This window comes from Aythya marila, assembly GCF_965140915.1.
Source record: "Aythya marila genome assembly, chromosome: Z".
In the NCBI taxonomy this organism is placed as follows: domain Eukaryota; kingdom Metazoa; phylum Chordata; class Aves; order Anseriformes; family Anatidae; genus Aythya; species Aythya marila.
In genome coordinates this window covers 9902392-10471244 of record NC_139080.1, presented here as the reverse complement: position 1 = coordinate 10471244, position 568853 = coordinate 9902392, and the positions used below count along the sequence as shown (strand labels likewise).

Here is a 568853-nt window from a genome sequence, read left to right as displayed (position 1 = left end):
GAATGAAGAAGTGATGCTGAGCTGCCCTGAGGGTTTCCAGCCGCCCTTCACCCATGTCAGATGTGCAGGGGAAGTGCAGCCCAACATTCATGGCAAACCTGTGTACATCGAGGAGTGGCTGGGAAAGGATCCGGGAGGTGCCTGGATCCACATTCGCTCCAAGGTGGAGTGCATGGGTAAGGGAGGCACCAGGAGCAATTCTGGGGCCCATGCTTGCCAGGGAAAGCAGGAGGAGCTGCCACAGGCAGTGGGAGGCAGCTCCTGTGCATGTCTGGGGCTCACCCATATCGTGTCCTGGAGCTCCATTCCTCACCAGAGTGGACCAGAGCCAGCATCCCCTTCCCCATGTCCTGCCCTGTCCCCTGTTATGCTCTGTGGGTCCAGCCTCTGTCCTGCTAATGCTTTCCCCTCTTGTCGGTGCAGTGAAATGCCAGAAGCCCCAGTGGGACACCAGGATTCTCTTTGCCCCAGACCGTGGTTCCTACGACCTCAACGAGACGCTGACACTGACGTGCCCTGTAGGGTACTGGTCATCCAGTCCTGAGGTTGCCTGCATGAAACTTAACCCAAGGCAACGCTTCCTGATTCCTCAGATCGGCTGGTTTGTGAAGGACAGCATGGGACAGTGGAAGCCTGTAGAGGGGAATATGACCTGTGTGGGTGAGTGAGTGAAGCAGCCACTCTGTTCTCCACAGGCAGGGAAAGTGGTGCCAGATACAGCCTACAGCCCTAAGGCACCAAGGCCCTGTGCTTAGGGTGGTGCAGGAATGGCGTGGGTGTTCGCTGTGGAGAAAAGAGCAGCGAATGCAGCAGGGTTTGTGTCTGTCCCTGTCAGAGTGAAAGGGAGCAGTCACAGATCAGCTGCTAGGCCTGTGGTGGAGACTTAGAGGGACCACAAGCACCTGGCCTTGTCCTCTGCCAGCGTCTGGGAGCACCCCAGGCCCAGAGGAAAGTGCAGGCAGTGCCCAAATGTCGTGGGGGAGAAGGCAGGATGGGCTTGGACAAAAGGTGTGGGGGGACATGGCAGTGGGGGAGGTCTGCACAGGGCTGGGAAGGGAAGGCAAGGCAGTGACCCTCTTCAATACTTCCTTCACAGAGGCCTTCCAGGTCGTGCCTGGGACCTTGGAGGTTTCCACCACCAGCATCAAACTGAACTGGACCTGCAGTCTGCCCGATGCCTGCCAGCGCATGCAGGCCACGTGCAGGCTGGCAGGGCCTTCCTCCCCTCCCTGCGAGGCTGAGGAGGTCACGGCACAGGAGATGCTACACGGCCATAAAGGAACATTTACTTGTCCACCTCTGCAGCCCTTCACTGTCTACAGCGTCACCATCTCAGTGCCCCCCAGCACCATCCTGTTCACACGGCTCCTGAGGACAAAGGCAACAGGTAAATGTCCCTTGCCTGTAACGCCAAGGTACCTTTGCTTTTCTCCCCAAAAACTCAGCCCCAGGTGGGTGTCCCCATGTGTGACCCCCTCTCGCTGTGCTTCCAGTGCCCGAGAAGCCGGAGCGCCTGTGGCTGGATGCCAGCACGGGGATGCTGCAGTGGCAGGCGCTGCCCTCCTGCAAAGGGGAGATCCTCGGGTACCAGGTACCAGGGGAGTGGGATGCAGGCAGCAGGGAGAGGGGTGTTTGTGGTAAGATCAAGACCCTGCTGTCCCCCCTCGGGGCTGGGTGGGAGCCGGGTGCTGGTCCCCAGCAGCTCCTGTCCTTCCTGCAGCTGAACGTCACGGCCAGGAGCGCGCAGGACGGCAGCTTCCTGGAATTCCAGCAGGTGACAGTGAACAGCTCTGTCACCCAGTACACGCCACCTCGTCAGATGCCCGGGAGCAAGTACACGGTGACAGTCCAGGGCCTGACAGCTGCTGGTGCTGGGGATGCTTCCTACCTGGAATTTCAAGCCTATGTCTCGGGTAAAGGTTTCTGTGCCTCGCGCCTGTTAGGTGCTGTCTGTCTGTGCACCCTGTGCCATATAAGATAGCAGCTTGGCCCCAGAATTGTGGGGACAGAGCACTACAGCCCTAGGACTGTGTGCCCTCAGTCTATCCAGACTGCATTGGACAGGTTTCTGGTCCCTGTGGGTGTATCCTGGAGATGGGACACTTCTTGTTGCTCCAGATCCTCCCTGCCTGTCAGACCTGAAGGCAGGACACGACTGTGTCTCACTGCCTGTCCCTGCATGGAGCCAGGACTGCAGAGCCTGGACACACGCATGCACACATTCACACACCCCAAGGCAATGTTTGGGCACCCACCCCAGGCTGTGGCACCCACTGCTGGCTGTGTGCTTAGTTTCAGGGCAGCCTCCAGGCCCCTGGCCATGGACTGCGGTCACCGTGGTGGCTGTGCTGTCAGCGATGGTCATGCTGTCTGCTGGGATCCTGTGGTTTGCACTGTCTAGGTAAGTAGGCAGGGAACTTGGGAGTTGCTGCTCTGCCTCAGGCCATGCTGGGCTAACAGGGTGGCTGGTAACAGAGGGGGCTTTCTGCACTGCTCTCACCTTTTTCTGGGTGCCGTGTGTGAGAAACATCTCAAATAATTTTCTTCAGACAGGATCTTCTGTGAAGCTATTTTATTCATGATTGCAATGGCGGGTGTCCTGTCAATCAGGAGCACATTTTAGTAAACAGATCATAACCTTTTATTCCCTTTTACCCAACACCTGATCACCCCCCCTCTTTCCTCACTGGCTGAGTATACAGGTTCACAAGCTACTTAATGTTCCTCTGTGACATATATGAACGATTTTTCTTTTTTTTCAACTGCTTAATTTCTCCTTTCTTATGTTTTGAGAACCTGTGATCTTTGTTTTACTGTTCCCACACTGCTCATCCTGTTTTTCTCAATTTTCCACCCTGTTTTGGAACAGCGAGGCCTTCTACTGTCCACTTACCTACGTAGCATTTCTCCTTGTTATGACTACACAACCACCTTGGAATACAGAAAATTGGTTCTCTGCTGCAAAAACACAACTTAGTTTCTCACACGAGAGGGCAGCAGCTGGTCCTACCGTGGCTTGGCTGGTGGGCTCCTGGCTGGGTCTCCAGGCCAGCAGAGCCCTGGGCCGCATCAGCCTCTCCCCAGCCTCAGGACACCCCTTTGCATTCCCAGGAGGAGGAAAGCCTTGCCCAGGAAAGCCGAGGAGGACCATTACACAGGTAGGGCCACGGCAGCAGGGCCAGGCTGGGAGGAGAGCAGGTCATTGCCAGGAGAGCCCTGCAGCCCCCTGTGCCGCTGCCTGCCCGGGTCTGCGCTGCTCCTCCTCCTGCAGCCCTGGGTCCCTCAGGCTGTTTCTGTCCCCTGCAGAGCTCCAGCCCTATGAAAACTCGGACCACTACTGTGTGATCAAGGAGAGGTTTCTGGCCGAAGAAGACGCAGGTAGGAGATGGCCCCCACACACGTGTGGGGCAGAGGGTTGAGAGCGACCCGAGGAAAGGGCCGTGGCGGTGCCAGGCAGTGCCCAGCGCTCCGGCCTGTCTCAGACCCTCGTGGTTGTGGCAGCATGAGCTCTGCCGAGGGCTGGCATCAGCCTCTGCCCTGGGTGCTGTTGGTGTCCGCAGGTAGAGGTGGCTGGGCTGGAGAGCGACCGTCCTTGTCCCTGCCCCTGCCCCTGCCCATCCTGGAGTCCTCAGGAGTCAGACAAAGCAGTGAGGGAGAGGAGAAGATGGGGTGAATGTCCCCGGATCCATGCTGGTGGCACTTTCATTGCCTCTTGGTCCTCCACAGCTGGAAGCAGGGCCTCACAGCTCGTGCTGTGCTTCTGTTCCCCCGCCCCCCAAATTTCCTCCCTCGTTAAGCTCCTGCACGCTTTGTAACACAGCAGGAGCAGCCCAAGGCACGGGATGAAACGCTTGCACCCACAAAATTGTGTCCTCCAGTATTTTGGCTCAGCTATTCCATCCTGACCTGGTGCCTGCAAGTGTCATTTGAGACCAAAGCACCCCGCTGGGTTCCCAGCCCCTCTTTGCTTTGCAGCCCCATCCCCATCTAGCTCCAGGACTCTGCCTGAGCTGTGCCCAAGCTTGCTGCCCTCTCAACTGCTCTGTTGTATCCAAACAACCAATAAAGTGGTGTGGTGTGCAGGGGGCTGCCTGCCCCACTACGGCATCCACCTGGCCATGAGTCCTCCCTTTTGTGTGTGTGAAAGCTGTGTCTGTGTGAATCTTCACAGAGAAGACTGGCCCAGGCTTTTGCAGGGACGATCGCCGCCGTCTTCTCCAGCTCTGTGGGTAGGCTGAGATGTCTGTATGTCCTCCTCCTGTCCTTGGGGACACGGGCTGTCACGAATGGGCTGTGACAAAGTGTGGGATGTGCTTTTTGTACCCCAGAATGCAGCCACGGTGGGAGGGAGGGACATGCGGGAGGAGCACCTCCTGCCCTCCTTCTGCACTGCCCCTTGGTCGGCAGCCTTGGTGGGATTGTTTCTCTCCCAAGTTCTCGCTCTTCTCTCCCAGCTGCTGTTGTGCAGCAGCTTTTCCCTTTGCTGTGAAGAATCCACTTGAGCCAGATGTCATCATTTCACCCCGATGCTTGCTTCTCCTTGCAGGCCGTTGCACAGGTGTGCGTGGTGAGTGGTGGTGAGTAGTGCTGAGACTCCAGTCCTGCCCTGGCAGTTAATGCAGTTGATGCCCTGTGATTGTAAGGCTGAGGCTGTCTCCTTGTCCTTGCACCTCTGCAAGGTCTGGGTTGTGATCTTTTCCCCTTGTGGGAACGCCACAAGTCTCCTGGGTTGATGTGGCACCTCCCAGTCCTGCAAGATGTGCCTGTCTGCATTTGCCGTCCCAGATGGTAGGAAGCATCTCTTGCATGTCTTCCAACTCATAGAGCACTTCCCTTCCTGACAGCCAAAATGAGCAGCCAAGTGCCAGGTTGCTGTGCTGCATTTTTATTGCAGTCATCCCCTGGGAAGTCCCTCACCTGGGGGGTTTCTCCTGTTAGCATGTACCACCATCTGCTGACTCAGATCTGCACAAGTAAGTGACTCTTGTGGTCTCTTGGTCTGACTTGTTCTCTGGTTGCAGAGGTGGGTCTGAGAATAAAGTGGCACAAGCTTTGGTGGGAGGGTTCAGTATGTGTTGTGCCAGTCTTGGGGAATGCCAACATTTGAGAGAGACTTGGAGCAATAGGAAAATCCCGGCTTGGTGTGGGACTGACAGGCAACCGGGTGTCTCTAGGCACTGCAAGCAGGAAACCCTTCAGATATCAGCACATCATCCTTGCCTAACAATTTTGCACAAGAGCCTTGTGTACCTCTTGCAACATGCTGCAGGCTCTAGAAGCAACCTGACAGCCGCACAGCTCATCCCAAAAGTTAGCCAAGGACCCGAGGCATGGGGAGGCCGGTCATTCCCAGGGCATGTGGCTCTGGCACCTCTTCCAGAATGGACAGGTCATGGGAGCCAAGGGCTGAGTTTAAAAAAAAAAAAAAAAAAGAGGTCTCAAGGACATTTTTTCAGCTTCCAGCAATTTTCAGGTCAAGCACTCCCTGAGTCAGAGGAGCTATCTTTGCATGCAATGGCTCTTGATGGTCTTTTCTTCCATCAGCTTGTCTAATCTCTTTTGGAAAATACAACAGCCTTAGGATGCACTCTGTACACTGGCAGGGAGTTATCCAGTTTTACCTGGCACTGCGTAAAGATCCCCTTTCCTTTCTTTGTTTCTAAACTGCCACCTTTTGAATGCTCCTCCCTCCCAGTATTATGGATAAAATTGAATGGCAGCCATTCCCTTTCCCTCCTCTCTGAGTCCCTCATTTTATACAGCTGCCGTATCCTGCTTCCATTTTACTTTTTCCTGCAGGAAGAGCTGAGGCTTACTGGTTGCTCCCCATCTGGAAGGCATCCCTGGTGTCTTTTCAGTCACCTTTCTCTGAACATCCCTATTTTCCCATAGCATTTTGGAAACGGGGGTGCAGGATTGCACATGGTGTTCAAGAAGCAGGTGAACTAAAAAGAGGTGAACCGTGGATTTACCTGGTATTGTATTCTCATTTGTCCTGGTATGCATACGTGTTGTAATAGGCAGTGGGCCCTGAGCTGCCTCTGACAGACTTTCTAGTACTTGAGATCTTGTGCTCTCATGGCTCTGAGGAGAACATCTTGCTGCGAAGGTACGATTGTTTCTTGTTTACCTAAGCTGCATTTTATCTGCAGTTCTGTTTGCCAGTCATTGGAGTCTGCTCTCATTCTGCAGCGTTCTGTCACAGCTGGCTTCTGTTTTTAACACCAGGCATTGTCAACAAGCGTGACTCCTTGCCCCCTCTGAGTCTGAGACTCTGCTCCCTGAGAAGAGCAGACCTGTTTCATTTTGGAACCAGTTGCTTCCTCAGGTGAGAGCTATCCTCTTGTCCCACCCCAGAGATGAGCTCGGTGACCAGAGGAAGGTAAGAGCTGTCATCCCTGTATGGGGGAGACTCTCCTGCGTCTGTTCTAGCAGGTTTGGGGGAACAGCGCTTCCATATCCATCTTTACCCTAGCCTTCAGGATATTGTAACCTCCCATCACAGACCCCCCTCCCAACTTGGAGACGAGTACCTGATTCTGAACAGTGAATCTGGAGGCCAGTTCCTTCCCTCTGTCATTGCCATGACTCTTGCCCTCTGTGCCTGCCCTCCTGGAGCTGCAGGCCCTAGAAGAGCACATGGCAATCACGGTGTAGTTGCATCCAGGCTTTATGGCTTTGGGATAATGATGTCTTTTTCTTTCTTTTTCTCAGTATGTCTCTCTGATGACACAAATGAGTTATTTGTGTTATCAGTTGTGGAACACTCTGGTTCTGCTCTCTCTTTTACACTCTGCAGGACTCCTTGCAGTTCCACTCTCCTTTGTACCCTTGACTCTCGCCAGCTCTCCTAATACTGTATTGGAAGACATCAAACAGCTGTGATTACTGAGGGGAAGTGCTGTGACCTGTGACATCTCCAGAAGCCATGTGAGCAAGAAGAGGCTTTGGGAAGCGTGTGGCAGAAGCCTCAGGAACGTGAGTGGTGGTTGGTGAACACGCTCTGGTAGCAAGGAGCTCTTTGGGGTGAAGCTCTGGGATCCTGGTGGCTGGGGCTCTGGGGAGTGCCAGTGCCAGGGTGTCCCTGGGGAAGGAAAGCAGCAAAAGGCAGCAGTGCTGACACCGATGGGAGGATCCCTCCTCAAAGAGGAAGGCTCCTGTGTTCAAAGTGATTTCCCGTCGAGATGTTTCCTTCTTCTTCTTGCTCCTCTTGCAACCATCAGATACAATTTCAGTGCCTGGAGGCAGCAAGTGGAGCTGAGGTCTGAGTTGTGCCCGGGCACTGGATGCTAGCATGGCCCTGCAGTTGCTGGCTTTGACCTTCTTCCTGGTCCTCATCCTTCTGCTGGGAATACAGGCACAGGAAGATACTGGTCCCGAGACCCAAGGATTATTCTGGAAAACAGGTAAGAAATGCCCGCTCCTCTCTCTGAAAGAGAAGAAATTTTTCCTCTTTCATTTGCCAGTTTGATGTGCCTTTTACCACCGGCAGCACACGGCAGCTGTACCGCACGGGCTGGAGGTGCAGCGGGGTTTGGGGCTGGAGGGCAGCAAGGCTCAGTGTGCTGGGAAAGCCTCTGTGAGCTCTGGGCTGTCACGCTGCATGGAGGGGGCAGTGTCCCTGGGAGCAGGAGGTGTCTGGTTCTCACCGCATGGCATGTAGACAAAGCCTGAGCATGTGGCCTTCCTGGGACAATAAGGGCAATGTCCACTCTGCTGGGGAGCTGGTGTGGTGCTGGTGCTTATCGGATCTGTGGGCTGGAGTCCGGGGGGACACCTGAGGGGCTTTCCCAGCTGGGACACCTGCTGCCTCTTGGAGACCCTGAGGGCAGGATATGTGGTGCAGTGGGCCAACCCTTGCCTTCTCTAACTGAATATATACATATAGATATTTATATCCGTTCCTGTCTGTTCAGAAGATGATGTGAAACTCATGAGATGCGATCATTCTCCAACGTCATGTTAGGGAAGTTCACTGCATAAATTGTATAGGATCTGAAGGAGCTGACATAGGCTTGAATGGGGAAGTGCTCCTTATCTACATGCCACAAGTGTAGGCTGGTGACTGCAGGAATCACAGGCATTTCCAAGTATGTTCCTATTAGGAGGCTGTCCCCATTCAGCAGAACTCCCGTGTACCAAATCCTCTGGGCCAGCCTCATGCGTGCCCCAGCTCTGAGCACCGCTACCTGAAGAGCTGCAGGCAAGGCGATGCGGCTGGGAGCGAAGGAGTGGGGGTGGCGGGCAGGGTTCTGGGGGCGCGCTGAGGAAGCCAGATGACAAATCTGCGTCCCAGCACTGGGGAGGAGGCAGCGCTGCGTGCGCGGTGCCAACGCTGCCGGCAGAGGATGTGGTCGGGGCGTGTGGCGCAGCGCTGCTCCCTGCGCTGAGCAGGCGGCATTGTCCCTTTGTCCTATTGTCCCCCGGCCGTCTTTCTGCACGGCTCTCTCAGAGCTTTCCTCAACGCCCCTACCAAAGCCTCGTTCCCCTACAATCCGGTTGCGTCCAGCAGGGAGGCCAAGAAGCTTGCAGGGGATGTTTTCCTGCAGGGCTGGCTCTGTTTGTCAGGCTGGCCCGGGCCCTTGCCGTCAGCCTAGCCTGCCACTGCACCGTGCAGACGCCCAGGGGACATAGCAGCAATGCCCAGCGCTAGGTAAAACGAGGCTCTGTTCAAACAAACAGTTTGTGTTAGTGGAATTGAACTGCCAGAAGAGGCTCAGGGATAATCCTGGGGCAGCGAAAGCCCAAGGGAGGCCGTGGAGGAGCCCCGTGGGGCCGCACACCCCGGCTGTGAGCTGCATGCTGCCCCGTGCTGCCACTTCCCGCTCCACAGCACAGCTTCCCGAAACACGAACCTCACCTCCTGCTGCTCAAAGCCTGCCAGCTGCCCTCCTGCACCGTGTTGGCCTCGCTGAAGCTTCACCTGGACCCTTCATTGTGTCTGGGGCCTGTGGGCGGCCCTGCTGTGCTCTGAGTGCCTCCCTGCTCGGGCATGCTGTGAATCCCTACAGGGCTGGAAGCCCAGTGCTCCTTTCCCTGCTCTCTCGGAGCCCTCCCGGAGCTCCAGCCTGGAGGAAGGGGCCAGCCCCACGTGCTGTGCAGCGTTACCCCTGCCTCTGCCGGGATGTGCCCTGCAACGAGCCACAAACCCCTGGAGAGGTCCATCAGCGGCCGCAGCAGCAGAATGCGCTGCCCACCTTTGGCTCTTCCCATCCCACTGACACGCTCTCCTTCTTCTCTGTGCAGCATGCCCGAAGCCTGAGTGGGACTCAAGCCTCCGCTTTGTCCCAGAGAAGACATTTTACGATAACGGGGAGGAGCTGACACTGAGCTGCTTCACTGAGGATGATCCTCCTCTCGCTGTGATCAGATGTGTTGTATGGATCTTCTGGGGACATACCTGGGAGGTGAAGGACAAGCAGGGAAGGTGGCATAGCACTGAAATGTACCAGGCCTGCACAGGTAACTCGGGGGCAGCAGCTCTCCCCTGCCGCGGGCTCCTCTCCATCAGCAGGGCCCCTGGCGTCTCACCGTGCCCGTGGGATGCCTCGGGCTCGGCTCTGGGATGGCCGCGGCCGGGAGCAGCCCCCGAGCTGGGCCGGGACAGGAGCCCCCAGCGGGGCCCGGCCTTGCCTCTGCCCTGCCTCTGCGGCCCGTCTGCCTGAGCTGTGGCCAGATCCTGCCCTCAGCCCTGCTGCTCTGAGCACCTCACAGCCCCGCGGGGCTCCTGTCCCACACCCAGGGGCTGTGCCGATGGCCGACCCCGCAGGCAGTCATGGTCCAGCCTCGGCCCCCTCCTGCCCGAGCACCCCGTCCCCAAGGAGGACTGCCACGCTTTCTCCCCTGCAGGAAAGTGCCAGAAACCCCAATGGGACAGAAGGGTCGTGCTCGTCCCAACGAAAGACAACTACACACCGAATGAGGAACTGAGGCTGTCTTGCCCTGGAGTTGTCAAGCCCTCCTTCATCAGCGCCAAATGCGTGAGGGAATTTCAAGGAGAGACTTCAGGAAAACCTGTCTATGGGGTCAGCTGGTGGGGGAGGAGAGGCACAGGCGCCTGGACCCGCATTGAGGAGCCCGTAGCGTGCGTGGGTACGCGGGGCAGCTCTCCCCGTCCCCTCTCTGCCCTCACACTCCCGAGCCAGCCACGGCTCTGCCTGGCCCTGCCCCTGCTTGGCGCTGCGGTGCCCTGCCGGCTGCTGAGGAGCTCCCCCCTCAGAGCACCCTCCTTCCCCACTGGTCCCTGTGACGCTGCTGTCCTGGGCTCAGCACCCCTCGGGTTTCCTCATGGCCTTGGTTCTGGCCTCCCCGAGCCTCCTGGCCCCGCTCTCACACAAATTTGCCTTTGACAGTAAAATGCTCGAGGCCGCAGTGGGACGCTGACATTCGTCTGGCACCAGAGCGGGACGTCTATGAGGAGGGCGAAGAAGTGACGCTGAGCTGCCCGGAGGGTTCCCTGCTCCCCTTCCAGCAGGCTAAATGCGCGTGGAGACCTCAGGCTGTGGCTACAGGGGAGCACAAGGGCACCTGGACACAGAAAAACAAGTCGGGGCAATGGGTCCCCATTCAGAGCCCCACAATGTGCATCAGTAAGTGGGGTGACAGGAGGTGCCTCGCCTGGAGCCCCGTGGCCCTGCGGCTCCTCTGGTGCCAGGGCAGGGCGAGGTGAAGGGCAGCCTGAGCTGGGCTTGGGGTCAGCTCCAGAGAGCGGCTGCAGGGGGTCTCCTGCTGCAGGTGGGATTGTCCTGGGAAGCTGCTGGCCGTGGGATGTGGTGGGGGGCAAAGAGCAAGCATGGAAATGGGGTGGAGAAGGGATTTTGTGGGCAAGTGACAAAGGGAGCCCCCTCCCTCCCAGCAAGGCTTGCTGGGGGGCACGTTATGGCACATGGACGGCTCTCCTTCCATCTCCCGTTGGTGGCTGGAGGGACTGCTGGTGGTTGCTGATACCTGGCGGTACCCTGCCCCACCTCATCACCCACACCCCAACGAAACCCGGTTTTGCCTTGTCCAGGTACATGCCAGAAGCCCTTGTGGGACCCAAGGCTCCGTCTGGCACCAGACCAGGAGGAATACAACAAGAACGAAGAAGTGATGCTGAGCTGTCCCGAGGGTTTTGAGCCATCTTTCACCCACATCAAATGTTTAAGAAAAGTGCAGTCCACCAGCGCTAGGAAACGTGTGTACAGACAACTTTGGTTGGGAAAGGGCACGGGAGGTGCCTGGACCCACATTCGCTCCATGGTGCAGTGTGTGGGTAAGAGAGGTGCCAGGAGCTCTCCTGGGGCCCCTGAGTGCTGGGGAATATAGGAGGAGATGCCAAAGGCAGTGGGAGGCAGCCCCTGTGCCTGCCCTGTGTCCCCAGGGGTGCCTGGGCGGGGAGGGGGCTGGTGGCAGCCTCTGTGCCCGAGGGTCCCGGCAGGAGGGGCTGCGGCAGCCGGCCCGGGGCAGCATCTGGAGCTGACCCTTCCTGCCCTCATCCCCTTCCTGGGGCCGTGCTGCAGAAGCTGCTCCACGTCATGTCCCGCAGCTCCATCCCTCACCGTAGCATGCCAGGGCAGGGATCTCCTGCCACGTCCCCTGCCTTGCCCTGCATGGCCAGCCCCTGCCCTGCTAGCACCTTCCCCTCTTGTTGTTGCAGGCAAATGCCAGAAGCCCCGCTGGGACCCCAGATTAATCTTTGTCCCAGACATGGCATCCTACGTCCTCAGTGAAGTGGTGGTGGTGAGCTGCCCTGAAGGGCACTGGCCTCCTCCCATGAAGATTGCCTGTGTAGATATCCCAGGCCAAAGCTCTCCAACTCCTCAGAGGTCCTGGGTTGTGAATAAAAGCACTGACTACTGGCAGCCTGTAGATCACTGGCTGTGCGTGGGTGAGTGAGGAGGTGCATTTAAGAGGGAAGGGTGGGCCCGATGGCAGAGTCCTGCTGGCCCTGTGTCAGAGGCACGCATGGAGGTTGCCAGCCGGGTGCGGGTGTGCTCTGTGGCGAGAGGGCCAGCGCCCGTGGGAGCATTTCCCTCCCGAGGGGCTGAGCCCGCTGCCAGGCAGCAAGGGGACGGAGCAAGGGGTTATAAATGGCTCAGTCTTCAGAATAGGATTATAATCAAAGTTCACAATTTATTAAAGGAATTGAGGCAAGCAAACAGCACTGGGTGCCCCGGGAGTCTCTGCTCCACCAGGACGCACACCAGTTACATCAAGTAGATGATTTTTATGCTCCTAGACTAATACATATTCATTACTACTTCTAAAAAAAACTGGCTTGTTATAATTAGCTTGCAGTATCCAGTTCCTCCTACTGGAGCATGCGCATCAGTCTCCGGTGGTCCCCCTCGGGGTCTCTGGGGGTCTTTCATGCTGAAGGCTCGTAGTCTTCCTCTCAGTTTTTTTCTTTCTTGTCCTTCCCCTTTGTACTCCTTAGCAGCATGTCAAAAGCTTACACAGCGTCCCCTGCAAGTTTTATCTCCTAGCCATCCTTCAGCTTCTTTTTTCTTCTCCTTAATCTCCTGGCCACCTGGCCAGATATCAGGGGCTTGCATAGTGTCCCATTCAGAAGCCATAACAGTCACTAGTTGTTAGCAGTGGTAAGTGGGCTCCTCTGCGGAGGGGCTGGCTCACCCCGTGCCCTGTGCCCGAGGCTCTCTGCCACGTCCTCCCTTTTCCCTGCCTGGCACCTTGCTGTGGTCAGGGGCTGACGAGCGCAGGAGCTCCTTGTGGGGCACAGGACACCTTTCTTTTCTCATAAGTGCGGGTGATGCTCCATTCCACACAGTACATGAGCCCACAGACACCTCTATACCCTTGCACAGATTCGTTGCCATTGCTGGGGCCATTGCAGATTCGTGGCCCAGGCTGTGGCACCCACTGCTGGCTGTGTGCTTCTTGTCAGGGCAGCCTCCAGGCCCTTGGCCATGGACTGTGGTCACTGTGGTGGCTGTGCTGTCAGCGATGGTCATGCTGTCTGCTGGGATCCTGGGGTTTGTGATGTGCAGGTGAGTAGGCAGGCAACTCGGAGTCGCTGCTCTGCCTCAGGCCATGCTGGGCTAACGGGGTGGCTGGTGACAGAGGGGGCTTTCTGCACTGCTCTCACCCTTTTCTGGGTGCCATGGGGGCTGTAGCTGGTCCTACTGTGGCTTGGCTGGTGGGCTCCTGGCTGGGTCTCCAGGCCAGCAGAGCCCTGGGCCGCATCAGCCTCTCCCCAGCCTCAGGACACCCCTTTGCCTTCCCAGGAGGAGGAAAGCCTTGCCCAGGAAAGCCGAGGAGGACCATTACACAGGTAGGGCCACGGCAGCAGGGCCAGGCTGGGAGGAGAGCAGGTCATTGCCAGGAGAGCCCTGCAGCCCCCTGTGCCGCTGCCTGCCCGGGTCTGCGCTGCTCCTCCTCCTGCAGCCCTGGGTCCCTCAGGCTGTTTCTGTCCCCTGCAGAGCTCCAGCCCTATGAAAACTTGGACCACTACTGTGTGATCAAGGAGAGGTTTCTGGCCGAAGAAGATGCAGGTAGGAGATGGCCCCCACATGTGCCGGGAAGAGGGTTGAGAGCGACCCGAGGAAAGGACTGTGGTGGTGCCAGGCAGTGCCCAGCGCTCCGGCCTGTCTCAGACCCTCGTGGTTGTGGCAGCATGAGCTCTGCCGAGGGCTGGCATCAGCCTCTGCCCTGGGTGCTGTTGGTGTCCGCAGGTAGAGGTGGCCGGGCTGGAGAGCGACCGTCCCCGTCTCTGCGCAGGACACTGGGAGACCACTGCAGGTGTCAGAGAGCAGAGACCGCAGGGAGGACGACCCCAGCTTAGTGCTGGTGGCTGCCAGGACCCCGTCTCTTGCATGACTGGGACCAGACACTGGGGGTCTCGTCCGGGCAACGAAAGCAAGAGGACTGCAGCCGTTTCTTTCAGGGCACGAAGACACTGCCCTCTCCAGCCCTCCTGGCCTTGCCTGGACAGGCAGCGGTGCGAGAGGCTTCCCAGTCTGACCGTGGGAAGAGGCACTGGGTGCTCCTGGGCCTTCTCCTACCCCATGGGGCCCGGCATTTTGGAGGCCTCCTCATGGCCCTTTCTCGACTTTTGGTGCTCCCCAGCTGTAAGCAGGACCTCTTACAGCCTGTGCTGGGTTATCGTTTCCCCTCCCGTTTCCTCCCTCGTCTGTCACCAGCACCCTCTGCTACAGGGCAGGAGCTGCCCACGGCCTGTGCCAGCGAAGGCGTGTTTTGGGTGTCCTCCAGTGCTCTGGATGCATCTGCCCCTCATCCTAGGGAGTGTGTCCGGCCTCTGGGACCAAGCACATTGCTGGTGTGGCCTGCGTGCTCTGCTGGAGCTGCTCCCCGTGGATATCGGGCCGAGAGGGAAAGGGTGGGCTCAAGCCAGTGATGGCTGAGAACGGGGAGTGAGCGGGTTTGTGAGATGGGGAAACTGAGGGGCGGTTTGTGCTCCTTCCACCTCCTGGGTGCCCACATGCTTTACGCCACTCTGCCTGCTCTGTTGGGACAACCAATAAAGGCCTGTGGTTTGGAGAAGGCTGCCACTCTGTTACTGCTGCGACCTGGTCCCCTCCGTGCCCTTACGGGCTCACACACCCTGTGGGTGCTGAGCTACCTGGGCCAAGTGGAAGGCCAGGGATGTGCTGTGCTCCCCCACAGCCCCCGTGACTGATCACCCAGCCCTGTTGCTGCTCCCTGCACTCGTCCGCACCAGCCTGTGCTGCTGGCTCTGCACAGAGATGCCCTTCTGCATGGCTGTCCCCAGGCCTGGTCTGTCTGGGCTCCTTGCACCTCGCAGCCTTCCCGGTGTGTCGTGGTGCACGCAAGGAGCCTGGAGGGGTGGCAGTGAGATGGATCATGCAGGTAGCAGCTGGAAGGGCCCAGCATCAGGTTGTGGCTGGGCTGCTGAGCTGGAGGGGAATAATAAGGCCCAGCTGGAGGGGCCCTGTGAGCGGGCTGTGTGCCTGCGTGGTGATGGAGGCCCAACTCATTTCCCCTTTGGCTCAAGTCATCTCCCGCAGGACGTGGGAAATGAGCCCAGAGCTGTCCTTCTGCAGCTCCTCTGAGACCCCTCAGCAGCACGCCTGAGGATCTTCAGAGCTCTGGCTGTGTGGTGAGGAGCTGCTTTCTGTCCTCCCTATTCCCCCCCGGACACCAGGGCCTGGAACATCCCAGACATCGAGGGTCAGCCCAGAGGCTCTCCTTGTTGAGCAGCACACTGCTGGAGGATGGGATGAGCACGTTCACACTGCACTGGGTGATGAACGGGCTGAAGAGCAGGGCTCAAAGCCTTGTGGTGAACGGGGCCGTCTGAAGAACCAGCAGAGCTGGCTGTCTTCCACAGACAACATCCCAGTGATCCCCAGGACATGACTGGGGGCCGCCGTCTGTTTCTGGAGGAAGAGAAAAGCAGTAGTGCTTAGGAGTGGGAGGGAAGATTGAGCAGCTCCGAGGGTTTCCTGAGGCATTCAGCTGGCACTGGAGGGCAGGGTGCTTGGTTCGATGGGGACAGACAATATTGCCTGCTGAGGGGGAGGAGGAGGAGGCAGCTGGGGACAGAGCTGAGGGGAAGGAGAACACGCGGTGTTTGTTGGCCGTGTCTTTCTGAAGGAGCTTTGTGTGAGGGTTTTGAGGGACTCCTTGCAGTTCCCCTCTCCTTCCTACCCCTGGCTCTCGCCAGCTCTTCTAACCGTGTCTTGGAAGACATCAAACAGCTGTGATTACTGAGGGGAAGTGCTGTGAGTGTGACATCTCCAGAAGCCACGTGTGCATGAAGAGGCTTTGGGAAGCGTGTGGCAGAAGCCTCAGGAACGTGAGTGGTGGTTGGAGAACGCGCTCTGGTAGCAAGGAGCTCTGTGGGGTGAAGCCCTGTGATCCTGGTGGCTGGGGCTCTGGGGAGTGCCAGTGCCAGGGTGTCCCTGGGGAAGGAAAGCAGCAAAAGGCAGCAGTGCTGACACCGATGGGAGGATCCCTCCTCAAAGAGGAAGGCTCTTTCACCACATACGACTTGCTCATGCGGCTGCTTCCTTCCTCTGGTTGCAATTCTTGCAATCACAGCTGCCAGTGCCTGGAGGCAGCAAGTGGGGCTGAGGTCTGAGCTGTGCCCGGGCTCTGGATGCTAGCATGGCCCTGCAGTTGCTGGCTCTGACCTTCCTCCTGGTCCTCGTCCCGCTGCTGGGAACACATGCACAGGAAGGTACTGGTCCCAAGACCCAAGGAGCACCCCGGGAAACAGGTAAGAAGTGTGCGCTCGTCTCTGTGCAGGAGAAGGTTTTTCTGCTCTTTCACCTGCAAGTCTGGTGTGCATCTTCACCACCGGCAGCACACGGCAGCTGTACCGCAGGGGCTGGAGGTGCAGCGGGGTTTGGGGATGGAGGGCAGCAAGGCTCAGTGTGCTGGGAAAGCCTCTGTGAGCTCTGGGCTGTCACGCTGCACGGAGGGGGCAGTGTCCCTGGGAGCAGGAGGTGTCTCACCTGCTTTTGTCTCTGCCAGAAACGTGCCGAAAGCCCTTGTGGGACCCAAGGCTCCGTCTGGCACCAGAGCAGGAGGAGTACAAGGAGAATGAAGAAGTGATGCTGAGCTGTCCCGAGGGTTTTGAGCCATCTTTCACCCACATCATATGTTCAAGTGAAGTGCAGTCCTTCAGCACTGGGAAACCTGTGTACAGAGAAGTTTGGAAGGGAAAGGGCACAGGAGGTGCCTGGACCCGCATTCGCTCCATGGTGCAGTGTGTGGGTAAGAGAGGTGCCAGGAACTCTCCTGGGGCCGCCGCATACTGGGGGATATAGGGGGAGATGCCAAAGGCAGTGGGAGGCAGCCCCTGCGCCTGCCCAGGGCTCGCCCAGGGTCCCCAGGGGTGTCTGGATGGGGAGGGGGCTGGTGGCATCTTCTGTGCTCAAGGGTTCCCACAGGAGGTGCTGTGGCACTGGGATGTGGGTTTGTTTTTTTTCGGGGGGGGGGGGGGGTTCTGACATATGGAATTTTCCTAGTTATTTTCCAAAGGTTCCCCCAAAACGGGAACTTCATTCCTACTGATGTGGTTTGCTTTTTGCTTCTGCAGCTCTATAAATATATTTTGAGCCTCTACACTGAAAGACTCCGAAGACTCCATTAGAGAAAACAAAACACCTCAAGGCTCCTACCACCAGACAGGCTCTCAGGCCTGGGATCACTGCCATGGCAGCCACACTGCGGGTCTCCGTGGCTGTCACCAGCGTGTCACCCAGCATCTGCGCTCAGCCTGTGCTCCAGCACCCATTCAGCACCTCGGCTTTCCTGCCCAAGCGTGCGCCACCAGCTCACAAAGACCGTCAATGCCCTTTTGGCGGCCTTTTTCCACAATTCTTTCTAAGTTTTCAGATATTAATCGAGGGAGAGTTGTGCTGACGTAGTCTCTGCGTGACTCTACTGAGCGTGGAAGCTCCATCTTCCCGCAGAAGTCCTGGAGAGCCAGGCTGCTCACACGTCCTTCTGGGACCGCTGCTGCCCATCCCGAGGGGGCAGCTCAGGCGTCGTGTCGCGTGGCTGCTCCCACCAAAGAGCCCCCAAAACGGCCTCTCCGGCCAGCACTCAGAGAGCTGCGGGGCTGTGAAAGGGGTGTGAAGCTGCCCCGGTGCTCCGAGGAACGAAAGCAGTGCTGACAGCGGCAGAGGTTCCCTCTCCAATGAGGAAGCCTCTCGCACCGCATGCAGCCGCTCTGCCTGCCTGCTTCCTTTCGCTGCTTGCACATCTCGCAGTCGGGCGGGCGCGCTGAGCAGCAGCCGGCGGGACGAGCCCTCGGTCCTGCCAGGGGGGAGAAGGCAGCATGGCCCTGCGCTGGAGCCTTCTCCTGGCCCTCACGCCTCTGCTGGCAGCAGAAAAGATGGAAAAGGATGAGACCGGTTACAAAGAAAATCACCAACAGACGGGTAAGAGGTGGGCGCTCTTCTCCCCGCAAGAGGAAAGTGTTGCTGCTCCCTTGCTGCGTGTCTGCCGTGTCCCTTCGCTGCCAGCAGCACGCAGCAGCTCTGTCAGAGGCTGGAGGCGATGTCCGTGCCAGGGACCGAGACATGAGGGCATCGGTCGGGGTGTGGTGGGGTGAGCCCCCCAGCACCAGGCAGCCCCCAGCTCCCCCTGTACAGCAGCAGGGGCTGCAGCCCAGGACGGGGTGAGAGGGTGGAGAGCGAAGCCCACGGGGGTACCTCGCAGCAAGGCTTGCTTTCTAAGAGCAGGTCGAGGTTGTTTTGCTATTTCCAGCATCCGTCAGCAGAACTGGGAAGTGGGACTGACATTTTAATCGCAGCAGAGCCGGTTAATTGCGTGCCTGGAGGGCCAGCTGCTAACTGAGCTTCCAGGAGATGGTGAACCCATCCAGGGCAGCACGGCCCGGGGCCTGAGCCCAGCTCTGGGGACCATCGCCCTGCCTTGTTCTGCATCCAACTGACCTGGAGGCTGTCTCTAAACTCACCTTGCTGCAGCTGGGTGGCAACAAATGTTCAGTTTGCACGTGCTCACGTTGTAGGGACCTGTTGTATGTACATGTATGTCCCTGGGCTGGCACAGGCTGGAGGAGCCCGCAAGTCGAGGATCCTGGCTGTCACCAGGGCCCCAAAATGGGACTGGTTTTTTTCAGGTGCTGATTTGAGCTCAGGCCAGGTGGGGGACAGCAGGGTCTGCGCTGCATGGCATAGGCCAGGGGAGCTGTGCCCCTGGAGGGACAGGGAGTGTGAGCACAGCACGCCATCACTGGAAAACCAAGGGCAAAGCCCGCAGCAGAAGACATCCCCCTGCCCCTTTCCCAAATCCTCCACCCAAGCTGTCCTGCAGGGCCGGTGCGTGCAGCCGTGGCTCTCCAGCTTGTTTGCTCGATGCACAAGGGCAGACGAAGGCCAGGACCCAGCTGTGGGATGCAGCAGGCACACGGTGGCTGGCAAGCCCTGTGTGTGCTCTGCACGTCTCGGTCACCCGACTGTCCTAGGAGAAATCCGGGGTTGCTTGCAGCCGAGACGGTATTGCTGAGTTTGCACCTTGGTGTTTGTGAAAAAGAGGAATCGAAACATGAATGCTTCTTGGCCACTCCCAGAGGCATGGGCAGCCCTGCAGGCATGTGCGGGGTACAATCAGGGAGACGGGCACAGGCCAGGGGACAGTGGATGAGCTGCGGCACACTGCTGTGCCTGTCTGAATGCCTCTCTCAGAGCTTTCCTCAACGCCTGTACCAAAGCCCCGTGCCCTTACAGTCCTGTTGTGCCCAGCAGGGAGGCCGAGAAGCTTGCAGGGGATGTTTTCCTGCAGGACTGGCTCTGCTTGGCCGTGATTCACTAGCAGACGGCCAGGAGCCATAGCAGCAATGCCCAGCGCTAGGTAAAACGAGGCTCTGTTCAAACAAACAGTTTGTGTTAGTGGAATTGAACTGCCAGAAGAGGCTCAGGGATAATCCTGGGGCAGCGAAAGCCCAAGGGAGGCCGTGGAGGAGCCCCGTGGGGCCGCACACCCCAGCTGTGAGCTGCATGCTGCCCCGTGCTGCCACTTCCCGCTCCACAGCACAGCTTCCCGAAACACGAACCTCACCTCCTGCTGCTCAAAGCCTGCCAGCTGCCCTCCTGCACCGTGTTGGCCTCGCTGAAGCTTCACCTGGACCCTTCATTGTGTCTGTGGGCGGCCCTGCTGTGCTCTGAGTGCCTCCCTGCTCGGGCATGCTGTGAATCCCTACAGGGCTGGAAGCCCAGTGCTCCTTTCCCTGCTCTCTCGGAGCCCTCCCGGAGCTCCAGCCTGGAGGAAGGGGCCAGCCCCACGTGCTGTGCAGCGTTACCCCTGCCTCTGCCGGGATGTGCCCTGCAACGAGCCACAAACCCCTGGAGAGGTCCATCAGCGGCCGCAGCAGCAGAATGCGCTGCCCACCTTTGGCTCTTCCCATCCCACTGACACGCTCTCCTTCTTCTCTGTGCAGCATGCCCGAAGCCTGAGTGGGACTCAAGCCTCCGCTTTGTCCCAGAGAAGACATTTTACGATAACGGGGAGGAGCTGACACTGAGCTGCTTCACTGAGGATGATCCTCCTCTCGCTGTGATCAGATGTGTTGTATGGTTTGGCTGGGGACATACCTGGGAGGTGAAGGACAAGCAGGGAAGGTGGCATAGCACTGAAATGTACCAGGCCTGCACAGGTAACTCGGGGGCAGCAGCTCTCCCCTGCCGCGGGCTCCTCTCCATCAGCAGGGCCCCTGGCGTCTCACCGTGCCCGTGGGATGCCTCGGGCTCGGCTCTGGGATGGCCGCGGCCGGGAGCAGCCCCCGAGCTGGGCCGGGACAGGAGCCCCCAGCGGGGCCCGGCCTTGCCTCTGCCCTGCCTCTGCGGCCCGTCTGCCTGAGCTGTGGCCAGATCCTGCCCTCAGCCCTGCTGCTCTGAGCACCTCACAGCCCCGCGGGGCTCCTGTCCCACACCCAGGGGCTGTGCCGATGGCCGACCCCGCAGGCAGTCGTGGCCCAGCCTCGGCCCCCTCCTGCCCGAGCACCCCGTCCCCAAGGAGGACTGCCACGCTTTCTCCCCTGCAGGAAAGTGCCAGAAACCCCAATGGGACAGAAGGGTCGTGCTCGTCCCAAGGAAAGACAACTACACACCGAATGAGGAACTGAGGCTGTCTTGCCCTGGAGTTGTCAAGCCCTCCTTCATCAGTGCCAAATGTGTGAGGGAATTTCAACGAGTGACTTCAGGAAAACCTGTCTATGGGGTCAGCTGGTGGGGGAGGAGAGGCACAGGCGCCTGGACCCGCATTGAGGAGCCCGTAGCGTGCGTGGGTACGCGGGGCAGCTCTCCCCGTCCCCTCTCTGCCCTCACACTCCCGAGCCAGCCACGGCTCTGCCTGGCCCTGCCCCTGCTTGGCGCTGCGGTGCCCTGCCGGCTGCTGAGGAGCTCCCCCCTCAGAGCACCCTCCTTCCCCACTGGTCCCTGTGACGCTGCTGTCCTGGGCTCAGCACCCCTCGGGTTTCCTCATGGCCTTGGTTCCCAAGCCTCCTGGCCCCACTCTCACACAAATTTGCCTTTGACAGTAAAATGCTCGAGGCCCCAGTGGGACACTGACATTCGTCTGGCACCAGAGCGGGACGTCTATGAGGAGGGCGAAGAAGTGAGGCTGAGCTGCCCGGAGGGTTCCCTGCTCCCCTTCCAGCAGGCTAAATGCGCGTGGAGACCTCAGGCTGTGGCTACAGGGGAGCACAAGGGCACCTGGACAAAGAAAAACAAGTCTGGGAAATGGGTCCCCATTCAGAGCCCCACAACGTGCATCAGTAAGTGGGGTGACAGGAGGTGCCTCGCCTGGAGCCCCGTGGCCCTGCGGCTCCTCTGGTGCCAGGGCAGGACGAGGTGAAGGGCAGCCTGAGCTGGGCTTGGGGTCAGCTCCAGAGAGCGGCTGCAGGGGGTCTCCTGCTGCAGGTGGGATTGTCCTGGGAAGCTGCCAGCCGTGGGATGTGGTGGGGGGCAAAGAGCGAGCATGGAAATGGGGTGGAGAAGGGATTTTGTGGGCAAGTGACAAGGGGAGCCCCCTCCCTCCCAGCAAGGCGTGCTGGGGGGCACGTTATGGCACATGGACGGCTCTCCTTCCATCTCCCTTTGGTGGCTGGAGGGACTGCTGGTGGTTGCTGATACCTGGCGGTACCCTGCCCCACCTCATCACCCACACCCCAACTAAAACTGCTTTTGCCTCGGACAGAAACATGCCAAAGGCCCTCGTGGGACTTAGCACTCCATCTGGCACCAGACCAGGAGGTGTACAAGGAGAACGAAGAAGTGGCGCTGAGCTGCCCTGAGGGTTTCAAGCCGTCCTTCACCCACATCAAATGTGCAGGGGAAATGCAGACAGCAGAACATTCGGGATTTGCAGACAGAACTACCTGGATGGGGAGGAAGAGCACAAGTGTCTGGATTCACGTTGAGGAACCTGTAGTGTGCCTTGGTACGTGGGGTGGCAGGAATTACCTTCTCTGCAGCCCTGTCATCCAGTCCTACCCTCCATGCCTCTCTGCGTTTCCCACATCCCCACCATGTCCTGGGCCATGCTCCCCATGCCTGAGCGCATCCCTCGCTCTCCCTGGGTTTGATGCCTGCGACCAGTGCCCAAGCAAATGGTGGCCCAGCCTCACCCACCCCTGGGCAGCCCCAGCCCCACTGCCACTCACCTGCTTTTGTCTCTGCCAGAAACGTGCCAAAAGCCCTCGTGGGACCCAAGGCTCCGTCTGGCACCAGAGCAGGAGGAATACAACAGGAACGAAGAAGTGATGCTGAGCTGCCCCGAGGGTTTACATCCATTTTTCACCCACATCAAATGTTCAAGAGAAGTCCAGTGGATCAGCGATGGGAACCCTGTGTACAGAGAAGTTTGGAAGGGAAAGGGCACGGGAGGTGCCTGGACCCGCATTCGCTCCATGGTGCATTGTGTGGGTAAGAGAGGTGCCAGGAGCTCTCCTGGGGCCCCTGAGTGCTGGGGGACATAGGGTGAGATGCCAAAGTCAGTGGGAGGCAGCCCCTGTGCCTGCCCTGTGTCCCCAGGGGTGTCTGGGTGGGGAGGGGGCTGGTGGCTGCAGATTTGGAGACCTGCCGTGGGCAGTGTCACCTCCGGCTTCCTCTCCCTGCTGCTGGGTGGGAGCAGGGCTGTGACCGCAGCACCTTGCAAGGGTGCCAGGGGAAGGGAAGGCAAGGCAGTGACCCTCTTCAATGCTTCCTTCACAGAGGTCTTTGTGCCTGGGACCTTGGAGGCTTCCACCACCAGCATCAAACTGAACTGGACCTGCAGTCTGCCCGATGCCTGCCAGCGCATGCAGGCCACGTGCAGGCTGGCAGGGCCTTCCTCCCCTCCCTGCGAGGCTGAGGAGGTCACGGCACAGGAGATGCTGCATGGCCAGAATGGAACATTTACCTGTGACCATCTGCAGCCCTTCACTTTGTACAATGTCACCATCTCAGTGCCCCCCAGCACCATCCTGTTCACACGGCTTCTGAGGACAAAGGCAACAGGTAAATGTCCCCTGCCTGTCAAGGTACTTTTGCTTTTCTCCCCAAAAACTCAGCCCCAGATGGGCGTCGCCGTGCATGACCCCCTCTCGCTGTGCTTGCAGTGCCCGAGAAGCTGGAGCGGCTGTGGCTGGATGCCAGCACGGGGACGCTGCGGTGGCAGGCGCTGCCCTCCTGCAAAGGGGAGATCCTCGGGTACCAGGTACCAGGGGAGCGGGGGCTGCCCATGGGTGCAGGCAGCAGGGAGAGGGGTGTTTGTGGTGAGATCAGGACCCTGCGGTCCCCCTCGGGGCCAGGTGGGAACTGGGTGCTGGTTCCCAGCAGCTCCTGTCCTTCCTGCAGCTGAACGTCACGGCCAGGAGCGCGCAGGACGGCAGCTTCCTGGAATTCCAGCAGGTGACAATGAACAGCTCTGTCACCCAGTACACGCCATCCTGCCAGATGCCTGGGAGCAAGTACATGGTGACAGTCCAGGGCCTGACGGCTGCTGGTGCCGGGGATGCATCCTACCTGGAATTTCAACCCAGTGTCTTGGGTAAAGGTTTCTGTGCCATGGGCCTGCTTAGGCTGGTGTCTGTCTGTCCACCCTGTGCCATACAAGATAGTGTCCTGGCCCCAGAGCTGTGGCATTGCTTCAGCCCCTGCTCAGGTCTGTGTGAGCAGAGCTGGCCCCTCTCTTCCACTACAGAAGATGGTGCCCAGCCCTGCCTGAAGAGACCCTTGGGGCTCACAGCAGGAGAACAATAAGGCTGTGGATCTTGGCTGTGGAGCCCAGTCGTGCTGTCCAGACTGGCTTGGAAGTTCTTCCAGACTGACACCCAATGCCAGGGTTTGGGTGAATGGCCCAGGCTGTGGCACCCACTGCTGGCTGTGTGCTTCTTTTCAGGGCAGCCTCCAGGCCCCTGGCCATGGACTGCGGTCACTGTGGTGGCTGTGCTGTCAGCGATGGTCATGCTGTCTGCTGGGATCCTGGGGTTTGTGATGTGCAGGCGAGTAGGCAGGGAACTCAGAGTCGCTGCTCTGCCTCAGGCCATGCTGGGCTAGCGGGGTGGCTGGTGACAGAGGGGGCTTTCTGCACTGCTCTCACCCTTTTCTGGGTGCCATGGGGGCTGCAGCTGGTCCTACTGTGGCTTGGCTGGTGGGCTCCTGGCTGGGTCTGCAAGTCAGCAGCAGCATCAGCCTCTCCCCAGCCTCAGGACACCCCTTTGCCTTCCCAGGAGGAGGAAAGCCTTGCCCAGGAAAGCCGAGGAGGACCATTACACAGGTAGGGCCACGGCAGCAGGGCCAGGCTGGGAGGAGAGCAGGTCATTGCCAGGAGAGCCCTGCAGCCCCCTGTGCCGCTGCCTGCCCGGGTCTGCGCTGCTCCTCCTCCTGCAGCCCTGGGTCCCTCAGGCTGTTTCTGTCCCCTGCAGAGCTCCAGCCCTATGAAAACTCGGAACACTACTGTGAGATCAGGGAGAGGTTTCTGGCCGAAGAAGACGCAGGTAGGAGATGGCCCCCACACACGTGTGGGGCAGAGGGTCGAGAGCGACCCGAGGAAAGGACTGTGGTGGTGCCAGGCAGTGCCCAGCGCTCCGGCCTGTCTCAGACCCTCGTGGTTGTGGCAGCGTGAGCTCTGCCGAGGGCTGGCATCAGCCTCTGCCCTGGGTGCTGTTGGTGTCCGCAGGTAGAGGTGGCCGGGCTGGAGAGCGACCGTCCCCGTCCCTGCGCAAGACGCTGGGAGACCACTGCGGGTGTCAGAGAGCAGAGACCGCGGGGAGGACGACCCCAGCTTAGTGCTGGTGGCTGCCAGGACCCCGTCTCTCGTGTGACCATGACCAGCACTGGGGGTCTCGTCCGGGCAACGAAAGCAAGAGGACTGCAGCCGTTTCTTTCAGGGCACGAAGACACTGCCCTCTCCAGCCCTCCTGGCCTTGCCTGGACAGGCAGCGGTGCGAGAGGCTTCCCAGTCTGACCGTGGGAAGAGGCACTGGGTGCTCCTGGGCCTTCTCCTACCCCATGGGGCCCGGCATTTTGGAGGCCTCCTCATGGCCCTTTCTCGACTTTTGGTGCTCCCCAGCTGTAAGCAGGACCTCTTACAGCCTGTGCTGGGTTATCGTTTCCCCTCCCGTTTCCTCCCTCGTCTGTCACCAGCACCCTCTGCTACAGGGCAGGAGCTGCCCACGGCCTGTGCCAGCGAAGGCGTGTTTTGGGTGTCCTCCAGTGCTCTGGATGCATCTGCCCCTCATCCTAGGGAGTGTGTCCGGCCTCTGGGACCAAGCACATTGCTGGTGTGGCCTGCGTGCTCTGCTGGAGCTGCTCCCCGTGGATATCGGGCCGAGAGGGAAAGGGTGGGCTCAAGCCAGTGATGGCTGAGAACAGGGAGTGAGCGGGTTTGTGAGATGGGGAAACTGAGGGGCGGTTTGTGCTCCTTCCACCTCCTGGGTGCCCACATGCTTTACGCCACTCTGCCTGCTCTGTTGGGACAACCAATAAAGGCCTGTGGTTTGGAGAAGGCTGCCACTCTGTTACTGCTGCGACCTGGTCCCCTCCGTGCCCTTACGGGCTCACACACCCTGTGGGTGCTGAGCTACCTGGGCCAAGTGGAAGGCCAGGGATGTGCTGTGCTCCTCCACAGCCCCCGTGACTGATCACCCAGCCCTGTTGCTGAGCTGGAGGGGAATAATAAGGCCCAGCTGGAGGGGCCCTGTGAGCGGGCTGTGTGCCTGCGTGGTGATGGAGGCCCAACTCATTTCCCCTTTGGCTCAAGTCATCTCCCGCAGGACGTGGGAAATGAGCCCAGAGCTGTCCTTCTGCAGCTCCTCTGAGACCCCTCAGCAGCACGCCTGAGGATCTTCAGAGCTCTGGCTGTGTGGTGAGGAGCTGCTTTCTGTCCTCCCTATTCCCCCCCGGACACCAGGGCCTGGAACATCCCAGACATCGAGGGTCAGCCCAGAGGCTCTCCTTGTTGAGCAGCACACTGCTGGAGGATGGGATGAGCACGTTCACACTGCACTGGGTGATGAACGGGCTGAAGAGCAGGGCTCAAAGCCTTGTGGTGAACGGGGCCGTCTGAAGAACCAGCAGAGCTGGCTGTCTTCCACAGACAACATCCCAGTGATCCCCAGGACATGACTGGGGGCCGCCGTCTGTTTCTGGAGGAAGAGAAAAGCAGTAGTGCTTAGGAGTGGGAGGGAAGATTGAGCAGCTCCGAGGGTTTCCTGAGGCATTCAGCTGGCACTGGAGGGCAGGGTGCTTGGTTCGATGGGGACAGACAATATTGCCTGCTGAGGGGGAGGAGGAGGAGGCAGCTGGGGACAGAGCTGAGGGGAAGGAGAACACGCGGTGTTTGTTGGCCGTGTCTTTCTGAAGGAGCTTTGTGTGAGGGTTTTGAGGGACTCCTTGCAGTTCCCCTCTCCTTCCTACCCCTGGCTCTCGCCAGCTCTTCTAACCGTGTCTTGGAAGACATCAAACAGCTGTGATTACTGAGGGGAAGTGCTGTGAGTGTGACATCTCCAGAAGCCACGTGTGCATGAAGAGGCTTTGGGAAGCGTGTGGCAGAAGCCTCAGGAACGTGAGTGGTGGTTGGAGAACGCGCTCTGGTAGCAAGGAGCTCTGTGGGGTGAAGCCCTGTGATCCTGGTGGCTGGGGCTCTGGGGAGTGCCAGTGCCAGGGTGTCCCTGGGGAAGGAAAGCAGCAAAAGGCAGCAGTGCTGACACCGATGGGAGGATCCCTCCTCAAAGAGGAAGGCTCTTTCACCACATACGACTTGCTCATGCGGCTGCTTCCTTCCTCTGGTTGCAATTCTTGCAATCACAGCTGCCAGTGCCTGGAGGCAGCAAGTGGGGCTGAGGTCTGAGCTGTGCCCGGGCTCTGGATGCTAGCATGGCCCTGCAGTTGCTGGCTCTGACCTTCCTCCTGGTCCTCGTCCCGCTGCTGGGAACACATGCACAGGAAGGTACTGGTCCCAAGACCCAAGGAGCACCCCGGGAAACAGGTAAGAAGTGTGCGCTCGTCTCTGTGCAGGAGAAGGTTTTTCTGCTCTTTCACCTGCAAGTCTGGTGTGCATCTTCACCACTGGCAGCACACGGCAGCTGTACCGCAGGGGCTGGAGGTGCAGCGGGGTTTGGGGATGGAGGGCAGCAAGGCTCAGTGTGCTGGGAAAGCCTCTGTGAGCTCTGGGCTGTCACGCTGCATGGAGGGGGCAGTGTCCCTGGGAGCAGGAGGTGTCTCACCTGCTTTTGTCTCTGCCAGAAACGTGCCGAAAGCCCTTGTGGGACCCAAGGCTCCGTCTGGCACCAGAGCAGGAGGAATACAACAAGAATGAAGAAGTGATGCTGAGCTGCCCCGAGGGTTTCCAGCCATCTTTCACCCACATCAAATGTTCAAGTGAAGTGCAGTCCTTCAGCACTGGGAAACCTGTGTACAGAGAAGTTTGGAAGGGAAAGGGCACAGGAGGTGCCTGGACCCGCATTCGCTCCATGGTGCAGTGTGTGGGTAAGAGAGGTGCCAGGAACTCTCCTGGGGTCTCTGAGTGCTGTGGGATATAGGAGGAGATGCCAAAGTCAGTGGGAGGCAGCCCCTGCGCCTGCCCTGTGTCCCCAGGGGTGCCTGGGCGGGGAGGGGGCTGGTGGCAGCCTCTGTGCCCGAGGGTCCCGGCAGGAGGGGCTGCGGCAGCCGGCCGGGGGCAGCATCTGGAGCTGACCCTTCCTGCCCTCATCCCCTTCCTGGGGCCGTGCTGCAGAAGCTGCTCCACGTCGTGTCCCGCAGCTCCATCCCTCACCGTAGCGTGCCAGGGAACCTTTCTCCTGTGGCATGGGCACAGCCAGGAAGGGCTGGGTCTAGGAGCACAGTCTGTTTGAACACAGCGTTGCTGGGTGACACTGACACCACTGGGTTATGACTCAATGGTGAAGATTGCCTTGAGCAATGGTAGCCCACACACTCAACCGCATTTGTTCCTGTCTGAACTCCTCCAGCTCTGCAGCTGGAGACCTGCCGTGGGCAGTGTCACCTCCGGCTTCCTCTCCCTGCTGCTGGGTGGGAGCAGGGCTGTGACCGCAGCACCTTGCAAGGGTGCCAGGGGAAGGGAAGGCAAGGCAGTGACCCTCTTCAATGCTTCCTTCACAGAGGCCTTCCAGGTCGTGCCTGAGACCTTGGAGGCTTCCACCACCAGCATCAAACTGAACTGGACCTGCAGTCTGCCCGATGCCTGCCAGCGCATGCAGGCCACGTGCAGGCTGGCAGGGCCTTCCTCCCCTCCCTGCGAGGCTGAGGAGGTCACGGCACAGGAGATGCTGCATGGCCAGAATGGAACATTTACCTGTGACCACCTGCAGCCCTTCACTGACTACAGCGTCACCATCGCAGTGCCCCCCAGCACCATCATATTCACATGGGTGATCAGGACAAAAGAAACAGGTGGGTGTCCACAGGGGAGTACAAGAGAGGAGGGACATTCCTGGGCTGTTTCACATGTGGGGGAGGCAGATAAATGCCTTCTTCACCCAGCAGCTGATCATGAGCACCCTGTCCCCACTGGCACCAGGAGCTGCGGGCACCCAGTTGCAGGCTCTGCTCCAGGTGGGTGTCCCCATGTGTGACCCCCTCTCGCTGTGCTTCCAGTGCCCGAGAAGCCGGAGCGGCTGTGGCTGGATGCCAGCACGGGGACGCTGCGGTGGCAGGCGCTGCCCTCCTGCAAAGGGGAGATCCTCGGGTACCAGGTACCAGGGGAGCAGGGGCTACCTGTGGGCCCTGCGCCTCACCAGGTTCTTTGGGCTGGGTGCTGGGCACAGGTGGGTGGGCAGACCATGGGAAACCCTTGAGGACCTTGAGATCCACCCCCCTGGCTGATTTTCTAGCTGCTGTGATACGTTTGAGCATTTCTGCCTCCATCTCATGTTTCTCCTGCTGCTGTGCTGCCTGCAGGGGCTGTGGGTGCCAGGGGGTTTCCTCCCCAGCTCTGCACAGCCTGTGCTTTGGCAGATGCTGGGGCTCTGTGTGCAGCACCTTGTGACGTGTTTTGTGGCGCAGCCTCACGGTCTTTCCTGTGCCTCAGGGGCCTTAGTTCTGGTTTGTGGCACAGGAAAGGCTGTGGTGTGCAGTGCTGGGTGCAGGAGTAAGGGGGCCAGTGCAGCACCCAACCTGTAGGAGTCTCCCCGTGGGGATTAGATGTGATGCAGCCTCACGGAGGATGCCTTGGAAATCCAACCAGCCTGGAGAGCAGAAGAGTGCTCTGAGCAGCTCCATCTGCAGCTGCTGCTGCTGCAGGGGTGTCTGTGGTGCAGCAGATTGCTCTTGCTTCGAGTGCTGGCCCCAGATTCCCCCCTCCCCTCCTCCGCTCTGCGCTGAGGTCCACGCGTGGGGCCAAGGCTCCCGTGGCGTCTCTCCGGGAGCTTCCCAGCTGCAGGCGTGGGGAGCAGCGCAGCGCTGCTGGGCTGTGGCCGGCTGTGCGCTGGGCACGTTCCCCTCCAGCTCCGTGTCCTGTCCCCAGCTGAACGTCACCGCCTGGGGCCCGCAGGACGGCGGCTTCCTCCAGGTCGAGCGGCTGAGGCTGAGCAGCTCCGACACGGAGCACCCGCTGCCTGCGCACGGCCCTGGCACCAGATACACGGTGGCCGTGCGGGGCCTGACGGCTGCCGGGGCCGGGGCAGCGCTGCTGGGGGACTTTCAGAGCAACGGCTCGGGTAAGGGTGTGCGTGCGCTGCCCCCAGCCCTGCCCTGCCTCGCCGAGCCTCCTGCTGACGCTCGTCCCCGGGTCTTCCTGCACAGACACCGCAGCCCCTCCTGATGCCAGCTCCCGCCTCGTGCGCGACATCTCCCCCTCCCAGGGCACGGCCGTGCTTCGCCTCCGCCCCATCCCCTGGGTCCCCGGGGCGGCCAGGTGAGTGCAGCCCCTGCTGCTCTGCTCTGCTCAGCCCCGAGCAGCGCTGACACCTGCAGCTGCCTCCTTGCAGCTCCTCGTCCCCGGCCCCGTCTCACAGCCCTGCCTTGCAGCGAGCACCAGCTCCTCGTGGCTGCGACGCACAACAGCACGGTGCTGGAAGGCGCCTGCTCGGGGGAGCCACAGCCCTTCAACGCCAGCCGCCCGCCCGACGCCTACGTGGCCGCCGTGCTCAACCTCAGCGCCCCCACGGACTTCGTGCTGGGCGACGGGACCCGCGGGCACGGCTTCCACAACGCTCCCCTGCGCCCGGGCTGGGACTACACCGCCCTGCTGCGCCTCGAGCGGCGCTCCCAGCAGGTACCCGTGGCGGGAGGCTGCAGCTCCCTGGGTGCCGCGGCTCCTGGGGACGTGGTGGCCCTGGGTGGCAGCCCTCTGCTCTGAACTCTGCCCCCGCTTCTCCCAACAGGAGGAGACGTTCGCCTGTGTGTGCTACAGCTTCTCTGTGGGTAAGTGGGCTCCTCTGCGGAGGGGCTGGCTCGCCCCTCACCCTGTGCCCGAGGCTCTCTGCCACGTCCTCCCTTTTCCCAGCCTGGCGCCTTGCTGTGGTCAGGGGCTGGCGAGTGCAGGAGCTCCTTGTGGGTCACAGGACACCTCTCTTTTCCCATAAGTGGGGATGATTCTCCATCCCACACAGTACATGAGCCCACAGACACCTCTATATAATTGCACAGATTCATTGCCATGGCTGGGGCCATTTGAGATGCGTGGCACCCAGTGCTGGCTGTGTGTTAGTTGCAGGGCAGCCCCCTGGCTCATGGACCGGGATCGTCATCGGGGTGGTTGTGCTGATATTGTTGCTGCTCCTGTGTGCAGGCATCGTGTGGTTCGTGCTGTCCAGGTGAGTTTGGGGACTTTGGTTTGGTAGGATCCTGGGTGACACCAGCCTGTCACTCAGGACTGCCCTTTGTCCTTGCAGGAGAAGGAAGGATGTTCCCATCAAAGCTAAGGAGAACAATTAAAAAGGTAGAAAAATGCCATTCCCTGGGCTGTCATCACATCGTCACAAAGCAGAGCTCTCCTGGGTGGGGCTGACCCTCAGGAGGAACATCTGCTCACCCCGTTCTCTGACACCTACCCCCATTTTCCCCAGCCCCACGGTGGCCAGGCTGGAGAGCTGTCCTCACAGCCCCTGCCTGTCCCAGAGGACTGGGAAATGGTCGCAGAGACAGGGTGGTCGTCCCTGGATCAGTGCTGTCAGCTGCTAGGCACTCGGCTCTCCTGTGACCATCACCAGCACCGGGGGTCCCACCCAGTTCAGCAGAGCAGGAGGAAAGCAGGAAGCCACAGAGGGTCGCCAGCTTCTTTTTCTCTGACCCCCTCCACTCCCCAGCTTTTGCTTGCTGTTGAAAGTCCCGGCACTATTTCATGAGGCTTTCTGCAGTTCCCTTTTCTAGACTTTGATTTTGCTTTCCTGAAAGCAGGAACTGGACACATCCTTTGACTCAGAGTGAAGCTCGGGCTGAGGGACAGCCTGTGCTCCTGCCACGTCCTGGGCTCCCCACCCCTCTCCGCCTCCGTGTGCTGAAATCCAGCCAAACCCAGGGCTCTGCTCGAGTGTGGTGTGACTGCACTGCCCTCACTGCTCTGCCTGCTCTGTCCAGACAGCCAATAAATGCGGTTTGGAGGGGACTGCCTGCCCCACTACAGCTCCTGCCTTGTCGTCTCCTTGCCCTTACAGAGTCATGCTCCCTGTAGGGTGCTGAATTAACTGCGCCTTGTTGAGAAGCCCTCTACCACACAGGCATGGTCCTGTGCCCATGCCTTGGCCAGAGCTGGGGGATCCATGTGCCCTTAGCTCCTTTGCAGCCCCCGTGTCAGATAAAACCTGGAAAAGAAGTGAAGATCAGAGCTCATCCCCACCACGGCCAGCACAGAGCCTTTATTGGTGAGACATGGAATAGAATACAGAGTCAATCCTGGCTCTTGAGCCGCAAAGGGAGAGGCAGTCTCCATGGTGCTGCAGCCTCTCCTGGGCAGTAACCTGCAGGAACAAGGTCCGGGGATCTGGGTTGGTGCTGCGACCTGGCACTGCCATGGTGGAGCCAGACAGGCTGGGGAAGGAGCCCCTCTGGAGCTGGTAGGGCACCTGGATCAACATTGGGAAGATGGAGCTTCAGAAGGGGTCTGCGGGGTGTGGAAAGGACCAGGATAACCTTCTGGGGTGGTGGATTGTCCCTCCCATGGCTCTTCACAGCCTCGGGCTTCGTGCTTCTCTTGAAGCAGGACAGGTGGCCTGTGCTGCTCAGCCCTGTGGATCTCACAGGGGTTTGGGGCTGCCCTGACTGAACATGGGGTGTTGGTGGAGCTACCCTGAAGGGGTTGGGGAGCCTGGCTGGGGCAGCTGGCTCTCTTCATCCCTAGTGTGGATATGTCAAGTACTGGTGCCTCTCCTCTGATCTGCATTATTGGGCTGTGGTGCTAGGTAAATTCCTGCCCAAACTCTGGTTCCTGCTTCAAAGTCTGACCACAGTTTGGAGACAGTCCAGGCTGCGCTGTGCAGCTGCAGAGAATACTTGGGGTGGCTCATCGGAAGAGTAAAGCATCACGGGGCTGTGCACACCCTCCTCCTCTCCTCGGGTTTCCACCGTTTCCTCAAGAAAGCTGAAGTCCTGTCCAGAGATGGGCTGTGACCATGCCTCTACTTGAAATTGCCGTAGGTTTCAAACGAGTTCAAGTAACTGAGGGCTAGTTCATAGCAGAGTCTGTACTGCTCCTGCGGATAAAAGGATGCAGGTGAGTATGTGGAGCCCAAGTGCCTGTCACAGAAGGCCAGCCTGGTTGCCAACAGCCCCCCGAACAAGCCAGGCAGAGGTACAGCCCCCTCTCCTCTGCCCCAAGTGAGGAATCACAAATGTAGGCTTGGTGAATGTAGGATGAAGACAGGGCTGTAGCTAGCTGATCCTAGGGGAGCCAGCACCACCAGGTGGCTGCTGCTCACTCCCATCCAGGGTGTGTACACCGTGACAGCCTTGAGGACATCAATGGTCCACGTAGACCACGATGTTCCTGGAGCTGGTGGTGAGGTGGGTGCAGGACAGGCGCCCAGGCACAGACCAGTTCTTGCTCTGGTGTTGCCATCCCCATCCGAGTTTGGTCAGCACCTACCACGTCTTTAATCAGCTGCCTGCGTTGCCTCTTCAGCATCCTCACAGCCTGGGATACATCCACCAGCCCCTCGCTTTGGATCTGCTCGCACAGGAAACTGGCAGCACAGAAGATCCCGCTCCGGCTGGCACCGTCCCTGCAGGGAAGAGCAAGGGAAGGCACTTACCCTACATTTCCTGGTGTCCCACCAGCCAGATGAACTCATGCCCACCCTTCACCCGAGCTGAGACAGGAGTTGGGAGCTGTTTTGAAGGATACAGCCTGGACTCTGTGCCATGGGCTGCTCCTCCAAAAGACAGTGCTCACCAGCAAGTGACGAGGATGTGTCCGTCCTGGCTCTGCCGCTGGTGCGTCTCCACCTTCCCCAGCAGGCTGATGATGGTGGCAGGGTGCGGGGGAAGATGCTGCTTCACGGGCCAGTCCTCCAGTTGCCAGAACCGGACTTCCACCGCAGCCTTCTTGGGCTAGGAGGGAAGAAAGACAGTGGGTCGGGCAGAGAAGAAGCCCACTGGCTTCGTGGAGGAGAGGCAGGACAGTGTGGGCCTGGCTCAGCTTGCACAAAGAGTTTACCTGCTGCCTGTTGGTGAGGGCGAGTGTCCAGACTGTGAAACCAGCTCCAGGCTCCTCTGACAGCAGCTGGACATGGAACCGGCCATAGATGGCTTCACCCTGGGTGGGCCAGACCTCCACGTACGTCTTGGGGGAGACAGATGCATGGTCACACAATGCCGCGACCCCCACACGGAGTTCAGCAGCTCATGTGGGTGCATTTGGGGCAGCCCCCTGCCTACACGTGGGTGCTCTGCCTGCTTTGTGCTTGGGACAAATCTGTGAGGCTGCAGCCAGAAAAATAACACCAAAAACCAAAGGGCTGTCCCTGTTACTCCTTTCTGTGCCTGTGGGGACGCCCCACCACTGTTGTACCAGTTATTCCACAGGGCTGGGGCCGTTCTCAGGGCATAGCCACGTGGAGCCCAGAGGCTTGCAGCTCATCCCCATGGCAAGCAGGACCCCGGCAAGGAGACCTGCATGGGGGGGCGAAGGCAGAAAGCAGGCTGCAGGGAGAGGGGAGGGCAGCTGACCTTGTCCAGCTCCTGGAGCTGGTTCAGCACAACCACCGCCGTGCAGGTGTAATCCCAGACCAGAGCCCAGAAATCCACCAGCGTGCTGGAGAAGGGCAGCTGGGTGATGATCAGCCTGTCCTCCTTGGTGTACGTCTGAAAAACACACCATTTGGGGGGTGTGTGTGAATTTAGAGGTCACACAATCCGCAGATAGAGCAGTGCCTGCAATAACCACACTGGGCAGCCTCCACGATGCTGAAGGCTGGGCTGGGAGGCTCTGAAGACCCAGGGGCAGAGCCCGAGGAGATGCAGAGCACCCAGCAGGCGAAAGGCAGTGGCTGAGCTGAGTGTGCTGGCAGGGCTTAGGCTGATCATGAGGGCCATCTCCTGGCAGCAGGGCTCCAGGCACTGCGAGGTGGGGCTGGCTCACACCTCGAGGTGGGGTGGCATGGACCAGCCCTGCCTCAGGCAGTGGTACCCGTGGAGCCTCTGCTTGCTCCCAGCAGCTCCAAGCCCTGCTGAAGCTGGAGCCTTACGTTGGCAAACACCGCGTTGATGTAGCCCGGCGAGCCGTCAGCATTCAGCGAGGACATCAGGATGGGCCGGCAGGAATCCGCTGCGGAGGCAAGGGGCAGAGAGAGAAGGGGTGAGCCATCTGCCTGCACAGAGGGGGATCTGGGTGGGGAAAGTCCTGAAGCAGCAGTAAATCCACCCTCCCGACTCAGTAGGTCATGGTGATGGTTGGACTTGATGACCTTGAAGGTCTTTTCCAGCCTAGATGATTCGATGGTACTAAGTATCACCAACCAAAAAGTGATGCTTGGTGCAGAACGCTCCATCCCCTGGTGGTAGCATGGTGCTGGGGAGGGAAGCAGCATCGCCCCCCTTGCTGCTCTCGGGAGCTGGGTTTTGGAGGAAGGGGCTGCCCAGCCCTGCAGTACCTGGCAGGATCCCTGGTTTGCGGTTCTTGGGCTGGTTGCTGGGTTTCTCTGCTTCTCTGCACGGCAGGAGCTGGAACAACTCGGAGAAGTTCTGCACTGCCTGTAAGGGATGGTTCAGCTTAGTGAGTCCTGCCTCTCAGCTCCCTTTCCATCTCCAGCCACCCCAGAGACGTGCTACCAACATCTCCAGCCCACAGCTGGGTGAGGGCTGTGGCAGGAGGCCCCAGACCCAGCGCACCAGGCCCTGGTGGTACCTTGAACTCCTTCTCAAGGACGTTGCTCTGGCTCTGGGTCTCAGCCCCTTGGAGGCAGCGGATGTGGCTGGCGACGCTCTCCACCGGGACCCCAGTGCTGCCGCAGAGCAGGCCTTCGAGCAGCACCTCGTACAGGAAGGCATACTGCTCCTGCGTGGGGACACGGGTCAGTGCACTGTCTGGAGCAGCTCCACGGACAGTGCAGGGATCCCAGACCACCAGCACTCAGACTGCTCTGCACTGACATCGACCTGCATCTGGAATGTGCCAGCTCCAGCCTTCACCTCCCTGCTGGACACCTCTCAGTGTAGGCAGCCCTGCTCTAAGGAGCAGCCAGAAAATGCAAAAATCCAGTCAGGAGCATCTTCCTCTGGTTTAATGCTCTCTCAGATTAGACTTGTTCTCAAAGGAAGCCCAGAAAACCGATGGACTTGTCCTCCTGATGTAGGAAGACTGGTATGTAGCTGGATTTAAGTAGCTGGATGGTCCTGCCCGACCTACAGTTTCCTCCACAGGGTCACAGCACTGAACAGATCGTGAGGACATAGTCCCTTGCCCAGGACACTGCAGCCCAGAAGATGCCAGGCAAATATCCCGAAAGCCTGAAGGACACATCCTAAAAGCCACACACGCATGCTTGTTGCCTATAAGACTGCCCTTCCATGCCAGACTACTGGTGCATGTGGATGCTGCTGCTGCTGCCACTTCAGAGGGTCTCAGAGGAATGTGGCTCCTGCCTAAGTTTGGACACTGTGTTGAATACAAGAACCCACAGCGTCCATCACCTGGCAGCTCCAGTGCCTGTGGCTGAACCACACAGAGTGTGTCCACTGTAGCTCGGTTTACCACATCCCTGGGAAGGGTGTGAAGCAGATCTGCAGCCTGGCAGCGTGCAGGAAGCAGGTGACTCTCCTCACCTTGGTCTGCACCATGCTGACCCGCTGCTCCCGCAGCTTCTGCACGCAGCGAAACACATCCACCTTCCCCTCAGCCTTTGCCATCTTCAGGAGGAAATCCATGGCGATGAAGGTACCCGTCCGCCCGATCCCGGCACTGAGGACACAGAAAAAGAGAGGTTGGTGCTGCCCTGGCCAGCTTTGCTGCAGCACCCGAGCATTCCCATCCCGGTACCTGCAGTGCACCAGCACAGGGCCAGCAGGGGCTTGTGACTCCCTGTTGTTCACTCTCTCCACCAGGTACAGGAGCTGGGCAGGGTTTCTGGGCACCCCGTGGTCTGGCCAATGCTGGTAGTGAAGTTGTTCCACTGCTCGTGGGAGAGGACAGCCTGCCTGAAGAGAGGGAGACACGGCTGGGAGCAGGAATCAGGCTGGTGTGAGATATGTTCATCTGGTTCGTGTCAGTATGGAACAGTGCTAGGGCCGTGTGGTATGATGAATGTGACCTTCTGTCTTACATACCCTTGTATAACCACAAGTCTAAGAAAAACAGAGTGGTTAATGTATATAATTCTTGTATCTTGCAAAGGAACGTTTTAGCAATTCGTGTCAATAGAGAGATTGAAGGGTTTCTTATTTTTTTATTTATTTTTTATTTTTTATAAATTTGTAGTTTTTTCCTTGAAGTCTCTGATATCTGGGGGGTTTCAGAATAACTGCTAACTATTATGACTATTGCATGGGACACTATGCAAGTCTCTGATATCTGGCTAGGAGATTAAGGAGACAGGGAGAGCTGAAGAACAACTAAAAGACAAAGCTTGCAGGGCATGCTGCACAAGTCTCTGACATACAGCCAAGTAGGACAAAGGAGAAGGACAAGAGGGAGGAAGACTATGAGCCTTCAGCACGAGACCCCCAGAGACCCCAAGAGGGACCACCGGAGACTGTTATGCATGCTCCAGTAGGAGGGTTTGGATTCTGGAAACTAATTATAATAACCCTGTGTTTTTTAGAAGTGGTAATGAATATGTATCAGCCTAGGAGCATAAAAATCAGCTGCTTGATGTAACTGGTGTGTGTCTTGGTGGAGCAGCCAGCGCTGTTTGCTTACCTCTATTCCTTTAATAAATTGTAAACTTTGATTATAGTCCTATTTTGAAGACTGAGCCATTTATTACACTGGGAAGTTGTGTAAAGCAATGGCATGACAACAAACAGAGACAAAGCACAGCAGGGATGCACCAGCACCCAGCCTCCCCCCAGCACCCCACCGCAGTGACTGCTTCACCAGAGCTCATCAGACAGCAAAGGGCATGATGAGGACTTTGAGCAAATTCACCAAGCCACAAGATTTGCTTTATTCTCTGCTTCCCCCTGCTGAGAGCAGTGAACTCAGAGGAGTAAATGCAGTGTGTGTCCCAGAGAGAAAAAAAAAATTACAATGTGGAGTCTTTCCATAGTCATTGAAAAGCCCCTGCTTCCCCAGATCAGACACTTCCTAAGGCTGATACTGCATGATATGAATATAGTCACATTTATATCAGCCCATCCTCATTTTTTTTTTCCTGAGCATCACATTCACTTGGCCAGAGCTAATAGACCCCCATTGGGTGCTCTTGGAGCTTTAGCTTTCAGCTGGACTTTGTTCTAGGCAAGACAAGAACATGCCCAGCTGCAACGCCCCCATTTTGTGTCTGTTTTCCCCTCCTTGCACCTTCTTTTGTTCCTGTTTATTATCTGAGGTACAACTTCAGCAGAAATACCCATCTTGAGAAGTGCTCTCATGTAAGCTATCTTAAACCATAATCTCTCTGTTCAGGTTTAGGAGCTGCAAGGCACCATGGTGCTTCTATGAGGACTGTCTGCAGGCTGCTCCGGATGAGAGGCACCTGTCTCATCATCCCAAAAAGCCTGGGGCTGGTGCCCTGGGACAGAGTCCAGTGATAGCAAAGCTGACCAGCTACTGCTGGAGACCAGGCAGGGCTGACCACCAGCAGCACCCTGCATCTCCACCACAGCCACATGCCAGTCTTACCTTTTGCAGGCAGAAGATGCGTGTGATAAGGCCCGTGGTGGTCCTAGTGTTGTTGAGTGTCACGGTGAAGTCCCCGTAGACTTGCTCCTGCTCTGGCCAGTACTGCTCACACTTGGTCTGTCAACAGCAGCGAGACTGCTGAGCACCTGGAAGCTCACTTGGGGAGCGTTACAAGCCAGCTCTTGGTGTGGAGCTGCTCCCTGCCCTCATCAAGGGCTGCACTGAGAGCAAAGCAAAGCAGGCAAGGAAACCTGGGCAGTGGGGAGACCTGAGCTGAGCAGAGTGGGAGATGGTTCCTGTACCTTGTTCTGCTCCACTAAGCCTGTCAGCATCACAATGACCGAGACCTTCTCCTGCCAGACCATCTGCCAGAAATCCACCACCGTTCCAGGCAAGGGGCCTAGAGGAGGAAGAGGAGAGCCTGGTGTCAGAGCCCAGGCCGTGGAGATGCTCCCAGGCTCCTGGGCTAGGAGTAGCCTCATGTTTCCCTCTGCCCAGGAGTTACACTGCACAGCCTGGAGGGCATTTCAGCAGCTTTGCAAGGAGCCTGAGATGCCCTCACTGCATGGAGCAGACCGACCCACTGCAGCTCTGTTCCATTGGAAGGAGCCTGATGCTGAGCACAGCACTGTCAGGCATTTGCAGGGCTGTCCCTGCTCACCAGCCTCCAAAGGAGAACGAACCAGGGGACCTCATCCTTAGCTTGGTGTGGTGGTTTTACTCAGGTGGGCAGCCGAGCTCCACCACAACTGCTCTCTCACTCCCCCTCTCCTCAAAGACAGGGGGAGTGAGAGGGTTGCCCACTCGAGCAGAACCACGACACTTGGGCAGTGCAGGAGCTGGCTCACAGCCTCCTCCTGTGGCCAGACTAAGACCACCTATGCCCTGCAAAAGCTGTGACCACCATGGACAACAGAAGCACAGGAGATACAGGGCCCTGGATGGAGCCTTTAGCAGCTCCTGGGCTGCTGTCCCAGCTCCCCACACACCAAGGGGCTCAGAGCAGAGACTGGAATCTCCTGGGCAGTTCATCCCTGTGCCAGCTCTGGGCAGTTTCCAGGGCTGGAAGCACTCACCTTGAGCTGCAATGAAGAAGCGCGGACTCCGGTAGCTCTGTGAGAGAGAGTTTCAAGCAGCTCCAATCACCCAGGTTAAACATTTAACAAGAAATACAAGAAACACAAGGCCCATCCCCACAGGTACCAGAGCACCCAGCACAATATGTCCCACAGCACCAATCCTGGACAGCACGGAGAGGCAGGGGCTGCCTCTGCATCCCTGTGCCCTTCCTACTGTGAGCCCTTTTTATTAGGGATGAGGATGGTGCACAAACCCACCAGAGTGCTGCAGGCAGCTCAGAGGGGACCAGGGAGAGCAACATCCCAAGATCTGCCAGCATGTGAGGACAGCAAGTGCCAGTCCCTGGGGCCACCTGTGTACGCATATCTCCTACCCTGCCCAGGGCAGCGACTCCTCGCTACCTACATCCACGTAGCTGGCGTTGATGTAGTCGCTCCCCGCGTCTGCAGAGGGCTGCAGCACCACACGGCAGTGGTCATCTGGAAGAGAAGGGAGGTGGGAGTCAGTGGGCTGTCGGTCTGGGGCAGCAGTGAAATGACTGTTTCAGGAAGGAGGTATAATTCAGGAAAACCCAGGGCTGCCTGCTCCCTTCTCAGCAGCCTTCCAGGCCTCAGGACATATTCAGAAGGAAAGAACAAATAATGAAACAAAAGGTGATGTGGCACAGGCAACATGCTTTTGGAGGGGCACCTATACCTGCCCAGCACCCAGCCATCTCCAAATGCCCGTGCCAGCCCCCAGAGAGCCCTGCTTACAGGGAATGATGAACTTGTAGCGGTTCTTGCCCTGGTTACACGGCTCCTTCCCAGCATCGCAGGGATGCAGCAACGTCGAGGTCAGTTGCTGCAGAGGAGGAAGATGAGCTCTGGATTAGCCTAAATTCTGGGACTGGCTGAGGCTGCCTGCATCGCATGCCCCACAGGGGGCTGGGACTGCATGGGCAGTGCATCTGGACAGGAAAGCAAAGCTAAACCAGACCTGGTACTCTGCCATCCGCCCGGCACCGTGACTGCTGGCTGATTCATCCTCTGTCTGCTCGGCCTCTAATTCTGCCCTCTTAAGCCTCTTCAGAGCCTCCAGCAGTTCCTCCACTGGGATCTGTGTGTTCAGCTTGTTCACACCTACGGGGACCACCAGGGGAGGAGGTGACCTGACAGCAGGGAGCGGGACCCCATCAAAGCCCAGATTGTCCCTCCCCATCCCGCTCCCCCTCTTTGGGGATGTGTTCCTTTCCCCATACCACCCAATTCTGACCTCCCTTGGTCCCATAAGGACCTTACAGTGCCTGGAAGCACCCAGCCTGCACTTTTAACAGGCAGCCTGTGCAGACAGGGCCTCTGCTCATACTGCACCTCCTCGACATTTTCTCAGGGGGATAGTGCTGTTGCTTTCAGACACTTTGGAACCGTTGTGCTTTCGCCTGTAAAACAGCAAGAGAGGCCCTTGGACACTCAGGAGATGGAGAGAAGATTTATATCAGGGTCCACCCTGGGTAGCCCAAGGACCTTGGTAACCCATGGCAGCACAGAGAGCAGAAGAGCAGCACATACTAACCTGAAGAGCAGGAAGAGCAGCAGAATCCCCAGTGCCAGAATTACCATTGTCACCACGAGTGCCATCAGCACAGGCTTCCTCTTCAGCAGAGGTGCCAGCTCCTGTCCTGCAAACAACACAGTTCAGGATCAGGCTCCTGCAGAGCCCGAATCCATCAACGGGAGACTCCACAGGGGGGTGGGGAGAAAAGCAGCTTCCATCATTATCCATCAGAGGGTCTGTGCTGGAGCGAAGTTAGGCTTGTGCAGGAATGGGTGCTTGCATGGTGTGAAGCCCTTCAGCGTGGGCTGTGTCTCTATGACTGTCCCCAGGCATGGCCAGAGCCAGGTGAGTAGTTTGAGTTTTGGGGGTCACACTTGCACTAGGGCAGCATGAGGACTAAGATGCAAAGCGAGATGATGGCATGGAAGCTGTGCAGGGTCCAACTGTACCGCAAGTGCCCAAGTGGCATCAAGATCCAGGGAACATCCAAGAGGATGAGGGTAGCATCTGGCTATAGCATCACCCCAGAGTAAGGGAAAAGAGAGGTGTCCTGTGCCCCCACAAGGAGCTCCTGCACTCGCCAGCCCCTGACCACAGCAAGGCACCAGGCTGGGAAAAGGGAGGACATGGCAGAGAGGCTCGGGCACAGGGTGAGGGGCGAGCCAGCCCCTCCGCAGAGGAGCCCACTTACCCACAGAGAAGCTGTAGCACACGCAGGCGAACGTCTCCTCCTGTTGGGAGAAGCGGGGGCAGAGTTCAGAGCAGAGGGCTGCCACCCAGGGCCACCACGTCCCCAGGAGCCGCGGCACCCAGGGAGCTGCAGCCTCCCGCCACGGGTACCTGCTGGGAGCGCCGCTCGAGGCGCAGCAGGGCGGTGTAGTCCCAGCCCGGGCGCAGGGGAGCGTTGTGGAAGCCGTGCCCGCGGGTCCCGTCGCCCAGCACGAAGTCCGTGGGGGCGCTGAGGTTGAGCACGGCGGCCACGTAGGCGTCGGGCGGGCGGCTGGCGTTGAAGGGCTGCGGCTCCCCCGAGCAGGCGCCTTCCAGCACCGTGCTGTTGTGCGTCGCAGCCACGAGGAGCTGGTGCTCGCTGCAAGGCAGGGCTGTGAGACGGGGCCAGGGACGAGGAGCTGCAAGGAGGCAGCTGCAGGTGTCAGCGCTGCTCGGGGCTGTGCAGAGCAGAGCAGCAGGGGCTGCACTCACCTGGCCGCCCCGGGGACCCAGGGGATGGGGCGGAGGCGAAGCACGGCCGTGCCCTGGGAGGGGGAGATGTCGCGCACGAGGCGGGAGCTGGCATCAGGAGGGGCTGCGGTGTCTGTGCAGGAAGACCCGGGGACGAGCGTCAGCAGGAGGCTCGGCGAGGCAGGGCAGGGCTGGGGGCAGCGCACGCACACCCTTACCCGAGCCGTTGCTCTGAAAGTCCCCCAGCAGCGCTGCCCCGGCCCCGGCAGCCGTCAGGCCCCGCACGGCCACCGTGTATCTGGTGCCAGGGCCGTGCGCAGGCAGCGGGTGCTCCGTGTCGGAGCTGCTCAGCCTCAGCCGCTCGACCTGGAGGAAGCCGCCGTCCTGCGGGCCCCAGGCGGTGACGTTCAGCTGGGGACAGGACACGGAGCTGGAGGGGAACGTGCCCAGCGCACAGCCGGCCACAGCCCAGCAGCGCTGCGCTGCTCCCCACGCCTGCAGCTGGGAAGCTCCCGGAGAGACGCCACGGGAGCCTTGGCCCCACGCGTGGACCTCAGCGCAGAGCGGAGGAGGGGAGGGGGGAATCTGGGGCCAGCACTCGAAGCAAGAGCAATCTGCTGCACCACAGACACCCCTGCAGCAGCAGCAGCTGCAGATGGAGCTGCTCAGAGCACTCTTCTGCTCTCCAGGCTGGTTGGATTTCCAAGGCATCCTCGGTGAGGCTGCATCACATCTAATCCCCACGGGGGGACTCCTACAGGTTGGGTGCTGCACTGGCCCCCTTACTCCTGCACCCAGCACTGCACACCACAGCCTTTCCTGTGCCACAAACCAGAACTAAGGCCCCTGAGGCACAGGAAAGACCGTGAGACTGCGCCACAAAACACGTCACAAGGTGCTGCACACAGAGCCCCAGCATCTGCCAAACCACAGGCTGTGCAGAGCTGGGGAGGAAACCCCCTGGCACCCACAGCCCCTGCAGGCAGCAGGAGTGTATTGGGTTTATGTGGAAAGGTTTGGTTGTGGCGGGCTGCAGGGGTGGCCTCTGTGAGAAGAATGCAGAAGCTGCCGCATGTCAGATAAGAGCCAGTTTCAGCTGGCTGCACAAGGACCCGCTGCTGCCCAGAGCTGAGCAGGAGTGATGTTGTTTGTGCCCCTATGAGAGTAGAGAAAGGGGAAAACAAGCTGCACCTCACAGCAGCTGGGAGAGAGGAGTGAGAAGCAGCCCCGCAGCCCCCAGGTGAGTGCAGCAGGAGGGCAGGAGGTGCTCCGGACATGCAGCAGCAGTTCCCCTGTGGCCCGTGGAGAGGCCCCTGCTGGAGCAGGCTGTCCCCCTGCAGCCCATGGGTCCCACATGGAGCAGATCTCCACGCTGCAGCCCCCCCATGGGTGGAGGAGCCCCCGGTGGAGCAGGTGGATGTGGCCTGGAGGAGGCTGCGGCCCATGGAGAGCCCCCGCAGGAGCAGGCCCTGAGCCGGAGCTGCAGCCCGTGGAGAGGAGCCCACGCAGGAGCAGGGGGTCTGGGCGGAGCTGCCGCCCACCCGTGGGGGACCCGTGCTGGAGCAGTTTGCTCCTGGGGGATGGACCCCGTGGGAGCAGTTCTTGAAGAGCTGCTGCCTGTGGGCAGCCCCCGTGGGCTCATTTTGGGAAGGACGGCATCCCATGGAAAGGACCCCGCATGGAGCAGGGGCAGAGAGGGACCGTGAGGGAGCAGTGGAGACAAAGCGTCAGGGACTGAACACAGCCCCCATTGCCCGTTCCCTTGTGTTGCTCAGGGAGGGGACACAGAAGAGGGTGAAAATGGGGGGGAGGTGTTTTTAGTTTGTTTTTAGATTCTCACTGCTCTAGCATATTAGTAATAGGTAATAAATTATATTAATCTCCCTATGCTGAATCTCTTTGCCCTTGACAATAACTGATGAGTGATCTCCCTGTTCTTATCTTGACCCTTGAGCCCCTTTCCCTGTGAGGAGGGGGAGTGAGTGATCACTTGTGGTGCAGCTCAGCTGTAAAGCTTGGTAAAGCCAGCACGGGGAGGAACATTGAGAGGGAGGCAGAAATGCTCAAACGTATCACAGCAGCTAGAAAATCAGCCAGGGGGGTGGATCTCAAGGTCCTCAAGGGTTTCCCATGGTCTGCCCGCCCGCCTGTGCCCAGCACCCAGCCCAAAGAACCTGGTGAGGCGCAGGGCCCACAGGCAGCCCCTGCTCCCCTGGTACCTGGTACCCGAGGATCTCCCCTTTGCAGGAGGGCAGCGCCTGCCATCGCAGCGTCCCCGTGCTGGCATCCAGCCACAGCCGCTCCAGCTTCTCGGGCACTGGAAGCACAGCGAGATGGGGTCACACATGGGGACACCCACCTGGAGCAGAGCCTGCAACTGGGTGCCCGCAGCTCCTGGTGCCAGTGGGGACAGGGTGCTCATGATCAGCTGCTGGGTGAAGAAGGCATTTATCTGCCTCTCCCACATGTGAAACAGCCCAGGAATGTCCCTCCTCTCTTGTACTCCCCTGTGGACACCCACCTGTTTCTTTTGTCCTGATCACCCATGTGAACACGATGGTGCTGGGGGGCACTGCGATGGTGACGCTGTAGTCAGTGAAGGGCTGCAGGTGGTCACAGGTAAATGTTCCGTTCTGGCCATGCAGCATCTCCTGTCCCGTGACCTCCTCAGCCTCGCAGGGAGGGGAGGAAGGCCCTGCCAGCCTGCACGTGGCCTGCATGCGCTGGCAGGCATCGGGCAGACTGCAGGTCCAGTTCAGTTTGATGCTGGTGGTGGAAGCCTCCAAGGTCTCAGGCACAAAGACCTCTGTGAAGGAAGCATTGAAGAGGGTCACTGCCTTGCCTTCCCTTCCCCTGGCACCCTTGCAAGGTGCTGCGGTCACAGCCCTGCTCCCACCCAGCAGCAGGGAGAGGAAGCCGGAGGTGACACTGCCCACGGCAGGTCTCCAACTCTGCAGCCACCAGTCCCTGCTCTGGTGCCAGACGGAGCCTTGGGTCCCACGAGGGCTTTTGGCACGTTTCTGGCAGAGACAAAAGCAGGTGAGTGGCAGTGGGGCTGGGGCTGCCCAGGGGTGGGTGAGGCTGGGCCACCATTTGCTTGGGCACTGGTCGCAGGCATCAAAGCCAGGGAGAGCGAGGGATGCGCTCAGGCATGGGGAGCATGGCCCAGGACATGGTGGGGATGTGGGAAACGCAGAGATGCATGGAGGGTAGGACTGGATGACAGGGCTGCAGAGAAGGTAATTCCTGCCACCCCACGTACCAAGGCACACTACAGGTTCCTCAACGTGAATCCAGACACTTGTGCTCTTCCTCCCCATCCAGGTAGTTCTGTCTGCAAATCCCGAATGTTCTGCTGTCTGCATTTCCCCTGCACATTTGATGTGGGTGAAGGATGGCTTGAAGCCCTCAGGGCAGCTCAGCGCCACTACTTCGTTCTCCTTGTACACCTCCTGGTCTGGTGCCAGATGGAGCCTTGGGTCCCACAAGGGCCTTTGGCATGTTTCTGTCCGAGGCAAAAGCAGTTTTAGTTGGGGTGTGGGTGATGAGGTGGGGCAGGGTACCGCCAGCTATCAGCAACCACCAGCAGTCCCTCCAGCCACCAACGGGAGATGGAAGGAGAGCCGTCCATGTGCCATAACGTGCCCCCCAGCATGCCTTGCTGGGAGGGAGGGGGCTCCCCTTGTCACTTGCCCACAAAATCCCTTCTCCACCCCATTTCCATGCTCGCTCTTTGCCCCCCACCACATCCCACGGCTGGCAGCTTCCCAGGACAATCCCACCTGCAGCAGGAGACCCCCTGCAGCCGCTCTCTGGAGCTGACCCCAAGCCCAGCTCAGGCTGCCCTTCACCTCGCCCTGCCCTGGCACCAGAGGAGCCGCAGGGCCACGGGGCTCCAGGCGAGGCACCTCCTGTCACCCCACTTACTGATGCACGTTGTGGGGCTCTGAATGGGGACCCATTTCCCAGACTTGTTTTTCTTTGTCCAGGTGCCCTTGTGCTCCCCTGTAGCCACAGCCTGAGGTCTCCACGCGCATTTAGCCTGCTGGAAGGGGAGCAGGGAACCCTCCGGGCAGCTCAGCCTCACTTCTTCGCCCTCCTCATAGACGTCCCGCTCTGGTGCCAGACGAATGTCAGTGTCCCACTGGGGCCTCGAGCATTTTACTGTCAAAGGCAAATTTGTGTGAGAGTGGGGCCAGGAGGCTTGGGAACCAAGGCCATGAGGAAACCCGAGGGGTGCTGAGCCCAGGACAGCAGCGTCACAGGGACCAGTGGGGAAGGAGGGTGCTCTGAGGGGGGAGCTCCTCAGCAGCCGGCAGGGCACCGCAGCGCCAAGCAGGGGCAGGGCCAGGCAGAGCCGTGGCTGGCTCGGGAGTGTGAGGGCAGAGAGGGGACGGGGAGAGCTGCCCCGCGTACCCACGCACGCTACGGGCTCCTCAATGCGGGTCCAGGCGCCTGTGCCTCTCCTCCCCCACCAGCTGACCCCATAGACAGGTTTTCCTGAAGTCACTCGTTGAAATTCCCTCACACATTTGGCGCTGATGAAGGAAGGCTTGACAACTCCAGGGCAAGACAGCCTCAGTTCCTCATTCGGTGTGTAGTTGTCTTTCCTTGGGACGAGCACGACCCTTCTGTCCCATTGGGGTTTCTGGCACTTTCCTGCAGGGGAGAAAGCGTGGCAGTCCTCCTTGGGGACGGGGTGCTCGGGCAGGAGGGGGCCGAGGCTGGACCACGACTGCCTGCGGGGTCGGCCATCGGCACAGCCCCTGGGTGTGGGACAGGAGCCCCGCGGGGCTGTGAGGTGCTCAGAGCAGCAGGGCTGAGGGCAGGATCTGGCCACAGCTCAGGCAGACGGGCCGCAGAGGCAGGGCAGAGGCAAGGCCGGGCCCCGCTGGGGGCTCCTGTCCCGGCCCAGCTCGGGGGCTGCTCCTGGCCGCGGCCATCCCAGAGCCGAGCCCGAGGCATCCCACGGGCACGGTGAGACGCCAGGGGCCCTGCTGATGGAGAGGAGCCCGCGGCAGGGGAGAGCTGCTGCCCCCGAGTTACCTGTGCAGGCCTGGTACATTTCAGTGCTATGCCACCTTCCCTGCTTGTCCTTCACCTCCCAGGTATGTCCCCAGAAGATCCATACAACACATCTGATCACAGCGAGAGGAGGATCATCCTCAGTGAAGCAGCTCAGTGTCAGCTCCTCCCCGTTATCGTAAAATGTCTTCTCTGGGACAAAGCGGAGGCTTGAGTCCCACTCAGGCTTCGGGCATGCTGCACAGAGAAGAAGGAGAGCGTGTCAGTGGGATGGGAAGAGCCAAAGGTGGGCAGCGCATTCTGCTGCTGCGGCCGCTGATGGACCTCTCCAGGGGTTTGTGGCTCGTTGCAGGGCACATCCCGGCAGAGGCAGGGGTAACGCTGCACAGCACGTGGGGCTGGCCCCTTCCTCCAGGCTGGAGCTCCGGGAGGGCTCCGAGAGAGCAGGGAAAGGAGCACTGGGCTTCCAGCCCTGTAGGGATTCACAGCATGCCCGAGCAGGGAGGCACTCAGAGCACAGCAGGGCCGCCCACAGGCCCCAGACACAATGAAGGGTCCAGGTGAAGCTTCAGCGAGGCCAACACGGTGCAGGAGGGCAGCTGGCAGGCTTTGAGCAGCAGGAGGTGAGGTTCGTGTTTCGGGAAGCTGTGCTGTGGAGCGGGAAGTGGCAGCACGGGGCAGCATGCAGCTCACAGCCGGGGTGTGCGGCCCCACGGGGCTCCTCCACGGCCTCCCTTGGGCTTTCGCTGCCCCAGGATTATCCCTGAGCCTCTTCTGGCAGTTCAATTCCACTAACACAAACTGTTTGTTTGAACAGAGCCTCGTTTTACCTAGCGCTGGGCATTGCTGCTATGGCTCCTGGCCGTCTGCTAGTGAATCACGGCCAAACAGAGCCAGCCCTGCAGGAAAACATCCCCTGCAAGCTTCTTGGCCTCCCTGCTGGACGCAATGGGATTGTAGGGAAATGAGGCTTTGGTAGGGGCGTTGAGGAAAGCTCTGAGAGAGCCGTGCAGAAAGACGGCCGGGGGACAATAGGACAAAGGGACAATGCCGCCTGCTCAGCGCAGGGAGCAGCGCTGCGCCACACGCCCCGACCACATCCTCTGCCGGCAGCGTTGGCACCGCGCACGCAGCGCTGCCTCCTCCCCAGTGCTGGGACGCAGATTTGTCATCTGGCTTCCTCAGCGCGCCCCCAGAACCCTGCCCGCCACCCCCACTCCTTCGCTCCCAGCCGCATCGCCTTGCCTGCAGCTCTTCAGGTAGCGGTGCTCAGAGCTGGGGCATGCGTGAGGCTGGCCCAGAGGATTTGGCACGCTGAGCGGAGACAGCCCCATGCTGCCCATGCCACGGTCCCCGCGGCTTGAGGGGACTTTTAGGCATTCAGACAGGCACAGCAGTGTGCCGCAGCTCTTCCACTGTCCCCTGGCCTTTGCCCCTCTCCCTGATTGTACCCCGCACGTGCCTGCAGGGCTGCCCATGCCTCTGGGTGTGGCCAAGAAGCATTCATGTTTCGATTCCTCTTTTTCACAAACACCAAGGTGCAAACTCAGCAATACCGTCTCCGCTGCAGGCAACCCCGGATTTCTCCTAGGACGGTCGGGTGACCGAGACGTGCAGAGCACACACAGGGCTTGCCAGCCACCGTGTGCCTGCTGCATCCCACAGCTGGGTCCTGGCCTTACGTCTGCCCTTGTGCATCGAGCAAACAAGCTGGAGAGCCACGGCTGCACGCACCGGCCCTGCAGGACAGCTTGGGTGGAGGATTTGGGAAAGGGGCAGGGGGATGTCTTCTGCTGCGGGCTTTGCCCTTGGTTTTCCAGTGATGGCGTGCTGTGCTCACACTCCCTGTCCCTCCAGGGGCACAGCTCCCCTGGCCTATGCCATGCAGCGCAGACCCTGCTGTCCCCCACCTGGCCTGAGCTCAAATCAGCACCTGAAAAAAAACAGTCCCATTTTGGGGCCCTGGTGACAGCCAGGATCCTCGACTTGCGGGCTCCTCCAGCCTGTGCCAGCCCAGGGACATACATGTACATACAACAGGTCCCTACAACGTGAGCACGTGCAAACTGAACATTTGTTGCCACCCAGCTGCAGCAAGGTGAGTTTAGAGACAGCCTCCAGGTCAGTTGGATGCAGAACAAGGCAGGGCGATGGTCCCCAGAGCTGGGCTCAGGCCCCGGGCCGTGCTGCCCTGGATGGGTTCACCATCTCCTGGAAGCTCAGTTAGCAGCTGGCCCTCCAGGCACGCAATTAACCGGCTCTGCTGCGATTAAAATGTCAGTCCCACTTCCCAGTTCTGCTGACGGATGCTGGAAATAGCAAAACAACCTCGACCTGCTCTTAGAAAGCAAGCCTTGCTGCGAGGTACCCCCGTGGGCTTCGCTCTCCACCCTCTCACCCCGTCCTGGGCTGCAGCCCCTGCTGCTGTACAGGGGGAGCTGGGGGCTGCCTGGTGCTGGGGGGCTCACCCCACCACAACCCGACCGATGTCCTCATGTCCCTGGCACGGACATCGCCTCCAGCCTCTGACAGAGCTGCTGCGTGCTGCTGGCAGCGAAGGGACACGGCAGACACGCAGCAAGGGAGCAGCAACACTTTCCTCTTGCGGGGAGAAGAGCGCCCACCTCTTACCCGTCTGTTGGTGATTTTCTTTGTAACCGGTCTCATCCTTTTCCATCTTTTCTGCTGCCAGCAGAGGCGTGAGGGCCAGGAGAAGGCTCCAGCGCAGGGCCATGCTGCCTTCTCCCCCCTGGCAGGACCGAGGGCTCGTCCCGCCGGCTGCTGCTCAGCGCGCCCGCCCGACTGCGAGATGTGCAAGCAGCGAAAGGAAGCAGGCAGGCAGAGCGGCTGCATGCGGTGCGAGAGGCTTCCTCATTGGAGAGGGAACCTCTGCCGCTGTCAGCACTGCTTTCGTTCCTCGGAGCACCGGGGCAGCTTCACACCCCTTTCACAGCCCCGCAGCTCTCTGAGTGCTGGCCGGAGAGGCCGTTTTGGGGGCTCTTTGGTGGGAGCAGCCACGCGACACGACGCCTGAGCTGCCCCCTCGGGATGGGCAGCAGCGGTCCCAGAAGGACGTGTGAGCAGCCTGGCTCTCCAGGACTTCTGCGGGAAGATGGAGCTTCCACGCTCAGTAGAGTCACGCAGAGACTACGTCAGCACAACTCTCCCTCAATTAATATCTGAAAACCTAGAAAGAATTGTGGAAAAAGGCCGCCAAAAGGGCATTGACGGTCTTTGTGAGCTGGTGGCGCACGCTTGGGCAGGAAAGCCGAGGTGCTGAATGGGTGCTGGAGCACAGGCTGAGCGCAGATGCTGGGTGACACGCTGGTGACAGCCACGGAGACCCGCAGTGTGGCTGCCATGGCAGTGATCCCAGGCCTGAGAGCCTGTCTGGTGGTAGGAGCCTTGAGGTGTTTTGTTTTCTCTAATGGAGTCTTCGGAGTCTTTCAGTGTAGAGGCTCAAAAAACATTTATAGAGCTGCAGAAGCAAAAAGCAAATCACATCAGTAGGAATGAAGTTCCCCTTTTGGGGGAATCTTTGGAAAATAACTAGGAAAATTCCATATGTCAGAAAAAATCCCCTAAAAAAAAACCACATCCCCCAGGCCTCCCTTGCGCTGCTCCCGGTGCTAACAGCCTGGCCTCTCCAAGAGCCCTGCATTACCCCATCTAAAACCTCAATTGCCCGTAGAGGAAGCGTGGCCCCCGTGTTGCCAGGAAGCCCTGTGTACTTGCTCATTCTCTCTCTCTTCACACTTCCCCTTGCTCCGCGTCGGAAAAATCCAGACTTGAGCATACCCGTGCTCCGTGCAGAGGGCTGGGGGTGTCGCAAGCCGCCGCTGCCTCGCGGCACACCAGGCGCGCTCCGGTTACGCAAGGCCAAGCCAAAAGTGCAGAGGCAGCATCTGGCCTGGCTTCAGCGCCTGGGACACCACAGGTGATCCTGGGATTTTGTGGGGCTGGCAAGTGTCACGGCCACCCCGTGGCACCCGTGGCACAGCTGGGAGGGTGAGCAGCGTGTCTCATCACTACCCCCATCCCGCGGTGAGGACCGCATCCTGCCGCGGTGCCGCCCTCAGAGGTGACAGTAAAGAGCTCAGCACTCGCAGCCCGGCGCCAGAGCTCTCCTAGGTGAGGCGAACCCAAAGACCCCCCCCAGGGATCCGTAAGGATCTGTCTCCTCTCAGTTCTTCGTGCTCTGAGCTACCAGCACCACAGATTTTCGGGAGCAGATGTGCAGTTCACAAGGTGTTTTTGCAAAAAAAAAGGGCTGATGTCTGCTTCTACAGGCTCCTTGCTCTTTATTTTTATCTTACTGATAAAATCTTTACTTCTCACCTGACTGGTGCTATTTTGCGTCATCTCACCGTGACTTCAGCTCTTTGAAGAGCACCTCTCTGTTCCACATAACCTCTGGCCCTAGCATTCAGCCCTGCTGATTCCCCGCTGCCTTTTGACACCAGAAGCCCTGACAGGCTGCCTTAAATCCTGGCACAGGCTGCTGGACGGTGCTGCTTCCTTTGGGTACATCTTACCCAAGTTTCCCCTTCTCATGCATTTCCCCTTTCTGAAGCTAAGCAAGATGCCCCTGGACTTTCCAAGCTTTGTTGGTTAGTAAGGGTGATGGAAAGAAATCCCATTGTGACTGTCACTGGCAGGCAGCTCTTGGCTGACACCAGGCTCAGCCCAGCTCTGCACAGAGCTCAGTTCCCCAATTTCCTCCCTGGATCCTGTGTCCGGCTGCAGGCTCCTGATTCAACACCTCAGGGTGCTGCCACCAGCGGGGTCACGCCAACAGGGACCCAGGAACTGGATCCTGTGAGCCTGGACTGGCCACTGTGTGGGTCTCAGCATGTCCCCAGGCTTTGTGCTCAACCCTGGGGCTGCCTGTGCTGCCCTGTGAGCATCCCATCCCATCCCATCCCATCCCATCCCATCCCATCCCATCCCATCCCATCCCATCCCATCCCATCCCATCCCATCCCATCCCATCCCATCCCTCTGTGCCTGACACCAGGGCAGGTTCCTGGTGCTCCCTGTGCAGGCTGTGCCCCTTTTCTCCCTCCCTCCAGGCTCCCCCAGCCCCACAGGGCACTGCTGCTGCTCCCCAGCTCCCTGGGCACTGCCAGCCCCTGCCCCACCACCCAGGGTGTTTTTCTCTCTCTGTTTTGGGAAGGAAGGGAGCCAACAGCTCTCAGGACACTGTGTAAAAGCAACCTTTTACAGCCACAGCTGTGCCAGGGAGGCAGCAGCAGCCCGGAGCAAGGTGACACAGCCACGGGACCCCCCAGTCCCCAGCACTGAGGGACCCCAAGCACCTTGAGGGAGGCAGGCGCTGCTGCCCCCTCCCTGCTCTTAGCCCGTAAAGCATTTCTTCTCCCTCTGCACCTCCCAATCCCCTCCCTCGTGCTTTTACCTCTCCTAATGCTGGGCCCCAGACTCCTGTGCCCCAAACCCAGGCTCCCCCTTGCTTCCCACCTGATGGACACTCTGCTCCCAGGGTTCATCCCCCGAGCCCAGCATTTCTTCACCAAGACTTACTCCGAGATCTGCAAGGAGGCCAGGAGCAGCTTTGCCCAGCAGTGGCTGGGGTCTGCCCACGAGGAGCAGGAGCAGAGGACACGGCTGCTGTGCCAGGGCCGTGACATGAGATGGGCAGGACCCCGTGTGCATCACGTTGTGGGTCCAGGGCTGTCCCCGGTGGGCAGGGGGACGTGGGGCTGGCTGTTATGGGGAGCCTGTCAGCAGGAGGTTGAGAACAACTTCAGCTGGTGGCAAGGGTCCTGCACTGCTTGCTGCAGTGGAGGTTTACTGGGTTTGGGTTCAGGGCAGTACTGCCCCCAGCAGCACTCACACCCCAAATATCCGCACCAGGACCCTCCTGAGCCAGGTAACCACCAGGGCCACCCAGGCACAGGAGCAGCAGCAGCCACTGCCCCGTGAACGTTGCCCCCTGCTCCATGGAGGATGATGATCCCCAAAAATATTTCATCTCAGGTGAGGCTGCAAGGAAGGGGATAGGGCTGGGATAAGAGGGGACAAGCAGGCTCCATTAATAGCCACAACTTGCTGGGGTCTGCCTCTACCCCCAAACAAGGATCTTCCTGGCAGCTTCAGCATCATTTCGGGTCATCCTTCGAGGGTGAGGATAGACCCGCATACGCACACATTTGTGCCTTGCACTGTTTGGGGACACTGTCCTGATGGCATCTCCGCATCCCCTTTGAGGCAGGAGGTTTGGAGGAGGTGGGTGGGCACGGGGTGTCCCCTGGGTGGGTTGGGGGCTTGCAGCCCCTGTTACAGACAGCTCTGACCCACACAGGCTTCACAGGTTTGTGCCCCATGCCCAGTTCCTGATGGGGACAGGCTACCCCATCACCACCAGCCGGGCCCTGCTCGAGTTCAGCCAAATGACCCTGAGGAAAGGTGGCAGGAGCGGGACTGAGAAGGGTGGTGGGGTTCTCTCACCCCTGGGAAAGACCTACCCCATGGACAGGGGTCTGCTGCCTCGTTACACAGGCTACATCCCAGGTGAGCACCCAGACACACACCTCCCTCGTGCAAAACAGAACACTTTTGGGGTGAAAAAGGTGCCGCAAAGGTGCTCCAGGCATAGCTTTTCCCTTCTCCTGGGAGCTACCGAGGTGTAAGGGGAAGGGACGGGCTCCTGGGGCTTGCTCCCACAGGGCTGGGATCCAATGCTCTTGCCAGCCTAAGTGTAAATGCCCCAGAGCCGTTCCCTGTGAGGTGACCCAGAGCCACTGAGCCTCGCAGAGAGGTTGTGCCAGGCCCTGGGTCCCCAGCCCCACAACCCATCCCTCGCTACCTCCATCCTGTGCTGCTCAGGACCTGCTCCTGCTGCCCGCAGGTTACAATCCCCTGGGGTTGGGGATTCTCTGGAGGGGTGAAGAAAGAACCTCTGGATGACACAGGGATTGGATCTACCCCTCTTGGCCAGGTGGAGACCATCTCCTCCCTCTCCCATGGTCTGCCATGAGCCAAGGATAGCAGGGGACAACCCATCTCGCACTGAAGGTCTGCTGCTGGAGGCAGGAAAAACCACAGGTATCCCCCCAGCCCTTCTCAGGGACAGGCTGAAATCAAAAGGCTGGAGAGCAAGGGACCTCAATCAGCACCTTTTTTATTAATATGCATCATAAATAAAGAAATAAATAAAGGCGAGACACCTCGTTCTAATGGGGAGATACAAATTAAATACGGTGCGACGTCCGCTAAGCGATGTACAAGCAGGAGGTAACCTTGCAAGACCAGGGCCCCTCGCCACGGGGAAGCCAGCCCAGGCACAACGCCGTGGGCAGCACCCACCCGGCCAAGGCACCAAATACTGGCACGGCCTTTCATTAACACTGACCCCCACCGGCTGGTCTGGCAAGGACCCCCACCCCACCCCAAGAACATGGCAAGGCGCAGGGGTGGGCTGGCACTGCCTCTGTTGGGGAGCCCAGGACCCCCCCCAGCAGCCCCTTGTGCATGACACTTGCCCCCGACCCCACGCCATGGGGAGCATCCCCCCCGCCCCCAACCCCTATCCCCATCTCCCTGCTCCCTCTGGGAGCACGCCCTGCTCTCCCTGCCGGGAGCACGGCCCCCGTCTCCAAACAGCATCCCACCCCTAGCCCTGTCAGGGACCCTGCCCTCACCCCTTCCCCTCCCACCCACCTCCACCGAGCACCCCAGGGCATCCGAGGCATTGCTCAGCGTGGGGGGCACCCCGCAGCCCCCAGCTCCGCACAGGGTGGTGCTACCCAACCTGGACCTACATCCACGCGCCTTCCTCACGACCCAAACACCCTCTCTCTGCACACACACGCACCCCATTTCCCCTCCCGTGGCCGTGGCCGGGCAGCCTGGCAGTGCACGGTGCTCCCACCCCATGGCGATGACACCGCGGGGTGCTGGAGGCCGTGCTGCCACCCCCGGCAGGGGACGGCCAGCATCCTGCACCCTTCCAGAGAGAAAAAAAATTGAGCCAGCGCCTGCTGGGATCCCCGCTACGTACAAGCCCACCACCTGCAGGTGCTGGATGTTGGCGTGGGGTGGAGGGGGCTCAGGCGGTGCCCGGTGTGGCTGCATGCACGGCGACGCCTGGCAAGACGAGGTGCAGCTCGCGGAAGGCCCCGTGGCCGGTTTGGCCTTTGGCAGCTGCACGAGGAGGAGCAAGAAGGAACCACCTACGGTTACTGTATTCTGTAATGGCAAGAAAGGTAAGAAACTAGCAAGAAGCTGTGTCTGTTCCTCTGGCAGAGCAGAATATCCCCAGTGGAGCCTCAGCAGCCCACGGTACTGTGCTTGGCCTCCCGGCCAGGTCAGTAGTCCTCATCCTCCGGGTGGGTGACGTACATGATGGGCACCAGCCCCTTCTCGGGGCCGAGGCTGCACTGCAGCCAGTCACCATCCACCTTGGAGATGACCTGCAGAATATCCCCTTTGTTGAAGCTCAGCTGTCCTGCCTCGGTGGCGATGTGATGGCAAAGAGCTTTCACCTCGCTGCAGGCAGAGGGAGGGGAGAAAGGGTCAGATCACCAAACGATGCTCACACCGCAGAAAAACCTCCTGCTGCTACACCCAGACCCATGCGAACCCCATCCCACCGTGCCCCCAGCCCCTGTGGGACAGCCACATGCCACTGCTCACCAGGGAGGGTTGGGACACAGCCCCCGGGCTGGCCGTGGCAGGGTTGACACTTCAGGTGGCTCTGCCCGGGGGGCCTCTGGCTCAGGGGCTGCTTCTCGCCACATGCTGGCCCCAACCGTCTGGGCCACCAGCTGGAACACGGACTTGTCCAGGCTCAGCCAGCCAGAGGGCAACCTGCAAGAAGGAGAGAGAAGCAGGTTGTGGTGGGGAAGGCAACCTCTCATGGCCTTTGGGGTCTGGATCACGCACAGCATGCACTGCAGCCCCCAAACTGTTTCCTTCCCAAGGGACCCAGCATCCTGCAGACACACCAGGTGTGGCAGACCTCCCTGCTCACCTCTGATGGACCACCACAGTGTAGCCCAGAGCCCAGATTAACCAGCCCCGCCAGCCCTAAGCCACCCACGTCCCTACCTGTTAGGTTGCCTGGCCTCCTTTTGCACCTTCCTGGACCCAAACAAGTGTCCCCACTTGATGGGCTGGCTGTTCTCTGACGCACTGCTGCTGCTTTCCTCTTGGGGGGCTGCTGCTGCTGCTCCCAAACTTTGCGGAGTCCCAGTCTCCTTCTCCTTGCTGCGCTTCAACTCTGTGACCACCGAGTCTGGGGGGCTGCCCATCCAGAAGGGCCAGCTCCGCTCCTTGACCTCTTCACCGGCTGGTACCTGCTGGGGCTTTTCCAGGGGCTCTTCCACTGCTCCAGGACTTGGCCTGCTGGCGACCTTGGGCTTCTCCTCCAAGATGCCTTCAGCGATGGGACAGGCTTCTGCACCCTCCACCACGCCTTCACGTGGAGGTGGTGCCCTGTGGGTCTCAGCTGGCCTGGGGACACCACTCGAGGCCTTCTTCTTCTTTTCATAATGGATGAGCTTCGAGCCTTCAGTCGAGCCTTCAATGTAAATCTGAGAGCTCTGCATGAGCTGGTACCACCAGCCTGCCTGCTTGTCCTTCTTCCCCTCCCACGTGCTCTCTCGCACCTTCCTCCGCTCTTCCTCCCTGTCCCCATCTCCGGAGGAGGCCCCCACTCCCTTCACCCTCTCACTTTCAGCTCGTTCAGGGCTGTGGCCGGGCGACACGCCACCATCTCTGCCACCCACTTTGCATGCTTCAGGGGCAGTGCTGCAGCCATCGGGATCCTCACTGCTGCCCCGCGTCCGCATCAGCTGCAGGGTGGAGTGCGCGGAAAGCAGCAGGTCCTGCTTCACACGCAGCAGCTCCTTCTGCTGCTGCTGCTCTTTGCCCATCTGCATCAGGTGGTGCTCAAACAGGAGGTCTAGGTTGAAGGGCAGCAGGGAGAGAGGCTGGAGAAGGAGCAGGAGCTCCTCGAACAGAGGCTGGCACACGCTGTGGGACAGGCACAAGAAGCCCACCGGCTGGTAGTGTGCCAGGATGATATCTGTAGGGCAAGAGGCAGTGGTCAGATGAGAGGCCCCTGCCACCTTTGCCAAGCCAACAAGAAGCTACTGGGGAAAGGAACTGAGCACTGGTTTCTGGCCACAGCTGTGGCTGCAGTGTGAGGCTCAACACTGGGGCAGGGAGCACTGGGCAAACTGGCCCAGATCCTGCTTCCTGCAGCCACCACCTGCCTGTCAGATTACCCACTGGAACGACCTCTGTCACAAATGCCAGGGGAGCAGGGTGAAAACAAAAAGCATCAGAGGTGGTTGGCACACATTAAGATTCTCTTTTCCATCCCCCTGGATATGGGCAAGGAGCTGCAGATCTGGGCCAGGACCAGTGCCCTGCGGGGAGAGGTGTCAGGAACAGCTGAACGCAGCCTTCCAGGGATAACAGAACAGTATTTCTACCTGCCACTTTCATCCTCACTTCATTTGGACACTTGTGCCCTGCCTCACCACTAGCTTTGCTGTCAGGTGTCACTCATGTCACTCACAGCACAGAGTTTGGCATAGGCTTTGTGCCTGTTTGTCTGCAGTGAGTTAAACTTACACCGCAGAGGGGATTTGCACTTTATCTGCAAACCCTGTGCCTAGCCTTCAGCCACCTGGCAGCCCCACCTCACACTTTCAGTTCTTAATGATGGCTTGAAACAGAAGACTCGCAACGGTTGTCTTCTGCTCCAGAAAAGCAGGGTGCTTCCTCTCGTTACACTGCTCACTACAAAGGCAATCTGCTCCAAAGTGCTGACAGCACACACAGACCCAAGCAATGTCTGCTGTCAGCCCCCAAACCTGCCAGAAGATACTGGGCTGGACTTCGTGCAGTGCACGGGGCCCTGGGCTGACACACACACTGAGCCAGCAGCACTCTCAGGGAACCCAGCAGGTCAAGGGTGTCTGCCTCACTGTGCACTTAGCACTTAGTCATGCTGCTTGCAGGCATCAGGCAGCTTGGTTGTTGCTGCTAGGTTATCTACACACTCCAGAAACACTTCTGGTTGAAAAGAAAAACAACTGATACTTCCAGGAAAATCTGCTGTTTGCCTCAAGGCTTTCCTTTCTAATTCACATGCCTCAAGGGTTTCAGATAGGCGTTCACACTTCCAGTTCTACAAAGCTCTCAGGCTCTGAACAGGGGATGCAGACGTTTGGGGAGGGTTAGATCTGGTCTCCTGACTGAGGGATTTGTACTGTAGGATTTAGCCTTGGCTACTGGCTGTAGCTGGGAAGGACAAAGGTGGGCAGCCTCTCCACAGCTCAGGTGGAGGGAGCTGCATGGAGCTTTGATTTCCACCTCCCTTCCTTTAGCTGAGTAACCATCCAACAACATTTACAGCAGGAATGCAATAAAGTCTAGCAGAAGGAAGCAGCACAGGCTGAGAGACCACCAAGAGACAAATAGGGCCCAGAGCTTAGATCTGTACTGCACAATGTGCAGAATTTGGTCCTCTCTGCAGCCCACAGCCTCTTACCTTCATGGTTGTAGAGGTGGTTGAACCAGAACTCCAAGGACCGGATACTGTAGGAAGGGAACATGGGCAGGGAAGAAGAGAAAGAGCAAAAATCAATTTGTGCCCTTTTTCACTCCCATCAGCACGCGCTGAGCACAGCCACCCAGCCTGTGAAGGAGCAAACCTGTTTGCTTTGCAATGTGGCATTGTGCAACTGTAATCCCTTAACAGCCAGGCTCCCAGCAAGTTTCCACACCGCTTAGCTCCCATATAAACAACTTAGCTCTGCTGAGAAGTGTTTACATGGAAGCGGAAGATCAACTACAAACATGAAATCAGTGCATCAAACTTGGCCCAAAATACGCTGGCATCCTGTGCCAGCAGAAGAGAGCTGTCGGGAGAGCAGGGCATAGCTTGCTCCTAGGGGTCCCACAGTATTTGGAGACCTTGGGGTCTCCATTGCCAGTGTCAATGGTCTTGCTCACATCTGCAGAGGAACGGGGAAGTACCATCCTAACAGCACTCATCCTGTCACAGGCAAAGACAGAACACCACTGACTTTTTCTGTCTAACACAGTGTAGTATTTACACTCCTTATCCAAACTAGAAAGGTCAGCCTTGAGTCCTGGACCAGGGCAGGGCAATTTCCCTTTCAGAGACTCATGTGCTGGGATTCACTGCAGCTCTAGGAAGCAGTGTCACAGGGATTTTCAGGAGTAATATATGCATATGTTATGTCAATCTGTATATGAATCCTGACAGACAGACTCTCCCCACCTAGCATTTTGGGACCAGAATAAGCTGACAAAGTTCTTCAGTGGGCCAGCACTTCTCAGTCCTGGCCTAGTAGGGGCAGGTTTTGATCCCTCTGGTGTTCCCTGAGGCTCTCAGCTTCTTTCTTCCCTCACCTACAGCTGAGAAGCTGCTTCCCAGGTTTCTTAAATCTTTTCATTGGCAACAGTGCCTGCTTGCAGTCAAGGAGCAGCACCTTCTGCCAGCCCTGGACAATGGCATGCAGTCAGCCCAAGGAGCCTGCTTACTTGAGGAGGCCGAAGATGAATGCGTTGAACCTCATGTTGTGGTTGGTGAGCTCCGTGTACTGGCTGATCTTGCTATAGAGGCTGTGCAGCAGCTTGGTAGAGGGGCCTGTCGAGAGAAGTGAAATGCTGGGGTTAGTTGTGGTCAGAAAAGCCAAAACAGCCTTTAGGCATAGCCAGAAGGTGTCTGAGCTCCCATGCCTACAGTGTGCCCAGCTACCATGCCTACAAGACCCTCCACTGGTCACCAAGATGAGCTCACTCCACTCCAACAGTGAGACTCCACAGAGGAGATGGGTTGCAGTCCTTCTCAGGCTGTCACTCCAAAATTTTGGGTGAGTTTCAATGCATGAAGGTGCCCCAGGGACCTGCTTCCCACAGTCCAGAGACGATCATGGCCCTCGTCTCAGAATCACCAGTCAAAAATAACATTGCATTTGTTGGTTATAATTTGAGGTGTTTGTAATCACAGAGACAACTCCAGAGCTGGAGATGTGCCACAAACAGGCTAGAAGGCTTCCCAGCCCTGGCTGTAAGCTCTTTGTGATGCAGAAATCAGTGTGGGCCTGCCATCTGTAACCTCAGAAAGGAGTTCTGCCAGATGGTAGCCACTGCCACGACCTGGGGTGCAGACTGGTACTAGCAGAGGGTGCAGGTGATAAGGCTGAAGATGAAGGTTTAGAAACAACCCAGAAACTCAGGGTGGCAGGAGAAGAGGGTTTTTTTGTTGTTGTTGTTTGTTTGTTTGTCTGGGCTGTTTTTCATTGCTAAGGCCTGTTATAGGAAAATTTGGACCTTCCCCAGCACCTCCCAGCCACAGCACAGCAGTACCACAGAGCACATCCTCCATACCTAGTTGGGTGGATGCCTCCACCACGCTCCAGGGGATGTTTCTCCTCTGGCCAATGATCATGTCTAGGACGTAAGCCTTGAGCCCATCACTCAGGATGTCCCGGACAGCTGGACACAGGTATTTCAGGATGAGATGCCCCACGTTGGGGCTCACAGAGCTGTTCCCAAGTTTGGCCTAAGGAAGAAGAGCCAACAGGGAGAGGGTTGGTAGTTGCTCTACATGGTACAAACACATGCAAACATCTCCAGCCAACTTGCCTACTACAGTCACGTAGCTGGCAATACCCAGGCTATAATGAAGCTCAGCAGTTCCTGGAATAGGCAGGTTCTTCCTCTTCACCCCTGCTGCTTCATAAAACAATTCTGGGTTGCTCCCTGAAAGGTCTGACCCAGGCTGAGATAAGGCAACAGCATGTGAAGAGAATGTCCCAGTTTGAGAAGAGGATATTCCAGTTAGGAGGGATACCCAGTTCTCCTCACAGGTATACCAAGACTGTCTTGCTGGAGGAAGAAAAGAGATAGGACTTTTTCTGCTTCTATTTGGAAGCAGGAAGCAGAAAGTGACCTAGGAACTTCCAGCACAGAGAGGTTAAGGAGCACTTAACTCAGTGACGAGCTGAGCTATAATTCCTAGGGATTACTATAAATAAACAGGATGAGGGGAAAATGGCTGGGCAGAGCCCAGGCTGAAGTGAGGAGGCATGTAAGAGCCCAGCATCAGCAGGGAGGGACACATCCTGCTCCATGCAGTCCTTGAGATGCCAAGGGTCAATCCAAAGGGGTCAGCCCCGGGCCATACACATCATATTGGTGGTCCAAGGCAGCTGTATTCGGGGCACAGATTTTACCAGCTGAGCTGGAATTACACTGGCCAGTTGGCATGGGTCCACAAAGTCCTGAACTCAGACTGAACTTCTGGGTCAGGAATAATCCTGCCAGATCCATCATGCGTGAGAGCATCATGCACGGGTGCTGCCTTTTGACAGGTGAATGCTCAGCCCTTGGCACTCTGACACATAAAGAAGCCCCGGATCAAAACCATAGCACTGTCTGGCAAGTAAACCAATGGGCGAATGTTGCAATTATTCCCCAAACCAAGACAGCAGACATAGGAAATTCACAGTGAAGTTTTCAAAAAGCTGTGGAAATCCAAACAGCTCACGTTACGCTGCACAACAATCTCTGCCTCAGCAACAATTGTAATTAGGGGCAAATTACCCTGGGCTGTGAGATAAGACTGAATTGGCTTGGAATCTGTCCTAGTCAAGTTTCTCCTTGGGGATGGCACTCCAGGGGAAATTGTCATCTTCAAACAGTGTTACATTGCTGCCACAGAGTCCCTGCAGCTGAAGGATACTGTTCTGGTTTGAGAGGAGGCACCAAAAACATGCTGAGCATCACAGGACTGACAACACCATCTTTGTCAAACAAGCAAGATTGATCTGCTTGTGTTAGTCCAGAAATGAGCAACGAAGGGAGCACAAGCCAAAGACAGCCATGGGCCATCAAGATGCACTCTGAAACCAGCAGGTATGTGGTATGGGCCATAGGGAGAGACCACCTGCCCCAGATGAACAATGACTAACCCTTTTTTTTTTTTTTTTTTTAATTTATCATTATGGAGTCCTGTCATACATCAAAGCACTGCACTGTGCCCTGCCACCAGTGCCAGAACACAATCTGGAGACAGATGGAGAAAGGAGACATAACTCCCCACTGTATGAGAAAAAAGAGCCATTGTACCACATCAGACCAGAGGTCCACCTGGCCTGATATTCTCTACTAGGTAGAGTATATCATGCAAGTACATAAGAAACAGTCAAACGGGAGCAAAAATATATAATACTTCCATTTTATAACGCTGTTCCAGCCTACAGCTAGGACTACCTAAGGTGGACATGATTCCCTTGTGTGTAGTAGACATCAATGAATTTCCTTCCCCATATTTTTCCAATTAAACCCACGTAATCTTTTGGCATCCCCAATATCATGCAGCAAGAACACGTTTACTGTCTGCTGCATGATATAACATCAGGTTTCTTTGTTTTGTTCTTGGTACTACTAGCTTCCCTTGATGCCTCTTAGTTTTTGAAGGGGAAAATAATGGAGAGGCAATATTTCTCCATCCTCTCTACATCACTGGTGATGTTGAGCAGACATACTGAAAGCAAGACTTACCTTCACCCCTGGATCCCTGCTGGTTCCAAAGTGAGCCACAATCAGGTCGACAGCAGTGTTGATTGCTTTCACCAGACCTAGAGGGAAAGAGAATCAGAGGTGCCCGAGGGTCTTCTAGGACAAACCCAGACCAAATGCTTCACGAAGAAATCAGGCAGGGGTATTTACAGGCTGTGCCAGCACATGTAGTCTTTCTGAGGACGTGATCAGCTCACGTAGTCTCTCTGAGGACATGATCATCTCTGCATATAAAGTCTGTCCTAACTCCTCAGCAAATCTATCCCTGCTGGTTGCAACACTCACGCATCAGCCTGGCAGTAAGACAAGCTCTAGAAGTGGCTGAAAACATAAGTGGCTGATAAGGCATCTTGTCAAATATTCCTAAGTGACATGGAACATCACCTCCACTGCACCATCCCCCGTGGGAGCAGAAATAGGGTCTGAGGCAATGACAGGGCAGAAACCATGCATTTGGCAGGGGCTAACAATGCAGTGGTGGGTAATCTGACATCTGCTCCAGCACAATGCAAAAACACAAGTGGAACGGGGGCAAGGCCCTCTAGGAATCACCATCACGTAACTGGTAAGGGCATGGGGACCTTTCTGCACATCACTTGCCTCTGACATGACACAGAGGCAGCTGCCACAATCCCATCCCCAAGTCTGCATCTAGTATGGGTCCTATCACTTTCTCTTACCCTTTGATATAAAGACTTCAGTATAAAGACCCAACTGACCTTTTAACTAAATCACACACTCAGGCCAACACCTGCAGCTCCACACAGATTCAGAGGTCTACCCTTTATACTGAGTCGGGGTGGCTGCATGCTCTGCCTTAGGGCCATGCTCCCCTGCCTGCCTGCTCTCTCCACACATTCTTGTGGACTTAAGGCCCTTTCTCATCATACTTCCTGGGACAAACAGCTAATATATACTTTGTAGTATGTGGCGAGGTGCAGAGAACACACGAACATGTAATGGAAACAGCTGGCAGTCCAGGAGGGGCATCTAATTATGATGCTACAGCAGAGAAGAGCAGGCAAGGAAACCATTATCTCTACAGAGATGAGGTGAGAGAGAGAAGCACTGTTTGCCTTATGCTGTGCTATGCCACATTCTCCCCCACTGCCACAAGGGACACACGGACTCACCCTTCTTCTGCAGCAAGTCGATAGAGATGGACTCCGTGTTGCCATCCGGGGAGAGGCAGAATTCAGCTGGGGGCTTCTCAGCTAGTGAGAAGTAGTCAGGGAAGAAGTCAGTGTAGGTAAGCTGGAGCTGCCGCATGGACTGTCCTGCAGGGCCAAGACAGGAGAGAGAAGGGTCAACCCCAAAGCCTCTCCCACATCATTTTTCCCAGAAGCAGGCTGCACCAGCAGGAGTCTTCCTGTCTCCCCATCCAAGACTAGGACAGCAAGGCTATAGGCTTCCTGCTCTCCCAGTCATGTTTTGCAACATGTTCAACCCTGCAGCTTGCCCAACATCCAGCTCCAGCTCGGCTGGGGACCCACGGGCACTGGAAGGTGCTGTGGGAGGTACACCTGCATGGGCTGGTGCTAAAGAAAAACTCACTGTGGGTCAGAAGAAGAGCAGACTGAGAATCCCTACTTGTCTCTTACAGGCATCGACAGGCAACAAGCAACATGCCTTCTGCCTGGCCCCTGGGATGGGCTCTGTTTCCATGGGGAGACTTCTGCAGGAGTCCTGAGCTACAGCCCAACAAATAGCACGTGAGAGATGCTGGGGCAGATGGGCAGCCACTGGAGATCTGTGTCCCAAGGGGCACAACCCCTGTGTAAGATGTGAACTACAGGCTGGACACAGGCCTGGAGCACTTGCTGAGGTTTCAGCTGGGCTTTCAACCCAGCCCAGAGCCAGACCTGACAGTTCTCAGCTCACGGGGAAGAAGGGAGGCTCCACACCTTGTACCAGCCAGTAAGGCAATTTTCACCTTCCTCTTGCACCCCTCAGCCCCACTGTGAGCAGATGCCTCGATATTCCTGCTCAGAGCTGGCAGAGCAGTGACGAGGCCTGGAAAAGCTGGGACATTGTACCTGAGCCCCAAGGCCACCCCCAGACCCCCCAGCAGAAGGGCGGTGCGCACCGTTCAGCTTGCAGTGGAAATTGTTGGCGTTGAGGGCGCCGGGGAACTCAAAGATGGGGTTCCCCCGGTTCAGCCGGGGCTCCTGCTGCCTCCTGTCTAGGCTGCTGGCTAAGCCGGGCAGCCCCGAAACGCGGTCCAGGCCCAGGGGGTTCCTCCGCCTGTACTCTCGCCACTTCAGTGCTTGAGGGGAGAGGTGGTTTGCTGCAACGCCACGGGCAGCGTGCACCCGATGAGAGGACGCGAGAGGACAGGAGGACAAACGAGGAGAGAAGGAGAAAGAACAGAGAGAGACAAAGCAAGTTAGTTGCAGTCCAGCAGCATTTCAGGACGTTAGCACATATACACAGGGGGAGGTGGAGGCCACAGCCTGGCACGGCAGGGCAGGAGCCCAGTGGCCTGGTGGCTGCAGGCACAGAGGGAGTGGGTTCAGGGTGCCAGCACCCAGCACGGGGAGCTGTAGGATCAGCATCCCTCTCACAGGAGGCACTCAGGACTGGAGGGACATGCTCTTAGTGCACAACTTTGCAGGCAGGGATCACAAGGGGCTGCTGGACGCTGCAGCACCCAGATGCAGTTTTGGCTCAAGTTGTTGCTGTGGGAAGGGAGGTGCTACAGAGGGCAGCCACAGCCAGGAAGCTGGAGATATTCCCCCACCAGCACGTCCTGGTGGATGGGTACTTACCATTGAGGGGCCGCATTCCCATGCTGCTCAGGGGACCAGAGCTGCTGGTCTCGCTGCCACTCCTCCAGTGGGGATCTGCATGGGCTCCAGCTCGGCTCAGGGGCACACCGCCCAGGGAAAGGGGCAGGAGGGACCCACTGTGCAGTCGGTACTCAGAGAGATGTGGGCTTGGCTCCAGCGGTGCCTCCTTCTTGGGAACCAGCCTGGGGTTCTCCTTTTGCCTCAGGGCATCGGCTTTGGTGGCTTGGGAGGGTTGCGTGGCACTGATAGCAGGGGAAGACCTGGTAGGGAGCAGGTTGGCAGAGATGGGGCAGGACCTGCTCCTGGGCGGCTGGCTCTCTCCAGCTCTCTCCGCGGTGGGTGAGGAAGAGGAGTCCACGCTCTGAAAGAAAGGCACGTTGCATCGCACAGGGGAGTAACTGCCCAGGGGGGACGGCCGGGTTGTCTCCGGGGCTGGCTTCTTCATGCAGCCATCGTTGAGGGAGGCAGCTCCATCCGCTGAGCGCTGGGTCAGCAGCGTGCTGTGGGCTTGGCTCCCCACTGCCTGCTCCGCCAAGGCCTGGGAGCTGGAGGAGATCTGCTGGCTGGCAGCCCGGTTGCTGGACAAGCTGTAGAGTTGAGAGAGGCTGGAGGCAAAGTGGCTGTGCAGAGCACGGGCCTTGGGCGGCTTGCTGAAGTGGTGCTGGAAAACGAAGGGCTGGATGGGCAGAGTCGTGGGGCGCTGGTCCTTGCTGTAGCGCACCACGGGCTTGCTGTCTGCGCCGCCACCTTCGGGGAGAGAAAGGGGGAGAGCACGTGAGGGTGGGCAAAGGGACAATCATCGTGAGCTCGGTGGGTCACGGGCAAAAGGGAACATGCTCTCAGCTGCGGGAGGAGGAGAATGAGCTAGATACCAGTGACAAAAGCAGAGTGGTTCAAGTCTGAACCAGTTACGTGAGCTGGCAGGGTAAGGACATGTAACTGCTGTACCTGTTCCCCCCTAAGCACACAGCTCCCTTCCTCCCTCTCCCTGTACCAGCCCCAGGTGTTCTCAGTGAAATCAGGCCCACAGCAGAGTTAGAAGCTTCCAGCCCTGGAAAAATGTTACTCTGCCCCAGCAAGTGATGGACAAGGATTTCCTAAGGGTGTGTACCAGGCTGATCTCCTATGCATGCACGCCTGCTGCTCCTGATGGGGCCACGTCCCAAGGACACAGCTAAAAGGTCACCCACTGTGTGCACAGTGCACAACACGCCTGACCAGGTTCCTTGATCACCACCCACACTGCACGGGCGGGCAGGTCCTGGCTTACATCCCTGCCACTCCTCCAGCCCACAGCAAATCTTGGGGCAAAGATGCTGAGGGCCTGTAGGACCTCTCACAAGCAGACCCCCAATGTTACCTACTCCCCATGGGGTATGCCAGCCTTCTTTCCCTTTAGCTTGCCTTTAGAAGAGGTTGCTTTCCCTCTGGTCCTTTATCAGACCCTTTAGGCTTGCATGTTACCCTCGGTTGGAGACATGTAATACCAATGTCAGTGTGGAAAGCATTTCAGGTTCTACAGGCTTTCTCACAGAGGCAGCTGGGGCAATTACCCTGGTAATGGCCATGTGCTCCTCCAGAGGAACCTCTGCTGCAGGCCTATGCGCTATGGAAGAAATGGCCAGGACACTACAGCAAACACACAGCTCTTCTGATCTCCATAGGGCTCATACTGTAAGTGCTGGCAGAGACAAACCTCCATGAGCCCTGCATCAAGCCGGGACTGCTGGCTATGCCACTTGCCTCCTTGCCTCTGCTCCATATGGATCCAAAACAGAAAGTCTAAAAACCAACCCATGGTTCCCTTCCCTTTGTCTGCTGGGAACATGGCTCTATGGAGCATCTGTAAATCTGTCTTGGGAGCTAAGGGCGGGTCATGGGCTGGAGGACTACTGTGCCCTGAAAGGGAGTCAGAATGAGACAATCCTCCAGGCTGCGCAGACCCTGAGTGGTTATCCTCCCTTATATGATATGGGAGGTTTGCACAAATCCTCAGTTTTCTAAAGAAATAGGAGGACAAGACACTTGCACTGATCTGGGTCTGCAATAAGCACAGCAGGGCTTTGTCCCAGAGACCAGCAGACCAGGAAAGGCTCTGGTCTCTCATTGCCATGCATGTTCCTCTGCTGCTCCCCTCTAGTCCCCAAAAAGCTTTTCTGGTTACTTCTCCAGTCTGCCTAGTTTGGCTCCTTACCGTCTGCTCGGGCTCTAACATCTCTTTGTCCGTGGCCACTGGCAGAGCTACCTGAGAAGCTGGCATCTGCCTCCGTCAGCAGGGAGAGAGAGGCTTGCTCACCTGCCCCGTGCCCACTGGGGACGGTCTCAGTGGAGCCGGAGTCTTTGGTGGAGCACAAAGCCTGTCTGTCCCCAAAAGGGTGATTCAAACAGAAGCCCTCGCAGCTCCGGTTCAGGCCGTGGACGAAGGGCATGGGTGGAAGACTCTGGCTGCGGCGAGCTCTCTCTTCAAGGAAGGTCGGGCAATCCCGCTGCGTCTCGGGGATCGGGGAGAACTCCAAGGAGGAATCGCCACTGGACCGGAGCGGCGGGGAGGTGCCGTTCTTTTTCCTGCCCTTAGCAAGTTCGGCAAAAGATGTCACTCGCTTCGGGGGGGAGCTCTGGATGGGTATCGCTGGGCTTTCACTCAGCTTGACCGGGCAGCTCACCATGCGCTCCAGAGAGCCCAGCCTGCTGCTAGGACTCCTGTCCAGGTTCTGATCATAGCTCCGGGAGCGCTGCCGGCTCGTGTTGAGATTAGGTGGCGACACGTTCACATAGACCTGGCCCTCAATCATATTCTGTGCGGCTTCTCCCTTTGTCTCCTCTTCACTGCACTCCGCGTTGCTTTCTTCTTGCCTCAGGTCAGGCCTTCTAAAAAGATAGTATTCAGTGGGCTGGGCTGGGCTGCCTTTGGTGTGGTCTTCCGAGCAGCTAGTTATGGAAGATCCTGCCGGGCTGGGGGATGACTGGGAAGACAAGTCACACGTGACTAGCTTATAATAATTCTGAGTAGCCACAACGAGCCGCGCTTGGCTCTGGAAGCAGGCAGTGAGGTCTGAGCTCTCTGAAGTGCAAGGCTCACAGTGGAGGTGGTAGGAGTTGCAGTTAGCATCCAGGACAGGTGAGGAGGAGTGGTGACACTCACACGCCTTCCCTGAACTCTCTGGGTGATGCGACTCGCATGACATCTTGGATTCTGTGGGCGATGAATGCAAATCCAGGTAGAAAGCTCCCGTGTCTGAGTGGCTGCAGAAGGAAGAGTCGCAGGACAGGTTGGCTGAATTCAGGTTAGATCGAGAATGGCCGTTCATTTTGTTGTAGAGAGCGCTGAAGTTCACCAGCACCCCATCGGAGCTGTTGCAGGAAGAGTCGCTGATGTAGCCCATCTGCTGGTCAATCACTTCAGACTGACTTGACGAGCTGTAGCAGCGACAGCGGTGGAGCTCGGAGCTGGAGCAGCTGCACGTCCGGCTGTGCAGGGCATCCTGATTCCTCAGTGGTTCACCCGTGTTTTGGTTCCACTCCTGGTCGCCACCATCAAAGGAGAAGTTGGAGGAGCTGCCGCGATGGCAGCTGCATTCATCCAGCTCCATGCGCTCGGTGGCCTGGTGGCACCGGTTGGCGTTGTTCCTCTTCTGGATGTCGTCGCTGCTGATTTTGTCCTCCTGCCCATCTACCACACCGGACCGGCTGGCCATGTTCCAGGATTTCACAATTTGGTTGGAGTCGTGGAGGTGGAAAGGAGGCAAGGCTAGCTCGTGCAGGTGAAAAGGAGGTTTGCCAGCCGCAAGGGAGTTGTGAAGGTGGAAAGATTTCTGACCCAAGTCATCCCCAAAGATGCTGAGGTCTTCTCCCTCGTTCAGTAGGAAAGGGTTGTGTCGCTTGCTGGCACTAGCGACAATCAAGTCCCTCGCTTTGCCTTCTTTGTTGTCTGAGGCCTCTGCTGAGCTCTCGGAGGTCTGGAGAAAGCTGCTGTACACCAAGGAGTCAGTCTGTGAGAGGTCTCTCTCTGGAAGGGCAGAGGTCCGTGTAACGTTGAGATCTGGCTGACAGAAGGGGTTGGTCCTTTTGTTCACGGAGCAGCACTGTCTGTCTGGGACCTGGCAATGCACCAGGGGAATGTGATGGACAATCAGCGTCTCGCCAGTCAGCTTTGGTGGACTATCCATGGTGAGGAATGCTCTTCAGGACATCAGTTAAGTTGGTGCTACCCATGGGCAGGTAGGGCTGCACATGAGAGGCTGGTAGGACACTTCTCATGGGGGAATTCAGATACCTAGAGAGAGACAAAAACACAAAGAAAGTCACTTCTTAGGAAAGGCAGTGAATATTTAAAGCATCCTTGGTTTGACTGAAGACTTCATGACCTAAACAGAGCAGTCCTTGTCAGCACAACTACCTGAGCAATCTTTCTTCAGGGAAAGCATTACAGTGAAAGACAAACATGTTGCTCTCTCTCTGGACTCCAGGAACAATGCTTGTGCTTCCAGATGACCTCTCTCAGACTTACCTGGGGTAACTGATTTCACTCGAGTGGTCAAACGACACCACAGGCTTTGTGTCAAATGAAAACCTCACTGCTGATGGCATTGCAGACTCACAGGAAAGCAGGCAGAGCACAGGGTCTGAAATGAGGAGCTGTGCTCTAATGAGGGCAACCCATCTTCTCACATTGGATTCAATATCTTTACCTGCTTTTAGGTATCCTCAACTTTCCCTTACAAACAAGACCCTTCACTGCACTGCAGCACTACAGAGACAGAGGTCCAGGCACAAACTGGAAAGCAGAAACAGACTGGAACAGGAAAGCAGCAACAACCATCCTTCTCCAAAATCCAGGAGGCCCCTTGAGCTCCTGAACTCCTTTAATGGTGCCCAGGGAAAGAGCCAAACTATTCAACTACTTAAGTACACGAGGGCCTCTCATGTGAAAAGGAGTAGATGGAATCATTGCCATCAGAGAGGCAATGGGGAGCAGCTGCTGGTGGTTAAATAGGTGCCATGCAGCATGCTGCCTTCTGCAAATCTTTTGCTGGTGGCTAAGCCTCACCTCAGGATAGTTCCTCTTATGGTCCCGGGTGCTTGGTTCGCAGTCCCCTACTGCTCTGTCACTCTGTGTGTGACACTTACGTGCTTATCTGATTATTTACTGCATTTCACTGCACTGTATTTACTGTACTGTTTCAACAGCCCTTTTGCATTCCCTCCTGCATTTCAGAGGAACCAATGCAGAGAAGTTGGGGGAGCAGCTAGGGCACCAAGGAGGTGGAGAAACCAGAAAAAAAGACAAAAACACGTTGACCCAGGGTGATGCTGAGGGGAATTAGGGCTCTCACATAGCAGTCCCTAGCTCTGAAATCCCCAGCCCAAACACCGTTGGTCAGCAATCCACATCCCATCCAGGCATCCCCAGGGCTCACAGCACCTTGTCACCACATACTCTGATCTCTGGACACCAGGACCCTGGGTCTGTTGCCACCAGGGACCTTCAGACTCTAAAAAAGTGACTTTTACGGTTTCTAAATCTTTATCTACATCAACCCAGTGTCTGTGACTATGGGTTGATAATGGATTTGGACCAGAGCCTCAAAGGCACATGGGAGCGCAGAAAAGAAATTGAGAAATGTAGGATAAGTGAAGTCAGAGCAACAGTGTAAGCAATGAGACAGCTTTACAGGAAGAAGATCAGCAGCCTCAGTTCTTCCAGCTTCACGGCATAAGAATAGCAATTAAAAAATGCTAAAATAAAGCTGATCAAAAGAAGTACTTTCCTCCCACGCACAGTACAGATTCTTACTGAGACAGGAAGTGTTGGCAGAAAAAAAAAAAAAGAAAGATGGAAACAGACCTGGTGTTTACAGTAAAAACCCAATGATGTAAAAGCTAATGCTAACGCTAGTGTTAGTGAGCTGACAAGCCTTGTGGATCAGGCTAGACTCTACCAGAGACCCACGTGAGGGGCACGCACCCCCTCATACCTGCTTCGGCTGTGGTGTTTCAGCCAGGATTAGGTTCTGAAGTAGAGAGGTCAACTGGACCACATGCAGTGGGTTGTCATAAGGCCCTAAATTCCCCCCACCTATAGTCTCTTCATGCTTATAACACCCTTTGCTGCCCTTTCAGCCACTCCTCTGTCTCCTTTCCCACAGCCCTGCAGTGGCTGAAAGGCACAAGTCCCTTCTCAGTCCTGTTCCTGGGAGGAGATCTCGTACCTCACGGCTTCCCACGACCACATTGTTCAAGAACTACCATCAGCCACAGCAGCTCCTGGCTCTCTGCCTGGCACACACACACTGAAAGTGGTGTCCAACAGCTTGGGCAGTGTTCGTGTCCCATTTTGATCCTTGTGCACTGTTGATGGTACTTGCAGCACCCCTATTTATCCTGTGCCTCCCCCAGCACTGTGGGAAAAAGCCAGCCCTGGTCTCCCGGTGCCTTCTTGCTCATTCAGACCTCCCCTTCCCTCACTATGACCCTGTAGCTGGGTTTAACACTTAGATGACATCTCTCCATAAGGCTTTGCTGTATTTTGAGTATTGCCAGAATGCAACAGCGTGAAAAGCATCATTTTGAGGCTCCAGACCGTGACAACTAAACACCTCACTGCTGAAGCACGGGGCCTCTGCTGCTTCTCACCCTCACCCATCTGCTGACCAGCCCTGCCAGCAGCACGCGCTTCACCTCGGTGCAGATGCTGCTGTGGGAGGACAGGGATTGCAGAGGCACACTTTGACATTTCACAGCGAAATGTCAAGGGAGCTTGCGTGCTCCCAGCTGTCCCTCTGCAGCCCTGGCTGCAACACGCAGCGCTGCCTGGCTGTTTGGTGTCGGTGGCAGCTGTGATTCATGGTCACAGATGCTGCAGCATCTCTGCCTGCACCTACACCCTGCTCCCAGCACCAGGCTCTGAGGTCCAATATCAAAGGGGGCATGCTGCCAGCTCCTGCTGGGAGCCGTTCTTCTGACAGCTGCCCTAGGGATATGCATGGGTTTTGTTTGCACGTCCTCCTGTCCGGGGGATGCAGGGAGGTTAGGCAGTGGCACTGCCAGCTCAGGGACTGCTCATTTCCCAACCCATTCTCCCTGGACGTACCATCTCTTGGCTCTTCCTCCCTTGTTCTGGAAGACTGCAGAAGGATCCTCCCTCTTCTGTTTAGGGTATGGTAAGTTGAGATCTACACTAGGGTGTAAAATCCAGCAAGAAGAGTAATTTCAGATTCTGCTGGCTTTGATCAGCTCTCTGTAAAGCCATCACACCCCTTTGCAAGGAGAGATTTCCAGAAGTAGGGATAGGTAGCCTGTATCCAGACACTTTTAGCCAAATAGGTTAATTCTTCTTATTTATCACTCGCAATAGCACAAACCCACAGAGTGCTGGAGTTTTCTCAGTCCTAAACACACAACAGCAAACACAGCATCACCCAGCAATGGAAAATGGAAAAGTGTGTCACAGCAGCACAAGGCTGGGAGGCAAGCAAGGAGCACCGTGACTCTAGACGCATCAGCACAACACCCATTTTGATCGCAAATGTCAAAATTCTTCACCTGCTCCATACTGACACCATCTGCTGCTAAAGGGGGGAAGGTGGGTTGTTTATTCAGTCAGCTCTTTCTTGAGGTGCTTACTGGTTATCTGGGGAAGGCACCTCATTACCTGGGGATTCCTCAGGCCAGTGCAGGTCTGAGCACTACACAGAGGCCTCCACCTCTCTCCTCTCCTCCACCCTCAAAGGCTGAGGATGCTGCGCTGATTTGAGGGTTGTCAGTGCAGCTCCTTGGCCTCTGCAGCACAGCTTCACTGTAACACTGCTGGGAAGGTGCAGAAGCCATCTGGGCCTTTCCTCCACATGCTGATGGTGAGGTGTGGTGGTCACAGACCCCCCAGGCTTATCCTGCTATCTGTTAGCACTCTGGGCACACTTTCAGAGTTCCGTCACTGATTGCTTGAGAGCCTGCTCTGCTCGATGCTGGCCACTGCATGCAGAGCATGGCTGGGTCCAGAAGACAGTGACCCAGCTTTTCTCACAAGATATAAAGCAATAGCAAGAGAGGCATGCTGAGATTTAAGAAATAAATGTGATTTAAATGCAAAAAGACTGTGCCTAGAGAATGGAGGAAGAAGAAGCAGGAGCAAGATGATCAGGTCTGTCAGTTGGAGGAGCTGCTGGAGTTTTTGGAGGCTGGCTTTTCTGAACAGATTACTGTTTTTACAAATCTCAGCCCCTTCATCTGTGAAATCAAATGCCCAGTATAAACATTTTTACCTGTGATGGTTCTTGCTGCCTTTTTCTGAATGGCTATGGTTTCAGTCATCGTCATCTTCCTCACATGAACCAAGATCGAGCAAGTGACTCAAGGGTGAAAGATGGAAAAACGGGGTTAAAAGCTGGGCTTTTAGTTCCATAGATGAGCTGGCAAAAATCCTTTTGTATTGGAGCTGCTTGTTATTTCGGCATCGTTCCACGTGAATCCCTGACTCCTGCAGAACATTTGCACTAACGCAGCTGAAGAAGCCATACAGCTCTACAAAACAAGCATGAGTAGAAATGCTGCAAAGAGCAGCACCTCGTGTGAGCTTGCAGCCACGGGCACAATACAGAGATCTTCTCATGGCTCCATGAGGAAAGAGGGCTCCAGTTCACTGCCTGTAGGTTTACCTCTTGGCAAAAGGGCTGTGAGAAGAGTTGAAACCAAAAGTCACCCTCCAGCCACCCCACAGGACAGGCAGTGTGGGGGTTCTCAGGGCTTGGGGCAGCTGCTCACTGGTTCTGCCACCAGTTTCCAATATCCCAGTAACGCAGCTCATCCCTGCCCCAGCTTTGTCAACCCAGAAGCTGCCAGAAAGTACTGGTTGAAAGCACTGAATGGTTAAAACAAAACAACTCAATAGGAAAATTCCAGCGAGCTGGAGAGCATTCAGGGAACAGCGTGATGAAGACGGAGCAAGGGGCACAGGGTGAATGGCCTGGGGACAGAACTGAGCTATCCAAGTGAGTAAAAAGAGAATGGATTTGAGGACTTGGGAAGCCCGTAAGCTGTAGTAGGGTGGGACTAGCTAGTGGTATTTGTTTGGACATCTGCTCATTTATTGCCACTTAATACTATTCTGCCAAGTTCATGCCTTCATTAAATGATTTAATAAATTATCCAGCATGTTTAATGAAAGAAAAGGTGCAAGAGGAAACAGCAGTTGTTCGAGTCACCCTAAGCCTCCTGCTGCCCTTCCCTCCCTCAGGGAACAGGGAGCAGAGTGAAGGTGGTCTGCTTGGTTCCAGGGTGAATATTCCAGCACCCAGTGTTTCCAGGGCACTGCCACAAGATTGAAGGACTAGATACTTATTAAATTTCTGCCTCAAGTCAGGCTGGTTCCTCTTGTGGTCTTGAGCAAGTTCCTGAAAAGACCACTTTCTTTTCCACAGCAAGGTGCTGCCTGGGCCAGAGATTTTTTGCAGAGGTTTCCAGGACTGCCTGACTAAGTCCATTATTAATGTATCATTACATCCCAGAGCTATATAGGATTATGATGCGTTCAAAATGGAAATGGCAGCATGTGATGGTCAATCACAGCCTTGTGCACGTGACAGCAAGGAGCTGCTCGGGTCAGGGAAGAGAAGCTTGCCAGCAGAGATGACAGGGCGAGCAAGATGAAAGTAATAATAGGTAGTGCGTGCGTGCCTAACAATGACACAACTAGGATGAGCAGGTACTGCCTCCTAGTCAGAGGAAAAGAAGTCCCAGCTGTTTGGGGCACTTTGAGTTACAGAAGGCGTTAACAGTAGCTCAGGGAGCAGCTCCATGCCAGCCACCACTGGACAGTGACTGAACCAGTTTCTCCCGTGTCTGTGCTCCTTTGCTCCGTGACTCACCAGCTGGCATGTGGCACTCAGCAGGAGCCACTTGCAGGCCGTGACTCAGGGACATGGCCCCGGTGATCTGGGTTGGAATCTGCTCCTCCTCCTCCTCCTTCGGCCATCCTCTGCCCCAGCCCCCACCACATATGCTCCTAATTACCATATGCAAATCTGCAGAGGAGAAAGAGACTCTGATGTTAATATCTCACTGAAATTGCTGCTGAATTAAACTCCAAGCACAGTAAATCCTTTCTTATCGCAGACGCTGTAGTGGCAGCAGCAGGAGGAGGGGCTGCATTTCCATAGCGTCTTTCAGCCTGAGCACTCTGAAAGCATATCTAAGATTTTGTAAGAACAGAAATTACACAATTCCTTCCTGAACCATGGATCCAGCTGGGTTCTGGCGCCTGGCTGCTACATGATTCCCAAAGCCCTCAAGAACCCTTGCTGAAAATAAAAAAATATCCAATAAGCAAATGAAATTACCGGGCAGACTCAGTAGCTCCGATGTCAGGCTGAACCCCTCCGTGGCTGCAGTTTCTCCAGGGCTTAGCCACGAAGCAGGGCTGTGACTATCAGCTGGCTACTTCATGAATATGCTCTTTGTACAGACATGATCAACTGAGGACCACGTCTATGGCTTCATGGATCAAAGCTGATTCCCTGACTAGTGCCTGGAGGCACACAAGATGGCAAGGCTGTTCCCAACACCTCTGTGATATGGCCACCTGCAACTGTGAGCAAGCAGCCATCCTCGCTCAGGTGTGTGCTGCAGGGGTGAAGGCTCCTGAGGTCACAGCAAGAGGCACAGAGGGCAGAAATGCTTCGTATGGGTGGAAACGTTGCCAGCACTGGAGATTTCAGAGGTTGCTGGGGATGTGAAGCATCCCTAGAATTAATAGGTCACAAAACTCTCCCACTGGGCCCTCAGGACTTTCCTAACATTTCCTGGAAGATGGCTTCAGACAGCTCGGCTTTGCTCAGACTGTGACAAAGGAGCTGTCCTGCTTACCCAAGGGTTATGGGAGGATAATTTCAGAAGTTTTGTCTGCACAAAGAAAGCAAATGAGGACAGCTCCATCTCAAGATGGATCTCTAGACGCCCTATCACCTTCATGACTTGGGGAGAAGAGATGAGCTAAGCCCTAGAAGTGACAAAGAAGGCCTGTCTTCACAGGGAGTAAGATCTTACCGCAGCACAGGTCAGCACAAACATACTCACAAGCCACTCCATGGCTGCATGACTTCATTATTACTTGCTGTCTATCCAGGCTGAGACAGCACTGCTTTTCTGTCAAGACCATGCCTGGCAGGAATCACAGCTGCAAAGCAAGCCTGAACCCTTACTGCAAGGCAAAAATATCAGCGACCAAGGATGAAAATGCAAGAAATAAGGTGCTCAGTCGTAAGACAGCTCAGTTAGAGAGGCTGTGAAATTATGCTTACTGTTTAACCCAGAGCTCCACGTATATACAGATCACTCAGTGTCAAGTGAAAAACAACCATTTCTGGGACAGCAGATTTTAGGTGTACAACCTAGATATATGACATTACGTTACAGATGTTGCAACACAGCAAAAGCAGAATGGGCAGCAAACGTGGATAGGATATTCAGTGGAAATTGAAGAAAAAAACCATGGGGAACAAGTTCTTGGAACAACTAAAGTATTACCCCCACAACCCACCAAAAACAAAACAGCTAGAGATGTCAAAAAGCCCTTACAGAATAATTTTCAGACTTGAACACAGTGGTGGTATGATGGTTTGTTACAGCAGCCATGTGAATAGAAGCAATGCAGGTATGGCGTTACCTCACAGTGATGGGCATCAGCTCTGCCAGCTATCCAGAATACCTGAGTTTGCAGAGCTTTATTATTTTCAAATTATGCAATTGCACAACAAATTTAGTACATACTGTGTGCAACCAGATCAGAAGCTCCAAAAGCAAACACAAACAGAAAAACATCCCAGCAGCAGGCTGGTTTTATTAGATGTTCCTCCACACACTGCAAATCTAAATGGTTTTTCAAACAGCAGCTATGTCCAACAGCTGAGTCCTGCCCAGACTGCAGAAAACCTTAACCCTTCCCAGCTCCCAGCACATATTGAGACCATGCAAGATTAGAAACTGCTCTTTGCCCTACACAGCAGGTCTTGATGTGACCTCCCTGCCCAAAACAAGTCTACCAAGAATGCTGTTTTTTTCCAAGAACTAAAAAATCTAGGGCAACTGTTGCCACTAGCTCAGAAACAGAGGGAGGAAAAAGAAGCATTGGACAGATGAACATATTTAGCCTTCATGGATCAACAGCCTCGGGGAATTTTTAATTTCAGCATGGGAGCACAGAAGACTGTGGACTGAATCAGATGGCCAGTACTGCCTGGTCCCTCGCCTTTGGCAGCGGAGTTCAGAGGCTCAGCATGAGGTGTTATAACCCCAAAGTGGGCAAACGAGCAACTGGCTGTTCCATTTTCCCCCTTCAGACATGGGCAGCCTCCACTTGAGAATACTTTATGTCTAGAAGCAGGTTTCATAATCCTTCCATAAACAGCTAGGTGCCCTTACAATCATAATGCTACATATTCTTGATATCCCTGATAGTGTTCAGATTTTTTTTTTCTTTTTTTTTTTTTCCTGAACCTTTGGACCCTGCAACATCCTGAATCACTGAGCTCTATAGGTAATTACATGCCACAGTGGTAGCTGTCAGTCAGTCCTTTTGAATTTACCAATATTTACCTTCATTACTTGTCCTTGTGTTAGGAGAAGGAGAGCATTATATTTCCTGCTGCGTTTGCCACCCCTCTGAGCAGCCCCAAGATTTTCATCCTGCTCACATACAAGAGCTGTCCCCATCCCAACACCCGTCTCTCTCCACTTGTGTATGTGTTTGCACGGCAGCGAGGCAGAGCTCAGAGGATCTGGATGAAACTGCAGCATTAATTTACATAACAGAATATTTTCCATGCAACAGAGCTAACAAAAGGCAAGCCAGAACCTTAATAAAATACTTATGAAGCAGACCAGGCTCTACTAATGATTACAAATACTTTTCTTCTGAGAGGAGAAACTTATCCCTCAGCAGGGGCTGGCACCTCAAACCAAACTCGGCTTGTAAAGCTCTGGCTGGGACAGTGGTCAGCTGCCCTGAGTGAGACATTTATTTTAGGATAATGCTCCAGAAGACAGCTCATGTGCTAATTAGGCTTGGAATGACTGGGCTCAACAGAGCATTAAGGGTCTAACTAACTAAATCTGATAACCCTGGATTAACCAAGGTCTTCTGCTAAGGAAAGTCTTGCCGGGCGGCGGAGGATGCACAGACCTATAGTAGTGGAGAAAAAGGGAGAGCAAACCGAGATGATCCTTGGCTCTGTACTGGATGAGCAGGTCAGCGTTCCTGGGGATGCACCAGAGGGAAGATCACTCTGCTTTAAATCACTTCAAGCATGTTCAAGAGGGTAGAGGAGACCCCTCAAGACAGTAGGCTTCCAGACCTTTCATTATAGGGCGTGCTCACGTTTGGAAATCTTCTTTCCTGAAGCTGTTGTGTCTTCTCTGTACCAGAAGTCTCAAAGAAGACCACATCTCGTATCTACATCATGTGGTGAGGAAGAATTTGTCCCTCCTAAGCCCTTACACTGAGATAGGGCTCAGCTCTATCTCAGGAGGTTTCAAAACTCTGCAACTTCTGTTCTGAATATGTGCTATAAATACGCTGGGTAGTCTTTGTTATTCACACAAATGCCAAGCCGTTTGGGAATATTGCTGGGCTTTAAGTTTAACAGCAAGATTCATGGACTAATTAATCACAGGATGTGAAAATTATTCCTATTATTAGTTTCAAATAATCCTCCTTAATTCTCTGGAATACTTTGACGTTACAAGCTGGGCAGCACATCAATCACTATCTTCTTTCTCTAGACCATTCATTATTTCATATTATGAATCCTACAGTTTTCCATTTCACACAAATAATTCCAGTTTCTTCAGTCTCTCCAGTTATGAAAGTTTTCCAGGTCTTTGTTCAGATTCCTGGGCAGTTTCTCAGTTCCCACCAAGTCTGTAGTCATCTTTCTGAGCTGGGGTGACTAATTAATTGCACACACTTTCCCAATCAGTGGTGGGATGCCCTCTGCTTTATGTATCAACATAAAAGGACTCTGTATGATCATTTTCCATTCCTTTTCATATGTACCTTAACATTTAAATATAGATGTTCATTACTAAAGTTCCTTATGGCCAGCATGACATCAAAAGCATGGCATTTGGTAGTTCAAAGCCAGATAATCTGGAATCTGGCAAAGTATACTGTTGTGGCTATCCTTGTTAAACTCTTCTACCATTTACTGAAGTCAGCATCAAGCTCAAAAACTCCAGGCTTACAAAAAGACTAGCATAGAAGAAACCAAGGGTTTTTTTCACAAATATACATTCTCTGAGGAAAGGAGTTTGTCTTCACTGCCTCTGGAGCTTGTTTTTTGGGGGTTTTGCACCCTCGACTTCCACAAATACTTGGGGTATGTGTGTGGGGAGTTTTACCTGTCTTCATGCAGATTCTCTTTGTGGGCCCTCAAGAGATAACAGCGTCCTCAACATCTGATTAAGGTCTGGACTGAAAGAAATTTTGTCTGGTGAAATTTGCTTATTTAATCAGCGAGGTCTGGTGGCCTGCCTCCATCAAAGAAGATTCTCCTTTTGCTTTTATCAGCAGGCCAAGAGGTTTTTGTGGTTTTTCTTTTTTAACCTCAATTTGTGCCAAGGGGAAAGCAGGCAACAAGATAGGAGACCAAAATACTGCCTGTGGAACATCCTCTGGTAAAGAGAGGAATCACCCCCCTGCACCTCCCGGACAAACACACACAAGTTGCTTCAGTTAGAAGTATTTCTACACCCTGCAAAACCAAACCATGTCAGCAGCACAAAGCCTGAGAGGGGTCAGTTACAGAGATGGAGGCTTTTTTCTGGGATCTTTAAAGCTTGTGCAGTCACCAGCAGAAGCACAGAGAATAGATACCCCAAGGGATCAATGACTGCTAGTGGTGTCTCAGCAAGATATGGTTGAAAGTATGCTGAATGACCCGAGATGACAGTGTTGCCACCTTTGTGTGATAACCACCTTCATGCCCACTGTTTGTCAGTGCTGGGACGTACCTGTTTCTGACAGTTCCTCCTCTCCTCCCCTGTTATCGTGCCATGAACTGGCTAGTCCTCCTGTCCTTGGGGATAGAGACCTCTAGGAATGTCTGAGGTCTCTCTGCACTCACTGCAGCCTCACTTTTCCTCTCCCAAGTCCCCCCTGAAAGGCATGGAAAAGAGGAAACAGAATGAAAGCAAGTGGGAACAAGAAGGCTGTCAAGCTTACAGACACGAGGAGTAGTCACCACCTTCAGAGTGCTTTATACATCCAATAATTATAAATAGCAAGTGTCTGCAGAAATGAAAATGAGGCATATGACATGGAGCTGAGGCAAGACATCTGAGTAAGGAAGATGCTCCCCTCCATGGCCATCACAAGGACTATGACCTGCAGCTGGAGGATAACTCTTAGCAGTAGATTAAGTAAGATGCCACTGAATGTGGGCTAGGGAGAACATTTTGTTGGCAATAGAAAATGACTCAGTGCAGATGCCTGCTGAAGCCCACTTGCTGTTCTTCTGAAGGGTCAAGCTACAATCACTGCTCATGATAAGCCATATTCAGGCAAGAAATCCCTGAAAAGTGGCTGCAACTGTTCATGTGCTAACAAGCAGTGATGGAGAGGGCAGCCACAGCAAGCCAGGCCTCAGGGCAGATGTGTCGCTCCTGCTGTGGATCATAAGGAATGAGGCAAAGCCAGGGAAGATACTCAGGGTGGGCCAGCAATATCTTGGGACCAGAGATATGGATTACTTACACCTCTGCTGGATCTTCCTATACATGGGCTTATGACTTTATCAGCTGAGTTACTGGGAAAGGTCTGAAGGTTGGTCTACCAGGGGAAAAAATGCAGTGCAAGCAGGCACTGGAAATAGCCTCACTACAAAGAATAACAAATTTCCCTAGCATAATGGTCCAGATGGGTCATTTTCCCTGCTGAGAAGGACATCTGTGAGGACTGCTATGCTATCTGAGGTACAGAGAACACACGTGGCAAGAAGCACAATGCTTGTGTCCTGCTCTTTGCCATGGGAGCCCCAGAGGGGGACCAAAAGAAGGTGCCTTAATAAACAATTTACATGAATTGGAAGTACCAGGTAAAAGGAGGCTAAGCAGGCATGTGGTTGCTCCTGTACCAATGTGTGCAGGGCAGAGTGGAGAAAAACCTGCCCACTGCAAGCATTTAGGTCACACTTCTCCAGAAGTAATTGCAGTTGGTGCCAGTTCACCCATCATCAGGCGTGGCTCTGGAATTAAAACAAACCAGTGAGATTAGCCTAACAATGTAGAGAGCACGGACTCCTTGTTCCCTTCAAGAGCAGCACCTGAAGAGCCCATTCCCTGGGGGCCAGAAGGAGCTGAGTGAAGATCAAATCAAGTCTGTGTTAGCCAACACTCAGGAGCACAAGATTTTCCCAGAGTTGACTGTATCACGGTTAACACATCAGCTCAAACACCACATAGATAACTTGAGTTCTCACCCCCCACAAAATACAAATCCTGAAACAACATGCTTTTTTCTTTCCTTGCACAGTTATGCAGGAATGTTCCTGAGCAAAGAGAGCCACAGATGCACAGGTGAGTCTCTTGCGCATCTGGGAACCAGCATGAAGGCAGACTTTCCCAGTCCTGTACCCATCCCTTGTCCATGTGTCCAACCCCTTCCCAAGTACACAGCACACTAGTCTGGGTCTCCTATCCACATTGCAGCTCAGGGCAGCTCATGTGCAAGAGTTAACAACTGCAATCTTTTTTTTTTTTTTTTCCCTATCTAGATGACCACCTGAACTCATAATCTTCATCTCTGTGTTTCTTCAAGCTCTCCCCACCTGGCAGCTCTACCTATTGGCCTGTTTTTCAATTTCAAGAGCTTCTGGGAACAAAGGCTCTTTCTTATACCGCTCTGCGTGGCACCCGGAGCACTGAGGCCTGACCTCCACACTGCAGTTTCTTGATGTGAATGCATCGTGAACAAAACTGCCCACAGCACAAATGCCACTGCCACCAAACTACCAGCAACCTTGCCCAGTGAGAAATATTTGCATGTGTCTGATGGATGGAGAAAAAAACATTATCTGCATATTCCTGAGGTTACAACACAACTGTGGTGGGGAGAGGAAGAGTTCGTGGACAAGCCTGCACTTGCTCTCATCTTAACAGGTGTGTCCCTGCTTTGACCCACTTATTTCAGAAAATGAATGCTAAAATAATTTTTGTCAAGAGAGAAAACTGGAGCAGAATCAGGGACTAGAGCCATTTTGACAGCCCATTACTTTCTCTTTGGAGACTAACCAACTTCCAGATGAATGCTGCGGCACGCAGGGAGCCTGCTCAGCAGATAACACAACAAATCCCTGCTAAGGCTGGTTACCAACACAGCTGTCATTGATCATTGCTATGGATTTCACCCCCTGCCAGCCAAGCTCCCTCAGCTCCTCCAAGCCTTATCCTGCAGCCTTTTGCATAGCTCTGGGATCGGGTAGCCTTCTGGCTCTTTTGGACCTACAGACCAGGCCACCAGAAGCACTTTATCCACATCAGGATTCATTGCGCAAAGCAGCAAAGGTAGCAGATAAATGAATTTTCCCACCTCCAATGGGATTTTAATAACTACCACAAATACGGGGACATTTTTTTCTCATTTAAATGTGATTCCACAGCTGACAGGGAGGCATCTCCATCTCATATCATCAGTGTCTTACCCACACACAGAGATCTCCGCCTCTCTCACTTTTTCTTTGTGTTTCTTGTGTTTAATCAGTACTCAGGTGCATCAGGACCTTGCCTATTGAGATGAGTTATTGCCCAGAGTCTATGATATAGAAATGACTTTGGACTGAGTATCTCAAGCTGATCCAGTTTACATGAAACAGAAGAGTAAAAAGCAAGCAGCTCTGTGCTGAAACCTTTTTGGTTTTCAAAGAGCAGATCTTTGGAATACCAGGCAGAACAGTTACAAAGCCAACAAGAACAAAGAGCTTAGGTAATTACTGCAGAAAAGACTTCGAATGTACATAGTAAGTAAAAAAAACATCTGGAATCACCAAGCAAGGTGAGGAAATTAGAATAACAGGGCTCCTGACCAAACTGAATGAATAACCACACCGAGAAGGCTATTACAGTCAAGCAGAGACTTCATCTTTGATACGGTTTTGGCATGAAGAAGAACATGGAAGCTGCGTCAATGACAGGTTAGACAATACAGGGAAAAGAGGGTGCAGAGAAGGAAATGAGCATTTGAAGTGGAAACAAATCCAATGAGATTAATACGCTCCAATCAGAAAGGACGAGATATTTTTGATCCCAGAACAATGAAACAATCATTGCACGATCACAGCTAACAACAGAGCTTTCGATAAAAACACCCATGAGGAAGAAGAAAGAGAGAAAGGAGCTGAAGCCAGGTGGCTGGCAAATAACAAAGGTAAAGCATGTATCTATTCTGAAAGAGAAAGGGAAGTGACCCATGTTAGATCTATCAGCCTGCCCTTAATACTACATAAGGCTTTCAGAAAACATTGGCAAAGAATAATGAGACTGGAAAATAAACGAAAAATGGGGCAAAACACAACATGGGGCTGCTAAAGGCAGGTTACTGTCTGGCTATCAGGAATAACACCAGAGTGAGACCTTGTCTCACCAGGAGCATCAGACTGCAAGAAAATTAACATCTCTGGGACAGAGAAATTGTTCCTTGCTTGCTACCAGAGCCTCAGGCACCCTGACAGGCAGCAGTGGAGCCATGGGCAGCTGCTTCTGAGTCCACTGCATACTCTCCTAGGCACCTGCACTTTGTGCAATGCAGGTCCAGGCCCTTGGACCCCGGGAACCAGCTGCACTTCATCCCTCCATTTTGCATCAAGGCAATGAAGAAGATACACAGCAGCGATTTTATCTCCCTGCTGCGAATCATTTCAGCCAGCTCCAGTCACCAGAAGCTCTTGTCCATCTTTTAGGCTCAAGCATCTCAGGGCAGAGATTATCTGTGCACTCTCACGGCTTAACAGATGTTCCTGTAAGAGTGGCACCTACCAGCGAGGCACAGCCTGCACGTCCTGAGGAGTGTTCCCTCCCATGCAGCAAAGCAGGCTGCACCACCTTCTTTTCATTCTGTTACGCAAATGTGGTAAACAGACTGTACACAGATTTTCTTCCAGAGCACGACACAAGTATGTGCATCTGCAGTGATCTACCTCGCTGCATGACCTATCCTCTGATGCACCTATGGATGCACACGTGCTGCTCTTGCCCCCAGCACCCTCCTGCAAGAGGCTGCTCTGCAGAACCACCTCTCCATAGCACAAACACAGTCCAGGAGCTCGTCTCCCTCTTCCCACAACACCAGGAGCACTTCCCAGTACCCACTTCCATCAGGCTGAATGGGACGGAGGCCTGGGGACACAGAGAGGGGGATGGAGGGGGATGGAGAGGGATGGGGAGGGAACGACTGTCTGAGAATCTGCAGCAGTGAAATGGTTTCTTCAGACAACTGCTGCAGAAAAGGCTGTGCTGAGGATCGCGCCTGTCTCAACAAACCAGGTGGGGATGCACACAGGGAACACAGTGAGAGAGGCTGGAGAATGATACCACAAACAACATATTTACATTCCCTGACCACGAAGCCAGATTTCCTCCCCTGTGCCCTGTGTGTCTCTGACCCACAGCTTTCTGTTCCTCTAGCTCTGCAATGCTCCTCGCACCTGCTTTTTCCGCTCCAAGGTTCCTCTATAGCTCTGCCAAACACTCACCACTTTATCTATATGATCCCTACCATCCTGTGGCACTTGACAGGCCTAAAGATGCTTTATCTGAACTACTCTTGGGTCATTTCAATGCTAAGCTGCCCCAAGCACTCTGCCAAGCTGGCACACTGCAGAAGGGTTTTGTGAAGAGGTTAAATGTGCCAAGCTCACTTATTAGCAGCACTGTTAGGCAAGGCTCTAGGTGTTTGGAGGTTAAAAAAAAAAATAAATGCAGAAGATCTCTATACTCCCCCATACTCCACACACCCTTACAACACCCATCAATCCAGTCCCTGTATGATCTGTTTCTCAATAGCCAATGTTAATGTCACTTCCATTAACACCACGTTCCTCCCAAACACCTACAATTGCAACCCCACATGCTCAGCATTTTCCATAAGCCCAAAAGATTGCATCTTCTGTTTGCTTATTTACTTACATTACTACATGCCCATGTATACGTTCCCCTACAGCCACGTCACTGCATCGCAGATACCCAAATCATTCCTCCGTACCTTTGCCTTATTGTTCTCACTAACTGTCATCCTGATCAATCCATATCCCTTTCCCATATAGATCCTTCTCTTTGTTCAAGCTCTTCTCCTTTTGCATGTGCAGCAGCAATTTGATGGAACGATTTGTGCAGGGGGTGGGGGAGGGAAAAGAAGGAGGAAGGCAGGGAGGAGGGAAAAGATGGATTTGGTTATAACAGAACCATGTAATTAAGCTCTAGTAACTGGTACCCAGCCCAGACCACTCATCTCAGTAATTAAAAATAGCAGTTCCTTCATTCTGAGATAACCTTTCTCATCTGATCGGCAAAAAGAGGCAGGGAGAAAGCATTCATTTACACAGCCAGCACAGACACACCCTGGGCAACACAAAGGATTCCAGTCTGCACAGATCCCGGTGTATCATTTTTTAGATGAGCAAGGTTTTACCTGCCACACTATTTTATCCTAATGCCTTCTGAGCAATTGATTTACTCGTGTTAAAAAAGAAGAAAGAACGAATTTGTTTTAAAAAGCCAAAAGCCATAATGACAGCAGCCCTTCCTGCGCTCGCGTCCTTTGTTTCTGCCTTTTCATGGAAATGCTGTCTGTCAAAACAGCTTTTGAGCTGCACAGCAGCATCACCGCCGGGGATGCACAGAGAGCGTGACAGCTCGTGGGACCACAACAATCCGTGTGGGCTCGGCTGTCATGGCAGACACAATGGAGAGCTGTGCGACTGCACCAAGAGAGCACTGTTGGGGAGAAATGCGGATCGCCTCTGCACAACCAGCCCCGGACGTGACAACCGCTATTTCAGAGCCACAATGGACAAACACGCATTCTGCACAGCAATACCAGCCTCTTCACTCCCTTGCATAATTATAATCACGACAGCTCCAAAGCAACGCAGCCTCTGAACAGACAAAGCGATCCTAAAATCTTTAAGCTTCATTGGGTAGCTGGCAATCTCTGCAGAAACAAGCAAGCCAGCCGCTTCACAGGACAATGGACGGTCTGAAAACCATCAGTAAGGCAAATGCCCACCCCGCTCATTTCTCCATCTCACCTTTCCACAGATCCTCTGCTCCCCGTCTCCTCTCCCTGCACACGCTCCGCTCCGGCAGCGCTGAGCACTCTGATTCCAGTGGGCTCCGTGCTCTCTCACCAGGATGCTGTGGGAAACACAGAGTCAATTATTTTTTTTTGTTACAGCTGCATCCCTGGCAATGCAGAGGGTCTGCGCAATCACATCTCCAATGCTCCTGCTGCTGCTGCTGTGACGTTGCTGCGTGTGAAGGAGCAAGCATGCCCACAGCACAGCCACTCCGGCTTGCAACCAGTCCCTGTGGGACCTCAGACAAGGGAGGGCATAGGAGGGAGCAGAGAAAGAGAGGAAGGGAGAGAACAAATCAGGCTGGAAGATGGAGGATTGATTCTTACAGGAACAGGGAAATCAGGAAGGTAGCAGGAGGAGAAGCATAAAATCAAAGCCTATGCCATAGGACAGAGCTGAAGCATCTTATTAGGTGATGAGCTTGGGTTTCTGATGCTGCATGACTGCAAGCTGTCTGATCTCTTATGGCTTTGTAAATGAAAGCAAAAGGAACCAGACTGCTGTGTTTCTACAATTGATAATGGCAGCCAGAGCCCTTGGCGATAAAACTGCAAAGTAATGCACAGGAGGAGGAGGAGGATGGGAGGACTTAACACTGAAAGATCAGGAAAACTACAAGAAGCTTCTTGAAGCTTCTTTTACATTTCTGTAGTGCATTGTCTTAGAGAGCTTCATCAACGGCACCTACACAGTGTCCCTGAAACACAATCATCCTCAGAGTGAGAGGCAGCCACAAGCACCTTGACAAGTGTCAAATACCTCACAGTGACAAGATGTCTGAAGTCCAGGCTGTCACAAGGAATCTCAAGCCCAAATCCCAGCAACTCTTAAGCAGAGCCTGTGATTATCATGCTACCCATAACCTGGACTAAATCCTCGCATGCCCACAAAGCAATCCACAGCAGACCCTCCTTCCTGAAACAAAGCATTGCCACCTGCAAAAGGCCAGGCTCTCCTGTTTTCCAAGGCTACATTAAAGGATTTTTTCACCCCCTTCCTTTCACCAAAGGAACACCCTTTCACCAAAGCCACAACCTGCTCCATATGCAAGTCAGTGCAGCTCCTTATGAGGCACAGCAGGGACACGTGTGGCTCCTTTAGGGTTTCTCTTCTGGATAGAACCTGAAGCCCTCTCCTTCCTCCCCAGTGCAGTAATTTATTTATTTATTTATTTATTTATCTATCTATCTATCTATCTATCTATCTATCTATTTATTTATTTATTTATTTTTGTCACATCTGGGCATAACCACACATCCCACAAACCCAGATGTGTTCCAGGCTGTTTCAGGGGAGATAATCCCAGCACTGGAGCAGCTCCTCTGAGGGAGCCATCCTGGAGGGACATCACTGCCACCATCACTGCTCCCAGAGCCACTGCCCTGTGCTTGGCAAAACAAAAAGCCAAGCACCTGTGGAGGAAGAAGCTCTATGTCCACAAGCCGAAACCCACCTCCAAAACAGAGGGGACAGGCAAGTCAGAGAACAGCTGAAAATGTCACACAGATGCACAGGGCAAAGAAAGGAAGAACCATCAAGGGCCCGATGCACTCAGAGTGACAACCAAATAAAACAAATAAAACAAGGCCACACAGTACTTTGAAGAAGCTTCTGCCCCTGGATAGGTGGATGTAAAAAGCCATGCCAGAAAGACCCACTGAGACCCATCCCACTGTGCTGTCAGCGCCAACCAAGGCTGGCTCCAGCAGGCGCCGCCGGCCCGCTCAACCAGAACAGGGAGGAAGGAGGTGGCCAGGCCCAGCCGCGGGCTCGGAGCAAAACAAGGGACGCTTGTTACCCAGGAGACTCGTTCCCACAGCAGAGAGGAGAATGGAAACTATGTCGGTGCCCTCCCCAGTCCTCCGCGGGCCTTGCCAGCGCTGAGGGAGGCGGCAGAAATGCTGGCAGGCTGAGCGCTTGCCCGCCTCCCTGTCCCCACCACGGGACGCTGGCATTGACCGACTGACCAAAGCGAATGCCTCCCTCGAGGGGCAGATCCGCACGCCAAGGCTGATGGAGTCTGGGGCTGTTTTGTTAAAAAAAACAGAGGCAGTAATGCAGCAGGCAAGGGACTCCCTTGGAAACATGACTTTTCAACTGTTTCCCTACATAAACATCTGTGCTCTCCTCCCCATCATGTTTATTCAGTTCAGCACTTTCCCCGTGCTCGTGTGGCCTCAGATATGCCTCTGGCTTATCAAGAAACATTAATCTTATTACCTATATGCATCCCAGTTGGGGGGCAGGGGTTTTGCCATCTCACCTCATTCCCCCTTGCTCCAAAGGGATGAGAAGTGAATGCATGACGCCTTCTCCCACCCATGAATTGCACATGAGGAGACACATCCCCTTCCCAGTGCTGTGCTGCAGCAGAGCTCCCTTCATAGGGAGCCCTGTGTGCTGTACTCATGCTGGGTATGACCCACACGTACCTGCAGCACATTGTTCTCCTGACAGCAACCAGGACATGAACAGAGTACCACAGGAAAAGAAAGAAAAAAAAAAAAGCCCAGCTCAATTCTGCCTTGGCAGGAGTATCTTTATCTGCCTTCAAGTACCATGCAGGAATCAGTCACTAAGGTCAGTACTAACCTCATGTACTAACAGGAAGAAACCTTCCCACCTTCACTGCAGTTTCACAGCAAAAGCTGCGAGGACATGCCCAGGCCACAGCGACCTCATTTGTAGAACAGTCACAGGAAGGAAAGACATTACTGCTCTTTCCCATGAGCATCCATGAGCAGCTCACTGCCTTTCCACCTTGCTAACTGTTTGTGGCAGAAATTTGGATCTCTGAGACAAGGCAACCCCATCCACCACCATCCCAGCTGTTTCAGGAATGCCAGACAGAGGGATATTGGTTGCAGCTGAACCAACAGTATGGTCCTCCTCACCTGGAGCAAGGAGCAACAGAACACACAGGCCATCAGGAAAGCAGGGAGTGCTGTAAACTTTATAAAAAGTCCTCAAAAAGGAAAAAAAAAAAAAATCATTCCTCATTCTTGCAAGCCCTGCTCTTTGAGGTCAAAGAACATTTCTCTCTCAAACACAGAGATCAATACAGGCTAATCGTTACCAATGTGCACTTGACAATTTTTCTATTCGCTGTGAAGTGGGAACAAATATGGGAGTTCTTGAACGACAGGTCAAAAATCCAACCAGACAGAGGAAAGCACACGGTGGTGTCATGCTAGTGCCTGACCTCTCAGTTCCCACATTCTCCCCAGAGGACCACCTATCGATCCCTGCTGAGCCTGCCTTCATAGAATCACAGAATCATAGAATCATTAAGGTTGGAAAAGACCTCCAAGACATCTGGTCCAACCATCCCCTACCACCAACGTCACCCACTAAATCCTACCCCTAAGCACCACGTCCAACCTTTCCTTGAACATCCCCAGGGATGGTGATGCCACCACCTCCCTGGGCAACCCGTCCCCGTGCCTGACTGCTCTTTCTGAGAAGAAATGTCTCCTCATTTCCAACCTGAACCTCCTCTGGTGCAACTGGAGGCTGTTCCCTCTAGTCCTGTCACTGGTTATCTGAGAGAAGAGGCTAACCCCCAGCTCCCCATAACCTCCTTTCAGGTCGCTGTAGAGAGCAATGGGGTCTCCCTTCCAGAGCAGGTCTCAGGACAGAGGCACAGGAGCCTGTGGGGCTGTGCAAATCACAGACACAATTGTAACAGCAGGATTCACCAGGCACCCACCCCATGGTGCTCTTGCCCCAGCAAGACCTGCATATGGCCCAGAACAGCAGTAGTGATTTATTCAGGGCTAGCAACCCCAGGCAGAGTCACACCTCCAAATCAGAAATTGGCTTGAAATGAGAAAGTTTTGCTGCTTTTTACCACACCCCCCCCCCCAAAAAAAAGAAAAAAGAATATTTCTTGTTTGCTAACCATTGCCTAACAGAATTAATTCCCAAATTCACTTCTCTGATGTTTAAGAACCTTCTCTAAATTTCTGGCTTATCTTTATGCATGTGTTGCTCACCCCTATTCACTCCTGTTCCAAAAATTATCTTTAACGTCAGCATTTATCCAGACTGTGTTTAAAGTTATATCATCCCATTTCTTTAATCACTTTGCATTAGATAGGCTTTCCATGCTTTGATCATAAGTAACCCTTCTCTGGACATGACCCAGTTTAAATACAGTCTTCAGAGTGTGATGGGAAATGTTGACAATCTTCCAAGCCAGATCTCACCATGCCTTAAAACACAAAAATGTCCCTATTCTCTGGAACAAATAATTTTCTAATATGTCGCAGTGGATGACATTTATCTTTTCATGGCTGCTTACAGATATCCTGAAGGTCACTGAAAGACCCTGGGTTTTTCTCCATCTCTCTCACTTTCCCCAATGAGCTCCTAGCTGTAGCTGAACTTTTTGTTCATTTCTCATGCACACAACCATGCAAGTATGAACTACCCAGTTCCTGTTTGTATTATTCCTTAAGGTCATCCCAGCTCTTCCTGCTGAATAACCATAAACTGCTTCTGAATTGATGAGGCTTTTTGACTCTGTGTTTAGGAAACATCATTAGCAATATTATTTTTTAGTGCTCAGAGCATTAAATAGCTTTTATTTCAGGGCTATTCTATATCAACAACTTCCCTTCAGACCAGCAGTTCCTCTTTCAATGTTCTGGTTACTCTTCCTTTAGCCTGTTTGCTGCTCATTACCTCTCAGCAAAGGGCATTATTGACTGAAGAAGTCAGAAGTCCACATGCATTCAAGGGGAATCAGGACAAGCACTTGAGAGATCCATTTCAGGTTACTAAACAGATAAAATACAACAGACTTAGCAAATCCCTGAAAAAAAAAAGATTATTGAGATATCGTATCTGCTTGCCTTGCTCTCACTCATCACTAGCTGACCACCTGCAACCTCTTGAGAAATAAATACTGGGCTAGGTGGATTCTTCATCCAAATCACTATAGTGATTTTCTTCTTCTGTGTACTGAGGTTGAATCCTTCCTAATGTTAGCGGCTGCTGCCTTACTGCCCAGGAATGGAGACGGTTACAAGCTCCATAAAAAGTCACAACTAACAGATAGGGCTAGCTCTGGCATGGCTCCCACTGGGCTGGGCTGAGTTCCACATACCTCAACAATACTGAGATGGCTACGGGAAATCCAAATCCAGCCCACAACCAGCTTGTCTGTCTCCAGTCCCCTGCAGCCCAGCATTCCAGTATGCTCATACTGTTCCTCCAGGAGAGAGCTACTATCAGCATTTTACATGTGGGAGACCAGGGCAAGAAGGAGATTTGAATCCTTGGAAAGCTGTGGGGAAGGAAGAATTGATCCAAGAATGCCAGTGCCCATCTTTCAGCCCTAATACTCAGCTCTCCCCATGCAGGAGAGCATGAAATAGGCAAAGAAATAGGCAAACATTTTTAGACAGAGGGAAATCAGGACAGAAACAGTGGAACAGTTCCTGAATTTCTGTCTGTAGTCTCAGCTTCATTCTGATAAACAAAGCTCAAAAAGCTGTACAGCATACTTTAAATTAAAGCAAAACCTGGATGTAACTAATGCACCCTGAGATTTCAAAGTGCCTGAAGGAGGAGCTGAGCTGTAACAGCAATGCTGTTTCTTCAAGCATGTACTCAAATATTGATGATACACTGACTGGGAATAAAAACTCTTTCTCCAATCAAAACATTGGCAAAGAAATAGAAGGGGTATTGTTACCAAAAAAAGATACACCTTTTAATCTGACAATCAACCACTTGATCTGAGCAGCCCATGTTAACAACAGATATGAAGGTGTTACTGGTTTCACTTCTGTTAAAATCAATTTTCAAAAATGGGAACAATCCTGTCTCTACAGCACAATTCACCTAAAGCACTTTAACTAATACATGTTCACCATAAACTATGAGTTCCCCACTGCCATGAAGAAAGTCCTAATTTCCTACATTATATGTCGAAGCTGGTTGGCAGCCACAGTTCTGCTGTACTCATTGCTTCATATTCTGACCGCAAATAAAAATTGTGTACTTCCAGCTCAGCAGCTGAGAAACTGCAGGGCTGAGCTGAATCTGTGCAGCCCTGAGACGGTTTGCTGTCTGCACACTAAGCACAACCAGAGACTGCTGCGTACACAGCAAGCATTGCTCAAGAAAGGTGGCTGCTTCTGGTTCCCATGATGTACACCGAAGTGACATTTCCCTCCCTCTGCAGGGGAATCGCCTGGCTGGCTCCAAGTGAGGGTGGCTGCACTGCAAACAAGCCTCTGCTCAGAGGCAGTAAATGGGTGGGACGTAGCACAGCAAACAGGAAAGGGTCAAGCAGGAAAGGAGGAAAACGTCACTCTTGGACACAAGAGAGGCCACATCCAAGAATGGAAAAAGCCTCCTGTTTTAGTACTGAGTCATAAATATTCCAGTCTTCCAAGGCAACAGCAAGTATGAAGATTGCTCTGGATTTCATGCAGAAAACCCACACTCGCCTCCCTCTGCGCATGCCTGTGCACTTCTCTGCCATCGCTGCTCAGAGCAACAACAAAAGCCAAGCACGGAGAGCTGTCAGCTCACCACAAAGTGTTCCAGCAGATCTCCCCACTCTCAAACACTCCCACCTTTACCATGAAACCCAGGGATCACACAGCTACCAGCTGATTTATTAGAGATGCGTGATATTAATTTTGTTTATACTGCTTTGTTTCCTAAGGTTGTACATTTATCACCCAAACTTGACATGCTCTGAAGTGATACCTGCCCCAGCTTGCTATGTTTTAATGCTAAATAAAGCAACCCTTAGTACTTCTGCAAAGTGCTCTGATTAGAAGAGACCATTGAAGGTACACCCAAAACCCGTCCCTCAGCAGCAACACAGAAGCACATGAGTGGCAGATTATAAGACGCCAGTGCCACACAGAAGACTGCATGTGTTCATGGACACCCACATCCCAGTAGGTTCTTAGAAAAGCTGCAAAGAGGAGACAAAACACTTAAGGGGGAGCTGTTGAAAACGTCTGCTAAAAAGCCCGTGTATCGCAGGCTTGTAACTAAATCCTGGAGACTCAGTCCACCTCTCGGGCATTTAACCAGCTGACTGAAATGGAGTGGTCGTCTCTTAATCTTTGTCTGTACCATCTGTTTGCTGAAGGGAAAAGGTCTGTACATAAACAGCAAATGGACATAAATTATAATCATTACCATGACACCTCACACAGCACAGACTGCACATCCTCACCCATAATCATCATGCATGACCTGCTCATTCAGAAGGGATTTGTGGTTACCATAGATCACAGGCTGAACTTGAGTAATAGTGGCATTTTGCTTTGAAGCAGACAAACAATAAGTCCGGCTGTGTGGACAGGCATGCCATACGCAAGACATGGAGTAATCTTCCTTCTCTACCTAACATTGGTACGTGTCCCAGCTTTCCACCAGCCTGGCAAAAATATAGACAAACTGGTGACAGTTTAAAGACAGCAACAAAAAACAGAAAGGAGTAAAATGCAAAGCAAGTGGGTTAGCTGTCTGTAGAAAACTACGGGGTACATTAAAGCAGTTCTGAAATGCATAAAAGGCTGCTGCCAAAAACAAGTTAATAAGCCATTCTCCACATCCCAGGGCAACAGGAATAGGCTGCCTGACAGGCAGTGAGGGAAGTTTAGGTTAAACACCAGTAATGACAGATAAAACATTCATTATTCCACCAAAAAAAGACAGCAGTCAGGAGATAAGACTGGTTTTCTTCATACTATGCATGGTTCTGTGTGTCTCAGAAGCTCTTTGCTTTACTTATTTAGAGGTAGGCATTCCTGCTGGTTTTCATAAGCCCTTAGTGTGAGAAATTGGAAAGGTGGTTTTTTTTTTGTCGTTTTTTTTTTTTTTTTGTCTGAGTTTGCTGACAAAGAAATGCCCAACTCAGGATCCTGGTCAACTCTGTGTGCCACAGCAGTAGGGGAAACTGAAGAAGGGAAGGCGCAGGACTGTAAAGACATGGGATGCAGCAGTGATGTCTCAGTCCCTGGGAGCTTCTCAAGAGAGGTGAGATACACGCTGCCCAGGGAAGTGGTGGAGTCACCATCCCTGGAAGTCTTCAAAAGACGTTTAGATGTAGAGCTTAGGGATATGGTTTAGTGGAGGGCTGTTAGCGTTAGGTCAGAGGTTGGACTCGATGACCTTGAGGTCTCTTCCAACCTAGAAAATTCTGTGATTCTGTGATTCTGTGAAGAAACATGAGAAATGGCATTGTCTGAGTAACCTATGCCTGGGTTAGGAAGATGTAATTGCATGACTTCTGGAGGTCTTATTCTCATATGATTTCTGTTTGACTCAGAGGACCAGGAAGCCTCTAATGCAGGATTAAAAGCATAGAGCAGTTTATTCAGGTAGAATACCTGGCAAAAGAGAAATATGCTTCTGGAAAGACACAGCAAACCTACAGGTGAAGACTGAGAGTGTAAAAGCATCCCATGCCAGCTGATCCAGTAGCTATTAAAAACATGCTCGAGTTTGTTTTTTCTAAATGGAGTAAGTTCAATAACAGCTTTCAGCCAGTGGATTCATCCTCGTTTCATCCACCACAGTGAAGAGACATTGCTCATAAATTTGGTCTTGTTGAAGGTGACCCTTGACCACAGCTGATAACCCTCCTAACTTTCTCTTTGGTGATTATGACTTCTTCCCATCTATAGGGCAGGCTGTACTGGACTGCCAATCAGCTGCACTGTAGGTCCCCATGTCAGGTCAGCCCGTGATTAAACAACCCTTTGGCTTTATGTGCTTACAGGTGTATGCTTAATCAGGACAAAGTCTAATCTGCAGCATCTAGCTGCAGTGTGGCCAGTTGTGCAAGGCCTGTGTCCTCTGCACACACGTTCCACCCAGCAGGCAGCTGTCCTTGTGCAGACAGGCACACGAGCACACAGAGCCAGACCTGGGAGGTATGTGTCCATGCACTGTGTGCAGCAGTTTTGCTCAGGATGGAAAAAGACCCATGGCGAAGGAAATGCTATAAAGGGGATTCAGGCGTGGGAGGAAATCCTGACGTGCTCTTTAAAATAGAAAGGAAAAGCTGGTAGAGGCAAAGCCTGGGCTCACACAGTGCCCGTGACCTGGTGTTGGTGGCAAAGCAGGTTACAGGAGACTCCTGACAATCTCATTGAGTTTCAACTGCAGTAGACAGACCGAAATAGGGCTCTACCCTCAGGTAGCCTAAAGAGACGGTGCATGATGCTCTGTGATGCTCACCAGGGAGATATCTTAGCACTTCAGGAATTGCTGGAAACTGTGGTGTGGTGCTCTAGCACCTCACAGAAACACATCAGCAAACAGCCAGCAAAGAGGTGCTTCAAGATGGCAAAGAAGGTCTTGTGTCCCCATGCATCCCAGACACATTCCAGCCATGGGAACAAGAGCATACCAGGGTGGAAAGAGCGCTGAAAGTGCCCTCAGGAGCTCCGTAATGATAATACACGGTGCCTTGGCTCAGACCTAATAATAAACAGCAATGATGATGACTCAGAGACCACATATGTTGGCTGGACATGGGAGAGGAGCAGGAAGGAGCAGAGGAATAGAAGAGAAGGATGCCCCTGATTGAAGGTTAGCCCAGAGCAGGTTATTCTGCCTCACAATATCTGGAAAAAAAAAAAAAAAAGAAAAAAAAAAAAAAGGAAAAAAAAAAAAAAAGGAAGAGGAAGACGCTTTTCATCTCTGTCATCTCTGTAATATTTTTCCACCTCTGGACAGTTCTGAAGTCTGTACTTTCAGTGCACTCCATTGAATGCAACCCTTAAGAAAGCATTCCAACCAGTGCACAACCTCATCAAGAGCCTTAGCAAGGAAAAGAGAAGGAAAAGAGAAGCCCAGCTAAATGGCCAGAAGGGGAGGAGAGCAAGTGAGAGCTGGGCACAGTAGATAAGACAGCCAGAGCCAAACCACAAGCAGCTGCTGTGCTCTCACCAATTCTCAGTGCAACGGCTGGAGAAAACTCCTGGCCACCATGTTCTAGCAGGACCCTTCCTCCATCCCAGGGAACACCGCCAGGATTAGTATCCCCACATCAGAAGAGGTGAAGCATGGAGTGACAAGCAGCAGTTGTGACCTTTTCAGCAGTTTTTGCATGCCCACTGCTTTCACAGCAATTTTCTGTATCAGCTTAAAATAAACCCAGTCCTTCAGAAAGTAATGTATTTAGAGAAGTATCTGGCCCTTCCTCTTCAAAGCCAAAACGAGCACAGATGTATCTGGAGATACAAATACGGAGGCCTAGGAGCTATAAGGAGGGATTAATGTTGTAGTTCTGTTTCAGACACTGAAACACAAGTGTGGTCTCCTTGCCCACGACACATCTGCCTTCAAATCAGAGCAGATAGGTTAGCCCAAGCACTGCCCCATGACTGCAGCACGTCTCCGCTCTTTTCCTCTTCTTCCATGCAGAAGGCTCCACATATTAAGCCACATCACAGCATTATTATTAGACCAGCAGAGCTACAACCCCTGTCTACAAGACTGAGCGTCTTCTGATGGGGCTTCTCTGAGCACGAGCCCTCCAAGATGCATTTCTATGAGCTCTGGGCTCCATACACAAAAATGCAGGGGGGTCTGCTGCTCTGGCCCACATGACCTGAAAACAGGAGAGAGGCTGATGCTCCATCAGCCTGAGAGCAGGAGAATTACATACCTAGCACAGGATTTGAGCATCAACAGGCAAAACCCAGCCTGAGGGTAACAAACTGCAGCTCTCAGCTCCCCAGTGGGATGGGGAGCTCTTACATAGCCCCAGGAGCACAGCTCCCCAGAATCTCTGCAGTCTCTGCAGAGGGGTCTGGTTTCCAGTTAGAGGCACCAACCAGCCCATTAAAAGGGCAGAATTTTGCAATTATTTTTCGTGGTTATATGGATAGCAAGGATGTCCAGAGCTATAGATGTTAATTCTACATATAGACATAATTCGACATAATTTAATATGCCTTCTACAACTAAACCAATCTCCAGCTCAGCATAAGCCTAATATAGGGCCAGAATGCCTACATATGCCACTGCTATGGCACAAGACATTGGAAGAGCAGCTAGATCTGGACAGTGGCAGGCAGCTGGCAGCAGGTTAACCCCTCCTGGCATCTCCTCCTGATATTGTGCCTGCCATTAGACCCAGAGATAATGCACAGGACATGCAGGGAAAGCTCTGTAGCAAATAGCCTAATTAGAAGTGCAAGTCTCACATCCTCTTGGGGAACAGCAGATCTGCTGAAGGTCAGCATCCCCTGTGGTCAGCACGGCAGTGAGGACAGGGAAGCAGCAGGAGCCCTGCTGGCCCCCCACTGCTGCACCCACCCAGGAGCCAGGGCTCTCTATGAAGAGCCCCAAAACACCATCCCCGAACCGACGCCAGCATTTGGGCAGGGCTTAGCGTTATTTTTAACACTTGTGCACATACCTCTTTGGATGAATCCTGCGAGAAGCTTGTCACCAAAATAGTATGCTGTGGGCACTATTTATACACCCACTGGCAGCAGAGCAGGGTGCGCAAATGAGGGAAGGTTGGAAGCCCCCTCCCTCCCCTCCTCAACTGTTAGGAACTGGGGGTGCAGGGGGCCCTAAAACAGGTTTTGTTACTCGGGTCAGTCCTCAGAAGGAAAGCATCACCTGCAGAATGCCCCCAGGGACAACAGCAGCCTCAGGCCTTTCCATAGCAAAGCACACCACCTTCGGGGACTAAAGGAAAAAGAAGATACCCTTTTGAGACTATTCAGGGAAAGGAGGCTCTTCCCTTGTCTAATTTTATATGGTTATTCTAGAAGATTTGCTTCTCTCTTGCCATTTCCAAGCCTACTGAAATTCCTTGGTTTGTGTCTTCTGTGAGTCTCTTCTCCCTCTGCCCTTCTCCCAGGACACATCCAGACTGCTCCCTACTTCCAAAGTGACCCTACTGTCACCTGGAGAAGCAGGTGACACGACTTGTAGAAAATGCACAGGGTGCAGCACAGGAAGAGAGAAGAGAGACAGGCTCTGGGGTATCAGAGCACCATGCTGGAGCAGAAAGGGAGACAGGGTTTGATTTTCCAGTGTATAGGTAAAAACAAGGTGGATGTATGCGTTTTGTTCCTGTGTAGCAGCATACCGCCTGGTCATCAGAGCCACAGCAGAATACAGAATCAAACCAGATATGCACTGCTCCTTGGAGCACTCTCTCCAGGTGGGACAGGACAGATCACACCCCTTTTAGCAGAGCAGCTGGAAGGGATCAGCTCCTACCTTGCCAGACACAATCTCCCCAGATGTCAGGCTCAGCTCGCTGTGGCCGGGAGTCGGGCACGGCAGCAACTGCATGAGAGCAGCAGGAGGAACACAGCACACCGAGCCAGCGATCATCCAAAGCAAACCCAGCTTGTCCCCACGCTGTCCTGGGGATCAGTGAGCCTGGGTGGGGGGAAACTCCGCAGGCAGCCCCCCCTGTTGCTGCAGGATGGTGGGGCGCACTGACAACATGCTTCTTCCAGGCAGGAGCTGGCTCAGGGACTCCTCCAGCCACCAGTCACCTGCCTCTCCTCGGGGACAGAGGTGCCAGGGTGCTCGTCTTGCTCCCTGAGCAACTGGGCAGGAGAGACGAGTGAGGGCTGTGGGCTGCCGGCCATGCAAGAGCCGGATTGCTAATGAAAGCCCCAGTGTAAATACAGATGCCCTCTGGAGAGGACTACAGCAGCAATGCGGCTCGTGTTACAGAGAGCCATTTACAGCGAGCTCAGAAAGAAGGCAGTGTGATGGGGCTGTGCCGCCGACCCCACCGCCAGCCTGCTCCCGCAGCGGGATGGGAGGGCAGCTGCTGGACAGGGGGACGCCCAGCTCCATGATCCTACAACTCCAGGCACAGCAACTGCTAGCAGGAACGCAGTTTTCCACCCTACACCCAACACGAGATACTCCAGCCCCACACCTCCTTGGCACATGCTGCTCCAGTGGCACATCATGGCTGGGAAGAAAAGCATTGCTCCATCTGTGTGTGTGTGTGAGGCCAGCTTGTGGGGCAGCAGTCTACCCTCACCGTCCATCTCCCCATGCACAGGGGCTCCCCGGTCACTGGGATTTACCCAGTTCACTGCCTCTGGCACCTCCTGCTAGGTTTCTTCTTTTCCCTCCCATTTCAGGGTAATTTATCAACCGGATTGCAGCTTGGACCAGATAAGGAAGATGGGGAGGATAGGGACCAGCTCAGCAAAGCAGCAATGTGTCACGGGGTTTGGAGGCTTTGCTTTTTGTCCCCACAGCTGGAAACAGCAGTAGAGGGGTTTAGCAGGTTTCAGCTACCACCCACTAAAAGACCTCAGCAAGAGGCTGAGCAGGAACTGTTTCAGGGTGCATACCACAGCGGGCACAGCCTATTTTCAGTACGCCTGATGCCAGACAGGCACACAGTTCACATCAGGGACCTCTGGGAGCCACCAGTGACAAAGAACAGGGAGCCCACAGAGTTCGGTAGCAACTGATGGGTATGCTGTAAAGGCTGGGGAGATCTCCTCTGAAAAAAATACCATCTAGCCTCAAAAGAAGAAGGTTGAAAACAGCTGACTTAGGTCAATCACATCAGTGAATACTGTTAACCTAGCTGTAAGGAGGGCACAGGGACCCCAGTGTAACAGGTCTATGTCCTGGTGATGCCTACGAGCATGGCCCAGCTAGCCAGGCATTAAGTCAGCCCAAAATACTCCCTATTGACGAGAGCAGCCTGGCTGCATCACCTGCTGTCTCCTGTCCCCAGAAAACAGGGGAAGGACAGTTGTTGAGGTTAAAACTCCTTGCTCTGCACCTGCTGATATCTCTTCCCCAGGCTACAGTGAGCAAGGTGCTTTGTGCTTTTCCCCTCCGTGGTGCAGTCTCCACCACGGCACAGCCCAGCTGTGTTTGGGATGGGATGCTCTCCCAGCTCTGGCATGCTCTTGCACAAAAATAAAGGGAAAACTTCATGATGTAACAACAGTAAATCTGGTGCCAGGTGTCAATTCCCAAGTCTGTCAGAAACAAACTGAAGACAGGACTGGGTCTTCAAGGACCTGTTCATCAATAGGGGCTCCCCAAAGAGGCTGCCTCTCCAAACATGATGAGCCTTCATGATTTATTCTTGCACAGTGACAGACTGGCTCACTGCTAAGCAAGACAACACCGAAGCCATGTCTTCAACCAAGTGGCTTATGCAGCCGAAGTGGTCTCAGCCAGTGAATGGCTAACCTCTGGATAGTCCCAAACAGTTTTAAAACCATTCACAACAACCCAGGCTCAAATAAAGCAGCTGAGAGTGTTTAGATCAAAGCTGCAATAAGGCTTACAGCATCGGCAGCAACTGCAGTCCTGCCGAGGCACAAGTGAGAGCCCCGCAGCACCCACAGCCTGCCACGACCACTGACCTCGGCTGGGGAATACTGGCTGCAAGCTCTCCCCTTTGCCTTCAGGAAGGTGATACCCACAGAAGATGGGGTTTAGGCATCTGCACAGCCTGGCCTCGTTTTGCCTTGGAAGCTGCTCCTCCCTACAAGCACTGCTCCACCTTGGTCTGACCTGCTGCCCACGGTCGCTGGAGGAATCCAGGCAGTACCAGAGAGGACAGGCACGGTCAGCATCGCTTCGTGGGAGTTTACTTTCCCAGCTCTAGTTGTGTAAGATCTCAAGCAGACCACCACCCCGTCCCGTGCCTCAGTTTCCCCGCCTGTGAAAGAAGCACCATAACACTTACCAAGCTCCTGCAGCTGTTGTGAAGTTAAGTTCATCACGGGACGCTTGCAGCCTGGAAATAGTTACAAGCATTCTGCAAAGCTCATTTTCCACCCCTAAAGCAGGCTCCTTGTGGCTTTCCCAGGCGCACACACCACTGCTCTCAGCTTCCTTCGCCCTCACCAAGACATGTAGGCAGCAAAGATCCCCATCGGCCCCGAAAGCAGGAGCTGGGGTGCCTCTCCCAGCTGTGCCCAGGCCATCTGCCAGGCAGGAATGCAGAGTATCAGCTGAGGGCTGGAGAAGAGCTGTCAAGGCAGCGGAAGGGCTGGGGCTGCACCATGCTGGAATTCCAGCAACGCGCAAGCACCCGCCCGCCCGCCCCAGGAACGACTCCTCCCTGCCCCAGACCGGGCTGAATCACTGGAAATACCAAAACAATGATGAGGTCACGTTCCCCAAGCAAGGAACCAGAGCCAGATATAGAGGCAGGGAGAAGCATGCTAAAAAGGGACTCGATGTACAGGCTGGAGGCTCTGGCAGACAGGCACCCCAGGCATTTGTCTCGTTTAAAAACAGCTTGAGGCTGCCAAGAGGCTTTTTTTTTTCTTTTTTCTTTTTTTTTTTTTTTCTCTCTCTCTCTGCGGGGAGCAGGGAGCTGGGCAACGCTACAGGGGCTTTAAACTCTTTATGTGGCCCACTGAAAGAGGCACAAACGTTGGAGTGCATAGATTTGCATTCAGCTCTTTACAAGAATTAGGCAGAAGTAAAATTGTGACTCAGTTCCACGTCCAGCTTCCCCCAAATCTCCATCTTGCTGTGATGCCAGACTCAGGCTTTGGCAGCTAAGAATCCACCTGCAACAAGCTGAACAACAGACAAAAATTGCATGACCATTGCTGTCTGGTTGCTTTTTCTACAGCCTCAGCCAGCTTGCACAGAAACAAAACATTGGTTTGGTAAGTTTTCAGTGGGGTGAGCAGCAAAATAACAGCAGCTCCTGCTAGTGCTCCTAAAAGGAGCATCTCAGGCATTCTGCCATTAGCAAGGCAGTGCATTTCCAGCCCTTCCCAGTTCTCAGTGGAGGGAGGCTGGAGATATTTACTACTGAGATGGTGGAGGAAATTACAACACAACTTGGAAAAGATGGAGGAGTTCACAAGCCTGCTCTTTGCCCTTTCTCTAGGGCTGGATATTTAGATGGATAACACAAACACCCAGCACTATATGAAGATGAGGCTGGAAGAATCCAGATTTTGTTCCATCAGGACATAAATCAGATCCTAACCAGAAGCCCATGGGAACAGAGATAGGAGCCATCACCTCGCTCCTCTCCTGGTTGGGCAGCAGTGGCTGGCTAAGCTGGTGTGCTCTCTGTAACAGCCACAGCCCTGCCTGGCACACTGCTGTGCCTGCACCAGTCTCTTCCATCTGCAAGTGCTTTCAGATTTGCTAAAAAAAGAAAAAAAAAAAAAGAAAGATATTAGAAAATTTGCAGTGTGAGGTCCCTCCCCTAGGAGGAGGAAGGGAGGGAAGGAACCAAGGCTGGGACTCAGCAGTCACTGTGCAATGATGCAGTATCATACCCCCTGCTTGGACATAAATCGTTGTGGCATCCTCTGGGAGAAGCATTGCTCCAGGGACATCAGCTCGGCTTGGCTGAGACACGAGCATTACCAAATCCATCCCAGCTTCTTCCAGGGCAAAAGCACTGCTGTGCTGCAGGGCAAACTGAGACCTATGTGGCTCCCCAAGGCAAAGGCTGCAGGTGTTGCTGCCACCAGCTCCTCCAGCCAAAGGCACCACCACGACTCCCACCACCCCAGCCAGAAATCGCTCCTCCGCCTCTGCCTTCCCTGCAGAGCAGTGACAGAGGAAAGGAGTAACAGGAAAAGGCACAGACAGGCGTTGCCCTTCCTCTGATAGACTGGAGACCACGGTGGAGTGGGGCAGACTGGCTCCCAGCCTGACAGAGGGAGCCAGCAGAGGACTGCAGCAGGTGGCACGTCACCAGGAAGGTATTTCTAACAGCCTGTGCTGCCCCATCTCACTGGGATCCCCCACTGTGGCCTGGTGCAGGGAACTGTGGAGCTTTGCATGGTACTGCTCTGATGCTAACTGCTGGTTCATGCTCTGCTCTGACCCTCCCAGCCCCTCACCCCATTGCAGACACCTGACGGACACACCACAGGCTTTGCCAGGCAGAAACTCAAAGCCATGTGTGTGGCAGCACAACCATGGCAGCAGTAGGATGGCCACGCTCCTCATCCCAGCACACCAAATCCGTGCTCACACGCTGCCATCTGAACCTTTTTTTTTTTTTTTTGCCCTGGCACTTGTGGGGGACCCAGGTGTGGTTTGAACCAGCCACCGTGACACCAGCCAACACGAAGTTCTGCTTGCAAAGGACACCAGTGAGTCACCCATGAGATAAACTACCATGGTGCTTGTGCAGTTTTTTAAGCAGAAAATTCTGAAATCTCAAAGTAGTTGTTTTAGCAGACAGGCTGATGGCATCCTAAGGCAGTGTCCTTCAAAAACAGCCTTTACAGCCTGGCCCAGGCAGAGATAGTGGTGTCAGCAGAGCATTTGTGAGTGGGTGCAGAGAAGGGCGATGAAGCTGGTGAGGGGCCTGGAGAACAAGTCCTACGAGGAGCGGCTGAGGGAGCTGGGCTTGTTCAGCCTGGAGAAAAGGAGGCTCAGGGGCGACCTTATTGCTCTTTACAGATACCTTAAAGAAGGCTGCAGCGAGGTGGGGGTTGGTCTGTTCTCCCACGTGCCTGGTGACAGGACGAGGGGGAATGGGCTTAAGTTGCGCCAGGGGAGTTTTAGGTTAGATGTTAGGAAGAACTTCTTTACCAAAAGGGTCGTGAGGCATTGGAACAGGCTGCCCAGGGAAGTGGTGGAGTCACCATCCCTGGAAGTCTTCAAAAGATGTTTAGATGTAGAGCTTAGGGATATGATTTAGTGGGGACTGTTAGCGTTAGGTCAGAGGTTGGACTCGATGATCTTGAGGTCTCTTCCAACCTAGAAATTCTGTGATTCTGTGATTATCCATGGCACGAGATGGTTCAGACAGGTCTTGAGGAGGACACACGCTGCCCTCCCTGGCTCCACTGAGTGTTCAGTAGAAGAGCAGAGCCCAGCACAAGGTGTAAGGACTGTGAAGATGCTCAATACATACCAACCCCGGACACAAGATATGGAAACCAATATTCCCAGTCCAGGCAAGCACACAGAAGAATAGGAAGATGGGGAGAAACTGTGGGCTTTGGATGAGCAGCAGCTATCACAAGCAAAACCCCAACTAGGCTTCTTGCTCCAAAATCAGAGGAACAGAGACCTATACTCAGGAAACACCTTTGCAAGTATCCTTTGGTGAAGAACTGGGAATTATGCGTTCAGCAGAAGGCAGGTTGCGTGAGGCCAAGCAGAGGTGGAGGAAGCAGCCTCGCTGAACATCTGGGAGGGACAGAGCAAGCAGAAAAAACTCCTCCCAGCCAAGCTTCCCCTGAAGTGCTCCAAGTCGAGCTGGCAAACCCACAGGATCTGCTGCCTGGCCCAGCTTCAGCAGAGCTAACCACAGGAAACAACATCAGGCAGCTCCATCTACACGCAATAACTTAATTTCATTGATTCCACAGAGATATCCTTGCCACAGCAGCTTGCTGGAGTGGGGAAAGGCTGGAGGAAGCACCCCCTCTACGCCCCAGCCCTGCAAAATTTTGTCTGCCATCCCAGCAGAGAGACAGAAAGGAGGTTTTAGCAAACCATAAGCCCTGTGAGAGGGCTGGGTTATGACATCGTGCAGCTCACTTGAAAAGAGAGCAGACGTACTGCTCCCTGCACACCTGCTCTGCCAGCCCACTCAATCTGCAGCACAACCCAGCCACTGCAGAGCAAGAAACACACGGAGCCAGGCACCCTGCGCAGTCAAAGGTGTCAGACAGCATCTGCTGCCCCAGCAGAAACTGAACCAGAAGCAGAACTGCAGGCGCTGGCAGCCACAAACCAGGCTCACACCTTTTGAATATTAAATGTTCTCTTAACCACAGCCTGCAGGTTGCTGAGGACTCAATAGCCAGCAGGTAAGGCAGCCTCTAGGTGTTGCCAAGCCCAAAGGATGCAAAACCACCGCTCAGTGAAAGGCCAGCAGGCAGGGACCTGGCCCAGCAGCCTCTCTGAAGCACATCAGCTGGGAGACTGTCAGACTCCGCTTCTTAAACATGAGGCTACAAATTAGTTTTCTAAATACAGACCTGCACTCTGCATGGAATGAACGGCCTGGCGGGGGGTAGCACTCTGCTCAAGCTGACACAAAGACTTCGGTTTAAGATTCAGGGCAGCTACTGTCTTCCCGAGTCACCTTGCTCTGCGCGCTCCTGGGCCCTGCGCCTGTGGAACAAGGCGGCGCTGATCCTCCCCGCCTCGCAGGAGAGACACAAGGCTCAAAGATCCCAGGACCTGTGTTGTAAATCCCAAAGCTAAGGGAGACAAACAGGGGTTTATGAAAGAAGCCAGGCTTCTTTTATTAAGTGCCTAATACAATGTGGAAGCAGGATGCAGGCAGCAGCAGTACCACTGGCCTTCCCTTGGGACACAGCACTGGGATCAGACAGACATCTGCAGTGCTCTGCATGGGGTGGCCGGGGGTGACAGCGCCTCCAGGTCTGCCCCAGCGTGGCATGTAGGTCGGGGACCACCTGCCCTCGCAGTGCAGACCCCCAGCTCAGCAGCACTGCTCTCCTGGAGGCACAGACTGCCCCCGAAGCCCAAACCGACAGAGGTCTTGCCACAAGGCAGCAGTAGGAAGGTTTGTTTTCCTAATTCAGAGGAAGCCTGTCCCCGCTCCGATTTTCCGCAGCATCTCGTGGTGCTGGGAGGGCGTGGAAGAGGCCGGGTCCATTTATAGCCCCGGGGTCCGGCAGAGGGCTCGGCCCTTTGCAGAAAGGCTCAGTGCAGCAGCTCCATCCAGCATGAGCAGGGAGACGGGGGGATTAGAACCACTTCCCTTCACACTGGGAGCCACAGGAGAGGATGCTCCTTCACAGCACCAGCCAGAGAGAAAAAAACATCCTCTGCTTCTGGGCGAATTATAAAAAGTAGGACAGCAGCAGGAGAGCTCTGGGAAAAATGAACGGCAGCTGAGCTGCAGCTACGGCCAGCGGTGTTCTTGGATCAAGCCTGGTCAGAACAGCTCTGTGCCCTTCTTCTGAGCCCTATACCACAGCCACTTCAGGAACCCAGTCCAGAGCACCGAAACCTGCTCCTGGGCAGGGGTCTGAGGCCAGGAACTTGCCTTTACTAGGAGGAATGACAGCTCCCTCACCCCAGCATGTTCACAGTGGCCGAAACATCAGCAGGTGCAGATAAAGCCCATACCAGGCTCATGGAGAAACCCCCAAGGACATCAGTTTAAAGCATGCACAGACTTACGCTGTGATGACTGCAGCTCTTGCCCACATTATCAGACGTGAGGCAGCAAGAGACAAGAAGTGTTTATTTACCTAATACCTTGACTTCATCCAGGCACTCAGGATGTCTGGGTGCTGGGTACCCGAGATGGATGGATGCACAGGAACGTGGCCTTACCAGGGGCCTCTGTCCAAAGCACCCAGTCCTGAGCACCATGAGGCTGTCCCAAATGGGCATCCCTCTGCCACTGCATCCCAGGTTAAATCTCCCCACAGAGGCACCGACATGGACTGGAGCCAGTGTTCTTCCCTTTGCAATAAACAACATGCTTACAAAGTCAGAACATGAAGATTTATATCTGTTCAAAAAGTACGCGTTGAAGGAAAGGTGCATTTTCAAGCTTCATTCTCCCCATGTCGTGTGGTATTAGTTTGCCTGAGCAAGAGCTTCGCTGCAAGGACAGAGCTGGATAACTGTGCATATCGACAGCAAAGCTCAGAATAATAACCACTAACTGCCCGGGGGATTGCGGAGATGATGTGGACATAAGAAAAGCAAATGCAGGCTAGACAAGGCAGTGAGCCATCAGCACAATTGTACAGGCACTGGTGACAGGAGCATCATACAAAACAAATCTGGTCATCCGCATTTAAAAATGATAAACTCAAATGAACAGGTGCATAAAGGGCCTGGGGGAAAGAGAAAACCTATCAAACAAGAAGAAACTTAAGAGCCTGGCTTGTTTAGCCTAGCCAAATGTAGGCAGAGAGCGTATAGGATTGCTCTCTAAATATATCACGGGAGACAAACAAAACTGCTGAAGCAAAAGGATAATGCTGGCACAACAACAAGAGAATAAATGTGCTGTGAACACATTTAGGCTGAAAATGAGAAGGGGAAAAAATCAAGCATCTGAAGAGGAAGCCTTCCTGCTTCCATCTGGCACAGCTGGTTTTTTAGGATGAGTTTTATCAGTGCTCTGAAGGGGTTACAGGACACAGCACCTCCGCCCAAAGGTACCCACAAGGTCCCTTACGTGCCCCGCTTTGTTCCCAGCTGGGAATTAGCAGGGGTCACTATTCAGAGGGCTCCCTTCTTGTAACACTCCTTGCTGAGGATCACACCCACTAGAGATCTTGGTACCAGCACGTGGCACTCCCTCGCCCTCCCGTGCCACAGGAGCTGCTTATGATTAATGACTTCCAGGCTACAGCTCAGTGCAAGAGCCTTGTGTGGATGCAGATGGATGAGGTGAGAGCCGCCAGGAGCCCAGCAGTTACCTAAAGCCCCCTCCAGGTATTTCACCAATATTTCACTGTGATATTTCATCTCATATTCTGGGGGGGTGGAGGGGGAGAGGAGATGCTGTGCTGTGCCCCCCTTCCACCTCTGCTGCTGTATACAAGCAGTAACCGTATCGCTCACTGGTTGGCATCAAAGCATTGTCTTTCCTGACCCCAAAACCGTGGGGGCAGTGAGAATGCAGGTGCTACAGCAGAAGCCGTGCACAAACCTCTGTATTACAGAATAACGCAAAGAAAAAAAAAATAATAAAAAATAAACAAACAAATAAATAAATAAATAGAACAGGGATTTTTTTTTTTTGGGGGGGGGGGGGCGGGGGGGGGATCTATCTCTCAAACAGAAGACGTCCAAGAAAGAAAAAAAAAAAAAGACCAAACGGCCTTCCTCAAGCTCTCTTTTAACCATTACACAACATCTCGCATCCCCAGCCCCCCGAGACCCCCCACGTCCCCCCCAGGACCCCCCCGGACCCCAGCCCCGCTCACCCAGCCGGTGCCGCTCCGCTGTTTGCAGCCGGGCGCCGAGGCGGGGCCTCGCTGCTGTCCGCCCCCCCCCCGGCCCCCCCAGCCGTGACCGCCCCCGGGGCAGCTCCGGGGGGAGGCTCTAGTCCCGGAGATCCTTGCCCGAAAGGTTGGGGCTGCCGCGGGGTGAAGCAAGCGGCAGAAAGAGGCCCCCTCTCTTCCCCCCCCCCCCCGCCCCTGCGAGCGCTTTTAGCTGCTTTGGTTATTTGCAAGAGTGTAACATTGCCAGAGCGTCCTGCTCGGAGAAAATCCGGCTGCAGAAGGCGATCAAATCTGGCCTGTGTGGCTGCACTGGCAGCATAAGATCAGAAAAACGTCCACGATGAGACCTCTGGTAACAGCAGCCTTGCAGGATAGCAGAGAAGTGCAGCTCCAGCACGACCACCGCCCGCAGGGCTTTTCCTAGGGTCTTGCTGCTCTGAGTTGTCCCCTGCAACTTCCTTGCTTTCCCGATCGTTCCCCGAGCCAGGACACCACATTAAAAGCACTGTTACCTCAGATCCATCCTCCCACAGCCCACCCCGCCACCTTAGGACACCCAGGAACAACCTACGTGTATGGTTATAAACACCTCTGATCAATTAGCAGGTTGGCAACAAATCAATCATCCCAATATTCTCTTTTTATTAACAAAAAAATAGTTTATAAAATCAGGAGTGATGTAGGACAAACATCACTGCCGGCTGATATGTCTCAAATGTCGATCTGGTCAAAACCACTGAAATAGTTGTAGCTGGAGCAAGTTCCCCAACAGACCCATCAGCCCCTGCATGTCCTCTGCAGCCTTTGCAAATCCCCTTTAGCCAGAAGGTGCTTTGTATGTAAACCTTGTGACAGGAGTGACACAGTCTCAGAGTTTCCTCGCCCTCAACAAAAGCTCTGCCTCTGCTGCTCAGCATTAAAAGCTGCTGCATGACGTTCTGGGAACAGCTTTGACAGGGCCCTCAGTCCACACGCCAGGCTGGGTGTTGCAGGGTTGTCTGCTTACCTGCACACACTGTCCTCGCTCTCCTTTTTCCTCTAGCACTGGAGATGCTGACTGTAAAAGACATCATCCTAACCAGAAAGCCATGGTTGCCTCTGCAAAGGGAAAGGTGAAGCACCAACTATCACAGCAGTTTCCTCAGGCTCTCACTTTATTTAGGTATCCCCTTGCAGGGAAGGTAACTGGATTAGAATTTGTTCCTTCCCTAGTCAAGCAGCTCCTGCCTGATGAAGTCTGGATCCAGTCCCAGCTCTAGTTTGCACTGCCTATGCTGAAATTTAATACTGCAGTTTGCAAGGAGCCTCCCAGAGCAGCAGGTGCAACAGACTGCTTTTTTTTTTTTTGCTTTTTTTTTTTTTTTTTTACAGAGTTAAACACAGGGAGATGAAACCTTCTATTAGGGCTTAAACAATTTCATACTGTATCTGCCGAAACTGGGACCACAGGCAGCAAGGTGTTGTATGCAGACCTGATGAAGTGGGGACGTTGCTGGCCTCTTGCCATCATAGACTGCCTCCACTGATAGCTCAGAGACTCAAGGCAGAGAGCTCCCACTAAATACCAGATGGTTAGTGTGCAAAAATTCTAATTCCATACTAGGGAAGAGTCTAAATTTGTATAAAGGAGATGAGAAAATATAACAGCCAAACCTGCTTAGTCCTCTGCACAAAAAAAATATAATAAATATATCCCCATTTAGACAGCTCAGCAGTGCTGAGGGACGGATCCCCATGCTTCCACACTGGCCTTCCACCCAGTAACCCTGCTGGTTATGGTACTGGTGTTACAAACCCGTGAGCAAATCCCAGCATCTATAGATCACCACCAATTCACCAGGTCCCTCTGCTGGCAGTCAGATTGATAGGATTTGGTGGAGCCTTCTGCTCTCTGCAACTTGTGATTGATGAATGAACCTTTCCTGAACAAAATACCAGCCAGCACAGAGAAACTCAGCAGAGGCCCCTGAGCCCTCACTAATATCCTCTGAAACTTGACCACAGCAGGCAGCAGGGTGGGTGAGAGGACAACCAGGTCACGCTTCATCCGTTACTCACGGCAGCAGCGGAGTAAAGGGCAGGACAACCCATGCCAGCGGTGAAATAGCATCTTAGCCTCTGATATTTCTTGCATGATTTCCATCCAGTCACATACTGCATGTGCCTCAGTCTGTTATGGTGGGAAGTTCACCTGGTGCTGGAGGCTCACATGAGCCCTAGCCATGATACGGGCTTCTCCGTGCTGGATTTTAAGGCTTGATCTATATGGGTGCCTGAACTTCTTTTGCCCTTCTATTTTAAGTCTGAATGAAATGGCTAGTGCCCAGATACAAAACCTGAGATGGCTGTGAGGACAAAGGTCTTTTACAACAAGAGCAGATTTGCATTGCAGACAAGACGAGGCAAACTGATGAATGCTGAGTCCTTGTCCCTTGACCAGCTAGGAATGTCTCTGAGCTTGCACTCCTGGCTGCAGATGCAGGAAGAGGGTGGTTTGGGGGCACTGGCCTCCTTTTGAGAAACAGAATTAACCGTTGAATTGGAAGGAGGTTCCTTCAAACTCATCCCTTCCATAGTGCTTCCATACAAAATAGTTAAAAGGCTACAGAATTACATGTATTACAGAGACTGTTGATTTGGGGGTTGTGTGGCTGGACCTAAGGCACAGCTGGGGTCAATACTGTTACCCCAGTAATAAGGCCCAGAGTGGATTCATGACAAACCCAAAGGCACATGAATGAGAAGGACATTGCCAATTCAGCCTTTTCCTCAGCCTGGACGTCACTTTGCTCTGAGGTATGTAAGGGGAGAAAAAAGTAGCGTTACAAACAAACTCAGGGAGCCTCCCACAGCATAACCAGGGAGGCCCTCTGAGATACCACATGGTGTCTTTGCTTCCCCCTGCCCCTCCTTCCCCAGGAGCAGGACATGTCTTTGGAAGAGGAGCTGAATCCAGAGAGTGCGTGTGGGAGAAAGGAAAGGCCCAAGCCCTTGCTTTGGTAGCCCAGAGGGCAGAGCTCTGGGCAGCCATGGGCTTGGTGCTTTGCGGGGAGCACAGCCTCCTCTCCCAACAGCCCTTTTTGGTTCGTTTTGTTTGGTTTGGGTTCTTACAGTCCCTTGTGTTTATGCTTGTCACTATTGGGTGAAAATGTTCCCGTTGTGGCAAAAGGTGATTTTGGCCGCATGTTTCTCCCAGACATGATGAGCGCCCCGAAACCGTGCTGGTGGGAGAAGGCATAGCCGGAGCGGCGTGTGCTGGTCCGACGCAGGCGTCTCTTGGGTGAGGGTGGAGGCGGCCTCTTTTTGGCTTCTTTGATCTTGAGTAGGACCTGACATCAGAAAATAAGATGGAACAAATGCATCATCATTCAGAAGCACAGCAAAAGAGGAGCGAAGAAAGGGGGAAAAACACAGGGGTTCAACGCCAAAAAATGATTCATAAAGCAGGAGGATGGCAGGATGGGTTGCAGAGCAGAAACTGAACATGCAGCACAGGGTGGCAGCCTGGTAAAAGGAAAACCAAATCTCATTCTGAAAGGCGTTGCTGGGAGTGTCGTCTGTAAGACATGGGTGGGGATGATTTCAGCATATTGTTCCTTACAGCCCTGTGAGGCCTCGGTTGGGGTATTGCTGCAGCTTTTTTAAACGCTTCAGTCAAGTAATCCAAAATGTGAAAGTCATCACAATAATAGCCAAAAGTCCAGAAAACAAGATTTATAAGGAAATGTCAAAGCATTGGCTTACTTAATCCAGAAAACAGACTACTACAGGGGATCTCTAATATATAAAATCTTTTTTTTATGATGAGAATGATGATCAATAGACACTCATATCTCTTGGCAGAAGGGAGAAATATGATGCAATTTATTTGCAGGTAGGAGGCTCTCTGTTCCCACATGGCCACCAAGATCTTCTGCTGACAGGCATCTATTCAGAACTGGGCTATCAGAGGCAGGAGGACAACGCTGAGTGCCAGTGGCTCAGGATAATCCCGTCTCTGTCCATTGTGCCTGGGACAATGCTGTAGGTACTTGGCTGTCTGAGTCAAGCCTGTATTTAAGTTCCTCTTATACTGCCACCAGGGGATCTCTATACAGTAGGAAACCCAAACAACCTTCTCCTGTGACAGTTCATTTCCCAGAGGAAGGAAAAAAAATAATTGATTTTGCACTAGAGGTGCTCACCCAATGCATAGAAGATGGCAATCTGGGCCATAGCTACGTCAAGCTTCTACTCAGCTGAAGAGTAAATTCAGCCCATTTTTGCACATCTGAATTTCCTCTGTGTCCTGAGGACTTTCCTACCTAGCGATCTTCTCTAGCACCCACCTACCTCTCTGCAAGGGCCAAGCATTGCCCTTCACTCCTTCTCCAACAGCCCTGGAGCACCCGGGGAGCTCTGCAGACATCCAAAGGATGACCAAGGCGACCTCTGAGGAGCACGCCCTTGAGGCTCTGCTCAGAGACACTCATGCCTCGCAGCTAAGTGCAGGAAGAGGAAGGAAGCACGAGGTGGCAGCAGCATTTAGGAGATGCTCGTGTTTGAGGGGAAGCCTGGGGAGCTGTGCCGATGCTGATCTTGTGCAGGGGGTCATTCGCTGTAGTGAGTGGCGCTCTCTGCCCAGTCCATCTCTTCCAGCCTCTCCTTGCCCTATTGGCCTCACCCTTAAATTCTGGGGCATGGGAGGGCAGCTGGCTTCAGAAGGGGCAAATAACCACTGGCTACAAATGAAGTGAATTCTGAAGTCAAAACAAGACTAAAATAAACAGCAAACATGACTGCCTGGGTCGAGGGCAAAGGGCTGCTTTCTGCCAGGCTAAAAATTGTGTGGCAGGACTGAAATATACTGCTCCTTTGCCACCAAGCCTCACCACTTAAACCCCGCACCTAAAAATAGTGCTGCTTCCTTGCTCCAGTGCAACCCAATCCACATCTAAATAATCTCTGCCTTGCTCCCAGCTGCAGATGGTTTGAGCTGTGCCAAAACCCAAATTCAGTCCTCCTTCTCAAGGGACTAGAAGCTAGACGGATGGCAGCACTTGCACCTGCAGGAACATGCACTCTGAGCAATGCCAGGCCCCTGCTGTATGGCTCCACAGTAAGCATAGCTGGTAGTAAGAGGGCTTCTGGTTTACTGAAATATTTCCTTACTTTGTCACTGGCAGTTGGCCTTAGCTGAGCTTTCAGGAATCGAAAGCCGACCACAGGCAGCACACAGAGGGCGATGCTGAGGAAGATTGCTAGCCACACGTTGGGTTGGCTGAGGGTGTTTCGAGCTGTACCTGAAAAACAAACACACAATTAAAAACGTAGGAGTAGTGCCTCTCACCATCATCCTTTTTAACATCATAAGTCAATCACTGTGACTCCAAAGTACTTGGCAAATGGACCGAAATATAAAGTAGACACCTTCTCCAACAGTGACATCAACATGCTGCAGAGGACAGCAATATCATTACCACTGTCTGAGACAGGAATGCAATGTTCAGACTCAACTGCAGCCACTCAGAGAGACAAGATGTCAGAATGTGTGCTTTATCTCTTTACAAAGAGTCAAATCATTCCAAAAGACTGATGTAAACATCCAAGAGACCTTCTGCAGCAGTCCAGCCCTCTCACCTTCTGCCAGGATGTCACTGCCCAAGGAAGAATACTTTTTTCTTACTCTCCTGCAGCATTTCCTAAAGCCCATGAAGTCTGCCCAGTAGCTGATGGGATCACAGCCCTTTATGAGAGCAGTGTGCATTGCTCTGCACATGCACAGGCAGTGTGGCCTAAAGGGTGTGTGCAGAGCATCTGCCATGTGGTGGCGTGATACTGCCATGTTCTTTGAAACCAAAGTGCTGGCTTCTGGCTCCTCCAAAAACTGAAGGAATGTCGGATAGAGCAAACAGTCTGCAAAACCCTCATTATGGGGTTTAATGATGCTGTTGGCAGTAAAGTTGCTGAGTGTTTTCTTTTCACTTGGCCAAATTCTGCTGTATTACAACTCCACTGAAATTAAAATAAACAAGTTGACTGAGTCTAGACTAGAAACAGTTCCCTTAGACATGGCTTCAGACTGAGATCTTATTAAATAGTACTCAGCATTATGGCTAATTTGACCTCGGTAGTGCCAACAGAGCAGCAGATAGAGATATCCCTAGCAAGTGTCTCTAACCAGCTGTCTTTGGAAATGGAGCAGCCACTCTGCCTTCTCTCACTCGGCACTTTTAATACTAAAAGCCATCTTACAGTGGATATGACCATCTGCTTGGAAAATACATTGCAACAACTGATGGCAACATTGCAACCTCAGGTATTTCTAAAATGGCCAAGCACCTTGATATTGCAGTAAAAATGGGCAGAGCAAGTCTTGGCTTACAATTCATCCAGAAATAAAAGTATTGATTAATACACCAATCCAAGACTTGAAACAAAAAGCTTCAGGATTTCATGAGTAGAGTCTCATAACAATGCTACATCAATATTGGCTATGGATGCACAGAGCTATTAAAAACATTTGAATTACTTTGCTAAGCCTGCATCTACCTTCTGGTCAAAGTCTCAAGACAGTCTGCACAGGTGTAGAAACCTCATATGCAGTACTCCAAAGAGCTGGTCATCCCTCTTATTTCCTTTTTCTTGGACATTTGTCATTTAACTTGGACGAAGGCTCACCATAGCCACATGTAATTTTCTCATGTTTAAATGGATGTTGTATTTCTGTGCCCTCCTATACTATACCAACATGTCAACTTATTTACAGAAGAACACACATCCTTCTGCAAATTAAATGCTTCCAGATATCTGTAAGAAGTGGACATCTGGAAACACTGTAAAAGTGTAGCAGAAAAAGTTCCAGCCAGCTCAGCAAATTTATTTAAAGCATCAGTCCTCTGGCTGTGTATGAGTGCATTCTTATGCGAGGAAGCGAACATGGCACATGTTAACATGGATGGATAGGACTCAAAATAAGCATTCCCATCAGCCTTCAGAAATACCCTGGCATATCTTGTAGAAAAGGTAGTCGATATATTCTGTAGCATGGTATTGCCTTCAGAGAAGCAGTAACACATACTAGAAATACTTGACAGAGTTAAGCCAAGTGCAATCCAGTTTTGCCCAAGAGCTTACCAACAAAAGGAAACGAGGCTGTGAAGATCAGGTACATGCCGTCACTGTACATAGTGAAGGTGATAGCAAAGTAAACAGAGAGGCTGCCCCAGATGAAGAACTGGTTCACAACTGTCCAGTACGAGGTATCCAAGCCAATCTGAAAAAGAGAGCAACACAGAAGTTGTCAGTGCCTTAAATATTTAGCAGATTTATTTTGAACACCACCAGAGATCTTGTCCTTCACTTTGTACCACTGCCACCAAGAGTGTTATTCATTCAAGACTCAAGAAATACCAACCCACAGATCATAGGATGCTGGAAGAGCATTTCAGGAAAGAATTACTATACTTGCCCTGTTCTTGCCCTCTTCTCAAGGATTCACTCATGGCCAGTACTGGAGACAGGATACTCATCAATGGAGCCACACTTGTGTTCCCACCCCAAGCTGTGATCTTGCATTGGAAGTTAGGAGAAATAGTATACAAGACCTCATAGACCAGAAACTGTTAGCTAGGGAAGTGTAATCAATTTACTTTTCTTTCGAGAAATTTCACCCATCCTGTCAGTATCATCTGAAATTTGTAGCTCTCTCCAAGTCTTAGCTATTTCTTCCAGCAAGTGTAATTCTAGCATCTGTACCATGCATGGGGTCTCACCATGATGAAGGCCCTATAAGTAACTGCCTGATAGCAGACAGACACTCCTATACTTCAAACCGATCCCATAAAACTGGAATGAGTCCTTTTCTACTCCTAGCCTACTCCTAGCCTTAACTATTTTGTCTGCTGTGAGATGAAGCTTCCCAAGGCAAGGACTGTCTTCCTGTGACCATGATCTTTCAGAACAGACAAATCTGCTGTTATGTTGAACCAAGGAGAATAATCTGATGTAAAGACTTATTTTTACAGAAATTCAAGATGCAGCAGTAAACACGATGCTATCAGAATCAGTGTCTCTCCAGATGCTGCCTTCATAAAACAGTAACTGATTCCTAAAAACTTTACCAAGGATGCCTTACCTGTACAGACACCACGATCAGTAAGCAGGTCTGGGCCATCAGAGCAAAGGACTGGTAGTCAGCAATGGCTTTCCCATCACTTCTCATTGTATTGTACATGGCCCCATAGGGGATAAAGAACAGAATGAGGGAACTGTAGATCCCTTGCAACATGCACTTGACAAACACTATTTTGTTAAAATAGAGGTTTTGCTGGCCAGGTACATATAGCTGAGGAAACAGCAAGCTCCAACGATCATCCACATCCTGAAAGCAGAGAAGAGATAATCAGATTTGCTGGCACCCACCCAACAGAGCACATAAGACCACTTAAGGCTGTCATGTCCTTGTGATGTGCATTTCCATGAGAAAAGGCCTTGCACACAATTCATTCAGTTGTGCTGACTAGCATGCTGCATCCCAAGGTCACCTGGACACATTTTCCATACTGAATTTCACCTTCCTTGTACTGAGAAATTTGATTAATGTAAGTGTTGCAAAAAAATGAAGGTATGTTTCACCTTAATCAGAGTGCACGACCTATTCTCCTAAGAGTTTCCAGAAAGCTAAGGGATAGAAAATTCCTTTATTACTGTATTTCTACTAAGGTTAAAATATGTACATGAAATTACTGCAGGAAGACCTCCACTAGAAAAGCAGAACCTGGAACACCTGGCTGAGGAGATCTACAGAGTTCTGCATCATTTTCTATTCTGTGTGGTGATAAAAAAGCCACTTGTCTAGCTTCAGGAAAAGACCTGGTAAGACGTGACTACCTCATGCGAGTATTGCAATGCCAGCTTTTATTGTAGTCAACAGCCTAACCCAAAAACGTCACCATGCACTGGAACCCTCAGGCCAGATCAGGATAATATACAATCTCCTCCCTTATGTGTCCTTTTTTTTTTTTTTTTTCTTTTTTTTTTGTGCTCTCAGGTCTCACTGGCAAGAAACTATGTGAGGGGCTATCACAGTAACTAGCCAAAAAGTCATCTGCTTTTGTGTCATGGAACCAGCTCAAAGAACCCAGAGACAAGCAGTGATTGAAACAGTACCTGATCAAAGAGGCTCATTCCTAGCACCGGGAGGGAGGTGTAAACCAAATTGTAAAGCGTAATGAACCACTCATCATAGACAGTCTAAAGAGAAAATACAGAGCATGGAGTTAGCAGAAGGCTTCTTTTTCCTCCTCTTCGAAAGAATACACAAATATAAAAGGAATATTTCTACTTTGAGATCTTCAAAAGCTGCCTGGACATGGTCCTGGGCAACCTGCTGTTGATCATCCTTCTTGACCGAGGGATTGGACCAAATGCTTTGCTTTTCTTACAAGCCACTGAAGCATGCAGGTGCTCTGGGGTTAAACTGATTACTTTAAATGTAATAATAAGGCAGACATGGGTCTTACACAGATCTGCACCAAACTGGTCAGGTTCTGAGTAATTTGCATCATTGCTTGATGTCTGTGGTTAGTTTGTACACATCCAAAAGTCCCAGGAGACACCTATGCTTTTTATAAGGCACCTAAACATCTTCAGGCATCTGTCCTTTACCAGCAGTACAATGTCTGCTTTATACTCTTACAATCTGAAGACAGATCCGTGTGCCTTACAGTGACATGGGGGGAAATGGCTTGGTTTATTTCCATTTAAAATATTATCAGATATTTTGCTTGAAAATGTTAGACATAACCATAAGAAAACAGAAGCTGACCTACCTGTGCAGAGAAGCCAGAGAAGAATCCATACCAGAAATGCACTAACGTGAAAGCAAAATTCTTATAGAAGAAGTATTTGAGGAACTTGCACATGCGGATGTAGGACCAGCGGCCGTGGACTAAGAGCAGGCGCTGCAGGTAGCGGAACTGTGCGAACGAGAAGTCACTGGACAAGACTGCCTGCATCCCCTCCTGGCCACTGATACCAACCCCGATGTGGGCAGCTGCAACAAGAAGGTTATTGGCCATGTCAGTACAGTGTGGGTTTGGGTAATCCCACTACTTAAAAGAATTCCCGTCATTGAGCCACTGTGTTAATTCCTTCCCAGCCTGCATTAAAAAAATAATAATCATATATAAAGATATTCAGAAAAAAAAATATTTGGCGGGGTACTAATTCTTTCAGCAGCATTATGATTTTAGCTGTGTTGATACATTTTCAATAAGTGGCTTGTATTATCTGAATGGAATGACACCACCCTCAGTGGCAATTCGTATTTTCTTTCTTAATGTTTTCCAACAACACGAATCATTGCTGCTGTTAGAAATTAAAAGTATTTTTTCATATTGTTGCATGAACTGTATTCACATGCAAGCATATCCTTCCAACAACCTTAAAGCATCACTCCAGACAAGCAAAACCTTTAAGTTGTCAAACCCGTTACAGATTTCTCAGACACAGTGGAACAAGGCAGACTGCAGCCTTTTTACATTTCTTGGGCTTTATTAATTCAATCAAATAATTAGATAGAAGAGTCATGTCTCTTTTAGTAGCAACTTGGGTTTATTAAACATGGACATAAGTTTAATGTGACAGCTAATTATACAGCTTTAACTAATGAGGACAATCTTGATGGCTGAAGGTTGGTGAGATTCAGAGGTTTCCATGGAACAGTGAGTTGATAAAATCCCAAAGTCCCAACCCTCTTGTAGTGGTAGGGTTAGTTTCTAATTATCCTGTACATTTTAACTTGCTTTTCTTATCCTTTCTTCACTGTCTGCCTGACTTATCTCCCTTGAAGCTCCCTACTTAGCCTTTTCTTTCTTAATTAAATGGCTCCAGTTAATCAATTCTTGCAAATTAACACAAGGAAGATTAGCAATAGGCCCTTCTGAATAATCTTAATTTAATTATACATAGTTAGGGGATCTCTTTCATAAAATCAGTGAAGTAATGCAGCATCAAATGATGCTCAGACATGAAGGGGCCTAGGGGCCTGTGTTTTACAGCACAAGGGAGATAACTGACAAAGGGCCTCGCCACATGGAAACATTAAAAAAAATCCTGGATCATTATACAGGCTATTTACAAGTATGATGATTTCCTTTCTGCCTGGCAGTTAGGTCCCATCTAAAACAAGCTTTTCTGTTTTTTGTATTACCATTGTGATGATGGCCATGTAGACATACAGGGAAGACTTGTTGCCCCCCAGTGGGCTTTTGTTTATTTTGAATGTAAAAACCAAGAAACCTGGGACATGACCACTTGATGCCATGACAAGATCATACAGAGGCCCCTCAGAGATGCACTGCTGATGCCAAGCCAGTTAGCAAACACGACATCAAGTCAGTTTGCTGGGGCATGCCGTCTGCCAGACATTACTCACTTTTGATCATGCTAACGTCGTTGGCACCATCTCCGATGGCCAGGGTCACCGCTTTCTTGTACTTCTTCACCAGCTCCACCACCTGGGCCTTCTGCAGCGGAGTGACCCGGCAGCAGATCACCACTTTGCACATGCAGGCAGTTCGCACCAGTTCCAGCTCCAGGTTCTCTTCCAGCGCGTAGGCCTGGGAAGAAAGGACAAAGACAGTGCCTAGCAGTTTGTCACACACTGGCAGCAGCCTGTGGCCACCCGAAGAGGATGCAGTGGGAGGAAAATGAGAGCTGAGCTTGGTTTTGCCTTCAGCACAAGGAAGGTACGAGATGCCTGAAAGTTCTTCCAGGCCAGGCTGATGCAATATGTGTTTTTCTCACCAAAATGCCCATTGCACTTCACCACTGTAAGTAATACACATACGAGTGGCTGATACACCTATGAGTTTGGGCCTTTGAACCATCACACAGGAGCACAACAGCCATTCTGGCTGAAGCATCCTGACAGTGCAGCAGAAGAGGGGGCACTGCATTCATGCAGCTGCTACTGGGCCTGAGATAGCCCTGCCCATCTCCATGCCTTTGTTCATCCTTCTTGGTTTATTTTTTAAGCACTGCCTCCCAAATCTGTGGTATAAATAGAACAGATTTCAATTTGGGACTACTTAAAGGAAATAAAAATGCAAATAGAACAGCTTTAACTCAGGTAAGCATAAGAAAGCAAAACACAAAACCAGAGCAAATGCAACTTTGCTCTGAGTGCTGACCTTTAAATCAGTCAGCCACGTTATTTGTATTCAGGAAACACACAGATAATTGGATGTCTGGTCACCTCTCCAGCTCTGCGTGAGAAGGAGCAGTCTTATTTTTTTGTAGTTCTTTCAAATTTTGTGTTTTGGCTCCATTCTTTGTTTATGTCTCTTCTCAGTAGACATTCATGGAAGGAATCTACACAACTTTCTCTTCCTCAGAGCCACCACAGCAGGCCCACTGCCCTTTCAGTGTAAGGCGGACCATCCTTTAGCCTGATGTCTTTTTTTCTTAAAGCCAAAAGCTGTGAGTCACCAGTGCCTCTGCTTCCCTCCCATTAGTAGTGGGCAGGGAACAAGAGACCTTTCTCAGCTTGGTTTTAGGGCACATGCCAGTCACTGCAGCTAGGGACACAGCATCCTGACTGCACGGCACTAGCAAAATATCACCACATAGAAACTATATTAATCACCATATAGAAACTATATCACCATGTAGAAACTATATATGGTATAGTACGCAGATCAACTAGCTGTATGAAGATGCCATTGCAGATGCTGCTGTGCTCTGCTCTTTCCCTCTGTTTCAGCAAGACCACGTGTACACAGTTCCAGTATTCTCTAGCTCAGAATAATAATGCTCTCAGTTTTCCCCCGTGTTTTCCAGGTCATACATGATCTTAGTTTTCTTTGTACTCTCTCTAGTTGGCCTATATTTTCCTCAAAATAAAGGGCCTGAGTAACTTGAATTATTTCAGCTAAGATTTTACTGATGCCAAATGGAGCAGGAGGATTTCTTCACATGTTTTACAAGTCTTAGGATCATACATACATACATTTCTATGTGTTCAGTTGGTTATGTGAAAGTGGAGGACGATGTATTTGTTCTCTCTGGAACTACATTTTCCATTTTTTCAAAGTATTTCTCCAATATTTCATAATTGTTTTCAAATCTAATTTTGAACTCTTTCTCTACCCTGCAGTTCCACCCAGCCTGGTATTATCTGCAGATTTAAGAAGCTTGCTCTCTTTGTAGGCAGTTAATTAAAACACTAAATATTGAATAGATGTGAGATTGCCCCCTGAAGACACCACTTAGCTGTTGTTTCTTCTACAGTAGACCCTTATGAGCCATACTGCCAAACAGTATTGCATTTGTCACATAAAAATTTCATCTAGGCCACATTACTTCAGTTTGCTTGGAACAACATCATGGGAGAGAGCATCAAACAATTTATTAGTCAAGTTATATGATATACGCTCTATCTGTTATCAGATATATTTAGTAGAATACGTTCTTGGCATACTCAAAATCCATGTTTGATGTTATCTTCTCGGGGCATTCACAGAGTGTCTGATTATTCTTCCAGTATATTTCTGTAAAGGATAATCTTTATTGCTCCTGTTCACTGAACATCAGGACCAGCTTTTCCCTTTTCCAGTCTTCTGAAACCTTGCCCATCATCTTTGATGTCTCAGATAACAACTAGAGCTAATCTTCAATTGGAATGGGGGTAGGAGGGAGGGGGGAGCAGCCCTCTGTGGCTAAATTTTTTAAAGCATTTTCAGACTTCCAACATATTCTAACCTATTAAGTTCCTAAGAAAATTGAGTCCCATCATGACTCTGAACATTCCTTACCAGGCTGTGACCGTTGATGACCAGACCATACACCCCATTTGCTTGCTCATCAGGTAGGAGCTTTGTTTTTTTGGAAGATTTTTCAAATTGAATGTTGATTTCATCACTGTCCAGAAAGGACTCTGGCTTCATCTTTTTCCTTGCATTCCTAAAAAAATAAAAACAAGAATGTCCAGATAATAATTAAATTCTTGCAAAGATGTATGCTTTACTAATCAACTTTATGAAAATAGAAATTTTATGCTTCCCTTTGTTAACTTAGTTCAATTTTCCCTGTATCCCTACCACAACATGAATGGTTTAGCTGCAGCTGTTTGTGCATATCAGCCACATGCTTCTGAAACTCTAACAAGTGTTTGCTAAACTTGTGCTGCTACAGGTCAAAAAACTCATCAGAATGTCACAAAGGACAGTATCCCAAAGGGATCCCAATTTTTCATGTATGTTGTCTGACAACCACCTACTTCAACTGAAAATGATGGAAAAACTTCCCAATTTTCCACCTATATCTAAGAACTTGTGTCTTCTGAGGACACTGTGGAGGAAATTAGGTTTCCAGATAATGCTAGAAAAGGAACATATCCAAGCAAAAAATTGTAATGTGGATGAACAGTAGAGAAACACAATAGATCAAGTCTGGCGTTGTGGCTCCAGATCATTTGTCCAGTGCCAATTGATGTTGCTTGCACTGAGACTGCTGTCTTATTCGTTTATATAGATTTGGCCTCTTAGTGCAAGAAGTTTCAGAGTTAATCCACACAGGAGATTTCTACACTATGCCTAGCTGCTAGGTCTTCCAAGAAGTCAGTTAGCCCTTATCTAGAGTCCCTGAAATGAGATACATCAGGTAAACATACAGAAAAAAATAAAAATAAAAAAATAAAATAAAAAAGAAGAATAACAACACACTGCCCCATTCCACTGTAAGTGCAGAGTAATGAAGCTGTATATATCAACCATTTACCTGAGTTCACTAAGTACATCATCAGACGTGCTGCCTTCAATAACGAAAACATCTGCCATGTCATCATTCAGCAAGTTGCAGGAGTAACCAATATTCATTGCCGTCTCTGAGAAAGATAAACCAAGAAGATGACACATCTTAGTACCCCAAACCCACCAACAGTCTCTGTGGACTTTTTACACCCGTGACAAAAGCTCATATTCTCACTCAAAAGGCCTTGCAGCCTTTCAGAGCCAGCAGTTTAATACAGCTAGATGAGTCACCCTGATGGACGCAGCAGCAAATCTCCCCTAATCAGGCTTCATAAGGCAATGGAAAAAAAATAATTCTACTAAAATAAAAAAGTTCAAAAGACCCTTCATTCTGCATACTTAGAGTTACCAAGATGTTTCATGTAGATTCAAAAAAAAAATAAAAATTCAGGACACTTAGCTTTCCTTCCTGTTCCCCCTCCAAAAAAAAGCCTCAAATCACAGCTCTGAAGAGTATCAAGACATTTCATTTAGAATATTCTAGTGGGGTGGGGGTGGGGGGAAGGAAGTATTTTGGTATTTTATAAGCAAAATTATTTCATTCTTAACATGAAATAGAGACACTTCATTTTTTTCAAAAGTTCTGCTTGTTTTTTGTGTGAAATAATTTACAATTACTTTTGGTCCCCTGGAAACACCATTGTTCCAGGAAGCTTGCTATTTCTGAGAGAAAAAAAAAATCACTGGATTCTATTCACAGTTCTTTCCAACTTAATGCCTTTTCCAGAAGCTTATGTTTTCTCCATTTCCATTCCAGGACCACATTGAAACAGAACTAAGATCAACATTAGCATCAAAGTTCCTTGAAACTGGGACCAAATTTTTTCAAGACTTCTTCACCAGGACAATCAACTGTACTAAAGTGACATCTTTTCACAGCATAAGACAGAGGCTACAGGATCCTCATTGTCACCTCTCCAATGGCAAAGGATGCTATTGTCGTACTGTTTCCAGCCTCAGGACAGGAATTAGGAACAGGCACCAGCTACAGTTACCTGGTCTAATTCCAGTTAACTGGAGCTTGTCTAGCTGGCAATGAAGCAAAGCCCTGTAAATTTATCATCTGTGCAGTTTTTCAGAGGAGAGACAATGAAAACACAGGTCCTAGCAGAATCATCCCACCAGTGAAAGAGAAGGGAAACATCCAGAGCTGTAACCCCTTTACCTTGCTTGTCTCCAGTGAGAACCCATATCTTAATGTGGGCTTTGGCAAGAGTCTCGATTGTCTGCGGGACCCCATCTTGTAATTTGTCCTCAATCGCTGTGGCACCTAGCAGCTTAACAGAAAAAAACACAGGGAGCTGGTAAGTATTCCCATTGTGAGTAAGGGAGAAAGCATTAGACCTCTATGTGGTTACTCAAGCAAGCACAAATGAAATCCAGGAATAAGGTTGCATTGACTTTCATTATTCCTCAGGAAATCTACTGGATGGAGTAGAGCCCTGATCCTACAAATGTTTTATTTTGTAATCCCGCAGACTCAGCTGGATCATGAACACACCTGAAATTAATTGCCACACGTTTGCACCCCTACAGGTCCACGTTCTTCCATGTCGCCTTCACAGCAGATAGAGATTTAACACAGGGATGAAGATAGATGGGGATTCCTGTCTCCAAACCTCCATATGTATCCTCTAACGTGGAGCTTGCTCCCAGCCATATACTGCAACTGGCTACATTTTCTCCAGACCACAACACACCCATGCCCACCACCTTCTCCACACCATCACACAACACTAAGCCACTGCCTGCTCAGGACACAAACCTTTGTAATTTCAAAGTTACTGCTTTCTCTGTGTTTTGGAGATACTTGGTGGCTTTATCCTGTTGTCAAAGAGACCTGAAGGTTTCACTGCTAGGTCAGGTTTAGGCAGCGTCTGCTACTACATACCTCCTGCTGTTGGGAGACTAAATTCAAGGGCTGGCTTTAAGAACAAGATCTATTTTGGTTTCCTGGAATATTTATCATCCTCAGCTACGAGTGTTATTAATACATACAACAACACTACGTAAACTTTCCATAGGCTTTTGAAAACTATACAATCCATGCTTTGCAGCAGTAGTCCCTTGTCCAGCTAGTGAGAGCTTAAATGCTTGTAAGCATAGTAGGCCACCTCCTGGAGGACCTGCCCATTCCTGGCAGCCTGATTCTGACTTGGAAGCCCAGAGATGAACACTGATGTCAAATGCACCCAGGAACACAGACTAAGAGCATGCATTCCCACATCCATTTTCCTTAATTTTTAAGTTGATCAATGATAGATAGTATGTTTACTACTATTCCCTGAATATAACCATGATCTGCCTCTATTCCTCCTTGCTGTCCTTATATCCTTACTCACTCTAAGGACCCCTGAAGGGGTCTGCTATGCACAGGGACTTCTGCTCTTGACATCAACCAGACTGTGATACCTGGCAGCTTTCTATGCCTACACAAGACTCCTGTGCTGACTCTGGCCTTTGTATCCATTCACTGCCACAAGCCAGGGACTCCTACACCCACTCCCTGTCCTTCCCTGCAGCACCTTCTGGAAGTAAAATAATTTCCACACAGGGTAAAGAGAAGGGTCTCATGTAAACTGTTTCCTTCTTAACCATGTTTCTTCCTCCTGTGAGCCAGTGACCTCGTCTCTACTCAGGCCATGAGCTTCGTAACCCTTACATGCAAAACAGCTGTCTCCTTGACCTCTTGAACCTCCATGTCATTCCTGCTTTGGACATGACCCACACAGTGTTTGCACGATGTAATCTGCAGAGCTGCAGGATTAGCATTTCCCACTGTTGAGACTGGGAGAGCAGCAGGCTCTGCCCCATGGACTATGCAACTTCCAGAGGTCAGTTGCTTCTAGGCTCACATGTGTTTCTTCCCAGGCCCTGCTGGCATCCTGAACACACAGCTAATGGAAGGAGCAACAGTGCAGCTCCCCAGCTTTCCAAGATCTCAGGAAAGAGTTGCTGTGAGTGCAAAAGCTGAATTGCTTCCTCTCAGATCCCACACATCCTTTTCATTCATTATTCATGGCTGTAAAGCACAGGCAAACCGCAGGGCTGTAACAACACTCAAGGAGAAAAGAATGACTTGCAGATCACAAGTTTAATCCTATTTCAGAGTGACACAAACATCTTCGTGGACATCATCCCCCCATTCTGCCCAGGGCTGCAAGAACAAAGGCAACAACCTCTGAAATGAAGGGGGACCTGGGGATTATTCACTGCCTGCCATTTCAAAGAGAGGAAAATAAATAGATCAGCCACTTGCACATACAAAGGATGGCTATGAAATATTTGTGTCCCTGTCATCTCCTTTAAGCTCTGCTATGTCACTTCATCATGAAAAAGCTACTCTGACACCCACGTGAGTTAAAATAACACCATTCCCAGGCACTGGTGGCTGACACCGCAGTGGCTCCTCACGGGGGTGCCAGCAAAAGCCCAGCATTGCCATATTTCAAACCACTCCCGTCACACAACCCACCGAGCTGTTTGCAGCGCAGTGTTTACTGAAGTCACACTGAGCTGTTTGTTCACAAACCACTATCTCGGCTGCCTCCCTCAGAGTTTGGCCCAGATTCTGTGAAATACCAACCATTAGATCTTTTTCGATCTCTTCATATATCTCAGACAATTTATCTTCCCGTCCTTCCAAGGCAGTGCTTGCTTCGTGGTGACGCTTGATCCAGTCCTGAAAGTATTCTTCATCCAAGTTTTTATAGGCCACGACGAGTGTCCTCAAACCTTCCCCAGCAAACTCCTGCGAGACAGTGGTGAGGCAGAATAAGTCAAAGGAGAACAGACTCCTTGCTCTGGTTTACAAAAGACTCTCTGAAAGCAAACATCTATTTGTGAAAACTTGTTACCTAATGTCTGCAGAGGAAAGGTGAAGAAAAACACACCTTAGACCACAAACCTCAGGGCGCTTTTTAAAAACTAGTTCCAGGTCACTTTTACATCCTTACAAAGAACAAATTTAAAAGGCCTCTCTTATATTCTTGGTCTAAAACTTTACATCAATCAGGTAGTTGTTTGCCAGGTTCACATTTCTCAACATGAGGTTCAGAATAGTAAGACCTAAATAAAACACGCCGAACTCTGCTTTGAGTTTCAGAGCTGCACTCAACTTGCTGAGGGGCTGACCTAAATACTCAGGATGAGCACAATCACTCATTACATCTCTCCAAGTCCTTGTAAGTGTGCTTTCTGTAGATGTACAACTGACTACATTTCTCAGTGTTTGACAGTACAGGTCTGTGTCTGGTGGAATAACTGAGGTCCCTCTCTGCAAACTGAGGCTTCCCCCCATAACAGGACATCCACTTTCTTTCTCTTTTGGGATTCCAAAAGAGCAGATCTGAAGTAAAGGTGCATTAAGGACAGGCCACATCCGCAGCTCATCTCCCTATGCTCTGACCTCTCCTTCACACACAATGTTTTCTGGCTCCCCCAGGCAGTGAGCAGGGATGTTTGTGCTATTGCTCAACCTCCCTGGCAAATCTTTCTGTTATCTTGTGCTCTGCTCCGTACCAGCAGGAGCTGGCATCAACAGAGGGAGTAGATGTTGGCCAGGACATCCACCTCTCACTGCATTTTACTCTACACCACCAATATAAAAAGCCAAGAGGTTTGACTGCTGCATTTTGCATGCTGCCCAGGCAACAAGCCCATATATGATCTGGAGGAAGGGAAGGGAACTGAGACTCTCATAGAATCACAGATTGGTTTGGGTTGGAAAGGGTCTTAAAGACCATCCAGTTCCAGCCCTCTGCCATGGGCAGGGACACCTTCTACCAGGTCAGGTTGTTCAAAGTGCTGTCCAACCTGGCCTTGAACACTTCTAAGGATGGGAGATCCCAACTATGCCAGCCCTGCTCAGCCCATTCTGTCTGAGGCCTCTCAGACCATAGTCACTGCAGATTTGGATTGTATCAAGAAGGTAAAAGGCTCTGGGACCCTTTTACTGATAACCTGAATTATTCCAATCAAGGCATGCCTGAATATGCTGGGCACCTGCTTTGTACAATAACAGCAGAATTGGATGGAATATAACTGCCAAACACAGATATATAGTGCTATTTCAGGTGTTTCCCCTGTCCTGCCCGGCTTCCACTTCCTAATCCATACTAATGCAGCTCTTCTGAAATGTCCTGCATTGTATTTGACATACAGATGTTCTAGGTAACCTAGAGCAGTTCAAGTGGTACTGGTGATAGCTGATTTGATACCTAAAGCTCTAGAAATTGATTTCCCTCTTAATCCCCCATGAAATATACATACATATATATATATTTGGTATTTGGGTGCTGCTTCTAAAATCTGTATTCTGTCTCAATAGAAATTACATTTCCGTACCAGGAGAAAAGGCAACCATCAAATGCAGATTTGCAGTGCAGAAGAAAACACTTACATTCAGATGTTCAGTGGTCTCCTCCTTGAGAGAATCACAGGATGGATGAAGCAGTTCATAAAGAATGGTGTCAGCCCCCTTGCAGTATAAAGTCAAGTCCCCTTCTGGACTCCGCACTATAAGGAAGAAGAGAGAAATTCTACAGATACCAGACTGAAGCACTCAAGATTCATAGCACTTGCATCTAAACAAAGGTTTTCAGACATATCCAAACTCTACCAAGTGATGGCAAACTCCCAGGAATCAAGACGAGATTTGCTTAGAACAGTAGATAATGCAACTACCATCAGCCTTAGTGGTAGCAGCACAGGCAACTACACCCTGATTGCACTGGTCTGAGTAGATGCTCTGTTGGACTCTGTAGTTCCTACAAGCAGATCTTCAGGCAGGACATCTGCACTCAAAATTCAAGAAGATATTGGGGTACTGGTCCTGCTGCCAGTAAAGGCGCTTAAAAGCCTGAAAAGCCATGAAGAAGGGAGTAAAAGGAACATACCGATAACTGACATTCTCTTGCGGACATTGTTGAAGTCGAGAATAGCCAGCAGTTTGTAGATTTTCGTTTCTCCCATTTCCACAACAGTGATGGTCTCTGGTGTGCGAGCCCGGAACACAAATCCAAAGTTTCTGGCAGCAGTGACAAGGGCTCCCTCATCAGGAGACTGGGCCTGATACACCAAGTTACCTGACACGCAAGAAAAAAAAACATGGCTTCTACTTTGTTTCTGATATTTACAAATATAAATTCAAAGATTTTTTTTTTTTTGTAGCAGTTATCTATGTATGGAATAGAAAAGGAGCTGGGCAAGCTGTCTGCCACCACAGGAAAGCTGTGGCACCTGCAGTTTCTGCACGTGAGGTGTGGTGGTGGCAGTAATGACATCTCCACCACAGAAACACATAGGGATTAGAGGCTCTGGTCCTTTCTGCTCCCATGTGGCAACTCCAAAAACACTAATTTATGTGTTGCCATGCAACAGAAAATCACCAGGGATCCAAAAGGACCAGTAACAGCTTCTGTGAAGAGCAGACACACCATGGTGGTGCAAGGTGAACAGAACCACTCAGTCTGGTACCTTTAACAGTCCTCACCTTCTTTCTTCTCTTCTGGCATCACTGTGTGACAAAGTGAGAGCAGGCGGAAGAACCTGTGGGTTGGGACATCACTCAGCTTCACAGCTTCGACCAGGCTGTGGTCATAGAAGGCAAACTTTGGGTCAGCTAACGGGTTGTAGGAGAAATCAACCTTCTCTGTGTTCTGCAAAAACATGGCTTTGTGTTATTTGTAGAGCTCTCTGATGGCTGCCCACTGATGCATGCCCATGACAGCGCCCCTCTCTTCCTTTCATTTACGGAGGTCCCTCTCCTGCAGGGCTGTTCATGACAGAGACTGATCAATCTGAGTGAGTGGGAAGCCTCAAAAGCTACTGAGTCGAAGCAAAGGGCAGGCACCTGAGGTGCCTTTCAGAGCAGCACTCAGGCTGATAGTCTGAATATCCAAAAAGATGCCTCGCTCTACCAAAGCATATTTTCCTACAGGATCCCTGCTAAAGAAATGCCTGCCTTCAAAACACGGCTGCTTTGAGACATCTCTTCCAACCTAGAAAATTCTGTGATTCTGTGATTCTGTGATCATCCTCCTGATTTCAATGCTTGTCCAGGATAGCTGTGTGGGGAGGCCGAATTCTAAAGGCTGTGTTCCCCACCCTATTCTCCCAAAGCAAGAAAAAGCCCTGATATGGAAAAAGATGACAGACAAGTGATGTAAAGGTTCAGCTCCACAGGCACTGCCCTTATTGTCCAAAAACAAGGAGTCCCAAGCAGAGGGGAACAGTGGAGAAACAGCCAGAAGCTCAAAGCATGAAGTGTCACGGAGGAATGCACTGCAGAGCCTGACCGGGATGATCCCAACTCCCGCCCCATCCCAGTGAGCTCAGAGTTTCCAGGATGGGAGTCATGCATCCTTCTGACCTGCTCCAGCTGACAGTCAGCACTTGCCACAAGAGCACAGCCCCCCCACCTACACTGATTTGCGCAAGAAGGCCTGGACACTCCAACTCCATGAATATGTGGGCAGCGTCCTTTTAACCTGCAAGACTCTGTTCTATCTTGTATCAGGGGCAGGAGGAACTGCCTGGTGGTGAATTGGCAGGAGACCAGTGTCTCTCCCCCAGCAAGCCAGCCCTTTGAAATTTTGCTGCTGGAGTGAGGGCAGCCTGGTGGGACAGCGCTTAGTACAAGCAGCCAATTTCAGTGCGTAGTTTTAAAGTGCCTGGAAATGAATCACTGGAATGAGGAGTGGGATTTTCGTCATCATTTTGCCATTTGTTACTTGGATCACTGCTTGCAGTTTTCAGACATTTTAAGCAATGAAATCCAAGATGTGGGTTTGTGCCAACAAACAGAGGCTGGATAGAAATGGAGAAGCCACTCATTTTCACACTTTCCAGTGTCCAGACATAGGGGAATTTGACAGTGACCTTGTTATGCATATGAACTGAACTCACTGATTCCCAGCCAGAACTTTAATTCACTGCCAAGGATAATAAGATTCATCAGTGTCCAAGTTTCCAACCAATATCAATGGCCAAGTGTTCAGAGGAACTGTGCATGCAGTAGGATGTCATGTGAAGCTGAAGGAACAGTGGATACTCAGGCTGCCCACCCTGCAAATTCAAAGCAGCCCTACTGGAAGGGAATGCAACTCTGACAAGCCTCTGATGTCTACACGAACACGATTTCATGCTGTCAGGATCAAGAGGAGCAGCATGAATGTGAGCTATGCCTGGGTGGGATTTGTCTACTGGCACCTATGGAGGCAGGTTCATAGAAAGCAGAGATTCTGCTACCACTTGAGCACTTACCTCAGTTATTTCTATCCTTTGTCCAGACATGTCATACACATCACCTGCAACCAAGAAAGACTGAGGTTATAGCCATAAGCCTCAGATAAGAGCTGTCTCCGAGCTTTTCTACCAAAAATAAACAAATAGATAGATTAAATAAATAAAATAAATAAAGTGTTTTGAAGCTAGTATCAAATTAAAAAGTTTCAGTAGCACAAATATCTTGAAATGGGGACTGGTGACTGATGATTCATATACATCAGATCCTACGTCAATCCATGATAAAATCCAAAGACTGACAGATGCTGAAAACAAAAAGCAGTTGCCGTAAAGATGACTGGCATTTGAGTAAAGAATTGGCTTCTGCCCAGAAGGAACATAGTGCTAGGAGAGTGTTTTCAGGGTATGACTTCTCTTGTGCCTTTCTTTCAGAATGGGAGACAAAATCCGGCTCCAGGATTATATTGGGGTTGTAGCAGTTCCTGGACAACCAAAGAGAAGTTGTCAAAGCCCGTTCTTCCCATGCTTAGGTAGCAAGGCTGCTTGATAATCCCTGATATCCCTGAATTGATAGTCTAGTCAGAGAAATGAATGACGTCTCATCTCCAGTGAGTGGAGTTTCACTACTGAAGCCTGAACAAAAATTTCACTAGGAAGCTCTGGACTGTGTCCAGGCTGGCCAGATTCAATAGTTCATTGAAATAAGATTGAAATACAGCAAATTACATGAATGACCAATCCATACCTGTATCAGCAACCTCAACTGTGATGATTACAGTCAATTCTAATTACTAGTACTCCCTCATAAAAGCCCCGAAGTTGTAGAAAGAAACTCAGAAGCAATCTTTCCTGAGAACTGTACATCGGTTGATCCCGCTGGGAACTGTAACCAAAAGGCTATTCGACACCTTCTCCTCAATACGGAGCCTAAGCCTCTACAGCCTCCTTCCTGGCAGCAGAACCAATTCATTCTTTCTTTTGGCATGGCTTTCAAAAATGCCACGAGTGTAAAACCCAGAGTATTCTGGAGAATTAGCTAAGCATTTAGAAAAAAATAGGCAGTAGACTGTCTGCATTCTTTCCACTTATTTCCCGTTCATTTCTTGAACACACATACTATGTCTATGTTAACACTGGTGACATCCACTTCAGAAAAATAAACTACAGGATATATGAATAAACAGACTGAAATTTTAAAAACTGTTTAGCACCACCAGCGCTGGTCAGCATAACAGTACTTTTACAGACGTTGTGTTGCCCAAATACAGACAAAGTAAGATTTATAGGAAGAAGTAACTCCTTTAATTAGACCAAAAGGCTCCACTGGGAAAAAAAAAAAAAGACAACCTTTCTGGCACATCAGTCCATCAGCAGGTCTGATACAGGCAAAACAACATCCATCTCCAAATAGGATGTGACTAATTTCTCTGGGGGAGTGTAATGATGTTAATCAATTAGTCAGTTTGTGAATGGTTAGCACCTCCTGAGGAGGGTGAAGAAAATTGCCTGGGGCTGTACAATGAAGGAGCCTGTTATATCAATGATTATTAGGATCTAACAATGCTACCAACTTTTCCAGCTCACTACAAACTTTTCTTCTGATATGTCAAGTAAGCTAGGGCTGCAGATGAATGACCATGCCATTGACTAGGCACTGACTGAAGGTTAAGCAACCTGAAAAGGATTTGGAAAACCACTGCTCATGATGGGAGAAATTACTGAATGAGAGAGGTAGCAGTATAAGTAGCTGACAAAAGTTACAGACAGCACTGTGAGGATTGGCTGATTTCACAAGCAGATAAAAGGGAATCATGAGAAACACCTGCACCCCACATATAGCTGGAAGGGAGGACTGGGGTGTTTGGGGGAGTAGAGTTTTGCAGGGTTAGTAATGGCTGGGTAACCATATCAGTAATACCACGAAAGGCTGAGATCACCTAGGTAGTGATATCAGAAAAAAGAACACATTTGGGTACAGATGTAGTAAAACTACAATGCGGGAAAAAGTAATAAGGTGCAGATTCTTTAGTTCAGTGCATACTGGTGCAGGAAAAGGGAGGTAAAGGGGTAGCAAAAAGGGGAAGCAAAGGACAGGAAAATGATATTAATCTATTTAAATAATGTAATATCTGAGCTGCCCAGGTATATCTGACAGATAGCCCTGTACTTGATACTGCAGCTTCTTATAAAACAGTCTCTTCTGGATATCATATTTAGTTTCTCTCTACCGAGAGGTGTAAAACCCAGAGAATATGATGAATGGATAATATACCGTAGGATTTGCCGTTGATGGAGCACTTGTTGAAACACATGATGTTCTGAGTGAGGGTCCCTGTTTTGTCCGAGAAGATGTACTTGATCTGCCCCAGCTCTTCGTTGAGTGTAGTGGTACGGGCCTGGGCTGGCGTGTCGTTCAGTGGGTAATACATCTTGCGGTCCCAGTCAATGTAGAAACTGTTACCCAAGCGTATAATCTCTACACTGGTAAACCCAAAAGAGAAGGCAATGGAAAATTTATTAGTTTAAAGGACAAGATCTTTATCTTCAGCTACCATCAGCAACTGCAGCTAGAAGACAACTTTGAAGGCAATGACAGGGCGTACTCATCAGGTTGTCCTTAAGTGGCCTGTTGTAAGCAAAGCTGAAGCAAGCCTCACTGAAATGATCTGATAGGCTTATAGTAAATTCATTTCCTTTGTTTATAGAACAACTTCTCATAAATACATTTGAGAAGTTTCAGCAGTACACAGGAAATTTTGAAAATCTGATGCTTTCTTTCAGCCTGCACTTGCTTCAGTTGAAGCTACTTTTTTGTGACAGAAGTCCATAGGCTGGGCAATGAGTTAAGAAAACCACCAATACGTCATTTTCACCCAGACTACCCCAATGCTACATTAACCCTGCTGTGAACAAGTGGCAGTCTTTCATGCGTGGCAGGCAAGCAGACTGAAAAGCGAAGCAGCAGCAGCAGGGTGTTTCATTTTGTGCAGTTTAAGGAATGTTTTCAGTGAAATTCAGGGCTGATCTGCTCTGTGGTGCCCGGGGATGAGTGCAAGCAACCCCGACCATGAGAACAAGTGAGTCACTGTGTAACTCAATACAATCATCAAGCAGTATCAGCTCACAGACAGCATGAATTTCCACTTTGCTGCTGGTTTGACACACTGGGGAGGAACAGGGTGAATTCCTCGTATTTACCAACACAAAAGAGTCTTAGAATACAACTTCCGACCCTGCAGCTCTGCGTGTAACTCCTCATCCTCCCAGCAGCTGCAGGGAAAGGGCAGCACCAGTAGCTAAGATCTGTCTTTTGCAGTTTGACATCACGAACTTTTCACAAACGTTCTCTGTGAATCTCATGGCAAGGGTTTGCTCTGCAGTCAGTACCAATTCTCCCTGAAGAGTTGGGTTCAGTGATAAACTATACCAACCTAGTCAGTCTAAACTGCAACCTCAAGGTTTTGGAGGCAACTTCTTCACAATTCCTACCCTTTAACCCTGCTTGCCTATCTGCAACAACCAATGCAGCACTGTGTTCTCTGGGAAGTGATGGAGCTGACTGTGTCCATGCAGCACCAAGCACTAGAGATCCTCAGCCTGATTACACCTACTTACTTGGCAATCCACCCCTCACCTGAGCCTTGAAGCCACCTCGAAGAATGTGCTTTTCACTTTGGTTGGCAATGCAAATGGGAGAGAGCAAGAAGCTACTAGTAGCAGGTTTCCAGTCTCACTCCCATAGCATCCTACCCTTACACCTCTCGCCCAAATGCAGTCATCCTCTCCTGCTCCAGGGCTCACTGCTGTCTCAGCTCCAGCCCTGACAAAGACCACTGAAGCCAGCAGAAAGCAGAGAAGCAAAGCACCACTGGGTTGTGGAGTTATCCATCAAAATGTTTTTAGGCCCTGTCAAATAATGTTTGGACATAGGGGAAAGAAGATAGGGTCTCACTGAAACAGACAACATGTTTTTACCCCCCTGTCCTTTTAAAATGATACAGGGCTTGTTAAGACCCACAAAAAAACAGTGCCTATGAGATGTCTTCACTAGATGTCAGCAGCATAGAGAGCTGGCCTTGGCTGTGTGGGATCACCCGAAATGGGATTGCATTTATGTCCAGGAAAAATGCTGCTCCCGGATAAGACAAAAGCTAAAACTCTCCTAGGTGAAACATGAAAGGAGGTTCTGGCACGTACCTGACGTAGAGTGAAATCGGCACCACTGTGTTTAGAATGATCACGTATGACCAGAACATGAGGAAGCCAGAGTAGGAGGCAGAGTTGACACCCTCTGCCCAGGGCAGATAGACTTGGAAGTTGTAGCCCTTATCAGACTCCCAGATGCCATTGCCAATGGCCAGGATAAGACACATCAGTGCTAAAAATCCAAAGATCTGGAGAAAAAAAAAAAAAAAAAGAAACTGCATATTAGAAACAGAATTTGTTATATACAGGTTAATTGGATGACCCTGATCAAAAAGGGTTGAACAGCTTGAATCACTGAGGAAGGCTCCTAGGAGTGCAGGAGGAAAACAGGCAAAAATATGATGCTTTGTCTCAAAGATGCCACTATACTATGCAGTCTTCAGTGATTTGGGGCATTAAGTAGAAAGTAGAGTAATTCTAAGTAGAGTTCTAAAACAGGGTGTTCATGGGCAGCTGGCTGCAGAACATCAGATTTCATTAGAGGTGAGTTGAGCTGCTACTCTTCAAATATCTGGCTGTGTGTATGGGAATAGAAACTCCCTGGAGGACTTCAGACTGCTAGCCAGATGTGCCATAGTTTCCTAACCATTTCTGAAAAATTAGTAAAGATAATTTGTAATTCATGAAATCCAGCACTGTGCAGGGTGGAATTCAGCACTGGATACCCTTCTGATGGTTAAAGGAGAGTTAATCACTGACTTAGAACTAATGGTTGCCTTGGTACCTGCCATCACAATCTGATTACATTTCATTTGAGCAAACAGAAAGCAACAGAAACCAGTGAGGTGTATCCTTGGACTTTAGGGAGGCCTGTTTTGTGAAGCCTAAAGCAATCAGGGAAACAGCAACTGGGAAGAAAATTCCAAAGTGGGACACCGTAATGAAAACGGGGACTTGCTCAGGAACACAATTTCATACACACAAAAGCATTACATAGGTCATAAAAGTTGTTTCTTTGTTTGTATTTTCGTTGATGTTAAAAGAAGATAAGAATATAGCAATACAATTAGTTGGAAAAGAAAACAAAAAGAAGGGGGAGAAGGAAAGCTAATACAAATGAATATGAACTGCAATGAATTACAGAACTGTGACTAGCTAATAGTGATGCAAATACCAAGAAAACAGTGAACTCAGTAACAGAGTTGTGGAAAAGGCAGACATTGGACAGACGTTCCTCCATGAATGATGGAAGAATGAAGCAGAAGGACGTATCTATCCCATATGATGTAGCAGATGGAAAAGACAGTGTACCTACTGTGACAAGGAACAATATGTGTCTCTACCTGTTAATAATAACCATTTTCAAATCAGTGGGTCCAGGTAATTTAAAGCTGAAAGCTTGAAGGGACTGAGAAATTTTCTTAACAAATTAAGTTAATTTTTAACAATGCTTTAAAACTGTGAAGTTCCACCATACTGAAAATCTGTTAACATAATTACAATATTTCAAAGGTTGAAATGGTGACTGTGGGAAAGATAAACAGAAGCTAGCATGACATCATTCCTGGACAAATGATAATAAAAAGAATTCTGTTGATATCAACTTCTCCAAATATTTGCCTTAAAAATCTACCATCCTAATAAAAATGTGAAGACATGGAATCAGCAGGCTGATTAAAATCTCTTGCAACTATGGTCATTAGTTCATTATTAGTAATTATAATAATTAGTCATTAGAGGAAATATCAGTTCACTGGACCATTATGTATAAGGCCACTCAGCAATAACCACATTACAACAGTAACCAACTATTTTTGAAACAACAATTGTGGTACAAATGTAAAAACATTGCTGGTATAGCAGATGTTTGCATTGCTGAGGTAACCTGTGAAGGGGAGAGTGATACTTCATGGTGTGACTTGAATCACTTGGTTAAAAGTCCAACCAACTTGAGTTTTAATACATAGAAGATAGTAAATGGAGACTTCCGCAAATAGAGGAATTGGGCTGAATTTCAGGAGGCACGTTTATTTCCCACAACAGTAGTAGTTTTTCTGAGTAATTGTGGGAAGCCCAATAAATTACCCCACTGGTGAAATGCAGACAATATTGCTTGCTAGTAAGGAATGTGGTGTGGTGTTTATAAACCTCTGTGGCCAGCACTAAAAACAGACTTCATTTTGAGCTGTTATAATCAGGATGATCTAAGGATATGTGAGAGGCATGACCCAGGAACAGGTTATGTCCTTTATTAAACCAATAGATGGAGAAAAGAGATGAGCCCATCCATTTTTAGAGGTATTTCAGTTGGTCAAGAAAAAGATATGAGTTCTCTCTGCAGACCTTGTCTGTTATAAAGGAAATGAATTAAAAAAGGCACTTGTCTCTTTTATCCTATCGCTGTACCCTGAATGATTCCTCATTGCCCCACAGGTTAAAATTTGTCAGTTTGTCATCATGAATCTATATAGGAAATTCAGTGTATGATTTAGCAACAGACAAACATGTGGGGCAAGACAACTGAACTCTCCGGTAATACTGCAGCTCGTGTCTACTACTGCATTTGCTTTATGACTTTATTTTGCTTTATGTCCACTTTCCATGATAATGCTCTTGTCCCTAACAGCTCAATTTGCATGCAGTCCTCATGCTTGCACAAAGACTACTAACATGCTGTTTGCTTTCAGAAAAATGTGAAAGACCGAGCCGTTAACAGTGGCCCCAGAGATTAATTTCTCTACAGAGAAACAACTGCGTGTAGGGTGTTGCAATCATTGCCACAGCTCTGCAAGAGAAGGATGTGAATAAACCTGATCACAGATGGGGGACACTTCCCACCATCAGCAGCCTCCCTCTCAGGGACCTGCCTGTGCAGAGATGGATCCTTTGCAGGACTCAGTCAGATTTCTGGAAGGAGGAGCTGACTTCGGATAGACATTTCTTTTCAGACAAAGAATTAAAACAGTCTCAGATTCTTTGCTGGCACCTTGAGTTCTGCTCTGGGATTTTATGCAATAAGGCATTTAGTGATGAAGCTGACAGCTATATTTCTCTGAAAATGTGCCTCCCCAAACCTGCAAAAAAAAAAAAAAAAAAAAAAAAAAAGTTTTGGAGGAAAAACCATTCCTGGCTTTGGCAGTAGTGGCCCTGGCCGAAGAATATTCACGTCTTTCCCCAAGAAATGCTGTGTTCCTCTCCTGCTGTTTTCTGCCCTGTGCTGCCAAAGAGCCTTACAGACAGAAATGCTCCCAAACATGAACAAACAGTGATGGTTTCCATCTGGAAAGGTTTATTCCCAATTAACCCCTGTAGGGACAGACCAGGATCAATGCTGAAACAGGTCTCCATTGGCATGCCCTGCCAAAAAACCGATTTGTCCCTGAAGTTTTATGGACAATTAAACACAAAATAGCATTGCCAGTGTTAACGTGGAACAAGTTTCATTAAGCTAAAATAAGCTATTTATAGCAAGCTGTAACTGGTTGTATTTCCAAACTCAAGAGAGCAATATAGTGCCTCTTTTTATGACTGTGCTTCGCAACCTTTGACCACCCAAACTGTTGGAAAGACCTGGTGCCACATCCCCTTTGGTGTGCCAGGAGCCTGTTTCTTGAGTTAGGGCAGAGCTGTACTTAGACACCAAAATGTTAGGTGCCTTAAAAATGCATAAAGTAGAAAAACTCATGCTTAGCTCCAACAGAGCCGCAGAACCCAGGCAGAGGCTGATGCAATCCACTGCAACTTGCTCTCTTTTTTAATTCTTTTTTTTTTTTTTTTTTTTTAAATGGATCCAAGAAGTAAATCCATCTTGCTCGCATTGATGAAGAGGGCCAAACAGACTGAAAGCTCTGGGCGGGATCCTTGACTTGTGAAAGAACTTTTGGCAAACCTTCACTGAGTGCTAAATTCTGATTTCGCTGCACAGTTTTTCTCTGTTCCATTTCTTTGCTCTTTGGATCCTTGACATCTCTGTTCCAGATGTAGCAGAGCATGTTTAAAAACATGAAGTTTTTCAGAAACCTGCAAAATTCTGAATGTTAGATGTCCAAACCTTACGTGTTTTTGCTGTCCCTTTAAGTTCAAGGGAAGAAAACAAGGTGATGAGGATAGGCAAGAATTTCACTTGGCAGAGACTGGTGTTACTAAAGTCAAGGGAGTGTCCTCACTGCACACTGAGCAAGGACTCCAGAGGGCCTGAAGACGACCCTGGAGCGGCTCTCTGTGCTGTGGCATTGCTTTACAGCAAATATGTACATGCAGATGTGCAGGACGCTGCTTCACAGCACTGACAGTCAGTCTAACCACTGTTCCTCTCGTGCAATTTCAGTCTCCTAGGCACAACCTGCTCTACTCAACCATGTCTCCCACCCTGGGACCCAGCTAAAGAGCTTTTGGGAGTCTGAGAGAGAAACAAGAGGACAAGGTCTGGGATGAATTGTCCAGTATGGGCCTGGAGATACTTGTTCTGTGAGGCATACACTCACAGAGGGCAGAGAGAGCTCAGAACAGCCCTGCACAGGCTTTGCCCTGGGCTGTGGTAGGCAGGATGCTGTTGGACACCTTGAGCTCTGTCTTCCCCACAGCTTGCTCTAGTACCATGGGATGGATCTGGCCCCCAGCCTGGCTGCCAGGGTGGGATGGAGAGCAAGGGCAGGAGGGAAGAAAGGGAAACAGATGGCACTGATGTGTGACCACAGGAGCAGCCAGACCTTCTCAATGTCACAAATTGAAGGCAGTGCAGCATGCATGAAATAGCACAACATGATTGCCTCTGAAGTAAAATAAATCCTTGAAAATAAATAGCTTTTCTTCAAACAGCATTGAGTAAAACATCATCAGAATGCATGTCTCTGAAGAACAGCAGTAACAACCAGAACAGTCCCTTCCCTGAGCAGCTTTGAACTCGAGAGGTAAAATCTGAGGGAGTCTGCAAAAGAATCGCTCCCTCTGCCTGGAAGCATTTGCCATTTGTTACAACCACTGGCTAGCATAAACCTCAGCTTAGATCTGTTTTATCATCTGTGGAGAGTGCCTGTGATGTAAGATTAGTGTTCTCAAATTTGCCAGCTGCTAAAAACACCAGTTTCTGGGTATTAGCAGGACCATGTCTAACTTTTTTACCCTAATGTGATAAGACAAAAGCTGGCATCATGTAAATTAACAAGCTCAATTACCAAGTCCTATACAGATATCAAAGATGCCAAGAAACCAGGAAGAAGAGAGAAAACTGCTAATGTTTATATAAATATAAAATGACAAAATTACTAGGGAAAAAGGCATTTGTGGGCTTCAAAGTGATTCTCACAAAAAAAAAAAAAAAAGTAAAGCAAGCGAGAGCACAGCAAATGAAAAGCTCATAAGAAAGGTTCTTAACATTGTCAATATAATGGCCTTGCTTTGCAAGATGGGTTCACAGAGGCACTGCAGGACTCAGTCTGCTAATACATTTCTACAGAATTTTTCTTTTTATCACGAGTCACTTCTGATACTCCCTCATTTGTGTGGACAAAGAGGTGGAGCATCTGGAAATGATGAACACATCTGAAGAAACTAAGCTAAACTAATCGGACTTACCATCAACACAAGGACGTTCATGAGCCGATCAATGCTTGTCCTCTTAAAAGTTGTTTTTCCACTGTTCTGCATTAGTTTAGTGTCTGGCCCTGGAGATGAAACAAGTTCATTAATTTTAGAAATAAAGCTTAGCAGTTCTAAAGTCTTTTCCCTCTGAGGCCTCACTGTGCTCTACAGCATAGATACCCATCAGAACCCATACAGTTTACAGAGCTAGTGGTAAATTGAGGCAGAAAAAGGTTAAGTCTCTTCCCTTAGATTATATGGAGAGAGTCACATAAAGCCATTAATTCTGGATTTTGATCCATTCTCTTCTTTCAGCAGTCAATCCTCCCTTTCAGGTTGAATTACTTTTCACAGAATACCTGATACTGCTCTGTTATTAGTGACATATTATACATTGTCTCATATGTCTACAGCACTATAGAAACAATAGAAGGTCTATGCTTGTAAAAAGCAATATAGTAATAGTCTACAACAATATCGTTGATGACTGTGATATTCCAATATGGATTGAAGTCATGTAGAAATGCTGTGGAATTTTTATTTGGATATACTTAAGAGTGGGAAATTTTGAACAAGTCTGGGGAGAGAGACTCGTATTGACCCAACATGGGTCACTAATGGCAGATTTAATTTAGATTTAATTCTTAAGTGCTTTCATATTGAGTGACCAAGACTTTTCTCATATACTTTGCTGCATGTTTTTCTGAAATAAGAGCCTACCTCTGCTAACAAAAACATTTAAGTAAGATTTAATGGGATGTTATATCATTTGCAACTGAGTTTTCTCTTATAGACCAATGTTAAAAATTTCAGGTTAAAATAAAATCCCCTATGGTATGCAAAATTCCTAGCCTAGATTTAAACTAAGGGATTGCATGTATTGTTTTGAATTATTATTATTATTATTATTATTTTGGTTTTAGCAGTTAGAAACATATTTTCCAAAGAGGAAAATATTTGATTCATTTGTCCTTACTAGTGTGATGTGCTCCTGTGCTAAAGCTTTTGTGCTTTGCAATTCACATGTCAGTTTTTCTACCCACCAGCATAAATAACGAGACCAAAGCACCACTCTGTGTTCCTAATAGTACAGCCCCTCAGCAACATCTTCTCATTGTCCAGGGCATACTTCTCTCCTCGAAGAGTAAGTGTTCCTGTGAACTTATCCAGCTTGTTATTTGGTGCCTCGCATTTAACTTCACCTGTTTAAGGAAAAAAAAAAAAAAAAAAAAAGCTGGTAAAAATCTTTGTAACCTAGAAATATGCTGATCAATACTGCATTCTCATGGGATCCCCATACAGGGAATATTAGACAGTAACAGTAGATTGTAGCTGCAGTTCCCAGCTGACCCTGTCATGTCCATCCTTTATCCTACATTTACTGATGTTTTGAGATATTGCTCCTACCCCATATCTTTTCATAATCCAATGGGCCACAACAAATTTGGATTTATCTTAGATTTTTGAAAATGGCCATTTTTTACTGGTAGAGTCCAAAACAAAGTTTCCACTCCTTTTATGTGCATAAGAAGAAATACTGAACAAGCAACATACTTTTAATCCTTTTACAGCAAGTTCATCATGGTAGGATGTCACTGGATAATTTTAGGTAGCAGTGCTGACCTCATATAATTCCTATTCCATTTTCTTTAAAACTGCAGGAACCCAAGTGAGAAAATCATTGCCTGAAGGCTGCAAGAGAGTAATTAATTGAAGTGTCTTTGTTCACTGTTTTTAACTTCATCTATTTTATACCTTAAAGTCCCACTGGCACTTGCAAAAAGATGCTACTGTCTTTGTCCATGTAGCTGGCACTATAAGTGATTGGAGAACCAGTTTCCATTTTTCACACTTATTTATTTCTTATAACAAAACACGTTCACATAAAACTGTAAATAAAGATACGTCAGTATAAAAATTATTTCAGTCAACATTTGCACCCAACTTCTGAAGATTCAAAGCAGAGTCCTGTGGATGTATTGGAAAGAACTGGAAAATACAAACACACCTTACTGAGATTCCAAGATTTCAGTCTGTTCAGTTAATCAGTAGGAACGTTGACGTTATTTTGATCACAGGCTGCAAATATCTACGTAAGGACCAACATTTGCAGAGAATACAGCTCTCCCAGCTGTTCTCAGATGCAAACACACAGCTCAAGAGGTTGGAAGCAAAATCCAGGGAAGTGTAGAAAAAAAGTACAGCTTTAAGTATTGTGGTAATCTCCACCACTGAAAAATTTAAATTCAGGAATGAATATTCTTTTCATAGAAAAGAAGCTCTACTGTAGTGCAGATAAATCATCAAATTTGAAAGATTAAGCAATTAAGAAATTCAATGATACATGTGACGTCAGAGCTGATGATGCTGATCTGTTTTATCATCTAGTTGATCCAAGAACAATCAGACCTGTCCTCCTTAATTTGTAAAAGTCTACAGTAACCACACCTATCTCATGACAGCCCTCGCAACACTCAAAAAGCATAATGAAAAGAGAGGCTTTGCAGTGTAAGCTGAAACACAGCATAATGAGACTGGTGAACCAAAACCAGGGCATGATCTGTCACTAGGAAGACTGTGCCTCTCACGCTACCATTGAGATCGAGTACCTCATGTGTACCTGATGTGTACCTCATCTGAATCTGTTTTCCAGTAAGTGGATGGGTCTGAGATTTTGACATCAAAATGTATCCACTCAAATTAGTCTGACCACAAAAAAGTGAGAAGCTTGAGAGATTCACCCAGTGCACCTGCCCCAATGACTCTGAAAGAAGCTGTGCCTCCTGGTTCCTTCTTCCATTAAGTTAAACTGAATTGAATGAGTTTCACCTGAAAGAGTTAAATACTGTGAAGTCTACATGTGATAAGTAGTAGGTAAGAGAAAAATATTGTTTCCTTTCTTGTCTCCCAGTTCCTCATATCAAATCAAGTTCATCATTTTGGAAGCATCTTCCTTATCTGAACTATCGCAACATCAACAAACATCGTAACTCACTGTAAGCATTCCACTGAGTGCCTCTATTAGCTGCTCAACCCTTCCCTCGCTTCCTCTCTTAAGAAATAATTAGATAAAGAATTACATAAATATTTAAATACTTTCACAGAGATAAGCTAGGGAAATGCAAGGTTAGGTCTGATTCCAGGCACTCTTCCCAGTGTTCTTCCAAATATAAATCATCCTGGGAAACATTTTATTCATTTTAGCATTGCAAAGAGGCCACTTTTATTTGCAGTATAACCAAAATAGAGATATAAAGGACAAATAAATATTTGATAGAGGAAATTTAATTTCCAAATGATTTTGAAACATTGTTTTTTAATTATGCAGTATCAAGAATGCAGTATCTTTAGATAAGCATTATACAGAAAATGCTTGAAAAATGTTTTAAGATTAGGATTTTGCTTACAAACTGATACGCACTGCAGCCTCCTCAGGAAGACAGTTAAGACATGCAACCTTGACTATTAACTTAGAACATCCAGCTGCACCCACAAAAGCATATTTCTCAAGACCTAAAGCACTCAGAACCACAGCCTTCACTTTGGAGAAGTCCCAATGTACTGAGCCATCGCTGAGCTGAGACCACACACATTATTTCATAAAACCTCAACACAGAAAGTGTAAGAAAAGCCTATGGCTTTGGGTGGCACTACCAGAGACTGCATAAGCTACACCAACTCTCTGCCACATCACCACCATTTTTCCCAGAATCACTATTTCAAAGACTGTTTTTTTTTTTTTTTAATTATTATTATTATCATTTTCCTCTTTACTTAAAAGTACTTCCTGAGATCCTGCAGTCCTTGAGAAATTCCAAGGACAGCAGTGCTCACTCCACCCCTTTCCATACTGACTCTTCCCACAATCCTGCCCTCCTGTCAAAACCAACAGGGCTCTGTGAAGCTTGACAGACACCCCTCGGTCTGTTCCCCCATCCTCTCTCTGCAGAGGGATGATGTGTGAGCATGGGGTATTCTGTTTGCAGCAGGTCTGGCTCCTTTTTCCTATATATGTGCTGCTACATATTTGAGATACAAGACAGTGTGAAGAAAGGACGCCTTGACTGTTAACCACATCTGCACTGCTGATAAATATCCATAAATATCTTAAAATGCCGTCTTTTGGGGGCACTAATAGGGGGGAGAAATTGATATAAGTGAATTTTCTGTGTAGACTCACCATTGAACTCTGTCAGTTTCTGAAGGTCTTCTCCAAGCTCAGCAGTGACTGTCAGTGCCTGCTTCACCTTGAGGTTTGTTTCACTGTAATAAATTACATAAGGCATAAAGGACTGAGTCCAGCACTCCATGAAAGTCTTCCTTCTGTTCTTGAGGACTATATTCTTCCCTAGACATCTGACGGACCATGCCGTTATCGGGCTTTTTTACCTGGCCAAAGGGATGTAGTTGTCTTTTTCAGCTGCAAAGACATGCAGTCCAGAGGAATTCTGGACATGGGACCAAAGAGGGCAAGGTCACTCTGCCACTGTCACCACAAAGTGTAGGACCAAGCATCCCATCTCCCTGAGCAGCTTGCTGTCTATCCTGCCACTCATACCACAGAATCCCCAGGTACTTGAGCATGTAGAAAAGCTTTGGATCTTCTCCCATACTATTCCAGTCCTGAAGTGCACTGAAGTCCTGGGACTTGCTAGCTGGGGCGGTGAGTTGAAATGCAATATCAAAGAAGTATTTCATTTGTCCTTGCATGTACCAGAACTATGGGCTCATTTTCAGGAGGAAGCAGCAGGAGAAAATCCAGAGGACTGCATGTAGGGTCCAAGGAGACCAGGTCACCTCAATCTCTCTGGTCTTGGTCACCAAAGCAACACTAAAGTCCACAGCTGACGCTAACTCTGGGCAATGTAGTAATGCAAATTGGGTCATAACAATGAGGCCAGCTCCAATTTATGCTAACTAATACAAATAAGCTGTAACCCTCTGACTTTTGTGGCCAGTTGTGCCTTGGAGTGAGCAATGTTTGGACCGACTAGGCCCTTGCAGCATCCAGGGCCACCCCACAAGATTTTGGCCTTGTTCTGGCAGCAGTGACTGACCCCCAGGAGCAGGAAGGCTTGCTTACCCGTCCAGTTCGGCTGTCTCGATGTAGGTCAGGCTGTGCGGCTCGCTGCTCGACAGTAACAGCAGATCGGCCTGAACACAAGCAAACAGACTGGGCATGAGTTATGGGCAGTGGCACTGCTATGCTGCCTGTGGTTTCTGAGCACTGCAGCTCTCTGGGCAGTTGTCATCCCTGCTGACTAGTCTGCTTGTGAGTGATAGGCAATAAGAGCAATTGTGGAGACTAACTGGGAACAGGACGGAGAGAAACTGTACTTACTGTCACAAAGTTGTTGTTTTCTAGTTTTATTATATCCCCAACTTGGACATTCATCCATTTTTCATCCTTCAACCTGCAAGAGAACTCCCAGTGAGTAGGCACATACAGCAAACACCACTTACGAACGTAGCCTGCTCAGCTCCAGGCTGTACGTCTCTTCAAGCCTTGGCTGACAGTAAAAAAGAGCAGGGTCTGCCACTGCATGGCCTGGTCTCTGCTAGGCTAAGGGACAACACAAAAAGCACTGTCCTGTCCAGGTTCTTCCTTCCTTCTCCCAAAGAGCCACAGTGTCTCAGAAAGAAACTCTCCCCATCTGCAATGGCCTTCACAGCATGAAGATGTACAGGCACCCAGCTAAACTGCAAGTACCAGCATAAGTCTTGATAGCTGTGCATGAAAATCCTAGAGGGTACAACTGTCATGACATATCAAAACAGGACTGGGTATTCAAGCTGGAATTCACCTAAGCCCTCAATATCAGTCCGAGCTGGGGAAGGACCTGTGTTTTCCTTTTTTTTTCTTTAATTAGCATGTTTCTATTTTAATTTGTTTACTAGACACAGTAACTAATAGACAGTAAACTAAGAAACTGGTTTACTTAGCAGAAAGCACAAAAACTATGTTCCTATTCTTCAGTTTCCAGTTATATTTTTAACTGTTCAATCATCTGTTGGAGTTTACACAATATACTACTATCTATAGTACAGAAACAAAAAAAAGTCACCAGAAACTTCACAGCTGTCTACAGCTGTGTCCTAAGGCTGCTGGACTCCATGGAGCTGCAAGCAAACAGCACATCTGCCTGCTACAACAGCCAAAGCCCCTGCTATCACTTCTGAAGAAAAAGAACAGTGCTAAGCAGTACAATATCCAAAATACATTTGAAATATTTTGAGTACTTTTAAGTCTGAGGCATTATGCACATAAGTAAACACACTCAAAGTATTACAACACGAATGAGGAAGCTAGCTGTACTTCTTGATTTAAAATCACTTGTTGCTAATGTCTAGTTTTGCTTAACGCTGAAATAAAGGCTATGAACACAGACAGGAAGATAGCCTTGATGGTCATTTGCAGGGTAAGGAGTAAAATAATATAATACTCCCAAGGTAGCACTTATTTAAACATACATGTATATACATCCAGGAAAAGGAATAGATTACTTTTTGTCTGTGCAGGATCACAGCTATAATGTCTACACTGATCGTGTTACCATGTATTGGGTTATTTAAGCAGCCACATAATGCAGAACCGCACTGTGACTTAACAGGTGGAAAGACAATTCCATTTTAAATTGTTTAGTGATCTTTGGGAATCACGAAGGGGAAAAAACTAAATGCTCTTCCCAGTGGTACATGTTCAGCCAAAATTACAGCAAAAGAAAAAGGACTTACATGCCATTGATCAGGACCTGGACTGGGCGGTTGTTGACGTGTTTGTCGCTTTTGTGTCGATTCTGAAAATTTGATCATCACGTTAAATGGCATTTCCAGGAAACCAAGCATACAATAGCTGTAGGCAGTTCATTAACATTTTAGGTTTTCACCCAGCTGGCTGAATGGGTATGGCAGATTAGACTCACAACTGAGTCATAGCTGAGCTCATGTTCAGCTAGTAAGACAGGACTGCAGAGAGCAGCAGGCAACACAGGGCTTGCTCTCTGAGGGAAAAGGGAGGGCAGGGCTTTATGTGCCTCTCAGCACAGTCCTGATTCAAGTGCCATTGGTCCTGCCCATCACAGTTCCATAAACTAGGCATCCAGAGAAACCCACCCCTCTGCTCTGCTATGGGAAGTGACCAGAGGTGTTCCAGATGAACAGAGATGCTCCCCGGGGAAGCACCTCTCCATCTCTGACCTGTCCACATGCAAAGCTGCACTGAGTCTTCATTGAGCACCAAACTTATTTTACTGAAGGAAGAAAATCAGATGTTGAACTCAGCTCTGGCCTAGTCTCACTCCATGAAGTTGATGGAGCTTTGTCTATTAGCTCTGAAGGGAGCAGATTTGGGGCAAAGTTGGGCAAGAATGTAAAATTACACACAGGTTGTATGCTTACTTTCCTAAGAGACCCTCCTACACTGTGGCTATATGTCAGAGAATGAGTTGTCTGAAGTGGAAGCCTAAAATCAGACTTCTGTGCATGTGTCCAGGCATACCCATTGGTTATCACATTTTCCAACATGCTGAGCAGTTCCAGATAAAGTTGATGGAGCTGCTGAGCTGCTCAGCAATTAGGAAATCCTATCTCCCTTTCAGATAATGAGATATAAATCTGGGGATCTAATCTCAGACCTCATCTTGGCCAGAGATCGGTTCTCCAACTGCCCACCGCTGGCTATATTTATTTTAAATGGTTTGCTTCAGTCATTGTGCTGGAGAATGATGAGCAAACTCCAAAGTACACAACAGCAAAATGGATCTTACAAAATCATCGATGGCATCCTTGACTCCTGATACGGCCAGCACCAGCACGAGGGGCACCACTGTTGTAAACCAGGCCAGTGAGGAAATTTGAGGAATCAGCTGTAGGAAGAAGAGATCTCAGATTATTTATTTTATTTTATTTTATTTTATTTTGCCTTTTCAGCAGCTGGAAATAAAACACTGTTTTCTGTAGAAGCTGCAGACAACATTTTTCTACAATATCTGAATATAGAATAAAAACAGAAGTACATCTCTGTCACTTACATGTGACCACACAAATATGGGAGAGCTAGGGAACCCATGCTTTGCTCACAAACCAAGCTGTAATTTAGGATGTAAACAGGTGCTATCAGGAAATGCAATGGGTTGCTCTTTATTTGTAACTTTGGGATCACAAAGTCCCTAGTGGATTTTTCTGGAGGCACTGACATGGGCAAGCCTGGTGTGTGGGACCTAGAGTTATCCGATCAAGGCCTGCTGTGCAGAGCTTTCAGTGCTTCAAATGCTTCAAAAGAATCATAGGATCATTTAGGTTGGAAAAGACCTCTAAGATCATTGAGTCCAACCATTAACCTAGCACTGCCAAGTCTACCACTGAACGACATCCCTCTCACTGCATCCATCAGAGTGGATTTGGGCAGTGTTAACTCCGTGGGCATGGTTAAACTAACATTTATGCCACCAAACCAGTTGCTTATGGAGAGGCACTCTTTGGGATTGCTCCTTCCACTGCATTGTCACTACCCAGATCCTACATTTATCACCAAATCCAGCCAGAAGGAATGATGTTTAGGGACCAGCAGAGCCCCAAACAGCTGTGGAGGCTGCAGAGCCACATAACTATTTCCTTCCCATGTAACTGGGAAGATGCATGTTCTTCGGGGCTGTGCCCATGGCACAGGGAGGCAGAGTCCCCACAGCCTACCAGTCACAGCCTCTCCTTTCAGTGCTACAGGGATGGAGTGAGCCAGCAGAAGAGGCAAAAAAAAATTAAACAGGGGCATGGGGAGAAGTAAAAGACTAATTGTTGCCCTCTTTAGCATAATTGGATGAAGGCAGCAGAAAAAGCACTATGCTTTTATAAACAGTCACTCCTAGGTGGCTCAGCAAAAAACACAGCTGAATAATTTAAGGCAAATAGCTTGAAATACTGTAAATTTGATAGACAAACAGCTAGAGTGCAGTGCAACAACACAGGAACATTGCTGTTAGCTTAGCTGAAAAGGCACTTCTACTATAAGCTGGTTTCTTGGAAAATATATGTGGGCTGAAATTTCCCAAATTCACTCCCTGTAAATAAGCACAGAAGATTATATATAATTTGGTACAGGCTGAGTGAAATTATGCCTAGGTGGTCTTGAGTTGATGACTGTAAAAGATCATTTGAAAAAGGCAATTTTGAATAATCCTGTGCATTGAAATGATCGGATTTGAAATACAATTACTGACACAATCAAAATTGTACCAGTTGTTTGTGTATTTATTAGTTTATTTATTTTGGATAATGTGTATTCCAGTATGACTCAGCAATGACAGACCACACAGCATTTTTCCATATTCTAGCAAAGGGCAAAGGGGCAGAAATCCTGATACCAATTTCTCTGGTGTGTCCAGCTTTCAGATACAGTAACAGCATCATCATCAGCTATGAGCAAAGTGCAGATTGATGCCACTAGGAGCCACAGGGTTCGGTGGTGCTGCCACTGTCTGGTATGATCTGTGTTAGGCTCCGTCCTCACCCTGCTGGGCAGGGAGCAGCAATATTCAGCTTTATGCAAAAGAGCTACAACCCTCAGCCTTCCTGATGTTAACTCCTTCCTTCCCAGGGAAACTGTACAGGTTACAAATTTGTTCTTCTTCATGCTGTTTCCTTTGAGGCAGCCAATGCAGTATAAAACTTTGCCTTTAAACCTTTTATAATAACAAAGGAATAAGCAATGTAAATCCAAGGACTGGCAGGAGCACTCAGGTTTAGACACAAAGGAGTAAGAGGGTAGGGCATGAAAAATTTATACTATTTGCTGAAAAGTGCAATTAATATTTTTCTTCATTTATTTCAAACCCTCATCCAAAAGTTAGAAAGGAAATTGCTTTTTTTCTCCTCTACTTTCTATCTATTTTAAGGTTTTGCTAAGATGATAATTCATAACAGGGAAATAGCTTGCACTTTATTACAACTATCAACACATAGCCAGGCTTTGATAACAGACAACGCAATCTGTTAGAAAGAGCACAGCACAGTGAGTCCATACCTGCAGAATCAGCAAGAAAAGAAAGTAAGCGTTGGCTATTCGCTGGAACTGTTCAAACAGGTTGAGAGGCAGGAAAGTGAAGAAGTTGTATTTCGATGTTTTAATTGAATTGTTCTGTAGGGGGGAAAAAAAAAAAAAAAAAAAGGCAAATAAATAGGATTGGTAAAACAGGAAACGAAATTACAGCACAACCCATTTCAACTGTGTTTTTACTTGCTTATATTTAGCAATAGCATTGTTTTCAGCAGCAGCTCAAAAATCATTTCCTTTTCCCCATACAGTCATGCCGAGTCTGGGTAAACAGAGAATTCCTCACGGAATTGATGAAAACATGATGCTCAGCTTATGCCAGTGCAGTCGCAGGTGGATGCAGGTAGGTGTAGTCACTCAGAGACATGTTGTCCTTTTATTATTCTTTCCACTTGCAAGATGCACAAACAGAATTGAAAAAAAAAACAACAACAAACACATAACTGGAGCACAAGCCAGACATTTTGTTGGTAGAATCTACAAAACAGAGTTAGAAAACACATGCAAGGCCACTTATATATAACTTGTCCTGAGACTTCACAGCAGCAGTTTCTGGAGCTATAGGTCTGTCAGGGGGAGAGCCTGGCATTATGGCCTGTAGCTGATTCAGCAGCCTGGTGAGGTCACTGGTTTCTATTCCATAGGGATCACTTGAACGTGGTGTTGTGCAAACAGCCACTAATGCAGGAAATCACCATTTCACTAAGCAAGCTGCAGCTTTGTTCCCTATTTCCAGTTTCTTTTTCTAATTACAGACAGCCCCTCCAGCCACAAGCAATGGCTGGTCCCCCGTCTGTCTGCTTCAAAACAGAGAAAGATATGAGCTCAGGATTACAGCATGGGTTATTTTCTTCCCTAAAGATCAGAGCTCTCTGGTCTCTTTCTTGCCACCATGGCTCAATCCATTGTACTAAGCTCACCAGCTAGGGCTGTCCCAAATTCCTAGAGGTTTTAGCACAGGTCTGCCCGTGCTTTGTAGTGCTCTTTGGAGCTGCCCAATACACCAGCTGCCAGAGCAACACCTCTTCACGCCTCTCAGCAGCATGGTAGCAGCAAGTGCTATTTCCACAGTCCTGCACAGTAGCGGTGCTCAGGGCTGTGGTAGCAATGTGAGATCCTGGGCTGTGTGCCCAGCATCAATCCAGAGGTTTACTCTTTTCAAGCCTAACACTCTGTTGGAGTATCAAATACAAGCTCCCGAGGGCACAACAAAGTATGAAGGGACACACTGAGCATAGAAAGAGGCACGGCATGAGCCCACGGTCTCAACACCAAGGGCAGAAAGAACTACACACATCTGGGCAAGCAGATGTGACCCACAGGTTTGTTCCTCAGCTTGACAGGAATTTTGACAACTATTTTTCCCAGCACTGTAGGGAAATGGCAGGCACTTTCCTCCCCTTGGTATTGAGGTGTGCTGTGTTTTCCTTTTAAATGAAGTTTATTACTCACTCATCCAGGGTTAGTCCTGGAAGCATGTATGCCATCTGTTGCTAGCATATCTAAAATTTATCTCAGAAAAGCTCTCTAGAAAAAAAGCCTATTAACCCCCTCCAAGAAAACCTAGCATGACAGCACCCAAGGAGGCTTATATAGTACAGTGCATGTTCATCCAGGAGTAGATTTGCTGGTTCCATTGAAGAGCAAACGGCAACCATACTGGCAGCTATAATGGTGACATTAATACATACATTAATCTAGGACCTCTACTTCTAAACTGACTCATATCAGCATGTTTCCACTGTTAAACCAGTTATTTATCATCATCACCATCAAGTGTGTAAGGGGGAAGCAATTCAATTCTATGCAGTTATTAGATTTCTGGCTACATCCAGACACAAAGTACAGCAACACTCTTTGGCACCAACTTCATGTTTTATCCTTTAATACAAGCCAATGAATAATCCTCTAAAAGAGCAGAGGTGGAAACGCCCTTCATGGAAGAGCTAGCCAAATCCTCTAGTCGGAGGCAAGAAGAGATGATTATCAGTGATCATCATATGAAAAAATATTGCCTGTCTCCTGGCACCATGTAGCCATTGCTGGGTGTGGCTAACTCCACTTGTGATCTAAATACCATGTCACCTTATTAAATTTGGTTAATTTCAGAATTCCTCAGCACGGGATATGTACTGCATGCAGGCTCTATGGACACTGCTAAAACAGAAGCAGCAGAATAGCAGCATTCCCTGCAAACACAAAATTCAGAAAATTAAATGCCTCTGTTGACAAGTCTGTGCCCAACAGAGTCTGGCAGATTATATTTAACAAAATCTGGATCTAAAGATGTTCAACAACCCTACCAAAAAATAATAATAATAACAATAATCACTGCCACTTACTTAAAAAAAGAGAAGACAGTCGCTACAGGAAAAAGTGCGGACAGGGAACTTGACCTTCATGCGTCACCAGATTTCAGAGGGTCATATACATGGGAAAAACTAATCTGTAAACACAAAGTTTAAAGGATTTTGCCTGCAAAAATCACAGAGCTGGGTAGGAAAAGAACGGGAGTGGTTTATTTCAATTCCTGCCTTCTATTTCTGTCCATTAATTACGTCAAGAAAACCACCAAATGAACCAGAGACATTCAATTTGTTTCCTATTGCCATTAGGCATGTTAAAATCCCCAAACATAACAGCTTCCACATGCTTAACTACACAGATCTGAACATCCAGTGTTTTCTCCACATCAGTTGAAGATAGTGATAATGTTTGTCATGTGCAGTTTTGGGGACTTTGGGACACTGTGAACCTCAGGATGAGGACAGGTAATATCACAGTGGAGCTGCCCACTATTCCAAAATCTATAAATAAAACCCAACACTAGAAGAATTCCCCATAATCATTACAAAGATTTCTAGTTCAACAACTAAGTTGTTCATGGCCTTCAGGGGCTAAGGGGATTTAAGTATGAGATGGTAGAAACAAACTAGGAGAAGCATCAGCCTTTCCAGCTGAAAGCTCTGCATTCCCATCCAAGGATAGAGCTGAAGCTCCGTGTGAGAGGTCGTTCACGTTTTCATGCAGAACTCCAGGGCTGTGTGCTTTGACATCTTGGGGTCTCTGTTATAGGGAAACCTCATCTGGGCTCTGCTCCACATCCTACCCTGTTCCATAATGCCTAATGCCACTCACTCACAGCTGTTCCTGACTCTGGGATGGGAGCTACATGTACCAGGGGCACCACACTGTGTTAAACAGTCCATCCACAGCCATCATTTTAAGAGAAATGCCTGTAGCACATCATCCTCCTTACCTCTCAGTGAGGGAGACTCCTATGTGGAACAAGCGATGAAGAGGAAAAACCTTTGAAGTGACATTTAAGTATGAAGAGGCCTTTCAGGAACTCCTCATTCCCCGGCAGAATCACAAAAATCAAACATCCAGGACAAGCAGCTCCATGGGCCCAGCACAAAGTCCCTCGTTCTGCTCTAGACTTTGTGGTTTACCTCCGACAGCCATGGACCTGTGTCCCCAAGGACCAGCATGACCCTGGTTACCCAGACCCAGGCTCTCAGGACGTGAAGAGCAGTACTGACCTGTGGGCGAGGGATTAATCTCATCTGCTCTTTTCAGGGGCTACTTTTGCACCTCCTGGAGGTGCGACTCCACCGCAATGCTGTCCCTAAGAATAGTGCTCATAGCACCACGGTTACACTAGTCCAGATCTGGCGGATGAGCTGTTACTTCGGGGGTGTTTTCAGATGCCTGCCTCTGACGTCAGGCTGCGGGCAAGCGCTTGGCAGATGGCTCCTACCTGTGTTCGCAGAGCAAACAGAAAGTCATCTCCTTGAAATAAGAGACACTGCGGATTTGTGGTCGTATTGCAGCGGCTAAAGGGGGATGCCCAGAAAAAGCAGGGTATGGCAAGGCATAATCCATCTGAGTTTGTCCCCCTAACTCAGTCCTATATGAGTTTCTAGCAGCTGGACAACATGGCCCAAAGCAAATCTTAGAGAAAACTTGGCTGTTCATTAGGAAGGTGTGCCACAACACCTGGTAATTCACTGGCACCCGTGTAGCACGGGGTATACAGACCAACAAAGCAGCTGAGAAACACAAACGGCCTTCCCAGGTGCTCAGATAAAGCCTTGCAAGGAGATGGCAGGAGGGCGATTCAGCGGCATGCTGTCCACCTGCAGTAGGGCAGTTTGGAAGCACACAGCTGCCATATGCAGAAACATGACATAGTACTGTGAATGTGCTCAAGGACTTGTTTAATAAACCCGTGGAACAGGGCACGTGGTGATACTGAGGCTTTGTTTTCATAGGCAGTACGGGATAGCCATATGAGACCTGTTTTAAGCCTAGGAAGCTCACTGCCTCATCCCCCAAAGTGGGCAGCAGCCCCAGCTCAACATGACTGAGAAAGGCCCACTGGAAGGCAATGGGGTTACCTGGTGCCTGAAAAGATCTCATCCTGACTCTTGGAAGAAAAGGATTGGCCTAACACCAGAAATTGAAAGATTCATATCCATCCCACACCGCTTCTACTCTCTCTTTTTTTTTTTTTTTAATTATTCTTTTTTAACAGCTTTGGAAATTTCTTATATGTGCAAACCCTTGACCCGCCTTTGCCTCTTGCAACTAATAATAGAGTTCCAGTATCCAATCACACATTCAGTATTCCAGGAAGATCTCTAGGAAAATGCACTCACTGGGCTGAGTTTTCCTTCCTTCTGCCTGCAGCCACCCTGATACAGAGCTGTTAGTCAGTCGCACTGTGGTGAGTATGCATGGGGGCAGAAAGAGGTGGCGTGGCTTGCCAAACCTATTGAGCCCTGCCTCCCAAATGAACCTTGGACTTATGGTGTGGTCTTGTTGTCAGCCCTGTCTCTGGATCGTCTCCCACTACTCCCGACTGGGCTTCCTAAAATGGACCTAAAATGGATCATTACTTAACCTTGACTGGGACTGCAGTACGGACCCTGCAACCAGCCTGCCCCATCCGCTGACCAGGCACTGCAGGTCTGTGCCCCGGTCAGGGAGGACACTGAATGCACTGGGGTCACTCCAGCTCCCAGCTCATCCCCTCTCGTGGGGCTGCTCTGGGACAGTGATTCAGAGGTTGTTTGGATGGATCCAGCCAATGCTTTCCTAAATGCAGAAAGAGCAGGTCACTGCTGCAGGCACTCCTTCAGGAGCTGCTGAGACCACTTTGCACATTATCAGAACACACTCCCTTCAACCTCAGGCATGACAAAGGTGGGAAACATTTGCAGGTTCAAGATGGGATCAGAGGCAGACATTGCTGCCTTCCTGACCACATACCAGCAAGGTCCCTGCGAATAACCCTCTGGGCATCCTTCTCAGACTGAAGCATGCAAGCACAGAGGGTGGAGCAGTCTGAGCCCACTGCCCCAGCTCCTTCCTCTCCCATGAAATTTCAAAGAAATAACCCAGCTGCCCCTCCAGCCCACGGTAATGTGTATTGGCCATAGGAAGTTATATACATCCCCTCTATTTCACTGGAGAATTCATTAGGTGACCAGGGGAAACAAAAAGAGCGCAAGCAGCCCCCTCGCTGCTGGCCCTGCAGAAAGGATGCTGGTTTGACCCTAGATCCTGAACCAAGATGAAACTTGTCATTGACTCATGGGCCCTGCATTTCCTCTCCTATTGTCTGCAATCCAATTTCAAAGTTGTTTTCGCAGCCCTTCATGACGTCCCAGTGCAGCTGTGCTGAATTCCAATGTGAAAGCGAAGAAATAAAAGGGAGTTGGAATCAAAGCAAATATTAAAACCCTTCAGAAGAGATTTTGCTCTCCAGAATTTCCATGGACAGAGAGGTGCAGGGCTGGCCCACTGCGGTGGGTCTGTGCTGATGCGTTCCCCACGGTGGTAGTGCTGGGGACAGTGCAGCCAGGCTGAATCACCTCAGACAGGAATCGTGATAAATCCATTTAAATCTCACTGGAACACACCTGGCACCCTGCTTTTCACTTCATTTTGGTCATTATGCAGGCAAATCTCCTACAGAAGCCCGGAAGGATCTGTCTGCCTGAGGTGTGAATAAATACAGGATTAAGACTTGACTTTTCAATTTTGCAGACCCATATTGAGTCCATTTCTGTGCCGCACTAAGTGCCTTTCCATGTCACTTGTTCACGCTTCGATTCTGACTCATTCCAAACTAATTTTGTGAACTGGTGGGCAGTTCGTACCTTCACACTCAGCCCTTCCAGTTAACTGCACAGCACTTTGTTCTAAAGTTTGGTTTATTTTTTTAAGCTACTGTGTTCTTGCTGTGCAGGATAAAGCCAAGAATGGGGCTGCATCAGTCTGAGAGCTCAAGTTTCATCTTCAGTCTTCACACCAAGTCCAAATAAATCCTGACCTACCCAAGTACTACCAGAGTCACTGCTAGAAGCTGCTGCCCTTAACCACAGCAAAACTCATCAGAAGGCACGTAAGGGGCATCACCAGGTAAGAAACACTTCCCTCGCCCCTCTCTCAGCTAGCACTGCCTCCATTCACACAGATCAATGAGACCACACCAGTCTTCCATCCCACAGTAGAAAACACTTCACAGCACTCTGCATGGACAGGCCTTCATGTCCTCCTCTGAAACTGTCTCTCTGCCTCTGTGTTAATGGGATCTCTGCCATGTGTAGCTCCTATCCTCTTCTTTAACCATCAGCTTCCTGCACCATCCAACCCCTCGCGTTGTTTTTTGATGAACTGAGGGAGCAAAGCTGCCCTCTGGATCCTCCTGCAGGTCCATGTGTGATCTGGACATGCCCTTGCATGAATTGGCAAGTGCTGCTTTCCGCAGTGCATCGCATTCCTGCAGAGCTGGTTTGAGAGTATTCAGGAGTCTTGCTTCACATCAGGAGACCCAGCCTCCAGAGCTGATGTCACCCTCCATACACAGTTGATTTTTTTTTCCTATTTTTTTTTTCTCCCCATTTCTTCCTTCACAGATAACCCATAGACTTTGCACCGTGCAGGGAAGATAACAACAACCGACTCGGGGCCAGCACACCACCTCCAGCTGCACATGCCCACTTCCCTGTTCTCACCGAGGAGACAAAGCAGCTCTGTACCTTTGATCCATGCCTACACAAAAGAAACTGTCTTTTTAGTGAAAGGCCCAAACCTGTGTGCCAGCTGTGACATACAGCCTGGCACAGCAATACACTACACCTCTGTTTGCATTTCCCTTTCTTCTCCGCACTGACCTTTCTCAGCAGCTGCCTCACCCTGAAGAAACATTTACTGCCTCACCTAGCTTTGTTACAAGAACCTGTTCTATAGGTTTTATGGCTTACATGGCTTTAAGTTACCAAGTAAAATAAACCCCATCCCTGTGGCTTTCACTGTATAAAACACTTTCTAAGGTTTGTTGTATTTCTGTTTCCTTCTAGTTTCTATCCAATATCCCTTATATTCAAGTGCAATAACTCAGCACATCCTCCCTTCTGTCTTGAGAGAAGACAAGACTCCTGGGCACAAGGACAAGGGCTAACTGTCCTCACTGTGGGACTGAGAGCTGGAGGACTGCTCTTCTCCTCCTGGCCCCTCTGATCATCCTGCCCACTTGTGCAGATTCTCCTGGCCCGAAAAGCTGAGCACCACCACGAAACAAGGAGAGCACAAACACTTCTGTGGTTTGTATATGTCAGATTAAACATATACAAGTGCGAACACATCTTGAGGAGGGAGGACCTCAGCTGCAGGAGACGGAAATTGCTCCATCCACGAAATGCCAGCATGCTGAGAGCCAATTGAACCTAACATCTGCTGGACCTGAGCACCCCAGGGCAGGGTCTGGAGTCCGGATGGTCTTGGTCCTTCCTGCTGAACCAGAACCTAGTGCTCAGCAGTGTGACCCCACAGCAATCACAGAAATCTGAATCTGGAAGGGGCCCGGATTTGACCCTTCTGATGGACTACAGCACTGCTAGAGTACAATGCATATGCCAAAGCAATGGGAGCTTCTCTCTTTTGGCCATTTCCAGATGTAACCACAGGACCTAAATGAATTTATGAGCATGGTTAGTAACTGTCATGCACCATGGCAATGTGATTTTAGTAAGTGGAACTTTTGTCAAGACTTATTGGAAATAAGCAGCCCAGGACATGATGTTCAGCCCTGTACAGTATTGGCAGTGCTTGCATCATCATAAAGCATTTTTGTACTTCATGACCCACCCACCTACCTACTCAGGATTTGGCTCTTTCTGGGCAGTTTTCTAAAATTTTTAAGCCTCATTCTACACCAGACTCAAGAAATCATGAGCCATAGCTGACTAAAATGAGGGGTATGATTACTGAAACTCGCAGCCAAGGTTTAACAGATTATATTGAGCTGGCTTTTTGGCTGCCTGTGCTTTCACACCTAATTAATAGACTCTTATGGAAACTATCCAGAGCTCTCACAGTCCTCACCTTGATTTTGGTTATTTGCAAACCCTTGGGCATGTAAGCAATCAGCTGGGAAGCAGTGGCATGCAGTTAGCTTTATGAATGGCTTTTCACAAAAATTGACTCAGCACCAGAAGAGTTGCTTGCTCTCTCTGCCCTGACCTCATTGTACATCTCCCTCTTGCTTCCCTGCCCCACTGCTGCCCATAGTCCACATTCCAATCATCCCATGAAAGATCCAAAATCCACACATAGAGGCAATGCCCACCCCAGCACTGGAACAGCAGGTTCTATGCAAATCAAATGCACTTTCCCAGTCCTAAATCACCAGGCTTGATAAAGCATTTGTGCTGCATAGTCCTTTACATATACTAAGCACAACATATTTCATATTCGGGATACATGCAGCAGCTCTGTGCTTAGGAACTCTCTAACCTGTGTAGTTCATGGATGAGAGGTGATTACTGAAGAGCATCCAGTTCATGTTGCAACAGATCAGCTACATTAGAGATTTTAAGTCAAACCTGTGGCAAGTCAAAATTTCTATCTCACAAGAAATCACACTATTCTGAAATGTCGAGTGTTTCCAGTTACGAAATTACCAAGCAAACATCCGCAATGTTCCTAAAACAAAACACGATTCAAAGGAGCTCCTGAGTAAAGCTGAAGGATGAATTTCACCTCTGGAATTCAGATATGCAGAGGACAAAAATTCACAAAATTCATTTCAGTATCAGTTGGCAGCTGCAAATGTGTTGATTGCCCAACCAAGGAGGTGACCCTGCAGCCAGGCAGTACAGGTCTACCGTCTGGGCCAGCCCTCCTCTGCACAAAGGGACAGCAAATGGCCCCCTCTGGAAATCCAGCTCAGTAAATCAGAGCCTGGCAGACCTCGGTGACCGCCAGCCCATGCCATGGTACGTCTTGGAGGCACAGATTTCATGGCACAACGGTAACCCAACAAGGCTGCTAAGGAGCTGGAAATAAAAGCTGGCAGGAAGCCACGAAGGCCAGACTCAAAACCTTCCTGACAGAGAGGATTTTGCTGTGAGAGCTGAGGAACTGACACATTTCCTTTCATGTTTTACTTTAAATGAAGCCACATTTCCAACAGAAATCTCCCCCCATGTTCCGTTATTGAAAGACCTTGGAGCCTGATCCTGCAAACACTTGGCTGACAAACAATTTTCTGGAAGTGTAGAAAGCCACTGCATTGTGCTCCTCCAGCATTAGGCCTCCTTTGACTGCCCATTCTCAGGGCTGACTCCAAAGACAGAGCTGCCCATGAGTGACTCAGAAATGAACCATCTTTCTGACGTGCTCCCTGGCACATCTACCCCTCCATCTCACCACAGGGCACAGCAAAAATCTTTGCCCAAGTCTTTCTGGTAAGCCCAGGGAATTAATCCTCTTCCCTAAGTGTAGGCTTAAACCCATTGCTTGTGGAGTCACAGCCAGAACTCACTCATGTCGTGTCCTTGAAACATCGAAATGAACACGAAGGGAGAGCGCCTTGTAGTGAGAAGACACGAAACAGATGCAGCAGCATCTGTCACTGCATCTGCACAGAGCAACATATGCTGGTTACTTACAGCATATTCAAACTGCAGGTTAAAATCCCGTTTGTTTGCTTGAAGGTGTCTCTCTTCCTCTGCAAAGAAGAAGAAACAAATCAGATGTGTTTGAAGGTAGGCAGAATCAATACCGGCACAAATGAATCATCAGAAAAATCAAGCAGAGCTGTCAATGGGAATCTGTACTCTGTGCTGAATGTCCCATGTCAGGGAATTGAAGATGCTGGTGGCACTGATAAAGCAGTGGTTTAACAAGTTGTTCACCTTCTCTTGGGCAGGAATCACCATTCAACTAGTGCTGATCAATATGAATGACATGAGATGAAGCCCTGCTTCATCTCCTCCCCTTGAAGCCTCTAGAGCTGTTGCCATGAGCCTACTGTTGGCGCCCTTCCCCCAGTACATCCTTGAATCATCCCACCACAGCTATCCTGAAATAAAAAAATACTGGAAGGGGTTTCAAGGGGTCACCAAATCTACCCTCTACCTCAAGGGATGGTCGTGGCTGTCAATCTCAGTAAATGCCCTAAAACACTGCAGTGATGGCTATTGTTTTGACTGCCTCTTCCAGGACTGCAGTGTCCTTCCTAGGGGGAAAGTTTTTTTCCCACTAACGTAAAACTCATTATTTCAATTTAAACAAATTGTATCTTGTCCTGTGATGATCAAAGGTGCTCTTTCTGCTTCCCGTCATTTCCTTGTACTACTTGCCAAGGACACAGAGCCCAGATGACTTTGTTATGTAGTGAAGGCTGCTAAGCCTTGCTGTAGTTTACTCTTTGGAAGAAAAGGCAATTCATTTCTTTAGTCACTTCTTAACATGTTAATCTCTCAGAAGTGGCATCATTCTTGATGCTCCCCAGTGGGTTTCCCAGCTTGTTCACCTCATTCTGGAAGCACAGCACCCAAAAAGAGCCTTAGTTTGCAGCTGGGGCTTACCAAAGCTGACAGGAGTACAAGGAACACTCCAACTATCTTAGTGACAACAAATATTTAAATGGAAAATCTCCTAGAAGTAATTTAAAATAATATCCTTTTGCACCACCAGCACTTGGATGACAGTGTGCCAGAATAAAATCCATTTTGGCAGATCCTTTCTGGCAGAGCTGATGCCTCATCAGGCAATACAAAACTTTCATTTGTCCTTATTGAACTGCATCCAATTTTTTTCAGACTATGTTTTCAGTTAGTCAATTCTAATCCTATCTTTCGGTGTGCTTGTAGTTCCTGCCAGGGTGGTACCATATGCAGATTTACTAAGTGTGTGCTTTATTCTGCCAGACAAGACGGAAAATATAATACTGAATACCAGATCCGGGATACATCTATGATGACACTCTTGAGTTTCATTACCAGTCATTGATAACTACTCTCAGCGTCTGAAAATAATAATAATAATAATAATAAGGTTTGGCACTCACTCTACAGTGATTTTATCTTGAGCATCTCTCTCCAGTTTACTTGTAAAAGCGCTAAAGTGACAGCCAGGACACATAACAGCTATCTAAGGCTTTTTCACTAGCCCTCAGGCTACCACTAACATAGAATTAATTTGGGTTTGATGTAGTTTTTCTGGACTGCTGGCTGTTAATTATCTCTTCCCCCACACACTTCTAGTTACTTTGAAGTGGTTTGTTTGACTCTTTCAACCTTTACCCAAGAAGTGAGGCCTATATATCTGTAATCACTCAGCTTTTCTTTTTCCTTTGTTTCAAGGTAGGTGCTATGCTTGCTCTTTTCCCAGTCTTAGGAACCTTTCCTGTCTGTGCTCCACAAACTCCCTAAGGCAGCAGTGCTCCAGGCCAGTTTCTACCTTACTCAGCTGACCCATTCTTTCTATGTTCCAGCCCCAAAGCTCTCCCTTTCTCCTCTGTTGATGGCAACTAATGTGTGAGATGCCTGATAAAAGAAAAAATATATGTATCAGATTTCTTAGCGTGATTTGCTGATTTTTTTTTTCACTGTATGGCAGACATAAATCTTCTTTGATCTTCCACCTACTAGAAGGGTTACTAAAACCCAGAGAAACCAATCTTTACAGAACAAATTGTATTGTCCTTTACATCCTTGCTAACTCTTTCTCACTTTGGGCCTTTGCCACAAGAGTTTGTGCTGGATAAAACAACCTGCTGTGCTCCTTCTAGAGGCATCCTGCCTGTTCAGTCTGAGGTGACTGAACAGCTTGTGATTCCACCACTTCATTCACCCTCCTGAGCCTCTCCGAAACATGATAGCTTACACTTCTGACCTTAATACCAAATATCCAAGGAAATGACTTTAATTCTCCCCCATCTCAGATTTCTTTCCCATGAGATATGAGTGACTAGTTCTTCATATTTACCAATAACTCCATTCCTGAAGACTGCTTTGCTCTTGTCGCTTTTGCTCAAGCATCATGCTATCATTTTAGCATCATTCCCATTCACACTGCCTTCTGCTCTCACATGCCCAGTCAGCTCCTCCCTGTTGACGGGAATCAGTTCTGGAACAACTTCCTCCCTACCTGCAAAAAATTTTCCACCTCTGCACCAAAAGGTCGGGCCAGTTCACCCCCCAAGCAAGCCAAACATGTTGTATTCCCCTCTGCTCCTTCCCAGCTCCGAGTCTGCATAATTGTAATTCGTTGTTTACCACCATGCCCTATCTTTCAGAAAATTAGATTAACTTCTCACAAGGACTGCCCTTCTTGGTGTGCTATGCCTGTGTTCCTTACCCGTGCATATCATTACTCAGAGATCTGTGATTTGCTCATCTCTTTCTCCACACTGGATCTCAGAGCACATGAACATAGATGGAAAACATCTCTTCCCCTGCCACCTCTGTTACCCTTCCAGAATAAGCTTTATTCTTTTCTATTAATATTCCAGCCTCATGAGTTCCAGCACGTGTCTATTATACCTATTAAATGATGTATTAAGACATCTAGTTCTTCCTGTTTATTCAGTCCTGCATTAGCAAGTGCCTAAGCTATTCAGGGCATTGAACTGCTGCTATCCTTCCTCCTTTCCCTCCAGTAACTTTATAAATAACACCATTTCCCTAATTTTTAAGCCCTTCTACAGATCACCAGTGTTTGTCTCTGCCTATGGGCTGTTTTCATCAAGCCCTCTAATTACTAATTTAAGGCCTCTTTACTAGGTTAGCAGGTAAATGTGCTTTTCCTTTTCTTCAGGAGCATCTAGCTGTGTCGAGCATTTTTGAAACATCTCCCATATGTTCTGACTGGGTGATTCAGATCAACACAGAGACTTCATTTGAGATCCTGAAAATGCTTAATCTTGAACTGCTTTCCTCGGACACATTTCTCTGCTTCTACAACAGGAAAAACAAGATGCAGGGAGATCAGAGTAACCTGTCCAGAGTTCCAGAGGAAAGCAAAACTCCAGTGGTCCATGCTGGCATGGCTTCGTTTATTATATTATGCCCCCTTTCAGGAATTTACTTGAGAGTAACTGCTGTTATCAACATAGATGACAGATAAAGGTACTTGTTAAAACCAGGTCTGCCCAGGTGTTGCCCCAGACGGATCTACAGAAACCCATGATGGACAGAGGCACAAAGACATCCAGAACTGCTCCTCTAAGCTGGAGCCCTGTGGGTATTTACTCCCATCCTATGACACAAGCAATGGCACGTGGCAGAGCCTCAGGGTACCCGAGAAACTTCTGAGAGGCTCTTCTGTTCTCGATGACCACCTCTTCTTTGTAGGCAGGGCAGTCCTCTCTGTACAGCCAGGGGAGAGACTGGGAAGATGGATTTTGGGCGCTCCCAGAAAGTAGCCTGGCTTCTCACCAAGGTGATTGATGCCCTCCCCAAGAGGAATGGATTGTATGCCAGACAAACAGCTGCCAGCAGCTTAGGGATGGCACAGAAATACCAAGCAGTGGGACTGGGAAACACAACAGCACATGAAACTTGCTCAGGGCACTGCTCTCCTGGTAGGACAGTGCCTCAGGGCAGGTTTTCAGAGACTAACCCACTTCTGAAGGCCTCAGATAGCCATAAGCCTACTTCAAATGACTGGAAATCCTCTGGCTGGTGATAGCACATCTACCTTGAGTACCAGGACCCCTCACTTTCTGGAGACCATAGCTCTGAGAGGCAGTGTCTCTAAAGGCTAAGATAGAAGGCCAGCTGCTATCAGCAAGATTTTTATCTTCCTTTCTGGATAACAGCCAACACCTTTGCTAAAGCAAGAACAAATTGCAAAGGGTGCCTTGTCTGACAACACCAGCAAGCAGAAATTACTCCCCTGTATCTGCCCTGAAGGAGAACCACCACTGACCACAGGCACAGGACAACACTGCCTCAGTGGTTTTATTTTGTGCCAACAGAGAGGCCCTGCTGCTATCTCCTAAACCACCAGTTTCTCTTATTCTTCTGAAACTGTCCGGGCAGAAATGAAGTCTCTTGCGTGATCATTGGAAATAAAAAGGTAGAGAAACTCTATAATTGCCCCAGCTATTCCTGGAAACTGCAGCTCAGGGTATTTTGGCTGTAGGTGCAAGCACACATGTCTTATCATGTGCTGTTAATTCTAGAAGCATTGAGGAAAAAGGGAGGGGAAAACTGAAAAGCTATCAGAATAGAAGTTTTTCATTTCTTGAAACTTTTTTTTTTAATCTTATCTCTGAGCAACTTGTATTAAACTTTCTGCTTCTGTAAAATGCAGTCACAAATCACTGGAAAGAAGGAATGGGATTTGTGCTCCAAGTTATCATTTCACTGCCACTGAAAACTATTTTAAATTATTCATCAGTGGAAACTCAGTATACATAAGTATGGCTTCGTGCCCAGTTCTTGGTCTAACCACTGAGACCAAGTCACTGGGAAAGTGGCTGTTTTCTCAGGCAGACAGATTTAGGATCTAAACCACAGAATAACATCTGGATTTAATAACATTAAACCCGTGCCAAAAATCATCTATAAATGTAACTGGCCAGCCCACCAGCCTCCTCCGTTTCAGCCTGTTGCACGGAAAAGTCCTGCAAAAGGTTAGATTCAAGATCTGGTCAGAGAGTCTGGAAATTTTCTGCTGGTTTATGTTAAGGAGCATGTGCCAAGAGCAATGCTTTAAACAGGCCATTGGAAAGGGTTTGTAGAGATCAGGTCTCGTGGCTCCGAGGAGCAGGAGGTTAAGATCTGCCTGGTTTTGCCAAGTCATATACAAACTAGGGCCTGATATCTCATGCATGAAACAAACACAGCCCAGCTAGGGGAGTGCCGGGGTAACCGAGCCTGACAACAGAGCTGAAACAACATAAACTCTGTAAAAAATAAATAAATAAAAAATCTCTGCTCCACCCTTTAAAAAAGTGGCTTCAAAAGCAAGAACACTGTGCTGGATCAGCTGCAGAGACTGGCATCCTGGAGCTGGGCTCTTGCCCTCGGCTTGCCTTGCAGAGGGGCTTTTAACAAAGCTGTTAACCTTACCAGTGCCAAGCTGTAGAAGCAGCAGTACTGTTAAGCTGTTATGCTTCCACCATATCTCCTCTCTCCTATACTGTTGTGGCCTCTACTGTTCCTCTACTGCTCCTGCTCCTCGGAGCCTCTACTGTGGGGCACCTCATTTTTCCCTGTGTGATCCAGCTTTCAGTGTCACCTCTCAGCGATGGCACAAGTGCCACCTGGCATGCAGCACCCGGGAGATGACCCGTCTCTTACAGGCAGAGCATCCCTAGCCCTTATTTCTGGTCCTTGCTGGACTGTTACTCCACATGCACAATTAACTAAGACCTGCCATGGTTCCTTGACACCTCTGTCCTCCCCCTCAAAAAAAAAAAAAAAAAAGAAAAGAACAGCGGCCATTAAAAAACAACTCCACGGAAGAGGGCAAATCATTACATTAGTACTAGGTAAATAAAATTGCTGCTCCTGGAGAGGTTACTAGGCAAGCTATTAGCCAAATTCTCCTTTCACCTTGAAGCAATAATTGCTCCTTTTTGAGAAAGGACGCACGCAGCAAAGTTCCAAATTTGCAGGTGCTCTACTAGGGCAGAGTCCCCACAGCTAGGTTAAAGACAGCAGGCTTATTTTGTACAGTATATATAATACAATCTCAAATTCAGAACACAGCCGTGCCTCGCTGAGATCAGAGCTGCACTGAGTGAGCTCTACACAAAAACAAAACCAGCAATCTTTACTCATCCAGCCCAGTGTTTTAATAGTGATCAGGGAGGACATGGGTGAAGGGAAGAGTGAGGTGAGGGGTCTGAGCCTCACAGCCTGCAATATCTAACTCATTCAGCTGGCCTGGGACACAGGGAAAAACTGAACCCTCATCACCTGAAAGTCAACCTGATGCTCTGAGCTACCTGGTGGCACAAAACCAAAGCCCATCCCTGGCTGGAAATGCAGCCAGAGTCAGCCACGGTGCAGCCAGTGTGTGTGTGGCTGGAGGAGAGTGAGACCAGGTGGGACGGAAATGGGAAAGGTGAGGATTACAGCCCAGCCCTGCCCAGAGCAGGCACAAGCCCAGCTGCACGGCAAACAAAGGTATTTTTTATTATCGACTCAAAGGAGGGGTTCTCTGGGACTCGGTTTTGTAAAAACGTGTGTTTTTGAAGTGCAGATGTCCCTTCCTCTGCAGAGCCCCTCTGGCTGGAGATGATATATGCTGGCAATCCCATGCATTTTCATCTCTGAAATGGACTAGCTTGTACTGAGTGTGAGGGATTTAATTTAAAAATCCTGAGGCAAGACCATTCAGATACACCACCATAAACGGATTTAGCCTATTCCCTCCTGCCTTCTCCTCCATTATTAAATGAAGATCTTCTTTATCGTATCTTTTTGACTCAGAAGAACTAGAATCCTCCTTCCTCCTGAGGAAATTAAATGCAAGAAACATGCTTTTGTGTTCATGGACTATGTTTCTGTGCCTGGTACAGAGTTCAGCCTGCTGCTAGCACCAAGGGAATGCCATACAGTTTTGCCAGTATAGGTAAAATATTTCATATGATCCTGGACCAGGTATTAATGCAAGATGAATTTTTTACTGGCATTGCTAACATAGGGCTCTCTTAAGAGATGTGCTGAGATGTCTCTATTTTCATATGGCAGATGCAAGGTCTGAAAGTAAAAATTTTTGAGGGTGAACAGGAATTATTTCTGTTTCAAGTCCAGTAAATGTTTAATGTGATGCTAAAGTTCAAGATTAGATCCTGGCCTTTTGTAGAAACAGTATTTGATATTATCACCATAAGGAGAGAGAAAACAAGAAGAAAGGGCTCCAAAAAGATGCCTTGGTTTGCCCAGGATGTACCACACTTGTGGCCAAACAGGACTTCTGGGACACAGGCCTGGAAGAGGTGCTGGATAACCTTACACCAGAAAGTTCTCCTTCTTCTTTTTTTTTTTTTTTTTTTTTTCTCTGGGATGGGACAGCGGCTGCCTTGCCTCTCCCTTCCTCCTTCTCCTGTGATAATACCAGCTCTGGTTCGTCCTTCCCTTCCTCCTCCCTGCAATGTCTCACCCACCTGCCTTGGCTCTGGGCAAGGGCTGGGGCTCACCAGCTCTCAGGAATGCCTTGCAACAGATTATTTCTCAAGAAGCATCTGCATCATTTCACATTTGTTTTCAGCCTACTTCAGAAGGATAAATAACCACTTTAAAATATTTCTGCAGTGGGAATTCTGTCTTCTTCATTTTGAAAAGCTTTAATTTTGGATATATATATATCTCAATTTGATTTAGATTTTTTTTTTTGTAATACTAGTTCAAAATAATTTGACCAATATCATCATGCCAAATAAAGCAGATGAATTAGTCATTTATTTTTATTTTGAAAAAGTAGTCTACCAGTGACTGGCTGGCACATATTATATCCTTTACTAGAAAATAGTATCTCCTAGACATGCTGGTAACACCACAGCTTGACACAATTGCACATGCTGTTAATAACAGCGACGCACAGTTGATAGGAAGTGATGTAAATTCATAAAAATAAATACAGCTCTGAAACAAACTTTGGGAAGTTCTACAATTCACAGTTATTTTTCTAATGGGAAATTAAGTCAAAATAAATATATTTTTCATACTCAGCGCCTGCTGTGGGGAGATGTTTCCTATTGGAGCTGAATGGGAGTCCCAAAGGCCAGCCAAGCTTCAGGTCCATGGAGCCAGTCTTGGGCTTCCTTCTCCATAGGGAGCTGCTCACCCTGCTGAGCTCTGCCCAGAGCCTGGTGCACATATCCTGGTGAACCTGTGCTGAAGAACAGGCTGTCCCCAGCAGCAAGAAGGAAAGCCCAGTGCAGCTTTACAAAAGCCCTGTCTCAATTTATGCCCTTCCTCTCCCTCTCACTGTGCCCCTAGGCTGGGCTTATAGAGGCAAAGCTGCAGAAATGACTGCTCTTGCCTTCAAATTGAGAAGCACTGCTTGGTGTGCACCAGGAAAGGAATTTACACCATGTAACTTGCCTAGTTAAACTGGACTTCTCCTGAAAACGCTCTCCTAATTTTGTTTGTACATGGAAACAGCCACGTCTTGCCGAGGAGAAGCAGCAGAGTATCAGTGCTCCTCATGGGAGGAACCCTGAATTTCAGCTGGTGAAGCCTGAGGTAATCCATTCCGTCCTGCAAAAGTCACCGGAGACCTGCGCTAGGGGTATGAGGTTGGTTGCCACCTGGCTTTGGTTTGGGGATGGAAAATAAGCCTTTCATTGGGCAGTTCTGTCCTGAGATTCCTCCAGAGGAGGACTAAGGACTCCTCCAAAGACAAAGGTTCCATATACATGTACTACACAGTTGCATTAAAATAGTAGTTCAACCCTGGCATTAACTACAATGAAACATTCTCAAAGAGCAATCACAGCCCCTTGATTTTTTGAGGCTGCAAGGCAAAAGAATTAAAAAATAAAAGGGAGGAAAGAACTCTTTCTGTTCCCTGTTATGGAAGCTCCTCAATCCCTGATCACCTCAGTCTCCCTTATCCTCCTCTGAACTTCTTCCAGTCTGAATTCATTGGTTTTGAACTGGTGATCTAAAGCAGGTAAAATGTGAATACAAATGATCTTTCTCTATAAAACATGTTATTTTATATCTAGGAAGAAATAAGTCTCTTAGACACTTGGTTGAAGATGGGCTGAACACTGCTGTACTAAAACCCAAACACAAGGCCAAGAAAATAATAGATTTTTCCTGATATAGCAACATAATCTTTTTGGTAATCAGAACTACCCCCCTGCAAGTGCAGATGCCCTGGGTAGACAGAGGCTCACAGACAAGCCTGTGTTACCTCACCTCCAAAGCCGATAAGGAGAAAGACCTCAAGTGTGGCAGAGATCCCTCCCTGGGGGCAGTTACCACCTCCTCTTATAAGACTATCAGAGCAGCAAATGGTTGGCCCCATCCTAACCCCAGGGCTCACAGACTGCCCTGTGCCAGGGAAGGGGAACAGCAGCACTGCTGCAAAAATAAACCCTTGGGAAAATGTTATTGAGTCTTCTGAGCTCAGAGAGGCTGGAAAAAAAAAAATCTTTTTCATGTCAAAATATGAGTATGGCACTAATCTCTGCATTCATCTGATAGAAGGAGGAATGCCCTGGAAAGGCAAGGTAAAAAGTTTCCCTCTTCACAGCATCTACTGACATGGGTCCAAGGCCAGAGATCACACCCTCATCCCAGGGATGGAGTGATAGATCACAAGATTTGATTCAGTTACCCCTGCTGCAAAGCCCTGGTGCTGATGGAGATGCACGCTTAGGGACTGCAGGGACCTGGCCCTCTGCAAGGACACATGAGTAGCCCTTCTCTTGGGCTTCTTCCTAGCACACATCTCTAGACAGTTTTTTTGCTGGAAACCTTGGTGAGGACTGTGCTGTGCAAGGCATCTGCTCCCAGTCTCCACACCCCTTTGGTTCAGGGTCTGTTTTGGGATGCCAAGTGGAGCTCACAGGGAGGGAGTTGCACGGGCTCTGGTTTCTGTCCCAGGGTTGGTGTTCCCCCTGTGGTCCTGGGCTGCTCTCAGCCTGCACCTCTGTGCTTTGCCCTTCTTCCCACCCCTCATTAAAATGAATACCTGGGCCATTGCAATTAACACATTTCATCATCAAAAGAGTGCATCAGACCACCACGTAACTTCTAGCTTATTTTATAAACTGCTTGGGAGAGCATTATGCATCGCTCCTCCACACCCCCTGTAGGAGATCTACCTAGAAAGGACACCAAAAGCCAGACCATCAGAGCATACAAACTTTGCAGCTTGTTCTGTTTCAGCTGTCCTCCTGTTCACTGGCACAAGGTCTGCAGCACTTCCCCAAGGCAGTATGAAATGCAGGAAAAGCAAACAAAGTGTGTCTTCCTCTGCCTGCTCCGTAGGTGTAGGGCATGCTCCCAAACACGCTCACTAGAGCTTGCACTTGTTTTGAATTTACATTCCTTATGTTTCCACCAGTGGCAATGGTATTACCAGACTTCACTCACCTTTCAATTTCTTCTTTCCAAATTTTAATCCAAATAGAGACATCCCCAAGCTTTATTTTAGTCCAACTCCATGGAATTTCTGCAAGACAAAAGAGAAGGCTGTTCAATGTGGGTTTCTATCTCCGCAGCACAACACGATGCCACTTATAATTATGGTGTGTTTTAAATGATAAACCATCTCAGGTCTGCAGGTTGCACTGCATCAATGTGCTACCTTACCTTGGGCATTTTGATCTGTTCATCTCCTGACATGGCACAGAGAAAGGGCCAGGGATGGAGAGTCTAAAAGGAACATTCCTGCTCCTTTGGCCCTATATGAAAAGGAGAAATACCCCCACTGGGCTTGCACCTTCGGTGCAGAGGAACTGGGTGCCTACCCAGCAAGACCAGCCTCCCTGAGGAGGAGGAAGCAGTGGGAAGCACTGGTTTCCTGTACATCTGCTGGTGCTCAACGTGTGCTGGCTCACGCTGCTGTCTGTGGCTGGTCACTCTCATTCATGTTTGGGGTGGACTGGGTTGTATAGCTCTGAACAAAACTTCTCCCCTGCTCACTGCAAGCCTCCTGGCCCCCAAAACAGGCACCAGGAATGCTTTAAGGCACAGGCAGAGGAACTGAGCCTTCAAAAAGTTACATCAAAGTCTGTTGGTAGTGAAACTGTTGGTGTTCCAAGTATCGGACTGTTTGGAGGAGTTTAGTGGTTATGTTGGTGATAACAACATGAAAGACCCCTGAGCATGGGAAAAAACAGCACTGCTTAGCATGCCTGAATCAACATGAATGCTGTATCATTGCTTAACAGGACAGTGGAGCCATGGTGAGATACTTGAGGGAATTGTGATTTATAAGGAGCAAGTTTTCTAGGTGACACAATGAAGAAAAACTTTGATACTGCTCATGTTTCATGGAAAAAAAAAATAAAAAAATAAAAAATCTGGATAAAGAACACTGAAAAGAGAGTTCCCAATGACTTGCAGATATGTCACACCATCACAGACAAAACACACCACCTAATTCTGTCTAATTTCAAAGCAGCACTTATTTAAAATCCTATCCTATCTGTGCTAGAGCAAGGCTGTCTAAGGAGAAAAATATAGCAGATAATGGCCATATTTTGGAAACACACAGTTGTGAACGCAGCCCATGCCACTGCCTAAATGCACTCCTGATATATCACTGTTCTGTGACGGAAAGGATGTTAAGGAAAACCCTGCAGCCATTGCACCTGGTGCTCTGAGCAGATATTCCAGCCTGTGATTTCTGTGCAGATAAAACCAGTCTGTGATTCTACGGAGGGGGCTTTAGGCAACCTGATCTAGTGGGAGGTGTCCGTGCCCTCGTCAGGGAGGGGTGCAACTGGGTCTATCTTGAAGGCCCCTTCCTACCCCACAAACTGGGGCTTCCTAGAGCACCGTGAGCTGCAGAGCTGATGGTCAATGGCCCTCCCATGAGGCTGCAAAAGGTTGTCTGGCTGTGAGTATTTGATACAGGTACACTGCTGAACTCTGACTTTGCTGTATTTGCCAAGCATTACAGAAAGACTATCCGCAAGTACCAAACCCCCCCCACCTGCGTGCTCAATTGACAAGGAATATCATTTCAGCAGAGGAAAAAAAAAAAAAAGGATGTTTATATACATGGGGGAGCAGAGAAGAGAAAGAGGCTATCAGACTTCTTGCAGCAGAAATAGCATGAAACAGCCAATGGAGTTCAGATCAGGTCTGCATCTCATAAACCAACACCTGAAGCTTCCTTAAGCTCTGACACATGGGTTTTGTTAATTACTGTGATTTTTAAGTCACCAGTTTCAGGCATGACCTCAGTGTGACAACAAGACTGCAACAATACACTAATTTGTCACAAAGGGCATCTTTAATTCCTTCAGTTTCTCGGTGCATTTGATCAGGATTGCATTCATTGAACATCTTTGCTCAGCAGGAAATTTAAGTTATCATCGTGGACAGATTGATACAGCACAAATATCCCTACAGGCTCACCATCCCCATGAAACTTTATCTTTTAGGGCCAACACAGTGGTAATTTTGCTCTATCCATCTGTACCAATTACCACTTCCCTTGTGTTGTTTCCATCACACAGATTTATTACAGCTGCTTGTTTAGCTAAAGCCCAGGAGTTATGAACCCAAGCTGACCTGATCCTCTGTGCAAAACTCAGTTCCTGGCTTGCCCTAACCACAATGCCACTTGAGAATGTGTCAGTACACAATGGGCACACACGCAATGCCACTGAGGGCACGACACACCCCTATTGTGTGAAGGTGCACCCTTTATTTTCATTCTATTACAAATAATCTTACTTTGCTTCTTTGTTACTGACTCACACATCTAATCCACATGCTCCTTCAGGTAGCAAACCACACACGGGCTGTAGCGTGCCTGTCTGCGAACAGCCTGCTTTGTGCCAGCACTCCTCAACACTTGCAGGTGCCTGTTGGCAGTCCCAGAGGTCACTGGCCTTCTGCTGCAAGCGTGAAAGCAAACCTAAGCAAAAGCCCGTGGTGTTATCCCTTGTGGTGGTGCTCCAGGTCCTGCTCCCGGTGGTGTTAGCTGTCACTAGTCGTGCAGCAAGATGAATTATCTCGCCTGACCCTAGCTCTGCCTATCTTTTAGTCCCAGGTCTTTGTATTGGGGTTCCCAACCAAAACTGCAGGCTCCAAGAACTTCCCACCTGTATCTATCAACAATCTCCCCAAGGCTATATATATATATATATATATGTATATATATATAATTCTTTTTTGCCAGGTTCTAATTGTAATCATAACTCACATCCCTGTTCACTTTTCTTTATGTCTCCCTCTATTTTTTCAAATTTGACATTCAGTTTCCCTTTCAAAACTGTAACAATGGCTCTTCAGACTCTTACTGCTCATGTGCATTGCTTTGGTTTAATTTTCCTTCTTGCTTTCTGAAAAAATGACGTCTCTCTTATGTTTCATTTTTATGCGGCGCAAAGTACTTCTCAAATTTTGGTGGGGCACTTTCGCAGCCTCCTATTCCTGAGTTAACCAAAAACCCATAAAGTATATGAAAACCTTCCTTACTCAGAAGAAAGACAATTTTCTGCTCGCCTTCATTTTGCCTGGCACCAGCTGTTTTCAGATGCAAACTCCTCAAATCTCCTGAAGTTGTCTTCCACTGGCTGGGTCAGACCTGGGTCAGCCCTGGCTGGCTTTTTTGCTGCTCCATTTTCTATTTGATTATTTTCTTTCACTTCTGTTTACTACAGGTACCCCATGCTCAGTGATGAACCGGGGCCCACATTATTTGAGAGAGGTCTTTATTAAGCACGCAGGTCCAGCTCCTCTGCTTAGCAGGACACATATTACTTCCCCGGGTTTCTATAGCAAACTATAGAAAGCCTAGGACTTCTAATGTAAATAGCAGTCCTTTTCTAGGCTTTTCTTATAGAAAGCCTAGAACTTCTAAGCCTATAGCAAAAAAAAAAAAAAAAAAAAAAAAAAAAAAAAAAAAAAAGGACATTTAAAACTCTGAATCCCACTTCCTGATTTGTAGACATTCATAAACTACAAGTAAATTATCCCTTCTCACTACAGAAGGCTTTTGTACCTGCAGTGCTCTGCAAACCAACCAGCTATGGCTTACACTTCTGCAAAGACAATCCACCTGCTTTATGGCTGCTGACAGCTCAGCTGTGGGGCTCTGAACACTTTAACATCCATGGTGAGAGAAGCTTGTATTGGGCTTGAGCAGGGAGGGGATGCTTTCTTGCAAATCAGGCTCAGCCTATTTAATGCCTGGGAGACAAGAGCCAGAATCCAGACTTGGCTCACAAATGCAGCTGCAGCACTCCTCCTGCACAAGAGGCAGGTGGACATGTGGGATTTGCAGGGACCACAGTCTTATCCAAAACCATGGATCTCTGAAGGGGATTTACCAACCGAACAAAGGCTGGAGCATGCAGTCTGGGGGTGGACGGAGGCACCTCCTGCATCCACGGCAAGGAGTGGAAAAATAAGGAAAGACATGGCACAGCTATGATGAATGGAGCACAGATGTTGCAGATGGAAAATATGGCTGGTTTCTTGGCCCCATTTCTCTGGGTGTGGCTACACAATACATCAGATTCAATGATAAATATGAACTATGAAATACATGGTGCTTCTGTTCCCATCACCTTGCTCCCAGACTCTGTGAAATGATCCATGGTAAATACAGTCATTTTGGGAAAGGTTATTTTAATCCAGATCAATGGGTGTGGTTGAGTACAGGCTGAAATTCCTGCCCAAACAGTGGCTTTAGCAGATCTGAGGGGCAGCAAATTGCACACTAATACTAGAACGTACCCAGAGTCCAGGGAAAGTAGGCAGGAGAACAAGATTTTTCTAGTCAGTTTTGCCACCATGCACAGTGTGGTATGTATACATTCTAAATAACTGAAATAGCCCCATCCAGGTAAAAATTTAGAATGCATGTCATACCTTCACTCACCGATTTTCCACATCAGGTCAGGTTTTGCACTTGAGCATGGTTTGTAAATTTTTTGTTATTGTTTGCTTTTATCTGTATTTAGCTGATCTAACAATCACAGATATCCACAGGGCTTAGAATTATCTTTTTTTTCTTATGCAAAAGTACTGAATATCACACAAAAAATCCAACAGCTCAGTATATGAGAAGGTACATCCCAAGCACAGGGCTTGGTGACAGGCAGTGTTCAAGACTGCCCATGCTGCCAAGTGGTCTTGGTGGAGCAGTGCTCTTAAACACCATGAGATGAACCAAATCCAAGTCCCCAGGTTTTGAATGCACATCACTGTAAACTGGACTTGGAGGTACAACTGGGAAAATACAAAAGGTTTAAAATGCATTAGGTCCCCAAACTCCCTGTTGTTGTTGTTTTTTGTTTTTTTTCCATGCCCGGGTTGTGCACCTGCTAAGGGGGTGCACAGCATCAGGCAGTAAACCAAGAGGTCACCTTCACTGCTGGGTATCAGAGAGGGACACAAGGTTGGTGCAACGCTTGCTAATGCTCTGGCAACAGCAACGCAGAGGCCTGGCACGCTTGGCATGGCCTGGCCTCGTAATGTGCCACATAAAGCCATGTTTGTAAAGGGCCTCCTTTAAAGGCTTGCTGTGTTAACCCTTTCAGCCAAATTGCTCAAATTTTGGTTCCAAAGAGTATGATGCATTTGCTTTCCCCTTTCTAAAGGGAACACTAAAATTTCAGCTTTTAGAAATAATCAGCACTAATCATCTTTAACATCAATGCACACTAGCATTTGTATTTCTACACTTCGCCTTACATCCCCTCGTGTTTGAACTCCACAAAAACAAATCAGGGAGCACCACGTCTCACACTGCTCCCTGCTCTGCCGGTGGGAAACGCCAAGGGCGACTTGCAGAGCAGGCAACTGAAATGTTTGTTTTTAATCCCAGAATAGCGCTCTTTTAGAACTGAAATGGGACTGGCCTGCATTCAACCACGAATAAGTTTAAGAAACTAAAAATGGTCACTCTTGCCCTCAGGGTTCACAACAAAAACAGTGGCTTGGGTTTAAATCTACTCACTTACTGCACAGGCTTTGAAAGTATCCCTGAAAACTCCCCAGCTCATTAAATACCTGAAGGGGTGTCTGGGATGAGGTGGGCTAGCTATACTTGGGTTCTGTTTGCAGCTGTATGTACAGAAACCCACAAAACTGTGTGCACACCAGAGTGCTGCTACCCCCTCCGCTCAAACGCGCCAACGCAATTAGCTGTAATTGCCGGGAAGCAGCCTCGGTCTGTTATCTGCCACGTTTTAAAGCGACGATCCAATATCCTCCATCTGTCTTCATTAAAGCACTCCTCGCACTGACACCCGAGCAGCCAAAACCTGCTTTCTGGCCCGCTGGGCGCAGCGCTCGGGTTACGGTGGGAGCCGAGCGGAGGGCTGGGGGCAGCGGCAGCCCCTCTCCCCCCGCAGCCTCCCGAACAAAGCAGCTTCCCCGCACGGCTCCGCTCGCTCCACCCCGATGTCGATCGCCTGGGTGAAAAACCTCAGCCCAAAGCGCCCCGACTCAGCTTTGCGAAGCTCCGCGGGTGGCAAAAGCGCAAGTTTTCTGCCCCGAAAGCTGGCAGAGGGAAGGGGCGAGTCGAAGGGAAGCGCTCGACCTTACCCTTGAAGGCTTGCAAAAGTCACACCAACAAAGTTGCTGCCCTCCATAGCACTCGCACACGCTCCTCTGGTCTCATTCACACGCAGCTCTGTCCCCTCCCGGGACCAGCAGCTCGGCTCATAGTCGCGGCGAGGACGTTCATCTAAGCAAGAAAAAGCTTCCAGACGCTGCCGGGCATCGTGGGCTCACCTCCCACCCCGCAGGACCTGGAGCAGACCCGCTCTGCCATGCAAAGTCCCGGTAACTAAAACTTACTCTAAGTTCCTTACTTCTTACTTCAGTCACTGGGCTTGGCGCCTTGCCAAATCCTTCCTTTTTTTTTTTTTTTTTTTTTTTTTTAATTCTGTTTCCTGTAGATAGGGAGAGTGTAGCGGCTCCCTTAAAAATAAAATGCCCAGCACAACGTGCTGTGAAAGACCACAGCAGCAGGAGCACGGAGGGATGGGGCACCCTGCGTGACTCTGGAGATGACCGCTGGTCTCCTCACCTACCTCCTGTCGGCGCAGAAACCTTCAAACCATGAGGGTAAAAGGGTCCAGCGTATCAAATTGCCTTAAAAAAGGATGAGCTTGGTAAGGGATCCATCTCCCAGCAGCAGCCCCTCTCCGTAACGCCGAAGCCTGTCAGGGTTCTTTACACCCAGAGAAACTGCCCTACAAGCCGATCCCAAGGCTCCACCTCGTCCACTTTCCAACAGTTGTGAGCAGCAAAAACTCTGCAGGGAGAAAGCCTCATAAAGCACGATTGCATAACTCAACCACAGGGCTTCCTCCAGCCCGTCGGAGGATCGCCTTGGCGCCGAAACATCAGGGTTTGCTCATCCCTGGCAGTGTGACCTCCCCATGGCCACTGGGACATGCGCATGGCCTCATCACTGACTGAGGACCCTCCTCACCCTCAGCAGCCTCCCACTATTCCCGCTTGTTCCCCTCCCACCATGAAAAACATCAGTGTTTTTCCCCCAGTTATAGGGCCGCTCACAAGAGAGTGTCCCCCTAGATGTCAGAACCAACCAGGTTTACTGCAAAGACCCAAACCAGGCCAACGGCGACATTAATCCGTCTTCCTGCTTCCCTACACCCGTGGACTGTAATTATTCTGCGATCACCCTAAGATGTGTCAACAGTAGCGTCTGCCAGAAACATGCCAGTTCACTGCAGACAGCAAGAGAAAGTTTAACTTGGAAGATTTCTATTTGTATTTCTCTCTCCATTTTTTTCCTTCATCTACTGTGTTTTCCCACTGGATTGATGTTAGATGGATTGATGCTAGAATTAATTTCAAGCCTACCCGCAGATACTTGAATGCATCAATCAGCCAATTAATTATAGTAACTTGAGAGGCAAAGGTTTGACAAAAAGTATTTTCTGGAAGGTGAAATTTTCTGAAGTCCTGCCATGACAAAAAGCTTTGGAAGACCCAGGATGCTGTACCAGCAGTGCTCCAGTGGTCACAGAAGGATGAGTGCAAAGGGGCAATGAGCAGAATTAGCAATTTCTGAAGGAAAAGCAAGAGCATGTACCCGTCTGCACTGGGGGTTATGCCAGATACTCTGGCATTGACTCCAATGTTATTCTTCCAAGTTACAACTATTTTAGACAATATTAATTTATTCAAATTACTAATAAATAAATAAATAAATAAATGGATCTACATAAACAGCCAATGTGGGACACAGTGTACAGGACTGATCTCCTCCAGACTCAGGACAGATGATTTTGAATTGAAAATCATCTAACTCAAAAAGGAATTTCCTCTGCACTAGCCATTTCTCATGTTCTCACCACCTACAACCCATTTCAACAGCAACAACCACAAGTATCTTTTTTTTTTTTTTTTTTTTTTTTTTTTTCCCTGCAGTCAAAAGAACAAGGATTTGGATTAATTTGGCTCTCCTATATATTTGGAGAACCCCTTGTTCTTGCTTCATTCTGCAGTTTTATTCCTTCTTAAGTTCAGAACTTAACTTGTGTGTTTTTTTTTTTGTTTGTTTGTTTGTTTTGTTTTCTTTCTTCATTTTAAGACGTTAGCTAAGTTCGCCACTTTCTTTGCTGCTCTCTTTATATGAGCTTGTTACCACATTGACCTTGGCCACAGTCATTGCTTCCTTACTAGAGATAAGTTCATCTCCTTCCTTTAACATGAGGGTAGACTCAACCATAAAACCAGCTGGCCTTGAGGCTTGTTGTTTAGACTTCAAAATAGCTAAAAATTAGATAGGATGTTTTGTTCTTCGTGATTTTTCATGGCACAGAAATCCATTTCATTCACACAGGCAATGACTTTTTCCCCTCTGCTGTATGATCCCCATGTGGTTCAGTGGGACTACTCATGTAAGGCAAGCTCAGCACATGCAGAAGCACTCAGAAAAACAGGAGTTACTCTGTACTGACCCATCTCTGAGATCTCTTGTCTAGCCCTACACTTTGGTCCCTGGGAAACATCTTCCCAACAACCACATCACTTCCTCCTTTGCCAATTTCTGAACCCATCACGGAAGGATGCAGCCTCAAAAGTAAGTTGTCTGGATTTCAGTGCCTACGTACACGTACTCCAGGTGTTTGAGCTCCCACTGCAGTCAGTGTGGTTTGGGCAGAAGTTCAGCTGGCCAGCTATAGCAAGGCAGCAGCAAGTTTGCTGTGATCACTGATGTGGGAAGGAGTTCATTCTGCTGCCTTTCCAGTAAAGGAGAGCAAGCGGCTGCACACCATAGGTCTTCATCTTTGAGTCCTCCACTTTCCAAGCTACCCACTAGTCATGGGTGGCTGGCATAGAGCAGGATGGATTTACATTCATGCCATGAAGAACTTATTTCAGCACCACAGCAGGGAGAAATATTTCCAGTCATTCAGCCTGTGCTGGATTTCAGCTACAATCAAGGTGCAAAACTGAGGACTTATTGGCATCTAAGGGATGCCTCCTTCTGGGACAGATCCTATGTTCCACCAAAAAGCAAAGCTGAGAGAGCAGTTGACCTTACCTGGAAAACACTGGACTCAAACATTTCTGTTGAGTTAGAAAGATTTTGAATGGCTAAATATGCTGCTGAGCAACCAAGGAGGATAACTAGAAGAGAGAGAACCAGGAGGGAAACATGCCGGGAACACCCTACAGAGCAGACAAACTAAATGCTAGGCACTGGGAGAAGCCCTCCCTATGCGATGCAATATTTAAGGCTACTTTCAACCTGTCTACATTTCTGACTATTTTATATAGTTCAAAATGGGCACTGATGAGTGTGTTTTGTTTTGTTTTGTTTTGTTTTGTTTTACTGTCTTGTAACTCCAGTCTTGCCCAAACTGCAAGGTGTGAAACTTGACCTGTTCCCCTGTTGCTGGTGTCTCTCATGCCACACTTATTTAACTGCTCTGCCAAAGAACCAATAATGTTCTGATAAGCTGGTAGAAATTCAGCATAACTCTGCTTGAAGGGATGCTCTGGATTCCTATGCACACACACAGCTCCTTGGATGCGATCTGAAGGCTGGGACACAGCCTCAGCATGGCAGGTTCATGCAGCAATATTCCCATACATCACTGATTATTCCAGCACTTGGGTGCTGTAAGGTACATGCCCAATAGAAAAGGTCAGAAAATAGTTTCAGTGGGTGTGTGCAGAATAACATGACTTGTACTGATCAGGATGCAGTGGAGGGCTGCTTACCTGCAGCAGGGAAAGAAGGGTGCGTGAATAGAAATGCCCTTTCTCCATGAACCCCCTGTCCCAGTACTCTTAGCCTTTAAAAAACAATCCTCTGGGGAAATTCATGAGAAATCCACAAAGGTGGAGCCTCTTGGATATGAAAGGAAAGCAGCAGCTTGCTCTGATGACTATTGATCTCATCTTCCTGGCACTAACACCAGCTAACATGATACATTCTTGACTTTTTAAAACTGAAATTAAAATAGTCTCTTTCTTTCTTCCTTTTCACAGCCCAAAGAAGACAGAGCAGAGGTGAAAAACTTTTGGTCAGAGAGTGTTTATATGGATCAGTTGTTCATATTACAATGAGGAAGAGATAAAATTTGCATTCAGTTCTGCAGGGAATGAGGCCCAAAATCAACCCATCTCTGAGGTCTGGTTCCTACCATATTTGGTATCTTGCACTTACAAACTCCCCCTGGCCAACAGTTTCATTGCCCTGGTTGGGAAGGGGCTGTTGCAAGAGTGGAAGTCTTGCAGGGACCTGAAACACCTGCGGTGATACTGTTAAGGGATTTGAAGCACACTGAAATTAATAGGACCTGATGGAGATACACCTGGCACGGGATTGTGTTCTTGGGCTATAAATATGTGTCTATTTGCTGGTGACACAGCACATGCCCAATTGCATGGGGAGAGCACGGGGATTAATTAGCAGCAGCCCCAGATGTGTCCACCCTGCTTTTAGCACGTATTTCCTAATCACCTTCAGTGAACTAAGTGGAATCCCGGGGGAAGGGGGAGGAGGGGGGAGATTGGGAGGTCTTGTTAAAAGCTAATCATGCCTACGTGAATAGAAGAATCAATAGCTGAGGGCAAAGCAACAGCCCAGCCTGTTAGAGCCTCAGATTAAAGTGCCCTTTGTAACACGGGTATTACACAAGACCTCCTGCTGTTATTTGCAAGGCAGTAGCTGCCACAAACACACATGCTCTATCTGGTGGCACTTCAAAGACTGTCACATGCACGCTCCTCAGACACATCAAAAAAAAAAAAAAAAACACAGCTCATACCACTGAGGAATTAGGATACCCCCTGGTGGGACCCTGTTCTTGATCACACAGAGGGAATCCAACCCATGCAGGGCGAGCAAAAGGCCTGGGTATTTTGGAGTCTTCCCATGAGCTCTGCTTAGGGGAAAAATGGGCTGCACTCTGGGGAGAAACAGCACTTTTGGCACGGTATGATGTGACCCCAAGGGCTATATAATGGTTGTGCAACACTTAATCTCCTCAGGTCTCCCGGAGATACTCTGGCCCTCCTTGAGCACAGCCCCAGGTACTGTCTATATAACCTCTGCAGCAGAGGGATAGCGAGCACCAGTGCCTAATGTGCTTAGAGAAATCACAGGAGGGAGGCAAGGGCTGCAGTGGCTCTGCACTTTTTTTTTTCCAGCCTGTAATCACAGGGGACACTGAGAGGCAGCATCCACCACTCTGCTCAGGCTGTTCCATGCTGCAGTGCAACTCCGCTCCCCATTGCCACTTCCCTGGGTTTCTGTACTAAGTGTGCGTGAAGGAGATGGGAGGTTACAGGATCCTCAGGGAACAGATAGCTTCTGCATGCCCTGCAGCATCACCCAGGGACCTGGGAGTATTTGCTTAACCCCTCACGGTTAGCTTTATGCATTGCTCTGACACTCAGTTATCCTTCACATGGAAAACTCAGGTGGCACTGCAAGAGGATTCCTTTAAATATCATGTCGCATTCATTATGTTCATACGCTCTATCAATAGTTCCCAATTAAATGTGCCATGTGTATGTACATCTGTACTGTCTCTTTTCCAGGTTACAATCACACACATCCTGCCAAGAACAACACTGAGGCAACCTGCTGCCTTGCGTGAAATTCTCCCTATCATCAACAATCTTTTATATATTTTATATTATTATTTTCTACATTACATCTTTGTTATGCTAGCACTAAAAACTGAGACCAAGTGACTTCTCGTCCTGTCCTATCTCAAGTTCTGTGAGTTCTGAGAAGAACAAGGAAACCTCTCCCTTGTGGTCAGGACAGAATCAGAAAACAAACAAAAAAATCTTATTAAACAAGAATTGGCTCCCCTCTGAAACATCAAATTTTAGCTAATTACCCAAAGATCTAAAATGGCTGCTCTCATTTATTACCCTGGCATAAATAGAAATAAATAAATAAACGACCACATTGATTTCCCTGGAGATTTCCCCAAAGAAACTGTATGGTATTTTTATCAACAGCTTGATCTTCAAAAGCAACACCACCTTTGCAGTAAATAAGCAGCGCACAACCACAGCTGTGCCAGCATGGCCACAGCACAGACATGCCAGGGCCTGGCACTGGCAGCCTTTGCTTTTATTCGGTGTAGCTTGTTTCATGTTATATTGTTCCCTCGTGTGCTCTCCAGGTGTTTAACAGAAACACATGTTCCTCCGCACTCAGACGGCTGAGAACAAAGGCCTGCATTATTCTCACCTCTGTGTTTAAGCAGTGAATTCCCGCTAACTTGAATGGAAGTTATGCACATAAATCCCTCTGCAGCCATATGAAAGAGAGGAATAATCTGGTGGGTGCGCAGGGCCTTCAGGGTGTGATTGCAGAGTTAAGTTATTCTCCCCAAAACTCTGCAGCAATTTACAAAATCCTGGGTGGGACCAACACAGCGAAAAAAATCAGGGACTAGAGTGCACACCCAGGGGTGCTGGGGTTACAGCTCTTGCTTAAGGTTAATTGTGTCCATTGCTACTGTTGGGGTGTGATGCAGCATGCCAGAAGGCCTTTATATTAAAGGGGATATATGGAGAAGGGAGGTATTTAAGAGAGATATTTATTATTAAGAGAGGCAGGTATTTAAATTAAACCCCCTATTCCCAGGGTTACGATTTTTCACTCCACGTTTGGTTTTCACATACTGCTCAAAGAATAAAACTAGTTGTGGACCCCATAAGAAGAAGGGCATTTGCTGCTTCTGATAGTGATCAAGGCTGTACCAGTATATCTCTGGAAGGCAAACGATATGCATCCTGGAGCTAAGAATGTGCTAATGAAGGCACACAGCAGAAAACTTAATCAAAGACTCAGAGAGACGAAAGGGAATTAAGTAAGGTATCAGCAGTAATGAATGTGTAGTCAGGGGAAATAAAGGGAGTTTTCTTAACATAGAAATAAACAAAAACAAAAACAAGCCCAAAACAAAACACACACACACACACGCACACAGAAATTAAAAAAAAAAATAAAACACACAGTCCTCTGGCTTGGTATGACACAGAAAGAAACGCTCAGCCTTTGGTCTGTGCCTCCTCTCCCCAAGGAGAGGGATAATCTTCAGATTAACTCAACAGGACACCCCAATTTAAAATAGGAGAGGTGAAAGCTGTGTTTAGCTCAGTGCAGCTGATGAGAAGTAGTACTCCTATGCATAATCTTCAGGGTGTGTTTTGTTATTTTAGCCTCTTTTGTGCCATGCTCCATTATTTCCAATTCAGAGTTTTTTTGTTGTTGTTTTTTAACTTCCTCACAGCCTTGATTTCTGGCAAGCAACAAAGCACTCCTCATCCATACAGGACATGGCAGATCCCAAGGGCTGAGCTCCATGATTCCCTATCTATTGCCCAGCTCCAGGTAAGGGTACTGGTACCCCTGGCATACTGCTGAGGCTTGTTCAGCAGCTGCTATTGCAAGGCTTGCATGAAGAAGCATCTTCTAGGGACTGGTGATATCTGGACAAGTTCCCTGGCATAAAGCAAAGTGCTAGAAAACACATGTAATCCCTAAAGACCTTTGCAACAATGGTGTAATCAGAACAGAATTAATGCCCTGTGTGGGTAAGTGTGGGTTGTAATTTCTCTTAGAAATAGCAAGATTGGATTAGCTTTGGAGGAGAGAGTGGTACAGAGATGCAAATAGCTCAGACAAAGGTCTGAGTGTTTCTTTGGATGTCATCTGCTGATCAGGGAGTGTCTGGCCAGAAAGGCGATGACATAAATTTTCTCCTACAGTCAGTCTGCTATTTTGGCCATGGGAGGAAATGTAGCATAAAACACTGGGAGGCCAGACAAAGGCAGTTTCCCAAACAAATTTTTGGATCATATCTGGGAAAAGAGTTACACTACTCTAGGAAAAAAAAAAAAAAAAAAAAAAAAAACTTTGTAAACCAAAAAAGAAGCAATACACATTAGCCTGCCCAGCCCTCTTGTAGCACAGCTTTACAGCAAGGGCTAACCAGAAAGGTTCCAAAGAATGATGATCTCTGGCAAACAGACAGAGTCAAAAGTAGTGTCTAGCCGCCAGCTGTAGCTGGGAAACCTCTCTGTTATGTGGCAAAGTAGTGGGTAGGATGTCTATACCTTGAGACTGCCAAAAATGTGTGTGATGTGAGGCAACCATGCCAGGGAGGCATGAAATTTAAATAGACCAAGGAGTATTCTGTATATCGCTTCATTAATCGACATCTGGAATGGTGTTGTAGGATTGATCCCAATTATATATTATATATAGTTTCAAAAGATATGTCTAAAGTATTTACACAATGCATCTGTTGCTCAGAACTGTTCCACGACAGACCTCAGTGTTCAAAGGTTGGAAAGCAGGCACAGAAGAAAGATATTCTGCACTGGATCTGTGTGGTGTCTACTGACCCCTTTATAGTTGTGGTTGCTGCTGCTGCATTTCAGAATCCACAGGCTGCTTCCAGCATTTACCATTCATTAGTGGTGGAAAGATTTGAATGAATGGTTTCTTGGAGGCTGGCGTCAGTCTGCAGCTCATCTTACAGGTGTCCTACAACTATGATCAGGTTTGTCCATCTTTGATTCTTGTTTCTAGTCTTCTGTTTGTTATTGAAACAAGGAAGGGACTCCCTAGGGCCTCTTACAAGCATTTGAAGGGAAAAAAAAAAAAAAAACAACAGGCATTTAGGGAGGGGAGAGTCGAGTCAAATAGGATAGGATAGGATAGGATAGGATAGGATAGGATAGGATAGGATAGGATAGGATAGGATAGGATAGGATAGGATAGGATAGGATAGGATAGGATAGGATAGGATAGTTGGAAGGGACCTAAAAAGGCCAAGTCCAACTTCCCAACCACTTCAGGGCTAAGCAAAGACAGCTGTGAAGGCAAGGTAGCAAAAGTAAGACGATACAACTTAAGGTGTTAGTCAGGGTAGCCATGGCTTACAGCCTTGCAGATAAACATAAATTATCATCAATTTCTGTTTGTATGACAGTTTCTAGAAGTTACAACTACTCAGGAGGAGATGCACGCCTGTCTGGATGATTTTGTTATGGGGGAGCAGCCTTCAGGAGATGTGGGAAGTAGGAAGCACGTCAGCCATCCCACCCTGGTGGGGAGCTGGAGCCTTTGGGGTGAAACACTCAGAGACAGAGAGTGCCTCCATGTCCACAAGGGCACTGCACCACTGACAGAAGGGTCTAGAATATAATAGCAGGGAGAGCAATCCTAATCAGTATACAACACAGCAGTCTGTTGAAACAAACCATAAGTTAAGCAAAATCATTGTTCTCACTCCCCTCATGGCTGTATCTGTAACTTTTGTACTGTTATAAAGCCACCAGTACAGATTTAAGATGGAAAAGTAAACTAAATCTTATTTGCTCAAGAAGTGAAATGGCCAGTGGAGAAAGTGTTGGCAACATTCCTTGCAACAACAGCAGTATAAATTGCACAAAATAACAACTCTTATCAAAAGGCAGGGAAAAGAAAGTGAAGGTCTCGATGTTTAACTAGTGGGTAATCCAAGTGGTCACTGAAACCACAACCTGTAGTAGCTACCAGTCTCAGTAAACTCAGGATAATGAACAATGGAGCAGGAAGGAAGCAATGGATGAAAGCATAACGCTGAATTACCTACGGATGGGAGCAGGGCACAGAGGCCCCTGGGTTGTGTCAGGGAAAGTGAAAAGGAGCCTTGTTCATCTACAGGTTGTAGTTATTGGCCTTGTCCATGGGGCATGTGCCCAGTCCTGACCTTGGATTCACCGTTGTGTTTCCCAGCCTTGGTGGAAGACTCTTGCACTGCTGTTCACCATACGAGGAAAAGCAAAGACCATGATCTCCTTGCATTTCCTCCTAACAATGATCCTGCTTGGGACACAGCTTTAGAAACACTGGAAAACTACACAATTCAACTTTTGAGATGGAAAATTCATTTTCATATCTAAAAATATAGTTAAATACATCCATCCAGTAGCTACAGACAGTAGAGCAGAACCCACCTCTTTGAGCTTTCCAGCCTTAAAACGATAACAAGACCTGGGAACTCAGGTAGCTTTTCACCATCACCATTATATCACCCTACACACATAGAAGAATCTAGTCCTGCTCCTCCTGGAGCCAACGCTGAGCACATGCAAACATTAAGGGGTCCTAGGCTGGACCCACACGTGTAAGGGATCAGACAAATCTCCAGACTAAGCACTGTTACACCAAGTGCATGGCAAGTGTGCCACCAGAAGCACACAGCAGTCTCTCCAATGCGGTGATGAACCTTCCAATGTTGCTGGAAGCAGGTTTCCAGCCTGACCTGAAGAGAGTTACTCTCCCAGCAAAGAATATACTCTACTTTGATATCAGCAAATTAGCCTGCTTCACTGGTCCTTTCCTTTCAGTAACTTTTTTGCTTAAGCCCAGAACAATGACTTTCAGTAATGCTAAAACGCATGTAGGTTATGAACATCCTAACAACTAGAACCAAAGCTAAAGTGCAGCAAGTCACACATTTGGCTAAAGAGAGAGCCACAGAGAGCTTTTATCACTAAGAAAAACAGGGCATTCACTCAAAAGGAAGTGAACAGCTTCTCCTGAAATGTGAACCACAGGATATTTTGCTCTGATGGTTTGCAGCTTAGTAACAAAGATATAAAGAGTGCCTCTATCACTGTGTCCTGGTTTCAGTTAGAACAGAGTTAATTTTCTTCCTAGTAGCTGGTGGAATGCTATGTTTTGGCTTAGGATGAGAAGAGTGCTGATAACACCCCAATGTTTTAATTATTGCAGAGCATTGCTTATACTAAGCCAAGGACATCTCAGCTTCTTGCTCTGTCCTGCCAACGGGCAGGCTGGGGGTGCAGCAAGAGCTGGGAGGGGACAGACCCAGGACAGGTGACCCAAACTAGCCAAAGGGCTATTCCATACCATCTGACGTCATGCTAAACAATATATAGGGGTGGCTAGCCGGGGGGAGGCCACCGGACTGCTCAGGGTTAAGCTGGGCATCGGTCAGCGGGTGGTGAGCAATTGCATTGTGCATCACTTGTTTGTACATATTATTATTAGTAGTACTATTATCATCATTGTATTATTATTATTATTATTATTATTATTATTATTATTATTATTATTATTATTATTATTATTATTATTATTATTATTATTATTATTATTATTATTATTTTCCTGTCTTATTAAACTGTCTTTATCTCAACTCACAGGCTTCACTTTCCCGTTTCTCTCCCCCATCCCAGAGAGGGAGGGGGGGAAGGTGAGTGAACGACTGCGTGGTGTTTAACTGCCTTCTGGGTTAAACCACAACACACTGAAAGCATGGCCTTAACCTTTCCTTTTAATACTGTTTTTAAAATACATTATAATTTGCAGAGATTTACACAAAGGTTAGTGCAGCAAGCTAATTTTAGCATAAAAAGAATCCTCTACCTTGCGAACTCCTTTAGTAAATCTCATGCAGGCTTCTGTCGGACTTTTGCTTGTGTCAGGATATCCACATTGTCATGTATTCACAAGCAGAAAGAGAGACAAGCAATGCTGTGTGGTGAAAATACATGGCTAGAGTGTCTTACTGCTGGGCTAAAAGTCAAACCAGATAGATATCATTAGATATGAGGGAAAGGCAGAAGATATCCTATGTCAAATAAGACAGGATTTTGAGGGAGAAGTGGCCATTTTTCTCTGTAGTTCAGAAGAAACTTTGGATGTGTTTCATCTAACCAGTTCTTCACATTCATAGTCTTTGGGCGTCCACCAGTTGGCCTTCTAGGCTTACACCCTCCAGTTTTAAAGGCAGGAGACCATTTATCACTTACTGTACAACAGGCCAGCAAACGACACTCATTAATTGACTCATCTCCCAGTATGAGCTAGAGAACGTCTTCTCTGGAGCCAGTTACGATGCAAAACCTTTCCTGATGGAGGCAAGATGTTCCCATTTTTCATGCCTTCACTGTTAAACTAGAATGCAGTTGCCATCAGCAAGGACAACACCGAGCACATTTTAGGTGTAGGCACACAGAGAAGAGGTCTGGATCTCCCTTCAGGGAGGCAGAAGAGGGGCCTAGACCCAAAGCCAGCAAAATGAACATGTACTTTCCCTCCATTGTTGGAAAGCTTTCTTAAAACCTCACTTCAGTGGTACCACATCCTTCTACTTTTGTGTGTTGTTCACCCTGTAAAGCTGGCACTACATAAAGAAAACTTAGACACACGACCTGTTCTCCTCCAGAACCAGCATTTACAGACACAGAAAAATCCAACATGCAAAAGAAGAAAAAAAAAATCAAACACACAGCAAAAATACCTGAAATCCATACACCTATTCAAGGCTTTACTTCTCTTCCAGAACAAGAAATTGGCCTACCTGGCTGTTCTGTGTCGTCTTTTCTATCTGTAGCTGTTTGCCAAGGCAGACAGAAGGATTGTTTTCAGCACCACGCAAAAATCCCTAGAGGATTATTCAGCAGAGCATGCCAGGCTTCTCTCCAGCGGAGCTGTGAAGCTCGCTAGGGAGCACCACGCTTTCCAGGATCTGGAGGTAAACCCGCGCAGGGACAGGCTGAATGTGATCCAGGAGTTACAGGATGTCTCGGTGTGCTTCGTGTACTCGGGAATGGCTGCAAGAGAAAAGGCAAAGTTCCCGAAGCCGTGGGTGGAACATGGCACTGCGTTGCACTGAGTAAATAAAAAGCAATTGATCCTTGGACTTGGGTATGACATCAGGTATTAAAAAAGGTTTATACCATAGGCAGGACTCTATTTCATCTGAGAGTAATGGGACAATAAAACCCTACTTGTGCCCATTGCTGCAGCCAAAGCAGTAGCCAGACATGCAAACAAGACATTGTGCTCAACTTTCTGCAGCCAGCAGACTTATTTTCTTTTCACAGGTTGAGTATTTCAAACATAAAACAAGTTTTTTTTTTTCTCAAAGGCTAGATGTTTCACTACCTCCCATAAGGACTTACAAAATGTATGCAACTTCAGTGGCATAATCAATTATTTGGGGGGTTTATGGCTCCAGGTATGACAGGATCCTGATGCAGGCTTCTGGCTGCCATGCTTATGCTAACAAAACACAGAGGTTCAACTTCTGACACAGAATTATTTACTTCAGTGCCCTATTTATTCTTTAAAAAAAAAAAAAAAAAAAAAAAAAAAAGGCAACAAAAATAATTCTGAAGTATAGAAGTATAGAAGAGACAGAGTTAAACTAAAAACAAAAAATAACTTAAACACAAATGGGATAGGGTGTAATATGGGCATTTAAGATTTAAAAAAAAAAATAAAAAAAAATCTAAGTGACATTTATCAAACCGCACCAGCACTGCAGATTTTCCTGCAATTTCCTGCAATACAAACCCCCATCGCTAACTCACAAGCTTTGATTTGCTCCTGTAGGCTGTTTTTCCACCCACTTTTAAGGTTGATGACACTTTCTGTCTGAAAAATTCAGAATTAGTGTCAGGTTTAAATAAATTAAAAATAATAATAATAATTGTCGATGTACCTTGCAACACACTAAATTATTGACATAGATAGCTTTTTTAAAAGGTACTTCATATCTCCTTAACCATCTTGTCTGTTACGCTGGGATTTTTTTATACGTGCTTTGTTCCCAGCTAATGAGGAGACTTGTCTGTACCACTACTCTTTGTAGCTTTTTTCAAATTAAATTCTTTGGTTTTCAGTGCAGCAGATAGGATTACAAACATGGCAGTGAAAGCTTACTGCTTTATTTAACGTTCTCCCAGCAGATAATGGGCCATGGTTATGACTAACAGGTTCATGCAAGCATTGAAAGAAGGAAGGATAGCAAACTGAGCAAACAATGAAATGAGGCTCAAATCCATCCTCGCACCTGTGACAGATTCTGGGCAAGTCACTTATTACTGCTTGAACTTCTATTTTCTTATTCATAAAAGGGAATAATTATTCTTTACTTCCTCAAGAGTAGGAGGCATCAAGGACTACGAGGCATTTAGAAACACATCCATGACACCTCAGTGCGTGAGAAGTGTTAATCCTCTCAGAGGTAAAAAGAGCATAAGCTATCCCAAACTCCTGGTAAAAACCTTTTTAACCTTTTAACTTTTTTAAAAAAGGGACTCTTCACCTTCTCTGGGAGGTAGAAGTGAATAAGTTTTTTTCTGCTCACTTTCGGGTTCTAGCACTGGTACATCACTCTATTTTTAAAACAGAAAAATGGCTTCTAAAGGGAAAAAAAAAAAAAAGAGAGAGAGAGAGAGATGCCTCAACACTGCAGGATTCAGTTAATATCAATACTAACATGCCATGCTCTCCTGCTAGCATTTTGCCACCAAGCAGTGTGGCTCTGAGTCTGCATGCTGGTAGGAAGACTTTTACACAATGTTCGCAATCAGTGTTGGAGGATACGCAAAATTACAATTCTTTCCTGTCTGTGCTGTTTTGGTCACTAAAGTAAAAATAACTTCAAATTAACAATGGCTAATAATTTAGAACTAAAAGTACAGCTTGAGATTAAAGCTTTCACTGCATGAGAACTCCTTTTGTTTGGAGTTAAAGAGCTACTGTTTAAGAATGATGCAATATTTCAGGGGGAAAGAAAGAAGTGCTGCTGCCTAATGGAAAATCATTTTGCAAGAAGTGCATACACAATTTGCTCTTCCCTTAACCTCCCTCACCCTTTCCCAAAGCTTTCTTGCAGAGGAATGCTTCCAAAAGTTGTTTTTTTCCCTTCATAAAATACAACATTGCAAGGAGCGCTCCCCATCTTCTGCCTGTCTCCAGGTTCTAGACCATGGACGAGATTACTAACCTAGCTCCCTTGTCCTTTGCGAACACAGTCTGTTTGTAGAGACCTACTGAGAGTGTTTCTCCATGCTGAAGTTCTGCTTTAGAAGCCTCTTGCAGTGTTGTGGCTTCTTCCTATGGCTGTAGTGTGCTGGGAAAGGGATGTGGCAAAGGACAGACCTCTAGCGATTTCTCACGGCGGTTCCAGCAGTGGGGGCACCAACCTTCCCAGAATGAGAGTTCAGCATAGCACTGGTAGATGAGGCAGAAGAAAACAAGGTTTGGTGCTCCTGCAGATCCAAGCAAGAAGGACAAAACCACTCTAACTGATGACTGGTCCTAAAACACAGACGCATCCATTGGCTGTGTGATTTCACCCATTTCACAACATTTTGGACACGGGCCAGCCCTACTTCATTCTCTAGGGCCTGACATGCAGGCCACAAAGACAATGCAGTTTGTCAGGAATACGTAACTGAATGTCTAAGAACATGTACTGGTTGTGTGTGAAGAGAAATGGGCACTTTGAGTTAAGGACGCCTTAGTTCAGAGCTGTTGGGTACAAATCTCCCTACTTACAATGTGGTTATGCCACAAACCACTAGCACAGTTTCATGAGACATTGCCTTTGATGTGAAAACCACCTCCAAAAGCTCCCATTTGTCCCCTTCCTCAGACTGGGAGCTGACTTAGAAAAAAAAAAAAAAAATGCATGTTTGCATTTTCAATCAGGTTGTTTTCCTTATCTGCCTCCCTGCTGCAGGCATTAAGACAATGTCAGCACAATACAAACTGTGACAACAGAGCTTTTCAGCAGCTGAGTTCAAAACTTGGTCGCACAAAGACTTGTGTTGGCACAACCCCTGGGATAGTGAACTGTGATGTAAGGGTCTAGGTGAGGTCAACTTCTTAGTCAGCCAGTTTTGCGGCTGCAGCCTGTGTCTCTTGGAAGCATGCAAAGGCCATGTGTGAAGCCACATGGCAACAATATCAGCTAAAAAGTCACCCATGGGTGCCTAAGATATGGGCCAGAGGGTGGATGTTACAGAAATGAGGGAAGATGGGAACTTTTGCTGTTGAATATTCAGCTTGACTGTTTACTGAGAACCCAGTTTTGTGAAGTGTATTTGCAACAAGGCAGCTTTAACTTGTCTTCAAAGACATGATCCAAGTCTCTGGAGGGAGCTCCCATGTATATTCAAGACAGCTACCCAAACTCACTCGCAGAATTTAAAAGTCTCCTACAAAGAAATGTGCCAGCAGATGCTTCCTGACATTTAATGCTAAACACTCTCTAATGAGGCTATAAACAGCCCTTCACTCCAAAACATATGAAGGAGTAGCACAAGACCCCAGGGAGGGAGAGCTCTGTAGAAATGCAGCTATTGTTCCTGATTAGAATTCAGGCAGGCCTCTCCGGCATTGTTAATTCCAGCTTGATTTGTTCTAAGGCATGTGTCAGATGTTTGTTGCACAAACAGACTCCCTGGTGCTTGCACCACGATCAAAAATGAGAATAAGACATGCAATTAAAGAAAGTGTCACAATCTGAGTCTAAAAGAAGCACATGTCCATGTAATCATTACAGCCCACTGCTGTCGTGAGAGCTTCTGACCATAGTTTCCATTTTCACTTTTGCAATAGTGTGGTTGTCACCTTCCAGTGAATTTCAGGAAGATTTATGCGCCTACTTCCCTTTGGCTGCTGCAAAAAATCTCAGTTTCCCAGCAGTTTGTTAGAATACTAATGACGAGACCTTCAAAGTGATAATTCCTGAGCCTTCTGGAGAAATGGGAAGTTTCGATCATGGCTAAGTACCCACAGAGAAACCTTCCAGTGCTCTGAACTATCCTATTAGCAGTAAAAGTAGAGAATGTTACAAGAAAAGAACATTAGAAGGCAAGAGAGGCATCTTTATAAAATATCAGCTAAGGAATAGTAACAGAAAAAAAAAAAAAAAAAGCCCTGTTCTCAATAGGGTTGAACCTCAGGTCATGTCGTTAGAGGTGTGCCAAGGCTTGTGCAAGCTTTATGATCAGGTTCACCTTCACTTTTCCTGTGACTGAAATTGCCATCATTAACACGATCGATACTTAACATCACTAACGTTACTGGACTTTGAGCTTACAACAGTATAATAAATTGGACTTTCACCCTAAGCACCTAGCTTTGTGCAAGCAAGTAAAAGACCACAAAATGTGCATTAAACTTAAAGTTTAATAAATGGGCACTCCTACGACTGGAAACATTTAAAGCATTATTACTTGTGATTGCTGACTTCTGTCTAGCATTGCCCATCCTGAATTAGAGCTTTAAAATGTTACAAAATACTCTAATATCACATTAATTACAATAGGGTTAATTAAAAGCAACATAGTGCATAAGTGATGAGAATTCTTATCTCCCAAAATGTGCAGCTGTGGCATAATGCTGGGGATGTAGGAATGTGAGAGCATGGAGGCTGCACAGGCAGGGTAAGAGGCGCACAGAGCCTATTCCCTCGCTCTCAAGGGGTCAGCTCCACCTTGAAGGGGTTTTGCTGATGAGAAAAGGCTCACATACAGCGACATCCATGCTAGCAGAGGAGAAAATTCGGCAAAGGACTTTCATAAACCTACCGGATGCTGCGTGTTTCTTGGTTACTGCCAGTGACACTACAAGGGCCTTTGTACTAAGGCTGCCGAGATTCTGGAAGAGGTTTGGGGAAGGCAAATTAAGCAGGAATTATGTTTTTCTGGGATTTTTCACACATTCCTGTGTTTTTCTGAGCAGCTGAATTGTTTTTCCTCTTCTCTGGGGACACTGAGTTAAGCCATTGTCACAAACATACCTGAAAGCCTCTGTTCTCCTCAGCAACAATATTTAGGTTTTTAAAAAGAGGCATCTGACAAATAAGAAAAGGAGGAATGATTTTAACAATGACACACCCAAGGGCAGTTTAAATACACAGGAGAATGAGTTTTAAAAAAAAGAAAAAAAAAAGAAAAAAGAATGTTTTGTTAGCATTGTTTCCTCATTTCCCTACAGGTTTTTGGTGTTCCTGAGTATGTTCCTTGCACGCTGGGGACACTGTTGAAAGATGCAAATTCAAAGCCACTGTGAAGACTCCCGTGATAGCCGCTAGCTACCAAAATAAACCTTTGGTTTAGCTTTGCAAAATCAAGCTTCCTGCTCTCTCCCATCTCCTCTCAATAAAAGATAAAGGCTCGACTTAATAGGTGCCCTACTTACCTAAGGCTTTGATCTCTTGCAACTCTCCGCTAACAGAAGTTGGAAATGATTTCTGAAGGAGCCTCGGCGCGTGTGAATTCACAACCCAGAGAGTCGCTTCACTTTCCAAGAGGGCTGGCTTTAGCACTGCATCACTTCAAAGGAAAGAAGGGAGCTGTTTTCCCTGTACCACTCCAGTTTCCCTCTCCGCTGCCTCTGGACGCTGTCAGCCGTGGCACCTGCGATGTTTCTCAGGACAGGCCCCACGCTGAACTTCTCTGAACCATATCCAGGGAGGGAAATACACTAAGAAAAGGCTTTGGTTTTCTTTGCAGCACCAAAGACAAGTCAGAGCAGCAGCCTCCTCCTGTCCCAGCCCCACCTGCAGCCCCCCTGCAGCAGGAGCAGGCAGTTGTGATGCAGGGGACTGTTTGTGCCCACCCTGATTTAACTGGGGGACTTTGCTTGCTGTCACCAGCCCTTGGCCATACACGATATTTTGAGAGTTTGTATTTCCCTCACACACACCATCGACATTTAACTGCTGTGTCCAGTTCACAAAGGTGACAGCAAAACTGGACACTTGGGAGCGTTTCCAAATCTCCAGCACAAACCACAGCTGCGCTCCTATCCCTGCCCTGCTGGGTCTTGCCTAATACATAATCTCTCCCCACCAGGTGTCATGCTGTGACTCCTACTGGGAGGAAATGTGACTAAATGTTGTTTCTCTGTGTGGATTCTTCAGGTGTGCACTTAGACCAAGGCATGGTCTGGGCAATGGGAGAACGATGGAGCCCTCCGTGCGTGCCACCGTGCACCCAGGGACAGACGAACTGCCACGTGGACAGAGCTGTGCTTCCAGTTATGCCCTCAGTCCGAGTGGTTGATTTAATGTCTCACAGTCAACACGGGGATACGTGCTGTGCCTGCACAGCCCACACCACCGCTGCTTTCCCGAAGAGGCAGGAAAGTCAGCTTGCCCCATAGCATGAAAATTAACCAGTCCAGGCCATTTTCCAACATTAATGTTGTTTTAACAATAACCTGCTATACACAGTAAGGCTCTACCATCCAGTTTCAGATATTTTCCATTAAAACCTTCTCTGTAAAGGACATTTAGCTTGGAACCTAATAGGAAACAGCATTCAGCACGGATAATATCTGACTGGTACGGCTCTGCAGCTCACCTGCCAGTTGTCCTCGAGCTGAAAAGGGACCAGAGGCTTTTTCCCAGATGATCATTTCTCCTGATTTCTGTCATGTCTCATGAGCCTTTGTTCCAAGGCCTCTATAAAGAACTCTTTGTGCTGTATTTGAGCAGTAGCTGTGCCAGACCCAGCTCCTAACAAAAATAATACGATTAACCTGGCACGGAGAGCCTTGCGGTTGGCTGGGGTGGCTCAGGGCCAGCAGAGCTACGCTTGTAGGATCTCATCCCCGTATTTCTGCACAGCAGCCAATTGCACAGTATCACTCTGCCCAAAGTAGGGCCCGTAACAGAGGTAAGCACTTACACAAGTGGCAAAGAACGCATTTCTCCTGGCTAAGGTCCCACACACAGACCAGAACCCAGGCATGTTGGTATAGCAAGCACGTGGGAAATCTGCTCGTGCCGCTGCGCTGCAGATAAAAGGCAGATTGCTCCCACTCTGTTTGACAAGAAAATTTTGTCCTCACTAAATACTTTATGTCAGAATTTTACAACATTCAGTTCTGCAAAATAGTCCGTTACAGAGTTGCTTCACTCCTGCTTCAATCATGTGAAAAGCATGAGGGGGCTGCAGAATCAGACCCTGTATTCTGGCTAAGCAAGTTCACCAAAAATGCTACACAAGTCCTCCAGCATTGTTTCTGCTGCAGAGGTGAACTTTTTGTTGTTGTTGTCCTGGAAATAGATAATGAATTTTCTTCATTATTTTCTATGCCAGTAATAGGGAAAGAAATCCCTGAAGATTCAGGGGTACTATTTTTAGTAGGGGGAAATATATTTATAGGATTCATATTCTACACAGCTATACTCCAATTAGATGATATGAGGAACTAGCTGGGTATAAAAGAGAATGTGTTAAGGTCCCATATCTTTAAGAGATGAAAACATTTCTGTCCTCAGAGGGCTGGCCCATTACTTACAACAAACAGGTAACAGGATTGATTGAGACTCCAACAGGCAAGGCTGTTTCAGGAAAAAGAATAACCTTGTGTATTTGAGAAAGCTGTAGCGAACAGACATTTAAAAGGGAGACTTTGTGCTACCCACAGCCCATGGAGGGTGAACTATTGTTAATCCATCTCTGGTGTTTCACAGGAAAGGTGGGAGAAGGAGACAGATACATTCTGGTTTAGCTTATCTCTAAGCAGCTGTTCAGTGGGATGGAGAGGTCCTTCCAGAAGACTCCTGAAACAAGGAAGCACGGGAATTGGTGACAGTTTGTGAATTTGGCATTACTTCCTTCTTTGGTTTTGGACCCAATTCCAAGATGACTGTCTGGGTCCATGTGGGTTCATTGCAGCAACTAATATTTTTCTGGTAAACCTAGAGCTAGACAACCCCGTCAAATCTCTCAACTTCTTTTGCTGTGACCACTGGACCTCCTGTCATTAGTCTGCATTTACGTAAGAACCAGGGGCTGGAAACCTCAAACCCACCAAACTGACATCAGAAAGCTGAAAACGTCCAGACTTTTAACCAACAGAGCACAAAAATAAGGGTTGATCTCCATTTCTTAGCATTTTACCAGAAAGAGAGGGCATATTTCTTTGGGGGAGGCAAAAGACCTCTCCAAAGCTATTGAACCCAAAACAAAGTTTACTGGGTGATTAGATGGCCCGTGCAATGCAGTAGGTGAAACCAAATGACCAACCTCCTGTCTCTTCCCTGGCTCTAATGCTATGGATGTTAAGCATATTGCAGTCATTACAGGAATATCCATAACAGTCTGTAGTGAACAGGGCAGATGGTGGGGTTGCAAAGTAAGAGAGAGCCAAAGAACTCCAACTCCTCTGCCACTGAAGTAGATGGCATTTTGTTGCTTGAGAGGATTGCTTTTTAAACAGATGCTCGTGATGCTTTCCGCTGATTCATGTTTTTCTGTCAATCTTTTGAAACCAAATTGCATGACTCAGATGAAACCTACAGCGTGTACAAAATTGGCTATAGCATTAACACTTTGTATACCGAAGCTCATCGTATTGGGAGAATGGTGTTTTTTTACAGAACAGATGAGAGCTACACTGGTTTGGGCATGGCCCCAGACAGGCACTAGAGACTGAACATGAGAACTGTCAAGGAGCAAAACACATTTCTTTCTCTCCCATCTCAGCAGCCCACATCACTCAGAGAAAATTTAAAGTGGGATATTCTCAAGACGTATTCCTCTCTTGTCCCCCTGTTCTTTTTCCCTGATTGGGACAGCTACTCCAGGTAGCACAGGCAAAGCCTGAAGACTTTCTCAATAGCAGAAATAAGAGATTCAACATGGACAGAGGCACAGCTCACCTTGACTGCCCAGACAAGCAGTGGTAAGTTACGAAATGCAAGAGAAAAACAGTAAATGACTTTTCAAGGACAGAGAAGAAAAAAGATTCTTCCCAACCAAGGTTCCTCAGCCTTCATCTTTTTTGATGTTATTTTTAGTTAAAAGGGGCATTTGCTGGCATCACTACATCTAAGGAATTTAAGGGTGGTTTATTGCCTATTGAGGTATCTTTTTTATTGTGGAAAGGCTGGAAATGGACTAAGAGGAAGGGGTGGTCACTGAGTGCCATAATGACAATTAACAGGAGACTTTTGGGAAGCAGGGCTTACGAGCATGGAAATCGGTGTTTCTGCTGACATGACATCACAGAAACATTGAAATGGAGTTTAACACTCAAGCTTATGAGTGGAAAAGGTTTGCTACATCATCCTGGAGGTGTGAAAGATTTCTTATATTTCTCATTTCTCAGGACTGCTCCCAGAGAAAAAAAGAAAAAGAAACAAAAAAACAACTGCCAAAGTCAATGTCCTACAGATCTGTAAATCCAAATTTTCCCCCAACAGAGCTTTTATTTTCTTTTCCTACTAAACTTGTCATTTTTGGAGAATTGATTTCATAGGATGCAGCACTAACCAGGTGACTGAAGCCTTTGTACTTAGTTCATTCAGGGAGTAATGGCAAGGGTTTTGTTAATCTGGCCTCCAGCTAAATGAATCAGACGTTCTCCAGCTGTTTTTCCTCATTCCAGTTTCTAGATTGAACTACAAGCTCCCCCTGCAGAAAAACACACAGGGATTGCTCATGCAGTGTTATGGTCAGCTTAAAAAGAGACAGAAAAAAAAGAAAAAGAAAAAAAAAAAAGTAGTTTAGAGGAAGCACTTAGAGTAGCTTCTACGGCTGTTGTACAGTAGTTTAACATGTAGCACTGACTGTGGTCTCAGGCTTCTGCAGATGAACATTTTGCTTCTTCCAAAAGGGGTGAAAAGGGGCTAAAAAATGTTTTTTTTTTTTTTTTTAAAGTTGTTTTAGGTTAAAAAAAAAAAAAGTTTAAAGTTGTTTTAGGTTTAAAAAAAGGTTTAAAAACCTAATGTTCCTGAAACAGTTTCTTTCTTCAAACTTGCTCCCCCCTGCGCCACCAGGGAATATGCTGCTGTTGCTGCCAAGCCTTGAAAAAACCTCGGTCACCATTGTGTGTGTTTATTGCATCCATGATGGTCATCCTCTGAAACTTCCTCCTCTGATGAAACAGATGACCTGACCTAGGCTTGACTCCAGGCAGGCACATAAAAATAATTCCAAATAAGGCTCTGCAGCCTGACAAACTGCTGTGCTTGAGAGCAGGATAAACTGACCATGTTTAGCAGCAACTTAAATTAAAGGCAGCTTTCCGACTTCATCACCTCTTGCACTGTGATACGCCTCTGCGAGTCTCTAGCTGTGACTAGGAGGGACGTAAATCTTAGCAAATAAATTTCTGCTTCTGAAGATGCAGACAGAAAAGGCTTACTTTGGTAGGCTTGATAAACACCACAGGATAACAAAATGGGTCTTAGGAAAGAGTATCTCAGGAAAAAGAAGGATGCACAGTGGGCACTGCGACTGCTGCGTTGTTTATAAAATTTATTCAAATGTACATCCCCTTAGGTTGGTGCACAGGGTTGATATTCTCACTTATCTGAATTAGAGCCAATAGATGGAAATCTTTTTGGCTGACAGTTGTCATTACAGAAGACCAGCAGCTCAGCAATTGGTGAACAGCTGCTATTAATAATTACATTACCAGATGCGACAGCTGACAGATTTTTGTCACCACAAAATCACGATGATGATAAAAGGAGGTGTTATTCTGGGTTTGCTTCCAATAAGCAGTGAAAACGCTAAAAAGAGCAACTCACAGAAGCACTATAAGCCCACAGAATAGTTATTTAAACCATAAATGCAGGGAAAAATAAGGGTTTTAATTTCTGGGGGAAAAAAAAAAAAAAAAAAAAAAAAAAAGGAAAAAAAAAAACACAACACTACACAGGTATTTAAAATCGATTAGAGATCAGTAAGAACTGGTTAAATTCCACCTAAGCTAACCTTGCCAAGGGAGCAGAGATAATATAATGGTTCTTTGAGGCACAGCGGTTAAGATAACAGAGGAAGGAAGAGGTGCTATGTACTTTTTCATAGCCAAAATTGAAGCTGGAGCTTTGCTCTCAAAGGGAAATCATTACTGGGCTGGAAGAAGTCTTTGACAGTTTGTAATGAGCACTGCAGGCTGGGGCTGCCATCACCCCGAGTGCTTGGGGGTGAGATGAGCATCTCCAGATAAAATCTTTGATCTCTGAGTATTCTGAATCTTATCTGATAGTCCTTGAAATGTCAATATGTTTACATTAATTATCACATTGTGTTGTTTTGTACTAAAATAAATAATGCTATGCTTCCAGACTTCTGCTTGTCATCTATAGGCTGCCAGAAACAATCACTCTTCCTTCCGGATGCAAAAGTGCTCTGTTTTTTCCTTTTCATTCGGTGTGTTCTGCAATGCATGAAGGGTGCTAAGGAACCATCTCCAGTGTCTCACGACCTTGCCTTTGCTCAGTGACAGGCAGGATGGATGGCATGGACTTCCTCAGGTCAGACTGACACCACGGCCTGGGATTAGGCACTGTTTGTATCTGACTTGGACACGTTTAGGAGTGAGGAACTTGCTAAAGTGGTTGTGGTGTTGTGGCCCTGTCTTGTAGCTTCATCATGGTTCCTTGAGATTTCGAGGTTGGTGGAGGATTCCTGTGTTGTTCTGGTCCAAGGGGGAGCAGTGTGGATGTTCCTGTTCCTCTTCTGAGTCTAAAGGCCTGTTTCATGGTCTTGGTTGACTGAGGAACAGGCTGCAAGTGAACCCTGTAGCCCCTTCTGTCACATGCTCTTTTTCAGGAAGGGGAAGGTCAAGAACAGTCAGATGAGAAAAAATCCCACAAAAGAAGAACTTCGCCTCAGAGAGACTGCCCATCTGAAAGAAACTGCCTGAGACAGAGCAAGGAAATAGAAAATACTGCGTTATGGTAGCCAAAACTCAAGAGGGCTTAAGCACCTCCAGTTCCTCGGGATGCATCAATTCCAGGAGAATCTTCTGAGAACACTGAATGTGGAACTGGAGGTCTGACAGCCTCCAGGGTCATTTCATCAGTGAAGGTGGAGGTTCTGCGTGGGAGAATAACACACAAAATGTATAATGCTTCTTAATGGGGAAACAGCCCAAGTGAATTCCAACTTCTCAAGCTGATCTGAAAAAATGTGCAGTGCTTTAGGAAAAGTCTTGAAGGAAAGAATAAAAAAAGGCAAGATGGGAAAAGAGAAAAAAGGCAACATGGGTTTGACAAAAGTAGAACATGCAGGTCTGACTTGACCTTTTCTCTGATAAATGATTTCCTAGCTCTAACCTGCCAAAGGTGTGCATTTCTGTAAGCTGGCTTCATTGATTCTGAAATGTCTTGGGACCTGCTTGCAGAGAAGCTGGAGTTGGTGAATGAATTCATAGGTGACATAAAGGAAACAGGCTGAGCAATGTGAGAAGCCCATAAGGTCAGGGAGGGATAATGAGTTGTTTTAAAGCTAGGGAAAAAAGTGATGCTTAGAAAGGCTGCATATCAGAGCAGATGCATCTATGCACAGATGACTGCAAAATGGAGAGCACTTCTTATGAGCAGAAACTTTGCCATCTCTGCTAAACTGGACAAAAGCTATGCTATCAAAGCATCAGGAGCTAGGAAAAAAACCTTACACTAAACCACACTGTGGTGCAAGAACAAGTATTTCTGGGTTGGCCATAAATCACTGAGACAGCAACTGTGAAGATTACCAGATATTGGAGAACTGAGGTTCTGAAGAATCCTCCAGACATAGCTGAATCCTTGTCCCCATTCCTGGTTTGGAAAAGGATGTTGTGGGGTTATGCCACAACCACCGGGGAGGGCTCAGGCCCCCAGTGTATGTTCAACCAAGTACTAGGGACTACCACCAGCCTCATTAGCTGCATTGAACATGTTCACAGGTTTTACCTGTATGGAACCAGAGTCTGGACTTCCTCCAGTGCCACTACGTTGCCTCTTCCCTCCTTGCTGCTACCCAGAAACTGGAAAATTGAATGCTGTCCTTGAAATGCCCACAGTATACTTGGTACGCCCTAGTCTCTCCCCAGAGCCTCCTCCTCACCTCCCACCTCCTTGCCTTCATCCATCAACTTGCAAATCTCTTCCAGGAAGACTGATAAAATGCCTTCCCCACCTCTGCCCTTAGGTCTCCACTCTCACATCACTCACCCCGAAACACAATGTCCTTTCCTGTAAGGCCATTCTATCCCCATCATGTGTCACAAGCAAGCACCAATCCTTTTGAGTCCTTCTATGTTACACCTCCAACTATTTTTACGACTGTGTGTCACAGTCCTGAGTTGGTCACAGCTTTACAAGGCAGTTTCCTGAAGATCAAAAAGTCTGTTAATCCAAAAGCCAGGCGTGCTTTCCTTCTATTCATGGAAAATGATCTCATCTTTTCAAATAATGGCTGGGAATAAAAAGATTTTTAATACTTCTCTGCCATTCGCTGAAACTCTGTAGAGTGGCTCCTTTCTCTCAGGTTTGTTCTAGCTCTGACTTACCAAATTGCAGCCACCTCTTGAACTTTCCATTCAGGTTCCTACGAAATGTGTCCCTGTCATCTGGGGTGTCTGGCTGCGCGTCTGCTCCCTGCTCCTCCCAGAGCCTGTCAGGATCCTCTGCTGGCAGCCTGGAGGCTTTTTTGGACTACTGAATTTATAGCACCTAAAATTAGGAACAAACTGCTACCTTCAAGAGGCTTCCTTCTGGAGCACCTGGTCTGCATCTTGAATGCTGGATGCTGCTCTGGTCCTCGTGTTCCTGATCCTCACAGCTCAGAAATGGCCCATGTTAATGGAAAAAGATTCAAAGAAGGGCAGCAAGGATTATCAGAGGTTTGGGATGGCTGAATAAACTGGGACACTGCAGCCTCCGAACAGCAATGACTATGGGGTGGGGTGTGATACACATTTACAGTATAGTAGCCCCAGTATGGGTGGGTAGGACCAACACTGAAGCATCTTTTTGGACAAAAGAATAGCGGGCATCAGATTAAATTAGTTGGAACCATTAGGTCTTCACAAAACAACTTGTAAATCCATGGAACTCCTTTTCAGGACTTAAAAGATGGGAACAGGAAAAGGATAAGCTTAGGACTTACTAAAGAGAAGTCACGGACTCAGAAACATCCCAAGCTAAACACTGCCAGCACCTTAAAGTGCATTATTGGTTTACCCTGTTCTTACTCTTCCCTGGCCTTGTAAATGCTTGTAACCACTCTTGGAGGCACAATTTGCATGAGATGGACTCTTGGTCTGAAATCAAACTGCAGTTCCCACAGATTCAGCAAAAAGCCCGAGGGTAAGCACAGTCAGACCAGCAGCAGAATTCCCCCGCTTGCCTTCAGCATCCAGCTCATCTCTCACCCCTTTCCTGTGCCTTTTGAAGTTAGTGTTGCAACACCCCACACACTCCTGCTGCATTACCACTGCTGGTGCTTGTCATCTTTGTCACGATGTTTCCAACCCAGGTACATCAGGTTTTTCTGTTGTTTTTTGTTTGTTTGTTTTTTAATATAAACATACTGTTTAATTAATATAAACATTTACATAACGTTACATAAACATTATGTAAACATAATTGTCCTATATATTTATATAAAACATATCCATTTTACATATTTATTATGTATAGGTAGTTTTTTACACACACACAGTGTATAGTCTACATCCAGCTGTCATTTTGGGGAGTGTTCAGACGGAGTGAAGAGAGCCACGTGCACAACACCCTATTATTGCCGCAAGTACAAAGGAAAAGCCTGTGGTTGCAGCTCAAGTCTGCATGATTTTTCAGGCAGGAAAGACAATCTGAAAGTGTCAAGAATGAATGTAGACCCAGGAAACAATCCCAAATGGGCAGTTTCAGACAAACGTGTTACAAAAGCAACACTTACGGAAACTGATTCTGCAATTAGGAAGTTCACAAACTTGGTTTGCAGGACAAGTGCCAGACTGGTGGATAAGCTATATATTCAGGAGCCTTGGATTCCCAGCTCTATTAAAAGTAGCCAAACCTTTTGCCCTGCCCAGGCCTCTTCCTCCTGGATACAGATAATGCTTGTCCTTTGAATAGCTCTTTATTGATTCCTCTCCACTGCAGTGCTCCCTGAAGCAGTGACTGGTGAACATACCAATGAGTTGGAAATTTGTGTCCATCTAACTGTATTGAAGTAGGGCTTTGAAGTTGTGCTTTAAACAGCATATCACGTGCTATACCATCAAACTCAGTGACTTCCCCCCATGATGAAGCTAGAAACAGAAATGCAGCTACATGCTGGACCATTAGGTAGCTGAGTTACATGTAGTCACATTGCTAAGCATGCTACCCAAGGAAAAGATCTCAGAACACAAAAATTGAGGCCTGCATCATCATGAAATATCAATCGCAGAGTTATTTGAGCTTGTCTGCTTGAAATTGGCAGCATCCCCAAAAAATGAGAGGGAGTAATTTACTTGACAACAAGAAGGTTTATTCTTTCATCTCATCAACATCATCTACACAGTATTAATGCTCATATCAGGCTGAAAGCTACGAATCAAATTCGGTATACATTATTTTTCTTCACGTGTTATCTGTAAAGTACTGTACTGCCTGCCTGAGTCTTTCCATTTAGCACCGTCAGGAGGCTACCTGAGTACAAAGGAAACTTGACTTAAAGGCAAGAAAGGAAAACAAAAGGAAATAAGTTATTCTCTATGCTTTCCTGCAATTTCTCAGTGCTCTATCAGAAGCCACGAACTTGAGGAAAAGATGTCAAAGACAGAGGCACTCCACCATGGAGAAAGAGGGAATTGTCTAGCTCATACCCCATGCTGGGCATCTACAGTACTAAAGAAAAAACTACATACTAAATGAGAGTAATTTGCAAAGATGCAGTAGCGATTCTAACCTACATGATTTAGCAAATCCAATTACAGTTACACTTCAATAGACAACTCCAAATGCTGCTAAAAGAGTTTATTAAAGACTGTACTAACAGTTCTTGTAACAATGGCACATACAGCGATTCAAAATCATGACAAATAGCGTGAAGTTTTGAAGAGCATTATTATAAATACACCATGGACAAGAACAAAGCAGATGTGCAGTCTCTGAACTCTATGAAGCAGGCCCATGAAATACAGTAGTCATATCATACAGCTGTACAAGTGTCAGAGAAAATAGAAAATAAAATACAAAAAAAGTCATTCAATACGCAGTCCTTAATTTATTGACAGTTTACAGTACTTTATGGGCAAGGACTGGCTCATTCCAGCTACACTTTGCAGAGTACAAGGGCAGCTGGAAATAGCAAAAATCCCCATCAGAGAGAAAAAAATAATAAAAAAACATACGTCAGTTACAATCACTACTCCGAACCTTCCTTTTTATGAAATTTCAGCCAGAAATTCTGACATCCCTGCAATCAGAACAGTGTTTCATTTTTCAAGAAAACAAAACCAGGATGCTTCTTCAAGATAGTGCAAAAATATTTTCAATGGTATCATTAAATCACAGATTAATGACAATCAACGTGGATCAGCCGCAGCATGGCCAACAGCAGCTTCAAGATCAGAACCAAATTGACTTGCTGCCCCTTCACCAGCACTCAAGAGTGAGTGCTTGCAGAGGGAGAATGTATTGTTCTCTCCCACACAAGCCATCATGTCTGGTTTCATAGTGAGGAATGGTCTCAGCTACTTAAGGTAACAAAATGCTACAGGAAAATTGCAAGTATTAAATTATTAAAAAAAAAAAAAAACACAACAACAAAATACACACAACTAACGAAAGAATATTGAAGTGGAAAAAGAATACAGCAGCCATATTATTTGTCATGGCTCTAATGTTGTTCCCTTCCTTACCACGTCAGTCACAGTAGTCAAAGTATGACTTGTGGAGTTCAGCAGCTTACAGCACCCCCATGGTGATGCAGGATCCCCAGCAGCACACAGGGATTTATATTCTCCAAGACACACCATTTAGATCCAATGGCAGGGCAGCTACAGTCTGCTCCTCATGTGTTGTCTTAGCAGCTTTTTGCTCTAAGACCTTAAGCCTCTCTGCACTTGTTCAGTGATGCCCATGCTCACAGCAGCACATCCGTGGTCATAAATTTATTTGGGGTACATCTTCAGAGAAATTTGCTGCTGCTGTTTTAAGCAGACACCGAGGTGTCACATTGAGACACTGGTGTAATATCCGTGCAAGAACATTCTTTGGCAGCTCCACAGTGCATAAATTTAATGCTTTGCCAAGACCCCAAATCGTTCTTCTTCTCCCAATTTCCATACAGTTGGTTTGTTTCATAGTGTGATTATGTAGAGCCTTTTTAACATCTGCCAGCTTCAGAGGATAAAATCACAGTGCTGCATATCAACAAAACCCAGCATACCCAGCCTGCAATATAAAATAATTTATATACACAAAGCAGAATTTGCATCTTAAATAAGAAGAGATTGTCTCATTCTCTATGGTGTTTTACCCAGCTACTAAAAAATAAATAATTCACATCAGATTGATGGATTGTTTCCTGTACAGCACACGTGCGCTATCAGAGCTGACAAAGACAACATGAAAAAACCTTTTGTAATTAGTAAAAGAGAATTGTTGAACACTTGCACATATTGGCACAAGGCAGAAGAGAAAAGGGAACATTACACAGCTGAGCTCAGGTGCCTTCCTCTGTGGAACGGGACTCAGATTTCAACTTCACAAATTCCCTGGCAACCTCATCATTGGTTCTTTGAGAGAGGATCCTCAGGACTGTAAGTCCAGTCTCATCCATGTGAATCCTGCGCCCAAGAGGGCACCAGCAAGCACAGCTTCCTTTGTCCACTATATCTCTGAGCTGCATTACTGCTATCCCCAGTACTCGATCCTCTCGAGCAAAGCAGTAGTCCTTCACACAGACTTGGAGCTCGTAAGCGTCAGGGCCATCTTCATTCCCCAGTATGCTGAAAAACATACATGAGTTTACTTATAGCTTCTCAGAATATATCAATACCTTTAAAACAAACAAACAAACAAGAAGTCAGCAGCTGAGTAGAGTGCTAGATGAGTTCTACAAAACTCCAGACAGAGAAGTAAAACATATGGTATATGCATATTTTCGTTGTTTCGCTGTTGATAAGGACAACCTGGCTATTTAAAGAGAGAAAAGAAATGACCCTTTCCAACTTGCCTTTGCATACGTGTGTGTGTTAAACTGTGAAATGAACAGAGCAGAGAATATTAAAGCCATGCTAATAGATTTTCAACTCTGACAACTTTAAACAGTTCTGCTTCTGCTAAGTATTGCTTCATTTCAGTAATTAATATTTTAATTAGATGAAGTCTTTGTTAAAGATTCAAAACCTTCCATTAAAGCAACAGCTAATAGAAATACATCCCCAACCTTTTTGATGTTTCTAAAGCTAAAAGGCAAAGAAAAAAAGGCACAAAGATCTCTTCATTTGGAGGAAGCCTGCCTTTTCCCACATCAAATGAAAATTATGTGGCCGGTCCCTCTCCCCTGAGAAATTTACAGTCTTTTTGCTGGTCACCTCTTCTCTTATTCTGAGACTCACAGAGTGTTTGAGGGTGGAAGGGACCTCTGGAGATCAGCTGGTCCAATTCCCCCGCTCAAGCAGGGTCCCCTAGACTTACTCATTTTTACTGTACAGCTGGACGAAGACTAGTTTGTAGCTCCTTTTGTTGAGCCTTCCAAGAAGGAAGATGTTTTTGTAATAATGAAAGCCAAATAAGAAGAGATCAATACTCAGCGTTGAGAAAGGCTGCAACTGCTACCAGATCCAAGGGCTGTAACCTTGGAAACAAAGATGCACAAGTTCACAGAGCATGTCCCACAAGTCAAGTTGGGATAAAAAACACACATAGAGAATAAAAAACAAAATGCATAATGAACTTTTAGCCTCAACTCTATCAACAACAGATACAAAGCTCATTAAAATAATGTAGCATGGTCAAATATGCTGACAGCGCATAACGCTTTTCTGAAAGTGGCCAAAAGACTGCTTGTAAAGAACAAATATCACATCCCACCCACAGCAAAAACTCCCATAATCTAGCTTTTCCTGCCAAGACACCAAACACTGGGCCAAGCTGCTGGTTCAAGTGCTCCTTTGGGTCCTGAGCAGATTGTTTGTGGACACTGGAAAAAACTAACCGTCCTCTGCATCTAAACTTGCCAGATCAGATCCTCAGGCTATTTTTCACACTTACAAGTGAAAAGTTTCATTGTATTTGGGAGCCCAGTTGTTGCTCTTTGACTTTGTTGTGAACTTCCTCTTCTTGTCACTTTGATGGGGCCCAATCATGGTGATTTCGACGAAGGGACGGAACATGCCAGATGTCTGCCACTTCAGGTCGTTGGCTGCCACAACTGGAAAAGAGAGTCACAACCTGCTTTAGAATAAAAGCTCATTTGTTCCCATTGCTCCGGACATCTTTCCGATCTGATGTCCTTTCAGTTCTTTGTTTCAGAGGATCAAGTCCAACCCAAAACATGCAAGCCTCCCAACACATTATGGGCGGGATTATTCTGTAGTACAAATATGCGTTTGTTGTTTATTTTTTTTTCTTCATTTGTTTTGTTTTATTTTTTACTCCTCTGTAAGTTCTGTAAAGGGAATCTAACGCTTGGGACATCACATTGCTCTTGCCATATGCAGAGTCAAGAAAAACTGGTATTCATGCAGCACTGTGCTTAACATTCAGTGCTTAACTCTAGATTGACTGTGGAGTGAGAAAAAACAGGGCATTTTGGTGGCTGATTTTGAAGTCTGTTGAAAAGAAAAATGAGACCGCAGGTAAGACAAACAAAGCATACGAGCTGTGGGTGGTTTCAGAAACCACAATTATTAGCTCTTTATTTCTCATTCTCTCTCAGGTCATTGCAGGAAAACACTGAAACATAGAAAATAGCTGTAAAAGTCAGCTTTTTCATTGCAGTATAGATTTATCCAGGAGAAGGAGGCCTGGAGAGCTGTTTATATATATCTTTAGAGGAAATTAAAGTAGTTAAATATGCTGTATTCATGCAAAGGAGATGAAGGAGGAAGAGGAAGCCTGAGATGAATCATTGCTTTGGTTATTTTCAGAGCAGCAGTTTGGGGATCAATTTGGCCTTCAGGGTGGAGGAGAGGAGACACTGAACTCTTCCTGGCTCTGTGATTTCTTGGTTTACACTGAGCAATTTTGCAACATCACTCTGTCATGCTGCTGTGTTCTCTGCAGCACAAGCTAAACTGTGGGGTCTGGTGAGAGCCATCATCTGATTTTTGTTTACTTCATGTATCGTTGCCAATAAACAATGGAACTGTACATTGCCATGTCATTCACTGGCCTGGACAAGCTCATTTACTGTTCCTCTACATGTTTCTTATGTGAAACTGAAAAACAATTTTGGATTTACATCCTGCAAACTCACACAGCAATATAATGACTTCCAACTGGAAATTTGCCTTGATCCAATAACAGAGCCCAAGCACAACACATGCTTTGTCCTACCTTTCACTGTGACCTTGTGTTCACCAGTTCCTGGATGGGTATACAGGTCGATCTGTATGGACACTTCTCCCACAGGATCATCTACACCAGAGCCTGTTGAAGAAAATGGACACCCCCCATGCATACACAGATTATTGCTTATTGGCATCCATCTTTGCCATGTGGCCTCAGCAGACAATAGCATTTTCACAGGACACCTTCCATAGCTGGCTTTTCAGTGAGCCCTGATAATATAACATCAATGCAATTAACAACAGGCTTGCATGCCCAACAAGCATAAACACTAACTTTTTTTTTGCACTTCACCATAAGAATGACATCCTGTTGAGAATACCAGTAAGAATTTAAAAAGAATTTAAGCTACCTAAAACTTGACAACAGACCCTCAGAGAAAAATGATTTTTCCAGAGGTTCCTTCCAAGCAATTATAAATGCATGCAGGCATTCCAGTGGTGTGCATCAGCATTCCCACCAGCTCATGGAAGTAAGGACACAAATTAAAAAATATAAACCACAACAAAAAAAACATAGAAGTAGTTTAGGGAACAAAATAAAGAGACAGAGATATTAGTGATTTGCACTGAGCCATAGTGCAGTCTCACCCTCCAATAATGTCTCCATGCTGTACATCAGATCAAAGCTGTCATCCTGACTGCCCCCACCTGTTTCCCTTCAGAAGATAATGAGAATCCCTTAACTGTTGTTAGAAAGAAGCACCCAACTTGCATACTCATTTCTCTTCATCAGATAGGCAGGGAGAAAACGAAATGTAGTTTTCAAAGAGGAAAATGTAACGTAATAACAGCAGGAGAACATCACATGAACCTTACAATTCCTGTATGATGATGTTTTCAACATTTTCACTTTTAACCGTAATTATCATGCAATATGGGGAAATGACATTTATCTGGTTAGGAAAATCAAGATGTCATGTAAATTACAGAAGACTGCTTTGCAAAATGAAAATTAAGGTCTTTGATAAGATAGTGAGATTGATTTTACTCTCTCTTTGATAACTGTCAGATCTAAGGTTGGCAATTAGCAATGCAGTTGTAATTGGGATACCTACAGGGTAATTGGATACCTAAGAAGAGCAGCGTTATTTTGTTAATTTTGAGGCTGAGATGCATTATGAAGTGAAAGAATGGGTGTGTTTGATTGAAATTCAAGATAAGGAGCTTGAAAGATATCATTAAACAAACATTTTGATTAGATAGATCTAACATGTCAACTTTTACAAGAACAGTCTGCAGGCAGCAAAAACATTCATTTAAGAAAACAGGAGGTTGAGAGCTAATCTGTGCAATTCTCTGAAGAGAATTACTTGGCACAGAAGAACTGTAGGCAGTGAAAGTCACATTAATATAGGAGTAAAAGTATCTGTGCAAACATAACAATCTCAATTCATCATCTTAGGGGTAGGTTCTCATTCCTGACCTGAGCCCAACAGACAGCCTGTAGGCTGCAACATTTGTACATCATCTTGAATGTACTGTTTTATCTTCACTCAGTAGTGATGTGTTCCCTCTTTTCTGTATCTAAGTATAGAGCTTTAAAATCGGTAGGCTTAATTATTGACCTGACCCATCTGACGGTGCAGCAGTATATATATATATATATATATATATATATATATATGCATAACAACTTTATCAGGTTAAGCAATCTAATAAACATCAGCTGCCAAACACAGAGATTTTCATTTTACTGATCTTTAGTGGAATGAATGGGTTATGAATGAGACTGATGCTTCAGAGGAGTCTCAGCAGAACTATCCCATTATCCTTGAGGGAGACAAAATTTAGATTTTTTTTTTTTCTTCTACCTTCACTCTCATTTTTTTACACCAAGAGCTTGTTCTATTAACTGATATGTTTACAGAGACAACAAAGCTACTTAATAAATATCTGTAAACAGCCAGTGGAAATATTCTGATCACGTACAACTGTATTCATACACATGCTTGCACATTTAGTGGCAAGCAGATTTAAATCTAGACATGAAAGCTTCATTGGTGGTGTGATACTGGAAGGTGAAACTGCAGAACTGAGCTCGTGCAATGTCTTACAAACATATTTCACCTAAAACAACAAAAAGATTTAAGAGAGCAGAAAATAAATTGAGAGATGAAACACAACAAGACTTAATTTAGGGTTCTCTTAAACACCCAGACTTTTGGCTACCTTTCAAGACAGATGGTTCAAGCTCGGCCCCAGGTTTGAATGCATATCGTACATTACCACGTATTACAGTAGCCCAGCTCTGCAGACTATAAGCATGCAAGTCTAAGACTTGAAATAGCAATTCACAGCAATAAAGGGTAGGAAAACAAGTCCATAGCATCTCTCAAAATACAATCCATTTTCAAGACAGCTTTCACATCCCGTAAATAAATCTCAAGCTTCAGGACAGGCTCTCAGGCAGGGTACAGACTCCCACACCGTGCAACCCATGGCTCTGTCTGTGGGATGCAAGCATTCTGTGAAAGTTCACTTCTACAGGGAGCTACAGGGAATGGGTCTCTGGAAAAGGTTTCTGAGCACGGGCAAGATGACTTCAAAAGCAAGGCAGTTGGCTAATGTTGTTATGGTAACAACATTAGTCTCGAACATACCCTTATCAGGAAGAACGTCCTCATTAGCGGTAAACCTAATACCTTTCCCATCATGCACTAAGACATGAATTCAAAAGGCAAGAAGCAAGCAGGACAGAGAGAGAAGAGTGTGAATTACAATGCAATTAGTGGCGTCACTTAAACAAATGCAAGACAAATATTCTAGCTCTTAACAGACAAAATATCCTCTTAGATCTGCTGTACCAGCCCCAAGTCTGCAAGTAAGGGATTGTCTGGGATAAAACAATAACAGAATCTGTGCTGGCATAACTCAACGGCAAGCTCTGATCCAACTTTGCGGAACAAATGTTTAACAGCATTGTGCCACAGATGCCTGCTCAGTAAGATAGATAACTCACAAACTGGAAGGTGCAACTACTGAGCGATGGAGTAGGAGAGGCAAACATTCAGCATTTAAACAGCTTTGCATGCAGCTATTTCCTCACGTAGGCTTGCAGGAAGCTTGACTTAGGCAAAGGGAAAACATCAGTCAGAAAGAGCTCTATAAAGCAAATGTCAGCTGAAAATACTCGTGCTGTCTATTCTGTCCCTCCAATGCATGTGCAGATCTGCAGATCTCTTAAACTGTTCTATCAACTGTGGTTACTCAGAAGTTTATGCAAGTAACATCCTTTTCTAGCCCCAATCGCAGGAGCAAGTCATGCATTTCTCAGAGATACCCCATTGCTGACATTACAGATATTAGGTGGTATAGCTCCAGTCCTTTGTTCCCCAAACAGGGCCCCAAACTCTCAAGCCTAGTAATGTAGATGATGCTGATTTGGACCAGCTCACTGGCTCACCATGCCCAGTACCTGTCCCTCAAAATAGATCAGACAAGCCACAAATGTCATCAGTCAGCTGTGTGACATAACTGGTAGCTTTGTAATACATGCATCTTATATACCAAAACTAGAGCTTATTCTTTCTAAGATTCTTTAAAAAAAAAATAAAACAAATGCACACTCTTCTGTAGCAACTCTGTACACTCCTACTGCTCTCAGATTACACTCATTTCTCTTTGTATAGCTGCTAAACGCTTGCCCTTACTGCAGTTTTACCGTCAATTTCATGTACTACATGAAACTGCTTTGTCATACTAGCTTCAAATTTGCCACTTTCCAACTTCAACAGAGCATCTTCTTCCTCTGACTTTAAACACCCATAACTCTGGAATGGAGCACAGAACAGCAGTGCTGCACATATCCTTACATACCAGCTCATCATGTCAATGTAATACAACCTAGTTAAAAAACTAGCTTCAATTCGTGGTCTGAGCATATCAGGGGAAGCATTTGCCATAGAATTGCAAAGATTGAAAATGCATGGTGTACACAAGCTCCCAGTTAAGAAGTATTTTGTATAACTCTAATAAGCAACAGGAAGACCCTGGAGTCCCTTGTTGTTGTAGTAGTCTTTGACCTGTCTGGCCACTGGATGTCATCATTGCTCTGCTGGGACGCAGTTATAGGACATTTCTCTCTAATGCAACACTGACTTGTAAGTTAACTTCTGCAGTTTAATGCAGTATGCTTCAACCTAAGCAAGTATATATTTATGCTGATGAAGGCAAGGATGACTCAGTTCCTAAAAAATACACTCAACAACTTTTCACTTTAAAACAAGCCTTGTATCTAAGAATTCACAGTGCTTTCTCCACTGGTTGAGGAATAGCAATACCAAGCAGCCTCACTCACACACCAGGGAAGTGTGTGTTGGCTAGGGAGTGCTTTCCCCTTGATTTCAGGGCTTAGTGCATCAATACCCTGGCAGAGTTTGTATGATCTGTGGGGTCATCAGCTCGCATAGGCTTGGGAGGATTGAAGGAAACACTATCCCCCAAACAAAAAGATTGCAGAAAGACACCCTCCATGGAGTTTTATTTTTGTTGCTGAGATGTAATAGCCCAATGCTTCTATCTATACAGCCTGAAAACTTAGATCATTTTCAGTTTTGACCTAACTTATATTAGGTATCTGTCCCCTTTTCCCTGAGATTCACAGGCAGCCAGTGGAGGACCCTGACTGTAGGTTAAACTATTCTCTACAATGGTCTGGAGACACTTCTATGAAAGCAATGGAAGATGAAGGCAATTAACTATTTACCACTTCTCAGTCAATGAAATAGCACCATTATTGTGACTTCTCAGAGAAAAACAAAGGACTCCAGTGACCCATCCCAGCAGCATACTAAAATGTTGTGGTGCCTTGCAATCATCCAGCTAGTATACATCCTGTACTGACTGCAAACAAAAAGCCAGTGCTGTCCTTACTCCTGTAAGAGACTCTTCCCTTTACAGGCAGCATGTAGCTCTGACTCATCACATTGCTGTCAATCAGCATTAGTCAAAACCACATGTGCTACTGGCAACTGGCTTGTGACATAGGCACCAAATAGTTTCTGCAGTGATGTCTTGCTGAAATGGTCTCTCACACCACCGCCTAAGTCTCAGTACAGTACCTTCACATCTCACTTTGTCTAAGCCACCCACCCACATTAATTCATGAAACGTGACTGTTACATGAGAACTGCAGAAAAAAAAAAAGACCACAAACCCCCTCAGGACTTGTTTCACATATTTCTGTTCTCTCAAAATGTAGATGTTGAGGAGGAAATAACCCATTTTCCCTCTTTACTAGTTTCAAAAGCTCTGAGCTGTCACATTTCCAGAAATCTTACTGCCAAAAGCATTCTACAAACTGGCAGCACAAGACAGAGCACAGGCAAACAGAGCAGATAGCTCCATTCAACTTTGTCAACAACACAGAAGTCTCACCCTGAGCTGTCTGAGTCTGGACAAAGGTTTTGATGAGAGTGTCTGTGGTCTGAGTGTAGAGAGAGAGAGCATAGCGCAGTGATTGCAGGTCCGGACTCTTCTCCAAGAAAGTTTTCTTCAGACCATTCCCACCAGCATGGAAATATTGCTAAAAGTAAAAAAGAAACAGGAAAAATACTGAGGAAGAATCACAATGAGCAACCAATATTTACAGTCCACTGTATGCACAGACTGGGAAGGGCAAAATTCACAACACAGTTTCTGTACTTGAAGCCCAGCTCTAGGCAGACCAGCTGATACCAACTGCTAATGGCTTTCCTATTCCAAAACTCTTAAACTTAAGTATGCTGACTACCTACCTGTTGTTACACCTAGTATCTTACTAGCTGTATCAACAGCAGCAGACTCCTGCCATCTCCTAAACTGGGACAGGCACTATCCTCCCAAAGAGCACTGGGTATGTGGAGCAAGGGAATGACAGAGAAAGAAGTGGGATCACTTACTTTGATAGTATCCAGTGCTAGATCCAAAACTGCACACTGCTTTGGAGTGAGACTCCTAGTTTCTTCTCTCACCATATGATCCTGCAAACAATCATTATAATTGGTATTAGTATTCCATCAGACACTAAAGGAAAAGGAGTTCCCAGTATCACCTCTTTCTTTGGATTCATGCTGTGGCTACTTAACGGAATCTCAGAATTGTTCATTATGGCTTAACTTGAAAATAAACACACTTGTAGACAGAGAAAAATAAAGAAAAGAATGTATAAAGATAAGAGATTGATTTCAAAATCAGTGTGTCTCTAAGAAAATACAAACAGCAGTCTACTTGCTACCCCTGCCATTTTACAGCATCCACAATAAAACTCTCAAAACACCCCCCAAAGCAAGTAATTCTGAGAATCAGATATTAGGCAAAGTTGTTAGATGCTTTTTGTGGATTTTATTTCTTCCATCTACAAAGGTCAATACTTTATCATATCACTAGTGTAAAGGGAGCAAAACAAACAAGCAATATGGTTTAGAAAATTACTTTGCTAAAAGAAAAAGTTGTCTCTTTGGGAAGAAATTCCCTTCTCTGCGGTAGGCGTATATCCCTGTTAGGTTCCTACCTGGCTATCATACTTTGGTATTTCACTAAGCTCTTCTCTGATGCTTAGCCTAGGTCTCAGAGAACGCCTGAACATTTTAGGAAGTGAAAGCTTTGGACAAACCCAGATTCTAACTATTTGGTCTGCTGGAGGATCAGATCAGCTGGCTGCAGCCTGGATATTGAGGCATTCTTGAAAAATATGCAGGCAAATCAGGCAAAGGCTTCTTATCCCTGCTTTGATATGAGATACTTCCCAGGAGATATGTCCACTGAATAGTCTCTGAGCACAGCAAGCCCAGTGTGAGGCATCGTGTGTGTTTCACACTGATAAGCCTGCTGGCCATCTTGCAGCCTAGTGATTCCTCACATCGCATGGTGGTGTTCCCATTCATTTCCACCATGCTCTGTCCCCTGTAGCCTGATGGAGATGGGGCTTACTGCAGTCTAGGAGCAGCACTAGGCACATGCAATGCTTTTCAGACATCAAGCCAGCACCTTTGCATGGGGCTGCATTAAACTACACAGAAGATGCTGCTCGAGTCAGCACTACTTCAGACAAGTTTGCTTTCTTGAGAAGCAGAGATGCCTCAACATGCCTCTTTTTCCTATTCAGACTGGTCCTGGCCTGGGAAGCTACAAGCAGCAGCTGCACATTTGGTAAGATGCAAAGCATCTTCTGTTGCAACAAGCAGGGAGCAAGAGCTCTCCTCCCTCTTCTTCATGAACTGGGAGTAATTCAATTGAAGATGATGTGGCTTCACACTTCGGTACACAGAGGGTAAAACATTCTTTCTCTGTCTGACAGTCAGATTAAGCGCACAATCAGCCAGTGCCCAAGGCCACTTCAGGGGAGAGGCCTATTTTGTCAGGGTAGCTGTGCCCCCAAGGCAGAGGGGCTTTCATGTCTGTTGAAATAAATTTCTTGGTCTGCATGCCAGATTACCCATTCTGCAAGAGAAACCAGGTGGTCAGCATATTTCTCTTAAACATCTAAATAGCTCACTCACTCCTGCTCTGAGTGGTCACACAAACTGTGTCCGTGGTGTTGCTGCACAGCAAGACACCATTGCTTTCCAGAGAGTTTCCCGGTGTCATTTACTTCAACACATTGTGTAAAAATACCCCCGAGATTGGACTGGTAATACTTGCACCTACACACAGAAGAGCCCACGACTGTCATTCCCCTGTGTACGTGCCCTCTGCTCATCCCACACTGTTCCTATAAAGGACTGTACAGTGTGCTACCTTGCAGTTTCCAGATTGCAAGCCACAAATATTTACATCAATTCATTACGTAACTGCAAGTGGAAGTCATCAAAATCTTTTCCTGGTCTCTCACATTCATCTTTGTATTCTACACAGGTACTCTCAGAAAAATCTGCACAGTTGGAGCTTGGCTGGTTACCCTCAGGGCAGTACAAAGGAGAAGAGGCTGCTGCTCCATGCTCCAGCTTCTGGCTCTGCAGGGCAGGCAGCAGGAGCAGACTGTTTGCACTAAAGCAAACCAAGCAGAAGGAGCTTGATAATAAATGGGAGGCAGATATCTGGCACCAAGGTGCTAGTTTTATGGTTGGTTTTCCAAGCGTTTTAAAATGCACTGGGAAATTGATTTGTCATCAGGACAAGAGCCTGTGCTCATCAGGTCTGTCAGGTTCAGTTTTCAGCTGAGTTACCTGATTCACTAGCACTCTTTTCCTACCATTCTATTTCAGACAAATAAAGGCTTCAAATCCATGTTGTAATTTTCCCAGGCTTTTAGTGAAATGCACAGGAGAGGGGCTCTGAAGAGCTATTTATTCATGCTTTCCCCATTAGCTTGTACATGCCTGTAAAAACAAAAGGACCAAAAAAAACCACCCTTGATGCTTACACAAACCCAAACAATTTACACTCTTGTAACACCCTTACTCTTCTGGAAATTTTTGGACAGTGTCAGTTCACACCATCTGTTTGAGCTAACGGTCCCCAGAATTCAGGTAGTAGAGTGCTTTCACACTTGCATAGAGCTTTGTTGCCACATATAAAATCTTGTGCACCTGTGCTGCTTTCATCCTATATGTGGATATGCAAATAAAGTTTGAAAATACACCAAGGCTTGCCTGATTTCCATGCGTACATGCATTTCTAAAAATGCAGTCCAGAGATAGCAAGGTTAAGCTTTACAGTAACTGAACTGAAGACAAGCTGCTGCTGTGGTTGGCCTTGATCTGACCAGTGTAAATGGAAAAAGGCAAAGCTTCCAACTCATTCCTGGCAAAAGGCACTTTGTATATTTTAAGAAATTCCAGTAAAGAAAGAATAGGGAGGAAGTAAAAGATAACAGTGAATGTCACTGACTAAGTCCGAGAACACAAGAAATTCACAGGAACTCTCAGTTGTCTGTGTAAACTTGACCTCATGACCTGGGAGGAGTTACAGGGAAAATTCAGAGCTCATCCTTTGAATACAGATGTGCACAATGAGGGCAGGGATGGCTTCTCCTTCAAATGTCAGGTACCCTTTGCTGTTTTTCAAAGGGAAGGGGACACTCACAGAAAGATGGAGTCATAGTTGGAGTCTGTGGTCCAGCTCCCACTCTTCTAGTCTGGTTACAAAGAGCCTCTCTCCCCTTTTCTACCATGGAAGTGACATGAAGCATTGTAAGCACAGGAAACAGAGGAAGTGGTGCAATCCTCTAGAGCCACCATGTCACCAGGGAGGACAGCCTGGCTGTGGGAGTGCACAGGGCCATCACCAGCACTAGTGACAGATGACAGCTATTCCCCTTGGGAGCCACACTTGAACGGTTCACGTTATGCCATGGTTAACTGTTGTGTTGCAGCCTCAAAATGTAGCTGGAAAAAAGCACGTGCATCTAACAAGACATGTCCAGATCCCTACAAGGACTTCTAATAAGCACTACCTTAAATGAATTGTGTACTGCCCTGAATCATAACTGTGCATGTAAAACATGTCTGCTGGGCAAGGGAAATAGATAGCTATGTAAGGACAACTGCAATAAGTGCACAAGACAGAAAATATCATGGGAAGAGATGAACGTCTTCTGAAATTGCACTAATCACTTAGAATAATGCCTTTGGCCATGAGAAACTTTCCCTGATCATCCCCCAAGACAGAGTTCACTTTTGTCGCCATCTTCCTTGCTGCACAATTTGTGCACTGTGACGCTTCTGATTTAGGCCTCTTCTTGCACAACACCTCCTTTGTAGCACAAGTCAAACCACAGTCTGAATGCAAACCAGCAATTTGAATGTTGTAAAGCATCACTATTTTCATACCACTCCTGTCGTGACCAGTGAATTAATGCTTGATTGACTTATGATGAGGTGGCGTGCACTTAGTAATGCTCGTGTCATGCACTGTCACGTCACGCAGTGTCAAAACACATCAACATAGCCTTCATGCTAAATGCCAGCTTGCCTGTAAAGGGAGCCCACGCAGAAGGAATTTACAGACACAGGCTCTGTACCATAAGCAGCAGTTATTTTTGTAACAGTTCTTATAATTCATCAATAGCTAGCACAAGCATCTTTCCAACCAGTATCTTGTTATCAGGATCACATAAGGGACTCCCTTTTATAAAAGGGGATACAGAGGAACTGGCCAGATATCAATATCTCTACTTTTTTAATTTCTAATAGATATACCAAACAGATCACTGTATCTATGGAAGAAATAAACTGCTTTGATGATTAAACCCACAATAAAATTTAGCACTTCATTTCAACACAATACTAATGTTAGCAGAATGAATTTAAAAGCACATTTAATGCATTTAAAAGCAATTCATTATAATTGCATTCAGCCACAGACCACAGGAAGCAAAAGCCATGCTATGCACTACTACACTTCTACAGTTAAACACAAGGGCACAAACACAAGCCATGCATAACAATACCTTCAACTTTGACAAGTGTCCCAGTTCCTTAGCAGCACTGAAAATCAACTGTGTGCCCTATGATTGTAAAAAGTTAGAGAAGAAAGGAGGGAAAAAACATTATACACAACCTTTGCATATTTTTCCTTTCAGCAAGTCAAGTCAGTTCACAGACAGAACTTTACATAACCACTGCAAGGCCAGTCACAACAACTTGTCTCCTTGCCAAATTATTACCTAGTGTAAAATGTGGCATTTCTGTATATACCAAATCCAGAGTTGTTTAAAAGCACAGTATCCTGCTAGCTTTCTTCCTCTTGCTTGCAGTGGCCACCTACCCAGAGGGGATGCACCCTCAAAGAGCTTGCACAGGCTGGGGGTGAAGGCAGCATACTGGCCTTCATCTCCAGGTACTCCTCTAGATTTCAAGTCAAGTCCAAATACACATGAATAAATAAATACTGGGTAAGACTGTCCAAAGCAAAGAACACACAACTGATGACAATCTCTCTGTGGAAGTAGAGAACAATCAACAGGGTAGGAGTAAGCACAGCTCAGGTCAGAAACAATTGGATCTGAGCAGTCTTCAGGTGAGACAATGGTGAATGAAATCCAGTATATATAACAGCATCACTTCTACACATCAAAAGCTTGGCCACGGCTCTTCTTCCCCCACTGTGGCTTATCGATGCTGTATGACCAATGAAGAAACAAAAAGGGACAATAAATCCGTATGACAGAATTTTTTTCTTCAAGCCACTTACACACTAGAATAAAGGATTCTTATTATATATTCTTACAAATACCTTCCCTGTAATGGTTACAACAAAAATATTTTTCCTTTTTCACACCACAGCATTTCTCTCCTGTGTAATACTCCTTTTGCCTGGGGACTTAAGCCCAAAATTAAGTGAGAAGAAAAAAACAACCAGTGTAATTTCTCTTGCCTCTCCTCCCAGAGACATTTTATGGGGTGCACTGGAATTTATTTTCTTCCACTTCGCTCTCTTTCTTTGATCTACACTTGACTTTTTATTCAAAAAGTCACAACTGTCTATTACTCCACTCGGAATAAAACCCCAGCCTACTGTAATTCTGGCTACGAATTGTTCATCCATCATATTGTGAAACTTTGCTCTCTGCTTCAGCCCTCTACACAAAAAGCTATGGGCTCATCCTACTTAAATGTCACTTCCATTATTGTCTCAGGAAAGCTTTAGGTATGTCAGGGGAGATGTTCTCTCAGATACGATCTTTGGCTCTCCTCACTTGCAATCAGTCATTAGGGGCTAGCAGTAGAAGTAGGTGTAAATGCCACCACAGGTACCACTTAAAAAAGGCATGGGGAATGTCCCAGCTGAATGCCTGAAATAAGATTTCAGGGACAATCAGACACGCTGCTGGGTGGCACTTTCCACCCAGCAGGGTCTTTCTGCTCAGGAAAACACTTGGGAGAAGATACAGATTGTCATCTTTGGGGACTGCTTGTTGGCTCCATAAGGACCACATTTTCCCGAAGGTCTCCAATAAATGCAGTTCTTTCTACAGTTCTCCTTCGCTTTCCTCTACTATCCCTTCTTATCTCAATAGCCTTTCATCCTCCTACTTAACCACAACTGCCTATCAACATTGCTCATCCCCAAATCCCTGAAATGTTAACATGGCAAGATGCGAGACCAGAATTATTATATTGTCCTTTGCCCCTGACTGTGGCACTTAGCTTGTTTTCTTTGCTGCATTCTTCAGTATTTACTCATCTGTTGCCTTTTAACTCAGCACTCTGTGGAGAAGGAACAATGTATTTGCAGAGATGACCCCGTGAACTAGGTTCTATTGCAGAAATCTTTGTTAAGAACATTTTTATATTTTTTCGTTGGATTAAAAGTTAAGATCAGCCCCACTGATGCACTTCCCTGAGTAGAAAAGCATCTTTATACCTGTCACTAGAAGTTGCAGCTATCATTGTACAGAAGAAAAGCAGAGGCAGTTTACAGCTTGTTAGAGTAATAGTGGGAAGACTGAGCTGCTCGAGGGATGCTGGACATCCTTTCCCCATTACAACAGCAATCCAGAAGTGAACTTCTAGATGAGATACTTTTTCTTTAGCTTCTGAAATTGCTCAAACTGAAAGACTCTGTGACCTGAAATCAGATAACATCTTGATTTGCTCTATCCATAACCATTACCTAACCCTCATTGTTCCTCAACCTTTTGTGTCTGAATAGAAATCAATACAGAATGAACATTATTGACTTCATAGATAAACAAAAGCTCTTGAAAACTGATTAAATTCACAACTCTTAAGGGAAAAAAAAAAAAAGCAGGCATAGATAATGCATCTAAAAAGAAAAGCTTATAAAATGAGACTGGGAGCTTCACTTGCTGCCAGTACCTAGTGGACAGTATAAAATATTACAACTCTCTAAATACTGAAAGAGTTTAAAATCTTATGTATTTACAGCAAGCAAATAGGGCAATTATTGAATTCCAGGAGCAACGAAGAGAGATTTCACTGTGAGCCACACCAAATAATCCAAGGGACATGGATTCAGCCAATGTTTTGGTACCCAACAGTGAATGCTGTCAGATGCACCTGGTGTTCTGTGTGATTGATCATACAGCTTGCTTGACTTACAAGTCTTAAAACATAATTCTCAAGCCTGGTGACCAAGCAGGAAAAAAAAAAAAACACTTTTTTTTTTTTCTAAACTAGACTTTGAAAAAATCAAGTGTGCATCCTCAAAACACACTAACATTAATATTTCCTGATTCAGGATCTTCAGCCTTCATTGGACTTTTTTTTTTCCCCCCCTATATATACATACACACATTTGAACAACATTAACTAGCCTAGGCACATAGCCTCCCTGCCACAGGCTTCAAAGGAGGGCAGGTCAGTAACACTGAGCAATACCCAGTGACGTGATACACTTCAAAGAACAAAGCTGATAACTGCTCTTCAGTTCTTCTTGCCCATTTTTCTAATCCTCATCAATCAGTGCCAATCTCTGTCACTGTGTCTGCAAGGAGAAGTTATTTTACTGTTATATGGAGTTTGTCATCGATGTTGGTAACGCCTGATGAAAATCTGGACAGCTCCTTTCTTTGCCAAGCAGCATTCTTGTAAACAAGATTCTCAAAAAGTTATTTATTCATGGAAAACATTACAAAGCTTTACAGACAGCATTTATTCCAGGGCAGCTCTAGGGAATTAAAACAACTACACTCACATATTGTGTCATTTTGAGAAAAACTGCCCACAATAGAATTAAAATTTTAAGGATTGAAGATGAAGGAAAATTAAGACCTTTCTATAAACTGTTTCTACCTAGGTCTGTGGCAAACACAGCTGAAAAGGGGACAGACTTTGGACAGTGCTGGTTTGCCTGGTTCTTTCCATGACAATAATTATACCTTCCTAAACTTTTTGGAAACCTGAAAAACATCTGTAGACTGCAACATAGAGGTATTAAATTCAGTGTTAAAGGTATGAATTTGCTTTTCCCCAGCAAAAGCATTTGGAGAAGGACCATCAGCTGACTCAAGTATAATTGCTAGAAGCCAGAAATGTACTGATTTATATTCCAGGAGACTCAAACTCTTATAGTTTAACTGTTCTACTGCTTAGTTGACAAAGTTAAGAAACAAAAGTCTACTGCAAATCTTTTGAATTGCAGCCCTATTTTGGAAAATGTATTATTACTCAGACTTATTTTCTGAGACACAAAAGTGCAAGGAAGTTTTATGTGGTATTGTACATTCCTTTCTCAAATCTTTTGAATTCATACATTCAACAACAATGGAATCTGATCCTTTATTAGCAGCATTTAAGATAATTCAAAAGAAGTCATCATTTGCTACCATCCATTAAAAATTAGACTTTTTGAATGTGTCATGGTATATTAAACACTGAAAACATAAGCTTAAAAGTGGGAATGAAAAAGGGACAGTAATTTCCTCTAGGTACAGAGATCTGAGCATGTGTACAGTTCACAAACCATTGTTTCAGTGAAGACTAAGAAAACTCTCTCCTCATCACAAAGGCAGTCTTGTAATTTTTTTCTTTTTTTAGCCCCCAGCTAGCAAAAGGGAGAGATTTAAACTAACACAAGTTAAGAAAGGTTTCAGAAAACCTCTCACAGACATACTCTCCACTGGAGTATTGCTCTGGATTAGCGTTGCTCGGAGAAAAGCCTAATGAACAGCCCGTTTGGAAGTCACGTGTAAAATCTGTCCGCAGCTTAAACCAATTTTGTTCTTATTCTGGGCCATGTTCTCATTTAGTGAAGAAAAGTCTGATGAGGAGAAAAAAGCACAGCAGGAGCAAGCACAAATGGAGCCTTACATGAATGGCTGCAGTGTACTGTGTGAAGTACATAAAGGAGAGGCTGTGGAGGAATCGGTTGTACGAGAATTAATCAACTCTTCACTGACCTGGGCAGCCACTGATGAAATACTATAGTCCCATGTTAAGCAGGGAGGGAGAAATAAATATATACATCTAACTCATTAATATCCCCAAGTGCTGTGCACTGAACCCCAAAATAAGGATTCTCAGAGAGCTATGTTTGCATGTCCACTCATCCAAGGCAAAGTGTGTTCAATTAAATGTTGATCTTTACTTAAAACAAGTGAAGCATGAACTGCTCTGTGAATTACTGGAGATCATGTTGCTACTAATCTCACAACACACAGCCAGTCAATACTCAGACAGGTAGCAGCCAGTCATCTGAAAGTTATTAAGGCACCAGCGTCTCATGTCATCAGTATCAGGCCATAAAACTGCCCAAACCCCAGTGCATCGTTCACTGGCAGTACCTGACTGCTGTCTCATCTCAGTCCCACCCTACACAAAATCTTCCAGAAGCAGCAGAGAGCAGAAGGGGAAAGTTCAGGTTTTTCTTCCTTGGGTAATGTTGGCTGAACTCATTTATGTGAAATTGACTGTACTGCAGAAAATCTGATATTAAAGCACTGCACAATGACTGAGTCAAGCAAAGTTAGACTTTGTGCAGCGTGTAGAGAGCATTCCATGAAGGCAATGAGGGCTACGAAGCTGGTGAAGGGCCTGGACCACAAGTCCTGTGAGGAGTGGCTAAGAAAACTGGGGTTGTTTAGTCGTTCAGGGGAGACCTTACTGCTCTCTACAGCTGCCTGAAAGGAAGGTTTGGGGAGCTCGGGGTTGGCCTCTTCTCACAGGTAAATAGCGATAAGACAAGAGGGAATGGCCTCAGGTACTCCAGGGGAGGTTCAGGTTGGAAATGAGGAGACATTTCTTCTCAAAAAGAGCAGTCAGGCACTGGGATGGGTTGTCCAGGCAGGTGGTGGAGTCACTGTCCCTGGGGGTGTTCAAGGAAAGGTTGGATGTGGTGCTTAGGGACATGGTTTAGTGGGTGACATTGGGAGTAGGGGAATGGTTGGACCAGATGATCCTGGAAGTCTTTTCCAACCCTACTGATTGTATCATTCTATGATTCTACTAGAGTATGCATTCCATGAGCACCATCAAAAACACTTCCACATCTCCAGCAAGTTTACACAAAGGAGAGAAATTAAACATTCCAGAAAAGGGACACTTTTCTACCATCAATATCCCCTGCATCTTAAAGGCTGCAAAGAATTTTTAGGAGGGATGCCATCCCACTGTGGTCCATTGAACACTCAGAGGTAGCACCTGGCTTTCTCTTGCTGAGGACAGGGAGGAAAGCCTCCTCACTGTGATATAATTTATTATACAGCTAAAAATCCGGCCATGAACATTTTAGATTATCTCAGAAAACTGAAGGTGCACATCATTACATAAAAAGAGCTTCTCAATTTGAAGCTGAAGTGCTGGCAACATGAAACTATTTGTAAAAAAATAAAAAATAAAAAAATTGCTTATAGCAACATCCTACAGGTTGGAAGAATTGCCTGATCACAGTTCTTGCCTTTTTCATGACACAAACGCTGAATCACACTCTGCCTTTAAAACTCAAAACTAGCCACAATAATGCTCAAGCAGCTCCTCCCTGGTTCTCCGAGGCCCTTGATCTAAATACTTACAATTCTGAAGGGTCATAATAATGCTTCACTTACATGATGCATTTTAGCACCTGACCCCATCAAAAATTACTTTTTACAGCAGTTCAACAAAGGGAAATCATTTTTTTTCCTCCTTAATGAATTAAAAGGGGAAATAGAAATAATCACTCAAAATCTGAGCTCAGAGCAAGCAATCTTAAGAAAATTTAAACCTCACACTAATTTGGTGCTTAGGAGGCATGACAGCACACTGTCTCAGTGATTCTGTTTAGTTTGTCATTATCAAGGTCAGAGGCAAAGGCCTTCCCTCTCTCAAAGCAAGAAATACCTAGTGCAAATTGCAGGTTAGCATCACTTCTCTATATGCTGCAACCCAAGAAGTCCACTCAAATTATGTAGGCAAGTGCAGAATAGTGAAAACTACTATTGTCCTACCCACAACTGGGATGAAATAAATCAGCATAAATTAGCCACAGACCACAAGTTCACTCCAACATAGATGAAAAGAAGTTCTGGATCATCTCCAGATAATGAGGTTGTAGTCCAAACTTCACGCTGCCTACAACTGAGTGTCATCCCCCAGAGCAGCTGGGCATGCATGACTGACATTTAATCAGTTTCCGTGGTTTCTCAAAAGTAGGAAAGAGGTTAATCTTTCATTGTTAAAAATGTCACTACATTCATGACACACATTCATCCAGCACATCCACACAGCTGAACGATTATATGAAAAAGACTGCCTTTGAAGGCAAACTATCTGGACATGCTTCCAACTCCCCAACACCAGACACACAGAAAGCATGCCAACCCATATTGATGTTAAAACCTTATGGAAGATGTCATTAAAAAGGAAGCCCAAATTAACCACATCTATACAGAACACCTGACCAACACATGACAATAATTAGGCAAAAGTATTTACAGGCATTGATCTAATGCCAAGAAGCCATCACTAACTACCAAATAAGCCCTTAAAACCAGCTTTCTCTAAGGGACTGCAAATCCCTAATCAATGTGATTTGATATACCTGACGGCAACTCCTTTTAGATCATGGATTTTCTTTCTTTCTTTTTTTTTCTTTTTTTCAAAAAAGAGTGTGCTTTCTGTCTTGCAACCCCACTATAAATAGAGCTGCTGTCTTACTTTACTGGATATATTTTTCCATCCTAGAGCAGGCTACATGCAGTCAAATTTACCTGGACAGATGACTCATTAGGCCAAAGAGCTGAGTTACACAGGGAATGGCAACACATTCTGCTATGAGTCAGGTAGGAGAAAATGCTTTACCGTATGGTCTGTAAGAGGAGGCAGCACAATCAGCTTCTCCATGGTATTCATTACCACCCTCCAGAGCTCTTTCAGCACCCGTTTCAACACTGTCTTTTCACACACAGTCGCAAACAGCGTCAGGCTGTAAGGAGAGAGCAGCAAGAACTGAGCAAATTCAAAGAATGCTATTTGCAAGGAAAAAGGAGATGTGTATGGCAGAATCAATGCCCCATCCAAAGCAGCTTCTCATAATGATTGCTTTAAGGGTAAAAAGAAATCTTCCTTTTTCATACAGTATGGTCTTCCTACCTCCTGGGAGTTCTAGTGTTGAAGACCTTTGGATTATTGACATTTCTGATCTCAGTTATTTCTATTGACCTGTGGATTATGGAAGATATCACTAGGTTATGGTGGTTGGGAATACTCCAAATAAGAACAGATACCACTCAGCTGGTTCCATTTAAGATACTTCCCACTGTATGGGGCTTACACAATATATAAGAAAAATTACAAATACAGAATAATGGTTTCATATCTTCAGGGGTTCATTATACTGTTCTTTGCTGAATACCTAAATGAATACTTTGCAGACTGTTATACAGAAGTTCCTGCAAATGCACAGCCTCTGATAGCTGTAGAAGTCCCTATATGCTTCACCTACAGAACCACCTCAAAGCATTTCTTGGACTTGTATCTCGTTGCAATTGCAGTCACCACTGTCCTGGTTATAGCTAGGACAGAGTTGGTTTTCCTCCTAGTAGCTGGTAGGGTGCTATGTTTTGGATTTAGGATGACAAGAATGCTGATAACATGTTGATGTTTTAATTGTTGCAGAGCAGTGCTTACACCAAGCCAAGGATGTTTCAGCTTCTCACTGTCCTGCCAGTGGGCAGACTAGGGGTGCAGCAGGAGCTGGGAGGGGACAGACCCAGGACAGCTGACCCAAACTGGCCAAAGGGGTTTTCCATACCATCTGGCATCATGTTAAACTATATATAGGGGTGGCTAGCTGGGGTGGGGGCGCCAGACTGCTCGGGGTTAGGCTGGGCATCGGTCAGCGGGTGGTGAACAATTGTACTGTGCATCACTTGTTTTGTACATATTATTATTAATATTATTATTATTATCTGTCCTAATAAACTGTCTTTATCTCAACCCACAGGCTTCAGAGTTTTCTCGTTTCTGTCCCCCATCCCAGAGAGGGAGGGGGGAGGGTGAGCGAACAGCTGTGTGATGTTTAGCTGCCAGCTGGGTTAAACCACAACCACCCATCACATGCCATGTATTTATTCTCTTTTACATAAAGCAAAATACTTTATCTCCCTATTTATTCCTCCTTTATTATTGTACAGGCTACCAAAAGGTCAAGAAACATAAGATTCTTCTTCAAATCCCAACAAGTGTTTTCAATGGCATTTACTAACCACACTGGGAGAGCTATAAAACAGGAATTCTGCAGCCAGTAGCAGTACGCAGATGATAGCCAACTTTTCTACACTGTGTAACATCTTCTTTTAGGTGATGTCTCCTACAGTTAGTAAATGAGCAAAATTCAACAGGGACAAGACTGATATGGGTAGGATGCAGGAGGCAATAAAAATTAATTTCCTTCTGTAAAGGAGGAAAGAAAATACTCCAGGCTTGGATTATTATCAAAATGACTTGCTCCATGGTTGTATGAAAAGCCTATAGCATCCCAGGTTCCTACTGATACAAAGGAAGATGGCTTCTGAGGATTATTGAAGGCATGCATGGAAAACGCTCAAATGAGAGGGCTCCTAGATGTAATGATTGCTGCAAAGAGTCACTTACTACATAGTGACTGAAAAGAAAGATGGGATGATCAACAAAAAACAGCAGAAGAAAATTATTTTTTAAGCTTTTAAGCCTTCACATCTCTCACAGCATTGTTTTATTAAGAAAATCTTCAGCCACATCTTTCAAAATAAAGAACTGCTGTGCATCAATGAGAATTTTAACTTCTATAGAGATTAAAAACTATTTCTCTTAGTAGGCCATGGCTTAGCTGAAAAGAATTATGTGCAATTAGCAACAGAAAGTCCCTGAACAGCTGAATCATGTGTTAATGGCAACAGTTAATTAAAGCAATGGATCTGCAGTTCACCTACGCCAAGCTTGACTTGCAGAAAACTTATGTACATCACCTAGTTCAGAAGTTCATTTTCTAGTCAGAATAACACTGGTTATGGCTAGAACACACACTCTTGATATGACTGTGACACTGAGCAGTGCATGTATCAAGTGTGCATGTATGTTTTGCAGTATGTTTACTAATTGGCCGCAGTACCATATGTATAGGAGAAAACCACAAATTGAATATTTAGAGTTTACCGTATGCCTCAGCCTTCTCCACTACCTGATCAGCAGCGTGTTTGCTGATTGCTATAGCTGCCAGAGGGAGAAAGGGAACAGAGTGAGTTCTGGCAGTGCATGAAGATATGATACATGCCTTGAGAAAAATGCAGATACTGGAAGAAAAGCCATGAGAATTCACAGGCTGGACATATCAAGAACTACCCAAGAACACAGAGCTATTTTTCCTTCCCCCATCCTGTTCCTAATCTGATGCAATGTATGTGTAATGTGTATCTGAGTACTTGCTTACTTTCCATCCAGGAAATCCATCAACGGCCTCAGGACGTTATCTGCATCTTGTGCAACTGTGTTTCTGGCATTAGCAGCAACATTTCCTGTCCCTTTCACTTGGCAGAGTATATCAGACATCTGCTTGACACATTCATCAATACGAGTCTGAAAGCTGGGCAGGTAAGAGAAGCAAAAACAAGATTATCAGTGGCAGAGCTATCAGCTATCTTACACAAGTTAAAAACACTGCAAGTCCATAAACTACGCACTAAATTACATACCCTTCCTCCCTCAAGTTTTCTGCTTACTTACCGTATTTGCTACCAAGATTCATGCTATCCAGTTCCTTATGCACATCATCCACAGACAGCCTACCACCTCTGAACAAAACACACGTCACACTTGAGATCAATTTGTTCATTGAGATTGCAAAAAGAAACAATCCTTTCCAGATTTTGAGAAATGCCATTATTCTTAGCTAAAGCCGCTCTGATGTATTTTTGCTTTCTATATAGAGTGTTACAAAGATTAACACAAAGATTAGGATATAGTATGGAGCAATGGCCCAGCACGTACACAACTCTGAGCACCTAACAGTCAATCGGCAACAATCTGGTTATGATCCACCATAAGTCAAGTCTTGAAGATCATAGAAACGGTGTGAAAGCAAGAACTGACTGAAACCAGTCCACTGCCATACAGTCCATGCCATACTGAAATGTCAAATACGGATGCGGGGCTCAGCTGTGTAATGAGCACACTGTGCTCATTGACATGCAAGTGGCTTGCAAGCCATTAAAGCAGTTACCTTTCCTTTTTTTACTGCTAAGAAGAGGTTCAAAATGAAATAATACAATGGTTAAATATGATGAATAGCACAGTGGAATTGTCAACATATCAAATTCAGCGAATAAAGGGAAATGCTTTGACATTTAAAAGAACAATTACTAACAATAGGCTTTACAAGTGACATTTAGCTATCCACTAACAGCACATAAGTTTGAAACCAGGAAGAGAAACCAGTGCTAGTAGCTCAGGTAAAGATTTCAGAGCAGGGACACAGGTTTGGAATCCAGCTTTGTATCTGTAAGTGGCACAGACTTTTGCTTGAGTCACTAGGACATCCACATCCTGAGTCCCAGCACACAGCTCTTCCTGTCCTACAGCTCCCACCTTCTTTTCCCACCCCATTACATCTTCCCTTTCCTGCAGTGCCACCTCTAGTCTCATGGTTTCTCTGGTTCACTTCTAACCTGCATCTCACCAGAGCAATTCCAGACAGACAATGGAGGGCTCTCTGCATGCAGCCTCCGCTTCCACTTTCCTTATTTCTAGCAGAGAGGAGTTTGCAACTATCAGTTGTGGCTACAACAACAGCAGCTTAACCAAAGACATAAGCCACAAGGAAAATAGTACTAGCAATCTCCTGTATTGCTGACAGTCCCTATTCTGTTACAGGCTAATCTTACCCCATAGTTCTTCCAAATACTGCATCTGTTTTGGGACCCTGCTTGAAGATGCTGTAAACATCCAGCCAGGGGATAAAAAATAATAGAGTATCTTCAAAGGTTAAAATTAATGCAAGGTAAAACTGTCACGAATTATGAAAAATGGTTAATCAGTTACTGTGGCAACAGGTTCACCTAAAAGCGAGGCTGATGTAGACATACAGCTTGACAGGTGCCCTTGGCAGCAGCAAGTTAAAAGACAGCCTTGCTTATGCTGACAAACAGGGTGCCTTTCTCCACAACTCCTGCAGGAAATTCCTTCCTTCACTCCTACAGCCTCCAAGAACAAAACACCAGCTAGCCTTGCACGAAGCGTAAAGCCTTTCAAGTTTCACCTTCTCTGCTGAAATCCTTTAAAGAAGAAAATGCTTCTGTGTCCAAACACAAGCCTCTCGGCACAAAGGTTGTAAGGCTCATAAAGATACGTGCTGTTTTTTCCCAGCTGGTGCAATTATCTCACAGATGAAGCAGAGTAAGATCTGCAGTATCAGGTGTGCACAGTGCTGTAGGAGCACTGTTTACAGACTCTGTACGGAATATTGTGGATATCTGTCTTACCTCCCACGTTTACATCCTTCAGAAGATCATATATACAGCTTATACAGTAAACTGCAGCTCTGCTTTCCATCCCCTATTACTGTTAAGGAATAAGCAAAGCATCTGAGCTGTCTGACTGGTTAAATTTCTCTCTGGCACATCTCTCTGAAATGCTCCCTGGTATGTATGCCGATGCTGAATAATCTCTTTAAATCATACTTGCAAATGTCAAGATTGTACCCTAATTGTCTTGTAGCAGTGACACCATGGAGACAGGTTTCAGATAAAACTCACTCCTTAATTATGATTTCTCACTTATTCCCCATCTAATTATGAATTTTATCAATTCAGCTCTGTTACAGTTGGAATTTCTCCATTTCTTGCTATGCCATCCACTGGCAATGGGAACTCCCCACTAGCTCTGTGTGCTGAAATCCAGATAAATGATGACAAATCCCAACAGGATTTTTGGTCTTAAGCACTGCAAATCTGCAGACTGTAAGAGGCCAAGTTGGTACAATTTGTTTTATTCTCCTCACCCATGCTTCAACTACATGCCTGCATTAATCTTGTTATAAAGCACAACATGAAGTGAATGGGGTTTATCATGAGAAGTGGTTGGTTTTGGAGATCAGCTTGGAACCCTGTATTTCTAGATTTTGTTTAATTAACATCTTTTATAATAATTTTGTAGTGAACCATAAAGTCAAACACATTTTTATATTCAGGTAAATTGTATCATGATTGAAAATAAAATTTAATTGCCATCTGTGGCGGGCAATTCTTTAAAGAGCTCCTCCCTTGAAAGACTAGAAAACACCATCCATTGCAACATCAGAACAAGTCAATCTCAAATTCTAAACCTGTTTCCTTTGTATTCCAATACTCATTTAACAATCAGAAATCAGTCAACTGTTTCATACATTTAGAGCAGAACATTTAAACACAAATGTTACTTCATAAATGCTAAACTGGAAACTGCTTTCCAAGCAATAAGGTAGCAGGCAATTCTGTTACTGACAAGCACTACTTACAGAAAAAAATAATTCCATGTAATTCAAATACATTTTACAGTTGAGGGATCTCCCTGTTACATTTCTAAGCAGAGCAATACAGAAAAGAGAGACTTCTTAAAACATTTCTCACTTCTTTATATGGTCTCATATTTGAAAGACCATGAATTTGGGACAAAAAGAAAAATACAATGCAATTGTTACAAGTTTCTTTTCTCTTCTTGATCTGACTGAATGAGATTAGACAAAATAAAGGAATGCTTCAAAAACAGGGACCTCATTATACTCACCTGTTACCAAACACTGCACTCAGCTCATCCAAAACATTGTTCAACTTCACCTGCAGCTCTTTGAGATGGTCACTTGCTTCTGCATCCAACTGCGGATGAAAGAAGAGGACTTAGCTTGAACCTAGAGGGCAGCCTGGTCTCCTTCACACTGCTCTTGTTCACTGTTGAGGCCACTCTTAAAAAGAGCAGGTGAACCATCAACAATGGACTTTGTCAGCTGGGATCCTCTCCACCACTGTCTCCTGCTGTTACAGAAGCTGTGAAATCATCAAAAGATATTTGCCCAAACAGCAGCAAGGCGTTGCCGCAGACTCCAATACCCTCACAGTCCTCTTACTTATATTTGCAGAGTTAAGAAAGTGAATGTGAACTCCCCATGGCCAACAGCATAAGCAAGCTGAGAAATTAGCAAATACTGTGTGTTACCTTGGGCTCATGGGTCATTTCATCGCTAAGTCTAGAAGGAGAGAGGACTGACTTATTAGACTGGATGCTATTTATTTGTGCGCTTCTCTGTGCATGGTCTTGAAAGATGCTATTTCACCTTCCACCCTGCTGTCAGTATTCAAAAGTAAGATTGACCCAGCCACTGCTCTCAGAAGACTGGACCCCAGCTATTCTGAAAATGTGTACACAATATAACAGCAAGAACTGTTATGCACTGATCACTTTTGGAAAGCATCGTCTCAGCTTTGTGTATTGAGTACAAACAGCTCTATTCTGACACTGATCTGGACAGCTTTTTCAATGCAACTATTCAGAGAAGACTTGACAAGAAAAAATTAAAAAGTGCCCCAAGCACTAAATGGATGCAGCTGATATGTTGGTATATGCTGTAAGAAAAGTGCTTGCTCCAGTATTACCAGCCCAAAGCTGTCTGTTTTTGCATTCAGCAGTGCCCTTCACTCCTGTTGTAGTCATCATTCCAGCATCAAAAGAGCCGATTGTGAGAAACCCACCTCTGTGTACACATAACACCTCATGTTGAATGCTTAGGGATCATTTGCTTTGAAAAAGCAACTTGGAAGACCTGTTTCTTTACAGGCAAGCTTCTTGTAAAATAAAAACCTTCCAGAAATGTTTGCACTTGGCATTCAGAATTTCAGCCTTACCTCTAAGGCAGAGTACCTATTTACCAATGTAATGGTCTAGATGGTTAACAAACAGTTCAGATTTTTACATTTTGTGTACACATACACCTGTAGAGGATTTGACCATGACAGGAGCACCCGCTATTGTACTCAGCACTGAAGACCTCTTTACAATTCTCACTGTCTGTTAGAGAAAGCTGAGCCTTAAGGGATTTGGAATTTGATCTGTTCATTTTCCTTTGGGAGCTGGTGTGGAAAACTAGCTCTCTATTAGGCACTTAAAACTGTGCTAATGAAACTCCTGGATCATTTAAAGAATAGGGGGAAAATAAGCAAACAATGACTACTTAAGCCTTATAACTTCAGGCATTGCTAGCTGTAGCTATTTTTCCTTTATTAAAGTGAATTCATATTCCTATTACCCTTAGAACTCACTACAAAGGCAGAGTAAAGCTAACATAATGCCAATCAGCACTCTTTCTGGCCAAACATGTAGGTAACAAAAACAAAAACAGCATCTGTTGGTGGTGGTTTGTCTTGCCCTTACATTTTCCTACCCTTCTCGTACTATGAGAAGGGATGAGTCACAAGTTGCCTGGTTCACTATCTGTAATTAAAAGTGCTGAACAGTCTTCTGGTTTTGGCCATTTCTGGTAGGTTTGAGGCAGAACCAGTTCAGGATCCATCCAAACATTTCAAGGAACTGCTTTTCCAGTTGAGGAGAAAGCAGAACAAAATGGAACAAAACAACAACAAAAATAAATTGGCATGAGACACCTGTTCCTCTCCGTTTGCTTCTTTATAAGCTACCAGAGGCATATGTACCAAGGTTTGGATGTCTGAGGTCAAAAGCAATAGCTGATCGCTCTGGTTCATGAACCATGCAATTAATGACTTGTTCTACCACGAGATGACGTAGACTGCTCACCAACAACCTCTGAGCTTCTCCTTGCTATTATACTTGTTGATTGCAATCTGATCTTCTTGGGAGCAGAAGAAAGGCTGATTGCCAGGGCTGGGACTGCAAGAAGGGACAGCTGGAGCAATGCTTTGCCAAGTGGATGAGCCCCATCATCTGTGGCTAGGAGCTGTTCCTCCTCCAGCACATCAACCCATAGCTCTCTGGGTGCAACTGGCAAGACAGTCGCACAGGTTTAACTTCAACGTGCCCAGCCTCATCCTCATGAAGCAAAGTCCTGGTGGTAAACATTCTTGTTCAGTAGTCACCAAGTTCTCTGCCATTCTAGAATGGTTGTTTTCTTCTGGGCAACTGCTACCACAAAAGGAGAAAGAAACTGCAAAGTATGTTCCTGATTGCTAATGCTTCGGTATTAACATGCTTTGACATGAAAGCAAACCTCAGAGAATTAACTGAGCATGATTGAAGTCCACTATGATGGGGCAAGTAGGTGTGCACTGCTGTCTCACATACATAAATTACAGAATCCCTATAACACCCTGTATGACTTCAAGCTGTTCTTTGCCAATATGGTGAAGCACTGATAACGGTGCTTAAATGAAACAGCATTTATTTTGCTGCTTAGCCAATGAATTCCTATCCTAGTCTATCAGCTACCACTGATAGCAGGAAATGCTACTTGGACTGCATGATAAAGCTGACAGGTACAGTAAAGCAGTAATATGCAGCTGGGTCACTGACATACGTCATGGCCAGACCATTTTCATTGGGTGCTAGAGCTCAGCAGGCTTATGATACCCATTCCGTGGGTGTATTGAAGATGATTCAGAGGAAGAAAGCTAATGAAAAGTTCCCAGTGCAAAGCATGGGACAGCACCAACAGTGAGGTGGCTTCTGATATCTGAGCAAATGTTCCAATTCCAGTGGAAATAAAGGCTGACACTTACATGATTCTGTGTTTGAGACTAAATGTATGGTACAGAAGACTGAGGTGCACATAAAACAGAGAAGCAGTAACTTTATCTACATTTCAGGGAACAAAGCAGGGTCTATTGATTTCCTGTGATTATCTGGGACTTGGCAGTTCACAGAAACTGGGCCTCAAAGTTTCATCCAAGCACATTCAAAGCAGGAACATCATGTCCTCTGATAGTTTGAAATGTGCCATTTACACTATTATGAACTTCATTTTAGACTGATCTTTATCTCATGGATGAAATGGAACCCAAAAGCCTAATAATTTGCTCTGATGGGTTTCCAGGTTCTTCAAAAGATGTCATTTGTTCTTCCTTGGTGTCTACACACAGTGATGAAGCATGAGCAACCAGAACTGGAAGGCTCTTCTGTAACTGGAGAAACACCTCTCTCTCCTTCAAGAAGGTTCAAGAAGTTAATCAATTCACATCTTAAAGTCAGAGAACCTGCGAATCATCAGGTTGCTGATATCAACAACCAAAGAATCTTGCCCTATGCTCTTGTAAAAAATAGAGAAGCTTTACACAAGATATTGGGTTCATCTGACTCCTGTTTGAGGTTGCTGGTTTTTGTTCTGCCTCTCCAGCTAGCTAGTGGGAGCTCCTTTCTGCAGAGCTAACTGTAGGGCAGTGAGCTCAGACTGAACTAAGGGGACTTGCTGCACGAAATTTTCATCCTCCTGCAGTGCTCAAGAGTAAGAAACCTGAAGAGCTGAATACAGGCAAGCTTTTCAAACACTAGAGTGGCCTTAGCTATGGCATATGGAAGGGTAATGAGGAGCAATCAGGAGATGCCACAAATCCTTTGAGAACATTCTTATCAAGTCTTGGCTGTTTTTAAGTTTTCCTATAATTTATTATTCAGTTAGCTAACTTCAGATTTAAAATGTGGGCTAACCCTGGCTAAGCATTAAGAAGAGAGTTTCCCAAAGCATTAATTGTACAGCTTAGCTTGTAACTGAAGGCATGAAAATTGTATGATGACAATCTGCCACTACTCAGTAGCTAATTCTCTGGGTTCCCTAGGCAGCGCTTCTCTCCAATATTCACCCTGCACACTTGACTTCAAGGCAAAAATGTACAGAAATGTTTTAATCTAGGCTTCCACAGCACAACTGCTTTTAATTTCACTGTTATGAGTTCATAACTCTCAAAAAAAATGAGCAAAATAATGGGCTACAGCAAGCAGTTTCTCACAAGCAAAATGAGAAAGGCTTATTCTAGTGTCAGAGACAGCACAGAGAGAATACAAGTCTGCAGAAAAACTGCAAAGGTGGATAGAACATGCAGGTGACGTTAGATTTCAGTAAGTAATATATGAATAAATAAATGGGACCACGGTCAAGCAAACAATAGCAATTAACCTATATAGCCCATTTTAGCAAAAAGCAACCCAGTTTCTGTCCAGCACTCATTGCTGACTCCACTGCCCATTATGCTTTTAAAGCCAATTATCACTCCATAGATTCTGCCCTTCCAAAACTGGCTTCAGAAACATATGAGAATGCTTTTGAGCCATGCTGAAGCTGTTTTGATCCTGTGAGATCAACATATACCAGATAGGAAATGAAAGTATTAATTATAAATCCTAAAAGTCATCTGTGTCTTCCTATGAACTAAAAATATATGTATATACACTCTGGGATCTCAAGTACAGAGCCAAGAGAATCACTCTGCAGAGTGCTAAGGTCCTGATGTCCTGACCCTTATGAGTAGTTCTGACTAGTAATGTTCATGGACCACAAGATGTCACACATTAAACCCAGATATAAAGTACAATTTTTGCCTTTTTTTTTTTTCTTTCTCTCTTTTTACCTTCTGCATACTACAGCTTAAACAAGAATGAGAGAAGTGGGGCAGAAGTAACGCTCCTCATTTGGGGTGCAGAAGGAAGGCACTCTATCACTATATCTAGGAGCCAAATTAGCTAAAATAGTACTGGGCAAGCACTTCTGTTTCTTGTTACAACATAACACTGCAGGGCAACTATGGGTGAGCCCTAGCTGTAGAAGCAAGAAAATGAGAGTTTTTTTGATTCACTGGCCAAAAGCCCCTAGGTAGCAGAGTTGTTTAAAAGCTTTCCAAAAGTGTGCAGTGCTAGTGTCCTGTAGAAGAAGATGTATCTGTGAATCAGAAGCAGATGAAGCCACAAGCAGCAATAACTGACAGCAATCCTCCAGTTCTGGCTTCCCACACGCTACACCTAACATACCCGTTGTAGGAACAACAGAATATTTGACACCCAGTTCTCAACAACACCTCTGAGAACACAAAAAGGTGAACAATTCAAGACAACCAGGGCATAACATTACGCTATTTTCTTAATCCCCCAAGGAAGCAGTTCCTTTTTGGTTAGAGCAGTCAAGAGGACAATGTTTACATTTGCACAAGCTGCGTGGTGTATAGATAAATATCAAATCTGTCACAGAAAGTAAACTGCCCCTCTTGAAGGAGAAGATAAAACTCAGATGCATTTCCAGCAGTGCGTTTTTTAAGCATTCCGTTTTCAAAGCAGTTGTCTCACCAGTTGACACTCACTAGGACAGGATCAATCTGCATCAGAAAAAGGACTACTCCAACTAGAGAGACCATATTTACTGTAGCAAAACAAAGGCTCTGGCAGATTTCAAGTCAAGAAGCAAAGTACTACTTTGTCTCCAAGAGTAAAACCCCTGGGAAGAGCAAACAATTCAGGCATCTAACACAACACAATTTATTTCTGGTGATCAGTGGCAGCCTAATGAAGTGGACAAGCAGCATTTGAAAAGAAAAATTCTTTCCAAAAAACAGCTTCTGAGCACATTTGCCAGGTTTCTTCCTACGTGTTTTACAGCTCACAGTCTGTGTTCCTCTCCCCCCTACACACCTTCGTTTTTTGTTTTTTGTTTTTTCTTTTTTTTCTTTTCTTTTCTTTTTTCTCTGATTCCACACAGCAGAGGAAACAGTGGACTGATACCTCTGTTTCACCTTACCTACCTCATGAGGAAGGTTTTAAAGGGCAGAATGCAGAGAAGAGGTTTAGGCTAGGAAAAGAAGCCAACTGTCTCATTAAATACTACCTTTTCCCCCACAAAGATACTATTTGACAGAGTATCAGGAGGTCCTTTCAATCTGAATTATAAGGAAATCCTACTTAATAGCCAGAACTATAGAAAAAATAGCAAATTGATTTCTTAAGGGAAATTAAGTGCACATGAATTAAGACGTTATAAACCACTTCATAAACGTGAAATCACAGATTTATTTTTTCCTGGGACAAAAAAAAAAGCCTTTATCTATCACTGCTATTACAGCTGGGAGCGTATCATTTTATTTCTTGATGTAACGCTAAGAAATTAGGATTGTTGAGAACCTTGCAGTTTTCTTTGCATCATGGGGTAGATCTTCTTAAAGAGATTTTTGCCACTTCATAGAATTCTGCCACTAAGCACAAGAAAGATTTGTAACAGCAGTACAAACAAAAACTGAGCTGCCCACCAAAGTGGATTTTTCTCTTGGCATACAGATCATAGCACATGTTCTACCACAACACAACGAAAGAGAATGCACTTAGTCTTAGAAAACTAATTTTTCCTAACATCAGTATCAGCAGCCTTTTCTCCATCTTCCTGAGTCTTGAAAAGCAATGAAAAAGAAAAAAAAAAACAAAAACACAGATTATATCAAAACAGAAACAGTGACTTCAGGGAGAAAACCCTTATTTCTGTGAAAATGGCTATCTCAGAACAAGAACAAAAACTAAGAATGGTATCTGTATTCATGGACACATCCAAGTATCCAGCAAAGCGTGAGTAGAGCTCATATACTTGCATGTCTGCAATATATTAGATATTGGACATTTAATGCAAGAGGCACCCACATTTATATGCTATGAAGAATGTCTTAATGTCAACAGCTCTCAGACCTGTGTGTCTTCCTTCAAAATTGAAGAACCATCAGCCATGCCTACATCCAGCCAACATGAGCCCAGTACATATCCTTTTTTTCCCCTCCTCTATACTATTCTGTATTTCAAAACTCATGCTCTTGCATCTTGTGATAAATTTAGTTGAAAAGTCTTCAGACATGGCTGCCTCCTCACACTTGTGAAAGTGCCAAATGTCACAGGGCTCTCCTTATGACTACAGCCTGCAAGTACCAGTATGACGCAAATTAGCTACTAACAGTGCAGTAGGAATGAGAAATGTTCAGTCTCTTAGCGCTCTTACCTCTTTACCACCCATAGCTTCAAACATCTTCTCTAGTTGCACTCTCAGTTGCTGGATGTTATTCATCAGGATGCAGGGCTGACGGGACAAAAGCAGATGCCTGTTACTGCTCAGGATGGCAATACATTTTCATGGGTGGTACAGGCTGTGCCTCAACACCCTCCCTCAGGTACCACCAGATCTCACAGATTCTCACAGTCAAATAGGAGGTAGGGCAAGCAAAAATTTCAGCACTCAGACCTAAAAAAAGTTAAGTCCTCCTTTCTCCAGCTTGAAATCAGATGGCCAGTTCCAGAAAAAAAAAAAAAAAAAAAAAAAAAAAAACAGATCAAGGAGCTCTTCACCATTGTACCTTTCTCCACAGTTTTACCACAAAAAAAGAATCAGTGCCAGGACAAAGTCCAACTCTCTCTACATCTCCTGCCATGCTATACAGTAGTCCTACCTATGTTGCCTTTGGCCTTTTAATGCTGTACTGCACTATCATGAGTGGTGTAAATCCCAGACCAGAAGGGGAACTGCCAGCCAGAGCTGCATTCAGAGACACATGTGGGTTCTGCCAGGACAAGACTGAGAGCAACAGTCAAGGGCAGCTTGAGCAACTTTCTTCCCTTTGTAGTTTCATTTCCCAGGACAGATGGGTGAGACACAAAAAAACATATGGGACAGAGCCAAGGTTCAAAAATGTTTGCTTTTTTATTTGTTGCTGCCTTTTTTTTTTTTTTAGTTAAATATCCTGAATTTTGGTTATTTTATTAAACAGTAAGATAATTTCATGGATACATCAGTAAACCAAGAGAGCTGCTATGTAATAGACCTAGAGGGCAACCTGTGTCCTTGTGCCTTTTTCTCCCCCTCCTTTTCTTCCTAAATCACCTCTGTGATGTATGACCCAGACAGACAGACTAGAAGTTAATTTCATTTGGACCTGACAACCTCCAAGCCCTGCAAATCACCTTCACAACCTAGTTTTATTTTATGGCCAAGCCAGAACTCAATCCACAAATGCCTAGGAACTGATGATGAAAATCAATACTGAAAATATTTACACCATTAACACAGTCAGGTACAATGCAAGAAAACTAGTTTTTGTTGTTTTTTTTTTTAATTATGATAATTATGTGAATCCCCAGAATGGAAGTGAAATTCAGCTGGACTTACCAGTTTCTCCTTGGAACAGTAGGATTGGAAGCTCTTGGACAGGATATCAGCATACTGCATCAGCACTTTCCCAATTGTCTGCAATGACAAGATGTGAGTACTATTACTTGTCCTCTAGCAAAACAGAAAATCTTCAGGAAATAAAACCAAAGCCAAAGACCATAGTTCTAAACATCATACTGTTTTGCATCCCACTACATGCAGACAGATAGCTGGATGGTAAGGTCCTTTTTACCTTAGCAAACCTCCTATTATAATGAGCAACGATGACAGGGTCTGGGCACTCCAGCTTCTTAATGATCTCAAAGCTCTGATTGAGCTGGGTGAAGACATCCACCACTGAGCAAGAGAACAGAGCATGCTCGGATGTTTGCTGGAACTAAAACAGAAGTACAAAGAGAGTCATTCTCAGATGCGAAGATCTGAAATGCACACATTTCATGCAGGTCTCAGTCATCTTTAGAGCTGGAGATGGGACAACTATACCAAAACCCACTTCTTCCTCAGAATTAGGCAAAAGCTCTCTAAAACGCCCAAAGGAGCTAAATAGCCATCTCTGTTGGGGCTACAGTTCACCATCCTTCACCAACTACAACATGAGAAGCATTAAGGAAATGTAGCATGATGCTGGAAACATTATTGAGATGCATGGCCTGCCTGTCAATTAACAAGGAAAGATGAGTGAAGAACTTTTAAAAACTGGCTTAAAATTGAGACATTAAAGGGAATGCTCACATTATTAACATCACAGCCTACAGTGCCAACAGTCACTAAAACTGGAAGGCTCTTACTTTCCATTGGGAATACTCAGCAAACTAAGAATAAGATTACTCTATATAGGGATTAATGTCACATTCTCATTGCATATATGCAAACTGCCTTACATTTCTATTGCATATCACACAAAGAGAAGAGAAAACACCAAGCCACTGGCTGACAAATTAACACCTGCGGAACAGAACAGACATATATGAATGATATGCATCTTGCACAACAACATTCTAACCCATAGAGGAAAGTCCTAAAATAAACAAGTTTTCCCAAATGTTCAGCATGCAAAAAGGGCTGTGTCATCCGCTTGTGTGACAGCTGAATTTACTGTGTTGTTATTTGGTTCTGGGCACTGAAGCATGCAGCACCAAGTCCTCCACTCAGAAACACCTACATACCCCATCTTTTTTATCTCTCTCCAGAGCACCATGCAGGAATTCTAAGGAAACATCTTCATTTTCATCCAGCCACTGCATCACGAACTGCTCAAACCACCTGCACGAGGAACAGGAAAGACAGGAAGTTACAGCAAGAAACACAGCATTCCAACCAGACCTCACCCCAGCGACATGCCCGTCCCTGCAGCACCCACCAGATGTTTAGGTAAACTAAATACCCTCAGAATAACATTTGCCCTTCCTCATTCACCACCATTACTGTCAGACAGCAGTGCTGTTTCAGCAACCCTTGTGTCACTTGGGCTGGTCCAGCAGAAAAGATAACCCAGCCTCTGCAGACTGCATGTCATGTGCTGTTTTTGCCTTTCTCCTCTTTCTTCTTTCTTGCTACCTTCCCTTCTTTTTCCCCCTTAGTACCTCCTTTAACATTTCATCACCTCATAGTATTTCTACTGTATTTTTTCCCTTTCACCCAGGTGCCAGACAGGACATGGGAGATCTCTATGCCCACTGTCTGTATGTGCCAAAAGAGACAGCACACTGTCCTGCTGCCCATTTGGGTCTGCCATCTTTCACATGAGATATGTGAAGGAGTATAAAGAGAGGAAAAAGAGTCTGTTTTCCAGGGCCCTTCAGCTATTTTATCCCTACATACAGACATACTTCTGGACTGCCACGATGGAGAAGTTTTCTCCACCTTAGTGCTGCTCTCCACTTCCCCACTCTAGAGCATCCTCCCATTTCCTTAGCTTGCTGATTGCACTGTGAGGATGTTTAAGATTATCTTCAGGTGATTACACAGCACATCCTCCAGGGCTTGCTGGAAGCTGGCCAGCCCTGTAAGCAGCATTTTGCTGTTTTTATTTTAAAGTACAAACTTAGTTCATGCAAAAAGTGCTAGACCAACAGCCTTGGAGCAGAGTTGAGTCCCCAGAGCATGCAAGTCCTGGAAGCAGGACAGCAAAGTTTGTCTCTGTTCCCTCTCCTTACTTGGGAGAATAAACTGAACGGTAAACCACATTCCAAGATGCTACTGCAACAGCCACTGCTGCGTCTTAGGGAGATGTCTCGCATGAAATGGCATCTGGAAGCACAAAGTACACCAAACAAAGGGCTTCTACACAATCCCACCTTGCCTAAAACAAACAGGCAAAGTGAGAAGTAGCTTCAGCAATGGGATCTTAGAGTTGGGCATGCCTCTGTTCTCTGCTCTGTGGGACATAAGCGCGTAGCACAAGTGAGATTATTTTTTCCTGTCTGTGTTTAAGTAACAACATAACACCTATGACTTTATTTAAATGTCTGTCTAGGATTCGATGTGTGCAACTGCAGCTGAAGCAAATCTTCAATTATTACTAAACAGCGTTCACAAATAAGGGAAAAAATTCCCATGCGTGATTTCAGTCCACACAAATGATTTTTATATGAGCTTCGCAGAAAATAACCTCCTCTTAACAGGCAGCTGTGTTCATCCGGATTGTGATAATTATGGGCCGAGTTTGCAAAGAACATGAAAGCATGTGCCAGACATGAGAGGGAGATCAAGAGCAAATTCACAGACAGAGCATACTAGATAGCCTTAAATGCTCTCTACACTTTGAAATATAAAGCACATCAATGCTAATATTGGAAACTGTAACAGACACAGTGTTAAATGTCAACAGCAACCTGTCCATGCAGCCTTATTTACTGTAGACAGTGAAAGTGGAACACTGTCATAGACATATGCACTTCCCATGTTCTTGAAAACTTCCTTCTAAATGAAAACTCAAGCTTCTAAAAATCAGTATATTTGGAAATTTGCTGAAATTTTCTTGCACTTTCCACATTTCACTTTTAATTACAACAGTATAGTTTGAAACTACAGATTAATCCTTAAAAAAGAACTCGGGCAGTTTACAAGGAAGCAACTACCCATCGTCCACCTCTTTCAGAGCTCAGAGACTGCAAGTCGCTGCTTCACACATCATTGCTCAACATACAGAAAATTACTTGTTTGTGCCAGAAGCCACAATTTTGGCTCTGAGAAGTAGAACTACTTCCTATCATTCACCCTTGGTTATTGCACCATATCTATAAGAAATGGCCATTCAGTGTTGAAAACAGTCATTGCAAGTTTTTATGGCTACCGTATGTTGGTGTATAATTGCATGAATTGCATAGGTATTTTACTGTTTCACCAAATTGTCTAGACAAAGATGGTAAGGAAAAAGGTACTGTTCATTGGGGTGGTTTTTTACACCTAAAAAAAAAAATAAATCATTAGCTCCAGAAAGAGGTTTAATACGAATGTTAAAGTGCAAAGTGAATCACTCAGCTCAGGTTAAGAAATCTGTAACTACATTTGCAAAGCCAGCCTCAACTTTGTCCTTTGTTGGCTAGCAGTAAAGCACAAAAGATATACATCATCTAATAAAAACTTCTAGTCCCTGGGCGCATTCAGGACTAAAACATGTTTGAGCTGTAACAAAAACCTAGAGTTATCTTAGGCCAAATATCCCTTAAAGTGTTTTACTATCAGTTCTTAGGCTGTCGAACAAGTAAGAAGGGACTTTGGGGACTACGAGGGCAACATATAAAAAATGATATCCAAAATAATGTAACACAGAAACTAATAAAAATAATTTGATTTCATGCAGAAATAGCTTCAAAATGTTGTTACACGGCATATATCTTCCTCTTCTCTGCTTCAATTATTGATCTAGAACCAAACATTGTAATGACTCACACACCAGCACACAAGGCAGAGGCTCATGGTGCTGTTTCAGAGACATTCTGTGCTTGCAGGGGTCGGCACAGCATGGCTTGAGTTGGCACAGCCAACATCTCCAAATGATTTTCGCACAGAAAACCCCTCACTCCTGCCTGCAGGGAAAGGCAGAAGTGCTTTGCGGCTAAATGAAAGTTTGCCTGTTGGTTGCACAATAGAAACATAATACAAAAGGCTCCAATTTCAGTTTGGCCATGAGCCTGGCTCCTGTGGTATTAGGCTTCACAGGTGAATTAATCTTGTTCATTTCTTGTGGTAATGTATGTGGGTACCCAATGAAAATTCAGTGGGCTTTGGCAAGCACAGAAGCATGAAGGCAGGCAGGATTTCAAAGAGTTGGAAAGGAAAATACTGGTTAATAAAGTGAACAAGAAGAGTAAGGCAGAATTTCGAAGGCAAGAAAGCTTTCCCCACTTCTTTACATACCTAAAAGGCTAGTGATTTTATTTATATTTTTTACAGAAACTGACACTTTACAGCTTTTATCTGGCAGCTAAAAACAAAGGAAGTTTTGAAGATTCACTCTCAGCTGTGTTCCTACTTCATTTTCAGAAACTGCTGCTGAATTTCAGAAAATAAAGGGAACATAAAGACTTCAACCTCAGCACTTTGGAGCCTTCACCTCATTCAATTGTATCCTAAGGCTATTAGAAATATGGTTTTGCACAGTTTCAACAAGAAATGCAAGTCTGTGGATAGCCTCTTGCCTGTTTATAAGATAAATATCTCTGCTATTTTCTGGAGAGAGGCAATTTATTTTCATCTGAGTTTACTGATGGGCAAACTTGATGTATGAACTCCTTTGTTTAAGGAAGTTTTAAGACTGTTTAAGTAAGCTTAAGGAAGCCCTTCTTTGTTGTGCAGGTGACGAAGCACTGGCACATTTTGCCCAGAGAGGCTGTGGAGTCTCCTTCCTTGGAAATCTTCAAAAGCCACCTGGACTGGTCCTGGGCAACCTGCTCTGGGTGTCACTGTTTGAGTTGGACCAGATGGACCCAGAGGTCCCTTCCAACCTCAGCCATTCTGTGAGTCTGTGAAGACCAAAAATAATTTGGATGAAGCAAATTCAAGTGTTGCTGTAAATGATATGAAGGGTGTATGTAGAAATAGGTGAAGGCCATGGTTGAAATAAACATCATTTGTGCCTGATAACATGTCTGTTGTACTAAGATGTAGTGAGATGTACTAACATGTAAGTGTACTAAGATCTAAGTGTGAAGTAACAAGGGAAGCCATTGGCTATACAAGTACATGAGCTCCAGTGCTCATATACACAAAAGCCAGCAGAGCAGAACAGTTTACAAAAGACAGCAAAACGAAACTGAACATCATTATCCCGATTATACAGGAGCAAAAAGGGATTAACAATATGTAATGGCTTGCCTAACACTGCACTGATTCAGAGGTACAAAGAGAACCAGGCTTCTGAGACTGTCGCTCCTGCACCCTATTCACTGAATGAATGCTTCTCACTGATCTGATTTGTTAAGCAAGGCCCATGGTCCAAGCTGAGCAATTACACCAACTGTCTCTCAAGTCTTATTAGCACGCAGATAACATAAGGCTTGTGCGCAGTGGAGGACGGGAAGAGTATTCAAAATACCAGACTGAAAACACAGTCCAAGCAAGATGTTTTTTCCAAGAGGGGCAAATGCAGAGTGCTGCATTTGGACAGCAGTAAACGGCCATATACCAGATGGCAAGAACAGGTAGGTAGGACACTGTCAAGGGTGCCTGGGGGCTGGCTTGTGACCTACTGGAAACATCACTGGTTGACAATATCACTGAAGAAAGAGGCTGCTATCATTGCAGTGTGCTAGAGCAGAGCACTGTCTGCAAGGCAAGGCCTAGATGAAACATCAGTGTCTAAGTCTAGGTGTTTTATGTCCAGACACAGACCAGCTGGAGAGATGTGAGTAAACCTTACTTAGAAGAAAAGCTAGGAACAAATGGGAACAGGCAAAAGACTGGGAAGGGATATGAAAAGAACAGATAGCTCTTGTAAAATTGAGCCTGTTTATATCCTGTCCATGCCCTGGCTGGTAGGACAGGATATAGTAAGTTCAAGCTGAAGTAAGGAAGATTTAGAGGGGAAGAAGGTGGAGTGTGTTAAACCCCCAAAACTCAGTGGAGAGATAAGAGTGAGATGTGGAGCAATCAAGCTTCTGAAAACCAGTTAGACAAATACCAGTCAGAAACAACCTAACAGCTTTTGCCTCAGGCCAGGAAAGGAGTTCAGTTACAGTATTCTCACCAGGCTGATCAGACAGCTTTCTGGGCTCATTTTTTTTTTTTTTTTTTTTAAGTTAAATAAAGCTTGCTAACAATTGCTTAGAGCTTAAGAACAAGAGCTTATTTGACATTTCTAACTAACTCACCTGGTCCTGTCAGAAACCGAAAACATTATCTTTACTTACAAATTCTGGTGTGTGTGCATGCATGACACATCCATACACAGATATGCAGACATTCATACAGATAAAGTTATATTTACTAACATAAGAACACAAGCACCCATCTAGAAGTCTGCTGTTTAAGAACTGGCCATTTTTCACATTGCAAGCACAAAAACCCACATCGTTTAAAAGACTGCCTATGCCACTGCTAAACATTGAGATATTTGGAAGACACTGTACAATTAGGAATTGAATTGTGTCAGGTACAGGGGTGCAGAACACCAGAGGGAACAAAGATCACAGAATCACAGAATTTTCTAGGTTGGAAGAGACCTCAAGATCATCGAGTCCAACCTCTGACCTAACGCTAGCAGTCCCCACTAAACCATATCCCTAAGCTCTACATCTAAACGTCTTTTGAAGACTTCCAGGGATGGTGACTCCACCACTTCCCTGGGCAGCCTGTTCCAGTGCCTCACAACCCTTTCAGTGAAGAAGTTCTTCCTAACATCTAACCTAAAACTCCCCTGGCTCAACTTAAGCCCATTCCCCCTTGTCCTGTCACCAGGCACGTGGGAGAACAGATGCACATAAACATAGAAAATAAGCAGCAAAGAAATGTTGTATTTATATAAAGGCAGCCACAGGAGAACCAACTGAATACCCTTAAGATAACCCAAAGAAGAGGGATAGTGAGGATTTACTACAGGAGACACAACACACTCACCCTGGATATTCAGGCACTTTTCCCTTGAAGGCAGGCAGATCACGAACATATTCGTTGTACAGCCACTTCACTTTGAAGTGTAAATTCATATAGTCTGCACTTTTACACAGTCTGTGTTTCTCATGCTCTGCAAGGAAGGAAAAAATCAGTTAGGTCTGAATTTACCACCACCAATGCATCAGGCAGAGGAAAGCCTTATAAAGCATGTCAGTAGCATTCACTGGTTTTGAGGGTGAAGCATCTATAGAGCCACAAAATCTTCATGACACGGGATTTTGGCAGTAAGCAGAGGTTCTCAGTGGTTGACAGGTGGGGCACCAGAGTCTGTTTTTGTGGTTCCAATTCTTACTTCCAATTGTTGAATACCGTTTGGTTGTCAAGGAAATAAAAAGAGAGCAGTCTTTTACAGCCCTTCCATTTAACATATGACAGTCCAGATTTCATCTACTGCAGTAAATAAATCCAGAAAAGTGTAACTGTTCATTCTTGGATATAAACAAAGTCAATACAAATATATTACACCACATTCCCTAAGAGACAATAGTAGAAAGAATCAAGTTCTTTAGAGTTTGAACATGTCTATCACAAGCAAGTTTAGACCGGTTGTGAAGCTTTACACAAGTCCTCTCCAAGTATTTTCACTAAAGCACTGAAATACCCACCCTGTCCAACTTTAACTAGCAATGTGAAGACTGAGAAACAGTAGATATGAGGTCAGTGGTCACTGGAGCAACTTTGATATCATCTTTACCTACAACCAAATTCTCAATGATGCAAGTAGAGTTGTAGTAATAGCCTTCTCATTTCCTGTACCACAGAAAAAGGTAACATGTAGACAGAAATATTCCATTTCACATCCCAAATAAGGCAACAAATCTTTCTCTGGTATCATAAAGAGCTCCCAGGATGGTCATAGCATGATATTTCATTTCCATGCATCCTGCTGAGAGCTTGCGCAGACAGCTTCTCACCACCAGCTTGGTCTCAAGTAGTTACCATTATTTTACATTACACTTCACATACAGGTTACCTTCCCGCAACAAACGCATTTGAAACCCAAAAGAGTTTATTTGCTCTAAAGCAGCATGTGGACTGCCTGCACTTGCACATTACTGTGCATGAAAAGCACCATCACTATATGTATGGCAGGTTAGCAAGTCAACTGCTAAGGCCTTTAGCACGTAAGAAACTACACAAGAGCTGGAGCATTCTCTGATCCCAGTTAGGAGAAATTAAATCAGTTCCCTTCTGAAAGAGAATGCCTTGCTAATATGTACTGTCTTCCTGAGTTCAGTCCACTGAAGCAACCCACATATAACCTAGGTGAGCTGAGCCTCTTCCTCTTGCCAGTTCATGTTATGTCTATGCACCGAGGTTATGTCTGGACAATGCAGTTCTTCCCTGTGCAACGCACATACCTCCACAATGCGACCCTTTTCATGCACACCTTCACTGCTAAAGCACTTGCCATACTCAGACCTACATTTTGCAGAAATCATCTGCTTGGACTACCGCTCTCCTTTCTCTCCCACAGGAAACAAACATATGCTTCACATCTTTGCTCTCAAGGACCTTCACAGCCTCTATCCTCACCACCATCTTTCAGCTGTTGACTCCCACCCCTCATCAGCCCACAATTCCCATTTTTAACATACTTGTTAAGTTTCCCAAAAGCACCCCCAGGCTTCCTCCATGTCACCCCTCATGTACTTACAGACAGCTTTTTGTGTGGGTACACAATAAAACTCTTTAAGGACATTACTGCTAATATGTACAAACAGGATCTAACTACGTCAAAAATTGTAAGTCTCTCAACTTCTAATGGCTTTAATCTAGTACCTTGGTGCAAGTATCCAGTAAGTGGGTAAGAATATGTGAACAATACATGCTAAAGACATTTATCATCAGAACACATGCTTTAATGATATATCATGGTTACAGTTTCCTAAGCAGCTACCTGACAGACAACCTTACAATATTTTCATGTAAATGTGAATTCTTGCAGCTATTTCGAAACATTAAAAAAACCTTTCACGTTTCTTTTGAAGCTTCAGTAACATGCACAAGAAGAAAGGCCAAATAAATTATGAATTATCCAACTGAAAATACAAAAAAAAAAAAGGACCTTCTCATGCATAATTACTCTACAAGCCTTGTCAACTCCCGAAGCAATGGAAGACTCCAGTGAGTTGACTGCAAACCCCTTTAACAGCATAACACAGATTTCTTTCTAATTCTTCTGATTCACTTTTAGCAGATCCGTACGGATACAATCTCAAAGAAAAAAGGAAAAAAGAAATATATCCTTTGTTTAAAAGAAATTAAAACGTGCAATATCTGAGATGCATTAACCCCAGGGAAGATGATTCAATGGATAAAGTATTTTACATGTGCTACTACTTCACACATACTGTGATCTATTACTCTCCACAGTGAATTTGCTTTTATTGGAAGCTGAGGAAAGTACATTCATGTTTTTCCTCAAAAAATTTAACATTCTTTTTGAGCACTAAGGAAGTATGTCCCTAATTTGGTGTCTGAACTGCTGATCTCCCTGTAGAGCAACTGCAATAGAAAATGCTAAGTCCTCTCTGCAAATGTAAAACTGGAAACAAGCAAAGCAATAACCATACCCACGCTTAACTCCCTCTGCAAGGGTGAGGAAATCAATGGACAATTAAAACTTCATTAACTTTGATACGTGCAAGATCTGTTCTGCATGGTGAAAGAGCTGCTCCTGCAGAGGGAAGGTCTGACTCAGAGGCTGGCTGCACACCATGATGAAGGCATGGCTTCATCCAAAAGTCAATCTCCCCGCAAAACTAGGGAACCACCACCTTCCTAAGTGCCACTTACACTGAAGCCAGCAGCCCCCGTGATTGAAGTATAAATCACATCACCACCGTGTGAAAGGGTGGATATGTAGCTTTAATCACTCAGGACAAAACAACAGATTCACTGTGACGTGCTTTACAGCACTTAGGTCAGAATCTCGTAGGGAGTCTTTGAGCCCTGTTTTTTAATGTCATGCACATGACAAGCCAAGTTGGCCATCAGTAATTATTTTCTGAAATTCTCCTAGCGTTGATGTTAGCTGTCAAAACATGACCGTGTGAATGTAACAGTGGTGGATGTAACAGCAGCAATGTATAAACGTTGTAGGTAAAAAAAGTTAAAAGGACTCAAATCACATCTATTTCAATTAAGCAGTGCACTAGAAACAATTAATTCAAACCTTTTCCTGAAGTAGGATATTCAAAACACTACTAAGCAGCAGAGAAGGAAGATGCAAAGCAACCAGAGAAGCAAAAGCCCATGGACTGCTGCTACCTAGCCACCTATGCAGTAGAGGCTTGACAACAAGGGGACAAAACTACAGAAAAAAGGTAAAAGAAAAGGGAGCTCTTACCACCATAAAAGAGAACTTTACGTATGCGAAAGAAAGGTGGGGCTTGTAACAGAAAAGACAAAAGTGAACTATAACATCTCAAACATGCTGGAGCACAAAGAAAGCTGACAAAGCCCAAAACCCACTCAACTCCAACAGCTTACAATATCCATCTTCCACTCTTCAATGGACTCCATATGGTTTTGATCACCTCTCTCTTTGGTAAGGGAAAGTTTAAGAGCACTTGAAGACAACACGAAAACATGCCAACTTTCTAAAATTTCACTTACACCTTTCACCCAATGCAATTTGCGTTTCAGACCCTCAGATTAAAACACATTTTAGAAAAAAAAATAAAGTGAGGAGCATAGGAGCCATCACTCTTAACACATTTATTTTCTGCTGACTTTTAAAGAGCTATGTGGCAGCAACAGTGAAAGTGCACAGATATTTTGCAGGACCTGCTGGTATTTTACCTTCAAAAGACCACAGATTTCTGTAATTCTCTTACATTTCCTCAGTAGATTTAATCTCCAAACAGTCTTCTCCGGAGAAGAGCTTTTAGGGTCACTGAGGCCATATTATTAAGGTATTAATAGGGAACTGCTTCCTAGCAGCATGCTTTTCAGTGTCATGGCCAGTTCTATTTTTGAATCAGAGAACAGGACTTCCACCACATCCTTAATCCATAGGCCAGCAGTCCGCCCTCTGTGGATTTTTTTTCCTGATCATCAACCTACTTTCCCTGTGTTAATTTCTAGCAAATAATGATGAATTCTTGCAAAGAAACTCTAATAGGTACTGAGTCTGTTGAAGTGTTAATACTTTTAGACAGCTGGCATCTGTGTGTGCATTTAATCCCCCTCCCCTCATTATAAGTGAGATTGTGGCAGTATGATTTATTTCAATCCTGCCTGCCAAGGCTACTCAGTCTCTCTTCCTACCAGTTATTAACACCAATGTGTCCAAAATAAGATGAAATGCTGTTAGTAAGGATGATATCAATTTTCTATTACTGTCATTTAATGGTTTCCTAATAGAGGGAGAGCAGAATCCTTCTTTGCTTGGGAAATCGGTGCTTTCTGGGTCACAGAGGCTTCACACAGGATGGTGAGAAAACTAGTTAACTGCAGTTTAGTTTCATCTTCCAGCCCAAAGTGGGTTCACATGGAGGCTATCCAGATGTCGAGCACCAGTCAGCACCCCAGACGTGGAGTTAAGGACAAGGCTTGGAAAAAAAACACACTCTACCCTATTACAGGGTAGTGTGATCTTACCAGCCAAATCTGGGACACAAAAACTTCTCTATCTGATCTGCTTCACCCTCGGGCTGACGGGGAACAAGGGATACTCATGAATGCCTCCCTCTGTACTGCCTTCACCAGTGAGGATGGAAGGGCCAGGTCTGCTGTTCACAGTGCCCTGAGCTGTCACTCCTTTTTGGGGGGAGGAAAACCAAAACAGACCTGGTAGATCCTAGAGCTTCTGCTGTGTCTCAGCATCTGAGTCTCCTTAGGGGAGATGATGACTTTGCTTTTGCTGAAAGCAGGTGCCCTTCTCATAAGACTACAGATTTAGTGATAGAGACGCACAGAACAGTAGAGAGTAGTGCAGTGCACTGCTCCTGAACATTAGCAGTTCTGTATTGCCATGCATGGACTGCTCAATGCACAGGAGGTGAGCTCCAGCTGGGAGAGGCATGGTTAGCTGCCACTGGCAGTGAAGAAGGTGTAGCCAGGTGCTGCTCTGCAGCTCAGAGAAGCGATTTCCCCCCTGAGCTTTGCACCTCCCTCTCACTGAGTATTACAGAGCAACCAGGCCTATGCCCCTCCTACACTAAAGCTATTGCATGACATTTAAGTTGGAAGCAAATTTACTGATGCTACAGAATAAAAGGGCCACCGATCCCCAGTGTCATCCCAGCCAGGAGGGAAAGAATAATGCCACACATGAACTTGGTGTTCTGCCCTCAGCAGTTAGTCCCTTGGATGTTATCAGCAGCCTAATGCCTGTGACCCAACAAAGGGGCTCTCACCCAGAGCTGCTCAGCATATTGGGTACCATCAAAAAACAATTAGATATACTCATCAGAACAGGAGTCTCTTAAGCTGCACATAACCTCCATTTCTGCAGCAGTAGTACAGTCTTCTGAGTCTTTGCAGATCTGCTCATCACTGGCATAAAACTACAGGACACTAACGCTAACGTTAGCAACTACATCCAAAGTACTAAAACTACAGGTGCTGAACGTCTTTGCCTACTTAAAACTATATACTCTACCAAAAAGCACAAACTTACCACTTGGTGAGGTGAATGAGCTCATGTTATCCAGAACTTAGGAACAGAACACAAGGGAAAACACCATTAATAAAGTTAGGAGCAGGTATTATATTCTGGGTTCATGTGCATGTATCTCCACAAAACAGATCAGCTTTTGTTGCAGAGAGCACCTGAGGCATGCAGATGTCAGAACATACCAGAAGTGTGCCCAGGGACTACTCCACAAACTGGCAAAGACAGGAATTTAAAACTCTTGATGCAGTTAAACTGGTAGAGAAATTAGTGACTCAGACTGAAAAATGACAGAGACAAGAGTTGATGACAGCAAATCTAATCATCATCCTTCACATCACTTAATCTGTTTCCTTTAATCCCTTTTCCTCCTTTTTGTTTAAAAAAAAAAAAAAAAAAAAAAAAAGGCAGTGAGATAATCCAATCATGTATTTAAAATACATGTGGTGAAGTCCATAACTGAATTATTGTAGAGCTTGTTCTAAAGGTTATGTTCATAAGTTTCTGGAGAGCAACGCAGTGAGAAAACATGCTCAACTCAAATGGAATTCTGCACCCTGAGGATTTTCTTGAATATATATTTGGAATAGACGCACACCTCAGCAGACTCTATCATTGTTCAATCCTCCTGCAGGACTTGCACAGTTACGGTAGAAACATACACAAGCACCCCACGCAGTTTTTCAGCTTTTGTTCAAAATGCAAAACCTTTCCCATCCATCAGATGCCTTTGTGTCAACCCTTCTCACCAAAAACACTCTGAGGAGGGATGCTCTTTTAACAACTATTTGATATGCACCAATGAACTCACACGTGGAAACATTACATCGATCCCTGTTCAAAGAAGCTCACAACTGACCAGAAGTGTATCAGAAAAAGGTAGAATAAGCCCAGATGCACAAGGGAAGACAAAACCACCGGGAAGGTCTAAAGGGGACAAGGTATGAGATGTGAGCAGAGAAAACCTGGGAGGCAGAGTTAACCTTGGCACTGGCAATCAAATAAAGCCATTCAAAATGGGAAAAAAAACTGTCAGGTTCATGCAATCAGTATTTTTTTTTTTTTGCAGATGCATTTTAGATGCAATGGGGTAAGGGATTCTTAGGAAAAGAAGGCAGCAACTAGATCTGGAGAACTGCAGTTCTCTTGGCTGGTAGGAAAGGAGTTAAATAGGGCACTTTCAACACCTAGAAGTGCAAAATGAATTCCTGTGGGTGAGTGTACAGGGCTAAATAAGAACAAAATGGAAAGGGGAGCCTAAAGGGTTTGCAGGAACAAATGGTTTCTAGAGAAAGCGAACATGAAGTAAGCATAGTTGCCTTCTTTCTAACACGAGCCAGCAGTGCCAGACACTACAGAAGAGACACTTTGATGCAGTAGGTCTTGGCCCCTTTCTTTCTAATGTCTTGTTCTTACATCAACATGATCTCACAAGAGGAAGACACTGTGGGGTACAAGCGTGTATCAAAAGTTCCTAACACCAAAAATAATACTTTTCATCTAGATCTGCATCCTGCTAAACTCAAGCCTAGAGCTTGCATAAGGTGTCCTCACAGCACATTGACAGAGACTAAGAAATAGATGGAGTCAATCTGCTTTACCTACAGAGAAACTCCATGTTTTGGTGTTGGTTTTTTTTTAGCGGTCTGAAATAAGAGTCTGACTTGACCAGGTTTTGGAATATGAACTACAGCTAGCATGCTGTAAGCACCACCAAACACTTTTGTTTTCTTAGACTGTCACCTTAGGGATGATTATAAACACTTGGGCAAAATATTGAGAAAACAACTGCTGCCACAGTTGCAGAGAAATTAGGAGCTGGAAACTTTCTGAACCTCGTAAGAAGCAGTCTGTACTCTGCAAATAAACTTGTAGGTCAAAAAACAAATTCAGAAATTGTAATGAACTAGTAGAAGAGTGGCAGAATTTCCTTCTGGGAGTTTGTTGGGCTCTACACATGCCTACCCTGTGTTCAGAAACAGTAAAATTCCTCTTTTACTCTGAGTCTGGTGGAATTATGCCAGGACTCATTTAACATGAAGATGTCTGCAGCAGGATTTATTCTAGCACAACATTTCCACCAGCAGCATAAACAGTTTACACTGTATCATCCAGAGACACGAGTGTCCACCTGCTGCTCTAGGCTTTTCTACCATTGTACACTGCAGAAAGAAGATGCTGCTGATCTTAACCATCATAGCTTCAGTCCAAAGTGAAATTCTAGTTTCAAAGCAGCTGAGACAACAATAAATAGCTTGCAACGCAGCCTGACACAAGGTCTAGAGACCATGTCATGCAGTTTTCAGTCTCAATTTTCATCCACATCTGTCCATAAAAAAAAAAAAACAAAAAAAAAAACATAAGAAATCCCTGCTCCAAACAGTGGTGCTACTAATGTGCTTAAGCCTCAGTTACACTGAATAGATTGAGACCTAGAGGTCAGCAGCAAGTCAGCTGGCAGCAGTGAGAAATTCTCTTACCTTCCATGGCATATTTCATATCCTGGGCAAAAAGACTCCACATCACCTCTGCGCTGATCTTACCAACAGCAAGCTCCTGAGGAAACCTGAGGGGACATTTCAGAGAGGCTTTGGCATTTATCCAAGCAAAGGGTCCCTCTATACTCAGTACCGAACTGATCTACAAGCTGAAAATCTCAACATTACAGATACTTCCTTCACCCAAAGAAATGACCAGCTAGATTTTGGAGATCGTGGCCTCAAATGCGTGGCAAAGATTAAGCAGACTGAAAACAGCTTTGCTGTTGAGATTCATTTTAACTCACGTCCACCCTGGATATCTCCCCTAGAACAGACATATAAAGTAATTTGGAGAATGTGATCCCAATGCACCTTGCATCTTTTTCACTTTGTTGTTCTATTTCAGCATTTTTTTTTCTTTTTTCTTGTTTTCTCTATGACTACTAGGCTGATGGGTGAGCAGTAATCATGTGTTAATGACATGTTAGATCAATGATCATAATCTAACCCTTTGGGTATGGATACCTTCACAGCTACCTCCCTCTCTTCTGCCCTGTTGGATTGTTGGAAGAGTGTTGGAAGTTAAACATCCCAGACGCAGCTTTGTTTGCAGTTTTGAGCCAACCCCACCCAATGCAATTTCCCAGTGCAGCACAGAACACCATGTTCCTAAATAACAAAGTAAGGTACTGTCACCATGGCACCATTGTGTGCATTACTGTGCATCCAAAAAAAAAATAACAAAAGAACTCTCACCCCATTTTCACGTGCCTCCCTGAGTTCAGGATTGTAATAATCAGGGTGTTTGTGCTCGAACGCCATCGTAACTGAACCTTTTGAAACTCTTCCATCCCAATCAAAAAGAGTTATTTATATAGACAGAGACAAATAAGACAGAAAGACAGACAGACAAGATAAGTACTTCTATAAATACACAAATGACAGAAGAGATAGAAAGCAGTTTAACAAATAAAGCAGAGCACACAGAGAGACAGGTATTAACCATAAAGGACATGGAAGATTCTTACTGATTTAGTACTGGAGAATAAGAATTCTTATCCTCTTCTATGATGGAAACTATTAAAGTGATGAGTTTTGGCCAAAAATCCAAGTTTCTGATACTGGGACCCTGTTCCTCAGGAGGAAGATCCTGATTTTTGTTCTGTGAAAGAAGCCATTGGAAAACCAGGGTAAATTTAAAGGGTAAAGAAAAAGCTGACAAACGGAGATCATGTTGCTCCTTACAAACTCCAAACAGTAATTACCTGAGAGGACTTTCTTCTGAAGAGTTTTCGTTATGTCTACTGGCAACTTGCTTCACCTAATATGAAACACCAACTTGCCAAATCATGCTGTTTACTGGTGGCTAATCCCCCTTTATTGGCATTTACCATGACGCTAGCAGGTCAGGCTTCAGGAAACCTCCTGAGACATCATTTGCTCTAAGCTTGTTCCAAATACTTGCACTTTAGGCACTTGAGTTGATGACTATTTCTGTGTTGACACATTCTGTATGCATTACCATGGAGTGGGAGCTCTCATGGATTTGAAAAGAGTTTGTGTCTGAAGGTAGATCCTAAGCCCACTGCAGTATACAGAGCGACAGAACTGAAGACAAAACCTCACTGCTTGAGGCTTATCAAAGCTAGTCTCCTTGATCAGCCTACTTATTTTTTGCTCACTCAAAATTGCATCAAAGTTTCCATTCAGAAATATCTGCTCAGGAAATAAAGTAGTTGAGACTGGGAAAACAAACTGTAGTGTGATTACTGTAAAACATTTATCATCTTCTACTTACTCATTAGTGCTCGTTAATTGATTACAAGTTTTGTGTGTTCAGAAGAGAACAAGTCAAAATTTTATTTACGTTAGCTTTTTATGTCAATTAGTATTCGCGTGATTATCTTAGTAAAATCATAAACTTTCATTTTTGCCTACTTATTAGCTACTCACGGGATCTGTCTGGTACTCGCGACTGTACAGCTCATGACAGTTGTTGAAAATGTACTCATAGGTGGAGTTGAGGCAAGCTTTTACACAGTCCTTCACTACCTGGCTGGCTCGAGGTGGACTCTGCAGCTCTTGAACCTGCACAGAGACAGGAAGAATAGTTCAAGTACTGTTCATAAACCAAACCAGGAAAGAACAAGTCACCTGTTTGGAACTACCCAGGAATCAGCAAATCTGTTTTCAGCAACTTGTGATGTAAGTGACCTGAAAACATCTGCAACTCCGCTCAGTCTCTTTGGCTTCCTCTCCAGGTATAAACTAGGAGTGACAACACTTATGTCCCTTCAGGATCACTTAGAACGTAAGAGAGATTTTGACATGTAAAGGAAAAATCTCCCAAATAAATAAATCACACAGATTAATGTCTGATTAATCTGAGCCAAGCCCATGCAGTTTCTGCTAAATTTATAGGATTTTGCAATAAAGCCAGTGAACAATCTTTTTATCCACTGGAAGAACATGCAACAGGCTATCTGAGGACATTACATCTAATCTGGAAAGTCTTGTAGAAGACCAGACACTTGTGTGCTTTTAAATACGGTAAGTTTTATGACATCTTCCTTCACCAGCATTACTGAATATAAATCACATCAGAATTCATAGCAACGTGCCAGTTGATAGGCCTTCCCCTCTTGTAACAACAGTTCTTTTAATTATTTCATTGTTACATTGTTTTAGAAAATACCACAGGTTATCACAACAGATAATCGGGCATCACTCCATGAAACTATACTCTGAGACAATTTTGATATTATCACTACCTCTAGAATTTTCAGAGTATTTATATAAACCAAACTTTTAATGCAGGCATACTGTCTGAATGAAGACTGTATTTTGAATGTTCTAAAACACTATTTACTAAAGGATTTAAGATCAGAATTTTAAGCTCTTCCTCAAATAGCTCAAATGAAAATCTTGGTTTGTTTTTGATAAGATTAAAAACTGCTATAACACTAGTTAAAACAATGGGTTAAAAAATAAAGCATTAAAAATAATCTCATTACATGTTGCCAGAACAATAAATGTAATGATAGAACTGGCATATCAGCATGCAGAACAACTCTCCTGGATCTCTTCTTACAGATACTATCCAATTTCAGTATCTTACCCTGCAAGAAAGACATTTTAAAATATTTACTAGATAAAAGATGGTGAAGAGATGGTTATGACTGATAAATGCTGTAGACAGTTTTATAGGAAAAACTTCCTCCTGCCCCTCTCCACTTTTTTTTGGTGTGTGTGCACAACATATTTATGACTGAAGAACCCCAGGGGAAAAACAGCTTTCATCTTCATGAAGCAAAATACAGTGAAGTATCATGCATGGTCAGCAGACAACCTTCATTTTCCTTATGTATCTAAAGCACGCTGGCATAAAATAGTTTAAGAATTGGAAAAAAAATCTTGGAGCAGGAACTGAGGGTATCTCATTCCCATCCCCATCCATTACACTACCTTCATCCTGAAAAAAGTAATGCTGGTCAGCAAATCTACTGTAGACTTCAGGTCCTGTAGCCGTTCACGACTGCTGGCTGGGAAGTTATTCTGTTGACAAAAAAGCGAAATCCTGTTGGAAAGCACAGTCGGATCCATGCAAAGCTTCAAGCACGTTCTAAATAAGGAAAGTGTCTTGGAAACATTTTCTGCTCGAGAAGCGTATACCAGTCAAAACAATGCTCAGTAAATATGGCCTTTTTGCTGAAGGAGCTCATATGTTTGCTTAATTAAATAGCTTCTCATATGAACATGAAGTCTGTGGATGCCAGGACACGGACAACCCCCAGCAGCAGGAGAACTTTCCTTGGCTGTAGAAGGAGCTGGCAATGAGCAACAGCCTCACCACCATCAGCCCTAACTGCTGCCTGAGGTTGCGTGCACAGGTCCTTCCCTTTCTGCACTTAGTGAGTGCTTTTTGTCTTTTCTGAGACAGCAAAAGGTGTGGTATACTTGAAACCTCTGCAGAGAAACAAACTGGGTTGAGGAGAGGAAATGAACTCTTCTTCACTGTCAGAATTCATCATAACCACTCAGTCCCCTCTCAGATTCAATCCACCAAGGTAAGCATTTATCCTCCAGTGCCTCTTTTGCTCTAATGTACCCATTTTACATACTATCCCCAGCACCTTGCTGTCTGTAACCATTGTTTCTCCTTCCTCTCCCTGGGTTCCACTGAAATCAAAAGTCTGACTGTTCTTTCCAGATGCTGATACAAAAGTGTGAGTGAGTGAGTTTGTGTCTTTGTCTCCTGGCACTGAGGGCATTTACCAAAAATCAAGATTTAAACACAAAATGTTAGATGAATGTTGGGGAATGAATGCATGTTCTTGATAAGGATAATAATCAAGATTATTATACTTATATAATCCTGATGATAATAATCATAATACTGAATAATCCTGATAATAATCAGGAAAATACAGTATTATCTATATTGAATACCTATAATATTATCTATCTGTGTTTATGTCAGCCAGGAATGAACCAAGAGAAAAGAGCTACTGACATGCATACAGAATAACTTCACTTGTTCACAAAACACTTTTCAAAATAATTATGCAGAGTGTGACTTCAAGCTACTCTTGAGATGTTTCTACCTCTTCTCCCCAAAGCCTGCCCTGCCCTGGAAATAAAAGACCGGTTCAACACTTTCTTTTTCACAAATCTAGTGGTAATTTTCCTTGTTTATTGATTTTTTTAAGTGCTTCCAAATAGCTTGAATCAACAAAGGGGTGAGGGACTTAACCTGGATAATTTAAACTGCAAAATGTCATATCCTCTCTTGAAAGCTGGAAGCTGAAATACCTTTTGCTTCCAGAACTTAACCTGTCCTCCCAGGGTCTTAAAATAATCACTAAGAGGACTCAGACGGCTCCAGACAGTTGCTGTCTAAATACACTGCCAATTCAAAAACAGCAAAATTGTTGAAAGTGCACAAATCTTTCCTGGTCTTTTACCAAAGATCTTAATTGGTTGTCCAAAGTTTACTTGCATTAGCCACCTGAAAGCAGCTTTTATTGAAGACAAAACAAATAAAAGGCATCACCAGTACAGCTTCCTGTTGCCATGCCCTGATAATTTTCCCTCTGCTGCTCTTTGCACCTTGTCTTTTAGGATCGCTCATTACACAACATTCCTTTTATCTTCTTTTGTGCCTTGCCCTTTCTGTCCTTTTGCTTGTCTTCCTAATGCACTTCTCTTATTAGTCTACTCACATTCCCCTTTTCTGTATGCTTTACCGTCTTCCAGATAAATGCACCACCCAGAACAGAATCTACTTTTTAATATATAAATAAAAATCAAAGCTCACATTTTGCCATCATATTTCAATTTTTGAATGAATTAGTCACTACTTAAAATAAAGGACTTGAAAAAAACAGGAAAAAAAAAAAAAAAAAAGCCCAGTAACAGACTTGTTATTAAGATTATGTTGACTCTGGAGTAGCAAAGAAAGGAACTAGAGGGCCTAAGAAGCCTGGAGGACTAATGTAAAACATCTGAAACTTATTCCTTCCCCAATGTGGTGAAGTGTGTGTGTGTGAGGGTTGTGGGTGTGAAGGGTCTTCAAACTGAAGACACATCTTACAGATACAGAGTCAGGGATAGTGATTCGAATCTGCCAGACCTGAAATAAGCGACAATATGGCTGGGGGTCCTCTCAAAGATTTCTCTCACAGAGAAGAACAAGTCTGTTTTCCCTTTGTACAAGATACCTGAAGTAGTAGATAATAATTCAAATAAATTAATCCAATCAGCTTGCATTCCTGGGAAAATATCTGAGATAAGCATAGTTCACAATTCTCAGATTATTTTAGAAGCCTTGAGGAAGTTACATTGGAAGAAAGAACGTGGTTTAAATTCTACCCATGAGGAAAAACAAAATATAATTCCATAAGAGACAAATTAACCAAAAACTCAGAGACATAAGAAAAATCCAACCAGTGTGTTTCCCCTCTGCCTATCACAAATGCCTGAAAAGATTTTGTTTATTCCCACTCACCCTGTACATTGAGAGATCAATCCGAAGTGAATTATGAAGCTGGTCCAGAAGCTTCACGAATCGTTCTTTCTATTGAGCAAAAAACATATCACATATCACTGTCCAATCCATGTTCACAGTAAGATGCAGAATATCAGAGAACTAGTGACAGATCTCTAATCTAAACCAATAAATCCAGGAGAGTGGGAGGAAGCAATACTGACGCATTGTTTTGTGTATTTATTCTTATACTGTAATTACTTCTGAAGTTTGTGTAACATTAGAAGTAGAAGAAAAACATTCCTTTATCACTTTGAAATAGAAGTAGAACAAAACCCTTCTGATTTCTGCTAACAGTTTGTACCAGCTGTATGTTTAAGAGAAAATATTTATTCAGAAATGAGTAAGGGAACAGTCAGAAAAGGGTCCAATTTGGAACAATGATACAGCTCCAAGATCTTATGTATCAATTCAATGACAAGCATTGCAGAGTTCTTGTTGCCATTTTCTTGAGGTCTCTCAGCTAGATTCTGGCTTGGCTTTGTGAAAAGACTCCTCCCTCTATGTACTTATTTCTCAGTCTAGCAAAGGAGCTTGAGCTATTCTAGATACTTTTCCAGAATGCTCAACTCCAACACGTTATATGGAAAACAATTGAACCATTAGTGGGACAGACTTTCTATTTCCCTTTAAGCAGTTGCTGTTTTTAAAAACAAAGTTCTGAAACCATCAGATTACACGGTATATTTTATCAACAGCATCAACATGCAGAATGTAATACAATTCTCTCATTTCCATACCATCTGTGCTCCAGTGCAATTTGAACATGAAGACTAAACACCACAATGCATCACACTGATTAATATCTAAATGTGTGATGATGACAATAAACTCTGCTTTGTCTAGTCTAGAAGGGCTCAATAGCTTCCAACTTCTCACAGATATAATGTTCCTTAAACAGAGCAACTTATTTATTGACAGGCAGAAATACCATAGGCAAAATAGAGAAATCCAGTTGTATCACCAAACATACCCCAAAATTGGAGGCTGCAAAGCGGTCCGAAGCAGACACATTTGTGGAGGCAGTTGTGTGCGCATAGTAAGCATTGATATTGGCAAGTAAGGTGCTCATCACAGCTGGCACACCAGGGCACATGTATTTGGAGGAGAGACATGCAAAATGCCTGCAAAAAGGACAGTTCAGTAAGTCATTTTGGACTCTTCTATGTAGTGCTTCTTGACATGCCTATGGTTTCCACAACACAACTCAGCCAAGTTTCCTACCCCTTTAATAGCCACCCTGCTCTAGGTAGCAACCTCAACAGGCGCAAGTTTTGTTTTCTCCCTTTTAGTAAATCTCCAGCATTTTGTTTCCAGTTTTTCACAAAAGATGACATCTAAACAATACGTATATTAGGAAAAAAAAGAGAAAAAAAAAAGAGAAAAATAATTTTTACTACATTTCTTTCCACAGCATGAAAGAGCTTTTCAACCCAACAATATGTTGCCAATAGCTTGTGACATAGGTAATACTCTGGGTTCTGATGCCAAATCCAAGAGCCAAGCCTGGCACACAGAAATCTATATAATTTACTGCTACTTGAGGCAGCCATAGGTTCTGAGGTGACATAAGGCAGCAGCGATTGCAAAGCATTCAAGCACAGCAAGATCATACACTATTATTTCTGTGCTGCACTGATAAGTGACTCCTTAGGGCTAACCCTTCCAGCCTGCAGGAAGCATGCATGCTCATTTGCTTTTTCCTATTTAACTGCTCTCATTAAAGTGCAAGAAACCATCCTGCAGGAAATCTCAAAATTATGCCAGAAGCATTCAGGCTTGTGAAATGATTAAACAATCAAAGAAAATCTGTTAGACATAAGGGGAAAAAATAATCAGAGCTTAAGAGGTCTGATATTACGAGACCTGGCAAGTCAAGTTCATTCCAACAGACAGGAGAATTTGGCAATTTTTAAGCAGTCCTTTCATGCAAGAACCCTCACTGAATTCCCAAACTAAACTTGGGAACTATCTTCTAAATCTAGTTTTCTCCCCAAGGGACTCAGACATTAGCTTCTGTGTTCATTAACCTACGAATAATTATAACCAAAAAAGCCACAGTGAGACAATTTCACAGAAACATACAAATCAGTATTTCAGATAAACATGATAGCTATGCCCCAATGTTAACTTGCTGGCTACATGATATAAATTGTTCTTTTAGGCACTCACTGTAAACGACAGACACATAAAATGGGTTTGTCTAATTGAAGAAGAGAAAGTGTAAGGCGTGGGGATCTAATCAAAGTCCGCACTACTTAAATAGAGAGGGAGGGATCAGCAAGAGGACTGAGCCAGGCAAAAATCCTTTCAGAAGGATGAAAAATAGAAGCAACAATATGTAGCAGTTACAGAATAGGAAATTCCACACAAGATTTTCTAACTTGGATTTCAACCTGGAATTTCTTCTCCAAAATAATACAACCCAAGAGCAGGAGCCCAGAGAAATAGTGGATCTCCCTCCTCAGAGATTTTCAAGTAACTGAGAGGCTCTAAGCAGTCTTGTCCAACTTCCAAGTTAGCCTTGCTATAAGCCAGGACTAGACCTCCGGAAGTACCTTCCAATTGCTTTCCATCTTGACTTAAATTAGCAGGCAGAAAAAAGTGTTCACAAGGTGACAATAATCATATCTTATCAGAGGACTGAAACACCCAAAGCTTTCAGGTTCATAAGTGAACATTTTCACGTTAGTCTGCTGTATTTAATATTATGTTTAAAATAAGAAATGAGCCAAGCATAGCATTACTAGTTCTTAAGCAGAATGGCTAATCCCAAATCCAACTGAAAGTACAGTGACAAGAAAAATGCTCTTGATGATCAAGAATTGCATAAGCCTAGATCCAAACAGGACAAATTAGTGCTCCATTACTAAAGCTTCCTGTAAATCCCTCTAGCATCCCTCTAATTTCCTCTGTCTGGGAAAACAGTGATTTCTCAAGACTGTATCAATAGCCACAACAAACCTGTAGGACAGTTTCACAAAACCTCTTCCCTTCTCACATCACCAAAAATCTTCAGTGGGATTCTTTTTAATATCAGATTTTTCAAACAGAGATTTTAGACTCTTAAAACAAGAGTAAGCTATCAATAATAAAATACAATCATATACACTCACAAAGTTGGTGTAATTCTTCAGAATTAATTTTAAAGATAAAGGTGCTCACACAAACTGCCCAGATGGAGCCTAAATTCCAGCACTTTGTCAGACAAGAATTTCTTGACTTTGAGAAATCAGAGACTGAGACATGCAGTCACTCACCTTCTGCTCACAGTAAGCCCCTTAAGGAGTAGCTGTTAATGGTAATGTTAGCATTCCATTACCAAGACATTTCATCTTAACAGTCACATCAATTAGATACAGAAAATTTCTGCATTAAAAGACAACACTAAATGCATCTTACGTCATGGCCTGGTATATTGATTCAATGCCGTAACGCATCGCAAATTCATCCACAATCTCTTGAGCTGTCTCATCAAAATACACCTTCCAGGCATCATCTCCTTTGGCATCAGGAATCTTCACCACTCCACTCCCTTGCACATCTGTGAGATGGTGAAAGAGGTTCTGAAATACAAAACAGGAAAGAAATCATATGCAAAGCTGCTGAGGCTGCCAAGTGAGTTTCATGACCAGCTTGGAATTGCCAAGAACGAGGCACTAACACACATTTCTTTGCCCTCCTCCCTCTTTCCTTCTCCCTACCCACTATGTATTTTTGTGCTTTGATTTGCTTTTCTTCTTGCATACTCCCAGCTGAATTTTTCCACACATATACCTACAACTTTAACTACCCAACATTGTGAATGATGCAGAGGAGTGCATCAATGCAATGAAGTCAGGCTAATTAGTTTCCTGAAACCTACACACTTCTGTCCTCAAAAGAATGACTTAACATGGACAAGCTATTTAAGCCAGCTGAGGTAACAGCCCTGTATCAGCTTTGTAATTATTATTATACAGTGGAACAGTACAAATATATATTTTTTTAAAGGACATCCTTAAAATCACCATTAATAACTGGACACTTGTATTATTATTCATTGTAACCTTTCGCTTTATCTAACACTGGAAAGCCTTTCAAGCTATTACTGCTGTGCAGAAATTGCAATTCAGTTCAGTGGGTTTCTCAGTAATCCTCAAATTTATGTCTCTTACAGATTTCATCAACTTTTCAGACAGCTGGCTCCCCGGTAGTAAGGGATGCAAAAGTCTAATGATCTAATTAGGAGTTAGAAGACACTGCATTAAACAACTATTTTTCCTGATTAAATTATTCTAGCTGTAAATCATCTTCATTTTATTATGTACAAATGAAAGAAGGTGATACTTTAAAAGAGACATACTTCCAAAAATGAGTGGAAGCAAGTGATCACGCATCAGGATAAAAATGAAATGGATTATGAAGCAGAAGCAGTCACTGAATTAAAAAACAGCAAATTTATATTGAAGAACACAAAACACACTTCTAAAAAAAACTGTGTTCACTTAAGCTTAGTCTGTCTCTTTCCCGGTAAGGCCAAAAGACACTGCAGGGATCATCATGCCCTTTGTCTGGAAAAATAAGTTGTTCCTGTAGCTGAACTTTCGTCTGTGACACATCTGTCCTTTTCTAATCTGAATTTGCTTAAACTTCACTAGACCTTGTGATATCCTTATTTATAAGGTGAAAGAGGCTATTGCTACTCTTCCCTATTCAGGCACTTAAAGACTAATCCTGTCACGTGCCTTCTCCTTGATAAACAGACTGAGCACCATGCATCTCTCAAACATTCTCATAAGTCTTTGAATTTCTCCCAACTTCTACAGCTCTGCCAGCCTGTCTTAGTCCATCTCAAGATAGATCAGTACCCAGCAACCACAGCTTATCTTCCATTCCCTAATAATTGTTCATAGCTACACACCAGTGGTACAAGGAATTTATACCAACAGTATCTGCACTGCTCACAGGCCAGAGTCAAAACCCTAACCCAAACAGAATTTACTCAAAAAGCAGCTAAGGTAGAAAATGTAACTTTTCATCATGCATCACAGACCAACTGTCCAGGTGGAAACTGCAATGATATAACTGCTCCTTGCTGCACACAATACACAAGCAGTTCTGTTCACGATGTTCAGAGACAAGTAGCAATAAAAAACACAGCATCTCCCATGGAAATGCTGTATATCTGGGATCCCAAAAGGAATGTGCAATGTTTAATTCTGAAACAGATCTGGTCTGGAGTTTGACATTTTAGAAGGCTTTCTCTAAAGAAAGACATAGGTATAGTACATGCTGAACACATCGGCTAAGGAAATTCCTAAGTTTCTTCATGTTATACTAGTGGGAGCTATGAGTTGGACCACTGTCTGATCACTGCCTGACAGCAGCACAGCTGTGGCAGTGGGACAGACTGAGCCAGCCAGCATTCAGCATGGGGGGAGCCTAAAGCCTTCCTGGCTTTCTGTACAAATGCAGGTCTGATGATTCAGTGACTTTCCAGGCTTGTGCAGCAGCAAAAAGAAGGCTCACCTAGGGCAAGAAGGAACATTCTAAGGAAACAGAGGTCAGAAAATTGTTTATTTGACAGAAAGGAGGAACATACCAATGAATGAGCTGAACTGCTCCTTACCTCATGAAGGCAAGTGTACTGAATGTGATATGGAGCGACTTTCTCCTCGCCTTTGATCTCCACATTGATTTGCAGACGGATAGCCCCAGACACCGCAGACTTATCCGTTCTTTTCTCTAGAAGGAAAAACCATCAACAATTACAAGCATTTTTCACATTCAGAGCATAGGCATCTTTGGTGTGCCAACACTAACAGAAGCTGCTGGAAGCTCAGGCTGAATTTATAATTAATAGAATCACAGAATCGTCTACGTCAGAAGAGACCTCCAAGATCACCTAGTCCAACCTCTTCTTCATATTACCATGGAGAAAACTTTCTGACTTTTTTCTTTCAAAACATTAAAGACTAAGTAGATATCAGGAAATCACTGATATGATACACTCTAGATATGACACATCTAGCTAGAACAACATATACTTTACAAATAAGCCAGCCCTTCTGAGAGCACATGCTACAGGGTCCCTGGGCTTTGATCCAGTCAGCTGAACTAGAACCACCAAGGACTGTACTGCAAACCTCTCTAGACAAAGACTCATATGACAGCAAGCGATGGAGTTCAGTATATCACACACACAGCCAAGACAAGATTTTACCACGGCCACGTAGAAAATGCCAGTGTGTCAAGAAGATGTTGCTCAGATCCCTTTTCTAAGGATACAGCTAACTGATGTGAAATTTGTTCCTTACTTCCAGCCCTGCTCCAAGCATTTACCCATTCTACTTTCCAGAGCCTAACAAGAGAAAAAATATCACTGTTCTGACAGGCTATACTCCTGAACTTCATTTTAACTGGGACAAAAGCCTTGCAGCTGCTCTGCAGCATCATCATGTCCCTTAAAATCATCTAGTCAAGCAGGCTTTTTTTTTTTTGTCCTTTCTTACAAACTGCCCAGATAGTTCTCACATGTTCCCAAACTGATACACGACATGTTTTCAGTCCCAAAGCCCCACTCACCAAGGTTGTACCACACATCCATTTCACCACTCAGCGTACGGACTTCAATGATTGTCTGTCCCAGGAAATCATCCGATTCGCGCTTCAGCCTCTGTTTGACACGAGACTTGATGTCGTCGTCTTCATCCCACACTCGCACCTTGATCCGGTCAGAGGAATTATGGCACTCACTGAGAACAAGACAAATATAATATTGAAGAGCTCATAATGTAGCTGACATTTCTACACTAAATGCTTTACGATCCCTTTGACCTGCCTGACTAACTACAGAGCAATGCATAAACAAGATAAAAACAATTACTTTATTTAAAAGCACAGAATCCTATAGGAATCACACAATGTTTTTTTGGTGAACTCTAAATGTCCCTGTGATGTGTTAGATACTGCACTTCAGATGCACGCTGAAGGAGAGCGCCCTGACCGCAGCCACCAGCTTCAGACTTGCTAAGTGGCTGTGACTCCTCTGCTCTTCCTCACTCTCAGGAGCAGCTCCCCGAACTGGGGAATTCTTTTCACTGTTGCTGGTTTTGCTGTTAAGCTTGCAAAAGCTAGATGATCGCTAGGCTGGTAAACTCAGCCTGCACACTCCCCCCAAAAAAAACACTGATAAGCATCACATTGCTTTCTCATAGCCCTCCCCATACACAATCTCCTGTTTGGCTGTATGTGTTGAAGGCTACTTCTGTTTACACTCATGCAGTGTCTAGGACTGCATGGTCAATACCTATGACAAACACTTTTCATGATCTTTTTTAATTAAAAAGATAAATAACCCAGGTGGAGATAGTTTTCTTATTTCAGAACAGTCACAAAGCAGTAGTGTGTTAACGTACAATACATTATATTCAGATGATACAAACATTACCTGTGCGTGGGATGAAAGGGTGGGATATATTAGTTGCAAAGTTGGTATTTAATTACTGGAATTGATTCTGTCTATTATTCACAGCTGAGACTGATACTTTCCCCGTGTCTTAGGCAGATCAGTAAAGATATTTCCATAAAAAAAAAAAAAAGCATTTTACTGTTTGCTGAACCTGCACCTTTCACCCTAATGCACAGGCAGAATTTGCAGCCCCCTTTCTTTGTAGGTGCTCATACACCTTTTGTAGACACAAACAGGCTCCTGGACGTCAGAAGTGGGTAAAAAGACCTTATAATAAAAGCTCTGCTTATTTACAGGGCATGCAATACAATAAAGCAATCTGAATGCTCACATGAGACCATGACAAGGGTGATTACTCACCATAACCACTACAAATGTCTGCCCTCAAGGAAATAAAACCTATGAAAACAGGCAACTTCTGCTGAAGGCCTGTTTTCCAGCCTTTTTAACATTAACATGCTGCATCTGTTGCTAAGCAACAGGGAGAAGGAAGAAATGGGTCAGAAGAGATCTGCTAAACCCGGTCAATAGGATATGGCATGACTGGCATTTGCATGCTCCTTACCAAGAAATCATTTGGGATCTTATTGCCACTATTGTGATCCAGGGCTGCTTAACAGAAAACCCTGCACCTTCTAGTGATTTTTCCAGTGAAGAGGGATATCTGGGAATTACTATTGTGAAAGTTAGTAGCAATTCTAGGCAGTTTTGATCACTGACAGAAAGTATCCTTGTTTCCTTCCTTCTCTGTAAAATCAAAGCTGTATTTAGAGATCAGAAGAAAGAAGGTTCAATGTTTCTCCCCTTCCTCCTTCTCAACTTCAAGGATGTTTTCCTTTGAAAAAAACAAAAAACAAACAAACAAACAAAAAACAAACACATGCAGCAAGTGTTCACAGGCAGGGAATGCTTGGACTGCTGCTTTCTGTAGCTCTCTAGTTTATCTGAGTGCATACCAGCAACACATCATAAGCACATGAAAGAAATCCTCTGTTCCTGACACAGTACACAAGTGTACATCCTGGCAGTACCTTAAATGTTCAGAAGGACACATGTGCCTAAAAACACAGATCAGTACACAGTGGCATTTACAAAGCACCAACAAGTTAACTCCTGACTTCTTCAGACCTCACCTTCTGGCACTGCAGTTCTTTGTTAAGACAGCTTTGATCTTACTTGTCTTTACTACCAATGTTCAAAAACTTGCTCTTTCCTTTAGGAAAACATTTACTGTTTAGACCTAAATCTACTTTAGGTTCCACATGCATTGTCCCATACTCCCCAAGTGGCTATCATCCTTCACTTGGGCTGCAACAGCATAACTCACTGCTAAGTGCCACAGCAGACTTTGCAGTAGCATTTGCTGAGCTACTGGAACTTCTACTTTACCACACTTCTATTGTTTTTAAGAGACCAGTCAATTCATATTCCTCATGCTGCTCCCATGCCAGCGAGAGCACCTTATCACTCACTCACAGCAGCTGAAAGACTTAGGCTGGTGGCTTACCTACAAAACATCTTCATCTAAGTCTGTAGGAACCACAGTCTTTTCTTTCAGTGAAGGAAGACAGGTGGGTCAACACTGGCTCACCTTTTACAGCACACCCCAAAACAGAACCACAAACATTGGCCAACTTGAGCTTAACTGATAGCAGGCTTTCTAGCTAATAAAAATAGCATCTGATTACTGACAGCAACCCGGCTCCATAAGACTGTGGCTAACACATTCTGCTGCTAGAAACTTTCCCCTTCATTACTACAGGAGCTGGCAAGTTTCTGAAGATGCCTGCCCTACTTCTTCTACATTTTTGTGAAGAGTGGTTTCCTAACAATGTGTGCATACATGTGTCTGCCCAGTCTACCACACAGCTGAGCTCCCACAGCTTTTCCAAAAGGATGCAAAGAAAAAACTCTTTGAGACCTTGTCATAGGGAAGAAACTATCAAACGTGTTCATGCCCATTTCAGAGTGTGAGGAACTGGAAACCAGGTTCTCTTTGTTGCGTGACTCAGAAAATGACTTTTTCTTTTGTATCTACATTCTTCTGATGTTTGCAGTCGTGCCATTTTATGTTTAAAAAGGTTACTTTGATACTTCAGGGTATCAAAGAAACATTTTTAGGAAACAGCACACTATATCTGCAAGAAAAAAAATAAAATCATGAATTTCTTTCCATGAAGTTTCCTACCTAAAGCCAGTAGTTGCAGGAGCAAGCAGAACCTCGTTCTGCTGACTTGCTCCCTATCCCACACACTACCTCCAGCTCTTCTATCACATTCCCCCTTGGCCTTCCCCAGACTCAAACATATCCCCCCTGTGCTGTCAGTGCTCTGACATCTTCCCATGCCCAGCTATCAACTGGGCTGAGGGGAAACACAAAGTTGTTGTTACTTCTGATGCCTGTGCACAGTGCCATGCTGATACATGCACACTAATCAGTATATTGGTGGCTAAGCATAGAAGGCAACTCCAGAATTTATGTTATAGTCTACCACAATGAAGTTAATAATTTGTATCCCTCTAATCTAGCTGAAACTTCTAACAATCACTTTCTATGTTTTTTAATAACTTTGAGACCTCTGTCTGTCTATGAATGTTGGCCCAAACTGGCTAAGATGCTGGCTGAAGTCTGGGACAGAGTAATACATGTGCATCCTGTCCTCCAAAAAAGCAGGCAGAAAGTAAAGGAAACATCTAAAAATGACCCTAATATGTTCAAGTCAGTGATTTGTACTCTGATGTGGGGAAAAAATAAAAAGGCATTTGTGCTGAATTGGTTAATCAGTTGTTGCAGGATTCTTACTTAAGCTCCCACTGCTGGAATGCTAGAGGGACACGGCAACCCTCATGAGGGTGCAGGAACCTCGAAGGGTTGCAAGGTTATACCAGAAGACATACAAAGTCTACACCCATAAAACTTTGTCCAGCAGTTTACAAAACAAAGAAATGAAAAAGGAACCCACAGTAAGGATAATAAGTTTAGAGTACAGAGAGTGCCAAAATAAAAAGCTGTATCCTTCTGACACCACTAGTTCATATTAGTGAATCTATGGTCATGAAGAGAAAGAGTCTGGTAAATACCCATAAGGGTTTTTTAATGCCCATTTGCATCACATCGTAGTGGATTTACGTGGCAAGGATTAGGTAGTGGGGGGCTGTAGGAGTAGCTTCTGTGAGAAGAATCCAGAAACTGACCCATGTCAGATAAGGGCCTGTTTTCAGATGGTTCCGCTGCGGCCCAAAGCCAAGCTAATAAGCGATACTGTTTGTGCCTCTGGGTGAGCAGATTTAAGAAAGAGAAAAAAATGCTATGCAACAGCAGCTGGAAGAGTGAGGAGTGAGAAGCAGCCCTGCAGCCCCCAGGTGAGTGCAGCAGGAGGTGCTCCAGGCAGGCAGCAGCAGTTTCCCTGCAGGCTGTGGAGAGGCCCCTGGTGGAGCAGGCTGTCCCCCTGCAGCCCATGGGTGCCCCATGGAGCAGATCTCCACGCTGCAGCCCCCCCATGGGTGGAGGAGCCCCCGGTGGAGCAGGTGGATGTGGCCTGGAGGAGGCTGCGGCCCATGGAGAGCCCCCGCAGGAGCAGGCCCTGAGCCGGAGCTGCAGCCCGTGGAGAGGAGCCCACGCAGGAGCAGGGGGTCTGGGGGGAGCTGCCCCCACCCGTGGGGGACCCAGATTGGAGCAGTTTGCTCCTGGGGGATGGACCCCGTGGGACGGAGCTGTGTGGGAGCAGTGCTTGGAGAGCTGCTGCCTGTGGGAAGCCCCCACGGGCTCAGTTTGGGAAGGATGGCATCCCGTGGGAGGGACCCCACAGGGAGCAGGGGCAGAGTGACCGTGAGGGAGAGGGACAGACCGCAGCCCCCATTGCCCGTTCCCCTGCATTGCTTGGGAGGAGGAGGTGGAAGAGGGTGGATGGGGGGAAGGTGTTTTTAGTTTCTTTTGTTTCTCACTGCTCTAGCTTGTTATTAATAGGGAATAAATTTTATTAATCTCCTTACACTGAGTCTCTTTTGCCCATCATGATAATTGGTGAGTGATCTCCCTGCCATTATCTCAACCCGAGCCCTTTCCATCATCTTTTCTTCCCCCTTTTCCTATGAGGAGGGGGAGTGAGAGAGCTGTTGTGGTGGAGCTTGGCTGCTGACCTGAGTAAAACCACCACACACATCCACGTGGATATTTCTTTCCAATCGACTTCTCATCTCAAGAAAGGTGTTATCAGGACGTTAACCCTGCAGGATACACCCAGACCTCAGTTTCACTCCATTAATATTGCCTTCAGACATAGATTGTCCATCTCTAAAATGCACTGTGTGGATTAGAGAGGTAAGAAGCCAACACAACCCTATCATTCAACACACCCATTTCACATGAAGATGTTTTCTTAAACTATGTTGTTTTCTCATATTTTCTGCCTGAAGAACAGGAGAGCCCAGAGGCCCCAGTGCAATCATGACTCTGCTGTGTGCTTGGCAACTTACAGAGAGGAAGACAGCCCCTGCTTTGTAGAGCTGACAGGCTAATAAAGACAAAAAGCAAGAAGCAGATATAGCAAGAACAAACGACTGAAGTGAAGGAGCAGAGGTATCAACAATATTTTGCAGATTTAAAAGTAGGTCAAGTCAAGCCCAGATTTAAGTAGTTTTGTTGTGCTTTGATATTAAAAAAAAATATTTATGGTTCAAAGAGTCTAGCGAATATTTATATAGCCATGTTCTATGAGCAGTTTCCCTTCTGCACAATTGCAGATGCAGCCCTCAAGAAGGGCCTGTAAAGTTTCACAGTCTGGTGCAGAGAATATTTTATGCAGTGGTAGAGGACAGACAAAAAGGGCAGAGCAGCTTGCAGAAGTAGGGGATGAGAGTGCAGGAGGTGGGAAAATGTACAGGACAGAAGAACAGATCAGCAGAACTTCAGGACCTGCAAACATTTTAGCTTCTGAGGAGCAAAGTGCCAAAAAAAAATCAAAATGGTTTTCTGGAAAATCAAAAAGAGTAGTTACAGTAATCAGTATGAGAAGCCCACAAAGAGTTGTAACTACATACACTTCAGGAAATAAGTCTTTAGGAAATGGTCTGTCTTTAAAAGCAGGAAGATTTGGGTGTGGTTCAAATGAAAGTGTCTAGAAATGGCAGCATCCAGCTGGGAGGTCTGCTGTGGCCAGCCTCAATGGGAATAGATTACAAAACTTTGCAGGTCAGATGAATTTTTAAATGATACCAAGGCTCTTTAGTCAGGGAGAAAAAAAAGATAGCAAAAAATACACTGAAAGCGAAATCAGAGTGGTAAGAGAACAAGGCTAAAATCCTTAGCAGTTTATAAGTTAAGCACAACAGCACAAGAATATGCTGTGAGTTCCAGTTTTGCTGTCTAAGAACAAAGAAATGAATTTTCTGTTCTTAGTTGCATGAAGCTTGTTAACAAGTACAATCATTTTGCCGTTACCCAATGCTACAACACTGGCTGCACAAATTAATCATGCAGCTCTCCTAACTACAAAGAGCAGATAAAGTGATTCTGAGCATTACATCCTTAGCTATATTAACACAGCTTTCCAAAAGGTGCTTGCCACGGGGCATCAATTTTAATTCAAATATAAATTTCACATTGGTCACTGAGCAGGGAAACAAGCAGGATTTCATCAGAGTGCCATTTTCAGCATCTGCAGTACCTAGAGAATAAAGAAAGCAAGACAACCAAATGGTCCTTGCCACGCAATGAACAGAGGAGGCTGAGGAGTCAGAGTTCCAGTGACATTTATAAACATGGTAGTCTCCAAAGGTAAAGACTAAAAAACAACACTGAAACGATCTCATATAACCACAGAGATTACTGAAAGATGCTGAGCTTGATAACAAGCTCAGCAGGTGAAAGGAAAATTGAGCAACCAAATGGAACCTTTTGGGTGACAACACAGTGGTTAGCTATGCAAAAGCACCATTCCCAAAGGATTAACAGGAATGTATATCATCTGTGGCTCTGCATGTCCTAGTAAAATATTGGTTATCTGCTAGCAGGAGGCACCGCATTTACTTTAACTGAGTTAGTCTTCTGTAGTAAGAGAACAAACGTGCCTCTTGCAAACTGCCCATTGACAATGCAATCTGTTCCAGGCAATGATTTCACACTCACCATTAAGGCCTTGTGCAGATATATTCAGACAATACAACTTCAAGGGGATTTTACTTTAAAATGAGGGAGTCATTTTGTGCCTAGGCCAAGAAACCTAGCAAAGCCCTGTTTGCATCCAGTAACTTCTAGTGCTCATCATTTAAGACTGCGTTCCTTCCTAAAAAAAATAAAATAAAATAAAAATGGTATGGACAGCAAATCTGTAGCTGAGCCCACAATTCTTCTATTAAAATGGAACTCTTAAAACCTGTCTACCACTGTAACTTGTTCAAATAGATGCTCAGTTTCAGCCTTTACAAAGAGAGATTACTAGAAAGCCAGTATTTTCTACCTATAGTCTAAATTATGTCTAAATGAAGAATTAAAGCCTTGTCTTAATTGCACTGGAGATTACAAAAATATCTTCCCTCTCACATTACTGGGCTGTTTCCTAGGGATATGAGTTCATAACAAATTTCTTTTCAAAGGTTCTGCATTTCAACACACTTTGTGAAAAGTTACCAGCTAGATGGAGAAGAGATCTCCAAACTAGCTACCATTCTTGGAAAGTCGGCAGCCACATGTCTTTTATGTACCCATCAAACCAGACAACTCAGAACCAACTGAAGATAGGATACATACTGCTTTCTGTCCAGAGTTAAGGGCAAGAGAGGCTGAGGGCATCAAAGATAAGTCTAGAGGGCAAATGAAGAAGAATACCTATTAGCCTGCTCAACATAGCTATAAGGAAAGGGATCTGGGATTATAACAAAATAGGAACAGAATGTAAAGCCAAGGGAAGCACAATTCATTAGTGCTTGCTGATAGAACTTTTTTTTTTTTTTTTACTTGCAGCAATGTCTGGAGTCTCCTATCAAGCTTCATCCTCCCAGGCACCATACATGGGGAGTCTCTGCATCAAGCCTGCAACTCCTTGAACTGAGCAGAAAGATCAGCTCCTTGTATTTTAATAGGTGTTCAAACTTAATTGAAAGGCAAGTTCTCTGTAACATGTTTCCTAAAGGTAAGGATGAAAATATACAAACAGATGATTTTCAGAAAGAAACAAGACACCTGCCTGGTGATGAACATGCTCTAAGAACTGGTCATTAATCTAAGCAGAAGCCCAAGTGACATAGCCTAGTAATGACCTAAATAGTGCTTATAATGAAAACCCAAAGTCTTTTCAACCTTGTCTTTTTCTAAAATACAGTTCTAAATTTGGACTTCCAAATTGGGTCAGAACTACCACAACATCTCCTTAAATATGGCTTTAAGTTAATGTACTTTTCCATCCACCACTGTAAGTAAGCACAGAGAAGCTATTTCAAATAGTTATTGCAGCCTTAAAGTTTTTAAAACTTGTTTAAGCTGCTTTTAATAAACTTTACTGAGTCTGTGGAAATTATTGTATTGCTCAGCTGTATGCAATCTGCCTCAGCTTATGTCATGGATTACAATAACACAGAATGACAACTGATACACACATGTTTTTGATTCCATAACCAACCTTTGAAACTATGGTGGAATTGTGATCCAATAAAAGACACTGGGCACCTAATGAACACCAGCTGCAAACAAATCTGTCCAACAAGCCAAGCAGTAGAGGAACAGCAATTACTAACCTATACAACACTGACCTGAACTCTCTCTACTTGTGTATCTTGCACCCACTGAAATATTTTAGTGTTCTGAACATCAGACTTCTCGTACATCTGCTGCTAAGTAGGCTTTTAAAAACTACCCTAACATCTTTCTCCCACTATAACAAGTTAACTTAACTATATAAAAACCACATGCACCCTCAACCCTCAAAATTGAGCACCTCAATTGTAGCAATCTCTTGTAAAAAAGCTTGGTAAGTAATGGGTATTGTCATGCATATGTGGATTTAACTTTCCATTGGATTACGGAGGGTAGAAGATTTCATCAATTTTTAGAGTAGTAAGCTCTAAAAAAATGACCCACACATGGAGGGGAAAAAAAAAAGGCATGTAAAAAGACTGGCACTGCACACACTTTTAAATGATTCTCCTCATCCAGCATATGTTGAGCTTTGACATCAACCAATAAAACAGCACATGGATGCCAGTACTGAGTGATCTCCTGCATTTGATCTGGATACAGTCATCATTTCATTTACCTCTTCCTGCTATTCCAAGGCAATTAAAACAACCACCTAGACATAGATAAGATTCAAAGTAGCATCAACTCTAATGCCCAGCAGCATATTATCTGCTGAATCATAGACACAGATAAAATCTAAACAGCAGCACTGTTAAAACTGTGACATTTATCACGTTGTGCTATCTATCTTTAAACATAGTATTTGTTGAAGCTCCTAAAATTAGAAGGGAACACACTGCAAATACCATGGTAACTACTTGGCATGGTAAATCAAGGTCCTTAAGGCTCCCACACAGACTTACTGCTATTGTGACTGGAGTTAACCAAATGGCATCTAAGCATACTTACTACTTACCAAGAGGTTCCGTTACTTTGGATTAAAGTAAGAATAAACTTAATAAATAAATAAAAACCCAAGAACTTACTCTCTCAAAATAGCACTGAGATATTTCTGATGTTAATGAGGAGCTCAAAACTACTTTAAAATAATTTTGTTTGGACTGTGCATTTTAAAGACAAAGTTAGATTGATATAAGCTTGATTGTAATATATAATTTCAGCTTGCAGAGAGCTCACTTCAAGCACAAGGGAAAAACAAGGAGGGGGAAAAAAAGAGAAGAAATAAAGATGTCTGGGGTTGAAAGAGATCATCCAGAATCTTCAGAAACTACTTACCCAGTAGATTTCGCATCTCCCTTTTGTGTTGTATTGTGTTCAATGATAAATTGAGGGTAGTGTTTACTTATTCAATAAAAGCAGGATAGAATAATACATTCTTCAGTCTTTTGAACATATTTGATACTTAAAAAAAATGTGCCTCCAGCCTTTCTTCTCAATTCAGACATGGATACATTGCTCATCTTGAAAGCAGATAATCCCTCAAGTTATTGTTACATTGATTTTCCTGAACTAAAGGGGGAGATGGCAGTGTTGCAGACAAGTGACAAACAAATAGCTACCTTTAACCTTTGTTGGTCAAACACCAATCACAGCAGCAGGTCACAGAAAGTTTGCTCAGCCTTTTATACAAACCTCACTCTTTTATATTCCAAATAATTTTGAAACTACTTCTATTATACAGGAACAAAAGTCACCAAGTTAAAGATTTTCCTTTCTTTATCTTTCTCTAGAAACATTAATGTAAGAACGCTCACAGAGCAGACAATTTATCTATATAAAAGCAAGAAAGATCAAGTGGACAAGCGTGCACTACATACATTATTACAGACATCAACCCTCCAGATGGGCACACAATGTCAAGCAGAAATAAAACCTTCATACACTACAGGCAGTGTGGGATTGCATGTTGACAAAGATGGCATAACTGTCAAAGTACAGATCACACAAAGAGGGCTACGAGTCCTTGTAAGAGTACTTACAAATAAAACTTCTCTTCCCAAACAGGGTTAAGATTCCCAAAAATTGTTTTTGTCCTCTTCTTTGTTTTACCAACTTGAACAGTTACATACGGATCGCTGGAACCAGTCTTGTCTTTGGCTTGCAGACCCTGAGCACACATCACTGGAAGAAAAAAAGAAGGGTTATTATAACCATTCACCAATAATTCTGTGTTCACACACCATATGAAGCAGCAAATCAGCCTGGTCAAAGAAAAAGGAATATCACTCATAAGAGTTTTTTCTGATGAGCCTCAGCTCATGGCACATTACAACACCTGGGGCAGGAGCATCTCCACCTGCCACCTGTGCACTGAGCAGAGAGAGGGAAGCCTGCTCTCTCTAGTTTCACAACTTTTCCTTACCTTAGGGCCCCAAGCAAGAATGAGGGAACCTGTGCCTCCCTTCACTCACCTGTGATTGTGATCTTTGCTGACCATTTTGAGGTGCCATCAAGAACACTCTGCTTCACCGTCTTCATCTGCTGAGCATGTGTCAACTTGCTCTCACAGAACACATCTCTAATCAAGTCAAAGATCTCTGGCTTGTTTCGTTCACGGATTTTCATTCGATCTTTCATGGCCATGATGAAATTCTGGGTTCTGTCTTCAGCTCCATGCTTTGAGCTCTTCTCTGCTGCTCCTGTGCATCAGGAAGTAAACAATGCTCATCAGAAACAGGCAAACACACCAAGTCATGCTTCATTGAATAGGTGGCAGGATCAAAGTCATGGGCTACTCTCCACATTATGCCTCTTGCTCTTGATACTTACAGTCAGACCCTCCATTTCAACATACATGAAAGAAAACTTGGACCACAAAGAGCTGGAATGTAATGGAAGGGGAATGTCCAGATTCTTCTTTATAGAAGAATCACTGGGACAAGATTGCTCTCCTGAGAACAGGCTCAAGTCCAACACCATTGCCATTGAGAAAGACCCAGAAACGAAGCAGACATGTACAGCAGACATCAGCATGCACCCTCTTCTCATCATTTTGCTTTAACAGGGGCCTCTGATCACTTGCATACCTCATATAAATTTTAAAAGTTAATTTAATTATGAGATAAGAATGCTCCCAGAGTCAACTATTCCCTATTCAATTCTGACAGCCATGTTTGCTGTCAGAACCCAAGCACAGACAGTTGTGTCAGATGTGAGGAATGAGTTAATAAAACTGACATGAGCTAACAGGGCAGACAAACCAGGGTGTGAAATGAAATACAGGAATCACCCTCTTTCTACATGCAGTCTGCATTTAAGGGATTTCAAGTTATGACCTTAAATCAGACATGGTTAAACCAAGACAAAAGTCCTGTGAACACATTCAGACATTATTTCAGTTTAGTTTAATATGCTTTTGCATGCTTGTTTTTTTTCAGATACCTTATATTAAGCCTTGTCCTAGAAAAATGACCTTCCCCAGCTGTTCACCAAATACTGAATGAATTACCTTAAAAATGTGTTATAGCACGAGCAAGCCTGTGTAAAGGCAGCCATCAATCACAAAGATACCCAAAAATTGTTTTTGTCTGGATCAAGAGCACAACTATGGTATCTGGAACACCTTAACACAAGACTTTACTGTTTTGCATTCGAAGACAGTTTCAGCACTTAATGACCAAGAAGAACAAACTTCTGTGAATGCACCCTCATAAAGGCCCCCCAGCAGTACATCATAACAGGGAACCTCGTTAGCAGGCTCAAAAGTGTGCCCAGTGACTAATACTGCCTAAAGACATCAATTTCTAGGACCTTCAATCTAATACCCTTTACCGTTACTAAATTCACTTCAATAAAACAAAACTCAATTATAACTTCTACCATCCAAACCAAAAAGAATAAAAACACAGTTTGGAACAGACTGTGACCACTGAAGTTTCAGAAGTTCATTAAGAACACTGCATACCAAGGTATGCTATTAAAGACCTGGGTATAAAACAAGCCATAATTTTGCATTACCTGATAATTATTTTTTTCATTTTATTTGCTAGAGGCTTGATGTTCAGTATTCCATTTAGTACAATAAAATTTATCTGAGAAAAGGCCCCAGAGTTTCCTATTGTTGGCTTAAGATGAAATGAAATCAAAATACTGGAATTAATTATGTAGTCCCTGCTGTCTTCACTCACCGGTGATGAAGAACTACCACTACCCAAAGTGATGCCTGTATCAGACTATCATCCAGCTGCAGACCCAACACTTATTAAAGGAATATGAAATTGAAATGATACCAGGGGCTATACTTTGAACTTCAGATAAGAAATGCTATTCAGCGTTAACAGAACTAGGTCTTTTAGGGATGGAGGTGGACTATACAGTATATGCAGAGCTACAGAAACTGTAAGAGGCCAAGCTGAAAAAGTAGCTTTTCCTATGAGGAATTCTAAAATCTGTAACAATACCAACGAAGGGCAGGACAGAGTTTGTTTTTGACCTGACCTTATGGTAATGAAGAACCAAACTCAAATATTAAGGGCTAGTGTCATAAATGAGTGAGTACGCTATTTCAGAAACATTTTCTAAAGAAATTATTAGCCAGGCAGCTTGCAAACAAATGTTTCGCTGCTGATCGCACAGATAGGACCAGAGGTAACACAATTTTGGATCAGTGTGGTCTGCATCACTGCCTTAATGGCAAGCACTCCAGAAGCATTGAATAGGCTTTTGACAGCAAACATAGATAAATGGAAGAGTCCTGGCTAAAAATATATTTCACGTCCCCACTACCTCCAGAGACCTTGTATAGTGGAGCTATTCACCAAGACTTGCTTCGGGTCTAGCAGCTGCCTGTGGCATCCTGAACTGCAGAAGATGCAAGCCATGCCACACAGACCCCTAGACATCTCTCTTTCATCACCTCTCAGGCCTGGCTCTGCTTCCTGACATTCAGAGGTAACTGCCCATCTCCATCCATGCTGCTCCCCCACTCTGCCCAGATGATTTATTAGGAAAAAAGGCTCCACTATTTCTCCACAGGAGAGATATTTGTCTCCCTGCAGGAGTTACACATGAACTGCAGTGCAAAAACTAGAATCAGACACTGTGTTTAACTATACACAATAACAGAGTAAAGAACAGACAAACCCTCTGTCACAACAACATATCTGCTCTTAATTTTGACATCTGCTTGTTGGTACAAAACCACCATGGTTTCCACAATAACCATCAGAGGATTAATTACATAAAACATAGGTGATATAAGCCCAACGCATGTCACTGCACTGGAAGGTCAAGGGTGCCTCTCCTGCAGCTAAACTTGGATCATACTCATTCAGCTGCAGAAAGTTTAGGCCAGTGGTGCATCTTTTCAAGTAGTTCTGTAAATGGCAATAAAAAGGCAAGGGACTATACAAGTACTGTGTATAGACACAGATAGTACCATATAAATGGTACTATATAATATCTGGGCTTTCCTTATCTCTTCCTCCCTAGGAATGAATCATGAGTCAATTTATAACTGGAAACAGAAAGCAAGTACAACTATATTGGGAATGGTATTGATACAGCTATTAGTAAACTGCCAGTGCTGTTATCTGATGCTGTAAGAGGAAAAAGTCAAGAAAGCAACACTAGCAGGATAGAAGGCAGCTGTTCAGTAGGCGGATAATGCTTAGAAATTATATATTCACAAAACTTAAAATAGATATTCGAGTTTCAAATAAAGGTATCCTTCTTCCTTCTGTGCAAATATTTTCCTGCACAAGATTTGGGAAGCAAACAAGCATTCATCACCATGGTGCCTAATCATCATTCAACGCCGAAGCCAAGATGATTATCGCAAGAGTGACTTATTGGTCTCCCTAACAGTCCACTCACGGAGCCAGTCTCTGGAATGCAATCTGTTCAGAGTGCAACACAGAACTTTCTCATCCAAAACCCAAAAAACATGCCAGACTTCAAGTTCTGAGTCAAAAAGTGCTGAACAATTCCAACGGTGAACCAAAGCCCCAAGAGACAAAACAGTACCAAGCAGGGCGTTCAGCACTAGGTTTGTTGCTCCAGTGCACCATAAAACAGCACTAATATAACTAATTACACAACAGACATTTCATGTTCAATACAAGTTTGAAGCTTGAGATCTCAATTCCTCAGTTTTAAGATCTCCAGAGAACTGTATTTTGATATCCCAGGGTAATTTCTTTCCTCAGGTTTACCTGTAGTCTATTGAGGACTTAGATTAGCATCACTGCTGGGAAACGAGACATATACTTGCAGAATCAGAATACTAGGGCTTTCCAAATGCTAGTCCAGGACTGTGCATCTCCCTTTTGTCAGTACTTCACTAGTGTAACATCCTTCCCTTCCACCCTCTTCCTAATTCTGCCTACTTTTCTGCATCCATTTCTCTGCATCCTGCACATCCATCCTCAGCCATCATAAGGCTTCCTTTGATATCAACATTTCCCAACCAGTTGTATTTCAGTTAGTAGCACACTGGTGTTCAGGGCAAGAGATAAAGCCCCCTTTTTTCAAAAGCTTTATATGCTATGAGGATATATAAAAACCAACCAACCAACCAACCAAACAAACAAAAAAAACCAAAACATCTATCCATCCATTTCCAGCCAAGTAAGAAAGGAATTGTACCCAACCAGTGAGACCTCCAGGAACAGGTGAAAGATAGAGAGCATCTTCCCTAGAGCAAGTATTTATGATATTATAATGAAAAGGTAAAGTTCTCCATCGTCAGAATAGGATCTTGAAAGTACCTAGAATACAGAAACTTAGACTTTTAATGCTCTCAGAGTTAACAGTTTGGTGCCAACAGAGCCATTAACCAGATGGCTGCAGTACACATGCCACAAATAATTCCAGCCTTACTGCATTTCAAATATTGCCAATTCATGGAACAGCCTTGTTGAACTGATCTGCAAGGCATGTCCCATCACACAACACTTGAAACAAAACAAAACAAAAATGCTGAACCCTAAAAGCTAGGAGGCTGAAAGTTGCTTTTGCTGTTTTGCTCTTTAAGAAAATTCCGATAAAATATTGATACCTTTCATCTCTGTTGGGTGTCATTCCTTGGATGCAACGTTTCCTGGAAATATATTCTAAACACATTCTTAATTGCCTACCAGACAAAGGCATTGAGGCAGTTTCATAGACACGATGAGCAAATCAGCTTCAATAGGGAAGAAGCACCCAATTTTACACAAGTGGATTTTGTTTCAAACTGCAACAAAGCACTGATGAATTTGGGTATCTTATTGCTACAGTCCTACATATTTGTTCACTGTTATCAGATACTCAGTTTCTTAAAATATAGACAGTAAGTAAAAAGCCCTTAGAAGAAATAACGAAACTGAATTCTCATAGACTTGGGGAGAGAGATCCATTTATTTCCCAGCACTGAAGCATAGCAGATGGATAAACATCACATCCTGATTCTAAGGTCCCAAAGCATCTACCCCAAAATTCAAAATATAGACAACAGAATTTGTGACCAGCCTGAAAATTCAATTTACTCCAATGCAACATTTTCAGGAAGACTTGCACAGACTTGAATGAAGATACATCCTGAGGTATTAAGGCCCAATCAATAAAACTGTACTTGTTACCAGCCTGAAAACTCATTTTACTCCTCCAATGCAACATTTTCTGGAAGCCTTAATTAGATGCTCAAGTGATGATAAAGTGATGATAGATTCTGAGAACAGTTTTTTTGTTTTGTTTTGTTTTGTTTTTTTTTAAGGAGAAAAACCCCACCAGCAATAGTAAAACTTATTTTATACAGAAACCCCTCCAGTTCACTATATGAGAAACTTCAGTCTCAGACTTACTGGATCTCTACACTATTGCTTGTGCCCCAGAAGCACCCATTTCTCATTCCTCAAGCACAGTCTATGCTCTTCAAGCATATCAAAAAATAATTCATGTTTTCCCCATCTTTTTCTAGCCTTGTGGGTTCCCGTTAGAAGAATTTTAGCATGCCAAAAGAAAGAACACAGTTTCCTGAAAAAAACTTAGACTTCTAGTATCAATAACATTTTTTCCCCAGCCCAGCAGCACATCCACATATTGGCTGCAGTGTTATCTTAATTTCCCAGCACTGTCTTTCCTCTGCCTTCTCTTCCTTTTAATTATACAACTGATGTCTTCAATTTCCCTTTTGTCTCCACCCCACACAATGTTACCTACTACTCTCACATTGGTAGCTTCATAGCTCCAGCTCATGGCCTCTGTATCTCCCCTGTTCTGTTGCTGGCCAGTTTTCAAATGACTGAGTCTGTGAAGTTTCGTGGGGTGGTGTTTGTTTTGTTCTTGTTTTTACCTTACTATGTGTTCTTCACCTGTTTTGAGCCCAGCACACTCATTTGCTTCCCCTCTGTTTGTTTGTTTTTTTAAACTCTCCATGCTGTAATATCTTTACGTTTTGAAAGAAAATGTGAAAAGCAAACATCTGCAGTCCTAGAGAATAAAATAACAAGACCTTATCTGTTACTTCAATGTATCTGAGAAGTAGAGTTGGTTCCAGCTGTTGCCTCTGTTATACACAGAAGTGCACAGTCTTTTGCCAACATCACATCCCACAGCCCATTGCACAAACTTATTTAACTCCAAACAGAGATTAGATAAACTGCCCCCACAGTTATTTTTCAGAGGCTGTTCCAGAGACTCCCTGTTCTCATCGTTGAAGTTATCTTGTAGCTTCTACCTTTAATTTTCTTGAAGCAAATTTATTCTATGTTTAATTTTGTAAATGGTAAGCTTAAACAGACCATCTTTCTCACTGCTGTACATCTCCCTCTTCCCCACCATAGTTCAGGTATAAAAATGTTCAAAGAAGGATTAGACAAATTTTCAAAGCCATCACTGCCTGCTATTAAACATAGCATCACAGAAGCTCTTCACTGCATGTCTTACGCATTTGCCTTGGGCTCCATCACATCTCTTTAGAAAGATGATTTTGGGCTAGACCCAGTATGGCTATTCTTAGGTTCCTGAAATAGCATCATTCCTGTCCTCGTGTTCCACACTGCCAGGCCTCTCTTTTGAAAGATGAACAAGCAAACTCATATCTCACACATTTTCTCCTTTACAATTGACCTCTGCCCAGTACCCTTCCTTGTCTGAGTCCTTCTTTGACGTGGATTGCCACAGCTGCCCTCTGCAGGAATGCTTTTTTCCTCTTTACCATTAGTTAAACTTAGTTTTCCTTCTATTGTTTTTGACTTCATTACCTCTCCTCTGTACAGCTTTGTGCCTGTTTCCTCACTGCTGCTCATGCAAGCCTAATTTTCCTCTGCTATCAATAGCGTTTTCCCATACTGAGATATCATGACTCCATCATGACACTGCAACATCTTGGATGTGCATCTGAATTAAGCCTGGATACACATATCAACAGCTTTTCATCTCAAATACTGAAAATCACAAGTTAGCATATGGTTCTGGTGAACTCTACAAACTTACCATAGATCATCAGTCCTAACTATGACTTATTTAAAAACTCTGCACGCATCAAAAATACATGCAGCAACAATGTCTATGTAAAGTGTCATGATAAGGTTTAAGAAAAACAAGTGACTTATGATCCTTTAGGTATCCCTTGCAGGATCATCCAGTCTGGCTTTTCCAAATAACTAGAGTCTGAGATAGGTATGGGATTTGACTCCCTATACTCCTGTAAGTGCTGACACGGATTTTCAATAAGCTGTTTTTTACATCACAAACTTCTGATTCTTTCTGACTTCAAGCTGGAACACCAAAAAAATCAAGAGCGAACAGAAGCAGCCCCACCTTCCTACTCAAGATTTAACACTTACACAGTGGAAACTTCTATTCCATTTAGGCTAAGATATTTTGCTCTCAAGCAGGAATATAAATTTGAGACCAAATCAAGAAACAGCTTTAGGAGCAAATAAAAATAATCTGCCCAAACCAGATGCCTGAAATCATACTTTTTCTTTCTTTCTTTTTTTTCTGTTTAAATCTGTTTAAACTTCTCCATTGTATGGGCAAGGTCTCTTTTACTATGCAAATTATTAGCTCTTTGCTTTCTTTGAAGAGAGGGCTCAGGTTTTGAACACTGCAGAAAAACAAAATAAACAGAACTGCTAGTAGTAAGATGAGATACTGCCCATACGCTTAAATAATACCTTCGTATCTGACCCCTCATCTGTCCTCATTCAGACTTAGGTCTCTATAGAGACTCAACCACAGGGCACTTCTATTCAAATGGCAATATGCCTTGACAATCTGCACTTGGTATAGAGAATCCTGGCTAAGTCCATGGGCAGTATCCGCTAAGCAGGAACCCACTGCTTAAAACCCAGTAAAACAGACTGAACGTTTAAATAAAACCTGACTAAGATACCAGGGCATGATGGACAGAATAGGAATCAGAATATCCAGCTTAGTAGCCTATTCACTTGCCCTTGCTGCCTCTCTTCCATGCAGGAAATGCTAGCAAACATGCCACTTGTGCTGACACAGAGAGAGATTAAACACATTACACAGGTTAAACAAACTCTCTCTCTGTCTCTCCAGATATATATATATATATATATATATATATATATATATATATATATAATATATAGAGATCTATATCTATCTATCTATATAGATAGATAGATAGATAGATAGATATTTGTGTGTGTATACATGTGAAAGAGTCAATTACTAAACCTTCCTTTAAAGCACACAAAGTACAACATTGCAAAGAAGTTCTCCTGCATCAGTGGAGCTGCATCCACAGGGTGACGAGCACAGGTTTAGCCTAATGGCACCTTTTCTGAAAAGACAGTCATTTTAACAGATACATCTTCACTTAGCATTGAGGTATCACCTTTATAATTAGGAAAGCTCTTGTAACGCTTCTTGAACAGCCATGTTCCACTGTGCTGGACAGAAAGCTGCAAAACCGCTACTCACTCTGTAAGCAGTCAGCGTTGAGCAAGTCTTGGCACTTCTCATGGCATTTGACCCCACATTCAGCGCAGCGCATTCCCTGCCGTGCAATACCCCATAACAGCCCCTCACATTCATAGCAGTAGGTAGGAGTTGTGGCTGTCCACACTTCAAAGTTGTGTGGGGTTGTACAAGAGATAGGGTAAATTAAGGCTTGCAAGGTCTTCTTATAGACATGAGATTTCTGAAAGACAAGAACACACATAAACCAACATCCGGGAAGGTGTCTGAACCTGTTTTTGCTAGTTAACACATGGGTTTTAGGGAAAAGGCATGAACAGTGCAATTTATCTACACATTTAAAGCAGACAAATTTATCCAAATTCTACTAGTGACATTAGAGAACATACTTTCAGAAATGTTTCTCTAGACATTTAAAAGAAAGTGGAAGAGATGGAAGAAATTAAAGTTTGTGGATGAGGAACACTTTACATAAAGCAAGTTTTGCACACTGTCTCCCATCGTAGATAACACACAAGGAAATAAGTTTGTATTTTTTAGGATCATACCTGACAAATGTTATTTTTTTACATGTTTAGTTTCTGTAAACAAGTGATACAAGAAGCTTTGCATCTATATTTCTAGACATCTGTGAAGCTGGCTCTGCATCCCAGAGAGCCAAACTCCCCTAATTTACTTATTGAAAGTTAACATGAGCCAAGCAACCCTCCCACTTACCAGCTCTTCATCTTTGAGAGATGTTCTAGTGGCCATTGCTGAGGTAATTCCGGCTTTCCGGGACTGAACCAGTGACTAGAAGGAAGAAAATGTGTTATTCACTACCAACATTCAGAAATGCACTGGTACTACATCCCCGAAGATGTGAGCAAAGGCACTCTTTCATGCCAGATACCAAGCCTATTACATTGAAGTTACTTTCTTAATTGATAGCTCACATCTCAAAAGAGTTGAATGCATACTCTGGGAGGTCTCCAACTAGTTTTCATCTGCCCACAGGCAGTCTCAAACTTTTATTTGTTTCTCTGGTAATAATGATAACTGGGGTCACTTCTATGTTCTGGTAGCAATGGAAACACCAGTATTGCCTAAGATAATTACGTGGGACTCAATCTTCTATATTTAACTTTATTCATAAACAAAAGGAGATTATTTTGTCAGTTTTAAAACATACCCAACACTCCCAAATGTGACAGTGAAACGATACAAACAGGATAAAGGGTGGGCTGGGAGCACAGGTTTGAATGTGCTGGTGAGTCACATTCGTGGGCCATCACTGAATGCAATGAACAGCATTTTCCCCTGAAAACTGACCCTTTCGCATCACACCCATGCCATTCTGAACCCTTGAGCAGCACAGGACCTGCCTGTGAAACACCTAATACTGATATAAAAAGATGAAGGCTGAGAAAGAAATTAAAGCCAGCAATATCTATTCTGAAATCATCAAATCATATCAGACACCTTCAATTATGCTCTGATTTTCTCTATTTGAAGACAGACCAAAAAAGTTCATTCCATCAGTGATGTAGCAGGACAGAGTGCTGAATATGCATGCACTGCAATACTGCAGGTTCAAAATAAAAAGCATAAGAGCAGAGGGAAAATAAGGTATAATAATTTTTGGTAAAGGTTTGTTAGATTGTCTTTAGCTCCACTTACCATGGCCTGTGGAGAGAGAGAATGAAAGCATACAAAGGAAGCAACACAGGTTAATGCCATCATTGCACAGGTTTAGAAGACACAAGCAGATAGTAAGATACATTAGGCTTCCCATGCATAAGCTGGCAGAGAGAATTGTATGCATCTTTTCACAGGAATTGCAGTATAGAAACTTTGGTCTTTCAGATGTTACAGCATTTCTCCCAACTATGAATGTGCTATGTGTACTGATCACGCAGACAACAGAAAACCATTTGTCCCAGAGAAGCCGTATTTCACCATATCACACAACCATAAGAAACCTGTCTTCATTACTTTCTTGGTTCTATTGCTTCCTCAGCACAGGAGCCTACTGGCAATATTTCAAATTACTTTAAAAAATCCAAGCACATATGTTCGTTTATCTATCCACTCAAATTCCAACCTTCTGTTAAGTTGCCAAGTCTCACATGGACATCATAACTTTCCACAAAGTATGCAATTTTTAGGAAAATATTTAAAAATAATGCAGGCCCCAAAATAATCAAATATTCTGTGTAGAAAAAGAAGGAAGATGAACATGAAAAATATCTTAATTCTGCCACAAGAATGCGACACTCTATGAAACCATACCTCGTTCTCAGAGATTTTTCCAAGCGCAACTCCTTAAACCTCTTTTTCAAGAATTAATTTAACTAAGCAGGAAACTTACAACTCTTTGAAGTGACAATGAACATTACCATATGTCAAAAAATAAAGCCACTTGCACCAGTGACTGTGTAGCAGAAGAAAAATCTCTTACCAGATCACTGACAAGTGGAATTGGCTTTTTTTTGCGTAGATCAGGCATGCTATCAATGCCATAGAGACCACCTGCAGGCCTGGAAAATCAAGAGGAAAAAGGATTAAAATAATCTCACCAGCAGTGACAGACAGTAAACAGATGACCTAAAAGCTTCCTTATAACACCATTCTCTTTGCTAATATCACATTCAATAAGAACATGAAGAATCAGCTCACTCCAAACACAACTTAATGATAAACCAAACTTGTTTAACTGCTTTAAAAAAAAAAAAGGCATCTTCTTCATCTCAAGGCTGACTGTCTGAGCTACCTCAGAGCAGACTGCAGAGACTCCAGTCACTGCCACTGGCAAGTGAAGGCAGGCTTATCCTCACAGCTTTCTTGGGGCATGGATTTGGCAAAAATCCTCACCTAACAGTAGAACCAGAGATCTGCAGCAGTCTCTGTAAAGGTAAGAGGGTTGGCACTAGTAACCTGTGTGTTTTGCTGATTTGGTATACCGCAGTCAGTCACAATGATTTAAGACACCACAACTACTAGAACAGGGGCAAACTACACTTACTAATATTCTGGGACAAACCACTCTTACTAATACTCTGCATATAAAAGATGCATATGGAGCTACACTTTAAAATGATCTAGAGAACCAAATTTGCACATGCCACGGAAATTTGCAGGCTGGCAAGTGGCTACAGGCAGCCTGCCTTCTTTGGCAAGCAGGGCCTACTCAAATTTACATTTAATATAGCCAAAAGTCAAAAAAACAACAAAAAAAAGTAAGTCTGGGAAAAAACAAATGATGACCAACCACCTGCGTTATAGCAGACCATGCTAGGATGGAGAAAGATGTCACTGCAAAACCTAGCACAAGGCTGTGTCAAAAGAGGGCAGGTGTCTATTATATATATGAACATGCCATAGTGCTGCAAGGGTAAAATTGACTTTTTTGACTGGGCATAGGAAGGTGACACATCCAATCCATGTCTGAGTTGACAGATGCTGCTGGCTGAACAAGTCTGGTGGGAAGGCGAGCAGTCAAGTGTGACCACATGAACTGCCCTTGCCTCCACATGCAGCATTAGGCATATTTGCATTACTGAGCTGTGCACGGTTCTTTGTGCTCCTATATAATGAACAAACCCCATTCACAGTCTGCTACACTGCTCTGCCAGCAAAATGTGAACACTAGATCCTGCAGCTGGGAACAGGGGACTAACTCAGGCATGAAAAAGATCCAGGTTTACTTTACAGCAGTTCACTTAGTTTAAACTGCTGGAGTCTCTGGCAAAGAATGTGTTCTCTAGTACTGGAAATCCTTACAGCAAGGCTACGTGGTGTTTTTACTAAAGGCTATCCTCATTTCCAACACAGCTCCAGAAAATATTTTTGCTGGAGTTACACTGCAGTAATCCCTTCTGACTTAAAACAGAAAGATCTGGCCCAAATCAGCAAACAATAAATATAAGCATAAGAACTCAGCACAGTCTTGCTGGGATCAAACAGGATTTTTTTTTTCTGCTGTCCTAATGCTACAAAATGCTGCCTGGTATTAACAATACTATTTTGGAGTAAAATAGGTTTCACAGAAGACTATTTAGATGATGTCAAGAATTTCAGTATTATTTAAAACACAATACACTTTAATTTATTGTTTAAATCACAATACAGCTTAATTTATGGCTAAGTTTTGGGTCAAAAATTTGGGTCAAATCATTATGAAAGCATATGCAAAATATAAAGGGAGCGTATATAAGGAGAAAAGATTCAATAAAATAGTCACAAGTAAAAATCCAGAGTCAATGCCCCTGCTAAAGCTAACAGCACAGCTAACAAATAACACTTCTTTTCTACAGAATTTTTAAAGTTTTTTTTCTTTTTTTTCTTTGTAATTCAATTGAAAGGTAACTGCGACACTGATGTTTCTAAGGGAAAAAAAAAAAAACTAGAATTGTATGTTTTATAATTCAAGACAAGCCTAAACAAGATACTGTGCTTGAGAAACATGTCTAGTTACAGCCTGGTTTCTTGCAAAATATTTATGTTAGACTAAGGTTTTTGCACCTGTAAAATAAGAGAAATGCTTCTAAGCCAAACTGACAGAGAATAGCAATATTTTAAAGGTGTTTGCATTCTCCTCTAAGAGAGGTGTCTTAATACCTAGACAGCTATATACTCAAATAACCTGCTATTAGCTTATTATTATTAAAAAAAAAACACTTAATTTTCAAAATTATTTAGCTTGTGCTTTCAGCTACCTCAATCTCTATTCTAGCACAATCTCTTCTTTGCTTTACACAGTGTTTGTACAGACAGAAGTACTGATGCTGCTTCAAATATGTACACCATGGCTTCATATACAATAGGGTAACTCTCCTCTGCAATGCCTGCAATATTTATAGCATTATCATGGAGTGCTATATTGGGAAGTGAATAGCATCTCTGTGCGAGAATATGATTTGCACTAATAAATAAAATATACAGATATGAGATATTACACCCAGAAACTGATCCATAATAACAATTAGTTATTTTTTTAAGCTAGCTTTCCAAAACCTGTGGTTAGAGACATGAAAATATTATGCCATTATGCTAAAAGTGCAAATAGCTTAAAGCTATTCAACCCATCTTTTAATATGACCTTTATCACAAAGAAGTTTACATTAAATCTTGAAAATTTAAGGAAGCAAAGATTGTTTGTGATGACAGAAGATGGTTAGTGCCCTCAAAGGACACCACTTCTCTAATCCTCACATGAAAGAACTCCAAACCTGAGTGCTTTAATATATGTTGTGGCTAATTAAGCCACAATGTGGCTAATATTGGAATTAAAGGTTCACCATCCACCACCACGTTTTCTGGAAATCTCTTGCATGCAGGGATATAGTAAATAAGCCAAACTTTCATCAAAACTACATTACTCAATTTGTTTTTGTTAAATCTCCCATCTAAGAGGAAGAACTTACAGACTAGAGCAAACATGGCCTTGAACGGACGAAATAAATTTTAACTATTTCAGGACTGCAGTTGTATTCATCTTTCAGGCTAGGAAATCATTTCATGAGTCTGCATCAGTAAACTCAGTGCACTGACTCCTTGTTAAAGCAGGAGAAGGTGCTGTTTATAGTTAGAACAAATCACTGTCTTCTGCTCCTGCTAATTGCCACTTTTCCAGCAAAGTCTTGGACTCCTTAAGAAAGCATGGGGTTGCTAGGCAGCTCCAGGCATCTGCAGGTGTGGAGGAAGCTTTGTGGGAATACCGACATTACAGAACAATGACTCCCAGAGCAGAAAGCCGTATAATGAAGCCTCTGATTTAACTTTGCATTTTATTAGGAAAGCTTACTTCAGTACTATGAGAATTAACTTGTACGTTCAGCAAGACAACCTCTTGCTGAGATATCAGGACAAATCTGCAGCTACATCAGCTCCTAATGAGTGCACCATTACCAAACCGTATCGCTCTAATCACAAATGAGGCACATAACCTAGCAGCTTGGAAAATGCATCGTTCCTTTTTTTTCCATAGGGGATTCTAGGGAAGCTACCATGCTGGCACCTATTATGTTGAGTATCATGCTGAAATTACACACAATCAGAATTGTCTGCTTCATTTACTGAAACTAGTGTGTTATGGAAAGAAAAATCTCTTACTCTCACCTGTGTAGATGAGGTATGATGACCACTGTTAGAATGAAAAGCTGCAATGATTTCCAGAGCTACTCCAGGTTTGCCTTCTACATTAACCACAGGAATCATTACAAAGACAGAAGGCTTCCCCAAAGCTACCTTTATTTATAAGAGCAACTTACACAGCAGTTTTTCTGAGCTACTCTTTCCCTGTCCTGAACCAGTCACACCTGACACCAGGGAAAAGACCCCTCTTTGTGACGTTCAGCAAGGATTATTTAATAATACTGTTGTAAGTGCCTGCCCCCATCACATTAGAAATTACACATTGCAACTAAATCCTGTCCTTAACCACAGATCTCCAGAAGAGCTGCACAGCCTACCTCTAGCTGTTTAAAAAGAGGCTATAAAATGTAGCAGCAGCCTGGCTCTAAGCGAGGCATGGCTACCTGATTATTCCCCACACCAGACATTAAGAGCATCAGTAGTGCTGCTCCTACTTAAGTTGAACTGGAGACCTCAAACTATACTCTAACTATGAACACAGTGAAATGAGGTCTCAGGATAGTACTTACCCTCCTTTGAGCCAGGGTGGTTTTGATGGATCAGCCTCATCTTGACCCTTAAATGGGGGAAGGCAAAAGAACAATATGAAATTAGCTTCTGAAAACACCAGAAAAAAAATAAATTAGCTTATATGCTGAGTAAAGGATAACAGACCACACTGCATGCAGGCAAATGCATACAGACAATCACTCAAGCACCTCCAAAGGCCAGCACATCAGGACAGGTCATATGGACACATGGGCTATGCGATGTCACTGAACACCTAGAACTGGGACCAGAAGAGCCTGTTCAGTGCACCTTCTCTTTCAAAAGGAAGTCTTAAAGATCATCTCTTCCCTTTTTTTTTTTTTTTTTTTTTTTTTTCCAGCCCAACAAAAGCATGAGATAAGGTAGCGCTCCTGTTACTACAGGTCACCACTGACATGAACATGGTCACAGTGAGGACGCTATAAATTAAAAGCACCTGTATGAAATGCGCAAACGATTGATCAGCATGGTACTTTGTACAAGCACTTCTGAACTTTGTTCACTCTCAAATGTAAAGACTCTCCAGCCCCCGGAGCTGGACAGTCCCATTGCAGCTCCATCCATTCAACTATTTAACTTCCAACAGGTGACCAGGAAGGGCTATCACTTGCAAGGATGGAAGCCACCACAGGCAGCAATAGGAGGATTAATTTTCACAAATTCAAACCACATTCTTATGTTCTCATAGGAGTGTATTTATAGAGAGACATTTTATTTCTTTGAAAATCTTCAGTAGATCAATTAGAGAAGTGTTCAAACATTTACAATCGGAGAAAAGAGAGTTTACTGCGTAAGGGGAAAACGGTCTATCTGTAACTGCAAGCATCTTTGTTCCAGCTTACAGCTCATATATTCTCCTGCACACCTTGACAGAAAAACTGGTTTCCAGCAGCAAAACATGATTAAAGAAGACACACTGCTAATATCTAACACTCCAAACTCAGATAATCACATCTGCCAAGAGGCTGTAACTTCCACGCAGTGAAAACAAAGTACTTCCAGCCACGGGACGTAAAACCCAAGATTCATCACAATGTAACAGAGTATCAGGAATTAAGCTCAAATTATATGCAAGATAAAAGAAGACCCAAAGGTTTGTTTTTTGGTGCTGTGCTTTGGATGAGCTCTGTAACCTCAGATTGTTCACGTGTCAGACAAGGTTTCCCAAAAAAAAAAAAAAAAAAAAGGCAGAAATAACCAAGAAAAACAAGTTTCTGCCATACTTCTTATTCATTATTTCTAGAACTCCAGGGGTAGGCAGATATGAAGTCTATACATTTTTATTTATTTTAAACAGTCATGAGCAACATGACATATCCATAACAGAATGTGCTCCCCTGGTTTTCTATGGGAGCTCAAAGGCCTGCAGATGAGGTAGCTACAGCCTGGACCCATGGTCCAGCACTGCTGCATATTTGCCCCATACCCAGGGATGCACACCAGGCTCCAGGCTCTTTTACCTAGATGACTGATGGAGCTCCACTCCATCACAGCTGTGCTTCCCAAACCTCTCAGCCTGAAACCTGCGTTTCCTCCAGAGGGACTTGGCTCAACTGCAGGTCAAGAGAGCAGATTTTGCGAAGCAAATGCAACCAGATCCTTCAGAGCACAGAAGGGAGGACATCCCTAACCTTGCCTTTGAACACTTGGAAGAGCTGCAACAAGAAAGCAATCATCAAATGGAGTGATGTTTTACACTGGCCTGAACTCGACAGATCACAAATCGCAAGGGCAATACTGCAGTTCTGAGCCCACTAGATTATCAAGAACTATTTTGGAGGAAAAAAAGATTGAGTTCTGTTATTTGAGCAATAACCATCTCCCAAGGCAGCTGAGAGTCAACAGAGAATGGCAGAGAACACTGATGCAGGGAAGGACAGAAGGCGTGATCGGGAAATGAACTTCCATTGCCCAGATTTTGACAAATGCAAAGTAAAAATGCTGGGAGTCCAGATAAACTGCACTTCTGCTCAGTTATCTTCATTACTTTTGCCAGGCATTTCAGACATGTAAATAAAAAGAAAATAAGAGAAGAGGAAGAACTTCTGTAGTGACGAGATTAAAAATCATCAAGGTAAAAAAGCAAAAGAAAAAACAACAGAAAGAGCTTTCTGTAAGTGACAATATTGATATGGGCCAAAGCAGGTGATGGCTGTGTGGAAACAGGAGTTATCACCAGACAAACAAAAGTAAAGAGGTTAATTTGCTTCAGGCAGCGGTCTCCCTGGGGAAACGCTGAGGGAACCAGCGCCTGACATCCAGTAAACAAGGGCTGATGCCATAAGACTGGAGAAGAGCCAATACAGTACCCACAGCTAAGGCATGGGGAGAGGAGGAAGGAAATGTGATCCAGACTGGCACAGGCTCATTATTGGCTTCAACAGCTTGAAATACTCCATAGCAAACACAAAGGAAAGAATTAATATGGAGGTAAGGAAAATGGCAAATAAGGAAAATAGGAGGGAAAAAAAATACCATACATGGAACACTAGTTTTTGAAAGCATCAATTTGGGTTTGACAAAGCAACCATTTTTCTTTAGAGAATGAAAAGAGTTATCAACTGAATTTTCATTTCAACAAAAAAGCTTTGATGAAATGCCATGTGACATTAATAAGGCTGGATAGGCTAAGGAGGAGTAGGGGAGCTTTGTGGTGGGTAAACAAATTACTAGTTGAGCCATGGACAACGCAATAAGGAAGCTTGTGGGAGTAAGGACCTGCTGATAAAATCTGCTGATGACAAATATGGGAGAATTATCAATACAGAACAGAACTCAGACCTTGATGGAAAAAAAATTGATGACACTGAAGATTGCAACAACAGATTAAATATGGTAGAAATAGAAAGGTCAGAGCACCAAAACCTGATGTGAATTCTACTGCACACAAGGGGTTCCTCGGTGGAAGAACAGCAGGTGAAAGCAGAGTAGAGTTCTAGTCATCGCACTGTGGCCATGAGCCACTATGATACAGTCATGTAAGGAGAGAGTATCATCTATAGAGGATATCTGCTGAAACATCTCCATAGAAATAAAAGCATAAGTAACACTGTACAGTGCTGGCAAGACTCCTTCACAAAGGCATGTACAATCTTATTCTACATCAAAGTAAAAATAATTTACATAAAAATGGCAAAACCAGTGTGAGGATACAAAGACAATACTGTAAGAAGAGAATGCGACAAACCACTTAAAAAATTAACCTTTTTCCTCTGTTTAAGGGAGTGTGGAAGGGAGAACATATAGCATAGAAGAACTTAGGCTAAATAAAAATGGTGGGTGAAAATTTGGTGTCTAACCATGACAGTCCTGCAGTACCCTTTCAAAAGGAAATGCAGACACCAAATCTAACCATTTTCAAAGAAGAAAGATGGGCAATTTATGTAGGAGATAATGACAGTATTACACATTGCCAAAGGGCTACCACGCACCAAGAAGCCCTCTGTAGTCCCTTGTGACAATGATGTATACAGCTGAAGAACCAGTGGCCACATTACCCACAACTGTTGGCATGCAGATTAACAGGGTGCAGGCACCTCCAGGAGTGCCAGTTAAACAAATCAATCCATAGTTTACATCCCTGTTATAGGCAGGAACATTGTAGACGTTCCTCTATCCTTGAAGGCAAATGGCAATGTCGTTTAGGTGGAACTGCTGTACCTGGGGAGTTTTCCACCTCTGAAGGTAGCAGTTGCTGCAGGACACAGAAGGGCTCCAGGAGCTGCTTTGGGTCTTGTCACCAGCCACAGATCAGCCCAAGTCTAGCCCAAGAAAACAGCCAGGCTTGCTTAGAGCCTGGGCAAGCAGAGAAAACATTGGGAAAGATGCAAAGAACATCTGGATGCAAAGAACACCTGGAACAGCTATGAGTTTGTTGATTTGTTTTTTTAACACTGTCCTTCCCAAAACAAATAGAACAGCAATGTTGACACATTTAACACCTAGACAGAAAAAGTAATTTTATGGATGGCTTCTACTTCACTTCTCTGAACTGTTGTGTCACTGGATCTTTCTTTGTAAGCAGACAGACCAGTCTGAATCAGGTTGTTTTTTTTTTTTCCACTGATCTCCAGTAAGGACTAAAGAGATGGAGCAACAAACGTAAGCGAAACTGACCATCACCTCTCTATTCAGTTTTTGTATTTCTGATGTTGATGGATGACAGTTTTACACCCACTTCCAACAAATGTCTTCAGCCAAGGAAGTGCCTGTCACCCCTAGTAATGCAGCATGTTAACTCGCAGGAAAGAATGCTGGAAAGTCGTCTCCAAGTAATTACAGTTTCTTACCAACCAAGAGCTGCTTAGCCAAATCATGTCAGTGACAGCAGCATAAATTGAAATGGATTAAAAAGAGCATCTAAGGCACAGTATTCAGTCATAGGGAAGACAATGTTTACTGAAGCCTAAGAAGGCATCCAGTAGGAGTTGTGCTTATTCAGGAAAAGCAGCAGCCAAGATTACAAGTAATTTGAGAAGTTACTTAAAGCTGCAATTTGCAAATTTTGCAATTTATCTCATACACAGGAAGATGTTTCAATGGAGAGAATAAACAAATATTTCTGTAGAAAAGAAAGTCCATAAAACAGAGGCGCAACCAGAAGAATCACTGTCTTTCTTTTGGAAGAACATCCCCAGATCTGTTAGCCAACTTCAGGACGACATAAAAGTCTAAACACCTAACTTTCCATCACATTTAAGTATTGTGTCTAAGAGAAGGAAAACATGGAAAGGTGCAGTATTTCAACAGATAAGGAAAACAAATCAGTGACTTTTTATTTGTTTTGCAAATCATGCTAACTTGTTTTCAAATACCATGCTTGGTTATCAAACCTCCGATACCTAAATTAGCTATAGATGAATCTGAATCAGGCAAAAGCAACTGTTTCACCATCTAAATTAAACTTCTAGTCACGCCTAATTAGATCCTTTCTTCAAGGGTATTAGCAGAATCAGACTAAGCTAAATCATCCCAATTAAACTAGTTGGTCTTGTGGTTCAATGTCTTTATTGATTCAAGCATGCTGCATTTTACATGGATCCAAAGCTGCAACAAGTAGAAGGATTATTTCAACATCAGTGCATTCAGCAAGAGCATCAATTTAAAAAACTGAAAAGCTACAAAGGAAGCTTCTTCCACCTGATGAATCTTCCAGTACTAGTTTTTCACCTGACAGATGAGTTGCCTACATGAGACTGCAATGTTTCTGCACCAAAGCCAGAAGAGCTTTGTCACCAGTCCCAGATACGTCTGCACTTCCAATAGAGCGCTAATGGATGGACATTTGCCAGTAAGAATGATACAAACCTCTTGATACACAGGCCAATAAAGCTTAGAAATGAGAAAGCATCAAACTCAATGGATAGGATCTACATGGAAGCCAAAAAGCCACACAATGTTCAATGTTCAGTCTGCTCCAGGAAGGTAATTTGGTCTGATCCATACAGCTAAGGGAGAGACAGACACACAGTGGGCACCTAATCCATGCAGCATAAGTTCAAGAAAATAAAAAAAGGAAACTGAGAATTTAACAGCCAGAACTTTCTCTACATGAGATACAGTCACAAACACAAATTAAGATGTTACACAGCAGCCAACAAAAAATTATGTGGATCCTCTTAGAAGGAAAGAGTTATTTGTTGCCCTCAGGCTGCCCACACAACTGAGCACGATGAGCGGAGAGGCAACAGGTCCAAGACTGGAGAGGCAATTACTACCTACAGCCGATAATTAACTAGTTAGCTAAGTATCTATTAGCTAGTTAGCTAATTATCTGATATTAGCTGATAATACAGCTAATACCTACCTTCGAGCACTGCCCTGCTCAAAACAAAGTGCAGCCCGGAGCTAGAATGGCATGGCATCTGCAGCAGACACCTCCCAGCACCCATAGTCTCATTTAATCTTGGTACTACAGCCCATAATGGTATTTTTGACTTTGATTACTGTAAGCATACAAAACAATTAGTGATGAAATGAAATAATGCAGCTGAGGAATAATGCAAAACAAGGAAATGCTTGGTTTAAGCAAGATTCGTAAAGAGGAAGACTGGAAAAGACAAAACAGACCATTCGTACTCTGCACATGGTGCCTTTGCACACTATGTGCGCCCCACAGAGCACTGAAGGGCAGAGACCACCCAAAGCATTCATATTGTCTCTTTGTACAAGGTACTATGCACTGAACAGACTCTAACTCATACACAGCGTTAACGTTTCCTCTCACAACCATAACATGCTAAACTGAATCTCAGCGCTGCAGCTGGAGCAATGGTTACATGAAGACAAGGCATGCACACACAGCAGTTTCAGAAAGAGATGCTGGTTAGAAGGGACAACATGTACAACCTGGAGCTCTCCTCTACCTCCTTCTGTGAAGAAAAAAGAGAGAAGAAGGAGAGGAACAAAAGTTAATAGACCGGATTTTTGCCATGCGCTCTCTGATTTCAGAAAGTGGGCTAAACATTTGCTGTGAGTTGATAAAACATTTGTGCAGCACCGAGTTCTCCATGTGCTTCCCGGGACATACACCAGTTAATCTCTACGAATTAAGCTCAAGTTAAACTCTGATCAAATTTCACCGATAACTGCACATGCATTAGAACATATGGTTTTGAGAGCTGATTTTTACAGAGTTACAGTTCCTGTTTTTATTAACTCAAGAATTTTAAGTAATCTTAATACAGCATTAGAGGTGCCATTTATCACACTTGAGAGACAACCTGTATATAATACAAAGAGGAACAGATTTGTTCCCCCTTTTCCCCAGAGTACATACACTATTTCCATTTGAAGCATCCCCCTTCCTTCCCTCCTCGCCCCCTGTACATTTTGCCCGTGACGAGGAAACTGGTAGCTCCCACGGAACACATTTTGCTTCTGCAGATACCATAATGCAAGGAGATATTTTCTGGCTTTATAAATCTAGGCGGTTGTCCTCTGAGAAAAAATCCAGAAGCCTCCTACACTAAATCTCATGTTTATGGATAGGCAATTTCAAGGCTAGTAAAGTTACATGAGAGTCACACTAAAACTTCCGGTAGAGACGTGGCATCTTGTAAGCCTTCCAGTCAGATAATTCTGTATCTGCACAGAAGAGTCATATTACTCATTTGCTAATGAAAGATGGAGGAGAAGGAATGTCTTCATGGCAACGGGGGCCACTCAGACGGGTTTAAAAGCTAAAATAAGTTTTCAAAGTTGCTCCCTGTACGGGTGTAATTACACACATGCAATCACTAAGACAGGAAAACAGAGAAGCTATTTTAACTCAATCACTAAGGAGAAGTCAAATTACTTCAACAAATGAAGTGGGGGATTGTAGCTAAAATAAAAGCCCTACTTTCCACCTTAAGACATGCCTGCATGGATCCTCAGCAGGAGCACCACCTTTCAGTGGTGCCCAGTGCCAGGACAAGGGGCAATGGGCACAAACTGGAGCACAGCAGGTTCCCTCTGAGCATCAGGAAGCGTTTCTGTGCTGAATGGGTGTCAAAGCACTGGCAGAGGTGGTCCAGCGAGGCTGTGGGGTCTCCTCCTTGGAGATCTTCAAAAGCCACCTGGACATGGTCCTGGACACCCTGCTCTGGCTGTCCCTGCTTGGGTGGGGTCTGGGCAAGAGGGACCCTGAGCTCCTGCCCCCCTCAGCCATTCTGGGATTCTGTGAAAGCCCCTGAACCACCCTGCAGGCCTCTGGTTTGTGAGCTAATGGAGGAGAAAACACAAGCAGCAGCACGCTGCTGTCTTCTGTGTAACAGCCACGTTTTGCCAGTCAGCTCCACACGAACCTGCAGACCTGGAGAAGCTGAGGAAACTTAGGGGCCATCCCAGACTCAGCCAGGAAGACATGTTTTTGGGCATAGACATTTCTGACTCTTCCCCTCTAAAACAATTTTATACACCATCCTCCTGTCTGTGCCTTCCTATTAAGCAAAACCTCAGCCAGGCAGCCCCATTCCACTTCAAGTCCTCTTTTTTTTTGTCCCTCTCTTCAACAGTTACCCCAAGCCCTAGAAGCCCAATCCCATCCTCTCCTGACTTGGTCTCTTTGGTTGTCTCAGTGTGTCACAGACAGATCCAGACTTTCCTCATCCTTGGGTTTCATCTATTTTTGAACCAGATTCCTTCCTGGTACCTCCTGAGCCTGTGAAGTCTCTGAGCGTAGGGGATGGAGAAGACCTGGACTCACTGCCACTCTCAGGTCTGCCATGGCTCCATCATGCTGAGCAGGGAAAACCCAATTTTAGTCCCTGGCTGGAAAACACTGGGGACAGATGGAGTGCAACAGCTTAACTGCAGCAAGTTACCAGTGAGCATACGCAAACTACACATTTTTTTTAAAAGCTTATTCACTTCATTTATTTGGGGATGGTTTTCCACAAATAAACCCTTGACAAAGACCTACCACTGCCAAATTTTAAGGTCAGAGGGCAATAGAGCTTCTTAAATACAAGTCAAGCTAATTTTGATACAAGCAGAGCAATGGATCTTGCATTAGGCTCGTTTTGGGAAATGCTGGATTAGTTTGGCTTAAATTTCCTATATATCTTTGACTTCTGAGCCCCTTCAGTTTAAAGCTAATAGGGATGGTTTCATGCTAAATAACATTTGGCAAAGCTCACAGCCACTTCAGGCAAAGATTGAAAATCTTCCGATAACACCCCCTTACAGGAGATGTGCTCACAGCATCATCAGTGACTAACCTGGTTAACCCCCAGTAATAGAATTCTTTCACCATTCCACTTCCAAACATTTCATTTACGTCTACAAAAAAACTGTCATTTCAGGATTGTGGGTTTTGTTGTTGGTTGTGTGTTTTTTTTGTTTGTTTTAAGAGCACACATAATCACACCATCCTTACCTAATTTGCTTTTTTTGCCTCTTCCAAATTAAAACTTTAAAAGCTTGCTCATATTTTCAGGGGATATTTTAGTTTCTTTTTTGACTTCAAATTAAATACAACTATTTACATACATCTGCTAACTTCTAAATTGTTCTGGTAATTTGCATCTGTGTACAACTATAAATAATTTAAGCCTTTATGCCAGTGCATCATCTCTGATTCACCAAAACACACAGACTTACTAACACCTTCAAAGTTACCATCTATTCCTTTGCCGCAGCCTGCTGCCAAACGCATTTAATAAAATACCCTGAACTTGAACTTTCAATCAGGCATAAGTAAGACAGCGGTTCAGGCTCAGAACCAAAAAGCCAGCAGGCAGAATTTTTTCAGAGTTTTCAGTGGACCTGACCCAGGACTTAAAAGCACATTAAGAACAAATTAATGTCTTTGAAGTAGGACATATACAGGCATCTGCAGCTGGGAAAAACAATACTACCACCACCCTTTTGTTACACTCACAGTTTGATGCTTTTTCCAACGGAAGAAAATAAGAGCTTGGCCCAAACATATTTTAGGTTGAGCACAACTCAAACAAAATTGTTGCTTCACTTTCGGAGAAAATGCATGCCAAAACCACCCTATTTCAAACTGAATGATTGTATGATTAATTTTGTCCTTCTCTACAGCCCCTGGCAAGGCTGCCATCCCTCCTCTCGCTCTAGCTACTGCCAAGAGGTTACTTACCCACTGCCTTTCTCTGCCTGCTTGCTCCATCCTCTGCTAGCACTGTTTTGATGTTTTTGTTTTTTTTTTGTGATGCCCTGCTGTACTTTCCAGACAGGACTGCTCTTCCTTCACAGCTTCTTTGCCTTGCCCTGATGGTCTGGCTGCTTTGCTACCTAACCTCTCTTCTGTTTTTTTTCCCTAAGCTCTCCCCCTTTTCTCATCCCTTAGCCACTTTTTCCAAATATCTTTGACTCTTTTGGAGTCCTCCAGTCGCTCAAAGTGCATTTCCTACACCCATGCTTATTGGTATAACCTCAGTAGTCACATCAATCATATATATATATGCCTTTACATGAGAATCATGCAAACATTAACTCTTCACCTAGGAAAACTGAACAAGGGAGGCTCAGGATGCCAATCCACACTGGAACCAGATTTAAGACACTGAATTCCAGTTGTAATCATTATCTTCCTCACTGTTTTGGCTACTTCTTGCCCTGCAAACATGCTTGTACTGCTCTAACTCTACTGACACAAGCAGCCTCCTCTCACAGTTGGTGAAGCCTCAGAAACAGTTGATTCTTTTGTTGATTTGTGGCAAAAGTTAACCCAAACCACTGCCTGCTGCCCAGGTCCTAAAACTAGGACAGGACTAAGTTTTCTAATAAAAAAAAAAAGTCAGTTTGATCTTTATTATCTATAATTGAGTGATTTGAACATTCCCTTGAAAAACAGAAATAGGTATATATCTGTGCCAAGCCTGAAAGAAATCCTAGTGCTTGACTCATTAAAAACCTATTGTTTGAATTAACTCTGCAATAAGGACCTCACATAAAATAAGAAAGTGAAGAGATGATTACATGCTTTGTGATCTGCGTAACTGAGAAGGTCACTAGTAGAGAAGTCAAATATGGATTGTTTCCTCAGTAAAAGCACAGTCACTGGAAAAAAACACTCTGAGCAAGACAACTTTTACAATAGGAAAAAGAGCACTGATTATTCTAACTTTCATAATTGCAATGAGAAAAGTGAACAAAATATTTGATGCAAATATTTGAGGCTTGAAATAAGGAAATGAAGATTTCAAACTGTAGTTCCAGCTTCCACCACTCCTGAAACCATTGAGCCTCTTCCCTTAACTGTGCAATGATTTTGACAGAGATGCCACTGAGAGAGTCCCCTTACTGCCTGGAGCGGGAGCAGGCAGATGGACCTAGATTTCAACGTTAGATTTGGTTTTACCAAATCAAGACCTATCAAAACACTGCCCCTCAAAGCATGTTGGTCATTTCCATCTTCCATGTCCTCAGGAAGGGGTTAATCAGCACTGCTCCTCCGCTGCATCAGCTCTCATCCATTGTGGTCAAACACCTCTTTATCTGTACTGGTAATAAGGAATGCAGCTCCACAGAAATGGAATATTATCTCATAGACAAGTTACAGAAATAATATGAAAACACAGGTCTCAACTTTTTTTTTTTTATAATTACTTTTTATTTTTGTTTTTAAGGTCTCTACTAGGATAACATCTAGCAGCAATTAACACCAAGAACTCCCACTTCGTGATGGAGCCACTTGAAGTCTGGAACCACTCAACTTCTAAAACTGCAAATCCAGCTACTTATAGCTCAAATGCACACTTAGTTATCACATCTTAACTATTATATTTAACAAGGAACCAAGTCACGAATTATGATGAAAACCCCTAACACCTGCTATTTTGAAAATACACTGCAAATCTCCCTCCCTCCCCCTCTCTCTCTCAAAAAAAGTGAAACTTCCTAATTTGCATTCCAGTGTGTTGTACAACAAATTTTAGGGCTTTTTTTTGGTCGGTACTATTGTACAGTGCATGCAATTGCTCTCATAATCACCTCCTAAGATAGTTATAATAAACTGTTCAGAGTAAGGTGTTAGCTACTAGCTGTACAAGATACCTGATTTTGATATCTCTTTAAAAACATTTATTTTAGTTTACCTGAATTTGTCTCCTCAGCAGAAATCCAGTTTCCTTCCTGTGCTAATTCTTTTAACAGTCTCCTACGCATTTGTCTCTTTTCCCTTAGCACATTTTTGAAATTGTTGATGCATTTGTTCAGGTAGATGGTCTCAGCGCACACCTTTTCAAGGCTCATGGGTCTGCACTCCTTTCCTTGCTCAGGCAGAGAGCTTGCATCTACTCCAATCTCATCAAGAGGTGAGTGCTGCCCAGCAGGAATTTCACAGTCTGATGACGGCATCAAACACGAAACAGGAGACTCACACGGAACTGAGGAAAGACTGGAAGGAATGAACTGCATTTGAGCAGACGCTTCGCTATTTGCAGTTGTGTTGGCCTGGCTCTCGGAGGACTGACTAGGAGGGGTTTCTGCAAAGTTGTCGGAGCTACCACACATACCTGAACTGGTCAGCATGAGTGTATTGTCATCATCCATCTGTAAGCCACTGTCATTTTCCAAAAGCATTTCAGAATCGCTTGTCTCCAGTTTGTTGAACACCACCTGCAGAGCAGACCTGAAATGATGAATGGCTTTCCCAAGCTTATTAGTGTAAAACTTCATATCTACAAGATCAATGTTATCCCGGGAATGGTCAAGAAAATACTGGGAATTTTCCAGGACATCCCTAAAGACCTGATCAGTTGGATCTTGATCATTCAGGTCCATTTGGATCATATCTTTCAAGCTGTCACTACTGTCAGCCATTTCATCTGTTGTGTGATCATAGCTAATGGTTGTCACCCCACTAGAAACATCTTCCCTTTGAGCATCAGCTTTCTCCGGATTGGTAAATTTGCATGGGGTATCACAGTCTCTTTCAATTCCTTCTGCAGTTATCCTCTCATCTTTATCTAGAAGGGAAGAACCATTCTCAGTGCCACTCTCAGTACCATGCCTGTGTTCACTTTCAGTGCCTGAAGCACACATCTGGCTTGCACGACCCAAAGACTCTGATGAACGGCAATCATTTCCATCACTCGGTGTGGCCAAACCAGTCACCTGTGGATTTTGTGGAGGTTCACAAAGGGCCTTGTGAAAGTCACTCTCACACGAAGGCTGCTCACTGCAACTTACTGTTTGTGCTTCCTTCCCAGTTTCAGGTACCAAGTTGCTTTTCTTAGTCAAGGTTGACTTCTGCACAGAATCACATCTCTCCTCTGTGCTCTGTGTTTTTTTGCTCGTGCTTTTATACTTAACCTGGCACGAGTCAGTTCGAAGGTGCCCAGCTCCATCAGTTCTCTGAGAAGCATCAAGATTCAACGAGTTGCGATGATTTTTCTTTGAGCCAGACTGAGAAGAGACAGACTCTGCTTTGCGGCCCCTCTGGACATTTTGCTGCTTTTGCTCATCTCTGGTAGCAATCCGGACCCCTGAGCTTTGCAGAAGAACAGATTTCTGTAAAATAAAGTCTCTCTGTTCACAATTGACGAGTTTCACAACCGCCGGTCTTGGTGTTAAAGGCTTGCCTGTACCAGTATCTGACCTATATGCGTCTTTTATATACTTACTGCATTGGATACCGTTGAAACAGTGATATTCAGACAAGAAGCTGCAGATAAGCTCTAATGTGTTTTCACCATCTTTTTCTGGAATGCCATAAAAATATAACACTGGTTCTTCCTTGCGTACCTCCCTATTTGGCTCCTGAGTGTGTGTACTCGAGGTTTTGGCAGTGGAACCACTTTGCAGGCCTTCTATCTCACTCAAGACCGTATCTACACAGCTAGAGACTTCATCCACAGAGCCTTTTATCAAGGTGAGGTGCTGCCGGAGCTCTGCAATCTCCGTCTGGATGCGACTTATTCCCTGAAGCTCTTTAACGATGTAATCAACCACATCAGCTGAGCGATCTCTCGACTGCCGTCTACGGCTCTTGTATGCAGCAGGCTTTTCCTGGGGAAAGCACCCTTGCCTTTCAGCTATCTCTCTCCAGCTCATTGTGACACTAAGGGAAGAAAGGTCCTGCTCCTCAGATACTTTACCCTTTCTTTCAGAAGAGGTCTGCATCGTACCATCAGAAGCATTTCCTTCCGAGTCCTTCTTGTTCTGTTGAACCGAGCACGGTATTTTCACATAGCCATCCCAGTTCAGTTCCACCTCACCAACGCACACTTCACTCATGCCCTTGGAATCGTGCTCTCCATCCTGGTGGAAGTCCCCTCCAGCAGTGGAAAATTCGGTGCTGGCAGAGCTCCTCTTTATTCCGCAAACAAACATGTCCGTTTCGATCTCTACTGGGGAGAGCTGGCAGTGATGAGCGTGGCTCGGGTTCTCATCTACCTGGCCTTGAAGGAGCCTCTTCATTTTGTCCCGCAGGATCAGATGGAGTCTTTGCTTCCGGAATTGCTTCCTGGCCCACAATTTTACAACAGGTTTTCTGTGCAGAAGCGCAATTTCATTTTCTTGCTTTTTCAATCTACTTCTAGCAAACATCATCAGCAGCTGCACCTGAGTTTTTCATAGTGCTACAAGCTGCACAAGCACACATCAATCACTTCCCAATGCACAACTCACATCCAGTTTTTATTCTGTCACGAAGCAGCTACCAAAAGAGGGGAAAAAAGATTACAGTTTGGTTCAGATAGAAATAGCCAAAGTAACTTAAGCAGATTTTTTTTTTTTTTTTTAAAGCATCCACATCAAAGCAGGCAGAAAGAGGATGTACTATTTAAAGTGCACAGTCATCATCTTGGTTTTGGCCACCTCCCCATATCAGACCCTTCTTTGCAGAAAGAACTGTTTCTCACTCCTACCCCTGCCCTGGAAATTTAAAGAGAACAAAGAGCAACTCTTTGGCCATTCCCTTACAGTACCATGTCTGCAAGTTCCTCTAAACTGAGATCCCCATGATAGTGTGCTTTATGATGGAATTACCCCCCGAATACAGGATTCTGACAATTATTACAAGTTTTATCCCTGCACATTTCCTTTCAGTCCATCCACAGTCTTCATCCTTTCTTGATTCAAACCAAAGCAGAAATAAAATTTTACTTGGCTCAGTACCAGCTATCCCCCAAGAACTGAACAAAGTCATGCACAGTGGCAGGAAGACTGGATGACAGATTTTGAGTGTAAAACCTTTTTGCTATTTTAATATTTTAATCTTAATATTTTGCTACTAAACACTAAAAAAATAAATAAATCTCAAAGCTTACTGGCTCCCAAGCTAACCTGCAGTTAAATATGCCACACTCAGCATATGTACGAACAGGCTGAGCTGACAGCATGAAGATTCTGCACGTCACTTCTACTCCAACCCTCAAGATTTTGTAGTGGATCATTTTCCCTATTTAAATCGCCTCTGCAAAGAACAAAGAAAAAAATACCATGCTACCTAATTAAAACTTTTTATGTGTCTTCACGTAAAAACACACAAACATCTCTTTTTCTCCAGAATGTCAGGCAGAGACCCAGGCAGACATCCTCCTTGAGTCAAGGTGACTGGAGGACGCCAGTGCCTTTGACATGCCAGTTTGGGCTCGCTGCTGAAGCACACGTTCTTTCTCATGTTCTTGTTTCATGGAAGATCTATAGTAGATGCCTTTAATTTTTCATTTTTGTAATTATCCAGTCCTTAAAAATGACTGGATTTTTAAATCTTTTTAAATCCACAATTTCTTTTAAATCCACAATTACAACCAACATCACAAGCAATGTTCAGCCTAAGTTAAATTTCGCTGAGTGCTGCTTTATGGAGGAAGGCTTACTGCCACGTTGAAAGGAACAGAAACAGGGTCTCTAGTCTTAAAACAGCTAGACCAAGAATCAGGTTCATGTCAACATGCTTTTCTCCTACTCCATTCTCACCATCCTTTAAGGACTGGTAACCTTGGTTTCCCTGGCATGGTCTTTGCAACCCCGAAATCTTCTGCAAAGATGGTCGTGTGCTGTCTTGGCAGCACCCACTAGTGAGGGCTGGACCAGGTGCTAAGCCCAAGTCTTTCACATTCTCATGCTAAGCAGAGGACTGAATGCCACTGTAGGTTTGTCTACACTGAATTATGCCTTTGCCTAAAGACCAACAAGCTCCGAGCCTTTTCACTGCCGAAGGGCCAGCTCCAGAGTTCACAGAAGCATTCACCAGGTGCCTCTTTCAGAGGTGAAACAGCAATCCCCATTTCAGAAGATTAATTCAAGGCTTGTACACCTGTACTGACCCCAAACTGCCGAAGAACAGAAGCCCTTTCTCTAATAATTCCTCCAGTTCTGCCTGACAGCCATTTGTAATATCGCCAGCATTTTGCTGCCAGTGAGCATTTTTATCCCAGTGAAAATTTTGTTTTCATAGTTGTTGTTTCTCTCTGACGGCTGGGAAGAAAAGAAAGGTTTCTGATCTGGAGGAGAGGGCACTTGCAAATACCAGTCTCTATAATCAGAGCTAATTAACATGCTATAACAGAGGCTGCATCTGTGCTTCAGGCTTAAGCCCCATAATCCAGCATCTCAAATGAACTTCCATACCTGCCCTTATGTAAGTTAAACAAATTCCCCATTAAACTTGTAAGCTTCTTAAAGAAATTAATTTTTAATTTTATATAATTTTTCAGGTCATTAGTCCATAAAGATCTATATGGGCTTTTTTTATTGTTGTTGTTCTTTTGGTTTGGTTTTGCTTCGTTTTTAGTATCTCTTATCTAACTAATCCCTCATAGAACAGGATTGACCTAAGAAATATTTGCTCAGGCTATCTTCTTCCACTACTTAAACAATTTACCTTTCCACTTGATAGGCTAACTGGTAATTAATACCAGGAAAAAAAAAAAAAAAAAAGTTCTGTGTCAATATTAAGAAGTGAGCCTTCAGAGAACAAGCACCTGAATTCAGTGGCACCCTGGAAGAAGAGATCTACAGCTGTGGCTCCCTCCATGTGTTGCTTGAGGGTAGCTAGCAGAGATGCTCATTGCAAGTATTTTCCAGCATATCAAACCCTCAGTGCTAGGAGAAAAGCTTACACATGCTTGTGCAAGGACTCCCTTGGAAAGCTCAGCATTCGTCACGCTTCCTTTCTGCATGCAGCTTTCAGTGCACCAGAGGGGCTTAATAATCATTTTAGTTTAAAAAAAGAAATCAAGCTGAAGTTCACTCTTGGTTCTTTTGTATGCTTAAACGCTTGATAGCAGCAGTTTGTTACGGAGGATGCTTTTTCCTGTTGAACACACTCACAGGACTGCAGCCATTGCAAAGCAGGCAGTTAATGCAAACACTACAAAGCTTTCATTTGTGTGCTCACACACATGTACACACATGCACACACACCTATTTCATTTTAGACTTCCAAAAAACAACAGCTTTGATTACAAATACCAGCAATACCTTTCCAGCTTGTCCCAAGAAGGACAGAAACTGCTCCCCTTGAGTCCGGGAACAAGACCGAAACAGAGCATGAGGACACTGGCAATGCCTCTCCACCTCTCTGTACAGTGGGTGGAAGCGAACAGATATCTCTCGGCTTGCATCAAAGAGCAAAACCCTGCCACTTATAAAAAACAAGCCAACAAGCAGGTAAGAGAATCGCCTGCTTCCATCCTCCTTCCCACCTTGGGTGCATTTCCTTGCTCCCTTCCTGCTGACCCAAAGCAGGCATTGTGCAGTTAACTGTCCCCTGGAAAAGTTCCTTAATACTTTAATGATGGTTTTGTTAGGGTCATGCTCCCTTGTAGCACAGACAATAAAGTGACACTGAAACCTTATTAAAGGTTCAGCCAAAAAAATACCTAATTTTGATGCAAATCCTCACTGAAGTCTTTCTCTTCCAGAATCACTTCAGAAGTCATATTAACATATATCAAGAAATCACATGTTTAAATAAAGGATATTTGCATCCTGATATCCTGCCAGATACTGCAAGCCCTCACACAAACTTTGTTCTGGTTGCATTTTTAGCAGACATTTCTCTGCAGAACTTACAGCTTCGCCCAGTTGTCTCTGGGTGGGCAGACTGAAGAGCAGCACGCACAGTTTCCACTATTTCTCCAACCTACAACTAACCAAATGGATGCTAAGCCCAAGGTAAGCAGGAGTAAGACATCACTGCCTTTCTTTGGGGATGTTTGTGTTATCTTGTAATTTCCGTGAGGACCAAATTGGCATCTTAAGATTTTAAAATCAAGGTGGGGAGGAGGGAGGAATGATGAACCAAACACTGCACAACTAATTACCTGGCCACAGGTGACATTTCTGGAGTATCTCTAACACAGAAACAATACTTGCATCTCCTCCTGATATATTGGTTTGTGATCACAACAGGAGTAAAAACATGGCACATGATCATCAGTGATTGAGAAACAAGAACATGAGAAATCCCATGAAGGAATAAACTGCAGTTAGGAGATCTCTGCTCGACAACTGGGAATCACTCACACTTTACACTGACAGCACTCTCCAGAAGGTCAGTCTCCACCAGAAGCTGCAAGCCACTCTGAACAGGGTGTTTGCTTCCAAGACCCACTGGGCAGACGCAGTTCAAAGCAAAGGCAGCTTTGCAGTGCCTTTAGCACTACCCCAAGCAGCAAAAATCTGGCAGTTAAGCGGAAAAATAGGGTGTGAGATCACAGCTTCTTTGTGTCCACTGAAGCTCCGCTAAAATCTCTCTACCAGCTCTCTGGTTTTCATCACAGTAAGGGAAATAGCGAGACACCTTTACCCCAGACTATCACATTAGAAGGTGCTGGTACACAAGGGTAGATGTGATGTTCAGACTCAAAGAGGTATAAAAAACAATTAACCATGACGAAAAAGTATTTCACAGTTCCTTCTCTGCCTATTGACTCACACCACCATGGCACTGAGTGAAGTCTTTTGGACTAGATTATATTTTTAGTATCTTCCACACACAGTGGTATTGTGTTACCCATGCAAGCAATTACTACAGGAAAAGCAATGAAGTGACTGATAAATGGTCTTCTTACTTTATAAAACAACATTTAAATATGAAGAATAACATGAACCAATATGCAGGACATTCTGGGAAAGGAGGTTTTGGCATCAGCAAGAGAAAGAATTCATGGCTAAGGCTGCCATAGCAACATCGCCCCAGCACTTCGCATGCTGAAACATCGACTCTTCCTGGGAATATTACAGCATTTTTAAACACTTTAATTGCTGAAAGAATCTGAACAGCAAGGCTTGACAGAGATACGAACAGTTACAGCCAGCTTTGCTGACGTTATGACTTCTGGAGGTGAGCATGCAATTTACTAATTAACATGATTAGATTTAATTTTGGGATGGATCATAGCTAAACATGAAATTCATTGCTTGCTTCTGAGAATGAGTCTCTTTTCAAACCTTCTGATAATTAACAGAAACTAACTTTTGAGTCCTGGCATTGATTATTGGAATAAGAAGTTACAGGGCTAAGCAATCCTGTGCAAGGAACACCAGGACTGGAGAACAAAATGTACTCCGAAAAATGTGCTCACCTCGGGGCATTTCTGCTAAATGTAAGGTACACAAGGCACACATGGCACTTCACACTTCACAGTAGACTATGAAGGAAATATATCCATGCTATTGAAAAGATTGTCATTACACAAGGATGAAAATGTTTTTTAAAAACAAAACAATGTGAGCAAAAAGCTACTTCACACTCCCTTGGCAATCCTTCCACAGTCCCTTCAGAGCCCCATTGCCTGCCAAATCTCAGGCTGCGTTCTTGTTCTGGTGCTGCAGCACAAGCTGCAAAACTGCCTAACTGCATCCCAGCCCTGCCCATAGGACTTTCTGAAATGTTCAAGCAGTTCCACTAACATGTTCCAGGTTTCATCTGTACCTCCAAACAGATTTGTTTCAATAAAACTGAGCAAAAATTGTGTCAAAACACTTCAATGCAGACATCCGTGAGAGCCAGCCTTCCTGCCTATCACGTTTTGGAAAAACACACTTGAATCCTTTCCAGAACAGCTTGATAGATGAGAAGAGGGAAGAGGACAAAAGGTCAGATTTGGCTAGTCAGTAACCCTCATGGTGGAAAAAATGATCTGGGGAATACAACATATTGGCTGAATGAATTACACAGGTCTGTACCTCTCCCATCACAGTTATTCCTTACCTTTTACGCAAAGCCATTAAAATGAGGCAAAAACACCTCTGAATAATATTTTGTTGTACCAGCATGTTATTGATGTAGCTACAAAGTGAAGGAACTGTACAAATCACTAAGTATGAGGGTAAAAACTCACTGAAGTGTTGCAAGCATGTTCACCAGCATGAAAAATTTTGTTGAGAAACAGCATGAAATTAAATTCATATAATTAGAGAGTGTCGCTGTGTAGGGGAGTAAACAGAGAGCACGCCCTGCTTTAACTCCTTAATAACCACTACAAACACGGGAGACACAAAAAAAAAAAAACAGTTAAGTGCCTCAGCTTTCTGTTAAATGGGGCTAATGTTGGTCTCCCTCCACTGGCATCACTTCTGTGAGCACGGATGGAGAAGGATTGAGATGTTTGTGCCTTTTCAGTGAAGCTGCCTTGGGAGCACTCCCAAGATCTCCGTGGCACCAGGCAGTGTTGCCATTCCTCGAGACAAGCTCGTTCCCTGTGGAGCCACATCCTTTTAGCACAGCTTTTTCTGCAAGCTAACAGTGGCAGTGGATGGCACAGTCGCAGTAACAAATGGGGTCTGTCATTACCTGGTGGCTGAGAAAGGAAGGCATCCAGAGACAGAATCAAAGAAAGAGGGGTTGTCTCCTAGTGCCTCTCTAGGCACAGGCTAGAAGCTGCCGACCACAAGAACTCACAGCTCACACATAGCCAGCAGCAAGCTAAGTCTAAGACACCTACCCCCAGTGTGCTGAAACCGTCCTGTGCTGAGAAAAAGGCAAAAAGGATAACTGAATGCTAAAAAAAAATAAAATTATATAGAAAGAGAAGAAATCACAGCTTCTTCTGTTGTTATTAAGTAAAGTTACTTCACTCCCTGGCAGAAAATATAAAACCTAAGCAGCCAGCTATCAGCAGTTTAAGAGCAAACTGAGAAGCAATTAAATTCAGTAGCCTCTGTTTCCAGAGCACTGATTAGGTTACATGAGGGGGTTTTGTACACAGCTGAATCAATCAGGGATCTCCAGTAAATGATTTACCCATGACAACCTAAAGTACTGTGATATAACCAGCTCTGACTGTTCCTTAAAACAGATTTCTTCCAAGTCAGGATCCTAAGGACCAAGTACTATATTGAACAGATGAGCCATGAGCAAGAAGCAACTTTTTGTTTAAAGGAAACAGCAGTGAGAACAAGCACAAGTACTGCAGCATGCTGACAAGTTGGCTGGTCTTGGGATCAGGACTGTACAAACATCTGCTAGGCTTTGGATTAAAGTTGCTGAATGTTAAGCTACCTCTAAGAGAACAGAGAGAGACAGAGCACTGTCAGTCCAAACCCAGTACTTCTGCTTTAAATGAGGTTTGTGTGCTCCATTATGAAAGCACTGAAGGATACTAAGAGCTCTGCCTCAACTAGCAGAAACAGAACATGCTGTACCTTTCCTCTACTTGTAATCCAATTTACAACCCAGTGCTGAAGCAATAGTTTGAACTCCCCAAGTGCTGCCATCTCTGACAGGAGCCACCGGGAAACATACGTTCCTTGGATTTTTCTCAAAACTCTGGTTACTCACTGTGGTCTGGAGCTGGTTTTCCAGGGAATGGTGCCTCAGTTAACAGGGCCAGCCAGGTGGGGGAATGACAGGCAGCACTCACCAACCCAAGGTGATGAATTAAGAGATGCAACTTCTGTTGTCAGGGCAGAGCTAACATAGCTGTAGTACAGGCTGATGCTATGTGATCTTGCTCACTGTTTCTGACCTTTCCTGCACTTCTTTCGAGCAGACACTCGGCAGCTTTCAGAGAGGCTGGGAAGAGGTAACGTAGGCAGCTGATAGAACAATTAGGCTTTTCCAGCTCATGCTGCTAAACTGCAGCGCTCTTCAACTAAAATTCTCCTGGGCTAAAACTGAAGCTTTACTTCTATAAGCTTTCTCCTTTTCATCTTGAGGGCAGAAGACCTTAGCATTCTGTATTGGGTCTTGATGTTTATCCCCCAAAGGCTCTCTCCATTAGCAAAAGAAAGCTGCCTGTATAAAAGGAATGAAAACTGAAAAGATATCTGAAACAGCCACGCCATCTGCTCTGATTCATGAGCTTGTACAGCATCCTCATTGCTTCTTCATGCCAGTCATTTCATCTCATCAGCTCGCAACCTTCTCAGCACAGGAAATCAAGCCAATGACAAATACTCGGGGTTAAAAGCAAGCCTGTTTTAAGTGACATTTAAGGCAGAATCAAACCAGTAATTTAATTACTCTAAAGCTATTTGCTCTTCAAGTGATCAAACTTATATTATCCCAAAATTCCCTTCCCTTTAACTCCTCTTCACACAGTGATTTTGATGTCAAATTCCAGCTGAGAAACAAACCCTCCTAACAGAGAAGTGTGAGAAGTAAACAGACAACCTCAATTGTACCAGCAATAGGACATCTACAATTAGTGTCTAATGGGTGAATACAAAAACTAAGAAATAGAGCACACAAATGAACTTACTAAGAGTGGATTGTCTTTTCAAAGCATGTGTTTAAATCCAGTAAGCTTCAAATGGAGCTATTGTATTACCAAAGTAAACACATGCACACAGCCCACTCAAAATAAAGAACAACCCTGCTTGTTTGCTGCCTACTTGCAGTTTATACCCAGCCACTTCATTTGTTCCAGTCATTCACTTACCTTTCTGCTTCAAAATAAAATGTTTAAATGTAAAGGAAATACATAGAATAGAAACTACAGAATACAATAGCTTGGTTTCACAGAAAAGACAAGTCCCGAAGGAGTCCTAATCTTGTTAAAGGTTCACCCGATAATGAACTTTCACTGTGGAGATTATCAACACATTGTTGGTGTCCCATCTCAGGTATCGGGGAAAGCAATGTAAAAAGGCACCGAGAGTATCCTGTTCCACAGCAGCACTACGATGAGAAACCATGCAAAGTAGAAGGCATGTTTCGAAGAAAAAAAAAAAAAGAAAAAAAAAGCAAACAGTTTCTAAAAATCCAAAAAGCAAAAACCAGTAGAAGCCAGTGAATGTAAAAGCCAAAAATGCAGAAATCCTGTCAGCTTCAAGGAGTATCCCTCAACAGAAATTCTTTAATTCATCAACACAATGCATCTTTTCCCTTTCCCAGGCAGTACCAAGTACAGTAAAAACTTCATCTCTGTCTTCAGTTGTGACTCAACAGAAAATATTGTACTTCAGAGGCAGAGAGAAAGCTGTGCAGCTATTGCTACTTTACTCCTCCTCGTCAGCTGCTTACTGCCTAGCTCCTCACACGCAGCCTCCCCGCTTCGCTCACACACCAACACTCCTCGCCTTGAAATGATTCTCCACTTTATTATCCATTCAGAAGGAAATACGAACTGATAGAGCCAATCTGACTAAAGACAAAGCGCGCTCCTTTGGCATTACGAGAGCAGGCAACAGAGCACAGCGAGGCGATCTGTGCTGGAAAAGCGCTCTGTCTGACTCCTGGCATCCTGCAGGACTGCGGAGCAGGGGGCTGGCAGAAAAGCCCAGGACAACATAATTAACCAGTTCCAAGAAGATTCTTTGCCCGATGCAGATATGTATGTCTATTTTTGCATCTCCTGTTCACCCCAGACTAACCCACAAGGTTCAGCAATGCCCTCACTCAGACGGATCCTGTCTGGTTTCCAAGGAAGACTAGTGCCAGCCCTGCCACCAGTGTGGGGGATTGAACACCCGGTGATCTTGCATTTCCCAAAAATGTAAGTCACATTGTTACATAAAGAATGACTGCAGAAATGCTGTGCACAGAATCGGATCCACTCACGTTGTACTGACACTTCTTCCCTAGGAAGTGAGCAGCAGCAGGCACTGATCCCATAAGAAGTGCTTAATTAAGAAGTGCTTATTTGCCCCACAAGCTGTCCCCAAGGCATCCAACGCACCACTGCTAAAAAAAAATCTTCCTGGCCAGTTGGTCCACACTCACATCCCCCTTCTGACAAATGCTCCCTGCATCCTGTCAGTAGGTCCCCCTTCTTTGTGTACCCAACACAAGCACCTCCTTCCCAAATGCTGTTTCTCTCCTGTGCCTTTCGCACCGAAGGCGCTATAAGGGAGCTGCGTGCATTTCCTGCTTTGATCGAGGACAAATCCCCGCATCTTTCAAAACAAAGTCTTTTTGCAGTGTGGGGTAGGATTCTGAAGAGGCCTCTATGACTTAGCTGTGGAAATGCCACTATCTTCCCATCTGCTCAAATACCTCCCACCTCCTTGTGAGCCAGCCGTGCTTAAAATGAGATTTGTTCCTCTCCATCACACACCAGATCTCTTACCTATGCCAATACCAACTTTCATTCACCATTTCCTCTTACAAGCATCACTGTGCTCCAAGCCTTGCCCTCACCGCGTGGGATATTCTCACGGCATCTGGAAGAATCAGCTGACAACAGCCAGGCTGGTGTCTCCATCTGCTTATTTATCTGATGGACACAAGCACAAGTTTTGCACACAGGCAGACTAACGCCACGGTGCGCAATACTTGGGTCTTAACAGCAACAGCAATGAACCTTGCTAAATGCCCTTCTGCATTTTCCAGGTGCAGACACAGCACTGCCCCTTGCAGCCAGGCACAGACACCAAGTCACCGACCTTGTTTCAGAGCCCGCGTGAGGCTGGAGTTCACTGATATCCTCTATCCCCCAGAGAATCCTCCCTTTTTTTGCTCTTTCCCTTGCTGCAAGGCCAGGGACCACAGGTCAGAGTTTCAGAGGTGCTTTAGCTTTAAATGCCTTTAAGAGCCTGACCCCAAGGTTCTCATTATATGCTTGCACCCCGCCAGGATAAGGCTCTTACCCAACCAAGGGCACTGAGTTCCAAAAGAAATGATTGCTACTAAACACACCAATTATAGCACTTCAGCTCAGAGCTGAAGCTCCATATCAAATGCATCCACATAATGATGAAGACTGCCCAAGTAAGAAAATAAAAATGCAATTCAGGATTTGCGTGGCACTTAATATCTTCAAACCGCTGTACATAAGACAAAAAAAAAAAAAAAAAAAAAAAAAAGGACTTTTCAGGGGTCTCATTTGCACTAATAGTTTAAAAAAAAATAAAGTCAGACAACACTCAGTTAACATTGGCATTAACTGTCTATAGCACCTGGATTACCCATTGCATAGCATTGTAGGCTTTCATTTGCCCTACTTTTTCCAATGATCTGACTACAAGCAGAGCCATTGTCACACTGCCATCGCTGCCCCTTTGTATCTCTTCTTTCCATGGTCTTTGCCTGTCCCTGCAGTCATCAATGCACTAGCACATCCAAGTCAAAAATGCACTGGGGCCAAACACAAACCTCCACCCATCGCTCGAGACCCTGAAAGCCTGTGCAGATTTCCAAGCACTACCACAGAAAACCCCAATACTCCCATGAATGCCTTTTAGGAACTGGTCCAGACAAATAACATGAAAAGAGTGAGCAAGATTCAGTAGACAGGAGACAAGAGACATCATTAATAGAGGTCATGAGCAATGAAGTGTTGGAAAATGTCACGGTCCTCCCCATGCCTCACAAGGAGAGGAGGAGAATGAGGCTATGAACAGACAAAATACAGGTGGCTCTCGGCAGCTAGGAAGATAGTACCTTTCAAACATTTAAAATCTCTTACCTAACACAAAGGAGATTGACACAGGTGCTGTTTGTCAGGAATGCTTCATTTATGGAAATAGCGAAGATAATTTGCAATTAGGACACGAATCACGTCTAATGAAAAGCCAGTGAGAAAGTGTGCTTTACCTTAAGGCTCAGAGCACTGAGTTATTTGCCTTCTACAAGAGAAATAAACTTCCACTTAAAAATTTAAATACTTCGTACTGTGATTTTTTAATTCGCCAACAGATTTTAATTTTAGGTTGAGCCAGCAGGGAGTTATTAAAACTGATAAAACCAGGCTCAGCTATATAGGCCAAATGCTTTGATGTCTGCGAGGTATACATTACCCTTTCTTCTTTTTTAATCCTCGTTATCTTTCTATTTGATTCTAACTTCCTGTAAAGTACTGAATTACTGATAAAATTGTGTAAGTAAGCAATTCCTCCACGAGCACGAGTGGATTAACCAAAGAAAAAAGAGGACACTTCAAGCACAGGTCCTGCTCCTCCCTCTCCTACACACTCACACCCCTTTCTCCCTGCAGGAAAACAAGCAAGAACACTTGGAGTGCCCTGGCTCCTAAGGAAATACAAAACTGGGGGAACAAAGTAAATTAACTGATAAGATATTACATAAAGAGAAGAAACAGAGAAGAATGAAAAATCAATGGAGACAGCCTGAATGGAACAGCAGGGATAAATTCTGCCCAACTCACACTCAGGTTTAATTCATCTCACAAATGGACTCAGACATCTCTGACCCAAGAGCTCTCTAAAATAAATTATTTTCCTCCCATTGAAGCAAACAAAAAGAACCATCTGTCCCAAATGAAACTGCTTCTTGCATCTCCCTGAAGACAGAGTTTTCAGTAAGGTAGTTTGGGTTCAGAGCTGCATTGGCCCTTAGAAGTTCAAATACACAGTGTAATATCTATCATCAATTGATTCTGCAGTGAAAACATGCTATTTATTATCTTCTTCAAAGCCACACAAAGATCAAAATCAATCTGCAGTCTAAAGACTGAAGTGCTAATGAAAAAGCAGCGACTTTCTGCTGTTTGACAGCCATCCCCAGTGAATACCCTGCTTTGAGGAGCTGTGCATCACCACAACATAAGCAGTGCTGCTCAGACCGTAGGCTGGAGGAGATGGTATATTCCAAGGCATTTAAAGCTATCATGTCAATGCCATTTCTCTCATTACAGCCACCTGACAGCTCCAGACCACATTCATCCAACATTCATCCATTTAGGACGTTGCCTTCAGACAAAAGAACAAGTTTGTTCAAGTAAGGTGTTGCACAAAGCACAGATTCTTTCTTTTCCTCCTAGGAAAGAGGGGAGGTAAGGTGCAAAAGCAACCTGCAAGCTTGGGAGGAAACAGAGGCACAGGTTCCACCTACAGTACAGAACATCCCAGAAACTGTTACTGGCCAGAGATTAGCCCTCAACCACCTGAAGAAAAAGGAAGGGCACGTGTTCTTCCTCAAAGCCCCCAGAATTCCCCCTTTTTAAAAAGGGTTTTTCTTCCATAAAAGAAGGTGAATTATTTGCTTTACAGAAAGACAAAAAGAGTAGCACTGGTACATTAAAAAACTGCTGAAGATCAGATGTACCGGGCCTGTTTACCTTCCAAGGACAGGCAATGCAAGTCCATCTGCTGTAAACAGGTGAGCCCAAATCACTGACTGACTTGTTAACTTTGTACTAAAGAGGACAATACTCCATGTGACAACATTGATTTGAATGTAAGGATGTCTGCTCAACCCTGGGAATGATGAAGGATATTTCCAAGGCTAAGCACAGAGCAAGATTCAAGGAGTGAGATTTTTGTAAGGTAAATGAAAAACCTGGAGTTAAAATAGCACTAATGCTTTTGCAGGGTGATGAATCCTCATGCTCCTCACTTTAGGCCAATCTTTACCACGCAGGGATTGAGAGGAGACCTCAGAGCTGCCTGCAAGGAGTCCTCCCACCTCCTTCCTCTGAGGCTGCTGCTGCCACACCAAAAACTGCTCTGAGAATTTACACACTCTTGGCTTTTGGGAAACAAAGCCAAAAGCTATCAGCTCTGAAACCCAGTGCTTCACAAAAAAAAAAAAAAAAAAAAAAAAAAAAAGGCTGTTTTATTCTCATCCAATAGGTTCCAGGCACCCCAGGGCACAAACCAGCCTTATTTCCCAGACACCACGCTCCTTGCAGGAGCTGCTGCTCAGACACTAGCACCCCACTCATCACAGCCCACACCAGCCTTCAGAGTCAGATTATAAAAGCAAAGCTGATTCAGGTGGCAGGCTCAGGTTAACATCTTGTCTCCTTGTGCCCCAGCAACGACAGATACTAAAAGCTTTCTTAAATGTTCTCCTGAAAACAAACAAATGCCTCCAGGGCTCTTGTCCCGGGTTTTGGCTGCCCACCCATAAGTGATGAAGCTTTTCTCAAGCTGAATTGTCACTCTCCATTTTTAATCAAAAAGTAGAAGCAGAAGATGGATTCACAGCAAATCTTCCACATTACCTTCTACTATCTAGCTGACTCGAAAATTTTACCAACTAGCTGCTCCCATTCCAGAAGCAACAATTAAACTTGCTTTTAAATCAGTCAGCCTGAATATCTCAGGTCAACAGGCAGTGAGGAAGCATTTATAGCAGAGAAAACTCTCCCTCTGCTGCTTCCTCCTTCAAATTACATCTCTCTTCCTCCTAATGGCATCCATAACATAAGGATTTGATACTCATGAAATTGGAAAATTACAATCAATGCCTTAATTGCATACCTAATTAAATAATCAACATCACTAAAAAGCACAGGCATCTGAGCTCAGATATGCTGGAGGTGGAAAAACCTGGAATTATACTCTGAGCTGTAATTGCTTTTTTGATCGAGAAACCTGGGAAGGAAAAGTTGCAGATAATTTGAAATATAGACCTCAGGTAAACATAACAGACTTCAGACATGAACCAGCTGGGGCACAGAAAAGGGATGTAAACCAGTCAACATTTATATCGTAAATGCAGATAAAGACACAACAGGTTTAATGTGCAACAGTGGAAAGCTAGGTTAGACATCTGGAAAAGCTTTTAATCGTAAGCAAGCAGAGATTGTCTAGGGAAGCTACAAAATCTCCAGCCCAGAAGCTTTTAACAAGCAGGAGCACATGCACTTTTCAGGGATGCTTTAGAGGAAAATGGATGGTCTAATTAATCTCCTCATGTACTGACCAGGTCTGATGTTTATTGCTCATTACTTATATCATTCCACAACTTGTCTCAGGTAGAAAATTACACGGTAATACACATAACAGCTAGCAGACACCTGTGTCCTAACTTTGCATGTCACCTTGGCAGGCTATTTAAAGACCCTGGTGTCAGCTGAGCACTATCACCCTTTTGGGAGCAGTGACAGAAGAGGAAGGTGTGTTATTCCCCACAGATGGTCTGCGTGACAACCCAGCTGCCCACCGCATTGCAGCTCAGTTCAAACACTGCAGAGCCCTGCAAAACCCTACCTGAGCTTGACAGTGAAAAGAGGGAAGTGGCCTCAGACAAAACCACTTGTGCATTCTGCAAAATGTAGGTCCAAAACATAAGGATTTGGCTACTGGAATTCAGATCTTTCTCTGCAGTAAACATTGCAGCCAACACCTCCAGCACCCAATTCTTTTTCAGGATCCAGACATCCTCTTTTCATCCAGCCTAAATCAGCACTGTCAGGACATGATACTCTGCCCATCTCCTACTGCATGCCCTCAGGACAAAGTAGTTGTGTATCCCTCAAATTGCTCAGAGTTGATTTTCTTGCTCTGGATAAAGGTTCCACTATTACAAAGGGCTGAAAAAAGCACTTATTTTTTCTTCCCACATTATTTCAGGATCCAGATTTTTATTATTACTTTATTTTGCTATACACAACGTTATCCTACAGGGTAGCACTTTGTGTGTATTTAAAAGACTATTCCTTCTCCGGTTGGAGGTAAAGCCCTTTCTCAGCAAGAAGAGAGGGTGTCCTACTGCTCTCTGAGCAGGAAACTCTTTGTTTCCTTTGCATTGCTCAGTGCATGACCATAGGTATTATTTATTGCATTGTAGCTATGTCCTACAATAACAACCACTGTTACATGCAGCGGCTTAAGGAGCGTTCACTGCACACATCACCATATTATTCAAGTAATTTAAACATTTGGTGTTTTCATATTATTTCTGTAAAGTTTACAAGTCCCCACTGCAAGTAAAGAATGAGGACATAATCAGGTCAAGACCTGTGCCATTTGGACAGCCACCTCAAGATACCCAAAGCCAGATTTTTCAGATTACTTAAATTTGGAGCCCCTCAAATACTATGGAGCCTGGCTTACAGCTACTTCAGTTACTGCTGTGATGTCTCATTTCCAGCATCTTAAGTCAAATAACCAGAAATCAAGCAATGGGTCACAGGGAGAAGCAGTAGGAAAACCCTCCTCCAAGGCCACCATAACATGGCTTGTTCAGCCTCACATAACAACGGTCTGGCAGAAGAATAATAACTAGTAACACAGAGAAATAACCAGCTACCTCTGCTGACACAGATTGCTTTCTCTACCTGCACTTTCTCCCTCATTTGCTACAGATGTACCAACTTTCAGTAAGCATGGAATAAAGCTTTTCACTACACCACCTTCGCCTTAGTGACCGCTGGCTAAAATAATATTCCTTTCTCTCTAGGTAGGAATAATTTTGTACATTTATATTCCCCGCAGAAGACAGCAGTTGATTAATGAACCAAAATGCTCCATAAATACTTGTTATGAACCACATATATGTCTCAGTCAGTCTCTAAGGACACTGTTAGTGTGTGCACTGAACAAGAAAAAGGGACACTGTCACACTGGCTCTGACAAAGCTGACCCCAGCAATCACACTGGTATTAATAAGCCCAGACACAGCTTTCACACCTCCAGTAAAGGCATTTGACAGGTTCTACAAAGTGGTCTAGAAACCCAGTCATGAGAAAGGGGAAGAAATTCAGTGCAAAAAAAGTGAAAATAACTGGATTTAGCAAGCCTCTGCAAGGGGATAAAAACTGCACCACAAGCCAGGTTTAGGTCAGCTATGTAAAGCAAAGTTAAATGACTGAGCAGCCAATTAACCACTTTGTCAAGTCTGTGATGGGAGGGACAACCACATTTTGACCAAAACACACCCAAATCCTGAGCAGAGGGGATACGGGGAGCATTCCTGTAGCTGACTCTGCTCTGTCTCAGACAACTGAAGCCACACCACCTCCACTGGAGCCAAAGAGAAGCAGATTCAAACACAGGATGAGAAAAGGATGATTCCAGTAGCTGTACATAGTTTTATATTAACTAGTTATTACTACTGTCAGCTAAAAATAGAGTGACTTAATTAGAATGAGCAACATGTATCCATGTCACACAAATATAAAGACGCTGTACTTGCTTTAAATTATGTTTCCTAAAACAAGGCATAACAAAATTCAGAGTGAATACGCCAGACAATCTATAGATGTGTGTAGACAAAACTGGATCCTTCACGTACCCTGTTTTTGAGATATCACGAAAACACATGCATGCATTTCAACCTGCTATACTAACACGATATGCTGAATAAAAATAGAAAAAATTTAAATAATTTGCAGCAAAATTTAGCATTCTCAGTTTCTCAACAACAGTGTCTCAAAATGTGTGTGCTATCTTAAAAGACAAGGTGAATATTGACTCATTAACAAAAATAAAAAACAGATGGAAACATGGCTAAAATAAAACTGATCTTTTACATAAAGTAATCTCTATTTTGGTTACATACACGAATAAGTGAATTATACTTATAGCAATGTCCAAGGTGCATCTAAATAGATAAATCAGCTCACGGTTAAATCTGAATTCCCTTCTAGCTGGATAGCTCTATTATTTCCTTTTTAGTTTGTATTGCAGACTTAATGTTGCCTTAATATTCTCTGCTGCTTTTCAGGCTCTCCTAAAAAAGATAATTTCCTTGTGTTAGCTTTTAGAAACTTTTAATGAGTATGCGTTCAATTGCAATTTACTCTCTAAATAAGCAACTGAAATCTCATGGGAAATTTTTTAAATCTCTTTAAGAACAAAACTGTTTATACACTACACCATATTTTCTGAAACTGTTACAACTTGATCATTTGTCAGAAAACAAAATTATAGCTCTGGCAGGTTCATTACCAAGCATGAATCACTGATACACACCGTTCTTCGAGAAACCCCTCACGCTGTCTTGGATCCTTAATGTTTTCTGCACAAGTGTATCGAAAAGTCACCATCCAAGAGGGACTGCAATATGATTTTGGCAATTTTACTTCAGTATCTACGTAGCAAATACCTCTCCCACACACCTCTGGTTGTGCTCCGAAGCCCGCAGGGTCCTGCAAAACAGCAGAGCTCGGCAGCAAAGGCAGGCAGGTGGGCAGTGTGAACACAGGGAGGTCACACTACAAAAAACAGTTACGGAGGCTGCGGTTCCACGGACATTTCTCACAGCCTACTTAGAGGCTTCCTAGATGATGAATTCCCATTCTTTGCTCCCACAGGCGACTGTCATATAATAGCTTTCATAAACAGACCCATTTTTAGATTAATTAGAAACAGAAAGGGCAAAGAAACCCATTTGGAAGCTGTTCACTAACAATTAGAAATATCACTTTCTGATTTCTAGCCTGGGTTTGTTCATAACCAGCTTATACCCTTCTGTTCTTGCACTAACATTAACCTTTAGCTTAAATAGCTGCAAAACTTGCCAATATTTACTCCCCTGCTCTATTAGTACATGGCGGCAACATCTGCTCTAAGCTTCCAGTCTGCTCAGCTAACTGAGCCGTACTTGCCTGGCCTCAGCTCACATCCTCAGCATCTCCCCTCCGAGGACTGCCCCAGTGTCCCCTCTCCCACAGCTTATCCAAATCATTTGCTGGTTTCCTGTGTGGCATCATCTTAGAAATAGTATGGAAATAGAACCACAGCATGGTTTGGGTTGTAAGGGACCAGAAAGACCCCCTAATTCCAACCTCCTGCCATGGGCAGGGACACCTCCCACCACACCAGGTTGCTCAAAACCCATCCAGCCTAGCCTTGAGCACTGCCAGGGACGTCAAAGTCCCACTCCACAAAGTCATAATTTGTTCAGACTCTGAACAATAAGCAAACAGCAGACACTTTGCTGGTGGCCGTGACACAGCCTAAAAAGCCTGTTTGCATGCTAAGAGTCCTGGATGCAGAGAAAGTTCTCGTATCATCTGGAAAACTACTTTCCAATGGACTGCAATTATTTGCTGTATCACAAGACCTTCAAGCAGCCTGAATTCAGTAAATCATTGACATTAAAATGTGCAAACATTTTTTTTTTTTTAAAAGATACTCCATTTTATATACTACTTAACACCAGAATTGGAATCCTGCTGCCTTCAGGCATAACACTAAGAATTACACACAGCATTCTGACCTCCAGATGCCATTTTTTTTACAATACAAAGGAAAAAGAAAAGCAGTCATTTACTTAAATCCAGATGCAGAGCACTAGACAATGCCAATCACAACAGCCCTTACACAACTCCAAAAATCAGCTCAGAAGCATGCAGAGCAACCCTGCTCTGCATCTAAACAAGTTGTATAACCACACAGGTTGGAAAACAAGACAGAAGTGAAAGGAAAACTACAACAAAATGGTCATGTACTAAACCCATCTTCTGTTCTACTTCCTTTTTCTATGGAGTTATGATACTATTCAAAACATTTGCTAATATTGCACTAATAATGTTTCACTTAAGATGTGCTCAGACAGTGCTGTTCAGCTCATCCCCTCCCCAAGTCCTGTGCTTTGTAAGCCAAAGCACACTGCTATTTCTCCAGAGCAGCATTTCTTGTACAGATTGTCTCAGTAATACACAACACTGGGAAATATCCCCTCCGCCCACGCAGAGCCTTAAAAATAAGAGTGTGAAGTCTGGCTCTCCCAACAGCCAATGCTATTTTTAAGAGCTGCGTATGTGGCAGGTAGGAGTCTCCCCACCCACCTCTCCCATTGCACCCCTATTCTGAGCAGGAGGAACTGACTTACTCCAATGCTAGATCTATCTCAATTTCCACTTAGCACCACGTGCAAGTGCACGTGGAGGTGGTCAGGACACGGTAGGTTTCCATGCCACACTCCACAGCAGATACAAACCCTTGTCAACAAAGCATGCTGCTGCAATTCCTTCTGCCATTATGTGCCCAAACCAAAGCACAAAGAGGGGGATTTTGCATAAGATGGCAATGGCTGCCTCAGTTCTAACACTTTTAGTACTTTTCTACTGATGATGATATACTGTTAAGAGGACTTGGTCTGCTCTCCAAACAGATTTCGGTTCCAATTATTCCTCAAAGCTTCACACAACTGCCGCAGCAAGTCCTGGGAAAGTATATGGACAAGGTATTTGAAGAAGTATTGATACAAACATGAACAGCAGCAGGGAGAGGAAAAACATTTACCATAGCTCATCCCAGTTCTGAGGTGCTTTGTGCACATTGGATAGTTTCTTCAGTCTACAACACACAAGCCACTTCTGCAGACAAACACAGAAATTGCTGTGACCAGGTTGAGAGAAATGATAAAGACAAAAAGGCAGCATTTCTGTGCACACTGTTAATTGGGAACCTAGGAACAGTGTGAGACATAAGGTCATTTACCCACACTGCCACCCACATCTGACTCTCTGATCAGCAGCAGCACAATTCCAGTGGAAGGGAGGAAGGTGAAGAAGGAATCTTTTCCTCCAGAAAACATCAGCTCGTCAGAATCCAGCCCTGTTTCACAAGATCGTGATGAATGTCTAAGGGAGCATATCTCAGGTCTGAAATATCTAAACAGGGAAGGGAGAGGATGGAAGAGGCAATACCTAGATAAGAGCTGCAGCTTAGCAGTCAGTGCACTTTGTATAATGGGGAAAATCTAGGTTAAAATCTCTGTACTGGCCAGTTTAGGCCAGGAGCCAGTTGTTTCCCCCATTCCCTTATTCCAGATATATTCTAACTTAAGCTGATGGCTCCTCTGCAGAGGGGTTTCCCTTCCCAGGTCACATCCCAGTCAATCTCAAAAAGCCAGAACTAAAAAATCTAGCTCCTAAAAATGAAACAAACAAGCAAAAATACACAGAACTATCCCATGCAAAAGGCCCAGCCACTTCCATCCAGCTTCACTCCAGAAGTCAGTCACTCATGACTGACTTTATTTTTGATTTATTTCAAATCAAAAAATGAGATCTACCAGCAAACTATTCATGTACATCCCAGTACTTGCATGTGTCAGTGTGACCTTACAAGTCACAGAACAGGACCATACAGTTCAACCACACCTGGTTACTCGAGCTTAACACGTAGTGACGGAACAAAGCGAGATGTGCCTGGCTGTGGAACATCCTGTGCTTGTAATCTATATCCTAGATGCTGCACAGACAGCCTTCCCTTTCTTGTTAAGGAAATCAATGGAATAGACATTGGAAAAGAAGTAAAATGCACTTCAATTCTCATTTAAAGACTTGATAATTATTTTGAGCTGTAGATGTGCAGAGTTTACAATACAAAACTAGAAAAGTGAAGCTATAGTCCTGAATAGTACTACAAATTAGGAAAAGAAACAACATGTCAGGATTTTTTGGCTTTGTATTTTTAACTTCTCATGGAGAGTATCCCCAGGTCTCATAAGCCCATGGGAGGCTTGCAATGGAAAAAGTAAAATAGTGTGCCAGGACAGGTAACTATGCACTCCTATCCACTCTTCAAACATCTGCTACAGCTTTAAGAAAGATTCCCAAGTTTGTGTTTGTTTTTTTTTCCCCCTGTAGCCAGCAACTGGGAACTTAGTTTTCACTGAAGGGGACAGATATCCCATGTGCCAGGGAATGCAGACCTTCAACACTGAAATTGATTTTTAGCAGAAATGAATGGAATTAGAGCATTACTGCACTGATATGCTTACAGAAAATCACAGAAAATCTGGTTAGCAATCAAATAGGCTTCTAGCTGCTCTGGTCATCATGAAAAGCATTTCTGACCAGCATGTTGCTGCACAAGAGATGCATTCCTCTTAATTTTAGCATAGGTACTGTGAAAAGGGGAAAGCCTTCTGATTTTTCCCACTGGAGATAAGGTTATCGAAAATCTGCTGAAAATCAGAACAGCTACATTAATGATGGTACAAGACTATTTCCTTGTGTGTGCACACAAATGATGACAACTGCTATACCATAACATTTGATGTAAAGCATGGAAAAATGCTAGTAGGTCTCAGAGAATCTTGGTAATGATAAACATTTTAGCCCAAACAGATGTAGATATGCAAGTATCTTATCTGAGATGTTTGGAGATGAAAGAATGCTTCCCTCCTCTGAGCAGAGCACGTCAGCCAAACCTTCCCTCAAAGAGATGCAGCCACGAGACAGCAGACACAGGTTGTTCAAGTACCAGGGCATCTCCTCACACTAAAAGCTGCCTTGGAAAAGCCAATGAGGGGCTTTGGGGAATCCCACAAGACCTGCCAATTCGTGAAGTCAGAAGCCACCCGTAAGATCACGACACAACAAGGGAAGATGACAGCAGGTCTCCACTCCTTTTGTATTTAAATGCTTTATAAATAATTCTGGTTGCACTTTCCCTAAGAAGTATGAAAGCCACATACACATTTTATAGATAAGGTATGCAGAAAGCATTTGCCACTGCAAGAACTGCCACCCAGCATCAGCCTGCACTACAGCTGGCAGCGACCCTCGCACTCATGCCTTACCAGCTCCTCTCTGGAGCAGGGACAGAGACCTCCTACGCACGAGGGTGCTCTCCAGAACCCCACCAGCCCTGATCCCGGAGACATTTGATCATCAACGTTGATATAGCTGAAAGCTAAAGATAACGTTTATAAATACCACAGGTAAAAAAAAAAGGAAGACGTCTAAGTGGAGATGTCGTTTCTCTGCATAAAGAGAAGTTTCTGGTAACTTTCTGAAAGAGTACATAGTGCTTCAGTTTGCTTCTTTGTCACTGTGTGGGAGGCTTTCAAAATGCTGAGCTTACTCATCTTCACGGGACTGATAAAAAGACACCTTGGCAACAAAGCTTAAGGGATGTGAAATGTCGAAAGTAAACTACTGCATGGACTGCACCGCTCCTGAGAGGCACAAAGGGTTTCTGGTGTCTTGGTGACTGGCTCAAAGCAGGTACATCCTCCATGAGCCACTGTGCAGTACCAGTTGTACTGCTTGGAGGGCCCGCATTTATATGCAGGCAGTGAAGTCCAGAATGGACTCTTCAGGGCACCTCACATAAGAGGAGAACAGTTTGCAATAAAACCTTTCTTTGTCAAAATAAAAATAGGGCTTCGCACTTCAAAACCACTGATATGACATCCTCCCTGGACCAGGGCTTTTAAAAGTGAGACCAGTAATCCCCTGCTCTGGGTGCTCATCATATTCCAGAACGATGTCATGAACTACATCTGCCACCTCGGTATGTGATCTGGTTACACAGCCATCAACAAGAACAGACTATTGACATTTAACAGGCAACATCTGAGATTAAAATCAAAATAATTGGTCAAAATGGCATCTATAAAAAGAAAAGCCAAAGAGTGAACACTGCTACAATGACATTGGTTTTGAAACAAACAAAAAAAAAAAGCAAGTATACCGATGTATTTAACTTTCTGACATAAAAGAGAAAAGTGTTACAGAAGACTCTTTCCCCCAATACATAGAATCTGTTTAAGTGCATAAAATTCCAGGCCCCACACACCTTTAAATGCTGAAAGATTTTCTTGAGATGCAATATGATAATTTCTCTGAATTTTTCCTTTTCTCCAGTGAGCCAGTTCTTCAGTATTATACAAAACTCAGTCAAATTTGTTTAAAAATCACCCAGCCACATCCCTAGCTGAGGGCTATTTCAGTTAAGGAGAGCTGCAAATTGAAAATGCAATAGCCATGTGTTTGTTGTTCTTCTGAAAAAAAAGCTCCCACAGAAGGACTGAAGCAGACGAGCTATCAATTAATCCCTCTTTGTAGACAAAGTTCTAAGTGTGAAGGTGAGAATTATTGAGTCATTCCTCTCAGGGCTGAATGTCCTAGGTTGATTTTGGCATAATTAATTTTCCTCTTCACAAACACAGAAAGAGCAGCAGAAAATAAGAAAAAGAAACTATGCATGCTACCACAAAGCTTTTTTAACAAGCATAGTTACAAATTTCTGAGCCATTTTGTAACTGTCAAGTCTTAATTAAAATACTACATTTCTCTGACTCATGGTGCTGTGGGATGTATGCATATTATTCACATGAATATTAATCTCTTCTCAGGTAGGAGGCTCAATTGCTCAGGAGATTTATAATCGCATCACATATGGAAACTTATTGGGTGTCTTTTTTTCAAATTTCAGCCAGATAATTAACAATTAAGAGCATTAAGAACCATTTCAGTAGCCTATGCCAGAGGAATCCAATAGTTCGGATCAGCGAACTGGAGCTCCACAAGTACTAATATGAAATAATATCACAGACTGAGGAAAGGAAACATGGAAAAGAGCTGGAGGCACTGCTTTGAACATGAAGGACTTAAGCAGCAGCTGTAAGGGCTGGAACAAAAGAGGAATATAGTCCTCTTGAAAGCTTCTAGGTAATGACAGAAGATGGAAAAACGTTAATATGGTGCTCAGATAAATGAGGCAAGACCTTTCCTAGCTACCAACAGAATCACCTGAGACATTAGACTACTATCACAGGGAGTTTTAAAATCCCAATACCCATCTGGATAGACTGTATTGGTAACACTGACTTTCAAACAAGACAAAGAAATAAGCTGATGATGCAGAACATGCAGAAAGCAACTAGCAGAGAAGCTCTTCTAGAAAACGACAGAGAAATGAGTTGGGGATGCAAATGTATCTGAGAAAACTGTGACAGCTTTCCTGATGCCTTGGAAAGAAATGAGTGAGGCACACTAGATAACCACTGTCTAGTTTCAAAACCACAAACTAAAAATAAATAAATAAATAAATAAATCAGAAAATCAGTAGAGCTCATGAGAAACAGGCTTGAAGGGCGACGAGATCAGGAAGCTGTTTAGCAGTTAACAAAACAGCATTAACAGGCATAAATCACCAGCTGTCTCAAGTGAAGAAGCAGAAAAGGAGGTGCATTGAGAAACCAGTTCCAACCCATTGCAAGCTCTTCAGAGGGCTTGGACCTTAAAGTACAGATATCTTCCTGATAGGGTTTGTAAGGATGAGCATGAACATGGAGGGAAGAAATCAGAAGGCCAAAACACAAAATTAAAAACCTAGCAGTGAACACACAGTATGACCAAAAAACAATGCCTACTATTCATAGGAAAGGAGAGCTATCATCAGGTGGCATTAAGATGCCTGGAACATTTGATGCCTTAATTGCTTCTGGTTTTCACTGACAGGGACAACTGCAGTCAGGTAGCTAGCAAAATTAAAATGTTGTTGGGTTTTTGTTTGTGTTTTTAAAATAAGTTTAGTTAGCTTAGCAAGTTAGGAAAGATAATGTTGTAAAGAAAAACAAATGCATGTAATTATTTCTGAGTCAGCTGGCCCTGATAAATCTTCATCCTCAGATACTAGGGTGTAACACCAACGCTGCCAATCCACAAAGCACTGCGAAACTTGAAAAACAGGTAGTGCACCTAAAGATGGGGAAAGGGCACACGAAGCATTTATGCTTAAGAAATAGGAATAGGGGGACCTACATAATTATTAAGAAATTATAATTACAAAACTTTTTTTTTTTTTTTTCCTCCTGGGAATTAAAGACTGGAACAAATAGGCAAATTATTTGTGAATCATCTATAACATAAAAAGGAGAGAAATAACAGGGAGCATAGTTTCATCAAAAGTAGAACTGTGTCAAATGCATTTAACTTCCTTCTATAACAAGGTAAATTAGTCTTAGGGGTATGAGAAGAGAAGAGAAAGTTTCATACCCTGAAGTCTTAATGAAACTGCTAAAACAGCCTGAAACACACTGGAAAAATTATATTCAGGGTAGACAAACTCAAAGAATGCATCAAGTAGGGACCCTCCAGCAGTTCTGGTAGTGCACAGCCTGGCAGCTTCAGTACTACATAACTTCTCACAAATGACTTGAAAGATTTGTAGGCATAACAGATTACAAAGAGACAGACAGAAATGTGCTTAATGAGTGAAAAAAAAACAATTCTGTGAGAACAAGTGCAAATCCATATACAGATCTAATCCAATGCAAATATAGGCCAGGGAACGACTGATAAAGCCCTTCATCAGAAGGGACCTCAGCTCCAGAAAGAATGGATAACCATGGATCAGCAGTGTCAGCCTGAGACAAAAAGGCACCACCACAACAAGACACCTGATATCTTGGGGTATCAGGATCACAGCCTCGGAGAACAAAGTCTTCCGTGCTCTGTAGTGCACGTGTGCACTCTCTCAGCTGGATTTCCACATTCAACTTTGGACACTGCTTCAGAAAGAAGAAAAGAATGAAAAAAGATAAGTGCTGATTAAAAAGTGACTATAAAAACTGACAAAGAAAAGGCTAAAAGGGTACCTTGGCAAATATGAGAAGAGTGAGTGGGGCTTGGTTCTCTCTTAGCAACAGAGAGAGGAAGGGAATCAGTTCTGCACTTTACCGCTTGTCCTACTCAAGAGAAATGGATTTCTGTGGGGCAAGAGAGATCTACAGCAAAGGTTAGGAAAAGCACAATAAAGACAGCTAAAGCCTGAACAGCCTGCTGGAATACTCCACCACTTAAGATTTTTGTTTTAAGGAAAGTTTGGATCAAAAGTTAGCAGTGGTTAACTCAAAGTGAATTGTGACATTTTGCTGTCACAAAACCACCAGTTTAGAAACACTAGAGTGGTGTTTCTGTTAACAATCATTTCAAAGAAGTCTTACTTTAAAAATTCAGCAGAAATACTGAATCAGAATACATTAATCTGAAGTTTTAATTAACACTGAATCACCTCATGGTCCTTGTACTCTCTCAGACAAAAAGATATCTAGGCAGAGGCATCAATGAACGTCTTGTCCTTTCTAGTAAGCTTGTGCACGTCTTCTTCTCCATAGGTACAGAACTAAACTCTTTTGCTTGTGCATGCTACAGAACAAAAATGGAAGTTCCCTATCTTCTTGGATGCTAATGGTAGTCTTCCATTTCAGTGTCACACTGATAGTTTTGACCTAAATTAATTCTGCTCAAAAGTGAAGTAACACAGTAGTTGTTAGCTTGGAAATAATTTACAATCCAGATAAGCCAAGAGAAAAGACATTTCTGCTATGGCACTTCGGATGCCTTTCAGACAAAAACCTTGTCTTCACAAATATTTGCAGCAGATCCAGCAGAGAAATAAAAGTTCTGCCACTGATCAATAGATACTGTAAAATTCTTTCTTAAAAAAAAAAAATTAAAAAAGTTATATAAGAAAGTAGTACTTCTAAATGAAATATATTAGCTCTGCACTTTGTACTTATATTGGTAATAGGCAATATTTTATCATCTATAGAACATGAACACACCATATGGTTTCTTTCTGTGGGCCTATAGACACATAAAAGCAAAAGATTTGTAATAAAAAAAAACAAACTTTGGGGGGATTAATTGCTGTTTTCTAAAAACAACACTGTTTATACTGTTGAAGAAAATGTCGCAACCTTTTCCTTTTGACTTCCCAAATCAAGATTATTTATTTTTATATCTTACTTTCATGAGCTGGAAATACCAAGAGACTTATTATACACCCACTTTCAATTAGTATATATAAAAATATTTGATGTAAAACTTCCCAAGGAACATTTTCACACGACAAATAATACAGATAACTCCTACTAAGCTAACAAGCTATCCCCAAGTTGCCTTGAGAAAAAGTCTTCATTTTTAACAGTTCAACACAAACCATCTAGTTCCAAACCTTTTTTGATTACCGTATACAAATTTTTAGCTATGTTCCCCGCTTCTGCATCTTTTCTCATAATTTATCTCTAGTTCCAAAAAATAGTGTCCAAAATGTTTGGTAGAATTAGATAGCTCTAAGGCCATCAGAACAAGCTGCAGTCCTACACAGTATTTTGGATTGTTTTTTTTTCATCTGCAACACATCAGAACTGTAATAGGAAAAAGAAATTAAACCTTCAGCCACAGATCTAAAACCCAGGAAACACAGAGAAGGAGGGAAGCATTTCTCCATCCTACCTCTTGAAGCTGCAGCCGAACTTTGCTAATGGCTCGAATCCAATGGGCTCTTGCTGGAGAAAATGGTGGTGGTTCGTTGTCACCGTGGTAGCTTAAGAACAAGAAACAGAAAATCACTATGGCAAAAACTCATATGTAACATAAAGATTCAGCATTACATTCTGCAATCACAGCTTCAGCTCTGGAAGCTGCAGTAACCAACAAACTCCTTGCAAACATAGCCCTGCACGTGTTATGTTAAGTGAGAAACTAAAGCAGAGATTTTCTCATGTGCAAGAACTATCTTGGAAACTGATGAGCTGAAAAATGTAAGCTAGGGTACAATCCTAGTCTTTTGGTGGAAAATCCACATAGATAAAAGCTTAGTTTAAAATATTTTCATTATTAAAAATAGCTCCAGGAGAAAGAAGTCATCAGTCGGATCATCAAGAACACTGTCCAAGATTCCTGGTCAAGCCACTTCAGCACAGTGGTGTCATAACTGCATACAAAGAACCAGACAAATGAGACTTTCCATCCTCATGCCTGTTGCAGGTCCCTTTTTAACACTGCCTCTTCTCACTCCTACTGCTAAGAATTTACACCTTCTTTTCAGTGGAAAGGCTGGCAACAGGGCTCAGGTGTGTTTTTCCTAATCACTGTGCCTTTCTCACTCTGCTTTTTCGCACAGCTTTTCAAGAGGGCACAGGTATCTAGCAGCAAAGCTTCACCTCTGTGCTACACAACACATTTCATACTCCATCCTCATGATACATTGGGCCCTTGATTGAATCCCTTCCTTTGTATGCTGTTGAGGTGTCAATCATCCTGAGATGCACCAGGCACAGTTTCTGCAATAGCTGATAGCAACAAGCATCCATGCTGCACATCTAGCTCAGGTGCAAATCCAGAGATCAAGATTCAGAGATTCAGAGCTAAGTTCCCTGTGTATTCTATGGAGACAGGAAAGTGTTACCACGGTGGAAAGAAGGGGAGCCAGTGATGCAGTAATATCAAAACTAGATGCCTAAATTAGCTTGGAATAGACTACGTGAATAACCCTCCGTGTAAGCAAATATAGGCCAGCCATTCTGGGACAAGACTCTGTAATGAGAAGAGGAAAGTGAGTCAGAGTTTAAGAACAGATTAACACTCTTGCTAGTCTTGTTTTCCTTTTTTGTATCTTTAGTGTAAGAGTTGCCTACACATGAACTGCTGTGGTTAATTCTTTCACATAAGCACAATGACACCAGTGTATCGGTACACTCTATACTGTAATCCCCAAAGACTAGGCAGACATCTTTCCATGAATCTAACTGATCCATCCATCTTAACCAGATGAAAATAATCCTCCATGCTAATGAAAATATACCCATATCCACACTAAGGGCTTCAATGATTTAACTACTTCAAGAAAAGACAGATACTCTCAAACCTAAGTGGTAGAATTTGAAATTCCTGTAAAACCTGTATGAAATCCAGAGCATTACTCCTCAAACTTAGCTGAAATGCTTCTGAGGACTGTCTTCAATACTTTCAACAGCTTGTAAAGTCCAAGTGCAAGGACAAGAAAAGCTGCCATCGTGAATTAGAGCAACATGTCAATTCACGAGGTAAGTCTACAACCTGCAACTACATAAACAGTAACTGTAGCTGTCATAGCTTACTACAAAGGAAGAGAATGAATGAAGCTCCAACAGTCAGTAGATGGTTGCTCATGCATAAGCCTGATCACACATGAGCAATAAAAGCAGCTATATTTGGGCTAAACTACATTTATCAAACAAGAAACAGAAAATACAGCAGTTAAGTTTCAACGGATTAACAGGTTCATTGAAAATATAGTTTAAGTTTAGTCAATGTCTCATAAATAACTGTTTCTACACACAAAAATGTTTCACAGAGCAGCAACACCAAACTAGCTGTAAAAGGCCACTTTAAGAACAACGTATATAATTTGCACCAGGAAACAACAGGGGCGAATCCTGTTTGAATCAGATGAAAAGATCTCAGGAATAGAGCACTTCACCTACCTCACTTGGGCTCTTGCATCAACATCCTTGGGCTTGTCAAGTTCCAGAGGTAACTTAGCTGCAGAATGATCTTTATGCTTCTCCTCTGTCTCACAGACCTTCTCCTCCCCTCCTTTGCCGCGAGGCTCCTCCTGCTCCCTGAGCCATGTCTGGCCATCTTTCTGGTAGCTGCCCGAACTGCGGTAGGAATGATTTGACTCTCTTTCCTGGTGATCGTCATCTTGCTCAGAGCCATGGGCACTTTCATGGGAATGGTCCAGCTCGCTCAGGTGAGAGCTCCCCTGGCTGACATTACAAGAGGAGCCATATCTACTACTGCCAGCAGGACTATGAGAGAATAAGAAAGTCAGTCAGATAAAGCAATACCTTTGAAAAAATGAAAAGCAATTTACATATCTAAAAACCTGCATGGGATACTAAATATACTAAAAAGATATGTTACGAAGTCATACCTAGCAATGATGCCCCCTGAACTAGGTCTAGACTTCTGAACTTCAAAACTTGGGTAGGCAATAGAAATACACAGCCTACCACCACATAGATTATGTATGATACGGAGTTACAAACATCTGCCTGGCACCAATTGTTCACTTCCCCACCCTACATCTGCTAGACACTGCCAGTGAAGATATTCTAATAACCAGAGAGGAATAAAAATGGAAACGTGGGAATTCAGAGTGGAAGCGTTTGACTTCTACAGTTTCACTGCAGCTTTACCATGACCATTTAGGTTGTTAATAAGAAGTTACCTTTGTTTATATTTATATAATTATAATAAAATACACTGAAGTCAAGATTAAGGTTAAAACCATCAAACTTAAAAAACCTTTTACAAAAACAGGGAGAGCAGTTGTTCACAAAAGGATCCTGCATATCTCACATTAATAAAGCTCCCTCAACAATTTCATTTATGAAAAACAAAACAAAACAAAACACACCACCACCAAAGGGGCGTGATCTCTATGAGTCAAGACACCACTTCCAGAACTGAATGCCCAGAATCCTCACACAAATTACAGTTGATGGAAATTTCTAAATTTCTCATGCAGTCAGGAAAACTATGGCTCAGCCACACTAAATACTTCTATCCAAGAATTAAGCAGCACTGATGTTCCTCTCACTTGTACAGTAAGGAGAATTGGAAGCCAGATGGGAAGTTTGAGGAGTGCAGTTCAGCAATTGTTAGATCAGAGACAGAACTACTTCCACTTACTAAATGCACATCTGTGGGTGATACAAGTCTCCAGTTCAAATTTTGATGGCAATTTCAACTTGACACATACACAGATCTGAATACAGCTTCATGAAATACTGATACTTCCCTTTATTAGCTTCCCTAACTGCATGAAATAACTTTTGCAGAGATTTTAGGAAGAGCAAACATTAGAATACCTTCACTGATATCTCTGAAAATGTTTTAGAAGCATCAGTAATGTGAAATGAATCTATTTAGTTCTATAATATGTTAGCAGTAAGTTAAGTTTTTCTCTAAAATTAAGTTTTTACTTTGCAGTTTGAAAATACAAGGTCATTCCTTTCAATACCTTATCTAGTGTTGATTTTTCTTAGCAAACACAACATAATTATCACTAAACAAGAAAGCAAAGTGAATTGTATGCAGCAGAATTAACACACAAAGAACTAAATTTCTGACAGGCTAATGAAATTAGCACTAAAAGCATTTCATTCAGCGGGACACAGTGCAAGAACATGGGAAATCCAATCAACACTTACAGAAAAAAAGAGTGGAGAAAGTGGAGAAAACAGTATAAGGGTTTGTGCATTACTAGTGATAGCGGTTTACCACATCCTCTGTGACAGCTATCAGTGAGACTAAAAACACTTAAATACAGATGGGACTGAGCTACTAACATCAGACACCAAGGCTAACATCTACTGCTGCAGTGTTGCATTATAAATGGTCAATCAGTTGAAACCATTTATTATGCCTCATTTATAACTAGCCTTTTCTCTTTCAGTTGTTCCACGCTATTCAGGTCTGCAGGCTGCGTGCTAGGATGAAGCACAGCTCCATTAGGAGCTGAATCAAGCTCAGTTTCCTTCAGTTCAGGCTGCTCTGGTGCATACTCATCTGCCTGATCTTTCTGTAATTCGCTGGAAATCACGTTCTGCTGATCTTCGGGCTCTTTATCAAACTTCTCTCCCAGCTCTTTGTTGGATGCATCATCAACAGTGCTTGCACCAGATGGTTCTTCAGAAAGTTCATTGTCTACAATGTCAGGCTGCTTTGAAGACGAGTTTACTTCTATATTTGCATCAGTCAGTTGATCTGAGACTGCAGATTTTGAGTTTTCATCTGAACTGACTGTTCTTAACACCTTGTCATCTGGTTTTGACAAAGCCTGTGGTGGTACATGTGGTTCCCTTTTGGCAGAGGTCTCCTTGTTATCTTTTTGCCAGGGAAAGGAGAAATCTAGCTTTTTCCCAAACACTGCTCCTTGGGCACTCTCTGGCTTACTCACCTTTTCTTCACTGCCTCCTTCAAAGAGAGTCGAAGAAAGTTTCTTAAAGCTGGACATGAGGCCCTGCTCTGCCCCTGCTTTATTAACAGAAGGCGGCTGCTGAGAGAAGAAAGACCCAAATGGCTTTCCAGTATCAGCAGATGACATAAAGCTGAATTTTGGCAAACTGGGCATGCTTGGTATTTCAAAGACTGATTTACTGCTGTTTGCATCTGTAGGAACATTACTAGGCTTACCCTGTTTCTTCAACTCACATTCAGAAGAACTTCCTTCCTCAGGTATCTCATTAACTGACAGATTCTTTTCTTGTCCAGCAGTTTGCAGCTCTACCTCACTTTTTTCTTGTTCATCCAGCTGAAGGTGTTGAACACTGGACTCATCAACTGGAGCTGTGGGTTCTCTGCCATCACTACTGATCATGCCTGGCTGGTCAATGCCAGCATTAGCCTGATCCCCTGGAACGGCACGCTCTGATTCAACTGCAGCACTCTTATTTGATTGGGAAAGGTCTGTGACTGTCCCATCAACCGGGGCTTCAATTTCCAGTTCAAGCCCACCACTAGAGCCAGTCTGAAGGGAGTCAACAACTGCTTTGTCTGTAGAAGCATCCTGTTCCTCTGTTACATGTGAAGACACGTCTACTTGGCATGGACTTACCTCATTCTGGTCAGTGGCCTCAGCCTGCTCTGTACTGACCACACTACTGAAATCAGACTGGCATGGTTCAGCATCTATCATCTCAGAGGGCTGTGCATCACTAACCAGCTGCAGAGCCTCCGGGACTTGACTTTCACCAGAGACCACTGCTTCTGGAGTGATCCTCAGAGGTTCCTCTTTACATGTTTCTGAATTCCTGTTTTCTTCATTTTCTGTTTTCATGGGAGATTCTTTTGTGAAGTTCTCTTCTACTGAGACAGGCAATATGTCCTGCTTCAGAGAGCTTGACATATCTATTTCAGGCTCTCTGGTTGTAACGCTATCTTCTGTCTTCTTAGAGTCTTTAGCTGGAACGGACCCAATGACATCTTTCATTTTGCTGCTTTGAGGTTTAGGGGTGGATTGTGGAGGCATCTCTTTTGGAGATTCTTTTGGACCTTTGAAGATGCCAAAGAGATCATTTGTGAATGCTGGTGCTGGGCCACTAGGGAGGGATGAGAAACCAAAGAAGGAGGAGCTTTTCTTCTGTGCAGTAGGAGGTGCAGGAGCTTGTGGTTGAGAAAAGAAACCAGACAACGTTTTAGGAGGTTTCATTTTTGTCATGAAGCTTGAAAACATTTCAACTGAAGAATCCAGTACCGATTTATCACCCTCAGATTCTTTAGGTTTGTTTTGCAAATTAGATGCCTCTGGCGTTTTAGGAAGAGAGTGCGACTCTTGTGCCTGTTGTAACCTGTCACCAGGAGTTTGTTTGGGTAATTTATGTTCCAGCAACTCATGTTGTGCACATACTTCTTCACAGGCTACTTCATTTTTTACGTCACTTGTAATATTTGAGTCATTCATAATCACTGAATCCATTTTAGCATCTAAATCTGTACTATAATCTTGATTTTCAGAAGCTTGTTCTTTTGAAGAATATGGCTCTTCTTTATCAATTGTAAATTCATTGTCCATCTTCCCTGTGCTACCCAGAGTGTCATCTTCTGCCCCTAAGGAAACAGTCTGCTCATCCTGAGAATGCTTCTGCACATTGGGAGCCTGAGGGCAAGGACCAGAAGCATCCAAACCAATTCCAGTGGTGTCATCAGTCTGGGGAGGCTTTTTTAAGTCACTCTCTTTATCTACCTTGGCAACATTTTCTGCATTTTTCACTGCCAGCATTTCTGATTTATTTTCTCTCACGGTGACTTTATTAAACGTTTGTTTGCCAGTCACTGCTGCAATAATATCATCAACTTCTTTTTTATTGTCTGCATCTTGCTGGCTGGCACAACTGGCAATTTTGATACCAGAATCACTGGAAATACTTTGTGTCATATATGGCTTAGAGTTCGCTGGTTTAGGTGGTTTTGTATTAACCTCCTGTCCTGGAGTAGTTTGTGGCTTTTCATCCAAAAAGGATGTCAAATTGAAAAAGCTAAAGCTAGTACTTTTTTGAGGTACGCTCTTGTCAGCAGTTGGACCACTGGAAAAGAAGGAGGGCAGATGAAACAGCCCCTCTGTTTCTTGCTGCTTTGCACTAGTAGGAGCAGGAGCGGGTGCAGAAGGCTTTGGTTCATCTGATCCAGTGAAGAAGGAGAATATGCTCCTACCGGCTGGCTGTGGCTTTGGAGCAGTGATATCAGAAAAGCTGAATGGGAAACTGAAACCTGAGTCTTTAGGAATTTGATCTGGCCTTGGTTTGGTCTGATTAGTTGTGCCACCTGAACGATTTCCTCCTTGTTGCTTTGGTCTGTCTGTGGGTACAGCTGACTGATTCGACTGGCTTAGATTGGGACCTACACTCAGTGGCTTCTGTGAAGCAAGTCCAGGAGGCACTTTTTTACCTTCAGAAGACTCCTCCTCAGCTTTTCTGCTCGGTTGTTCCTTTTGTACGCCAGGGCTAGGAGAGATCTGCCTGTCTGTGCCTTCCGTTCTCACCCCTTCCTTAGGAGTGGAGGACAGACATGGCATACTAACACTCTGAGGACCACCAGACTTTTCACTTTTTTGTCTTGATTCAGCCACATTTCTACTACTGGTTTTTGGCAGAGTTGCAGCACTTGGTGTTGGCTGAGAAGACACAGCTTCCACTTTGAAGAGATCTCCAATGGATCCAAACAAGGATGAGATGCTGGAGGCTTCCTTCTGTTCTGGATGTATCACCTTTTCTGGTTTATCATTCTGACTTTTTTCCAGATCTGGTGATGGTTGTGGTGCTTTACTTACTTGTGTTTTGAAGAAGTCAAAAAATCCAGAACTTTGGGTTTTGTTAGCAGCTGAGCTTCCAGAAGAATCTTCCCCAAGGCTGAACAGTTTCAGAGCACTTTTAAATAATGTTTCCTCGGGCTCAGGGGCTGGGTGGCTCTGATTTGGCTGTGGTTGACTGGGTTCATTAATACTCACATGTCGTTCAAGATGCCTGGAAGCTGGCATTGCCTTAGCAGGTCCCTCTGCTCTTACAGGCCTGCCATCTGGAGCAGTTTGGCTCAGCTGAGAAGGAGATTTTGTTAATCCTCCTTTTTTAACATGGATGTTTTCATTCTGATTGAATTCCAGCTTTTCGTTTCTAGCAGCCTCCAAGCTAAGATCCGATGAAGTATTTCTTCTCAGTTGTGATGTAACAGGAAACTTCTGCCCTGCCTGTGCCTCATCTGATTTCCTATTTGGTACTAGTGATAAAACATCAGTTTTATCTTCCGATGATTTTGACCGTGTGTCTGCTCTCTTCAAGGAAGAATCTTCTGGTGTCTCCGAGTCAGGACCTGAAGACTTTCCAATCAGCCCACCCAACGCAGAAAACAGAGAGGTAACTTTGTTCACTGGCATTTTCTTATCTTCTTCAGTCTTTTTTGCTTCTGTTACTCTTTCAGTAGTTGCCACAGTTTCTTCAGCTTTAGGAGTAGATTGAAACAGATGGAAACCAAAGAATCCTGACGATCCGCCCCCAGCAGCAGTCACAGGGACAGCCTTATCCAGTTCCTTGGTGTGGGCTTCCTTACTCAGCGATTTATCACGAGCCCCTCTGGAATGTGTTCTAAGATCAAGGGTTACCGAAGATTCCTCGGCATAGTTCTGGGTTTCCTTTTCAGGTCTAAAATCGACTTTGAGTTTTTGAAGTTTATAACCTGAGAAGTCTAGTGGCTGCTCTCTCTGATAATAAATGGACTCTTCAAACATCTGTGAAAACGTCTCCAAATTCATGTTCATTAACTGATCACTCCTCTGCAAAGCTACTGACAAATCCAGAGGTTTATTTGTTGAATAATCATCCAAACACTCCTCTTCAGCAAACCAAAACAACTCATCTTCATTGCCAAGAGGGACCTTAAAGCCACAAACAGCAATTGTGTTGTCTTCCAGCACAGCTCTTGGAATGGAACCCATCTGAACATTATAATCCCAGCACTCTGGGTAGGAATAAGTCTCTGGAGCACACACATAAACATACTGCCCAGTGGGATCAGTGAGCAGTGAATACACATACTGGCTATCGCTGTACATGTAGTATCCACAATCTCCATCTTCTGATGGCCACCATACACCCTGCTCAAGCATCATCAGCCACTCCTGATAGTCCTGGCTATAGGATGAGTACATAAAGTTCTCATCCATACTTAAAGTCTCTTGGTCAATTAGGGTCCACATAGTTCCATCACAGCCAGAGGAGTAGCTTAAATCCATTGGCAGCTCTTCTAATGAGTAACTGCCTTCTCTCTCAAATGGTGGAAAGTTACTGTAACTTTCATTGAGGGAATTAGCAGTCCAGGCATCATTTTCTTCTGAACAAACATCTTGAAACATTAATTGGTCAAACGACTCATATGACATCACACTTAAATCCAAACTTTGTCCATCAAAATTGGCATTAGTCTGCCAATCCATCACATTTGCATTCCCATCCTTTTTACAGAGATTCACTACCATATCATTTTCAGGCCAGTTCATGAACTGAGGGGGCGGCACAGAGTTCTGGTTTAATACATAGTAAACCGGCAGGGCTATTTCACGAGCGTCAACAAGCTCCCCCACTTCATATTCCCATTCAAAGCTAGAATGACTTCTTGTTTCCTGATAAGCTGAGTACTGCTCTGTAACTTTATGGTTCTTATTAGTCAGATTACGAAATTCATTTGACTCTTTCTTTAAAAAGGTTGGAAAATTTCTAGATTCTGCATCCTGATAAGCGACTTGCCTACTCTTCACAGACTTTCCAGATAAGTCGTGTACCTTAGCTTGAGGATTCAGAGCATCAGGGGGCACAGAATGCCCAGCCGGCTTATTTACTCTTGTGTTGGGCAGGTGGTCAGTAGTTTTGGAAGATTCCATCATTTTCATATTATCCAGTTTCTCCTTTGGCTTGGGCAGCAGATTTTTAAAGAAGCTGGAAGTTTCTTGCTTTTCTGCAGTGCTGCTTTGAGTATCAGAAGTCATTCCCGAGTCGCTGGATTTTCTCTCCAAGTTAGAATCCTCACTTCTATCAAAAAGCTTCATGAAACCAAGAGAGTTTGATTTCACCTTCTCCTGCTTACATTCAGACACATTTTCATTTGAAGCAAATTTAAATAAACCAGAAAATAATCCAGAAGAACTGCCTTTGTGGCTATCACTCTCATTTTTAACAGTCAACTCACGGTTATTGGCAGTGTTTTCATTGGAAGAAATGTGAAGCAATCCAGAAAGAAAACCTGGTGTGTGCTTCTTCTGCATATCATCTGCAATTGCAGTTTCTGGCCCTCTGTCTGAAGGGATGGATTCAACTACACTGTCGTTTAAGTTTGCATTTAGTCCTTTTGGTAACCCTCCTTTTAAATGTCTAGGTTCTTCCTGAGCATTCTTAGTTCTCTGCTGCTCTCCTGCAACTGTAAAGGTAAGAGAGGTGCCCTCCTGGTGTTTATTTCTGTTTTCTTGGGCACTAGGTAAGTTTTCTTTATTCATGTTTTTGGTTTGTTTAAATTCTTCCTTGTGGTCTGATAAATCTGGAACAGAGCTAGATTTTAATGAAACAGCATTTTCTAAATTACTGCTTCTGTTTTCAGGCAAAGAAATGTCACTAGAACTCTGACGGCTTGCTTGGTCCTTAGAATTTGCTAGATTTTCTGCAGAGGAAAATTTAAATAATGAAGGAATAAAGCCACCTTTCTCCTTTGTATGTTCTTCCTTGTCTGAAAAACCCAGCCCACTGAAAAAAGGAAGTTTCCTGGTAAAAGGAAATGAGTGTTCTTCACTTGATGAACTGTTTTGTCTTACATCTTCCTCAGACTTACGGCCTTTAAAAAGCCCAGGCGTATTTTCTTTCTGCCCTGGTTCAGCAGAAGGAAGTAACAACTGACTGAAAGACTTTTTGAGTGGACTGAAAAAGCTTTCAGGTGCTGTACCCTGATCTTGAGGCTCTGAATGAAGCTCCCTATTAGCTCTATTTTCCTTCTTTCCCGGTCCATGACCTGCAGTATGCTGATCCCCTATGTGATCTGCAGGAGGCTGCTCCCTGGCAGCGTGTGTGCCCTCCTTTACGGTGGCATCTGGCTGATCTGTAACATGATGCAAATCTGACTGCTTCTGTGGCACATCCTGCTGCTTTGGAGCCAAGAGACCATCTAAATTGGCTTTCAGACTAAAGGAACTGACGGAGTTTGTGAGCCTGCCAAAGATTGAAGACACAGAAGTGCTATTTGTGTTTGCCCCTGCCTCACTTTTGGTCTCACTCAGCTGTGTCTCGGGAACCATACTGCTGGTTTTGGCTGCCGTCTGTCCAGACGATCTCTCACTTCTGTTTGCCTCATCGGCTTTGACAGCATGTCTCTCCTCCTTGGTGTGCTCCTCTTTTACGGCTTCTGGTTTTGGCACTTCCTTCTCAGAGAAGATCTTTAAAGGATTAAGCATGCCTAGAACAGAATTCATAACTGAATGCTGGTTCTGCTGGCTGCTGGTTTCCTGTGATTGCTGGAGATGTTGTGGCGTGGAAGCCTTACTGTCCACCTGAGTGGTTTCTTGCTTGCTAGAGTTTACATTCGGGGCTCTTTTATCACCACTCACTTGGGATGGTAGCAAAGAGTGAATGGAGAACTTTGTGTCAGCTTTACCATCTGCTGCCATTCCAGAAGATGAACTCTCACTTTTGGGCTTGCTAGAAAATACATTTGAGACTCCACCTTCTGATGAGGTTCTGGTTTCTGTCTTCTCTGGCGTGGAAGAAACCAGCTTTTCAACAGAGGCTGTGAGCTGCTTTGTGCTTGACCCCACCTTTTCAGTCAAAGAGCTGAACAGGGAATTCACAGTATTCTTTACACCTGACAAGTCTGGAAGAGATTCAGATTTGCCCTTGGTACTCTCCTCCGCAGCAGGATATTTGGTCTGTTCAGACTTCCTGGCTTCTACGGAATTATCAGCATTATCCAGCTTCAGTGATATGCGCTCAGCATTTTTTCTTGTCTCTGGCAATGTAGCAAATTTGCTGATTTCTTCCTCCTTTTCAGCCAAGTATTCTGAAACTGTTTCTACTAGACACTGAAGTTCATCCATCGTGTCTACATACTCCTCGCTGGGTTCTTCAACAGGAGACAGTGTCAAGTCTTGCATATGATGACCATGCTTGTTCCCTTTAGTCCTGTGTTTTTTATCACAGCTAGCCTTTAACTGGGACCCTGAATTTGCAGGGTAATTAACAGTGAAGTCTCTCAAATGGCTGATGTCAGAATCACACCATGTTTGTGAAAGCATTGCCAGTTCCTCCATTTCCTCATCTGAAACAGGCGAGTACTGAAACTCATCAGAAGCACTGCTGTCAAATTCCTCAAGGATATCCAGGGGCACAAAAGTATTATCTGGCATCCCTACGTGTTTCATATCTCCACCATTACTGAGGTGAAGTGAGCCCTCGTGGTTCACTGCCTGCTTGTTGGGCAACTTACCGCTTTTAACCATTAAGCCATTTTTGTATGGACGCAGGATGGGATAAGCAGACAAACCTTCCTTATTTTCAGATCTGCTGGTATATTTTCCAGTCCTATCATATACTGGGAAATCATCACTGAGTTCAGAAATAGTTGCCACACCATTGAAATAATTTTTTTTCTCCCTGGGAAAGTGCAGACCTCCATTACTTTGCAGGCTCATTTGTTCCCTCTCTTCAAGACTGCTGTATCGCAGTTTCTTTTTCCTTCTCCTGTCTATTGTGTCATACTCCTGAGGGTACCTAGGGACATCTACAGATCCTGACTCCACACACACATTTTGGCAGCATCTTGATCTTTCACAGTGATTGAAATTTTCCCTTTTTGAGAGAGTTTGCATCTTTTTTATGCTTGCTTCCTGCCAACTTCTACTCTTATGACTCTTTTCTAAGAATTCCTCTATTAGCAGTTTTCCTAGCTCTTCATAGTTACTCTCTTGTTCTTCTTCTCCGTCTTCAGAATTAAATGGAATAATCCTGACTCTGTCATTCCTAGCTACAGATCCTTGTCTAAGATGAAAAATAAAGAGAGTGGGAGGGAAAGGACAAGAGACATAAAAAAAAAAAAAAAGGAAAGGGGAAAACAACAATTTTTTAAAAAAACTTTAGAAAGGACAGAAAACAACAGTAACGAAAAACATGCACTAAATAAAAGAAAATTAAAATGAGAAACATCCAGACATTACAAAACTGAAAACCTGTCAATCTACCACCATTAAACCTCAATCAAACCGTCAAAAAAAAAAGCAGTACGGGTTATGGTATTCCACCAGTTACAGTTGCACAGAATTTGGAAACGCCTGTTTGAGAGAGAACAGCTTTTTGTGATCAACTGAGGGCACACAGCCTTAGCTGTACCAGTACTCTGCTGCTACTTTTTTAGGCATGCTTTAAAAAAGTCAGTTATTACAGTAACAGAACTACTTTAAGATATTGCACCCACGCACACCATTCCACTATGCTATGCATGCATTTCGGTTACTCTAGGCAGCAGACTTCGATTTAGCAGTATTAGCAGTATTCATAAAGCCCACAGGGCACTTTGTTTCTCCCAGGGGTGGCTGAAGGGCAGTGAATGTATGCAGGGACTCAGCAATGACTGGACTCCAAGGAAGAAAATACAGAACAAAATACAAACTGTGCACACCATCATCATGAGGAGCTCCAGGTATGCCACCGCTCCTGTTTGCTGTGAGTGCTCTCACTGCAGGTAATGCACTCCCCCTCTGCAGATGCCCTGCAGCATGGGCAGACCCAGCACCAGATCCCTGGCCTCATCTAGGGACTACGGAGCTCATGGCTGCAGTTACTCTGGTTGTGATGCCATAAGGCCTGGGGGCGAAGTGGCCAGAAGTCTGTGCAGAGCAAGGAAGGACCATTTCTTTGGGCATCTGAGCCCCGAAACCTGGTACAAGTAGAAGACAGCCTGAGTCTCTTCTGTCCTCCACCAAGGAAACTTACCCTCCAGCCTGCTGCCTACATGTGTACTGACAACAATCTTCTCCCCTCAAGGGGCTCCTTCCAAAGCAAAATGAAGACCCTTGGGGATGCCACTGGGTTAGAAGGCAAAACAACCCATAGGCAACTGATACTAGCCCAGTGCCAGCCAGAGAGGCTTTTCAGGATCTGTACTTCCCCATTTACAATGCATCTAAACAGATCCAGTAATCCACATTGTCCATTGTGAGAGAAAAGATTTAAGCATGTAGTATTGCTGTCAAGCCAGCTGAAGCTTCCCAGAAAACCAAACACATGGTTCTTGGGATTCCAGGATTAATTCCTAGCCCAGGATCAAAAGGATTAAGTATCAGTTGATCCCCAACCCAAAACCTAGTAGCAAGAAAACTTAATGTTTGTCTAAATCTTCCAAGAGTTCCTGTAAAAAAAAATTCAAAATGCTCATCTAAGAAGTGCACAGCAACTTTGTTTCATGTCATCAGTTGTCGGGAACTAGGCAGCGTGAAGGTGCACTGACCCTGATATGATAAGAGCAGATCAAGAGAAGAGAAAGAGCAAAGGGTACGTGGGCATTGTATGGATACTGCTAATACACCAAGTCTTCACCTCCACAGGCTGAGCTGCCTGAGCACCCCAATGTAGGATGTTGGTGGGATAGCACTAAAAGAAAAATAGGTCATTGCATTTTCACTGTTGCTGGTTTAGTGCTTCATTTCCATCAGTATTAGGTAACTTGCACTAATTGGAAAGATACTCATTACCTTAAATGAGTCTTGTTGCACACAGTGTAGAACGCTTCCTACACTTCTTGCTTGCAATTTTAAGTTCATAATGGGAATGACTATCTGTAAAAAACTAATGAAATTGGAAAGACTCACAGAGCCACCATAGTTACTGGATCAAACCCTTCCAAGAGGGAGCTAAAAGCAATGGAAGCTACGTGTATGCATGAAGAGCCATTAGCTGTAGATGTTGAACCAACAATTGCCTAATTTAGGCAAAGAAATGATTTTTCTTTCTAATTGAGCTCTTTCTGCCAAAAGGGCTTCCCCTGCTACTCTACAGAACATTTTATTAGAAACAGAGCAATGACAAGAAGTCCAGCACCCAGGAGAAGAAAAAGATGACAAGATCAGCCCGGCACTAGACCACCACAGATCTGAAACACAGCCAAGGCAAACAGCAAAAATCAGCTGAACTGTGCCACAAGACGACTTCACAGCAGCAAGAGCAAGGAGACAAGCACACAGGCTGCACAGAGGTTAACCCACCTATCAGACAGATCTAGAGAGTGCCTGCTCTCTAGCGAGCACTGGCGGCTTGTCATTTGACTAGACTCAGATGTGGACTCTAGGTCAGTTCGGCCACTCACAGTGGAATCTATGCTATCATATCGCCTTGGGAGTAAACAGGCAAGAGCAGGGAGACATGGAGGACACATGGTTACACAAAATGAACATTGCAAGGAAAAGTTAGTGCTTGAATTAAAAAATAAATAAAACTGCGCGGAAGAAAACTTCTGTTTTGAAGTCAGACTGGCTGTCAGGAGCAAAACACTCTCCCAGAGCAAACAAGAATAGTATTTGTTATCCTTTGTGGAGAGGGGAATGAAACACGTTCTTCTATCAAGGGAATGCAATTATGCTTAACAGGCGATAAAGAGGATCAAAATTCTTCCAGCCAAACCCAAATGTTGTTAGAAGAAAAAAAAAAAAAAAAAAACAAAAAAAACACAGATGTTAGTACAGCCAGTTCCAGTTGAAGCATTTTGGCATTTCACCTAATTCAAGACAGGTTTAGCTGAACTTTGTCTGGTTCCTCTGGGTCTGCCCTATACAGCCTCCTACAAGCTGTCATTTCCTCAGCAATCATGAATTGCAGTCTGCCAGGAACTTCATCAAGCATCTGCCTGGTCCATGGCACATAAAGTTGCTAAGAGCAAAAGTTAAACACATTTTGTTTTTGCAATACTCCACACAACTGAGTTTTGAAAATATTTAAGATTGCCCAATGTGTTTTTTTTCCAGCCAGTTCTACTTAGAAATACCTCTCTGATAAGAAAACAGAATCCCATGTAGCTTCTTTGGAAAGCTTATTTGCATTTCCTATTTTTAAGATTAAATATGTAGTAAAAAGTCTTGCTAGTCATGTAGGAAATGCACAGGGGAAGAGGAATCCTCAAAAGGAGCAGGCTACAAAGCTCTTAGTTTTTAAGTAAACTTTATCAGTCTAGATTCTTTCATATCCATACATTAAATAAATTAAAAAAAAATTTTAAATGTATTCCATCTTAGTATTCTTCAACAATTCAAACCGGAAGTCTTTTCTCTGGAATGTCATGTTACAAACACATTTATTCACTAGATATGGCTAGAAGTTCACAACCCACTGTTCAACTTGGCTCTTCCACAAAAAATAGCTTCAATTCATCTTCACAGACTGTCAGCAAGATCTTCATTAATTTTATTACTATAAACTAATGGTATAGAACAGCATGGAAAAGGGACTACTTTGCTTACATTAGGTATTTAACAGACTAGGAAAAAAGCACCAAGAATGAGGTCATAGTGCAGTAAATGCATTTTGTTGGCTCACTTGCATGAAATCCCAGTAACAGTGACAACTTTAAGTGTTACCATTAAATTTCAGCTTTTACCATTAAAGAAAAAAAAAGTCAAAATTTAGCCTCAGGAAACTGAATTCAGGTTCAGGCTTGAGGAAACAAGAACATTTTTACCAAGAGAGATGAGTTAGAACAAATCAGTTACAATGCATATAAAGCCCTGCACCTCCAGCTCTGGCAGTATTTAAGAAGCTGCCTTTCTTCCACACCTGAGGCAGAGGCAGCAGCATGCCCTGTTCCATACCTCAACTCTTATCAAGTTGACTAGCACTACCCAAGTTCTTCTGCTTTCCCCTTACATTTAACTCATCTTTTCTTTGAAACAGTGTTTTTGTTACATTTTTATAGCTCCCTGCTTTAGTTCAAAACCATTGATCCTTGGAAGTTAACTCTGTTATGCTTAATACTTAAGAACAATTGTGAAACTACTGATATAGGGTCAAAAAGTTAATTTAGAGCCAGTAAACTTATCTTTCAGGCAACCCAATGGAAAACACACTATTCAACAATGTTGCATGATAACAGAAAATCTGTTGAAGACTTTCTCCTTAAATATGCTGCTTTGGTAGAGCTAATTGAAGAAGAGGAGCTAATCTGAAACAGAAAATACATTTGCCCAAAGAAAGAGGGGCATATCCTAATAGGATAAACTCTGCCAGACAGGGCTTTGTGAGCACACTGAAGCGTTGGTACCAGAACAACCTATTAGTAAGTGTCCTGGCCTTCAAAAGTTAAGGAAAATGTACAGACAAGAATAAATGACCTCATAGTTGAGGTATATCTTTAAAAGGTAATTCACTGAACTGCAGGATCTGGTGCAATACATAGTCTTCCAGGTTTTTCCTGGTTAACAGTTAAGTCCCAGTGTTAGCAAAACATATCATACCTTCCCAACAGAAGCCTTTTAGAGCCATTCTGCTGCCCTCCTCTGCTAGTACAACACCTTCAGGTTCTGCTGTGGAAGAGTAATGGGAAAAGCTGCCCAGAAGGCATCACCCACCTGACGGCTACATGCTCACGATAATCCAGGTCATAATTTTGTAGGGAGTCAGCACAGGATTCCCGCAAGACTCCTTGCTGCTGCAGGCGTGATGGTACGGTGAACTGGTGCACAGAGGCATTGGGCTGAGCAGTCGTGTGGTAAGGAGGAGGAATGCTGTTACTGGTCTCGCTGCGATAGTCACTGTCTCGATCATCCACAGCACTGTCCGCATCTTCAAAGGCTAAGAAACAGAAGTAGTTAAGGGCACGGCTCTTTAAAGTTGCTTTGCTGGGACAATGAAGCTGATTTTGTTTTTAAAAAGCTACCAAAAGAGTCCATGTCTGTAAAGGATGGACATCCACCTGGTAGCTGGTTATAAACTCTGGTTCCCTCAGTATGTACCAAGGAGCTCCAGCAATTGCCTCCTCACCTTCCTTTACACCTCCTATCATAGGATTTTTCTCTTTAGTCTTTGCTAATAGGCAGATTAAAACATTTTTCATAAAAATCAGAGCAGAACAAAATAAACAAATCAAAAACAATAACTCAACATCAAAACTTACAAGTTCTTTGTTACTGCCAAAATGAACTTTTAGATGCTGGGTAAAAATATTTCCTTATGGAAAGGAGCTCTTTCTTGGAAAATTTTATTCTGTTTAGCTGTAATGTCGTCTCTCCTCTCAGCCGTCTTAACCGCTGTTAAGCATTTTGGATTTTTCATTTGAAATGTGGTTTGTTTTTTGTTTTTTTTTTTTTGGTGAAGGTCTTAGTTTAAGTTAAGAGAAACTAATGAAAAACGAAGAAATTCAAGGCAGTCAGCATGGAAATCAGGACTGGGAGAGCAGCCCTGCCTATACACAATTGCTAGCTCTTACAGGGGAAAAATGCTGCATTTAATACACCCAGATACATTAGCCTGTTAAATTTAGTAGTGAACACTAATGATAACCTTCACAAAGCAAAAAGCTCCGCTCCCTTCCCATGAATTCATCTCTCTGGAGAGGCACTTTGCTTGCCAACCCTTCAGAAAAAGAGAACAGCAGAAAGGGTTCAAAAATACAACGCTGGTCTACGGCTGTGTTTGGCTGTGCAGAATGCAAGGTTATCTTTGCAAGCTCAAAATGAGATACACACACACGTCCCCATCCAGCAGTGGAGTGCACCATTAACATGCTTGAAACAAAGGGAAAAAAATAGCCATTATTCACTCTATCCACCACCACCATCCTGTTTAGAAAGGACAATCAAATTCGTATGCACCCCTGTGGTAAGTTATTCAATGGTCTGTGGCCTACACAGCCATTCACCCTGAGGCTGAGCAATGAAGTGAGAGTGATGTTTTCGTGCCAGATCCTCTAAAAAAAAAAGTTTACACTGCTGCAAATAGGATGCACAGTCAGGGAATGCCTTTTTTCTTCCAGTAGTGATTTCCACCCCACTAATTTGATTTCCATTTTGTTTCATCCAAAGTAAAGGGCATTCTTAGTGATGTTTTCTGTTCCTTTCCACCTGAGTCAGGTTACTTCAATGTCCTAAAGTGGATGGAAAAGTAGAAAACAACCCCAGTTGAAAACATGCCTACAATCTACGAACTGCTTGAAAAAGCCTGGCTCTACCCTCTTACCTACAGTCAATTCAATTTGATTGTCCGCACTGAAAACAGAGATAAGCCTCCTGCTTTTTAGTAGTCTAAATGCTGCGTAGTTCTTGTCAGTCTCTAGTCGATTGAATAAAAATGAAGAGCAATCATATACTGCTTTATTCAGCTTTGTTAAAAGTGCAACGTCCATCAATTTTAATACAGTTCAGTGCTTAGAAGAAATACTGAAGAAATGGTACACAAAAAGGATTTGAAATGCCAAACCTCTCTGAAAAGCATCACATGTCCACCCTGTGGAGCAAGAAGTGATGTACTGGTAGACCACAAGGCACACACCACCCTCCAAAGGATAATGAGCTATTACTTAGATGAGCAGTCTCATTGCTCAACACTTGAGCCACCACTGTCTAATGTACAATAATTACTTTTGTAAAGTAATTACAAAAATTATATTAAAATAATTATTTTTGTAGCAAATAAAAATCTGCAGTACTATTACCTGCATCAAAACAATAGTAAATCCAGTAGATTTACTAATACTGGGCCAAACTTACTACGCTGATGTGGTAAGACTCACACGATCATGGTCATCGTGCAGACCAGCAGGAAGCAAAGCACAGCTTCTCTGGATGAGTAACTCAGACCAGCTGATGGCTCAGGGATTTCCAAATTCCCCAACCTGACAGTAGCAAAAGCACTATCTGGACTTATTATCCAGTCATCACATCCCACCTCTGTACTACTGGGCCCCATTAACCAATTGCCTCACCAGTTTTCTCCACGGAGCTTGGAATCAGTCAGTGGATGCCCACAGCTCTGATAAATGCAGCCAGCTGCTGTTGGAGGCAATCCCCTAACCCTAACCTATGGCCTCACATTCCTGCCTGCTTTATGCTGGCTCTAGCATCTTGTCCCTAAGCAGTGAGCAGGGTCAGATGCCAAAACCCTTTTGGACTGCAGAAGGGGTTGGTTTCCATCCTAAGTGGCTGCCAACAACCAGCCAAGCACCAGCTAACCTTCTACTACCCACCTAAATATGACAAGAACTTCACAGCAAGCAAAATTTGCCACTCCCCTGGGACACTGTCTCTGGTTGATCTTCTTTCTGCTCCTTTTCTACAGGAAAGGTAATATACATCATGTCTCAAAAGATTTTCCCTATGAACCACAGTATCTCTAAGCAACATCTAAAAATAGATGTTGAATGTTAATCAAACATTTGCAGCATCTATGATTATTAAACTTGGCACCAGAATTTCTCTCAATTCATACTGGTGTATAGCATGAGGAAATCTCTTTGAGGTCCTCACACAAAATGTCTCCCTGAAGTCAAGTTTAAAGGATGCAAGGCTCCAGCTACCATATCATCAATGTGGCAGGAACATGTTTTCTGTTATGTATGTCCCATGCACCTACCGTATCTATAGATGTTAATACCAGGCACAAATCCTCAGCAAGAACTGATTCATAAATACGGCCAACACCAGAAACTTAGTCACACTGAACTGCACCTACCTTATGAGCAATCTCACTTTATTTAACAGAAATGTTCCCAAATGAAGGCATTGATTAAGACTGATTAAGAGCACCAAAACCTGGCTCATACGTGGCTTACAGCACACATTACCCCTGCAAGAAAGTACGTTGCAAAGTGTCTGTACATGCTGCCAATCCCATTCGTTAACATACTTGACACTTCAATTTTATTAAACAAGAGCCTGACAAGAACTTGCAGAAGCAGCTTTGTGTATACCAAATCTGTTCAAAAGGAGAAGGCGAGGGGAGGAAAATTGGACCTTACAACCCACATTTCAGCAAAATATCCATCACAACACACACAGTGTGATATTGTCTTCTTCACATAGATGGGACACCAAACCAAAAGGACAGCTGTAACTTGGCCTCAGTCTCTGAAGATCAGTTAATTCATAACAAGACACATAACAACAAACACCACAAAGTTAGTAATTGTTTTATCCCATGCTGAGAAATTTCACATGGACGGAAAAGCTTCCAAGGGATGAAAACAGGTTCTTTATCACTGGACCCACTGCCTAGAGAGTGGGGGGTAAGGCTGAATGGCAGGGCAAGGAGCATGCTGTTCATGTTGTATAACTGAATATTCATGCATATAGGCAGCATAAGAAGAAAACCTATTGTACAGTCACATCACAAAGTAGGATTTTACAGAGTGGGGAAAACAAGGAAAGGAGATGTGTTGAGAGAACCCTCTTCTCCAACACAAGCTGCTTCCTGAAAACCTTCTTATTCCTCTCCTGCCTCCAGAAGTTATTATTCCACTGCTGCAGGGCTGAATACATAGAGCTTTAATATACTGATATCAAAACCACTTTGAGCAGTCATGTCATGCCAGCTCTACTAGTCACATTTAACCTCACAACTTCCTTTATATCAAGCTTCAGGACGTGGCAATAGCAAAATCATTACAGGTGGCTGGAGGGATGCACGTTCACAGTTTCTTTAGGTCCCAATGTACAGCCTGAGTTCCTCTCAAAAAGCTGCATTCAGCTGAAATTTCTATCGGTGATGTGTCATCGGCCACTGAGAGCTGGGGTCCAATTCCCAAACTTAGAAATGCTTCACAAGCTTGAGTAAAAACCTGAATAAAAACAGTAAATGCATCACACTCAGGTAATTCAGGAAGAAGGAAGTTCGTGCTAGGTTCTGTACTCCAAAACTCCACTTCTTCTCCAAAATAAGCCACTAAGCTTCTCCCAACTTCTGTCTATTTTTATAAGAACAAGGTAAAAGAGAAGACAGCATACTAACTGAATACATGACATTTGTTCCAAGTCCAGAACAGATCTGTCAGCTCCACACAACGGCATTTACAACTCACCTTCACCACTCTGCACCCATTTGAATTTCTTTTATAAAAGCCTCTTACAACTTCTTTCCTTAATCAAGCCTCAGAACCTGATATTCCATTGTCTACTGAACCATCAGTCACTTCTGACAACCGTGCAGCCTTTCTAAAATCTTATAATTAAAATGCATGGAAGGTTTAAGAGGACTACTGAAGTAACTGTGGGGATGAGGGGGTTGTCCCTAAAGGACACTAGGGCATTTTTCTGAGTCTATAGGTTTCCATACTAAAAACATAGATTTTCAGTAATGATTTAAGTGCAACTTTGCAGGTTATTAGTTCATCCTATTGCCTTCAACACTTAACATTCATTTCAAATGTGGATAATTTTAAGACAGCTAGTTTGCTATATTCAAATTTCACACTGAAGGCTTTCATAACCTTGTTTTTCCCACTTAAAAACAGTTTCTGCTGCTGAAACAGTCAATAGTTGAGAACTGGACTTACAGTTTGAAGTGCAAAGCATGTCTTGAATATTTACCCTACTTCCTTAAGTCTATGCTTTTCTTAGAATTAAACCAGGTCAGCAGCACAAGAAGTCCCTTTGCCAAAATGCCCTCTGTCTAACCAGCATGACTCTGGACTGCAGCACTTTTCTTGCAAGAAGCTCCTGCTAGGATAAAGTCTTCCAGGTACCATCATCCTGTTTCTGCCACTTCCTTTCCAGTTGCTGTTGCAAATTGACAGCTGTATTTTTCATGACAGTGCCAAGCTAATGGATTTGGCTTGGAAGCATCATCAGTGCTGACCCAAGCCTTCCTAAAAGAATGCTAACATGATTTCAAAGAGGACAGCACAGCAAGGATAAGGGGGAAGGAGGAACAGAGATGGAAGAAGTACAAGGCTCTTTAAAAGAAAAAATATAATAATAAAACACACACCAACACCCCAGAGAAACAGGTGACACACTCTGTACACAGCTCCTGTAAATCTCTGAAAGACTAGCATCTAAGCATCCTCATTTCCCCCAAGCACAAAATTGGTAAAAGAAGTTTAGCTAATGCTCACTTATCACACTTCTGAGAGCAACCCCACACAATTAAGACATCCAACACTGACAGCATTAGGAAGTCATTCAACATCATTAATGCCTAAAGAATTTCTGCTTTGATCACAGACAAGAGAACAAGGAGGACAAGACATGTGGGAGAAGAAAGTGGAAAGTCACTGGTGGAAGGAAGACTTTAAAATTCAGAACAGATCGATGATTTTACCTTATTCAGCTGTTTACAGGTTAGAGTGAAAAAAATATATAATTAGTGAAATACACTGTAACATTAGCTGGGCACCTTATTTAAATTACTTGGCTGTATTAGATTGCCCTTTCCAAATTCCATTATATCTAGAACAGAAAAGCATCAGGCAGAATCACCTCCCTGCTGGCAGCAGCTGCAGTCATTGCTCTTTGCATGCTCCCCTCAGCAACAGACTCGCTCTTTGTTTTGACACCGGGAGCAGACACCTTCATTTAAAGATTGAAATACCAATCCTTGCAGGTCCTCCAGGCAGAAGCAGCCATGCACTGTAGCTTAAGCAGAAGCTTTGCCTGTTGCAGCCTGTGGGAATTCCAGAAAGTAAAGATGCTTCATGCACGTTTTCTGGGCAAATTAACAAAAACCTTGAGTTGTGGGGCCTCTGCAAAACTCCTGCAGCTGAAGACTCACTGGTGTGATAAGCCAGTTCTACAGATCACAGACAGCTGTGGTATCTAAGTTTTACCTTTCCAAGGCTGGTGAGCACTCATTAAAGAATAGCCTTACCACTTTTGCCATGGCATTGTCTCACTAAGCTCAAACATGCTACAATACCTGCTGCTCTCCTGTCTCACTGGTGCCTGCGAACTGTTTTCACTTTCAGATTTGCTCCTATTTGCAGTCTTCGGAATTTCTGTGGTCACTTCCAGTGTTTCTTCACATCTTACTAAAACAGTCACTTCTGATTCCCCTGTGTTTTTCAGTTACTTCAAACATGGACTTAGGCTTCACATATACAAAGACCAACACAAAAATGTGTACAAGCAGAAACCAGAATCATTTTCACAAGAAAAGAGGAATATTCCAATTCTGCTGTCTTCTCCTCAAATCCCAATAAAAGCACAAGCAGTTCAGCCAAAACAAAACTAAACAGTGGGGGGAAAAAAAAGAATGGACAGCCATCCACACAAACATGAAGATTCAGTGAAAGTGAGAGAAAATACAATGGAATAGATTTTCTATATGCATGAATATTCCCACTTTCCTCATACTGGAGCATGCTGCATCATTACAGGATCAGGAAACTTGCAATAAGTTAAACTGTTACGTACTCAGCTGCTCTCCCCATCCGAAATAACTCCAGTTGCCTGCATGTAACACAAATGGCAGCAAAGAATAGGAATGGAAAAAGAAAGCTTAGAAAAGCAAACCACAAGCATACTTTTCATGTATTTAAAATGCTTTATAGATTGTGAGCTTGAAAGTAAGATTTTTTATTTATAAAAACAACATTAAATTCATTTTGGGATTTCCTGTTCACTGTCCAGTGTGTTTATAAGGCATTGTAAAAAATTAAGACCACTGTAAACTCTATAGATTATTAAGAAAACATGCATTTAGTAAGACAAATAGACAAAACATTTATCAACACACTGTGCAGCACAAGCAGCTAAACACCATCCTTCCTAGTACACAAATTATCATTACAGACGGAACATCCCAGAAAGCAGAATCCAGGTAAGATCCATACCTTAAGTCTAGACTTAACAGTGCAAGTCAAGTGGCAAAAGTTGTTTCATGTTTCAGCTTGCGTCCCTTTTCCAGAACAAAGGTAACTCTGCACTGAAAGCACCACACCAGTAATACTAGCATGAACCACCTTGCAGAACTTACAACCCTCACAGCGCCTTATGGATGCAAACAATCACACATCAATTCTGCAACAATCAGCAGATCTCTCCACATTAAAATCAAAGGTGACAACAAACTCACACCAAAGCTTAACATAAGTTGGTAAAACAACCAAGTTCTGGCTTTTCAATAACCATGTTGTCATCTCAGGGTGACAACTCAGGATGATGGTGGTAATCCAACAAACTACTATGTATACTGACCCCTCGGAGCAATTTTTCAGTATGCATGCAACTTGCAACTCCAAAGAAAAGTCCCAGAACAAATATTTCTGGAAGATAGAGTGTAAAAAGAAACGTTTGCAGGAGTGTTGATATGCAAGTACAGAAATAAATAAATACAAATCCTTCACATGCAGGCAGCATAAAATTCTAGTGGGCTATTTCTTGCTTTTTGCTGAAATTGCTCTCTAAATTAAGCTCTCTAAATGAGGGAGAAAAACCAAGTCTATGGAGTAGAGCGCTAGCAGACTATAATCTGAGGCATCACAAATGCTGCTGTGGACCGGAGAAGCAACAAGTGCAACAAGCCACCACTCGGACAACTCATCTGAGCCTGTTGCACGCTGACAACATGGAGATGTACCCAGACACATCAGAAGCCTGCCAGGATCCACCAGACAGTGTTTACATGACCCTGACCACACAGCTATCATCTCAGACTGGTTTTTATAACAACAAAAATCCACAGATTGCCTAATGATCAGTTTTGACAGAGGCCTGAGTCTTTTCCAGGGGAAAAATACGAGGAGAAAGAACACACAGCCAAACTGGCAAAGAAAAAACAAGTAGAGAGATGTGATTTAGTAGCTTAGTGGGTAGCATTGATGATAGGGGGACTGTTGGACTAGATGATCTTGTAGGTCCTTTCCAACCTTGTGTTTCTGTGATTCTAAAGCACGTGAAGCAAGAAGAGATGGGATGGGGAGGCAATCAGAAGAAAGGGTACAGAAGCAAGAGGCAGCAAGGACAGGAGCATCAGAGAAGGCATGGGGAGAGGGCTGATGAGAGAGAACAAGTAGTAGATAGAGCTCTGCACTGAGCTTTAATTTGCTGTCATAAATAGTTCATGTAAAGGATGATGACTTCCTATTAATATGTAAGTCAGATAATGGCATATCTCTTTCTCATTCCTGAACAGCTAGCTGAAGCCAGTAGCACACAGGAGAACAACCTCAGCATCTTCTGCCATCAAAAAGTTCCTATCTCAGGTAAACAGCAGGAGTCAAAGGAAGACAGTGTTCGAACATTTGCAGCCTACATTACTTTTAAAGATCCAGCAAAACTCTGCAGAAGCACAACGTTATTGCACTCAGACAACACGCTACCAAAACCTATTTCATAATGCACAAATAAATGCACATCTAATATCCCAAAGCAACTGGGGACAAAAAACATCAGACGATACCATACATTTCCAAAACCAGCACGCAGATTGGAGTACCACAGAAGAAGTGGAGTTCACCTGTGCTGCAGCTTTTCCCAAAGATAAAAATCCTAGACTGACAGCCTCGCTCCCTCAGGACAAAACACTAATCTGTACAGAATGAACAAGTTTCAAGGTAACACAAATCCTGACTCCTAAAGCCAGCTTCAACCATTCCTAGTCCTTGTTTCGTTAACAGCAACTGTCTAGGTGGCTGGCACAACACTACTCACAGTTGTAAAATGCAACAAGGATAAAACCACTAAGCACCGAAGACATGCCCCAGAGACGAGGTCTGTCCTTGGAGGAGAAATATTACCATCTGCCATAGAAGAAAGTGCTCAAACTGACAGTGACGTCCCTGAGCCAGCTACTTACCTCTCTACCTTACCAAGTTCCTCACATACAATATAAACATCCCCCAGATAAAAGCAGATTAGAGACTATTATTTCAATGCACAAGACATAGCAGCTGATGCCAAGTAGGGTAGCAGAGAGGGAAGAGCAGCTTCCTTTAGATACCAGCTCCTTACCTTCCAAGTGTTCTCACATTGAGAATTTGGGTCATGCTACAACTAGAGACTACCTAGAAAGACAACACTGCAGGAGCAAGGAAAAAGATGCACCAAGAGAGGCTATGGGATTTTCCCAGCCAGCATCTCAAAACTCCACTTTTGTTTGTTTTTACTAACACCCACTTCACTTCAGCGTCTAACATTTTGGATAAAAGATGAATTTATTAAAGATTCAACACATATGCCGCTTCATTTAAGATTCAGGAGCTAACAGTATATATCTCAGTCCTTCAGCATAATCACAGAAGACCTGGGTTGACAGTCTTGATATTTTGAAGGTTAATGAAAACAGAATTTCTTTTTAGCCTTTTCAAGTTGTTTTCATGCTTCGTAGAAAAGAAATATATGAATAACCTCATTTTGTGAAGAAAAAAGGACCTTCCAAATCACCTTTGGGAACAAATTTAAACCTGTCCAAATCTGAATTGAAAACACCAAGAAGTCCAGACAAACAGAAAATGGAAAGCTGCAATTCTAAAAACATTCTGCAACAAAATATATTAACACTGGAATACATGATACAGACAAAGCAGACTAGTTACTGTGTGCTCTTAAACACCAACACTGCATGTCTCAGTTATCACATTATTTTGTATTCACAAGCTTCAGTATTCAAAAATGAGGTTTCATATAAACCTCCAATTAAGGACTAAGCGATGCCAGCAGCCTGGTGCCTTGGATGCTACAACATTCCTGTCATTAACACATTTTATAAAATACATTTAAGTTCCCACAGTTAGCTGAACATAACATATGCTCACTCTGTGCCTCAATTATGCAACTATTCAAGGAGGAACTCCTCCCTACTTCACACTGTCAAGCCTGGATCAGCAGGGACACTGTAGAAAAGCAGAATATTCCAAGTTTTTAATGCAGTCTAATTTGATTTCCTGCATGCCATTTTGTTTCACTGCTGTTTACAAGTCTCTAAAAGTGGCTGGGCCGTACTACACCCATCAGAACATTACCGTTCACTGCTGTCCACTTCTTACATGCTGATAAATTACTTAATTCTCTTCTTTCTCTCTCTTCCATGCTGAGTGAAGAAAAGAGAGCATCTAAACATGTTTATAAAAGCAAACTAAGCTCAAGAAATTACAATATACTTGGTGCTGATAAAAATACCGTTTATAGAATACAAACAGAGCTAGGCAGGTACTGAGCAGATTTTTCTTCTAGATTTCATATATCCCCTTTCCCTTCACTAAGGCCCTCCACACAATATACATAGATCTTGGAGTCTATAGAAATGTACTTAATTCCAGTATTTGATATACATCCCACATTACACACATACCATTTTAATGAATAAGAGTCTAAAATATAAAATAACCATTAAACAGCATGTTAGAGCCAAGTCAGTAACCAGAATAACTGAAAGGGTTTCATACCAATCATCACCTTTTCCAATCAGTTTTTCCAATCAGTTTTGGAACACCATAAATGAGGAAGGAGACCTTCGCACAAAAGGAGATGAGAAAGCACAGGAGGGAGATGAGCTAGCAGTTGACAGGGACAAGGACAAGCACTATAGTACTACAGCTTCTCCTCCCTGCTTAGTACTCCATGCTTTCAACCACACTTTACTGAAGTTTAGCACGCAGTTTATATCGAAATTTTGGAGTATATTAATTTCAGTAAATTAAATGGTCCTAATGATCAGCTTTATCATAGCTGAACAAAATCAGACAGGGATAAGAATTTAAGCAGTGCTTGGACACCCTTGATGATGTGATGGTTATCCACAAAGTTATTGCAAGCTTGTGCAACTCATTAATACAGACAAAAGAATCACACACTGACTGTCAATTTTGGCTACAATGGAAAACCTGTAACATTTTTACCACTGCACTAATATTTAACAGATCTGCAATGTCTTAAGTTTCTGGGCTACCAAGTCACACAGACTATTTTGCTGAGAAATGTAGTAAACAAAAGAAGCAACAAAAGGTTTATATACTCCTCCTTGAGATACAAGTTTAGACTACAGTTGATTATCTAGCATTTCCTATGTGAATAAAGCAAAAACTAATATAATGTTGCACAGCAGCAGAGAAAATATATTTGGTGCCTTTTTTCTTCTTCAAGATTTTCAATCTTGACTTTCTGTACAAGACTCATTGTTCAAGGACGCATTCAAGGACGTATTTATGGCTTGCGTATAAAGCTGAGCTATAATTTTGGATCAGTTTAGTATCATTAAATTTAGAAAACAAATGGTTATAAATTTCAGATTAATTTTCTGTTATTGCTATGACACTGAAGGATGACTAACGATGTTTCAGAATCCATTAAAAAATCCCAGCAGGAAAAAAAAAGAAGCATTCATGAAAAGCACTAAACAAATTATGAAACCTATGTGATTAACTGAGCATTTACTTTTTTGATCACTGCTTATAAAGAAACATGTTACTATTAGCAGTGTTCAGCATTTCAGGAAGAGTTTTGAGGCTTATTTAAATGTTCCAGCATTTCAGGAAGAGTTGGGGCTTATTTAAAAGTCAAAGCTTCATTTCCTTGTCAAAACCTTTCAGAACACAGCACGTACTCTAGGAAAACAACTACCTAAGTATATCTGCAGGATCAGCAGCAAAGCCACAGAGCTGCTCTCCTCCAGAGTTCAGAAGTAGGTCAAACTTTGTTACTGTACAGCCTTCTAATATAGCCAGTATTTTTAACCTTCATTTGCTGAATACTTTTCCTTAGACACATTCAATCCCAAAGTAGCAGCTTTAGCCTAAATATGCAGGCAGACATTTTACAGCAACACTTCGAACCTGCTTTCCTTTGAGCAGACCTATCACTCTTCCACAGCCAGACCAGGCACTGAGAACTGCAAAGCCACAAGAACATTAGTCTCCCAGATGGGATTTATCCTAAACAATGAGGAACAGGAGTTGTCAGTCACCCAGAAGCAGAGAGGCCAGGGAATGCTGTTTTCCCAGCCCATCAGCTAAATCATCACACCACAGCTCATACAATGGTTTCACTTGTACAGACGAGCACTTTTATTTTGCCTAGCTTAATTTGAAAAGTCATTGACGTGTCCTGTTTTGAATTTCGCTGACTATTTTTTGAGGATTGTTATAAGGCTTACTGTTTGCACTGCAGCCACTGGTTTTATGAGCTATCCAGAACACCTTTTCAATGATTGCAGCAGGATCTTCAGTGTCACCTGCCCTCGAGAAGATCAAAACGGTCACTGACCTCTTCAGTACTCTTCCCAAATGAGCCTTGTCTCGAGATGCCATGGGTAGCTGCAGACCTCTGTTGTTTCTAAATGCAGAAGCAGGCTAGTAACTTCAGGGAAAAAAAAAAAAAAAAAAAAAAAAAACTTGCAAAAATATAGATGTGCAGCAGTGTATCTACAATAAGGAGAGCAGTATTTCCAAGCAACTGCAGCACACTGCTGCCTACCACTATAACGCTACAGATCATGCACCTCTGTGAAGAATTTAAATGGTTAAAGGCATACCTTGTTTAAAAGCATTTTGATACTGCCTAGCCTTGGTATAGATTTTTTTTTTTATTATATTGTTACTTGTTAGGAAAAAATCGCTTACTAGAACATCAATTCATCACATTCACTGCCACAGGGTCAGTTTGACCAGCTGAACACTAGTGGATAGCAGCCAATGTATGCTTTGATTAGAATAAACCATAGGATTCAACACCAGCTCAAGATGATATGCTTGAATGAGTGCACATGTAAGCTTGGATGGCTATTGATTTCACTCTGTGAAAACAAGCTGCAACACATATCCTGCCAACACAGCTCTTTAAGCAAGAGCTCTACCCAACTGTCTTGCATCCACAGCCTGCCCCAGCCTGTGAGCTCAGTGCCACCACCTCTGCCAGAACTGTACTGCCAGTGCCGTGGAAATCCTAGCAATAGGTTTTGATAGCTCCTACAATATGGCACTTTAATGGCCACTGATGACCAAAGATGTTAGCATCCACAGTACAGCACCCTAAATACAAGGTAAAAATCAGTGTGGGTATATCAGGCTGGCTCAGGAGCAGGGGCAAGGCAGAGAGAAGAACTTGTTTGTATTTAAAGCATCTTTTAGCAGACAGAGATCCTCACCAGTGCTATGGAATGCACTGTAATCTCAGCATCAGAGCCTGTTCATGCTGAGGAATACATAAGCCTTCCTGAAGCATCAGTGTAATTTGAGTTCCTAACAAGAGAACTAGTGGACATCAGCTACAAAAACTCTGAATGTGAGCCTTTGGTGCTTTTAAAACAGAATTAATTATGAAGACACTAACAGAAATTCGCCTCACACATTTTGCAGGAATAGACTTCTTTTAGAATTAGTGGGAAAGAAGGGTCAACACAACACATTGATTTGGTCTCAAACGACACCCTATACTGTGTATAAAACATTTTGTCAGCTTTTCAGTCGTTAAAAATCTGCTTATGCATCAACAAGAAAGCTGTAGGATTTATTTTTTTTTTTTCTGCATGCACACACACTCGTTTCAGATTGTATTTAGGATTCCTTTTTATTCTCCTGAACTAGATGCTGTCTCACTCCTTTCTCTCTGATCTGCTGGCAGAGCAAGGACAGGCTAGGTCTGTTATTTTTGCTGACATGACTGTGAATCAGAGCAGTTACTTCTTTCCTTGTTGCATCAACTCACAATCCTGAGACAGGGAACAAATTTACCCCTTCTGAAAAAAATAAAAATAAAAATAAAAATGAAAAAAGAAAAACCATAGCCATGGTAGACAAGCATTTTACAGAGCAGAAGACACACAAGACAGAACTACAATGTGCTATGGTCTATGAGGGTGTAACTGTGAAAAGAGCAACAGCACAGGCTCCAGGAAACAGAAGAAAAGTATATGCTTTATCATCCCTTCTCTGCATTCTCTCAAAGATTATCAGCCCGAGATAACAGGACAGGCATAACTGGTTGATTCAGGAGCAGTTAGATTATCTTCTCTGAGAATTACACTAAACAAACCACCTCTTCACCAGATTTGTAAACTCCCTGAAAAAAAAAAGGTATAGGGCAGCATTTACAGCAACTGATATTAACCAAGGCAGTCAGATATTCTCCCCAATGATACTGAGTACCTTTCTCATCCTCATTTGCACTGCTGTCTGCTCCAAATCAGAGCTGCACTTAAAATACTGACAGAGTAACTCACTTATGAATTATAATGGCCTTTTACATTGCCAGAAATGATCTTGAGCATTCAAGGAAAATAAATCTATACCTACAGCAGTAAATAACTTGAGTCAATAAGCTCTAAGTAATCAAATAACATTTTTTCAATGCTTTATTTACAGTGAATTTCCAGACAGTAAAAATTTGCTTTCTTTTTAATTCACATTCAATTTCAGCTTGTGGGTAAAATCCAATAGGAGGATGCTGCAGTTATCCAACAACAAGGTATCAGGAAATTAAAAATTATGGTTCTGGAATTACAAAATCCACTGGCACCACATAGTGCCTTGCTTATTGCTTGAGAGCACTAGAATTTAAATCAATTGGTAGCATGTGATCTTGCTGGGTCAGAAGAAATATATAGAGGAGCACATAGGTTGAAAAGTAAAAACAAAATGACCAAGTATAATGAAGGAAGAGGCAGGAAGTGCCTGGATCAGTTAGAGACATGTACAAGAACAGAGCTACCTGCTACTTTTAAGAACAGGTAATGCAGGATTGGGTTTCTTAGATAAGTAATGAGAAGTCTGACTTTTCCAGGGACAAAGCAGCAATCAAGAATGAAACTGCCAGCTCCATTATCTCTAGAAAAATTAGAGCGCTTAATCTGACTGAGCTTTCCTGTGGCACCACGCCAAGGCAGCAGCCCATGAATGAGCAGAAGTGAGAACCCATCCCCATAGATCAGCTGTTGGGTTTTAGGCATGGCCTCCCTATCTTCTCTCACACACTGCCCCATCCTTCTCCCCCTCTCTACTGCCAATGCAACACAAGATGTTGCGCCAAGGCAGAAGATAAGGAAAAAACAGTGAGAGAAGGTGGTTTGAGAAAGCGGACAGATATGTACAGAGAGCACAGGCACAGAACAGGGCAGAACGGTAATCTAATACCTAATTCTAAGACGTAAGGGCATGTATTTCCACATCTAATGAACCTGATGATCCTTCCTTCTAGAGTAGGATTTTCTCTACCTATAACAAAGAAGCCAGAGGAGCCTTCTGACAGCTACAGGAAGGCAAATCACTACACCAGTAGCACGTGCAGGTGCTCTCCCTCAACAATAATGCAGTTCCACCAGGGAACACAGGTTACCTGGGAGGGAGAAGAGCTCTCTAGGTCCCATTTCCAACAAGTCAGGCCAAGACTGACCCATGCTTCTGCCAAGCTAGACCAGATATAAAGTTACTTCTGGAAATGCAAGCTATGCTATTGCTCTATGGTGCATAAGGTGGGGGTTGTGGTCATGGTATTTGTTGTGTTGGTTTGCCTTTTTTTTGTTTGTTTTTTGTTGTTGTTTGGTTGTGGGGTGTTTTTTGTTTGTTTAAGTATTTGGAAAAATGGGCAAAGTCTCATGGGGAAAAAATTACTCATATTCAGTGGTTTTTTTTGCACCTTCTAGATACCTAGTTCTGTTGTCCAGATGATCGTGTCCTGTTCCCAGTAGCAATCGGATCTCAGCTAGCACATCATGATGGAAAATCAGATGAGCCTTACAAATGTTCCTGAGGATATTTTTATTATATCTAAAAATACATCTATCAATTATTTACCCACATGTTAAGAGAGAACATTCTGTTCTCAACGTGTTTTAGGTTCAGGAAGGACACCCACTCTGTTCCTATGTAAAAGGGGGTTGAACGCCTGCGTCATATGCAAAGGTCAGGTCAGTTTTCAATACAGAGGCACAGTCAATATGTCTTCTTGGTTGAAATCTTGAGTTCCAAAGGACTATGCAACACTCAGGCAAGCTTATAGTTCTTATGCAAAGAATAATTAATAGAAAGTTCATTTTCCCAAAGTACTTCTACATCAAAATTACTGTTTCATATTTGGCCATGTAAACAATTAGATATTCAGAGATGCTGACTTCACAGAGGCAGTAGATAAGCAGAAGTACATGCAGTGCCACAAGCTTTATTGAATTACTAGAAAATTCTTTAATACATTAGCCACATACTGCTATTAAATATTTAACATTGGAATTCTAATGACTGTTTTAATCCCATGAATGATTAAATTAATTCTTATGTGAAATTCATTGTTCTAATCAGGGGTCTTCAATTAATTGTTGTAAAAGGTCACTTTTTAGCAAGACACAGGCTGTTAACATGCAACACAGAAAGGTCATTTGTAGTTCTACACTATTATGCCTGCTTGCAAGAGGAGAGCTGATCCTCCAGGGAAGACACCAGCTTCGAGAGCTTGAGGACGTAAAAGCACCGTGCTGTGGGAATAGGTGCAGCTATTTTCCCTACACGGAAGCATTCCTCCCAATTTACCTAGGCTTCACAATATTTAGAACAGTCAATCAAACCAGCCTCTCTCAAACAAAAACAAAGTCCAAGGCACACAGCCAGGAAAGGCGTTTCAGCAAATAATACATTCATTACGTGGACACTTTATATCAGACTGTTTTTCTTTGACCTTCTAACACTTAAGAGTTCTGTATACTATGCCAGTATGACTTTGTCAAGTATTACACTTTCTCCAATATTTCTTATTTGTAGGCCTTACAAAACAATTGTACTCTTCCACATCTGAATTTATCTAAGAAGTGTTTTATTTTGTATTTACACTCTTAAAAAAAATTTGGTGTTACCTAGGTTATCGATGCTGGAATACTTTCATATAGCCTTGTACATTTTCCAGCTACAGAACACCTTCAGATTTCCTAGGCACTTAATAACGTTCATGTTTTCTTCAAGATAGTTTAAAGGTAACATAATAAAAGCACACAGATAAATTAGTTTTCCTCATGCAAAAAAAAAAAAAAAAAAAAAAAGTAATTAACATTTCCCTAATGTTAACAGATTCATAGAGATCCTACCACCAGCCTAATGGATAAACAGCCTGCAAAGTATAATATGCAAGTCTTATAAGATTTTAAGTAGAGGATACAAGATTTGTTTAAATTATGAACCTTGAATTTTATTAATGTTGCTATCAAAAGTAGATAAGGCATCCATAAGAGACACCACTGAGCTTTCATCTACTATATGTTAAAGCAGTGCTTCAGAAATCTAATTTTGTGGACCATCAGATACAGTTTGTACTATGCTATTTTCCCATCCATGTTTTCAGAAGCATAAAAAATGCAAGATGAGATAAGCAGAAATTAGTAAAATATTTATCATTCATCATCACAGCATTTAAAAGTAATATCAAGTACACAAACCTCAGATGCATTTCAACAGGCTACTGGCAGGGCTTCCAACTCCATTCTTCTCCTCTTAAGACTTCAAAGTCATAAAAATAATTTTCCACACATGATATTTAAAGAGAACACAACCTGACTCGGCTGTATAAAGAAAATTCGGCAATCAATTTTCTTATTTGCATTGGTATTGAAGGAGTCTGACAATCTTTGAACACGTTGTGTTCCTAACCCATGAGGACGTACAAACACATCAGTGACTCAATACCTGTTTTCACTTTCTAGCATCAGAAGCTTTACACCAACGTTTGCAGGGCAGAGCTTTTCGTAGCCAACAAAATTTATTTGCTACGGAGACATTTAAGCATTTCAAACAAGAAATTATTGTTCAGATGTACCATCATTTTATAACTAAACAGAGAAGGAAATCAAGTACACAGAAGGAAAAAAAAGCCTAACTTACAACACTGGGAGGCAGCACTGGGCAATGGTTTCTTCTGGACTTCCTCCTGAAAGGAATACTGAAGAAAAAAAAAAAAAGAAACCCCATTAAGGAAGCAAATGGTAACTTTATGAAACAGATTTTGGAGTATGACATGCCACACTTCAGAGAAAACACCTGTGGTGGTATCATAGTGCTAAGTATTTACCTTAATATCCATATTCAAATATACTCCCAGATGCCTTCTCTCCCTTTTCGTGCCAAAACCAGTAAAAACTGCACATCTGTTTAAGGTAATGTCTGCTCTACTGCAAGCACAGGGCCTATTCTGAGTTCAGGGAGCTCAAATCAGACATCTAAAAGCTTTGATTCTCACAATGTTACTATTATGGGGAGCTCAAAACCACGCACGAGTCCATTATGTTTTATACACTCTAGTATGATTTCAACAGTTCAAAAACAAAGTGTGGGCTCACAGCAACATTACACCAGGAGACTGAAGTGGCTGGATAATTAGTGTGCCCAGCAGGGCAGTAACACAATATTTTCCTATCCAACACATACAATGGATCACCAAAGAGTTTGTATGTCCAAAGCGAAGAATTTTAATGTCACATTTAATTCTAAATTAGAAACAGTAGCATATTTCAATTAACCAACTCTGACTTTTTACAAAGCTGTTTGGTACAACATTAAAGTGTTCCCTAGGGAAATGCCAGTGGTTGTATTTTGTTATTTTCCTCTGTGTTGCATTACAGAGATAGAGGAAAATTAGGACAATTGGGTAAAACAATAACAGTCTTTGTTAAGCATAAAGGGTCTAAAGACAAAAAAAAAGTGGCAACCTCAGTGACCTGGTGCTGCAATCTGAGCAAAACAGAACTGCCAGACAGCCTCTCCATGGATTTGGTAGGGATTAATGACCAGTACATTACACGGTGGGCAGCAACCTGCAGATTTTTGCTGTGCCAGTCTTCAAAATCTGTGTTATTTAAAATGAACAAGTGATCCTGAAAGGCAGTTAGTCCTATCATCAGGAAACTGCCACCTCAGTGAGTTTTAGGCAGGATTGTGAAACAAGAACTACTGGATCTCGCAGCACTGACTGTTGTACAAAATGGTGAAAGGAAGTCTGATGATGAAAAATGTCAGCGGCACAGGACAGCAGGGGTTCTGAATGATCATATTTGGATCCAAAAATGACAGCAGTTTGTCCTTTCTAAGGCAGCAACCCAATGGCTATCGGCAGGCCCAAAACACAAAGTGAACATTAAGTGTTTGCAGGAGTAGCAATTAGAAAGCACTTTATAACACCAAATACAAACTACAAATGAACCTGCATCTCGGATATTTTTGTGCAACTTTAGTCTGTTGATTCTTTGTCTCAAGCAAAGATAGCTAAACTTAATGCACAGAAAAGATAAAGACACATTCCTGCATGAAATACCACTGTAGGACTGGGACTCTGCAGCCCAAAAGCCATGCAGAAGGAGAGGTTTGTGGAGCTGAGTGGCACAGGGTGAATGAATGAGGATCAGTCATTCAGCTTCTCCAAAAAAAACCTGCTCCCAGCTGGTTTCACAACAAAGGGTTTATTTGCTCAGAGCAAACAAGGTATTTCTTCAGGCTATGCACAATTAAGTTGCTGAATTCCTTGCTGTTTAACTGACCTAGGTGAGTTCAAATAGCAACTGGCATGAACAGAAGAAAAATCGATCAAGTTTTTAAACACAACGATACTGCCTCTGGCCCTGGAAGTTCCAGAGCTACAAGTCACTGCAAATTAGGGGAATACACAAGGAAGATATCCCTGTTCTGGGTCACCTTCAGACACTGGACAAGCTTTCTTACATTTTTCATGTTCTCACTGGTGAAAGGAAACATTCATAATAAATTTGTGATTGTTATGTCACGAATACAGAGGCATGATTTTGTTACTAATATGTGGTGAAAGCATGCATTTCACATGCAGATGGGCAGCACTCCAAGGGGAGGAGAGTCTCACAAAGCTCATGACATCGTTCAGCAAATTCAGGTTCAGTGAAACACTAGAGGGCATCTATGCTTCACTGAAGTACCTGGCACAGGCTTCTGCTTACAGTCCACAGGAGCAGGGAGGCACCACAGCAGTTTCACTGACACACAAAATCATAGATTTAGTCTCTCATCAGCTCCCAGAGGTTCTCAAACTTCTATGAAGGCAGAAGAGGTTTGCCTTCAAGCAATTATGTTTTTATCGACCCCAATACTGGTCTGTTCTCAGTCAAAAAGAAAACCCACCTTGTTTTTCTCCGTCTAGGAAACACAACAACTCAAAGAGTGAAGAGGAGATGAAAAATCCCAGAAAAAAAAAAATCCTAAAGTCACTGACAGAACATTTTGCAAGATATTTTGCTAAGGAATGAGACTTACTAAGAGTTTAAGCAAGTGCCACACTTCTGCTCACTGGTGTTGGCATCAACACGACAGGTAAGAAATGTTAAACTTCTGGTACAGACATTATCATGTCAAGTCCTACTTTGCAGACAGTACAATAGTACTAAGTGTAAATAAAGGTTTTATTAATATAAATGTTCCAGGTTCTCTAATAAAAATCACAACTTTTCATTTTGTAGTGGCTTAGCCAAGTACATACTAAGAAAAACCAGGAAACCAAAGTCATAGCTAGCAGGTATTACAGTACAAGATTCATAAACTGAGCCACAAACAACTGGATTAGGACAAAAGTTTTCCCTCTAGCACTGTCTCGGTTCCAAGAAAGGTTCAGTATCTTGGTTTGTCTTCTACCCAGAAAAAGCTAGCTGCAATAAAAAATCCTTTTTGATTTGATTTCACAAATGAAGAGAACCTATCATAGCCCATCAAAAATGTTTCACTCACTTGTGAGTTAAGCATGATGTTAACTTTCTTTTGAGTGTATATGGAGCAACTGAACAGTTCTCACTATGTGAGCACTTCCCCAGCGCAGGGAAAAATGTTTCTCTACTTAAAAATAACATTACACTTGAGAAAAACATTCTGTAGGCAGTCCACAGAAAACTCGTAAACAATTAAGATTTAGTAGTTACCTTAGCAATCACAGAGATCTAATACAAAGAATAAAAGTAAGATATAAGGGATACAGGGCTACCTTCATCTTTTAATTCAGATATTTACCTCATCATCTCCCAGAGAATTTATTTGTTCTAATTTTCTGGTCCAGTATCTGGCTTCTTCCTCTGGAATATCTGTAACAAAAGAACACGCCACACCATCTTATTAGCCAGGCAAGTTTGCATTTACCACCAGCAGCAATAAAACAGGGAGGGTATTCCAACAGCACATCACAGGAGAAAAAAAAAACAAAACAAAACAAAAAAAAAAAAAACCCACTATTTTGAATCAACAAGATTGGCCTACACTAGCACTCGGAAAATAAATGTTCTAAATACACAATTCAGGGCTTACATTACTTTCTTGTTTAAAGCCAGTTAACCAAAAGCACAATGCACAAAGGTCACAAAGAGTAAGACTGGTTCATATGATATTTAATTCAAGTATTAGATGTATGGAGAGCCACTTCATATTAATGCACTTGCTAGATACTTAATAACACACAGCAAGATCAAGAGCCTCTTCTGGAGGTTTTTATAACCTCCAAAGGACAAGGAGTCCTTTTGGATAGCACATCTTACACGTAAACTTGGTATGACACAAAGGTAGCAAAAAAAAAAAAAAAAAAAAAAAAAAAAAAAAAAGGGAAACAATCTCTTGTTTTCCTTTGCAGGTAGTAAGCCAGACCTGGTGAGGAAATGAACAATGCTACAGTCATATTCATATGGAAGCACACTCTTATTTCTACACCACAATGCAACTTCATTGGGAAATGAACCATGACAACCAACCCTTTCACTTTCTAGAAGGTTTACCAAGTTAAAGACTGACAGAAAGTAGCAGGCATTACCAACTTTGTTTTGGGAACTACTTTTTATTTCACACTTTGAGGTAATACAGTGTCCTACCAGTCTGAAGGGAACACTGAATTCTGCCACTCAAAACTTCATCTCTCAGAAGGCACCCCTGGAGATGCAGGTGAACTGCTGGGGAGAGCGTAACCCAAGGCAAGTCAGGTACAAACTGTGAGTAAGGAACAGAGCAAGAGGGGTACTGCACCAAGGGAAATAACCCACTGAAGGAAGAGCACCAGTCAGGCTCCCCACCCAGGACAATTAGATAAATTATTTAGGGATAGGAAAAGAGGGGTATAAAATTACTGGAAAAAGGGAAGAAAAAAAAAAAACGAAGTTTCTTAAACCACACTCAGCATCACCCTGCATGTAGAGTGGTCAGGTGGCCATATCTCCAGGAGAGCTCAATGATTTCTAAAATGTGTTTATTCTGGCCAAAACTGCACATATGTAGAAAACTTTAGAGCTCATATAGGGTGGTCGTGGCATAGGCAGGTACAGCTCCAGCTACACAACACCAGCCCTAGAAACCTCACCATCCCAAACACTGACAAAAGAAGAGGAGCACAGTACCACTTAGGCCAGTTTTCCAATCTTCTGTAAGCATCTTAGCTCCAAAACAAATCTGCTTTCCTGCAACAAATTGTACCCCATGAATATGGCCTCAACAATATGCATAGGCAAGAGTTACATCCACTCTTGTTCTGAGAGAAACAAGAAAAGGTTTTATTGGTAGATGACCGTTTCATCAGGATGGGAAATTAGAAAAAAAAAAAAAAAAGCCACAAAAACAATGATGTCAGAAAGGACCAGGTATTCATTGCTTCTTAGACTTGAAGGGTTACATGTGTCCTCTCCTCCACACAAATTACCCTCTTACAAAGAGGATGACCCCAAAATAGCTGGAGAAAATAGCAGCCACTGTACTGGAACACAAACCTCTTTCAACAAGAACAAGGAATTTCCAGATTTCATAGAATTTGAAGTTTCAGAAGTAGGTATTTCCTTGGACTATGAACAAATGCCTACACTTTTTTTTTTTTTTTCAAAAAAGAAACTATTTTTTTTTTGTGAAATGAGTCTCATCCAGACAAGGAGGATAAACCAGACCCCACCTGAGAAAGTTTTAGGGCACTAGAAACTCAGTACCTGAGTCAAGAAAACTTGCATTAAGCAGAAAAGAGAAAATTTGTTTCTCTTTTCTTGCAGTGAGATCAAAGTAATTTATTTTAATCATAATACACAGAGTCGATTGCTCTTTCTGATGTATACTGCACTGCTTTGTTGTTATATGCTCTTAGAAAACAAAGTAGGAGAAACATGAGAGGGTCTTCCCATAATTATGAGAGTTGTAGGAAAACATAGATGCATAGATGCATCAGAGCTGTGGATCACAGTTGTATAAAAACCTTGAGCTCCACGCAAATTAGGGATGATATTCAAAGGTTATCTGAACAGAATACATTTAGAAAGAGGACATCAATTAACTTCACTGAACATTGGACCCGAAGAGATTTAGGAAGACAAGAAACTCCAACAAGGACTTGAAGCAATCCAAATATTACATTAAAAAAAATTGAATTTTGCCCTCAAAAGACATTGCATCTGTAAAAGATGAAGAAAAATCTCAAACTGAGGACTAAAGATTACAGCCAAAGCAATTAAACTAAAATTTAGAATTCCAGAAACCTGAAATCTAGACCAAGGAGACGTAGGAGGAATGAAGCAATGGATTAACATCGACATTGCAGAAACTGCTTTGATCTCAGGGTAGGCTTCAACGCTTTCTGATAGCCCACAGTTTAGCTGCATGCCCAGGCAACAAGGAGCACCGTTTGCCTCTTGCATTTGTTGTTCCTATCTTGTATCCAAGGTGCCTGTTTCACAAACAGAGCTAACATTCCTAGTACAGGTTTGCTGCTGTTCTAGCAAAACAGCTTCTTACACAAGTCAGAAATAAAGTCTGCTATGATCTAGATAATGGCTACTTTAAGGATGTCTTTTTGATCTTAGGGACACTCTTGTCATCCATACTAATGGCCATACAGCTACTACACAGCAAAGTTTAAACACAAAACAATAAATTTCAGTCAAATTACCTGCTCAGAAGAATAAACACTCATTGAGACAGAATTATTGATTTTTTTTTTTTTTTTTTGAGAAATCAGTTTGTTACTATTTTTATTTTCCCCATCCAATTGTGTCTGGCCTTAATCACCTGTTTTGTTGAAGCTGGTTCTTTGGAATGCAGAGAATGGAGATCCCTAATGCAGAGCTCACAGATGGTGACGCTTACACGGCTACAGCCACTAGCCAGCTCCTACGTCACCACCCAGCTTTGATTACAAACCCAAGTTCCTCTGCTACATTAACTTTTGCTTACAAGATAAGAAGCTAAACTAGTTCAAACAGAGGCCATCTGATGCCAGCTAAGGACTCCACTGACAACGTACTCAGTAAACAGGAGGAGCAAGTTCATATGGCAGAGAAACAGAACTGCTGAACAAGAACAAAGAGGGGATGGGAAGACCTGTACCCTAGCGTCCTGAGGCCTCTTACTGTGACACCAACATAAAGGCTGCAAGCTTTATTGTCCTTGCTCCTACTGCCATCATCTGCAGCACGCCAAATTCCCTGTGTCTGGGCTGCTGGTATCAGGGACCACCAAGGGCTGGATGTTCCCTAAGGGAAGGGAGGTGAGTGGGATCCCACAGGCCAGCAGGACAGGGACTTGCCAGCCAGGGCCCTCTCCTACAGCTCCCAAGCAATGTGAGCTGGGCAGGTCTGGAGATCATGGCCAGGTTGAAGTGAGAATCCATCCACCAGTCATTCACCATGGTGCTGACAAAGCATATCTGAGGTCAAGCAAGGAAATGAGGCCACACCAACCCCTGGACCTATGGGGTCCATAAGCATCAGTAAGTCCTACAGCATCGCTCAAGTATTAAGGCTCAGAGTGGAGATGAAAAGGAAATGAGCACTCAGGGATCTGCCACCTGTGCTATAAGTAAAATAAATGCATCTCCCCCCAGACCCATTTCATACAAGCCTTCACCTGGATTCCTCTCTTCCCAGCCCCAGTTCCTCGCCTTTCCGGAGGAATGGGAGTCTTCACAGGCTCTCACTAAAATGCCTTTGTAGACCTGAGCATTTCTGTTTCTGTACAGTTCTCAAGACAATAAAGCAACAAAGAATATCTTCTCCACCTGATGGCTAGATGCAGATCAGCATGCTCCCATGCTGGGAGTGATGTGAATACTAAAAGCATTTTCACTCCAATTATCTTACTAGAAACAGCTTGGCACAGACCCAAACTGCTATAGTTAGGAGCCAAATGCATTTTAAGTACTCTATCCTGTGCAACTCACACAAAGCCACTGAGCTTCTAAATAGGGGAACAGGGCAAAATTGCCTCTAAACAGCACAATTTCACACTTGATAAGCAGCATCTCAAAAAGTCTGTGGCAGCACACACTCACTACATCTGAGGAGACTGTCTTCTCCACACCAGCAAAGTATCTACAAAAAAAAAAAAAAAAAAAAAAAAAAAGAAAAAGAAAAGCTGCCTCCTTACCTTGATATGTCTATCTCATTCCTCAGAAGAACCAGATTTGATCAGTTGAGAAAGCTGCTCCAACCTGTCTTAGCTAACACTGTTTCCTCCCATCAAGAAGACAGTTTGTTATTTTTAAAAGAGCACAAAAATGCTTTGTACTGTAGGGGTTAATGTGAACCATTAGTGAGTTGATATTTCAAATGCTCACACTTTGGTGCATTCTTACAGAAGGTGACTTTCAGTCGTCCTGTTTCTTCAAGATCAAACATTTCAAAGCATAGGGCTGGCAGGGGACATTTAGCTGACAGTCCAGCACCGCAGCCCATCACAGACAGATGCTCACTGCAGACAGGGCTACAGGTCTGCTCTTTCCCCCATACACCACAAGCTAACACCATAATAACACTACCAAACGTAAGGCAAGAGCTGCATCTGGAACCTGCAATGGGTTATGTGGAAGTTCTAACAAGTTATACTGTTGTTCCGTTACAAAAACTGGGCATTAACAAAGTTTAATTTCTGAATGACCAAAATAAAGGTCATTTTATATCACCAGGAGCAACAGAGACTACAACAACTCTCACCAGACTTTTTTAGGAGATGATTGCTTCCCAACCCCAAGGCTGGTAAACACTTAAAAATATGTTCACATGAAAAAGTGGGAAAAAAAAAAATAAATCTCTTGGTTGTCTGCATCAGGTACTACCACTAGCACCATCAGCACACTCTTGCACCCCTTTCTACTTTTAGCTGTCACCCACCTCCAGAGTACCACAAGAAAACATACCAGGTGGAAGCAGAAAGAGCAATCTAATCCAGGAAATAGAAAGACTGGCTTGTTTGTACTAACATCACTGTATGCAATTATGTTTTACACCAAGGACTTTACCTTTCTGGGGTTTTGTATTTTTTCTTTTTTTTTTTTTTCCCCCCTCTTACAATCCCTTGCAAACTTTTCAAGCTCCAACTAAATGCATTGAAACACTTTAAATATATAGATTGAGTAGCCTGGGGTACTGTATTTCTGTGCATCATCTAACCTAAATGAAACAGAGTAGCCAGAAGTGATGGAAAAAGTACAAAAGCACAGCCAAAGGCAAGAACACTGCTTTGTTACTGCTGCATTTTACCAGACCTGGAAAGCAGCACAAGCTGCACGTGTGCACACACGTTGCTCAGGTTCTCCTGCATCTATAACAGCCAGGAGGACTTCACCCGGGAAACAAAACGTGATACACAATGTTCCCAAGTGTCACTGCAAACACACTTACTAAAACATTACGTCTACAGTGACAGAGCTGCTGACTTAAGAACTTTCATGGCAGATCAACGATCCATTTAGTTCTTTGTGTGGGCTTAAAACAGCAGTTTCCAGCTGATAAAAACAACACAGTATTAACATGCAGGGCATGAAGAGTTCTCCCTGCTAGCCCCCCAGCTACAGGGAGGCTTCTCAGCAAACCTACCAGGAGCAATGCAGAGGCTGTGAGCTGAGCTACCTCCCTGCACGTCTCCAAGCCTCACAGGGCAGGAAAAAAGAGCCTAAACCACCTCATAGTTCTTCTTTCTCTACCCCACAGGCATTGGCAGCAGACACGCAGTCACTGTGAGAAGGGAAGCACTGCTGGACGAGATGATACGGGCAGATGCTGTCTTCCCAAGAGGAATATCCCACACGCTCAGTACCTCCAGCTGTTCAGCCAGCTTCTGCCCTCGTCCTGAAGGACAGACTGAAAACGGAGTTCTAAGAAAGGCAGAGGCATTATTCCAGGGAAGAGCAGCAGAAGCCTTCAAACAGCTAACTGATGCTCCCATCCTTTCCTGGACATTACAAAACACTTCACGAGCTGACAACTTTTCACGCTCCATAATAAAAACCTTTCAATGTAGCCATGTCAAGTTCCTGTTATTTCAGCATTTGGCATAGAAAGCAAAGGAACAAATAATAGATGCATTACGTATGATCACTTGTCTTATATCAGAAAGAGAAAAGTCACAAAATTCTTGTTACTTCTTGCTTAACATTCTTAAATTTTCTTCATGAAATCCTACTTTTCAGAATTAGATTTTGTGGTTCTGTAGAACAATATAAATTTTAAAATACCTTTTAGAAATGAAAGCAAAACAGCAAAAACAAGAGTCCTGTGTTGGGTGGATTAGCAGAGAGAAAACACTATTACATGTAATATTCATCATTTGTTAAATCCAGGTTCTGTACCACATAGGTACAAAAGGCTGTTTTTCCTATACTTGAAAAAAAATCACAAAATATAACACATCCCAAAACATGAATTGCAGAATAAAGTAAGTCCACTTTTGGACACCATCTGAAGATAAGAAAACATCAGAACTTCATGTTCTTTTAAAACAGAGATAATTTAACAAGTACCATCAGAATGAACTTCAATGAGAAGGTAGCAGCTGCCAGCCTTGCCCTTTAGCTACCCTTCCTGTATTCTCTTCCTATCAGGAGGCTAAATCTTTGCCCCAAAGAGTTAATATTTCACCCCATATCAAAATGGTCAGTTGCTCCTCTCCTCACATAAACAAAAAATAATTTTCACAGTATCATAGAATCATTTAGGTTGGAAAAAACCTCTAATATCATCTAATCCAGCCTTTAACCTAGCACTGCCAAGTCCACTATTAAACCATGTCCCCCCATCTACACGTTTGTGTTTTTTTTTTTTTTTGTTTTTTTTTAAAACCACCTCCAGGGATGGTGACTCTGCTGCCCTGGGCATCCTGTTCCAATGCCTCACAACCCTTTCAGTGAAGAATTTTTTCCTAATATCCAACCTAAAACTCTCATAGCACAAGTTAAGGCCATTGTTCCAATTGTCATAACACAGGAAAATTGTGAAAGTTTAAATTTAAACTCATACTCCTGTTATTTTTCAGCTGTGCTCCCCTATTCTTAGGTATATAATAGATACAGAGATTAGAGTTAGATAAAGCAAAGTGGGCTGGTGAATAAAATAAGGGTTGAGGAGGAAGCAGGCCTGGCATTACCTCCCTGATGAGCCAATTCTTTTGCAAATACAGCTGGAGAAGCCAAGAGACCTAAATTTGAGCATTACAACTAACCCCAAGCAATCCACTATGAGGACTAGCTACAGCAGCTATGTACCTCTGCAGTTGGAGATCAGCTTGCCATTATTTTGCATTAAAGTCATAGCCTGTGGCCCACAGTTGACCATGTTTACGATGAGAGAAGCTTCCTAGTAGGAAGGTCACTGAACTACAGTAACACTCAGCTCTGAGAAAGTTCCTGACACTACCACGTCACCTCCTGAGAAAGGGAATGTGCAGTCAGGAGACGGTAAAATCTTTCCAGCTCCTTTCTTTTGCATTCTGCCCTTTCCCTTTTTAAATAAGAATACAGAAGCGAAAAAGAATTCAGAGAGCATGAGTGAAATCCATGGAAATTTTACACATGATCATACACATGCCCACCTTTTAGGTGCATTCTTTCCAGCACTTGTAAGAGATCACCATTGCCTACTGTTTTCAGAGAATGGATTTTATATGTCATTAAATCCCCAACTTAATGGAAAAAAAAAAAAAAAAACAACAAGCAAACAAACAAAAAAAACTTAGTCTCTGATATACAGGATCTCAAAAAAAAAAATCCCAGATGCGGACATGGTGGGACAGCAGCAACTGTTATACCATGTAAAGAGTAATAGTGACAATGCCTACGTCTCTCAAAACTTTACAAATGGAAATCTCATGGAGACAGAAGTTCTTCAACCTGCGTAGGGTTATGCAAATATCCACAGGAGTTTAATGCGTAGGACAGAGCAGTGGGCGTCAGCATAAGCAATGAATCAGGGTTAGCCGGGGACACTGTGAAATTGTGCTGAATGCACCATTTTGAGCTATATCCGTAAGCTCTGCGTAGAAAAACCACCCAGGATCTACCCAGCACTGCAGCTAAAAGTGGCAGAGTGACAGACGGTGCCTCGTTCAGTGTCACCTGGCCACACTCAGAATAGACCTTACCTCCTGCTGAAGTAAATGGGGGGAAAAAGCTCCATAATTCTGATATTTTTAGAAAAAAAAAAGTTAATTTTGCCTCTTTAAACACAAAAAATTTAAACAAAAAACAACAAAATCCAAACAAACCACCAAAGAAAACCACAGCACAACTCCATTCCTCAAGATCCAGTAGGGATCACCGGAATGCACTAAGCCATGGGGATCCATGGCTCAGGTACCATTTTAGAGCTGACCTTGGTAGAAATGAAACTTTCCTGTTGGAGGATATCAAGATTTACTGCATCTTGAAAAGTTAGTAACAAAAAGTGTGCTGTCAAAGAGAACATTCTGACAACATACCAGAGCTCTTCCCTAAAGAATTTTTCCTTATATGTAATTTTATGCTTGTTCAGCCCAGTAACAAAAACTTATCTGTACAAGCCTGCATTTGTCGTTCTCCAAGTTAATGCATTAAAAGATTGTTCCAAAAGAAGGTCCAATCCCACTAGTCAATGAACTTCCCACTGACGGTGAGACAGCACTGAATCACCAGGAGAGTTTTTATGAGGAATAGGGATGGCTCCACACCAGCATCAGACAGCTTAAGAGGTCAGACACCTTTTCCCCTTTAGACACCGGGCTGTAAAGAGCAGTGCCTGCTACCTCCACAGAACACTACACTCACCCTAATTGCACCATCCAGCCAGTGGTGCACTCAAAACAGTAAACTCAGCACAGCTCTCGGAGCACAGGATGCAATTCATATCGATTTTAGTGCCACGGGACCAAAGCCCACATCCTCCCTTGCACCAGGAAGGGAGGTTTATGAGACTAGTAGATGACCTAACTTCTTTCCACAGCAGATGGCTGATCCTGGCAGTTGCTGGCCAAATGCCAAGGGGTGTACAAATGTTCCACCAGTCCTTAGAGCAAATCAAATTGTTCAACTCTGCCAAGGGCTTAGTTAAAAAAAAAAAGAAAAAAGAAAAAAAAAAAGAAAAAAAAAAAAAAAGATGAGGCCATCACAGACAGGCATTTTTAAAAAGGGCCTAAAACAGGAAGGGAAAGGGAAAAAAACAAAACAAAACACATAAGCCCCCAGAACATCATCTCTGTTCTAACGGTCTGGTAAGAGCTGGAAATAGCCTTTCCTTGCCTTGGATGCAGTCTAGGCTAAGGCCTTCCTTTTGGTTCTCCCACCTCCTCATTCAGAAAACATAAAATTAAAAAAAAAAAAAAAACCACCTTTACTTAAGACGGGTTTGCTCCAATTAGCTGTATTTCCACATTCTGTACTTTGCAGCCACAAATAACTTCCCAAAAGGCAGTTACTCTTATGACACCAAGTTATTTACATACCCTGTTAATGATAATGTTCAGGGGCTCTAAACATTAATGTTCCACTAACTGAACTGCATGCTTTTAGCTGGGTTTAAGTGCAGCTACCATATAAAGCTCATTCTACATGTAAATAGTTCTAACAACAAACTTGACCTCTTCCAGAGCCAAATGTGTCTAGATTCAAAGAAGCAAATGTTCCCTACTCAGGAACAAAATGTCTGACTGCACAATCCTGAAATATTACTAGTGGTTTCTTAAACTGCTGCTAGTCTAAACATTCCAGCACTCTGAGACCTTCAAATCTTCCCTATTGATTCTTATCTTGTAAGTTAGAAAGTAGCCAAACAAGAAATGAACAGCAGCAATTTGATCTGTACTGAGCTATTTTGACAGAACTGCAAATAAGCACAACTTGATTTTATGACTCAGGTTGCTCCTAAACATTTTATCTCCGCTGTCAGTGCCCTACGTAAGTTACTGAAATGCGCTCACCAAAAGGTAATTCAAATCTCGTGTCCAGCAAAATTCTGTGAGGAGTCGGGTTTTTGGTTCCACAGATTTCATCATGTTTCATTACAACTTCTGCCTCCAGCGTAGACCACTCCCCAGGACCTTCCTGTGAATCGCAAGCCACAGATGAAGTTTCAAGTCTGACACATCCTTTTGGAGCAATCTGTCACACATTTGTTAAGATAAACTCCAGGAAGAGCCTCTGCACAGTATTATCAAGACCTAGTACCTGCTTTTTACACCTAATGACATCCATCCAGCATGTGCTGGCAGTTTTGGCTTCCAAGTCCTAAATGCCTTTACAAAAATGAGAAGCATCTGATTTCCTACTGTTTTTTTCAGTACACATCAGCACCACTAGACAACATCTTAACACTGTACCCAGATTTTTATTTTTTTTAATATGAAGACATGCTCTGTGCCTGCCTTGAGAGTTACCTTGTCTGTTACCACAATAATTATAACACCCTCTTCAGCAGGGATTTACAGAAATTTGAGCATCAGACTAAAGGGTCCTCAAAATCTCAAACAAGTCAAATATACACGTTCCTTAACAGATTAAGCCCTATTTTCTGAGTTACCATATAAGACCAGAGACAACTACATAAATTCAGTTTTGGTCTCACTGTTGGCAACCTTGTCCAAAAACAAACAAACAAACAAACAACAAAAAAAAAAAACACCAAACCCCACACACGAAGAGATGCTGACACAGCCCTCTTCCCTCACACAACCTTCTTGACTTGGCAAGTCGAAGTTCTGCTGAGCAGCACAGTCCTGAGCTGCACCAGACTAGATTTGTAACACTATCAACATCGGAGTTGTCAAAATAAAGTTTCTGTGTCAGCTTAACCTCATCAGATTGACGAATGGCTTTCAAAGCAATCCACACGGTCCCAACCAGGGTGTCCCAGATAAGTCCTTTGTTCCATACTTCAACAATTAGGCCCAGGTCCAGCCGACTGATCTCACTGCAAGAAAAGAAGAGGAAGCACAGGTGAGGAAAAAGAACACAAAACCATTCTGCTTTACGTTCTGCATTACCAACATGATTATCCCAGTGCATCTTTCCACGCAGCTATGTCAAGCTGCAGACAGTTTCTGGAGGCATGTGGTCAAGGCAGCTCATGCTCATAGGGAATTCTTAATGATCATTTTCTCATAATTTAACACTAACTACACAAAGACTACAAAACAAAAACTGTTAACTACCCCATGCATGGACTGCCAGTTGGAAACTTATCTCAACAGCAACGTGTGCAGGCGGAGGAGATGTATCTTGGGATGAAATATAGAGGTGAGCAATTCTTTGCCATCAGCTACCCAATTTCTAACAAAGCAAGTTTATCCTTACCCTCAGCAACAAAAGCACATTCTGTCAGGTCCAAACATGCTAATATATATCCCAGAGCTGCCACATACCAGAAGTAACAGTCCCAAACACAGCTGTGCTGCAGTAGCAGCACTACCCATTGCACAGGACCACATTGCCCTGCTTCTGTTCCAGTGCCGGCTTGTTCCTCTGCATGGCACTGCAAGCCACGCAAATCTCCGGCAGCATGTGGCAATACAGGCACATGACCCCTGAGTGCTAAATTCCTGGACACAATAATTGTCTTCCCTCTCAGTGAGCAAAGGATACATCACAAATTCAGCATAAGAACAGCATAAACAGGTGCACAGCCTGAATGTTGGTAAAAGCAATGAAGAACAGAAGCATCCTGATCTGTCCATTGGTACAACATTGTCCCATCTACGAGCAAAGGCTGTAGCTCCTACTTCTTTGAGCTCAGGACTTCCTCTCGTGCAACTGCTAATCCCCAAAAGCAGGTATTTTGAGCACAGAGTACTGCTGTCCTTCTGGCCAGTCAAATACATCCATGCTAAGTTTAAGAAAGGAATTAGCTAATCACTAATTTCTATAGACTGTCATCTTGGCCAAAAAAGAACCACTTCAAATCCCAGCATGTATTTGAGCTTTGTCCCACATATTCCTTACATCTTTATAAGAGAATGTTTTGTCTATAAGGTTCAAAACAAATCCTGCATCTAGAGCAAAGCACACTGACATCAAATTTTTTAGGCTGGATAAGAGGAGGCTGAGGGGAGACCTCATCACTCACTACAACTACCTGAAAGGAGGCTGCAAGGCAAGGAGGTCCCTTTTCTTAGGTGAGAAGTGATACGATGTGAGAAAATGGCCTCAAGTTGCTTCAGTGAGTTTTAGATTGGATATCAGGAAGAATTTCTTCACAGAGAGTGGTCAAGTATTGGAATGGGCTGCCCATGGAACTGCTGGAGTCCCTGTCCCTGGAGATATTTAAGAAACATGTGGACATGGCATTAAGGGACATGGTTTAGCGGTGGGACTCAATAGATCAGCCTGATGGTTGGACTTGATGATCTTGAAGGGTTTTTCCAACCTAAATGATTCTGTGACTCTATGGTTTGGATGTTGCTACTCAATACAGCCGAGCTAAGAACTGTCTGCTTGTGCTGTCACTGCTCTGCCTTCCCACTGCTTGCCTCCTGGGAGCCTGGCTTTTATCTGATTGAACAGACAAACCTGAAACAACAAAAATGTCTGATTTTCTGTTGGCTGGACAAGTACATGTATGAGGCCACAAATGGAACAGAAGGAAAGATATACTGTAAAGCTACATTGTTTGATTCAATATACACTGACATAATAAGACCTGAAGACACCTGACAGGTTCCTGTACAGAATTCCACAGGACAGGTCACCAAATTTAAAAAAATAAAAGGACTTTCAGTGAAATGGCTGTTTGCTTTTGTCTGTCTCCATTTCTCCACCTTCTGGTTAGACACAGAATAGCTTCAAAGAACAAAAGAGATTTTAACTTGGTGTCCCTCCCTTCTCACATGCACACACAGAATTTAAATGAAAGACATTTCTAACAACTTTAACACTCATTAAATCATGTTCTAACATTACAGTTTGCAGTTGCACTTCAGAGGTGCTTGTTGCAAATATTCAGCCCGTTTAAAGCTGCTTCAAAATTAGAAGATGTCCCCAAAGATGACACTGAAGTGCTTTGCTGATCTGGTAAAAAACAAATCTCAAACACTTTCAGAGCCCCAAACTCTGCACTGCTACTACTCACAAAGAGCATTTCTCATAAAGAAGAAGCAAAAACTACATACAGGGATAGAAAGTCTTTCCCAGGTTACACTGTATTCTACTGCACCTTATAAAAATGGTAAACAGAGACAGTAAAAGCACCCTTCTTTCAGAGAAAAACTCCCATGTTTGGAAAAAAAACACGGTTTTGTTATAAAGAAGCATCCCAACTGCACTGTTGCCTGGCTAAAGCAGAGGAGATAATGATGAGGTGGTTCAGCTAATATTCTGCTCTCCTATTCCCTAGCAACTAATTACGGAGTAGCAGTGACCTTACAGCATGCTAGCTGAACTCCTAGCTGCAATCAGAGAGCAGTTTCAAGAGCTGTCAGGGGAAGGAGGAGGAGCAGCCTAGAGCAGTCACCCAACACAAACAAGTGCCATGCTTAAATCACTGGTGAGTAGCCTCCTCGGTGCCTGGCCATGTTTAAAGATAGTTTCTGCCCATGGGTCAAGAACAAATCACAGAAGAATGAGTTAGTAGCTCTGGTACTGGCATATGACTTGGCAGACAGGTACAATTCCCTGCCCCAACCTTTCCCCAGTCCTAGATGTGTTATGTTAGTGGCAGCCACAGCCTCTGTGCAAAAAGGAGCTGCAAAGCTGAGAAGATGGAATTCAGGAGCATTTTTGACCAGACACTGAAGGACAGGCTCTGAAGTCTCCTTCCTGAAGCACACACCTCAGGTGCTGTTCCAAAAACAAACAACAGACATAAAACAAGAGAGCTGAGAGCACTGCTCTGATGTTAACACTGTACTGACCCAGGTGAAAAACCTTGCTCAGAGGCAAGTTTCCCAGTTCTGGCAGAGGTGAACCAACTGCTGCTGGATTGGGTAATGTGCTCACTAGGCCCCATGTGCATCTCTCGCTATAGGCACTATATGAACACCTTAGTTCCACTCAAAAACAGCAGCACCAGCTTTGCATTTCACAACACAAACACCATAATTCCCCCACCCAATAGCAGCATCCAGGTCAAGTTCAGATAAAGGAACTTGGGAGTCAAGGATTTAGTAAACTCAGTTCACTTCGTCTTACAAAGCTACAGAAGCAAAACCAGATGCACTGTCAATGAGCCGTTCATTCACTCGAGTCAAAAAAAAAAAAAAAAAGCCACCATTCTAAAAGATAATGGGAAATCTCTGGCTGTGTGTCATGACTATGAGAACCAGAGCATATCAGAGGTGCCAACTGCACCAGAAGCCCTGAGAGAGCTGGAACTGGTTCTGCTGCTCATGGCAGGGACTGATGGCCCTCCAGCTGCAGCAGGGGAGCTGGAAAACACATCCATGGCCACCAGGCCAATGACAGAAAACATCCACACGCAAGCCTTTAAAGGTCTGAAGTCTGATCAAGAATAGCCCCCGCACACAGGTAACCAGGATCACAGCACTGAAGCCCTGAGTGCACTAACAGGTCTTAATTACCCTGACCAGACTCATCGGGGGCCTCCCTCCACACCTTTGTCCCATGGCCCAGGATCTCCAGTTAAGCCCAGCAATAGTCCATCAGTCCTCATCTAAGTTGTGTTGCAGATGTGCTCACCTCCATGCCTGCCCACGGACCCCATCAATCCTCTGCCTTCCCAGCTCCACCTCAGCCTTGTCACTACGGACCTGACTGGCAAGTGCAGGACTACTCAACCATCACTAGACAAAATCCTGAGCTTGACCCGCTAAATTCTACTCCCTGCTTGACCTCGGGGCTGGCTCATTACTACAGGCTTGCCCAATGACTTATCTCTCAGCAGCTTCATGTAGATGGCAGTGCTGCCATCCCACAAGCACCTCACCTCTGCACAGCACCATACTTACAACATGAAGTCCTGTTCCCAGCATGGTTGGTCCCCTCGCACTGCTACCGTCGTGCTCTTCACATTTTGCACCTTCAGGGTCACATACGTATTGAATTTATCTGGGGAATAAGCGACAAAAAGTTTTCTTCTTCAGTATACAATTTCATATCATAAGCACAACATTTTAAGGTTTTCAGTCTGTACACTGCATCCCAGAGAGACCAAAACCAAAAGCCCAGATGGGAAGACATCAGTGGGTTAAAGACCTACGAGTTCACGATGCCTTTCATCTTCCATTAAAGTTTCAGCCACTTTTTTTTTTTTTTTTTTTTAACAAATTAATAAAAATAGATAGCTAAGCACTTGGAGTAAGTCATGGACAAAGGAGAGAGTACAAAATCCTGAAGAACATTGCCACTTTGAGTGACTGCTTCCTGAAATGCAGATGAAAGGAAGAGACACTCCAAAGGAACAGGGCCCATCACATGGACTGTGCACAGCTAAAAATAAAACTTGCAAGAGATAAAAGCCAGAAGCTGTTGGGCTGATCATACTATCTCTTCCGTTCTGACCTAACTACTTTCCTTGTTCCTATCTGATTTTATATCTATGAGTCCACAAAAAAAAAAAACAACAACACTTACAGATGACTCGGGGCAGACAGAAAAAAAGTGAATTATGCTGAGTGTGCTAAAACTGATCTGTATTGGTTAAACCAGCTGATCTAGACAAATTGTGTTATGCTCACATTTTGACAAGACAGGGTTTGTTCAGATGTTTCACTTTTCCTATTAAATCTGAAGGAAAAATACAGAACAGCATTTTTTCCTAGTTGCTACTACCTCTTTGCTAATAGAACCAAAAGCAGTCAAGCGCAAACACACATGAAGTCTGAATCAGCATCTAAGAACAAACAAACTCCCTTTTAAGATGAGTTACTAACTCAGACCTACCAGTTTCAAACCCAGAACAAGACATCTACTAAGTAGCTAAAAAGCAGTGTACAAATTTTAATACTTTGATGTTCTGCTGTACCTATTCTCAGTTTACATCAGACCACAGTCCATTTTAATACTGCCAAAATCGACATTGCTGTGAGCTACTTTAGCGTGTCCCAGCATCTAGCTTCAAGTATCCTACGCGGACATGTAGGAAAGGGGAACTTCATGATCCAGAAACTCAAGTAGGAGTGACATCTCCCACTTTACATCTCACTTTACATCTCTCTCACTTATTTTAATGCAGTTTCTGTCTTATGATTTTTCTTTGCCTGTTCCTAAGCGTTTCTAAAATCACGGCTACAAGTCTATTTTTGTCAATAAGCCTCATGGGATAATTATTTTCGTGGAAATGTTTTCTCTTTTCATTTTCCACCTTTTACCATCATGAGTTTTTTTTTCTATGGAAAAAAAAATCCCTTCCTATCCACTTTCATTTGTCTTGTACTTGGTATACATTTTCCCTGTTTCCATGTATTTTTCTTTTCTCTGAATTAATTAACATGTTCTAGCCTTTACATTCTCTCCATAGATTAGGATTTTATGGAGGCTGTAATTATTCTTGTCACTCCCACATGCAGTTCCTCTATTCACAAAACAAATAAAATAAAATGAGCACAGTTTGATGGAAAACCTATGGCACTGCCATGTATGTAATGATATTGAAATGTTTTCTGCAGTGTAAAGTTGGATTCCCTCATGTATAGCTACATTGATTTGCACTGTCCTGGAACCCTGGGCTTGCTGGTGAAGTCACACACTTCAGTTGAGCTACATCTAGACTACAGGACAAATGCAGTCCTGAGAAGGGTTCTTACAAGGAAAAAGGATCAAGTACATACTGCCTCCTTCTAGTCTGTGCATTCAGTTTTCTTATCCTGAAAAAAAAATCCAGGTTGGTGCATGCACAGCTCTTGACCTCGAGTGGAATATGGACAAGACGGCAAAAGAAAATGCACAAACAAGAGACCTGGGAAGCTTTCAGCTATATAACCTGGGGGCCACCATACAAAGAGAATAGAGCTGAAAAAATACATCATGAATAAAGCCGTGCAGTTGTTTTGGATCTAAACACCTTACTAGGTGTTGTTCCAGAGGCCATACTTCATTCTTAAAAAGTTTCAGTAACAATATTTCAAACAAGCATTTGTAGAGACTTTCTGAAACTGATCTCCAAGGAGGAGAGGAAAAAAAAAAAAAAAAGCAGACTGCTTATTCTTTTTGTAAAATAAATAAATCAAATTTCATTCAATAAGCACATTCATTAGCTACAGGATTCCTTGTCTAGCACAGTGAAATAGATGCTTAGACTGTAAACCCTGGGTGCCACCAGCTGTTTTTATTTCATTATGTGGATACAAAACCTGGCAGATGGGATCTCAATCCCAATCACAGCCATTGCAGACTGCCATCTAAGTGAATGAACCGCTTCTGTGCTCCATCCAGCAGTCCCAGCCAGGATCGAGGAGGCACTGATCCAGTCAGGCACACGGCAGTTCTGCCTGGTGGACATCTTCAGATCTTGTTTTGAACAGGAAAGGGGAGAAGGATGAGAAGAAAGGGCAGGGTGGGATGGGAAGTGGTGACAGTGAAGGAAATCTTTCCTCGGCCATCACCTGTGTGGATGAGGTGAACAGGTAGATGTTTCTCAGTACCATGACACCAGGTCACATCCTCAGGCTGCCTGGACTCTTGGGGTGGCTTTTGTCCCTCATAAGGACAACACAAAGGAGCAGAGAGGAGTAGAGGAAACCTGGAGGGAGCAGTGAGCCTCCAAGAGTCACCATGACTACAAACAAGACTGATTAGAACAAGCAGCAGAGATTTGCTTACCTGGTGGTCCTTGGAGTTTAGCTTTTTTTACTGTAAAGAGGGAAAAAAAAAAAAAAAAAAAAGAGGCTGTTAGTGATTTTGTCCTGCTAAGGTTTCATTCAAGTGACAGTGTCACAGGATACCATGTTAATTGGAGAACATCTCCCAGTAGAAGCCTGGAAGCTGGAATCTGTACTTATTTTCACAGTTTAACAGTTCTGGTGACAGAGCCTCTTCTGTACCCCATTTCACCTCTCTGAAATGATGCAATTAAAAGGAAATCATAGGATTGCAGTTTGGAAAGCAGTATGATATGACTAATGCAAGACAATTTCTAAACTGGTCCTCTGCAAACCAGGAAGTTATTTTGGGTCTTAACAAGATGTCATTTCATACCCCCTTCACTTACAAGGTTACAGACACTCAGAAGAAATTGAGATTTCCTTATAAGCCAAGGATCTCTCTTCAGGAGTGCTGAGCAGACTCTGAACCACAACTCAAAAACAACCAAGCCCAAATAGTAGCCCTGGTATGACATCTGTAAATCAAATTAACCCATTATGCCAAACAAACAGCAGTCTGCATTCAAATGTCACTTTTCAGAGCTCTCCTCTGTTAATTCAATTCCAGGACAGTATTTATTGAAAACAACGGTTAGAACATAAAACAGCACTGGCTCTTATCTCACTGGATGGAGAAGGGCTCTGTCTACCTAGGGGAGATTTTGTTTACAGTTCTCTTCTGCAAGCTCACATCCTCACTGGTATTGCTAAGTGTAAGCACTGAGATGAGACATCTCCGGGCTCCAGGTAGTTTTCCCAGTGGAAAACAAACGCTCAGAAGAAAACATATTTAACAAGCTAGGAAGCAAGATACACCTGAGAGCAAAGGAAAGGCTTAAGAACCGATGTAGTAAATTTCCTTTCAACAAACAAAGCACCCGGCACTTACTAAATGCTTGCAGGGTCTAACTTCCAAGGTAAACACTCTAGATAGTAACTGTAAAAAGAAAAATAAAAGGCCCTTACGTGGTTACATGCACGGAGCTGCAGTGGGACCTGATGCTGAAGAACACCCTTGGTATTTGATAAATTCTGCTTTGCGAGCATTTGCAGCTCAGGTAGGTGCTTTTATGAAGGGAATGCTGTACCAGTCACAGTATGAGACAGAGAGGTTTTATACAAAAGTTTAAAGGGATGTAGCTTTTTGCTAGACTGCTATGGCCCGCAAGCCTTAGGTCCAAAATAAGGAGGTTCATTCTCTTCCAGTTTTGGATCCTAAACCATTTCTTATGCTAAACCTAATGGTGCAAGGAAAAGATACAATGGTTGGGGCTGACTGAAGACATAGATTCCTTTTTGATCTCCCCAACAATCTGTTTAACCACTGAGCAACAGGGACAGCAATCTACCCACTTCCTTGGTGCCTTTGGATACCACCAAAAAACAGACATTTAATGAGTAAACGCTGCCCTGAAGGGGGCATACATCAGCTCACCTCAGGTCCTTCCCCTCTCCTTCCCCTTTGCAAAAGAGGAGGGGACACAGAAACAAGTGCATGTACTTGAGGGAAGGGGAAAGGCAGAAAGAGAGGGCAGAGGATGTGCATTAAGCTTCAGCTGGTCTCTCTCCCTGGCCACAACAAGCTCCAGTGCTGTTCGCAGGAAAGTGGACATACCCTCAGCACAGAAATCCCAGATTATTTGCCAAAAAAAGCAGCCAGAGTGGGTGAATATCCCCTGGACATGGAGATGGACACAGCCTCTGCAGCAAGCAATAGGCAAGCACTTCCTACAGGTGTGTAAAAGTCACAGCAAAGGTGCAGCTCCCAAAATACAATAGGTTTGCTTCCCTGGGGGTAAGTTTTGTACCCTCACCAGCTCATTCTGTCTCACTTGAGCTACCACGTGCCAAGTGCCCAAGAAACGACGCAGAGTAGCAGTGAAGTTGTCAAGAAACCCAAAGCATTAAAACTTAGTTACTCAGTGTCACAACAAAGACCGAAAAATCACTGCTGGTGGCTCAGTAGGAGGAGGGCAGACTGAAATCTAGCCACGTGAAATACTGCCGTGTATAAAAGAAAACATAAGAAAGGAAACCATCCTCCAGAGCACTGGCAGTGCTAAGTTTAGAGATACAGTTGTTTCTGTACTGTCCCAAAGTAAAAAGCTGAAGACAAGAAGTCAAAGATCCAGATGAAAGACTTCCTGACTTACTCCCACTTATCCCAGGGGAATGTCTGAGCTCTGGGGAAGCAGCATTTCTAAGCAAACTGGAAACATTAAATCCCCTTTGGTTTCAAGTGGCTGCTGTCAGCAAACAGGGCAGTGCAGAAAGCCCAGACATCCAGAGGCAGACACGAAATGGGGCTGAGCCACAATCCTCCCACACCGCTGCAACCCTGTATGGAAAGGATGGCAGAGGAGGAATTAAAATGTTAAAAGATCAGAGAGGAAGAAGGCCTAGAGCTTCGACTGCCATGTGCGAGCACTGCTTTACACAGACACTGACGTGCACCTGCTCCCGCTGTGCAAGCAAAGAATGATTTAATTGCAAGGGGAAAAGAAAGAGACTGGCATATCAGCGAGACACGTACTGCACCTCAATTCAAGGAGCGCTGGTAACAGCTATTAGAAAGCAGACAGACTGCACTGAAATAACTGGATGCAAACTAGACAGATGGGGGGAAAAAAAAAGCAATGAAAATTGATGCAAGCATTCAATTCATCCAGACAATTTTCCTTGGGGAACCCTTAACATTATGGTGTTGCTCTAAATAGACAAGAAAACGTTTAGGTTGAAGTCCTGCCTGTGATGCTGTATTAAAACTAAAAAAAAATAAATAAATAAACAAACAAACTAGCTTTTCAGAGGCTCTATGGTTGTCAGTTACAAAGGACTGGAGAATGAAACAGACTCTTAAAGGCTAGGAAAGATAAAATACAAGCCAGACATCGCAATGGAGGTACAGAATCATTGTGGGGTAGTGGAAACCCAACAGCAGGACAAATGTCAGAGATAGTCACAATTTTACACAAATATTCTTACTACACACTTCTCCATCTGATGGACACCTTCCTGACTAGGTGCACCATACACCAGCCAGTGGATTAAAATCAAGCATGCCAAGCATTACAAGGTTTAGACAACAACCCCCTGATCAGGAACAGACTTGTACTCAGTTAAAGGGAGCACGGCTGCTCTGAGCATCCGCAGATTCAATCTCACCTTTAACATTTGCTTGCAAATCAGGGGGATGTGGACGTGGGGAGTGCCTGAGCAGATGGCCAAAAGATTACATCCTCACTAAACCCAGCACATGACTTCCGAGCTGGTCACTCACCACACTACAACAAAATCCACGTCCTTCCAGAGGCCAGTCAGGCACCACGGATGGGCTGTGGGAGAAGAGGGACGGAGGAGAGGAAGCAGTTTGATTAGTGCTCCTAGAAAGAAAATCAATGCAGAAAGCAGAGCGTTCAAAACGCGTTTTCATGATCAGCAAATTGACAAATAGTTTCCTCTTCCCCCTGAAACATGAATGCAGCCTTAATGCGTTTCTGAGCGCAGGCCACGTAATGTAACTTCTGCAGTCAGACAGCAGAATCGATTCCTGTTTCCATTTCGCCCTGCGCTCTCCTCCCCTCCCGCGGGTGCTCAGGCCTCAGCGCACGCTGATACACGGCACAAGGTGCAAAGGTTGCTCATGCAGCAGGAACGAGAGCCCACAGCAAAAGGCTCCAGCCACAGAGCAAAAGGTACTAGCCAAGACTGAGACTAAACTCGGTGCCTGAGCGCCCTTGCAGCACACACACAGAACGGAGGGGACCCCTTCGGGAAGGGAGAGGCTGGCGTGGTGGTGCTCTAGCCCCTCAGGTCTGCTACATTTTCCATAAACCACTGAGTCTTCGGCAGCTGCTTCGCTGTCTGAACCCTGGAGCAACTGCTCTAGAACACGTACTCATCACAGAGGCAGAAACTCAGCACCTCCTACTCACTTCTTCAAAGCTACTTATAAAATCCATGAGACACCAGCAAGTGGTGTAAGACTGGAGCATCCACCAAGGTCTGTTCTGTCCCTGAGGATCCCACAAGTACCTTTCCCCCCCACATCTTACATGCACATCCTCCCCTCATATTTGTGGGCAAGAAATCCTTGCCTTTCCCACTACCTGAATCCAAAAGGGTGCTCCAAGACAGAGGAAGCAGAGGCTGTGCCGGGACCCTGACCCCAGCCTTGTTTCATATGATCCCTGTAAAAGCCCAGCAGCATCAGAGGTATGCTATTAAATGCAACATGCAACAGCAGAACAGCAACACTGACTGTGACGTGAAATCTTCTCACCCCTCTGTAACTCTAAGAAAGGAAGGTGCTGGTGAAATGGCAGCGTAATGGTTTCCCGAGCCTGTTATGGGGATTCAGCATGGTGCAGCTACCTGGGCATTTCCAGCCTGAAACAGGTTTGGAAAGAAATGCTCCACTGCATTCTCACCCATTCAGATCTACGCTAGGTACAGAAGGAAAGGACTTTCCTGAATGAGCACAGAGCAAGAATAATTGTGCAGGAGCCCCCCCAGCAACCCAGAGGGGTTCGGCAGCACCGTGACAGCCCCTGCAGGAGCCGAGCACAGCGCCCGCTTGGACTCCAACCCTGGCAGCAGCACAGGGCTGAGTTAAGGCAGTTATTGCAGCGAGACATTCCTTCAGCCTCAGGGCCAGGTAAGAGACTTAAGCCACATCTCTTACATTATGCTTTGTCTTTCTGCCAGGGAAAACAAACCGCGGGTTTGCACACAGCCATTGTTCCGCTGAAGCGGTGAGGAGAGCGCTTTGTGCGCTCCCTTCAGGAATGACGTGTTGGAAACACAGTGGGTACCTTCACGGACCAACAGACGTAAAAGCTGAGACTGTGTTTGCAATAAACAGAGGATAACGTTTTGTTACGGCTTGGTGTGAACGGAGGGCTGGGCTGACCAGAAAACTGCTCTGGCAGCAGAAGGAAGAAGAGGAGGAAACCAGCACTGACTTCTGTCAGCCCCAGAATAACTAATGTTGCTTTTAAAGGCAGAATTTTTCTGACTGAATACCTGAAATGGTCCTTCAAAAATCCATCACCTGTTGGACTGCGACAGCTGTGGAGGAATCTGAATGGCCTCAGCAGCAAGGCACCCATACTACGACGTTTACCTCAACTGAACTGAGAGATTTAGCTGCTTCAGTAAGCACTCCAGGATAAATGGAACAGAAACAATAGCGGTTTATTAATTTTTAATAGTTAATCAAGAAAGAAACACTTTCACACTGCATTTCGTGTTCATGTAGCAAAGGGTTTTCCTCAATCTGACCACTCTAAGTGCCCACAGGACAACTTGTCTCACCTTTCTCAAGGCATTGGGAACCAAAGCAATGCCAAATAAAAGCAAGGTGTGCTCATTTCAGCAACCAACTGCATATAAAAATCATCTACTACCACTCTCAGATTCTCTTGGGCAAAAAAGAAAAAAGAGCTTCTATTCTGTTGCCTGCAGTAGCAAATTGATCTACCCAAGGGATTTCCCTTTTGCCAGATGTCTTGAGAATGAATTACAATCCCTCTTAATTCATGTGAATTAGCATCTTCCTGCTCAGACGATCTGCAAATTCATTACCCTGTCCAGAGACACACAATGCTACTAAATTTATTTGATTTACTATACAATTTTCAATGAAGCTTCCTCAAAGTCACTCCACCCCTTCTGCCCACAGCACTGTGACTTACAGCAGCTGGGAAACATTTAACTCCTTGGAAGGCTTTTTCAAATTCCTGTGCACAGACAAAATCAACACCATTTAACTTTCAGGACCACTGTAGACAGCAAACACAAAGTGCACATCCCAGTAAACCTCCCAACAGCCAAACTTCACTAGAAATTCCTTTGTTTTATTGGTAAATCCTCTGGCAGTGTAGTATTTAGAGCCTGCATGCATACAAATGTCCCAACCCACAGGCAGAAAGCACCCTGGTGGCCTCCCTCCACAGCTCAGACGTCCCCATACACTGGACCCGAGGAACATTTCCAGCCCTGAAGGAACACTGCAGCTGCCTCCTCTTGCCTGGTTTTGCTCACTAAACCTCCCCTCAGCATTTGCTTCTTGCCAGAAGTTTCACAGCCTCGGGCTCGGCACCCCTTCGCCTGTACAGGCTGAACTTTGGTGAGCCAAGTACTGAAATCTATCCAAGAAAAGGCAAGCTTTTTTATATATATAAGTTATATGTCACTGTCTTATCTAAACCTCCTCTATTACTGCCATAGCCTGTGGGCATCAGAGCGACAGCACAGCGGCAGGCTGTCTGGAGCATTCCCTGCTCTGTCTCATTCACACGAACTTGGAGAGCTGGCAGGGCATGGTGACAGCCTGCACAGGAATAAGAAAGCTGGCAGGACAGCATGATGGCACGATGATCAGAACAAAGACGCACCTATTCTGTCCAGTACGCAGCCTGATGGCTTTGGTGAACCAGGTAATTTCACACCTCCTACAGATTCTGACGCTTTTTATCTCAGCTTCTGCACAAAGCTTGCTGAGTACACACAGCACAGCTCTACCTGCACCGGAGTTTTACAGTGCTCCACTTCTTCTATCCTTACAAAAAGGGTTACCTAGAAACTTAAACACAACAAATTTAAAACTTGCTAGAAAACCCTGAGAGTTGCAAACATGCCAAACAAAACCCCGTTATCAAGGTATACCTGAAACAAAGGTCCAGCTTTGCAGATTCTTTCGACACAGGGTGCTTACAGTTTTTCTTTTTTGTTGTTTTTTTGTTTGTTTGTTTGTTTGTTTGTTTGCTTTATTTAAAACTCAACCCTCACTAGCAAAAGAAGCCTTCGTTTAAAAAACCCTATGTCTCTAAAAGATGTCATGCAACAGAAGGGGTGGCAATTCAATTTACTTTCTACAATAGTTTAAATGCAGAAGACAGTGTACGTAGGCCTCTAAACACTTTCAGTGACAAAATTGATTCAGACAGTTGGAGAGACATCTGGATCTCATTTACAGGTTAATCTGTTACCAGATTTGATTTGACACACTGACTTAACATCACACAGGTTTGCATGCTCCTGAACTGGAGTGTCATAGGCATTTGTGCTTGTTGCTTTACTCAGGAACTCACCCACCTGAAATATTCCTTGAACTACTTCAACAGCAGAAATTCACAGGTCAAGGAAATGCAGTTATGTAGTTAGCACACCCCTGCACAAACAGTGAAGGCAGGTCTAGAAACTGCTCAAAGAGCGCCCATTAAAAGGAAAATTATAAATAGTGCTACAGAATATGTGCTGAGGGAATTGGGGATAAAGAGGTTTCTTAGAACAAAAATCAAACTTGTGTCTCACAAAAAAAAAAAAAAAATCAAAATCATCTTACTAGAAGGGTAAGGGACAGGAAGAATAAAAGAAACTAGGTGTGCAGCTTGGAGAAAGCAACTGGGACAGGGAACAAAACACAAGAGGAAAAGTAAAAGGTTTGCAACCGGTTCTTTCCCTGAAGGGACAGCAAACATCAGACTTCCAGGATCCTGACACCAGCACCTCTCAGCAAATATGTATTGAGCAGCAAGGTCTTGCTGTTATTTGTTGTTTTGAAAACAAAATTTAAAATAGAGCACTTAGCACTGGATAGGTTCACAGAGAGGAAGGGAGGAGAATCATAAAGCTGTAGATCCCAAGACCCAGAACTCTCTACATCTCTGAACTTGCAGAAGGACATGGTGATTTTACTTAAACACTGGCACAGAACAGGATCCACACTGGCAAAACACAACCAATATACCACAACCACTAAGGACAAAGGCTGTACTGCAAAAGGAATGACGTATTTTAAAAAACATGCTCACCATTTTATCCCAAAACCTTGAGGAGATCGTATCAATAAAATGCTTAAAGCATTGACAAGCTATTTCGTAAGCCACAGCTCACACCATTTATACACTGAGCATTAGCACTTGGAGCTTCCTTACTGCACAGCAGAAGGTTTATTAAGTTTACTTACAGCTGATCCCAGAGAGAGCTTCCTGAAAGTCAGTCGGAAACATTCAACTGATTTCAGATAAGCAGCAGCTGAAATAAGCTTGACAACATTGTTCCTTCTGCCAGGGTAAAAAGAGAATATTCATGACCCACACAGCCAGAAGAGCTGGAAACAGATGCTGGGAAGCAGTAAAGAAAGTAGCAACATGCAATCCTTGAACTTTACAACCCCCTGTAACAGATTAGCACTGCTAGTGAATCCAAAGCACCAACAGCCCATAAAATATTTTCCAGTTTTTACATGAAATAGAGTTGGAAACAGAACAAGTGCAGAAGCCTCCAATTCTAGGCAGCTTGTGTGGCTAAATGTTGTGCAGGAGCAAGAAGGAGGTGGAAGTGTAAGGGGAGGAGCGGGTCGCATTGTGTTGGTGTTCCCAAAGCCAGGTGAGATGCAGCACTGCAGAAGCTCTTCCCAGGCACAGGGTTATCTATCCCCCTTTCTCCTGTGGTCCCTCAGTCCAGCTGGCAGACCACCAGTCTCAGGAGACTTCCCCAGCCAACACAAAGCAGATCAACCACCTGAGCCTCACGTCACCTTTTGGGTGAGGAGCAGAAATTGTAAGCCATCTCCTGCCAGCTTTGGGACGTGCTGCAATGACAGCTTCCCAGCGCCCAGACGAAAATCTTCCCTCCAGCAACGCATCTAATTACCCGTCCTTAAAGGCTGTGCAGAAACTATTAGCTCCAACCCTCAGGAGCCCCACAGCCTGTGACAGACACGGTGCCTCAAAGACACGCCAAGTCAAAAATGCTCCAGAGAGCCCTTTACCTCATTACTCACCTCTTCAACTTCTCTGGCAATAATCATGATCTCAATGCAAGCTGACAAGTTAATTCTGGCAAGACAGGAGCCAGCATACTGAGATGCTTATTTAGAATTGTGCTTTACTACTGCTAACAGCCCCACAAAATCTGAAGAGTGAGGTCCCTTATTACTACCACCACTGTTTCTCTGGGGTAGATGCACGCATAAACCATCTAATCCCTCCCTAGCTTTGGCCAGACCTGACACAGGCAGGCAAGCATCACCTCAGACCGTTTGTATCATCTGATTTTTTCTTGAGAGGTGGGAAAACACACACTGAAATTTTGTTATGCTGTGATTAGCAAACCAGAAGTTGAAGCCTCTGTCTGAAGTTTACGAGGGGAAGAGGGGGGTGGAGCAGAAGATGGTGATGGAGAAATATATTTGATCCTATTTATGTAACAAAACTCCTTTTAAACAAAAAGGAAAACTCCTTTTAAGCAAAAAGGCAACGGAGGTTGTAGCCAACCTCCCTGATCCTGGAGGAGAGCTCCATCTATACACACTTAACATCCAAACACGGAAACCAGCTGATAAAAAGCACAGCTGGGAGAAACCCTCTAACATCTACTCCCTCCCTCCTCGGCTGACCAATGCAGACACATTGCTGAATATTCCCTGAAGTTTCTGCTCAGCAGCTGCTTTGAACTGAGCAGTGAGGACAGGAACAAAATCTCTTATTCAAATCACGGAGATTACGGAGAGGTTAATCCTCCTGACGCTGGCGACACAGACAGCTCTGTCAGGTGACCTGGTTCCCCAACCAGGAGGTGAGCTAAACAGCAATCCAAGCTGCCTCTTCTCTCCAATATCCTGTTGTAGCCTTCACCTTATTGTTAAAAAAAAAAAAAAAAAAAAAAAGCAGCTTGGATACAAAATACTGGAGTGAGCTACTGTGCATGTGTCTTTCTCTCAGATTTATTCTGTTAGCTTGTGCATCAGCCCTTTTGCTTAAAGGAGTTCCCTGCAGGTTACAGGTTTCTCTTAACTTTTCAGTTTCATGATCAAAAGAGACAGCATCTCTACTCCTGAATCTGTGTCTGACTAGGAGAAAAAAACATCAAATCTTTCAGAATTTGCACATGCAGAAGATAAATACTACTGGGCAGAGAAGAAAGGAGGCTTCTAATTTCAGTGACATAAATTACCCTGCTTTCAAGCTCTGCCAGGATGAGAAATGCATTACTTTAAGTAAGTGGAAATGCCTTAATTGATATTGTGAACAAAACCTGCACCATTTAATTTCACAGAAGACAGACTTAAATTCATATATGCTTATAGCTGTCAATGACTAAGGAAATATGTATAACGTAAGCTGTACCCTAACACCAGAAGGCAGGAAGACAGACAACATATTGTCTGCTGGAAGACACTCTGAGCTGGTGAGCTGACTTGGCTGGCAAACCAATAGTTCAACTAGTTTACAAGAAAAGCTTGCATATAAAAAAAAAAAAAACAAAAAAAAAAAAAAAAAACATGAAAAGAAGAGAAAAACCTCATTCAGAAGTGAGTTCCTTCAGCAGTTTTATTTTATTTGAAAATGAAGTCCACCTCTTCACAATTAATTTCTTCCAGGACACAAAGCACATGCAGCAGCTGTCCAAGCCTCGTAAGCTGTCTCTGGTACCAAACAAATAAGAAAGAGCAGGAATTACAGATGGAAATAAAACAACTGGAATGTATTTCTCTCTCTTTAGTCAACAAAAGCACTGAAGTCACCTGTCTAGTGTCCTGAATGACTAAGGCTTCTATGCTCCCCAGGCAGATTTAGGTTCATCATGAAGCACCCTGGAGCAAAAGCTGCTGGCTAACCACACCAGCAGTGATCACCATCTAATCACAGCCTCCCTATCTTCACGTAGTTTCACTGAAGTTACAGGATGGCAAGCAAGCAGCCAACTGAATGAACACGGCTAATCGTCAAGCTCACCTGAGCACAAGCTTGCCCTGAGAGGGACTGAGCTAAACAAATCTCATTGTTCAACTTCAGAAGTTTAACATACTTGCCAAAAAAAGAACTCAAAAATAAAGCAATAGCATATTTGTGGTGGATTCAGTAATATATATATATATATATATATATATATATATATATATGTATCCCACCATACTACAGCAAGTGATAAGCTCCCAGGCAAGACAGCACCTGCGTTTTCCTGCACCAAGTAATGAAGCAGAATTGGTCTAATTTTGAAAAATAGTTTTAATGAAAACGTTAACATTATGTTACTTAAATACTTAATTGCTTTGGTTCACAAACCAAAGACAACCATAACATCTAGAAGACAGAACAAAGCTGACTGCAAGCACTAAGGAAAAGTAAAAGAAATACTTAGGGTATCAGCTACAGTATAACTGAATGAGATCCCCAGACGAGAACTGGGAATCTAAGAGAATACAGACTAGAGATGAATTCTTTGGAAGCCTGATTTTACTCTTGGCATTCACAAACTGCTCAGACAACACTGGTTCTTGGATGACAAAGACAAATTCCCGAAGTAGGACCATGAGACTGGCACCAACTTTCAGGACTTCTTTTGTTTTGCTTAAGATCTTAAGATGCTAATCACTTACAATATTCCCTAGAAAGAAGCTGAAAAGGATATTTCAAGTTCAGGTTGTAAAGACAGAATGTGTTTTCCAAAATCCAGCTGCAGACTGATACCCAAGCATCATTTAGGAAGAGCAGCTGACTGCTCCCCATGGCAGTACTGGTATCTGAAGGAGCTGTGTCTCCTGAACACTCCAGCACTTACCATTTTTGTTTTGACACAGCAGGTACACAGAATTGAATCACAACCAGATGTTACTATTGACAAGGATTACACCCAAGACAGCTGTCCTGAAACCCATGTGTTTGCTTGTATTTCAGCCTCCATAAAAATTACACTGAAATTCCATCAGGGTAAATACCATTAGTATCAAAATCATTAACTAAAATAAACAGCCTTCAGTAACAATTTAGTACGAGCAAGTTTCCTCACTTGCTGTTTGGTTTCTTCTTATTAAAATGCGTAATTAAGCAAAATGGTATATCAAAAGTTTACCTTAATGTATATTGTTTATAACAGACAGTTGTCAGAGCAGGAACTCACACCCCAATGAAGTCAGTGCTGTGAGCATCACAAGACTGGAAGGGGTCTCTCTGGTTACCACCTCTAGCTTCCATTCTCACAAAGACCTGTACCCTAATTTCCAGCCTAGGCTTTAATACATGACACACTTATACCTACTATATCTTATGCCAATGTTATCCTCCAACTTAAGTGGCTTTTCCCATCCTGTGCTTAATTTCCTGAAGTTATTTCTGAACAGAAGTCATAGATCCCATCAATGCTTGTTTATCAGGTGGAAGAAGCCACAGCCTCCTGGTCTTCTCGCTGGAAGAACTGAAAGGAAGGAAGAGCCAGCCAAATTTACTTCCACCCTCCCCATTAAGTCCTACCTGATCTTGTCCATCCCAAACAGGCTCAGCCTGTGCAGACTGCTGCATTCACAGACAACTTACCCATGTTGTTGGTCCTTCCCCTGTACCAGGAATACTTTCGCCGGCTCCACCTTTTCCTCTTCCCACAATTATCCCATACTGGTTGGCAACACAGTTCTGAATCACAAGAACTCCTCTTATTCCATGAAGCTCCTTGTTTTTCAGAAATTCCTGTCATTTGCCTTTACATGTGTAACTCTTCTACTTAATACCAGCTCATTTTCCTTATGGATTCCCCTGGGGTCACTTAATTCTTCATGCATTATATTTCTCTACTTCCAAATCGATTATGCCATTAGGACTGGGCTTAAAAACAAGTTTGACATATACATTCCTACTTTTCTTGCCACACCACAAGCGGAAGACATCTATCTACTTTTCCCATCAGTTTTTTAATGTTAGTAGCTTCTGCTACAGCCAGTCCCTCACCCTCCTTACGTTTCTTCTGCCAGTTCCAACCTTCTTCAAAGAGAAACATCTGCTGCAGTGATTGGCAAGATGCATGTTTTCATACAGAGCCAAGAGGTTAGCCCAGCAGTCTGCCTCTTGCAAGCCTACACCACATTTATACAAAATTACCTTCCACACCACTTCCATCTGTCTATTAAGCTTTTATTACTCTCACTTTAAACCTGAAGCTATCACAGTCTCCTCTGCTTTTGAGGTCAGGATGCACATATTGCCCACACTTCTCTCTTATCTCCTTATCTTTCTGCCACCCCACAAAAACCACCAATCTCCTTCTCCGATTAGGTGATGCCACTGCTGGCTTACAGCAGTTACCAGACTCAGATTTCAAGTGTTGTACACGTTAGCACTCTGGGATGGAGTTTACCTGACTTATATTCATTAAGGTGTAGAAGATTTGCTCCCACCCTATACATCTGTGTATTGTTTTCAGCCCTCACAAGAAACAACAACTACAGCTCAGGGATCGCACCCAGCTCATCTCTACACCCTGTCCCTATGCACTGTGGCCCGATTCCTTCCTCTGCGAGATGGGTTGTTTCTCCTTTTCGTGTGATCAAAGCACCTGCTGTTATCTGTTTTAACATCCTCTGCAAGGGCTCACCTCTTCTGCCGAGTTGCAAACCCCTGCCTTATCCCTGCACTTCCTGATCCCCAAGATACATCTTCCTCTACAAACAGATTTTTCTGCCCACACCTCACATAGGTTCAGTGTTTGCTCACCGTATCCTGACACAGTGATCAGTCAATCATCAGCTTTGGGGTCATTTCCTGGGAGAAGCCTTTCCTTGTTATGTGAGATTCTAATATTTGCCCCTGCAGCTTCACAGACTTCCATGTCTTCCTCCATACCCAAGCTCCTGACCACCAAAAGGCTTCTATATACTTTTTGCAGGTGCTGGTATACAGGTTTAGCTCTTCAATTTCCGCTAGGTTACATCGTGGTCACTCAAACCAAGTTCACTTCCACATCCAGCATCTCCTCAGCATTCTCTGTGCTGCTTAAAGCCACAATTAAATTTGCCTTGCTCTTAGGGCCACAGTCACCATGCAATGATGAAACCGCCAGGTACCACAGCCCTGTACCCAGCCCTGACCAACTGCACACCTCTGCTGCGGGGAGTTAGCCTGCCACACTGACAATGCCCAGAAACACTTCTCTCTAACCACATTACAAGATTTCTACCCACATTTAAATCCTGGACACCACAGATCTCCAGTGTTACCACAGCAAAATCTCTTATCAGCTCTTCCCGAAGTAATTTCAGCCCAGCTGGTTCCCTTTTATCCACCCTAATGCCACTTTACAATTCTGCATCCCTAACCCACCACAATACTGCCACCAGTCACCTTTGTTGCTCTCTTCCCAGAGCAGGGCATCCCCTCCAATATCTTCATTCCCATCGTAACCCCTGTCATTGCTGCTTTGAGTCCTACACCAACAGCTCCAGCACCACCACTTCGGTCACACGCTTCCCACTGTGATCTTTAAGAAACGGACTTAGAAAAACTATTAATAAAATGCACTTCACTTTTTACTCTTTTTACTTCCTATAACTTTATACATCGCTTGTTATTTTTAGAGTCATGCAATCCCTAATTCATCTCTGACACCAGCTCTTTCCTGCTGCTGAGAAAAACTGGAATGCCAGCCCCAGCAAGCGTGCACAGGGTTAAGTCCTGTGTATTCACACTCCAGTCACGTGCAGCTGTGCTCCAATAGAGCCTGAACACATTTCTAGATCTCTGACTGAAGTGTCCGACACTTACAGGACGGTAACTACAAACTCAAATTCACAACAGGTTTGTTGCTAGCCTCCTGCTAAGCCACACTCTTCCCACCTAGCCAAAACATAACAAAATGCTGACTTAACATGCCAGCCTGGCAGGTTGCGGCATGTCTTGATCTCCTTTCAACCACCAGAAAATATATGTAAGTGTTTTTCATTACAGTCAGATCATCCATGAAACAACCAAGAACCTCCACTTAAGTAACAGGCATCACCGAAGTCCCTTTTTTCCCCAGTCCTTAAGTACTGGCAGGGCAGGGGAACAAAATTTCCTAATAGTTTTTCCAGCCTAAGGAGAGGCACACATGCCACTGTGATGCTGAAGCTGAACAATCAGTTCAGGTTAAAAAGCATGAATTTGTCACATATGATGATAATCAACAGAAGGCCGCCTAGAACTGCTGCAAATCCTTCGTCAGTTTTAATTCAGAAACTGATCTTTTTCTAAAAGACTCGAGGTTGTTATACTAAAAAAATACAGTGTCCTACAGAGGGTCATATTAGATTACTACAACAATCCATTCTGGCCTTATAACTATAGAGTTTCTAAGCAGTTAATCTCCTCAAAAAATCTGCTATTAAAATGGAGCATACGCAGACTCCACTTACTTAATTTGATATGTGAAAATCTAATAAAATTTTGCACACGCAGCAAGTTATACCAGGTAGGAAAGGCTGAAACATAATTACTGTCTCACATCCACTTCCCCTCCCCACCAACTACTATTCATGTTACATGCCACGTCCAAGTTTCCATACGTAAGTTTCAGCTCAAATCAGGATTTCGAGTCTGGGGCATGTGCGAGCTAAAAAAAAAAAATAGAAAGAATTTATTTCATAAATAACAAGAACTTATTAGTCTATAAAACATCATCATAATTTTGGTGGTGTTTGAACTCCTACCTCTGAAAATGAAGGCAGCTTCAGCTTTTTAGTAACTTATGGGCCTCATGCTCTTAAGAAAAGTCACGTGAAATGCACCTTTCAAAGAGGCCAAGCAACCTCCTTAAGAATGGCACCCACTTGCTTATAAAAAAAAAGCATGATGAAGAAGAGCTCAAAAGATTGGGAGGCTGGACAGAATCGGAATGATACACAATTTTCTAAAACGTACGTAGCTGTTAATGCAGTAGTCAAATTCCCTCCTCACCCAAAGCTGATAAGCTACCTTGGCATCATCTCAATTAGTGCGCAGTACTGCTGGCATGATGGAAAAAAACAGTTATTAAAGGTTTCCAAGATAACAGCTTGCAGATCCCCAGTGCACCTGCAGTCGTAAAACCCCACAGGGGCTCCAGTTCCAAAGGACTGTGGCTGTTGCAGCAGAAGACCAAGTGATGACTAAATGGGGATCAGCACAGGCACTGGAAGTCAGAAAGCCCTGGGTATTTCCTGAAAACAAGTTCTGGGGTTTGAGAAATCCCTCAGGAAAAGCAGGTGTTCATGAAGGATTTCCTTCTAGACACTTAAATGACTCCAAATTCATTTACATTTTATTTTAATTCCTTGGAAACTGGAAGTTGGCCAAGCAGAAAATTTCAGTTTATATTACGGCTTAAATAAAATTTGTCCCACAGTTTCTTCCGATATAGCCTTTCCATCACTACCTGACCATACAGAACTGTTCTGAAATACCTTTTAAAAAATACTTTTCAGCAATTAAAAAAAAAAAAAAACTGAAAGGGATGAGTTTGCATAGCAGTCTTTGAATAATTTGGTCAAGCATTTGCTGAAAAAAATTGCCTTAAAGAAACCTTCTTGGAATACTCAGGATGCCAACATTCAGTGCAGAGCAGAATAAAGCATGCAGCTCTCCATCGCTGAAGTTTACAATGCTGTCTGGCCTCAATCAGGTACCCAGTGGCATAAAAAGATATAAAAAAAATGCCCACAGTGAAACGTTACCATTGTGCTGGCACAAAGCTTTAAAGGAATGAAGGGTTTAATGGGTTTAACTCCAGACCCAAACTCCCTTCCTCAGCAGAGGCCAAGAACGATGGCACCAGGTTGGCTATATGTTGGCAGACTTCATCTGGACAAGAGTGACCCAATATAGCCTTTACTGTAAAACTCCTCCTTTTAATTAATTTATTTATTTTTTAATTATACACCTTAAGCTGAATATTATTACACTGATCTTGGCTGAGAAAATAAGCACGGAGTGAGTTGATGCTCAGAAGTGCAATTCTGCAATTATTTTGTATCGATAAATTACACCTCCATGGTGGAAATGCGGGAGTTTCCTTAGAAGAGCATTTGGCTGTAAAGAATTAAGAGGGTTAAGTCACAGGAGCTTTAAGTAATAAGGTTAAAACCAGTATTCCTTAAAGGGACACAGCCAGGGCTGAAAGCCAAACTTCTTTTAAAACTCAGCAACAGTTTTAGGCTAGAGATTATCTCAAGGAAGACACCTTCTCTTATCCCTCATCAGACATTCCCTTCTAGTTCAATTCACTTTCCGTTCATAAGTGATGTTTGGGTGCAAGGAAGAAGATGAGGGGCCTGAAGCCTGCACAAAGTTGTTTGAAGATCATGCCACATTTCTGTTTCTAAATGACCCTTTTCCTAGATTACAGGCAGGCAAAAAGGGAACAAAACCAGGGGTGTTTTTTTAATGCTTCACACAGCTTTTAACCCATGGAACCATGCCCAGAAATTATAAAACCTCTACAAATTTTAAGTCTGAACATTGAAAGTATACCCTGAAAACAAAGGGGACGGGAGTAGTATCTACCTGACAACATCTCAGTTTAATATAGAATCATAAAATCATAAAGATTGGAAAAGACCTCCAAGATCATCTGGTCCAACCATCACCCTACTACTACAGTCATCCACTAAACCCTGTCTCTACGGAAAGGTTGGACCTGGTGCTTAAACACCCTCAGTATAGAATTTCAATAAGCCAAATGTTTCTATAGCATAGGCTTCCCCACTGAATGCAGGTACCCAACTCCCTTACAGTTCTTTCCAAAGCTTCCTCCAACTCACCTGACAAAAGGATGAACCTACGAACACTCAAGAGCAGCATGCTAGAGAGAACTTGAGCTGAGTCACAGCCATCAGCTGCTAGCATTTACTTTCATTTTTAAGATACCCTCACCTACTTGTGAGAGACACAGCAAACCTGCCAGCGACATCCTCTGTTTCCTCACCACTTTCCGTAACAGCAGGGTATGAGTTCATGTAGTAACGTGGTGCTTACGGAGTTCAACCAACACCAGCCAAAAGAATTCTTCAGCTGAGGACTTCTCTTCCTCCAACCTGACCCCATTTCCATTGCAAGTTTCTTCCACTCTACACTGTATAAGAAGGGAAAGACCACTAATATCAACAGGTACTCACTGTCTTATGTAAAAGTGTGATAATTCAGTTGAAGCTCAAAGCTAAAAATTGGCAAAATAACTTAAGGAGTCTGTATTGAAAGCCTGTTGAAGGAGGGGGGCACCTGAGCTTTTTGTGACACCCTGAGTAAACTCCACTTTATCTTTTCATTGAACAACAAATCATTGTTTGGAGGTGTTTAAACTTCTTTTTTTTTTTTTTTTAATCTGGATTAAAATTGAAGCTTTCTTTCTATCTCAACTAGAACACAGATACTCAGCAAAACGTGTCACAAGCAAGGTGCTTGGTATGGTAGTATTTAACTGAAATGTGAACTCACAGAAGACAGTATTAGTCAAATAAAGCTGGTCAAGTTGAGAAATACTTGAGAGCTCTTATGCCTACTGGCAATTCCACAGTTCTTTTAAAACTTGTAGATAGCATTCCAACTAAAAGCACTAAGCAGGAAAAGTACTTTAGATCCCTATTACAATTTACTTCTGCAGAACAGTGATTTCAAAACTGCCTGCATTAGTTGTGATCAAATCAAATACCTAGCAATACAAAAGAGACATTTCAGAAATTCACAAAGCTGGGGATAGTTATTAGTTATTTCACTGAGAAAAATAAAATTGAACAGGAACTGTAATATCAGATGCAGAAACCATTTACAAAGAGCTTTCTAGGGAACCAAAAGCCACTACTCCTTGAGCAAGTACAATTTTAATCCACCCCACTCCAAAAGCAGCAAAGAGACACAAGCCACTGCACAACATACAAGAAATAAGCAGTTATCAATACAGGTTAATTGGCCCTACATGTAAGGGGAGATGAGATAAATACAAAAAAAAAATCTTAATCTTCTTAGAGATAAAAAGAAACACTAACGAGTATATTGCCATCCTAACTCAGTCACTGATTTATTTGCCAATGGCAAAGAAATGACAAGCACACAATAAACATTTGCTGTATGCTTGGGGAGAGGCAAGGCACCTGTGTGAGCACGTACTTTGCAGTCCACCAGTAAGTGAAGACAAAATCCAAGATGCAAATTATAAAAATCAGAAAGTCTAGACATCTGAAGAAGCCTGGAGCCCTGTGACATTTGCTTTAAATGCATGCTGAAAGATTGGAAGAGTCCCTAAGGAGACCAGAGTGCCACACTCCAGGTGACAGTCAGCCTGCTCACGGGAGGACAGGTACCTACAGATCACTGAGCACACCAGACAAACGTAAAAACTAATGTGTAAAAACTAATACAGCAATCACTGTTTACAGGGTAAAGTTCTGAAAAAATTGTTACTGCTAAAGCAGTGAGAGCAAGTTGCTTCCACACACTTTAATACAAAGAAAATGCCAGGTACTAGCAGGTTTTAGTCTACCAAAGAGAGACTGAGAGAAGTCCAAACACATCCTCACAGCAGCTCCCGATCTGTTTGCAAGACCACACAATGAAATCCCTGTATGAAAAGAGAGGTGTTGTTAGACATAGCACTCTGTTTCAGGTCTCTAGGAAGAGCAGTGAGAACAGCTTTCACTGAGTGACTAAAGTAGTTTCCAAAATATTGTGTAAAAATTGTTAACGAGGTATAGGGGAAAAAACAAGGGAGGAAAGTTTCAAAACAAAGTAATAAAAGGATCATTTGCCACCAGACATATGCATTTTACAAGCCTCCAAGCCAAATATTTAAGGGAAAGTCCAGGATTTAAAAAAAAAAAAAAAAAAAAAAAAAAAAAAAAAAAAAAGGCAGTTATATTGCTTGGACTTTATATGACACTATGTAAATTGTAACTAGCTCTCAAACTGTTACAGTTCATAATAAGGAATTTACAGAGCTTGGATTAAATCCATCAGTATGTTGCATATTAAAATATTATGTTAAAAACAACTTTAACACATTTGACTTAGCAGATCCCAAACTGAAGGAGTCAGCTGAGAGGACACCAACTGAGCAAAAAAAAAAAAAAAAAGCAGATGCTGCCCAAATTCAGGAAGCACCTCTGTACATTTCCCTTTCCCCACTGAAAACCAGAGAGGATTTTCCAGCAGTTCTTAGTGACCAAACTCTTAGAACAAGGAGTCCACATTACTTGCTGAAACGCTGCAGTACTAGTGCCCAAAGCTGAAGGAGGATTTGAAAGAGAAAAGTGAATGAACATCTGTGCATCACAAGCCAAATACAGTCTGTATCTTTTAACCATTCCTGCTACTTAACAACAGAAGCTTGAAAGCTTTACAGTTCCCTCTATGATTAAGCCACCAATTCCATGTCACCCTTCCAAACCCTAAATTTAAGTCTCAATGCAATGAGGCTCCTTTAAGAGCTAAGACACTTTATCTTAGCATTACTATCCAAAATTGTAACACATTTTGTTCCAAAACTACACATGCTGGTAGTTCCCTGATTAATTGCAGATAGAGAAAATGAATCTGTAATAATATATAGCCACTTCTTCATGAAGCAATGTATTTGTATTAATACCTGCAGTTCTGCTACTGTCTTCTGGATCTAATTTTGTTCTTTTCCATTTTAATCTACACAGAAGCAGGTAGGGTTTTGTCATTGCCTTGTTTTTTTTTCAATTCTGCAACCATTTCAGAAAGCAGTCGCAACACAGCAGTACAATCACCCTATTGCTAAGAGTACTATTTACAAGAGAGAGTCCTTCACCATTGAGAAGCAAGAGCTGGAGGCACTGCATTCAGCCTCACAAAGAACACAGAGGTGAGTTGAGGCTATTTTATTGAGGAAAAAAAAATAAACACAAAAAAAAAAGCCCTTGTGCTTGTGATTGTGCCTTCTAGTTATGGATTTTTCTATATATTCAACAAGGTGGACATGCTTATGGATTTTTCTATATATTCAACAAGGTGGACATGCTTTTATTTCTAGTGTCAGTAACACTAATTTCCATTTTCCCCACTTGCTTTTTTTCTCTTGGATGTCGGAGTTTAATCAGGTGGGCAGGTACTGGAACCCCAGTTTAGCTGGCCACACAAGAAAGCTCTGTTAGGTTCCCTGAGCTCCACTCCAGCTATTCTGACAAACCAAAAAAAGTCACCAGATAAGCAAGCTTTGCAGCTCTTCAAAGCACCAGCAACATAAGCAGCATGCAATGAAAAGAAAGTCCCTAGCCTCTAGGTGCTATGAATTTCCCACAGCAGTCAAAAACTTAAAATTTCAGAGAGCAAGACCAGAACAGATCTCCTAACTCTATGTCCCACATACCTCAGGCAGCTAAGTCTCAGACTGATACTGCAGAGCAGACATCAAGACAAAAGCACTGCGCCCTCACGGGACTAAGCCACACACCACGTGCAGGGATGACACAAGACCCCCACTGCCAATATCCCTGGAACAGCAAAGTAAAGCATTTCAGATACTGATACAGTGGACAGGACAGGTGATGTATGAGACAAAGCAACACGATTTTTATTACTATTATCAGATGGAGAAGGTAGATCCAGAAGCTAGGGAGACAAAGGAACTGAAGACACTGCATAAAGCTGTTATAAAGAAGGAAGGAAGACTAGAAGAGAGCCATCACTGGGTTTGGTAATAAGCTATGACATTATCCTGAGATACCAAGAGCTGGTGGCAAAGTAAAATGTAATAAAAGTGAGCAAGTGAAAGGGTCTGAAGTACGTCTTTGGACAACGATGCAAATAGAGCAAAGGAACTGATGACAATACACTGGTGACCAGATGATCCATCCTCAGTTGGTATGACCCTTGCAAACTGTGCTGAGACAGCAGCTACTTCTGCCTGTAAGCTGGTAGACAGGAAAGATCAGACAAAATTTAATGAAGTTAAGATCCAAGGTAAAAATCAAGACTTCCAAAAGGAAAAAAAGTTAACAACGTAAGACTGATATGAAAAACTGGACTGCTTCCCTGGGACTACTTTTATTTAATGCATGCTGTTTTCACAAACACAACCCTAAATGCAAACTAATAAAGCGAACTGTGCCAAGAGAAGATTATGAGACATAATCCAGACACAGCTGCTCTGAACTGGAGTATTGCAATCTCTTTTGCACTTAAGCGGTAGAATCAAAATATGAAGAAGTCTTCTCTAAAGGCCTCAGTTGTGTAAAATTTAGCATTTGTTTTCTGCTTCACTTACACCCTCTGCATCTTTCAAGATTCCTTCTCCCCAAGAGTCCCTTAGATTGCTCCTACAGCCACTTCCCACATCCTCCAAACACTTGCAGGTGAGCCCAGACTCAGACTTCTGCAGAGTTTAGATTTCCTGCCAGGCACATCTACAACAGACAGGGCACAAAGCTACTGAAAAAAAATACCTGATTTGATCTCTGAGAAGAAAAAAAAAAAAAAAAGAAATGTACCTCTTAAAAAAAAAAAAAAAAAAAAAAAAGAGATCAAGTCACAAATGTCAGCTGCTCTATCGGGAACAAAGGCAGTGCTCAGATCTGTTTTGTGTGCACTGTTTTAGATTATCCATTCATTAAAATATCATTAATACACATAATTCAAGTAGGGAAAAAATCTGTGAATTACAACACTTTCTGGCTGCTGGGCCTCATGTTACACTGCCACTTAGATTTTTTTCCATGTTTCGCTTTTATCTGTTAAACTGCAATTCAGAGGCGATTAACAGTGTCCTAATCACCTACTTTTCTTTCACAGGTTTTTGGTTGTCTTTCTTTTTTTAATCTCAGGTCTACAGCATACAACCCGAAGTTACAGTGCAAACTTAGATGTGTATCATTTTTAATGAAAAAAGCAGCTTGTTATAAATAAATACATAAGTCAACACAACTTACTCCTGCTTGCACCAAAAGTAATTGTTTTACCTCACCTTCTGGTACCTATTTTGTTTTTCAGACTGCTCTACACCAGTGTAACACCATTTTACGTTTAATGGTTCATACTTGTGAGTTCTCATGAGCTTATTCTTTCAGTCATAAACATTTTAAAAAACACATTTAGTAAATTGACTGTATTCTTCATTCTTATAATAAAGGTGCTCTGTATCATCTAAATCACTGCCAGTATTATCTGCCATCTTAGCACAGCAGGTGGATATAGAATTTCATTTTCACAGCAGTTCTCCACCACACAGTCACCAAACACTTCATTTTTCTTCTTTGTATCTTTGCACCCAGACAAAAATAAACCAAACACAAAAGTGTGTCATTTTGGACCACCGAAATGCTTTTGTCCCAAAGGCTCTATGGATCTTGAAGGAACAACCTTGCAAAGCAAGACTGTCTCAGTAACTGCAATATCCAGTTCATGGTCTTTCACTACTTTTAGTAGATGGGTTATAAATACACCTTTAACACAAGTGGCCAAGTTCCATGTGGCATCAAAAGCAGATTTTTTTTCATAGGACAGCCTGAGAGCATTTTGAAGATCAACCACTAAGAAGAATTGGGAAAAAAAGTAACATTTAAGCATCCCTGAGCTAGTAAGAATCAGCTGCAGATAAGATATTTTGGTAAAACTTTCCAAATTTCTAAGTCCACCAGAGATGCTCAGTGTGCTTTAGAGATAACAGAGAACATTTTTACGATAAGCTCCACACTTACACAACTCTCCTACCTCCTAAAACAGATATTATTTTTTTTTAATAAAAGGGTTGAGACTTAATTAAGAAGCCCTCTCATACAAGAACAGTGCCCTCCCCAAAACACTGCACACTCAATATACTCCTGTATTACTCAGATGGCATCTTTTCATTAACACTATCATCAAAACATCGATTTTCATTCAAAAAGGTGATGAACAGCTGGGTGAAGAGCTGTTATCAGACCAAGGGATACAAGCAAAAGAAAAGCTGAACTGGCAGCAGCACACTAGTGTCAGTTTTTTATCATATCTGGCAAAGGAGCTGAGAACATTAAAACAATACTTCTAAGCCGAAGGGCACGGCTGTGAGGACACCCTGCGACCAGCATTCAGCGCAAAACACTGACAGGAGACACGTCCCAGAAGCACGAGTCCTGGCAGATGGTACCCTTCAGGGATTTAATTTTTTATTATTTTTTTTTGGCACAAGAAAGCAAGAAATTGAGAACTGGAGATAAAGAGCAAGCGACTAGCACTGTAAGCCATCCTGCATGGGAAAGCACTACTTTTCAGTAACCTGTTCAGCAAGGGGACGAGGCTCGATAGCAGGAGATGATTAGTGATGTACCTGAAATAAATAATGCTGCAGGTTAGAAGCACAGACACTGAGGATAACAACGTTAAGGCTACTGACAGCAGCCTGCTCTCTGCCAGCAGCACAGCTTCATTCAGCGGCAGCGCTTCGACTCGTGTACAAACGAGCTACGAAACTCAAACACGGCTCCTCCCCGCTCCCAGGTTTTGGCCCCTGGCTCCTCGGCATCGCACCTGCTGCTTCCTCGCCTTCCTCGGGGCCTCTCCTCGCCCCAAAAGCTGTCCTCGGCCTCGGCCAGACCTTTGGGGTATGGGGGGGCTCGGCCACCTGAAGGTGCGAGGCTCAGCGCCGCCTTCACGGCTTCGCGACCCGACGGGGGCTCAGCTGAGAGGCAACCGGGATGCCGGGAGGGATGGGAAGCGTCAATTAAAAACAAAACACGGAAAGCCCCACGCAGACCTGAAACCTCCCGGCTGTGCTCCCAGTGCGAGCACCGTACCGGAGCGAAAACCAACTTCGGAGGCAGGTGCTGGGGGACTTGCCCGTCCCTTCGCGGATCCCTTTGGGGATCCCCACGGCTTCGCCACACTCCTCTCCCCCCGTTTGAGGCAGGACACCCCGAGGGGTGTGCGGGGTGGCCACCACCTGCGGGTGGCACCCACCGGCAGCCCCGGCTCCGCCACCGCCACCGCCCCCACTCACCTCGCACGCACAGCAGCGACATGGCGGCGGCCCCCCTCCCGCCGCCGCGCCTCAGCTGCGGCCCCGACAGCCGCCCCCGGCTCTCCTCATGCCGCCCCGCAGCCGCAGGTCGGCCGGGCGACGAGGAGGAGGAGGAGGACGACGACGAAGAGGAGGAGAAACGGGGGAGGAGCGCAGGAGGAGCCGGTCCGCCGAGCCCCGCTGAGGGGAGGCAGCGGCCGGGGCGGGGAGGGCAGGGCAGGAGCTGCCCGCAGCCATCCCGACATGGCCGACAGGGGGCGCCGCCTCGGGCAGCACCTCAGGGCAGGGAGGGCCGAGCCTCCTCCTCACGGTGCTTTACCTGTTTTTCCTTTTTTTTTTTTTTTTTTCTAAGTCTTGTTTTACTCCTGCGCTCCTTTGAGTCATGTCCTCGTAGTTTTAACAGGTGGCCTCTAATTCTTTTAGTGCTGCTTCATCCCAGAACCCTTGTCCTACTTAGTCCCAGAACTCTCACGCTGTTTCATCCCATAACCCTCACACTTCTGCATCGCAAACTGTTCATCCTGCAATGTACTTTTGCTTACAGACGATCCAAGGAGAAACAAATCCTTTCTGACACTGAAACTCAAAAGCAAAGTGGCATCTAATGTGATTTCTACACCATTAATGCTTACAATGACCCAAAAGTCCGCAGGGGGCATGGGACAAATCTCTTGGCCGGGTCTTTCAAAGACTTTTCCCAAAATTCAGACCTAGGCAGGAGACAATGAGTTATGTCCTGTGCAGCAGTGTGTTCTACTGCCTTTGAGTTTGCTGCACAGAAGTGTATCAGTCATGGAGATATGGCAAAAACACATACAGCTTATCTGAGATGGCAAGGGGGACCCCTTGAACTTTGTTCCTGCAAGCAAGCAGGCAGACTGTGTGAGGCAGACTGATGGTCTCAGAAGACTATGAACACTTTCCTCCCCCAGCAGTGCAAGCAGCCATCATCAGCAAGGAAGCTGCAAGGGCCAGCAGCAAGGCAGGTGGTAAAGGGATCTCCTCCTGCTGTCCCAAACTGGCCTCAGTGCTGCTGAGATGCTCCACAGAAGCTCTGGTTTGCTTATTTGCGTGTTATTTAAGTCTGGTAGTACCGGCATCTGTGTTTTGGCTGCATATCCTCAAAGACTGCCTAGCTGCAAGCTGAGCACAACACTGGCTTCCCAGTTAACTCCAGGGGACGCGTGAGTTCCTGCATGCCTGAGGGTAGGATGCTAGATCCTCAGCCTTTCCAGATCTCCAGTACTCCTCAGCTTTCAGTGGAGTCTCAGAACTTTTTGCCAATGAAAGATCGGCTTTCACTGATCAACAGCTTGAGTCTCCAAGCTGTTTGCACACCTCTCCTTGTCCTTCTTTCTTTGCAGTCTTGTTGCAAAAGAAAACCCTTTAGCTGCACAGGAGCTTATCTGTGCACTAGCCATGTGAGAATTTCTTCACAGATAGGGTGGTCAAGGGGCGGTTAAGCATTGGAACAGGCTGCCCAGGGAAGTGCTGGAGCCTTCCCTGGAGGTATTTAAGAGACATGCGGACATGACACCAAGGGATGTGGTTTAGTGATGGGACTGGGTGGGTCAGGCTGATGGGTAGACTTGATGATCTTGAAGTTCTTTTCCAACCTAGATTGCTCTGTGATTCTATCATTCTAACTCCATCATGACTGTTTTCCTTTTGCTGCTCCCCATTCCTCTGCCTGTCCTAATTTAAAGACTGAAATCTTTGGAGCATGATTGTCGCATACAGCATCATACAGAACTTGGTACAGCAAAGTCCCATTTTCCGTACTGCTTGCAAAGGCTACCATAATACAGAAATTACCTCAACAAAAGCAGATGATGTCACACTTTTGAAAATCACAGTAACATGTTGTTAGTAAGCATGGCAATCAAGTAAGCATCTTGTAGCTAGGAGCTTTGCTGGGAGAGACGTCATTACCAGCAATGACTGTGAACACTGGGATTATCACAGGTGTTATGAATTCCCTGCAGTTCCAATGGAAGTGTTTTAACAATCGTTATCTGATCCAAAGAGATTGTTCGTGTAAGTACTTCAGCCAGATCCTAACTCCCAAATACAGTGGTTCCTTGTGTGCCTGTCCATCCCCTCCCTCCTTTCCACTTCAGATAGGCTGGAAGAGGGACAATGCTACTGCAGAGAAACTTTTGCAAGGCAGAATTACTCCCCACTAAATTAAAGTTGTTCTATGAAATCAAATTCTCTATGTTTTACCAGATGAAGTGACAGTCTCCAAATGCATCTTTTTATGTTATTTTTTCTAGCTCTTCCTCTGGACATTGTTGTCATTAGTACAGAAAAAGTTTAGTATTAAAATTTCCATGCAATATAAGGAGGGGAAAAAACAAACAAACAAACAAACAAACAACAACAACATAAAAACTTCCTGTACTGTCCTCAGCCTCTTCTACATGGAAGATCTTTCCAGATCTGTTTCTATAAATCCACAAAAGGGAATAAAAAGTTCACAAATAATTATAAGCAAAGCCCTAAATCCTATTGCAGACTTGATCTAAATTCTGCAGCTCACAGTGTGCTCTGCTAGCACAGACAGTACTGCAATTTTATTTTTATTTTAAAGGAGAATTTCACTGATATAAAGAGGGGAAATACGGTACGGCAAACACACTGACACCCTGAAACTATTCATCTTTCTGAACTAAGATTGAGGTACTCTGCAAATTCAGAAACAAGTCGTTGCTGGCAACTCTACACCAGGATGCCTAATGTTCATTCTCTGCAGAACAAGAGTTAATTTTCTCTGGCTACTCAAGCTCCAGCCATTGGTTCAGGATCACCTGCTGTTCAATAGGAGGGTTATAAATGGGTGGTCTCTGACTTACTGCAGCTTGCCAGCTGTTTTATATGTGCCTATTTGTTATAGTTTCTCTGTTGAAAGAGCAATCCCATAGATATATTTGCACACTAAGTAAACTGTGTTTTCCTCTGCTTTTCTTGCTCTTATGCCTATTTTGAGTTTTGTATTTCTACTGCTTTAGAATGGATCAAACTGAAACCTGGTGTGTAGCAAACCCACAGGGGCTTTATTTTAAATCAAAAGATTTAGATCTGTTAAACGATTTTTCTGTTATGCAACTGACAAAGAAAAAAAAAAAATCATCTCAGACCAGGTTTTTGGGGCTAAGCTCTAAAGATAAGGAAATAAAAATGCTTTTAATTTCCCCCATGATGTTTGGCAGGAACTGAGTGCTGAATATAGACTAAGCAGTGGATTGATATTCCGGTATTGGGAAACACCACTCAAATTTCACTGTAAAAGCAACAAGCTACTGAGCTGGCTTTCACTGGTATTTCTGTTCCATTTATTTACTAATAAAATGTAACATTTGCAGAACAGCTAAGGGATTGCAGGGTCTTTTTCACAACACTATGTGGCATCCTACCTGTGCGGGGAAAACATTTCAATAGTATCTTGAAGTGAAGCTTTCTCTACAGTGGATCACAGCAGATAGTCAGTGCAGTAGCAGTAGAACAACGCATACGTGCTCTGGAAGTAGGCTGTAGTTCCCTCCATCATATTTAAACCAAGATGTTGCCTTTAACATTCTGAAATGCCCAACGTGGAAAATACCTGCAAAATTTTAAAGGTCTGGAAATGGATAGGACTTCTGCCTCATGTCCTACCCAAAGGAGTGTGCCTGCATGTCATGTTGCAGGGCAGAGAGGTAAACAGGGCAGTGGAGGACAGCAATCCCCACCAAACAACCAGCCAAGCTTAGGACTGCATCTTCATGTATCTTCTTTCCTGTGTCCCCAACTTAGATTTCCCTAAAGGTGACTTGGCTACATCTGGAAGTGACAGTGATCTGTCAATTTAAGGCATTAACCCATGGCTTAATTTTAACCAGAGACTCCCCTTGCACTGTTCAACCTGTCACCATGCCTGAGTCTTTCCTTTTGTGATGCTCCACAACGTCCCACTTTGGCCCTTCAAATCACTCTCTGCAGACATTTGGCTTTCTCCCCATATAGCATGGATACTTGGATAGGGTTTAGTCTTTGTGCCTCAATCCTCCACCCACAAAATGGAGATTGTGACAATTATTAATGAAGTAGGTATTAAAGATAAGGGGTTTCCTGAAGATAAATACATTAGCAAAGATGGGATACTCAGACACTCTCACCACATAACCATATAAGACAGATAGCACAAAGAGATCTGCCAGCTTTTAGATTACAAATCCCTGTTCAAAAGGCTGGCGAAGCAAGAAGCATCCTTTTATCTCAGGGAAAAAACTCTCTGCGTAACAGGGCAGCTTCCATGGGAACTGACCTCTCAATTACAGCTGCTCACAGAAAAGTCTTTCAACCACTCATGTTGAAGTCAACAGAATTGAACCCATTTCTCAGGCAACGATCCCAAGCATCCCTGTGAGCATCTGCGCATTTCTTGTTCATATTGGGCATTTCACATTTGAGCATTTCTTGTTCATACTGGGGCTCTTCGTCCTTGAGCACATGTGGTCTGTCATGTGCAGCGTGATGTCTCTATCTGACCAAGCAGTGAGCAGCTAAGCCAGCAACACAGGGTTTCTGTAAAATAAAAACCCTGACAGGGGACATGTTCCCAATATCTGATCATCCTAGGTCTTGATACATGCTAGGATTGGTGCTCTCTGACAGTGAACCTTCATTTGGCCAACACAGCCACTGCCACTATTGCTGTTCCCCAAAAAACAGGAGCCTTAACATATCCATGAGCTGAAGGATGTTCAGATGCTCTGAAAGCCTTGCCTTACACTGAAATGATCTTTGTGACCAGCAGAAACACTCACATTTAAGCCAAACTTATTTTTGGCTAAGTTTTATCCTTAACTATCTGCCCTTGGCACAGATCTGCCATCGGTGGTCAGGAGTTGGGGACCTCTGGGGTCCAAAGCCCTGTCCCTGTGGCCACACAGCAGCCCTTTCACAAACTCTTTGGTGGTCTGCTCCAGTGCTATAGAGGAACCAGGCAGCAGCTGCCACCTCCAGCCTAGACATATTCATGTTCCTCTTTATCTTCCTTCCAACTTCACCTTTCAGCTTAAGCAGTGTTTCTCCCTTCCTAGTATTTATGTACTAGGTGTATTTATAGGCAGTAACCCCATCCTCTCTCTGATTTTGGTTTGCCAGACAAAAAAAAAAAAAAAAAAAAAAAAAAAAAAAAAAAAAAAGACATTTTTTCCACTCGCTCTGACTGTATGATCTCTGCTTTGTAGCTCTTTTTTTTTTTTTTCTAAGTTAACTCTTTTCAAGAACAGATGGCATGTGTTGTACACAGCAGGCGACATGGATATCAGACCAGTATTTCCTGAGGTTGGTGTCTCACATTCAACGTGTGGTTTGTGAGATGGTCACCTTTTGATCTAATAGGAACATGCAACACCCTTTGTGCTATTTCACACTCCTCTTTGATCTGATTCACATTTAAATTGAACCACGGCTTCCCTGTTATAGAGGGAGAAAAAGAGAGAAAGGGAGATAGAATAACTATTTTATTTTAAAGAAATCACACATTTTGCTTTTCTAAGAGGAGGCACTTTTATCTTGGAAAGGTGCACAAGCCCTCACCCCAGACAGGCTTGCTTCCTGCCTCACAGCTGTGCCTTTAGTTTTTGTTCTGCTCATGTTAACAGGAGAAGTTCGAGGCATACAGAAGGTTATTCTTCAATAGAAAAGCCTAGAGGGAAAGCTTTTCTCTTGCTTTTGTAGTTTTTATTCATTGAAAAGGAATATTTGCAGAGAGAAAAGAGGAGCTATTTGTCAAAGCTAAAGGAAAAATTGTTGTCAAATACAGCCCAAGTGATGGGCTCAGAGGAAGAAACACCGTGAGACTGCAGAGGATTCCTCTATCTGCTTGCCCTGCTTCACCATTCCAAGAGCAGAGTGAAAAGCAGTGGAGTTGCTTATCTTCTAGCAAAGAGTACCACAGGTGTAAAGGAGACTGTGCTATCCCTTGGGGTTACTGGGTCCCTCTTGCTTTGCTGGGGGGCAACCGGCCGGAATTTCTTCCCTTTGGTGTGATTTCATACCACAGCATATATGTTATCTGAGAGCAGCAGGGAGAGAAGGGGGGCTTCAGAATAAAAACAAAAGATGCCTCCGTAAGACACATGGGACTGTATTTATGAACAATATGGGTTTTGTCAGGGGATTTTTATGGTGCTCTTGTAAAATTACTTCCTAGAGCAATAAAGTACATAGCAGGGAAGGGCCAAGCTCCCACAGCTTGCCACAACCACCAGCCTTCTAGAAGCAGCTGGGTGACTGACATTTCTTCTGCTAACAGGCTGGTGAACCCTGCATAAAGGTGTCCATAGGTGCTGCAGTGCAAGCAGCGTGCACGTGTGCCGTGCCTTTCAGCTACACGAAGAACAGGGGAAAGCAGGCAGCCACGCAGGCAGGCTCATCCTCCTCCTACACACACACATCCAGCTTTCAGAGCTGCGATAGCAGAATAAAAATAAATAAATGAATGAATAAATAAATAAATAATAAAAAACCTCTTTGTGAGCACTTTCTGCCACCAGTCTCCTTGCAGGGGCGTGCAGGGGGCAAGCATTTTGTAATGCTGTCCCCCCAGGTTTGCCCAGGAGTCTCACTACTATCGAATTTTGACTCCTTTTATCCCCTTTTCCAAAGAATTTGAAATTAAAAAAAATAAAAAAATAAAAAAATAAATACATAAAAATAAAAAAAATCAAAAGAAAGTAACATGCAAAGATAAGAGAAGCCCTTCTATTTCATTAAACGCCTGTGCACCACCCAGCACTCTGCTGCTGACTGTTGCAGGTTAACACGAGATTTAACATATCTGTGTCCACAATGCCGCCTGCCTGGCAGCTGTGGGGCACTTTCCTTCATACCAGAGCCAGCTGCAGGTGAAGATAAGTCACAGAAGATGCAGCACAACAGCCTGAAAGCTGCTGTTTTTGTGGATTGTAACTCTTTATTACTGAGGTTGCTGAACTTCACTGTGTATCCCTGGTGGTAGGTGCAAGAGGATGAGTTTTGAAAGAATAATAAAAATAGAAAATCCTCTCAAAATCTTCCCCAGGAGCTACTTGAGTAACATCTGTTTGAACAAGATGAGTTTCACTTAAGTACTTTTTCTCTATACTGTTGGCTGCAGCTTTGAATTAAATATACTGATAAACAGCAAATGCAAAAGCAGAATTCAAACTGTAGCTAACAATCTGAAATTTCCTCTGTTTCTTGGTCAGGGTATTATCATCATATGATAATTGTATTATATGATATGTTATATTATATTATATCATAGAACCATAGAATATCTCAAGCTGGAAGGGACCTATAAGGATCATCAAGTCCAGCTCCTGGCACCACACAGGTCTACCCAAAAATTCAGACCATGTGATATATTACATATTCATATGATATACTGCAACCAGAACAGCCACCATTCAAGAGCTCTTTAAAGCTCCCAATAGTTGAGGATTTAAAAATAAATAAAAATAAAAAGTGGAAAATACTGCCCTTTCAACTTTATTTTCTGTTATAAAATGACTAAAAAGACCTTGCTCTACACTAATGGAAGTCCAACCCAGCTGGTTACATACAATTGTTTATGGAAATCAGCAAGAGGTGGAGAGAAATAACCTGGCACAGATATGGTTGTTTAAACATTAGAACTGAGATAAGGGGTCTGCAAGGATCCTGCCACCGTCAAGGTTTGCCTTGGCAGTAAGCTGTGAAAGTGGAGGAGTCCCAGGGTGCTGGGTCACAGCTGCCAGCCCCACAGAGATTCCTTCTGTGGGGCACTGTATAGGGCAGCCCCAAACCTCAGCATAATGCCTGGAGCCCTTTGCAATATGCCGTGATTTGAAGCCATCCCGCAGCTCCCCTGGGAGACTTGTCCAAACATACCCAAAGGGAAGGAGCAAAAGCCACCAACACCTCCAGCCCCCACACCTCCACCCTGAACAGTGTCCTGGGGTTGTCGTTCCCCCCTCAGTTCCCTTCTTTCCCATTTCACAGAGTCCCAGAATCCCAAAATGATTCCAAAATCCCAAAATCAAGTCAAGAGGAGCAGAAGAAAGCAGGGTGATGTAGGAGGGGATGGAGAGCACCTCATATCTAGTCTTCTTTCACCTACAGGGAAATATCTTTCCCAGTATGCTGAGATGCCTCTCCCCATTCATGTAGTTTCTCACACCTGAGCATGGAAACCACACAGCCTGGCGTTACATCCATCAGGACGAGCTGAAAGGGTCGTGACAGAGATGCCCAGCAAAAGGTGAAGCCATGGTCCACCCATCTGGACCAAACCCTGCCCTTGCCAATTAACAGCTGGGGGTCTAAGACTTGCCAGGAGGCAGAGGTGTGTCTCCAATGTGTATAAATAAGAAGCCACCAGGAAACAACCTATATGAAATGACATTTGCTCAGCCCAAAGCATTTTTGTACAGTACCAGCTTTGCTTTCCAGCCCTTTATACTTCCTGCTAAGTGATAAAGCCAAGATCCCAAGTGCATGCACTCAGCAGAGACCCTACAAGCTTTTCCTTGGGGTCCCAGCATCCTGGCAAAATTCCAGTTGGGTAATTAGATCATGATTAGGTAATTGTTTGCATATGCCATTCCTCTTCCTTGGGGAGCCTGGCTCTAAATTATTTGATGCTTTCAGGACTTCTAGTCATTAGCAAAGCTGTTTCCCTTGCCCGTGGGAGGCCAAATGCTGGTGGAGCTTGGGGAATGGCTCCACTGTGCATGGGCTGCCATGGGTAGGACGGGTATTGCCCATGGTAAACAACAGTCCTCCTGACATTTGGGCAAGGATGCTCGTTTTGCAAGCCTGCTCATAAAGCTGCGGTGTGAGCAGTAGGACCCCAAAGTGGGAAGATGAACCCAATGTCATTGTTACGCTTAGTGGGTGGGGAAGAAACAGATTGGCAGAGCCACTAGGGCATGCTGGGGATCATTTTGTGGTTTACAGACTGAAATTCTTAACGACACTCCTTACAACTTGTTTGCTTCCAGATGCTGTTTGCTTTCATGTTCAGAGTTACATGCATTTACATAGAAAATTCTTCCTGGAAAAATGCTGAGTACTGGCAACTGCACAAGTTTAGAAAAAGTCAGCATCCAAAATGCAGGAAATGTTAGGTAGATGCCATAATTTTTTTTCTGCATTTCGATCCTTAATTGCTGGCTGTTTATATTCCATGTGATATTTGCGTACACACAAACAAAGCTGCTGATTGCCTGCAAAGATACCCAGTGTTTTCCTTCCATCCCAGGATGTTTCATCCATCATCTGCTTGTTGCCCTACCCAGCAATTCTTCTCTGGCCAGCAGCTCTCTTTCAGTTAACTATCACCTCCTGTTCCCAACTGGTAGCACTGGTGCCGTCTTCCACATCCAGAAGCCACTTGAAAAATGAGCCTTGGCTGACACATCCGCAGGCTGGTTACAGCCTGCAGCATCCACAGCAAGCTTGACTGGCAACAAAAAGCCAGATTTTCTGGCACCAGGGCCCCATGTGTAAAGCAGAAACAACACAGAAGAAAATATCCCTATCTGAATCCACCTTCCTTTAAGGCAGCCAAGTTTCTGTAGAAGTCTCCCATGATAGTATCAAGCAGTCCAAGTGCTGCTTCTGTGTGCAAACATCTGCCTTATCAGCATCCAGCAGCAATAAAGCACATCCTTTCCCGGCAGGATGCGCCTTGGTGTTGAAAGCCCCAGACCCAAAGCTCAAACCTAATGTGTTTCTTGGGTGTTGCTTGCAATCTGCAAGTTTATCACAAAGCTGCCAAGTTTGGGTGCTATTTAGGGAGAGTTTCTCCCTGTGGCCTCATCAGTTTAGTGCTGATGGCGAATTTGCACAGAGCAAAGTCTCTAACTTCTCCTCAGTCAGTAAGTTTTAGTGCTAATTTTATCTGCATGTAGGGATGGAGGAGCCAGGATCTCTACTTTATCTCAGCTTTCTAGAAGAAAGAGCAGAGTTTTTCTGGTGTTTATGTTGATGGTTTTGACTTTCCCAATAGCAGGAAAATGGGGTTGAGATGCACACTGGAGTCTCTGGCCAAAAGCAGAGCAGTGAGCACGGCTGGGAGGAGGCAGCAACCTTGCAGAAGCAAAACCGAGCCAAAGAAACTTTCTCTTTGCACTCAGGGTTTGCTCAAAACTCTGTGCACCTACTTCCTTGCCATCAGTGCTGAATGCTCTCAGCCTCATCCTTTCTACATTTCTGTATGCTCGTATGGCCACCTAGCTGTCTGCAGAGGTGTGATGTACCAGTGCCTTGGCCATGAAGTGAATCAGGAGACACTTTTTCTTGACACTGCATTTGTGCCAACCTGCACAGCTGCCCCACTTCTCCATGAAGCTCTTGAGGACATTTTCTACCCCCTTCTTCATCCTCTTGCTGTCCCAATGCACAGTTAGAAGGCAAGCAGGTGTTTTTTTTTCTCCCTCACTTGTCACCACCGGGACATTGACCATGTTTTCCTTCAGTTCTGTGTCCTCTCAGGTTGTTCCCTCAGCATCCTTCAGAGTGGGCACCCCTTCAGCGTTATGTGAGATCCCCTCTGGGTCAGGATTCAGCAGGGCAAATGCAGATATTGGCAGCATGGGTGTCTGTCTCTGAGCTCTTCCCACTGTCTTCTACAAAATCAGTGCAAACACCTCTCAGAAACAGTTGCCTTCACCCTCCAAAACATTTTCAAACTAAGTTAGGCACCCTGAAAGTACCTACTTCTCTCCACTAAGAGTAAAGGGAGCCTGGGGTCCTTACAAAGGCCCTTTCCCCAGCTGAATGCTTGGACCAGGCTGACACAGTCCTAATGAAAAAGCACACAAAGCTGCTGTGTATGTCATCCAGCTCCCTCTGCTCTTCACCTTCTGCTTGTTTTTATCTACACAGCCTCCACCATCCCTCCACACCCATCTTGTAACGCTCCCCAGACCTGAGCTGCCTGCTTAGCTCAGCCAGCTCACTGAGATCCACACAGTGCTGGACGACTTCTTTTCATTTTCCCCCGGCATTTCATTTCCCTTGGCATTGTCTCTACCTGCTGCTGGGCCTCAGTCTGCTGGATTTTCCTTTTTGCTGTGAGCCTGCACGGCAGCCGCTGGAGCGCAGCCTCTGGGGAACGTGGAGCTGCTGCAGTAACTCAGGCTGCTGTGGCTGAAATACGCTCTTTGCCTGATTAAATCTGAACAGGGATTAGTAATGGAGGAGGAAAGGGCTGCAACTTTAATTCATGAATGTTATCCTCTTCCCTTCCCTCACCCACTTATCAGCAGAGTGGGTGCCTGGCTGCGGAGCAGCACGTATATTAGAGGTACAGGGATCACCCTGCTCCCTGTGGACTCAACAGCATAAGCTGCATCATCAGGTGATGCTTATCAGCACTAGGTCATTTGGGGGATGTGTGTTTTTTCCTCTCTGAAATTAAATCAAACCAGCTCTGCTTGCAGGGCTTTGTCATGCAGATCTAAGCATGAAAGGCAGCGCTCTAAGCCAGAAATTGCTCTGGGGAGCCCCAGACCACTTTCCAGGAATTGCTGCAGCATCCTCCACCGGTGCCATGCAAAGCCCGCAGGCAGGTGGCCTGTCCCCCCCATGGCACTGCTCTCCTTTGCTGGTGCTCCAAAGCTGGTGAGACTCACACAGGAGCCCTGCATGAGCAGCTGCAGGGATTTTTGTGATGTTTAAGTCCCAGTCCTCCTGAGAGTCTGATAAGGGACTGGATGTGTTCACTGAAATGAAGGGCTGGTGGGAGGGGCAGAGCCAGGCACTGGGAGCCAAAGAGGCTCAGGAAGAGTGGTTTCTTCCTGGGCACCCCCACACATCTGGGTGTGTTTGCACATCTGGGCGCTTTCAAGTTGTGATGTTCAGCAAGATCTGAACCCATTAGTGGCAGCAGTTAGTGCATCCCCTCCTTCAGATCTGCTCCTCTGCTCCACAGCCTCCTCCTGACTTTGTTTGCTCTATAGATGCAGATGTGCTTAAGATGCAGAAAGGATCAGATAAACTGTTCGGCGATGCTTGTCTCCAAAAACTGGGAGCAGTCCCTAACCCAAAGATTTGGTTTTAAGACAAAGGTACAATTGGGTTGGGGTCACGCAATTCCTGGATTTAGGAAACCAAAACTCAGATTACAGCAGCAGAATGAGGGGTAAGCATGCTCAGCATGAGATTTGCTTTTAGATACAACGAAAATGGTGCTTGGTGCAGGCCACTATCAAAGACTAACACCTCAGAAGTATTCTCCTGTGTCTCTGCTAGAGATGAGCAAACAAGAAAGGGAAGGGAGAGCATCAGGATGGCATCAGTTCAGCAGCAAGTGCACAGCCAGCAGCTTCGGCTGCCCCATGGACATAGATAAATCCCAGGCTGAGCCGAGCATCACCAGGAAGATCCAGTGAATTATTCTACATGGGAATATGGTGAACCCCAAGAGGTGAGACCTGATACCAAAGGAGAACCTCCACGGCTTTGTGACTTTGTAAAAATGCTGTCACAGCCCCCTGTGTGTCCCTGCTCCCCGTGGAGGGCAGGGAGGAGCCCATCGCTCCCCTTGGCTGTGCTGGCTCCTTTATTCCTTTCTGCACCGCTCCTTCTTGCTCCGAGCTTCTCCTCCACGGCTCCGGGCAGCTCCCAGATGAAAATAAGCAGGGCTGGACTGCCATCTGGTGTCAACAGGCAGCATCCTCTGACCCAGCACGGCGAGGAGAAGGCATTTCCAGTGACCCCAAAGGGCCAGGAGGCACCCCAGGGTCCCCTCAGCTTCCAGATGGACCCACGGACCTCAGCCCCTGCCCGGCAGCCGCCTTTGGGACCCCGCTCACCCACCAGAGGGGAGCATCGCTCCCAGCCACCAGCTGTCACCGAGCCCCGTGGATGGGGCTCAGACAAAATCCGAGCCAGCAGGCACCCCTTGGCCCCAGTGGGAATATTTCTGCGTTGGTCTCCACCACCGGCACCCCTCCAAGATGACGCTGAGGGGATGTTTGCCGAGTGCTATCGTGGTTAACACGGCCCCAACGTCACTGCACGGCGCCGGGCAGCCCTGGCACGCACCGGCACCGGCACCGCCGGCGGCTTGCAACAGATGCTATCTGGATAGGTAAACTGAGTTTATCAGCTCCTCCCTTGCCTTTTTTTTTTTTTTTTTTTTAAGGCAGGTAGGAAGGAAAGAAATCATCTCTGCAGCAACACAGCAGTGGAAGATGCTGGGGCATGGGAGAGCAAGAGGACGCCTTCCTACATCTGACATGGGCACGGGGCTGCTCTGCCACAGTTGCCTGCACCACTTGCACCCTGTCCAGAGCCATCCCTGGTGCTATACTTAACCCAAAGCACCAAACTCCCACCTCCAGGCTGGGCCTGCCTGATGCTAGGAGCTGCTCCCCCATGTCTTGAGGCTCAGTGGTGTCCAAGAATTGAGGATTTTATGTGCCCCAAAGGAGAGAGGTACACAGGGGTTATTTCCTCGGTGTTGAGCTGGCACATGTGTGCTGGGACTGGATAGGTCGAGTTGCACTTGATGACCTTGAAGGTCTTTTCCAACCTCAATGATTTAGTTTTGACCCCAGGCTCTGTTCCAGCATTGTGTATGGGGCTGCAGCTGGGCACTTCTGAGCACCACTGCCAAGGGGCAGGCAGGGACAGCCCCAGCCCGACCTCCTGCTCAGAGCAGGGCACAACCAGCCCAAACTGGCCCTAACACCACTGCTCATTAAAGTGGCATCAGATCCACCTTTGTGGTGCTGCTGCCACCCCCCACCACCCCCCCCTTTCCTGCAGGACTCTGAATCCTGGCAGGCACCCCAATTTGGGGCAAGGCATCTCCCGAGCTCGCTTGGGGTGACATCAGCTGGGTTGCACCCCGATTCCTGCTCCAAGCCACGCAGGGAGGACTTCCCGCAGGTGCCGCAAGGCAACGCCACTCCTGTCCCCTCTGAGAGGGGAGGAGGGCTGCTTGGGGATGACGCTCTTCATGCCTGAGTCACCTCCAGCCTTACAGACGTTTCGGTTGAACAGGTAAATGAGCTCAGTGCTGGAGGCTGGTTCTGGTGAGGGAGAGGTCCCGCATGGCTGGGTCTTGTGGGGCTGACCAGGGGCTCTGGTGCAGCACCTAGGGGTGTTGGGTCCAGCATCGCCTCCAAGCACCGTGATGGCTGCTCCTACCAGCTCCTCCAAAATCTACTGTGATCTCTTCCTGGCTGAGCCCCAGGTCCATCTGATCCCATCCCTTGCATCTCTTTACCTACAAGCAGCCGGCCTGGCTGCCGGCACGGGGCGAGGCGTCAGCTCCGACGCGGCACTTTCCGGATTACGAAACCCACCCACACCAACAAAACGCGCGTGTGCACGGGGAGGTCACCTCTCCGTGATGCCAACTAAAACCTCGGCAGGAGCCTGGCTGGTGTCAGCCCGCTGGCTGCCGGCAAGCCTGGCAAACCGGCCGTGCTGCTCAGCAGGGCACTCACCCAGTGATGAACTCACCCTGCCGGCACCCCGCCAGCGTTACCCTTCAAAGGGAAGCCCCGCGGGCAGCGGGGCTCCTGACGGAAGGACGTCGTGGCGCCGCACGCTGCCCAAGACACCTCATCTTCCTGGGGAAACACCCCGCTGACGGCCCTTACAGCGGGAGGGACTCCGTGAGGCCGCCAGCGGTGGCGTGGAGCCGTGTGCCAGGGATGGAAACTGCTCCCCGTGCACACGGGTGGGATGGCTCATGCGGGACCTTTCCCTTCTCCCCATCTCCTCTGAGCATCTGGAGGTTTTATGGGCATCCCCCAAAGCCCCGCAGCTCTGTCCCTGTGCCTATCCATCGCCAAGTGGCCCTGATGGAGGTTGTAGGCAGGGAAGTGGAGCAGAGAGGATGAAAAATCAGAATATGCCTGTCTGGAGAGCAACGCAGAAAGGGTTAGGCAATGCTCTCACCCCACCAAGCCTGTTAGCACGAGCTCTGGCATCCCGCTCCTTAATCCTGCTTTTGGAGCTGGAGTCATGCTTTAAAAACCAGGGGAGGTTGCTAAGGGACAGCGTGCTCGGCAGGGACATCGCTCGCCAACCCTAAGCGCTCCGAAGCGGGAGGTAAATAACTTGGGGCATTATTAATCCTCCGCTGCCCACACAATGCACAGAGATGTATTATCCCCGCCGAGGACAAAGGAACCCACATCTCCCTGCAGCCAAGGAGCTGAACCAGCAGATCGTTCGGATGGGGCTCGGCGGTGACTGAAGCTGTTCCAGTTCAGTTCCTGCTCGGGCTGATAATGGCTCATTAACCATTTGCTAATGCCGAGCTCGTTTCGGCCCCTTCCAGCTGCGAACACAGCCCGTGCCGTGCCCACTGAGTGGCTCCAGCCCACGGGGCGCTTCCACGGCCTCTGAAATGTCCCCGGTGGGACAGAAAGGGGACAATTTTGCCACGTAGGCAGCCCCTGTTGTGACTGAGAACCCAGCCAGGCTCTTCCTCCCCGAAACCAGCACCTGCACGTGAAACGCCCCTTGCTGGCCCCAAATTTGCTGGTTTTAGGGCAGCATCACGGCCGGCTGAGCAGCAGGGACAGCTGTGGGGTGGATTCACGCTGTGTTTCCTCCACACCTCCCTCAAACCCCTGTGGTTCCCGCATGGAGCTGCCCAGGCTGGCAGCGGGCTCGTCCCACTCAGGTTTGGTGTCATGAGGGGATTTGGGGCCCTTTGGTGGGGCTGTGTCCGTGGGGAGGGGGACACCCGTGGGGCTGTGACTGGGGGAGGTCACAGTGGGGCTGGGGGGTGGTGTGTGTGGGGTGGGAGGTCTGTAGGGCTGGAGGCCAAGCCTATAGGGCCGGGACATGTTGTGTCCATGGGGTGGGTGTATGTGGGGTAGGTGTCCTTGGGGTCAGGGGTCTGTAGGGCAGGAGGCCAAGGCTGTGAGGCCAGGACATGCTATGTCCATAGGGTGGGTGTCTGTGGGGTGGGTGTCCTTGGGGTGGGTGCCCATGGGGGTGGGTGTCCATGGGGTGAGTGTCTGTGGGGCTGACGGCCTGTGGGACAGGAGGCCAAGCCTGTGGGACCAGGACTCACTGTGTCCATGGGGTGGGTGGCTGTAGGATCAGGGGTCTGTAGGACAGCAGGCCAAGCCTGTGGTGTTGGGCCATGGGATGCATGTCTGTGGAATTAGGGCTCTGTAGGGCAAGAGGCCAAGTTTGTGAGGCCAGGACATACTATGCCCATAGGGTAGGTGTCTGTGGGGTGGGTGTCTGTAGGGTGGGTGCCCAAGGGGGTGGGTGTCCATGGGGTGTCTGTGGGGCTGAGGTGCTGTGGGACAGGAGGCCAAGGCTGTGGGGCCAGGACACACTGTGTCCATGGGGTGGGTGGCTGTGGGGTCTGTGGGGCAGGAGGCCAAGGCTGTGGGGCCAGGACACACTGTGTCCATGGGGTGGGTGGCTGTAGGACCAGGGGTCTGTAGGACAAGAGGCCAAGCCTGTGGTGTTGGGACATGCCATGTCCATGGGATGCATGTCTGTGGAATTAGGGCTCTGTAGGGCAGGAGGTCAAGTCTGTGGGGTCAGGACAGGGGGTGTCCAAGGGATGGGTGTTTGGGGGGGGAGGAGATATCTGTGGGATGGGTACTTGTGGGGTTGGGGCTCTGTACAGAAAGAAGCTAAACCTGTGGGGCTGGGACACACTGTGTCTGTGGGATGGGTGTCTGTAGGGTGGGTGTCCTTGGGGTCAGGGGTCTGTAGGGCAGGAGGCCAAGTCTGTGGGGCCAGGATATGCCCTGTTCATTTGGGGGTTGCCCATGGGGTGGATGCCCATGGGGTGGGTGTCTGTGGGGTTGGTGTCTATGGGGTGGGTGCCTGTGGGGTGGGTGCCCATGGGGTGGGTGTCCTTGGGGTGTTTATACATGGGGCCAGAGCCCCGTGGGGCAGCACCCAGTTCTGTGGGGCCGGGACATGCGGTGTTCACGGCGTGGTGCCCACGGGGGGCGTTTCATGGGGCCGGGGCCCTGTGGGGCCGCCTCAGGGGTTTTGGGGTCCCCGCGACAGCAGCGCCCCCCCCTTCCCCCCCCTCCCTCTCTCCCTCCCCCTCCCCCTCAGCCCCGAGCCAGGCCCCGCCCCCTCCCCCCCGCCAGCCAATGAGAACGCTCTCCGCGAGGTCCCGCCCCTTCCCCGCTGTCATCACACAGCCGCACGTGGAGGGGGCGGGCCCCGCGCCCCTCGCGTCACCACCCCCGCGCTCTCCCATTGGCCTCCCCCCCGCTCCTCTCCCCTCTCCCCCAACCCTCCCCACCAATCAGCGGCGCGGAGGCGGCCGCGGGGGGGCGTGGCCTCGCGGCGCACCCGGAAGGAACGCCCGGTAGTCGGGGGCCGCGGCGGCGGCGGCGGCGGTGGCGGCGCTGGTGGGTCCGGGCCGGCACCGAAGGGGTTAACGCCCCCCCATCCCCCCCCCATCCCCCTTCCCATCACCGGTTCCGGTTCCAGAAGGTTCGGGGGGCTCTGGGACCGGGGGGGGGGGGTGAGGGGGGGGGATAAGGGGACGGGGGGGGCTGGGGCGTGAGGTGAGAGGGGGGGAGACGGGGTTGGGGGCAGGGGGTTTGGGGGCAGGGGGTTTGGGGGCAGGGGGTATAGGGACAAGGGGTATAGGGACAAGGGGTATAGGGGCAAGGGGTATAGGGGCAGGGGGTATAGGGGCAAGGGATAAAGGGAGTAGCCCTTCCTGAGGGTTTTAGGGACAAGGGATATAGTGACAACCCCTTCCCAAGGGGTTCAGGGACAAGGGGTATAGGGAGAAGCTCTTCCTGAGGATTTTAGGGACAAGGGGCTTAAGGGGCAAGAGGTATAGGGAGAAGCCCTTCCCTGGGGGTTTAGGGGACAAAGGGTTTGGGGACAGGGAGATTAGGGTCAAGGGGTTTGGGGACGAGGGGTTTGGGGGCAGGGGATATAGGGAGGAGCCCTTCCCAAGGGTTTTAGAGACAAGGGGTTCAGGGGCAAGAGGTATAGGGAGAAGCCCTTCCCGGGGGTTTTGGGGAGAAGGGGCCTTGGGGGACAAGGGGTTTGGGGACAGGGAGTTCAGGGACGAGGGGTTTAGGGACAAGGGGTATAGCGAGAAGCCCCTCCCAAAGGTTTTGGGGAGAAGGGGGGGGTTGGGGACAAGGGGTATAGGAAAAATCCCTTCCTAAGGGGTTCAGGGACGAGGGGTTCAGGGACAAGCCCTTCCCAAGGGTTTTGGGGAGAAAGGGTTTGGGCACAAGGGGCCCAGGGACAAGAGGCATAGGGAGCAGCCCTTCCTGAGCATTTTAGGAAGAAGAGGTTTGGGGACAAGTGTTTTGGGGAGAAGCCCCTCCCGAGGGCTTTAGGGACCAGGGGCTTGGGGACAAGGCTTTTTTTGGGGACAAGGCTTTCGGGGCAAAGCGTCGCCCGGCCAAGCCCCGCTGCCGTCCCCGTCTCGCCCCGGCAGGCAGAGCGGCGCTGGCGTGAGCGAGGCGCGGGGCGGCCGCGGGACTACGGCTCCCGGCATGCAGCCCGGTGGCCATCACCCCTGCGGGGTCGGTGCCGTTCGGGTGCCGGGTTTTTGGGGGGCCTGCTGGCAGAGGCACGGCTCACCCGGGGGGGTACACGGCCACAGGGAGCGAGGCGGCGCTTTGGTTTCGCTGCCAGGGTTGGTCCTGGCGGCTTCCTGGCAGCTGAGCCAAGCGCCCAGGCCGTGTGTGCTGCTGCCGGTACGTGCTGAGCTTCCCCCGTCCCTGTGTCCCCCTCATCCCTCGGCGTTTTTAGGTTTTTGCTCCCTCCTGGGCTCGGGGAGAGGGGAGGAAGCTCCCTCCCCTGGATCCGGCTGGCCTCCGAGGGTGGGGAGGCACATCAGCACTGCTGCCTTCCTCCTTTTTGTCCGGCACCAGCGTCTAGTCCTGGCATGTCTCCGCATAGCAAAGGGCAGAGACATGCAGGGTGATTTTTTTTAATTCCGTTTTCAGGCTTTCCTCCTGATCCTGAGGATGGTTTCGGGGGGTGGGCATTGATCTGGCTCCTGAAAGTTGGTTTTCCTAGACTCCTGACGCTCCCCCAACCCGGTACCTGCCCTTACTGCTCCGTGCCTGCCCGTGCTTGTCCCCTGTCGGTGCTGGGTCTGGTGGCACCGTCACGCACTGTGTGGAAACCCACAGTGCCTGGGGGGCAGGATGCTTCGGGTACAGAGCGAGGAAAGGAAACGTGTCATCCCTGTGCATGTGGCAGAGGATGTAAAGGGAGGATAGAAAGCTGTTTGGGTGAGGAAAATGGTGTTGTGGTGCTCTGAGAGGACTGCCAGCATAGCTGCGATGGAGATATCGGAGACTTCCCTGGCTGGAGGAATTAAGGATTCGGGTTTGAGGCAGGACAGGTGTGAAGGGCAACGCGGGCGAAATCCCAGAGGGAGCCATTTGTACGCTAGCAGATGGCTGGTGGAGGATGTCATTGTGGGTGAAAATGTGAGTCTGCAGCGAAAATCTCCTCCTGGAGGTTTTGCCCGGTCCCTTTCCACCTCACACCACAGCCGGGACCCCCCTCCCTTCATCGGGTCGCGTGGGTCCCTGCACCTGGGTGGCAGCTGCGTGTTTCTGCTCTGCTCTCCTGTTTGCAGCACCTGGCAGCTCTGCTTCCTGGGGCAGTCTTCTCTGAGCAGCTTTTCGTTTGTTTTTCCATTCCTCTTGTGCCCGCAGGTACGCGAGCCAGGTTGCTGTAACCTCCAGAGAACCTGGCCTCGCAAAGCTTGAGGTTTGATCTAAAAACAATATTATTTGATCGGGAAGCTGCCTTGCACATCCTTGTCCTCTCTTTGCTCCTCTCCTTCATGGTCTCCTTTTCTTGGCCTCGCCAGTGCTTAGCAGCCAGTTAATTTTCCCCTGTTTTTGTCACTGTCCCCAGCTGATTGTGAATCCTGTGATAACAGCAGCCGAGCTCGCGTGCTCTGCATCTCAGAGCCGGTGGTCTGCAGCCAGAGCCGCCTGCCTGGTGGCCTGGACCACCCCCAGCCGAGCAGTGCGGTGGCAGAACAGCACTTGGAAGGAAGCCTGCGGAGAAGTCCTGTGTGCTGCAAGAAGTACAGTCAGCGATTCAGCTGGAAGTGCTTTCAGTAACAAATCCATGTCCCGGGCCCGGGCTGATGCCAACACTCTGATTGTTGGTGGAAGTTAACAGAGACGCCAAGCCCTTTATGCGGGAGCCGGAGTGATAATCCACATCTCCTGCCCTCAGCCCACGGGGGGTGATCGCTGCCTTCCTGGGAAGGGTTTTCAGCAGGCCCTGTCAGATGGATCGCCCTCGCTTCCTGCGCCACGGCAGCATGTGGGTGGCAGCTCTTCAGCCGTGTCCGAGGCAATTCTTGTCACTGGCACGCTCGTGCTCACAGCCTTCCAGCGTGGAACAGCAGGGCATCAGGGGAGGCTTTTAGATGTGTACACAAACATATATCTTTTATATATATTTATATGCATGCACACAAGTTGCTCTTACCAGGGCTTGTTCTTGTAAGCTCTCTGAAACCGTAGCCCTGGTGACTTGGTGACCAGCAGCACAGCATCCTGGTGGCATCTCTCCTGCCGGCTGCGTGGGTGCAGGTAACAGCAAGCAGCAGCTTTCTGGGTGCCTTCACGGTCATTTTGTGGACCAGCGCAGCAGGAAGCTGGTGTGTGGGTGCCTCTCTGTGTCACGGTGCATGGGCTGAGCCTGTGCCGCTGCAGAGCAGAGCGTGGCTGTGGGGGAGCAGGGACTGCCCCCAGACAGCTTTTGCTGATCATCCGAGTGGCCAGGGGAGTGTGAGGCCTGGTTTTGGGGAGGCTGGTGTTGTCCTGGTTTTCAGGGACGTCGCGTCTGCACAGCGCTATCTCCGGTAGCCTGTAATCTCAGCACTGGGAGCCCAGGGAGGAGTCTTAAACAACGGCTTTGTGACAGTTCTGGCTGGCCTCGTGGAGTTTTCCATAAAGCAGTTGTCGCTTCCCCCTTTTGCTGTAGCCTGGGAAACGCTGCAGCGTCGGGTTTGGCTGGGTGTCTTTGGGCTGCTGAGAGCGCCGGGTCCCCCCGCAGCACTGTCTGGCCCTTCCTGCCTTGGCTGTGCCCTGAGGCTTGGTGGGTAGCCAGGGGACAGCAGATCAGAGGCTGAGCTTGTCCCTAAACCCTATCCTGGTGTGCCCACGGACGTACAGGCAGCACCCGTGTGGCGGGGCAAAGCCAAGGCTTCCCCCTGAATTTGGGGAAGGGGAAGAGTGGCAGCGACCTCAGCAGCTGTCTCGTGGATCCGGCTCTGTCTCAAACAGCACATCTACTCGGAGTCACTCGGGGTGTTAACAGGAGAAGGTTGTAGCTGGAGGGGTGGCTTTAGCATGGGTAGGAGATCCTGTGGGGTCTTCACGATGCTGGGGGTGCTCAGGGTCCCTCGGAGCTGTGCACAGACCGTAAAACTGCTTGACTTGGGATGCGAGCCATCGCTGACCGACCAGCACTGGGGAGGTTATCCTGTGTGGGCAGGTTATTCCTCAGCTGAATTTAACATGGATCTTTAATGTGTACCACTTGTCTTTCCAGGTGACCCAATGCAGCCAGAACCAGCAGCCCCAAGACCACGCTGCGGGTGCTGAGAGCTGCCTCCCCTGTCTGCGTCAGCCCCGTGCCCAGGTTAGCACTCGTTCAATCACTACCAGTTTCTCTTCCTTCTCCAGGAGGGTTTGAGGAAGGCCGGGAACGCCGTGCTTTCCTCCTGCCTCCCCTCAATCCCTGGGGACAGCTCAGTACAGCGGGTGTCACGGAGCTGCTCACACCCTGGGCTGGCAGGGTGGCCGAGGGAGCCTGGGTGGGTGTCACCTGCGCTGCTGAGACTGCTGAGCACTGCACGCAGCCACCAGTCGGGAGCTAAAGGGCAGTGTATTTTAAACCCTCGGGACCTTGCTATCTGTGGTGCTCGCTGAGCTTGTCCTTCTGTCCACCAGCAGTATGGAGTGGGAGGATTTCCCAGCTGCTGCTCTGCTGCTTGCTGTCCTTCAGCTGAAAAAAAAAAAAAGAGAGCTAAGGCTTCACCCAGAGCTCAGTAGAGGCACAATCCTGCTTTCTGTCAGAACCAGTTGAGCTCTGCCTGCATTTTCCCAAGACTTTGTACTTCTAGGAGGGAGCCTGGCTCTTGGCCATGGCGTATCAGTGATTCAGGAGGACTGCCAGTCTTTGTATCGCCAGAAATGTGACGGTCTTTGGGAAGGGAGCCTTCACCTGCGTTTTGGTTTTGGAGAACCGCAGCGAGGCTCTCTCTTGGTCCAGAGTTCAGGTGCAGTTTGGCCAGGAGAGGTTTCATGGGGCAGCCGCTGCTCAGTGCACGTGACTGCCCAGGCTGCACGGCTCTTCCTCTCGGCGTCTGCCAAGGAAGGTTGGGGCCAGGCCAGAGACAAGTGGAGGCTGGGCCTCAGGCCATCTTTTCCTTCCCATTTCCTTCAGCCTGATGCCGAGGTGGAAGCCGCAGGCAGTGAGGCAGGGGTAGATTCACCTGGGAGGTTAAAAGGAGGGAAGGATGGAGTCCTTCATTGCAGCTCCCTGTTACATGGGGTGGAAGCAACAAAGCAGCCCTTTTATCCAGCTGAGGTGTGGTGGACACTAATGCCTGCTCCTTGCTGAGATCCTACATCTTAATGATGGAAAAGAGAGGTATTATGTGGCTTCGACCAGAGAAGAGGTGCATTTACGTGCTCTTAGCACGTTTGGGCTGCCATTGCCCCTTGGTCATACCAGTAGGTCCTCTTCCCACTGGAAACCTCAAGGAAATGCTGCTCCCCCTTCAGGGATGGGGCCCTGGGTTCCTCATGAGTGTTGGCACTGGAGTTATGCAGGGAATCCCCTCTTTGCCCTACCATCTCTGCTGCAAGGAGGGCGGGCATTCAAAGATCCTCTTCTTGGGAGTGCTGGGACAGCTGGATCCTTGTTCAGTTCTCGTTGCTCCCAAGAATGGAGCAGAGTATCATCTGCTGGGGCTAATTTTAGGCCTCCAAATATTGCTGATGTCCCTCTGAGCTCCTATTTGTGTGCAGTCCTGCCGTGCAAGAGTCCTGTGTACGAGGGTGTAAAGGTTTTGCAGGGGCACAGTGTGCTGGGGATTAGGAAGAACTTTGAATTCCTCACTTACCTAAAGTGTCTGAGCCAAATCCTTTCCATATCAGATTTAGGTGTGACCCTCCTTTTTTTTTCGGCCTCATGCCAGGCACCCTTTGGACCTTGCTTTGTGGGTGCCCACGCATTGCGTGCCTGCAAACCATCAGCTTTCCAGCCTTTGCCTGCCAAAAACTTAGCATCCCTCTTGTTCACAGCAGTCAGTTCCTGTCACCTTGGATGGATGCACCAAGCGCAGTTTTCCGTGAAGGTTTTGGGTGTGGAAATGCTCAAAGGCCCGTGCGAGCAGGGCTCTGACCTTCTCTGGGTGGCTGCACAGCATCTGCTGCTGACATCCTCCCACCTAGCATGGCACAGGGTGAGGCCTCCGGGCCTCTCCCTTATCTGCACACACAAGGCTTCTCAGCCCCTCTGAACTTTCTGGTTTCCACCTGCTCAGGCGATTGCTGTCACGTCTTTCAGCCAAGCTGAGGTTAGCACCGAGCTCTGCCGAGTTCTGTGTCGAGGCGAGACGTGGCTCTGTCGTTCTGGCCCATCTTTATTTTTAGCCTGTGTAAGACTCGTTTGATGGTATCAGAAGGAAGTTGCACGTTCTCCTGAGCTCCATGACTCATCCTGGATGAGGACCGAGGCTTTGCTAGCTTCTGCTATAACCCTCAAGTGATGTAACCCGTTGTGGTGGGCCCTGCGCGAGCTGGGGAAGGGCAGGGGAGGGAGGAGCAGCAGCAGAGAAGGAAGCAGAGCTTTTAAAAGTGTTTTATCCATCTCGTTAAGTCACTGAATGAATTAATCTGAAGATACTGGTGGGTATCACACCTGAATGTGGCTCGGCAGCGTCCTTTGTCTTTCCTTGCATCTCGTGCCTGTGTCGGAGAGGAGAAAGGGAGAGGAGCTGTGCTTGCAGGCTGGGCTGAGTAACTGTTTAACAGCACATAGCAACAGTAGACAACAATTTTTAGGACAGGAAGCGAATCAGGATCTTGTCTCCTGTTCAAGCCACAGCGAGGTTAAGTGCGGCAGAACAGAACTGCCTAAAGTGGAAATGGGCTGGGACCGGAGAGCGGAGACTTGCCGCCCTACAGACCTCCGCTGGGCTGCGGCGAGAGGAGCCTGGGACCTCTCTTTCCATCAAACCTGGTGCTGCCGCAAGGTAGAAGGAGCTGCAGGGGCCTTTCTGACGTGCAGCAAGCCTCACGTTGTGCCACTGGTGACAGCGGGAGGTGGGCAGGGGCTGCGTGTCACCGCGGGGACGCTGTCACCCAGCTGGGGCGATGCGCCTGGGTCCAGTGCGGGCACCGTGCCCACCCAGCGGGCCGGGATGGGGGCTTGTGGGGTCCCTCTGCCCCCTTCTTTTTTCCTTGGGGGATTTTTGGGAGCACGTCGAGGGGGGTTGATGTGTGGGATGGCGGGGAGGGGACAGCAAGGCTTGGGGGAGCAGAGACAAAGGAGGGAGGCAGCGGGGCGTGCTGGGGGGATTGCCATGGCAACTCGAGCTTTCGGCAGCCTGCGCCGCGGCGCCCGAGCAGCCTCTGGGCTGGCCGTGCATCCTGATGCAGCCCTGGACCCCTCCTTTTGTGGGCTCAGTGTCCCCCCAGCACCCACAGCCGTCCTCCCTGGGGAGCAGCCGTGGTGCTTTGTCCGGCTCGGGCAGCTCCTGTTTGCTCGGGTTGAAGCCTTGAGTTGCAGAGCAGGCCCAGCTGGAAGGAAACCGGTCTCCTAAGCCCTCTCACTGAATCATGGAGGGCAGCGTGGCGTCCTGCTGCCCTTGCTCATCCTCAGTTAATCGATGTAAGTGGGTCCTGCTGTGCCTGCATCTTGCAGAGGTGCCGGCCCCGTGCCGTGCCGCGCTGTCCATCTCGCGCAGCCGGTTTGCCTTGCCCCGGGGTAGCTGTACGCTGGTGGGGAGCGAGCAGACACTGATGAGCCCTGTGATACGGTCTGAGACCATCCTCTGGGCGGGTAAGGGAGGCGTTGAGCAATTCTGAAGCTGCTTTCGGGCAGACCCCTTGCCAGAGGATGGCAGAGGGCCAGCTCCTGGTACTGAAGGAGGCAGGGAACACCATCGCCACTCGCTGCATGGAGAGAAGGGGTCAGGAAGCCAGGCTCCAGCCTGGCCATAATGCGAGTGTGACTGAGACCTGACCTGTCCTCTGTCAAGTGCCTAAAGCCTTGGGTGTGAGCCAGGGGAATGGGACTGGCTGGTCGCAAGCACAGCTTGCCCATCTCGACACCGATCACTGTGTGAGCTGTAAACCTCTCTCGTTACACCTTCCAAAGGTCCGTGCTCACAGTTTACAGTACTCTGCCCAAAGCCCAACGTGAGGGAGGAAGGAGCCTGCCCTGCCTTCAGAGGATGCTCTCAACTGATGCTGGTCAGACAGGTGGGGTTGTTACGGGATGGTGCGTGCTGCTGTGGTGCCTGCGGTCTGGAGTCATCTGGGACCAGGATGTTCAGGCAGAGCTGGAGGGAAAAGGATGCCCAAACAGCCCTACATTCTCTGTGCTGGCAGCTGGAGCTTCCTTCCCATGGCGGGGAGCTGAGGTGCCAGTACCTGACGTTGAGGCCAATTTCAGATCATCAGCTCGAGCGCTGCTCTTAACACAGGCGACCTTCAGCACGTGGCGTGAGAGTTGGCCTTGCAATATGTTACAGGCGTGGACGGTGGCAGAGTGATCACAATCCATTGAGCCAAGCAGTAGTTCCCTCTGACCTCATTTGCACAGCCCGTTTCTTCTGATCTTTCCTCCAGACTGAGGCCCCAGGAAGTGCAATGAAATAGCATGGAGCGGTGGCAGGGCTGAGTGGATAAAGCTGTGCGGTGTGCGCGTGTGTGTGTTGGGGCGTGGATTGCCAGTTTCTAGGGCAGAGAGTGGTTTTTTTTCCATTTATACAGCACCTTGCATGCCGAGATCCTTGTCTAAGACTCGAGCTCCTGGGCACTGTGACCTGATGAGTTAGAACCGTGTCATCTTTGAAGTGCTGCTCCCCGTGTTGCTGCCTCGCCTCCTCACCCTGCGCATTTTTAAGCACAGCACGAAGGACCAGAAAAGCCCCAAGGCAGCAGGGTCACATCGGCTCCCGATTTGGGGAGGAGTTAGGCGCTCAGTGCTGGAATAAGCATTTAGGGAGAGGCAGCCAAGAGAGATTTCCTCCTGGCTGAGCTGCAGCGTCGAGGTTCGGAAAGTGCTGTGTGGGTTACGTGCTGCGCTCTGCTGCCATCGCCTCGGCGGCTCTGGGACACGCACGCCTGCGTGGAGCCAGATGGGGACACTTTGCTGAGGAGCATCACTCTGATAAAATGGAGCTTTTGGACATCAGGAGCAACATTAATGGTGCTGCTGCTGAAAAACCGCCGGGGATTTCAGCAGGGACGTGAGGAATCATTGGGTCCAGAAGGAAACTTTGCCGCGGTGGGCACTGCTACCTGCATTCCCTAAATTGTGAGAAGATAGGCAAGCCCAGCCGTGCTGTGCAGATTGCCCTGTCTGGAACATGCATAAAGGATATTCTGCAAGAGCCAACTTTTTGCTCAGATGGGACCTGGGGGAGGCATATCTGGACTCACTGTGCTGGGGTTTTCTTGCTGCCAGCCAGCAATGCTGTGGCTGTGCAGTGAGGGCGTAGCAAAAACAGTTATCAGGCACTTGTGTCCTTTCCGTACCGTGCTTCCCTTGCTGATGGGATTAGTCTGGGCCAGAGGTGTACAAAGGGTAATTCCTGAGGTCCTCTCTGCCGCAGCTGCCAGCAAAGGAAAGCACTTGTGGCATCAAGTGGCAGGTCTGAGCTTTCAATTCATCTTCCAGGAGCCTGCAAGAGCCAAAAATATTATCAGGCTGTGAGGAACTGGAACATTCTCAGACTTTTTGTCTCGAGCTGGTCGGCCTGCCTCTCCCCGCGGCTGCCAGCCTGGGTTTCTAAAGGAATTTGCAGCAATTTGTCCTGGCCAGGTGATAAAACTTGGTGGAGAGAGCCAGAAGTCGTGGCACCGAGCTGCCAGCCTGCAAGTGCTCCTCTGGCTGCTGTGCCTGCTTCCTGCAGCCGAAGGGCTGCTTCGTGGCTTGGATGTGTGGAGGAAGCAGGCTTCAGATTGGAAATAGCCTCTCCCTTTCTGCTCTGCAGCTCTCTTCCTGGCAGCTCAGTAAGGGTGATTTATTACCGATAACAGCCCTCTCATTCTGTTTCCCTACACTATCTTACTGGTAGCGTAACCCAACAAAACGCAGCGATGCTTCCTGTAGGAAGCTGCTATCAGAGGCCTGTCATGTAGCAGAGGCTGGAAGCAAGGAGGAGCAATTTACCAGGAAATGCCTGTGTTTGTTTCTCGGGGAGGAAAAGGCATCTCACCCCTGAAAGCTTCCTCACAGCCTAACCCCAAATGTCGCTGGTGGAGCTGCACCAGCGTGAGCAGCGCTGAGAATGCTGCCCTGGGAAAGGTGTGAGCAAGGTGGTGGTACGGGGAGAAAAGTCACATTCTGTCTGTAAGCGAACCTCCAGGAGGAGTACCAAGAAGAAAAGGTATTGCTTTTATAAACCCTTGTAAGGAAAGAGCAGGGAATTTCCTTCGGAGTGAGCTTGTCTGAAACTTGATATGTCTCAGATGTGTGTTAAGAGAGAAATGAAAAGATTGTGCTATAAAGCGATAGGGGATAATGAATTTAATCTAATATGGTGTGCCCTGGGAAGCAGAGCTGGGGCAAGGAAGGATATTGGCAGCAACATTATGCTTTGTGTGGCAACAAAAGCAAATACCACCTGAACGCACATCCCTGGGAGGGTGAAGGGGTTCACTCTGTAGGGTCTCCAGGAGGGTGGAGCAGGACCAGGGGACAGGAACCTGGGGGAAGATGCTGGGAGATCTGTAGATGTGAAGAGGCTGATAGCTGTGCATCTTGCTGCAGCGTGAGCTTTATTTTCCCATTTGGCAGCTCTGGTGAACTGAACGGCAACACTGGGCTCTTAACCTCATTGTGGTCGTGATAAATGCAGCAGAGAAAGAGTAACTTGAATAGCATTAGTGAAATGTCTGAACTGGAGCCTAAATGATCGAATCTATCATTAGCCTCTGGGTTTACCGAGGAGATGGATGGTGATCCAGCCCCCTACCAGCCTTTTGGGGGCCAGGGCACTCTTCTGCTTTATAATGTGATCTCTGGGTATCTAAATTTTTGGTTCCCATGTGGTATTAACCTTTTCTTGGCTGAGTTACGTGCACCTGCTGTATGCTGGGGCTCTCAAAGGACAGAGGACAATGCTGAGCGACTTTTTTCTTGAGGTTTGTTTGGCAGAAAGCTGCTGTTTTCCCCCCATTTACTGATGGGCACCACTGCAATTTCTTGCCCCTCCTGCAGGAGCAGCAGGGGCACTTCGGGCCGGCCTGAGTGGTGCAGACACCAGGAGCTTTCCATGCCATGAAGATGCCTGCTGTGCTGATGCCCTCCTGCTCAGCACCCGGTGCCTCTCACTCCGTCTCGCTGCACGCCGTGCCTCAGTTTCCCTGTGAGGCAGGGAGGGACAGAACCAGCCTGGTGAGGGGCAGAGGGGAAGTTGCAGCAGCCGGTAGGAAATGGCCTTTTGGGGTGCTGCAAGGTGGCCCAGCCCCATCCTGTCTGTAGAGGAGGGTGTTTTGGGGTGCTGCAAAGCAGCCCTGCTCCGACCCAGCCGCAGAAGGGATGCTCCGTGGCATCCCTTGCTGTCCGTGCTTTGCAGCATGGGGCGGGAGCAGAGGGGTCCTTGCAGGAGTGATGAGAGGAGCACACGGTCCTGCTGCTTCCTTCCTCACCCCCGTTCCTGTTTTGCTGCCCCAAATCCACCTGCTTGTGGCATGGATTGTAATAAACCTGCTAAACTGGGGACAGGCGCTGTACAGAGCCGCAAACCCTTCCCACCCTCGTGTTGCTGCAGCAGCGTGGGGCAGAGTCCCCACAGGAACTGCTTGGCAGTGTGTGTATGATACTGAGGACGAGGATGGTCGGAGGGGTCTTGTTCTGCATCCTCCCAGCCACCAGCAGATTGTCAGCACAGCTCTTCCCCAGGCCCCGTGGCTGCTGCAACCTGCCATGCCTCTGTGAAACACTTTGTATGTGAGGCAGTGCCCCAAGGGTTAAGCCACGGTCGTGGGGCAGGGTTTGTAGCAGGAACAAAGAGGGCTTTTAAAGTTGGGATAGGAATAGAGGGAAGGGATTGAGCCTTTCCCAGTGTGTTGAATTACAAAGGTCATGGAGACCCCTTTGCTGGGAGCCAGCAGCAGTTGAGGTCCCTGTTGGAAGTGGGGCAGAGAGAGAGGAGATTGTGGAAAACGGTGAGAGCGAGTTCTTGGGGAGCTTTAAGACCAGAGTGAAAACTCAATTGTATCCCGAGACAAATGAGCCCTGAACACAAGGCTGGGAGCCGGGGGGCCAGGATTGTCTGCTCAGTTCAAACCTTCAGTCCTGACGTTTTGGGGTGGCTTGATTTTTTTTTTGATTTTTTTTTTTCCTATATCTCACTCCTTGATGTGAAAGTGTTTAAGCTGTGCTATTCCCACCCCTGGTTTTGAGGCTGTTAGTGAACGTGTCAAGCATCCTTTCTGCGGTGGGGAATTGTTTTGCTGGCGGGGGAGGCTGAGAGGGAAGGACCCAGCGGCACATCGGGGTGTCTGGGTACCCCCATCAGGGTGAGAACAGGCAGCTGAACTGATCAGGGCAAAAACAGCAGCAGCTGCTGTCTGGAGGAGTGCGGTTAAATGCAGGGGGACAGTGCTGCTGGGAAGGATCCTGGTGTAAAGTTAATTGGAACAAAGGAGGAAGAAGGAGCCCTTGTCTGCTGGAAGGAGACTGGCTTTTGATCCATGGGGAAGTGGTGAGGCTGTCTGGGCTGAACAGACCACACTAAGGCACTCAGGTATCTCGTAAGTGCTATCCAAAAGCGTGGGGCAAGGGGGCACTTGCAGCTGCCCCATGTGTGGCTGCTGGATTTATGGCATCACCCGTGCAGCCAGTGCTGGGGCTGCTCCCTCCTGCTCTGCGCCGGTGAGTGCTGCAGGGTGAGCAGAGGGTCAAAAGCGATGCCTTCGAGAGAGGCCCTCTCCAAAATGCAGAAGAGGGCCTGCAGGCACATTTTACTTTGTCAGGAGGCTTTTAAATGCCCGCCCAGGCTAAAAGTGGAATTCTGCACGTGTAGTTCAGCAGGAAAGCCGAAGTCTGGCTGCTTTCCTATCCAGGCCTCTCTGCTTAGCATCATCTGTGCTGAGTGCCCCATGGGGCACAGCAGCAGAGGGACCAACAGAAGAAGCAAGGGAAGGGATGGATGGCAGAAACCTCCACTTCCCTTCCCACAGCAAGGTGGGAAGCGAACACAGCTTGTTTCCATCCTGAGCCTCGGCCGGTGCGAGCCAGCCCACCCAGGATGTGTACGGAGGGCTGCAGGATGTGCTGAGTCAACAAGAGCATCCCCTTGCACAGGGAGGTTTGATCGGGGCTGCCAAGACAATAGGGGTTTGCAGCTTGCAGGAAGGGTGAGCGCCAGCTGCAAGCCACACGGTGGGCTTTCCAATTTTAGCAAGCTCGGATTTGTGTTACTGACCAGAAAAGGAAGCTTTGTCCTTAAAACTTGCAGGCTGGGTTAGCAGGCACTTGGCCACTCCACTCCATCCCTCGCCACGGGTATGCTCCCTAATCTAAGCTTTTATTTAAAGAAATTCCACATCTGGTCCTTACATCGGATCGGATGACCTTGGATGTGATTTTTGGAACAAAGGGCTGATGCTTCACTGGGCTCTGTCTAGGAGATGGAAAGTGGTCCCAGGGAATGCTCCATGAGCGCTGGGTGCCAGCTCCAGCTATTTCATCTCCATGAGTCCTGGCAGGAGGAGATGCTTGGAGGGGAACAGGCTCTGTTACAGCCTCTGTCCTCATGCTGGCATCTCCGACTGGGTCGCTGCAGCCACCAGCTAAGTTAGCAGCCCTGTGGCTGCTCTGCTTTTTTCAAGCGCCATGAAGGGAGATGTGGGGAGCACAGAGCCACTGTGGGAAAGGGAACCCAGCAATGAAAGGCTTGGTTTGGGGCTCCTGGAGAGACGGTAAATGTCCTCTGTTGACCTTGGTAGATGGCTCCTTGTCAGTCTAGCAATCTGTGTGCCTGCCCTTGTTAATAGGAACTGTTTCAGGAACTGTTTCGTCAACTTCACGTACTTCTCGCTGCTTAGCATCTGCATTCAGAAAGCCTGAACTTCTCCCTCTGTCGTTGCCCAAAATCCTCAGTTCTCACGCTGCCCTTTTGGCGTCACCTGAGCAGCAGAACCATGCCACTGACTTAGAGGTGGGTGAATAAATCCCTCTGCTGGCAGTTCAGGAAGCCCTTCTTTTCAGAGCCTGCTTTCAGCATGTGCATTTAAATTGCTGGGCCTGTCCTGCTGGTGGCTGCTGGTTTGTTCAGGCGCTTACCCGCTGCTGTGACCTTGGTGGCACCATGACCGTGGTGTCGGCTGTGCCTTTGGCCACGCTGATAGCACGCGGTGAGCACTGTGCATCTCCCGCCCTGCTGCCCCTGGGGAGCAAAGCATCCTGATGGGAGCCTGCAGGAGAAGCAGGGTGGCCTGTCTTGGTTCTCTTTGCCCTGGGAAGGCAGATTTTCTCGGTGGGAGATGGATCCTCCAGCCACGAGGCCGCAGCAGGGAGAGGCGCAGCTCCGCAGCCCAGGCGTGTGCACGGATCCGTGTCTTCCCTGCGTGCCTGCTCTCCCTCGTGCACTCCTTGATGGATGTGCTCTGCTCTGCAGAGCTGCTCCCCAGCAGGAGCAGTGATGGGCGATCAGCCTTTTGTCACATCTGGCTGCTTTGGTCCCTTTCAGAGCCTGGGGTCAGCCGAGGAAGCTCTCCACCCCGCTGAGCCAAACTGGGAAGAGGCGCAGCACAGGATCACACATGTCAGCCTATACCCAAGGCAGGTCCACTGGGTGTCCCTCCCGCAGCCAGAGGTGGGGTCAGGCTGCCAGAGGGTTGATAAAACCACCGTGTTTGCCTGGAAGGCAGCCTCGGAGCCCGGAGGAAACCCGCCCCCGGCCTCGCTCCTTATCTCGGCCGTGCTTGCGCATGGCAGCGCTCCCACTCCTGGCTGGCCCCGCCGCCCCGACGTGGCCTCGAGCCAGCGCTGCGGGAGAAGGGGGGTTTGGCACCACTTCCCCTGCCCTGTTTGCTGCCTCACGGAGCTTGTGGCATTGCCCTGACGCCCGCGGCCGGCCCTGGTGAAATGGGTGAGTCAGGCAGGAGGAGGGGGTGAGTCAGAGGGGGGTGAGTCAGCGGGAAGCAGAAGGCAGGTGCCATCCCGGGGCTGTCGGGAGCCCAAAGGTCTGGCAGCCCGTGCCGGGTACCCCCAGGAGCTGGGGGAGCCTCAGGGCTCTGGAAGCAGAGCAGTGGAGACGGGGAAGGATCCGGCTCAGCCGTGTGCTGCACCAGGTCCCTGCTGGTGTCTCACCGCCGGTACGTGTCCGTGTCCTTGGAGGCACTGCTGGAGGGACTGGAGACGAGCACTGCAGGGAGCAGAGCGGTGTCAGGGTATCCCAGCCTCTGTTGGGAAGGGTCAGTCCTTGTTCCGGGAGGCAGTGGGGTGTGCAGTCACCTTGGGCAACCTCAGCAGGTCTCTGTCGTGGCTGGATCCTGCCTGGTAACCTTCCCCTCCACGCTAAGAGAATGGGAGAGGCAGGATGGAAAAAGGAGCAGTCCCTGCTGGGGCAGAGAGGGATAAGAGGTAGGTCTTTATTAAGCCAGGGGGAAGAGCCGGGCTGGGGAGGATGCTGCACAGATCTGGGCCACAGCTGCAGAAATCCTGTGTGATCTGTGCCCCTCTGGCACTGCTGCAGACCCTGGGGGGTGTCCTGGGGGCTGTGGATGGCTGCTCACCTCCTCCAGCTCGGGGCTGTGTAATTTCTATCTAGCCCAGCTGGTCTCTGCTGAGTTTGACTCGTGGTGGTCCCGCTCGTCATGGCTGAGGGCTGGTCCCCCGTGGGAACGGTGGAAGTAGGGCCAGCAGTGAAAGCAAATCACTGTGTATTTAGGGCCAAACTTCCTGGAGCAGCCATTTGGGATTCCCACCTAGGCATTCTGCAGCAGGTGCTGGAGTAGGCACTCGGTATCTCCGACAACCAGAGCCATAGATCAAATACCTGAAGGGAAAACACCCCGTGCTGGTCTGTGCTTGGGGAAGCCTCTTGTTTCATCACCCCTAAGGTCTTGTAGGCTTGCAGCTGGCTCCAGGTACCTCCTGTCCTGCCTTTTTTACCCTTGGCTGGGAGGGATGGAGATCAACAGGCTCCAGCACCCTCCAGAGACCCCCAGGAGCCCTGGCCCTGCGTCGTGTCCATCTGCTGAGCCTGTTGGAGGTGAGGTGAGGAGGGGAAGGGAAGGGCAAGCAGGCTGCTGAGTTGTGCCTGCTTGCAGGAGGCTCCAGCTGGGGCAGGAGGTGGTGGTGTCCCTCCCTGCCACGGGTGACTGCTCCCTCCTGCTGGCCAGCTTCTCAGCCCACGAGCTCAGTCTCTGCGGATTAACCTTTTGCCCCATTCCTCCTGCAGGTCTTCCTCCTGCCCTGGGAGGTTTTGGGCTCCAGGCAGGTTGGGGTGAGCCAAGATGAGGCCGTGGAGGTGATGAGGGGCTGGAGGACAGGAGAGGAGCAGTCAGAGCAGCAGGACTGTGCAGCCTGGGAGAGGGAAAGGGTTTCACTGCTGCCTGGTGGGGCTTTGGAGAGAAAAAGCCTGGAGCCGGGCTCTCCTGGGAAGTGCCCAGGAACAGGATAAGAGGCAGTGGCACAAGATGCATCGAGGGAAATTCCAATGAGATATCAGGAAAAATATTTCCCCACAAGGACAGTTGAGCTCTGGAGCAGGGCCCAGAGAAGGGGGAGCAATCTCCAAATTCGGAGAGCCTCAGCCCTCAGCGAGGTTGGCCCCGCTCCAAGCAGGGTTGGACCATGAGGTCCCATCCTACCTGCACCACTGCCTGGTCCTGCAGCCCTCGGGGCACCTGGCCATGTAGCAGCTCACAGTTTGTGGGGCTGACGTGGTTGTAGGTGCATAGAGGGCTCGGAGGTGTGTTTGTCCATCCCCTGGCCGTGGCACAGCAAACACCAGCCCTTCTCCTGGCTTGGTTCGCTTCAGCCAGCCCCCAGCTCTACGGCTGGAGGGGCTCTGGGGTTATCATCCCTGTGGTGCCTGTCCCAGGCCCGGACACGGTGACAATTGGAGGGGGAAGTCACCAGTAGTCTTTTTAAAGGCTCCAGCTGCCTGACCATCCCGAGCAGATAGGGAGCAGATGGAGGCTGAGATGAGCCCAAAGGACTGTCTGGAAAGAATTACTTGCTCCCAGTATTTTCTGTTTCTTTGCCAGCCTTTTATTCTCATGGCTGCTCTTTTCCTGATCCTGTCCTTCTGCGAGGCTGGCTGCTGGCAGCTTCATCAGCCTTGTCTTCAGAAAGAGCTTCGCTCTGCGATTTATTGAGTCTCCTAGCTTTGACCCTGGTGTCTGATGCTCCAGAAGCCTGAGTCCTGCGTGCAAGTGCCAAAAGGGTTTTTAGTGCTTTCCCTGTCCTGTCTGCAAGAGTAACAGAGCAAAGGGGGCTGCATGTAGCCTGGGCAGAGCTGACCTGCAGCAACAGCTCCATGTGCCTCCCCATCTGGCAGAGGATGCCCCTGGCATTCAGGCTCCCCAGACACTTTCATGTGGGTTTTCAAGGTCTAGGACATTCCCACGAGCCCACATTTGTCCCCAGCTCCCTTCTCAAGTTGCTCATCTCAGCCTTTCCCATGGGCTCGTTGCTGCTGGGCTGCGACTCGGGGTGAGTGCTGCGTGCTCCCTTCCCCTGGCCGCCTCTCCGTGCCGTCTGCCTGTTGCTCAACCCGGCTCTGGGCCCTGTTGCGTTACTTGGATGTCCCTGTTACAACAAGCGTGCATCAGGAGAAGTGGGGACCACTCATCTGAGCCAACAGGCCCCTGGAATCTCCTCCCAGCTGCGTGGGTAAGTCACTGCGTGGCCAGGGACCTGCTGGTGTCTGGTGGTCCATGGAGAGCTCTCGGTTCCTTCGTGGGCTCCCTGTGCACATCAGATTTGGGGGGATGTCTGTGTCCCCCGTGACATAGCTGCCACCAGGGTTGGTGTTTTGCAGCTGCTGGTGATGGCTCAGCTGCTCTCTGAGATCTCTGGGCTGTAGCAGCACAGCAAGCCCAGCTTGCTCACGGGGGCCTTCATGTTGTAGGGTCAGATGTGGGAACTCGTGTCTTGTGCAGGAGGCTTGTCTGATGTGGCTGTGTCTTGAACCCTGGGCAGGTCCTCTGCCACCGAAACATGGGCCTTGCTGTCCTCGATGCTGCCATCTGCATCCAACACCTCCATCCCGAGGCCATCCCCACTGCGTGCAGCTGCAGGATGCACGGGGGGTTTGGGGCTGTGGGCCACGGGGTTTGGGGTTTCCATGGGGTGGAGCAGGAGCTGGTGCTGCCCTGCTGGCTTGAGTATGCCTGGAAGCAGGCACCCCAGGCCCTCTTGTTGCACTTCAGAGAGGCTTGGGCGCTCGTGTGTTTGCAGTGGGAGTGTTCAGATGACAGCTGTGACACCCTTTTCCTAATGCCAGCAGAGAGTTTCTCTCTTATCTTCAGTCCTCACTGGAAGGAGAGATTTTTGCCTTTTCCTGGCAAGACGCAGGACATCGAATTCCTGGTAGAAATACCCCTTCCTCGCAGCAGCCCTCCTGGACTCATCCAGTTTGGAGGTGGTCAAATACCTCCAAAACCTCACCCTGAATTCCTGCCCAGCTTGTGTCCCTGCTTCTGGCCTTCACAGCCTGGAGACTCCCTAAATCGCAGCTGGGAAGGGATGAGTCGGGTGCAGGTGGTATCTCCTCCTCCTGTGCCACGCAGACATCCAGCACGGGGAGTGGAAGAGATACGGGATGCCCCTGCTGCCTTATCTGCAGGCTGCAGCTTCGTGACGCCGAGCCGGGTGCCGGTGCCCAAGCACCTCCCTTGGAGGGCTCTTACGGTAAAAGGAAGTGTATTGCAAGAGGGGTGGTGGCGAGCAGGGACGCTTCCCACGGGTCAGCGCTGCCCTCCTCACCGCAGGCGCTTCACCTGCCCCATCTTCCCATCTGTGGCTTTGACACCCCTGCCCGGAGTTGCTCCGGGTAATGCAGCATCCCCGGGACTTTCTGCGACGTGGTGAGCAGCAGGGCAGGTAGGGAAAAGGTGACACTGCCGTGGCTGTGCCAGCTGGGGGCTCGTCACTGGGTCTGGTGGGTGGTGGTGTAGGTTATGGTGTGAGCTGCAGAGATTGGGAGGGAGCACGGCTCAGGTAAGGAGCTGAGGATACGGGGGACCTGCAGGGGATGCGCCTAAATAGGGTCTGCTGGCTGTGGGGGACGGGGATGTGGGGTGAGAGTGAAAATCAGCATGCAGCAGGGGATGCAGAGCCAGGCTGCCGGGCAGAGGATGTGGGGAAGGTGAGGATCAGGTGGCGTGGGTGGCTGCAGGGACTCGGGGCACGGTGAGGAGGAAGGTGGATGGCTGTGGTTGCGTGCAGCGGTGGCCGGGGGTGAGTGTTGGGTGGCCAGGGGGCAGCTGAGGTGTGAGCAAAGAGGTTCCTGTCACCCACTGATTGCCGTGCTGACATCCCTCAGCTTGCAAAACCTCAGCCCACAGCCCCAGAGCGCCCTGCCAGGGGCTCAAGCAGCCCGCTCAGGTCGTGCTTCCCTGCCACAGGGAGCAGACAGGATGGGAGTTACCAGTAAGTGATTCGCCTTTCCTTCAGGGTCAAGCTAAACAGGTCAGGATAGAGTTCCCCAGGGCTTCTGATGCAAGAATAAACCAACCCCAGGGTGTTATTCCTCCTCCTGGCACATCAGATAGTCAGGCCGAGAGGGCTGTTAATCCTAATGCCTGTGCTTCACTTAGCCTGGTGATGACCTAGTCCTGCTTGGACCTGGCGGATGCCTCCCCTGGACGAGTGTCCTGCTGAACACGTGGCAGCACGTTGGTGCCCTGGTCACGGCCAGTGTGCTGAGCAGTCGTGCTCCCTGCCCTCTGCCATCCTGTGAGCTTTGTAAGCACAAACAGTGGGAGATTGCCCGTCGGTTCCAGTTGGCACCAGGGGCTGGGATGGAGCCACCAGTCCCCGCTCCCCAGGCTGCCACCCATGGGACCAGCGAGGGGAGCCTGCCCTTGTGTCCCTGCATGGGGTGGCACTTCTTTTGTCACCCCGGGGTAACCACCACCACAGGGTCAACTCTGGAGCCTGCACGGTGCTGAGCTCCGCAGATTCCCCTCGCCATAAAACTTGCACGCCTGGTGCTGGCTGCACTTTCCCCTCGGGAGCGGCGGCGCACGGTGGTTACCCCGAGGTGGGGAAGACACGGCGTTTGGCGAAGCGAAGCCAGCCCGGAGGAATTTTCCCCTTGTGGCCAGCTGTTGTCCTGGGCCTGGCTTGCGTCCTGCAGCACTTCCCACCCCACACGTCCTCGGGGAGGGGACCGGGACCGGCCCACCCTCCGTCCTCCCTCCGCCGGGCGAGCGGGTGCCACGGTGGGTGCTCGCGGGGGTGAGTAGCTGCGGTGCAGCCCGTCAGCATCCTGCTGCCTCCGCAGGGATCCTCTTGGGCAGCAGCGGAGAGTTTTCCCCACCCCCAGCTCTGCCGCTGCCTCTTTGTTTTCTGGCAGAAGCCTCCGTGCCTTTTCATCGCCGTTGAGGCGCTGAGCAGGAGCCTGCATGTGCCGTGAGCGCGTCTCGCCGGGGACGTGACGCGGGCTGCCAAGCCTGCCGGGCTGCGCATCGCCCCGCGGGGGCTGGCGGGCAGCTCCGGGGGTCTCCCTCCCATGGGCTGCCCCTCGAGCGAGGCTTCGAGGCCGCCGCTTTCCTCCGATAAGCCTCCTGTCTGCTTGGCAGCGCTCCTGCACCTTGCCACAAGTGGAGTAAGTTGGATGGGGAGGGCACGGTCCCCAGCCGGGCTCCGCGCGGGGCTCGCCGTGGCCATCCTCCCCGTGCCATCACTCCTGCCGGGCAGACACCTGAGAGGAGAGCGGCGCGGGGGGCTGCGGATCCGGCAGCGGCGGCGGCTGAGGATTGCGTGTGCTGCGCCTGCCTCCTCTCCGCGCATTTGATCTCTCGACTTCCAGCGGGGACTGAATTCCTGTGCTGGATTCTGGGCTCGGCTCTTGTGAAAGGATCCAATTATTTCAGAGCTTTGAGCATCTCCATTTGCTGCCCATATTTGCAGCGCCCGGGTCTGCGCTGGCTGGAATTCCAAGTGATTAACGTGGCTGTGACATCCCTCCTAGGGGTGTTATCTTTGCTCGCTGTCCCCCCACCGCCCCCCCTTTTCCTCCTCCAGCAGCGAGCCTGCGAGACAGGCAGGCAGAGACAAAGGTCTGTCCTCAACCTGGGCTGTCCTCCCGGTGAGCCGAGCGGCTGCTGCTTGCCTGGGATCTCCCCGTGCTGCGGGTTTCGTGGGCTCCCGGCTGGACGCCGCCGGCTGCATCGCGGAGGTTTGAGCCTGCTGGGCTGGGTGGGCAGGGGGTGCTGCCGGCTGGGGAGAGCAGCCCGATTGTCCTGCCGGGTGCTGAGCTGCTTTTCATTCTCTGACCGTGCTTTCCTGGGGGAGAGGGGCAGCCGTGCATGGAGGGGAGGCTGCTGGGGGGGGTGGTTTGGGTATTGGGGAGAGCCACGCACAGGTGGCCGTCGCCCTATGGGGTCTGCCTGCAGACCCTGCCAGCCCCCTTCCCAGCCGCAGGCTATTGTCAGCATCGCTGATGCCGAGGCAAGGTGTTGGAAGAGATCCGGGTGCGGGGCTTCAGGTGGTGCAGGGGTAAAGCCTGCGGGCTTCCCGAGCCCCCCCCGGGGGGAGCTCTCATTGTGTTACCCCAGCACGGCGAGCGGGAGGGCTCGGACCCCACGTAGCCTCCCCACGGCACCTGCCTGCGGGGATGGGGACGGCACCGTGGGGCAGACCCCAGCCCGTGGCGGGGACAGGAGGCATCGGTGCGCCCGGGAGCTGTGTCCTGAGGGGTGTTGTCAGCCTGCAGCGAGGTGCTGGGAGGGAGAGAGAGAGGGACGGTGCCATCGGGCAGAGGGAGGTGCAGGGTCTGTCCCTGGTGCTGTCCCTGGTGGCTTCCAGGAGCTCGCACTCCTGATGTGGGCACGGCCCCTTCCCATCTGGGCTGGGGCTTCCTCCCTGCTTTCTGCACGGGGGCCAGCACGAAGCGAGGCTCTGCAGCCGCGTAAATCTGGCACAGCAGCGGGCCTCCTTCAGAGCCCCCGGGAGCAGGGCTTGCCCTTGCAGCGGGGCAGGGATGCTCCCTCCCTCTGCACCCTCTCTCCTCCCCTCTCCCTCCTTTTCACCAGGCGTGAGCTCCTTCCTCCCCAGCCTGAAGCCCAGGGGACCTCCGGGGCCACCTCCACCCCGTTCCTCCTTCCCTTCAGGCTCCCCTCTAACTGCCTCCTCTCCAGGGTTGCTGCCTCGCCCAGGGATGATGCTGGAAGTGGTCCCCAGCCTCGCCTGTCCGTATCTCTGCTGACAGCCATGTACCTGACCTTGCAGGCCTCAGAAAAACCTTCCTCTGACGCCAGCATTGCTGCTGGTGCTGCCGTTCTTCGGGCGTGTGATGGGAACTTTCCGCCTGCCGGCGCTTCTCAGGCTCCGCTCTCAGCCTGTGCCAAGGACCTTGTGGCTTTACACGTCCAGTGGTTACTTTTTCTTCCTTTTTCTGCGTTCAGATAGGACTGGCAGAGCTGTGGCTTATCCTCTGGGCAGTCACTCCCCAGCAGTTTCTGTTGCTTCTTCTCTTGCCTCGTGCTCTGCACGTACCGTGGGTGATTCTCTGCCAGCCCCGCTCCTGCCTGAACCCAGGGAGGCTGCAAGGGTTTCCTTAGCTCTTCCCAGGAGCAGAAGGCAGTATAAACACCAGCTTGGCATTGTTTTATTGTCCAAAAGCTGCAAGAAGGTCTCTCATCCGTGCCAGCCCACGGTCCTGGTGCTCTGCCCCAGGCAGACCCACGGTCTTGGGTCCTGCTGGGTCCCTTTGGGCACAGCCCTTGGTCTCCTTGCATCAGTGCCAGGTGCCCCTGTCCCACTGCTCTGCCCGTCCTGCCCCCAAATTGCCCCCAAAGCTGCCCTTCCCCAGGCCTAGCCAGGCTGGGGGAAGAAGGGGAAGCTCTGGATCCTGGTGCCAGGAGACCCACAGCAGGGCTGTGACCCTGGTGGCACTGCAGCACCATAGAAGGGGATTTTTTCTCCTTCAAAACGTGGTTGGTACAGAGGGAACTTTGCCACACAGCAACCATCCTGCTTGTCTGAATGATGGTCTGGGGCAGATGACTGCCCTGCTGGCCCCATTGCTGCTGGGGTGGCCTGGGAGCTTGGTGTGAGCAGGACAGAGAGCAGGAGGAACTCTTGCCAGGCTTCCCCCTGCAGGCAAAGCCCATTCAGTCCTATCTTAGAGCACTGATACGGGCCAAAACACCAGCAAAATCACAGCTGCTTGGGCTTAGGAGGGACCAAATCTTTGGTGTGGGCACAGGGAGCCCCGGGTGGCACCTGTACAGCTCTGCAGGGAGGACCCAGACCTGCTCCTGTCCCATCCAGGCTGCCAGAAGCAGGGCTCTGGAGATGCCTGGCTCTGGGGGAAGAAGAAGGGAGAGATGTCTAGGGGATGTCTCCCTGTCCCTGCTGTAGGTGCAGTGGTTTGGGGTCCCTGTGTTGCTCTGTAGAAGGGCTGTGAGGGGCTCCTGATGCATTTAGGAGAGAGGAGCAGTGCCATGCTCCTGCTGCTCCCTGTCCCAGCTACAGGGCGTGTAAAGGGGTCCCAGGGTGTGCTTTTAGGGGTGGGATGGGGAGTCCTGGTGTTTCCCTGCAGGGTGCATTTGGCAGCAGCACCTGGGTTGGCAAAACGAGGTGCAGCCCCTCAGGCTGGGGGTGCACCCTACTGCCCTGTGCTGGCATCAGCGGGTGAATGGCATGGAGATCTCTGGGATGGGTTTGTGGTGTCAGCGTCTCCTGATAGACTCATTCTCCTGCAAGGCAGCTGCCTGTGGGGAGCAAAGGGCTCAGCCTGCCTGCGTGGGGACTTGGGAAGGGCTGTGGCTGCAGCAGGGTGTGAGTCAGAGAAAAGAAAGGGCGCAGGCTGAATCTGCACTTTTGTCCTGCGTGGACACTGGCAGGAAGGATGTGGCTTTCTCCTGCCGCCCCGTGCTGACTCGTGCTGCTGGCTGCTGATTTTGTTTCCCAGTGGCTGGCCGTGCCACAGAAGTCATGGTGCAGACCTGCCCTGGGATGGAGGAGGGAAGCAGCTACCTGTGGTGAGAGCTCTCCCCGTTCCAGGTGGGCAGAGCACGGTGTGCCAACACTGCAGCATCTGGCCGTGGCTGTGAGCACCCACCTGCTCCTCTACCAGCCTTCCTGCAGGGTGCCAGGAGGAGCTGGGCTTTACAAAGAGCTTTTGTCAAGGGTTTGGACCAGGGGGGTTGTGGTGCTGCAGCATTGACTTGTCCTGCTGCGAGTGCTCTGTGGGAGCTGGCGTGTTGCACCTCTGTTCTGGCTCTGTTCTTCCCCTGGCTCTGATGGAGGTGGCTTTTGGGCTGGTCTGCTCTGAGAGACTGGGACTAATTGCAAATCTTACTGGAGATGTAACGAAGGAGCAGCACATTTTCTATGGCAGTCAAAGTCAGGCCACACGTTCGTTGTACCAATGCAGAATTTGCTGGACCGAAGTGCAATGGGGTATTTGGTGCCTCTGAGCATCCCTGCAGGGATTTTGTTCGTGTGCCTGGCCCTGCTGTTTCCAGCTTTCAGAGCAGTGCTCGTGGTCAGGTTGTTCAACAGGACACAGGCAGTGGCTGCCTGGAGGGGAGCTCCATGGCTGAGGCTTCATGGGGAGGGAGGTGCACAGCCCCCAGCGGTGGGCAGCATTTTCTCCTTCACCCAAAGCTTCCTAGGACTGCAAAGCTCCTGAGCAGCCCCGTGGCAGAGGGACTGAGGTGCCCCAAGGCTGTGACGGTGTTGCACCATGAGCTGCTGCCTGGATTAATTCTCCTCTTTGCCTTCTTCCAGGCATCAAAGCTGCGGTGCTGGTGGATTGTGACCACAAGGGAGCTGTGTGGCAGCTGCAAATCTACTTCACACATCAAGGGTGCCTCTGAGCAGGTGAGAGCTGTGCGCGTGGAAGGATCGCTGTCTTTGCTCTGGGGGAGGCTGATGGGAGGGCACTGTGCTCAGAGCTGTCAGGCTCCTGGTTTCTGCCATCCCTACCATGCATCTCCTCCCAGAGGAAGGCAATTGCAAGCTCTTTTCCTTGTGTGTAGGGCCAGAAAGTGTCCTGTGCTGTGGGTGGATGGGGTGGATGGGCATGAGCCCAGTGGCTAGCTGGAGGCCCAGAGGCTGCTGGTGATCTGCAGTGTCGTGGAAGGCAGGCCATGGAACGATCACCAAAAGGAAGCAGGGATCTGTTCCTACACACAGGTTTTCACGCAGGAAGGCAAGCAAAAGGGGTGTAAAGGACAAGCAAGATACGAGAGTTTACAGCTGAGCTTAAAGTATTTGTGGCTTAAATGGAAAGTAAAGTGAAAATACTGCCTGAGATGACCTATAGATTCATGTGACCTTTGGATTTGGGAGAGGCTGAACTTCAGTACTGCCTTCTCTGTCTGTGTGACCCTGCGGGCAGGTAGCCCCAGGGTTTGGGCAACCTGGTCCGGTGGGAGGTGTCCCTGCCCAAGGCGGGGGGCTTGGAACTGGGTGATCTTTAAGGTCCCCCCCAACCCAAACCATTCCCTGATTGCAGCCTCCTGCCCTGCTCTTGGCGAGCCTCTGAATCTCACCGTTCCTGCATCTCCCCTTTTCTTTGCCCTCAGAGCTGCTGTGGAGACTGAAGAGCTGGAGAGGACGGCGCAGAGGTTCGGAGGCACACCGTGATGGTGGGAGCCATTCCACGGCAGCCACGCCGCTTCTGGGGAGTGCCTGGCTGGCAGGTGTCTTCAGCGAGCTGTGCCAACGACAGCCCACGGCGGGACGGGGAGGTTGATCCGGAGCACGCTGGGGTTCTGCTGCAGAGGGGTGAGTGTGGGGGCAGCCAGGGCGGGCTGCAGCATGGGGGTTACACAGCCTCAGAGAGGGGATGAGGTGGGAAGGGACCCCTGCCCAAGCAGGGACACCCAGAGCAGGGCGCCCAGGACCACATCCAGGTGGCTTAGCCTTCTCCCCTCCAGGATGAACATTCCCAGCTCTCAGCCTTTTTTCATAGGAGAGCTGTTCCAGTCCCTTAATCATCTTAGTGGCCCCTTGCTGGACCCTCTCAGGTGTGGCCTTCACTGACCTGCTGGTATTGTTCCTCAGAATACAGCCCAGGATAGCACTAGCCTCTTTGTGACAAGGGCACACCACTCCCTTGCGGTCAAATTGGTGCCCACCAGGACTCTCAGGACCTTTTCAGCAAAGCTGCTCTTCAGCCAGTTGGCCTCCAGCACATAGTGGTGCCTGGTGACACCTTTCCTTGCTTCTCTCGAAGTCCCTGGCCTCAGCTACACCGACTGGGCACCTTTGCATCCCCATCACAGCGGGGATCAAACTACCACCTGTGGCATCAGTCTCCAGATGGCCTTGACCTGCTTGGGGAACTGCGTCCCCTGTTGCATGCCTGCCCCTGAGCCTTTGTTCCACAGGAGCAGGGAGAGCTACTGGGACAGGCAAAGGGCAGAGCTGCAGGCGTGGGCTCTTTGTCAGGCTCTGAGGCTCCTCAGTGGGCCAGTGAATTTTCAGCAGGCATCCCATCTCCTCTCCTCTTGCAGACATTTTAGGGTTTATTGTGCCAGACAGCTCACAGCTGGAATTCTCAAAACCCCGAAACCGGGCTGAAAATGGAAATAGAAGCCTTGTGTAGCATGAAGGAGGCTGAGTCCTCGAGGAGGGCAGGGGTGGGTGGTGTGGATGGTATGGGGTGGGTGGATGGTGCAGGCACCCATGGTGGGCTCTGCAGCCCCTGGTGCCACCCAGCTGCTTCAGGACTCTGGTCCAAGCTGGCAGAGCTACCCGTGACAATAATTCAGGTTCCCCCAGGTTGCACAGACAGGTTCCTGTCCCCACTGTGGGGCTGGCAGCCTCGAAGCCAACCCTGCCTCCTTTAGCGCATGCGGCTGGGGCTGGTTTCTTTGGCAAGCGCTCCGAGATCTGGCTGCTGTTGCCCAGAGGGGTGATTACAGTCCAGAGCCCCTGGGACTGGTCTGACCTGCCTGACTCCTGTGCTCCAGAGCAGCACGAGCACAGCAGGTCCCTGGCAGAGGGCAGGCCCCCTTCTCCTCACTTGCACAGGCTTGTCCCCAGACTTGTAGCCTCCAGCCCAGCTGGAAACTCCTCTCTGTGCCCAGGCCAGGAGGGAAGCGCTGATCCTGCAGGTGGGTGATGCTGTGGGGTTCCCTGCAGAACCCACACAGGGCTGGTTCCTCTTCCCATCCCTGGGGAGGGAGGTCCGAGCAGGGCTGCCCACCTCCCACGGGTCCAGAGGGCAGGACGAGGACCCTGATCCCCGCTGACCTCTCTCCTCTCGCTTTCCAGATGCTGCGCTGCAGCGCACCCCATAACGGGAGGCTCGCTCGGACGTCCTGAGGGAGAGGGCCCAGCTCCTGCCCTGCCCTCCCACTGTCACCCGTGGCACTTTACTGTCCCCCTCCTGCCGCTGCATGGGCTGTCCTGGCTCCAGCTCCTCGTGGGGCCCAGCCAAGTGAGGCTCCATGCGGCACATCCACGCGGAGACGTCCCTGCCCCCGGAGCCCAGCGCCGACTCCGGCCTGCCCCGACCCAGCAGAGAGGCGGCCTTGGAGCCTTCCTCGCAGCGCTGCACCCACCACGGCATCCTCATGGGCTACAACGAGACGGAGATCAAGCGCCAGAAGGTTTACCAGGTCTCCATCTTCTCCCATCTCTCCAGCTCCTCCGAGAGCACGGAGCAGCGGGCGGGCAGCCGGCCGGCTGTCAAGAGGGGATACCCCGAGCAGCGAACTCCGGAGGGGGTGCGGGATCCCAAACGAACTCACTGGGGTGGAGGGGGGGTGGACAGCAAGTGCGAGAGGGGCCCCGGGCAGGCTGCCCTGGAGGATGACGATGCCTTCGAGGACGGTCTGCTGGTGGAGGAGCTCTCCCTGTGCGGCTCTGCCCAGCACTTCTCCCATAGCGGGCTGCGGGTGGTGGAGCACCGGTGCGAGGGCAGCCCCAGCCCCAGCCCCAGCCCCAAGGCCAGCAGAGAGGACAAGCCGCAGGATGCCTCCTCCTCCTCCTCCTCCTCGCGGCCTCAGCACATGGCTTGCAGTACTTTGCACACGAGAGACGGTTGTCCCGTCCCGCCGGGGGATCAGCCCGCGGGCTGCGGGGAGAACGGGGATCGGGCGAGTGGCCACAACCTACTTGACCTTGATTTGCACAATATTGCACAAACGTCCCAGCTGGACTCTGCTGGGAGGAGAGAAAAGCCGGGGAGCAGCCCTGCTCACAGCAGCAGGGCTAGCGGAGGAGAGGAATGGCCAGTGGCGGCCAACGGGTGCAAGGAGCCCCCGACCCCGCAGGCGGTGCTCAGCCCCGAGCCTGGCAGCCTGAGCTCCCTGGAGAAGACGCCTTGCGGGAGCAGCCGGGTCAGCGGCAGCAGCTGCCCGGCCAAAAGGAAGCTGCTGCCCGCTGGTGAGGTGGTGGCCGACTCCTGCTCCGAGGACGAGAGCCTGTCCCCGCCGGCGAGGAAGAAGAGGGCCCTGCCGTGCCACCCGGTGCCCACAGCCTGCCGCAGCACCGACGCCAAGGGAGCCCCTTTCTGGAACCACCTGCTCCCTGCAGCCAAGGTGAGCATCACTGTGGGGTGGGAGGAGGCAGGGAAAACAGCCTGGAGACACCCAGAGCTGTCCCTTTTGGGCACATGGCCCAGAGTGGCACGGCACCCTGTCCTGTCCCAGTGCCACGGCACGGTGGATAGTGGCCGGCCCTGGGACACGTCTGTTGCCTGCCACCAGCCCTACAAAAGCAGAGGCACCCTGGCTTGTTCCTGCTCAGAGCCAGGATGCCCTGAGCGTGGGACACACACAGCTCCATCCCTGTCCACGTGCCCTTTTTGGTGACTGTCCCCCAGCCTGGCTGCCCCCAGCGCTGCCCTTGCAGAGTGAGGTCCTCCAGCAGCTTCCCTCGGTTTTCCAGCCTGGTCATGCCAGCTAGCTCCATCATCCCTTTGTGTTGTGCTGCCCTTTGTGTGGCTTCCAGAAAGGAAAACCCCTGAAAAGGGGGCACTTTTAAAAGGAAGCAGCAGTGAGGCCCTGGTTTTAATCCCCCACCCTACAGCTGTAGGAGCCAGGCAGTGGGCAGCCCAACCCTTTGCCCAGATTTTGCATGAATCGCCTTGGGAGAGGACTTTTCCCAGACTGGCCAGGGAGCTTTGTCGTATGTGTTACCCTTCCTTAGATGTGGTTTATGGGGTGGGAGGCTGCGTGCTGCACCCTTGTCTCAGGTTTTGTCACCACCTTTCTCACTAGAGCCACTTTGGGAGGGTAAAGACCTGCCCTGGCAGCCAGGTCTGGGTTTGGGCAGCTCTGCAGCATCTCTGTGCTTCATGCTGCCCCGCATGCCATCCCAGCAGGGATGTGGGACAGGGCAAGAGGTGGTGCACGGTCCCTGTTTGGTGCCCTAACACGTTCCTCGGTTTCATGTCCCTTCCAGAGCTCTGAAGATTGCACTGCGGTCGGGAGGAGGCTGAAGAGCGGGCTGCGCCTCAAATCGTGAGTGTCCCAGCAGCTCCTGCCCCACAGCAGGTCTGGGGTGCACAGTGATCCCAGCACCCTACAGCCTGCTGTGGGGCAGATGGATTGGGTTGGGTTCCTGGGCATCTCCCCTACGCAAGACTCTGGGCTGTGGGGTGGAGGGAGGCTGCCCCTGGGGTTAGGAAAATGGCTCAACTTCTACCAGGGAAAGGGGTGGTGGGAGAGACGTGTCCCTATCAGGGGAATCAGGGGAGAGGGATCTGCGCCCCCAGGGAGATGTGCTCTCTGGCCCCACACTGATGCTTGCTCTCCTCTCCCAAGGCGACATCTCCGGAGCAGCCCCCGGAGGGGAACCCGCTCCTCTGCAGCACCCTGGGCCACCACCACCGTCAGCCACGCTCTGCTGGGCAACTTTGAGGTAACAGCACCCACACGGTGATGGCCTGCTGGGGAGGGAGGTGGGTCTGGAGGGCTCGGGCTGGGCTGGCATTGAGCTAGGAGAAGCTGAGCCCAACAGGAGCTGGATGCTTTCTGCGGCAGCTGGCGTGGGGCTGGGTTGCCTGTCCCTGAGGGCTTCGTGCACGTTGGCAATGTGACGTGGCAGCTGCAGGTTCTTTGCCGTGACAGAAGGCTGGTTTGAGGCCACCTATAGCTGGATGGGATGGGATCTGTCCTTGAAAAAGCAGCCGTGGTCCCTTGCGGGCAGCCTGCAGTCCCTGACGCTTCCCTCCTCTTTCAGGAGTCCATCCTGAAGGGGCGCTTTGCACCGTCGGGACGCATCGAGGGCTTCACAGCAGAGATCGGTGCCAGCGGCTCCTACTGCCCCCAGCATGCCACCCTGCCTGTGGACGTCACCTACTTTGACATCTCTGAACACAGCGCACCCTCACCTTTCCTGGTACGTGCACACAGGCTGGGCTTATAGTAGACATGAGTGGGGAGCTGTGTCCAGACACTGCACATCCTCAGGGGCTGCTCTTCCATGGAGAGCTTGGCTCAAGCAGCCACACGTCTAAGGAGACCATCAGCTATGGCAGGAGCAACATTTAACCTGCAAAGCAAAGAGAAAGTGGGGTCTTGGCCCCATGCTGCGTCCCAGCTGGGCTCTCCGTGGGCTTTCTCTCTCTCTCTCTCTCTCACACATGCTGTTTATTTTGCCCCAGGGAGTGATTGACTTGGAGGCCTTGGGAAAGAAGGGTTACAGTGTCCCCAAAGCTGGAACCATCCAAGTGGTGAGTGGTAGCTGGGCTCCTGTTGCTGCCTGGGGTGGAGATACTCCATTATCACAGAATCTTGGAATGGCTTGGGTTGGAAGTGACTTTAAAAACCACCTAATTCCACCACCCTGCCATGGGCAGGGACACCTCCCACCAGACCAGGTTTCCCAAAGCCCCATCCAGCCTGGCCTTGAGCACTGCCAGGGATGGGGCATCCAGAGAGTCTCTGGTATTGTGCTGCTTAGCAGAGGCAGCAGCCAGATTTTTTTCTGCAGAGTAGCAGCATGGCCACCAAGAAAGCACAGTGGAGGGAGCACAGGACCTCCAGGGTGCTGACAGGAAGACAAGGGGGCAGGAGATATGGGGAAGGATGATGCTGGTGGGGTGTGTATGTGCAGAGGGGATGGGATGGGAATAAGGGAGTGGAGGTGGGTGGAGAGGATGAAGCTGTGGGCCAGCTCAGAGTGACCTGTGCTGGCTCTTCTGTGAGGGACACGGACTGGGCAAGAGCCGAGCCTCAGGCAAAGCCCGTTTGGGGCTGGTGCGGGGCAAGGACAACTCTTCTGGTCCCTTGTGTCCTCTGTTGTCGCCCCCAGACACCCCAGCCCTGTCCTATGGATCTGTTCCTGGGCCCTTCCCAGTCTGACCCCCCACCTACCCATCCTCTACCCCCAGACCTTATTTAACCCCAACAAGACTGTGGTGAAGATGTTCTTGGTGACGTACGACTTCCAGGACATGCCGGCCAACCACATGACCTTCCTGCGCCACCGCATCTTCCTGGTGCCCGTGGGGGAGGAGGAAGGGGCCACCGTGGCCCCCAGCGAGCCACCGGGCACCAGCCCGCCCCGCAGGGTCCTCTGCTACCTGATGCACCTGAGGTAGGGCGTATGGGGTGGGATGGAGACCTGTCCTGGGCTCCCAGACCCTCTTCCCTATGTCCCTGCTTCCCCTAAACTTGCAGCCCCCTCTGGGGTGGCAGCCTGACCCCGTAGCCTTGGGGGAGAGCAAGCACCAGCTGCTGTTGGCACTGGAAGGGCTGCAGGGAGCTGTTCTCCTGCCCCATGGCAGCCACCTCTGTCCCTCTGAAGGCAAACAGAGCGTGGCCACTTTGACCAGGGGCCACAGGAGGGGAAGGAGTTGTGTCCCCTCCTTCTGATGAGGCTGTCCTGCCCTTGCCTTCAAGTCTGAGGCTCTTCCACAGAATCATTAAGGGTGGAAAAGACCTTCAAGATCATCTGCTCCAACCATGCCCCTACTCCCAATGTCACTCACTAAACCCTGTCCCTAAGCACCACGTCCAGCCTTTCCTTGAACACCCCCAGGGACAGTGACTCCACCACCTCCCTGGGCACCCCTTTCCAATGCCTGACTGCTCTTTCTCAGAGGAGATTTCTAATTCCCAACCTGAACCTCCCCTGGCACTACTTGAGGCCGTTCCTTCTAGTCCTATCACTAGTCTCCTCCCAGGTTTCACAGCTCCAAGTCGGGGAAGATCTACCTTCACGACGACATCCGGCTGCTTTTCTCCCGCAAGTCGATCGAGGTTGACTCGGGGATCCCCTACGAACTGAAATCTTTCACGGAGATGCCAAGGAACCCCTGCTACTCGCCCTGGGCCTGACCTTCTCCCTCGCCCTGGGGCTGCTGGGGAGCTCCCAGCCCGCTGCTTCGGGGAGAGATGAGTAAAGGAGAGATGAAGCCCTGCCACCTTCACGTGTCGCCCTCCTCACCTGCCCCCAAGTCGCGGCTGTGCCCCCCTGCCATCGCCAAGGGGGTTTCATGAGGAGGAATGGGGGCAGCCCCACTGCCCCAGGGACGTGCCCAGGGCTTTTGCCGCTGCTGCCCCAAACCGGGAGGCACGGCTGGAGGCAAAGGGGGGGAGGCTGCCCGTGCCCATCCCCGGGGCGCGAGCTGAAAGCGTGGAAAAAGTTTGTATTTATTAGTATTTATTGTCACTGGGTGGGTGGAGGATCGGAGGCGCTGCTTTTTTTCCCCTACAGGTGCGGGATGAGGCCCCGAACAGCGGGGGCTGCACCCCCAGCCCCATGGGGCTGCCAGGGCACAGCGAGGGCGGCCGTGGCCCCAAGTGGAGGGCAGGGGTGACCCTGTTAGAAGATGGGGGGCTCTGTTAGAAGCCGGGGGGCTTTGTTAAAAGCCGGGGGGCTCTGTTAGAAGCTGGGGGTGAGGCTGAGACTCGCTGGGCACCATCTCGGTGATGTCTGAAGCATCGAGGGGTGCGTGTTGGTGGATCCCCTCACCCCTTGGGACAGAGGAAGGAAGGAGCCAAACCCGGAGCTGAGGGAGCCCCGCAGGTCGCCGTGTGTGTGTGTGTGTGTGTGTGTGTGTGAGGCGATAAATTTGGGGTGGGGGGGGGAAGAGACGGGGAAGGGTGGTGTGGGGGGGGGGGGAGAGCTGCCTCAGCAGCCATCCGCCCCCCTTCCCGCAGCGCCGCACCGGTACTTCTGTGTTGGGTTTTATTTAATAAACGTTTGGAGACCGAGCCCTGCCTCACACACAGCTCCCTGAGGGAACGAGGAGGAAGGGGGGGGAGGGACACGAAGGGGAGGGAACACAAGGCTTGGGGCCGCCGAGGAGGGCCGGGAGGCGGCATTGAGGGCTCCGGAAGAGGCGGCGCGGCCCGGGGAGGTTCCGGGGCGGCGGGCGGGGAGCGGAGGCGCTTGGGGGGCAGCGATGCTGGGGCGGGCAGCGCCGGGGCTGCTGCGGGTGCGGCCGGGGGGAGAGCCCCTGGGGGGCCGGGAGGGTTTGGGGAGGGGGTGTGGAGGGGTTGTGGCCCCTTATAAATAGCGTGGGGTGCGAGGGAAGGGGCTGGGGGGGGGCTGTGGGCAGCCACGCTGTGTGGACTGAGCCCACTTTGGGCACCTCGGGGTGCTGGGTGGAGGGGGAGCAGGGGGAGGAAGGTGAGGATGAGGATGAGGAGGGTGGTGGTGGTGGTGGTGGTGGTGTCAGGGGGCTCCACGCCGCGCCTCTCGGTCCCCGCAGCGCGCCCAGCAGCTGAAGCGTTCGGCCTGGCTGGCCCCAGCTCCGCAGCGGCTCAACTCCGGCCTGCCCGTCAACATCGGGGTGCTCTTCGTGCCGCAGCAGGAGGCCTGGGTGGTGGAGAGGATGGGCAAGTTCCACCGGATCCTCGAGCCCGTAAGGAGATGGGTTTCGGCCCTTCTGGGGGCTGGCAGGTGCCTGTGGCGGCGGCCGGGCGCGTGGTTTGCACGGGGTTTCAGGGGACGGTCGGAGCACCCGGGATTATTCTGACAGGCTGCCATCCTTTTAGGTTGACTGATTTCCTTTATAATAGTGTGTTAAAAGCAGCAAGAAAGCTAAACTCACCACGTTTATTCTACTTGAAGCGTCTGCAGCATGTCGCGTACTTGGGCTTTGTTTGCACGGCGCTCTCTGGGTGGGCAAACTTCTGCCTGGCTTCGGGGCTCAGCTGCCTGATCCCACCTTTTTCGCAGGGTTTGAATTTCCTCATCCCTTTGCTGGATCGGATTCGTTACGTGCAGAGTCTCAAAGAAATTGTCATTAATGTCCCAGAGCAATCAGCTGTCACCCTAGGTAAGGAACAGGCTCTGTCTCCTGCCCTTTCCCTTTCCCTGCATCTGTGGTGAACAAGGGACAGCGTGGGGATGAGAGGAAATGTCCCAGGCTCCTAGAATCAGAGAGTCATTAGGGTTGGAAAAGACCTTCAAGATCATCTGCTCCAACTATCTCCCAAATACCGTCACCCACTAAACCCTGTCCCTAAGCACCACATCCAGCCTTTCCTTGAGCACCCCCAGGGACGGTGACGCCACCACCTCCCTGGGCAACCCGTCCCAGTGCCTGACTGCTCTTTCTAAGAAGAAATGTCTGTGGACCCAGGCTTGCCCATACCCATGGCACTATGACCAGCAGAACCCCTGGAGGTCCCGTGAGCCTCTCTGGGCTGCTCCACTTCTTGCTATGATGAATACAGAATCAATTTTTCAGATTTCAAAAGTTTTCATTTGTTGAACCAGGAAAAGTCTCCTGTGTTTTTGCAAATGACACAAAAATTTTTGATCTGGTTGGTGGACTTGTCTGTTAAAATTCTAGTGTTAAGTTTCCTTTTTTTTTTTTTTTTTTCCCCTCCTAAATCTTTTATCAGTTAAGATAGCTACAGCACGAGATGTTTTGATCTTGACACCTGAGGTTTCTGGTGTATTTAAAAGTCAGAGTGAGGCACTTTGTAGGGAATGTAGGGATCCTTCTGACAAAGCATTTTACACAAGGAGACCTATTTCAGCTGATCCCTCTCTCCATGCTACACTGTTGACAACAGGAAGGAGAGGGATGACTGTGCCCAGCTCTATTAATTCTGTCAGGGGAGAGGGGGGCTGCCATGCCTTTTCTCCTCTGTTTTAGTAAACAGGATGTGTCATTCTTTTCCCGGCAGATAACGTCACCCTGCAGATTGATGGAGTGCTCTATCTGCGGGTCATGGACCCCTACAAGGTACCGTCCCTGCTGTCCTGGGGCCCAGCTTGACCCTGGAGGCACGAGGCAGCTTGCAGCCTCCCGCACCCGTGGCTGTGCCCTGCAGGCTCTGCGTGTGTAGCCTCACACAGCTGGCTGCCGTGGCCAGTCTCTCCTGGCCTTTTTCTCTTTGAGATGCACGCTTCAGCCTCTGTCAGGCTTGCTGTGCTCCACGAGTGGGTGGGCTGAGCGTCCCCTTCTTTGGGACTGCTCTCTTGGAGGAAGAAATCGATGGGGGTGCCTGTGGCAGGTTTTTCATCTTAGCACAACCTTTCCTCACCTTGCCTCTTTTGGGATCCCTTTCAGCAACACCATGGACTCTCTTGTTTTTGCTTCTGTTCCGCAGGCCAGTTATGGGGTGGAGGATCCTGAATATGCTGTGACGCAGCTGGCCCAGACCACCATGAGATCTGAACTTGGCAAACTCTCCCTCGACAGAGTATTCCGGGTGAGCAGGGGAGGTGGATACCAGCACCGCCAACATCTGGCAGCATCTCAGAACCCTGCGGGGCCTGTATGGCCATACATATAACACTAATGTGCCCTTTGCTTATATGGCATTAGGCTTCTGTTTCAGTGAACGTGTTTGTGAATCCTTGGAGATGGGTCTTGCTTTGGATCTGTTTGGCCAGTGTCCACACCCAGCTGGCGTGATTGTGTTTCTCTCAAGTCAGCTGCACTTTGCTTAGGCCCAGTGATGAGTGTCCTGGCTGAAGTGGTTCAGGGGGGCTGTAACCCTTATTGGACAGAAGCAGGAGCTGTTGGTGTTCCTGGGACATCTCTGTATCCAGCTGTAGACCAGATGCTTGCATCAGCAATTTCAGTTTTCAGGGGCACTGCCCTTTCTAGGAGAAAGTGACCTCTCCGAGAGATGTGGGAAGCATCTTGCCCTGCCCTACACCTGTGGAGTTGTGATTTTCTGGCTGAGCTTTGCCCACGAGACGAGGTGTCTATTTCCCTTCTGACCCCTGTCTCATGCTAAGCACCTCTCCTTTGTTCTCTGCTGTTTCTTTTGTGCCTGCCAGGAGCGTGAGTCCCTCAATGCCAACATAGTGGATGCAATCAACCAAGCTTCAGACTGCTGGGGCATCCGGTGCCTGCGATATGAGATTAAGGACATCCACGTGCCCCCAAGGGTGAAGGAATCTATGCAGATGCAGGTTCGTCTCTCTGGGTGGGCGATCTGGAATGAGAGGGAAGTTTCCTCTTCCACGAAGCAAGGCTGTTCTCCATCCAGAGCTGGCAGCACTCTGGGCCATCCTGCAGGGAGGGAAGCCTGTTGGCACTTTGGCTGTGAGCACACAGCTATTGAGTAAATAATTCCCATTCTTATTTCTGCAGTGGTGACTCCTGCCTAGTACATACAAGCTCTGCCAGCTCTTTTTAAAATCCCCGGGGCCTGTTGGGCTCTGCAGGAAGCAAATCCCAGAGCTGGAGGTCTCCCCTTGAGGAAAGGGAGCCCAGGGCAGGCCTGGAAGGGGAGGAGGGGAAGCAGGCTGGCCTGTTAGTTGTGGACCAAACTGAGGAGGGTTGTGTGGGCTGGTGGGTGTTCGTGGGAGCAGTTTCAGTGAGCTGGTGGTGCCCAGCAGCATTACAGTGAGTGCCCCACATTGGAGTCAGTGTGGCATATTGTGAGCAGCATGCCCAGGGTTGGGGCAGCGTGGCGTGGTGTGCTTTGGGCTCACTGCTGCAGCAAACTGCATCTGGGAAGCAGAACCAGCCCTTGCTGGGGACCACTCAGTTCTGTAGCTGTCTTCTTACCCTTTGCTAAGCTGCCCTTGCCCAGCAGGGACATAGAAGTGTCTTTGCTGTGCTTGCCCCATGGGTGGGATTCCCCCGAGTGGCTGTGGCAGGCAGGCATCTGACCTGTGTTTGCAGGTGGAGGCAGAGCGACGGAAGCGTGCGACAGTGCTGGAGTCAGAGGGGACGCGGGAATCTGCTATCAACGTGGCTGAGGGGCAGAAGCAGGCCCAGATCCTGGCGTCGGAAGCTGAGAAGGCTGAGCAAATCAACAAAGCTGCTGGTAGCACCTTTGGCTAGAACGTGCCCTGAACACCAGGGGATCTGCACCCCTCTGTATTGAGGGGTGGTGCTCCCTGGGAGCAGATTGCACTGCTGTGAGCCAGGCTGCCTCAACTGCTCTCATCCCCCCTGCTGGGACCCTTGGGCTGTGCTGCAGTTGGTGTTGCTTCCCTACAGCCTGGGGCAGCAGGAGAGGTGTTGCAGGACAATCGTAGTGCTATTGTTAGAGAAAAGGAGGCATTGCATGCACTACGTTTTCTTGATGTATTTCTTGCAAACGTGTTGTCACAGTTCTGATCTGCATCCCGTGCTTCCTTGCAGGAGAAGCCAATGCCATGCTGGTCAGGGCCAAGGCCAAGGCCGAGGCCATTCAGCTCCTGGCGGCTGCCCTGGCCCAGCAGGTGAGTGAGGGCTCCTTGGGGCAGCCAAAGCTTTGGTGCCAGCACAGGGAGGTGATCCCAAAACTGGGGTGGCACCTGGCTTCCTCGCAGATACCCCCTGGCATCTTAGCAAAGAGATTTGCTGACACCTGGGGCAGGCTGGGGGTGCGGGCACGGCTGAGCTCTTGGTGGTGCCTGGCTCAGCCTCCTTCATGCTGAGCCTCGGCCGTCTCTCCGCAGCACGGCAGCGCGGCTGCCTCCCTCTCTGTGGCCGAGCAGTATGTGAACGCCTTCTCCAAGCTTGCCAAAGACTCCAACACGGTCCTGCTGCCAGCCAACACTGGCGACATCACCCACATGGTCGCACAGGTCAGTGTCAGAGGAGGAGGGACCCTGCCTCGTGTCAGAGGCTGAGGGAGGTGAAGCTTGCAGCCCCTGTTGAGGAGGTGGTGGTGCTGGGAGAGGAGAGGTGTGGACATGAGGAGGAATTTGGCCCAGTGGGTGGGTGTGAAATAGAAGGTGTGGGCTGGGGAAGCTGCTTTGCAGCATCCTGTGGGAACTGGAGGGTCTCTGTTGTGGCAGCCCCTGGCTGTGGGGCTGGCCTGAGCCAGTTGCGGCTGTAGGAGACAGGACCCTTCTCTTCGTGCCAAAATAAGGTGGCAAAAATATGAGGCGAGTGATGACTTTCTGTCTCCTTGAGGTGGAAGTTTGCCTCTTCCCTCTCCATCCCTGAAGAAACATGACTGAACGGGGATTTGGGTAACTGAAGGCACCTGAAGGCACCACTGAACTGGCAGGAGTCCTGCATGGGGCTGACTGATACTGTGGTGTAGCACAGCGACATCAGGGCCACAGACAGAGCCCCTTTAGAGACTGCTGCGGCCCTGCCTCCTTGTGGGACCTGCCCTGTCCCAGCCCTGTGTGTGCCCTGTCAAAAATCGCCACAGCCCCACAGCGGGGACACTTCTCGCTGCCCCACAGGGCCTTCTCCGGAGACCTTCCGAGTCCCCATAAGCGTGCGTTGTCTCTCCTCCCTGATGGCTCTGTCATTCCCTGCAGGCCCTGGGCATCTACACCACGCTGACCAAGACGCAAGCTGTGAAGACTCAGGACGAGATACCTCCAGCCCACGGGGACCCCCAGCCCCCCAGCACGGAGGTGCTGAAGGCAGAGCAGGCGACCTCCAGCTAGCGGGGCCTGGAGGACACTGGACACACTGACGGCGCAGCACCTGCCAGAGGGGATATTTGCTCAGGGCCTGCTGGGCTGTGGGGAGCCCTGCTCCGCTGCCCTCCCCAGTGGGACTCTCTTCTTTTCCTTCCCTTAGCCCTAATTTTGTATTTGGATTTAATCATGTAATAAATAGTCCTGGTGCTGCAGCACATCCTGGTGGTGCTCAGGGCTGTGTATCGATGCGGGGTGAGGTGATGTTCGTCCTGAGCAACTCGGGGGGCTGGATAATCTGCAAGAGGATTGCTCTGTGGGGCTGTGGGCTGCCTGTCCCTGTGGCTGGATTTTCGTGCAGCCTCACACCGGGCTGGGTTTCACCTCACGTGTGGCAGCTCGAGCTGTCGCTGCTGTCCTCAGGGGATGGGGACTGGGACAGGGGTGCAGTGGGTACTGGTGCAACTGGTGTCAGTGCCCAGTGAGGGCTCATGTCCTGCTCTGAGGAGAAGGGGAGCAGCACAGGAGTGTGTCAGGGACCCAAGAAGTGCTTATTTTGGGGGACAAATCTCTCAGGAACCCTACAAACCCCATGGGACTGCTTCGTGTCTGAGGCAGTGGTCGGGCGGAGGGGATTTTCCCCGAGTTTTTCCGCGGCGCTGCATTAACCCACGAAGCCCCCGCTCAGGCTGGGCTTGGGGGAGGGTCTCAGCTCCCTAAAAAAAAGCCTTTTTGGAGGACTCGGCTCTGGGGAACGGCTCCCGGCCGCCGGGTGCCGCTGTCGCCTCCGCCTCCTGCTCCTCGCCTCGCCGCCGCTGGGCGCTTCCGAGGGCGGCGGAGGCCGGGCCGCGGGGGCCGCAGGTGAGGGAGGGCCGGGGGGTGAGAAGGGTGGGGAAGGGCCCGGAGCGGTGGGGGAGGACAGTGGGGGGATTTTGGGGGAGGATGAGGGGAGTGGGGGCACGGGGAAGGGGCGCTGGGGGGCGAGAGGTGGCAGGGGGGCGGGGAGCGGTGGTCGGCGTGTGGGGCTGGGGGTGTCAGGGGGGTTTGGGGGGTGTCAGGGGGGTTTGGGGGGTGTTAGCGGGGTTTTGGGATCAGGGAGGGTTTGGGGGGGGCATGGAAGGGGGCAGGGGGTAGGCAGCAGGCTGGGGGAGCGGGGTGGTGGTGGTGGAGGGGATTTGGGGTAGCAGGGGGTGGCAGCACTAAGGGATTTACTCAGGTTGGGAGGTGTTTGTAGGGGCGGTGGGGTGCATGGGGTGGGTGCTGGTAAAGCCCTAGGGGACTGAGTTGACCCCTTCTCCCCCTGCAGGATGCAGCGGTGGCCAGTGCTGCTCTTCCTGGCCTGGGTCTGCTTTCTGTTTTTTGCTGGCATCGGGCTCTTCATGAGCGGTTTCCTGCTCACCCGCATCGAGCTCGCCAACAGCAGTTCCTGCTCAGACCCGCTGGTGCCGCCGCCCTGGGACGAGCAGAGCCTGCCGCCAGGCTCCTGCTGGCTGCCCCGCCGCTTCCCCAAGGCCGTGCTGGTCATCATCGATGCCCTGCGTTTCGAGTTCGCCAGGTTTAACCCAGCCAAGGCCAGCCCGCTGCCCTACGAGAACAAGCTGGGTTTCCTGCACCGCCTGGCCAGCTCCCAGCCCCGCCATGCCCGCCTCTACCGCTTCCGAGCCGACCCCCCCACCGCCACCATGCAGCGCATCAAGGGGCTCACCACCGGCTCGCTGCCCACCTTCATCGACGTGGGCAGCAACTTTGCCACCTACGCGATCCAGGAGGACAACCTGCTGGCACAGCTGGGGCAGAACGGTACGTGTGGTGTCCGTCTGGGGGGAAAAACATGGAAAACGCTGGCCAGGACCTGTATTCCTCTCTCTCTGTGGTGAGGGAGCTGTTTACCACGCCGCCCATTAGCTAATTATTTCACCTTCACCCAGATATCAATTATTTTGGCCTGGGCTGTCATGCAGGCTGGGTTTCTCTGGCGTGTTCTGAGAGTAGGAAGCAAATGGGAGCATGGCTGGGATTTCTACAGAGATGGTGAGGAAGCAGGTGAAGGTGGCTGTGCAGGTGGTGACTCACAAGGTCACCACCAGGAGTGGCTGTGAGAAGCCAAGGGCATTGCCAGTGGGTTGTGTTTGCAGTTGGGTGATAGGCCTCACAGGGGCAGAGCTGGGCCAGGTGTGCCGTGGGGTGTCACACAGGGTGCCTGCGGCTGTCACCACGTTTTTTTTTTTGTAGTTTGGTGCTGTCTGGCTGTGTAAAGAGCTTGTTTGGGTGGGATGATGGAGTGGAGAGAGAGAACTGGGCCTGGTTAGCCTGGGAAAGAGAAGACTGAGGAGAGACCTCATCAATGTGTTTAAATTTCTGAGGGGAGTGTGTCAAGAGGATGGAGCCTGTCTCTTTTCAGTTGTGCCCAGCGACAGGATGAGCGGCAATGGACACCAACTGAAGCACAGCAGGTCCTGGATGAATATGATAGGGCATTGCTTTACTGTGAGGGTGACAGAGAACTTGAACAGGTTGCCCAGAGAGGTTGTGGAGTCTCCTTCTCTGGAGATATTCTACAAGAGGCGCCTGGATGCCATCCTGCGCACTGTGCTCTGGGCGATCCTGCTCGGCAGGGCGTTTTGGACTGGATGATCCTCAGAGGTCCCTTCCAGCCTCAGCCATTCTGGGATTGTGTCACCCAGAGATTTCCTTCTAGGGCTCAGTGCAGCAAGGATGTTAGTCATGCCTGTGCCTGGGGTGAGGCAGCAGTGCTGGGCTGTCAGCTTGAGAAAGGTGGGCGTGTGCAGTAAGTCATCAGAGGCCAAAAACACTCGTAGACCCTGCGCAGGGTTATGGTTCCTGCTCCCATGTTGGAGAGGCTCTGTGAAAACACCGAGGGGTGGCTGGTGGTGGACAGAACAAGGACAGGCAGAGTGAGGGCAATGGAAAGTTGCCATGCTTTTGCCTTCTCTTTTCTGCATGTGAAGCCCCATCCCTGTCATGTTTCATGTCTCAGCACAGAATTTTTATTTTAGGTCACTTTTGAGTGTGGGTTGGAGAGGAGCCAGTGCTCCAGAGCCTGACCTGGATTTACCTGGGCTCTTTTCACTAACGTGGGTAATGGCATAACTCACGTGGGCTCCCAGCTCCTGTTAATTCCTTTCTTTCTGCCTCAGGAAGAAGAGTGGTCTTCATGGGTGATGACACTTGGGAAGGACTCTTCCCAAACAAGTTTTTCCGCTCGTATTTCTTCCCTTCTTTCAACGTGAAGGATCTTCACACTGTGGACAATGGGATCCTGCAGCATCTCTATCCCACCGGTAAACAGCTCTTCTCCTAGGGCTTGGCTTTATCTTATACAGGGGTCCTGCTGTAAGTTTGGGGTAGAACTGAGAACTGTGGAAGTTTTTTTTTATTCCAGAATGGCACTGGGCAGCCTCACCCACTGTTGTCTGCTGCCCGGGGATTATAGTGCTCTAGCTGGATTTCCACAGATAAACCAGCTTTCAGAGCCTGTAACTGCTTCTCTAAGTACTTTTCCTCCATCTGGGAGAGAGCACAGATTGGTAGGATTGGGCTACAGTTTAAAGCTATCCTAGAAATACACTGCTAGGAGAGAATAGGAGGATCATCTGTCTCCTCACACTTAATTTTGGTGCGTGGCCACCTGGGCAGTGGCGCAGGACATACCCAGTAGTGCAGCTACGTGGTGGGAGGCTGGGGCACAGCACTGCTCTCAGCAGAATTTCACGTCCCAGTCTTGGGGAGAAGGCGAAGTGTGAGGCTGATCTGTGAATTTTGTGAGATTTCAGACTCCTCTCTGAGCATGCGGGACTAGGGGAAATGTTCTTTGCTTTATCTGTGCATAAATCTAGCTAAATCAAAGTTGCAAAAGTCTTCTACAGGGAAGGTGGGGAAGTTGCCCCAGCAATAGGTGCTGCCTTGTAGGAGAGATGCAGTTTGTCACTGAGCTGCAAGCTTGTTGGTTTTCATGTGTGATGACCCCAAAGCAGAGGAGAGGGGCTGGGGTGACTTTGTACCTAGGGACAGCAGTGGTATGGCAGGCCCATGTCCCAGGTGGGACACAGCAGGGCATGTTGATGAGGCTGACCTGAAATATCTCCAGGGAAGGAGTGGATTTCTGCATTCTCCTTTTCCAGAGCCTCCCCTCGGTTTAGCTAAGTTTATGTCAGTTTGAGTTGAGGGTATTTCAAGATGGCATGGGTGACACTGGGCCATTCCTCTCCTGAGGGGTGGTGAATGAAAAATATGGATATTGGGGCACTTGCTGGGCGTTGAGCTCTCCGCAGTGTGGCATCAAGGTGCACAGGCTAAGAGTGTGACTCTGCTAAAACTTTCACTGATCTGCTTGACAGATGGGAGTGAAGATGGGAGGAGGGGAAGAATCGGCAGTTTTCAGAGGTAGCCAGGCAGCTCTGGCAGAGGGATCCAGGAGGACAACACTTTCCTAAATCCTCGGCTAGTGTGTGACAAGGCCTCTCTTTTTCTGCAGTGGACAGTGGTGAGTGGGACTTGCTGATTGCACACTTCCTCGGTGTGGACCACTGCGGGCACAAGCACGGACCTGACCATCCTGAAATGGCAAAGAAACTCACCCAGATGAATGAGATGCTCAGGTGATAAATGGGTGTGACCATCAGCAGATAAAACCCCAGCTGTGGGACAGTCTCAGTTGTGTAGACCTGTGTTTGTGAGGGAATGGCAAAGAACAAGGTTTGGTTTTGAAACCAAGGTTGTCTTCAGATCTTGGAGCCTTGGTTCTCAACCAAACCATGGTGGTACATGTAGAGTACAGCTGAGCCTCGCTTTCTGCATCTCTAAAATAAAGATTGTCACAGTGGAACTTGGCTAATATTTGAAAAGCATTTGGAGAACCCTGGCTAGGGAATGCTGCATTTACTGTGCAGGCTCATGAGTTGTGCCTTCGTGTCAGAGGGCAGGGTGGGATCCAGAAGTTCTGATCACACAGCACAAAATGCTGTGGCTTTTGACTCAGGATTGATTTCATTTTTGCTGCTGGAAGGAGGGCATAACTTGTGAGCATGTGAGAATGTGAGCATGTGAGAATGAAGCATACATAATGTCATACTTCTTCCATCCTTCAGGGACAAATCCCCTCTGTCTTCCTTCAAAGTAGGAGATTGCTCACACAATGTGATACAATAGACAAGTCCCAAATAGGATCAACCTGAAATTTGTTCCTATTGGGAACATTCCTTATGAATTGTATTTTTTCAGAGGTCCCTTAAGGCCTTAAGCAACCCTGTTCACAGGGGTTTTAGGCAACATCGGTGCACTCCATCTCAGGGCTTGGTTCATTTTTGAAGCATCCATTACCCTAGTCCATGGTTTAGTTGTTAGAGCTTCGTGTCAGCACTTAGTTTTGCTCAGATCCTTTTGTGTGCTTCACCCCTGTCGTGCAGGCAGGCTTGGTGGGGGCATGTTGTCTCCCACCCGTGCTTTTAAATGTTGACCTTCCTTATCGTGGTGCCAGGTCCTTGGTGGAACACCTGGGGAATGACACCCTTCTTCTGGTGGCTGGGGACCATGGCATGACAGAGACTGGAGACCATGGTGGTGACAGCGAGAAGGAAGTGAACGCAGCACTGTTTGTCTACAGCAAAACGCCCCTGTTTGACACCGACCCTCCTGAGGTGAGAAGCAGCTGATCCTTAGCTGCCACTGCCTGAGGAGGCATCCAGGGGGAAAACTGCATCGTGGGGTGCAGAGGGGAAGAGCACAGAGGGTAACAGCTCTATTGGGGTTTGGATTGAGATGGCTGGGAAGTCTGTCACCTTTCCTGAGAAGGTGGAAATGTGGGGCCAGTGTTTGGGACCCAGTCACAGACACTCAGAGGGATTCGGGCCCCTCTGGCTGTGAGGAGTGTTTGAGTGAGGCCTGGTGAGCAGTCAGACAGCCAGAACCAGACCCAAGGACCTGCAGGAATCCTCCCTCATCTGTTGTCAGCGGGACTGAGCTTCCCATGCTTTAACCCCTCCTGCTTCCCACAGCATCTCCTCTTGGCAGGGCTGCCTTCCCCACCGTCCCCTCTCCCAGGTGGAAGTCCGCCTTGCTGTGTCCTTGCCAGAAGCCTCATTCCTCCCCTGTCTCTCCAGGAGCCCGAGGCCATTCCCCAGGTGAACCTGGTGCCCACTGTGGCCCTGCTGCTGGGGGTGCCCATCCCCTACAGCAACATCGGGGAGGTGATGGCTGAGCTCTTCTCCGGGGATGGCGATGCTGTGTCTGCAGCCTTGCAGCAGCTCTCTGTCTATCACGTCAACGCCAAGCAGGTACGGGCACGGCCTTCTGAGCTGTTCTTCTCTCGTGTGGAGGGGAAACAGCAGGGAGAGACTTGCTGACAGTCCTGGGGTAGTAATGGGGGTTAGATGTGCAGTCCTGGCTCCTGGAAACGTGGGGGATTTACTGCACACAGCTTCTCGTGTGGGAGCTGCTCTCAGCCTGCTGGAGAAGATGTGACAGCAGAAGTGTTCGGTGTCTGCAGTGTGTTTGTAGAGGAGCAGGGTGCTTTGACATTTAAAGGTGATAATGTAATTTACTGTCCATTAGTCACCGGGAATATTCATCATGGTCTGCGAGGAGTTAGCCTCATCCAGTACTGTCTATTTAAATATTTGCACTGAGCTGTCTGAGGAGGTTTCTGGATTGATCACATTGGCCTTTAAGAAGCATTGGCTTACCAGGGATGTCGGGCAAGCCTGGGGGCAGCTAGTGTGAACGTTTGCCATTTGTGGGCAGAGGCAGGCTGATTCTGCCTGCACTCTGAGGAGACTGGAAGCCGTATGAATGTGTCAGTGAGTTTTTGGGATTGAGCTGATCTACACTGCTGAGCAGCTTGATGTTTGCGCAGGTGCCTTGCCCTGCTAATGCCCTGTTAAGGCTTTTCTTAAAACTTTGGGATTATAGCTGGCTCTGTTCCTGTGGTCTTGAAGTAAGAGGCAGAAGGAGCTCTCCTTAGCCCATGGTACAGTGCATTAATGTACTTGTACTCAAAAAGAGAGAACAGTTTGTTCTGATCCACTACAAGCTCTTTAATGTGATGTTTATCCTCAGGAGAAAAAAAAAAAGAAGTGAAAGTTGACATTGGGTTTGGAATAATTCCATTCTGAAGGGGTTGTGTGAGGAGGGTGACACTGAATCCCTTTCCTGGTGCTTTTTTTCTGACCCTGTGTGCTCTCTCCTGCTACAGGTGGATCGTTTCCTGCGCTCCTACTCGCAGGTGGCTCAGGACCTGCCAGCGGAGCAGCTCCAGCGCCTGCAGGAGCTCTTCTCCAGCGCCGTGGAGGAGCACACTCAGCTCTTGGCCCAGGTGCAGGGGGCGATGCTGACGCCTCCAGAGATGGAGCCCAGGCTCAGGAGCCTCATCAGTCGCTTCCAGCTCTACCTGCGGGAGGCACGGGCTGTGTGCACCCAGTCCTGGGCCCGCTTCCATCCCCTGCGTATGGTGGGGGGCTGCGCCCTCATTGCTGCGTCCTGCTTGCTCTGCTACGTGGCCTCAGAGCTGGCCGCAGTGTCAGACTCTTTCTATCGCAGCTGCCTCCTTTACCCACTGCTCTGGGGCCTGGTGGTGGCTGTTCTGCTTGGGCTGGCCTGCACGTTCACCCAGGAGGGGCTGGATCTCCTCCTGCTGTCCTCTTGTGCAGCCGCAGCTTCTCAGCTGGGCTTTTTCTGGCACTGGTGGGGCCGGCATCCCAAACGAGCCCGTTTGGTGGGCAGCCAGCCACCCTTGGCCAGTGTTGGCCCAAGGCAGAGGCTGCGAGCGTGGCTGGTCCTGGCCTTCCCCATGGGCATCCTCCTGTTCCGCTGCGGAGCTATGTTTTCCGATAGCTTTGTGGTGGCTGAGGCCCGGGTGGCCCCATTCCTGCTGGCCTCACTGGTGACGTTGCTGGTGGGGAAGCTCCACTGGGACGGTCGCCTGACTGTGCCAGAAGGCCCCAAGCAGCAGCTCCTTGGCTTTTCCTCTTACCGCAAAGAGAGCTGGTACCTGCTGTGCCTGGTGGCCGCGCTTCTGCTCTGCGTGCGCCTCTCCGGCTTCTTCCACCAGTGCCGTGAAGAAATCCCTCAGTGCCGGCCCTCTGTTTTCCTCGCGCCTCTTGCCAGCCTGAGAAACACACGGGCCAAGAACCTCTTCTACCTCCTGTGCGTGGCCTTGCTGGCCGGGATGGTGTACGCGGTGCGGAGCTGGCTGCGGCACTACGGCAACCTGAACAGCTCCGACCCCCTCGTGCTCTTCGTGCGCTGGGGCTTCCCGCTGGTGGTCCTCTGCATCGCCTGCTACTGGGCCGTCGCCTCCAGCGCCGAGGACTCTCTCGGCAAGCTGCAGGAGCTGGTGCAGGTGGCCGTCGTCGCCTTTCCCTGGGCCGTCTACGGGTTAACGTCCGTGGGGTTGCTGCTCCTGCTGTGCCATCCCATGACGGTGTTCGCAAAGGACACGCGGGAGTCAGCGGGATCCATCGTCACTCCCTACCAGGGGGTTCCCAGCTCCGAGGTCGACTTCCTCCACGTCATACCTCAGATCTACAGGAGGATGCAGGAGTCTCAGAAGAATCGCCTGGAGCGGGGCAGCTGCAGGGCCACGGTCGCAGCGTACGGGCTGGGCAGCGTGTACTCGGCAGCCCTGGTCATAGCACTCACCCTGCTGGGCTTCCTCTTGATGCTCCTGCACAGCGAGCGGCTGAGTCTCGCCTTCCTGCTCCTCTTCCTGGAGGCCTTTGTGCTGCTGCACATCCACACGCGTGCCAGGAGCCTCGCAGGAGACACTGGTAAGTCGGGGCTCGGTGGACGTGCAGCCTTGTCCTAGTTCCAGTGGGAGAGGTGGGGCTCTGTCTCCAGTCCTAGGGAATGGCAGTGCACTTATCCTCCTTGGCAGATCCTCCTAGTTTCTTTTAGAAGAGAAATGGGAGGAAATGTGGGAGAAGGAGGGAATCCTACCCCCGTCCCTTCTCTGCAGGGTGTGAGCAGCCACCAAGCACACTGCTCCTGATAGAGTCCAGGAGCAGGGTGGGCAGCAGAGGGAATGTCTGGTCACACACAGTGTCCTGTGCCGGTAATCTGGCTAGTTTCTGTGTCTCAGAAGAGCATGTGGGAAGGGAACCTGGAAGAAAACCCAGTAGGCTTCTTTGGACTGTCTTGTTCTTTGATACTGATATCTCTCTCTCTCTCCCCACCCTCTCTTTCAGAGTCTTTTTCAGTGCCCTGGTTCGCAGTCATCTCCTGGCTCCTTGCTGCTTCCCAGTTCTTCTACTCCACGGGCCACCAGCCCATCTTCCCGGCCATCCACTGGAATGCAGCCTTCGTGGGCTTCCACCTCGACCACAGCACGAACCTCCTTCCTGCTGTCCTGGTGGGCGCCAACACGTTTGCCTCCCATATCCTCTTCGCAGGTAAATCAATTTCTTCCTGGGCCGTTGAGCCTGAGCAGGCACGGCTCGCTGCCTTGCCTCGTCTGGAGGCTGAGCGCGAGGTGATGAAGGCTCCAGCACCAGCTGAACAGCAGCATCCTCACTGTCCCCTTCTGGGGCCACAGAGCTGCCCGTGGCCTGCAGCCTCCGTGCAGTTGTGCCTGACCAGCGAGCTGGAGCTGGGGTAGATGCATCCTGCACGTCCAGGGCGTGACAGCAGAGCCTAGACTGCTCCTCATCTCCTGGGCTCCCGGTAACTTCATGTGCCTTTGTCCTTGAGGTAGTCGGCTGCCCTCTGCTCCTGCTTTGGCCCTTTGTGTGTGAGATGCCCAGCTCACAGAAGAAGAAACCCAAGAAGGAGCCCCAGGAGGAGCTGCAAGAGGTGGAGGAGCACATGATGGAGATGAGGCTGCGGGAGTCCCCGGAGAAGTTCTCCGCTGCTCTGCTGCAGCTGGGGCTGAAATACCTCTTTGTCCTCGGGACACAGGTACGGGCTGAGGCGGGGTGGCTGTCTGAGAGGAAAACAGGGTGCTGTGAGGACCGTGGGGCACCCTGACGTGGGAAGGGGCTCAGCCAGGACAGAGACAGGCCCAGGGGTGATGCATCTAGTTGCAGGTGGAAGAGCAGATGCACAGTTCCTCTTCTTAACCATGCCGTTTGCCTTTTGCTTTGGGAAGGGCTCCAGCATGGAAGCAGAAGAGCAGATTAGGCTGCTTTCCCTTTCCATCTGCCCAGAGTGGGAACATCTGTTCAGAAACTGCAGGGTTGTAGTCTTGCTCCCCCTCGTCCCAGTCATGCATCTCTATTTGTGCCAGCTCTGTTATTTTCATCTGTTCTCGTGTTGTGGTGATGCAGGGAGCTCAGCATCAGGAATCTAATCCCACAAAAAAAGTGAGTAGCTTTTTGGGGTTTAGCCTTTCAAATTGCTCTCCTGTGTGGTCTGACCAGGGACAGCTCACGGGAAGGGGCAGGCCCTTGCAGCAGGACAGCAGGAATGTCCCTCTCACCTCCCTGGTGCTGTCCCAGACCAGCCCTTTCCTCAGAGGGCCTGTGTGCACCACGAGCTGTTTGTGTTCCCTGGCTTGAGGACACAAAGAAAGGGAATCCTCTTTGGGATGCTTATTTCTGATGTGTCCCATGCCAGCCCCTCAGGTGTGCGTGGTTTAGTTCCACCTTCAGATGTGAATGTACTGCCCAGGTCTCTCCAGAGTCACCCGTAACTTGTTTTTCCTGGTCTCCCCCACAGCTTCTGGCCTGTGTTTGTGCAGCTATGATCCTCAGGAGGCACCTCATGGTCTGGAAAGTCTTTGCCCCAAAGTAAGTCCCAGGAGTTGCTCCGATGCTGGGTGAGGGCTCGTATCTCTGACATCTTGGCTAGAGTTCACAGCCAGTAATGCTGGACGTGACAATATGATTGATCTTTCGTGACTTTCTACCTAGCAGGGGCTGTAGGAGTGTCCTTGTTTAATTCCTGCTTGAAGTGCAGAAGGTGGATTTAAGCTGGAGCATTAAAGCTTGTCCTTCTGTTGATTTCCAAGGACACCCAGAGTCCACCTGGAAGCTAAGAATATTCGTGTCAGGGAGCCAAAGGCAGAGGTACCAGAGCACAAATGAGATGCAGACCTTTGGGATAGCAGGCATGCAGGGCATCCTTGGCCTCTGAGGATCTCCAGATCTCACTTGGGTGCCTTCCTGATCAGCCTCTAAACCAGTCAGGAGCCAGAGGCATGCTTTGCTTCCAGGTTGCAGGCAGCATGCACTGCTGGGGAGTGAGTCTAATTCAGGTTTTAGGATCTGTGATGCTAGCAGCCTCTCACTGTCAGGGAAACCTGTCTGCTGGGAGTGAGCATAGCATGCTGGCTGGCTGTGATATCCTTGCCGTGTCTGTTGTCCCTGCAGGTTCCTCTTTGAGTCGCTGGGCTTCGTGGTGAGCAGCATCTGCCTGCTGCTGGGGATCTCCCTGGTGATGCGTGTGGACTGTGCCGTCAGCACCTGGTTCAGCCAGCTTCAGCTCAGGTAGCGCTGGAGATGTGGGGATCCTGACCTGCTCGTCGGCCGAGGCTGTGGTCATCTCCCTGCTTCCCTGGGGCCGGGAGGGATGCACCAGCCGCCAGCAACGAGTGCCTGCCGACAGCAGTCGGGGATTATCTCCAGCTCCCTGCCTCAGCGTCGCACAAAAGGACCGGTGCCAGCTGTTCCCTGCTCGTTGTGAAGCTCTGCAGGGAGCGTGTTTCTCAGCGGCTGAGGCTGGAGCTCTTGCTGGGAGTTTGTTAGCAGCAGGAGGAAGCCAAGAAGCAAGAGTCCTGAAGTGCTCCTCTGGGGAAACACCGACAGGAGGCCTTGCTGCTGCTTTCTTGACAATTGTCCCCACTGTGCAGCTGGTAGGCTGCAGGGGCCGGCAAGGTGCCTGGAAACGTCACCTTGCCTGAGCAGAGACATTGACTTACTGGAAGGGGATCGCTGAGGAGGGGAGGGAAGGGGAAAGGAGGAAAGGGAAGGCTACGACCCTGTCCTCTTGCTGGGTCCTGCAGCCACCACTTCTCTCCACATGCTCAGTTTTCATGCTGGAATCAAAGTGCACACGATTTTGTATGCAGATGGTTCCTGGGGTCTCGGTGGCAGCTGCTCCACTGTCAAGCCAGTTTGTTGGTCTGTAGTGAGGCCCGTCCCACCCTATGCTCCTATTTTCCTAGTCTTTCTCGACACTACTAGGGGCAGTGGGGAGCAGGCTCGGCTGTCTTGTACAGCCAGCAGCACCTCAGCTTGTTGGGAAGGTGGTAGCTGGGAGATTTGATTCCATGACTGTGAAGCTCCACTGGTGGTCTTGGCCTGGCAGTGTCCACACAGACTGGGCTGTGGCAGCCAGGGCTCCCTGTCTCCTCCTGAGTACGTGCCACAGGATGCCAGCAGTTCATTGGGAACAGTTGGGTTGCATTCGGACATAGTGACAGCATCTGACTCACCTCTATATTGGGCCTTGTCAGGAGGAAGGGGGAGGCTGGAGAAGGTCTCCTAACTGCAGGAACAGCCTTGGTGTGTGCTGGGAACAGCTGCTTGAAAGCCCTGAGCGTGTGACAACTCCTCTGCGAGGTGGCCTAACCCGCTGGTACCTGCGTACATGCTGAGGGATGTTGATGTCACCTTGATGGGATCCCACGCACTGCAGAGGATGGCGCCTGTGATCCGATACTTGGTGCTTATCTCCCTCTTAACCTTGCTTTTCTGCATGGGGCTTTGTGCTGCAAGCGAGCTGTCTCCTACCTGCTCTTGACGGCTTGCAGTCAGGAGATGTATTTCTGTGTGGGCAGGCGTGGGAAGTAGTGACCATGGTGCCTGGCTGCATTCCAGCTAAATTCCCCCTGCGCTGCTGATCTGAGCTGGGATTTCTTACTGCCCTGAACCACTGTGTGTCTTTACTTGGTGCTATGAAACCTTTCATCTCTTTCTCCTTTGGAAAGAGCTGGGGACTGCTTGCCTTGGTTTCAAGCTTTGATTTTTGTTCTGGTCCCCGCTGGGTTTTTAACTCATGCATTGTAACTGCCCCTGCTTGAGTTCCTCGCTGCAGACAGCCTGTGTAACTCCTCGACTCTTCCTCTCCTCTGCCCTGGAGAGTCTTGGGAAAAGTGTCTCGCTGCTTCACTGATCGTTTGAGTTCTTGCTAACAGCCCCAAGTGCCCAGCAGCCGTAGAAAATATCCCTTGAGGACAGGTTTAGTTATATTTTGCCTGAGCAGGGTGGCTGATGCTTGCTCACGTGCTAGGGTGCAATTCCCGAGAGGCTTATACTGCTCTGATTTTGGCTTCTGTTGACCTGCTTGTGCTCTTCCACCTCAGCCTTGCATCTCCCCTGCCCTGTGGGCCTGTCCTGCTTAATTTCACCTGACAAAACCAGGGACTGTGTTGTAGCTGCCTTGGCTGGCGCACTGCAGCCTGGTTGCATGCACAGTGGTGCTGGTGCAAGGAAAGGGGCAGCAGCTTGCAGCTGGGAACTGTGGGGATAGGAAGGGGGCAACCCACCATTAGATAGGCTTAAGCAGTTTCATCCTTGAGATATTTTTTTGGCTGTGTACTGTGACTCCTTAGTGGCCAAAGGAGTGGTTTTCAGGTACCACAGGGGTTATGCTGAGGTTTGAGCGTGCATTTGTGGAGAGAAGGGAAGGGATGGAGGTAGCAGCTCCCCAGTGAATTTTCATTTAACGTGAGGTTAAGGTGTTGCTAAACCCCAAGGCTGGGGCCCCCATAGTTCTTCTCATAACCTCATGAACTGGTCGGGAGCTTGCTGCCTGAATGTCTGTGTGCTGGCAGAAGTCCTTATGGCCACTAAGGTTGTAACGCCGGCCTGTGACACCCCTGCTGCTGCCACCCAAGCCTCTGGCCTTTGTTCTCTCCCACCTTTGGGACTAGGTCCTCTTTCAACATCTGCCATCATGCCACCAAGCCTTCCCGTGCCTGTTGTTCATGGTCGGAGCACTCAGCATCCTCTCCTCAGCCCACCATCTCCCAAAGATGTGGCCTCTGTGGTCCTGCAGGGGCTGGAGGCTCGCAGCCCAGGGAGGCTGCGGCAGGGCAGAGGGAACTGAGCTGCAGCTCCCTAAAAATACACACACGTGTCTCACCAGAGACCTACCAAATGGCGTTGAGTCCCCGTATAAATTCTGACTTCTAAAGTCAAAATTAGGGCTTTTTTAGCCATTTCCTGTTTTAATAGATTTGAGCCAGTGACAAAAGCTGAAGCTCCATTGGGGCGCTTCAGACAAATCGTTCTGCCTACTCATGCCGCAGTCTCCTCTCCAGAAATACCGTAACCTCATTCCTCAAGTCCTCTCACAGAAGACTAAGGATGCATTTCGGCTCACTGCAGCTGGGTTTGCTACTTGTGGTAGCGAAACTGCAAGTACGTTGTCACTGTGGTGATACTGAGGACAGAGGACTGGCCACTCGTGCCGGCTGTTCTGCCAAGGGAGACTGGCTACTACACCAAAGAATTTAGAGTCAAGAAAAGTTTTCCAAGGGCTGGAGATCCTCCTTCTTTCACTGACATGTTTAGTCTTTACCAGCTTTCCCCAATGGCCCTCAAGCTGATTGTTTGGCTGCTGTTCTTCTGAGTACGTTCAGGATGACAGAGTTAACATTTGTCCAAGGCTTGATGACCTCGGAATGACAACATGCTGCTGGTGGTGGAACAGATGTGGCTGTGCTTGTTTATTTAAAACCCCCAAAAGTGTATGGTTGAAAGTACTCATCAGGGCCCAAGCCAAGGAAAGCTGATGTGCTGGGGGAGAAGGCTCTGCCCTGGATCCTCCCGTTCAGGTTGTCACCAGAGCTGGATGGTTCCCTGGAGCTGGTGGGAGCTGTGCAGTCCTGACCCTTCCCTTCCTCCTGGCCACCATCTCCCCAATTTGGAGCACTCCATATGGAATGTCCTGTGGGGTGGGATGTCCTTAGGGCTGGGAGGAGAAGAGGGCAGCATTAGAGCAGGCCAGGGCTCCAGCATGGCATCTGGTGTCCTCTTGATGGCACAACTTGGAGGCAAACCAGTGCTGGCTGCTCCTGAGTTCTGTTTATTTTTATTTTATTTTTTATGTTTTATTTTTTGAGTGGAAGTGCACAAAGCTATGTGGGGTAGCCCTGGGGGCAGTGATTCCGTGTTTTATTTCTGGTCTGCGTGTCCCCTGGCTAAGTGTGCCATCCTCAGGGGAGAAGTTTCCACCCTCTGCCCCTCAAAGCCATTTTTTTAGTGGCGTGCCCTGCTTGGCAGTGGCTCCCTGCCTGTCTGTGCAGGAGGGCAGCTCTGCCACCATACTTCCTCATCCCTCCTTGGTGGGCCAGGCGCAGCGGGCAGGGAGGGATTTTTTTGTGTCCAGCGTGTGCTTAGTGCAAAACCAGCCATGGTGGGGAAAGCACCCTGGGGGGCTCCCTGTGCCCTGCTGCTGGCAGCATGGGGGCTGTGCTTTGGGGGCACCATGTCTTGGGATGTGTCCGTTCCCCGCAGTCAGTTCCCGTGCCCCATCCCCGTCTCTCTGTCCCTCAGCGCCCCGGGGCTTTTTCCCCACAGAAAGCACCACAACACATAGAGCCGGGAAGGCGAAGCTCGCCAGCTGCGAGTTTTGGACCTTCCCGGCCGCCATCCCTCCTTCTCCGCGCACCTTCATCCGTTGCCTTGGCAACGGCGGCTTCCCGCCCGCCCCGCCGACCAATGGGACGGCGGGGCGGGCGGGCGGCGGCCAATCAGAGGAAGGCGGGAAGGCGGACGGCGGGCGCCGCCATGATGGGGCCGTGAGGCGGCGGCGGCGGCCATGAAGCGGCAGCGGGGGGCGGCCCCGGAGCCCGGCTGCCTCCGCGCCTGGGCGGCCGAGAGCGAGGCCCTGGCAGGGCGATGGCGGGTGCGGAGCCTCCCTCCCCGCTCCCCCGGGGCTGTTCCCGGGCCGGCTGCGGCGTGAGGGCAGCGGGTGAGTGCGTCCCTTGCAGGCAGCGCGGCGCGCCGGGCCCCGAGGTGCTGAGGCGGCGGCGAGGCAGCAGCGAGGAGCCTTCGGGGAGCTGCTGCTGCGGATGAGGGGTGAGTGAAGGGCCCGGCCCCCGGCTTCTTGTTGGCTGCGGGCGCGAATTGTGTGGGGTGGAAGCGCCGGTCCTCAGGGCTGCAGAATCGCAATCGTTAGCGTTGGAAAAGCCCTTCAAGACCATCTGGTCCAACTACCACCCTACCACCACTGTCACCCACTGAACCCTGTCCCCAAGCACCACGTCCAACCTTTCCTTAAACACCCCCAGGGACGGTGATGCCACCACCTCCCTGGGCAACCCATCCCAGTGCCTGACTGCTCTTTCTGAGCAGAAATGTCTCCTCATTGACAACCTGAACCTCCCCTGGCACTGCTTGAGGCCATTCGCTCTAGTCCTATCGCTAGTTATCTGTGAGCAGAGGCCAACCCCCAGCTCCCCACACCTTCCTTTCAGGCAGCTGTAGAGAGCCACAAGCTCTGCCCTGAGCCTCCTCTTCTCCAGACTGAACAACCCCAGTTCCCTCAGGCGCTTACAGGATTTGTGCAGACTTCATAGACCAGCTTCATAGCCCTTCTCCGGATTTGCTCCAGGGCCTCGGTGCCCTGGGGGATGCAGCTGGGCTTTGGGGTGCCAGGAAAAGGTGAGCAAGCTGTTCCCTGTGAAGCTGCGGGACTGGGTTGCTTGTCACCGTGCTACACTGAGGAGTTGTAACTGGGCCAGGGAGGAGTCCTGAGCAGAGGGAGAGGTGCTCTAAGGACCACTTACAGAGCATCGCAAGGGCTGGGTTGTCCTGTGGTGATGCTTGGGGAGACACAGCACGGGAAACCTGTGCAAGGGGATAGATCTGTGCTGGAAGAGGGTAGGCTGCTGGTGTGGTGTTCTCTTGGATGTGCTGGAGGGTCTCTGGCCTGGAGAACTGCTAACACTTGGGCTAAATCAGTATTGGCACCTGGAGAGGTGGGTGACAGCTGCTGTCACTCTGTGTAGTGCAGTCCCCAAGCTGTAAAATCTCACAACAATAATGCCAACAAAAAAAATATTGATAGGAAACTTCTGTTGTCACAGAGCAGGATGATAATACATCAGCATGGATGGCTGTAGGGTTTCTTCAAGCCATATCCAAGCAGCTCAATCTCTTGTCAAACTGGCTTTGATTACAGGGCTGCCAGCTGCCCTCCCCACCTTGCCTCTGGAGCTCACCGTCCTGTACAACTCCCTGCTCTTTGTTTTGGGAACATCAGACCATGTTATCGAAGGAGAAGCAGAAGGAATACGCCAGGGGCTGCTCAGGGGTAAGGAGAACAATCTCTGTGCTTTGGTGATGTCCCGCAACTGGCCAGAGGAGGGGGAACTGTGAGCGAGGAAGGCTGGATCTGCCAGGAATGGAGGAGGTGGAGCTGCTCCTGAGGGAGGGGGGGTGATGCACAGCTGCGTGGCCTTCAGCCTGCTGCGGAAGGGCAGAAAGCTTTAAGGGAAATGAGAGTTTTCAAGGCATAAAGTGCCAAGTCTCTAGCAAAGTTGTAGTGTCAGTAGAAAATAAGTGGTTTTATTAATTATGCTGTGCTGGGTTCAAATAAAACTCGCTGAAAAAGGCTGTAAGTTGGAGATGGATCTGCAGTGTTGGTGTGTGTTTGTTCTTGGGCAAATGTCCTCAGGAGGACTTAGCAAAACACAGGTGTCTCCTGTGTGTGCAGTCATTAACTCCACTGTCCGAGAGCTTGGTTCCTGTGCTGCTTCTGTAGCCTGGGCAAACCCACAACCCCCTCTCATTTCTTGCTGCGAGGAGCCCTTGCTTGCTTCAGCCTTTCTCTCCCTCTTGGGACGATGTCTGTTACAGGGCACTGACCTGTCTTATGCCTGGTTTCTTTCTTGCTGTTTTTCTGTGTTTGTCTTGCTTTTGATTTTCGGCTTCCCTCTCTTCCAGTTCTGGAGGCTTGTGGAAGCTCTGGGCAGGACCTCAGCACAGAGGAGCTGTGGCAGAAGGTGCTGCAGGAGGTGACCGATGAGACGCTGCGGGCCCCCCTGCACCGACTGGGGGCCCTGCAGGCAGCGTGGTGGCTGGCTGCCAGCCGCTTGCAAAGCGTCGCCGGCCTCTTCCAGCTCCTGAGCAGCACTGAGGTAACTGTGCACGTGTGGGTGCTGTTCCAGCGTACCACCCCTACAGCTCTAGTGTGCATTAGTCATCTTCTTGTAGCTTTGGGGGATCCTTAAGCTGGCTGCCCCTCGTTATCCTGCTGGTCCTGTTGCCTCCTTCGCTCTGCAGCTGGCATCTGAAGCTTTTCTGGGCAAGTCAGGTGTTCTGCACCTGTGAGTGGGCATGAGCCAGCTCACTGTGCCTCAGAGGGATGGTGCCTGACTTGTTTCTGCTGCCAGCAGCCCCGTTTAGTCTGGTGGATGAGAACCACTTGTATTTAGGCTTCTTGCTGTCACTGTGAGTTTCCACGTGGTCACAGTGTGTGCCCTATCTATATCTGTGCAGACCCAAATAAATACCTGCCAGTTTGCTAAAGAACGCAGAGCTGACATAAATATTGTATTTGTCATAAATCCCACTCTGCAAAATGTTTCCGTAGCGTTTGGAGATCTGAGTGCTTCCCAGCTGGTGTGAGTAATCCTCTGCCTGGCATCCACACAGCCCCGCTGCATTTGTGGGTCCTGGAATAGCTCCCACGTGCTGCGGTCCTGGGCCTTGGGGTGCTGAGCCAGGTGGCTGGGACCGGCTGGAAGGGGCTGCAGGTGGTCGTGCGGCCTCTGCGGGGAGCAAGCTGTGGATGGTGGGACAGAGAGGAACCTTTGCTGCTGATGGGGGAGCCAGGTTATGGGAGATGGTCCCTGTCTTTTCAAATGCCCTCAGGCAGCAGCCAGGTCTGCCTTGCTGGGTGTCCCCCAAGCTGAGGACAGCTCGCTCGGAGGTGTCGGGGTGCTGCCTGGGGTCAGCAGTCACACTGAGGAGGCGGTAGGACCTTGCTCCCCAGCACAGGGAGCACTGTGAAGGGTTTGGTGGGGGAGTTCTGTTCCCCTGTGCCCTGGGATCATTGTTTCCTGCTCCCCCTCAGCGTTCCCTGCTCTCTCTCGGTGTGCTCACAGGATTCGGGGAGAGTTCCCTGCAGCGCTGGGGAGAATGAGCTCCTTGCTCTCCTCAAGGCATGGAAGGTGCCGGCAGAGGGGGCTTCCATGTCCCTTGTACAGAGCGCTGAGGACTTGAAGGAGACCCTGTGCACTGCAGCAGCCTTCCTGCAAGGTTTGTAGGGATATTCCCGTCCCTGCCACTCCTTCCCCTAGTCTCTTGCCCCAGGGCCCCCTCTCCCTGCCGTTGTCCCTTTTGCTCTTTCCAAGCAAACCAGCTGTTGGGCTTTTCAGGGCTCTTCTGTAGGAAAAGGACCTGGGCTGAGCCTTTGGGTCTCAGTTTTGTCGTTTGGTGTCCAAATTGCTTCTCTGCTTTTTTCCCAGCTAAGTCTCTGTGCTGTCACTGGGTGTTCTCTGCACGTCTGTGGCTTTATGTTGGTGTCTGGGCCCTGCAGTGATCTTGTAGAAAGTGGAAGCCTGGCAGAAGAGGATTGTCCTTTCTTCTGTCTGTCTTTTGGTTCCTGCCTGTTTGCGAACACATTGTTCCTGCTGGATTACAGTGCTGTGGGAGCCACGCAAAGCTGTTGTGCAGCCTTGTAGCCTGGTATTGCAGCACGTGATTGATCTCATCTGACTGCTGAGTTCTGTTCTGGCCAAGCTTTTTGCTCACTCGCTGTCCTGCCAACAGCTGCAGGGCAGCCAGCGCTGCCTTGCTGTGTTTGGTCTGACACGGGGCCTTTGTGCATGTAGGGAGAGCAGGAGATGCTGCACACAGACCTCTCAAAAGTCTCTCAGGAGGTAATAGTGCTCCCAGCAGGGAGGTGACAGATCTGAAGGTGTCATAGGCAGGCGTCTTGGTGTCTGGGCTTGGAAACTGCTATTATTTCTGCTGGATACTTCCACACAGAGTGTCGTTTTTATGTCAAACAAAAGATCCCTGTGGCAGCAGGAGGGAAAGGGCACGTTGGGGCGTAGCGTGGCCTGAGCCATGGGCCTGGTCCCCTTGTGGGGGGCTGCGGGATCCCCTGGGAGGGGTGGAGGTGAGGGGGATCTACCTGTGCTTGTTCAGGGGCAAGGCTGGGTGGGAAGGGGAGCTGCAGAGCTGAGGTGTCAGTCTGTCCTAGGGCTACAGGAGATGGAGGCCGGGAACCTCCCTGCTGCCCTCTCCCTTCTCCAAGAGGCTGCAGGAGGATTGTGCTCCAAGAGGGTCCTGGCCCAGATCTACACCTGCCTCGGCTGCTGCGCTCGGCAAATGGTAATGGCCAAACCTCTGCCCTGCTGGCAGGAGAGGGGAAACAGCAGAGAGCTGCATGGGGAGGCTCAGGCTGTCTGCGCTGCCTCTCTGTGGTCCTAGGCTGCTGCAAGATGAGGTGTGGAGCAGAAGTTACCCTCGTGGCACCATTCTCCTTGGGCAGCTGCAAAACCCAGGCAGGGATTTTGTCTGAGCATAAGGGGTCGATGTAAAGAGAGGCTCAAAAATCAGTCCCAGGGAGGGAGGGAGGCTGAAGTGCTGCAGCCTGGTGATACGAGCGTGCTGCCTTGTAGCAGTGGGTGAGTTCTGTGAGGGAGCCTGGCAGTGCAGAGGGGCTGGGAATCGCTGGGATGTCCTGTACGAACCTGCTGCCCTTGCTTAGGGGGATCTCTGGAGTAGCAGAGCAGAATGGTAAAGGCGTCAGCAAGATGTCCTTGAAACTTCCATCTCTTCCCATCTACCTAGGGCAAGCCTCAGACAGCTCTTCAGCACCTGAAGCGGGCCCTCCAGGTGGACTTCCAATGCCTTCCTGCCCTGTACCACGTGGCAGCAGTGTACCAGGAGCTGGGGGAGACGGACGTGGAGCTGCAGGCCCTGGGTCTGCTCTATGAGGTTTGTCTGCTTTCTGTTCTGCTGCTGCAGGCTAGTTTTTTGCCCAGCAGAGCCTGCGAAGAGCTTCAAGCAGGCTTCTGCCTTCTAGGGGGCTGTTTTACTCTGCTGTTTTTTCAGCAGTGGGCAGGAAGGAGCCCACTTCACTTGGTCAGGAACCCCTGCTCACACCTGGCTGTTGGATGTAGCAAGACCTCCGAGTCCCAGTTTGTGTTCTCAGTGGCTTGGGAGAAGAGGCTGTGCTCTAGTGCCAGAGAGTATCACTGTTAATAAAGCAGCCAGTAAAGAGGCCTTCACGAGACATATTGTGGCTGTGAGGGAGTGTTTGTTAGCCCTAGCAGCCTTGGTCTGTCTGGGAGGAGCAGCTCACAGCAGGAAACACTGAGTTGGCTCTTCAGATGTTTGAAATGCATAACAGACAAACGGCTGCAGAGAGCGAGCCCTCATTACCGATGGCCCAAGATCTGGTCTAACCAGGTCTGTGGCTGTGATGGGAGGTGCTGTTCCAGGCAGCTCAGAGCACCTTCAGCCCAAAATCAGAGGCACAGCATCCTCTGGGTGGTCTTGCACATCTCCTGATGCTGTGTCTCCGTGATTCTGGTTTGCTCTTCCGTTTTACTGGAAATGGCTGTGCTGTAATGAGTAAGAGCAGCGTGGTTGTGCTTGTAGGGTACATACAGCCCTTCTGCTTGTCTGGGTGCATCTGCAGATGCCAAAAACAAGTGATTGCAGCTGCTTAGGACTCGAGCAGGGTTGTGCAAACCATATTTTCTGTTCCTGTTTCACAGGCTCTGGAAAAAAAACCTCCGTCAGCTGCTTCCTCCAGTCCATATTTTCTAATCCGAACAGAGCTCCTCGTCCACACACCAATCCACATTTCTCTCCTTCGCCATCGGCAGCCCTCTGAAGTGAAGTACCTGCTGGCACAGCGGTGTCTTCAGGAGGGGAGGTAACAGCTGCCTCCATTCTGCTTGCAACACACTGCTTGTTTGGGATCTGTGGTTATTCTCCATGCCCCTGGAAGCAGCCCAGTTCAGTGCTGCTGTTAGAGGTCTGCTGAAGTGGTGGGGCTTGTAACCAGAGCGAGTACGGTGCGGGGAGCGCCTGCAGGCTGGTGATTCAGGTTCAGCCTGGGTGTTGGCACTTCTTGGGCTCACCCTGCTCTTTCTACCACGTGTCCTGTCCCTGTTGCAGGGTGGCTGATGCAGTGGAGCATTACCTGGATTTTTTGGCTGTGCTTCAGGAGGGGCTGCAGCAACAGGCAGGTATCTTGGTGAAGAGTTCCCTTGGGAACTTGGTAGGTGAGGTTCGGATCCCCATCCTGAGGCATGGGCCTGAGCTTTGTACCTGGACTCCAGGCTTCAGTGTCTAGTTTGAGATGTGAAGGAGATGAGCAGGGGGCGTGCACCTGTGGCGTGTCTGCCTTTGGACTCACACCAGTGACCACTTGCCACTGCTGTCTGGGGAAAAAGCTTCCCTTTAAACCGTGGGGAGCAGCTGTTGGCCTGGCTTTGGATGGCCTTCACTTTAGGAGCAGGGCTTCACCTTCTTGGATGTTGAGCTGCTGCTGCTTTGCAGCGTCCTCCAACAGGCTCCAACGTCTGTGGGAGACGGTCTGAGCTTTGCAGTAAGCGCAGGGTCCTTCTGCTCGGTAGGATGCGCTGCAGCTCTGTCTGAGCACTGCCGTCACTTCTCCCCAGGTGCCCCTGGATGGTGGCTCAGCTCTGCCCAGAATCCCTGAGGCATTCCTGGAAGCAGCATCCGCCTTGCAGCAGGACGGGAAGCACCGGGATGCCATAACGGTGTGCGAGGAGGTCATCAGCCGGACAAATGACCTGATCCCACGGACGTTACAAGTTGAGGAGGGGCTGGAGCAGCCAGAGAGCCCCTCGCCTGGCACAGGGCTGGCCGGGGGGCTCCTGTCCCAGAAGAGGGAGAGTCTGCACTGCCTCACCTGGAGAGCAGCTGCCTACCTGCACCAGGGCTGGGCGTGGGTCAAGCTGGGCGAGAACAAGGAGGCCGTAACGCAGTTCAGCAGGTGACGAAGTCCCCCAGGAGCCCAGCAGGCAGCAATAGCTGGTGTGGGCAGAGCACAAATCGGCGTGGGGGCTGATGTGACAGCGTGCAGCTGACTTCCCAGCCCAGGCACGGTGCTGAAGTTCATCTGTCCTCCCACCTGCAGGTGCCTCAGCGAGCTCTTGCGGTTCCCCCTTTGTGGGCCTGGTGCAGAACCGACAGGTGAGGCTGTCCGCAGCGCTGTGCTTGGCAGTGGCAGGGAAAGGAGCGGGGCTGCGGTCCCACTGCCACCTCTGGCAGGAGGCACTTGTCCCGGTGTGCTGAGCTCTGCGCCACGCTGGGCCTCTGAAGGGATGGGCTGGTTGGGCTGGGGCAGGGTTTGCCCTCAGCTCTGCCTCCTTCCCTGCTAGGCGACATTAAATGGTTGTGACCTGGAAAGCTTCTCAATTTGGGATTCCAGAGGGTAGATTTGCACCAGTTTTTGCAAATAAGCAGCCAAAGGACAGGCTGCTGCCTGCTGAGGTTGCTGTTGAGCTGCAGGCTTGTAAGGCACTGAGCTCTCAGTGGTTTTTTTGCTCGTTCCCTCTGCTGCCTCCTTGCCTCTCCCAGCCTGGCAGCCAGAAGCTGAGCTCCGCCACGAGATGTTTGTGGAGCTGGCGCACGAACAGCCCGAGTAGACGTGTGGCCTGTTCTACCACTGCCCTGGGCTGTGGGGGCAGTGTCTGGAGGGCGCTGTCTGCAGGTGTGCGTGTTTTTCTTTTCGTGACAGGGGATCTCCTGGCAGAGGTGGAGGTTCTCCAGAAGATCAGGTTGCTTTCCCTCATTGGGCGAGGTGCGCAGTTCCTGGAGCTGGGGAAGCACAAGGAGGCCTTGCTGGATTTCCATTACGGCTTGCAGGTCTCGCCAGGTGAGAGGCTTTTTTGTGCTGCTTGGAGGGTTCACCCATGGGCACCCAGACCAGCACCTTCTGCTCAGTGCTCCAGCAGCGCTGAAAAACTGTAGGGATGTGAGCTTTAGCACGGTCTGCCACGTCTGCTGCTCCGAGTCCTGACCCAGAGCCTCACACTGGGGCTGCAGGCCTGCTTGCAGACAAAACCCGGGCCCCAGCAGAGGAGGGGCTGGCTGTGCCGCAGGGCTGATGTCATCTGCCTTGGCTTCTGTCCTGGCTGCCAGCCCTGGGGCTGATTAGAGCCCCGTGATGCAGCCGGGAAAAGTCCTCCCCCGTGACACCACCTCTCCTCCTCTGACGTGTCTCGCAGGTGACCCAGCTGCTGCCTCTTACCTGGTGCAAGCCCTGTGGAAGCTGAACCGAAGGCAGGAGGCGGCCGCTCAGTGGCAGAAGCACTTGGCGAGGCCCACGGGGGAAGACGGGCAGCAGGAAGGGCAGGGAAGGTGCGTTGTGGGGCATTTGGGATGTCCAACAGCTGCAAACAAGAGCTCCAGCAGTGCGCAGCCCGTGCTTTAAACTCGGGGCTGTTTATCTCTTCCTGCAGCTTGAGTGTGTCAGAGGAGCTCCCCCGTTGTCTTTGACAGGAGGGGTGAACTTCCTAGTAACACCAAGGGAGTACCACAGACCCTATTGCTGCAACGCCCTTCTTTTTCAGGCCCTTCCCTTTGTACCTGGTTTCGTGTGTGAAGCAGGCGGCCTTCCCGCAGAGGGAATCTCTTGCCGGCAGCATACAGGATTACCTCGGGATCACGAGCCAGGATCCCTTCAGCTAACCCAGCCCCGTCCTCATCACACCCGCTGGAGTCTCCCTGCACCGGGGTGACACTGGGACTCCCCCAGGACTCAGAGCTGCTCTTGGGTGAAGCTGGATTTCCCAAAAGACAAAACAGATTCCCTTTTCTAATAAATTTTCTAATAAAGCCTCACATTTATTAAATTTATGTAAGTCTTTTTTTTTTTTTTTCTGTGCCCTCTTTCCTCCAGCAATTCGGAGCCCTTGAATTGCTGCTGTGTGTGTTGTCTTTTTACTCGCTCCGAGTAAAGGTCCCCTGCCCGTGCTGTCCCAGCCTTGGGTGAGCCTTGTCTCTCACAAGCCTAAAGAAAGGGTTGAAAACAACTTTTTGGTGCCCGACACGATGAGGCCCTGAATGTATGGCCTCAATAACTAGGTCGGTGCTGATGAGGCAAGAACTTGGCCTCGACCCAAAGTAGGCTGCGGGGTGAAACTGTGCTCCTGAAGAGGTTAAATTCAGTGGGGCCCCACTCCGCTGTGCTCAGCTTGCTCTTGTTCACTCCCACCTTACTTCAGCCCTAAAAAAAATGAATTAGGCACAGGAGCACGGGAAATTAATAATTAATTTATTCATAAGCACCTGCAGGAAAACAAGGGAGTGGCTGGCTGGGAGCAAGCGTCAGCAGTGCTCGGTGTTCTCTGAGGTAACCGGAGGGAGCTCACCATCCACAGAGCCCCCCACAAAAAAACAAAAACCTTAAAACAGGAGAAACCCCCCCCCAAAACCCGCCCCGGGCCCGCGCGACAGGCTGGGGCCGGGCTGAGCCCTGGCGCGCTCAGCGCACGAATGCCTCTGCCCGAGCTGTCAATCACCCGCCTCCCGCTCCTCCTATTGGCCGCTGGCGGGGCGGCCCCTCCCCCTCCCTTTTCCTATTTTTACCATTGGCCGCCGGGCTGGCGTTGCCAGGTAGATCAGCCACGACCGTGCGAGCCCCGCGATTGGCTGCCCGCCGCGGCGCTTGGCTCGCGCCGATTGGGAGGGGGAAAAAGGAGAGGGACGGGGCGCAGAACCCGAGCGCCCTTTCCCCCCCTCCCCACACTCTTTTCCCATTGGCTGAGCCCCCGCCGGCCGGAATTTCTGATTGGCCGGCGCGCGCTGTTGCTAGGCAGGCGAGGCGGCGCGGGGCGGAGCTCCCCCTTCCGATGAGTCGGCTCTGAGGCCGAGGCAGCGCCGAGCACCCCGAGAGCCGCCGCCGCCCGCCCGCCGCCGCCACCACCACCACCACCACCCCCCGCTGCCTGCCCGCCGCACACCCCGGCAGCCTCCTTCCTCCGCCGCCCCGCTCCGAGGAGCCCCGAGCCCCTTCCCCTCAGCGCCATGGCCTCGGGATCCGAGTAAGTGCGGGCCGCGGCCTAGCCCTGCGGCCTAGCCCTCCCCCTCCCCCCCCACCCTCCTCCATTTCTCCTCCTCCTCTTCTTTCTCCTCAGGGCCCCGGCGATGGCGCCGTGCCCGGCCGGAGGGGCCGCGGCTGCCCGATCCCGCTGTGTCATGCAGGCCCCGCGGAGGCGGGGCTGGGCGGCTGGGGAGGGGCCGCGGCCTCGAGCGCGCTCCCGAGCCGGGCGCGTGCCCGCGGGGGGCCCCCCCGTGCACCCCCCCCCCCCCCCCAACCCCTCAGCATCGAGTCACTGAGGGGGGGGGGGGGGGGTGAGGCCGGGCCGGGGCCTCCCTCACGAGGCCTCCCCACAGCCCCGAGGCCTCCCCCCCAGGCTCAGGGCCCGGCCCGAGGCCTCCCCGCCTCGTCCCGTGCCGGTTTCGGGCCCGTCCCGGCGCTGTGGGGGTGGGTGTGTTGTGGCTGGGCCCCCCCACTGAGCCGTGGTGGCTCCTGGCCCCTCGGTATGGCCCCGGTTTCCAGGCCCCGGATCGGCTTTCAGGCCCCTCAGCACGGAGCTGAGCGGCGGTGCTCGTCCCACATGCGCTGGGCGGCGAGGGGGGTGTTAAAAATAGCACCCAAAGGCATTTCCCAAATCCAGGAGCGCCTGCTGGGTCCTACCAAGGCGTGCCCAGAATCCGGTGAGCACGGCAGAGCTAAGAAGCAATAGGCCCCAAACCCCGTTTTGCAGCTGGCCGAGGTGAATGCTGCCCTCAAAAGAAACGTGCGTTGTCACAAAGTTATCACCGCCACCTAGGAACCCGCAGAAGTTATTCTGCAACAAGAGCTGCCTCTTAGCTGCGATTCTGGGCTCAGTGCCGTTGGCAACCATCTTGCTGAGCCGAGCTTCAGCACTGCAGGAGCCACCAGAGCGTGGTTTCTGAAGAGCTTCTCGTTTTCATGTGCCTACCTACCTGCCTGAGGACTTGGCCTCTCAGGCATGGGGATGAACTCACTGCTTGGTTGCCCTGTGTGTGGCTGCAGTCATCAGAAACATCAGTCATTTGTTTTAGTGGATAAAATGCATTTTGGATTTATAATACTGACTTAGGGAAAGCAGTTCAGCCCATAACATGGGTGTTCAGGGTCAAGGTTGTAAGAAACTACTGACAGGTTTGTCTCAAAAGAAGGTTCGTGAGGGCATTCATTTAAAAGGCCCACCAGCCTCCAGAAGGCGAGATTGTTTTCACTTTCATTGCTGAAGCTGGAATCGTTTTGAGTCAGGGACTTTTCCACGATATATTTACCACAGACTTGCAGGAACATCTTAGTTCCCTAGTTCATGGGGATTTTTGGAGATTAGTGCTTGTTTTCAGAAGAATTGCTTGCCAGTAATTGTCTTCTGCTCTCTCCTGATACAGTCTGCTGTAACATGTAGCCTTTGGGCATTAATGTGTACTGAACAAGGGGTGCTCTGACAGAGAAAAACATAGAAATGTTAAAAGTTGTTAAAATGTCCCCCCTCCCCTTCCCAGTGTAAAATGGGTCTGTTGGGCTGCTTCACTGAAAGAAAAGGGGGCTAAGAATGAGGCTTGGGAACCCATTTTTGGGGGGCTTCAGGGGCTAGTACATGTTTGCTTCAATTTTACTGATGTCTTGTGCTTTATGTACAAGTTTGCCCATTAGCTGTGCAGGGGATTATGTCCTCACTCCTGCCCTCTGTCTAGGGGCAAGCTTTGAATTTCCTTTTAATCCCCAAGCAGCTCTAAAGCTATGTTTTGTGTTCAGTTTGTCTCTTTGTTGAGTCGGTGAAAGAAGTGAGGGAGAAGGAAAGTGTGTGAGGGAGCTGACACAAGGGATGAGTTGGGGAGATGATCTAAAGAAGCTGCAGTTTCTGACAGAAAACTCATTGGGGAGCTTTAAAAATTGCTTAGGTTAGCAGTCTGCCTTGGCCCCTCACCGAAGTTTACCAGCATGCATAGGAAAGTTGGCAGAAGAGGATCACGACCCATGCTTTAGGCTTTCCAGCTTAGTATTTTCAGTTCAGGCTCTCCTTCCCTGCTCTGTAGATGTTGTCTGAGTGTGGCTGAGGGGTGCAGACATATTTTGCTCTGTCATTTCACTTAATGCATGAGGAATCCCCAGGAGAGGTGCAACGAGGGCAAATGGTGATGGTAATGTTCTCAGCTGCTCCAGGAAGACTGTCAAAGTCCTTACACTTGTCTGCAGGAGAAACAACATCGCTTGCCTGTGTAGCTGTCATGTAATTTCCTAACACTTTTGGTTCGTTGTCGGCACAACTCTTAGGTCAGAGAACTGAAGCTGAGCCCAAGCATTTAGGTATCTGTGTGCTGTTTCCAGGATACCTTTATTCCTTTCTTAATGCCCCCAAGTTTTTCGATTGCTTTAAGTGCAGTAATGTACTGATAGCATTGATCCAGCCCTCACTTCTTACTTAGGGAACTGCAGATTCAGTTCTTCAGTACCAAAACTTTGTTTTCACATTCAGCAGAACTAAATGTACCTCTTGCTGTGTACTGGAAGATTGCTGAACTTTGTTTTCCCCTCCAATTCTTCTACAGCTTTTGCATTATTGAAAGCTTTGGTCAAAAAAGCTTTCTCTTGTTGCCCAATTCCTCTTCCATTTATTTTTCTCTGGAGTCACAGTCCATTTTTTAGGCTGCATTACAGTCTCTGTGTCCTGAGGGAGAGCTACTCAGTTTCAGTGCCAGTTCATGCAGCCAAACTCCTGGCAATGGTTTCTTATCAGAAGCTCTTTGGATCCACATCTCATGTGTGGAGGGGTGTGAATTACATTCAGCCTCTGAACTAAATAGAAGTATTGTTGCTTGCTGGTGTCCCCTAATTGAACTTCTTAAATGCACCTGCTGAATTAATTTCCAGTGTCCAGGAGCTGATGTCCTTACAAGCACTTTGTTATTTCTGCCTGCTGTTTTAACTACAAGATGCTATCGGACCTGACAGTTTATTTATTTCAGTTTTCTTAGTGCTCTGTTAGGTTTTCATGGAAATTCCAACCCTTTTAGGGCTCTCCTAGCACCATGTTTTAGATTGAAGATGAAAGTCGTGAGCTTCTTCCTGGATGTGTCCGGCAGACTTCCTTGTCTCTCCTTTGGGTTTCGAGAGTGGATGCATAACACTTGACATGCTCATTGACAATGTTAATTTCTTACCTATTGCACTCTTAATGAAGAAAGGGAAAAGGCAACTTGGCCAGTGCTGGCAGTCCTGGAAAGACATGTTTTACAACTCCTTGTTTTGTTTGCTTAAAATAAGGTCATCCTCATTTGCAACGTGTTTCCTATGCTAGTATAGTTTATGCAAAGCTTGAAAACCTTTTGGAAACAAGCTGGCTGCTCTCGTAGGCTTGTATTGTTCCCCTCTTCTTTTGAAGCCTCAGAGAGAGGAGCCAATACTGCACAGTCAGTCTTCTGTCTCTAGGGTGTGAGGGGTACCTCAGGTAACAGTGCTGGAGGTATGTCACACCTCTGTGATGTACCCCTAAGAGATGCAGTGAACACACTAAGCGAAGCTCTGCTGCAGCATGCTGTGTTCATGCTGTGCAGCTGCTTTCTCTGCCACTTCCACTCAGGGTTGGATTTCTTCTGGTGGTTTTGTCCCTAAAAGAGCTAAACAGAGCCAGAGAGTGCAGACAGCACAGCTGTACTCAGAGCTTCCTGCTCTCTGCTGGTGCTTGCTGCTCGCTTAGGACAAAGACAGGTATTCTTTGTTTGTTTGTTTTGTCTCATTAGGATCAAGCCAAAGTCTGCATCATTTTCTGTTACGTCCTTAGATGTTGGCACTTGTGGACTATCTTGAGAAAGTAGTCAGACGCCTATGAAGGGAAGTTCCAACAATCTCTTAATGTTTTGATTGGCTAATGTACAACTTCCAAGATCATCTTGGTTCAAGTTGTTTTTTTTTGTTTTTTTTCTTTGAAATGAATAATTTGCTGTATTAGATTTTGAAGGAAATGATTTAATCTGCCTTTATCCCCCTTTCCTTGCTGTTTGTTTTGCTTCATTTTTGTCACGACAAACAAATTATCTGTCACATTTCTTGTGGTGTAGTGGGCTAGAGCTGCTGTGACTCCTATGAAGATATTGCAGAAAGGTGCTTATATCCTTAAAAAAAAAAATAAATCACATTTTTAGTGAACACTTGGATATTTCTACTGGCTTGCTGGGTTTAACTAATAGCCCTTGACAGGCTAAACTCTTACAGCTCTTCCTGTCAGGGGAGCTGCAACATTGTGATTTAATTCCCCTATTTATCTGGGATTTGTCATCAGATAGACTTAAACTTTTGTTTCGGTTGCAGTGGTTACATGTGATTGCAGATGAGTCTGACTAATTCTTTTAGGCAAAACATCTTACAGTCAGCAACATCTCACTGACCACTTCTTTTCACCGATAGCTTCGCAGCTATTTCCATTTGAGGCTGGTAAGGTAGTTAATTCTTACTCACAGAAAGCATTCTGGTTTGCACACCTGAAGTGGGTACCTGCGAAGAATATTGTCCTTTGTCTTACAAACAAGTATGGTTTTTAAAAGACGTGACAACAAAAGCCTATAGGAAACGGAGACCAAAGCAGGGGGGTGACTGGAGAGGGAGGAGTGGTATCGCTGAGACTCATAACTTGTGTTTTCTTCCCCAGTTCTAAAGCGGATGACTTATCGACTGCAATTCTGAAGCAGAAGAACAGGCCCAATCGGTTAATTGTTGACGAAGCCATCAATGAAGACAACAGTGTTGTGTCACTGTCCCAGGTGCGTCATCAGGGAAAATCAAAGCATTTCATTTGGGTAATACGCAAGCTGTTGCTGTACGTTGAAAAAACTTGAAATTTAACTTTGCAACATGAATCTAACTATTTGTATAAGAAGCTGCAGCTGTTACAAGCGAGGGAGGTGGGTTGTCTTGTTCTTGAGTGCTCTTCCATGCTAAAATATATTTTGATGATGATCTTTTAAGATTCTGTTGAGTTTAAGCCCTTAGTCTGGCTTCAGGATTAGCTCATGACCACTATAGTGGGATCCTGTCTTTGTGGATTTAGTTCTTGTCTTCCGACATGTAATTCTCCAAAGTAACTCCCCTTCAAACACTTGAATTCTTGTTTTGTCAAAAGCTTTCTCTAATGTTGTTGTTGTTTATAGGCAAAAATGGATGAGTTGCAACTGTTCAGAGGAGATACTGTTCTGCTAAAAGGAAAGAAGAGGAGGGAAGCAGTCTGCATTGTCCTGTCAGATGATACCTGCTCAGATGAGAAGATTCGCATGAACAGGGTTGTTCGCAATAACCTGAGAGTGCGCCTGGGTGATGTGATCAGGTGGGGACTGCTTTGCTGCCTGTCGTGTGTCCCTGGATTATCTAAATAACTTCTGCACTGGCCCTGAATTCATTCAGTCAGTAGCAGAGGCAGGATATGCAGGAAGTATCCTTAAGTCTTTCAGAGGAGACCTCAGATACATTTTCAAGTGCATGGCTTATGTCAGGGATCTCAGTTAATTTTTGGGTGTATTTCTGGCTGTGTGCATATTAGGGTTAATACTAAAAAACAATGGTAACGATTCTTGAAGTCTCTTCAGCACTTTCATGAGCCCAGGTCCTGCCATTAAATTGAATAGTTCAAATATTCCACTGCTGTCAGTTTTCTTCCCGACTACATTGTCAGAGGAACTCACAAATTTTTCATGTCTGAATTTCTCATCTCTATGCCATTAACAATGGAAGGCATTAAGCAATATCGTAATTGATCTCACAGTATCTAGCTCAAGCATGAAGCTGCCCTGTGGCATACAGAAGTTGAAACTTGATAGGAATGAATGACAGAAACATGAATCAAATACCAAGATTAAAAATCCCCAAAGGAAGTTATGTTCAGGTTATCTATATTTCAGTTCTTGTTATAAAATTTTTGAATTAGGAGTGCTTTAAAAGTGTTGTGGTAATTTTGTTGTACAACACTTGAAGAAAGTGGTGAGAAAACATGGAAGTGCACATCATGAGTTACAGAAAAGTATCCATTCTATGATAGGAGTAGGGCAAAACTGCCTGAGCACTTCTGAAATACAAAATTGCTAATTTGCAGGCTTAAATATGGGAAGGCTGACAGCTTCTTCCCCTGAGCATCTTCCTAATATGGAATATCCTATATATTTTAGGAAAATTGGAACCTGGTTTCTGGCACTTTTCTTCCTGGGTTGATACCTGGATAAAGCTGTAAATGTAAAATAAGTTTTATACAAGCTTTGTAGAGGAGGGGGATGAGGCTGTACTGTAGAAAATGCAAGTTTTAAATACCGCCAGGGTTGGAACTGAACAGTGCTTTGACCCAGTCCCTGTGAATAAAGGTGAATTCTTACCTTAAAATGATATGAGGCTGCTGTTGGAGTCTCTGCTAGTGTGACAGTTGAGCCTCTGCCCTCTCCTCTTCTTCTGGGACTGTGTCTATAGCAGTTCTCAGCCCTCCAGATGCATTACATTACATTAGCTTCATTGCAAGGGTCAGAGAACTTTGACACCTCTTGCCCTCATAACTTTTTCTTGCTGATCTTTAATTACTTATTGTCTTACCTTCTGTGGCCTGGTCTCTGCCAAAATACAGATTCATGCATTAATCACTTCCTGCTTGTGGTCTGTAAACTGTTTTCCTTCTGGGAGAGCTGGTCTCTTCCTTTTCCCTTTTGCTGTATCTTCTCTGTAAAACATGTGGTAAATGAATCTGTTAAGTGTCTTAAACAGAGTGGCCTACGAAAAGTAGTATGCTCAGTTGCAGTTCAGTGTAGGGTTTTCCTAGCAGGCGAAGCACATTTGAGCTTTCTGCCTCTCAGCTGCAGCTCGATACTGAGCTATCGCTACGGTAGGCTGTTTGCCTACCCTGTAAAATCATGGCTGTGGTGTTTGTTTAAAAAGCTGGAAAGGGTCTGAGGACTCTAATGTCATCCTCCACAAAGTGGGATTGACAGATGCCTGGCTGCAAGCCAATTACCACTGATTGGTACTTTGAGAGCCTTTGCTCTGAATCAGGGTTATTGGCAGCAGGGGCTCTATTTCTTGTAGTAGGTTAGAGAGATGAAGGAAAAAAGTTACCCCCAGCTCCCTTTCTCTGATTGTTGGTTCAGCAGTAGCTCCTTGTGGAAACAAAAATTAGCTTCTGACTCTCTCAGGTCTTCTGGCTGCACTAGTAATTTCTGAATTTGCTGGGGATGGCAAGGGACATCCTGGCAGAAGAGCAGAGGTAGGAAGAAAGTCTGAAAACTCCCTCGCAGCCTGGATAGGGCTGAGAGGATTGAAGAACAACACATGTTGTGAAGACTAGCTCTCTGCTGGGCATGATATTTGCTTTGTCAGCACTGAAATGTTCTTGGGCAATTGGGAAGCCTCAGCACAGATTTGGAGAGTCCTTTCTGGTGGTTGTGCTGGCCTGGGAAGTGACATTACTGCCTTTTCCAAACTCACATATAATTCGAGGATGACTTGACTAACCGGAGTTTTCTTCTGTTGCAGCATCCAGCCCTGCCCAGATGTGAAATATGGCAAACGTATCCACGTGCTGCCAATTGATGACACAGTAGAAGGGATCACGGGGAATCTGTTTGAGGTCTATCTCAAGCCATACTTCCTGGAAGCATACAGACCCATCAGGAAAGGTAATAGCACGTGTTACTGTAGTCCTTATGCTGCTGACTGTGGTCTAGGTAAAGAGAGAGACCGGGTAAAGAGAATTTCTGGGGACTAGCACAGATCTCTGCAAAGCATCAGACTGGCACCTGCAGAGTGAGATTTTGCTTGTTCTGATTCAATTTCCCCTAATCTTCAGAAGAAAGGGTAATATCTATTACTGGCTGGCACAGCAGCATGAGTATTCTGCTTTTTTTTTTCTTGCTACATTGGATGGGACCGTGTTAAAGTCTTAGGTAGAATTTATTTTAATAAGATTCTCTCCTATCTTGCTACCACTCAAAAGGATTGTGTGTTTGCCTGTGTGTTCATTAATTGGTTGGGTAGAGCAGCTGGCACCATGACTAAATTCACCTCTTCAGAGCAATTCAATTAGTAACTGTGAGAGTGCTTAGAAAATGAAATGCACTTTCAGAGCTGAGCTAGTAGCACTTCTGCTGGAACAAGTAGGTCCTGATGCAGTATAAACACAAGCTGAATGAAGTTTTCCAGCTTCTGTAGCCCAGTTTAGCCAGGAGTCATAGGCAATATTATGTATTACTCTCCTTCCACAGACAAGCAGTTACTGTAACTAATAGTAACTTATATAACCACTTCCAAATAATTTTTTATTATGTTAGAGCTTCTCACTGCTTTCTTGCTTCTACTGCTTCTGGCTAGAGTTTTTCCTCTTTGAGGCAGTAGACAGAAGTAGGACATTCAAAGCTGCACTTCGCGTGTCTTTGTGCAGATTGGAACAGCCACTCCGAAAGTCACTTATTCGGAGCAGTAGTAGCAAAACCAATAAGCAGATGGTGTCTAGAGAGAATTTCTCTAGTGAAACAGACGTTGCTGTACTTTAGTGCTAGGCACTACGAGTCAAAATGGGACAGTTTGTGAGTTGGTTGAAGAAATCTTGTGTTTGGGATCGAGTCTCATGTTGCTCTGCAAACTTCTTGAAAGCTTTTTGCATCTCAGGGTGGTTTGACATTTCAGTCTGGATTTGGTTCCTTCTGTCTCATGACTTTTCACTTGCGGTGGTTGCACCATTTACTGTCTCTGGGCAGGCACCTCTTTTGAAAAGCAATAGCTAGTTTTTAAAGGAGACAGTAAAAACTTGAGCATCTTACTCCTGGACCCTATTCTTAGCCAGTTTCAAAAGATCAGTGATGCTTGACCTCAGTTTGTGACTAGGTAGCTGATCAAACACAAACTGTAAACCAGTTCGAACATTTTTTTTTCCTAAACTACATCTGCATTATTCTTAGGAAGTTTTTTAATAAAAAAATTGTTCCAGAACAGTTGAATTGGAACTGAATGGGAAATAAATGTGATTAATTGCCTTTGTTTGGTATTTAGGCAGAGAATTCTTTTCTCTTGTTTGCTGTTTGTTTCTGGATGAAATGTGAAAAGTTTAACTGCTGCAGATCTAAACAGTGCTCTGGCAGTCACACAGTACGTGCAGCTGAAGAGTACGTGCTCTAAAATGTAGAGCAGTGTTAAAAATGCCAATGGCATATGCATGCGTAACCTACTTCCTTATCCTCTATGGCTGCTGGTAGTACAAGGGCTGACATTTTGCAGACATCAGCTGCAGCAGGCCACTGAAATGTGGGATTTTCCAGGTGACATCTTCTTGGTGCGTGGAGGAATGCGTGCGGTGGAATTCAAAGTGGTGGAGACAGATCCAAGTCCCTACTGCATAGTGGCTCCGGACACAGTGATCCATTGTGAAGGAGAGCCCATCAAACGAGAGGTGAGCTGAACCCTGCCACGCAGTTCTTGTCCTGAATCCACTCTGTCCACTGAAATCTGTTTCTGTGACAGTCCTGGAGAGCAGCAGAGTTGCAGTTCCTGGTTTGCCGTTTTGTGTATTGAATGTAAGGGTTAGGAACTCTGGTTTCAGGAGATGAGCTGCTGCTGAAGGTAGTGGGAGAAATGTGCTTCCAGCATCCTTCCGCAGACACTGAGATAGGACTAATGTTTAGGTTTGCTGAGAAAATGGTACAACTTGATAGCAGCTAGCTTTTTGCATCTGCTTCCAGGTGTCTCATGCTGGACTTAGGTGCATCTTTTAATTCCGAAGTTCTGTTGACCCATAGCAGGGAGGACTTAATGTGTAGCTAAATTTCATGCCATGTGAAGAGAAAACGATTAACGCTTTTTGAATGAGAAACTTGAAATCTCTAAACAGTTTATTTATTTTAATTCAATCCCTTAAGTTGTCTAACCTGAGTATCCCAGGTTTAAGGCAACTTGAGTTACTTGTCTGTCAGGAGTTGGCCACCTTACTTTTGTAGAGTAGGAAATCTCAGGCATATGAGCTATGGTGGCTGTATACCTCACAAAGTTAGCTGCTTTGTGAAAAATTAATGCCTGTTTGACAGTTGTGAGGCACTGGATGAGTCCTATTTGGGCTCTTCAGGACACAGTAGAGGCATTTAGGAGCAAGTTCAGCCAAAGCCAGCAGAATGAGGTCAAAATAAGAGAGGCTGGGAGAATGGCCTTGGGCTAGAGAAGGGAAGGTAAAGGGGAAGGCTTTCTGGCAACTGCCTGATGAAAAAATGTAGATGACCAGGTTCTTCTGAGGCTTGTGCCTGGGGACGGAACTAGAGACAGTTGCAGAAGCTGGGTCAAGGGAAATTCTAATCGATGTTAGGAAAAAGGTTTCTACAAAGCCTAAAGAGAAAGAATCTCCAGCTCTGGAGACCTTCAGTGCTTGTCAGGGTCAGGCTCTGAGCAGCCTGCTTCTCATAGTAATCCTGGCTCTGTGGGGCTCTGGCTTGATCCCCTCTGAGATTCCAGACTGTGTTATTTTATGATTTTATTGTGGCGTTAAGTTACAGATAACTAAGGCCAGTAGAGATTTCAACACCCATGAGCGGAATGATTGCTGTAGGGCTGTACTGGAAGAACTAGCTACAGCTGGTCTTACTGCACATCTGAATTTCATCGTTGTCAGTTAGTTTGAGTCAGTCCCAAAAGAAAACACTGCATCTGAGAACTGTATGGTAGCTAGGGCATTTTGAGCACTGAGAAATGTCGTTTGCAGTTTAAGGAATATTTTATACTGGGCTCCGTTGTCTGTTTTAATCAGTTAGACACATGAGAAGATCACATAGCTTGTTTTGTGCTTGAGTCTGTAGCAGCAGAGGCTGTCATTCAAGAGGCCAGGTTTCATTGAGGTCTAGGTACATGCAGGTAATTCCTGTTGTATATCTGGGAAGTCAGAGCTACAAAACAATTGTAGAAGAAACCAGGAAGTCTTTCAAGTAAGCATCTCAAAACAGCAAAGAAGGAGCAATGAGCAATAGCCCAGATTCCTGGTTTTGTAAACTGGAAGGGATTGTTGTACCCTTGTCTTCACTCAAATATTGAATAATTTTCCTTCCCGGCAGGATGAAGAAGAGTCCCTGAATGAAGTGGGCTATGATGACATTGGTGGCTGCCGGAAGCAGCTGGCTCAGATCAAAGAGATGGTGGAACTTCCCCTCCGACACCCTGCGCTCTTCAAGGCCATAGGGGTGAAGGTAAGCACCTGCATGCTCCAGGTTGACTTTGCTGTTGTCTTTGATACAGGAGGTTTATGTCTTATTGGAGGGGAATAAGTAACTTTTTTTAAAAAAAATGCTGGTATTAGGAGGCTATTTCCTTACATTTTAGACACAGATTAAAATGCTGGCACTTGTAAAGCAGAGTGATGCTTTGAATCATTGCTGTCAGTTACTGGCAAGGTTTTTGTTTGTGTGTCATGCGAAGTAGTCAGGGTGTTGATGGCTGGATGGCAGTTGTTGCATGAGCCTGCATCACAGTTTTGGACTGGCTTTATCCAGTGCTTGGAATACACTGTGAAGCTACTCAGGCGTTCAGGTACTAGCTTACCACCTAAATCCCTTGCCTCTGTCCCCAGCCTCCACGTGGCATCCTGCTGTATGGTCCTCCTGGCACTGGTAAAACACTGATTGCCCGAGCGGTGGCCAACGAAACTGGGGCCTTCTTCTTCCTGATCAATGGTAAGCTTTGAGCCTGCTTTGGACCCAAACCTGCTGTGTGGTCGTTCTTCCAGCTAGTGGTAGTGAATGGTTTAGATAGGGCCACCTTATAGCCACCTCTGTGTCCTTGACATCTTTTCTTACCTCTTTCAAGTGCCTCACTGAGGACACTTAATGTGGAAGCATCTGTGGTAGTGGCACTGTCTTTAAACTTGATTGTTCTGTATCAGTGGTTGAAAGACAGTTTTGTGATGTGGGAATTTGGAGTCTGTTTAGGTGAGTGTTCATTTATGTTGGAAAGGGCAGAGCTAGGAGTGAAGTGGTGAGATTATTCTTTGTATATGGGCGTAGAACACTCATTTCTGTTGCTGACAGCATGTTTTATTCAGAAAAGAAGCTGGTCTGCACTGCAGTTCTTTTTCCTTCAAGTGAAGCACAAGACCTCTTTTGTTCCACATAATATTAAATTGGGAGGAACGTTCCTGAAAGCTATAATGAGTACTTTGGAACTTAGCTAGAAGTGACAGGACCTCATATTGTTCAATCTCACCTGTAGCAGTTGAGGTGCATACTGGTTTATGGCCACTGAACAACAGATTCTGAATTTTCCTTGCTGCTTTTCTGTCCCATTTTGCAATCAGTGCTGGAATAACCAAATGTTTGTACTTGAGGAGTGCTGCTTTTCTTCCCCAATTTCGATCAGATCCATTAAGGTGAAAGCAGTGGATTGTACAGTACAGCACAGCATAGCAAAGACCAGCAGTAGGGAACTGCCTCGCTTTTTATCTCAAGATGTCATAAGTAAATGGGCTGTTGCAAACCATATGTTACCCTTGTCATCTACTTCCTAAGTCTGTGAAAGGTGTCACTGTATGCCTATAAGGCAGCCTTTTCTTTAGAGACTTGTACTTCTGGTGCATAATAAAAGTAACGTTCATTGTCAGAATCAGTGATGTGGTCTTTGTGTGGTTGGCCCAAGCCTGCAGCTGCAAGCAGCACTGTAGGCAGAACTGGTATGAATTGGTGAGTTACTTGAAGTGAAACAGTGTGGTACCTGCCCACACCCATGGCTCTGCAGCTGGTGCACTTCAGGCAGCTGTAGCAGCTCTGCAGCCTGAGGGTCAGGTTTATTTTCCTCAGATCTTTCAGAAGAAGTTTGCATTCTCTTCGTGACCACTCCCATCATCAAGATGGAAAAATATTTTAAATGTTTTTACTCTTTTTTTTTTTTTTTTTTTTTTTTTTTTACTCTTTGAGGGGAGGTTGTGATTTTTTTTTTGGCAGGCTGTTTTTTTTTTTCTTGTTTTATTTTAGTTTTGGAATTCATTTATAGGATCTTATAGAGGTAAATGTGTACCCATGTAATGCAAGCTAAAGACAGCTTAAGTATCTTACAGCTTTTTCCTTCCCTATCCTGATAATTCATCACCATATAATTTGATTGCTTCTCTTGCAAGCTAGGACTGGCATTAACAGTGTGTGGTGGCACATTACAGAGAAGTTCACCAAGTGTGAAATAGGGTAAGAAAAGAGGCAGCTAAAGGTAGCTCACTGACTAGCACTGCATTCTGTTAGAGTAAGCTGAACACACCAGAATAATGATAGAAAATAATTTCGCATTCTGTTCTTGCCTGTTCAGCTGCAAATTTAGTGAACTTGGTTGATAGTGTTTGCTTTCGCTTGAAATATAGATACTCCCATGTGAATGTTGTATTTAAAAAAAAATCATCTACATGCCTCGGGGCTAGCTGTGTCTCTTCGGGGTGCCACAGAGCTGCTATTTTTCAGGTCCTGAGATCATGAGCAAGCTGGCTGGTGAGTCTGAGAGCAACCTGAGGAAAGCATTTGAAGAAGCAGAAAAGAACGCTCCTGCCATCATCTTCATTGACGAACTGGATGCCATTGCTCCTAAGAGAGAGAAGGTAAAGATAGCCTATAGGAGGTAAAGAGGTGTCTGTACACCCTTTTTGGTAGCAGCTGGCATGAATGTCTGTCTGAGTTTAGGGTAAAGCAGCAGTTAATGCTTGAACTCAGTCAGGTGTGAGAAGAATAGTATACAGTTCACAATGTTTGTTATCAGCCTGTGGCTCTCACGTCCAGCTCCTGTGCTGTAGAGCTTCTAGTCTAATGATTGTTTTTTAGTCTAATAATTGTTTTGTCTCTCTGTAGACACATGGAGAGGTGGAACGTCGCATAGTGTCTCAGCTGTTGACTCTTATGGATGGATTGAAACAGAGAGCACATGTGATTGTTATGGCAGCTACCAACAGACCTAACAGCATTGACCCAGCACTCAGGCGATTTGGTAACCAGGATTGTCAGCTGTTTTCTGTAGCATTGTAATGGTTTTACCCTGATATGCAGTTGAGCTCCTCCACAACTGCTCTGTCACTCCCCCTCGCCTCAAAGGAAACGCGAGAGAAAAGGCTCAAGGGCTGAGATTAAGGGCAGGGGCATCACTCACCAATTATCTTTATGGGCAAAACAGACTCAGCGTAGGGAGATCAGTAATTAGTGCCTATCACTAGCAGATTAGCACTATGGAAAACTAAAATGTGGAAAAGCAAACTAAAAACACCCTCCCATATCCACCCTCTTCTGTGTCCTCCCCTGAGCATTTTTTTTCCCCTTTCTTAAATCTGCTCTCCCAGAGGCACAAACAACATCACTTATTGGCTCAGGTCCCTCTCAGAGGATCTGGAGCTGGCTCCTCTATGCCGTGGGGCAGCTGCTGGGCTCTGCTCACAGAGGCCACCCCTGCAGCCCCCTGCTACCAAGCCCATGCCACGTAAACCCAATACAATCAGATGCTTTGTTACAGACTATGCTTCAGGGGCCTTGGAGAGATGGAGCAGAAATTAATATTAAAAGTCTTCTGTGTGTTCCATAGACTATTGACTTGTGTCTAGCTGCTGCTTTGTAATTTATTTCTAGGCTTCTGGCCTTCGATATAATTTCCTGTTTTATTTAGGTTAGAACTTGTAATAAAAATACTTCAAAATCATGTGGTAGTCTCTATTAGGTGAGGCTAGCTCAGGACACACTGAAGGAGTAAAAGACTGCTTGAGGGCCTATGTGTGCCTCAGGTTGTAGAAGAATTGTCTGACTTTCCTTTTGTTATTGAGGAGTCTGGTAGCTTCCAAGCTCCATGTTTTCAAAGCTCTACAGTGTGAATTAATGTCTGGTGTATGAGCAGTTAGTAAAGTGTGTAACAGCAAACCTACCAAGCTTGCAGGAGAAAATGACATCTTCAGTGTGTAGAAGCATGACTAGAGGCAAATGATAGCTGTATGTATGAGGCAAGTGATAGGTGTATGTTAATACTGCAGTAATATATAGGTTACCTGCCTCCCCAGATAATGGGGCAGTTTTTTTCTTTCACAACCTGGGTTTTGCTGGGATGATTACTGTAGGAAGTTCTAAAAAACTAAGTATGTCTCTCCGAATTTGTATACTGTTATGCTGAGGACACAAAAGTGGAAATAAACACAAATGCCTCATGGTGTATTGTAACCCTCATTGGTTAAGGGAAGTATTCTTTTTTACAAATGAAGCTTGGAAAATGTTGCTAAACCAGCAGTACCCTGCTTTTTGTAGTCTTGAAGTCTAGTTAATACAGTAGTTCCGCTTTTCCAAAATGGCTAAGGCCTTTATTCTCTCTGAGCTGACTATGAAACTATGCTGATAGATGCTGTAGAGAAACTCAAAACTCAGGCATTTTCTGAAATTACGTCTCTGTAGCTTGTCATTATGTCGTTCAGTCAGAAGCATACAGCAACTGCAGCTTCTTTGGTTTGCAGAATCAGCAGCTCAACATATGTTTTGTACTCCCCAGGTCGTTTTGACAGAGAGGTAGATATTGGTATCCCAGATGCAACTGGGCGCCTGGAGATCCTGCAAATCCACACAAAAAATATGAAACTGGCTGACGATGTGGATCTGGAACAGGTGAGCAGAATGCTGTTGGGAAAGCTTGTCTCTGCAGCCTAACGTTAACTGATGCTGTGTTTTGTGGCAGAGTTGTTATGGCTTTGATCATATAAATGTAGTTGCTCGTTTAGGACAATGTGAAACTGGGTGAACGCGTGATCTCTGGGCTTCCTTCCAACTAGTTTACCAGTGACTAAAAATCCTCACTCGCTAGTTAAAAGTGGCATGGCTAAGAGAAACAATTGTTTGTCAGTACAGTCTGCATGTGCCTTGCTACTGTCCTCCTGGGTTTGTTTGCTGTGTGTTTCTACTCGTAACCCTAAAACAGCTCTCAGGGAGGTGAGTGAGTGTTGTGGTGACATGGGATACCGCATGTAAACTCAGTCGGTTCCTGTTATTTCTGTCTTGAATGAAGAACTCCAGTCTTGGGGTTATCTTTCTGTGTTGTGCCATCTGAATTCCAGTTGCAGCTTTGATCTCAAGTGGGAGGTGGAACAGCAGTGTCTCTGCCTGTTAATTGTGAGGTGGCACTTGCCTCCTGAACCCACAGTGGAACATGGAACACTGATGTTTCTGTCCTCCAGAGTTCCATTGCACCTCCGAGTGAGTCACCAGAGCATGCAGAGTGCTTGCTTGTGTCCCTGTGAGTCATAGTCAGTGCTTTGCTTTCAGGTGGCAAACGAGACCCATGGACATGTTGGTGCTGACTTGGCTGCTCTTTGCTCAGAAGCTGCTCTTCAGGCTATTAGAAAGAAGATGGATCTCATAGACCTAGAAGATGAAACCATTGATGCTGAAGTGATGAACTCACTGGCTGTGACCATGGATGACTTCAGGGTAATGCAAGAGTGCCCCTCTTTGAGGTGCAATGTGTAACTGTTTATCTGAAGCATGTGAACATGACATGATAGCATTATTTAATGCCATTTCTTCTAACAATAGTGGGCTCTGAGCCAGAGCAACCCTTCTGCTCTTCGGGAGACTGTGGTAGAGGTGCCACAAGTTACCTGGGAAGATATTGGTGGTCTAGAAGATGTAAAGAGAGAGCTCCAGGAGCTTGTACAGGTAAGAGTTTGCAGCTGATTTTTTGCCTAGTCAGCTTAAGTAATAATTATTCTGGTAAAATCCAGAGCCTCTTCATACTCCTGTTTGGACTGTAAACAGAATAAATGCAGTTTTTGTGGTAACTGCTTGTAATGGACTGAAAATACCACGGTGTTCTATCTTAGTGAACTCAGGGAGAGGAAGATGCTGGGAAGCAGCGTCAGACTTTCCTTAGTTGAGTGTACGATGACATCTTTCATGGGTCTTGTGCTAAATGCAGCATTTCAGCCTCTCATAAGTGAAAGCCAGCAATGTGAGCATTGCTGAGAATCCTGTTACGTGGTGGCTTATCTGCCAGAAGGTAAACAAAGATTCTCATGCAATGAGCTTCCAAAGGGCTTTTTATTGGTGTTACCATTGAGACAGGTGAAAAATAATTGTGAAGCCTTCTGTGAAAGGAGACAAAAAGTCATGAATGTCTGTGGAAACTTCTGGTGTCTGCATCAGGATGGTTTCTTTCTGATACATCCCCGCTCTCAGTTGTCACTGTAGAGGCAACCTGTCTGTGAGTTAATAATAAATAAATAGAAATCTAATTTTCAGTCTAATTTTCTGGTGTTAAACCATCACCTAGCTCTGACCTTGCTGCTGAGGATAGAAGCTCACATCAGCCACCTTGCGTGTCTCTGAAGGGCAGAGCTGACGAGGTTGGATAATGAGCTGTTCCCTTTTGCTTCTGCAGGGCAGAATGAAGCTGGGGTTAAGTGTACTGGAAAACTATCCAAACTGGTGAATAGTTCTTAGGGATAAATAGGCATTTTAGGGCAGCTTTACAATTGGGCTGTGCTGCTTTTTGAACCAGTTCTCATCTAAAATCTGTAGTGGCCCTGAGCAGGCAGAAAATTGTGTTTAACTCACTAGAAATCTCAGATACTGTTTCTGGTAGGAGCAAGGTGCAGGCCTATTCATCACGAGAATTTTTTGTTGTTTCCTCCTGCAGTATCCTGTGGAGCACCCAGACAAGTTCCTCAAATTTGGCATGACTCCATCAAAAGGGGTTCTGTTCTATGGGCCACCTGGTTGTGGTAAGACGCTTCTGGCCAAAGCCATTGCCAATGAATGCCAGGCAAACTTCATTTCCATCAAGGGCCCAGAATTGCTTACCATGTGGTTTGGAGAGTCTGAAGCCAACGTGCGCGAGATCTTTGACAAGGTAAGTGTTTCTTCTGCTCCCCTGTGCTACATTTCTGCTGAGATACCCCCAGAACATCGTCTCTGCTCAGCCTGTCTTACTGGCCCAGTTCTTACTTGTGTATTTTTTTGTTTTCTCCACTTGGACTGTGAGCAGGGGCTGCTTTCCCAATGTTACAGAATTAATCGTGTTTGGGAACATAGCTAATTAAATGTTCTTTCTCCCACTACAATTTGCATCTTCTGTTACAGAACGATCAATGTGCTAGTGCCTTAGCCATGAGGCTGGCATGAGAGTGACATAAATATCCTCAACATGCCTTGAAAACTGACATCTCATTAGCTATTAACTTGTACAGAGTTTCAAAACACCTTTCAGGGTCTTGTCCTGCAATATGCATAATGCAGAAAGGAGTTCCACTCCTGCTGCCCAGTTCCCTGTAGATTGCGTTGCCTCCTGTCCCACGTAGGGATTAACTCGGGGATCCTCACTGTTGTGGTCAGGGGAGCTGCTGGAAGAGCAAAGCAGAAAGGAGAATGAGAGGGGAAGATGTGGGTTGGAAGGGAACCTCAGAGGCCATCTGCTCCAACTGTTAGTCCAGAGCAGGAAGATAACTTGGAATTCTGGCTTGTGTGTGTGTGAGGTTCTTGTGTGTATTAGTTGATTAGTGCATTAGCATACTAGCCCAAACCAAGGATGGAGAATCCCTGACCTCTGGGCTTGTGTGCTAATGTTAGAATTCCCTGATTGTAAAGATTTTTTTCTTTATTTCTAACTGGAATTTTCTTTGCAGCAGTTTGCACCCATTTTCACTGCACACCTCGAAGGATCTGACTTCTTTTGCCTGTAGTTACCCATTAGGTAGCTGAAGATGGGCTGGATTTGCCCCTTCTATTTGATACGTTGTGACTGTGGATACCCCAGGGCCTAAATAACCAGCTGACATCCCCAGATCTTGCTGGGAGAGTTTGCTCCTGGCAGATTGGTTCCAGCTTTCCCTCTTGGCATTAGAGTTACCACGCTTCTGCTTGCTCTACGGTGCTCTCAGTTTTGAAGAAATTCACCTTGTTACTCAGTATTTAATTGGGGTTTTCTAGAGCAGCTCCTCCAAGCTCTCCTTGAGGCAGTAGTGCTCTGGTACTCCTCTGAGCTGCTGTAATTTTAGGGTATGCTCAGTGTGAAATCAGTGTGCTCCTCGCCTGGTGTTATTTAACAGGGACTAATTGTTTCTGTTTGCCTTTTGCAGGCCCGCCAAGCAGCCCCTTGCGTGCTCTTCTTTGATGAGCTGGACTCCATTGCGAAGGCTCGAGGTGGGAACATCGGAGATGGCGGCGGTGCTGCAGACCGTGTCATCAACCAGATCCTGACAGAGATGGACGGCATGTCCACCAAGAAGAACGTCTTCATCATCGGTGCCACCAACAGGCCAGACATCATTGACCCAGCCATCTTGCGCCCTGGCCGCCTGGATCAGCTCATCTACATCCCTCTGCCTGACGAGAAGTCCCGGGTGGCTATTCTTAAGGCCAACCTGAGGAAATCACCAGTTGCTAAGGTAGGATCCGTGCCATGACTGCACCTGAGTTGGTTTTGCAGTGCGCTGCACTTGCTTCTCACGAGCTGGGGACAGAGAGGAGGGCTGGGGACTGCTCCACGCACTGCAGAGCTGTGAAACCTTCCATCTCTGAAGAGTGGAAATAGATGGCAGAGATAGGGGGAGGCTTGAGTTCTAAAACAAGGTACCAACGCAGCTAGATATCAGCGTGTCAGCACGGCAGGTCTTTGTCACATAGTAGAGTTCTGCCTACAGTGCAGGAACAGGAACGCCTGTTATGGCAAGATGGAGGAGATTCTTGTACTCTGAAAGAAAAATAAATGTAAAAAACGGGGGTGGGAGATGGAAATTGAAGAGGAACCATTGCAGTTAATTGTTGCTGAGCTCTTTCATAGGCAAGAGTTCTATGTCTTGCCTGGGAAGCAGGCAATAATGAAACTTATGGGGTTAATCAGAGGAAGACAGGTGTCAGGTGAGCGTGCAGACTTTTTTAGGCCATTCTTATGTTTTTTAAGAACTGCTGGGAAGGAAAGCTTTAAAGAACGTTGCAGTGCTTCTCTATCAGTTGACAGGAAGGAGACTGTTTGTCCTCCCCATTTCCACTCATCTCATTTGACTCCTAAAGTTGAGACCTGAGGAAATCACGTCTGGAAGACTGCCTGCCTCTTCCTGAAGGTGAACAGTGCAGAGGCATTTACCTGTGTAGCAGGCTCTTTCTGTGAGCGAGGAGAGTGTGGCCTGCCTTTGTGTGTGGTTAACTTTTACCAGAAGCAAGAGCCTTAACAGCTCATCTTCCTAAAATTGACCAAAGTTAAGGCAGTGCGTTGGTACTGTGGGATCTGAAGGCACTTCTTTGTCACCTGAGAGTGCAAGGTGTAAAGGAGAGGCCTCTCTCGTTTTTCCCTAGGATGTTGACCTGGATTTCCTAGCTAAGATGACCAACGGCTTTTCGGGGGCTGACCTGACAGAAATTTGCCAGCGTGCCTGCAAACTGGCCATCCGCGAGTCCATCGAGAGTGAGATCAGGCGAGAGCGTGAGAGGCAGACCAACCCTTCTGCCATGGTGAGCGGGGCACTCAGCTTTCCCTGCTCATGAGAGAGGCAGCCCACCTCTGCCCGTGGGTGAGGGATGATGCGTTCCTCTCCGTAATCCTCAGATGAGGACGAGTAGGCTTGGCACAGAGCGCTGAGCTGGAGCACTTTGTTCTCTTCTTGTGGGAGGGTGAGGGCCTCCTGTTGTGCCTCATCACTGGCATTGCTCAGAAGGCCCCTGCTGCAGCTGTGACTCAGTCTGCTGCAGCATCCCTCCCTAGCCCCTGCCTCGGCGAGTATTGTTGCATCCTGACCCGGGGGGGAGGGCTGTGGGCAGGTGTCGGGCTGCCCACAGCTCACCTGGGCCCTCTGTCCCACTGCAGGAGGTGGAGGAGGACGACCCGGTTCCTGAGATACGCAGGGATCACTTCGAGGAGGCCATGCGCTTTGCTCGCCGCTCTGTCAGTGACAATGACATCAGGAAATACGAGATGTTTGCACAGACTCTACAGCAGAGCCGTGGCTTTGGCAGCTTCAGGTAACCCTGAGGGAGGCGGGGAAGGCAACGTGGCTCAGCTAGCCTCAGAGCAGAGCACTGAGGGCAGCTTTGCTGTCCTCTGGGTAACAATCCCCTCTTCCACTGCATTTTCTGGTTCCCCCCAGTGTGTACAGCACCCAGCTGAGCACACAGTGGTACAGGCTGTGCTGCAGGTCAGCTGTAGCTGCTCTGCTAGTGCTCCTGAAACCCATCAGCCCTTTTTCCTTTAGTGCAAGCAACATCTGGCAGCAGTGTAAGCCTTTGCATCACCTGCCCTAAGGCTTCACCACATTTCTCCCCTTTCCTACTTGGCACCTGGGGGCTGGTGTGGAGGGAGGGGATTGTGCTGAGCTGTGAGGAAGCTTCTGAAGAGCTTCTCTTCTCTCCCCTTTTTCACTGCTGCCTGCAGGTTCCCATCAGGAAACCAGGGAGGTGCTGGTCCAAGCCAAGGCACAGGAGGTGGCAGCGGGGGCAACGTGTACAGTGAAGACAATGATGATGATCTCTACGGTTAACTCGCTGTCCTCATTGGACCAAACTCCAAATCAGGCCACGTTGTACAGGGAAAATCCAATGTTCAGTGGACTCTCGGCTTCTTCATTCCTCAGTCAGAACAGTGTAGCTGCACGTCAGACTTTGTACAGGGAATGTTTTCTGCAAACACACAAATACAGACCGATGTTCAGTTGGGAGGCAGACAGTGAATTAACAAGGAGGGGAACCAACTTAATTTCTGAGAAATTTCTGTTCTAGTTTATGTGGCAGAATCAGCAGCTTTAGCAAAGGGTACAACGTTAGCCTGTATTAAAAAACAAAAAACAAACACAAAAAATAATAAAAAAAAAAAAATAAAAATCCCACAAAACTCTAGCCAGGCCCCCGGCAATTCCTTTTTGTGGTACTGCTGCAGCATCAGCAGCGCTGCCTCTGCAAACCCCATTTCTCACTTGCTGTCTGAGCACTCCTCACCTGCCCCTCTTGTCTGTTTTGTGCATTTCCCTGGAGAGTGTGAGGTTGCTCTCTGTTCATACATCTCTTAGCTCATGTTAACATAAAAAACTGGTCAGACAATCTCTCTCCTGTGCCATAACTTGGCACAAAGCACTGAGTAAGAGAGCCCTGCTGCCAGTGGCAGGTATCTGGTGTTGCTTCGCTGATGTTGGCCGCGAGCTGTTGAGTTTCCTGCTGCTTTCACTCCAGTGCAGTGCAGTGCTCCTCCAGAAATCCCCCTTTCATCCACCCTGCCTGAAGGCAGGCACGAGAGAGTTCTTGGGCTGTCTCTGGAGTCTGGTTCAGCATGACCTGAGTGTGGTTTGGGAACAAGAGCTTCCTCTGATGCTGCAGCAGCAGTGTTCGTCAAGCTCTGCAGAGAGATTTCCCCCTTCTGCAGAAATGATTTGTGTGTCCCTGTGGGCTTCTGATGAAAGCTTTGGTTCTTTGCTGTCAGCTTGGCCTTTATTGTGCCTTTTACTCAGTAGTCAAGTTTTGATCATATTCTTGTGCTTTTTCTTCAATTTCTTCTAGCCTTCTGGCCCACTGCTTGATTTATTTTCCCTTCTCTGAACTGAAAGATGTGCTACTGCTGTGCTTAGTGTTTCATGTGGGTCAGGCAGCCGGCCCCTGCCCTATCCTGGTGCGTGCACTCATTCACCTGTAGCTGGAGCCAGGGCTGCACCTGCTGAAGCAGGTAAATGGCCCAGAGAGCAGAGCTGCTCTTAGAAGGTGCGTGGCCAGCTGCAGGGCAGTGCTGCAGCAGGAAGAGCAGCTGTGAGCCTGTACCCATGAGCCTAGACCTGTGCTGCGTGGCGTTTGGGCTCACCCCTGAACTCCATGAAAAGACAGGGAGCCTCCTGTTCAGCATGGTTACTTTTCACTTCCACTTTTTTTTTTTTTTTTTTTTTTTTTTTTTTTTTGTGGGCTCTGGCTGTAAAATGGGGAAAAGGGGAGGCTCTGGGTGCCTGCATATTCCCGAGGACCAGCTGAGTGTGGCAAACAGAGCTTCAGTTCAGTTCGTTGATGCTCGTCTTTGACCCCCAAGGCTGGGAGCTGAGTGCTCCTCCTGCCCTGAGCAGTCGCAGCAAATGCAATGAATTTGATTCGCCTTTCCCTGCCTGGCTTGAACGTGCAGCTTCAGCCACCAGGAGGTAGGTGGGGCTCCCTTCCCCATGTCTGGATCACCCAGTTTGGGGCTGGATTTGGCACTGGGCAAGGGAAGATGTGTTTAAACACAGGAGCAATGCTGCTGGCTGCATGTGGCCCAGCCCTGAACCAGAGGGCAATGGGTCTTGGCACAGAGCACGGGTGTGTGCTGTTGGCTTCTAGAGAGCTACAGAAACTGAGGATTTCTGCAGAGATGCTGAACTGTGGATGACATCGGGAGAAAGGGTCCCCCAGGGCTTTTGGGGTGATTTCTCCCACAGCAGGAGCTGTGGAGGGCCCAAGCAATGGGATATTAGGCCCTAAAGCCTCTCAGTTGCAGATGAGCTCCATCAGCCTACCAAGGCTCAAAGGGAGGATAAAAAAGGGTGAGGGAAGGATATGGCTGAAGGATAGGGCTATCCAGGAGGAAGGGGGCTTGTGGGGAGAAACACACTGAAATCGAGAGCGCTGCCTAAATAGCACAACCACCTGCTGCAGGCTGTGCTAGGAGGCTGTGGGAGCCCCCGGGGAGGCTGGGCAGCCTCTGCTCGGGTGGTCTGTCCTAGTTCAGAGGCGACTGCTGGCACTGTGCCTCTCCTGTCCTCACTCCTGTCCTCGCACCACCTTGCACCAAGGTGGAAGATGCTGCCAGCTCATGGGGCTGCGCTGCTGCTCTGCGATGTGCTTGCCATCAGCCACCTGGGGAGGGGAAAAGGGCTGTTCCTCAGCAGGAGCCCTGCAGGACTCAAAAAAAAGCCTTTGTCAAGCTCTGTCAGGGGGGTGGGTTTGGGAACGTCATCCCCAACCCCTGGGCTTTGTCCCTGCTGGTGGCAGATCCAGTCCCGCATGCCTGTGGGCTGTGCAGGATGGGGCAGGAGGCAGAGGGGTGGCAGTGCGTGCGTCCCAGCTCCTGGGAGCATAAGGTTTCCCTGCCTCCTCTCCTAATTACAATTTAATTAGCACAATTAAATGCAGCAGGAGGGTTGGAACCCCTCCTCTTCTCTGTCTCCTCTGGGATGTGGCTCCTGCTGGGGACAGCCCTCAGGGGAGCCCCCGGAGCATCTGCCTCTGCCCTGGAGCAGTGTATGGGGGCTGTGGGTAGTTTTCTTGGCCCCCTTTATTGCCACCGTGGGTGGCAGCTCCTTGTCTTGCCCCTGTAGCCCTGGAAGCATGTCTGTGGTGCCCCAATCCTACAGCTCAACCCCACCAGAGCCCGCACAACCCCCTCAGGGCCGCAGTGTGTGCAGCATGGGGGGCGAGGCCCTGGGGCCTAGGGCCTGGCACCGAAGTGTAGGACTAGAGGGAAGGGCCTCGAGTTGCACCAGGGGAGGTTCAGGCTGGAAATGAGGAGACATTTAGGTTGGAAATGAGGCGACATTTCCCCCCTCAGCCGCTCTCTCCTGCCACCAGAGGGCAGGCCCCGGCCGTGCTCCTTGTGGGGCCCGGGTCCCCACAGCGGCCCTGGGACAGCCGCAGCTGCCCTGTGGGGCACCCCAGCCCCATGGCAGCCCTGTCAGCATCGCCAGCCCCTGCTGGGGGTTTCCTGCCCACCATCTGGGGCTGGAGGCCTACAGGGATCTCTGAGAAGAGCTGTGTCCCCAGGCAGCCCCCACCAGCAAGAAGCCCCCTTCATTGCCACGGCACCCCGCTGCCCACAGCCCCTCCTCGCCCACCCTGGCCTCCATTCTCATGGCATCTTGGCTGAAATTGCACTCCCCTGCCCATGTTGGTTGTGGTTTGGGAGCCCTGAAGGCATACAGAGCCCTAAAATGGGGTCCCCCCCATACTAATGGGGACGGGGGTCTAAGCCCCTTCCCCAGCCCCACCGCCGGCACCAGGGCAACCACAGCCCCTGTGTCTCCTATCACAACGCGCACCAAGGAGTTAATATTTTTTAAAATACTTTATTTTTCTCTCAATACTGACATTACAAAAAAAAAAATACAAAAAAAAAAAAAAAAAAAAAGAACCACTATAAAACATTCAGGTCTCATTGAAACTGAGAAAAACAAAGCAGCTTGCATCTGCGTGCTGACCTGTCTTCTCACTCCATCAGTGTCCACCAGGTTTCCGTACATCGAACTCCACAGGGAACGGTGGAGGGAAAAGGCGTCGTGCCCTAACCTGAATTCAAACTGGTCACAAAATGAAGCAGTGCTTTAATTTAATTTAAGAGGTCTCCTCTCCCCGTGCCCTGGCCATGGCACAGGCCGTCCTCCCGCCGTATATGATGCACTGTACAGCTATACACCCCATACCAGCTCAGAGGATGCTGTGCCATGAGCTGAACCCCCCAGGATCCCTATTTCAAGTCATTGATTTCTCTTTATAAAAAGGATGCCTGGGGGGGGAGGAGGGTGTTTTGGCTTTCTCGGTGCTGGTCGGGCTGGAGATGTGGAGCTGAGGCGGTGGAGGAGCCACACAGAGCCAGGTCGGCTGTGCCGCCTGTTCTGCAGGACCCCTCCTGGGAAAAACTGGCAAGAGGCAGAGTTGACCAAGAAAGGTAAGAAATATAAAAATTCTCCTGATGGAAATCCAAAGTTTTTAAAAAAATACAGCATTTAAAAACAAAACCACCAAGCAGATTGCCTCATGCTCCTTCCAGCTCCACCATAACACCCAGAATTACCTCCTGAATTAAACGTCCCTGTAGAAAAATATATACACGTGCCTTTCTCTTCCTAATAAAATCCCTAAGGTTGAACTCAAACGCTTGTCAAAACCACAGCTCTGCTGACGCTTGGCTCTGCTTTTGCACCCAGACTTGTGCTACACACATACTACGTTCTCACAGGCATGATGTTGGTATGGCTGAGCCGTGCCCCAAAAGTCGGGGTGAACCACTCCAGGAAACCCAAAACGGGCAGAGCAAACCCTTATGGAGTTTACCTAACAAGCTAAATATATGTATAAAAAAAAAGCAGCAATGCAAACTCAACACATCTGAACAAGAAAGCTCCCACCCTGGGCTCCCCTGTCCCCCCGGCCGGCAGCAGGTGCGTGGGACAGCGGGGGCAGGAGGCTGGAAGGGACCATCCCCAAGTGCTTTGAGCTCCGTCGATTGGCACAGGTGATGCTCGGTGGTGGTCTTGGCACAGGAGAGTGGACCGCAGTAGCACGAGGTACCGTGGTCCCCGGTTAGAAACGGTCCGGCTACAGTGGCCACCGCGCGCAGGAGCGGTCCCTTGGCCGTACGCGCTCAGGAGTTTCCTTGGCACCTCGGTATGGCCGGGACCCCGAACAGCAGCAAGTATCAAAGAGGGGAGGAGAAAACTAACACGGGGGGGTGGATGTGAGATCCTGTGAAGTCCTATTTACACTGCGCTTAACCCCTATGAGCCCATCCTCTAGTCAGAGGGTTGGCTGGAAAAGCAGGTGACACAAAAACCACAAAGTGATGCACCTCCCTGGGCAAACAGCCCGTGCCGCTCGCTTGTGCAAGGCAGCAAAGCTGGACCTCTAGAAAAAGAAAACAAAACAAAAGAAAAGGCTGGCAGCGAGGAGAGCTGCGAGGGCAGGAGCCTGCGCTCACCATTCCCCCGCTACTGGAGTAGAAAACAGGCTGAGAGGGGAAGGGGTGGGAGGGATGGATGGGGACTTCTGGGGAAGGAAAGTGGGTTTTTTGCATTTGAAAGTGCTCTGGCACCTCTGCTCCGTGTGGGCCGGATGCTGTGGCACGTGCGTTTGGAGTATTGCTGCTTGGAGAAGAGTCCCCGGGGCTCTAGGAGCACGGGAGGTGCTGCTTGAGGATCTGTCTCGTCTGGGGAGCTATTCTGTCTGGGAAGCGGATTTTGAACTCCACGATCAAGTCTCCTCGCTGGTTGGGGGCCTTGGGGAAGGGCAGCCCTTCCCCACGCAGTCTCTTCACTGTGCCTGGCTTGATGATGTCGTTGCAGGGCAGCGGGATCACCCTCCCGTCGATGGTGGGAATGTTCACGGTGCAGCCGCACAGGGCCTGCGGGGAGAAGGGGGGAGACGCCGTCAGCCGGGCTGCCAGCCCCATGGCACCCAGGGGCGCACCCAAAGAGACCCCAGCCCCGCTCCCTGTCCCCAGCACCGTGGGACAGAAGCCCCACGGGCGGCAGGATCCCCGCTCCCCATCCCCTGCTCCTCCCAGCGAGCGCCCCGCGGCTCGCAGCAACAGGGCAGCCCAAATTTAGCCCTTTCGCTACCCAATCTGGGAGCCCAGCAGGGTGAGGGGAGGGGGGGGGGGACAGCCGAAAGCCCAGCTGAGCTCATCGGATGCCTCTGCGGTTCATCAGCTGTCACCCTTCGGAGCCCGGGGGTTATCTATAGCACAGCCTGTGCCCCCCGCCCCGGCCAAAGCCTCCCGAAGGTTACGCCGGCACGGGGCACGGCACCGCGCTTTCCTGGAAGCTGGGGGCCCCGCGGGGCTGCTCCCCGCCGCCAGCCCCTGCTCAGGCAAAGGGTTGGGTTACTGCACTGCGCCACTGCCCTGCAGCTATTTTTATACCTTGGTGGCCCAGGAAGGAAGAAGCAAGAACGAGACGGTTCCCCGAAACTGCAGGCTTGGGGAGAGTGGCTCCGGCGTGCCCTGCATCCCTGCTGCAGGGACCTCCATGCAGCCACGTCCCCCCCTTGCAAAGCAGCCACGTCCCCTCACTGCAAAGCCAGGAGCTGATTTTCCAGGCTGCCCTCTCCATCCCCATCCCCATCTCCATCCCCATCTCCATCCTGGGGCCGGGCGCTGCCTCCTGCAGAAGCCGGCAGCAGCCGCAAGCCGCCCTGCGTTAGCGAGCCACGTGACGCGGGAATGCAGCAAGAAAATCCTGGTGTCCTTAAATAACTCAGACAGCTCTGCCGTACACGTGGGCAGCAGCGTCTCCGGGCTTTCAGCAAGGAGAGAGGCTGCCGCTGACGGAGGACTGCGGAGCGATACTTCTGGAAGGGGAGGATTTGATGGGGTTGGTCCTGTCCTGCATGCAAAGCACTCGTCCCCTCGGGATGGGGTACGGGGGTCCCGGTGCCCTCCTGTCCCCAAAAGACACCCTGCAAGGGGAGTAGGGGAGGATGTTGTGCAGCCTCCTCCCCAGGAAAAGCAACAGGGCCAAAGAAAAAGGGAGCAGCAGCAGTCACAGCCCTTCTTCCCCGCTGACCCCTGGCTTGAGGCTGAAGGCTGCTGCTTCTGCTGCAGTGCCAGGGCTTTGCACCAAAGCCAGCGCAGAGCCACCCCTGCTGGGCTTGGCTCTAGGGCTCAGGTGAGCTGAGAAGAGGAAAGATGGAGCCTGCTGCCTCCTTGCACAGCCCATCTGTGCTGGGTCTCCTCCCAGATGAGATTTTTTGGGCTTCAGGAGGAGGCTTATCGCTGGCTTTGTGCGAGCAGGGGGTGCATGGTTGCAGCTCTGTCAGGTTGGAGGGAAGGGAAGGCTGAAGGGAAGGGATCAGCCCAGGGATGCTGGAGCCCTCCTGCTGGCTGGTGCCCACCAGCATGCGACACGGTGGGCTGCATGGGTCCACATTTGCCAGGCAAACATCTCCGGCCATGCAATGGGAAGCAGAAAGGGAAGAGGCACAGTGGCTAGACCTCAGGTTTCCAGCCAACAGGACCAGCCAACCGCCCTTTTGCCTGCAGCAGAAAAGCCAAGAGAAAACTGATGCGCTGCCTTAGCTCTGGAGGAGGTTTTGCTGCGACCCAGTGGACCTGGGGAGCGCAGGGGGTGACCACTCACACGCTGTCCCCTGCTCCGTCCTCACCACAACGTGGCCAGAGGGAAGCCAGGCGACTACTTCAGCTTCCAGAACGAGCTTCTGAGACCAAAGTAGGGCAGCAGAAGCGTGGCTGGGACGCTTGCACCCAGCCCAAGGGACAGGACTGGGCACACCAAGCAGAGAGCTCCCACCAGACTCGTGGCGTGGGCGCTGCTGCTCAGCGCCGTGCTTGCCCTGCAGAAGCAGAGGGACGCGAGCAGAGGCAGGCGGTGAGCGCACAGACAGGATCTCAGTGTCTCCTTCCCGGAGCCAAGACGCAGGAATTAGAGGCGATCTCTCCTTCGCCGTATGTTCCTGTTTTCGATCCTTCTCGCCCAGCTTGGTTGGCATTTGAGAAGCTGGGAGCTGAAGCAACACCAGTGCCCGCGAGCGAGCGCCTGTAGCAGGGCGACGTGTGATGAGCACAGCCCCGGAGCTGCCCTGCATCCTGCAGAGAGGCTCGGTTTATCCCCGGGTAGGAAACCAGCGTGGGTTTGATGGCTGAGCCGCAAGCACCGAGCTTTATCTGGGTCAGCGGCGGGTCCCGCTCTGCGGGCAGCAGCGGGGGGGCCGTCGGATGCTGCCGCCTGGGTGCTTCGAGGAAGGTGACGCCAGGTGAAGGATGCCGCGAGGCGCCGCTTCCATCTCGGTGAAACCCGCGGGTGCTGCCTAAGCTCTGCCTTCCAGGAGCGCAGCTGCCATAGCAGTGTCACTCCGCCCTCCCTCGGCCTCCCACTGTGGTGCTCGCCTGTAATTTTAGGCACGGACACGTCTCTGCAGCCCACGAGTCTCTCGGGGAAGCCCTCTCGCACCTCCTGTGGCGGCAGCAGCTGTCCCAGATGAGGGATGCGGGATGAGGACGCGAGCACCAGAGGTGCTGGGACGTTGGGATGGGAAGTGGCAGCCCGGCCACCACGGTGGCATCGCCCATCACCACCAGAGACGATATGGTTAAAGGTTTGTGGGTGCTGGGTGCTACTGGTTCCTATGGAAGAGCAGGTTCAGGTTCAAGAAGGGGCCATAAGGAAGCAGATGCTGAGTTTCCAAGCCCTCCTGTCACCCCATCCTACTCCAGTGCCCCAAATGCAGGGCTACGGCTGGGAGCCCTGCTCCCCTTGGCTGTAAGATGCTGGCCAGGGGTCTCCAGCATGACCAGGAGTGGGATCACAGCTCCAAAGGCCTGCTGGCACCGCGCTGTGCAGCAAAGGAGACCAAGGCTCAAGCTAAAACAGGCAGACTCACAAGGATGAACAGTGCAAGGAAAGCACTCGAGGCTACGGCTGTAGGCTTAGGTGATGAAGAGGTTGTGCTGTGATTCACTCCGCCACGCACCGAGATGGTGGCATATGGTGTCGGGGAGCTCCTGGCATCTGCTCCTGCTTCAGAGCACTTCAGCTACTTCTTCTCATGTCAGATAAAAGCAGCAAAGCGCTGCTCGCCCTGCCCTGGCAAGCGGGAGGCTGGGGCTGGCAGCCAGGCCAGCAGCTCTCCGAGCATCCCCAGCACGTTCGGTCTGCGGTGAGGGAGCGCAGAGAACAGGCAGCCCGGCTCAAAGAGCAGAGGAATTTGCCTGGGCCAGCAGTTTCCACCGGTCTCTCTTCGTGACTGCCGTGACGTGAAGCAAATGCCCTGTTTACAGGCAGCTGGATGGAGATCACAGGGGCAGGAGGCAGCCAGCACCTCCCCTGGCACAGCACCACTGCACGGGGCCGGGCGCGCTGCTCTGCTTGCTGCTCACGGGGCAGCTCCGCACGTGGCGAGCATCAACCTGGACCAACGTGGGCCAGACATCAGGACAGGCATCCCGGGGGGTAATTTTAACAGATACGGGAATGCACAGAAGGAAACATCTGAGATATGGCATGCAGGACTCCATAAATAATGCAGTCTCTCCCAAGTATTTCTGGAGGGGCCAGCAGGGCCAGCCACCGCAGGAATAAACCTCCATACTCGAATCCCCTCTGCAACACAAAAGGAAATTCAACTCCCAAGCCCACAGGTTAATTTGAGATGACTTTGTTTCGGGAGCGCCCAGCTCTGCCTGCCCCACAGGGTTGCCCTTGCCCCCACTGTAGCTGGTCACAGCCCCAGCAGGGATGCGGAGCTGTTGCAAAGCTCTTCTGACTTGCTGGCACACTCAGGAGCTCACGTTTCCCTACCTCAGGTCTGGCCCATTGAGCTTATTTCTATTAAATGTATTTGAGAACATAAATCTGTCTTCAAAAAAGAAAAAAAAAAAAAATCAGCTCATTAAGAAGACAGACAGCGTCTACAGTCTGAAAGGAACAGCAAATGGCAGCTGCCAAAAACGTCAATGTTAAATGCAGCTGCCAGCTGGGATTTATTAAAAGGTAGTTAGGCAGCAGCAGCAGCAGCAAACGGCACATCTTGTTCTAGGGTAAGCTCCCCTTCCTCTCCCACCTTCACACGGTTTGCTGCTCTGGTGTCTCACCGTGACCTCCAGGACTGACAGCCTGTATGCTCTGGGTTTTGCTCACAGCCTTTTTTTGAGATTTCGCCCTTTGTCCAGGGAAGCCAGAAGCAAAGAAAGCAGCTGTTCGGGGCTAAAGCAGCGCTCAGCAAGGTCAAGGTGTTGCTTTTCCCTGTGTGAACCTGCTCTCATGTGGGGTGGTGCCTGGCACCATCCAGGACAGAAACACGAGCAAGCAGGGACCAGACTGGTGTCAGCAAACTTGGGGTTTCCCTTGATGCTACAGAGCACCTGGGCTTTCCTCCACATGTGAATACCCTACGCTAAAATAGAAGGGCAAGACATATGGGGAAGGGAGAAAATGGGTAAATACCACCTGTATTTGCTCAGGCAGCCTGGCACGCTCAGTCAGGACTGCAGTACCCGCGTCCTACCTGCAGCATGGAGGCTGAGCGGCTCTCCAAAACTTGAGCACGAGCTGGTCTCCTCTCTGCAGAGGACTTTGCTCGTGTCTCTCACACCCTACCTGGTCCTTCCTCTTCGGCACGGGACGAGGACCGGGTCCTGTCCTGGCCACAACCCCGTGCCACCTCTCACCCAGGGCATTTCCAGTGACACCCACCTCTTTAAGACTGATGTTTGCGGTGTAGACCACGTTCGTCCCGTCCCTCTTGAAGTGCGAGTGAGGCTTGTCCTTGAGGATGAAGACGATGTCAGCAGGGATGTTGTCCGGCGTGGCGTCCCCTTCTTTGGGGAACGTGATTTTGGTTCCCTCCTTCCAGCCCCGTTTGATGACAATGTTCAGGATCTTATCCTCAGTCCGCATGGTCCGGCCATCGGCGTTGAGCCTTCTGCGGGTGATCTTCATCCTCTTGGTGGAGCCGTGGTAGATCTCTTCCAGGGACACCTTCAGCTCGTGGATGACGGGTGGGTCTTGGACCTTCCTCCGCGTGTGCAGGGACTCCTGGTGCCGCCGGTGAACCCCGTTAATGCCGTTGAAGCCAAACCGGCCGAAGGCACTGAAAGGATCGTCGTCGTCATCGATATCCATGTCTTCCTGGTCAAAGCCATTGAACACCCGGGAGCGGCTGCTAGCGAAGAAGATATCGAAGGGGTTGGAGCCTCCGAAGAAAGACGCGAAGGTGGCGTGGGGGTCTCCGTGGAAGGTGTAGTGGAAAGTGTTCCCTGAGCCACCTGAAGAGCCACCTCCAGTCTTGAGACCTGGAAGAGAAGGGGGAAGATGAGATGTTAACACCCCTTGCCAGAAGAAAGCTGCTGGCTCTCCAAGCTGTGTGTGCAGCCACAGTCAACACATTGGCTCCACGGCACCCAGTTGTGCTGCACAAAACGCGTTTTGGGTGAGTTACCTGTTACCCAAGGAGAACTGCGCTGACAGCCGCAGCCCGGGAGCATTGTGCCCAGCACGTTAGAAAATGCTTTCGACTCAGTGAGCAACTGTGCAGCCGTCAGGAATTTTGCTGGCAGAGCACGGGGAGGTCAGCAGACCTCCCAGCCACCCCCCAGCACACGGGGAAGCAGCTCGCTGCGCGTTTGGCCAAAGGGGTTGACCCGAGGGCCAGCCTCCACCACTGGGGTGGGAATCCTCCTGCTGTGGCTCTAGCAGCCCAATTCACAAACCGACAGAAAAGTTTGAGGCTTGCACCTTCCAGCAGCCATTCCCAGGCAGAACTGCCCTGGAGATACAGGGGGGTCAAACTGAGTAGACAAATCCGTGGGTCTGTTCTGATGCTCTCAGCCTCCTCGTGTAGTTGGTGGCTCTCGTCCCTTGGCCCCTGCCCTGATACACGAACATCTGTGTCCTTGCACAGCCCATACCACGCATGGGGACCGAGCTGTAGGGCAGCAGAAGCAAACCCCATGAGCCCACCCCAGTGCATGGGACCCCAAAGATCCTCAAAACACTGACTCTCCACCCCCGGGCCATGTATTCCAAAAAAAAACCAAGCGCTTTCTGGATAATAAAAGGTTTTCCATTGCGGGAGTGCTGGACTGGTGTGGAAGTCACTGCTTGGGGTGGGCTCATGGGGTTTGCCCCTCTACCATGAAGCCTTTCCACGTCTTTCATCTCATTTCTCAGTGCCCCGACTTTCTGCACGGGCTCTCTGGGCACTGCTGCTGTGTCCGCCTGCTCACACAGCTGGAATTACAGAGAAACCCAGGCAGGGGAATGCGGCTTCCCCTGGCGCCAGGGATGGGGCACGCTCTGGACAGGAGGATGGGTCACAAAAGGAAGAGGCCAGGTGCATGATTATGGGCCAGCAGGGTAAAATCGACCTACTGGGGAGCTCCAGGATAACTCGAGAGTGGCTGCAAGTCACAAAGAAATCCAGGCCCTGCCCTTGCTGGGGGGCCAAAAGCCCCAAGACTCCCAAAATCATGGAGTGGGAGGGGAGAGCACCGAGGCTGAGGCAACCAGCACAGCTCACCAAAAGCATCAAAGCATTGTGCTTGAGCCCAACGGAGCAAGTGCTGCCATTTCTCCAGACAACCCCATGTCCCTCAAGAAGGATTGACCCTGCTGTTTTTCCTCTTTGGGGTAATTCAACCCAAACTCTGCCCCTGTCTGTGGCCCCAGGACCAGGCCCACTTCAAGCCCAGCCTCCCCGTCCCGCTGCAAGGAAGGGGGCTGCTCCTCTGCAGTTATTTTTCCCTTCCTGCTTTAACTCGCTCTTATTTTAGCCGCCGTCATCCCTGGAGAGCCCCCGAACCCAGCAGGCTGCAGCCAGGAGGTTTCACCTTTACGCAGTTGCCTTAATCCCATGACGCCAGCCAGAGGCCAGTGCAGAGGCAGGGTCCGGTTTCGGCAGTGCCTCCAAGGAAATGCTGGTTTTCTCGCTTGAGATAGCCGCTTCTAATTTTAAACGGCAGCAAATCACCACGGCTCGGGGCGTCCCTCGTGGCCGTGACAGAAATAACGGGTTAAGCAACTCCTACAGGCAGAGCGTGTGCTGCCAGGCACTGATTTCCCAAAGCTTTGCCCGGCTCAGTAGTTTTGCTCAGATAAACCATGAGGGAGTTCCCCCAGGTCTGTCTGAGCTTTCACACCCAGCAGCCTGGCTGCTGACAGCACTTGGCACCCCTGGCCACGTCTTCCAGGAGCTCCTTCATGTTTTTCCTGTAAGTTTCTGATATTCCTTGTTCCCCAGCATCTTTCAGGAGCGAGTGTAATTTCACCAGGCAGGGGCAAGACTCTGTACCCTGAGACCTGTTCACCTCTGAATAGCAGAGAGCCCTCCCCGTGCCTTCCAGGAGCAGGATGGAGCTGATAAAGGGATCTCCAACCACTGTGTACTCCTGCCGGTGTCCCCAAAGAGGATGGACCCGCTTGCTGGGCACACAGGAGGGGCTGCATCTTCCTCCGAGCAGCCTGTCCGTGGCAGACCTGCTGCTCTTTTAAGCACCCAAGTCCCTGGCTGATTAATGCAGATGCTATTCAGTGCTCTCCTCACCCTCAGCAAATGGGGTTGCAGTCTTCCATATTCGACTAATAAGGCTGTGTGTGGCGGAGCTGCTCTCCTCCTCCATGCCAACCGGCGGACAACAGCAGCCACTTAGTTTCAAAACAAAAACCTATTACTTAAATTGGGAAAAGCTTTGATTCATGTAGGTCAGCCTGTACCGGGGAGAAAAGCGGGACTAGCGCTTCCAACCCAGCACGCTGCCGGGGATCCTGCGGGGGGACATCCAGGAAAAAGGGACATTACTGGGCTGGGAAATTTAGGCCGAGTGCAGGGCTGCTAAAGCATGACCGCAGCGCGCGGGCACGGCCCAGGAGGCGAGCTCCTTTTCAGTCCCATCAGCTCAGCGCTCGCCCTTTGGAGGCAGCTCTGCGGAGCTCTCAAGTGCCATCTCCCCAGCTGGGAAGAGAAGCAAAAGCGGCTCTGCTGCAGCACAGAAATGGGTCGGGACATTTTTTCTGGCAGCGAGGCGGAGCAGGGTCGGTGGAGTGTTTGCTCTCCCCGCTTCTGCTCCCAGTAACCTTGATTCAGAGGCAGGCGTGAGCCCTGGGGGTGCAAAAACACCCCCGAGCCCCACATGAACCTCCTTGGACCCACACAGACAGCCACCAGGATGCCTCCACGCCCCGGCCAGCCCTGCCTTGGAGCAGGAGCACAGGTCCCCTTACCTTCCTCCCCGTACTGGTCGTACACGGCTCGCTTCTTGGGGTCGCTCAGGACATCGTAAGCCTCTGCGATCTCCTTGAACTTCTCCTCGGCGTTGGGGTCTTTATTCTTATCGGGGTGGTACTTCAGGGCCATTTTCCGGTAGGCTTTCTTGATCTCGTCCTCGTTGGCTCCGGACTGGATGCCCAAAATCTTGTAGTAGTCCTTCCCCATGACGGCGACGCTGCCTGGTGCCGAGTACTTATTCCTGAAAGCAGAGAGACAGCTGGCTGCAAGGCGAGCGCGGCGCTCGGGCGGACGGAGACGGGAGCGGCACACACTTATCGCCGAGCCGCCTCTCCCCGCATCGCACCGGCCAGCAGCACCACAGCCGCCTCAAGTCCACTTTTTTCCCCCCCGAGGGGCCCGAAACGAGCGCGGGGACACGGAGCAGTGGCACGGGGACGCGCTAGTGCGGCAGGACCCGCATGTCCCTGGGCGCTGCCTTTGCCTCGCCGAGCTCCGGGGTGCGGAGAGTCATCCTGGACGGGGAGCACCGAGGCGTTGCGCTGGGTTATTATAGGGGCAAGGCCGACCTCGGAGGCGTGACGGTCTAAATTCGGCCGCCCCCGTCCCCCCTCCTCTCCCCAGCCTCCTGCTGGCAGCCTCCCGGGGCTTCGCCAGCCCAGGGCAAGGAGAGGAGCGGCCGGAGGGGCTGGGGGGGCGGCGGCGCAGACGGGGAGCCAGCAGGGACTGCGCCGCCGCGCTCACCTCAAAGGAACTTCAAACATTTTGTTCCTGAAAGCAATTGGCATTCAGCTGGAGATAAGTGCTTCCAGCATGTCAGAGCTGTAATTTGTATTTAGCAGAGAGAGAATGAAGCCGTTAGACAGAAACATCTTGTGATGGTGGGAGGTTTTTCTTTCTTTCTCTCTCTTTTTTTTTAAAAAAAAAAAAAACACTTTCTAGCCTGACTTGCACTCCCTTTGAGTCTTCAGCTAAATGTTGCAGTAAGCCAGAAATATTAAGAGGTGGTAAAATGTCATCGCAGCCTGACACGACGCAGTGAGGTCAGCACAGGCAAGCGGCTCCCTGCATTCACTTTCTCCATCATGTGGGAGGCTTAGGACAGAGCCATGCCTATACTAAGGCATTGAAAACCCAGTGGCCGAAACCCAAAGGGAAAGGGTGGGCAATTAATTCACTCCACAGGCATGCTGCTGGAGCAGCAAACCCAAAGAGGAGTCATGGAAATTCGGAGAGCAGCTCGAGGAGGCACGAGACCAACTGCTCGGGGCAAAAGACGAGCGAGGCTTACGCTCCTCGAAGCACGTTTCCCATTGCTCCTCACCCTTGGGTTTTCTCACTCTCAGCTCCTGTCCCTGCCAAGCCCCACCTGGCCGAGCACAGCTTGGTGCTTGCTCCTTGCCGTGCTCTTCTCCAGACCTTGCCCCCAGCTGACCCTCCGACCTTCAGCGCAATCTTTGTGCTCACGTCCTACTCCCCTCTCCAGCTCTGTCCCTGTTTTTTTTTTTTTTTTTTAATTATTTTTTTTTTCTCCTGGGCTTGGCCCAGACCCATCCTTGCCCCATAAAACCCTGAATTGCCCTGGACAGACCAACCTGGGCAGCTCCAGCCCTTTGAGCCCCTCCAGCAGATGGGTTTCTGCATCACACCCTGCCCTTCCCATACCAGGTGCTCCCCCTCTCCGTGCCCTGTCCATAACCAGATGCTCCCGGTGGAGGTCTTGGAGGGACCCCTTGCCCCCAGCCACTGGCTTTGCCCTTTATTCCCCATCCCCTGAGCCATTCACTGGGAGATCTGGAGGAAGGGGCCAGACACCAGGCGCTGCCCAAACCATCTCCCCCCACGGGCGTCAGGGGCAGAAGCGAGAGGCAGCGCCGCGACGCTATTGTTAGAGGCACAGGAAGGCCTCTGGGGGCGTGAAGAGCATCCTACAGCATCTCCAGCTCCCGGCTTCTAAATGCCAGCACGTTTCCCTACCAGCACAGCCTCCAGCAGGAGCCCTCCAGCTTTCTGTGCAAAGAGCAGCCGTCTCCGCAGAGCCCACACAGCCATTACGAGATGCTCTACCCCGTGCCCACCACCGTCTGCGTCTGCTCCGATGGCTCCCAGCCCGTGACAGGGGGAGGGGGAGGATGCAGCAGGTCCCCCAGCCGGCATTTCGGAGGTGGCCTGAAGTGTCTCTTTTTTTTTTTTTTTTTTCTCACCATGCTGTAAAAATAAGCCACGAACCACAGCCTCCCACGGGAAGGCGAGGCGAGGGAACCCGCGGCGCGGCCAAGGTCAGCGGTGCTGTGAGTGCTGACAGGTGGCAACCTGCTGGGCACCGCGGCACGGGCAGCACAGGACCTGGCCTCCCGATGGACAACAGACCCTTTTCTGCACGATCCCAGGGCAAAAAAAAACCCTCCTCCAGCAAGGTCAAACAAGGCAGCGCTGAATTCAACCCCTTGTCGCACCCCGACCACGCAGACCAAAGCACGGAGGTCGCAAAGCACGGATCTCACCCCAAAATTGTTCCCACCAACCCCCCCCCCCAAAAAAAAACCAAACCCTGCTGCAATTGCTATAAAAGTCCCCAAATCGTCAACCCCCCACACACACCCCACACCCACCCAAGGTCTTTACCCTCGAGAGGTCTTTGTGGGAGGGGGGTGCGGGGGATGCCTGCGGGGGATGCTCGCACCGCGTCGTGTCCCGTCCCGTCCCGTCGCCGCCCCGGGACCCGAAATCCGACGGTCCCACGTCTCCTGGTGCCGCCGTCCCCACGCCCCACGTTCGGGTGACCCCTGGGGTGAAGCCACGCTCCGGAGGCGCCGCTCACATGTGCGGTGGTAAAACACGACTCTGTCCCTGTGCAGCCTCCCTCCCACCTCCCCGTGATCAGCTGCGCCTCGCCACGGCTCCTCTCTCTCTTCTCCCCCTCCAGCCGCTCAATCATCCGGCTCTGCCTTCCCATTTAACCCTCTCGGGAGCGGGGGAGAGGAGCTGCTGAGCAGGGGGGGGCTTCGAGGTGGGTAAGGCACCTGCATTTCTTCCCCCGAATGCCTTAGGGAGAAAGGGGCTGCACTGGGAAAACAAAACGCAGGCACCGGCACCTCGCGGCTGCGCTGCCGAGCGCCCGGTTCTCCCCTTAAGAAATAATAATTAAATAATTTTAAATTTAAAAAAAAAAAAAAAAAAGAAACCTTTGTTCCAGCCCTGCACATGACATCAGACCATGCAACCTCTGGATCGGCGAGCTGGCTGAATAGCAATCCCTTGACATAATCCCTCTGCTCCGCTCTGCTCCGCTCCGCGGTGGGGGAGCGAGCCCCCGGCACGGCACGGCACGGCGAGGAGCTGGGAACCGCGGGGCGCTCATGGTCCCCCCGGCCACCAGCACACGGGACACGGGGAGAGGGCCACTTACCGAAACTTTACAAAGACATTCAGAGTCCAGGCGGTCACCTTGCAAGGCTCTGCCTTGATTTTAAACATCGCGCCGGCTCCCCAGCCCGGCGGGGATGGGGAAAGCGGCTCCGACCTCAGACCCCCCGGATGAGGGGACTTGGGGACAGGGGTGCCAGCCAGCCGCCTTCTGGGGGCTTTGCTGCAGCAGGAGCCCCTCCACGAGGTCGCTTGGCAGGCAGCGATTTCCCTCTCGGGGGTTTTCTCACCGCTTTCCTGAGCTGAGAGGTGCCGGGTGGGCGCGCGGAGCGGCGCGGCGCGCTCCCGAATTAAAGGATTTCTGTCTGTCTGCCGCCAGCTCGGGCACCCTCCCCGCTCCCCAGCACGGGGTGCCCACCCTCAGCCCCCCAAATACCTGAACACCCCCGGCGCAGCTTCCCCCCCCAAGCCCCACAGAAGCGGCGGTGACGAGCAGCCCGGTGTCCCCGGCAATGAATCGCTCGCTCCCGGCGCCGGTCACGGCGGGGCCACGCGGGGAAGGAGAAAAGTAGGGCAGCGCCGATGCACCACGAGGCGGAAAAAAGTAACGGGGACCGCTTCGCACCAGCCCCACGGGGGTCTCCCCGTGCGTGTCCCCCCCATCCCTTTTCCCCGGGTGCCGACACCGCTCCCCGTGCCGGGGCAGGAGGCATCCAGCAGCCCCGGTGCTCCCGGTGGCACAAAAGCTCCTGGAATAAAGTCACCTTCATGCCTCTTGCCGTGGGGGGCACGCCGAGGGACCTCACCCCCCCGAAAGCGTCCCCGAGCCCGAGGGAGAAACTTGGTGGCCGCGCACCGAAGGACCTCGGGGTGTCGGAGGGACACGGGGTGGGACGGTGCTGTAGGGTCAGCGAGCCTGGAGGGGTTGCGGTGCCCGGGGGGGTGCCGTTACCTCTCGGCGCGGCTCCAGAAGAGCAGGATGGCCGGCATGGCGGTGCCGGTGCCGGGGAGCGGGCGAAGCCCCGAGCGGTGCTGGAGGGGAGCGCGGCGCGTCGGGGCAAGGCAGTGCCACCCGTGCCGGCTGGCAGGCGCAGGGAAGCAGCCCGCGATGTCATGAGTACACGCAATGAATCATCCCCATCCCCGGGCCCCCACGCGCGCACCGCCCGCCTCCCCCTTCCCCACCGCCTGCCCTCCCCCTTCCCCACAGCACCCAACCCCTCCCCACTCGGGTGCCGGCACCTGCGTGGGGTTGGGGTTCGCCCCCGAGCCCCCCCTCCTGCTGCTGAGCCCCCGCAGGGACCCCACAGGCAAGTGGGGAGGGGGTTAGGATCCCGGACGCCCCCGCCCCAAAGGGCCCCATTGGGGTGTGGGGGGATGGGGTAAGCCCCCGTGTTGCCTTCTCATATAGGGTTCCTCATTTCCAGCCCCACTTGGGCACCACCACCTACATGGGAATGGGGTTAAGCCCCTTTTATGACCCCCCCCCCCTTATAGGGTTCCCCATTTCCAGCCCCACTTGGGCACCACCACCTACATGGGAATGGGGTTAAGCCCCTATATACCCCCCCCCACAAATAGGGACCCCACTTCCAGCCCCACTGGGGTGCCTGTAACTTTTTGTAGGGACGAGGCTGAGCCCCCTCACTGCCTCCCCACTGGGGCACCAAATCCTATGTGGAAATAGGATTCCCCAGTCTCCCCCTCCAGTCTCCCCAGTTCCTAGCCCCACAGGGGTGTGTGCACAGCTTAATGGGGACAGGGTTAAGCCTTCCTCATGTGGGGTCCCCCACCTCCAGCCCCTCTGGGGTGCTGTCAGCCATGTGGGGACAGTGTCCCTCAAACCCTGTATGGGATGCTGTGACCTGCACGGGGACTGTGTCCCCAAATCCTCTATGGGGTTCTGTCACCCTTGTAGGGACAACTCCCCCAAATTCCTTATGGGGTGCTGTCACTCACATGGGGACTGTGTCCCCAAACCCCCTATGGGGTGCTGTCACCCATATGGGGACCGTGTCCCCCAAGCCCCCTATAGGGTGCTGTGACCCTCGTGGGGACCATGTCCCCCAAACCCCTTATGGGGAGCAGTCACTCACACAGGGACTGTGTCCCCAAACCCCCTATGGGGTGAGGTGACCCTCATGGGGGCCGTGTCCCCAAACCCTCCATGGGGAGATGTCACCCTCACGGGGTCCATGTCACCCCAGACCCCTGTGGGGTGCTGTGACCCTTATAGGGACCATGACCCCAAACCCCTTATGGGGTGGCGTGACTCACACAGGGACCATGACCCCCAGACCCCTATGGGGTGAGGTGACCCTCATAGGGACCCTGTCACCCCAAACCCCCTATGGGGTGCTGTGACCCCAATAGGGACCAAGTGACACGGGGGTGGGGTGGGGGGATTTAACCCCTTCCTGCCCAGATGACACCGAGGGGGGGGTGGTGTGCGTGTGTTGCTGTATTTAACCCCTTCCTGCCCAGCCGGCTGTCACCCCCCCCCCCCCCCCAAAAAAAAATTCCCCAAATTGGGGACAGGTGTTAACCCTTTCCTCGCCGCTCCCACCTGAAGGGGGGGGGGGAGCTGGGAGGTGTTGGTGGTGCTGTTGGTGGTGGGGGGGGGTCGTTAGCGCCTTCCCCGCCCCCCACCAGGGGCTGTCACCCCCTGTCCCCCCCCCCCCCCCTCCACTCACCGCTCCCGCCGGCGCCGCGCACGCACTGCCCCCCCCCCGCCCCCCATTTCCCGCCCCCATTTCCCGCCCCGTGACGTCAGGGGAGTCCCGCCCGCGCGCCCCCGGCGGAGAGGGGAGGGGGCGGGGCGCGGGGAATGGAGGGCGGAGCTCCCGCCCCGCCGCGCCCTCCCGTTGGGCAGGGCGGGTGTCAATCCGAGCGGGGCGCCGCGCTCATTGGTTGTTCTCCAGGGAGGGGGCGGGGCGCCCCCTCCTTCCATCTGCTGCCGCTGATTGGGTGGTTCAAGCCGGCACCGCCCTGCCGGAGCGTTGTGATTGGTGGAGGGCTCGCGGCGAGGCCCCGCCCCCCGCCGCCGAGCCCCGGTGGCTTTTTATAGCGGCCGGGCGCGGCGGGATCCCCTCGGGAAGCTTCTGGAAGCGGTGACGTCAGCGGGGCGCTGCGCGGCTCGCCCCCTCCCCTCAGCGGGCGGCGGCCATGTTGGGGCCGGGGGCACCTCAGTCAGCAGCTGACGGGGGGGCACCAGGAGCCCGCTGCTGCTCCTGTCCCTGAGTCAGGAGGGGTGGAAAACACCTCAAAAATCACCTGCTGCAGCCCCCACAGTCACTGTCACCCCCCAGACCGTGTCCATAAGCACCACGCCCAGCCTGCCCCTCAGCACCCCCTCTGTGGGGATCATGGCGGCGTCACCCAGCCGCGCTTCGGCCCTGCTCTGTCTGAGGGAAAACGCACAGCTCGTTTGGGGGAAGGCAAAGCGGTCGGGGCTCGTCCCCGTTTGGCCCAAGAGCAGGGCTCGGTTCATCTCACGGCACAGCACTGCAAGGACAGGGAACGCAATTTTGACAGGATGAGGGGGAATGGGATAAAGTTGAACCAGGGGAGGTTTAGGTTGGATGTTAGGAAGAACTTCTTTACCGAAAGGGTTGTGAGGCATTCCCTGGGCTGCCCAGGGAAGTGGTGGAGTCACCATCCCTGGAGGGCTTTGAAAGACATTTATCTGTAGACCTTAGTGGTAAGATTTAGTGGAGGACTGGTTAGTGTTAGGTCAGAAGTTAGGCTCAATGATCTTTAAGGTCTTTTCCAACCTAGACGATCCTGTGATTCTGTGACCTACAAAGCCTCAGATGTTGAATCTGAGAGCTGATGTGAGGCATCGGGGCTGTTAGCACGGCATCTGTCACGCCTAAAGTGCTGTGCTTTTATACTTTACCTCATGAAGTCTTTAAATGGACATTCCGGAGTAATTTTCGGGTGAAAACCAGCCCTGCCCCTGAGGGTTCGTCACAGCATTTTGGTCCCCCCGTTCCTGTCCTGGGTCTGGGGTCTCCGTCACACCGGTGATGGAGACTGGTGGCTGCCCAGGCTCCTTTCCTCCCATGAGGTGTTTGTGGAGCATCCCTGAACTGGAAGAGTCAGTGTTTTCATTGTGCTCTCTGCACAGCGTCTGAGTCATCACGATATTAAACCAGCACTTACTGTTATCTGTTATCTGTCTATCTTGCTGTCTATTTGTTCTGCTATCTGTGTACCCAGAGGGACTGCTGCTCTTGCTACAAAGGGCTCGTGCCGCTCATCCAGGGCAATGTCAATGCCCTGGGCTTGCAAACTCTTTTTTCTGTTCCCTTTCCCAGCCTTTCATCAGGAAAGGCATTGGAGGCCCTGGGGCAGAGCTGGCACTGACCGTATCCGTGTCCGCAAATGACTGGCTTGGCGTGCAGCTGTGTGGGCTGAAACAAGGGCTGCGAGAGCAAGTGTTTTGGCTCAGGAGCCCGCAGCGTGGGGGCTGGATGGATGCAGCCCATAGTGCCCAGAAAGCTGGGCAGGGGAAGGGTCATCAGAGCCCCTGCTTCCCTCCCTGGGTGCTGCACCCGACAGTGGCTGTCTTAAGCAAAGCGGCTCTTCCTCCACAGCCTGTCTGCCAGCACATCCGGCACCCTTTTAAAGAAACGCTAGAAAAGCGCAGGGAAGGGTGACAGGAATAATTAAAGGTATGAAGCAGTTTCCATACAAGGAACAATTACATAAACTAGCTCCCTTCCGTCTGGGGGAAGAGATGACTGAGGGAGGGATGACGGAGAATAATAAAATCATGTGTGGCTGGGGGAAGGTGAGCAGGGAATGGCTGCTTAGGCTTTTTTTTTTTTTTTTCTTTTTTCCCTTAAAGGGCTTGTGGGCATCACGTGCTGAAATAGGCAGTGGCACCTCGGGGCACGAGCGTGCTTCATGGTGCGGTTTGGGATTAACATTTTGGAGCTGCTGGCCTTTGGGGGGGTGGATGCTGGGGAGGTGTGAAAAGCTTGTCTGGGATCAAAAAGCAATTAAGCAAATTTCTGAAGAGAGAATCCACTGCAGGCTGTGGTGAGCACAGCGATGATGCTTCTGGCTCAGGAAATCCCCAGGCTATGGGCAGCCGGAGCGGGGGAGCACGTTGCAGGGGTGTTGTGCTCACCTCAGTCTTCAGCTCTTCCCAAGGCATTGTGTGTTGGTCTCCATGACAGGGAGGCAGGGGACCGTGTGGGGGCTGCTTTTCTGTAAAAACACGTATTACATCATTCCTTGCTGTTTGGAGGTCAGGGCAGCGGATGAGGCCACCAAGCTCTTCCACCCCCTGCCCCGCATTGTGGCTGCCAAGTCCCCAGCTGCAGTCACACTGCTGTGAAGGAGACCTCTCCCCCGACCCCACCACAGCCCCATTGATTTGGAGGTGTATGTGGGGCACAGCTCGGCCTGCCCAGGGCACAGGGATCCCAGCAGGGCTCAGCAGGTGGGCAGGAGGGAGGTTTTCACTGCTGCCATGCCCCCGGCCCTGCTCAGGCTCCCCCGCTCCACATGGCGCGGGGAAGTCTCCGCCTGGGTGAGCTCCAGAGATGCATCTGAGGACACCGGGCTTGGCGGCAGCAGCAGGGTTTGTACTCTGTTCTCCGCAGCGAGAGCAGCGCCCACGTATTCGGTGCTGTCTCTTCTTCCTGCCTGCTCCCATCCTCGGAGATGCCGCCCTCCTTTTCCAGCACCCTGTGCTGCAGGATGAGGAAAGGGCTGCAGGAAAAATCCATATCCGTTTTTTTTCTTTTTCTTTCTTTCTTTCCCAATTATTATGATTATTATTATTAATATTGGATTACTGCCCCCTTCCTTGGTGTCCTTGCTATGGTCTGAGGTGGTTGCATCCCCAAGGGGTTCTGCCTTCCAGGTCAGGCTTGGGGGCAGCTCCTACCTACAAGCTGACCACGGTCCTGAGGGCATGGGGACCTCGTTCCTCTGGGCTCTGCCAGCCCCTGGCCTGTCCCTGGAGGAAGCCACCCAGCAGGGATGGCTCTGCCATCAGCCCCTGTAACCCCAGCTGTGTTGTGAGCCCCAGCATGAGGCAGGCTTGTGCCTGCCCGGCTCTGAGCACTGGGACAATTCAGCTGGGAAGGGTCCCCCCCCAGGAGGTCTCTAGCCCAAAGCCCTGCTCAAAGCCTTGGGGATCAGAGAGGGATAAAGCTCAGGGCTTTATCCAGCCTGGTCTTGAAAACCTCAGAGGATGGCGACAGCGCTAGCAGATCCTGTTCCAGCAGCCTCTCCCACGTCCCTGTGGCACTGCATCTCATCAGAGCCTTCCCGGTCTCCCGAGGGCACGCGGGAGGAAGGGGCTGGAAGCTGCTATTAGCGCTAATGATGATGTTTAATCCGTCCTCGCCCATCGGTGCCGAGGATGCCGGCCGCTGCCTCCCCCTGCCAGCACTGCCGGCGGCGGAGCCGGCCGCTCTGCGCTGTGCACCCGCGGGGGTGGCATAATGAGCCGTGTCCTCGGCTCAACCTGCCGCTTCCTCTCCCGGCAGTGTCTGTGCTGCCAGCTGGGTTATTTAATTTAATTTAATTTATTTTTTTTTTTCCCCCCTTTCCTGCCTCTATTCTCGAGTGGTTCCCAGCCGGTGCTGGCACCCAGCCCCTGCTGGACCTCTCTTCCCAGGCTGACTGCGGCAAGCCCCCCCGTGGTGAGCCCCTCGGGCTCCCGTGTCAGACACACGGAGGAGATGCGAGTGGCTCTGTGTGGGAGGGCTCGGTCCTCTCCGGGGCCCACGCTTGTGCCCAAACTCTGGTGGAGCAGCCAAAACCTGAGGGCAGAGCATGTGGGAGTGGGATGGGAGGGCAACAAGGGCAATGCTGTGATGTTTTGTGGGGACCCCCAGCAGGGAGGCCAGCGTCCGAAGGGCATTGGACACCCTTGGGGATCCATCTGCACCTGGCAGGCATGTGCTGACGTTTGGCTTGGCTCCATTTCAGCTGCCAGCTTTTGATTTGGTGCTTGCTCTGATTTCCTCAGCAGAAGAGAGCTGTGGCACCTGGTGTTTTCTCCTGCGGACGGTTCCAAGTTAGTTTTTAACCACGGATGCTCCCAGCAGGGGTGGGTTATGGCTGGAGGTGGATGGTGTCTGAGCTAGACAGACCCTTGCATCTACTAAAAAAAAAAAATATCTAAATCTAAATCTAATCATCTAAAAAAAAAATGACCTGGGGGTTGGCTGCCAATGGCAGTTTTCTGAAAGAACAGGTTGGCTTGCTTTTATTTTATTCTTGTTTTCATTGCCTCCCAAGCCCTGTGGCTGCCCCAGCGCGATGGCAGGTGGCTGCAGAGAGATCACTGTGGGATGCAGGTGACGTGCTGGGGACAGAGACTCAGCGGTCCTTGGAGTTTCCAGGGTGTCTTTGGAGCCTTCTGCTGAAGCTGGTCTCCCCGAGTGACCACCACCATGGTGTCTGGGTGTGTTCATCCTGTCCTGCCTGGCAGCGATGCCTCTAGCTCCAGCAGGTGCTTGCTGCAGGTGCTTTTGCTGGGTGTGTTGCCCTGCTCCTCAGGGAAAAGGGCTTGGATCTTGCCCAGGTTGCCTCGAAGGCATCCATCAACCTCCTGCCCTGCTCCTCCTGTGGCTGCTCAGCATGGAACCAGGCTCCTGCTCGCCTGCTGGCAGGGCTCAGACCTCTGCTTGCCACAGCCCCCTCTGTAACACTGCCTCGAGGACACCCCAAAAGCCCAGAGAGCCCCGAGCTCTCCTCTGAGCCGCAGGATTGCTCCTCAGGGCTAGGATGCTCTGGGGATGCAAAGCTGTGGAGGTCCTGCAGATCCGGGCAGCTGTGGGGCCACATCTGGAGGAGAGGGGGGTTAATTCCCAAAGCCACATCCCATTGCTCAAGAAGGGGAGGCAGCTCAAGGCACCCCAATAAAGCTGGCCGTGGCTGTTTCTGCCTGGCTGCGGGGATCTTGAGTGCAGCGCCCGTGCTGAGCTGGGGACAAGGCAAAGCCCGGCAGCCTGCAGTGGGTTAAGGTCGAAGGGAGCCTTGGCAAGCACCGCTCTCCGGTTTGCTGAAAGGCAGCAAGCAAAGCAGCCAAAGTTACAGCCTGGTGTGGCTGGGGAGTGTGAGAAACTAGGTTGCGTTTTTGCAGCAGAGAACCAATTTTCTGTATTCCAAGGTGGTTGTGTAGGCATAACAAGGAGAAATGCTACGTAGATAAATGGACAATAGAAGGCCTCGCTGTTCCAAAACGAGGTGGAAGCTTGAGAAAATCAGGATGAGTGGTGTGGGAAACAGTAAAACAAAGATCACAGGTTCTCAAAACGTAAGAAAGGAGTAAAAAAAAGGGGGGGGGGGAAGGAGAAATTAAAGGGTTGAAGAAGAAAAAAAATTGCACATGCATGGAATAGGGTGTTGAGTAGCTTGTGAACCTGTAGTACTCGGCCCTGAGGAAACTGGGGAGGTGATCAGGCGTCGGGTAATAGGGAATAAAAGGTTATGATCTGTTTACTAAGAGGTGCTCCTAATTGACCGGACGCCCGCCATTGCAATCACAATAATAATAATAAAAAAAAGAGCTTCACAGAAGATCCTATCTGAAGAAAATCATTTGAGGTTTTTCTCACAGGGAGCAAACAAACAGTGGCATCTCTGCCCAACAAAGGGCTGGGAAAATTAATGCTGGAGCAAAAGCAGCCTCAGAGCTAATTCCCCCTGTGCCTCAGCCTCCAGTTAGGGCAGCGGCACTGAATGTGCAGCCCGAAGCAGAGGGGAAGAGTGGGAGGGAGGCGGGGAGGAGAAATTGTCGCTGCTGAAGGGGAACAAAAACTCATTCAATGTGCCCAAAGCAGGTTGGCTGCGCTGCCCGCGGCCCCGGGGAGCTGCTGCACGCTGGGACGATTGCAGGTCTGCTCCTCAGCAATCGGCACGCAACCCCCGGCGGTGCACAGCCCGCGCTGGTGTGGGGGGAAGCGATATGGATGAATGCAAGTCCTTGGGGCTGCTCCTAAATCCTAGATAAGCTCCAAAAAAAAAAAAAAAAAAAAAAAAAAGGTGTTAAATTGGAAGGAAATGCACCCAGAAGGGACAGGGAACAGGCTTGGGGTACCCCTCGGTGCCTGCATTGCCGCATGCCGTGCTGGTGCTGCACCGCGGTGCCGGGTGCTGCTGGGAGCCTGTCAGTGAGGAGGTGGGTGGTGGAGATGGGATGTTTTCTCGGGCACTTCCCCGGGCTTAAGGAAAAAAAAAGAAGTTAAAAAAAAAAAAAAAAAAAAAAAAAAAGGAAGTTATTCTAGGAAAAGAAATGAGCTGAATGCGCTCCCTCTCCCCGCGCAGTGCGGTGGCTTGTCCCACTCCCAGCTGGAGTTATGTAAGGACGCGGGAAGAGTGGGGTCACGCTGGGGGGCAGGCAGGGAGCAGGCATCTCTCTGCCCCAAATGTGTGCCCTGGGCGTGCTGAAAACCCAGTGCAGAGCCGTGCACCATGTGTGCACACGTGTGCACGTGTTGCACGTGCCCCAGGTTGCATGGGAGAGCGTGCCGTGAGCCAGCACATCCCAAAGGAGTGTGCTTGCCGAGGTGATAACCCCAGCCAGACCTTCCAGCTTAGAAATGGAGATTTCAGGTTTTAGGCCACGGTCCCCTACGAGGGTGTCCTGGAGGGACTGGGTCTGGGCATGCTCTGCTCGAGACCCCGCCAGGAGGAAAAGCACATGCTTGTGCCACGCGTATGCGTGTGCAGGCATCGCATGCCCCGTGGCATTCACATGTTGCACGTCATGCACATACGTGTGCTGTGCACGTGCTACATTTACATGCCATGCCATGCTTGCACACGTCACACACATGTCACACGTGTGTCACAACGTGAGACCCCAGGAGCCCTGGGACACCTGTCTGCAGTGGTGACAGGAGGGACAGCCTCGTTTGGGGGTGGCAACGGTGTCCCCCCATTGCAGGGGGTGACCCTAGGAGAGGGGCATGAGGAAGAGGATGGTGTTGCGGTGGCAGGAGATGGGGATCAGCTTTTCTGGGGACATTCTTGTGTGCCTGTGCTTGGAGGGTCCCCTCTGGCCACGAGGAGGGGGTTTGCTCACCGTGCCTGCTGCAGGCATTTGGGACCAAAACACAGCAGGAGACCACAGCCACACCACGAAGGGGTAGCAGGTGAAATCTGCCCCATCCCCAAACCTCCCCCTTGCCCTGGGATGGCTCTGCGTGCGAGCACAGGCACACGCACGCCTGTGTGTGCAAACCCCGCTGCGCTCAGAGCCCGGTGCCGCAGGCGGCGGCTGCGGGGGGGTTTTTTGGGGGGGCGAGCGCGTCTGGCGCAGATGCCTGCCTGCGCCCGTGCTGCCTGCACCCGCTCGGCTTCCGGGGAGGCCGCATGAATGAGGCAAGTCGCTATTTCAGCGCTGCCTCCGGCGAGGCTTCTCCTTTAGAGGCAGGCGTGCGTGGGCGCCTGCCTGCGTATGCGCGTGGGCTCGTGCCTGCGTGCACGGGTGGGTGGCGAGGGGGGCTTCGGGAGAGGTTTTGCCACGTCAGGGAATTCACGCCGGGGGCTGGCGCACCCCCGCCGGCCCCGCTGCCTCTCTCCTGCCTGGCACGGCGTTGTGTAACCCTGCTGGTCCCCGTGCCGGGTCTCCGGCCACGTGGAGGGGATGCTCTGGCTGCAGACCCTGCCTGGTGACATCCTCCTGGTGTCTCCCCTGCCGTGGTGGATGGAGGGGTTTGCTGCCGGAAAAAGCCCTTGGCAGCCCCAAAATAATATAATAATAATAAAAAAATCCGTTTGCTTTCCTTGTTCTCTCATGTGCAATCCTTAAAGTGTTTGCTCGGGAGGAATTTGGGGTTTTCTCTGTGCACTCGGGGGGGTGGAGGGGACCTGACTTCCAAAACCTCTTGGGGGTGCTGGAGGAAGGACAGAGCTGGGTGATGGGGGAGCGCCATGTGGGGGCCGTGCTTTGCCTCCTTGCACCCCACCAGGTGGGTTTGCATCTCCAGCCTCAATCCTGCCCAGCCACTAAACAGGGGGTGCGTGCCCCAGAGCCCCCATCCCAGAGCTGCATTTCTGGAGCACTGCCCACCCTCTATCAACCCCCACAGCCCCCCAGCACTGTGTGACTCCACAGCACCCTGCAGGGATGCCAGGACCCCCTAGACCCGTGCTGAGACCCCACAACTCATCTCATGCAATGCCAGGCGACGGGGAGCAGCTGTCCCCTGCTGGAGGTCCCCGGGGACACGGAGTGGCCGGGAAGCAGAAGCCGAACAAGGCGAGGGGGATCCGCTGGCATTTTTCTCTCCTCCAGCACCCACGTTGCCATGCTGGTACCGTTGCCATGCCGGTACCGCTGTTGCCAGGCTACGCCGAGGCTGTCGGAAGAGGATGTCAGGATGCTCTGAGGATGAGGAGAGTGGAGATGAAGCCAAGGTGATGCCGTGGTCTCGGAGTCCCCCCTTGCTGCCAGCTCGGGGACCTGCCGGGCACGGCACGGCAGAGGGGACCTGGTGGTGATGGGGGTGTTGCTGCCCCTGGGAGCAGGGTCCTGGCCAGCTGCTGGCCTTGTGGCACTTCCCCGGCATTGATCAATTCATCCCCGTAATGGGGTTAGGGTGCTGAAAAGATGGATGGCCTGACAGCAGCCTGGTAGCTCTGCAGCAGTGTTTTATTAACCGGCTTTATAAAGTCACCAGATAAAGAAGCCAGGGTTATTGGACACTGTTGCTGAACACACAGGCATGAAATCACGCTGGCAGGCACTGAGTTATATCCCTTTACTTTATCTCCTTTCCTGGACCACGGTCCTGTTCTTACAGCCTGTAGATGGTCAACCGATTGACCCAACCTCCTCTGCCTTTTCTGACCATTCTGTGCTCATTTCAACTCTGCCACTCACCTGCACCATTAAAGGGAACCACAGACCTCGTTAACCCCTTGAGACACTCCTGGCTGCAAATCATTGGGGTTTTTGGGGTTAGGAATGACTGTCTCCTTGTGAGCATCCTCCTGGGCTGAAGGGCAAGTGTGTGCCTCAGCTCCGCTCCCCATACACAGGAGAGATGCCACATAGCAGGGTCATTTTTCCTCCTTCCTCTCCCCACTGATAACAATCCACCTCGTGTGCCCCGGGGTGGATTCTTGCCATGCCAGCACCCAGCTGTCCCCCAGCAGCCGTCCCCACCGCTGGCCCATGACAGTGTGGTGTGGTCTGCGAGCAGAAATAGCTCCTGCAAACACCCTGCACGCCTCGGCCGGGCAGGGACGGGGCTGTGCACGCCTGCTGCTGCCCTGTGCAGGCAGCTGTGGGGCGTTTCACCGCACACAAGTCCCTTTGGCAGGGAATTTGCTGGCTCTGCAGCACGGCAGGTCTCCGCGCCGGCACGCAGGATGTGGTGGCTGCGGGTCTGGGGAAGGGCAGGACCCCCCCTTTTTGTCTGGAGGGATTTTCTCCTGAAATATGGGAAGCTTGCAGGGTGCTGCCCCCCAGACCTTGAGCTGCCTCTCCCCGGCTTGGTACCCGGGACCAGGGAGGGGGCTGCTGCCAAAGCATCCCACCAGCCTCCTCCCAGCTCCTTCCAGCCCCCGCCCCCCCCCCGCGCTCCACCCCCGCACTCCAGCCTAAATAATTCCTCCTCTGCCTGGCGGTTTGCAGTCTGCTCTCGTGTCCTTCCCTTAGTCATCACTCAGCCAAGCGAGACAGATATAGTCGGGTGCGGCTCCTCGCAGATCACTCTCCCCAGCCCCCCGGATCGCTTCACTGCCGGTCTCTGGCTGTCTGCTGGGTATCGGGGTGCCCCGTGCCGAACAGGAGGCACCCCCCGACCCTTTAGTGCCCTTATCGTCGCTCTGCTGGCATGTAGCAGGATGCCACGGTGCGTGAGGGGCTGGGGTAGGCTGGGGGCCACTCTGCTGCCCTGCCTCCTGCGTGGGGTGCGTGTCACCCAAACCAGGCTCTGTGTCCCCAGCTGGGTGATTCCCAGCCCAGGGCTGGCTTGTTGGGGTGAGTCTGAGCCTGATCTGTACTTTCCAGGTACCCCGGGTTTGCCTCAGCCCCATAGGGCTCCCAGATAAGTCATGGACTGATGTCTTGTCACTGAATTCCTGCTGTGAGCTGCCCCAGTGTGGGGACTAGGGGACATTGGGGACCACGTGTGCTGGCTGTCAGACCCAGAGGTGCATCCCAGATGCAGTGTGGATGTTGGGGATCATTGGGGGGGACAGGCGTCATACATGGCATCATACAGCTGCCTGCCCTTGCTCTCCAGAGGGACCATCAGCGTCTGCTCTGACGCCAGCAGCAGGGTTTAGGTCTGTGCAGCTGACATGGGAAGGCAGGATCTGCCGTTTGCTGTACCCCAAGGCATTTCCCTCCCCTCCGTTTCGGCCACCATCCCTTCTGCCACCTCCTGGTCCCCCCGGAGGGCCGGGGCGATGCGGGTGGGAAGGTGCAGCGGGCACGGAGAGAGGCACCCAGCACTTCTGCTGTTCCCGTGCTGCTCCCTACACTGACGCAGGAGAGGGACCTGGACACCCTGCCGGGGCTCTGCGTGGGCTGCCGGCATGAGTCACAGCCTCCAGCAGCGCACAGGATGCTGGCCGAGCCCAGGATGCTGGCCGAGCCCGCTGCCGCGCCGTGCTGCCCTCGTCCTTGCACCCTGCGTCCCCATGCGTGGGGCTGTGCCGGGGGTCTCAGCGTGCTGGGGACAGGAGGAGGCGGCTGGCAGCCCCCCGCCGTGTCAGAGCCACCTGAGGAGGGGTTCCCAGGGCTGAGAGGAGGGCAAGGGGGCTTCGCTCTCTGTGTAGGGTGGCAGGATTGGCCCTTTTTGGGTTAAAGATGGGACCTGGGCACGGTGTTTATGGGGAGAGGAAGCACAGGCAGCAGTGGAGGACCTGCAGGAGGATGTGATGGGGCAGAGTAGATGGGGTCTGAGCTGTTTGGGGCAGGAGGAGAAGGGGGTTGCAAACATCCCTACAAAACGAGGATGGAGAGGAGCCCCCACATCCCTCATCCCTGCGTGCTCCGACGGCCGTGGCACCAGTGTGGGGTCTCATGTCTGGGCTGTCCCTGCTGTCCCCAGGCCCCAGCTCTGGACGGGGCACAGCAGGGACCTCTCGTCCCCTGCCACCACTCCAGGCCGTGTCCCCATCCCTGCTGGGACCGCCGGGGAGGGATGCGCACAGGTCCCCGAGTGCCACCGTGCGCCCGCAGCGCGGAGCAGGGGCGACACCGTGTGGGCACCGCTCTGCTCGGGGCTGGGGGCGATTCCTACGGCCCCTCGCCACCCGTCCCAGCTCCTCCTGCCCCTAAAGCCTCCCGGAGGTCCCCCCGGAGGGTCCTGGTCCTGAATTGTCCCCTCTCGGGCTCTGGTGTGGGGCACACTGTGGTCACTGTGGTCACCTCCCCATCGCACCAGAGGTGATGGCACCTGGCCATGACCAGGGTAGCCCCGGGGCCATGCTGAGCCCGCGGATGCCCAAGCTTGGATGAAGGAGCTCTCCAGCAGTCCCGGGGTGCAAAACCAAGCACCCATCTTCCCCACAAGCAGAGGTTTTTGGGGCAGCTTTGCACCCTTGTGCAGGAGCTGTGCATCCAGCAGAGGGTGCCACCTCCCCGTGCCACTGCAGCGGCGTCCCCTGGGACAGCGGGGACACCCCGGGCTGGGCAATGAAACCTGGGTGCTCAGCGCTGCGGGATGTGGGACCTTCCCCTGGGGCCCCGGGATGTTTCAACACCGCCAGTAAAATGAATTTATCACCCTGGGATTTCCTTTTTGGCAGGGTCTGGGCAAGAGGGAGGAGTGGGAGCACCGTCCGTGGGGCTGGGCTGTTCCTGCTCCAGCCTTAAATCCCTCCACAGCATCCCCGTCCTTTGATCTGGGGCTCTGGGACCTGTGATGCTTCACACCAGCGTCTGGGAGAGGTTTGCAGAGGCATTTTGGAGGCAGGCTGCCTGCTGCTGAGGCTTTTTTGGGGACAAGGACACGTTTGCCACCACGACCAGGCTGAGCTCACCAGTCTCAGCCGAGCAGAAGGTGGCAGATGCCCCGGCAGCACCCTGTGCACTGCCCACCCTGCGCTGGCTGGCTGTGGACGTGCTCAGCCCCCCGGCTGGTGCTGGCTGGGGACCTGCAGCTGCGGCACCGCGTGCACGCCGGGCAGCTGGAGCGGTGGTGACAGCACAGCCCTGCAGGACATGGGCCAGCCCGGCCACCTGCGTCCCTCATCAGCGAGCTCCCTGGGGACAGCAGCAGGCCACGTGCCCTGGCAGGGGTGCCAGGCTGCTCAGAGGGGTGGCAGGGGGACAATGGGGCTGGGAATGCCTCTGTGTCCTGTCCCCAGGCACAGGGAAGCAGTGTGGGGCTGGCTCTGCCGTGGCACTGCACAGTGGCAGGGTGGTTTGGGGACAGACCCACGTGTCCTGGGGTGTCCCAGGGGTTGGAGAGCAAGGGGCGGGGGGAGCAAGGAGGAAAGGGACCCCCACATGGATTTCACATTTTTTTTCAGAGACTGGACCTGGCTCATGATCTGCTCCCCTGTTTGGATCCTGCGGAGTGCTCAGAGTGTGGATTTTGGGTGCTGGCAGCGGGTGCTGCACCCCAAGGACCCCCAGGACTCGTTCTCTGCCCCAGCTCCCTGCAGCTCCAGCTGCAGTTACCAGCATCTCCCCAGGAGAGTGCAGCATCACCTGCCTGCAGCATCCTGGCTACAGGTGCCCAAACCACCCACCAGCTCCTCCTTCCTCCTTCCACCATCCTCTTCCTCCGGGCAATGGGTGCCTGGATTTTCTCCATGGGGTTGACTGGACAGCACCGCCGTGGTCTGGACCCAGCGGCAGCTCCTGGGGAATTGCAGCCATGGGGAGGAAACCCACTGGGGCAGGCGAGCCCCCTTTGCTGGCAGCCTGCTTCCTGCAGACCAAGTGCCACCAGCAGCTTTCGCTGGGTGCTCCAGGGACGCGGCTAGCCCTGGAAGAGCCTCCAGCCTTTGGCACCATTCTTAAAACACCTCCCAGGGTGCCCGTTGTGTCTCTGTGGGGTTATTCCAGGCTTCCCAGAGCCGCTGCAAGCAGCCTGTTCCCAGCACCCAGCCTTCGCCGCTGCTCTTCCTGCTCACAGCCTCCACCGGGCAGCAGCGGGGTCCCAAAAAAAAACTCCTGCACAGAAGGCAGGTGGGCACCGCTTGCCGTCCGTGCCTGCAGCATGTTCCTCGTACAATCAGCACCCAGAGGGTGGTTGGACACAGCTGTTTAATGGACACCTCCCAGTACAGCGTGCAGGCTGCGGCGCCCCGTGCCTGCCACCTCGCTCCCCGCGCCCCACCGCGGTCCCAGCACCCAAAATATCCCCATGGCGCTGCCGCATATCTCCCGGCCTCGAGCACGGCCGATGAACGGGGAGCGCGGTGCCGTGGCGCGGGCAGGGAGAGGAGGCGGCGAGGCCGTGGAGGCGGCACGTGGCCGTGGGTCGGAGGTCCCGGCCTCCATGCTCGGGGCATGGAGGGGGCAAGGCTCGCAGGGCTCCTCGGCGCCTTCCCCTCGTGGCCTCCAGCCTCGCCCCTGCCCTGCGAGCCTCCCCCGTGGAGGACACGGAGGACACGCACGGGGCAGGGCGGGGGCGGCCTCCCCCCAATGGAGCCTCCCCAGGGACCCCCGGGCCTCCAGGGCACCGAGGTCCTGCCCTGCCTCCCCCCAGCCAATCGCAGCCCACCACCCGCCCCTCCCAGCCAATCCGACGCGGAGGCAGGTGGAGAAGCGGAGCGTCGTCTCCCCCCCGCCAGCCAATCAGCAGCTGGCTCCCCCCCTAGGGCAGGCAGCGGGGAGCCGCGCGGGATTGGCGGGCGGGGCGAAGCGGGCGGGGTCTCCCTCAGCCAATGGGGGGGGGGTTCGCGGGGCGGGTTGCCATGGCAACGGGGCTCTTTCTTCCCTTCCCCTCTCTGCCATGGGGGAAGGCGTCGCCAGCCAAGATGGCGCCGGGGCGGGCGGGGTGGGCAGGGTGCTAGGCGGGTGGCTGCAGGTGGACGGCGGCGCTGTTGGGGCGGGCGGCCAGGATGTAGGCGACGTTGTCCCGCAGGAAGCCGGGCCAGTCGACGCGCCTGTGGGGCAGAGACCGTCACCCCCAAATATCTCCCCAAATATCCCCCAAATATCCCCCAAATAGCACCGGGGGTGCTCACCCCACATCGCCCGCCCGCCACCTTCCCCATCCCTCACCGGGCGTCCTCCTGCTCGGCGGCCAGCAGCGTCTTCTCCTGGCTCTTGGCGCTGCCGCTGCTGGCGGGGCTGCTCTCCGACATGGGTCCCACGTGGCTGATGCTGCAGGGAGGGAGGCAGGGCGCTGGTTATCCCCGCTGCCCCTTCCTCCGGCGAGTTTACCCCCGCCGTGGGTGTCCCTGTACCTGACGTTGCAGGACGGCGTCTCCTTCTGGTGCTTGCGGAACCAAGCGTGCCGCGCCTTGTGGCACTCGCCCTCGCCGATGAAGCCGTCGCCGTCCTGGTCCAGCGCCAGGAAAGCTGCACGTGCCCGCTCGCGCTCCTTGGCCGTCAGCAGCCGCAGCAGGGAGTTCTAGATGATGGGAGGGGGAAGAATTGAACAGGGAACACCCCTGACCAGGTTTGGGGACCCCCTTCACCGACTGGGGAAGATTTGAGCAAAGCCGTGGTTGGTTATATCAGGGATATATCAGGGATATAACCAACTGCAGTGGGTAACCCAGCAGTGGGTTATAACCCACTAACAGGGATATAACCAACTGCAGTGGGTAACCCAGCGGTGGGTTATAACCCACTATGAGGGATATAACCAACTGCAGTGGGTAACCCAGCCCCGGCACCGCGGCCATACCTGCGGGCGGAGTTTCTGCAGCAGCTGGATGGACTCGTGGGAGAGGAAGTCCGGCCACTCGACGTGCCCCTTCTTGTCGGGGTCCAGGGCGGAGAATTGCAGGGTGGCCGCTTCCTCCTGCGCCTCCCCCATGGGCTGCTCAAACTGCTGCTTGTGCACCAGGTGCTTGTAGTGCAGGAAGTCGTCCAGCGTCAGGCAGGTGTCTGCGGGGGCAGGTTTGGGGCATCCCTTCCGCCAGCCTTCCCCCTGGGAGTGCCATGCATCCCTCCCACCCCCCCTGCTTCCTCGACCGCTACGGGGGACCCGAGGCTGGTGCCCTTAGCAGAGCTTTTTACCTTCTGCTGGTCAGGGCAGCGGTGAGACCCTCACCCAAGGGGTGAGGGAGGGCTCTGCCCATCCCTGCACGGGGAGGGTGCGCACCTGGAATGATCTTGCACTGCCGCAAAGTCTCCATCAGGCTGTACATCTCCTCCTCCGTCAGCAGGAGGTTGAGGTTGTCCTAGAGGGGGAAGATGGGGGGTGGGCGTTAGCATATGGCCACTGTGGGGAGGGGCTGGTGTCATAGCATCACAGAGTGTTTTGGGTTGGAAGGGACCTTAAAGACCATCTAACTCCAACCCTCTGCCGTGGGCAGGGACACCTCCCACCAGCCCAGGCTGCCCAAAGCCTCATCCAACCTGATCCGGAGCACTGCCAGGGATGGGGCAGCCACAGCTCCACTGGGCAGCCTGTGCCAGGGCCTCACCACCCTCAAAATAAAGAATTTCTTCCAAATATCTTATCTAAATCTCTTACTATCTCATCTATGGGCACTCACGCAGTAGTAGCAGCTCCAGCCGGTCTCGGTGTGCGCAGTCTCCGTCACCTCCACGGCGCTGTCGTTCTGCAGGTAGCCCATGCGGCGCAGGCAGCCGTCGTGGTACACCCGGCTGCAGACGCGGCAGGGGAAGAGGCTCTCGGCCGTCCACACCTCGCAGATCTCGCACATCTCGTCGTTGAGGATCTGCGGAGCGGTGGGCAGCAGCGGCTCAGCACCCTGCTCGGAGAGCAAGCGTGGGTGCTCCCCGACAGGGGGGCAACACATCGCGGGTGGGGATGGGTGTAGGGGTGCAAAGTTTTGTGGGGCAGGTTTGTGGGGTGGTGGCACAGTCAGAAGGTGGGGTCACGGCTGGCTTGCTGGCCATTTGGGGTTAGAGGAGGGGGCATGAGTCCATAGGAAGGGAGATGGATATGGCTGTAGGGCCATAAGGATGGATGGACTGTGTCCATGCATGGTCCATCCACTGCTGGCTGGACTATAGGGCTGGGGGTGGGTGGAAGTTTTGACCTGTGCTTTGGCTGGCTGTAGGCATGGACAGAGAAGCTGTAAGGTTGTAGGTTGGCTGTGATGCGGGCTTGTGCTTGTGGGTGGTTGTTTGTGTAGGGCTGAAGCTGTGGGTGGGCTGTAGGATCACAGGTGTGCGTGGATAAGCTCTGGGGTTGTAGATAACTGGGCTGTGAGGGTTGTAGGTGTGGATGGCCAGGCTGCTCCATACACGCAGAGCACTGCTCCTGCCTCCAGCCTCTGCTGCCCAACACCTTGCTCCGAGGAGGCTGCCACTGCCTGGTGAGCACCGTGGATGCCTGCAGACCCCCTTCACGTCTCCAACCCCAACCTCATCCCTCCCACGCCGGCCCCACGCTCAGCTGCTCGCCTGCTCCCGCTGCTCCAGGCTGATGTCCGGGGGCTCGTCATCGTGCAGCTCCCGCTGCGGCCGGATGAAGGCGGGCGGCGTGAACCTGTTGGCTCGATCAAACTCCTCCGGCTCCACGCCCCGGCCGTCCCGCAGCCTCTCCCACGCCGCCTTGCTGGCGCTGCCCTCCTCCGGCTGCGAGGGCCCCGCGGGCGCTTCCTCCTCTCCCTCTTGCACCGTCTGCTCCAGCGTCCCGCGGCGCGTGCCCCCAGCCTCCGCCCGCCGCCGCGCCGCTGGCTGCTCCCGCAGCCCGTCCTTGAAGGCCGACACGGCCAAGCTGACCTTCTGCACCTTCTCCACCGTCTGCCGCCTCGACATCAACACCCCCATGGCTCTGTGAGGGGTGGGGAAGGCGCTGAGGTCTTTCGGTGCAATGCAGCACGCAGCTGCTGCACCATCGAGCCAAGCTGCTGGCCCCAAAAATGTGTCCCGATGGCTGCGTGACCGCCACACAGTGCTGCAGTGGTGGCCGTGGGGAGATGGACCCAAACCCATGTGAAGACCTGGCCTTGGAGGGTCTGAGTGCTGGGGGCATGCTGCCTCACCCATCCCATCCCTGCAGGCTCCAGCTTACCCAGAATTGCTTCCAGGCCCTTCCCACACCAGACCAGTGGATCCCGGAGGGCATGGCAGAGCTGGTGCTGGTTCTCCCACCTTCCCTAAATTTCTCTTCACCTGGCACTTGGTGACAGCGATGAGGGGGGGGACATCAGCACAGCCATCTCCCAGCCCCTCCAGCCTCCGTGGCATGCCAGGAGGCAGGGAGGTCCCCAGGGGGAGCGGGATTAATTAGCACCACACGTGCACACAGGGATTTCGTAGCTGCAGGAGGCCCCAGTGCTGCAGCAGGGAGCCTCGGTGCGGTAATTACAGCTGCCCTACATCGGAGCAGGGTTGTGCGGGCCAACAGCAGCTCTGGGTCGTGTTTGTGCCAGAGCAGCCACGCAGCAGAAGCCCAGCCCCACGCTCACACCCAGCCAGCCCCGTGCATGCACACACGCACGCACTCAGGTGTGCAAACCCAAACACCACCGCGCACACGCGCACGCAGGCGGCTTCCCGGCCCCCCACCCCGGGACCATCTGCGCTCATGCCCACGCGCGGCGCCGGGTGTGCAACACGTGGGCCCCATCCTGCGTGCGGGGGCACACGCGTGTGCAGGGGTATTTGCACCCTGGGTCCTCGCACCCAGCTTGGTTCTGGCACCCGGTGCAGCAAAGGTGGGAGCGGGGGCGAGCTGGAGGCACGTGTCCAAGCTATCACAGCAGCATCACTGCGGCTGTGCCGGTGGGGGGGAGACACCTGGGTGTTTCTGCCTCCTCGCAGCACGGCCACCCCCTGCCCGGGAGGCTCAGAAGCCCAATGGGCTTGGGTAGGTTCAGCATTTTTCTGGGCAGCACTGCAGATCTGCCTGTGAGCTGCTGAGACGAGGGGCGCAGCAGGTGGAGCCCCCCCCAAGCATCAAGAGCCGCCTTCGCAGGTCTCGTGAAGAGCCAAAAGAGAGGAGAGCCCCAGCTCGCTGTGCACCAGTCTCCCCAGTAGCTGCACTGGTGCTCCTGATCCCCAGCGTGGCAGTAGACCTGGAGGGTCCCAGCCCACCTCCCTGCCTCCAGCCCCTGCTGACAGCCCCCTCCCAAGGCCACCTTGCGTGTCCCCTGTCACCAGCACTGAGTCCAGAGGCTGTCACACTCCTGTCATGACGTGTGTCTGTTCTCAGCCCTGCTGGCCTCCCTGCATGGACCCCTTGCAACCTGCCTTCACACCCAGCCAGGTTTTTTGCCCCTCTCCCTCACCCTGGCACAGGATGCCTGCACATCTAGGGGCTGAACGGCTTCACCCCTATCTCCATCACCCAGCCAGACCCAGGCCCAAAGCTCTCCAGACACCTCAGTGCTGTGTTGTTCTCCCCAGACCCCCCCCCAGGATGTGCTGGGAGGGGGACATCACCCCCACACAGCGCCTCTCCCCACCCTGGGGCTCCACACTCTAGCTTTGGGTCCAGCCAAGAGGCTCTGGGTGTCCCCTCCTCTCCTGGTGGCCTCTGGATGCAGGGGGACCCCTGCCCATAGCAGCCCAGACCCCTGCATCCCACCATGGCCACATCCTGCCCCCCAAATCCTGTGTCCCCACATATCCCCGAGGTAATCCAGCTCCATTTGCTGTTAGCAGCTGCCCTGCAAGGTGCCCAGTGGTCTGGGATCTGGTGTCACCGCCCTGCTCACCTTGGCACAAACACGGGGCCTGTTTTTAGGTTGCCCCCATCAACGAGATAAATCCGGGACGGAGCTGGCTGCAAACTCCCGGCTGCACCAAGCCCTGCCAGGGGCTATCACAGCGGTCGTGGGCACCTTCCCCTCTTCCCTTCCCTTGCCCTGCTCATCTGCATCCTGCCTCATTCCCCCGGGCTGCCCCACTTCCCTGCACTCTTCTGAAGAGAAACGCTTCTTGCTGCTTCATCCCTGGAGCAAAGCACAGCCAGGAAGCACTTCATCCTCCTAGCACCGATGGCTCATCCTTCCCAGCCCCACGGGGCTCTCTGCGTGGGGAAACCGAGGCACGGCCGGGATGGGGCTGCTGGCCAGCACGGAGGCACTGCTGGGGGTGCCAGCATCAGCTGCACGCAGGGGTGAGGGTGGCAGTGGGTGGGTGCAGCACGGCGCGGCGTGGGCGTTGTGGTGGCTGGGAGCACGGGAGGGATGATTTTGGGGGTGGACGTGTTACGGCACGGCTGGGAGCGTGGGGCGGGTGTTACGGCCTGGCGGGGGGGGGTTGGAGGTGGCTGTGGGTGCTGGGGAGGCTGCTGCAGGGGCTGTGGGTGCAGGTTTTGGGTGGGGGGTGGGATGCTGCAGCATCTCTCTGGGCAAGGCGAGGGCCAGCGGGTGCTTGGTGTGGTGAAGCCACGAGCAGGGTCCTTGGCACACCTTGTAGCGTCCTCAAGGGGATGCAGGAGGGGTGTGAAGGAGCAGGACCCCCCCTCCCAGCTCCTGGCTGTTGAGGAAAGATGCCCCTGGACCCCCCCGCCCCATCCTGGCTCCCACGGGCCAGGCCAGCTCCCTGCCCTCACGAGGCTCTTCGTGGTTTTACCCCCAGCACTGTGCCCGCGAGAGTCCTGGGGCCACTGCCCTGTGGGGGGCAGAATTAGGGACGGGGTGCCAATGGGGTGCTGACACCCTGGGGACCCCAGGAGCCACGGCAGCTTGGTCTGAAGGGCACGGAGCAGAGCAGGGAGGAGTCAACGCAGCTCTGGCACAGCCCTGCCCAATGCTGCCTGCCAGGGCACCCTGCAGCCCACCCCCTGAGCTGACTGGTCAGCCCGGGAGTCCCCAGAGGGTTCCAGCAGCACCCCCTTGTCCCCTCTCCTTGTTGGATGGCACACGCCGGGACCAGGGCACTGCTGGGGCTGCTGCTGGGAGGTGACCCCATTGCAGCAGGACAGAGGGGTCGGTGGCATCCGATGCTGGTGGCACCCTCCCCACCCTCTGCAGGGGCGCAGGAGCCTGGTGGGGAGGTCTGGGCGAGGTGGGCAAAGCCCCAGCTGTGCTGTGCCCCCCTCCTGGGGACACCCAGCCGGCGGCTGCTCTCCCTGCGGGATCCGGCTGCCCGTCCTGCCGCACCACGGCTGATTTTATAGGTGTGTCGCACGTTTCCATCTCCCAGAGGGGGATGAAAATGCCGTGACAGCAGAGTCCCTTCCCCTGCAGCAGACACAGCTCCCGCCCAGCTCCCCACTTCTCCTCATCTCCCTCCCCAGCACCCACATCAGGACCCCCGACGCCTGCGCAGGACCCTCCGCCATCCACACCCCCGCTCCATCCCAGACACCCCATCCCAGCACCCCATCACCCTCCCCGGCACCAGGACCCCAGGGTGACCCACCCACGGGTGTTGGGATGTGCAGCCAGTAAAAAAAAAATAATAAAATAAAATAAAAAAGAAGCCAAAAAGCCACTTACCAGGGTCAGGGTCCTGCTTGGGAGCGCGAGCCCTAGAGAGCTTCCCAGGCGATGCCCATGGCAGCTGCTCCCGGCCACCACCTCCTCGGGTCCCACGGGTGCTCACCGCATCCCGCGCCCCACGCTCAGATCCCCGCTGGGGGACACAGCGGCGAGGCTGGGACGCGGGGAGCCAGAAGAGCCGGGCGCTCGCTGCTGGAGGATGCAGGAGACGGCGAGATGCTGGGAGCGGATGCCTGTGTCTAGCGCACACACACACACACGCGCGCACGCACGCTCGCTCACACACACACACGCGGAGGAAGCAGGGAGCTTGTGACTGGGGCTGAGCAGATGCAGCCTGGTTTGCTGTCCCTGTACCAATTGCTGCCTGAGCCGTGTTAAACAGCTCTCTGAGAGATGAGGCTTTTTTTTTTTTTTTTTTTTAACCGGGCTGACGTTGGCTGGGAGATACCAATAAAAGCTTTCCCTGCATCTCCTCTGGCCCCGAGGCCGAGCTCCTTTTCTTAGAGACAACCTCAAGGACTACTGAGATGGGGTTGCAATGGGTGTGGAGGATCAGAGGGCTCCCCTGTGTGCAGACGGGGTCTTCCCCACACGGAGCCCCAGCCACGATCTGCCTGAGGCCACTTTAACCCATTGCCTGCTGCTCACCCTGTGGAGCGGGGATGTGCTGGCTCCATCCAGCCCCGTGTGCCCGGTGCAATGCAGCGTGAGGGGTTTTGGCTCTCCTGGTCCCCAGGACTGGGTGGGTGCACGCTGCAGGGCTGCAGCAGGGCTGGGGGCTCGTGGAGGTGGTGGGGAAGGAGGGAGGACGCTGTGCTGGTAAGGAAGGTGCAGCCCCAAAGTGCCACTTCTGAGGGTGGGACATTTGCTCCATGTGCACCCCCCACGGTCACTCAGCCCTCCTGGGATGGGTGTCACTGGCTGGGGGTCTGCTGTCCTGTTCTGGAGGTGCCCGCTGTACCTGGGGGTGGTTTAGGGTGCCAGGGTCTCAGAGCCCTCTGGGGAGCAGCTTCCAGCAGTGCTCTGGGTGTCCCTGCTTGAGCTGGGGTTGGACCAGATGACCCCCAGGGGCCTCTTCCCCCCTCAACCATTCTGTAAGTTGGTGCATCAATGGTGAGAGACCTCTGGAGAACCCCCTCACTCCTTCCCTTCTGGTCCCTGACCACCGTCTGAGCTGGTGGCCCTGCGGCTCCTCGCCACGTGCCAGCCCCGTGGGAGCTGACAGCGGCCCCGCTTCTGCTGCACCAGCTGCAGCTTTCCACCGCGCCTCCGTAAAGACCTTTCGCATCCTCCTACATCCAACCAGCAGCGAGCTGAGGCAGGCTGCAGCTCGTGGCATCCATGGCAGCACCCGGCTGCTGCGCCGGCACCCGAGCTGCTCCGTGGCTGCCTTCCGTGGTGGCTGCAGATGCACAGAGCCGTGCTCCAGGCGGGATTCATCCTGCCTGCTGCTTGTGCTGTCAGGTCCTGTTGTGCCTCGCTCCGTCGGCTGCGGAGCTTCGCGGAGAGTCCTGTGGCCCTGCCCTGGCCCTGGGTGCCTCCCTTTGATGAAACCCTCCTGAGGATGCTCCCCTTTAGGGTGAATCTTGCATTACGTGGTGAGCAGAGTGGAAGGGTGCTGGGGTGCATGTGGTGCAGAGAGGGACAGCGAAAGGGGAGGTGAGCTGTAAATGGGGATAGAGGGAAACATCTCTGCAGCCAAGCCCTGGCCCCAGAGGACTGGGGAAGGGAGAGGCGGTGGAAGACTGTGCTGGAAGATTGCAAGAGCATTAAGTGCTTCTGCAGGGAGAGCCATGCCCTGTCAGGCCCACGGATGAGAGCAATGATTCCTGGAAAAGCAAAGGAGAGGAGGAGCCCATTCCCCTGCTCAAGCTGCCGGGGGAATCAAGCTGCCACCCCCTTCCTTGATGCCAGCATGGCCTGGGGGATTTGGTCCCCTGGATAACACGACCTGATGCCCACTCCTAGCAAGGTTCAGAGCCTGCCTGGGGCACTCAGCAGGCTCCACCACATGCAGGATGCAGGATGTGGGATGCAGGATGCGGGATGTGGGATGCAGGATGCAGGATGCGGGATGCTCTTGCATCCCCAGGGTCCCCTGCCCCTCTCTGCAAACCCCCAGTGCATTGGAGCGGGCACGATGGCAACAGGCTAGGAAAGCTCTTGGCATTGCAGGCAGCGCCGGGCTGCTGGGGGAGGGCTGCAGGGGTGGAGGTGAGAGCTGAGCTGCCGCGGGAATGTGCATTTTCGTCAGCTCTCTCTCTTCCCCCCCCCTTCTACCCCTCCCCAAATCTCGCATGACGCCCGCGTGTAGGTCACTGGCTCCCGCAGCGACGCGGCGTGTGGGCTCACCATCTGCGGCTGCTTCTGGAGCCCACAGCCCGGGGATGTCGCAGCCTCCGCTCCTCCCGGCGCCCTTTCTGAAGCCAGCAGCACCCAGCAGGGTCGCAGGGCGAAGGCTTTGCCTGTGGAAGAGGGGGAGATGAGCTTTTGGAGGACGAGCCTGCTGCAGAGCAGGCGGCTGCGCGAGCTGGCTGTTCCTGCCAGTCGGCAGGAGGTGATGGAAAAGGGAACTTGTCAAAATAGCGAGAGATCTTTTTTCAGGAGATTACAAGTTTGGCTGATGGAGATAATAATGTTGAGGCGCCGCGCGGAGGGTTCGCTTCAGCACTGGTGCGGGAGGCGAGGGTGATGCCAAAATCGGCATGAAATGGGATAAAAAGCGAGCGCCTGATGGGCTGCTGTGCAAGGCTGCAGCAGGGAAGGGCAGAGCAGCGCCCATCACCGCATACAGGCGGAGCAGAACTGAGCCGGGGAGGGAGGCAGAGCATCCCTGCGTGGTGTCTGGCTCCCTCCGTGTGCGTGGGCTCCTTGCAGGGGACGGGGCCCTGGATCCCACCCAGCTGCAGACACAATCGCCCCCGTGGATGCAATCCCTCACCACAGACCTGATCCCAGCTTCAGACCTGACCCCTTCCTCCACCGGCACCCAGATGTGACATCTCCTGACACCTCCCAAGGCCACCTGAGAGCTGTCCGTCAGGGCTTCAGCTGTCTGTCCATCACATCCACCTGGGAGGTTGTCCATTGTGTTCCCACCAGGGCGGCAGCCTCGTTGACACCACCATTCACACCCATAGCCATCGGTGCAGCTCTCTGCTGGCGTTCCCACACCCTGACCACCCTCCCCACCAGTGGCTGCCCCCCAGGTGTGTGTGGGGTTGCAGAGCTGACCCCTCCCCAGGGCTATCATTGCGAATTGCTCTGCAGCTCCTGCTCCCCACATTCACCCTGTTGTGGTCCTGGAGGTGGCGACAGGGATGGGGACAGCAGGTGCTGGCTTTCCCTCTGCCCTTGGTGGCCAGGGAGCCCCAAGCAGAAGCAGCTGAATGGTGCCCAGGGGGGACACGTCCCCTCCTTTGTCCCCTGTAAGCAGCCAGGCAGTGATGAACCCGAACTAGGTTAAGAAGCCATGGATGCTGGCTGCTTGCCTCACAGCTGTGGCTCGCTGTTTATTTGCTCCGAGCCACCTTCATCGCTGTGATAAAGGGGAAAAGCTGATGGGGACCAGTGCCAGGACCTGGGGAGAGGGTGCAATGAAAGGCCACAGTCTGACCATGTCAATGGATGCTGAAACTCCCCATGGGGAGCCAGGGGAAGGGAAGCAGCGTGACAAGTCAGGAGGAGGAAGCCCACAGCCCACCCTGGGGTCTGCAGGGGTCTGCCAGGTCTGCAGGGAGAGGTGTTCCCCACATCCCCGCAGAGCAGCTGGCTGCGGGGCCACGGGTATCTCCTGACCTGCTGCAGCTGGCGGCTCGCCAGCCCTGGCCCTGATGAGACGAGGATGCTCCCTCTGGACAGATAACTGCCGAGCACTTCAGAGCTCTCTCCTCGAGGAGCACTCTGCCAGGCATTATCTAAATGACCCTCTCCACAGGGCCACTCCAGCTGGCTCCCCGCGGGCAGCCTTCACTCCAGCCTGCACTCTCCTCGCCACCTGCGAGCCCCAGAAAGGGGTCGAGGCCAGACCCCGTGGCCATGGCTCTCCGGGGAGTGGTACCCCCTTGCCTGAAATGGGAACATGAGGATAAACACGTAGCTGAGCCCCTGTAGGGGAGACACTGGTCCCCACAGGGATACAAGCCCTGCCTGCTGCTTCCCGTCCCTGCAGTGTCACCCGTCCCCGTGCATGCCACCTCCGCCGCAGGGCATGCGAGCAGCCTCACAGAGGAGCTTTTCAAGTGGAACGGAAACGTCTAATGAAGGCCGACTTCATTAAACGGGGCTGTCACGGGGATGATTGCTGCCTTCCTGAGCCGCTTTGTGAGCAATAAAGATGTGCGAGCGGCAAGGAGCGGAGCAGCTGGGGAGGGAGAGGGGGGGAGCACAGGCAGCCTCCTGAGCCTCTGCACTGCTGGTGAGGGCACTGCTGGGGATGTTTTGGAGGCTGGGGGTGAGAAAGCAGCTCCCAGGGCTGGGGGCAAGCACAGAGCCCAGCTGGCTGCATGGCAGCATGTCCCAGCAGAGCTGAGAGCTGGCACTGCTGCATCCCACTGTCACATCCCAGCTGGGTCCGGCCTTGCAGCCTGCACCCAAGCTAGGATCTCCAAAACGCTCCTGGGTGCTGTGATTTAAACATGCCTGTGGTGCTTGCAAGTGAGACCAGCACCTTTGGCGTCTCCATTGCTCCCTGGGCAGGCAGAGCCTTGCAGCACGTTGCGCCAGCCCCGTTCCCATGCTGCAGCATCCTGCAGGGAGGCTTTGTGCAAAGACTTGGCCTCTCCAAGCCTGGAAACCTTGGTCCTGCACCCATCTGAGGGGCTGTGTGTGCTCCCTGGGCTGCATCTCAGCCCCTGGAAGGACCTAACATGACTGAACCCACTTGGGGACCCCCAGGGGCAGAGGACGGGCACCCCCGAAGGTGGCATGGGGACAGCCCTGCAGAGCAGCATTGCCCCGCTCCTGTGTTCTCCTCTTAATCAGCTAATTGTGTGTTTGGAGTTTCAGGCAAGGGCCCCAGCCTGGTGTCGCCATAACAACCGCAGCAGCATCACTTTCAAACACTTACAAAGCAGGCTGGAAATGCAGA

At 48.1% G+C, this 568853-nt stretch overlaps 14 protein-coding genes across 44 annotated transcripts; 7 read left to right on the top strand and 7 right to left on the bottom strand.

The window, feature by feature from the left end:
• Positions 1 to 6865: 6865 nt before the first annotated feature.
• LOC309889911 (uncharacterized protein) lies at positions 6866 to 31508 on the top strand. Of its 4 annotated transcripts, none has more exons than XM_082783111.1 (16): positions 6866 to 6978; positions 7224 to 7406; positions 9247 to 9462; positions 9850 to 10092; positions 10353 to 10589; positions 11012 to 11254; positions 11639 to 11869; positions 28059 to 28349; positions 28554 to 28651; positions 29422 to 29614; positions 29700 to 29811; positions 29925 to 30171; positions 30281 to 30320; positions 30607 to 30712; positions 30791 to 30837; positions 30965 to 31508. In XM_082783111.1, exons 2-15 carry the CDS (start codon positions 7295 to 7297, stop codon positions 30831 to 30833), a joined length of 2412 nt encoding a protein of 803 aa, XP_082639237.1. In that variant the 5' UTR covers positions 6866 to 6978; positions 7224 to 7294; the 3' UTR covers positions 30834 to 30837; positions 30965 to 31508. The 4 variants fall into 4 exon arrangements, with proteins under 4 accessions (XP_082639237.1, XP_082639236.1, XP_082639239.1 ...); XM_082783110.1 differs by lacking the exons at positions 6866 to 6978; positions 7224 to 7406; positions 9247 to 9462; ... (3 more) ...; positions 11639 to 11869; positions 28059 to 28349 and adding exons at positions 16582 to 16701; positions 17027 to 17880; positions 19895 to 20110; ... (3 more) ...; positions 22137 to 22379; positions 22668 to 22952; XM_082783113.1 differs by lacking the exons at positions 6866 to 6978; positions 7224 to 7406; positions 9247 to 9462; ... (3 more) ...; positions 11639 to 11869; positions 28059 to 28349 and adding exons at positions 16582 to 16701; positions 17027 to 17880; positions 19895 to 20110; ... (2 more) ...; positions 21652 to 21894; positions 22668 to 22952.
• On the top strand, positions 23057 to 25386 carry LOC309889801 (uncharacterized protein). Its single transcript, XM_082782829.1, has 6 exons — positions 23057 to 23151; positions 23292 to 23484; positions 23836 to 23938; positions 24167 to 24213; positions 24362 to 24433; positions 24616 to 25386. Exons 2-6 carry the CDS (start codon positions 23352 to 23354, stop codon positions 24723 to 24725), a joined length of 465 nt encoding a protein of 154 aa, XP_082638955.1. The 5' UTR covers positions 23057 to 23151; positions 23292 to 23351; the 3' UTR covers positions 24726 to 25386.
• A 216-nt stretch (positions 31509 to 31724) lies between the features above and the next one.
• Positions 31725 to 50451, bottom strand: LOC309890186 (receptor-type tyrosine-protein phosphatase kappa-like). 2 transcript variants are annotated; one of them, XM_082783834.1, is made up of 29 exons: positions 49617 to 50451; positions 47014 to 47229; positions 46384 to 46626; positions 45895 to 46131; positions 45230 to 45472; positions 44489 to 44773; positions 44187 to 44284; positions 42186 to 42378; positions 41989 to 42100; positions 41629 to 41875; positions 41480 to 41519; positions 40807 to 40912; positions 40605 to 40672; positions 40231 to 40373; positions 40008 to 40095; positions 39658 to 39731; positions 39249 to 39285; positions 38475 to 38572; positions 38173 to 38289; positions 36370 to 36527; positions 36156 to 36291; positions 35239 to 35388; positions 34985 to 35084; positions 34580 to 34659; positions 34062 to 34196; positions 33550 to 33675; positions 33286 to 33443; positions 32980 to 33115; positions 31725 to 32587 (listed from the first exon to the last, which is right to left on the bottom strand). In XM_082783834.1, exons 1-29 carry the CDS (start codon positions 49843 to 49845, stop codon positions 32513 to 32515), a joined length of 4128 nt encoding a protein of 1375 aa, XP_082639960.1. In that variant the 5' UTR covers positions 49846 to 50451; the 3' UTR covers positions 31725 to 32512. The 2 variants fall into 2 exon arrangements, with proteins under 2 accessions (XP_082639960.1, XP_082639961.1); XM_082783835.1 differs by having other exon boundaries at positions 49624 to 49854.
• A 4248-nt stretch (positions 50452 to 54699) lies between these two features.
• RUSC2 (RUN and SH3 domain containing 2) lies at positions 54700 to 101702 on the bottom strand. Of its 5 annotated transcripts, none has more exons than XM_082783105.1 (13): positions 101406 to 101702; positions 86660 to 86765; positions 67564 to 69642; positions 65349 to 66116; positions 64667 to 64867; positions 63714 to 63857; positions 62563 to 62639; positions 60385 to 60559; positions 59536 to 59641; positions 58517 to 58563; positions 56062 to 57040; positions 55648 to 55821; positions 54700 to 55500 (listed from the first exon to the last, which is right to left on the bottom strand). In XM_082783105.1, the coding sequence occupies exons 3-13, from the start codon at positions 69533 to 69535 to the stop codon at positions 55320 to 55322; spliced, it is 4824 nt and encodes a 1607-aa protein (XP_082639231.1). In that variant the 5' UTR covers positions 69536 to 69642; positions 86660 to 86765; positions 101406 to 101702; the 3' UTR covers positions 54700 to 55319. The 5 variants fall into 5 exon arrangements, with proteins under 5 accessions (XP_082639231.1, XP_082639234.1, XP_082639235.1 ...); XM_082783108.1 differs by having other exon boundaries at positions 67666 to 69642; XM_082783109.1 differs by lacking the exon at positions 64667 to 64867.
• Positions 101703 to 109231: 7529 nt separating this feature from the next.
• On the bottom strand, positions 109232 to 190453 carry LOC309890149 (phospholipid-transporting ATPase ID-like). Of its 4 annotated transcripts, XM_082783742.1 has the most exons (29): positions 178421 to 178659; positions 177930 to 178071; positions 171789 to 171867; positions 161385 to 161443; positions 151393 to 151506; positions 149141 to 149239; positions 148110 to 148171; positions 146716 to 146788; positions 146458 to 146528; positions 145555 to 145637; positions 142418 to 142576; positions 141369 to 141457; positions 135846 to 136042; positions 133921 to 134129; positions 131667 to 131710; positions 129895 to 130060; positions 129299 to 129487; positions 128803 to 128918; positions 126988 to 127152; positions 124567 to 124678; positions 123370 to 123475; positions 122406 to 122553; positions 120026 to 120209; positions 118419 to 118642; positions 117757 to 117840; positions 116723 to 116968; positions 115723 to 115861; positions 113758 to 113888; positions 109232 to 111935 (listed from the first exon to the last, which is right to left on the bottom strand). In XM_082783742.1, exons 3-29 carry the CDS (start codon positions 171829 to 171831, stop codon positions 111714 to 111716), a joined length of 3534 nt encoding a protein of 1177 aa, XP_082639868.1. In that variant the 5' UTR covers positions 171832 to 171867; positions 177930 to 178071; positions 178421 to 178659; the 3' UTR covers positions 109232 to 111713. The 4 variants fall into 4 exon arrangements, with proteins under 4 accessions (XP_082639868.1, XP_082639869.1, XP_082639870.1 ...); XM_082783743.1 differs by lacking the exons at positions 177930 to 178071; positions 178421 to 178659 and adding an exon at positions 190226 to 190453; XM_082783744.1 differs by lacking the exon at positions 177930 to 178071.
• A 15654-nt stretch (positions 190454 to 206107) lies between these two features.
• Positions 206108 to 419658, bottom strand: LOC309889908 (protein unc-13 homolog B). 3 transcript variants are annotated; one of them, XM_082783101.1, is made up of 39 exons: positions 419445 to 419658; positions 394687 to 394716; positions 391875 to 391974; positions 387769 to 387886; positions 386898 to 387021; positions 376737 to 376807; positions 373602 to 373659; positions 355450 to 355672; positions 340295 to 340621; positions 338283 to 338373; positions 296793 to 296839; positions 292589 to 292667; positions 290866 to 290940; positions 290152 to 290371; positions 281685 to 281912; positions 281253 to 281394; positions 270755 to 270924; positions 269799 to 269914; positions 267590 to 267753; positions 265161 to 265311; positions 264149 to 264217; positions 261607 to 261696; positions 260095 to 260229; positions 259170 to 259303; positions 258142 to 258227; positions 249982 to 250108; positions 244089 to 244185; positions 243155 to 243298; positions 242920 to 242997; positions 241759 to 241836; positions 234567 to 234655; positions 231238 to 231390; positions 228630 to 228753; positions 221339 to 221395; positions 216849 to 216929; positions 216346 to 216493; positions 210956 to 211048; positions 209669 to 209828; positions 206108 to 208401 (listed from the first exon to the last, which is right to left on the bottom strand). In XM_082783101.1, the coding sequence occupies exons 1-39, from the start codon at positions 419464 to 419466 to the stop codon at positions 208116 to 208118; spliced, it is 4785 nt and encodes a 1594-aa protein (XP_082639227.1). In that variant the 5' UTR covers positions 419467 to 419658; the 3' UTR covers positions 206108 to 208115. The 3 variants fall into 3 exon arrangements, with proteins under 3 accessions (XP_082639227.1, XP_082639228.1, XP_082639229.1); XM_082783102.1 differs by lacking the exon at positions 221339 to 221395; XM_082783103.1 differs by lacking the exons at positions 338283 to 338373; positions 340295 to 340621; positions 355450 to 355672; ... (5 more) ...; positions 394687 to 394716; positions 419445 to 419658 and adding exons at positions 303160 to 303182; positions 308361 to 309293.
• LOC309889768 (uncharacterized protein) lies at positions 309216 to 310686 on the bottom strand (the record flags this gene model as incomplete). Its single annotated transcript, XM_082782798.1, has 2 exons — positions 309216 to 309233; positions 309382 to 310686. The coding sequence occupies 2 exons, from the start codon at positions 310684 to 310686 to the stop codon at positions 309216 to 309218; spliced, it is 1323 nt and encodes a 440-aa protein (XP_082638924.1).
• Positions 419659 to 436839: 17181 nt separating the features above from the next.
• ATOSB (atos homolog B) lies at positions 436840 to 469859 on the top strand. 13 transcript variants are annotated; one of them, XM_082784163.1, is made up of 11 exons: positions 436859 to 436931; positions 441003 to 441092; positions 461622 to 461714; positions 462422 to 462623; positions 464118 to 465388; positions 466254 to 466312; positions 466616 to 466712; positions 467034 to 467192; positions 467458 to 467526; positions 468187 to 468392; positions 468982 to 469859. In XM_082784163.1, exons 5-11 carry the CDS (start codon positions 464294 to 464296, stop codon positions 469133 to 469135), a joined length of 1839 nt encoding a protein of 612 aa, XP_082640289.1. In that variant the 5' UTR covers positions 436859 to 436931; positions 441003 to 441092; positions 461622 to 461714; positions 462422 to 462623; positions 464118 to 464293; the 3' UTR covers positions 469136 to 469859. The 13 variants fall into 13 exon arrangements, with proteins under 13 accessions (XP_082640293.1, XP_082640289.1, XP_082640294.1 ...); XM_082784168.1 differs by lacking the exon at positions 436859 to 436931 and adding an exon at positions 439347 to 440038; XM_082784172.1 differs by lacking the exons at positions 436859 to 436931; positions 441003 to 441092 and adding exons at positions 455373 to 455567; positions 455648 to 455759.
• Positions 469860 to 470180: 321 nt separating this feature from the next.
• Positions 470181 to 475804, top strand: STOML2 (stomatin like 2). Its single transcript, XM_082784311.1, has 10 exons — positions 470181 to 470238; positions 470515 to 470667; positions 470985 to 471084; positions 471944 to 472002; positions 472370 to 472471; positions 473049 to 473183; positions 473902 to 474046; positions 474367 to 474446; positions 474666 to 474794; positions 475485 to 475804. The coding sequence occupies exons 1-10, from the start codon at positions 470206 to 470208 to the stop codon at positions 475614 to 475616; spliced, it is 1068 nt and encodes a 355-aa protein (XP_082640437.1). The 5' UTR covers positions 470181 to 470205; the 3' UTR covers positions 475617 to 475804.
• A 599-nt stretch (positions 475805 to 476403) lies between these two features.
• PIGO (phosphatidylinositol glycan anchor biosynthesis class O) lies at positions 476404 to 490306 on the top strand. Of its 3 annotated transcripts, XR_014319429.1 has the most exons (12): positions 476404 to 476450; positions 476896 to 477389; positions 478748 to 478891; positions 480085 to 480208; positions 481087 to 481246; positions 481709 to 481882; positions 482800 to 484372; positions 484790 to 484993; positions 485296 to 485498; positions 485689 to 485902; positions 486258 to 486328; positions 486911 to 486967. XR_014319429.1 is itself a non-coding variant. In XM_082784333.1 (11 exons), the coding sequence occupies exons 2-11, from the start codon at positions 476897 to 476899 to the stop codon at positions 487029 to 487031; spliced, it is 3267 nt and encodes a 1088-aa protein (XP_082640459.1). In that variant the 5' UTR covers positions 476404 to 476450; position 476896; the 3' UTR covers positions 487032 to 490306. The 3 variants fall into 3 exon arrangements, 2 of the variants coding, with proteins under 2 accessions (XP_082640459.1, XP_082640460.1); XM_082784333.1 differs by lacking the exon at positions 485689 to 485902 and having other exon boundaries at positions 486911 to 490306; XM_082784334.1 differs by lacking the exons at positions 485689 to 485902; positions 486258 to 486328; positions 486911 to 486967 and having other exon boundaries at positions 485292 to 485484.
• A 955-nt stretch (positions 490307 to 491261) lies between these two features.
• Positions 491262 to 500344, top strand: FANCG (FA complementation group G). Its single transcript, XM_082784335.1, has 14 exons — positions 491262 to 491393; positions 491479 to 491566; positions 492672 to 492803; positions 493436 to 493629; positions 494599 to 494752; positions 495702 to 495832; positions 496295 to 496441; positions 497227 to 497387; positions 497633 to 497699; positions 498139 to 498476; positions 498621 to 498676; positions 499224 to 499361; positions 499714 to 499846; positions 500059 to 500344. Exons 1-14 carry the CDS (start codon positions 491307 to 491309, stop codon positions 500174 to 500176), a joined length of 1944 nt encoding a protein of 647 aa, XP_082640461.1. The 5' UTR covers positions 491262 to 491306; the 3' UTR covers positions 500177 to 500344.
• Positions 500345 to 501349: 1005 nt separating this feature from the next.
• VCP (valosin containing protein) lies at positions 501350 to 523342 on the top strand. The gene is made up of 17 exons (XM_082783740.1): positions 501350 to 501531; positions 506185 to 506296; positions 506684 to 506856; positions 509037 to 509179; positions 510815 to 510945; positions 512588 to 512719; positions 513100 to 513202; positions 514970 to 515103; positions 515351 to 515486; positions 517017 to 517129; positions 517784 to 517948; positions 518054 to 518176; positions 519156 to 519368; positions 520594 to 520902; positions 521810 to 521965; positions 522318 to 522472; positions 522882 to 523342. Exons 1-17 carry the CDS (start codon positions 501515 to 501517, stop codon positions 522985 to 522987), a joined length of 2421 nt encoding a protein of 806 aa, XP_082639866.1. The 5' UTR covers positions 501350 to 501514; the 3' UTR covers positions 522988 to 523342.
• A 3153-nt stretch (positions 523343 to 526495) lies between these two features.
• On the bottom strand, positions 526496 to 541376 carry DNAJB5 (DnaJ heat shock protein family (Hsp40) member B5; the record flags this gene model as incomplete). 4 transcript variants are annotated; one of them, XM_082782971.1, is made up of 4 exons in its annotated part: positions 526496 to 528566; positions 533374 to 533972; positions 536899 to 537143; positions 541221 to 541376. In XM_082782971.1, the coding sequence occupies 4 exons, from the start codon at positions 541256 to 541258 to the stop codon at positions 528333 to 528335; spliced, it is 1116 nt and encodes a 371-aa protein (XP_082639097.1). In that variant the 3' UTR covers positions 526496 to 528332. The 4 variants fall into 4 exon arrangements, with proteins under 4 accessions (XP_082639097.1, XP_082639100.1, XP_082639099.1 ...); XM_082782974.1 differs by lacking the exon at positions 541221 to 541376 and adding an exon at positions 540312 to 540379; XM_082782973.1 differs by lacking the exon at positions 541221 to 541376 and adding an exon at positions 539528 to 539659.
• Positions 541377 to 557213: 15837 nt separating this feature from the next.
• PHF24 (PHD finger protein 24) lies at positions 557214 to 560135 on the bottom strand (the record flags this gene model as incomplete). Its single annotated transcript, XM_082782621.1, has 7 exons — positions 557214 to 557323; positions 557442 to 557543; positions 557627 to 557793; positions 558073 to 558275; positions 558493 to 558571; positions 558890 to 559075; positions 559767 to 560135. 7 exons carry the CDS (start codon positions 560133 to 560135, stop codon positions 557227 to 557229), a joined length of 1203 nt encoding a protein of 400 aa, XP_082638747.1. The 3' UTR covers positions 557214 to 557226.
• Between the last annotated feature and the right edge of the window lie 8718 nt (positions 560136 to 568853).

Bases quoted from the DNA above. Each gene is read 5' to 3' on its own strand.
- LOC309889911 (XM_082783110.1), top strand. From the start codon at position 17,652: ATGCAGCCGCTCTGCCTGCCTGCTTCCTTTCGCTGCTTGCACATCTCG. The intron at 21,895-22,136 runs GTACGTGGGGTG...TGTCTCTGCCAG, and splicing joins GGAACCTGTAGTGTGCCTTG to AAACGTGCCAAAAGCCCTCG. The intron at 29,615-29,699 runs GTAAGGGTGTGC...CTTCCTGCACAG, and splicing joins CTTTCAGAGCAACGGCTCGG to ACACCGCAGCCCCTCCTGAT.
- LOC309889801 (XM_082782829.1), top strand. From the start codon at position 23,352: ATGAACAGCTCTGTCACCCAGTACACGCCATCCTGCCAGATGCCTGGG. The intron at 23,939-24,166 runs GCGAGTAGGCAG...TTGCCTTCCCAG, and splicing joins CTGGGGTTTGTGATGTGCAG to GAGGAGGAAAGCCTTGCCCA. The intron at 24,214-24,361 runs GTAGGGCCACGG...TGTCCCCTGCAG, and splicing joins CGAGGAGGACCATTACACAG to AGCTCCAGCCCTATGAAAAC.
- LOC309890186 (XM_082783834.1), bottom strand. From the start codon at position 49,845: ATGCAGCCGCTCTGCCTGCCTGCTTCCTTTCGCTGCTTGCACATCTCG. The intron at 38,290-38,474 runs GTACAGGAACCA...TGCTGTTGACAG, and splicing joins GCTTAGTGGAGCAGAACAAG to ACCAAGTGTGAGCAGTACTG. The intron at 33,116-33,285 runs GTGAGCACTGTC...TCTTCCCTGCAG, and splicing joins CACATCCTCGTCACTTGCTG to GGACGGTGCCAGCCGGAGCG.
- RUSC2 (XM_082783105.1), bottom strand. From the start codon at position 69,535: ATGGATAGTCCACCAAAGCTGACTGGCGAGACGCTGATTGTCCATCAC. The intron at 66,117-67,563 runs GTAAGGAGCCAA...CTCTCCCCGAAG, and splicing joins TGTTAGAGCCCGAGCAGACG to GTGGCGGCGCAGACAGCAAG. The intron at 55,822-56,061 runs GTAGGGACGTGG...TCCTTCTTGCAG, and splicing joins GAGGCCAGGCAACCTAACAG to GTTGCCCTCTGGCTGGCTGA.
- LOC309890149 (XM_082783743.1), bottom strand. From the start codon at position 171,831: ATGTCTCTATTTGGATTAAAATTTGGAAAGAAGAAATTGAAAG. The intron at 128,919-129,298 runs GTATGTTCCTTT...TCTTCCTTATAG, and splicing joins CAAGAGAATGTCAGTTATCG to TGCGGAGTCCAGAAGGGGAC. The intron at 127,153-128,802 runs GTAAGTGTTTTC...ACTGTCTCGCAG, and splicing joins AGACCACTGAACATCTGAAT to GAGTTTGCTGGGGAAGGTTT.
- LOC309889908 (XM_082783101.1), bottom strand. From the start codon at position 419,466: ATGTCGCTGCTGTGCGTGCGAG. The intron at 261,697-264,148 runs GTGAGTGGGAAT...TTTTGTCAACAG, and splicing joins TTGATCTCTCAATGTACAGG to AATAACTTCCCAGCCAGCAG. The intron at 259,304-260,094 runs GTGAGTAGCTAA...CTTCTTTCACAG, and splicing joins GCGAGTACCAGACAGATCCC to AACAAAAATCAGGATCTTCC.
- ATOSB (XM_082784163.1), top strand. From the start codon at position 464,294: ATGCGGCACATCCACGCGGAGACGTCCCTGCCCCCGGAGCCCAGCGCC. The intron at 465,389-466,253 runs GTGAGCATCACT...TGTCCCTTCCAG, and splicing joins ACCTGCTCCCTGCAGCCAAG to AGCTCTGAAGATTGCACTGC. The intron at 468,393-468,981 runs GTAGGGCGTATG...GTCTCCTCCCAG, and splicing joins TGCTACCTGATGCACCTGAG to GTTTCACAGCTCCAAGTCGG.
- STOML2 (XM_082784311.1), top strand. From the start codon at position 470,206: ATGCTGGGGCGGGCAGCGCCGGGGCTGCTGCGG. The intron at 470,239-470,514 runs GTGCGGCCGGGG...CGGTCCCCGCAG, and splicing joins CAGCGCCGGGGCTGCTGCGG to CGCGCCCAGCAGCTGAAGCG. The intron at 473,184-473,901 runs GTTCGTCTCTCT...CTGTGTTTGCAG, and splicing joins AGGAATCTATGCAGATGCAG to GTGGAGGCAGAGCGACGGAA.
- PIGO (XM_082784333.1), top strand. From the start codon at position 476,897: ATGCAGCGGTGGCCAGTGCTGCTCTTCCTGGCCTGGGTCTGCTTTCTG. The intron at 480,209-481,086 runs GTGATAAATGGG...TCGTGGTGCCAG, and splicing joins CAGATGAATGAGATGCTCAG to GTCCTTGGTGGAACACCTGG. The intron at 484,994-485,295 runs GTAAATCAATTT...TCCTTGAGGTAG, and splicing joins CTCCCATATCCTCTTCGCAG to TCGGCTGCCCTCTGCTCCTG.
- FANCG (XM_082784335.1), top strand. From the start codon at position 491,307: ATGAAGCGGCAGCGGGGGGCGGCCCCGGAGCCCGGCTGCCTCCGCGCC. The intron at 494,753-495,701 runs GTTTGTAGGGAT...AGTCTGTCCTAG, and splicing joins TGCAGCAGCCTTCCTGCAAG to GGCTACAGGAGATGGAGGCC. The intron at 498,677-499,223 runs GTGAGGCTGTCC...TTTTCGTGACAG, and splicing joins GCCTGGTGCAGAACCGACAG to GGGATCTCCTGGCAGAGGTG.
- VCP (XM_082783740.1), top strand. The intron at 510,946-512,587 runs GTGAGCTGAACC...CCTTCCCGGCAG, and splicing joins GAGAGCCCATCAAACGAGAG to GATGAAGAAGAGTCCCTGAA. The intron at 519,369-520,593 runs GTAAGTGTTTCT...TGCCTTTTGCAG, and splicing joins TGCGCGAGATCTTTGACAAG to GCCCGCCAAGCAGCCCCTTG.